The sequence below is a fragment of the Homo sapiens genome, chromosome 10, assembly GCF_000001405.40.
Source record: "Homo sapiens chromosome 10, GRCh38.p14 Primary Assembly".
Classification (NCBI taxonomy): Eukaryota; Metazoa; Chordata; class Mammalia; order Primates; family Hominidae; genus Homo; species Homo sapiens.
Genome location: NC_000010.11, coordinates 6733389 through 7155652, shown reverse-complemented (window position 1 = coordinate 7155652; position 422264 = coordinate 6733389). Strand labels below are relative to the sequence as shown.

At 41.3% G+C, this 422264-nt stretch overlaps 5 long non-coding RNA genes across 9 annotated transcripts, besides 27 other annotated features; 2 read left to right on the top strand and 3 right to left on the bottom strand.

Annotated features, from left to right (window-relative positions):
* Positions 24852 to 25146: an enhancer, noted in NCBI's record as "tiled region #5095; HepG2 Activating non-DNase unmatched - State 23:Low, and K562 Activating DNase matched - State 8:EnhW". NCBI's record gives its function as "activates a minimal TATA promoter and a strong SV40 promoter by Sharpr-MPRA in HepG2 and K562 cells {active_cell/tissue: HepG2 | K562}" and the evidence as "EXISTENCE:reporter gene assay evidence [ECO:0000049][PMID:27701403]".
* LOC105376387 (uncharacterized) lies at positions 37184 to 331383 on the top strand. Of its 5 annotated transcripts, none has more exons than NR_188183.1 (5): positions 37184 to 37373; positions 142997 to 143078; positions 220245 to 220540; positions 328438 to 328715; positions 329716 to 331383. It is a non-coding gene; the product is annotated as an uncharacterized LOC105376387 (long non-coding RNA). The 5 variants fall into 5 exon arrangements; NR_188184.1 differs by lacking the exons at positions 37184 to 37373; positions 142997 to 143078 and adding exons at positions 167975 to 168048; positions 328951 to 329042; NR_188185.1 differs by lacking the exons at positions 37184 to 37373; positions 142997 to 143078 and adding exons at positions 167975 to 168048; positions 304804 to 304862.
* LINC02665 (long intergenic non-protein coding RNA 2665) lies at positions 57977 to 59361 on the bottom strand. Its single transcript, NR_184104.1, has 3 exons — positions 59171 to 59361; positions 58300 to 58527; positions 57977 to 58211 (listed from the first exon to the last, which is right to left on the bottom strand). It is a non-coding gene; the product is annotated as a long intergenic non-protein coding RNA 2665 (long non-coding RNA).
* Positions 72244 to 72745: an enhancer, noted in NCBI's record as "NANOG hESC enhancer chr10:7124870-7125371 (GRCh37/hg19 assembly coordinates)". NCBI's record gives its function as "activates a minimal SCP1, AML or CMV promoter by ChIP-STARR-seq in primed H9 embryonic stem cells {active_cell/tissue: H9 hESC(primed)}" and the evidence as "EXISTENCE:reporter gene assay evidence [ECO:0000049][PMID:30033119]".
* Positions 79505 to 79684: a silencer, noted in NCBI's record as "fragment chr10:7117931-7118110 (GRCh37/hg19 assembly coordinates)". NCBI's record gives its function as "represses an EF-1alpha promoter that drives an FKBP-Casp9 reporter gene in an ReSE screen in phorbol 12-myristate 13-acetate-treated (for megakaryocytic differentiation) K562 erythroleukemia cells {active_cell/tissue: K562(+PMA)}" and the evidence as "EXISTENCE:reporter gene assay evidence [ECO:0000049][PMID:32094911]".
* Positions 89217 to 89276: a silencer, noted in NCBI's record as "silent region_2110". NCBI's record gives its function as "represses an Ori minimal core promoter by ATAC-STARR-seq in GM12878 lymphoblastoid cells {active_cell/tissue: GM12878}" and the evidence as "EXISTENCE:reporter gene assay evidence [ECO:0000049][PMID:35858748]".
* Positions 110997 to 111166: an enhancer, noted in NCBI's record as "experimental_16971 CRE fragment used in MPRA reporter constructs". NCBI's record gives its function as "activates a minimal promoter by MPRAs in K562 erythroleukemia cells, with activity observed for both the introgressed and non-introgressed 10:7086534 variant alleles {active_cell/tissue: K562}" and the evidence as "EXISTENCE:reporter gene assay evidence [ECO:0000049][PMID:34662402]".
* Positions 160545 to 160714: an enhancer, noted in NCBI's record as "experimental_16768 CRE fragment used in MPRA reporter constructs". NCBI's record gives its function as "activates a minimal promoter by MPRAs in K562 erythroleukemia cells, with activity observed for both the introgressed and non-introgressed 10:7036986 variant alleles {active_cell/tissue: K562}" and the evidence as "EXISTENCE:reporter gene assay evidence [ECO:0000049][PMID:34662402]".
* Positions 182278 to 183477: an enhancer, noted in NCBI's record as "BRD4-independent group 4 enhancer chr10:7014138-7015337 (GRCh37/hg19 assembly coordinates)". NCBI's record gives its function as "activates an origin of replication core promoter dependent on BRD2, P300/CBP, MED14 and CDK7 cofactors, and independent of BRD4, by STARR-seq in HCT116 cells {active_cell/tissue: HCT116}" and the evidence as "EXISTENCE:reporter gene assay evidence [ECO:0000049][PMID:35650434]".
* Positions 182308 to 182477: an enhancer, noted in NCBI's record as "experimental_16612 CRE fragment used in MPRA reporter constructs". NCBI's record gives its function as "activates a minimal promoter by MPRAs in K562 erythroleukemia cells, with activity observed for both the introgressed and non-introgressed 10:7015223 variant alleles {active_cell/tissue: K562}" and the evidence as "EXISTENCE:reporter gene assay evidence [ECO:0000049][PMID:34662402]".
* Positions 202019 to 202520: an enhancer, noted in NCBI's record as "NANOG hESC enhancer chr10:6995095-6995596 (GRCh37/hg19 assembly coordinates)". NCBI's record gives its function as "activates a minimal SCP1, AML or CMV promoter by ChIP-STARR-seq in primed H9 embryonic stem cells {active_cell/tissue: H9 hESC(primed)}" and the evidence as "EXISTENCE:reporter gene assay evidence [ECO:0000049][PMID:30033119]".
* Positions 220781 to 221980: an enhancer, noted in NCBI's record as "BRD4-independent group 4 enhancer chr10:6975635-6976834 (GRCh37/hg19 assembly coordinates)". NCBI's record gives its function as "activates an origin of replication core promoter dependent on BRD2, P300/CBP, MED14 and CDK7 cofactors, and independent of BRD4, by STARR-seq in HCT116 cells {active_cell/tissue: HCT116}" and the evidence as "EXISTENCE:reporter gene assay evidence [ECO:0000049][PMID:35650434]".
* Positions 227339 to 227758: an enhancer, noted in NCBI's record as "nonconserved acetylation island sequence 45". NCBI's record gives its function as "activates a minimal heat-shock promoter by reporter assays in Jurkat T cells {active_cell/tissue: Jurkat}" and the evidence as "EXISTENCE:reporter gene assay evidence [ECO:0000049][PMID:17135569]".
* Positions 227518 to 227607: an enhancer, noted in NCBI's record as "active region_2971". NCBI's record gives its function as "activates an Ori minimal core promoter by ATAC-STARR-seq in GM12878 lymphoblastoid cells {active_cell/tissue: GM12878}" and the evidence as "EXISTENCE:reporter gene assay evidence [ECO:0000049][PMID:35858748]".
* Positions 242822 to 242891: an enhancer, noted in NCBI's record as "active region_2970". NCBI's record gives its function as "activates an Ori minimal core promoter by ATAC-STARR-seq in GM12878 lymphoblastoid cells {active_cell/tissue: GM12878}" and the evidence as "EXISTENCE:reporter gene assay evidence [ECO:0000049][PMID:35858748]".
* Positions 245101 to 245602: an enhancer, noted in NCBI's record as "NANOG hESC enhancer chr10:6952013-6952514 (GRCh37/hg19 assembly coordinates)". NCBI's record gives its function as "activates a minimal SCP1, AML or CMV promoter by ChIP-STARR-seq in naive H9 embryonic stem cells {active_cell/tissue: H9 hESC(naive)}" and the evidence as "EXISTENCE:reporter gene assay evidence [ECO:0000049][PMID:30033119]".
* Positions 278151 to 278651: an enhancer, noted in NCBI's record as "H3K4me1 hESC enhancer chr10:6918964-6919464 (GRCh37/hg19 assembly coordinates)". NCBI's record gives its function as "activates a minimal SCP1, AML or CMV promoter by ChIP-STARR-seq in naive H9 embryonic stem cells {active_cell/tissue: H9 hESC(naive)}" and the evidence as "EXISTENCE:reporter gene assay evidence [ECO:0000049][PMID:30033119]".
* LINC00707 (long intergenic non-protein coding RNA 707) lies at positions 312747 to 376055 on the bottom strand. The gene is made up of 5 exons (NR_038291.1): positions 375766 to 376055; positions 374167 to 374349; positions 321965 to 322010; positions 317645 to 317679; positions 312747 to 315262 (listed from the first exon to the last, which is right to left on the bottom strand). It is a non-coding gene; the product is annotated as a long intergenic non-protein coding RNA 707 (long non-coding RNA).
* Positions 321923 to 322422: an enhancer, noted in NCBI's record as "NANOG-H3K27ac hESC enhancer chr10:6875193-6875692 (GRCh37/hg19 assembly coordinates)". NCBI's record gives its function as "activates a minimal SCP1, AML or CMV promoter by ChIP-STARR-seq in naive H9 embryonic stem cells {active_cell/tissue: H9 hESC(naive)}" and the evidence as "EXISTENCE:reporter gene assay evidence [ECO:0000049][PMID:30033119]".
* Positions 322423 to 322924: an enhancer, noted in NCBI's record as "NANOG-H3K27ac hESC enhancer chr10:6874691-6875192 (GRCh37/hg19 assembly coordinates)". NCBI's record gives its function as "activates a minimal SCP1, AML or CMV promoter by ChIP-STARR-seq in naive H9 embryonic stem cells {active_cell/tissue: H9 hESC(naive)}" and the evidence as "EXISTENCE:reporter gene assay evidence [ECO:0000049][PMID:30033119]".
* Positions 352385 to 352968: an enhancer, noted in NCBI's record as "OCT4-NANOG-H3K27ac hESC enhancer chr10:6844647-6845230 (GRCh37/hg19 assembly coordinates)". NCBI's record gives its function as "activates a minimal SCP1, AML or CMV promoter by ChIP-STARR-seq in naive and primed H9 embryonic stem cells {active_cell/tissue: H9 hESC(naive and primed)}" and the evidence as "EXISTENCE:reporter gene assay evidence [ECO:0000049][PMID:30033119]".
* Positions 352969 to 353552: an enhancer, noted in NCBI's record as "OCT4-NANOG-H3K27ac hESC enhancer chr10:6844063-6844646 (GRCh37/hg19 assembly coordinates)". NCBI's record gives its function as "activates a minimal SCP1, AML or CMV promoter by ChIP-STARR-seq in naive and primed H9 embryonic stem cells {active_cell/tissue: H9 hESC(naive and primed)}" and the evidence as "EXISTENCE:reporter gene assay evidence [ECO:0000049][PMID:30033119]".
* Positions 353553 to 354137: an enhancer, noted in NCBI's record as "H3K27ac hESC enhancer chr10:6843478-6844062 (GRCh37/hg19 assembly coordinates)". NCBI's record gives its function as "activates a minimal SCP1, AML or CMV promoter by ChIP-STARR-seq in primed H9 embryonic stem cells {active_cell/tissue: H9 hESC(primed)}" and the evidence as "EXISTENCE:reporter gene assay evidence [ECO:0000049][PMID:30033119]".
* Positions 357894 to 358849: an enhancer, noted in NCBI's record as "OCT4-NANOG-H3K27ac-H3K4me1 hESC enhancer chr10:6838766-6839721 (GRCh37/hg19 assembly coordinates)". NCBI's record gives its function as "activates a minimal SCP1, AML or CMV promoter by ChIP-STARR-seq in primed H9 embryonic stem cells {active_cell/tissue: H9 hESC(primed)}" and the evidence as "EXISTENCE:reporter gene assay evidence [ECO:0000049][PMID:30033119]".
* Positions 359807 to 360763: an enhancer, noted in NCBI's record as "NANOG-H3K27ac-H3K4me1 hESC enhancer chr10:6836852-6837808 (GRCh37/hg19 assembly coordinates)". NCBI's record gives its function as "activates a minimal SCP1, AML or CMV promoter by ChIP-STARR-seq in naive H9 embryonic stem cells {active_cell/tissue: H9 hESC(naive)}" and the evidence as "EXISTENCE:reporter gene assay evidence [ECO:0000049][PMID:30033119]".
* Positions 360764 to 361721: an enhancer, noted in NCBI's record as "NANOG-H3K27ac-H3K4me1 hESC enhancer chr10:6835894-6836851 (GRCh37/hg19 assembly coordinates)". NCBI's record gives its function as "activates a minimal SCP1, AML or CMV promoter by ChIP-STARR-seq in naive H9 embryonic stem cells {active_cell/tissue: H9 hESC(naive)}" and the evidence as "EXISTENCE:reporter gene assay evidence [ECO:0000049][PMID:30033119]".
* A 417-nt stretch (positions 376056 to 376472) lies between the features above and the next one.
* LINC00706 (long intergenic non-protein coding RNA 706) lies at positions 376473 to 381350 on the top strand. The gene is made up of 2 exons (NR_108074.1): positions 376473 to 376542; positions 380718 to 381350. It is a non-coding gene; the product is annotated as a long intergenic non-protein coding RNA 706 (long non-coding RNA).
* Positions 385319 to 385378: an enhancer, noted in NCBI's record as "active region_2969". NCBI's record gives its function as "activates an Ori minimal core promoter by ATAC-STARR-seq in GM12878 lymphoblastoid cells {active_cell/tissue: GM12878}" and the evidence as "EXISTENCE:reporter gene assay evidence [ECO:0000049][PMID:35858748]".
* Positions 416549 to 417092: an enhancer, noted in NCBI's record as "H3K27ac-H3K4me1 hESC enhancer chr10:6780523-6781066 (GRCh37/hg19 assembly coordinates)". NCBI's record gives its function as "activates a minimal SCP1, AML or CMV promoter by ChIP-STARR-seq in primed H9 embryonic stem cells {active_cell/tissue: H9 hESC(primed)}" and the evidence as "EXISTENCE:reporter gene assay evidence [ECO:0000049][PMID:30033119]".
* LINP1 (lncRNA in non-homologous end joining pathway 1) lies at positions 416714 to 418271 on the bottom strand. The gene is made up of 2 exons (NR_138480.1): positions 418025 to 418271; positions 416714 to 417296 (listed from the first exon to the last, which is right to left on the bottom strand). It is a non-coding gene; the product is annotated as a lncRNA in non-homologous end joining pathway 1 (long non-coding RNA).
* Positions 417093 to 417638: an enhancer, noted in NCBI's record as "H3K27ac-H3K4me1 hESC enhancer chr10:6779977-6780522 (GRCh37/hg19 assembly coordinates)". NCBI's record gives its function as "activates a minimal SCP1, AML or CMV promoter by ChIP-STARR-seq in primed H9 embryonic stem cells {active_cell/tissue: H9 hESC(primed)}" and the evidence as "EXISTENCE:reporter gene assay evidence [ECO:0000049][PMID:30033119]".
* Positions 417685 to 418884: an enhancer, noted in NCBI's record as "MED14-independent group 3 enhancer chr10:6778731-6779930 (GRCh37/hg19 assembly coordinates)". NCBI's record gives its function as "activates an origin of replication core promoter dependent on BRD2, BRD4, P300/CBP and CDK7 cofactors, and independent of MED14, by STARR-seq in HCT116 cells {active_cell/tissue: HCT116}" and the evidence as "EXISTENCE:reporter gene assay evidence [ECO:0000049][PMID:35650434]".

The window sequence follows — 422264 nt, the reverse complement described above, 5'->3', positions numbered from 1 at the left end:
TTTGTGGCGGTACTACCAGTATTATCCAAAGTGGTTCAAGTGCAGTGGGTCACCCGTGTAATCTCAGCACTTTGGGAGGCCAAGGCAGGAGCATCACTTGAGCCCAGGCATTTGAGACTACAGTGAGACCACATCTCTACAAAAAAAAAAAAAAAAAAAAAAAAAAAAATGGAAATAATTAGCTGGGAATGTTGATGCTTGCCTGTGGTCCCAGCTACTTGGGAAGTTGAGGTGAGAAGATCACTTGAGCCCAGGAGTTAGAGGCTGCAGTGAGCCAAGATCGCACCACTGCACTCCAGCCTGGGCGACATAGTGAGACTCTACATCTAAACACACACACACACACAAAGTGTTAGCGCTAGCTTCCACTCCTGGCATAGGAAATTCATCCCTGCTCTGCACCTTGACAACATGCAGTGGTGTTTTTCATGATTGCTAATCTGACAAGTGTGCAATGATGTGGAATGCACATGTAGGCCAGTGAAATTGCCCTATTCTATTCTAATTGCCCAGGGTCTATCCTTTCCCCATTGACTGGCCATCCCACGTGTCATATTTCAAGTTTACATTCAAGTGCAGGTCTACGTCAGGTCAATATTTGGTTTCATTGGTGTGTGCGTCTATCCTGATCAATGCTGTCATCACACTATCTAATAACCCCTGTTACTTGGTAAAGGAAATTTTCCTGCCTTATTGTTTCTATTCAAAGTTGTCTTGCTTATTCTTGATATTTTATTCTTCACTATGAATTTAGACTTGTTCAAGTCTAGAGAAAACTTTGTTAGGGTATTGATTGGATTTGTATTAATTAAATTTATAAAAATTTGGGGACAATTGACTTCTTTTATACTATTGACTATGCAGAAGAGGATATAATTTTTAATTTATTCGTGTATTTTACATGTCCTTCAATGAGGTTATGTTTTTCTCTGTAAAAGTCTTGCATGTATTTTGTTAAATGTTTTCTAAATGCTTTATAATTTTTTACTATCTTTTTTTCTGTTATGTTTTGTTCATTATTACTGAAACTCTACTTTTTTTAATATTCTAATATTCTATACAGCAACTTTAGTGAACTCAACTGAAAGGGAATTTCAGTTCTGAATTTTTTGGGTTTTTCTTAGCCTGAGATGGTTTGTGTGTCCTTGGAATTTTGGTTTGTGAGTGGGAGATTTTTGTTTTGTTTTCGATTTATTTCTCCTTCTCTCTCTTGTTTATTGAATTGCTGGTTTTACATTTGCTTCTGTTCATCTCATAGGCTGAATAAATAGAATCAGATCTTTTTTTTTTTTTTTTTTTGGACATGATTGAAATTTGCTTTAAACATTTCTTTGCGGGAGATGACACCACACTTCTACTCAATGAAGAAAAACATTTTTACAGTCCAGAGGTCTTTTATTTTTTTAACACCCATTATGCCATGAATTCACAGAGAAGAGGTTCAGGCAGCTCAAGCTCCTTCCTGTTAATTCTCACAAAGTGGGCTTCTCTGGGTGGAACAAGCTGGCGCTTCAGCTGAACCCAGATATCTTTCCCTTGGTTTTAAAAATCTTCATTCATGCTTTCACATGAAGCTGTAGATCATTCATTTCCATTGTTCCCTGGTATCCTATTGTAGGGATATGCCACAGTTGATTTATCTGTCCAACACACACACATACACACACACACACACACACACACACTGCTGTACTTACTGTCATATACTAGTGCTATGCCAGGAAGAGACTGTTGAGCCATTAGTAGTGAGTCATCTATCTTGGAATCCTTGCTTTCATTATACCTTAGCATTGCATATGTGGTCTTTTTCCCTTCATCCAGGTGCCAACATTATCTGTCCAGCTATACAAGAAGCCCCTTAAGAGATGATTTTTGGTGTCATTGAATCTTTGCTGAGCTCACAATCCTCACTCACAGAATCTCATGTTTTATCTGGTTAGGTGTTCTCATTCCCATGTCAAAAAAGAAGCAACTGAAGCCTGAACAATTTGCACAACTTGCCCAAGATCGCACAGCTCAGTCTCACCCTCAACTGGGTGTTTAGCAAACAGCTATTGACTAGAGCTGGAAGGAACGTGGTCAAACAGTCTCTTCCTCAACTGGGTGTTTAACAGCTGGGTGTTTAGCAAACTTATTGATTAGAGCTGGAAAGGACGTGGTCAAAAGCTTGAGATGCATGAATAAAAGGAGAAAAAGATGCAGATGGAAAGTTCAGATCAAATGGTTTCATCTTAGGAATTCAAGGATTTTTGTCTGGCTAGAAAAGAGAAAATAGATGCAAGAAAATCCTTCTCACTTCCTTGATCACCAGGGACAACTGTTTCTACTGCGCTCCCAGCCCCTTGGATTGTGGTGTCATCATGTTAACTCAGCTGGGTATTTCTATCTGGAACCTGTTGCTATTTAGAATGTCAGCTTCTATGACAGGCTAAAGGTCTCCCCCTCCATGCAAGCCACGCAGATCCCATTAGCAGCACTAACCACATTTGAGCGAGAGGCCCCCATGCTCCACTTGGAACAAGGCATCCTTTTATGTAATTTAGCATCTGATGAGAAACAATTGTGGGAGACAAGTGCTTCTTTTATGGGGACAGGTCCTTATGAAAGATGGAAGAGCAAATGCTGTAGTAGCTCCTCTGGTAGCAATATCACCCCAGAGGGGGATGATGTGTATTTGTTTCAAGAAAAGAACCTTCATGAGCGCAAAGGGGAAAAAATGAGAACAGCCAGTAATGCAGATGAGAAATCTGAATGGTGGTTAAGTCTAATCACTAGCAAAGTGTGACAACTCCAAGTCATTACCTTAAATCAGCATTCTCCAAGACATGTTAGCCACAATGTGCTCCAAATCCAGAGCAGTGGAGCAAAAATATATCCTAGTAAAATAGCTAAAATTTACTGCGTATTCACCTGTGCCAGGCACTACCTGTTTAGGTCTTTATTCAGATAATTCGCCCTCCAGGAATTTCAGTGCCTGCCTTCTACTTCATATCCTTCTTTGCTTTGTTTTCTTTTCCCTTCCTAGCTCTTATCACTTTCAAATATACTATGAGTCATCCTTATCTCTCTCTTATATATTTTTTGTCTCCCCCACCAGAGTGTAAGCTCGATGAGGGCAGGTATAATTTGGTCTGTGTGTTTTTTTTTTTTTTTTTTTCCTCTTCTGCTCTATCTTTAGCATCCAATACAGAGCAGGTGCTCAACTAACATTTGTTGAATGATTGAGTGTGCTAAGATCTATCCATGAGTTATCTTCTTGAATCATCACAACCATTCTTTGAGGTGGGTACTATTTCCCCCACTGATAGCAGAGGAAAATGAGGTTTAGGAAAGTAACTTGTCCATGATCAGAAAGATTGTCAGGGAATCAGGATCAGAACTCAAGTCTCTCCAAGTCCAGAATGTTCTTACTCGCTCCTCTAAGAGTTATGAGATGGGAGGAAAAGAGCTCACATTAGGATGATAAGCAGATCCTTTTGTGCAGAGGTGTTTTTGCCTAATTTTCAGAATGATCAAACTGTATTGGGAGGCATGTAGCCTCCCAATATACTGTATATTGTATTGGGAGGCATGTAGCCTCCCAATATATTGTATTGGGAATACAATATAGCCTATTTCTAGCCTAAAAATATCACATCAGTTATATCTATCAGTGCTCTTAAAAACAGTATCTCTTAAGCCACTTAGTTTATCTTCTAGCAAGGGTCCTTTGCAGCAAGGTTTGGCAAAAAGGAAGGAGAATGCTATGTGAACTAATATTTATGGAGCAGACACCATGTCCAAAATTCTTAATATTTATTACGTCCAGATTGTTTATATCATCCAGTCCTGACCACAACCCTGTGAAATGTGCAATCTGAGTTATGATTCCCTCATCCATGTTTACCCAGCACCCCGAGCTTATCTTTATCCACAGTGTTTATTTCACGTTTCTGGCTACTGACTTATCTTCCTCACGGCACTGTGCATTTCTTGAAGGTAGGCACTGTTGCTTGTTCCTTGTTGAATCTTCAGAATCCAGCCTGTTGCCTGGCTCCCAGCACTTAATAAATGCTTTAAATAGCAAAATGAATGACTTGTTGCATAGTGTCTAATTTGGAAAATGGAGTTCAGCTAATCTTGGAGGTTTTACAATTTAAAGAAATGAGGCCATCACATACATAAAGAACTGGAAAATAATGCAAGCTATGACATAGTCTGATGCTTGATGGTGTGGTGTACCCATTATAAAAAGCAAGGGCTGCAAAGAAGGGAAGGGTGATCATGGGCTGAGGTGAGCCACGGGAAGATTCATTTCTCGACTCACTTACTGAGTACATTCTCAACCTTACAGTGTGTCATTAAATCTCTTGGGTATGGACATTAAAAGGCATGATCCGGCCGCGCCTGGTGGCTCACACCTGTAATCCCAGCACTTTGCGAGGCTGAGATGGACGGATCACAAGGTCAGGAGTTAAAGACCAGCCAGGCCAATATGGTGAAACCCCGTCTCTACTAAAAATACAAAAATTAGCTGGGCGCGCATGTAGTCCCAGCTACTCGGGAGGCTGAGGCAGGAGAATCGCTTTAACCTGGGAGGCAGAGGTTGCAGTGAACCCAGATTGTGACACTACACTCTAGCCTGGGCGACAGAGAGAGACTCCATCTCAAAAAAAAAAAAAAAAAAAAAAAGCCATGATCCTTGACCTCAAGCCATGCACACTCTGATGGAAAAGTCCAAGTCTATGCCTTGAGTGCATACCCCGCCCGCCACACCTTCCCTGAAGACTGTTTTTCCTGATAGACGCTTGTCTGTGCCGCACAATCAGGGCAGACAGAACTCAGTGGTTGTTACTTACCCAATCTGATTATAAAAAAATTGGAACCAGGAGACCCAGAGATTATAGCAAGTTGATTTTTTAAAAAATTTATCTCAAACTGGTGCCATTGCAAACCCAAGCCATTTGAGTGCCAAAACCTGGGTAAACAGAGAAAGCTGGTTAACGGACAGAGAAAAAGAAAGTGGGCATGTCTTAGGTCAATTTCCCTGGAAGCAGAACCTGAGATGGGGATTCCCTCAGGGGAAACCTGCAGCGTGCTGAGGGAGGTGGAGAGTGCACACAGGTAGCTGGGCAAAGAGGTGGTTTCTGCTGAGCCTTCAGCCTGGTCTCATGGGGAGCTCCGGGTATGAATGGCACCACAGAGCATCTCTGTGTAAGATTAATTGCACTAAGTCTATTTAAAAATAATCTCACAGGGCCAAGCATGGTGGCTTATGTCCATAATCCCAGCACCCCGGGAGGCTGAGACAGGAGGATCACTTGAGGCTAGGAGTTCAAGATCAGCTTGGGCAACATTGCAAGACCCTGTCTCTACAAAAAGATTTAAAAATTAACCGGGTTGGGTGGTGCCCGCCTGTAGTCCCAGGCACTTGAGAGGCTGGGGTGGGAGGATCACTTGAGTCCAGGAGTTGGAAGGTGTGGTGAGCTAGGATCTCACTACTGCACTACAGCCTGGGTAACAGCATGAGGCTCTGTGTCAAAATTACAATAAGAATCACCATCGCGGTCATCATCATCATGATCATCAGCACCATCAATCATCATCATCTCACAAGGAAAAAGCAGAGTAGAATGAATAAGTCAGGAATAAATGAATACCTCTGTCTTTCCCACGCAGACGCAGCATGATTTTGTAAGGGGATCATATAGCAGATTCAGACTAAAGCACTCTTTGTCCACTAACCATCCAGAGGATATGAGGCTGAAAGAGATCTTGGAATTTCAAGGAAAACTTACTTATCAGCACAACTTTTGTTTTAATCTGAAGAAAACAAAGTGTTTTTTTCACTGACAGATTCTGAATACCTCCACTGGGACTCAGTTAATATTGGGGAGTGAAAGAATCTATCCTTCTTAAAAAACAGTAGATCATTCCCCCAATTTTCCTTTAAGTCTTTTCTTCTCAGTTCTTTTTTTTTTTTGAGAAAGGGTCTTGCTGTATCACCCAGGCTGTAGTGCAGTGGTGCCATCTTAGCTCACTGCAACCTCTGCCTCCTGGGTTCAAGTGATTCTCATGCCTCAGCCTCCCCAGCAACTGGGACTACAGGTGTGCGCCACCATGCCTGGCTAATTTTTGTATTAGAGAGGGTTTCACCATGTTGGCCAGGCTGGTCTCAAACTCCTGGCCTCAGGTAATCTGCCTGCCTCGGCCTCCCAAAGTGCTGGGATGATAGGTGTGAGCCACTGCGCCCAGCCTCTTTTCTCAATTTTAAAAAGCATAAATAATTGAAGTTGGAGTAACTTTTTTTTTTTTTTTTTTTTGAGATGGAGTCTCGCTCTGTCACCCAGGCTGGGGTGCAGTGGTGCGATCTCGGCTCACTGCAAGCTCCGCCTCCTGGGTTCACGCCATTCTCCTGCCTCAGCCTCCCGAGTAGCTGGGACTACAGGCACCCGCCACCATGCCCGGCTAATTTTTTGTATTTTTAGTAGAGACAGGGTTTCACCATGTTAGCCAGGATGGTCTCGATCTCCTGACCTCGTGATCCGCCCACCTCGGCCTCCCAAAGTGCTGGGATTACAGGCATGAGCCACCGCACCCGGCCACATTTTTTAAAAAAATGTTGTAGTTGGGAGTTAGAAGATAATTGCCAGCCTCAGCATGTTCTATGCCATTTCCAGCTCATGATCAAGCATGAAAAAGGGTCTTTATAATAGAAACTAATTCACAGTGGATCCTTTTTCTTATCCTTTCCACAGGATGTTGTCCAGCTGTCATATCTAAAGTCATTCTACCTAATAATTTACTTATTTAAATCTATTGCAGATTAATTATTTGCAACAGAGCCTTTAGCAGGTAAACATGGTGCTAGAGGAATCTTTAAGATGGAGATTAGCAAAGTATGTGCTGGGATCACTGTCTTAGGAGGACAGCAAGAAAATAGGATTCTGTCTTCAGATACGTTTAGAAAACACTCTATACCACATTCCAGATATGAGCAATCATGGTAAAGAAATCTGCTTAATCAAGTTAACCCAGCAGTTGCAAAACGTATTTAATCATGGAACCCCTTTTCATGTAAAGTACATTAGCTTTGCAAAGAATGAATATTACACAGTGAACCACTGGGAAATTCTGAACGAGACCAACCCCCACATTTGATCAGTAAGGAAACTCATCAGATTAGTATTTCAACAATATTTACAGAGTCCCTGATGCTAGCAAAAGTCCTAGGATCTGGGGATGAGAGTGAATACTCATACACCCAACGTTTAAGTAATTCCCTGGGGTCTAGAAGGAAGCATTTAGCTCAGAGACAATAAGGTGGCGGCTGTTAAATGTGACCGTGGGGAATATGCCAGTGAGAGCACCAGAGGGAAGAAGGAGGGTGCACCCTGTTCTGGGAGAGGGGCTGCACCTGGAAGGAGGGCTCAACCCATTCTCTGAGAGGGGCTGCACCTGGAAGGAGGACTCACCCTGTTCTGGGAGAGGGGCTGCACCTGGAAGGAGGACTCACCCTGTTCTGGCAGAGGGGCTGCACCTGGAAGGAGGACTCACCCTGTTCTGGGAGAGGGGCTGCACCTGGAAGGAGGACTCACCCTGTTCTGGCAGAGGGGCTGCACCTGGAAGGAGGACTCACCCTGTTCTGGGAGAGGGGCTGCACCTGGAAGGAGGACTTACCCTGTTCTGGGAGAGGGGCTGCACCTGGAAGGAGGGCTTACCCTGTTCTCTGAGAGGGGCTGCGTCTGGAAGGAGGGCACACCCTGTTCTCTGAGAGGGGCTGTGCCTGGAAGGAGGGCGCACCCTGTTCTGGGAGAGGGGCTGCACCTGGAAGGAGGACTTACCCTGTTCTGGGAGAGGGGCTGCACCTGGAAGGAGGACTCACCCTGTTCTGGGAGAGGGGCTGCACCTGGAAGGAGGACTTACCCTGTTCTGGGAGAGGGGCTGCACCTGGAAGGAGGGCTTACCCTGTTCTCTGAGAGGGGCTGTGCCTGGAAGGAGGGCGCACCCTGTTCTGGGAGAGGGGCTGTGCCTGGAAGGAGGACTCACCCTGTTCTGGGAGAGGGGCTGTGCCTGGGCTCAGTGGTCACCAGGGAGGTCACAAGGAAGTGAAAGCTTGAGCTGGACTTTGTAGGATGAAGAGGAGTTGACCCACTGTGGCCCTCTGCTCTGCCAAAGGGCCACAGTAGGTCAACTCCTGTATATCCTACAAAGATCCTTCCCATCCTTTGAAAACCAACTGGGACATTCCCTCTGGGAAGCCTTCCTCACCTTTGCACTTGCATTCCTTGGCTCTGGTGCAAATATACAAAGTTCATGGGGGAGGGGTAACTTACAAGCAAAGAGGAGTTAGAGGTCATAGCATCTGCGACTTCTCTTTACCCTGCAGTTTAGACAGGGCATATGTGGACAGTATACTCTGGCCAATGTTCAAAAACAGAGGGAAGTTCCATTGTGAATCAGTTCTACGCATTTGCAGTTCTGGGGGTCCAGCACATCTACATGACTGTGACAATGGAAGCTTCCTGGTTGGGGAAATGGCCTTTTTAGAAAGGGGAGCTTCCGGAACTGAGCTAACTTGGACCCCTGGAGCCAGCTTTCTCGTAAGTACCCAAATAAGCCTCTGGACATCCTGATTTCTCATCTAACTACAATGCCTTATAGGAATTATGTCATTTAATCCTTCAACAGCCTTATGAGGCATTCTCTATTACTCTTCCCATTTTACATATGAGCAACTGAGATATAGAGAAGTTAAACCACTAGCTTATGGTCAGCAACTAGTAACTGACAGACCAGGGACTTGACCTCTATGATATAGTGCCTTTTAATACACAATCTTGGGCCGGGCGCGGTGGCTCACACCTATAATCCCAGCACTTTGGGAGGCTGAGGCAGGCGGATCACCTGAGGTCAGGAGTTCAAGAGCAGCCTGGCCAACATGGCAAAATCCCGTCTCTACTAAAAATACAAAAATTAGCCACGCATGGTGACGGGCACCTGTAATCCCAGCTACTCAGGAGGCTGAGGCAGGAGAATCACTTGAACCTGGGAAGCAGAGGCTGCAGTGAGCCATGATTGCACCCTTGTACTTCAGCCTGGGTGACAGAGTAAGACTCCATCTCCAAAAAAAATAAAATAAAATAAAACACGATCTTAAACCACACTACTAGCATATATATATCTTGTAGATTGCTTCTAAAGTTTTACATATTTATCATTATTATTTTCTGCTACATATGTTTGTTGCCTATGCATAGTGTTGAATGCATGAAAATTTCGCAATAACCACTCTAATGGGTAAGAAAAATGAAGCTGAAAAAAGTTCCCTTAGCTACTCTGTTAATTTTTGCTCTCTGGTTTAAAGAACTAGGACTTTGAAGAAGGAGCCTGAAAAAAAAAAATCCTTCAAGGATCCAGCGAGCCAGCAGCCCAGAATATTGCAGAAAAGAGTATTTTCAGCACTCAGCTCCAAGTAGGCATTCAATAAATACTCGCTGACTTGATAGAATTAAACAAACAGATTTTCCTGATTGACATGACATCCACTCTAATTGCAAACCTATTTGAGGAACAACTTGATGAAGCAAAGCAAAATTAAATGTGCCGCTGTGAAAGCGGTATAACGGTATTAGAACCTTTTAGTTGCTGGGCTGGAAGGGAGCTGAGGAGAACGTTGTTAAGTGTGGAGAATGTACAGGCAAGGACCAAATAGAATTTCTTTGACTTAATAATTTTTGAAAACTATTTATACAATTCATATATTAAATGCTGTGGAAATTGTTTTGAGTCTTGCGAGAGAGTTACTGCATTTAATCCCCACATAAATCTAGGTACATTTGTAAGGCAATTGCAGCATACAGCAAACTTATAATAACTGCATCTCCCACATTTCTTATTTCAGCATTAAAATAAATAATATTTACGATTACATTTTTGAAAATGTTGTCGTACCAAGATGAAATCAAATAGTTAAGCTTCAGGGGAGAAAAGAGAAATAGACTGGGAAGGTGCTGTAACAAATGATGATGCTGAGTTGGTATTCTTGAGCAATAACTGTGATCTTTTCTATTTTCAATTGAAATGCAGCCCTCCGAGATTCTTCCAGTGTTTGGGAAGTCAAATTGTCTTATGAAATTGTGCAGAAATTGACAGATTCCAAACAAATAGAGACAGTAATCATTGGAGAATGCACAACAATCTGGCAATATGGAAATTACAAATTATAATATTTTCCCCCTGAGTAAATGAAATATGCAAAAGAACAACTGCATAATACAACACAGTTTGTGTAGTCCCTGGGTAGCTACTGTTAGCAAGCTATTTTATCACAGTTGTATACTTCCTTGGTTAATAATGAATGCACAAAATTAACTTTAAAATGAATTATAAAATTCTTTCAAAGTTCAATTTTTACATAAAATGCCATCGGGAAGTATCAAAATACGGTGGCAACCCATGACATAAATCTTTTAAAATGTCTGTGCACCTCACTGAACATTCTGCATTTTACTAACTCTTATTTATGTCAGGGAATTTTCCTAATCTGTTTTCATCCTATTACTGTACATAGTAATCTTGGCCCTAAAGAAATAGAAAAATTTAGCTCTGCCAGAAATATTTTTACAACCTTGATATTATCTTAATAAGATTGCATCTTACTGTGTTTATCTCTGGGATATAATATGGAAATCCAGTACTGGTAGCTATGATAATATTAATTCATTCTTTATTCAACAATACTTTGGTGAATGTTCTCTACTTATAAGCCCCTGAGCTCAGGGTTATGAGAGTATGTCATAAGCAGAGCACACAGATCTGCCTTTTAGGAGTTTACAGCCATCTAAAGAGCAGGTGGAATGAGACTTTTAAACATTGGTCGTGTTCTCTTTCTCAAAACTACCTTCACTGTGAGGTCAACATCCTTGGCCAACTGTTGATTACTCAGGAAGCTCACTCATCTTCTGGTCTTTGAAGTCGCTGCCTTGTTGATTTCACTGCTCATCACTTTCCCCCACACTAAAAGGACACAAACCAGGGACAATTCACATCAATCAGGATGTGAGAAATTTGATAAAAGCTCTGTAGGGAAATGTCCGAACCTTGTGAGTGTTGAAGATTGCCTTCTTTCCTTCATGTGAGTAAGTTAGAATTGCCATATTTGGTGAACTGCTCATGTCCCAGATCTACCAGGTAACATCTGGTGTGGGCAAACAGTCTTTATTTATTATCATCTTGCAATAGCCAACTCTAGCTTTATTACTATTTCCTATAAAGCTTTGTGTAAATCTCAGTTTCTCCTCATATGAAATTGGAAACTTATGCTCTTCAACTACACATCTCCTAATGAAAATGAGTCAAATGATGTTTACAGAGATGGGATGTCAACCCAAAGGAAACTTCTGGAATGTAGAGACCAACAAGAGGCTGAGACTGAAAGACTATACCAGAGGGAACACTCACGGAACCAGGGCAAACCAAGTGGCCATGTCCTTGTAGTCAAGCAAGCCTGGAATGCTCAGGCAAGTACCAAGTGCCAGAGGAGGGTAAATGTGCTAAGGATAGCAATAATTCCCAAACATTCCCTCTAAAAGGAGTTCTAGACAGAGACAAGAGTATGAGTGATAAAGGTACGAGCATCAGGCGGGGTGCGGTGGCTCACGCCCGTAATCACAGCACTTCAGGAGGCCGAGGCAGGTGGATCACCTGAGGTCAGGACTTCAAGACGAGACTGGCCAACATAGTGAAACCCCACCTCTACTAAAAATACCAAAAATAGTTGGGCATGGTGGCATATGCCTGTAGTTTCAGCTACGAGGGAGGCTGAGGCAAGAGGATTGCTTGAACCCAGGAGGTGGAGGGTGCAGTGAGCCAAGATTGTGCCAATGCACTCCAGCCTGGGCGACAGAGCAAGACCCTGTCTCAAAAATAAAAAAAAAAAAGAGGCACACGCATCAAACAGACCCCAGAAACTTAATCAGGGAGACTCCATGTGCCTTCTGATAGATGCAGAGCCAGTTACCAAAGACTAATGGAGAGTCAGAATGATGGAGTTTTCTAGAACTTGGCAGAACTAGAGCAGACCCTGTTATGATATCCCATAGATGTCTACTGTCAGGATATCCCATAGATGTCCACTTTCTACTCGATCTTTATAATGCTTAAAAGGCATGAAAGCAGGAAACTACCTTTAATGTATACAAGGTATATGAAAATGAATGCTCAATTTGTTGGAAGGGGAGTCTTGCATAAATGTTTAGTGGACTGTTGAGAATTAAACTAAGACATGTGGATAGAAGGAGCAAATTAAAATAAAGTGTGCACCTCTGAAAAATGCTAAAGATTGTAATTCAGAAATCATTTATCCTGGACTATTTTTAAAATGTAATTCAGTAAACAGCTACTATTGTTTGATGCTCTCGGATTGTACAGTTCATGAAAAATGGAAGGTACTGATTCTCAAAGACTGCATACTGAGGTGGCAAAGTCAATGAATAAGCAGAACAATAGATCCGGATGAAGAGAGCTGATGATGGCCCCTCTGGGGTGTGTGGGAGGCTGCTAGGTCAAGAAGGTGATTTGAGAAGGTGGATACCAGGTTGAAGGTTGGAATGCAAGAGATAGGGCATGCTGAGCAGGCAAGGAGGAAGGGTGAGCACAGGTGAATGTGAACAAGAGGGAAGCTCATGGTTGGGATTCAGTGATCATTTTTTTTTCTTTTTTTTTCTTTATTATACTTTAAGTTTTAGGGTACATGTGCACATTGTGCAGGTTACTTACATATGTATACATGTGCCATGCTGGTGTGCTGCACCCACTAACTCGTCATCTAGCATTAGGTATATCTCCCGATGCTATCCCTCCCCCCTCCCCCCACCCCACCACAGTCCCCAGAGTGTGATATTCCCCTTCCTGTGTCCATGTGATCTCATTGTTCAATTCCCACCTATGAGTGAGAATATGTGGTGTTTGGTTTTTTGTTCTTGCAATAGTTTACTGAGAATGATGATGTCCAATTTCATCCATGTCCCTACAAAGGACATGAACTCATCATTTTTTATGGCTGCATAGTATTCCATGGTGTATATGTGCCACATTTTCTTAATCCAGTCTATCATTGTTGGACATTGGGGTTGGTTCCAAGTCTTTGCTATTGTGAATAATGCCGCAATAAACATACGTGTGCATGTTTCTTTATAGCAGCATGATTTATAGTCCTTTGGGTATATACCCAGTAATGGGATGGCTGGGTCAAATGGTATTTCTAGTTCTAGATCCCTGAGGAATCGCCACACTGACTTCCACAATGGTTGAACTAGTTTACAGTCCCACCAACAGTGTAAAAGTGTTCCTATTTTTCCACATCCTCTCCAGCACCTGTTGTTTCCTGACTTTTTAATGATTGCCATTCTAACTGGTGTGAGATGATATCTCATTGTGGTTTTGATTTGCATTTCTCTGATGGCCAGTGATGATGAGCATTTTTTCATGTGTTTTTTGGCTGCATAAATGTCATCTTTTGAGAAGTGTCTGTTCATGTCCTTTGCCCACTTTTTGATGGGGTTGTTTGTTTTTTTCTTGTAAATTTGTTTGAGTTCGTTGTAGATTCTGGATATTAGCCCTTTGTCAGATGAATAGGTTGCCAAAATTTTCTCCCATTTTGTAGGTTGCCTGTTCACTCTGATGGTAGTTTCTTTTGCTGTGCAGAAGCTCTTTAGTTTAATTAGATCCCATTTGTCAATTTTGTCTTTGGTTGCCATTGCTTTTGGTGTTTTAGACATGAAGTCCTTGCCCATGCCTATGTCCTGAATGGTAATGCCTAGGTTTTCTTCTAGGGTTTTAATGGTTTTAGGTCTAACGTTTAAGTCTTTAATCCATCTTGAATTGATTTTTGTATAAGGTGTAAGGAAGGGATCCAGTTTCAGCTTTCTACATATGGCTAGCCAGTTTTCCCAGCACCATTTATTAAATAGGGAATCCTTTCCCCATTGCTTGTTTTTCTCAGGTTTGTCAAAGATCAGATAGTTGTAGATATGCGGCGTTATTTCTGAGGGCTCTGTTCTGTTCCATTGATCTATATCTCTGTTTTGGTACCAGTACCATGCTGTTTTGGTTACTGTAGCCTTGTAGTATAGTTTGAAGTCAGGTAGTGTGATGCCTCCAGCTTTGTTCTTTTGGCTTAGGATTGACTTGGTGATGCGGGCTCTTTTTTGGTTCCATATGAACTTTAAAGTAGTTTTTTCCAATTCTGTGAAGAAAGTCATTGGTAGCTTGATGGGGATGGCATTGAATCTGTAAATTACCTTGGGCAGTATGGCCATTTTCATGATATTGATTCTTCCTACCCATGAGCATGAAATGTTCTTCCATTTGTTTGTATCCTCTTTTATTTCCTTGAGCAGTGGTTTGTAGTTCTCCTTGAACAGGTCCTTCACATCCCTTGTAAGTTGGATTCCTAGGTATTTTATTCTCTTTGAAGCAATAGTGAATGGGAGTTCACTCATGATTTGGCTCTCTGTTTGTCTGTCATTGGTGTCTAAGAATGCTTGTGATTTTTGTACATTGATTTTGTATCCTGAGACTTTGCTGAAGTTACTTATCAGCTTAAGGAGATTTTGGGCTGAGACAATGGGGTTTTCTAGATATACAATCATGTCATCTGCAAACAGGGACAATTTGACTTCCTCTTTTCCTAACTGAATACCCTTTATTTCCTTCTCCTGCCTAATTGCCCTGGCCAGAACTTCCAACACTATGTTGAATAGGAGTGGTGAGAGAGGGCATCCCTGTCTTGTGCCAGTTTTCAAAGGGAATGCTTCCAGTTTTTGCCCATTCCGTATGATATTGGCTGTGGGTTTGTCATAGATAGCTCTTATTATTTTGAAATACGTCCCATCAATACCTAATTTATTGAGAGTTTTTAGCATGAAGGGTTGTTGAATTTTGTCAAAGGCTTTTTCTGCATCTATTGAGATAATCATGTGGTTTTTGTCTTTGGCTCTGTTTATATGCTGGATTACATTTATTGATTTGCGTATATTGAACCAGCCTTGCATCCCAGGGATGACGCCCACTTGATCATGGTGGATAAGCTTTTTGATGTGCTGCTGGATTCGTTTTGCCAGTATTTTATTGAGGATTTTTGCATCAATGTTCATCAAGGATATTGGTCTAAAATTCTCTTTTTTGGTTGTGTGTCTGCCAGGCTTTGGTATCAGAATGATGCTGGCCTCATAAAATGAGTTAGGGAGGATTCCCTCTTTTTCTATTGATTGGAATAGTTTCAGAAGGAACGGTACCAGTTCCTCCTTGTACCTCTGGTAGAATTCGGCTGTGAATCCATCTGGTCCTGGACTCTTTTTGGTTGGTAAGCTATTGATTATTGCCACAATTTCAGCTCCTGTTATTGGTCTATTCAGAGATTCAACTTCTTCCTGGTTTAGTCTTGGGAGAGCGTATGTGTCCAGGAATTTATCCATTTCTTCTAGATTTTCTAGTTTATTTGCGTAGAGGTGTTTGTAGTATTCTCTGATGGTAGTTTGTATTTCTGTGGGATCGGTGGTGATATCCCCTTTATCATTTTTTATTGCATCTATTTGATTCATCTCTCTTTTTTTCTTTGTTAGTCTTGCTAGCGGTCTATCAATTTTGTTGATCCTTTCAAAAAACCAGCTCCTGGATTCATTAATTTTTTGAAGGGTTTTTTGTGTCTCTATTTCCTTCAGTTCTGCTCTGATTTTAGTTATTTCTTGCCTTCTGCTAGCTTTTGAATGTGTTTGCTCTTGCTTTTCTAGTTCTTTTAATTGTGATGTTAGGGTGTCAATTTTGGATGTTTCCTGCTTTCTCTTGTGGGCATTTCGTGCTATAAATTTCCCTCTACACACTGCTTTGAATGTGTCCCAGAGATTCTGGTATGTTGTGTCTTTGTTCTCGTTGGTTTCAAAGAACATCTTTATTGCTGTCTTCATTTCGTTATGTACCCAGTAGTCATTCAGGAGCAGGTTGTTCAGTTTCCATGTAGTTGAGCGGTTTTGAGTGAGATTCTTAATCCTGAGTTCTAGTTTGATTGCACTGTGGTCTGAGAGATAGTTTGTTATAATTTCTGTTCTTTTACATTTGCTGAGGAGAGCTTTACTTCCCAGTATGTGGTCAATTTTGGAATAGGTGTGGTGTGGTGCTGAAAAAAATGTATATTCTGTTGATTTGGGGTGGAGAGTTCTGTAGATGTCTATTAGGTCTGCTTGGTGCAGAGCTGAGTTCAATTCCTGGGTATCCTTGTTGACTTTCTGTCTCGTTGATCTGTTTAATGTTGACAGTGGGGTGTTAAAGTCTCCCATTATTAATGTGTGGGAGTCTAAGTCTCTTTGTAGGTCATTCATGACTTGCTTTATGAATCTGGGTGCTCTTGTATTGGGTGCATATATATTTAGGATAGTTAGCTCTTCTTGTTGAATTGATCCCTTTACCATTATGTAATGGCCTTCTTTGTCTCTTTTGATCTTTGTTGGTTTAAAGTCTTTTATCAGAGACTAGGATTGCAACCCCTGCCTTTTTTTGTTTCCCATTGGCTTGGTAGATCTTCCTCCATCCTTTTATTTTGAGCCTATGTGTGTCTCTGCACGTGAGATGGGTTTCCTGAATACAGCACACTGATGGGTCTTGACTCTTTATCCAATTTGCCAGTCTGTGTCTTTTAATTGGAGTATTAAGTCCATTTACATTTAAAGTTAATATTGTTATGTGTGAATTTGATCCAGTCATTATGATGTTAGCTGGTGATTTTGCTCGTTAGTTGATGCAGTTTCTTCCTAGTCTTGATGGTCTTTACATTTTGGCATGATTTTGCAGCGGCTGGTACCGGTTGTTCCTTTCCATGTTTAGTGCTTCCTTCAGGAGCTCTTGTAAGGCAGGCCTGGTGGTGACAAAATCTCTCAGCATTTGCTTGTCTGTAAAGTATTTTATTTCTCCTTCACTTATGAAGCTTAGTTTGGCTGGATATGAAATTCTGGGTTGAAAATTCTTTTCTTTAAGAATGTTGAATATTGGCCCCCACTCTCTTCTGGCTTGTAGGGTTTCTGCCGAGAGATCCGCTGTTAGTCTGATGGGCTTCCCTTTGAGAGTAACCCGACCTTTCTCTCTGGCTGCCCTTAACATTTTTTCCTTCATTTCAACTTTGGTGAATCTGACAATTATGTGTCTTGGAGTTGCTCTTCTCGAGGAGTATCTTTGTGGCGTTCTCTGTATTTCCTGAATCTGAACGTTGGCCTGCCTTGCTAGATTGGGGAAGTTCTCCTGGATAATATCCTGCAGAGTGTTTTCCAACTTGGTTCCATCCTCCCCATCACTTTCAGGTACACCAATCAGACGTAGATTTGGTCTTTTCACACAGTCCCATATTTCTTGGAGGCTTTGCTCATTTCTTTTTATTCCTTTTTCTCTAAACTTCCCTTCTCACTTCATTTCATTCATTTCATCTTCCATTGCTGATACCCTTTCTTCCAGTTGATCGCATCGGCTCCTGAGGCTTCTGCATTCTTCACGTAGTTCTCGAGCCTTGGTTTTCAGCTCCATCAGCTCCTTTAAGCACTTCTCTGTATTAGTTATTCTAGTTATACATTCTTCTAAATTTTTTTCAAAGTTTTCAACTTCTTTGCCTTTGGTTTGAATGTCCTCCCGTAGCTCAGAGTAATTTGATCGTCTGACGCCTTCTTCTCTCAGCTCATCAAAGTCATTCTTCATCCAGCTTTGTCCCGTTGCTGGTGAGGAACTGCGTTCCTTTGGAGGAGGAGAGGCACTCTGCTTTTTAGAGTTTCCAGTTTTTCTTTTCTGTTTTTTCCTCATCTTTGTGGTTTTATCTACTTTTGGTCTTTGATGATGGTGATGTACAGATGGGTTTTTGGTGTGGATGTCCTTTCTGTTTGTTAGTTTTCCTTCTAACAGACAGGACCCTCAGCTGCAGGTCTGTTGGAATACCCTGCTGTGTGAGGTGTCAGTGTGCCCCTGCTGGGGGGTGCCTCCCAGTTAGGCTGCTCGGGGGTCAGGGGTCAGGGACCCACTTGAGGAGGCAGTCTGCCCGTTCTCAGATCTCCAGCTGCGTGCTGGGAGAACCACTGCTCTCTTCAAAGCTCAGCTGGAAATGCAGAAATCACCCGTCTTCTGCGTCGCTCACGCTGGGAGCTGTAGACCGGAGCTGTAGACCGGAGCTGTTCCTATTCGGCCATCAAGACGCCATAAAGAATTTTTGTGATTCAGTGATCATTTTAATGGAGGGTGATGTATGCATGCACAAATGCAATGCGCCTGGGAAAGTGCATTGATGAAATCTCACATAGGGATCTGTACAGATGAATAGGGATGGCAGCAGGGCTGGAGATGGAAACTGATAGATTAAAAAATAGTTTCAGTGTAATATGAAGCTGTATTAACATCTCCCAGCAACCTTAGCACTGGTATGTATTTGGAAACTCCTAGTAGAAACCACCATGACAAGCGTGAGACCTGTGGACTAGACCATTTCTATAATCTCTCTTAGCTATCAAAATTTCACAGTTTCAAAGTTTCTCTATTAATACCAGTTATAGCCAAGCATCCGGCGTCATTCCCTATCGCATCCCTTTTGTTTACTGTGCCCTTGGCTGTTGAAGTAGTTTCCCCACTAATCTGTAAATTCCCAGAAACCAAAAACCACATTTACTCTCTTCTCTCTGCATCTCTGCTCAGGTATCAGAGCTGTGTCTTATTCCACATCTGCCTTCTTCTCTCCATATCTCTGATCAGGTATCAGAGCTGTGTCTTATTCCACATCTGCCTTCTTCTCTCCATATCTCTGATCAGGTATCAGAGCTGTGTCTTATTCCACATCTGCTCTCTCCTCTCCACGTCTCTGATCAGGTATCAGGGCTGTGTGTCGTTCCACATCTGCTCTCTCCTCTCTGCATCTCTGATCAGGTATCAGGGCTGTGTATTATACCACATCTGCTCTCTCCTCTCCGCGTTTCTGATCAGGTGTCAGGGCTGTGTGTCGTTCCACATCTGCTCTCTCCTCTCCGCGTCTCTGATCAGGTATCAGGGCTCTGTGTTATTCTGCATCTGCTCTCTTCTCTCTGTATCTCTGATCAGGTTTCAGAGCTGTGTATTTTTCCACTGGTGCTCGATGGATTCTTGTACACTTTTTGGCCTGATATGAGAGCCCTGAAAAACCTGTGTATTTTTTGAGTCCACTCCGAAGAGATGGCAAAGTCTCCAGTCTTCCATGACCTAATTAGCCACACAGTACCTACAGTACAGCAGAGCCGCTCAGGAAGAAAATGGCTCCAACATCCTTCTCCCCCAAGTCCAAAGTCTTTGATGCAATTTAAATGGAGGGACAGAATAGAGCTCACTTCATTACTCTGCCATTTTAACTGAATGCTCTTTGACTTAATTTTATCTCAATGAGTATAAAGTGTCGAGAGACTCTCCCATAAACATGGAGTTGCCTGTGACAGCTTCTGGGAAGGAGCCCCAAGGGGAGAGGATGGTGATTTACAGTACACTAACAATGCTGCAGAACAGCTTTGGCACCAGAAGTTTCTAGGGCTTAATTACTGCCTTTAAAATTTGAGCCAGAGTTAGGCACGAAGCAGTACCCACCGGAAAGAGGTGGAGAGACGGAGACAGACAGGGAGAGAGACGGAGAGAGAGAGAGAGAGAGAGAGAGAAAGAGAGAGAGAGAGAGATAAGCATGATTGCATAGCAAAGAAGAGACTTGCAGGTGGATGTTGGTGTTATTCTGTGTCTCATGTCCTATAAAGACACCAACCTGCAGAATTCATCATTCTTACTATGGACAATTCCATCAATTCTTTCTATGCCCAACATTTACCATATAAGAAGACCTGAACCCTTTGAGCCCAACTGAAATATTCCATCCAGAAGGTGTTACAAGACTTACCTGGTTCTGAAAAGATATCAGGATTTTAAAACTATTCCTTTTAGGCAGTCCCTTGTCAAGGATTTTAAAATTCCAGTATTCTCAGAAAAATATTCACATACTTTTAATTCTGTGACCTATCCCCCCAACACCCATTTACCTTTAAATACGCTATATTTTTAGGGAAATGCAAAGATGCTAAAACAAAACACATAAACAAGCCCCCAAATAATGCTGGCTGGCTAGCTGTTTTAAGAAATAAAGATATTTTTTAAAATAAATCTTTTCAAAATGTGGTACATATTTTGAATACTATGGAATACTATGCAGCCATAAAATGCAAAAATACCATGGAATACTATGCAGCCATAAAAAAGAATGAGATCATGTCATTTGCAGTGACATGGATGGAGCTGGAGGTCATTATCCTAAGTGACCTAATGCAAGAACAGAAAACCAAATACTGCATGTTCTCACTTATAAGTGGGAGCTAAATGATGAGAATACATGGACACACAGAGGAGAACAACACACACTGAGGCCTATCAGAGGGTGGAGGGAGGGAGGAGGGAGATGATCAGGAAAAATAACTAATGGGTACTAAGCTTAATACCTGGGTGATAAAATAATCTGTACAACCAACCCCTGTGACACAAGTTTACCTGTATAACAAACCTGCATATGTGCCCCTGAACTTAAAATAAAAATTAAACAAAAATAATAAATAAAGCTTCTCTCCTTTTCCTCTTCCTTCCTGTTCCTTCATTTTCCAAGTGACAATTGAGAAGTCACTTGTTATTAAGAGGAGCTGGATAATGCCCAGAGTTTTTCATTTAATGGGACAATTATGCCTCTTGTGTCCCCTTCTGTGCTCAGTTGATTGTACTTCAAGAATTTAGAGGCTTTCAGCCTGAGGGCAATATTCAGAAAACCAGACACGAATTTCCCACAGTCCTAAGGAGAGGTGTAAAATGTAAGTGCCTGGGAGCTGAATTTCAAAGATGACTAGAAATTCTGAAATCTACTTTTAGCAACCAAACTAAACATTCTGGGTGATCCCTGGCCTATGGGGGCAAAGAGCTCTGTGGGTAGAGAGACTACAGAGGAAGTGGGGAGTTCACCTCTTTTTACCTGGCTTGCCTCATTTCCTGGGACTCCTTGTTCCTCATTCAGCCTCCAAGATATCAGAACACATGTGGTTCCTGCAGGTTCAAAGCCCTCCCCCATGACTTTGTACAAGTTGTCTTCCCTCTCTACTTGATTATTGGAAACTAGCTCAAATATCAGTTTCCCCAGTAAAAAGGATGTGTTCTCTGACCTTCTCTTCTCTGCTAGACACACTCCTTCTCTGCTTCCTTTATTCCTCATTGTCATCCTTATTATGCAGAAACTCGATTCAGCTTTCCTCCCGTGGAGAGTGAATTCTAGAGACCATGGAAAATGTCTTCTGATTTCTGTAGCAGCACAATCTAGCATGTAGCAGGAGTTCAACAAATATTTACCAGCTGTCTTAGTCCATTGGAGCTACTAGAACAAAATACCATAAATGCGTGGCTTATAATTAACAGACATTGATTTCTCACGGTTCTGGAGGGTGGGAAGTCCAAGGTCAAGGCACCAGCAGATTCTGTGTCTGTGAGGGTCGGCTTCCTGGTTCATAGAGATGTTCCTTCGCTGGGTCCTCACGTGACAGGAGAGGCAAGAGAGCTTTCTGGACCTCATTTATAAAGGCTCTGATCCATTCAAGAGGCCTCTGTCCCCAAGACCTAGTCACCCCCCAAAGGTCCCTACTACCATACATCCTAATCCTAGCCCTTTGAAGTTAGGGTTCAACACATGAATTTGAGGTGTTGGAGCACAAACATTTAGACCATAGCACTGACAAACAGACTTCCCATTCTGCATGTGTGCTATCCATTTTCAGTATTATAGAAAAACACCTGTCAAAAAACTCGCAGGTCATTTAAAAGCATATGAGTCATGGCTGGATAGATGCTGACCTGAAATTTTCTACCTTCCTAGAAGACAAAATAAGGAGGAATTGGGTGTGACTCAGAAGGACCCCCCCCCCCCACCCACCCGTTATGTTGCTATGACATGAAATGGATCAGTGTGAAATCATAACGTGGTTGGAAAACTGCTGCCTAGGAAGCACCGTCACTGAGTGGGGCTTTGAAGGAGGAGAAGAAAATCATTTAACAGGACGGAACTGTGCTACGCGGCAAGCCTCCTTGGTAGATTAAATGTATGAGTCACATTGCCCTTAGTGGGCGCGTTGTCCATTATCCCACTGAGTTCTCTGATCCTTGTAGCGCACTGTGTCAATTACACGCTCCAGGATTTACGTCAAACTTGCCGGGAGCCAGAAATTGTTCTGTGAGATTGGGAACTAGAAGAATGAACTCCCAATTATAAACAGGAGAGGATGAAATTTGCTTTCTATGATGTGTGTGGGAGGGGGTAGTGTGTGTAGGAGTTGGACACAATAGGTTTTCTATTGCCTTGTATCATCTTTTTTTTTTAATGAATTCACTTGGGTATAGAAAAACTCCAGGGAAATGATTTTAGATCACTTAAGAATACATTTATAGCCTATCAGAAAGGGCTGTGGTGAAAGGAACAGGTCACAGGCTCAGTGAAACGGGGTCCCCATCTTGGTACTGTCACTACTGGCTGACCCTGAGATCGTCTTAATCACCTCTCCACTCTTTAGTTCTCTCACTGTGGAAAGAGGAGTTTAAACTAGATGATCTCTTTCCAGTTCCAAAATTCTGCAATATGAGACACTATGTCTCTTCTTAATAGTGTCCTTAACACTACAACAGAGCATTTCAGCTTTACCCTCTAAGAATTATTTTATTAAAGTGTAGGTAGTTAATAAAGAATGAGTTAGAGACGTTTAAATCTAAGCTTCAGGAAGTGAGTTTTTACCCTAAATTTACTTACATATAACTTATTAGATAATGATGTAAAGGAAGGAGAATGGTTATTGAATGAGCTCGCTGAATAAATATTGACCCTGAGCAAAATCTTTGGTAGCGAGCTTTCAGGAGATGCAGTCTCTAAGGCACTAGAATCACTTCTTATTTTGATTTTTTCTGAAATATTTTCAAGACCACTGTAAGCAAAATACTGTTGATTATACAAATGGTTTCCCTTTCTCAGGGTTCTGTGTTCTTGGCAATTGGTTAAAGAGTGGATAAAGTACACTGCATTTTTGCTATGTCTTTTATGAGTTTGAACACATTGTGATCACAGATTGGAAATCGTTGAATGAGTGGGCACGGGCAGTAAGACGCATAGAGGTTTATTGGTCAATATCAAAAGAAATGAGCGGTGAAAAGTGAGGCTGACGCATGCCTACATTTTATGGATGAGCAAATGGATAAAAAGGGAACTGTATTTTATTATACAGTGAATTAATGGGGTGGAGGAAGGATTGGGATTTCTGACTATCTAATCTGGTCTTCAGCCCTAAAACATAAAACCCCCCTGACAAACCTGGGCTCGTTGCTTGAGGAGTTTGCATCTGGGCTGAAGGCTCCCCACACCACAGGTCCTGTGCTGTGCTGGAAGGAATTTTAGTTCAGAGGGAAGAGTGAATGATTGGAAATAGGTTTTTACTAACTTTTATTGTTCTATGAGTAAACAGAGATCATTGGTCTTCAAAGCTCTTTTTGTAACCCCTGAGTTCAATTATAGTGTGGCTATAATTCCAGGACTCTCTGAACTGCACCTACACATTATTCTCTGCACAGATCTTTAACTTTAACAGCTATTCATTAGTTCAAGAGACCTTTGCTTTTATATGAATCACAGTTTAGTGGGCATAGAAAAAGGTATTCATTCTACACAGCTGCTACTTTATTGGAACAATTCATTTAAAAAAAATTACACTCTGACCTTTTGAAAATGGGACAGAAGTTTTCAAAGTCTTTCCAATTATTAGATAATTCGCTGAAAAGCTGTGATTCTGTTTTTGCTTCTTGACTTATAAAGTGGTTCTTATAATACGTAGATCCTCACACTTTGAAAGGGAGGTTAGCTATAAATAAACTCTGCACAAATGATATTTTCACAGGAAAACATAATAAAACTCTCTGTGATGCCATCCTGCTGGGCCATGGAATCCCAGGAAAGGGGCCTAAGGGGGTCTTTATTTCATAGGCGAGTGGAGGTGGTGATCAGAGTGAATGTCATAGAATGTCCTTACATAGAACGTCCTTTAGCTACAACTGTAAGCACAGGATAAATGGTCCTTCAATTCTAGAGAGGTCTTAGGGTGTAATGGAAAGAATATCACCATTAAATGCCAACATGTGGGGAACAGACTTAGAGAAAGAGCTGGGATCAGTTTTGACATTGAAGGCTGGTTAAGAAGAAACAGAAGAGGATGAGAGTTACTCAGGGACACTACAGTTCTTTGCATGGACATGCTGGGTTAACTAGGGACAAACAGCACACAGAGAAACCCTTGTCTAAAAGAAATCTTCAAACCAGTCAGAATGGCTAATATTAAAAAGTCAAGAAATAACAGATGCTGGCGAGGTTGTGGAGAAAAGGGAATGCTTATACACTGTTGGTGGCAGTGTAAATTAGTTCAATCCTTGTGGAAAGCAGTATGGTGATTCCTCAAAGAGCTAAAAGCAGAACTACCATTTGACCTGGCAATCCCATTACTAGGTATATACCCAGATGAATATAAATCATTCTACCTTAAAGACACATGCATGCAGACACTAGGATTAAGATGATGAGGTGGAGGCAAGATTAGCTTGCAACCCCCACTCGGATGGACAGGGCAGTGTGTGGAGACTCACACTGTGAACTTTTGCAAGAACTACCTCAGGAGCATACCAAGAAAGCAGAGAGAATCCACAGACCCCCTGAAGGAACTGGAACGCTGCTGCAGGCTCCCTGAGATGCCGAACTACTGTGAGTCTGCTTGCTTTCTCAATAGGCTTGTGGTCTGGGGCGAGTTCTCAGTCCTGGCCACCAGATGCCTGGAAATAGACTTGGTGCCGTTGGGGGGATGCGGTGGCAGTGAGACCGGCCTTTAGGACTGTGGGCTGCGTGGGAGTGGGGTGAGACCTGTGACTGCTGGCTTTCCCCCACTTCCCTCATGACCTGTATGACTCAGCAGAGGCAGCCATAATTCTTCAGGGAATATTACTCCATTGGACTAGGAACCACACCCCCAATCACTAACAGCAGCCCCAGAAAGCCCTGCCCGAGGAGAGGGTGAGCTCAAACACACCTATCCCTGCCCCCACCTGGTGGTCTTTCTCTACCTGCTCTGGTAGCCAAAGACAAAGGTCATAATTTCTTGGGAGCTCTATGGCCCTGCCCACTGCCAGAGAAACCTGAATACTTAACCAGGTGTCTTGAGGGCAAGTTTGCATTTTCCCTAAAGGACCGCAACTGATGCTCTCTTGAAAGCGCTCCCTCCTGGCTGGAGGCCAACCAACACAAAACCAGCGCACTAAACAAAAACCAACCAAGGACCCTCACAGAGCCCACTTCACTCCCCTGCTACCTCTGCCAGAGTAGGTGCTAGTATTGACAGCAGCAAGACCTGAAGACAAATCACATCACAGGACTCTTTGCCGACACTCCCCAGTTCCAGCCTGGAGCCTGGTAGCTCTGCTGGGTGGCTAGACCCGGAAGGGCAAAAACAATCACTACAGTTCAGGTTTCAGGAATCCCCATCCCTAGGGGAAGGGGAGAGAGCACCACATCAAGGGAGCACCTCGTGGGACGAAAGAATCTGAACAGCAGCCCTTGAATCCCAGATCTTCCCTCTGACATAATCTACCCAAATTAGAAGGAACCAGAAAAACAGTTATGGTAATATGACAAAACAAGTTTCTTTAATTCCTCCAAAAGATCATACCAGCTCACCAGCAATAGATCCAAACCAAGGTGTAGTCTCTAAATTGCCAGAAAAATAATTCAGAAGGTTATTAAGCTAATCAAGGAGGCACCAGAGAAAAGTGAAGTCCAATTTAAATAAATCAAAAACATGATACAGGATATGAAAGGGATATTCTTCAGTGAAATAGATAGCATAAATAAAAAACAATCGCAACTTCTGGAAATCAAGGACACACTTAGAGAAATGCAAAATGCACTGGGAAGTCTCAGCAATAGAATCAAACAAGCAAAAGAAAGAACTTCAGAGCTCGAAGACAAGGCTTTCAAATTAAACCCAATCCATCAAAGACAAAGCAAAAAGAATTAAAAAAAAAATGAGCAAAGCCTCCAGGAAGTTTGGTACTATGTTAAACGTCCAAACCTAAGAAAAATTGGTGTTGCTGAGGAAGAAAAATCTAAAAATTTGGAAAACATATTTGAGGGAACAATTGAGGAAAACTTCCCCAGCCTTGCTAGAAATCTAGACATCCAAATAGAAGAAGTTCAAAGAACACCTGGGAAATTCATCACAAAAAGATCATCAACTAGGCACATAGTCATCAGGTTATCTAAAGTCAAGACAAAGGAAAGAATCTTAAGAGCTGTGAGGCAAAAGCAGATAACTTACAAAGGAAAACCTACCAGATTAACAGCAGATTTCTCAGCAGAAACTCTGCAAGCTAGGAGGGATTGGGGTCCTATTTTTAGCCTTCTTAAACAAAAAAATTGATTAGCCAAGAATTCTGTATACAGTGAAACTAAACTTCATAAATGAAGGACAGATACTTATTTTCCAGACAAACAAATGCTGAGAGAATCCACCACCACCAAGCCAGCACTACAAGAATTGCTAAAAGAAACATGAAATCTTGAAACAAATCCTTGAAATATACCAAAATAGAACCTACTTAAAGCATAAATCTCACAGGACCTATATAACAATAACACAATGAAAAAATACAAGGTATTTAGGCAACAAATAGCATGACGAATAGAATAGCACCTCACATCTCCATACTAATATCAAATGTAAATGGCCTAAATCCTCCACTTAAAAGATACAGAATGGCAGAATGGATAAGAATTCACCAACCAAGTTTCTGCTGTCTTCAGGAGACTCACGTCACACATAAAGACTCACATAAACTTATGGTAAAGGGGTGGAAAAAGATATTCCATGCAAATGGACACAAAGGTGACCAGGAGTAGTTATTCTTATATCAGACAAAACAAACTTTAATGCAACAGCAGGAATAAAAGACAAAGAGGGACACTATAATGATAAAAGGACTAGTCCAACAGGAAAATATCACAATTCTAAATATATATGCATCTAACACTGGAGCTCCCAAATTTATAAAACAATTAACCTGCTAGACCTGAGAAATGAGACAGATGGCAACACAATCATAGTGGGGGACTTTAATACTCCACTGACAGTACTAAACAGATCATCAAGACAGAAAGTCAACAAAGAAACAATGGACTTAAACTATACCCTACAACAAATGGACCTAACATATATTTATAGAACATTCTACCCAACAGCAGAATATACATTTTCCAAAACATTTGGAAACATTTTCCAAAGTAGCATATGATAGGCCACAAAACAAGTCTTAATAAATTTAAGAAAATCAAAATTATATTAAGTAGTCTCTGAGAACACAGTGGAATGAAATTGGAAATAAACTCCAAAAAGAACCCTCAAAACCATGAAAACACATGGAAATTAAGTAACCTGCTCCTGAATGATCACTGGGTCAATAGCGAAATCAAGATTGTAATTAGGCTGGGTGTGATGGCTCACACCTGTAACTCCAGCACTTTGGGAGACCAAGTTGAGTGGATCACCTGAAGTCAGGAGTTTGAGACCAGCCTAGCCAACATGGTGAAACTTGTCTTTACTAAAAAATACAAAAAAATTATCCAGGCGTGGTGGTGCATGCCTTCAGTCCCAGCTACTGGGGAAGCTGAGGCAGGAGGATCATTTGACCCAGGAGGCAGATGTTGCAGTGAATTGAGACTGTGCCACTGCACTTCAGCCTGGGCGACAGAGAGACTCTGTCTCAAAAAAAAAAAAAAAAAAAGAAATTAAAAAATTATTTGAGCTGAACAATAATAGCAACAAAACCTATCAAAACCTATTTTTATTTTTTATTTTTTGTACAGACGGGGTCTCACCATGTTGCCCAGGCTGGTCTTGATTCCTGGTCTCAAACGATCCTCCTGACTCAGTGACCCAAAGTGCTGAGATGACAGCCACAAGCTACTGCACCCACCCCCAATCTCTGGATAATACTTAATGTACAAATGTCCATTTGATCTGCATGGCCAACGGCCACGTGGCATGATGGTCTCTGAGCTATCTATTGTTCCTAAGGGAAGAGCTGGAGTTCTACCTGGCCCCATCCCTTCTCTACTTGCTTTCTGAAAATTGGGGTATGAATCAGTTTATTCGTGCCTAGGTAAGTAGTTTTTAGCACATTTTGTCCTCTTAAATAGTAGATCTTTAACAGGCTTTGTGAAAAGATAAAGGGTGACCGTGAACATCTTTTCTCCGACACCGAAGTTTGCTGCTCATTTTGTGGCAGTGTTAGGAGATTTGTGAATGGGGAGTTGAGTTGCACATTTTTTTTTTCTTTTGCAAAAGTCAAGAGCTCCAAATTGTTGACCTTTCCTGTGATGAAAAGTGGCTGTCAGAGTGTGCTGCCTAGCAGTAATAAATGCATTTAATCTACCCTTTTAGGTAAATATAACTTAACAGTGTGGGGAAAAATAATGACTTTTTGTAAGAATCTCATGCTATAAACAGAACATTTTGAAAATGAATCTTGGGAAAGGTTTCTATCCTGTGGCTTTTTTGAAGAAAATGGTTTAAGTGAATTGCTTATAGAAACTTTCATGTTTTCACACTTAACTTGGAAACCAATTTCCAGCCAGTTTGAAAAATTTAAGCAAAAGACTGTCAGAAGTTCCAAACCCATTTGTCAAAAATATTAAAATGCAGCACCTTCTGATTAGTAAATAAAAACAATTCATTGGCATCTGGGAAGAGGGAACCGCATTAGCTGAATTTCAACAAACATTTGTATGCTGAATGGAGGGGACTAAAAACTAAGATTTGGCACAATCAAAGCTTATCTGTCTTTGCCTAGATTACAACAGCCACTAAATCCACGTAGGGCAATAGTCTAAATTATATTAGACACAGATCCATAAACTGCTAAATCACAAGGGATTTAACCAATTTTTTAAAATGATGTATAATCAATTCCATTATGCTCCCTAAAATATTAGTCATAATCCCTTTTAGTAAGAGTACAATTTCGTACCTGCAACAAATAATTCAGTATTAAAATTTTAGCTCATCACTTTCAAATTTCCATCTGTATATATTTTGTAACACACATGGGATATTTGCATATAAATACAGGTAGTTGCATGGGATAATATGCATATGATATACATGGCACTATTACTGCAAGTATATACATGTACTTTACAAGTAATTTGTATATGCGTGTATGTATAATTTACAAATGAAATATATACATACTTTGGGAGTACATGCTAAAAACCACTTTTTTTCTAAGTTTCAAGACTAGTGGTATAGAGGAAAGAATATTTACGCTAGAGTCAGGAGACCCAAGTCCTACTCAAAGTCCTGCTGTGAAGACACAGTGCCTTATACAAGTTAGATAAGAGAATTTCAGAACTGAAGAGCCGAGAAGCATTGTTGCCTTACAGATTTTCTATGAGGATTGGGGGAGATATGATTCTGCCTGTTGATTGCCCGGCATTTAGCAAAGTAGACTCTCAGTAACTGGTGGTGTCTATGAGACATTAGAGATCACCTGGCCCATTGTTTAATGTTCTAGCTGAGGAAACAGAGGCAAGAAAAGAGAATGAAGTTTCTCCCTGTATTAGAATGTGTCACAGAAGAGCCACCGCTAAACTCCACTTGGGAGCTCTTTTGAGATCTCATATTAGTTTTGACTATAACTTCTGATGATTAATTCCTTATAACAGCATTTCCTCAGGATTTCTCCAAGTGTCACCCTCAAGTATAAGGCGGAGGAAAGCTTTGCAATCTGTACACAAACTGATTATCTGTGTAAGTCACTCTAGGCTCAACGCTTTTCATGCTAAATTGTCTACAGGTTGCCATTTTCTTGATTTTAATGTCTTCTTTCCAATGTCTTTGATTCCCTATGTCAGGAGCATTCTAGAAAGAACAGAAGAGTAAAGGGTGGGACCCTACAAGTTCTATCAGGCTGCAGACCATACCAGAAGCTAGGAAGAGAGTGACGTGTATGCTGACTGATTGGGAAGATCCTAAAGGGTAAGGTTGGTGTAAATCAGTGATGCTGGACTTTTTCAGAGGTCTTTCGTAACTCTGAGAATTTGATGAAATATATGGATCTTGTCTCTAGAAAATGTGTATATGAATGTGTATATGATATTTTACATAGGATTCCAGGGGATCACACAGTCCCTGGAGCACACCCACTGACCTCATGCTCTTCAAGGTCTACCTCTGACTGTACATTTATGAATACTCAGGGGAGGACATTCTGTACATAATGTCTGAGTATTCACACCATCATTCCAGCATGGTGTGTCTCTACCTGTTCCCTCCTTTAATTGGGTTTGGTGGCATTTGTAATGCACATGGGATATTTGCATATAAATACAGGTGGTTGCATGGGATAACATACGTATAACATACATGGGACTGATACTGCAGGTATACACATATACTTTACAAGTAACTTGTATATGTGTGTATGTATAACTTACAAATAAAATATATCCATACTTTGAGAGCACGTGCTGAAAACCACTTATTTTCTACTTTGATCAGTAAATCCCACCACCTGGGCAAAGTGTTTGAAAGTATATAGTGCTCACATAGACATTTTTACTGTTTCATTTCTCTTTTCTCCAATTTGGATCATTATTCCTTTAAAATGCTTCCCTTTCAAAGCTGGCTGTTTGACTTCTTTTCCAAATTTGGTATAATTGAAGCAAGCAATATCACTTCAGACTGCACCTGTTCTGGAAGATGTGTGATATGAATCCTTTTTTGTAATGAATGGAAGGGATTTAATGTGGATTGCTTGCTCATGGTGCACCACATGCTGCACTGAGGCTTTTGTTGAATCCTATCATTACTTCTTATCAAGTTATCACTAGGTTCAATTTTACTGCTTTTATTTTAGAGATGAAGAAATTAAAGCTCAGAGAATGTAGGTAATTAAGGAATGAATTAGGTACACAGACTCCTAGGTGACAGTCCTAGCATTAAACCCTGTCAATGTGGGACATCAAACACATTACTGAACCTTCTCCTTGAGTTTCCCATCTGTAAATTCTGCAAAGGTGTCTGCTGCTACTGACTCTTGTATATTTACTCAGATGAGTGATTATAGAGGGGAGGTTTTGACTGTGGTGATGCCATCTGTTTCCCTGACATGGATCTAAGTTTTGCTCATCAGTCAACAAAGTCTTTCTCCAGTCCCTTTCCCTCGACTGAGGTTTTGGGTGTGATGAACTTCATGATAGTGGACATTTGTAGCCCCGAGGAAGTATAGCTCAAACTAGCCCTCAAAGCAAGTCATGGGAAAGCCATTCTCATTCTGAATCCAAAGAAAGAAAGAAATGTGAAAAACCCATTCAAGAACGGTCTGCTAGTTTATTTGGAAACTTCAGATGGCTGTGTAGTCTGTCTGGGGAGCTGTCAGCTAACGGAATAAAACCCTCAAAATTGCTCTATCACTGGCCGACAAAGCTGAGTGAACATATGATGGTTTGAACAGGAAGCGTGTCTTGATTCCAAACGGTTGCTTGTGAGCATTAGTCATTTTTCATTATTAATGCAAATAAACATTATGTGTATGTGTATGCATTTATTTCTCAGCTGATGGCAAGACTGAAGCTTGGGATTAGAAACTGCGAGTTGATGTAAATTCTCAAGACTTCTGTACACAATGGGGGTAGTGTATTGATTGTGATGGGGCTGGTTAATGATGATGACTAGCAGAGATTCTCTTAAAGGGAACTTTTTAATAGCACTTGTGTATTACAAACCCATGAAAGTCATCTAGAAAACCTGCTGCAAAGTGGTAACCAGTGGAACACAATCTGACACAGCAAACAAATTCAAGTGTGTGCCATTGTCAAATGGCACCATTTTGAGACATATAAATGACAGGGCAATTAATGTCTTGGAACAGCCGCTTTGTAAGATTAAGGGAAGTGATTGCCTTACCCTACAAATAGATAAATTCATGGAAGGGTCCAGGTGTTGGTATTTGGAAGAAAGAATGAAAATATGTTTCTGTTTAACTCTCTAATCTTTATCAGGTGGAATCATGGGTCGTAGCAGGGGTGTGTTTGGAGTAGGGGAGAATTTGAAGCCTATTTTAGATTAGACTTCACAAAATTTCCAATATCAAACTGGTAGCACGTATCTTTTTTACTCTATTCTCATGGAGTCGATTGGCTCCTAGAAAGAACAGCAGGTGTGTGACTCAATTACAAAAATTCCCTCTTCACAGGGCACTGTTTTATATACATTGTGATCCAACTCTGAAAAAAAGGGATTGAAGTTCCATCAAGTAATTGATGAAACCATCTACATTTCTGCCTCTTTCAAATGATCTTTTACATTCTCCCTTCTTTCTAAAGTTATGTGAGGAGTACAGCCTTATCCCAGAAGCACATATATTTCTTCTCAATGGCTCAGTAATTATGTTGAGGAAGTATCAATACTGCCCGACAAAATGTCTCCATCAGATGCCATTACTAGAGTCCACTTTTAGTAATTAATTCATCACTACTTACGAGGTTGGCTGACCTAGAAGGTAATATTTTCCCCATCTAGGAAAGTAAATATTGTTGAATGACTTAAAATCTTTCAACAGCTTCCCAGGTATGTAGGAAATGGCCAAGAGCCTTGGCCCATAAAGCTTCCCCAACACCATTTCCCACCACTTGTTCACTTTACTCCCATGATCCTGCCTTTTCTTTTCCAGTGCCCTGAATGAATCAACCTCTCCCTGCCACAGGACCTTTGCACACGCAATTCTCTGCCTTCTTGGCTTCCTTTGCATAGTTAATTCTTATACATCCTTTAGATCTTAGTTCAAAGGACACTTTTCTGGAGAAGTCTTCTTTGATGCTATTTCCCTGCCCACCGAGACCAGATGAAATTCTTCCGTGATGCATCCTCATGATCCAGTGTTACTTTCTTTTAATGTACTTACCTTATAGGTTTAACAAGTTGATTGTTTGCATAAGACTGTAAGCTACATAAGAGGAGGGACTGTGGTAGTACATACAGTGGCTTAATAAATGTATTTTTAAAGGACTGAATGAATAAAAGACTTGACCAAGAGTCAGCAGGGGCCTCCGTCATTGGTATTTTCTCTCTGCCATCAGAATAGTTAAGTCTCAGATGTAGCTGCTCTTCCAGCTGGCTCCTGGAATCGAGAACGCACAGAGCAGAGCTGGATCGTCAGATCCATGGCACACAGCATGAGTGAGGATAACCCTCTGTGACTGCAGGCCACCAGGGTTTGGGGTTGCTTGTCACTGTGGTGCAACTTAACATAAGACGACTGGTAAACTCTACCGCCAATGCAGTGGAACAGAAAGAACCTGAGTTTTTAAATCAGACAGACCTACATTCCAGTCTTTTGTTTTGTTTTGTTTTTTTCTTGAGACGGAGTCTCGCTCTCTTGTCCAGGCTGGAGTGCAATGGCGTGATCTCAGCTCACTGCAACCTCTGCCTCCCAGATTCAAGCAATTCTTCTGCTTCAGCCTTTTGAGTAGCTGGGATTACAGGGGCCCACCACAACGACTGGCTAATTTTTGTATTTTTTTAGTAGAGATGGGGTTTCATCTGGCTAATTTTTGTATTTTTTTAGTAGAGACAGGGTTTCATCATGTTGGACCAGGCTGGTCTCAAACTCCTGATCTCAGGTGATCTGCCCGCCTGGGCCTCCCAAAGTGCTGGGATTACAGGCGTGAGCCACTGTGCCTGGTCACATTCTTTTTTTGGCATCAAGAATATCCTTATAAAAAGAAAATTCCTTCACATCTAGGAATCTCGGTGTCTACACATGTAAAATGAGGGTTAGCATGTCAACCTTGCAGGGTCGTTGTGGGGACTAGTGATGAAGTAGTATCATACTTGTTGCAGAGCAGGCCCTCAATTATGGTACTCTAATTATATTATTGTTAATGTTACATTTTTGTCGTTGTTGAAATGCCACCTATATCCCCAAGGCTATGACATTAATTGTGTCATACAGGTTTGTTTGTCTTGGTATCTCAAACAGAACAAATCAAAACTCCTAGTAAACTTCCCTGAAGAGCTCAGTAGACTTCATTTCCCATTAGGGAGCATCGAAGGTCACTGCGCATTGCTGCCCTCTAGAGGTGTCGGGTGAGAAGACCCCCATCCCCCCATAAAGATCAGAGAAGCAATAGATTTCTGATCTGAGCAGCTGTTGCCACAGGAACGACGGAAGCTGTTATAAATATAACAGTGATAAAAGCTGCTGTTTATTGAGTGCTCGTCATGTACCAGGTGCTATGCATAACTTATTGCATCTTCACAACATTACGAATCAGGGTCTACTGTATACTAATTTCACAGTTCAGAAAAGGGAGGTGCAGAAGCATTAAATCACTTGCCCAAGAAGATGCAACTATTATGGGGAGAACCTGAACTCAAACCTAGGGCTGGCTGACTCTAAGAAGCCCACTCTTGGACGGACGTGGTGGCTCACACTTGTAATCCCAGCAGGCCAAGGTGGGCGGATCATGAGGTCAGGAGTTCGAGACCAGCCTGGCCAACACAGTGAAACCCTGTCTCTACTAAAAATACAAAAATTAGCTGGGCGTGGTGGCGGGCACCTGTAGTCCCAGCTACTCGGGAGGCTGAGGCAGGAGAATCACTTGAACCCGGGAGGCGGAGGTTGCAGTGAGCGGAGATCGCATTACTGCACTCCAGCCTGGGCGACAGAGCGAGACTCCGTCTCAAACAACAACAACAAAACAAAACAAAACAAAACAAAACCCACTCTTAACCATCACACGATATTGGCTCTCACAGGCATGTCTGTAAGTCTGCAAAATCTGCTAGAAAGATATTGCCAACCAAAAATAAAAAAAAAACAACGTTGTTTGCTCCTACCCTGTTCCTTCCCTTTATGAGCAAATAATTCTTCTAAAAGCCAATGGGGATTCTATGTTGCAGAAACAAACATACAAAAAACCATATTCCTTGATCCTAACAGAAAAGAATAATAAAGCAGACTCTTTCTTGGCCCAGGTTGAAGAGTGAGTGTGTAAGGTCCCATCTTTCCTCATGGCCAGCATGGCTGCTCCTGTAATTATTTTGAAAGAGAAATCATCAGGCTTAGGTAGCGGTTGCAAGAATGAGCCTGAGGTGAGGTTGCCCGTTGGCCATTCTGTTACTATAATGATTTCAGCACTTATGAAAGAGACTAATGACTGAAATTGCTATCAACATTTGCAGCCAAAAGACTACATGTTGGAAATTGGATTTTCCTCTCTTCTTGCTAATGAGCTTTTCTCTCAAGGTGCTGATGCCTGGAGTGTACAGGAAGATTGGCAATTCTCTTTCTGTGTTTTACACGCCCGAATACCTGTACTGAAATTCAAGCAACACCTTTGTGATAGGGGATGGTTATATGAAACCATAAAAATATTGTTAGAGTAAGTGGCTCAGCTGGGCACACCTAAAAAACGTAAGAAGTGGAATCTTTAACTGGACAAATTACAAAATGTTTTCAAGTGGGTGTATGTATGTCAGGTTGTTCCAGTGCTGCAGTCGCTATGACCAGAAATAAAAGAGTTCTTTTTGTTTGTTCCTTTCGTGGCCTTGACGACGTTCTCGGGAGAAGCAGCTCAATAGTCAATATCAGATGGTTCTAGAAGAGTTGCTTCATAAGTACCACTGCTGTGATCTTTTCTGTAGGTTCCCATGACAATGCTATAGGGGCTTTGTTTGTTCATGGGAACTTGAGGAACACAGGGAATTCTTGTTCAATAATGAACGCAATGCGGCTTGGAAAAGACTCTTGGTAGACACGAACAAAAAAGTATAGCCAGAGCAGCCTTCAGAAATCATTCCTGCAGTTTTTGGAAGCGTTTCTCAAGGTCTGAATGGAGGCTGTGAAGGTGAGTCATGAATCGTAACAGCATTTCAACATGCTGATTCCTTGCTACTAACAAAGCGTGTGATAAGAATTTGGTGAGTCTTGTTGGCCAGTCTCCTCCAACTTTAGAGCTGCTCAGCTGGAGGGCTCCTGGGTAATCCACCCCACCCTATCGGCCTGGCAATTTGCTTGAAGGTGATAAGGTATACTGGTGACAACATTGATAAAGTTCTTCACCAGAAATTTTCCAAACTCAACCGAAATAAATATAGGCTGCTTTTCAGAAAAGATAGCGTCTGATAATCCAGGTGTTACAAATGATGGTGAAAAGTGGCAGTTTTCACAGTAGACATCTGGGGGTGGGAACGGGGATGTAAAACACGAAGAGCCATTTTCAGATCCACAGCAGCAGAGACTGCCATGATCAGCGTCCTGCTAAATCAGTGTGGATTCCTAATTAAATCTTCTTGACTTCCATGATGATAGCTAGGTTTCTTCATCAACTTGGGTTTGGCAGATCCTTCCTGCTGAAGCTCTCGCAGGGCCTTCCAGTACCCCCTGACATTTATGACCAAGTCTACCTCTCATTCCTCAGTGGGGTTTTCAGTTTACCTATATGTGCTAATGTAGTCTACACAAAGTTGGCCTTGAAGAAATAAAAGAACCCTAGCTATTTTGAAAAGTGAATTTATGGGCCAGGCACGGTGGCTCACGCCTGTAATCCCAGCACTTTGGGAGGCTGAGGCAGGCAGATCACCTGAAGTCAGGAGTTTGAGACCAGCCTGACCAACATGGAGAAACCCTGTCTCTACTAAAAAAATACAAAATTAGCCGGGCGTGGTGGCGTGCACCTGTAATCCCAGCTACTCAGGAGGCTGAGGCAGGAGAATCACTTGAACCTGGGAGGCAGAGGTTGCGGTGAGCCGAGATTATGCCATTGCACTCCAGCCTGGGCAACAAGAGCAAAACTCCATCTCAAAACAAAAAAAAAAAAAAAGAAAGAAAAGTCTAGGAACCTCTGGCTGTGGCTGTCACCAAGCCCTCTGCAGACAGGAGGCCGGGAGAGGTGAAGAACAGCAATCAGGGTGGCAATGAAAGCCATGAGTGCAAACAGAGCGCTCACCCTGGAGAGCCTCCTGCTCTGTGCCGGGCACTATTCCCAGTGCTTTGTACAGACTCGCTCATTCAATCCCTGCAAAAATCCTCTGAGGGGAGCACTTAAGAGCCTCTCATTTTCCAAAAGAAGAAACTGAAGGATAGATCTCTAGAACCCTGAAGTTCCTGTGTTCTCATTAACAATTCTATGACCTACTTTAGTTTTGAATGTAATTCCACAGCAGATGGCTGGAACGTGGTCTGGGGGATTAAGCGAGGTAAGAATGTTCTCTACTTCTTACTCACCGCTGGGTTCTCCTCTGAGAAGCTTTCGATGGCCGGCCCTGGCTATTATTGACTGCGCTTGCTTTTCACTCAGATCTTATTCCACTCAATTTAGGCTGCAGAGGCTGTACATATTCTTTGAAAATCACTCTCTGTCATCTCCATGCTAACACCCAAGCGACACAGTCTGCACAAAGATTCATCTGGTGAGCCTGAGGATTTGTACGTATTGTGTTGACGCTGAAAAACGGGGCCCTTTCATTTCCTTCTCCATCCTACTTACTTATTGTGAGTAGATTTCCCAGTGTGAAAATTCGTTTCAATATTTATTCCGTGCTCGAAGCTTTACTATTGTGTTCTGAAAGTTGAAGAGTGTACTTCTCCTTCTCTTCCCTTGTAGGTGAGCATGGAGCTCAGCCTCCCCACACATCAGTGAAAAGAAATCCCCCCAAACATACATTTTAAAAGAAACCCTTGAAATATGTTTAGAATAATATTAAACCTTAGCAAAAACTTTATCTATAAATGTTTATGTCATGGTGTGTTTTTCTCTTGACAAACTGTTACTAGTGTTTTTGTCATGTCTGAGAATTGGCATTGAGGACACTTCTTGTTCTTTCCAAAATGCAGTAAAGTTCACCACCTCTCCAAGAACAATGGGTGACCTAGAAAGCTGGGAATTCTGTTGCAGTGGGCCACCCCTTCTGAAATGATTATGATAGCAAGTTTTCGTTATTGTTTTATTCAAAATAAATCTCTGGCTTGAGTTATACCCTGTTGCCTTGTACTAGGCAGGTAAGACAAAAAAGATGCAAATCTGTCTGTTCACAAGAGGTTGGCCCCAGTAGTTAAATTTAAGGCACTGATGGTGTTCGATGCAAGACTGTTTCTTGGTCTATATATTTTCATGTGATTGTGAGTAATTCATTTACTGTTAAATGCTTAGTGCTCCATGCTCTTTTCAGGGATAGTTCAACACGGACACACATTATGACGACCATATGTTCTGAATTGTCTGAGTCACGTTTATTTAAAATGCTTTGTTCCATTGTTTCAGAAGTAATGTGAACTTCAGAAAGCACTTGATCTGATTTTGGGGTCTGAAAATATAGAAATCATAATCAATAACCCAGAAAAGTATATACTGTTTCCCATTTAAAAAGAGGAATTTCAGGTTAAAGATGATTCTGTTCTTACTTGTGTATGCCCCTTGACTGATGATCATTCCTTGCCCTGATTGAGGATTTATGGTGGTTAATAGTTATAAGCACTTCGACCATCCTTAGCTTTTTTGATTCTTGCAACATCCCTAGGAGATTGTTCCTATTGTTTCTCATGCTTTGCAGGTGAGAACATGCAGCTTGGAGAGATGTTGAGTCTCTTGTGCAAGGTTATAGAGGTCAGCAGTGGTTAAACCTTGATATGAATTTCAGAACCCTTGATCCTTTTTTTTGTTTTGTTTAGAATTGGGGGTCTCGCTCTGTCACCCAGGCTGGAGTGCAGTGACATGGTAATAGTTCACTGCAGGCTTGAACTCCTAGACTTAAGCAAATCTACCTCGGCCTCCCGAGTTGCTGGGATTATAGGTGTGAGCCACCATAGTTGGCACAGCTCTTGATCTTAACTGTTTCACTGAACTGTATTTCTACAAGAATGCAGATAATTTAACATCTCTTTTATTGTCTTCAATTCCCAAATTTAAGAGGTCATTTTCTCCTTCTTGTCTTCAAATCAGATCTTTCTCCTCCTGGAAACTACCATCTGGTCAATGTGGCAAAGGCCTTGCCTTGCAGCCCTGCAGTCTCTTGCCCATCTGTGTGGCTCCTTGTTTGGTTCCATTTCCCCCTATCTAGGGGTGTCTTTCCATGCTGGGTCTGACATATGGAGAATAAGAGACTTAAGTAGGCTGGTTTGTGTTGACAGAGTTGTGTGGCTGTGATGGAGCACCTCACTGTGCAGGTTCCTTTCTTTAAAAAAAAAAAAAAAAAAAAAAACTTTTATTAGGGTCTTGCTCTGTTACCCAGACTAAAGTGAATGCAATCACAGCCTCAAACTCAGGCATAAGTGACCCTCCCACCTTAAGTCCCCTAAGTAGCTGGGACGACAGGCATGAACCACATGCCCAGCTATTTTTTTTTTTTCATTTTTTGTAGAGACAGGCTGGTCTCCTGGGCTCAAGTAATCCTCCTGCCTCAGCGTTCCAAGTAACTGGGACCACAGGCGTGTGCCACCATCCCCAGCTAATTTTTAAAAACATTTTCATAGAGACAGAGTCTTGCTATGTTGCCCAGGCTGATCTCGAACTCCTGGGCTCAAGAGATCCTGCATCCTCAGCCCCACAAATTGCTGGGAGTACAGACATGACCCATTGTGTCCCACTGCTGTGCAGGTTTCAATTCAGCCTTCTTATAAGAGAAAAAAGGATGATGGACCTTGCAAACACATGCTCCCCTGCTAGGACTTAGGAGCAGAAGTTTCTGTGGGATGGTCTGAAAAAGACACTGCAAACCCGCGGCAGACTTTTCTTCCACCATCCGTTGCTGCTGTGACGTTCTTCGGAGTGAGTGGTGCTGGCTAAGTGCTGGTGTCATTCTCTGAGGACACATCTCAGGTCCCTTCAGGAAAAGCAGATGTGTACACAAATCTATTCAGAGTGGTTATTTAAAATTACTGTTACTAGTTGCAGATTCTCTTCTTTGTAAGCCCAAGGTGGCAATTGATGTTGCTGAGTGCTGGGTTTTAGATCAGCTCTGCCCTCAGAGCCAAGTTTCCCAAAGTATCTAATTGCAAAAATGGATATCACATTCTGCATCTAGGGATGCCCCAATTCTGCTGGAAAATGCTTGTATCCTAGAAGATTCCCAAGTTCCCTTTGAGAAGAGCTATGTCCATTGCACTTAAGTTAAATAAGAACCCAAATCACTCCGCAAGCAGGGGAGAAAGAGAGAGGATGATGGGGCTCAAAGGAACCTCAGGCAATAACTCACCCAACCCTTGCATTTTCCAAATAAAGAAACTGAGCTCAGATATTATCAACGACTTGCCCATAGCTCAAAAACACACCTATGGCAGAGAGAGGTCTGGAGTCCAGATAATCTACCTCCTAGGCCAATAGCAACTCTCACCTCCCCACTGGCCACCAGAGAATGGAGCATTATGGGGAGGATTCATCTCTTCATTTATTCATTCATTCACTCACTCACTCATTTGTTTTCTATACCATGGGCTGACCCAAATCATGAAATCTAGAAAACTTTGAGTCTTTATTCTCCATCACCCCACATGTCCTGTCGCTAAACGTTGACAATTCTATTTCCTAAACATCTCTCCCTATGGATCGATTGCTGCCTATCATCCCTGCCATTATCTTATTTGAGGATCTGATTACCTTCGAACCAGGCTTTTAATAGCCTACTCTAACAATGACATTTGCCCCATTCAATTATGTAATAAAGTGCTTCCAGAGGTGACTCTGTGCTACATGAGCACTGATCACTGGGGGCCCACAGTGAGCCAGGCATGGGTCCTATACCAAGATGCATGGGGTCCAGAGGGCAGACAGGCACTTTCCATACTGTAGACAAGTGCTTTTTTGGGCAGCCAGCACAGGGTGCCACAGGGGCTCAAGGAAGGGAGACCTTAGCTCATCTTGGATGGTCAGAGGAGCTTCCTCGAGGAGACACCTGAGATGCAGAGGACAAGCAGCACTTAGCAAGATGGGTGGCAGGGAGGAGGGGAAAGGGGGTTCCAGGAGAGAGAAGCCACCTGCAAAAAGGTCAGGAAGTAGGAGAGATGTGGCAGGCACTGCGGGGGAAAACGTGGAATGTGACCCGGAAGAGGTGAGCAAAGCGCCGGAGAAGGAGGCAGGGTTACCACCTCAAAGGTTTTTTAAGGCCATCCACTAAGGAGCAGGTGAGTCTTTCCAAATTCCTCTGCAAGGAAGAATTCAGTACTCTTCTAAGACAGGTGCTGATGTCAAAACCAGAGCTCCCGGAGAATCTGGTGGGATCAGTGCTCGCCTAGCGGCCATTCAGAGCATGTGTCATTACTGCCCAGCAATGTCCAGGCCAAGCGGGCTGGTGAGGGCAGCAGGGGTTTGACCTCATGGGAACATGCCCGCCTTGTTTGTTGTTTGTGGGTGTGCTCCACTGTGCAATCCTGGTGGACCCCGGTAGACAGGTTCACTTAGCCTACTTGGGGAATTGTTTTTATATTAAAGAAAAACTCAAACTTCACTTTTTTGTTAGCATCACTTTCTACACGGCCCAGCTCGAGAGATAACACTGTAATAAACAGTCACCAATGTCTTTCCTGCCTTTGGCCCTGTAGTAATTTGCTCAGGTTGCTGTAATGGAGTACCACGGACTGGGGGCTTCAACAACAGAACTTCATCGTCTCACAGTTCTGGAGGCCAGAAGTCTAAGATCAAAGTGGTTCCTTTTCCAGGCTCTGAGGGAGGATCCATTCCAGGTCTCTCTTCCATGGCTACCATTGTCAGCGGCCACCAGGATCTATTCCAGGAACAGATCACGGTGGCTGCCAGCATCCTGGAAGGTCCTTGGCTTGCAGACGCATCACTTCACTCTCTGCCTTCTTGTTCACATGACATTCTCCCTGTGTGTGCATCAGTGACCAGATTTCCACACACACCCCTGTTTTTTTTTTTTTTTTTTTTTTTTTTTTTTTTTTTTTTGAGACAGAGTCTAGCTCTGTCAGCAGGCTGGAGTGCAGTGGCACGATCTCGGCTCACTACAACCTCTGCCTCCCGGGTTCAAGCAATTCTCTTGCCTCAGCCTCCTGAGTAGCTGTGATTACAGGCATGTGCCACCATGCCCAGCTAATTTTTGTATTTTTAGTAGAGATGGGGTTTCATCATGTTGGCCAGGCTGGTCTGGAACTCCTGACCTCGTGATCCACCCACCTCAGCCCTCCCTAAGTGCTGGGATTACAGGCGTGAGCCACTGCGCCTAGCCAAGTTTCTCCTTTTCATAAGGGCACCAGTCACACTGGATTAGGGCCACGAGTGACCTCATGTAAACCTGATTTCCTCTGTAAAGACTCCATCTCCAAATAAGTTCAACTTTTGAATGGGTCATGACCCCAACATAACTTTTTTGGGGAAGAGGACACAGTTCAACCAAAACATCTCCCATTGCTGCTGTCCTTTCTTTCCCCATGTTCATCCCTTACAGTGGCATCAGGAGAAGCTGGGAGGTGAACAGTCCATGAAAATGAATAAGCATAGAACTGTAAAGGAAATATCTAGGGACACTATAGGCTGGTGGCTTTCAAACTTTCAGCAGTTCTGATTCAAACAAAAAATGTACTGCAATTCCAGCATGTCTAACCATGGGGAGCTTCTGGTTGATGCTGGATGTGGGCTCCAAGGAAAGAGACCATGGCCAGAGCTTTACCTGCTCAGCCTCTCCCACCCCACCAAGGCAGCCTCAAAGTGCCTCTGTGGAAAATAGTATTTAGTGCTTGAATGAAATTTCCTTGCACCCTGAAAAATCCATCCAAGGTCTTGTTCATTTTCTACATCCTTTCGAAATATAGGTGGCCAAGTCAGCCCAGAAAACTCTTGAAAATGGGCAACTTAATTAAATTCAATTTCAATACACACAGAATGAGGGTCAACCATATATGCTAGTATCATAGGAGAGGTGACCTTGTTTCCAAAGCATTTCTTGCTCTTTAGATAGTGGTGCCTGTATTAGTCCGTTCTCACACTGCTATGAAGAAATGCCTGTGACTGGGTAATTTATAAGGAATAGAGGTTTAATTGACCCACAGTTCTGCATGGCTGGGGAGGCCTCAGGAAACTTAAAATCATAGCAGAAGGTGAAGGGGAGGCAGGCACCTTCTTCACAAGGCATCAGGAGAGAGAGAGTTCAGGGGAAACGGCTACTTTTAAACCATTAGATCTCCTGAGAACTCCCTCATTCTCATGAGAACAGCATGGGGGAACCATACCTATGATCCAATCACCTCCCACCAGGCCTCTCCCTCCACACGTGGGGGTTACAATTTAAGATGAGATTTGGGTGGGGACACAGAGCCAAACAATATCAGTGCCAACTACCATTTCCCCGGAATCTCCCTGAGGCTTGAAGAGTCCTGGTTGCTTCTTAGGGTCCTGACAGATTATGATGGCTTTGCGTTTCTCAGCTTCCCATGTTGAAATGGGAAAGCCTCTTAGTGCCACATTTCCTCCAGTCCACCTGGTGCTGCCACCTTGCTGGCAAGGGGGCACATAGAAGCCATGGTGCCTGCCCTTCCCAAGTTCCAACCCTCAGCTAATACGTAATACTCCTTAAAGTGTTATTCAGTATACGGTGTAATCTCTCTCTGCACATCAGGCTTCACATGCAAAAGAACATTTTTTTTAAATGGGAAACTCAGGGGAGAATCAGAGCTTCTGCTGATGTTTTAGAGCGTAAAATGGGATTTTTCTTCACGTTCATGACTCACCTTCTCTGGTTATTCCTTTTTGCTTATGCAATGCTATTATAACAACTAGCTATAAAATAAAAACATAGCCTACAGGAATCAGCTGACTTGGATTCCCATGGAAATATGATTCAGACTCCATGACTAATATCAGGGAAACTGATTACAAAAACCATTAGTCACAACTTTTATATTGAAATCCATGTTTTTCCTCTCTTACCTCTTGAATGTAAACTGAGGTCCTTCTTCAGAGATGAGAGAAGGGTGGTGTGAGGCTCCCATCCTTCCAGAAGAACAGGGGGTGAGGTCTTCAGAAGTGAGGAAGGGCTCCTCATCACCATCCATGATGAAGCACAGCAGGCAGATGCTCTGATGGAGGTGACACTTTGCATTTATTCCTATCATGCTATAAATGACTGATTAATCTGTTTTTGCTCTGAGCACAGGTATTGACAATGAAAGATAGAGACAAAGTAGGAAAATGCTACATTGGGAGGGGCTGCCATGAAGTTTAGAATGGGAGAAAGGGGAGGTTGCTGACTTTGCGTTTTCTCCCTGATGACTTTATGTTCTACCTCCGCACCACAAAGCGCAATACCTGGTAAAAGAAAGTCTGGGATTTAACCTGTAAGAGGAATCTGTTTGTTCCCTGGATGTTTTAAAATTTCTTTTTTTCTTCTTTCTTTTTTCTTTTTCTTTTTCTTTTTTTTTTTTTTTTTTTTTTTTTTTGGGACGGAGTCTTGCTCTGTTGCCCGATCCTGGCTCACTGCAACCTCACCTCCTGGGTTCAAGCAATTCTCCTGCCTCAGCCTCCTGAGTAGCTGTGATTACAGGCATCTGCTACCACGCCTGACTAATTTTTGTATTTTTAGTAGAGATGGGGTTTTGCCATGTTGGCTAGGCTGGTCTTGAACTCCTGACCTCAAGTGATCTGCCTCCCAAAGTGCTGGGATTACAGGTGTGAGCCACTGCACGTGGTCAAGGATGCTTTAGAATTCTCTGGAAGAGCCACAGGCAGGAGTTAACTCTTTAAAGGCTGCATTTCCCTGGGCAACCAAACACTGAGGGTCTTAGGAATTTGCACCGTAAGAAGATATATACACCTTGATATTCCACATGGTATCACTTGCCAAGAATGGGTCTTCTCATTGTTAGGAAAGAAAAGTTGGGAAAAACTTAATTTGGATTTTGAGAGGTGGAAATATTGAAACTTTCACCTGTAAAGAAAGTTTATTGTGATTTAATTATAACCTCTGGTATCATGAAAAGATGAAAGATCAACGATTCTGAAAGAAATGAATGCCTTAAAACCTGATGTTCCCATTGAGACATCAAGGTGAGATTTCTTTGGATGTTCAAGTAGCTGCGTAGTGGCCCTTTCCAATGTGGTTCTGTGTGTGCTCTCAGAAATTCCTGGACTCTGGTCTGAATGTGTCTCCCTCCAAATTGCTGTGTTGAACTCCTCATTCCTAAGGTGATCATATTAGGAGGTGAGGTCTTTGGGTGGTAATTGGGTCATGAGGATGGAGCCCCCATGAATGGAATTAGTGCCCTTATAAAAGAGACCCCAGAGAACTCTGTTACCCCTTCTGCCATGTGAGGACACAGGTAGAAGATGGCTGTTTATGAACCAGAAACCAGGTCTTCACCAATTACTGAATCTGCTGACACCTGGATCTTGAACTTCCAGCTTCCATTACCATAAGAAATAGATGTCTGTTGTTTATAAGCTGCTCAGTTATGGTGTTTCGTTACAGCAGCCCGAGGGACTGCACCACATAGAGTGAATGAATGAGTGATGGAGCCTAGAGCCACCTAACACATTAAGGAACAGAAGGTTATCCCAGTGGGGCCTGCAGAGTGGGGTGCTCTTTCCCCAGTTGCTCTGCCCTAGGGATTCTTTTTTTTCAGCGGGGTGTGGGGGATGAAGATCTCACTCACTTTATTTTAACTTTGATAGCACAGGAAGTGTATATTGACACTATATCTGATTCAAACAATTAGTTGTCTTTGAAATGACTTTACTGCAGAATAAGTTTAACAAGTATGCCTTGTTTTACTTTGTAATTTTTTTTTGATTTCACATAGCTTTATTTTTATATCTGTTTTGTTTTTATATTATTTTATTTCCATTTACGTTACTTTTTTCTTTTTTATTTCAATAGTTTTTGGGGTATGAGTGGTTTTTGGTTACATGGATGAATTCTATTATTATGATTATGATTATGATTATGAGATTATTTAGAGACAGGGTCTTACTCTGTCACCTCGAGTGGAGTGCAGTGGTGCAATCATAGCTCATTGCAGCCTGTAATTCCTGGGCTCAAGTGATCCTACCACTTCAGCCTCCTGAGCATCTGGGACTACAGGTGTGCGCCACTATGCTGGGCTACTTTTAAAAAAAAATTTTTTAGTAGAGACAGGGTCTTGCTATGTTGCTCAGGCTGGTCTTGAACTCCTGGCCTCAAGCAATCCCCCCACCTTAGCCTCCCAAAGCACTGGGATTTCAGGTATGAGACACCACACCAGGCCCTGGATAAGTTTTTTTAGTGGTGATTTCTGAGATTTTGGTGCACCTGTCACCTGAGCAGTATACATTGCACCCAATAAGTAGTCTTTTATCCCTCATCCCCCTCCCGCCTTTCCCTCTGAGTCTCCAAAGTCCATTATATCATTCTTATGCCTTTGCATCCTCATAGCTTAGCTCCCACTTATGAGTGAGAACGTCCAATATTTGGTTTTCCATACCTGAGTTATTTTACTTAGAATAATGGCCTCCAGCTCTGTCCAAGTTGCTTCAAACACCATTCAGTGTGAATGAAGGTACTTTTCCCTGAATCACTGGAAACCTTGAGACAGGGGAGCTCATGGCACCTGAAGAGGGAATAAGTATAGGAAGAGAGAGAAAGAAGATATGAAAATAGGGTGAGGATCCTCAACCTGCCCCAACCTGCCTCAGCTGCCGACCTCACGTCCCAGGTAAAGGCTTGGCAGGTGGAGTTCCCAGCCTAGCCGGATCCTTGTTTCCATTAAACCCATGCTGATTTTGTCTGTTTTTATTTAACACTTAATATAAAGGAAGTTTATTGACTTATTTTATTATGAGTGTGATGCGTATTTATTAACAAAAAGTTAGAAAGCATAGATAAACAAAAAGAGAAACGTTTTAAAAATCACAAACCTCACCTACTTGAAGACAAAAAATGACATATAAATACATTTCATGCATATAGAGGCATCTGACTCCTAATTTTTTCACTTAGCGATATATGACGACTGCTTTTCCATGTATAGAGATGGCCATATCAGTTCGTTTTCATGCTGCTGATAAAGACATACCCAAAACTGGGTAATTGATAAAGAAAAAGAGGTTTGTTTAATGGACTCAGTTTCACATGATTGGGGAAGCCTCATAATCATGGCAGAAGGAAAAGGAGGAGCAAAGGCATGTCTTACATGGCAGCAGGCAAGAGAGCTTGTGAAGGGAACTGTTGTTTATAAAACCATTAGATCGCAAGAGACTTATTCACCACTACATACTAACAGTATGGGAGAAACTGTCCAAATGATTCAATTTTCTCCACCTGGCCCTGCCCTTGACACATGGGGATTATTACAATTCAAGGTGAGATTTCATCGGGGACACAGCCAAACCATATCAATGGCCATTGTCCTTTCTAATGGCTGCAATTAATCCATTCTATTGATGAACCAAATGTATTAACAAATCGCCTATTGAATCACGTTTGTATTGTTTATGGTTTTGCTCTTACAGTGTTGTAGCAGGTATCATTGTATAACTTTTCCTTGTGCCTGTGCATCCATTCTAGTTACATATAAATATATGTAAAGAGAGAAAGAGAAAGGGAAATACTTATTTTAAGGAATTGGCCCATGTGACTATAGGGACTGGCAAATTTAAAATCTGCCAGGTGGGCTGGCGGACTAGAAACCCAGAGAAAAGCCTGTGTTGCTGTCCCAGTCCTAAGCTGACTGCTACAGGATCCCCGCTGCTCATGGGAGGTCCGTCTTTGTGTTCTATTCAGGCCTTCAACTGACTGGGTGAGGCCCATCTACATTATGAGGGCGATCTGCTTTACTCAAAGTCCACTGATGTAACTGTTAATCTCCTCCCAAAACACCCTCATAGAAACATCCACATATCTGGTCACCATGGCCCAGGCAGCCTGACACATAAAATTAACAGTCACAGAAGACCTGATGGCTGGGGGATTTTTATTCACTCGTGTTATTTATATGGTCAGCCTACTTCTTTGTAACGTATGCATGTTGTTTTATGCCGTGTGTGGGATGTGACTCGGTGGCTTAGTATTTGGCTGGGTGGAGATTTCCTGGAACATTGAAGCTGCCCTGAGTAAGTGGAAAATGTGGTGGGTGAGATCTTAGGGGAGTGAAGGAGACCAGGCCTCCCAAGCCTGAGCCATTTATCTCCCTCCTTAACACTAGTCTTTCACATTGCTGGGAACGTGAACCAGCATCATGCAGCTTTGGAAAAACCCAAGCCACTCTTTCTACTGCAAACACAAACAGAGAGGATTCATGGACGTGGAAGCTACATGAACTCTGATCTGTGCTGCTTTCAGGAAATGCCCTTCATAATTTATTCTGGGGATTCCATTAAGAATCTGCACTTAGTGTCTTCTTCTAACTTCAGAAGACTTATGTATTACAAATCAATACACAGATAAATGTATTCTCCACGTTTGTTCCTCGCTTTGGGGCATGGGGAAGACCTTCCCACTATCCCACATCCTTGACTGGAATCACTAGAGAGGAGGCACTAGGGGCCAGCCTCTGTCCTCTCAGCGGGGAATCCAAAGGGAGCTCAGATAGAATGAGTTACGGTTTTGTAAAGTAGCATTGGCCCCTACTAGAAGATATTTGACATTGATCATGCAACATTTTTGCAAACAAATGGCTAAATTAGGCTTCAAACTCCTCTTGTGACTCATTTATGTTCCTTAAAAATACAAACACACACAGAGAGATATATAAATATTTTACATATAGAATACATATGTAAATTAAATTTATCAAACAGATAATATACATAGATATATATGTATAGATTATATTTATAGTTTTATACATTTACATTCTTTATATATTGTATGTTTGTATAGCAATAAACATGCAGGTATATTTTTGCATTCATTTGTTATATATAAAATACATAATTGAAATTTAATTTATTTTTCCAATAGGCTCTGCTCTTTCTGCTCACTTCTTCTACCTGTGTGGTTTTATGCGTAGGGAGAAAAATAAGTGAGCCCTTTTTCCTGGAGCTTAGTACTATTACTAAAAACTGGCATTAACTGAGGGCTTCACACACATTTTGTGAGTGATTATCTCAGTCTCCTAATTTTGACCATAGGTCTACCAACCTTCGTTTTCCTCTTTGTTATTATGAAATAAAAATCTATTTCTCTTTTCTCACACTTTTCTCCTTCACTCGTTAGCCTATTGCATACTTCAGATAGTCATGGATTGTAACAGGAAGTAAGACCCATGTCCCATATTTTTTTTCATAAACATCTGAGCAACCACATTTGCTGAAACATTTAAGTTCTAGAAATATTCAGGTCCAATTTCATTCAAAATTATCCACCCAGCCTCATCAAATTCAAATTGGTTCGCAAATAATGTGTTCCAACTCTGGCCGATTGATTGCTTGTTAATTCTCTGCCTGGCACTGCAAATTCCTGGTTAGCCTGAAAATGAACATTTCATTCTAACTTCCTGTGGTTTCTTCTTGGGTGGGTGTTTGCGAGGCTTTGAAATTTTTCCCTCATCCTTAATTGTTAAGATCAGCTAATGATTTAAAGCCCCTGAGCGATTATGGGAAGACCAGAAATCGCGGAGCAAGCTCAGTGATCCCCCAACTCTATAGGGCGAATCCATCTATAAAGGACAGTGTGGAACCTTGAACTGACACCAGATGAACTAAATAAGAAAAATCTCTATGAGGCTTCCTTTCAGATTTAACCTGTACCAGTGAACTCAGATAGGTTTGAAATATTTGTTTGTCATCTTCTGTGGGCATGGGGCTGGGCTGGGTCTAGCACGGAGTAGAGTATGCCTTACAGACATTGTCTCATTCTGTCGTAGGTGATGCTGGCTGTGATTTCCATTTATCAAGGGAATGAACAAGGTATATCAAGGCCAAGTGACCTATTCTGTGACTCTGGCATCTGGCCTCTAGTAACACAACCAGGCCAAGAATCAGGCTGACTCTCCCAGTAATTCAGGGGAAGCAATGGCTCCATTTATAGTACTTGGAGGGAAATTCACTTTTCTTCTTTTTTTGTTAACACATCTAAATTGAGTTAGTATGGGTATATAAATGTGTTTTTCCTGAATATCAAGAGAATTTAAAAGAGCTTAATGGCCCCCAGGTATGATTACATTATGTACATGTGAAATCAACAAGCAAATCCTTAATTTTAAATACTTCTACACCTAAAGCTACTAGTGGCTACCATTTATTGAGTGTTCTCTATGCTAATATTGATTAAGGCATTTATTCATTTATACTAAGAAAATATATTAAGATAGGCTTAAAAAAAACAAAGAGCACAGCAAAAGAAGCTATCAACGGAGTAAACAGACAACCTACAGAATGGGAGAAAATATTTGCAAACTATGTCTCTGACAAAGGTCTAATATCCAGCATCTAAAAGGAATTTAAAAAAATTTACGAGAAACAACCCCATTAAAAAGTAGGCAAAAGACATGAACAGACACATGTGGCCAACAAGCATATGAAAAAATTCTCAATATCACACTTTGATATTCATTTGATATTCGTTAGAGAAATGTAAATCATTAAAGAAATGTAAATCAAAACCACAATGAGATACCATCTCACAGTAGTCAGAATGGCTATTTTAAAAAGTCAAAAAATAACAGATATTGATGAGGTTGTGGAGAAAAACGAACACTTATACACTGTTGGTGGGAATGTAAATTAGTTCAACCATTGTGGAAAGAAGTGTGGCAATTCCTCAAATAATTGAAAACAGAAATACCATTCAACCAGAAATCCCACTACTGCCTAGATACACAGAGGAATATAAATCATTCTACCATATAGACACATGCACACGTATGTTCACTGAAGCACTATTCACAATAGCAAAGACTTGGAAACAACCTAAATGCTCATCAATGACAGATTGGATAAAGAAAATGTGGTACATATACACCATGGAATACTATGCAGCCATAAAAAAGAACAAGATCATGTCTTTTGGGTGAATGTGGATGGAGCTGGAGGCTAGTATCCTTAGCAAACTAATGCAGGAACAGAAAACCAAATACTGCATGTTCTCACTTATAAGTGGGAGCTAAATGATGAGAACTCATGAACAAAAAGAAGGGAACAACAGACACTGAGGTCTACTTGATGGGGGAAGGTGGGAGGAGGGAGAGGAGCAGAAAAGATAACTATTGGGTACTGGGCTTAGTAGCTGGGTGACAAAATAATCTGTACAACAACCCCCCATGACACGAGTTTACCTATGTAACAAACCTGCACATGTACCCCCAAACTTGAAATAAAAATTAAAGAAAACTACAGTGGTCCCTTGGTATCTGGGGGATGAGTTCCAGGTCCCCTGTGGATATCAAAATCTGTAGATGCTCAAGTGCCTGCTATAAAATGGCATAGTATGGACATATAACCTATGTACACCCTCCCATATACTTTAAATCTTCTCTAGATTACTTATAATACCTAATACAATGCAAGTGCTATGTAAATAGTCGTTATACGGTATTGTTTAGGGAATAACAATAAAAAAGTCTACGTGTTCAGTACAGATGCAATTTTTTTCCAAGTATTTTTGATCCATGGTTTGTTGAATCCACGGATGTGGGACCCATAGATATGAAGGGTCAGTACTAACAGCAATTCCTGGAGCAATTCCTTGGATTATTGGGAATCCAATCATCTTTTATCTATGCCAGTTATTTGCCTTCTAGACCTTCCCTCATCTCCACACATTGAAATCCTACCCCTTCCTTCAAAGCCCATCCTGCTGAGGACATTAACTCCATTAAATTCTTTTCAGGTGACTTCGTTCTCTGCTAAATTCCCGTAGCATTTTATAACTCATATATTTTGTTGTGTAATGTCATTGAGTTTGTCCTGCTTTCCCGTCTAAGATGTAAGCTTTCAGGTGACAGTTTCTGTGCATTTTTCATTTTTTTGTATTCCTTGACACAATGAGTCATGCATGAAGTAGGTGCTCATTCTGTGTCGGTTGAATTAGTTAGCTCTCAAAGTTGGAAGGGACCATAGATTTCATGTAGCCCAGCTGAGACTACACCTCATACATGCCCCGATCCTGTAGATCCAGATGTTGCCACATGATTAGCTCTTGCTAGTGGATATGCACAGAACTCACGGCCAGGATCTCTACAAAGCATTTGCACATACAGTAAATCCTCATAATTTAAAATGCAAGAGACCGGGAACAAATGGGCTTTGAAGTAACTGAGTTCATATTAACCAGAGGTTTTATTAAAAACCAGAGAGCACTCACTTGACCAGAGAAAGACAGCTGTTTTGAACAATGACTATGATGCTGCTCAATGATGCTTGCATTTCCAAGGTATTTTTAGTCACCTCTGTTGATGATGATGATGATGACTAAAAAAGCACTCTGCAGCTCATAAGGAAATGCACACAGGCTGAGTGATTACTGTGAATGGGCCTGAAAATCTCCACTTAGTTCTTTTCCACCAGCTAGAAGCAGAGGACTCCAGAGAGGGTGGCCAGTGCTGCAAGATGCAAAAGCCTGGGATCCTGAGTCACCACCTGGAAGAAGGAATGAGCTGACCAGGAATGCCAGCATCAGGCCATTATGTGAGCAAGAGAGAAACTTCCGTTGTGTGAAGCCGTTGAAATTTATGGGTGATATGGTTGGGCTCTGTGTCCCCACCCTAAATCTCATCTTGAATTGTAACAATCCCCACGTGTCAAGGGTGGAACCAGGTGGAAGTAATTGAATCATGAGAGCAGTTACCTCCAGCTGTTCTGGTGATAGTGAGTCAGTTCTCACGAGATCTGATGGTTTTATAAGAGGCTTTCCACCCTGTGCTTAGCACTTCTCCTGGCTGCTGCGATGTGAAGGATGTGTTTGCTTCCTCTCGCACCTTGATTATAAGTTTCCTGAGGCCTTCCCCAGCCATGCTGAATTGTAAGTCAGTTAAACCTCTTTCCTTGATAAATTATCCAGTCTCGGGTATGTCTTTACTAGCAGTGTGAGAACGGAATAATATAAGGGGTTATTTATTAAAGCAGTAGCCTTAACTTTATTGAATCTTTTCTTTGATGGAGTGTTTATTGTCCCAGCTCTAATTGCTATGAAAACCTTACTCACACTGAGCTAAAAGCTGCCTTCCCAGGAGTGACTCCAACCCATGGGCTACTGTTTTGCCTTTTCAGCGTGCACAGATGTATTTCCTCTTCATCAAGAAGCCTTTCCCAATATTTGGCAGCAGAAGTCATATTGGCTCTAGGATGATATTTCTCATTTCTTCATTTATGGCTGCAGTGCACAGTAGCAAATGATTAGAGTTTTAACCTCAGAGCTAAACAGACTCTCTCCTAGAGAGTTCCTTTTCTCCCTGACTCTTCCCAAAACTCAGCAGTCATCCCAAGGCTCTTACACCAAGAATTGTCCTAACTTTGGATTGAAGCCATAAGCTGCATGAATCAGATCTTTTTTCCAAAGATTAATAAAAATATTTACTCACTTGGTTGTATCTTGGGGGAAAAACCCACGAGACGTTTACAAAGAAGAGCTGAGACAGTCGAAGGCACTGCCCATCACATACTGTCATACAAACACAACAAGCCATTACTTGCTCATTCAAGAACCCTCTAGGAGTCCCCAGGTTCTCTTTACGGAGATAAAGGTAGGCTTGGGCATACTGTGTTCTAGAGTATCTGACATGATAGTGAAAATGTTACTTTTAAGCTGAAATACAATTTAATGAAGATAGCTACTTTCACACTGAAACAGTCACTGTCTCCAAATTCAGAGACTAAACTATCCATAATAAACTATCCATAAATTGCTGGCCTAATTCAGTTTGTCCCACGGATGCTTGCAAAGTCCAGATGTTATTAGTTGTTAGTAAAGCCCAAATGCACAGGGTTTTTCTTTTCCTCTTGCACAGCAGTTCTTCAGCCTTGCAGAGGATCTGCCTAAGATCAAGTAGTGTGGACAGAATCAGTCACGATATTTGTTATTTTATTCAGCTCCAGTTGAACTGCAGAATGGTGCGTTTATGTCACCTGCATGTCGCTTCATAATAATTATTCCGTGTGCATTTCCTTATGAGATGTGGAGTGTCTTTTAAATCACCATCCTCAACATCGGTGACTAAAAATACATTGGAAATAAAAACATCATTGGCTAGGCACGGTGGCTCACGCCCAAAATCCCAGCACTTGGGAGGTCGAGGCAGGCAGATCACCTGAGGTCGGGAGATCGAGACCATCCTGGCTAACATGGTGAAACCCCGTCTCTACTAAAAATACAAAAGATTAGCCAGGTGTGGTGGCACGCGCCTGTAGTCCCAGCTACTCGGGAGGCTGAGGCAGGAGAATCACTTGAACCCAGGAGGTGGAGTTTGCAGTGAGCTGAGATGGCATCACTGCACTCCAGCCTGGGGAACAGAGAGAGACTCTGTCTCAAAAAACAACAGTGAAAACAAACAAACAAACAAAAAAACATCATTGAGTATCATCATAGTCATTGCTTGAAACAACTGGCTTTCCCTGGTCAGCTGAGTACTGTCTGGTTTATAATAAAACCTCTGGTTCATGTGAACTCAGTTACTTCAAAGCCCATCTTGTTCTCAGTCTCTTGCATTTTAAATTATGAAACATTTGTTTGTTTGTTTTTGAGGTGGAATCTTACTCTGTTGTCCAGGCTGGAGTGCAGTGGTGTGATCTCGGCTCACTGCAACCTCTGCCTCCCAGGTTCAAGCAATTCTCCCTGCCTCAGCCTCCCGAGTAGCTGGGACTACTGATACCCACCACCACGCCTGGCTAATCTTTATATTTTTTAGTAGAGATGGGGTTTCAGCATGTTGGCCAGGCTGGTCTTGAACTCCCGACCTCAAATGAACCGCCTGCCTCGGCCCCAAAGTGCTGGGATTACAGGTGTGAGCCACTGTGCCCCACTGTTCAGTTTAGAGAGCTGTGGAAATAAATAATCATTCTAGTGTTCTGTTCCTCTTAATGCTTTCCATGCTGGCTATGGGTAGCGAATGAGGACCATGGATCACCCAGCATCACCATGATAGAAGAGATGAGTAACCCGACAAGATGATGCCACTAATTATTTATGAGAATGCATTAGAGAGCCCTCTGAGAAAAAAAAAAAAAAAACTATTTTGTTTGACTCTTTTTGTATCCTCTCCCAGGAGCAAAGAGAGATTTCTATCCAAGAAGAATTTTAATTATTGTAATAGTTAGTAATTGCCAAAAGTTTTGATGGAAAAACTCTGTGGAATCTTTTATTTTTTTGGTCAGAGAGAGCCAAAAAGAGTGAGTTGACAAAAGAAAGAACAGCTGTGTTTCCCGAAGAGTTTTTAGGCAAGGAGGAGAGAGGCTTCCATGGACGCTGGGTGGGAGTGTAAATTAGCACAAACAATTTGGAGGTGTATGAACAATATGCTTAAAAATTTCATACGTGTATACCCTTGACTCAGGAATTTTGGAGGATAGAAATTTAACTCCAAAACCAGCAGGCAAAGATGTAGATCCAAAAAAGTTCACAAGTTTTGGAGAACTTTTAAATAATTTTAAATAAAGATGTACTTTGAGTGATGATTATATGTGAAATATTTGGGTGTTAAAGATTGGATGATGGCTGAGACCAGCATGATTCCTGCCCTTCATGTGCCAGCAATGGCATTGCCTGGAAAGGACCATCTCCTGGGCTGGGTGGGATACATGGATGGTGTTTAGTTCCCGAGCCAGTGTCCAAACCACCTAGCAAGAAGTTAAAAAAAGGAAGTAAAGAATAGAGAGGGTGAGCTCCTGACCTGGTGGAGGGTGCAGGCCAGCTGGAAAGTGCACTGGATAACCCAGAAATATTGAGAAGAACCAGGGTGAAGTCAGAGAGGGGGAGGCCTCAGAGAAAATGTGGTCATATCACAGTTTTGTCCATGCTCATTCTCTAACCTAGATGCTACTTTATCCTCATTTATTTGTTTACTTATTTATTTGAGATGGAGTTTTGCTCTGTCGCCTAGGCTGTAGTGCAATGGTGCGATCTTGGCTCACTGCAACCTCCGCCTCCTAGTTCAAGCGATTTTCCTGCCTCAGCCCCCCGAGTAGCTGGGATTACAGGCATGAGCCATCACGCCTGGCTAATTTTTGTATTTTTAGTAGAGACTGGGTTTTACCATGTTGGCCTGGCTGGTCTTGAGCTCTTGATCTCAGGCAGTCCACCCGCCTTGGCCTCCCAAAGTGCCGGGATTACAGGTGTGAGCCACCGTGCCCATGCGTGAGCCACTGTGCCTGGCCTCTCATTTCTTTTTGCCATGTTTTTACCTTAAAACGTTTGCTTTTTGCATTTAGCTTGGAACTTACGCTCATATAACTTCATCCTTAGTTCTTCAGAAAACATTTCATATGTCCTTGTGAAGAATATTGTATGACTGTCCACCATTCCCTATGAACTAATAGGTTTTCAGAAAATATTTCATATGTCCTTGTGAAGAATATTGTGTGATTGTCCACCATTCCCTAAGAACTAACAGGTTTTGCAAAGCCTGGCACGGGGTACGATGTCTCGATTTGCAGCTCACTAACCAAGGACCTCCCTTCATTTCCTCTGTGTTTGGCAAGGCTGAGATGAAGAAGACAGTCCCTTGTGGAGGGTGCCTAAAGCACCTACCCTCATTCCATTTGAGACACAATCCTGCTGGTGCCTGTTAAATAAGCCGATGAGAGCACTGGGTCTTTAATGCAAAACAATGAAAAAGTCTACAACTTATTTCCCTTCAAAAACCAACGGCATGTTTGAGAAGTCTACAAACATCAGAGTGTGAGAGTGTCTGAGTGTGAGTGTGTGTGAGTGTGGATGAGTGTTGTGAATATGTGTGATTGTGTGAGTGGTGTGACTATGAATGTTAGCATGTGAGTGTGATTGTGACTGTGTATGACTGTGTGTGAGTGGTGTGCATGTGATTGTGTATGTGAGTGTGAGTGGTGTGTGTGTGTGTAAGTGGCGTGTGTATGTGGATATATTTGAGTGTATGAGTGTGAGTGTTGGACCTGTATGCAAGTGTGATAGTGTATGAGTGTGTTTGTGAGTATGACTATGTGAGTGTGAGTGGTGTGTGTGTATGCTAGTGTGATTGTGAGTGTATGAGTGTGTTTGTATGTCTGTGAGTGTGAGTCGTGTGTATATGTGAGTGTGAGACTGTGAGTCTGGTGTGTATGTGAGTGTGATTGTGAGTGTGAGTGAGTGTGTCTATGTGAATTGGGTGTGAGTGGTGTGTGTGTGAATGTATATGAGTGTGGGTGTGTGTGTGTCTAAATGAATGTGTGAATGTGTGAGTGGTGTGTATGTCAGTGTGTGTGTGTGAATGTATGTGAGTGTTAGTGTGAATATGTTCGTTAATTTAGGAAGGCCACACGCAGAGCGTAGACCACTGCCAGCCACCTCTTCAGCGGGTGGAAAATTTCTGACAGCCAGGCAAGGTCTGCAGGCCCCATCATCTCTCTGTTTGGGGTCTGCAAGGATCTGGAGAGAACCCCGCTGGAGGAGCTGGGCTCCCGGAGGCACTGGCAGCAGACCTCCATGTCTGCTCACCTCTTATTTGGAAATGTGGGAAATCACCCCCATTTCATCTTTTCTCTGTCAGTAGAGAACTTTAGTCTTCTTATTTGCTCAGTTACTATTTTTCCCACCATGGGAATATCTAAATCATCCTTCCTTTCCTAAATCTCTGCTCTATTGTCTTGCCGGTCATCCACAGTCCAGCCCTGATGCTGGATGCAATTGCTTCAAATGAATTAAGGAGCCGTGAGTGACTTTGAAAACCTAGCCTGTGGCTTCCCATGGGGGAACTGAAGGAAGACTTCAGAGACCACGTAGTTTAAGTCCTTTATTTACGAATGAGGACCCTGAGACAGTTTACATAAGCCCACCTGGTATGAGAGCCAGAAGCTTTGGATAATCTGGTTCCCCCTTCAGAGGTGACTCTGCAGGAACGCGCAGACTGAAGGCATAAGAAGCCCGTAGAAAGCGGTTAAAACAAGCCGTGTTTCTTCCCCTGTGATTAGTCGGCTTGAAATGTGTAGGGGGCATCTTCCACCCGTGCTGGGGCTGGGAATGGAGCAGTGACCGTGAGTTCCGTGGCACCTGCTGGATTTTGTAGTCCGTTGGGGAGCATAGGCTGTAAGTGAATACTTACCAGCGTATTGACGGCTCAGAAGAGAAAGCAGAATGTTAGCGGAGCACCTAATAGGACACAACTGAAATATTCCAGGCCCCTTGTCTCATGTTTGGCGGAAGTCTCCTGTTTCCAGTGGAGCTGTGTGTGTGGTTCACTTTCCAGGAGGATGCACCGTCCCCCAGGTGGTGTGCTGGGAGATTGGAAGTTCTCCACTACATGGCCTCTGGGCCAGTGCTATTAGCCCCACTGGGGAGAAGAAGAAACCGAGGGTAAGACACTGAGGACTTGTTTGAGGTCACACAGGAACGGAGGTGAAGAAAGAGTCACGGGTGGGGCGTGAGGGGCTGCTCACCGTGGCCGGAGTGGAGAGTTTAAAGTAGAGAGTGCCGGGACCGTGCTATTTATTTCTGGAGCCCGAGGCCACCTCCCCTTAGGAGATGATGCGCAGGGCCAGGCTGAGGCAGAATTGTGGGGTAGGTGACGGCTGCCCTCAGAAGTCTTAAACTCCCTGTGCAACACCTCCAGTGCCTTTAATGCCACTGCTTTCTCTTGGAATACGGTGTCATCAAGCTCCCTCCCCTGACAAATTCACTCCTCACTTCCTTCCCTCTCGACAAGCGGTTCCTTCCTCCCAGGAGAACAGTCCTCCCTAGAGGGGGCCATCTCAGGTCCTTGGGCGATGTGGGATGTGAGGAGGCTCTCCCCTTTCCGAGAAGCCCCGGAGTTGGCCGGGGCAACCAGGCGCCAACTCCACCCATGCGGCCTTGGGCTCAGGTAAACTTTGAGGGCTGTTTCTAACATGGAGCAGGGCTTTTAGCGAGCATATGATGGGGAGGATTTGCATCTTGGAAAGGAACTAACACAAGATACAAAGAAGCAAACGTCTCACCTTATCTCTTTTCCAGAGCCTCCTCAAGGCACCCACTTTCCTGTCTTTCCTTCATGATTATTCTTGACTGGTGACATTTATTCCTGACTGGTGACATTTATTGAACACCCAATGCATGCTACCAACAATGCTTTTTTTTTTTTTGTATCAGAATTATCCCTGGAAAAAATATAGAGGAGAGGTTAGTGGCATTTTTATTGTCCATCCGTACGTGGTACAGCACTGGAGAAAGGTAGTCAATACGTGGGAAGAGCCTCCTGTGAACTCATACTTACTTCACAAAGGAAAGAGGCTAAAATTCTGCCTTTTCTGAACAGCTGTCTCCATAGAGCTCGGTTCTGTTCTGGTTAAGTTAGTTAAGATGGTTAGTTTAGAGGGTACTTGGTGATAATGGGGCTAAGCCTTCTTTGTTTGTATTTTGTAATTACCTTTTTTTCTTTTTGTTGAGATGGAGTCTTGCTCTGTCACCCAGGCTGGAGTGCAATGGTGCGATCTTCTGCCTCTCGAGTTCAAGCGATTCTCCTGCCTCAGCCACCCCAGTAGCTGGGACTACAGGTGTGCACCACCACGCCCAGCTAATTTTTGTATTTTTAGTAGAGACACGGTTTCACCATGTTGGGCAGGCTGGTCTCGAACTCCTGACCCCAAGTGATCCACCTGTCTTGGTCTCCCAAAGTGCTGGGATTACAGGCATGAGCCACGGTGCCCTGCCACGTTACTTTTATTGATATAAAATTTATATAACATAAAATCCGCAGTGTATGGTTTTATACTTTTCACATTTGTAAGTGTGCATCAAGGTGGTTTTAGTGTACTCACAATGCTGCGCAACCCTCACACTCTCATTCTTGAAGATTTCTAGCCTTCCCCAAAGAAACTCCACACCATTGGCAGTCACTCCCAAACTTCCTCCTCCTAGTCTCTGGCCACCACTAATGTACTTCTATGGATTTGCCTATTCTTGCCACTTTATATAAATGTAATCATATAATACATGGTCTTTTATGTCTGGCTGCTTTCACTTAGAATAATTTTTTCAAGATTCATCTGTGTTTCAGCATGGAGGAGTACTTTGTTTCTTTTTATTCCATTGTATGTATACACTACATTTTATTTATTCATTCAGCAGTCAGTGGACATCTGGTTGTTTCTACTTTTTGCCTATGATGAATAATGCTGCTGTGGACATCCCTGTACAAGTTCTTGTGTGAAGATGTGTTTTCAGTTCTCTTGGGTGTATACCTAGGAGTAGAATTGCTGGGTCATATGGTAAATCTATGTTTAGCATTTTGAGAAACTGCCAAGATTTTTCTCACAATGATTGCACTATTTTATATTCATACCAGCGATGTAGGGGGATTCTGATAACTTTCTTGCCATCACTTGTTAATTTTGCTTTTTTCTTTTGAAATTATAGCCATCCTAGTGATGTGAAATGGAAACTTACTGTGATTTTGATTTCCATTTCCCTAGTGACTAATGATGCTGAGAATCTTTTCACGTGCTCATTGGAATCTGTACATCTTCTTTGGGGAAATGTTTATTTAAATCCTTTGCCCAGTTTACAATTGGATTGCTTGTCTTTATCGCTGAGTTGTTCTTTATACATTCTGGAGACTGGACGCTTATCAGATATATGATTTGCAAATATTTTCTCCCATTCCGTGGGTTGTCTTTTAACGTCTTGTCTGTCCTTAGATCATTGTTTTGAGCTTCTCGAAGGTCACTAAATGCCACACACCTATGGCCACAGACTCGAGATGGCCTCTGGCACAAACATTAGTTATAAAGGGGCTGAATGAGGAAGTGCAGGTGGATCTTGGAGATGCACTCAGAATTCCTCATTTGAATGCTTTGTAGAATGCCAAATAGCATTTCAAGTAAGAAAAAAAATAGATACCTAAAAAAAGACAGGAAGAATAATTTTGGGAAAACAGTCCAGATCTTGGAAATTGCAGCCAGGGAGTTGTTTGCTGAAGCACATCTTGCTTGAAGCACAAGACAGGGACCCCATCCACTAGAACCTGCATTCTCTCAGGGAGGTTGCAAGAGGATGGAAATAACTAATGTATCATTTAACACAGTTACTAATTAGTAATGACTGTCACTACTTGTTCAGTGGTCCTTTTGCATACATTATTTCTACTACTCCCAAAACATAAATAAGCCTTGTTATTATGCATGAGATGTGGAAACTGAGGCCTAAAGGGCTTGTCTTAGTCCATTTGTGTTGTTATAAAGGAATACCTGAGGCCGGATAATTTATAAAGCAAAGAAGATTGGTTCGTGTTTCTGCAGACAAGAAGCATGGTGTCAACATTTGCTTCTGATGAGGGTCTCAGGAATCTCCCACTCATCGTGGAAGGCGAAGGGGAGCCTGTGTGTGCAAAAATCATGTGGTGAGAGAGGAAGCAAGAGTGGTGGGGAATGGCCAGGCTCTTTTAACAACCAGTTCATGCAGGAATGAATAGAGCAAGAACTCAATCACCCCTAAGGGAGGGCATTCATCTATTCATGAGGGATCCACCTCTATGACCCAATCACCTCCCATTAGGCCCCGCCTCCAACCTTGAGGATGAAATTTCAACATGAGGTTTGGTGACAAACATCCAAAAGAAAGCAGGGGCCCACAGCCTGCCAGTGGTCACACAGTTTAACAGTGACTGAGACAGAATCCAAACTCAGATCCTAGGACTCCAAGGCTGGTGTGCTCCAAGGGCACCACACTGCACTTCTACCAGCTCAGCGATGCCCATAGGGTCTTAGGGAAGGAGGCTCTCAGTGAGGCTGGGGCAGTTACGGAGATGGGAGAAAAGGAGAGCAAGAGAATGTGGCCATTCTCGGGGAAATAACAGATAGCAAAAGCAAAGGAACAGAGGGCTGAGTTCACATTCTCAAGGGAGGAGAAATAAGCTTATTTTGCATTTTTACATTGCATCTTTGAAATCATTACATGGAGATTGGTGCAGTACTGAGGGGCAAGCAGCCACAAAGCTCAGAGGTAGATACCACGAGTAGATGGCATAGATTACAGGGCAGACACTGAGACGTGAAAAATCAAGATGAGAAAATTAAAGGCCAGTGTGAATAAGGCATCTGACTGGCATGTGATACTGTATAGATACTTCAGAAAGATCCCATGTTCCAGCTCCATCTTAGCAAGGTAGGGCAGCTTGGTGCAATTAATAGACGCTATTAGATTCTGTTAGGTAGCATCTAACAGTTTGAGTCATACACCTGGGACATAAACAAAAAAAAAGCTGGTATGTTTTCGCAGTGTGCCCCTGCTCAGTTTCCCCAAGAGTAAACTTGAGGACCCTGACCCATTTCAGCTACCCTGCAAATGCAAGGCTCACCAAGCCTATGCTACACAGACCATTTTATTTTATTTTATATTTGTTTCTTTAAATTTTATTTTAAGTTCCTGGGTACATGTACAGGATGTGCAGGTTTGTTATATAGGTAAATGTGTGCCATGGTGGTTAGCTGCACAGATCAACCCATCACCCAGTTATTAAGCGCCGCATCCATCAGCTCTTCTTCCTGATGCTCTCCCTCCCCCCACTCCCCACAGGCCCCAGTGTGTGTTGTTTCCCCTGATGCGTTCATGCTACACAGATCTTGAGGGTTGAACAGGACGTGTTCAGGCCTGCGCTCTCAGCTCTATACTCTGTGTCATCCGTGATGAGAACACTTCTCCCAGCTGAGTTCGGGACCACTTGAATCAAAGCCCTGCATACCATTTGGGCCTGTTCTGTGATCATTCAAGAAATGACCAGCTGAAACCTTGCTTCTTTGGTTAGGTAGTTTGGGTACAGGAAAAGTGCCTGTGTGTATAAGGTCTAAAGTAGGGAAAATACTAAAAAGACAAGGTAGGGAGAGACAGAGAGAGAGAAGGTCTGGATTTGAGTCTTAAATCCACCCTTTACCAGCTTTAGGATTTTTTTTTTTTTTTTTTTTTTTACCAATTGCCCTGTGCCACAGTTTCTTGCCCTGTAAAATGACCCTTACTCTACATACCTTCTATATTCATTATAAGGGACCTTTGAAAACAAGATGTTGAAAGAATTTTCACAAACTGTAACATGCAATAAGCTGTTGGTTCTGCCATTCATTCATCCACACACTCCTAAATGGTGAGGCCCTCGTCAACTCTGGGAACTCACTGGGATGCAAAACACTGGGATTCTTGCCCACAGGGAGCTGACCATGTAGATGAAATGCATACATTAAGTAGTCACACAAATAAAAATAGAATGATTTAACATGATACATGCTATTAAGCAGGGTCAGACGAATGTCCATGAAGCATTTCAGGGAAATATGTGGCTTCAAAGAGAGAATCGTAAGAGCTGTGCGTCTCATTCCTCTGAAAGTGTTAGAATAGCCAAGATTATTTAAAACTCAAAGGTCATAGGGGGCTGATATGGTTTAGATGTTTGTCCCTTCCAAATATCATGTTAAAATGTAATTCCCAGTGTTGGAGGTGGGGCCTGGGGGGAGGCGTTTAGGTCCTGGAGGCGGATCCCTCATGAATGGCTTGGTGATGTTCTTGCAGTAATGAGTGAGTTCTTGCTCAGTTAGCTTCTGCAAGATCTGGTTGTTTAAAAGTGTGTGGCAGCTGGGCGCGGTGGCTCACACCTACAATCCCAGCACTTTGGGAGGCCAAGGTGGGTGGATCACTTGAGGTCAGGAGTAGGAGACCAGCCTGGCGAACATGGTGAAACCCTGTCTCTACAAAATTACCAAAAAAAAAAAAAAAAAAAAAAAATTTGGCTCAGCATGGTGTCGCACGCCTGTAATTCCAGCTACTCGAGAGGCTGAGGCAGCAGAATCACTTGAACCTGGAAGTGGAGGTTCCAGTGAGCTGGGGTCATGTCATTGCACTCCAGTATGGACAACAAAAGCAAAAATCTGTCTCAAAAAAAAAAAACAAAACGTAAGATTTGAAGAGACGGGGTCTCACCATGTTTCCCAAGCTGGCCTTAAACTCCTGGGCTCAAGTGATCCTCTTGCTTTGACCACCTAAAGTGCTGGGATTACATTACACAGAAGCAGTTTTTAAGGCATGTTAAAATAAAACCCTGTTACAGAAAGCAACAGATTAATATGTCAATTTAATTTATTTTCGAAGTGGGGCTGTTCAATTGGTAATGTCATGATGTTAAAGCAAGTTTTCCAATTGTATTAGTTGATAGTCTTATGCCTTTTGAGACATGTGAGCTGAAGAGTATATGTTCTAGGAGGACAGGCTCCTAAATTCTTTTAGTTTCTTTTACCATTTGCAAAAGGCAGATAATCATAGGCGCCAGGACAGATTGTTGGGAATTTAGAAATAATGATAATAAAGATTCTTGGACACAGAAGGCACTCAATAAATGCCAACAGTGCCTAGGAAAGTACCTTGATTGTAGTAGGCATTCGATAAAATTGTTCCTGGCCTATTTGAGCCCTAAGTGCTTGGGCAATGAAGAAATCAAGAAGAACCAGGTTTCATACCAGAATTGTTGCCTAAGGGGCAGAAACATGCCAGCTATCATCATTGTTATTGTTACTGGCAATAATCATTTCTCCTGTGCTTTAAGTGTACTGCCCAATAAACCAAATTAAACTCAAACTAATAACGCCTTCTTGGGAACATAATCTCTCATGTCTTGACATTGCTGATGGTCACGCATGAAACATTTCCATAATAACAAGCACTTTACGGGCATCTATCTTATGAAGTAGAACATTAATTTGTATTGTTTATAAGAGCACTTAGGTTAGAGGAAGACAGATTATATTGAATCATGGCCAGCCCATTGCTCACCCTTGTCCGTGGTTGAGAGCTGAGCTTAACTAAACAGCATCTCCTTCCAGGCACAAAAAAGGAACATTGAGTTTCCCTTGATTTGTTTTTAGGGAGGAGGCTGAAATCGTTGCTAGCATTTTTTCTTTTTTTTTTTAGTTCCAGTCAAGGAATGTTATTAGGCTCTTCTAAAATAAAATAGCTATACTTTTGTTAGAAAGTAAACAGGAAGCCACTAATCAAAGTGAAAAACTGGGCTTACCAGATCACGTTGGTCTTTAACAATTTGAGCCTCAGTTATTTTTTTTCTCTCTCTACGTTAGCAAAAGTAATATTTCTTGCCTGTATTACAAGGTAATGCTGAGTAGAAGATTAAAAAATGTATATGTGTGTGTGTGTTTGTGTGTGTGTGTTTGTAGTTTCTAATTTGTAAAATTCACATCAATATTGTGATGACTATCACTATTCCTGGATTTCCTAGCCCATGATTCCTTTCAGCTCACGCAGCAGAGAATTAGACTGAATAACGTTTCATATGTTCACTCTTGGACAGTATGAAAAAGGACAGTGGCTACTTTTTTTTTCTATTTCCGCAATTCCCCAGGAGCTTGAGGAATGTCCTGAATTATAGATTAAGATTTTTCTAGAAAATGTGTGTTCAGGAGAGAACATCATTGAATGACCACCTATGGAATTCCATTCAATGATATTTAGCAAGTCCAGGCGATTTTCCTGGTCTCTTTTGGTTCAGAAGTTGTGGTCTGCCTTGGGAAGCACTGGGCAGCTTGAAGTGTGAACTTTAGCCAATAAACTTCCCAGGACCTGGGTGGGAGAGAAAAGATGCAAGAACTAGAATGAATCAATCATTTAACCTTATGTCGTTAGTTTCCTCATGTATAAAATGAGCTCTAAGGTTCATTCAGCTCTAAACTTTCATGCTCTGGTGACTCTGTCATGTTTGACTCTAGTTAGAGAAACTACTACACAACTTACTAGGATTGCAACAGTCCCGATTCCTGTAAAAGCCACATGTATATTAGAATGTTTTCAAATGGAAGTAAAGAAAACCTTCCAAAAGTGGCTTAAACAATGAGGACATTTATTTTCCTACATGACTTGAAGTCCAGGCAGACAGTTCTCAGGTTCGTTCAGTGGCTTGTGGATGTGTTCAAGGACTGAAGCTCGTCCCATCTTTCTGGGATATGATCTCTGGTGTTATGGCTCAGACTTTCTTGGTTTCATGGCTCAGACTTTCTTGGTGTCGTGACTCAGACTTTCTTGGTGTCATGGCTTGGACCTTAGGCTCATGCCCTCATACTTGCAATTGACTACTCCTGACCTCACATATAGATGTGACTTTTATCGACCCAAGAAGAAATGGAGCATTTCATCTATTACTCTTTTTATTAAGGAATTCAACCTTTCTTAGAAGTCCTGCTGATATGGTTCGAATCTGTGTCCCCACCCAAATCTTATGTTAATTGTAATCCCCAATGCAGGAGGGGCCGGGTGGGAGACAATTGGATCATGGGAGTGGATTTCCCCCTTTGGTGCTGTTCTCCTGATAGAGTTCTCATGATATGTGGTTGTTTAAAAGTGTGGAGGACCTCCCCCATCTTTCTTACTCCTGTTGCAGCCACGTAAGACGTGCATGCTTCCCCTTCACCTTCTGCCATGATTGTAAATTTCCTGAGGCCTTCTCAGCAATGCTTCCTGTACAGCCTGTGGAACTGTGAGCCAATTAAACCTCTTTCCTCTATAAATTACCCAGTTTCAAGTATTTTTTATTGCAGTGCAAGAATGGGCTAATACACCCCCAAACTCTCAGCAGACTTCCTCTCTTGTTCATTGGCTAGGATTGGGTTGCATCACATGCCCATGCTCTAGCTGCAACAGAAGAATGGAAGGAGCCTTGGAAAGTATCTAGTGTTTTCAGCTCTTCTGGGAGGAGGTAAATTCTACAAGAAAGGGAGCTGGAAGTGGGGTGTGTATAGCTACAGAGTAGGAAATAAAAAATATTGTGTCACAAGCTAGGAAATATCCAGCTTTACCTGTGGGTAGTAGAAGATAAATGTATTTATACTTGTCAGCATTAGAATACTCAATTTCATCTGTAGAATGACCAAATTGAAATAGATAATCCTCGGTCTTACAGACCTAATGGAAGAAGCAGATCCATGTACCTAAAGAATGCAAAATGAGCTATTCATAGACCATGGGCCTATTTTTGCCTTTCTTGACAACTTTAATTATTTTTTTAAACTAAGGGCTCCTTCATTCTTTCGGAGTCCCCAGTACTTCAGTGAATGATAGTGTTCTTGAGTTTCTATGAGCACATTAGAATTTTACACCTTCGAGGTTAACAGAGCCTGTTTTTATGTGCTGATGGCTATAATCAAAGCACAGGATTACTTAAACTAACAAGCGAGGATCCATCCCAATAGAAATGTAAACAGAACTTTAATCCATCATTTTGCTAATGGTCCTTTCCTGGTACATTCATCAGCCTCCGTTCCAGCTTTTGGCCTAATACATACACTGTGTTGTTTTATGACCTCTCCTCTGACTGTTAATATAGGAAAGGAGGTGTTATGTCTCCCATTACACAGAGACATAATGGAATGAGGGACTTGCTGGAGATTGCATTTTCTATCATTGCGTAGGTCTTCTAACTGGACGAATGCCAGTTTTCCCTCCTGGTCTCGGCCCAAGTCCTTCCTTTGGCATTCCCAATTTCCTTTTGTATTCAGAATGAATCTCATGTTCACATGGATATGCTTAGAGGTGGCAAACCAGCATCTTCCAAGTGGGTGTCCTTGATGTCAACAGAAGAGAAACAGACCAAATGGCCTGGCATGGCCCTTTGCCCGCACTGCTTTGTAGCCAAGATAGAAACTAAAGCCCATTGGCTTCATCTGGACACTAATCCAGATAAACATTTAAGCACATGTATTTGTCCACGGGTGCTATTTGTCCTGAAGCACAGTGAAATTTAGTCTAACACTTGATTTCATGTTTTGATGTTTCTTTCTCTGCAATCTGATACTGTTGTAAGCATGAATATACTAGTGTGCTAGGGCTACCATAACAAAGTAGCATAGACTGGGAGGTTTAAACAACAAGAATGTATTTTCTCATCATTCTGGAGGCTTGGCAGACCAAGATCAAGACGTTGGCAGGGTTGGTTCCTTCTGAGGCCTCTCTCCTTGGCTTGCAAATGGTGCCTTCTCTTTGTGTCTTCACGTTGTCTTTCCTTGGTGTGTGTCTGTGTCCCAATCTCCTCTTCTTATATAGACACAAGTCAGATCGGATGAAGGCCCAGCCTAATGACCTCATTGGAATTTAATTACATTTGTAAATTCAGAGTGAATGGGGGTCAGGAGTATAACATGTGAATTTTAGGGGATGTAATTCAGCCCATAACAATAAAGTTGGTGGTTTACCCAGATGACTACAGGTTGGGGACACTTCTGAAAGGACAGATGGACTACATGAGCTATGTGGCACAGTCAGATGTCGAGAAACTTTGCTATGCCTCCGAAGTCAATGCCCGCGGCTGCCACATTCTTGGAAATAAAGGTAGCTTTAACAAACATACGTTTGACATGGAGTTGTAAACAGCGGAAATGTGATAGATGTACATAGCCAGAGTTTCAGGATTTCAGAGATTTGGTACCTGTTATGTATATACTTTCTTAAATGGCAGCTCCAACTGGTAGCAGCTCTGAAGAGCAGTGGCTATATACTAGAGAAAATGAGAAGGAAGACACATGTAGGAGCTGCTACTGTGTGATAGGAACTTTAAGCACCGGGGACTTGGTAATGATTTCCCTGAGAGGCAGTGTCCAGGTCCCTAATTCTGTGGACCCTGTGAAATAGACTAGAGGCAAGCACACAAAGTAAAGGCAAAAAGAGAAAGGAAAGCAAAGAATGGAAACTGCTGAACTCTGCATTACAGAACAGAATGAAACGTCGCCCAACATTTCACGAGGTTAGCCATCATCTTTCTTTACAAGTTATCCAGTTCCATTTGTTTGGGGCGTTTTCTTCCTTAACTCCCATGGAAAAATAAATACATCATTTTTTTTTTTGAACTGTGGGTGGAATGAACTCTTTAGAAATTGATATGGGCATCCTCTTGGCTAGATTCCTGCCACTCAACCAAGTAAAGGAACTCACGCGGCTGCAGGACTAAGCTCCTCCCACGTCTGCCGCTGTGGTTGGATGTGCAGGCTGAGAGCGTCGTCTTGGATCCTAGCACCCACCGTGCCTAGCACACAGTAGGTGTTCAGCACATGCCTGCTAGACTGACGTGTCAGATAGTGTTTCAGTTTACCCAATAGTCATGAGTGTCAGAATAGCTGGCTGTCGGCTGGAGCTGGGAGTACATTCCAGGGTAAGTATTAATGTTTCAGCGCTGCTGCGTGCAAATCATACTGTTCTGTATTCCCTCTTCCCACCACAAAATGTGTTTATGTGGATTAAATAGGGTTATTAGGGGTAGCAGGGATAATCAAACCCAAGTTCTACCATACAGTCACTTTTGCCCGGTGAGCTTAATTTAGACACATAGAGGTCAAATTACAAATGGCTGAGCTCACAGAAGCTTCAGTTTCTGGTTCTAGCCACAGGGGGAGAAAGCAGAGCTGGAGACATTCCCAGTTTCTAGGTTCTCATACAAAAACCAACTGGCTGCCACAGCACAGTCACCGAAGAGGGAAGAAGACAAGGAGAGGTCAGAGTTCAAACTCAATTCCGGGAATTTTGTCTTGAGATTGTTTGCCTTTCTTTAATTTTCAGAATTGAGATTCTTCCTGCCTGGGTCTATTACAATTGACTTTAAACTGGAGGAGGTTAAAAAAAGTTTCATAGAGTGAGCAAAAAAACAATGCATCTATTTACGGGCCAAGCTACTCTCCCCTCCCCCATGCAGGCACAGGCAGGCAGGGAACGATTTTTCTGGGGAAAGATTTTTCTTTCTTTTTTAACGCAATGACAAACACTATTTACTAATGTTAAAAAAAAACAAAAACAAAAACAGAAGGAGCTATGTTCTTACCACAAAATAACAACACTGTAGATCACACTAAGTGAAGGGTCCACATCTTATAAACACAACACACTGCATTACTCCACAGTGAGTTATGATGTTTCATTGCAGGGAGCAGCGGAGTCTGAATCTATTAATGATTCATGCTTGCCTCAGAAGACCATAATGTATACTAATCAGACCCAACCGGGGGACAAGAGCACTTTAAATGCATTTGTCCAGTTAATAGTTTGACTTGATCTGATATTTCATTGGGTCACCGACCTTTTCATTGTAGGTAATGTGCAGAGGAAAATGTATGGCTGACACCCTGAAGAATCGACAGAGGACTTGCTGGTTACCAAGCAACGTGCTACCTAAGCTTTGCCTCTGCGTAATTCTGCCAATACTTCTTGCAGTTGATGAGCTTAAGTGTAGCCCTGTGAGCTTGTGAGTGCGTGTATGTGTGTGTGTGTTTTGGGGAGCAGAGACACTACAGGCAGAGAGTAGCTCATTCAGACTGCTTTTTATAGGCATTAAGCAATAAGTTCCCATAATAAACTGCCATGCCACAGTTAATACTCAATAAACAGTATGGTTTATAAGCAATTAGGGACCCAAATCTCAAAATAAGACAGTTCCGCAGAATGAGAGCATCCACTCTAACAAGGCTCAGTAAGATATGTGGCTTGTTAAAAGTGTCATAATTCTCCTTTAAAAAGCAATTAACAGTTTGGTATATTTTGGTCTGCCAAACACAGAGTTTCTTAATCAAATGTGAACACAATCAAAGAGCCACTTCTCAGCTTTACATAATGGACAGTCAAGTACACAGAAAGCACAGCTGAAAATAAAAGGATGAATTGATGTTCTCTCCTGTTTGTTTATCAACCTGTGAGTCCATTGAAGACATCAAGATGAGTCAGATAAATGCATTTTGTCAGGTTTTCAAAGAAAGCCAGCCAGCTTCTCTATTTTGCCAAGGTCTTTGTATTTCCTAGTAACTTCGTAGGTTAAAAAAATATGTTTTCCAGCTCCTTCTTTAAACTGTAGGTGATTGGAGAAATAACACACGTTTGCTTGTTTGTCTTTTATAACCACAGACACAAGCATCTGGTCCTTACTCCGTGCAGCTGCAGGAACATCACTGCCTCTTACCGGATTCGTTGCGAGGTATTTTGCAACAGGATTCCAATGCCCAGTTGCGGGTTTCCTTTAACTACCATATCTGAGGCCCAGCAACTCTATTTTTAAATACACTTGCAAGTGATATAAGCTTCCAACACTATGTACAAGGTGATGGGATGCTGGACAGAGACCGATGTATTTCCTTCTTCAGGGACTTAGCATCCAAGACAGATTTACAAACGACTACACATTTCCTGTTAAAGCACATTGAAATGAATGCACAGTAGATCAATACTATGGGCCTTCTAAAATCACTTATTTGACTCTCTTATCTATAAATTGAGTAATTTTAAAAATTAAGAATGGAGAGAAATGTGCAGAGAGGACGAAAACTTTAATGTGTACTTAGATAGTTGGAAATGTCAAATTAAACCAAATTTAAAAATTGATCCCTCCTCCTTCTGTTCCCACCAGCTCCAGGCATTTATGATGTTCTAGGAAAGTATCTGTTGAAATTCCTGCACTTTATGACATTCCCCCTTTCTATCCAGCTTAATGCGTGGGTAGTAGAATGTAAATGTATTCATATTTACCAGCATTAGAAGCCTCAATTTCATCTGTAAAATAACCAAAGTGAAACAGATAATTTCTAGTATTTTTTCTCTGGCAACCTATGATTCAGCAAATCACTGAACTCTTAAAAATTTTCATAACGTATATGGAGGTCTAGGAAAGTGAAATCAGTCAGAAAAAAATAATAAGTAATGTGGTCCACAGACTTCTTTGAAAGACAAGTATAAATATTCAGACTAAAAACCAAACTTCAAATGAACTGAAGTTTAGAAAATCTTCTAAGCCAAACTTCTGGGACAATGAATTAATTTTCATAGTCAGGATTGGGGGACTATTCAGAATAGGCTGAGAAAATTCTATTCTTCCTACTGGGAATATTTAGAAGGTCACTACACCAACATCACACCAACCTCCATCTAGATAAGTATGAATAGTCCTCAAACCAATGGATGTTGATATATTTTATCCACTCCACGAGCATTTAAAAGGTGTGCTGCATGTTCCGTGTCTCAGACATTACACTCTCTGGGGTGATTCTAATCACCCCTCCCTTTATCCCCACTCTGCTGTACTCACTTTCCAATTCTGAACACGAGAGTTGGAGACCAACTCATGGATGTCTTAGCTTCCTAAGAGAGGATGAATGTAGGGTCCTAAGGACTCATTCAGGAATGCCAAAGTTCCTCTCTCCTTAGCAGAGTGTAGAGGATTAGCCAGAGTTTGAAGAAATATCTTAGTTCTTTGGAATTCAGCCCATAGAATGGAATGTGGCAGACGTGTCCTTCTTAAAACAGCTTCCTTAGGGATGTGCCTCTGTTTGCAGAATCCCACAGTTAGAAATGCATTCCTTTGACAGCGAGGTATGGCAGGGAGACTTCCACAAAGCCAAGCCATTAGCTGGTACTAAGCAAATCAAGTCCTTTTCAGTACACCAAAGTGAAGAGAGCTATCGGGATGGTTCTCTTTGACTGAATTACACGGGACCAAGGGAACTGGGTTAAATAGTATATAGGAGAAGTTAGAATGTGAAAAGGGAGGGGGCAATGCCTAATGCAAATCACACCCATTTAACAATTGCTCTGAGATGTGTCTGCTAGCCAGGGACCCCTTTTCAGAAAATGCAGAGTGGAGTTATGCAGCTTCTGGGCACTCGCCTTCCTCTGCCTTCTTTCCTTCCAGCTAGTTTAGCCATAGCAGCACTGAATTCTCATTTGGGTGAATAGCAAGATTTATCGAAATGAAAAGCACAGTAAATATTGACTGTGGCAGTACGGAGGTCAATATTTACCTCAAGGGACGATAAATCCTCATATTCACTGAAACATAAAGTCAATATTTTGAGGGTGGTGTCAGATGCATCCTAAATGTGTTCACCAGAAGTAGCTGGAAATATTTCTCTAGTGAGCATAGGTGTCTCAAGCTTTGCAGTTTTCCATTTCTGTTCGTATTTTAAAGCATAGAGGGATTGAGAGGGTGGAGAACTTGCATTGCTACTTTTTTTGTTTGTTTGTTTTTGAAAAAAGACAAAGATACAGCTTCCCATCCAAAACGCATCTGTCTTTTAATCATTGTTTTTGAAAACCTTAAAAAGCATTCGTGGGCTGGGACTTTCCCCGTCTATGTGACAAATGGGGAAGATGCTCCCACCCTTTGGCCCCTCAATTACTGCACACAGGGGAAGCAGGAAGGAAGAGCAAGGGATGGATTCATGTTTGCAACAGAGCTTTTCATTGCTCCAGCTGCCGAAGCCTATTTTATTCTCACAAGAAGTGATGTGCATTTACTTATCGATTTTCCATCCACTTCCTTTAAATGTAGCTTTCATTCCACTGATTAATTATTAAACCATTGAATAAAAAGCACTATCGTTTGTTAAAAGAAACCTTCCCCACTAGGCCACTGTTTTGTGTAAATGGAATGTTGTCGCTCCTTTTGAGAAAGCGATGCCTCAACTCCTCCATGGACTTCAGTTCCAAGGTACCCACAGTTGCTGTTTTGTGACACAGCTCTACTCAGGGCTGTTTAAGGGGTAGGGACACGGATCCAGCACAGACAAGAGCTGCAAGAGGCAATAGCCACATCTCTGCTCCTTGGTCCTGGGCAGAGGGGTGGCTGGCTGCCCATGTTGCCCACAGAGTGGGTTTTCAGACTTTCTGGGAAGCAAATGCTTCTTCTCTAAAATGATTCCCTTGGTGCTCACTGATGTCCTGTAACATCATATTTCACTATCACTGATGAAGCTTTAAAAAGGAAACCCCACTGGCCACAAATTCATATTCAGTAGAAATGATTGACACTTTGTCTCTCTCCTGAGCACAGGTTTTGGTGGAGAAGAGATAAGGTGGGCACCTGCATCGCCCACCTGCAGGGAAACTGGGGAGAGAAAGGTACAGGAATGACAGTGCTAGAACTCCCACGTGGGCCCCACTTAGTTCGAGGAATTATTCTGCATCCACCACTGTTTAAGAACATAGCATGGGTTATTGTGTCCATTTCACAGATTGGGGAATGCAGGCAGAGGAGGGAAGTAACCTGCCCAACCTAGGAAGGATGAGTGGGGAGGCAGGATCCAACCGAGGCCATCTGCCGGTGTCATTCCAGGCTGTGAACAGGGTTGGAGCCCAGTTGGCATCATTTTCTTTCTTCTTTTCCTTCTTGTCTTCCCCCCAAGGCCCACCCTCATGCTTTAAATCGGGTGTGTTGGTGAAGGGATTTAGACTGCTTCTCTCTTGGTTTTTGTTCATTTCAGAATGGAGTGCAGCCTCATACTCTCTTTCAAGCTTGGAGTACTTTGGATGTATCCTGGGTAGGCAAAAGCTGCAGGGAGACGCCTAGAGCTGAGTCAGGGTCCTGGTATCCTACCCACTAGGAAACTCTACTGTGCCGGAGATTCCCCTGCCTGTTGGGTTTGGGAAGCTCCGTGGTGGGGCGTGTCAGCCTGGGATTGCTCTGTGACAAGCGTGGGAAGAAGAATGTGGATGTAGCAATTAAACAGGACCAATTCAACATGCAAGAAAACTCTATGCGCAGCTCAATTCTAAATTTCTACTTCCAGAAGAGGTCCTATAAGATTTCCTCTCCATGCCCATTCCTCTCAAGTGGTATTTAGCTTCCCCTCCTGAGTAAGAGTCACCTCCATGTACCTTTGCAGGGGAGAAGCTGGCCCCATCCTTCCGTAATGACTTATAAGAGCAAAGCAAGGATAAACCCAGTGCCTTCTGTCAATTTACTGGGTACCAAAGGGAAAACCGTAAGCTTAGACTTTCAGATGAAGAATGGAAATATCCTTAGTGCCATGAGACTGCCACTGAGTGTTTTTCTCCCCTATTTACAAGGCTACTTAAGATGGAGATTGTCTCAGAGGAAAATTCTATGTTAAGAAACCAGTAGTGTGCAACTCCTGGACATGGTTATAATGTCCTGAGCTCTGTTTGAGGACTGGGGAGAATTTAAAGGCATTTGCTAGGACTTTCAGGGCAGGGTCTTTTCCTTTTATTTTGTGCTCCTGGGACCCTTGTGATGCTGGTTTGCTGACATGCTAGGCACACGTCACACTTGGTGAATAAAATGAAAATAGACATAGAAGCTTAAAAAGCAAGTGGCAACCCAAATATCCATTAACAGATGAATAAATAAACAAAATGTGGTATATACAGTGTAGTGGTTCCTCAAAAAATTAGAAATCGAATTACCATATAGTCCTACAATTCCACTTCTGAATATTTATGCAAGAGAACTGGAAGCAGGGACTTGAAAAGATATTTGTTGACCCATGTTCATAGCAGCATTCACAATAGCCAATAAGTGGAAGCAACCCCAGTGTCTATTGACAGATAAATGGATAAAGGAAATTTCGTAGCCTTCCTTGTAGAGGTCTTTCACCTCCCTCGTTAGGCATATTCCTAAGTATTGTTATTTTTATTTTGTTGCAGCTATCATAAAAGGGTTTGAGTTCTTGATTTGATTTTCTGCTTGGTCGCTGTTGGTGTATAGCAAAGCTACTGATTTGTGTATATTAATTTTGTATCCTGAAACTTTGCTGAATTCATTTATCAGTTCTAGGAGTTTTTTGGAGGAGTCTTTAGGATTTTCTAGGTATACGACCATATCATCAGTGAACAGTGACAGTTTGACTTCTTCTTTACCGATCTGGGTGCCCTTTATTTCTTTCTCCTGTCTGGTTGCTCTGGCTAGGATAGAAATGGTGAGGATAGGCATCCTTTTCATGTTCTAGTTTTCATAAGGAATGCTTTCAAATTATCCCTGTCCCATATAATGTTGGCTGTGGGTTTGTCATCGATGGCTTTATTACATTGAGGCATGTCCCTTGTATGTTGATTTTGCTAAGGGTTTTAATCATAAAGGGATGCTGGATTTTGTCAAATGCCTTTTCTGCATCTATTGAGATCATCATATGATTTTTTTTATTCTGTTTATGTGATGTATCACATTTATTGACTTCTGTGTGTTAAACCATCCCTGCATCCCTGGTATGAAACCCACTAGATCATGGTGATCATGGTGAATTATCTTTCTGATAGGCTGTTGGATTCGGTTCGCTAGTATTTTATTGATAATTTTTACATCTATGTCCATCAGGAATATTGGTCTGTAGTTTTCTTTTTTTGTTATGTTCTTTCCTGGTTTTGGTATTAGTGATGCTGACTTCTTTTTTATTATACACCCTGGAATATTATTCAACCTTAATAACAAAGAAGGAAATTTTGTCACGTACACAAAATGGATGCACCTTGAGGACATTATGCTAAGTGAAATAAGCCTGGTACAAAGATACAAATGCAAACTGATTCCATTCATGTGCAGTCCCTCGAGCAGTCAAAATTCTAGGGGCAGGAGGTGGGCTGCTGTGTCAGGTGCTGCGGGGAAAGAGAATGAAGAGTTGTTGTTTAACAGGTAGACAGTTTCAGTTTGGGAAGATGAAAAGGGTCTGGTGATCTGTTTCACAACAATGTGCATATACTCATGACTTCTGAACTATATATTTAAAAGTGGTTACAATGGTAAATTGTGTTATGCATTTTTTACAACAATAAAAAACGTTAGGCCGGGCGCGGTGGCTCACGCCTGTAATCCCAGCACTTTGGGAGGCCGAGACGGGCGGATCACGAGGTCAGGAGATTGAGACCATCGTGGCTAACACGGCGAAACCCCGTCTCTACTAAAAATACAAAAAAATTAGCTGGGCATGGTGGCGGGCGCCTGTAGTCCCAGCTACTCGGAGAGGCTGAGGCAGGAGAATGGCATGAACCTGGGAGGCAGAGCTTGCAGTGAGCGAAGATCGCGCCACTGCACTCCAGCCTGGGCAACAGAGTGAGACTCTATCTCAAAAAAAAGATAAAATTAAAATAAAATAAAAATTAAGTTGTGAATTCGCTTCTCATTAAGAAAAGAAAATGCTATCAAAATACTCAGCACTGGAGGGAGAAGCACATAGGAGGCAGGAAAAGTACATTTATGGAGTGGCTTCTATATTGCAGAGGTCAGGTTGGGGTAGAACTTAGCAAGCCGATAAGCTTTCTCAGCTGCAGATGCTTCCCAGATACAGAAATGAAATTGTGAGATGAATGAGCCAATTGTTTTTAAACCCATGGGATAGAAGCCTTGTGAGGTGACCTTTGGTGGGCACTTACTATTGAGTGTACTTGGCCCGTGTAAACCCTCATATAGGCACCGCCTCATTCAGCCCCCAACTTCAGGATTTCAGCATGATCATCACGACCATTTAGAGACAGATGAGGAAATTAAGGCTCAGCGAGTGAGGTTAAGTAACTTGCCATCCAGCTGGCGACTACAGGCCCATATCCCAAACCCAAGTTGTTCATCATGATTATTTACTGCACCATTAACTGCCCCGTGAAAGGTTAACTTTGATTAATCAAACTCCTTCAGCTTGCCTGCTTGTTCAACAGCTCCAAGGCCATCTATCCTGCTGTCAGCCAATGTTCATTTCTTAAATGTTCATTTGAGAAATGTTCAAAGATAGAATAAGAGGCTTCATTGAGTGCCTCAGGAAATAAAATACACCAGGCTTCTGACATATCCCTGGCATGACTGATACCTAACAATCTTGTAATAATTAGTAATATTCCAAGTCACCTGTTGGAAGCTCTGTTCTAGAATTCCTTTACAGCACTTCACACTGAGCAGTTTACCTTCCCTAAAGCTCACCTTTGCTTCTTTCCTCAAGGCTGGGGTCATGTTTGTCTGCCATGTCTTCTGTTCCCCTCCAATTCTCTCCCTCATTATGGCACTACCTTTGAGACCAAATCTGTGAGCTTGTTTCCAAACTTCAGCTCTTCATGAAAGGTGCTTTTGGATTTGAATTCTGTGAAAGAGAATAGCATGTATATTTCCTCCTACATTGAAGCTTCTCTCCTTTGGAACAATGCTTGCCCATTTTCCTGAGTGAAAACCAAGAAGTTAGAAGTTGAGGAGTTCTACCATCTTTTAATCACTTGTTGACATTGCCTTAATTCTTTGGCAATGGGCCTATTTATTGCTGGTCAGTTTTATTCCCCAACATTTTATTTTCTTAAAATATGCCTTTTTTTCTTTGTTCTTGGCATTTTTCATGAAACAATTTCTTTCTGGCCCATAGCTTCTTGGGCACTGCTCTTGGAAGTTGATGCTATGCTGTGTATTCTTAGTGGAGTGGTTATGAGTGAGCTAGTATCACTTCGTTGACATTCTGAGCAAGGACGCTGTTAGCAAAGTAGATCAAGAGTTATAAACTTGGAATAGTAAAGTCAATGTAGAATGATATTCTGATGAGTGAGGTCATCCTGTCACTACTGACAAGTTTCTCTGTGCTAGTTTTTGAGTCTGGATTTGGAGAGCATCTGTGTTCTCCAGCTGCCTAAGTGAACAGTCCTAGCAACAAACTTAACCAGATCTGGCGAGCTGTGACTTTGGCTTGGTCACTGCACTGGTCAATGAAGTCCTTGGCTGGGAATCGAGAAATCTGATGGTAAGATGATAACGCAATGCAGTCATTAGTGTTCATATGTGAATGGGTGAAGCATTACAAAATCAGACTATACACCTTAGAGTATTTTAGAAAGTAATGACAGTGCTATTATGTAGAAAGACAGGATTCATAGAGGATAATAAATCCTAATCAATAAATGGTCACTTGACTCTCAGTGAAACTCCCAGAGCAGTAACACTCTTATAAGCAGAGAAGTCAATATTGCTGCCAAACTTAGTTGACACTTAACAAAAATCTATGGAGTAAAAGAAAGCAAGCAAACAAATATTAGGTCTAGCAGAGGAACAAATGTGAAAACAGAGAAACCATAGAAAAGCTTACTCTTTGACACAATGACTGCCCAGAAACGCTAGCTCGATGTGCTGGGAAGAAGAGGCACCTCTTCCAGATTATTATTCAGAAGGCAGCACCACCAGGTGATATGTATTAGGAGATCATTTTTAATTCCAATAGTAAATGATCATACTTGACTTATTAATTGAGCCTATAGTCTTATAATGAATCTATTGCAAATTCACTTGAGTAATAAATAAACTAATGTTTAACACGATAATAGCTATAACATGGCATCATTTCAGAAGATAATCACTCTTACACTATTTTATTTTATTTTCCTGGAGGTTGTATGCACATAGTGAAGGAAGGCATTATTCTTGTCGTTCTGAAAGTTTCCTGTTGAGTAACAGCTGGTCTTAGGTTGGGCTTCCCAGGAAGCAGACCCTGAAACAAGAATCAGAGTGCAAATGGATTCTTTCTTTGGGAGGTGATTCCAGGAAGCACGCATACGGAGGTGGGGAAGGGAGAAAGGAAGGAAGGGAGCCAATGTGGGGAACGTTAATGAGCAGATAATAGCAGGCAGCACTGGGAGATGGTGTACGGCGGACCTCAGAGTTGACCTACCCAAGGGATTGGTGAGTTGGACGGTCTATTTCCAGTTCCTGTCCATGGCTTGTCTGAGGGTTGCTGAGAATGGGGATCATTCATTCTGCCCCATGTGCAGGCTGAGCCCAGCTAGAGATGGCACTCAGGGCAAGAGCCCCAGGGACTTGCAGAAGCAAGTGACCAGCATGTACAGGACAGGTGAGGCCAAGGGGACGTGGGTGGACACTGGCAGCATCTGAGACATGGCTGCACCTGCCTTCTTCCTTCTCATCCCCATTTTCCCAGAGAAAGTCAATTCCAAGGTTGTAATTTTTCTGCTATTTGCTTTTGTATTTCCAAATCATATACTTGTACTGCTATGCATTAATTGATCAATCTTAGATAATATCTATCAACTTTACATGTTTTAAAATTTGGGCATTTACCTCTTTTATATCTCCACTAGCCCCTCTTTCTTTCTTCTTCCCCTGTCTTCTCAGTAGTGTCATACATCAAATTTTGGCCACATCTACCAATTAGATAATGCTATGTAATGATTTTTACTAATGGGTCAAGTCATATAATTTGATTCCATTTTCTGTTTCACACTATGTTTTTGTTATTCTTAGAATTAATTATTGCCTCATTTTTTTCCCATTTGCTTGGTTTTGTATGTACTTGTCACTAACTCTTACCAGATGTTTTAACACATTTGGCATACGTCTACTAATAATCTTGCCAAGAGCTCGAATGCAATGCCAAGCAGTCCATCAGGTCGGTTCTGCCGTCCAGTTCTCCACCTGCTCCACACCTCCTCAGAGAAATGTGCTCCAAGCTTCCCCTTCCTCTGTCCCAGTTTGTTCTCTAAGCCTGTCATGAAGCTGAGTGCCTGCGGCTTCCCTGTGCTGCCTTTCTGGGGTCCTGTTCCCTCCATCCCACACTTTTCTCTTCTGGGTTTAGTCCCCAGTTGAGGCAGTTGAAGAGGAATTGCAGCTTTCTTGAGAGAGCCTGCAACACAGATGTGCACCCGGGAGCCAGGCAGTGTCTCCACAGAGATGTCCTTCTGCCTGGCTGCAGGTATCTGAGAGTGATGGGAAGGACCCAGGCTGCAGTCCTAAAGTTCAAGGTGGAGTTTTCATTTAATCCTTCTGTTTTCAGCCATGTGTTTCATGCTGCCTTCTCTGCTTAATGCCCCTGAGTCCAGAGGATCTTAGTTTCAATGTATTCAGAGAGTAACTCTTGTCTCCCTCTGGGGAGAGGGGCTGTATGGCTGCCTGGCTGCAAGGGTTGGGGTGAGCAACACTGAGGAGTGTCCAGTGGTCCTACATGCAGATAAGAAACAAGCCTTACTGTTTTCAGCCATGTGCTTAACTTAATCTTCCCTCTTAGAACTACCCCTCTCAGCAGTTCTGTAAGGAAAAATGTGTCACCTCTCATCAGGAAGTCCCCATTGCAGGAATCTCTCTGTGTTGCCTCACCCCCACTGTTCCTCCATCCACTCTGTCTTCCAAAAACATATGGACTTTTCTCATTCCCAGTTATACCTGTTAACACTCTCTTTTTACCCATGAATTAATAGCATTATTGTTTCTTTCCTTCCATTTCGGTGGAGCAGGTTTGGCCAAGAGAAGAGCACATGTAACCATTCCTGTATGTCCACATGGACTCTTCTCATACTTCTGAAATGTCTGGATACGAGATCACTGTTCTGTGCTTGGTTAGTTGTGACCATAATAGTAGATGGTGCATCAAGAGTTATTTAGAATGAATTAATTAAAAGTAATGGCAAAAACCACAATTACTTTTGCACCAACCTAAGAAGATAAAGCTAATGTCGTTTGATTGTGGGTTCAGCTGGGCACAATATGCCCCATAACTTGCCTGGGATTGTTGGGAGGTCAGCAGGACAGCATGTTTGGAGCGTAGCCCAGGGAACAAACAGGGCTGCTTCTCCCTGCAGGGGATGAGGGGAAACCCTTTAGGCCACTACACAACAGTTCGGCTCAGTGTTCTAGGAGAAGGGCAGAGGGCTTGTCTGATCTATCTTACATCTGCTATTGTTGGGGGACATATAATTTCTCCTGCATCATGTTGGTGGTTGGATGTGTTTTGGCTTGGGCTTAGTTTTACCTTATATCTTGCAAGCTTTATTTCATGGAGGTTCACACCTGATCCAATTTTACCTTGCTTTTTTTTTTTGGCAGTTTTTTCTGGTTTGATCTGGTGCATCATACTCACAATTGCTGTTCTGCACTTTTTCTGAGCTACACTTTTTTCTTCATCTTTTCCTAAGCTGGATTCCCACTGGTTCTTTGCAATGACTTAGGACCAGACTGGACTGGACTGAACGGGGAATAGCAGGATTGCAATCTGGTACCTGTTTGCTGGCATTCTCGCTACCAGAAATCACAGCATCATCTTCCTTTCTCTCATGCCACCTTCCCTCTGGTGTATTCCTTTGCCTAAAGTGAGATACAACTTAAGTACAGTGGAATGTACAGATCTCAAGTGTACAATTCAGTGTTTCGGCAGTGTTCACACCCACGTAACTGATGCTTCACCCAAGGATATTTCTTATGATCCTTACCAGGCACTACACTCTATTCTCACCTAGGAAACCACTCTTCTGATTTTTTTCTCCACAGTTTAGTTTTGTGTGTTCTAGAACTTCATGTGAATTAGAAGCATGCATAATATCTTCTTTCATGTTTGTCTTCTTTTACTCATCCTAATGTCTGTGAGAATCAACTATGGTGTTATGTATGCATAAGAATAATTCATTTTCTTTTTTTTAACCAAGGAGTATTCCACTGCCACAATTTTAAATAATCCATTCACTTTTTGATGGCATTTCCATTGTTGCCATTTTGGGGTCTTGTCAATAAACACCAATAAATACCATATACATGTGGGGTTTGTGGACATTGGTTTTCATTTCTATTGCATAAAAACCTGGGAATGGAAATCATGGGTTATAGGGCAGGTTCTTGCTAAACTCTAAAGAAAAAGACCTTTTCTTCGGAAATAATTGTACAGTTCTACATTTCTACCAGCAACACATGAAAATCCTGGTGCTTCACATCCTTGCCAACGTTGGGTTGTATTGTCCGTCTTTTTAATTTTAGATGTTGAAGTGACAGTGTGATATCATCTCATTGTCATTTAACTTGGATTTTCTTAATGATTTTGGCCATTTTTATATCTTTCTTTTTAAATTGTACGTCCAAGATTTTGCCATGTTTTGATTAGGTTCTTTTTTCTTTTTATCATTGACTTCTAGATGTTCTTATATACTCAGGATATAAGGCTTTGCCAGATTTATGTATGGCAAATAGTTTCTCCCAGTTTGTGGCTTTCCTGTTTATTTTCTTAATGGCGCATTTTGTTTAGCAAAAGTTTTAAATGTTTAAATAAAATAGCTATTTTAATTTTTTTTGCTTACTAATTCCAACATTAATATAATCTCTGGGTCTGTTTCTATTGACTATTTTTTTCTCTGGGAGTAGGTCACATGTTCCTGCTTCTCTGCATGTCTTAGTCCTTTAAAAAACTATTATTAGATGCTGTACATTGTAGATTATACATTGTAGAGTGTGGATTTTACTTTGTTTCTTTGAAAGATGTTGAGTTTTCTTCTGACAGTTGATTTTGTCAAACATTTATTTTAGGCTTTGTTAGGTTGGGTCTAGAACTGATGGTAGTCTAGGGCTAAAACATATCTATTCCTAAGACGTGATTTTCTTCCTTGGATGTTCAGTGTGGTGTCTCCATTATGAACGGTTGGAGTTGTAACATCTCCCAGCACTGTGTCATTTTTGGAAATTCCATTCAGTTCACAACCCCTTACCTAGTAGCTGTTTCCTAATAAGTCTTGCAGAGTTTTCTCCAGCACATACGCAGCTTTGCATCTGGCCAAAGACACAAGGAAGAATGTTATGCAAATTTCCGGAACTCCTTTTCTACACAGCTCCCTTCTGACACTCTGCCCCATATATTCCACCTGCCTTAAAAGACTCAAACTCCAATCTTTGTTTCCTCTACCCGGTGAGAATGTTCCTCCTTTGTGTGCGTGTGTGTGTGTGTGTGTGTGTGTGTGTGCGCATGTGCACGCACGCTATGGTTTGGAAAGCGCCTAGAGGCATGAAGCTGGGGTGAATTTGGAACTCGCTGGTGGGTCCTCCTCTTCTCAGAATGACAGCCGATGAAGTCCGTGGTCCAATTTCTGTAAATAATTTTATTTCTCCATTTTATAGTTATTTACAGCAGGAGGGTAAGCCCTACATCTGTTCTTCAAACATAGATTGATATGGATGTCTCCTCCCTTTGCTTTTATCAAGGACAGTGATCTTTACCATTTTGTGGGCTTCTCTCACCTTCTGCTGAGAGGCAATCCTATGACATTTTGAGAATAGGGTGGTTGGAGAAGCATTGGTGGTTCTGACCCTTGCTGTCTGGGGACTGGGTGGGAGTTAAGTTTGACACTACCTAAGTTACTTGGTGAAAAAAAACCACAGTGCTTCCATCAGTTATTCAAACGACGACAATGATAACATCCTGTGAAACTGTCATAATGGAAAAAATAGACTCTTGATGCTTGAAAGCAATTTAAATGTATATTTTGTTGTATTGAGTTAAACATGAGAAAAGTAAAAAAAAAAATGAGACAGAGATAAATTCTTCTCTTTTTCCTCTGAATATGTACCAAATGTATATCCGTGTTTGTAATGTTTATTATTCTGATATTTGATGGATTACTCTGCTTCCACTTTTTTCCATAATTTTGTCTGTCATTGCATAGGTATTATTTTTTATAGTATTTTAGTTTTATTCTCTACAATTTCATGTGCAGAGATTGAACACCAGCAGAGGGCCATGGAATGTCCTGCCTGCAGTTTTGTGATCTGCAGGTGTTGATGGGTGACCTGAAGCCTGAAGTGAGACAGCTGGCTCAATGTGTCGTGTACCTCACACCCACAACCTTATCCTATTTGGTTATCACTGGTTTGTAAGACACACTTCTCATTCTCCCGGGGTTTTTTTTTCTGTTTTTTGTTTTGTTTTGTTTTAATTTCAGAAGCAGATGGAAGAGGTGGATATTATTATACATACACTTTATCTGTTTAATACACTTAAAGTCCTGTCAGCCTTGAGACTTGAATCTAGACAGTTAAATTTTTTGTGCAGTTGGGCAAGCCCAAAGAAAAGTGCAAAAGTGAAAACTCATGAAAAAGTGATTGAGAAGCTGCATCTATGAATCTGTAATCAGTATCTATTGAGGACTCCTAGAAAATGCAAGCTTAAAAAAGAACTCGTCTTCCCCTCTAACAATATACAGCAAAATCTTGTCACTGAGTCTTCCTAATGCATGGAAACCTTATCAGAGAAGTTACATAGGTTTGTGTTATAGAAATAGATATCCTAGATTCATATTATTGAAACTATAAAAGGTATGGCTATCCCCCACTCTATTGCATGTTAACAAGACACGCATTGTACCATTCTGTACTTCTTCCCACATTTAATCTGGAGTCTCTGATATTTCATGGATTGACTATTTTTGATCTCTCTACATGCATTGTTATTTTACCTTAACGAAACCTCCTAGAGCCCCTTATTCATCCCCCATTACCTTACCCTTCACCTCAATGGTCTGTCATTGCTTCTTAAATGAATCAGTGCAATAATCTCAATGTCCAGGAACCAGTCTACACTGCACACTTTTACAAATCTATTTTTTTCAAAATACCTGATACTTCACAAAATGCCTAGCTTCTCTCCTATTTTCCATTCTTCAGTAAATAGCAATGTCAAACTTTTGGTTGCTAAGGCTGAAAACCTGGGAGTCATGTAAGATGATTCCTCTTTCTCTCCATATCCAATACATCAGCAAATCCTGTTAACTCTCTTCATAAATATAGCCAGAATCTAACCCCTTCTCACCTCCTCCACCAATATCACTTTAGTCCAAGCCAACCTTCTCATACCTGGTCTATTACAGGATCCTGACTGGGTGATCTCATTGTCCTCTTGCTACTTTCTGACTATACTTCTTATAGCTGCCAGAAAGTTCCTTCTAAAATGTCTCTGTGGTGCTCAAAAGCCTCCAGTGATTTTCCGTCTCACTCAGAGTAAATGCCAAAGTCCTTATAATGGTCACACAATCTTCAGTCCTTCACATTCCGCGCCCCCATCTCCCGCTGGCCTTGGCTATGGCCACAACTGTCCAACCCTCAGCTCCTCCGGCATGCCTGCATGTCCCCACCTCAGGGCCTCTGCAGTCACCATTCCCACGGCCTGGGATATTTTCATTTTAGATGGCCATTGGTCTTGCTCCTTCTCTTCATGCTAGGATCTGCTCAGAGAATCTCTCCATGCCCTTCCCCTGTCTAAAACAGTCTTCCTCCCTCTTCCCTTACTCTGCTTTACTTTTTCCCATAGCACTTATTATTCTGACTTATTTTACACACACACACACACACGCGTGCACACACATAATTTATTTGCATATCCTTTGTCTCCTCTCACCAAAATTTAAGCTCGCATGGAGAAGCAGTTTATCTGTAATGTTTACTACCATGTCCCCAGCATCTAGACTAGCTCTGCACACATGATAGGCATATATGTTTGATAAATGAATTAATGGACTGATCTTTTCAGTATGTTGCTTTTTCCATGCCACATCCCAGATAAGAGCTGCTGCAGCTCATCAAAGTCTTACTCCGTAGTTTCATGGGTTTGCCCGCTCTCTGGGGCTTTGTGAGCAAGCCTCTTCTTACCTGCCCACTTTATTTCCCACTCTCAGAATCCTCTGGTCCAGTCACTCAGGCCAGGCTCCTCACTGGCCAACACACTGCAGTGACTAACATGAACATTTCTGAATACAGAAGTCACCTTGTCAAATATGTTCCTCCATTTTAAGTTTCCAAAAAAAATTAAACATAAAACTCCCCAATCATTCAGCATTCCCATTTCTGGGTATATATCTAAAAGAATTAAAATATTTGTAAACCTATGTTTATTGCAGCAGTATTTGCAGTAGCCAAGATGTGGAAGCAGGCTAAGTGTTAATTGAAGGATGAATGAATAAATAAATGTGGGTCGGGCGCGGTGGCTCATGCCTGTAATCCCAGCACTTTGGGAGGCCGAGCCAGGTGGATCACAAGGTCAGGAGATCGAGACCATCCTGGCTAACATGGTGAAACTCCAGCTCTACTAAAAATACAAAAAAATTAGCCGGGTGTGGTGGCAGGCGCCTGTAGTCCCAGCTACTCGGGAGGCTGAGGCAGGAGAATGGTGTGAACCCGGGAGGTAGAGCTTGCAGTGAGCGGAGATGGTGCCACTGCACTCCAGCCTGGGCGACAGAGCAAGACTCCATCTCAAAAAAAAAAAGAGAGAAAAAAAAGAAATGTGTTCTATACATACAATGCAATATTATTTTGCCTTAAAAAAGAAGGAAATCCCATCATATGCTACAATATGAATGAAGCTCGAGGACATTATGCTAACGGGATTAAGCTAGACACAAAAGAACAAATACTACGTGATCCCACTTACATGAGATTCCTAGAGTAGTCAAAATCGTAGAGACAGAAAGTAAAATGATGGGCAGGGGCTGGGAGTAGGGAAAATGAGAGTGGTTGCTTAATGGGTGCAGAGTTTCCGTTTTGCAAGATGAAAAGGTTCCGGAGATCTGTTGTACAACAAGGTGTGTATACTTGACACTACTGTATGATGCATTTAAAAGTGATTAAGAAGATACATTGTATGTTGTGTACTTTTTACCACAATTAAGAAAAAATGTTGGCCAGGCGCAGTGGCTCATGCCTGTAATCCCAGCACTTTGGGAGGTTGAGGCAGGAGAATGGCGTGAACCTGGGAGGCGGAGCTTGCAGTGAGCCAAGATCGTGCCACTGCACTCCAGCCTGGGCGACAGAGCAACACTCTGTCTCGAAAAAAAAAAAAAAAGAGAGAAAGAAAAAATATTTTGCTCCTTCCCAAATAGTACCCATCCTTTCAATTTCAGCTTCAGGGCTGGCAATGTTCCTTGATCATTCCTGCCTATGATTTTTTTTTTTCTTCTCTCAACTCATGTAACACTTATATTCCAGACATTCTGCGCAACACTTACTTGATTTTTTTGTAACTGTCTTATGTATGTAGATAGATGGCTTTTCCCAGGTAGACTTCAAGCTTCTCTAGGGCAGGCATCACGCTTAGGCTTTTTGTAACCTACACAAAAAATACACAAGTTGGACTATGTTACCGTTATATAATCTTTGATGAATTGAATCAGGTTGAAGATCATTCTTCTTTAAGATCTTCAGGAGACTGTGACTGGGTGTGGTGGCTCATGCCTATAATCTTAGCACTTTGGAAGGCCAAGGCAGGAGGACCACTTGAGCCTGGGAGTTTGGGACCAGTCTGGGAAACATGGCAAAACCCCATCTCTACAAAAAGTAAAAAAATTAGCCTGGCATGGTGGAGCACACCTGTAGTTCCAGCTCCTAAAGAAGCTGAGGTGGGAGGATCGCTGGAGCCCGGGAGGCAGAGGTTGCAGTGAACTGAGCTGAGATTGCACCATTGTATTCCAGCCTCGGTGGCAGAGAAACATCCTGTCTCAAAAAAAAAAAAAAAAAAAAAAAAAAAGATCTTCAGGAGACTAAATTTGCAACTATCCTTGACATCCTTGATGCTATGTTAGTGTTAACCGTGCTAAATTTTTCACTGGGCCTTCTCTTTAATAGCAAGTTGCTTTAGAAACAAATATTTCCTCCCAAACCGTCTATACATCTCTCAATTCCCTTTGCAATTGCTATGATTATTTTATTCTTGCAAATATTTGGACATTTCTGCATAAACACCCATTTAGAAATTAACCACTTGAACTTTAAGAAACTTTTGACATTAATAAAATTAAATGATGTTTTTCCTAACTCTCACTGTTCTTCCAGCAATTTTTTTAAACAATCCTATTTGGAACAGAAATAATGTCACTTCGGGAAAGAGGCATTGACATTTTCTGACCAAGACACCTTTAATAATTCATTATCACCAAATATTCCAATGTTGTTGAACTTAAAAATCAGAAAATTTAATGCCATGCTTACAGCTAACTTCTCAGTATATGAATTATTTATTTTGTGCCATTTCTGGAAGAAAAAATATGGCCCACAGTCATAGCATGAGTGTATGTATATTTAATATTTTTACTGCGCATTCATTAAAAATCAGTATTTATTCCCTAGAAAAACAGGATAGGATAAGAGTTGATTGGCTGCTACGAAGGAAAACACCGTCCCTTTTGGGATTGCGAAGCAGCCAGACACAGCAAACTGTGATGTAAGCTGGAAAGGTGGTGAATGAGGGTTTCTTGGACTTGTTTATCTTCCTCACTGAGGTCATGCAGCCTGCTGCTTCTTTGTAATTTTTTTTTTTTTTTTTTTTTTTTTTTTTTTTTGAGACGGAGTCTCGTCCTGTCGCCCAGGCTGGAGTGCAGTGGCGCGATCTCGGCTCACTGCAAGCTCCGCCTCCCGGGTTCACGCCATTCTCCGGCCTCAGCCTCCCAGGTAGCTGGGACTACAGGCGCCGGCCACCGCGCCCAGCTAATTTTTTTTTTTTTTTTGTATTTTTAGTAGACATGGGGTCCTTGTAAGTTTTATTGCAGGGGTCCCCAGCCCCAGGGCTATGGATGGGTACTGGTCTGTGGCCTGTTAAGAATCGGGCTGCACAGCAGGTGAGCGGTGGGGAAGCGAAACTTCATCTGTATTTACAGCCACTCCCCATTGCTGGCATTACTGCCTGAGCTCAGCCTCTTGTCAGATCAGCCGTGGCATTAGATTCTCATAGGAGTGCGAGCCCTGTTGTGAGCTGTGCATTTAAGGGATCTAGGTTGCGTATTCCTCATGAGAATCGAATGCCTGATGATGTCACTGTCTCCCATCACCCCCAGATGGGACTGCCTAGTTGCAGGAAAACAAGCTCAGGTTCCCTTATTCTACATGAGTTACATCAGTTGTTACAACTGATATTGTTGTAATATATTGTTATTACATTGTAATATATAATGAAATAATTATACCACTCACGTAGATAGTTGTTGTATAATTATAATAATAATAATAGAAATAAAGTGTCCAGGTACAGTGGCTCATGCCTGTAATCCCAACACTTTGGGAGGCCGAGGCGGGGGGATCACCTGAGGTGAGGAGTTTGAGTCCACCCTGGCTAACATGGTGAAACCCCACTCCTACTAAAAGTACAAAAAATTAGGCGGGTGTAAGTGGCACGTGCCTGTAATCCTGACTACTTGGGAGGCTGAGGCAGGAGAATCGCTTGAACCCAGGAGGTGGAGATTGCAGTGAGCTGAGATTGTGCCACTGCACTCCAGCTTGGGCAACAAGAGTGAAACTCTGTCTCAAAAAAAAAAAAAAGTGCACAATAAATGTAATGCACTTGAATCATCTCAAAACCATCCGCCTTCCCTGGTCCATGGAAAAATTATCTTCCATGAATTCAGTCCCTGGTGCCAAAAAGGTTGAGGATGGCTGACATAAAGGATGGGAACCTTGGTTTCACAACATAACCACCGTCAGATAATGGTGGAAAACACTCCACCTGCAAGCCAGACATCTGGTGAACACAAGCAGATACAATGTTTCAATATTTATCTCATTATCAATGAACCGACTGAGTTTCTGATTTGTATTTTTATGTACCATGAGTTAGGTTAGTATGTATCAGCCCTGGAGGACATTATGTTTTTTTCGTTGTTGTTGTTTTGTGTGGCCTTAAGGTTTTATTTTATTTTATTTTATTTTATTTTATTTTATTTTATTTTATTTTATATTATCATTATTATTGAGACAGAGTCTTGCTCTGTCACCCAGGCTGGAGTGCAGTGGTGCGATCTTGGCTCACTGCAAGCTCTGCTTCCCGGGTTCACGCCATTCTCCTGCCTCAGCCTCCCGAGTAGCTGGGACTACTAGCGCCAGCCACCATGCCAGGCTAATTTTTTTGTATTTTTAGTAGAGACGGGGTTTCCCCGTGTTAGCCAGGATGGTCTCGATCTCCTAACCTCGTTATCCACCTGCCTCGGCTACTATTATTTTTCTTGAGACAGAGTCTCACTCTGTCACCTAGGCTGGAGTGTAGTGGTGTGATCTCAACTCACTGCAACCACCACCTCCACCTCCCAGATTCAAGAGATTCTCGTGCCTCGACCTCCCTAGTAGCTGGAACTACATGTGCGCACCACCACACTCAACTAAATTTTTGTATTTTTAGTAGAGATGGGGTTTCGCCCTCTTGACCAGGCTGGTCTTGAACTCCTGTCCTCAAGCCATCTGCCTGCCTTGTCCTTCCAAAGTGCTGAGATTACAGGCATGAGCCACCAGACCCAGCCCTGACCTTAAGGTTTTAAACGTCCAATTCTAACCATGGTCCTTGGGTACTGTTGCTTTAATGGACTACACCATGACACGTCATGAAGAAGCCAAAATGACAAGACCACCAATAAGGGACATATAAACAAAGATGAACAGTTAAAATAATAAATGAGGCAGAACTTCCTGATGATTGTTCTTGAATGGAGATAAGGTGATATGCACATTAATGTAGGAAGTTCTGCTAATTTCACTTGGGATATAAGATAATGGAAGCAGCAACTAGAAAGTTGTCGGTCAGTGGCAGGATATGTAGATCCAGGACCAGGAGATGTGGATCAGGACCAGGATCCTCCAAGCCAGAGCGTCCTATGTGTGATACCCTTGCGAGAACTCACTGATACTCTCTGCACATCTGCATTCTTTTTGTCAGCTCCATATTTCTTCTCTCTGAGGCTACAGCTTGCCAGAAACGTCATGAGACCTACAAGATAAATGCTCCAAAAGGTTCCCAGAAGAAAAGACCAAGTGCATCGATCTGAAGAGTCTCAGTCTTCTAAAGTGAACGTGATTGTTATGCACCTAGAATAAGCAGCCAGATCTCCTCCTCGTATTGCAATAGCCCCACATTCCCCACACACCGTCCAAGGCTAAGTCTGACTTATGAGCGGAAGTCCTTCCTTTCAAAATGATACTGAATTGATGGTTCTCCAGTAAACCAAGACAAGAAAATAAAATCTAAGTTTTTTCTTAGACTCCCATAAAGAGAAAGACTGTCTACAAAATATGCATCTTAGGACTGTTGGTATTATAGATAGAAATGCTGACAACCAGGGTAGGAAGCTCAAGAAAGCAAGGTGGGTGTGAAGGTCAGGAATGAAGAGGACATGGTGTTTGCTGATGATAATAGGCTTGTGGAATTTCCAGAGGCACCATGATGAGGTAGTGAGAGCTGCTTCCATCTGGGCTGTAAACCTGGTCCTAACAGTGACCCACTAGCATTCTCTGGTCAAGCTACTTAAGCTATAGTACTAATATTCCTGCCCATAAGTGTCAATAATAACACCCACCTCATGGGGTGTGTGTGTGTAGTATTTGAAATGCCTTTGTCATACCGATGGGGGTTGGCAGAGACTGACATGAGAGATTCTTGTAGAAAGAAGGCAGAGATCGAGGGGGAGGAGCCAAGATGGCCAAATAGGAACAGCTCCGGTCTACAGCTCCTAGCGTGAGCGACGCAGAAGACAGGTGATTTCTGCATTTCCATCTGAGCTTTGAAGAGAGCAGTGGTTCTCCCAGCATGCAGCTGGAGATCTGAGAACGGGCAGACTGCCTCCTCAAGTGGGTCCCTGACCCCTGACTCCCGAGCAGCCTAACTGGGAGGCACCCCCCAGCAGGGGCACACTGACACCTCACACGGCAGGGTATTCCAACAGACCTGCAGCTGAGGGTCCTGTCTGTTAGAAGGAAAACTAACAAACAGAAAGGACATCCACACCAAAAACCCATCTGTACATCACCATCATCAAAGACCAAAAGTAGATAAAACCACAAAGATGGGGAAAAACAGAACAGAAAAACTGGAAACTCTAAAATGCAGAGCGCCTCTCCTCCTCCAAAGGAATGCAGTTCCTCACCAGCAACGGAACAAAGCTGGACGGAGAATGATTTTGACGAGCTGAGAGAGGAAGGCTTCAGACGATCAAATTACTCTGAGCTACGGGAGGACATTCAAACCAAAGGCAAAGAAGTTGAAAACTTTGAAAAAAATTTAGAAGAATGTATAACTAGAATAACTAATACAGAGAAGTGCTTAAAGGAGCTGATGGAGCTGAAAACCAAGGCTTGAGAACTACGTGAAGAATGCAGAAGCCTCAGGAGCTGATGCGATCAACTGGAAGAAAGGGTATCAGCAAGGGAAGATGAAATGAATGAAATGAAGTGAGAAGGGAAGTTTAGAGAAAAAGGAATAAAAAGAAATGAGCAAAGCCTCCAAGAAATATGGGACTATGTGAAAAGACCAAATCTACGTCTGATTGGTGTACCTGAAAGTGATGGGGAGAATGGAACCAAGTTGGAAAACACTCTGCAGGATATTATCCAGGAGAACTTCCCCAATCTAGCAAGGCAGGCCAACGTTCAGATTCAGGAAATACAGAGAACACCACAAAGATACTCCTCGAGAAGAGCAACTCCAAGACACATAATTGTCAGATTCACCAAAGTTGAAATGAAGGAAAAAATGTTAAGGGCAGCCAGAGAGAAAGGTCGGGTTACCCTCAAAGGGAAGCCCATCAGACTAACAGCGGATCTCTCGGCAGAAACCCTACAAGCCAGAAGAGAGTGGGGGCCAATATTCAACATTCTTAAAGAAAAGAATTTTCAACCCAGAATTTCATATCCAGCCAAACTAAGCTTCATAAGTGAAGGAGAAATAAAATACTTTACAGACAAGCAAATGCTGAGAGATTTTGTCACCACCAGGCCTGCCCTAAAAGAGCTCCTGAAGGAAGTGCTAAACATGGAAAGGAACAACTGGTACCAGCTGCTGCAAAATCATGCCAAAATGTAAAGACCATCAAGACTAGGAAGAAACTGCATCAACTAACGAGCAAAATAACCAGCTAACATCATCATGACAGGATCAAATTCACACATAACAATATTAACTTTAAATGTAAATGGACTAAATGCTCCAATTAAAAGACACAGACTGGCAAGTTGGATAAAGAGTCAAGACCCATCAGTGTGCTGTATTCAGGAAACCCATCTCACCTGCAGAGACACACATAGGCTCAAAATAAAAGGATGGAGGAAGATCTACCAAGCAAATGGAAAACAAAAAAAGGCAGGGGTTGCAATCCTAGTCTCTGATAAAACAGACTTTAAACCAACAAAGATCAAAAGAGACAAAGAAGGCCATTACATAATGGTAAAGGGATCAATTCAACAAGAGGAGCTAACTATCCTAAATATATATGCACCCAATACAGGAGCACCCAGATTCATAAAGCAAGTCCTGAGTGACCTACAAAGAGACTTAGACTCCCACACATTAATACTGGGAGACTTTAACACCCCTCTGTCAACATTAGACAGATCAACGAGACAGAAAGTCAACAAGGATACCCAGGAATTGAACTCAGCTCTGCACCAAGCAGACCTAATAGACATCTACAGAACTCTCCACCCCAAATCAACAGAATATACATTTTTGTCAGCACCACACCACACCTATTCCAAAATTGACCACATAGTTGGAAGTAAAGCTCTCCTCAGCAAATGTAAAAGAACAGAAATTATAACAAACTATCTCTCAGACCACAGTGCAATCAAACTAGAACTCAGGATTAAGAATCTCACTCAAAACCGCTCAACTACATGGAAACTGAACAACCTGCTCCTGAATGACTACTGGGTACATAACGAAATGAAGACAGCAATAAAGATGTTCTTTGAAACCAACGAGAACAAAGACACAACATACCAGAATCTCTGGGATGCATTCAAAGCAGTGTGTAGAGGGAAATTTATAGCACGAAATGCCCACAAGAGAAAGCAGGAAAGATCCAAAATTGACACCCTAACATCACAATTAAAAGAACTAGAAAAGCAAGAGCAAACACATTCAAAAGCTAGCAGAAGGCAAGAAATAACTAAAATCAGAGCAGAACTGAAGGAAATAGAGACACAAAAAACCCTTCAAAAAATCAATGAATCCAGGAGCTGGTTTTTTGAAAGGATCAACAAAATTGATAGACCGCTAGCAAGACTAATAAAGAAAAAAAGAGAGAAGATTCAAATAGACGCAATAAAAAATGATAAAGGGGATATCACCACCGATCCCACAGAAATACAAACTACCATCAGAGAATACTACAAACACCTCTACGCAAATAAACTAGAAAATCTAGAAGAAATGGATACATTCCTCCACACATACACTCTCCCAAGACTAAACCAGGAAGAAGTAGAATCTGTGAATAGACCAATAACAGGAGCTGAAATTGTGGCAATAATCAATAGCTTACCAACCAAAAAGAGTCCAGGACCAGATGGATTCACAGCCGAATTCTACCAGAGGTACAAGGAGGAACTGGTACCATTCCTTCTGAAACTATTCCAATCAATAGAAAAAGAGGGAATCCTCCCTAACTCATTTTATGAGGCCAGCATCATTCTGATACCAAAGCCTGGCAGAGACACAACCAAAAAAGAGAATTTTAGACCAATATCCTTGATGAACATTGATGCAAAAATCCTCATTAAAATACTGGCAAACCGAATCCAGCAGCACATCAAAAATCTTATCCACCATGATCAAGTGGGCTTCATCCCTGGGATGCAAGGCTGGCTCAATATACGCAAATCAATGAATGTAATCCAGCATATAAACAGAGCCAAAGACAAAAACCACATGATTATCTCAATAGATGCAGAAAAAGCCTTTGACAAAATTCAACAACCCTTCATGCTAAAAACTCTCAATAAATTAGGTATTGATGGGACGTATTTCAAAATAATAAGAGCTATCTATGACAAACCCACAGCCAATATCATACTGAATGGGCAAAAACTGGAAGCATTCCCTTTGAAAACTGGCACAAGACAGGGATGCCCTCTCTCACCACTCCTATTCAACATAGTGTTGGAAGTTCTGGCCAGGGCAATCAGGCAGGAGAAGGAAATAAAGGGTATTCAATTAGGAAAAGAGGAAGTCAAATTGTCCCTGTTTGCAGACGACATGATTGTTTATCTAGAAAACCCCATTGTCTCAGCCCAAAATCTCCTTAAGCTGATAAGCAACTTCAGCAAAGTCTCAGGATACAAAATCAATGTACAAAAATCACAAGCATTCCTATACACCAACAACAGACAAACAGAGAGCCAAATCATGAGTGAACTCCCATTCACTATTGCTTCAAAGAGAATAAAATACCTAGGAATCCAACTTACAAGGGATGTGAAGGACCTCTTCAAGGAGAACTACAAACCACTGCTCAATGAAATAAAAGAGGATACAAACAAATGGAAGAACATTCCATGCTCATGGGTAGGAAGAATCAATATCGTGAAAATGGCCATACTGCCCAAGGTAATTTACAGATTCAATGCCATCCCCATCAAGCTACCAATGACTTTCTTCACAGAATTGGAAAAAACTACTTTAAAGTTCATATGGAACCAAAAAAGAGCCCGCATCGCCAAGTCAATCCTAAGCCAAAAGAACAAAGCTGGAGGCATCACACTACCTGACTTCAAACTATACTACAAGGCTACAGTAACCAAAACAGCATGGTACTGGTACCAAAACAGAGATATAGATCAATGGAACAGAACAGAGCCCTCAGAAATAATGCCCCATACCTACAACTATCTGATCTTTGACAAACCTGAGAAAAACAAGTAATGGGGAAAGGATTCCCTATTTAATAAATGGTGCTGGGAAAACTGGCTAGCCATATGTAGAAAGCTGAAACTGGATCCCTTCCTTACACCTTATACAAAAATCAATTCAAGATGGATTAAAGATTTAAACGTTAGACCTAAAACCATAAGAACCCTAGAAGAAAACCTAGGCATTACCATTCAGGACATAGGCGTGGGCAAGGACTTCATGTCCAAAACACCAAAAGCAATGGCAACAAAAGCCAAAATTGACAAATGGGATCTAATTAAACTAAAGAGCTTCTGCACAGCAAAAGAAACTACCATCAGAGTGAACAGGCAACCTACAACATGGGAGAAAATTTTCGCAACCTACTCATCTGACAAAGGGCTAATATCCAGAATCTACAATGAACTCAAACAAATTTACAAGAAAAAAACAAACAACCCCATCAAAAAGTGGGCGAGGGACATGAACAGACACTTCTCAAAAGAAGACATTTATGCAGCCAAAAAACACATGAAAAAATGCTCATCATCACTGGCCATCAGAGAAATGCAAATCAAAACCACTATGAGATATCATCTCACACCAGTTAGAATGGCAATCATTTAAAAAGTCAGGAAACAACAGGTGCTGGAGAGGATGTGGAGAAATAGGAACACTTTTACACTGTTGGTGGGACTGTAAACTAGTTCAACCATTGTGGAAGTCAGTGTGGCGATTCCTCAGGGATCTACAACTAGAAATACCATTTGACCCAGCCATCCCATTATTGGGTATATACCCAAATGACTATAAATCATGCTGCTATAAAGACACATGCACATGTATGTTTATTGCAGCATTATTCACAATAGCAAAGACTTGGAACCAACCCAAATGTCCAACAATGATAGACTGGATTAAGAAAATGTGGCACATATACACCATGGAATACTATGCAGCCATAAAAAATGATGAGTTCATGTCCTTTGTAGGGACATGGATGAAATTGGAAACCATCATTCTCAGTAAACTATCGCAAGAACAAAAAACCAAACACCGCATATTCTCACTCATAGGTGGGAATTGAACAATGAGATCACATGGACACAGGAAGGGGAATATCACACTCTGGGGACTGTGGTGGGGAGGGGGGAGGGGGGAGGGATAGCATTGGGAGATATACCTAATGCTAGATGACGAGTTAGTGGGTGCAGCGCACCAGCATGGCACATGTATACATATGTAACCTCCACAATGTGCACAGGTACCCTAAAACTTAAAGTATAATTAAAATAATAATAATAATAATAGTAATAATAATAATAAAAAAGAAGGCAGAGATCTTGAACTCCTGACCTCAAGTGATCCACTTGCCTCGGTCTCCCAAAGTCCTTGCATTACAGGTGTGAGGCTCAGCACTTTGGGAGGTTGAGGTGGGTGGATCACCTGAGGTCAGGAGTTCAAGAACAACCTGGCCAACATGGCAAAACCCCGTCTCTACTAAAAATACAAAAATAACTGGCCAGGCAGGGTGGTGCATTCCTGTAATTCCAGCTACTCAGGAGGCTGAGGCAGGAGAATCACTTGAGGCTGGGAGGTAGAGGTTGCAGTGAGCCAAGATCTTGCCACTGCACTCCAGCCTGGGCAACAGAGAGAGACTCCATCTCAAAAAATAAACAAAAAAGAAAGAAGGTAGAGAGATGAATGATGTCAGCAGCGTCTACTCCAGCACGAGAAGGATTCTGCATCCCCCCCACCCAAAAAAAATCCAACCTACTCTTCACTGAACTGCTGATTGTTTAGTGATAAAACTGCTTGATCAGTGTTTTCTCTCTATGAGACATCTTTGACCCCTCTCTTATTTTTCTTTGACCTTTTCCAATTGTGCAGAAACTGTTTTTGGAATCTAATATGTACCATGGATCATGCTGGGTGCTGGGGACATGATACCTAAGGATGGAGTTTTTGGCTCTCAAGCTGGCAGAAAAGTAACTAGACATATTGTGCCATGTGTTTCTTCTGCCCAGCAAAAAAACTAATAAAAAATATTTTCCCAAAGTCTGTTTGATTTTTAATTCAGGGTCCTTAGATTTGTTTATTTATCTCTTTATCAATGTATTCATTCATTTTCAATTTTTATTGTGATAGAATACACCACATAACATTTTTTTTTTTTGAGGTGGAATTTCGCCCGGGCTGGAGTGCAGTGGTGCGATCTCTGCTCACTGCAACCTCTGCCTCCCGGGTTCAAGCAATTCTTCTGCCTCAGCCTCCCGAGTAGCTGGGATTACAGGTGCCTGCCACCACACCTGTCTAATTTTTTGTTGTTGTTGTTGTAATTTGAGGAGACATGGGGTTTCACCCTGTTGGCCAGGCCTGTCTCAAACTCCTGACCTCAGGTGATCCACCCACCTCGGCCTCCCAGAGTGCTGGGATTATAGGCGTAAGCCACCACGCCCGGCCAACATTTACCATCTTAACCATTCCTAAGTGTGTAGTTTAGTGACATCAAGTACGTTCACATTGTTCTGCAATCATTGCCATCATCCATCTCCAGAGCTCTTTTCATCTTGCAAAACTGAAACTATGTACCTATTAAATAATAACTCCCCATTCCCTCCCATTCCCAGGCCCTGGCAACCGCCATTCTACTTTCTATCTATATAATTTTGATTACCTTAGGTATATCATATAAGTGGAATCGTATTGTATTTGTCATTTTGTGATTGGCTTATTTCACTCAGGATAATGTCCTCAAGGTTCATCTATGTTGTAACATGTATCAGCATTTCCTCTCTTTTTTAAGACTGAATGATATTCCATTGTCTGTATATACTACATTGTCATTGTGCTATCCATTCCTCCATTGATGGACTTCTGGATTGCAGCCATATTTTAGCTACTGTGAACAATGCTGTTATGAACACGAGTGTACAGATTTCTCTTTGAAATTCCGCTTTCAATTCTTTTGTGCATATACTGAGAAGAGGAATTGTTGTATCATAGGGTGTCTTGGTCCGTTCAGGCTATTATGACAAGACACCATAGATCGAGTGTCTTACAAACAACAGAAATTGATTTCTCACAGTTGAGGAGGCCAGACATCTGAGATCAGGGTGCCAGCACAGTAGAGTTTGGGTGAAGGCTGTCTTCTGGTTTGCAGACTACTGACTTCTTGTTATATTTTCACCGCAGGAAAAGAGGGGGAGAGAGCTCTCTGGGGTCCCTTTATAAGGGTATTAATCCCCCTCATGAGGGCTCTGTCCTCATGACCTAAGAACCCCACTTCCTAATACTGTCATATTGGAGGTTAGGTTTTGAAGATATAAATTTTGAAGAGACACAAACATTCTGTGCATTGCAGATGGTAATTTTAAGTTTTTGAGGAACTAGCGTAATGTTTTCTACAGTGACTATACTCATTCAATTGGTAAGAGCAAATATATATAAACCTCTTTGCTCACTTATTTGATCACATAATTTGATTATCTGAAGTGGGAATTTCTTTTCTTTCCTTACGGGATTATTTTTCTTAATTTGTTCTGATACATGTTTATTCTATTGTGTGACTTAGATGTAAAATAGATGGAAGTGACACTCAAATTCCCAATTCATTGAGGATTTCCTTCCTGCCACCATCTTGTCTACACTCCTGTTTCTTACAAAATCACTGTCTCTCCTCTCCTCCCGTGCACTTGATTGTCCCCCTTGCCTGTTTTTTCTTTGCTCGGCACTCATCTTCAGTTTACCAAACTCTATACTTTTCACAGAGACTCTGTCCTTCTCCCTGTCCCTCTAGTAATGTTTCAGAAGTTTGCCTCCTACATTTATTCACTGATGACAGTCACCTGGTCATGCTAAGGTGCCTGTTAGCATTCTTGATTTGCCCCACTTTATGTTGGAGTAAATTCAGCCACCAAGCCATCAGCCAACACCAGGCTGTACCCTGTTTCCCATATTTAGACAGATATTTGATTTCTTGATATATCTTGATGTTACATTGATATATCTTGATATAATGTTGAATTAGTATAATAGTAATTAATCAGGTCTCTTCCTTACGGGAAGATTAAACAATGTTTGTAAAGCAGCTAGCATAGTGCATGGTAGGTTCAATGCGCAATAGATGTGGGTCCTTTATGTCATTTTTAATAGCATATGACGGTGCATAATGTAGCTTTCAGGATCACGTGGGCCAAGCAGATTCCGAGTCCTCTTAGATACTGTGCTCAAGAGCACTACCTCATGGGCCTCATCTGAACTGCAGGAGAGAGGGCCTTTGAAAGAAAGGATTCTGGCATCAGTCATTCTTCCGAGGTTTAAAATCTGTCTCTGTTGCTAAGTAGCTTTGTGACACTAAGAAAGTCACAAGTCTTAATCTCTGTGCCTCAGTTTCCCTATCTGAAGGTTCTGACAGTAACTGTTCTAGGATTACTATGAAGATTAAGTGGGATAATTTACATAAAGCATTTTGCAGAGGGATGGACACAGAGTAAATGCTTAATATATATTTTAAACTATTATCTAATAAGCTTAGTGATGGCTCTCCAGTTGAAAACTCTGGCTAACAGTAGGTTTTTATTTTTACTATATACAAGTAATTTTTTTTTTTTGAGATGGAATTTCGCTCTTGTTGCCCAGGCTGGAGTGCAATGGCACGATCTCAGCTCACTGTAACCTCCGCCTCCTGAGTTCAAGCAATTCTCCTGCCTCAGCCTCCTGAGTAGCTAGGATGACAGGCATGTGCCACCATGCCCAGCTAATTTTTTGTATTTTTAGTAGAGACAGGGTTTCTCCATATTGGTTGTGCTGGTCTCGAACTCCCGACCTCAGATGATCCGTCTACCTCGGCCTCCCAAAATGCATTTTTTAAAGGAAGTAGAAGAATGCAAGCAAGTGTGCCCAAACTTAAAGCTATAACTACAAGTACGTCTATGTAGCTCAATCAACTAAAAATATTGATAAAATGCCTGCAATATGCAAGTTGTCTTTTTCTAGAAAAGGCAAAGGGACATTAGTCAATATCCCTGCCCTTACCCAGTTTCCCATTTAGTTGGAGAGATTAGCCATATAGACAAAGATAAAAAACAATGTCACAGTGACTAGGAAGAGGGCTAAATTCTGCCCTTATTGTCTCTGTCTTACCATGTAAATGCAGAAGTAATTGTAGAAGTTTTCTGGATAGAAATGTTTTACCAGATGGATTTTTCCTTTCTTCTTTCTGTTTTTCCATGAAATGATAATTTGAGGATCAATACACAGCTTTCTCCAAAAATCTCAAAGTTATCCTATAAGGTTCAAGTTCCAGGGCAAGAGACATTCTGGGGCAGTATTGTGTGTGCATGTCTTTTTAAAATTCTTTCTTATGAAAATGTACAAACATATGCAAAATAGAATAGTAACATGAACCTCCACATTCCCACTACACAGATCCAGCCATTATCAAGGTTGCATCACGTTTGCCCCATCTATCCTTTTTCTCCCCCTTAATGAAGTATTTAAAACAGATCCCCCCAGGCACCTGTCATTGCATTCTTACGTATTCAGGATGTATCTTGTCACACAAGCCGTCCCTACTGCCAAATGATGCAAATGTATCATGGGCCTTAATGGGGGAAACTTACAAGTGGAGAAGCAGCAGAGTGCCTGACAAATTCCCTCCTCTCAAAGTTTCATGCTGTAAGCCAGGCATGGATGGCCAAAGTTTCAGGAGACAGGGCAGTCAGGAGAGAGAGCCCTGCTTCCTCTTTGTGTTACCTGGGGTTATATGAGTGAGCATAAGGGGAGGTGGGTGCACATACCTAGTTTCTTCAAATAACAAGAAATATATCAAAGAATTTCCAGGCCTAGGAATAACTTGAGGCATGCTGAGGGCCAACATCTGCCTGCAAGGGCCTGGAACCAGTCTTGCTTGTCAGGAATGTGAACATTAGACTAAGGCCTCTGTGCCTCCTGCGGATGGGCCCGGGCTAGCTGAGCCAGGGTGATTAAGCCACTAAGACCAGGAAGGAAACGTGCCTCTAAGAGCATCCAGATTTTCTTCTCATTGAATCTCTAAGAGATAAGGACATTTTCTTAGAGAACCACAATGCCATTATTACACCTAACACAAAGATAGCATCTTTGATATCATGTTATGCCTAATCCATAATCAAATTTCCCCAATTAGGGGTTAAGATCACAGTTGAGACTCATTTTTAGGGCATGAAATGAATTTTGTACATCAATATCAAGATCAAAAAAGAGTTTAAAAGATCAGAGTGCATCAGAAATAGTAAGAATACTTTTTGCAAAATATTGTTTCCCTTATATATAAATGTACTGGGTTTGAGAAACACTGTTTTAGGGAATTTCACGCTAATCCCTCTGTCCTGCTTTTCTGCATCCTGTCTCTACAACTAATATTTAATTTAATCTCTTAGTATGACAAAATGAGACCAAACTTTACCCTAAGTATTTGTTACTGGGATTTCTAAAAGCAAATTAGTTATTATTTCATTAGATTAATAATTGACAAAGTGGTAAAGAGTATGAATCAAGTAGTCACAATCATAGCATATTTCATATCAATTACCAAGCCTTTCTCTTCTTTTTCATCCACCTGGAAAATCTAAAGTAGTGTTGGAAGAAGCCTGGAGCATAGCCATTTGAGCTTACAGTTTCAGATGTGGTATTAAGGATAATATGGAGGTGAAAGGTTTGGATCAGGGCTTCAGTGCCCACTCTAATTTTGTGTTCTCACGGTGGTAAGTAAGATCTCAGAACAGTTCTGTACCCAGATGGAGTCCAGCCCATATTTACAATGAGACTTAAATGTCCATGATATTAAGAAATTGCCTTGCCTGGTAGTTCATTCTGTAATCCAAAGATGAGGGGAAGGTCGCTGTATCAGCTTACTAGGGCTGCCATAATAAAATATCTTAGCTGGGTGGCTTAACACAGTGGACATTAAGTTTTCAACAGTTCTATGAGTCAGACATCGAGGTGTCCGCTGGGTCAATGTCTCACCAAAGTCTCTAGGGAAGACACCTTCCTTGCCTCTTCCAGCTCCTGGTGGCCCGGAGCCCTCCAAGGCTTGTGTGATGGTTAATAGTAGTTGTCAACTTGATTGTATTGAGGGATGCCTAGATGGCTGGTGAAGTGTTATTTCTGGGTGTGTCTGGGAGGGTGTTGCCAGAGGAGATTGATGTTTGAGTGGGTGGACTAGGAGAGGAAGACCCACTCTCTATGTAGATAGGCACCACCCAATCTGCTACCAGCATGGCTGGAACAAGGCAGGCAGAAGGGGGATCCGTTTGCTTGCTGAGTCTTCTGGCTCTTTTCCTTCTTCCCTTGCTGGATGCTTGCTTTTGCTCCTCCTGGCCTTGGACCTCAGACTCCAGGTTCTTTGGCCTCTGCACTCTGGGACTTGCACTTGTGGGTTTCAGGGGTGCTCTTAGGCCTTTGGCTGCAGACTGAAGGCTGCAATGTTGGCTTCTCTGGTTTTAAGGCTTTTGGACTTGTACTGAGCCACTACCAGCTTCTCTGTCTTTCCCCAGCTTGCAGACAGCCTATCATGGCACTTCATCTTGTTATTGTGTGAGCCAATTCCCCTAATAAACTCCCTTTCATATATACACATATTTTATTGGTTCTGCCCCTCTAGAGAACCCTGACTAATCCAACTTGTGACAGTATAACCCCTATCTTTGTGACCCTTTTCACATAGCCTTCTTTCCTGTGGGTGTCTGTGTCTCTCTGTGTCCCCCCCTTTTCTTACAAGGATGCTTGTCATTGAATTTAGGACCCACCCTAATCCAGTATGAGCTTGTCTTCATCCTCAATTAATTATATTTCCAAATAAGGTCATATTCTGGGGTTCTGGGTAGATATACGTTTTGGGGGAATGCTATTTAATCTACTACAATTACAAATGGGAGATCATGGGTGATGAGAAAGACTTGAAGCATTGATTCCATGATTGTCCCAAATGGCTACTCCAGGCTGTCTTGTCAATGAGAAGACTGGATTTAATTAGTCTGGGTATTAATGCTGGACATCAGCATTTTTAAAGCTCTCCAGATTATTCTAACATGCAGCCAAGGATGATAATCGATGGGTTCTATGTTTCGTGAGATGTCTTCAGTAGAGTTTGGGGATCCAAGATCTTTTCCTGTATACGAGTACTGAGACTTCACAGTCTCTTGCCTGTGGTTCTAAACTCTTAGCCTTTCACAATGTAGAATATTTTCAGCCTCTTTCATCCATCTCTTCATCTATGTATGACGTGAACAATAAATTCAGAAGCCAATTATAACACCCCAAAATTATAAGTGAAGACAAATAAAAATAATGGTTGAAGAATAGCTCATTTTTCTTTAGACTCATTTTCACTATGAAAGGTTGTCAAACTCAACTGCATTCATAAAAAAATTCCTCAAATTTTTATTAATATCTTTTTGACAAGTTGTTCATACTGTGATATTTATGAAACAGCAGGAACTTATTTCGGAGTGACAATTTTGTCTGTTCTTCTGTTCTGAATGTATAAAAAAAAAAACCCTGAAATATGTGCAGAAAACATCCTTAAGACATTTGAAGAGAATGAAATAAATTCAATGGCAAAATGTACTTTCAAATATGGAATTTATAGTTAATCTCATTGTTTAGGCAAATGTCAATATTATTGAAGATTATTATTGCCTAGGGAATTCTGGATTTGTTTTGGTGGGGTGGGTCCTTAGTAAACTGGGTTTAATCCACTTTGATGCCAGAAAGCCTAGATTAAAAGTTAAATATACAGGTAATAATCTTTGTATCTTATTCAGTGAAATGTGGTAGGTCAGTGTTCTTTGAAATGGCTGAACTTGTCCTAATTTAGACAAATGAGAGTTCAGGTGGTATAACTCTTTTAAAGCATAAAAAACAAAGCTGAGATTCCAGGTGTATTAGTCCGCTTTCACACTATGGGTAAAGACATACCTGAGACTGGGCAGTTTACAAAAGACAGAGGTTTAACTAGACTTACAGTTCCACATGGCTGGAGAGGCCTCACAATCATGGTAGAAGGCAAGGAGGAGCAAGTCATGTCTTACATGGATAGCAGCAAGCAGAGACAGAGAGAGCTTGTGCAGGAAAACTCCCTCTTATGATAACCGTCAGATCTCGTGAGACTTACTCCCTATCATGAGAACAGCAAGGGAAATACCTGCCCCTTTGATTCAATTACCTCCCACTGGGTCCCTTTCACAACATGTGGGAATTCAAGATGAGATTTGGGTGGGGACACAGCCAAACCATATTACCAGCTGAGTTCTAAAATAAACTGCAGAGTAAGTTTGTCCTTGGAGTGTCAGTCCATCAGCTCACCTGATCCTTCTGGCTGTGGAATGTCACCCTACATGTGTATTAAGAGGATTTTCAAAGATATTTTTGTAAGTTTTCCCAACATTGCAAGAACTGATATTGTTTAGGAACAAAGTCTATCTGCTCAAGGTAATAGACAGAGGCTGAAAAAGCCCAGGTTTGGATTCAATCACTAAAAGTTAATACAGTCATGTGGCAAATCAGGATGTTTCAGTCAATGATGGATGGTGTATACGATGGGGGTCCCATAAGACTATAATGGAGCTGAAAAATTCCTATTGCCTAATGTCATAGCACAATGTGTTTGTGGGGATACTGGTATAAACAAACCTACTGCACTGCCAATCGTATAAAAGTGTACAGTAATGTCCTAGGCCTTCACATTTACTTACCACTCATTGGCTCATCAAAAGCAACTTCCGCAATTTCCATTCCCGCCAGCCCCATTCATGGGAAGTCCCCTATACAACTGTATCACTTTTTATCTTTTTTTTTTTTTTTTTTGAGACAGTCTCACTCTGTCATCCAAGCTGGAGTGCAGTGGCATGATTACATCTCTCTGCAGCCTTGACCTCCAGGGCTCAGGTGATCCTCTCACCTCAAGCCTTCTGAGTAGCTGGGACTACAGGCATGCACCACCACACCTGGCTAATGTTTGTAAGTTTTTTTTTTTTTTGAGACAGAGTCTCGCACTATTGCCCAGGCTGGAGTGCAGTGGCGTGATCTCAGCTCACTGCAAGCTCCACCTCCCAGGTTCAAGTGATTCTCCTGCCTCAGCCTCCCAAGTAACTAGGACTACAGATGCCTGCCACCATGCCCGGCTCATTTTTTGTATTTTTAGTAGAGATGGGGTTTCACTGTGTTAGCCAAGATGGTCTCAATCTCCTGACCTAATGATCCGCCCACCTTGGCCTCCCAAAGTTGCCAGGATTACAGGCGTGAGCCAACGTGCCCGGCTAATTTTTGTTTTTTTTTTTTTAGTAGAGACGGGGTTTCACCATGTTGCCCACCTAGGCTGGTCTCGAACCCCTGGGCTCAAGCGATCTGCCCACCTCAGCCTCCAAATTGTTGGGATTACAGGCGTGAGCCACCATGCCTGGGCTTTTTATCTTCTATACCATGTTCTTACTGTACATTTTCTATGTTTACACAGGTTTTGATACACAGATACTTGCCATTGTGTTACAATTGCCTACAGCTTTCAGAGCAGTTGCATGGTGTAGTTTTTTGTAGCCTAGGAGCAATGGGCTATGCCATACAGCCCCAGTGTGCAGTAGGCTCTACCATCTAGGTTTGTGTAAATTCACCCTATGGTTCGCATAACAAAATCACCTAATAACGCATTTCTCAGAATGTATTCCTGCCATTAAATGACACATGACTGGACATCAATGGCCCTGTAAGTAGGCTATAGGGCTTCGTAAAACCTGGGAAACACATGTTTCTTTCTTTATTTTCCAAACAATCTGTTGTGCTTACAAAACTTACTCTATTTTCTTTATAGCCCAGAAGCTGATTCGTTTGTGCCATTTTATGTTTAGACTACAATGACTTCAGCTTCCAGGGATGCAATCGTTGCTGGGAAAACTCATCCTTGGTCATAGGAAATAATACATTAAATGTTTTGTCTTACAATACACTCTATCTGAGATTACTACAGACCCAAACAGACACCTAAGTACCATCCTTCACCCACGGCCTCCTGCTGGCTTCATCCTGCTGTTATCATCAGGAAGCAGCTCGGTGCCGTATACTTAATGGCCTGGTTCGTGGAAGTAACTGAAGCTTCTCTAAACAGAGGATTCTAATTTTAATGTTGTACTTAATTTTGCTCTTTTCATCTTCGAGTGGTAAAATAAAGAGCAGATTAATCCTTCTCAGGATGGCATTACTGATTTGGTAGTCTTGAAGGAGAGGAAATACACTTCATTTAATGGTACTACTATATCTTCATTTACTCACCATCTGATATGGTTTGGCTCTGTGTCCCCACCCAAATCTCATCTTGAATTGTAGTTCCCATAATTCCCACATGTTGTGGGAGGGACCCAGTGGGAGATAATGGAATCATGGGGGAAGTTTCCCCCATACTGTTCTTGTGGTAGTGAATAAATCTCACAAGATCTGATGGTTTTAAGGGGTTTCTGCTTTTATTTCGCTCTCATTCTTCTCCCTTGCCACTGCCATATAAGAAGTGCCTTTCACCTTCTGCCATGATTGTGCAGCCACATGGAACTGGGAGTTCATTAAACCTCTTTTTCTTCCCAGTCTCTGGTATATCTTTATCAGCAGTATGAAAACAGACTAATACACCATCCTTCTGGTGGCCCCTGAAGCCCCTGAAAATAAGAAATATTTCATTTGACCCAGCGTTCAGAGGGACAAATTGAGGAAGACCGTAGGAACCAATGATTTGTTCAAGGTTATGTAATAGGTACAAGGAGCCCAAAGAACAGCAGTTGCTTTTCTCCAAAGTGCAAGTGTAGAAATACACTAGTCTTAGGAAGCAATTGAGCTCCAAAAACCAACCCCAAGACTATTCTCCTCAACCTCTGCAGCTGAGTTTGAAGAAAAAGACTTCACCTAGAAAGAGTAGATCAAGAACCAGAGGAAATACTGGGTTTAGAGTTCGAGCTGTAAATAAGAAAAATGGCTTTCTTGTCATTTTCTCCCTTTTAATTGCTATTGCTGGTTGCCACATAAATTCAGTTGGTGGCTGGGGATATTGGAGATAATATTTCTTTCTTGCTTCTTTTTCTTTTTTGCTTGCTTCTATTCTAGCACTGAGGAAAGTGACAAGTCTGGGTTTATATGGGGTTTTGGACATGGCCACAATTTTAGTTTAGCAACTAGAGAAAGATTTTACAACTTTTGACTCCAATGAAAACAGCAAGGAGAGCAGACACCAGCACAGATCAGTCCCTGGTGGCCTCATTTGGGAACGCTGTGTGAGGGTCCCACAAACATGAGCACCTCCTTGTGTGACCCCTCCCCCAGCCAGGGGCTTCACAATGAACAACACTAATGTGTAGCAGAATCAGTAGATTCCCCAAGATATTTTTCTTGGTTCAGTAGCTAAAGTCAGCCAACCTACAAACCAACCTACCAGTAGACCAAAACTCTTCTATTTTCTGCCACTGGCAGAGTCATCTCAGATGATAAGCACCATGAGAGGCATCGTTCTGAAACCAAAGCACAAAAACATGACACTTAAGTGAAGGACAGACAGCCAGAAAGACTGCCTATTGACTGAATCAACCACATACTCTATGCAGTCAAACATGTGCATTAGATACGTGAAGATTGGCATGGATCTCAAGAATTAGAGAATTATTAGAGAATGGAGATGGAGCAATGCACTAGTTGATTGCTTTTCTTTTGTTAACAAGTTCATGTTATATATTTAATATAATATGTATATGTATTTAAGTATGGAGGTATAAGGGGAAGTGGAATTAAGAATGACTGCTTAGCTGAAGTGTGGTGAAGGTTTCAGGAAACCATAGAGCATGTGGGGAGGTAGGAAGGACTCACCACAAGTTGCAAAGTAGGCCAGGAAAGAGGAAGGGAAGGTCAGGAGGCCTAGCAAGTTGCAAAAGCTCTTCACACCTAAGAACCAAAATACAAGTAGAACGAGTTGCAGACCAAACCCTCAGTTGATGACCAAACCCTCGGTTGATGAGTTTTGCAAAGCAATAGTGAAGTGGCTTAAGTCTATTGAGCAAACAAAAGGCTATAAGAGCTTCCCTAGAGAGCTACACTTGAGAGGGTGGGTAGAGCTTTAGGGAAGTGTGGAAATGTCTGGATTAATTTTACAGGGATTAGGAAAAGAGTAGAATTACAGGCTTCCACAAAACCTGTTCCTGAATTAGAGGACTGTCCAGTGCATACTGTAACCAAGGTCGGCTTGGGTAGGTGGCTTAGCCTCAGGATGCAGGGGCTGGATCTCTGGAAGGCACAGACTGTGTGGCATTTCAGAGGGGCTCTGACTCTGTCAAATGCTCCTTTGAGCCATTTTCCAATAGACAGTTGGAATCGGCATTCAACAGAAAGTTCCCTTAGACCAGGATTGGGATTTCTGAGGCCCCAGCAAGTAATACATCTCTTCCTTAAGGAGCAACTAGATTGTACTAGATTATTTTAACGGTCAAACTCAAGAATGTCAGTACGTGGGTGTTGAGGTCTTTAGGCCAAGTTATAGAAGAGATTTGTGTGACGTTGGCAGAATAACCCAAGGTACTTCTTGGAGGTTTCATTTATGTTTGTTGCTGATATTTTATTTATACAAGGCCACTTATAGAATTGTTTTTTTGTTGGGAGGGGGGTCCATAACCACAGAAGAATATGTGAATGAAGTTTAGGGGATCTATGAATTTCATGAAAGTATCTGAGAAATTTTGCATGTATTTTTTGGAGGGAAGAAATGCTTGTTGCTTTCATCTGAGGAAGTGACCTCAAGTGTATATGCAGATAGGAACACCAGTGGGAAGAGAGGTTCCAGTGAGAATGAGGGTACGGGGGGGCCTGCCATGATGTTCCAGACAAAGGCAAAGGATGAACTCCAGAGTATTCTGGAAAATGTATTTTAAATCTAGAGGACTATTTCTCAAAGGTTTCTGATGAGTTTTAGATATACACTCATCCTGTGCTGGACAGGTTGTGTGCATGTATCTCTTCAATGTGAGATTCTGGTGCCTGATTTTTCCACTTGCTCTAGGAATCTCTAAAGTTAATGTTTTATAACTATTTTGTTTATAATTATTATAGTTATTCTGAAGCCAAAGTTGTCACCTTTCTGGGATATATACTGGGGCCCCTGCTCTTAACACTAAATGTGGCTGGAGGACAGGAGTCTGAAGCTCCCTGGAAAGACATTGCAATGTCACAATCCCCTGCTTCAGTGATTGCATGCGGCAGTTCCCCAAGGATTCTCCCATGCGTCAGGATGCCATCATCACTCCTTATCCAGTGGTTGCCAGTGGAGAGCCAAGGCAACGCTTCCCTGCTGATGCTGAACACGGTTCTTTCTTCCCTTTCTCTTTCTCATTATCCCCTTTTTCTCTCTTTCTCTGGCTGTCTCTCTCCCCTCTGTCACCCAGAAGGAGCAGTTTTGAGTCTTCTTGTCTGGATTCCTCTCCACTCCACTCTCCTCCTCTTCTCGGGCAAAGTGAGGGGCTTGGAGTTTCAGGGGTGATGCCAACAGCAGTGAATCACACAGGAGGCAAGTAAGAGGGAATCTCACTTTGGGCAAGTCCCTTCCCCTCCTTAGGCCTGTTTCCTAGTCTGGAAAACAGGATAATCTCAGTACCTCCCTGATAGGCTGTGGGGAGCACTACTCAATGTGATCATATTAACATAGTGATAAGGGTAGGGTGTGTCACATAGTAAGCGGTACCTACCCAGTAAGCATTGTCATCATTATCACGATTACTATTCAGACCCCTATTCCATGCCAGGCACTGTCCTAGGCACCAAGGACATACTGAAGAACAAGACAGAAAAACTCCACGCCCTCCTGCAGTTTACAAGCTGTTGTGCAGGTGTGTGTTGGAGGAGTTTGATTTACACTTGGATAAAGGGCTGCACAGCAAATGAGGAAAGGCCATTTCATTTCCTCCTCCTTTTTCTTCTGGAAAAACACCAAAGCCCTGGGAGCAGCAGGCTTCCCGTGAGCTCTGCCTGCTGGGGCTGTGATGTCCTATGCCTGGGGACACTGGTGGGGATGACTCAAGGGCAGCATTCAATGGGTTGCCCTCCGGGACCCGGGCAGATGCCTGGTCACTTGCTGAGCCATGAAGTTGGCTGTTGGTGCACAAGGCTGCTGACTTCCTTACGGACGGATTCTGCCAGAGAGCACAGGCGACATCAAAGCAGAAACTCCAAAAATAATAACGCCACCTTTTAGGGAGAGTCATCTCCGTGGAGTTACTCAGCTGGGTACTTTGTACAAACACTGTTAATTTTCACAATAACCCCATTAGGTAGGTAATGTGATTGCCATTTTATAGACAGGGAAACTGGGAGAGTGAGAGGTTAACTGGCTGGTCCACGTTCATGCTGCTAATGAATGGTGAAGAAGGTTTCCAAACCCAGGTCGGACTGACTTTGAACCTGTGTGCTTCCCGATATACTGCATTTAAATTTTTAAAAAAATATTTCGGATGACCAGCTCTTTAGGAAATTTCACTTCTGAGCAGGCACCCCTTGACCTCTGCACTCACCTGGGCCAAAGCTGCTTGGATGACAATTTCATTAGGATGAAAATGGGCAGGACCCAGCTGGGAGCCTTCCAAATGACCAGTGTCATTATTGCTTGAGAATCTTTGCTGTGACATAGAAGACAGCATAGCCCTAAACTGTCTGACTGCATGCACACTCACAAACACACTCACACACACACACATGAACACACAAGCTCTCACACATGCTTATGCATACACACTTGCCCACACAAAGTCACCCACACATGCACACTCAAACACACATGCGCGCACACACACACTCACACATGCTCATGCATGCACACTTGCACACACAAAGGCACATTCACATGCACACTCAAACACACATGCACACACATACACACTCACAAACTCATGTACACTTGCACACACACAGGCACACTCACAGGCCTTGTGGAGACATTTGGGGATGTGTTAATCACAATTTTTGAAGTGGAAGACAGGAAGGAGGGCAGGCAGGCCCCTGGACACAGGCTTCTGACACAAGGTTGGCCCCTGCCCAGTGGGTGTGGACTCTAGAGAGCAGGGCTGGTCGATTGAAGGGCCTTCATCTCCCTAGGGTTACCTCCTGCCACCTCCCTCTAGCCCAGCTCTGTGCTTGCTTGGCACCCACTGCAGTATTTCTAGTATCTGCTGGTCATAGCTGATTCCTGGATTCTCTGATGGCTTAAAATCCTCCCAGAGCAGCCTCTGTGAAAGGTCCCTGAAGTTCACCTAGAAGACCACTAAGATTAGATCATCTGTACTTCTTATGCTTCTTTTGTCGCACTTTAAAATTCTCCTGAATGCAATTTTCTCTGGAAGAACCTCAGTATCTGAGTTCAAAAGATAAGGCCACTGTAGGGCAGCGAAGCATCTAACTGTGCATTTGTCCAAGAGGGGGAAATGCTCTACATCTGAAGCTCCTGCCCTTCTCTGTCCGCGGCCTTTTGTTGCACAGGGCATGAGCTTGACACTCCTCAGCAGGCAGGACCCCAACAGTGGTGATTATTCAGGGGTCTACTGTCTCTGTCTCTAGCTTCTGCCAGGATTGGGGATTTCATCCACTTACAGAGAAAAAGACAGAAAATGTGCACATCACCAATGTATTTATAGTCCTAGATGCATATTCAGAATGCAAAGCAAATTGGAAAGATGGGCCAGGCAGTCCAGCTTCAGCTGAGGTTCCTTTGAAGCAGTTTCTTAAAGCACATGGATTTCTCACCTCCTTCCAGACCTGTGATTGTCTGGTCAACACATCTAAAAAGAATATTCTTTCCGGCAACTGTACTGGGTTGAATAGTGGGCCCCTAAATTCATGTTCACCCGGAACACCAGAGTGTGAGCTTATTTGGAAACAGGGTCTTTGCAGATCTAATTAGTTAAGATGAGGTCACAGTGGAGGAGGGTGGACCCTAATCCAATTGATGCAGGGCAGGCGAGCCCCAAAGTGGGGCTTAACCCATCAGGGCCCTTGGCTTCAGCCAGGAAAGAATTCAAGGGCAAGCTGGCGATAGGTGGAAGAAAACAGCTTTACTGAGGCAGCAGTGTTACAGCTCCATGACTGCTCCTGCAGGGCAGGGCTACCCCACAGGCAGTGTGCTGACAGCAGCAGCTCAGGGCAGTTTTGCAGTCATATTTATACCTACTTGTAATTATATTTAGATTAAGGGGCAGTTTATGCAGAAATTGCTAGAAAAAAAGGTGGTAACTTTTGGGTTATCAGGTCATCGCCATGGAAAGGGGTGGTGAATCCCGGGTGTTGCCATGGCAATGGTAAACTGGCATGCACACCAGTGGGCATGTTTTAGGGAAAGCTGCTTCTACTCGGTCCCTGTTTTAGCTAGTCCTCAATTTGGTCCAGTGTCTGACCCGTGCCTCCCACCTCACAATGGCTGCTGTCCTTATAAGAACAGAAGAGACACAGAAATGAATGTCAAGTGAAGACAGAGATGGAGATGAGAGTCACGCACTAAATGCTAGAAAATGCCTGGGCTGGCTAGTGACACCTGAAGCTGGACAGAGGACAGGGCAGGTTCTCCCTCACAGCTCTCAGGAGGAACCAACCCTGCCAACGCATTGATTTTGGACTTCTGGCCTCCAGAACTGTGAGAAAACAAAATTTTTATTGTTTTAAGCCACTTAATTCACAGAACTTTGTCAGGACGGCCCTAGAAAATGAACACAGCAACTGATGAGAAAGGTGGGTGTGCTATGGTTGTAACAGTCACCTGCAGACTTTAACATAGAAAGGATGCTTTAGCGCTCACACATGCAATGGGATTCGGCTCGGGAAGAAAAGGTGGGCATGGGATGGAGAGGAGTCAGGGGATGAAAATGGGGAAACAGGAGAGAGGAAGAACAAAAGCATGGACCTGTAGAATGGGATTCGGAAGGGTAGGTGTCTCAAGGAAGAGGGGGAAAAGCCCTCCCCAGGTCTCACATCAGGTGCATTGATGATGATGATGATGGTCACCGCCATTCACGTGGTGCTTACTGTGAGGGGGCGCTTCATGCACATTAACTCGTTGAATCCTTTACTCCCCTGTGAGGTAGGTATGCTGTCTCCTCCAGTTTTCAGATGAAACACAAACAGTTTAACAACTTTTCCACAGTCCCAGGGCCCGTGATTGGCAGGACCAGGACTCCAGCCAGGCATTCTGACTCTGGAGCTCCTCTGTGAACGCGGCATGGGCAAGCTCAGCATCTTTGTAACAGACACGTTCTCCCGTGATGACTTTTCACAGCCTGTTTGTATTATTCAACTCTTCTGCTTGCTCTTACAGAGATAGGATGCCCGGGCGCCACCGCAGCAGCACCCTGTCACCCCAGTTCCATCCATCAGGGCTGGATGAGTTGGAGTGACAAGCATGACCTCCCTCAGGGGACCACCCGCCATACAGAGCACCTCACTGTCTCGCCACCTCCCACCTGTGGCTGTGTGCCAGCGCAGCCGCTGTGCCACTTAGCCCGTCTTGAGGAGCAGAACCTCTTTTGAGTTAAAATGTTAGGGATTATGATGACACTACCAATGACCAAAAGAGCCGTGAACCATCAGTGAAATAAGCAGTTTTCCTGCAACCAATTCCTCAGACTCTTTTATTCTGGCCTATTGAGATGGTTTTCTTACTGCTGCAATAAGTGTTTACTTTTGTAAGGAGAAAAAATCCCCAAATGTAAGCCACCCTCATCGAAGTCATCCTTTCTGAGGTTTGCACCCAGCAAGGCTGGCAAGGAGACAAAGCAAACACAAGCCAGTCCAAGGAGAAGGTGGGCAGAGGGGTAATGGCCACTACTCTCAGGTTCCCACTCTTCTGAATAATTCTTTCAAAGGTCAGAAACATTCACATAGAACTGCAGTTAGTTTATAGAGGGTAAGGCAGATTTTTGGCTTTTGAACTACTAAAAATGCACTCAGGTGCCCAGTTATGCGGTCCTTCTTTCTTTCTCAGGACACTTACACCTCCAACCCGCACCCTCATGCACTTTTAACATCTCCTCTTCTTTCTTGTCTCAGCTCCATTCACACTTCCTCAGGGAAGCTTTCCTTTGATTCTCATAGTTAGGTAAATATCCTCATTATTTTGCAACAAGCCAAGAGGTTCAGAATATAACCCCCAGGACTAGATTGCATGGGCTCCAAATCTGCCTTTGCCATACACCAACTGTGTGTTTATAAACAACTTAATGTACTGTGCCTCAGTTTTGTCATCTGTAAAATGGCATCAATGCAATGCTTCCCTCCTAGGGTTGTTAGGAGTATTAAATTAGTTAATATTTGAAAAGTGCTTGAAACAGTGCCTGGTATATTGTATGTACCCTGTGAGCATTAGCTGAATAAGATAAAAATATGCTTTAGTGGCATCATCTATCTGCTACTTCATATCACTTGAAATCACTGGAGTTGCACATGTCTTTATGAAGATGTGAGAGGGGCTGTCTCTCCCTCTACATTATGAGCAGGGATAGTGTTTGTAGCACCCACAATTGTATTCCCAGCATCTAGCTTAGGACCTGCACAAAACCGATACGTCATAGATCTTTGTAAAACGAATGAATCAATCATTGAACCAGTAAAAGGAAACTTGTCTGCACCCAAAATCCTGAGATGATAAACACCTTAGAGGGAGATGTCTTAGTCTGCTTGGGCTGCTATCACAGAATACCACAGACTAGGGGTCAAACTGTGGGAATTTGGTTCTCACAGTTCTGGAGGCTGGAAGTCCAAGATCAAGATGCTGGAAGATCTGACCTGGTGAGGGCTCTCTTCCTGGTTTGCAGACAGCTGCCTTCTTGCTGTGTCCTCACCTGGGGAGTGGGAGAGAGTGAGGGCAAGCTCTCACATCTCTTCTTGTAAGGGCACTAATCCTATTCTTAGAGGCTTCACCTCCACGACCTAATCATCTCCCAAAGGCTCTACCACATAATATCATCCCATTGAGGGGTGTTAGGATTTCATCATGTGAATTTTGAGGGGGAACACAACATTCAGTTCATAACAGAGGAATTATCAGGGACCTGAGCTCTCAAGGACATGCAGTGGGACAGATGGTAGGAAGGGTAAAAGGATGGAGAACTGGGGAGCTAAGGAATGCTGGAGAAGCCCACTTGTTCCAGCATTTTGTTTAGAATTTCTCTAATACACCTATCATGTAAGTGTTACTTATTTTATAGGCTTGTCAAACAGACCACGAGGCATTCCTCGTTGACCTGGATAGAGTGAAGAATACAGAATTTCTATACAAAGGATGCCTTAAAGGAATTGATGACAGCATGGGCACCTGAAAATTATTATATGATAATTTGGAAATTATTCTACTATAATTTGGAGATTATTCCATTGCAGTGCAATACAGTGGAGTAATTTCCAGATGCTCACATCAAAATATGAGGTATATGATAGAGATAGGAGAAGCCCTCCTTAGTCTCCTCTTGGCACTGGCACCAAACCCAGAATTCCTTTTCTGCAGCCACCTACTTGAGTCTCAGAGAGGGGGAGTTTCTTTGAATCAATGCAGCCACATGGGCTGGGATGAAGGAAGTGGATTTTCTGGAAATGTATTGTGTGCTGTGGCTTGGTGGGGAAGGACACAATGAGAACAAATGATTCATCAACAGATTTCAGACACTTTGGTCCTTCTCAGAAAACCCGAAAAGAAAATGTAACAAACAAAAGGGAAAATGAGAGGCAGAGAGTGCACAAGGAAATCAGGCCTTCTGTTCCAGAAAGCTTAAGGTCTTTAATAAGAAATGGGAAAAAAAATGGGGATGAATCATCTTAAATGGCATCCCAAGGAAATTGATTTGAAGTTTCACAGAGGAAATGGGCCCCATGAAATGACTACAATAAAGACTTGGGCATAATAAATGTTTTTTTCTTCGTGTGGGTGTGCACATGTATTTTGAGCTCTGAATGCTGATGAAAAGTTGCTTGTGGTGATATAATATCTAATACAGAGTATAGTGCTGGAAACACAGGTGACGAGCCCTTTGGGACTCATTATATTCAGAAAGTTTTTTCAGGATCTAAAAAGGCACGGGTTGGTGTCTTGAATGGTTCTCTCCTAAGGTCTGTCCGTGTGAACTGAAGATGAAGGTGATTTTTCCAGCATGGAATCAATTAATGATTCTCCCATGGCATTGACTGCACCGATGCCTCTCTATCTCTGCCTTTGCTGTCGTGTTACCGAGGCATCCTCCCTTTTCCTCTGTAGGGTTGCAGATCATTTTCAGAGTAAGTTTCCCAGGTCATGGAACATTTCAGCATCTTTGAATCTAATTTCTGACAATTTCTAATGATTTCTTTTTTTTATTTTTTTTTTATTATACTTTAAGTTTTAGGGTACATGTGCACAACGTGCAGGTTAGTTACATATGTATACATGTGCCATGTTTGTGTGCTGCACCTATTAACTCGTCATTTACATTAGGTATATCTCCTAATGCTATCCCTCCCCCCTCCCCCATCCCACAACAGGCCCCGGTGTGTGATGTTCCCCTTCCTGTGTCCATGTGTTCTCATTGTTCAATTCCCACCTATGAGTGAGAACATGCAGTGTTTGGTTTTTTGTCCTTGCCATAGTTTGCTGAGAATGATGGTTTCCAGCTTCATCCATGTCCCTACCAAGGACATGAACTCATCCTTTTTTATGGCTGCATAGTATTCCATGGTGTATATGTGCCACATTTTCTTAATCCAGTCTATCATTGTTGGACATTTGGGTTGGTGCCAAGTCTTTGTTATTGTGAATAGTGCCGCAATAAACATACATGTGCATGTGTCTTTATAGCAGCATGATTTATAATCCTTTGGGTATATACCCAGTAATGGGATGGCTTCTTCCAGTCACTCTTTAGGAAGACAGGGATTAGTTTCTACATATCACAGAGCAATCACTCTGGGGTACTTATCAAAGTGCTCTATCAAATTAGCTTTCCATCGAAGTTCAAAACAAGTAAACTCTTCATTGCAATATGACATACATACAGAAAAAAGCATACATTGCCCACAAACAGCTCCATGAATTTTCACAAAATAAAAACACCAAGATAACTTCTGCTCAGATAAGAAAACAGAGAACTAACAACATCTAGAGTTCCCCTTGATCCTCTCCCAAGTCATGGCCACTTCCTGCTTCCTATTTTTAAAAATCTCCAGCAAAACATTACCAGCACTTCGGAGAGTCCTTGTACTCCTTCTTTGTTTCTAACCCCTACCAGGGTAACCAGGATCCCTACTCCTCACTGCACAGCTTAGCTGGGCCTATTTTTGTACACTATATAAATGGGATCCCATTTTTAAAAGTCTCCTGACTTTTATCACCATCAGGTAGTTTTACCTAATTTTACACTTCATATACATGGAATCATAAAGAATATGTGCTTCTTTGTCTGATTTTTTCATCCAGCTTTATATTTGTGAAATTCTTCCAAGTGGTTGCATGGATCTGAGTTGGTTGCATTTTTGAAAATCTTATTAGTCCCTTTTATGAGTATCCTACAATTTATTCACTCATTCTCCTGTGATGAACATTAGATGTTTCCAGATTTGGCCTACTGTGAATAGTATTTCTATCAACATGTTTATGTATGCCTCTTGAGGCACGAATGCACATTTCTATCCCCAGTAGTGGAGTTGCTGGATCATAAGGCACATCATAAGGTATATTCAGCTTTATTAGAAATGCCAAACAGATTTGCAAACTGATTGCACCAGTTTACACCCCCATCAGCACTGTGTGAGAGCTCTAGCTGCTTCATGTTTGCACCAGAATGTTTTACTGTTTGCCATTTCAAGTGTAGCTATTCCGACTGTGTGTCTCATTGCGGTTTTCGTTTGCATTTCTCTGATGGCGAGTTATGTCAAGGGCCCTTTAAATACACATATTGGTCACTTGGATATCTTCTTGGTTAAACGCCTTTTGGTGGCTTGAGCCTTTTGCCCACTTTTAAAGATTGGGATGGCTTTCTCATGGATTTATTTGTAGGATTGACTTCATATATTCTGGAGACAAGCCTTTAGTCAGATGCATACATTGCAACTATCTTTCCCCACTTTGTGGCTTTCATTGTAACAGTCTTAATGACTTTTCATTTACAGACTTTCATAGTTCCGATGCAGTCGGATGTATCCATCTTTGATTTATCTTCAGTGCTATAATAAAGAACAACTAATCTCCTTCTCATTATTGCCCCTCCAATCCACTATTGTGGACACATGGGAAAGGTCTTGCTCCAAAATCTTGATTACATGTGTAACCAGTTTTTACCGAGATGAGGGGTAAGTATATGGCCAAGCAGATGCCACGAGGTGGAAATGAAAATGAGCATCACTTGGCTGCAATGAAGGCTGCAACAGCACAGATCCGAGGAAAGCAGCTCCAGAGAGAAATCAAATGGGGCCTGTGCCTTTTTGAAAACCATTAACGTTTTGCAAGGTGCAAAGAAATTAAAATGGACATCAAGGTTGCCTAGAAGGCAAATAGTTTGAAAACAGTTCAAACTTGGAGTAGGGAAGGAGGGGTATGGGACGAGGGTGAGAAAGTGGCCTCTTCTGCCTCGATGTCTGCTTGTGTGAACCCCTGTCTACCAACCTGCACACCCAGGTCTCTGTGCACAGACTGACCCAAGAGAGAGCCACAGTGTGGTTGAGGGACCGTTTCGCCATCTCAAGCAGCCAGAGCTGACTCTGGTTGGCATTCAGTTTGTCTGAGCCTTGTTAGCTGTGTCTTTCATTCTCTTTCCTCTTTGTGCAGTCTAATTTCCTCTTCTTTCTGGATACATCTGATACGGTTTGTCCCCACCACATCTGTGGGGAGAAAGAATTGGCTGTTTTCACACCTAAATCTCATCTTGAATTGTAGTTCCCATAATCCCCACGCGCCGCAGGAGGGACTAGGTGGAGATAATTGAATCATGGGTGTGGTTTCCCCCATCCTGTTCTCATGATAATGAGTTCTCATGAGATCTGATGGTTTTATAAGGGGTTTCCCCTTAGCTAGGCACTCATTCTCTCTCCTGCTGCCTTCTAAAGAGGTGCCTTCCATCATGATTGTAAGTTTCCTGAGGCCGCCCCAGCACGGTGGAACTGTGAGTCAGTTAAACCTCTTCCCTTTATAAATTATGTAGTCTCAGGTATGTCTTTATTAGAAATGTGAGAACAAAGTAATACATCCTTCCTACACACACAACCCTGCCACAGAAGGGACTTCTGTGAGCCAGCTACTCCTCCATGCTTCAATCACAACCGGCACACAATACTTGCATGTTAGTGTCATCCACGCCCTATCAGTCTTGATAACTGTTGGTATTCAGTTAAATAAAGTCAGCCCAACAAAACATTATCAAGTAATCACCGTGTGAAGGTACTTCAGGAGACTGAATAATCGGGCACCATCCCTAAGTTAAGGTAGCCAAGTCTGACATTTGAACTGTTTTTTCTTTGCATTGGATTTTTAAAGTATTTTGGTAGATATTATATTTTTCAGACAAAAAGTAAAACCAAGTGAGGTAAAACACCGCATAGCTAGTCAATGGCAGAGTCATGGTCAGAAATGAAGGTCTCTTCCTCTATCTTCTGATTTCTGGTGAATTATCTGATGGTCCTGAGTTATATTATATTATGCAAATGCCATCTTGGCCATTCTTGGCACTAGCATCATCTTCCCTTCCAGAATGAGATATATGGATCACAGGTTTCTTTTTGCTACACTCTGTGTAGTTATTCTTGGCTTATGTTACCATTTATGAATGAAAAGTCTTACCTTGTAAAATGCAACTGGGTATAGTTAACTTTATGCTTTCATTAAATTTCAGAAAAATGCTTAACTTCCTACTCTTCTGAATTAGGTCCTTTTCTTTAGAGAGGCACAGTAGGTGGGGAAGCCTACATTACCAGACTAAACTGTATCTGAGGTATGTGGAAGGGATACAGGTTCAATTTAACGTTTGCCTACATTGCCAGACTAAACTGTATCTGAGGTATGTGGAAGGGACACAGGTTCAATTTAATGTTTTTGTTTCAGTTTTCAAAAGTCCAACTTCTGCATCATGTGAGAATCAATCTGTCACTTGGATTTTTCAACATGTTCAATGATCATGTCTATTTATTCAGATAAACCACACTCCAAGGTGGAGTGTGTACCATTTTATGGAGCTCACATAATCATGCCTAGGGTTTCAGGAAGAAGTTAGTAAAATTCTATTCTTTGTTATTCATAGTTTAAAAATTTCTATTTTTGGATAAGTTCTGTAACAGATATAGTACATTATTTCATGTATGCACATATGCCCTATACATAAATTTTAAAACACACATTTTGGGTAGTATGTACTCAAATTATTTTAAATAATGAGTGAGTAGTCAATAAAGTTTAGAGACCACTGCCAAAGACTATGGTTGAATGACTAACAAAATTAATCACTGTTAAGTAAAAATAGATGACTGATCTTGGCCATGACTCAATGGACAGATCCCAGAATTTTAAGTCCAACAAACCTAAGCTTAAAGCCAGGCTCTTCCACTTCCCTATGTAATCTGTACCTTCCAAAGTACTATGTTTAAAATGGAGGTAATAATAACCATCTGGAGGGATTCGAGGGACAACTAGAGGAGATTGTGAGTGTAGAGTGCCTGCCATAGTTGGTTCTCAATAGATGGTAGCTTCTAATCTGATTATTGTTATCGCTGATGCATCCCCAATTTGTAATATCTTCTTTATTAAGTTAGATTTCTCCCCTCTTTGTCACAAAGTGTTTCATGCTTTATTTCCAGTTATCACCTGTCTAGGCCTTCAGGAACAATGATAACATGTAGGGCAAGGTTCCCCCACATTAACCCAGTTGCAGCCTCATCAAAGTATGCCAGGTTATTACAGCAATCAGGTGAAGGGAGGTTCCCAGGCTTTGCTTTTTGGAGTCTCCTTAGTTCTTACATCACATGGATTCTGAGTTAGGAGCCAACAGGCTTGCTGTGGGGCTCACTGTAGCATGACAAGACCAGGCCAACAGGCTGCAGACAAAATATGGCAGGTCGGAGATCTGTACCAGTAAGTACAATGTGGCCACAGTACTAAGTGTAGCAGGCTTAGATCAGGTCATACTGACTGGCCACATCCTGTAAGAGGGAGAGCAATATCTTTGTCAAAATAAGACTCCATCTCAGAGACCAGAGGAAGGATATGATGTTATTCTGAAAGAGATTGACTCTTTCCCATAGGTGACTCTCTCTTCCCACCACATTTCCAGACTAGATTTTAGGAGAAGAAGCAAGAATAGTGGGTGGCTATCTGAAGTATCAGAACATTATGGATACTACCTAAAGAAACTATGAAATTATTGGATTGGACTGAGTCTTCTTTTAAAACAACTGCAATAAAATACGCATAACATAAAATTTACTGTCTTAACCATTTGTAAGTGTACCATTCGGTGGTATTAAGTACATTCACATTGTGTGCAGCCATCACCACCATCCATCTCCAGAACTTTCTCATCTTAAAAAACTGAAACTCTGTACCCATTAAACAACAACCACCCTTTTCTCCCTCCCTTAGCCCCTAACATCCACCGTTGTACTTTCTGTCTCCATGAACTTGCTATTCTTGGTATCTCATATACATGAAATTATACAGTATTTGTCTTTTTGTGATTGGCTCATTTCACTTAGCATAATGTCCTCAGGGGTCATCTGTATTGTAGCACGTGTCAGAATGTTATTCATTTCTCAGACTAAATTCTATGCTACTCTATATACATATCATTTTTGCTAATCCATTAATCTGTTGATGGACACTTGGGTTGCTTCTACAGTTTAGCTATTGTGAATGCTGCTACTATGAACATGGGTATACAACTATCTCTTTGAAATGCTGCTTTCAATTCTTCAGGGCATATTCCCAGAAGAATAATTGTTGGATCACATGTTAATTCTATGTTGAATTGTTTGAGGAGCTGCCATGCGTTTTCTACAGAGGCTGCACCATTTTACTTTCCTATCAATGGTGCACAGGGTTCCAATTTCTTCACATCCTTGTCAATACTTGTTGCTTTTTTTTTTAATAGTAGCCATCCTAGCGGCTGTGTGGTGGTACTGCACTGTAGTTTTGATTTGCATTTCTCTAATGACTAATGAAATCAAACACACTTTCGGGTGCTATTTAGGGTGAGTTTTATCCTGATTATATATTTAGTACTTTTTTCTTCCTGAAAATCACTACGTTGGAGCTTTGAAGTCCAGGTTTTTTTTTTTTTTTTTTTTTTTTTTTTTGAGACAGTGTCTTGTTCTGTCACCCAGGCTGGAGTGCAGTGGTGCAATCTTGGCTCATTGCATCCTCCACAGCCTCCTGGGTTCAAGCGATTCTTGTGCCTTAGCCTCCCGAGTAGCTAGGATAACAGGCATGTGCCACAATGCCCAGCTAATTTTTTGTATTTTTAGTACAGACAGGGTTTCGCCAGGCTGGTCTCAAACCTTTGTCCCTAAGCGATATGCCTACCTCGGTCTCCCAAAGTGCTGGGGTTACAAGCAGAGCCACTGTGCCAGGCCAAAGTCCAGTTTTCTTATCAACCAACTAGAAGACATGTTCTCTTCATAGTCACATAACAGTTAACATGTGAGACACAACTATGTTGATCTACAATTGTCTTCTTAAGTGATAGAAAGCAATTTCCTTCCTTTTCCCAAGCAAAACATTTTCGACTCTTACTTTCTAGGAATGCACTGAAGAAAATCTCACATTATCAGCTTGAATTTCCCTTTCTGGCTTCAAGATTGTCAGCCATATACTTGCAGAATGTAAAAGCTAGAGGTACTCTTACCTCAAACTGTTCACAGATGAGTAAACTGAGGCACACAGAGGCAAAGCACATTGCCTGTGGTCACTGTTTGTAAATGACAGAATTGAGACTGAGGCTCATGGCATTTGCTCTTTTTCCTCCTGTGTCCATAATTTCTCAATGTGCTCTCTCATGCATCAAGAGGAAGAAAATATTCTGCACCGATGTGCATAGCGGTGCTCCCCAAAGATTTTTGAAGTTGAATTTATTCCTTTAACCGGGCTTCCACTGTCTAGCAGGCAGCATACTATCTAAACCCCCCCTGCATCCATCAGATTCTCTGGGTCAGTGATTTGTAATGGGCACCTTCCATAGCTGGGATAGAAGACAATCGATGCAAGGGGTTTACTTTCCTAGTTCCAGGAAAGCCTGGTAGGCCTCTTGGTCTCTCCTCACCCCATGGTGGGCTGCAGTTCTAAAGCCATGGAGTTTGGTGCTTCTTCCCAGAATAGAGAGTGGCAAATCTTTTCCCTATGGAGGCTGGTCTGCTAAACATTTATCTAGGTTGGCTCCATCTCCAATCTGCAGGGTAAAATTTTAGCCTCTGATATGGTTTGGCTGTGTCCCTATCCAAATCTCATTTTGAATTGTAATCCAAATTGTAATCCCCACGTATCGATGGAGGGACCTGGTGGGAGGTAATTGAATCATGGGGGCGGTTTCCTCCATGCTGTTCTCATGATAGTGAGTGGGTTCTCAGAAGATCTGGTTGTTTGATAAATGTCTGGCACATCCCCCTTCTCTCTCTCTTGCCTGCTTCCATGTAAGATGTGCTTTGCTTCCCCTTCCCCTTCTGCCATGATTGTAGGCTTCCTGAGGCCACCCCAGTCATGCAGAACTGTGAGTCAATTAAACCTCTTTTCTTTATAGATTACCCAGTCTCAGGTAGTATCTTTATAGCAGTGTAAAAATGGACTAATACAGCCTCTGTCTGAAAAATACTTTTACCTTCAAGAAGAGGAGCAACTGTTAAGAAACTAACCCATTTCCGTTTAACTTCATTGCTTCTCTAGCTTGTAATGAGAGGTGTAAACCAAAGACATGTACTTGCTAAAATGATCTTTTGTGGCTGAAAATGACTGTTACATGTACTAGTAAATAATTGTTTCTATTTCAGTTACTAACAAAATGAACAGGCTCTGCTTTTCATAATTGGCTTCATGACTGTGGGTTTTGGCAACAACTCTAGAGGAACACAGGGCCCGGAAGAGGGGCACAATGAAGCCACTCACTGTAATAACTTAAGCAACAACAATGCAGTAAGTAAAAACCCTCTTAGATCTAAAATATTGGTTTTCTATATGTCAATTTCTTAGTAATTTTCTTCCATTTCCTATCCACTACTCTTAGTTATTTTGATTTTTCTATATTTGGAAATAGGAACCCAATGATGCTGTCCCTGTGCCTCTGTATTAGTCTTTTGTCATACTGCTGAAAGAGACATGCCTGAGGCTGGGAAGAAAAAGAGGTTTAATGGACTTACAGTTCTACATGTCTGGGGAGGCCTCACAATCACAGCAGAAGGCAAGGAGGAGTAAGGCATGTCTTATATGGATAGTGGCAGACAAAGAGAGAGAGCCTGTGCAGGGAACCTCCCATTTTATTAAAACCACCGGATCTTGTGAGACTTATTCACTATCACAAGAACAACATAGGGAAAGACCTGCCACCATGATTCAGTTACCTCTTACCAGGTCCCTCCCACAACACATGGGAATTGTGGGAGTTACAATTTAAGATGAGATTTGGGTGGGGACACAGCCAAACCATATCACTGTCCCACCCTCCTGCAGCTTCAATATCCTCCATGTTCTCCAGAACAGAGTCCAGAGGCCTGAGCAAATCTCCCCAAGTCAACCCACTTCTCCAAGCACAACTCTGAACCTCCTTTCATGTGCTGCCACTCCAAACTTTTCTTTTGTTCCCTAACCTGCCGGACTCCTTCACACTTTCACACCTTTGCAATATCATCTCCTTTTCTCCCCCAATGGTTAACTTCCTCTCTGTCCTTCCTTTCAGACTCATTCAGGCCTCTCCTCCCATTTCCCCATCACAAAGAGTGTTCTTGATTCAAGCTCCAATGCATTACTGGGATGCATTCCTCCTGCTGCTCTCTAGCTTGGCTCCTAAGGACTTGGGATTAAGTAACTGCCATAAACGCGAAGTGTGTCCCTCTCTTGTCCATTCCACACACTGCTGTGCTGGGCAAAGCTCATTGTATGTGTTCACAAATCCTCGGTGAATTAACGAATACAAGAAATGAACCAATTGAGTGATTTTCTAAAGCACAAAAAGTATCACTTTGTGACTCATACCCTTAGAGGATCCTTTTAAACTCATTACTGATGGAACAGAGACTTTCCACAACTGGTCCCGTTCTCTCTCCCTAGCTTCATCTCTGTTGCTCTCAACTCCCTTTTTGTTCACACTCCACATGCTCTGGGGACACCAGAGTGTCTCCATCCTTTCCTCATGCTACTCCCCTGGTCTGAAAAGTTCCTTCTGATATGGTTTGGTTCTGTGTCTCCACCCAAATCTCATGTTGAACTGTAATTCCCAATGTTGGAGGGAGGGACCTGGTGAGAGGTGATTGGATTGTGGAGGCAGATTTCCACCTTGCTGTCCCTGTGATAGCGAGTTCTCATGAGATCTGGTTGTTTAGAAGTGTGTAGCACTTTTCCTTTCACTCTCTCTCTCTCACCGCCATGTGGATATGTGCTTGCTTCCCCTTTGCCCTTCCACCATGATTGTAACTTTCACGAGCCCTCCCTAGCCATGCCTCTGGTACAACCTGTGGAACTTCGAGTCAATTAAACCTCTTTTTTTTAATATATAATCTACTTAGTCTCAGGCAGTTCTTTATAGCAATGTGAGAATGGACTAATACACTTCCCTTCTTGACTTTCTTGTGAACATCCCCCACTTTGCAAAACACAGCTCATGTCCTCAATGATCCTTTATCTGACTTTGCACAGCATAAACTGCTGTCTCTCCCACCTCTCCCACTCTCTCTCTTGCTCCCAGTGGTTTCTAAATTATGGGTTATGACTCATTAGTGAGTCATTGCATCAGTTTAGCAGGTCCCACCCAGAACTTTAAGCAATGAAATAAAAAATTATCAAAAAGCCCCCTTCACAGTAAAAGTACAAAACGTGTTTCAGTGTCCGTAAGTGTGTGTAATGGGTGTGTGGGGGTGCATGCTGATTCACAAATAAATGGATGAGTTTTGTAGTCAATTCCATTAGTTACTAGTATATCTGAGGAAATAGCTTTCCTCTGGGTGAAGCTATCATTCTCTATTTCATGTCAACTATGTTGCTAGGCCCAGTGAGGGATACTGAGTTAGATTTGGGGTTAAGCTTTAGCTCAAACATAATTCTAGCACCAAATCTCCATTCCATTATTTTCTCTCGTTTCCATCTTAAGCATTCACAAGGGCATTTAGCATTGCTGCAATTCTTGGATCTAATGTCCTTAGGGAGTTGGATGCTTGTTCTAATGTGCCTAACAAGAAAGAGTACACTTTTCAAAGAACCTAGCTATTTGTGACAGTGACAGGCATTTGGCAAATAAATATTCCCATTCTCCAAGGACCCTCAGAGAGCCATAAGTAACACAAATTATAAATCTCCCATTGGTACAGTCAGAAAGACTGACTTTCCTTTGCCATGACTAGTCTGTCCATTTTTAGCTACCAAGCGTCAATTCCAGATTCTCAGATTCCTCTTCCTTTCTGCCTGTAGCTCTGTTTCTTTGAGCTGTGATGCTGACGTGTATGTTAGATGAAATCAAGATAAGTTATTATATAGAGTGCAGAGCCTAGATGGAGTTCAATCTCTGGAATGAAGTTGGTTATTTAAGTAATGAATTGTCAGTAATGCACTCAGGACATAGAGCAATTTTGTGTGATTTTCCAAACTCAAAACTGCAAAATACTTATGGAAAACTTAACATGAATTTGGCCACATACTAGAGTCTTGTGTTATGTAATCCTGGTCACATGGTTTGTATATCACATGGTTTTCTGGCGTTTTAATTTTGCCTGGTGGTGAGTGATCAAAGGCCTGTTGATTGAGGAAAAAACCCACTTTGATAGTCCAAAGGGATTTGTGTGTGGACTTAAGATTTCCGACAGCCTTCTCTATACTTTTCTCACTCAGAACATGTTTTTTCCCCCCAAGAGAATTCTTTCAAGCTAAGGTTGCTTTAAAAACTAGAAAGGATAAAAAAGGCCCAAGATACACAACAGTAAGTCACTGGGAAAGCTAAAAAGAAAAACACCAGCATCATGCACGTTAACACTATCGGGTGCTGCACCCAAGTGCAGAGGCAGTAGCCCGGCTGCCTGGGTTCAGACTCCAGCTCTGCCACTTGCTAGTCTTGTGGTCCCAAAGAAGACCCAAAACTCCTCTGTGCCTCAGTTTCTTCATCTGTAAAGTGGAAACAAAAATTACCTACTCTGTGGAGGTGTTTTAAAGAGTCAATTAGTAAATATATGCCAAATGCTTAGCTCATTCCCTGACATAAATATTCTATCCTGTTACGATCATTAGCTATTGAACAGAGTTGAAAATGACTGTGTTCCATAGGAAGGCAGGGAAAGAATTTGCCATACCCATACCTGGTTGTGACAATGAAATGTATTCTTTCCTTCTACCCATTACCTACAAAGTAATGATCATTAAAGCATGTGAATTCAGGGAGGATTCTAAGGTCCAATACATGTTCATGGTGAGGAAGAACAATGACAACATTCACAATATGTGTTTCTCTTTTGATTTTTATTCCTAAGGTGAATTAGTCTTCTTCTCCCAGCTTTTTAAAAGGCGTAATTGACAAGTAAAATTGTATATATGTAAGGTGTACAACATGACATTTTAATATACATATACATTATAAAATGATTATCCTAATAAAGCTAATTAACGTATCTATTACCTCACATAGTTACTGTATTTTTTTCTGGTGAGAACATTTGGGATCTGCTTTCTTAGCAAATTTCAGGGATACAGCACAGTATGTTTTTGTATTTTTTAAAATTTTTGTTTCAGTAGCTTTTGGGGTACAAGTGTTTTTTTTGTTACATGGATGAATTATATAGTGGTGAATTCTGGGATTTTAGGGCACCCATCACTGGAGTAGTGTACATTGTACCTGAAGTTTAGTGTTTTTCTTTTTTCTTTTCTTTTTTTTTTTTTTTGAACTGGAGTCTTCCTCTGTCACCCAGGCTAGAGTACAATGGCGCGATATCAGCTCACTGCAACCTCCACCTCCTGGGTTCAAGCTATTCTCCTGCCTCAGCCTCCTGAGTAGCTGGGACAACAGGCGCCCCCCCACCATATCCCGCTAATTTTTGTATTTTTAGTAGAGACGGGGTTTCACTGTTGGCCAGGCTAGTTTGAACTCCTGACCTCAGGTGATCTGACCACCTCGGCCTCCCAAAGTGCTGAGATTACGGGCATGAGCCACTGTGTCCGGCCAAGTATAGTTTTTTATTCATAGCTCCCCACCCATTCTCCCCATTTTGAGTCTCTAGAGTCCGTGATATCACTCTGTATGCCTTTGCATACCCACAGCTTAGCTCTCACTTATAAGTGAGAACATAGAGTTTTTGGTTTTCCACTCCTGTGTTACTTCACTTAGAATAATGTCCTCCAGCTCCATCCAAGTTGCCGCAAAAGACGTTATTTAGTTCTTTTTTGTGGCTACTATTCCATGATATATATGTATTACATTTTGTTTATTCACTCACTGGTTGTTGGGGACTTAGGTTGGTTTCACATCTTTGCAATTGTGAATTGCGGCACAGAATTATTAACTATGGTCGCCATGCTGTACATTAGATCTACAAAACCTATTTATCCTGCATAACTTTGTACCCTGTACCCTGAAACACTGTACCCTTTGACCAGCATTTCCCTACTTCCCCATCCCCATTCCTGGAAATCCCCATTCTACACTCTGCTTCTATGAGTTTCACTATTTTAGAGTCCACATCTAAGTGAGATCATGCAGTATTTGTCTTTCATTTAACTTAATGTCCACTTTGTTTAATCTATGTTGTAGCAAATGACAGGATTTCCTTCTTTCTAAAGGTAGAATAATATTGCATTGTATATATACCATATTTTTTTTTCCATTCACCCATTGCAATAGAAAGAACTTTGTTTTAGGCCAAAGGAAAATCACAGGACACTCAGATATATGCCATGTCTTGGCTATTGTGAGTAATGCTGTAGTAAATATGGGAGTGCAGATATTTCTTTGACATACTTATTTTCTTTGGATATATACCTCAAAGTGGGATTGCTGGATCATAGATAGTTCTATTTATCTTTTTTTTTTTGACAGAACTTTACACTGTTTTCCATACTTACTGTACAAATTTACATTCCAAATAACAGTGTACAAAGATACTCTATATCTTTACTAATACTTGTAATTTTTTGTCCTGTTGATAATAGCCGTTCTAACACGTGAGGTAATATCTTATGGTTTTGATTTGTATTTCTCTAGTGATTAGTGATGTTGAACATCTTTTCCTTTACATGCATTTGTATGTCTTCCTTGGAGAAATGTCTATTAGGTATTATTATTATTATTATTATTATTATTATTATTTTGAGATGAAGTCTCGCTCCGCAATCTTGGCTCACTGCACCCTCCACCTCATGGGTTCATGCAATTCTCCTGCCTTAGCCTCCTGAGTAGCTGGGATTACAGGCACATGCCACGATGTCTGGCTAATTTTTTTATTTTTTATTTTTTATTATTTTTTTAGTAGAGACGGGGTTTCACCATGTTGGTCAGGCTGGTCTCGAACCCCTGACCTCATGATCTGCCCACCTCAGCCTCCCAAAGTGCTGGGATTACAGGTGTGAGCCACCATGCCTGGCCCAGGTCTTTTGTCTATTTTTAGGTTGCGTTATTTGTTTTTTCACTATTGAGTTGTTTGAGTATTTTATATATTTGAATATTAACCCTTATTAGATAAATGGTATACAAATATCTTCTCCCATACCATAGTTTGACTTTTCATTCTATTGATTGTTTCCTTGGCTGTGCAGAAAGATTTTAGTTTGATACAAATCTGTATTAGGTGGTTTTTGCCTTGCTATAAAGAAATACCTGAGGCTCCATAATTTATAAGGAAAAGTGGTTTAATTGGCCCATGGTTGTGTAGGCTGTACAAGCATGGCATTAACATCTGCTCGGTTTCTAGGGAGACCTCAAAAAGCTTCCAATCATGGCAGAGAGCAAGGGGGAACAGGTATGTCACATGGTGAGGGTGGTAACAAGGGAGGGGTGCCACACACTTTAAAACACCAGAACTTGTGTGAACTCAGAGCCTGAACTCACTTGTTATCATGAGTACAGCACCAAGCTATTCATGAGGGATCGGCTTCCATGGCCCAAACACCTCTCAGTAGGCCTCACCTCCAACATTGAGGATTATATGTCAACATGAAATTTGGAGTGAAAAAATATCTGAACCATATCAAATTCAATTTGCCAATTTTTGCCTGTTTGGTTTTTGAGGTTATAGCCAAAAGCTTATTTACAAACCAATGTCAAGAAGTCTTTCCCCTATGTTTTCTGCTATCTGTTTAGTTTCAGGTCTTACAGTGAAGTCTTTAATTCATATTGAGTTGGATTTTGAATATAAAGTGAGATAAAGATTAAGTTTTATTCTTCTGCATGTGGATATCCAGTTTTATCAACACTATTTATTCTTTGCCTATTGTGTGTTCTTGTGTTCTTGGCAACTTTGTAGAAGATCAGTCAACCATAAATGTGTGGATTCATTTGGAGGCTTTCTATTCATCTCCATTGGTCTATATGTCTGTTTTTATAAAAGTACTCTACCCTTTTTATTATTATAGCTTTGTAATATAATTTGAAATCAGATTATGTGATGCCTCCAGCTTTATTCTTCTTGCTCAAGATTGCTTTGTCTATTCAGGGTCTTTTATGGTTCCATATAAACTTTAGAATTGTTTTTTTTCTTTTTATATGAAAAAGCCATTGGAATTTTGATAGGGATTGCATTAAATCTGTAGATAGCTTTGGGTAGTATGGATATTTTAATGATAATTCTTCCAGTCCATGAACATGGGATATTTTTCCATTCATTTGTTGTCTTCTTCAATTTCTTTCATCAATGTTTTATAGTTTTCAGTGTATAGATTTTTCACCTCTTTGTTAAATTCGTGTTTTTAGCATTCTTTTACACAGAGTTGTATCCTTAATTTCTTTTTCAGATAGTTTATTGTCAATGTATAGAAACACAATTGATGGTCAGGGCTACGCTGGGCCTGACGTTGGGTGAATTTGCTGCTTGGGATGGGCAAAATCAGAGTTCATGCTCCTTAGAAATGCAAGATTTACCATTTTTGATTTAATATTTGTTTTATCTCATATAGGTATAGGTACTCCTGCTCACTTTTGGTTTCCGTTTCCATGAAATTTAACCCTTTACCTTCAGTCTGTGTGTCTTTACCAGTAGGGTGAGTTTCTTGTGAGCACATATAGTTAGTTCATGTTTTAAAAAACCCATCCAGCATTTATATCTTTCAAGTAGAGCATTTAATTCATTTACATTTAAGGTAAATATTGATACGTGATGTTTTATTCCTGTCATAATGTCAGTTGTTTTCTAGTTGTTTTGTGGATTCTTTTTTTCTTTTTTCTCTTTGTGGCTTCTTGGAGTTATGTTGTATTGACATTTGAGTTCTTTTTCTTCCCCTTTTGTGTAATTGTTTACAAGACTTATAAGTTTTATACCTTTGTGTGTTCTATGTTGTCTCTTTTTTCTTAATACAGGCTTTCTCACTATAAATTTTCTACTTAGAATTTTTTTTTGCTGTATCTCGTAAGTTTTGGAATGTTGTGTTTCCATTTTTATTTGTCTCAAGACTTCTGAAATTTATTTTTTGATTTATTCTTTGGCCTACTGATTGTTCAGAAGTGTGTTTTTTAATTTATACATGTTTTTGAATTTTCCAATTTTCCTCTGTTATTGATTTCTGGTTTCATATACCTGTGGTTGGAAAAAGGATACTTATTGTAATTTCATTCTTTTTAAATTTGTTAGGACTAGTTTTGTGGCTTAACATATGATCTACATGATCTATCCTAGAGTATGTTCCCTGGGTACTTGAAAAGAACGTGTAGTCTGCTGCTGCTGGTTGGAATGGTCCGTATGTCTGTTAGGTCCATTTGGTCTATATTGTTGTTCAAGTCTGCTGTTTCTTTTTCTTTCTTTTTCTTTTTCTTTTTTTTTTTTTTGGAGTTTCACTCTTGTTGCCTAGGCTGGAGTGCAATGGCACGATCTCAGCTCACCACAACCTCCGCCTCCCGGGTTCAAGCCCTTCTCCTGCCTCAGCCTCCCGAGTATGTAGGGTTACAGGCATGCACAACCAAGCCTGGCTAATTTTTGTGTTTTTAGTAGAGACGGGGTTTCTCCATGTTGGTTAGACTGGTCTTGAACTCCCGACCTCAGGTGATCCACCTGCCTCAGTCTCCTAAAGTGCTGGGATTATAGGCATGAGCCACTACACCCAGCCAAGTCTGCTGTTTCTTTATTCATTTTCTGTCTGGATGATCCATACATCGTTGAAAGTGGGGTATTGAAGTCCCCTACTATTATTGTATTGTTGTCTATTTGTCCTTTCAGTTCTGTTAATATTTGATGTATGTATTTAGGTGCTTCAGTGCTCTCTGCATATGTATTCACAGTTATTATATCCTCTTGATGGATTGTCATTTTATCATTATATAATTATCTTCCTTGTCTCTTGTTTTTTTTTTATCTTGTTTTATTTTGTCTGATATACATACAGCTACTTTTGCTTTCTTTTTGTTAACATTTGCATGGGGTATCTTTTCTTTTGTCCCTTATCTTTCAGCTTATGTAGCCCTTTAAATCTAAAGTGAGTCTCTTGTAGGTAGCATGTAGTTGAATTATGTTTTTTTTAAATTCATTTAGCCATTTTATGTCTTTTGATTGAATAATTAACTTATGTTTAAAGTAATTATTGCTAGCTTAGAACTTACTGTTCTTCTGACTATTTTTTAGTTCCTTTGTTTCTTTCTTTCTCTCTTGCCAGCTTCCTTTGTGATTTGATTATTTTTGTAGTGATATGTTTTGATTCCTTTCTCTCTCTCTTTTGAGTATCTACTAGAGACTTTTTCTTAGTGGTTATAATGAGGCTTATTTAACAGAAAACAGTCTATAGTTATAACATTCTACTTTGGCTGACTGCAGTGGCTCACGCCTGTAGTCCCAGCAGTTTGGGAGGCCAAGGCAGGTGGATCACGAGGTCAGGAGATCAAGACCACCCTGGCCAACATGGTGAAACCCCGTCTCTACTAAAAACACAAAAATTAGCTGGGCATGGTGGCATGCGCCTGTAGTCCCAGCTACTCAGGAGGCTGAGACAGGAGAATTGCTTGAACCTGGGAGGTGGAGGCTGCAGTGAACCGAGATCACGCCATTGCGCTCCAGCCTGGGTGACAGAGTGAGACTCTGTCTCAAAAACAACAACAACAACAACTATATATATGCATATATATATATATATATACTACTTTAAGAGGATAAATTTACATAAAAATTCTACCTTTAATTTCTTCTTCCTCCACATTTTATATTATTAATGTCTCAATTTACATCTTTTTGTAATTTGTATTTATTAACAAATTACTGCAGCTCTAGTTATTTTTCAGACTTTTTTTTGCTAGAGTTAAAAGTGATTTGTGCACCACAATTATAGTATTAGAATATTCTGAATTTGACTATATTCTTATTTTTACAGTGGGTTTTATTTTCACATTGTTTGTTAGTGTCCTGTTGTTTCAACTTGAAGAATTCCCTTTAGCATTTTCATAAGGCAGGTGTAGTGGTAATAAACTCTCTTAGCTTTTGTTTTTCTGGGATAGTCTTTATCTTTTTTATTTCCGAAGGGCAGCATTTCTTGATATAGTGTCTTTGGCTGGCAGTTTTATCTTTCAGCACTTTATCATGCCACTTTTTCCTGGCCTGCAAGATTTGTGCTAAGAAATATGCTGATAGTCTTATAATGGTTCACTTGTATATGAAAAGCCACTTTTCTCTTGCTGTTTTAAAAATTATTTGTCTTTTACTTTTGAGATCTTGATTATAATTCATCTTGGTGAAGATCTTTTCACATTTGATGTTTGGTACGGTTTGGTTGTATCCCCACCCAAATCTCATCTTCAATTGTAGCTTCCATAAACCTCGTGTATTGTGGGAGGGACCTGGTGGGAGGTAATTGAATCATGGGGACTGGTTTTTCCCATGCTGTTCTAACAATAGTGTATAAGTCTCACAAGTTCTGCTGGTTTTATAAATGGCAGTTCCCCTGCACGTGCTCTCTTGCCTGCCACCATGTAAGATGTGACTTTGCTTTTCCTTTGCCTTCTGTCATGATTGTGAGGCCTTCCCCGCCATATGGAACTGTGAGTCCCTTAAACCCTTTTTCCTTATAAATTACCTAGTCTTAGATATTTCTTCATAGCAGTATGAAAATGGACTAATGCAATGTAAAAAGGTTTTCTTTGTGTTTCATCGATCTGATTTTTGTTTCCGTCTCCACGTTTGAGTAGTTTTCTGTCATTATTTCTATAAGCTTTATTTCCCTTTCTCTTCCTCTGCTCCTTGTAGGATTCCCATTATGTATATACTGGCTCACTTGATGATGTTCCACAAGACTTATAGGCTTTGTTTTTTTCATCTTTTTTACTTTTTGTTTCCCTGACCAGGCAACTGCAAATGAATTGTCTTTGAACTCACCAATTGTTTTTTCTGCTTGATTGAGTCTGCTGTTGAAATTCTGTATGGAATTTTTCAGCTCAGTCTTTGTATTCTCTGTTTCCAGAATTTCTTTTTGGTTCTTTTTTATGGTATCTGCTTGTTAACGTACTAATTTTGTTCATGTATTGTTTTCCTGATTTTGCTTAGTTGTTTTCTTATAGCTCACTGAGTTTCTTTAAGTTGGTTATTTTGAATTCTTTGTCAGACCATTAATAGATCTTAATTTATTTAGGATCAGCTACTGATGCTTTATTTTGTTTTTGTTTTTGTTTTTTTTGCTGGTACCATGGATCCCTGATTATTCATGATCCTTGTAATTTTGAAGAAGTATCTGAACTTTTGAAAAAGTAGGTACCTCTTCCAGTTGTTAGAGCCCAGCTTCAGCAGAGAAAGCCTTATACCAGCTAGCCTGTCCAGGGATTTTGGACAGGCTGGCTGCCAGTGTCTGCAGGTAGACTTGCCATTGGAGTCCTCACATGGGCTGATCTGGTATCTGGGTCAGTGGGTGAAAGAGTCTGGAGCCTGAATCTGCAGGTGCTGGCTTGGTGCCCGAGGCCATGAGGCCAAGCCTGGAGCCTAGGGCCATGGGGCCTAGCCTGGTGCCAGGATTCAATGGAGAAGGCCTGATACTTTGGTGCATGGTGAATTTGGGTACTCAGTTGATCCTCGTCCTTCCATGTGAATGGTACCTCTCTCTGCATTTTAGTTTGGGAAAAAGATGACATGGGTAATGTGAAACTGTCCCTCCTACCATGTTCAATCTACTTTTTCTTATTTCTGTTTTACACTCAAGTGCCGTAATTTCTCTTCTGAATTATTAAGCCCTTGTGAAAGTATTTTCACGTGTGGATGCTCGTTCATGTTGATGTGTCTATAAGGGATGGCTGACATCATCAATTTCCATTTTTTTCTTATATATTTAAAATCGGGTAAATATCCCAAGCAAGTAAGAAAATTGATACTCATAGTGACCTCTTCAACAGAAAACCTCACACATTTGGTTTTGAGTTCTCAGCTTTGATTATTGTGAAAAAGACTGTAATGTGATTTTGTGTAAAAAGCCATATTACAGAAATCAATGATAACAGGGATATGTTGATATTTCCTACATTTACATACCTTTATTAGCAACGTCACTCTGCATCGTCACCTGCAGATTTCCCCCTAATGTATAGGGTCATGGGTACTCTCGTCCCTAGGGACATTTCCCAAAAAATGTTCTCAGAAGAATGCAAATACCAAGAATAAAGAGTGTGTATTACACAGAACCTGATAGACCACCATTCATATTGTACATTCTAAGTGTCATATCTAGCTAACCTGTGTTTGGGGTCAGTTCACATAACTTCTGAGCAATTCCCTTCTTGTCACAAGCCATTAACTCCCATGATGTGTGATCGCTCCTAGTTCTAAAATAACGATGATACTAATACTGTCATTTAAAAGATAGAGATATTATTTGAGTGTTCAGCATTTTGATTTGCAGCTCTATTTCCCTTAATCTGTTTCTTTCTTAATTTGTTCATTCATCCAAAATTTCTTGTTCCTATTTGTCATCCATATAACTTATGTCTGCCACAAGCAGTTGAACAACACTTCTGGAGGGTCACGTGAAGATGCTGATGTAGAAACACAACAATGTGATGTGTGCATTAGGGTCTTTGAATGTATACTGTTTATGTACATTAAATAGTATGCTCTGTGGAATTAAAAAGAGAAATTATGGTTTGCAGAATACATTAGTTTAGGAAACAAATCAAAGTGATGACTTCTGTGACTGATTCCCGTTGTTTGACTGTGTCCTGTGGAGAACATTAAGCAGAAGTACAAGTGGTCTATTATCCCTTCATGGGGTTTTTGCAGAAATTTCCTGCCTCCTCCCTTTGTGTCTCCTGCAGTTTGGGATGGAGCAAGGATGGGAACTGGGCATTCCAAACCTGCAAAGAGTGTGATGTCTCTCCAGGAGTTACCTTATCTCTGATGATGATGGGGTTTTGTGAAAAATCTTAGCAAAATAAATATCATAGGTCATGTAATTTTTATGCTTTGATAATCTGTCTTTTAAGGGGATTGGGCTGTCCCAGTGAGAAACTAAATCCCAGAGTAGAGACAAATTTAAAGTCAGAATATATTTCAGAGGCCAGTTACTTTGTGGATATGAGGCTGAGACCTGTGAAGTAGATGACCTTTCCCAGATCATACAGTAAATCGGTGAGAAAACCAAGAGACAGAATTGAAATTTCTGACTTGCAGTCCATTCTGCGAGGTTGCCTCTTTCTACAGCATATTTATTTGTTTTTACAAAATTGTAAAAGAATGCCCAAACTTTTATACATGTAAGTAACTCTGTTGGATGATGTGGTACAGTGTACCATGGCTAAAAATGGGGTTCTGTGGCTTAGAGCAACTTAAAATCTTTACCCTTCCTTCATTTGTCTATAAAATGAGTGTTGTGAGTTTTCAATGGTTTTATACATACCTAACATGGCGAATGGAAGAGCTATTTTTTTTAAGCTGGAATTTGTAGACGGTATCGCATAACTAAGAAAATATCTTTCCAAAATATCTGCCCTGCATAGACCCAGCATCTGGTGATGTTTTTATTTCCTAAGTAGGAAAGCTTAAATGCAGAGAGACACTAAGTAAAGTTCCCTGACTTCAAATGTTCACACTATTCATTTTCAAAATCAGATGTGTCAATTCTAGCTCTTTGTGTATACAAGTACCAATGTTCTTACATCCTATCAATTTCTAGAAACACTCCATTGCAATGGAATTTGAGACACAGATGGGACTTCTTTGGGTAACTATATGGGAAGGCAGGAGAGAACAATGATTGAAGAAATGTGCTTTGAGTCAAGACGGTCTGGTTTCAAGTCCCGTCTCTGTTGAATACTACTATGTGGCCTAAAGAATGTTACTTATACTCTAAGCCTCAGTTTTCCTGTGTAAAAAATGAGACTAATAAATAGTATCTACATTTTTGGGTTATGGTGATAATTACCTGAGTTAGTGGAATAAAGTATATCACCCATTACTTGGCACATATTAAGGACTCAAAAATAATAACCATCAGTATTACTGTCTATCCTCACTCTTTACTCTTTAGTATAATTGAAACCTAGAGCAGTTCAGCAACTTGCCCAAGACCACACAGTCAGTTAGTGGTAAAATCAGAAACATTACCCAGATTTCCTAAATATCAATAGAAGATTGATTATTGCCTCTAGTCAGGAAAAAAAATTCAGCCTAAGGGTATAATGTAATCAACTAATCTCAAAGAGCAGTAATCTCTCTTGATTCCAATGAGTACTGCAAACTATAGGGGGAGCCATGAATGGGAAATGTTTTTTCTCAAACTTGTATCATGCCTAGATAACTTTTCTTAAAGGCTTTTACCTCATGAGTTAGAGAACTATGCAGAAAAGTCCCAAAGATATTAAATAACACAGTTTAGTGGTTTCCTCAGGGGAATCTTGGATATAGAAAGAGATAAAGGCATCTCTTGCTGATAAAAAGAGACAGCCTCAAGGGAGAAGTTTAAGTTGAATTCCATAAAGCCAAGGCTTATGACTTCATTGTTGCAAAGTCTCTGAAGGATGCAGGAGGAAAAAAACATATTTCAATTTATTTTATATCAAAGTAGTGGGTTGTCCCCGAAACTACAGTTTCTGGGGAACTATAGTTTTGGGGACAGCTGCAATCAGTTGAGCTTTATAAAAAGAATAGTGTTTGCCTTGTTAATGGAACTAGGGATACTAAGATACCATTTGGCTACCTATCGTCATAGGACAGGGTCTGGCCCAATGGCGTGATACAGCCAGCTTACACTGGCTTGTGAGAGGTGACTGCGCCTGTCTCTTCTCCAACTGGTGTTCAGTGACATCATGTTAACTCAAAATCAGCCGTGATGGGAGAACTTACACCACAGAAACTGACAAATGCTACAGAGTGGGGCTTTTCTCCCTCGTGCCACTAGGGATACTCCCTACATAAATCATCTTAGGCAGGTAGGAATGAGTGAGTATGAGTGTGTGTGTGTGTGTGTGTGTGTGTGTGTGACAGAGAGAGAGAGAGCACATGAGAGAACTACTTTCTTTTTATAAGTAGCCTGGCACTTTTCATGTGTTATGATTTAGAAATGACTTTTTAAAAGGCATATACTCCCTGAAATGAATTCTGAAAAAAATCTTATTTTCAGTTGAATTCTTCATGGTTTATTAATCTAATCTAAAACAAAACAACAAAACCACAAGGGCAAATCTTATTTGGGAAAAAATAATGCTAGCCATTAAAATATAAAAGATGCAGATATGAAAGTTAGAAACTTAGAAAAAGTGTATCTGGGAAGGTTTTTGGATTTTTGCCCTTTGTGGGCACTGAAATCCGGTGAGAGTCACAGAAATGGAGGAGACCTACAGCTTCATTGTGTAAATTACAAACTCCCAGCGGTTTCAATTTAAAAGAGGCTTGATCAATAAGCCATTGTGCTTCAGTCTCACGTGGAAGGTACTAGACAAGGTCCCAGTGCAGATGGAGGTTCAAATGTCTCTTTCATGATTGATAGAAAGGGAGGTGGGAGAACATTGGCCAATTCTGCTAACTGATTTGAGCTCACCTGCTCAGGTACCTGCAGTGCTGAAATAACTTGCGCCTCCTGCCAAGCATGGAAGCAGAAAAGAGTTGTTTCTGCAGATCACTGGGTCCCCAAGTGGAATGAACTGAGCCAGCAGGCCCAGAGCCTTCTCCTTAACTCGAATTAGATGCACCATTAATCTTTTCTCAGAAATAAAGGACAGGGAGAGGGTTACTTTAGCAGACGGTCCCTTTCTATAAAATAAAACATGAGGTGTGGGGAGTAAGTGTCCCCTCAACCTCATTATCACCCAAAGGAAAATATGAGTGTTATGAGAGCAGGAGACAGAGAGACCCAAGTTCAAATCCTGATCAATGACTTCCTGGTTAGGTGGTCTAGATAGGGTTTTACAGACTCTCTTGGCCTCAGGTTCCCCATCTGTAAACTGGGATGGTAATAGGCTGTGGTGAGATTTCATGGGGTGCTGCATGGAAAACCTTAGCCCAGCACCTAGTTTATGGCGAGTTCCCAATACAAGTCAGCTAGTGGGAAAATTATTGTGTATTGTACGTTGCGTGTAGCTTTGGAGAAGACAAACGGTAGCACAACTCATCACTATGGCTGCTTGCTCAATGAAGGCCTAATCATTTCTAAAGGTTGCAAACTACACTTGAAGTCTTAATTAAGGTTAATAAATTCCATGCTGATTAGAACAGTAACAACCACTGTCTTTTTCTGTGGGGCTACAGCTATTGAGTTGGAGAATATGACATTATTGCCAAGGTCAACATCTCCTTAATGCCAAATTTCAGTGGGAAATTAGGAGGTAAGTTGGACAGTTCTAGAGTCTCAGGCCCTTGCTAAAAAGTGCATCTTTCAACTTTCCTCCTAATTCAGCCATGGGGCAGTAGGTAATCAACACTTCAACCTCCTCAAGAAAAGAGAGAAATGTACCTTTCTACCTGATTGACCTTGAGACATACAGGAAGACGCTTAGGGAGGATTCTATGTTTTGGTCAAATGGTTATGTCTATGTAAAGATTCCTTGTGTGTATGTACTTTCCTTTTAAAATCTCAAAGACTTGTTCCTTATAGTTTAATGGTATCAAACTTAATTTGTTAAAAAAAATTTACCTTATTTACCTAACTTATCCCACATCATTTGAAATCAAAGAAATGTGGGCTCAGTCCTCCACTTACAAAAGGTGTAACTGTGGGCGAGTTAGTCTTTCTGAAACCCAGCTGTTCCCTTCTGTAAAACGGGATAATAGCATCTACCTCAACTGGTTGAGGATTAAATGAGATGCACATATGAAAGCCCTGGGTGCTTTAACCAATAAGAGCACCTCTTTTGTCTTTCCTTTTTACCTTAAAATGAGAAATAACCTTGTAAATTTCATGTGTTGATTTTGTAACAACAAACAAAATTTATTACATACATTATATTTTATAATTTAGTGGAACGGCTCTGACAAAATAAAAATAGCTGTACATTGTGCTCCCTAGGAAAAAAATGTTTAGCTGAGATGAATATAGAGCACTGATGAGTATTAATAAACTAGATAGTGGAGATTTCAAGATAATCATGTCTACAGCATTGGTAAAGGTGGGACTCAAAAATTGTTTAATGGAGAAAAGAAACAGAAAAACTGCAGTCCAAAATGTTTTAAATTTTACCATTGCTTTCATTTCATTTGCAAGTCTCTGATCCCATTTTTAACGTATTATAGAGTGAAGTTTGTATAAGATGATATAATTTTATTATAAAATATTAATAAAGCACCCACAGGCATTATGAAAATGATTGTTACCATATCCATCCTGAATTGAAGCAGATGAGTTAGTGAGCACTGAGGAATATTATGCCGGATATATTCGGGGCTGCCTTTTAATTCTGTTTGCCAAGGAAAATGCCGTAAAGGAAGAATAAAAGTGTTTTCTAGCCACTCATCTGCAATTAAAAGCAGTCCATCTTTTGATTATAAAGGTGAATTTCAGGGTATTATTTTCAGCTCTTTGTTGAAACAAGCACCTCCTCTCTCCATTAACCTCCTGAGAGAAGGTGGTCTGCCCTTACAACTTAAGGCACATCTTAGAGCCTTCCATGTAATTTACACATTTCAAGTTTGCTAATGGGTTCTTTATATCAAAACTACCATACACAGAAAATCTTTCTTTGAATCTTCATCTTGAAAGAGACATAGAAACCTGTGAAATCCTCTATAGCTACTATTAAAGAGAAGGTTATATTAAACTGTGACTAAGTTAAACGGAGTTAAACTTTTGAGGAGTCAGACTTTACCTAGAAACTTAATGACAAATGCAAGAGGATATCAAATTCAAATCCAATTTCTTTTTCCTCCCAGCCTTTTCAGATTAATGCCAAGAAAATATATGCAGAAGAGACACCCATGTCATTGAACAAGAGGTTCTAATATTACATAACAGGTAATGTAATTTCCCATTTTACTATTTGATAGTCCTGTCTATAGCATACTCAGAGGAACCCTTGGGGAGTTGAGGGATTTATGAGTTCCACAAATCTTTCTCAATGCTGCTACCTTATGTATCACATTTAAATATGGCTATTCTTCATTAAGAAAAATCAAACAACCACAATAGCCATGACAGCAACAGAATATTTATTGTGCTTCTCCTCCATTGTGCGATGCTTATTATATCAAAGGGTTTTTATGGTGTTGGAATTGTTCCTCCAGGGCAAATAGGTGACTAATGATTAGAAAGACTGGTCTATGGTCTATGCAAGGGGTCAGCAAACTATAGGACCAGACCCAACTCTTGTCTGTGGCTTGCTTTTGTAAATAAAGTTTTATTGGAACACTGCCATGCTCACTTGTTTGTGTATGCTGTTTTTACACTTTAAGAGCAGAGTTGGGCAGTTGAAGCAGAGGCTGTATGGCCTATAAAACTTAAAATATTTACCTTTACAGAAAATGTTGGCTGAGATCTGGTCTATGCTATCAAAATTACTGACGTAAGAAGGTATTTCCTTATCACCCATAAAGGAAGGAGCAAAACAGCAGCTTGCTCTTAACAGCCTATTTCCAGAGTTGTGTTACCCTTTATTGGTGCCAAAGAAAGGAGAGAAGTTTGCAAGGTGGTGTTACATTTAGAACAGAGTGTTTCACTGTAGTTACTTTATCACCAAAAAGACTCAGGCAGCAGTGAAAATGGGGATTTAAAGACACATTTGTCTGAGAAAGAAAAATGACATTTAGGTCCTTTAAGAAACAAGTAGATTCCAGTAAGAAAATAAAGTTTATTCAAATGAGTTACTTTTACTTGCTTCTCCAGGCAAGTAGCTGGAGCTTTTTTGATTTTATTTTCTTTCTTTTTTAGAGGACAGGTGATATTTCTCTTTATGAGTTATTAAATGTGTACAATTCCCTTTAGGTCACTGTGTTTCAGATAAAACCATTACTGTTTCTTTTTTGCAATGAACTTCTCTTTTTCATGATTAAATGTGATGCTCTCTATTAAATATATGAGTGAATTCTAATTTATTGCTGTTTGCTTATTTACTCACTCATTATGTATTTGATTTGTGTATATTCACTCAATATTATACAGTGTAGTAATTATCATATGTGTTTCTTCTGTTTATCTCACGGGTTGCTTTTTCTTCATCGTCTTTGATGGCTGCTGCTCTTCTCTCAGTCGTCTCAGTGGTGAAAGGCCCCACTCAATCCTCGGAGTGCTCCTCTATCACTCACTCCTTTGATGGTGTGTTCCAGGCCTGGCTTTAAAGTTATTGATGATTTACAAATTTATATCTGTAGCCTGATTCACTCTGTTGCCTTCTACACTCTTATATCCAACTTTCTATCTAACGTCTCCACTTATAGTCAATATTCATCTCACACTTAACATTTCCAAAACTGAATCCCCAATTGCAATGGTTTATTTTGTGTCAACTTGGCTGGCCAGTGCCCAGATACGTGGTCAAACATTTTCTGGATATTTCTGCAAATGTTTTTGAATGTGATTAACATGTAAATAGGCAGACTGAGAAAAGTGGATTACCCTCCCCTACTGTGGGAGAGCCTCATCCAATCAGTTGAAGGCCTGACGAGAACAAAACCCGACCTTCCCTGAGCAAGAAGGAATTCTGCAGCAGATGGCCTTCAGACTTGACCTGCAGCATGCCTCTTGCAGGGTCTCTGCCTGCAGGCTCACCCTGCAGATTTTGGACTTGCCAGTCTCCATAATCAAGCCACTTCCTTCAAAATAAAGAGCTTTCTCTGTAGACACACACACACACACACACACACACACACACACACACACACACAATTGTTTCTGTCTCTCTGGAGAACCTTAAATAATATGTCAATCTTCTATCTTAAATTTGTGCATGCTCCACTCTTCTTTGACCCAGTTAAGAACAATTCTTAATTCTGTTCTTTCACTTGCCCAGGTCAGAAATCTTGGAGTTATCCTTGACTCTGTCCCTTTCCTCCCACTCCACAATCAATCCACCAACAAATCCCACTGGCTTTGCCTTCAGAATGTAACCAGAGTCTGACCCCTTCTCCTCTCTACTACCTCCTCCTTGGTCTGAGCTGTGGTCACCTTTCCATTGGATTACTAGTTCTTCTAACTAGTCCCCCTGCCTCTGCACTTGTCTCCACATTGTCTCATCTCACAGCAGCTGGGGTGATCAAAATTATTTACTAATCCAGTGAAAACTCCAGTAATTCATAATCTCATTTGGAATAAAAGCCAATGTTCCTAAAGTAGCTTCTTTGCACTTTCTAGAATATTCTAGACTTGGTCCTGTCTCAGGGTCTTTGCACATGTTGTTCCCACTATACAGCATGTTCCTTACCCAAAGAGCCACATGCCTCATTCCCTCACCTCCTTCCAGAAATGGCTCAGATGCTATTGGTGCAAATGAAACTGTGGTTTCAGACCATGAATTTTAAATCATTATAACTAGGTTCAAACACATCTTTATTAATCAAAATAGGAACCATTTTAATCAACACATTTTTGCCAATGAGATATAAGTTTGTTTATCACTGTAGCATAAAAATCTGCTTTGGGATTCAATGAACTCTTGGAAATACTTTTCTGCATCCTGCTGGCTGTAGAAGCGTTTTCCCTGCAAAAAGTTGTTGAGATGCTTGAGGAAGTGGTAGTCAGTTGGCGAGAGGTCAGGAGGGTATGACAGATGAGGCAAAACTTTGTAGCCCAATTCATTCAACATTTGAAGCGTTGGTTGCGCGACGTGCGATTGGGCGTCATTGTTGAGAATTGGGCCCTTTCTGTTGACCAATGCCAGCTCAACAATGCCAGCTATAGGTGTTGCAGTTTTCGGTGCATCTCATAGGTTTGCTGAGCATACTTCTCAGATGTAATAGTTCCTCCAGGATTCAGAAAGCTGTAGTGAATTAGACCAGCAGCAGACCACCAAACAGTGACCGTGACCTTTTTTTAATGCAAGTTTGTATTTGGGAAGTGCTTTGGAGCTTCTTCTTGGTCCAACCACTGAGCTGGTTGTCACTGGTAGTCGTATGAAATCCACTTTTCGTTGCATGCCACAATCCAATCAAGACATGGTTCACTGTTGTTGCATAGAATAAGAGAAGACAACACTTCAAAACAAAGATTTTTCTTTTTTTATTTTCAGTCAGCTCATGAGGCATCCACTTATTGAGCTTTTTCACCTTTCCAGTTTGCTTTAAATGCTGAATAACCATAGAATAATTGATGTTGAGTTCTTTGGGAACTTGTTGTGTAGTTGTAAGAGCATCAGCTGCGATGGTTGCTCTCAACTGGTCTTTGTCAACTTCCGATGGCCTGGCACTCTGCTCCTCATCTTCAAGGCTCTCATCTCCTTTGCAAGACTTCTTGAACCATCACTGCACTGTACATTTGTTAGCAGTTCCTGGGCCAGGCCAAATGTGTTGTTGATGTTGGGAGTTGTCTCCACTGCTTTACAACACATTTTGAACTCAAGAAAATTGGTCGAATTTGATTTTTGCTACCATCATTTCCATAGTCTAAAATAAACATAAAATAAACAGCAAGTAATAAGTCATTAGCAAAAAAAAAAACATAAAGCAAGAAATGCCCACTAAAGTTATGTATAACATAACCACATTTAAGAATATAGTCCAATATCAAACAGCAAATTCCAACAAAGCAAAAACCGCAATGACTTTTGCACCAAACTAATACTTTTGCAGAGACCTTCCCTAACTACCTAATTTATAATTGCTCCTCACTCTGCAACTTGTATTCTCTGTCTCCCTGCCATGCTTCATGTTTCTCTACTGCTTTATCAATTTCTAATATATCATAGAATTAACTACTTTTGTGTTCATTCTTTTCTTATTTGGTGTTACTTTACAATAACTTGTAATAATTACAAATATGCATTAAAACATACAAAATAATGTGTTATTTTGCAACATATTATTATCTATTTCAGCTATTTCTCTTTCATTCCATTTCTCCTGCCCCACTGGAAAATCAAGCCTATGGAGGCAGGAATTTAGTTTAATTTGTTCATTGTATTCTATTACCTAGAATAGAGCCTAGAACAAAGTAGTTGTTCAATAAATCAAATAAATGTCTCCAATCGCCTTCTGTATGCATGGTTCTTTACTGGGATGTTGGGACTACAAGAGCATTGTGAGACATGATTCTTACCCTTCAATTATTTATTATTTGGCTGTCCCAACTAACATTTTTTCTAGAAGAATACAGAGAAAATTATTCCTCTATGACTGGAGGGAAAGTGCTCAAAAACATACTCAACAGAAAGAATTAAATGTCCAGGTATGTGGAGCAATATTTGATTATCTGAAGGAAATAAATGCTGAAGGATTTCAGAGAAAGCACTAAAGTGTTGGAGAAAGACTCCATGAGGGAGAAGGACAAAGGAGGAGGGTTCTGAAGTACGGGAGAGTTGAAATAGGAAAGGGCTATTGTGGGACAGGGAGGTGAGATCTGCTCTACGCGGGCTGGTTCGTGGTCCCAGTGATTGTCTTGTGCTTTTTATCTTCCAAGCTGTAGGCCTTAGGACTCAGACCACATCCTTCTCTTCCTTGAAGATGCTGTTCACCACTACCACCAGCAGCACCAGCATATCTGTTTAATCCAGAGGTTCTTTCTTCATTAGGCCTTCTGTGTAAAAGAAGAGGGTTTTAAGATTTATCTGATAGAAAGATGGTTGGAGGCTGGGAATGATTTCAAATGGCAGTTGCAATAGCACGGAGGGATGTGAGATGATAATGGTGTGGCCTAAGGAGATAGCATGGGAAGGAAGAGGATGGATTCTCGTGGGTGGTGGGGGAGGCAGGATAAACTAAAAATGTGCAGGGTTTGGTGATTCGTCTGGCTACTTGTGATTCGAAGAGGACAGGTGATGTCATTAGTAGGGATAAAGAAGGAGGAAGGAATGATTTATTTGCATTTGGAGGTGTTCACAAGTTGTCTATAAGACATGTTACATGCAGGGTAACCATGGAACAGGCAAACAGAAATAAATGCCTTTACAGTGAGTTGTGTGTCTGGTGATGACATCCTAGGCCTGGAGTTAAGCATTTGATGGCTTTCTAGTCACAGGTGACAGTTACAGCAATGGTAAGATACAGGGCAAGAGTTTAAATAAAGGGAATGAGAAGTCAAAGACAAAGCTTTTGGGGATCCCCAGGGTTTGGGGTCCAGATGAAGAAAAGGAACCAGCATGGAAAATGGAACTGAGCAGTGAAACAAGCAGGAGAAAAGTCAGGGCTGAGTAGTTTAATTGATGGAAGTCAAGCCAGCACGAGTGTCTACGCGCGTTAAGCAATGATGAGCCTTTAGGGAGAACAAGAACCGAGAAACTATATGGGCCATGAGTTTTGTCAAGATAAAGTGAAGGTATTTGGTTAAAGTGAAGATAAGAAAGGGTTAACTTTAAAGCAGAGGACTGAATGGTTTCCCTCTGAGATAGGAGGGTAAAAGATGATCTTGGTGTTAAAGGTGGGGAAAGCGTGGCAGGAGGAAAGGAAGTGATTTTGTCGGGGCCTTTTTGTCACTGAGGGGTAGCTGTGGGAGCTGATCTGAGTTCTCTAAGGCCTTGTCCAGAAGGAGTTTCGTGCACAGGTGTGTGCTCCAAGGCTTAATGCCTGGAGGTGCAATTTTTATCCTCAGCTCTTAGAAAATGAAAGCTGGTTCACCAGGCAACCAAGGGAGGTCATTGATTTTTCTCTTAGAAGTGGGCTCCTTCTTTGCAGCTGGAAGGAAGTAGAAATGTGAGTCCTATCATCACTTTGAATCACTGAAAATCTCTGGCGGATTTTCTCAGCAGATGGTCCATTAATGTACATATTCTCACCAAAATGCAAGCTAAGATAATAAATTTAGTGGACAGATTTTCTATCTCTTCTTCCCCTTTCTCCCTCCAATGTGTTTTTTCTCCCTCCTTTCCTGTTACTTTATTTTTTTCCTTCTTCTAAAGTCATTTGCTTGCTGGACTGCGGATCAACGGGCTTCTGAAAGAGTCTCTACCAGACAGGGGTGCTGCTAGCTGAGCATGTGTTCAAAACTATCTCAAAGGTGATCTCTTGGGAGAAAAAAAGAGATAGAACATATCTATAGACCCACTGTGTGGCTCCAATTTCCTCTTTCTGTGTTCTGGATGGGCTGGAGTCTGTCTTATTTCATTCTTTTGACTGTTTGCCATTAACCCCTGAAGACGAGAAGAGAAACTATTGTCTTGGAGACTCAAATGTGGTCAGGGGGGCTTCCTTCGCGCTACGCTATCTTGAGACCAGACTCGGTTCTTACCCAGGCACCACCCAAGCTCTGGCAAGCAATGTTGGTGTTACTGATGCTTTCAAGAGAAATTAGAGTAAAACTATATATTTGCATTCCACAGGAAAAAAAAAACTCATAAAAATCATCTGAATACTTCTCTGCTTTTTCTTCTTTTGGATTATTTTCTCCCATGACTCCTGTTCTGAGCAACCTTTTCAGTGGCGGCTTTAGCTTTCCCTCCCTTCCAGCTCATACTCTAGCCCTCTCCCATGGTCCTCTTCTTAGTAGAATAATTTAGCTCTCTGCTTCTCCATTTGCAACCTCATGCTTTCCGCCTCTCTTAGTCAACAATGAACGTTACTTGGGCTGAATCCACCCTAGACAGCAAAGGGTCTGAAAATGATCAGTTTGTATTTGTGCATAGGATATTGACACACAAGATCATTTTGGAAGTCTCTTATTTAGTGATAAGCCTTTATCATTGAAGTTATATCAGAGTCCTGCTCCACCGTTCACACACAGGGGAGCAATAAGGAAGTTAGAGAAATATGGCCATTGGGTTTCGATGAAAACCATACGTTTTTGAGAAAATCAGCCATGGAAACATAGAGTATCAAAGTTTCTTGCAATGAGAAAACAGAGGCAAAACATTACATTTTTTTTTTTTTTCATTTTACTTCAATTTCTGGGATACATGTGCAGAACATGCAGGTTTGTTACATAGATATACATGTGCCATGGTGGTTTACTGCACCTATCAACCTGTCATCTAGGCTTTAAGCCTCACATACATTAGGTGTTTGTCCTAATGCTCTCCCTTCACGCCCACCCACCAAGGTGAGTGTTGTTCTCCTCCCTGTGTCCATGTGTTCTCATTGTTCAAAACATGTGGTGTTTGGTTTTCTGTTCCTGTGTTTGTATGTCTGGTTCTAGATCCTTGAGGAATCGCCATACTGTCTTCCACAGTGGTTGAACTAATTTACACTCTCACCAACAGTGTAAGAGAGTTCCTATTTCTCCACAGCCTCACTAGCATCTGTTGTTTCCTGATTTTTTAATAATCACCATTCTGACTGACGTGGGATGGTATCTCATTGTGGTTTTGTTTGCATTTCTCTAATGATCAGTGATGCTGAGCTTTTTTTTCATATGTTTGTTGACCACATAAATGTCTTCTTTTGAGAGGTGTCTGTTCATATCCTTTGCCCACTTTTTGACTGTCTTTTTTTCTTGTAAATTTGTTTAAGTTCCTTGTAGATTCTGGATTTTAAACCTCTGTCAGATGGGTAGATTGCAAAAATTTTCTCCCATTCCGTAGGTTGCCTGTTCACTCTGATGCTAGTTTCTTTTGCTGTGCAGAAGCTCTTTAGTTTAATTAGATCCCATTTGTCAATTTTAGCTTTTGCTGTGATTGCTTTTGGTGTTGTCGTCATGAAGTCTTTGCCCATGCCTATATCCTGAATGGTATTGCCTAAGTTTTCTTTTAGGGTTTTTATGGTTTCAGGTTTTATATTTAAGTCTTTAATCCATCTTGAGTTAAGGTGTATATATTTTTGCATAAGGTGTAAGGAAGGGGGTCCAGTTTCAGTTTTTTGCATATGGCTAGCCAGTTTTCCCAACACTATTTATTAAGTAGAGAATCCTTTTCCCATTGCTTGTTTTTGTCAGGTTTGTCAAAGATGAGATGGTTGTAGATGTGTGGTGTTATTTTTGAGGTCACTGTTCTGTTTCATTGGTCTATATGTCTGTTTTGGTACCAGTACCCTGCTAAAACATTACATTTTTAAAACTGCTGGGCAAGACAACTAGTGGTAACATACGGGTGTTGGAATGGAAGGAATTGATAGGAAATTATCATGTCTTGCGGCACTGCAGAAGTATGAAGTAACTAACTCAGGGAAATGTATTTTTAAAAACACAGCTTAAACAGTTTCTGTGAAACATTCTTAGGGAACTGAGGGGTCTGTAGGAGGTAGAGATTAGAGATTGCAAATACAGTGCCCACATGCAATGCACACACATCAATGCCAGCCTCCAGCTGTATGTGTGCATGTGTGTGCACATGACAGGCAGAGATTAGAGACTGCCAATACAGTGCCCACATGCAATGCACACACTAACCTCAGTGCCAGCCTCCAGCTCTGTGTGTGTGTGTGCGTGCACATTCCAGACAGAGATTAGAGACTGCAAATACAGTGCCCACATGCAACACACACACTCACCTCAGTGCCAGCCTCCAGCTCTGTGTGTGCACATGTCACTGTGGTTGATCATGTCAGGGTTTCTATCATGTGCTTCCATCGTTTTCCTGTCACCACCACGAGAGCCCTGGTTTGCTGTTCCTGGTCAGGATGCCACATTTTGATCAGTGTGTAAAAGAAGTTTTAATTACAACTGAGAGTACATGTGATTTGAATAGGTCTCGAGTAGAACATTGAGCTGATGGACTCTTCCATTTACATTAGAATAATGCTTTCTAAACCATGGATTATGAAATCAACTTACTGAGTTCTAACCATTTCCAAAATAAAATGAATGAAAATGCAAACAGGAGACTGCTTTCTATATACAAGGGAGACATTGTGTCATGAAACTTTTCTCTGTGTACAGTGGGTCTTGGTGTAAAATATATTCTTTGTTATAAGCCATCAAAGAAAAAAACGAGAAACACTAGGTAGAGGACCAATCATGTGTTTACATATATGCAACACATTTTGCCTTAAAAGTATAAAATAGAGCTTTTATTTTTCCATACACACATTAAAAAAAAACATGACCCTAGTGGGTCATAAAATCAATTTAGTAGGTCACAACAGGCATTATTAAAGACAAAGGAACAAAATAGAATAGAAAATATCAGAGCACTTTTTTATACCTGCTATATCATAAGACTTGCTTCTGTCATGCACACACATGAAACCTACATGTATGAGTAAGCTGGGATATGATATAACATATGTTCCCTAACTAGTCATGTAACTTTTAGAGACACTGTCATAGCCTATTCAGGGCAATGGACAATTTTACTCAGAGAACGCTCCATTGCTGAAGGGCAGTCGAGTGAATGGCACGCTGACTACAAACACAATTTAGTTCCTGCAAGCATCCTGCCCCAAACCCCAGTATTCTAAGGGTATCCAGAAAAATATCTCAACAAAAATGTCAAGCCCCACTGTTGCAGAGAGAAAGAGAACGTTTTTCTGTCTTCACCTTGTCCAGTTGGAGATGATGAGGAAATCTCTTCTGCTTTTTCTTCAGTGCTGGTAAATATTGAAATAACTAATGTTGCTTTTTGGAAGCTGATGTTAAGACCAAGTTTGGGATGCAAGATGCTGGCTAGGGATCAATAGCTGTGATGGGAGGGAGGAAGCAGAATGGGACAGAGGAAGTCAGGTGCCATGGAACCCAACAAAGGCTCAGGGAGCTCTGGAGTGAGTGGTGCCATTCAGGGTGCTCAGCAGAATTGGGCAGCGTTTCACACCCGGTCACCAGATGCAGGCTGTTCCTGGAAGGGAATGCGCCTGGGTTGGGGCACCATCTGCAGCTGAGGTGAGCCTTAAAGGAGCTGATGTCTGAGGCTGTCTGCCGACCACACTCCACAGCAAGTCCCTCCTTGAAGAGGGATCTGGGCAGCAAGTTTCCGCCATGACTGAAGAAGCCACATATTGTCCATGGATTGAGTATGGCTATAGATGCAAGGGTGGGTGGAGAGCCTGTCGTGGAGGAATGCCGAGAATTCAGTTATTCTTGAGCAGTGCCTGTTCATTCACCTAGATGTATTTGGTTGCTTTGTATCCCGGCTGTTGTCGGGAGAATGGACCCATACAAGGCAATACACTCATTCGTTTATTTACTGGACACAAACTCGTTAAGCAGGAGAACACTGTGTTGGTGGGGTTCCATTATGAGATGCCCTCTCTCAAGAATGCTCAATTTCTGAGCATTCATCTTTAATTTCTTACAGCAAGATTAACAATTGTTGCACATTTTAGGAATTTACAATTTTATAAGCTTCCAAAGCATATGTTATCTTATTTAATCATCGGAATGCCGTGAGGCAAGAATCATCAGTAATATCATTTTAAAAATGAGAAACTCAAGGTCAAATAAGTCAAACCACTCAATCAGTTTGTCAGTGGCTAAGGTGGGGCTCTGTGTTTTGTTCCTATGATTTTATTTTTATTTTCATTTTTATTTTTTTGACACTAGGTCTTACTCTGTCACCCAGGCTGGAGTGCAGTGGTGCAATCATAGCTCACTGGAGTCTTGACCTCCCGGGCTCAAGTGAGCCCCCTGCCTCCACCTCCAGAGTAACACCTACAAGGGTGCACCACCATACCTGGCTAAGTTTAAATAAATTTTATAGATATGGGGTCTTGCTATGTTTCCCAGACTGGCCTCCAAATCCTGGGCTCAGGCGATCCTCCCACCTCGGCTTCCCAAAGTGCTGGGATTATAGATGCGAGCCACTGCACCTGGCCCCTCTGATTTTATATAATTTGTTTTCTTTCTGCTGTATTATTTTGTTTTTACAGAAAGCTGAAATCTGCATCCCTACAGCTTCTATATCTTATCCAGGTTCAGTTCCCTGGATTTGTTAGAACAACAGTTCTAATTGATGCTTCTTAGGAAACTGCTCTGTGGGAATGGTTTGTTTCTGTCCCACCCGGCCTCAGCTGCTTGAATCGGGGAATTAGAATCATCTGAAGTTCTGCACACCCTGTGCCTGGGATCTGGCTACGAAGATCAAGGCACTGAGGTCTTGAATCCCTCGGGCCCCTCAGGCACAGCTACCTCTATGGGCTCTCTGTAACAGGGCAGCTTCTGGGTGGTCAGCATCCTCCACGGTGGCTCAGGGCTCCAGAGATACCTGTCCCAAGAGAGAACCAGGCAGAAAGCTAGCCACAGAAGTCACAGGGGGCCACTTCTGATGCATCTTATCCCTCACAAGCAAGTCGCTAGATTGATCCCTATTCAGGGAGAGGGAAATTAGACTCTACCTTCTGTGGGAAGAGTGCCAAAGGACTTGCAGACAATTTAACAACCATCCCACCTCTTTTGTATCTTTTGCTTCTTATCACCTCCCATGTCTGGGCATTAGTGTGCCCATGGATGTGGTCCTGTCGCTTCCAACCCACTGGCTGGCCCCCGGTTTCTGGCTTTTCTTCATTTCTGGTTTGACCTTGTGCAGCTATCACTGTCTTGTTTGCCTGTACCATGTCTCTTTCCGGGTGAGAAGGATAATTTTTGACTGCAGCATCAATCAGCAGAAGGAATACCATCTTGTGACATTTCCTCTCCTCCCAGCTCTCAACAGGTGAACGATTGAGTGGGGGTGAATATGAGGGGTAATCCCACAAAAGGCTCTGAAATTACCCAGAAACTCGTGACCCCACAGATTTGTGCCCTGGGCAGATGACCCAGGGGTACAGCTTGACCGAAACAGGTGTACAGGTAATCTCCTAGCGCCCCCCAGCAGCACAGGGACAGATACTACCTCCAGACAGACCCCCTTCCTGTGTTTAGAGGAGATGGCATCTATTTATAGAACTGACTCATCAGTCTCTGCTTGAGGTAGTGGGGGTATCAGAGATCCAATTTATTTCTTTTATTATTATTATTATACTTTAAGTTCTAGGGTACATGTGCACAACCTGCAGGTTTGTTACATATGCATACATGTGACATGTTGGTGTGCTGCACCCATTAACTCATCGTTTACATTAGGTATATCTCCTAATGTTATCCCTCCCCCATCCCCCCACTCCACGACAGGCCCAGTGTGCGATGTTCCCCACCCTGTGTCCAAGTGTTCTCATTGTTCAATTCCCACCTATGAATGAGAACCAACACAAGCACTTATCACTTGCACTGTTGCTGTAAGTGGGCTGAGAGCTAGTCACATAGAGCATATTTAGTGCAAAGAAAGTAATTCACCGAGTCCAGCTCTCCTGTGGTTAGTGGACTTCATACCTAGGCTTGCCTCCTGTAAGCAGAACATAAACAGCCCATTCAAATTAAGAGCTTGTTGAGAACCCACATGGCTGTAACCAAGGCAGCAGCAGCGGCTGCGGCCGCAGCCTCAGAAAGCAAGTGAAGATTCTATTATTTCCCTGGTATTCATAAAAGGGCCACTTTACAACTGTGATCTCAACATGTGTAGAGATTTCACTGAATTTTAAATTTCAGGGCCGACTTTTACAAACAGACATTAAAACTAATAGCTGTGTGCCTGGTGCTTTGAAAGCAAAAGGTGTATTGAGGCAGGATTTGTGCAAAGCTCGTGGGGAGTCACAACAGAGAAAGAAAATGAATATGCAAATGCATAAACAAAAATCCTCTTCATGTGGAATGTTATTACAGATCCACATGGAGAAAGGAACCTTTAAAACGACCATTTCTCTTTGTTGCATGGCTCAAGATGGCTTGGAACTGGGAATCCAGGAGGCATTTTCAATGCATTTTCCATGGTCCCTTGTGAAGAGAAGGGGTGGGTGGAGATTGTGCCAAAGCTGTGCTGTACCAGTCTACCCTGGGTCTAGGGCTGTTTTGGTTTCCTAAATGGACTGTGGGATGAAGAGTGGTTTATTCATTTTCAAACAAAGCCAAGTTTGTGAGCAGCAGACTGATTCCATTCAAAAGGCCAGAGGAGAGGTCAGAACCTACCAGAACTAAACTCACTAGAGACACATGCAAAGGGATGTATTCAACCCCCAGCCCCACCTTCCCATACACACACTCAGGTGTGTGCAACATTGGTATAGCTTGAGCACTGGCTGATTGAGTGTGAGTATAGAAAAGAAAAGACCTAAAGGTTGCAGTGACCCACGGTGTGAAAATCAGCCACAAAACCTCATTGTAGAGCAAGAGACATTAAAAACAAGTGCATTAAACCTGTTTTATTTTCAATAAAAAATTAGGGAATCTCCCCTGCACCACAAAAGCTAATTTCTCAATACTACAAATTGAGGGTTCTTTCCTTTCTTCACTCCTGCCATGTGAGATTGCAAAAGAATTTTAAGGGCATTTTCTCTAACCCATTCTGTTCAAAGCAGGGCAGTTTCTCAGATTTGGGCCCACAGTCTAGTGGGGTCTAATATAGGACTGTGGGCCTTAGACCAGGGGGAATACTGAGAAGCCATGTGCAGATGGACCTGTGGCTTTGCTGCCTGATAGATTGGCATTGTGCAAGCTACATTTGTCCAGTTCCAGGACTGAGCTTCTGCCTCATCCAGGTCCTCATGGTGGGATTTGAGTATCTCAGCCCATTTGGATGCAGCTCTGAAAACATTCCTGGTCCTTGTCAGTGCCCTCTCCTGAAGAAGGTGATTTTTTTCAGCAAGTGGCTGAGGACTGATTCACACCAGTTTCCAAAACTTGCCTTGGTCTGCAGTCTCTTGATGTTATGCGTCACACGACAAGTTGGATTCCCAAGAGCATTGGGTTTAAGACTCCTGATCCCCCATCTCCTTTCCAGCCAAATCTAGTGCTGGGTTCCTCCAGCATCAACCACCTGTTCCTGCTGGTTTATTTTCTTCTCCAGGGAAAAAACAAAGATAATCAATGAAAGTTGCAAAGGGGAGCTTTGGCTTATTTTTGTCCCTCTACCTATCAGAGAATACCTTCTTCTCTGAGAGATATAATTCAAAGGGAAAGTTTGATTCCCATTGCCAGTGTTTGCAGTAAGAGGAGAGAAGGGGCAGCCTCAGCCCTGGCTGGGTTGTTTTGAAGCTCTATATTAAAATTCTTATTGCCACCCTAGTAAGATTGATAGTAATCACCATAAAGACCATCTATCATTAGTTGTCCTGAGGCTGCGATGTAACAGGAGTGAAATTAACTTCAGCTCTCATCTTCCTCCACACTTCCTCTGGGTCCCTGGTGAGGTCTGAGCCTCAGGAGTACTTGTAGCAGGGTGGAGTATTCTCATTCCCCACTTGCCAGGAAAACTGTAGGGAGGGCTTGTCTTCCTGTGCCTTCAGCCAAGGAGAAGTTAATCAGGCTAGAAATTGCATCTCTCAGATTTCTGGAAAAACTCATTCAAAGAACATCTTTACTATGTAGTTAAAGGCTGGGTGTTTAGGGTGGGGGAAGAATGATTAGGAGGAGCATGGGGGAATTTTAGGGCATTGAAAACACTCTTTGTGATACTACAACAGTGGATTTTTCATGCCATTATACATTCGTTCAAACCCATACAACGTTCACACTAAGAGTGAACCATGATATAAACTCTAGATTTGGGGTGATAATGATGGTTCATCAGTTGCAACATAAGTACCCTCTGGTGGGGGATGTTAATACTGGGTGAGGCTGTGCACATGTGGAGGTAGGGGATACAGGGAACTCTCTGTACCTCCTGCTTAATTTTGCTGTGAACCTAAATCTGCTGTAAAAAAAAAAAAAAAAAAAAAAAAAAGCCTAAAAAGAAGCAGCAGCTGGGTTACCAGTTATTCTACATGAGTTGGAAGTGGAGGATTCAACTGTTCCCTAGACTGTCTTCTAATCACCTATTTTTCTTGTCACATTACTCATTACCCACTCCTGCTAACACCAGTTTTGAAGCCTTTCTGTAGCTCTGCCAGAAATTGTGGCTTTTATAACTGCTGCAGCCTTTCCCTTAAGTAATAGATTATGGACTCCGGCCCCCTTGCAATTTTTCTGTTCTCTTCATGGGTGTGGGTAAATCACTTAGTCCTTCTTTACTACTATTTCAGTAAAGTTTCAGGGAGGCACATACGTGTTCTCAGTCTGCCATCTTGAACTGAAACCCGGAAAGCATTTAGACAAATATTTCTGGGTCCCAACCCCATACCTACTGAATCTAAGTTACCTTGTCTGCTGGCCAGATAAAAAGAAAAAGGTAGGTGTGTGTGTGTGTGTGTGTTTTAAATCTCCTGATGACTCTGAAGCAAACCTTCCCTTGAGCAGTGATTGGCCCCTGGGCTGCTGGATCCAGCCCCAGGTCCCAGGCAGATGGGCAATCTGCTCTTTCTCTGCTACCCCAGCCATCCAAACAATTTATATTTTCATTTTGTCCACCATGATATTTCATACTTTTGTGACTGCCTGGATTTCATACGTTGTCTTTTTCACTTGATCAATTACATTCATCCTTCATTCTGTCTTTGATGGAAAACCTTTTTAGTTGCTCTCCTGCCTACAGGGCCTTGCATAGGATGGGCACTTGATATAATAGCATGATTTATACTAGAATTCAGCTGGGTTATGTGGATTAACATGGCGGAAGAAGGACAATGCTAGCAAATAACTAAAAAGTATAGTAGCTCAAAGAACAACTGTATTTTCTGGGCTAATAAATGATAAGAAATTAAATGTTTCTTAAATTGAAATAGAAAAAAAGCATGCAATTAATTTCTGTATTTCCCTTTTGACCTCAGAAGCCTCCATGTCATTTTTTATTTTCATCTATGTCTTTAAATTTTGTGCAACTCCTTAGGTCATGAAAGAGGTACCGTCCTATATCCTATGATAGCAGCCCAGCTGTGTGTTAAGACACAACCTAAAGAAAAGTTTATGTAGGGTGGGAGGCGGGAATGTAAATGTTGTTCACTGGCTGTGTTGAGCTGAATGTACCAGGCTTAGAAGTACAGTCCTCTGGATTCCAAGTGTGATGACAAAGAGAAATAGATTCAGATGTCAGTGAAGACAAAGGCATGTTTATTTAGACATACGTTTCAATGTCGTCTCCTGGGGAAAGCTTACTTCATGCTGCAGCCATAGGAAAGGGCTTGGAGGGTCTCAGGTGAATAAGCCTATATGCTAATTTACTAATTAGCTTCAGGGACTTAAATTTTACTCATCATGAATGCAAAATCTGATGCTTCCCATTGTGCCAGATGCTTTCGCAGATCAAACCCTGCAGAGAGGAATAATTTTTCTCTTGGGGAGGAATTTTATAAGCTGTTATATTACCTTCTACATTGCAACGAACCTCTTCTGGATCCATAAGTTTTGTAACTTAGAATTTTTTTTTTTTTTTTTTGGCATTGCGGTAAAAGACAGATAATCAATTCAATTCAGACATCTACTGAACACTTGCTCGGTTTCCACCTGGAATCTGAGCTCCTGACACAGGAATTGTCTTACCCATTTTTGCAACTGCAGCACTAGCTACAGTGCCAGATAGATAGTAGGGCACCAAGAAATATCTGTTACGTGATTGATGAATCATTGAAGAGCAGAAGGGGAAGCTGGTGGAATCATATCCTGCCTTTGTCTCCGTCCATGAGGAACTCACAGTCTACAGCAGGGATCACACAGTGACGTGTCTATAGGGCCAGGAATGTAGAAATGAATGAGTGAAATGAATTGAGTAGAAGAAAAACAAGCTGCCAGAAATATAGTCAATCTTTCTCTATTTTTAAAGATGTATTATTATAAGGTCATAACAAAATATGTGTAATAGTAGAGAATATGTTATCAATTTGAAAGTAAAAGTTAAAATAAATGTACTTAATATGTCTTATAATATATTTTAATACATTTTAATATGCAATTCATTAAAATTTTTATTTATGCTTTATGATTTTTAATTTTGTCATTCATCATGCTTTTGACTAGGATATAGAAACATGACAGTTCCTTTTTACTTTTTTGTCCGAACGTGACAATGTCAGATTGTGTGTTCTGTGTAAACCAGAATTCATCCTTAAACCTTTAACAGTCAGTGACATGTAGTTTTCTGCGGTTTCATAATGAAAACCAGCTGTTCACAAATATAGGTATTTTAATGTGGATAGATTCTTGCACAGTGATTTTCATTGTTAAAGTAACTACTCTTGAGCTATTTGTAAAATTCTGCTTTTCTAACATCATTGTAAAATTTACTTTTCAGTGAAGTGTAGTACAGTAAATTCCATTTGTAGTTTTTATTCAAATTACATTAAATCAGAGTGTGAATTGAACCCTGTAAGTGCACTGCATAAAGTTTGAAATCTGAGATTTTTTTTTCTTTTGCCATTCAGTCTTCAGATCTACAGTTTTGGAAGTGTTTCATTTGCATTTCAGAAAATTGGTTTGAGAGGGAAACTGAGTGGTATGACTTCTTTTAAAATGACATGTGAACAACTTCGTAGGAAGTTAAAATTTCATGGGACGTGTTAATGTCAACCCAAAAGGCTAAACCTGTATTCATGCTTTGCTGGTGAAAGGTGGTGAGATGTTTTTCTTTGTATTGAAGTAACATGCCTATTTTAGCCAAAAATTGATACAAATCTCTTTGTCACCTGGCACAACCAGATCATCTGACCTCCATGTTGTAACACCATGCCACACTTTGAGTCCAATAGGTATAATCTGTCTCTGGTTGTACATCTAGGGGCAGAGAGTGTTCAAGATGTTGCACTTCTTAAAGTTTTATAATAAACTATTATTCCTGAGTGAATGATTTAACAGCTAAATACAATGCCTTTGCACACTATTAACATATTGCAGTTAAGTACGCTAGCAAGTCTAACTCTGACCTTGACCGTAGCTTATCTGTAGTTCAATTTACTAATTGGGACCAGTTCACATTAAATTTTCCAAAACTTTTCTCAACACAACACAACATGTCATGTCCTGATATGTGTAGCTGTCACTGGTACCATGTCCAGAGGTTTGGTCATATCAAAACTCAATGGAAAAGATGAACAAATACAACTAACTGGCAGCTATCATCTGTGCTTGCCTCAACTGTAATAGAAAATATCATATAACTTATCTATTTTTAAGCAACTTGCCCTGAAAATTCTCAGCTTTATTGTTAGAATTCAGAACAAAAGCAACTGTGGTTAGATTTATAAATGCTTCTTTCTTTCCCATACCTAGCCACCTCTGTAGATGCTCGCTATAAACTCACCAACTGAAAAGGTTTTAATGCCTGGGCCAAGTTTTCACTTAATGTATAACTGTGTTCCCCAGCAGCATTGCTTATTTTACTCACACTATAAATAAACCTCTTGAAATTTTATTTTGTTTTTCATTTCATTAGATTTTTTTGTCATACTTGATTCAGGTGAAACTTACTGTGAATTGCTTTATATTGACTTTCTAAATTATATTCTTTTAACAAACTTTTTTCATACCAAACACTTTTTTTTATACTAAACATACAGGACTATTCTTTCATCTAGCAAAAAAGCGAGTTCTTTCCCATTCTGATTAACAGCTTTGGCCTCTTGGTGGATCTTGTTTTATCAACTCTCGGAAACGTGAATGCGAGATAGCTATCGTTTTCTTCCTTAAAAAGCAATAGGGAAGGCATGGTGGCAAAAGGCAAAAACGTGAGACCACAACCTTGGGAATGGCAGGGAGTGGCAGAGGCTGGAATACTGGGATGATGGTGCTTATCTGGGGGCTGCAGCCACTGTTCAGCCCCAGCCAGCAGCGGCCATAGACATGTAGGCTTAGGTTCTGCACATGAACTGCTGTTTGCAATAGTTACAGAGGTCACCTAGGAACAATTTGCAATATAAACAGTTCATCTTACTCTTAAATTTGTTTATATGTGTTAATTATTCATGCTTTTCCCTCCATATATTATTCATGCTTTTGTTTTCTATATTTTGATGCTTTGACATCTTGGGGTCTTGTTAACTTTGGAGGAACTCTTCCCTCGCCTATCCAGGGTTAGTCAATTCCTAGAGAAGGCAAACAACTCACCTATCAGCATACCTTTTGTATGCAAACTAGCCAATTATTTCTTCTTTTTTTTTTTTTTTTTTTCTTTTTGAGATGGAGTCTTGCTCTGTTACCCAGGATGGAGTGCAGTGGCATGATCTCGGCTCACTGCAACCTCCAACTCCCAGGTTCAAGCGATTCTTCTGCCTCAGCCTCCTGAGTAGTTGGGACCACAGAAGCCCACCACCACACCCAGCTAACTTTTTTGTTGTTGTTGTATTTTTAGTAGAGACAGGTTTCACCATGTTGGCCAGGCTGTTCTCGTGCTCCTGACCTCATGATCCACCCACGTTGGCCTCCCAAATTGCTAGGATTACAAGCGTGAGCCACCATGCCTGGCCCCAGCCAATTATTTCTAAGACCTCCTGTGCCCGATTCTCACACTCTGAGCCACTATCCCCTGCTCTAATCACCCTGATGCCAGGTGCCAGGCAGCTGTGGACAGGGGACTCCTATGAGATGTCCCCAGAGCCTGCTGACGTGTCAACTAGCTGATCCTAACCTGCTCACCTTGTCTCCACCATTCCTTCCCACGAAGACCACGATACAGGTTCTTGTCCACATTTTCACCCACTCTCTGCCTCCTAAGTGACCCAGGTGTCTCCACGTTACCCCCATAGCATGCCATACCTCTTCCTTTGGGATCTGTGAGTAACAAACTATCTTTTCGATGGCAGCTGTCTCCTGAACTGTCGCCCCCACCATACCTAAATAATACTAAAACTTCAGTTTTGAAATCATAAGAGACTAGCTGTAACACGAAAAGTGGTAAAAATTCTTAAATTAGCAACCAGATATAGATCCAACACTTGAATTGTAAATTATTTTATATTCATAAAAATGTTTAATGAGATTTATTTAAACTTTCTAAAGTTTTAACTTTAACATTTCTTAAGTGATTTTGAATAAATATTTTGATATTGATTAATCATGATTTGTATTTTAGAAGAAAATATGTTTTCTTATGGAAAACATGAAACAAATGATAGTTAAACTTTTTAACCTTAATTCATGTTTTTTTTTGTTTTGTTTTTTTTTTTTTATTGATCATTCTTGGGTGTTTCTCGCAGAGGGGGATTTGGCCGGGTCATAGGACAATAGTGGAGGGAAGGTCAGCAGATAAACAAGTGAACAAAGGTCTCTGGTTTTCCTAGGCAGAGTGTTTGTGTCCCTGGGTACTTGAGATTAGGGAGTGGTGATGACTCTCAACGAGCATGCTGCCTTCAAGCATCTGTTCAACAAAGCACATCTTGCACCGCCCTTAATCCATCCAACCCTGAGTGGACACAGCACATGTTTCAGAGAGCACAGGGTTGGGGGTAAGGTCATAGATCAACAGGATCCCAAGGCATAAGAATTTTTCTTAGTACAGAACAAAATGAAAAGTCTCCCATGTCTACTTCTTTCTACACAGACACAGCAACCATCCGATTTCTCAATCTTTCCCCTCCCCTTTCCCCCCTTTCTATTCCACAAAACCGCCATTGTCATCATGGCCCGTTCTCAATGAGCTGTTGGGTACACCTCCCAGACGGGGTGGTGGCCGGGCAGAGGGGCTCCTCACTTCCCAGTAGGGGCGGCCAGGCAGAGGCGCCCCTCACCTCCCGGACGGGGCGGCTGGCCGGGCGGGGGGCTGACCCCCCACCTCTAATTCATGTTTTTAATGAAAATATATTTAAATTTTGTGTATCTTAAGTAAAACTATTTTTAATCTTTTAGATCATTACTATTAATAAAACAAATTGTGTGAATATTGATTATGACAACATAATAGTGATTTTATTGAAATCAATCCAGCAAAACAAATTTAGAGAAATAAATAGAAAATAATTTATGAATTATTTACCCATATTTCATTACTTCTTCGAGCATCATTGGTCTACCCAATGCATGCCCACAGCATGCCCAGACATGCGCAATAATAATAAATTCAGTTGTCATTGGTATTTTGATGATTTGCTGTCAGATAGAGAACCATAGCTTTATCCATATTTAAAAATTTTGTCATTATGCTGGCATGTTTGTTAAAATAGGAAAATAGAACACATGCTTTTTAATAGTTTGATTGACTTATGACTTTTTTTTTAAGAGGCGGGATCTCACTCTGTCACCCAGGCTGGAGTGGAGATGTGAACAGAGCTCCCTGCAGTCTCCAACTCCTGGACTCAAGCAATGCTCCTGCCTCAGCCTCCCAAATAGCTGGGACCCCAACCATATAACACCATGCTCGGCTAATATTTTTATTTCTGTAGAAATGGGGTCTCACTTTGTTGTCCAGGCTAGTCTCAAACTCCTGGCTTCAAGCAATCCTCCCACCTTGGCCTCCTGAAGCTCTGGAATTACAGGTGTGAGCCACCATGGCTGGCCTAATTTATGATTTTTAAATGTTTAGGTATATGGTTTATTGGCCTGCCTTGATCTTCTAGCCCAAGCCCCACAAATTTAGAGGCAGGTGGCAGACACACTTCCTTCCTTCCTGTTTCTCAAACTGATAAACCTCCTCCTACCATCTGTTCTAGCATGAAGCTTTTTCTCTGAGATCTTCTGATGGCCCCTACCTTGGTCATTGAGTCTCAGCTTCAACACCACCTCTGTGGGAGGCTCATCCCTGATGATCCAGGCCCTGTAGCACTACCTTGCTTTATTTTTCTTGTATCTTGTATCATTTCCAGCTATTTCCAAATCTATAACTCTGTATATATTCTGTCTTCTATCTCTAGGCTGTAGACCCTTAATCAATTAAATCAGAATCCGATGTAGGGCCCGGCAGCAGTATTTTTCTTAAATCACTTAAAATACTCTGTAATGTGCAGCCGGGCTTGAGAACTCTCGCCCTGGGGTTGCACTTAGTGATATGCTCAATAAAAGAAACAGAAACGTTTAGGGAAGCCTTGTTTGCAACAGAAAAAAAAAAGTTTAAAATAACTGAAATATATAGCATCAGGAAAATGGAGATGTAAATTATGGTATATTCATAAAGTATAATACATACTATACATCGTTTAAAATAAATTACTTAGAACTACATAAATCAGCATGGATAAATCCTCCAAGTACATCGAGTAAGAAAAGCAAGTTATAGAAAGATATGTATGGCACAGCCCTATTTATAAAAAAGTGAAAAAGACGTAAAACTGCATGATGTATGAGTATGTACATCTGTAAGAAAATTTAATTTTTGAAAAAGTTTTGGAATGACAAACACCAATTTCAGGAAAGTGGTTATTTCTGGAAAGGGAGATGTACAAGGATTAGGGAAAAAAAAAAAACCAAACACAGCAACTTTACCTCTTTGCTTTATTTCTTAAAAAAGACAAGAAAGATCTAAAGTGAACGTGGGAACGTGTTGGGTTTAACACAGCTTACTCTTTCCACTTTTCTGCATCCTTGAAATATTTTGTAACAAAAAAAGATGATAAATTTACACCATGTTTTTTGAGGTACTATCAATAGGGGTTAATGATCATTTTTGTCAATCATCTGGCCTTTTCCCGTATTTTTGCAGCAATTATTTTCTTAACTCACTTCTAAGTCTTCTTTAATATCTGAGAATGTAGAGAAAACCTGAGAGCCATCCGGGTTCTTCTCACACTTTAATAAGGAAATTTTGCTCCTGCCCTTTGGATGCTTATTGAATCCTACTTAAATTTCCCATTCTCAGAAAAGTCTAAACCATGGTTCTTATCCCTATGCTCATGACTCATCCATTAATTCATTTGCTTACTAATTCAATTAGTATTTCTGAACACATTTTTTTTTTTCAGAGTCTTGCTCTGTCACCCAGGCTGGAGTGCAGCAGTGTGATCACAGCTCACTGTATCACTGTAGCCTCGACCTCCTAGGTCCAGGTCATTCTCCCACCTCAGCCTCCCAAGTAGCTGACACTACAGGCATGCACCACCACACCCACCTAATTTTTGTATTTTTGGCAGAGTGGAGGGCTTACTATGTTGCCCAGGCTGATCCTGAACTCCTGAGCTCAAGTGATCTGTCCACCTTGGCCTCCCAAAGCACTGGGATTACAGGCACACGCCACCATGCCCAGCCCAAACACACTTCTAAAGTGGAGGTGTTGGTAGAATTTTATTCTGAATATACCTTCTCTTACCCTGTTCCTCAGTCTGCCTTCAGATCTCAACTTAAAGTATCATTTTTGTTGTGTTTATGGCATATGTATTTCAGATAACACGAAGAATTTCACAGCTAGTTATATTATTCATTTTTAGATTCTCACCCACTTCATAAGGTGTGATTTAGATTCCTGAAAGTTCCCCACGTGTCACTAACAGAACAATCTGAATGGAAAACGCAAGGCTTGTGTGAAGTTCCGTAAGAATGGATGGTCTTGGAGCCAGCTGGTGGGGCCTTATAATTCCTCCTCTAAGGCCAAAGCTCTGGGGCTCTACTGAATATCCAGAGGGCCTTAGAGATGTGTCATTTATTTATTTATCTTTTTTGAGACAGGGTCTCACTCTGTCGCCCAGGCTGGGGTGCAATGGTGTAATCATAGCTCACTACGGCATGAATCTCCTGGGCTCAAGTGAGCCTCCTGCCTCAGCCTTCTGAGTAGCTGGGACTACAGGTGTGAGCCACCAGGCCCGGTTTATATTTTAATTTTTTGTGGAGATGGGGTCTTGCTATGTTGCCCAGGCTGGCCTCCAACTCCTGGCCTCAAGCAATCCTCCTGTCTTGCCCTCCCAAAGTAATGGGCCCACGGATGTGTCATGATGTATTACAGTTCCTGTTTCTTGAGGCCCCAGATCACGTCTACCCCTCCTGTAGCCCTGGCATTTGTCCTTTCCATTAGTCATGTCTTCACTTAACAGCAACTTTCTGTTTCATGTTGTTGGGGACTTGGTGCCATCCCATTGACTTAAGATACTGGAATTACTGGGTGTTCCTCTTCTCCTATCTTTTTTATCAAAGTCTGCTAGGCTTTCAATTACCTGCTAATACCTACCTTTGATATATCCTTTTTCTTTCTTTCTTTTCTTTTCCTTTCTTTCTTTCTTTCTTTCTTTCTTTCTTTCTTTCTTTCTTTCTTTCTTTCCTTTCTTTCTTTCTCTTTATTTCTTTCTTTTTCTTTCTTTCTCTTCTCTCTCTCTCTGTCTCTCTCTCTCTCTCTTTCTCTGTTTCTTTTGAGACAGGGTCTCACTCTGTTGCCCAGGCTGGAGTGCAGTGGTATGATCTTGGCTCACTGCAGCCTCGACCTCCTGGCCTAAGCAATCCTCCTGTCTCAGCCTCCCAAGTAGCTGGGATTACAGACACGTACCACCATTCCTGGCTAAGTTTTTCTATTTTTTGTAGAGATGGGGTTTCACCATGTTGCCTGGGCTGGATATTCTTTGCTTTTAAAAATGTAGAGAAAAGCAAAAAAAAAAAAAAAAAAAAAAAAAAGGAAAAGAGGAACAGAGGAACATACATTTTTTTAAAAAAATCAGTCAGATCCCAGTTTATTCCCCAAATTCTTAATTAAATTCCCCAAGTGAATTTACAAAGGAAACTCCACACAGCACACCACAGAAGCCCTGATAAAGTGTGTTGTCCCCAAAGCTTAGAAAGACATGAGTACAAATCCGATAGAACCTGGGAAACTGCACTTTTCTGTGGGGGGGGAGGTGAGGGATGATTCAAGTCAGAGCCTTACTTTTCATTCAAGTGTGAAAGAAACACAACTTTTCAGGATGAAATTGGCTGGAGGGAAATGTCACGCCGGCATGTGCAGTCTGACGGGGGACAGCTGGCTGGAAAGGCGTAAATCAGAAACCAGCCTCACCTCCTTGCTGTGGAAATTGCCACCAGAATGCTTATAAATAGCGCTCTCTGTTCCCAGTTCTGTCAGGGGGAGCAGTGGGTATTTTGATGAAAGCCACCCCTGTCTACAGCTCAGAAGCAGACTCAATGGTTTCCTTGTGAGAGGTCCGGCTCCCTGGCCTAGAAATGGAGGCCTCACGGGCAGGAGGTACCTGGGACTCCGTGGGGGCTGTGATACTAGGTTTGCCTGGGGAGTGGGGGCCCTTTGGGACCAGAGGGCAGAGGCCTTGGGCTGTCATGGCTCAGCGGGCAAATCCTACAGATTTTAGTTGCCCAGCAGAGGTCAGGAAAGTTGACCCAGAGCTCAAGGAAGCCACACTCTCAGCCCAGCCTGTGCATTAGCCCGAGGCTTCTTTAGATCCCTGAACTATTGGTTTCCTGAGTTTGGAGAGTTGGGATGGACAGTCCCAACTAGGTGCTCCTAGCGTCTTCCAAACTACTTTTCGCCTGTGACTATCGAGTTCAACCAAATCCCATAAACATTCTGCTAAGCCCTAGGGGATCTTTATTTTTATGGGGGCAATACAGAGTTCCCAAATATTTCTGACCCATCGGACCTGGCCGTCTCTGATCACAGAGGCTGTGGTTCTGTCTGTCATTTCCCTGTAATGCTAGCGAAATGCACTCCACATAGGTGCCGGTTTCCCGCCTGTTAAACGGAGGAGTAACCACTTCACTGGTCTGCTTGGGGCCCAGTGCGATGCCTCTGAACCTCTGTTCCAGAAGAGTGCAGTGGAAATTCCAGGGCAGGCTGTGAAAGGAGCTTCCTTCTGTCTTCAAGGGCATTAAGAGACTCCACTTATAGCCACGCTGACTTCAGGCAGAGAGAAGCATTAGCTTCAGGAAGAGGCATTCTTCGTGGAAACCAGAGAATGTCCTCTGTGCATTGCTCTGGGCAACTCATTGATTAAAATGCAACTCAGGCAAATCAAACACAAATAATATTGAATCTAGGACTGATCAAAGTCAGAGATAATCCCAGACAACGCTTGAAGTTGTACAGAAGCATATGTGTGTGTGTTTTCTTTTTTTTTTTTTTTTTCATATGACTGCCAAAAGAGGTGGAGAAAGAGAATGTCTGGATCCTTCTAGGGGCTGGTTAGAGGGACTGGAAACACGGGTTCCAGGCCTGGCTCCTTGTGTGAGGCTGCAGCACAGCAGCCCCTTGTCCAAAGGTGCTCTGTTCCAAGACCACCAGTGGATGTCTGGAACTGCAGGTAGTACCGGACCCTTCATATACTGTGTTTTCTCCATCTGATAACCAAGGTGGCTACTGAGTGACCAGTGGGTGCATAGTGTAGACAGCTGGATGAAGGAAGAGTTCACATCCCAGGCAGATCAGAGTGGGGCAGTGCAGGAATTCATTACTCTACTCAGCACAGGGTGCCATTAAAAACTTGTGAATTGGCTGGCCGGGCACGGTGGCTCACGCCTGTAATCCCAGCATTTTGGGAGGCTAAGGTGGGCGGATCACGAGGTCAGGAGATCGAGACCATCTGGCTAACACGGTGAAACCCCGTCTCTACTAAAAATAGAAAAAATTAGCCGGGCGTGGTGGCGGGCGCCTGTAGTCCCAGCTACTCGGGAGGCTGAGGCAGGAGAATAGCATGAACCCAGGAGGTGGAGCTTGCAGTGAACCAAGATCGTGCCATTGCACTCCAGCCTGGGTGATAGAGAGAGACTCCATCTCAAAAACAAAAACAAAACACAAAACATATGAATTGACTATTTCTGGAAATTTCCATTTAATACTTTCAGACATGGGGGACTACTGTCATTCCATGTCGAGGAGTCAGTCTCTCATCTGCTATGCCACAGGAGGGAGGGCTTGAATGAGGCAAGGGCACAGGCTTCCCCCAGCATCCGTGGTCTCTGGTTCAAATCCGTCCTTCCCAGGTTTCTTGCTAAAGGCTGCGGAAAGGTGACCCAGGGCCTGGCGCGTCCCCCCCGGAGCACCTCCTCCTGCTTGCACTTTTTTCCCTCGCACATCCATTTAATCTTAGTTTCTGTAACTGGTGAGCAAAAGCAGCTGTTTCCTTTGCTGACTCTACCTTCTTTGGGCTGTCAACATATGTACTGCTTGCGATGGCTTTGGGGCCAAATGCTTATGTTTGATTAACTCAGATTTAAAACACACCAACCATGGAGGCACTAATTCTGCTGGATTTATCTGTCACGTCAGTAGCTTTCAAAAAATAGCATGGCTCCTAGTTAGAAAGCACGAAAGCTGCATCTGCGGCCGGGCAACCAAGGAAAAGGCAATTTTAGATGGGATTTTCATTTGATAAAACCCAAACTCCAGGTTGTCTCTTTAAGGACCAAGGATCACCCACAAAAGTGCTTTTAAGTTATGTTATTCAAGGAGAAGAACCCATCTATATTCTGGTTCTGACCAATTATGCTTTCACTCAGTTTATCTTCTTAGGTTTTAAATACTTTTCTATAAAAAAAAATCCTTCAAAATGTAGTTTTATGATGAGTCAAGTACTGCTGCTGTGCCTTAAGCTAGAATAAAACCCACAGAATACATTTAAATGAATTACAAAGTGTATTATACTCTGAAAATCAGCATTCAAATGCACATTAATTTTCGCAGCTCTTAAATACTTCGGTTGCTGAGGAACTGCCTCCATTCTATAATTGAAATAGCTCTTCAGATGCAATTTAGTTGCTGATTGGTTTTTAAGTATTTTTAAAAGCTAACAGCTCAGACAGAAAAAGGTGGTATACCCTTGAGTTTTAAATAGGAACAACAGATGTCACCAGGCCACTGGAAGCCACATTTATTTCATCCAGAGAAAGGGTGCTCTGCCCAAAGCTTGGCACACTGTGAACTGTTCAGGAGACCATAAAGCTGGCTGGACATCAAATACGAGATCTTAGTTATGAGGAAGCTGTTATCATTTGAGTGAATGGGCCATGTCTCTTTTTAACTCCTCCGCTCACACCTTTTATTCTCTTGCCTTTTGCTACCCCTGGCTTTTTGTCAGTTTCAAGAAATGCCAAGTAGGAAAGGATGGCAAAACAGAAAAGCAAGTCCACGTTGATAGTCATAAGCAGGTGGATACCTGCAGGCGTGACTGGGAGAAGTTTAATCCATTCCCCATTTGCCCCAAGAGATGAGTGCTGGCAGCCAGCTATGCGTTTTGTTTTCTAAATGGGAAATGAGTAAACAAAAGAACTAAATCAGATATTGAAATGCTCTGTGGATTTAATTTTTTAAAATATCCTAAGCAGCAAAGGATGTAGCAAGGCAGCTGTCTACCTGCAAAAACAGGGAGTAACTTCAAGATAAGAAAAATCACCTAGTGAAGAACCAGAAATACCATTTGACCCAGCAATCCCATTACTGGGTATATACCCAAAGGAATGTAAATCATTCTAGTATAAAGATACACGCATGTGTACATGTGTTGCAGCACTATTCACAATAGCAAAGACATGGAATGAGCCCAAATGCCCATCAACAATAGACTGGATAAAGAAAATGTGATACATATATACCATGGAATACTATGCAGCCATCAAAAGGAACGAGATCATGTCCTTTGCAGGGATCCGGGTGGAGCTGGAAGCCATTATCCTCAGCAAACTAACACAGGAACAGAAAACCAAACACTGCATGTTTTCACTCGTAAGTGGGAGCTGAACAATGAGAAGACATGGACACAGGGAAGGGAACAGCACACACTGGGGCCTGTTGGGGGGCTGGGGAACGGAGAGTATCAGGATAAATAGCTAATGCATACAGGGCTTAATACCAAGGTGATGGGTTGATAGGTGCAGCAAACCACCATAACACATGTTTACCTATGTAACAAACCTGCAAGTCCTGCACCTGTATCCCAGAACTTCAAATGAAATAAAATTAAATATTAAGAAAGAAGGAAAGAAGGAAGGAAGGAAGGCAAGAAAGAAAGAAAAAATCTAGTGATTCTTTCTCAGCTGTGTGCCTCCTTCTTAATATTTTTAAAATCTGTTTTTGGTTTTGCTCATGTGTTTTGAGGCAGGGTCTCACTCTGTCACCCAGGCTGGAGTGCAGTGGTGCGATCACTGCAGCCTTCACCTCCTGGGCTCAAGTGATGCTCCTGCCTCAGTCTCTCAAGTAGCTGGGACTACAGGCACTCGCCAACACACCCAGCTAATTTTTTCTACTTTTTGTAGAGACGTTGGCCGGGCTGATCTTAAACTCTGGGCTCAAGGGATCCTCCCACCTCGGCCTTCCAAAATGTTGAGATTACAGGCCTAAGCCACCACCCCGGGTCCTTCTTAATATTAACAGAGCTATTTTGAACTCAGTAATGACGGGATTAATAGCCCATGTCGACAAAAACATGGCAGATAAAGTTAGCACCTTCCCTAAATTTCTCACTAACTGAGGGTCAATCGTCAAGTTACCTAAACTCTGTTTCTTAACTTTCTTTCATGACAGTAATATTTCTGATACATTGTTGGCTGAACTGTTGCAGACTTCACATATACTGTAATAAAGCTTGAAAATCACAAATTGCTATGAGAATGTAAAGCAGAATCACTACTAAGGAATTATGAAGAATAAGATTTGGGAGAGGAATCTATTGATCTTGCTAGGGGGAAAACCTCCAAAACCTTTGGAATTCTTTGGTGTGTTGTAGCAAATCAGATAATTTGTACACAAGCAAAGATTCATATTCAAAGACAGGTTAATTGTGCCTTATAAATTCTGTCTCTCTGTTTAGGAGACCATGTAAATGTTGAGAAGGTAAATTTTAAGCGATGGAAAAAATCTACTCTTTGAACTTTCATATTAGCTATATATAACATGTCCAGAAAAAAATGAATGAAGACAGAGAAACTGTTGGCTAACGAAAAGAAACATAATAATAATATCTACCTACCATTTATTGTGCATTTAACCATGTGCCCAGCAATTAGCCACATCCTTTTCATTTATTTTAATGTTCACAAAAACCCTATGGGGTAAATATTATAAATATCTCCTTTTTTTAAGTGAGAAAACTGAGCCCTAAAGAAGGCAAGCAATGTACTCAATCTCATACAATGAGTTGGCAGCAACATATATCCTAAAAGGCTTTTTTAACCTAAAGAACATTATGCAGAGCTCTACAGATTGCTAACAATTCATTACGAAATACCTCTCACAAAGTTTCACTCACATGAACTATGGTCTCCAGGGGAAGCCATGAGTTGTTAGGAAAATTCCTACAATTGTGGAGAAGGGTAAGGAGAAGAGATTTCAATTAATTGATGGTTCTTTTTTTGTTTGTTTGTGGTAGGTACTACGATGTCTGGCTTATTGGTCGTATGAAACATAAGTTACACAAAAAAATGTGTTATAAAAGAAAACTCATTGTGATCTCATGGAAAGATTCAGAAATGGGTCACCTTCGATGGATGTAATTATTTAACCTTCTTGGCTATATCACTTGGCTATTACACTGTCCAAATCTGAGTTAAATACCCAAAGAAGTCAGGAGCATCTCTTCCATAACAATCCCAATAGTTTAACTCATTTCCCATTTGCCCTGAGAATACTTTTGGAACATCATGATGTTCCATTAGGATTAGAGACAAGTTCTGTTTAGAAACAACTCCAAGAACAGTTTTTATATTTTATTTTCACATTGAAAATCATTTAGATTTGCTTCGGCCTCAACGAGCTTGTTTATGTAAAATTAAATAAACGGTGGCAGCGAGCTGCATTTATTTTTTTCCTAAATGGGAAAAGGGTTGAAGAACAGGGCACACTGTAGTCTTAATACCTGGATAGCACTTGGAAAATGAATTTGAAATATTTCTCCCAATATCGAGGCTTGAGCTCCCATTGAAAAATGCCTCCCAATAGGATTGCTCCCTCTTGACTATTTAAGCAGGGTTTTTAAGCTTAAAAAACAAATAAACAAAAGCAGAGACAAAATGGCAGTGTAAGAGGTATGATGAGGAGGCTATGGAATCTTTAATAAGCAGTTCTTTTTCCTACTCCCTGCTTCTCTTCCCAGCCTATGGAAACTACCATCCTCTCTACCTCTATGAAATCCACTTTTTTTTTTTTTTTTTGACAGAGTCTTGCTCTGTCGCCCAAGCTGGAGTACAGTGGCACAATCTCGACTCACTGCAAACTCTGCCTCCTGGGTTCAAGTGATTCTCATGCCTCAGCCTCCCAAGTAGCTGGGATTACAGGCGCCCGCCACCACACCCAGCCAATTTTTGTATTTTTAGTAGAGATAGGGTTTCACCATGTTGGCCAGGCTGGTCTCAAACTCCTGGCCTCAAGTGATCTGCCCATCTCAGCCTCCCAAAGTGCTGGGATTACAGGCGTGAGCCACTGCGCCCAGCGAAATCCACTTTGTAAGCTCCCACATATGAATAGAACATGAAATATTTTAGTTGGTTAAGGGGCACAAAAATATAGTTAGATAGAAAGAAGAAGATCGAGTAGTCAATAGCATAGTGGAGAAATTACAGCTAACAATAATTCATTGGATATTGAAAAATAACTAAAAGAGAAACTGTAACTTTGCCAACACAAAGAAAAGATAAATGTTTGAAGTGATAGATATCCAAGTTACCCTGATTGGATCATGACGCGTTGTATACGGGTATCAAAATACCACGTGTACCTCCAAAGTATGTATTACATATCTATTTCTATTTGATAGAAACTATTACATATCAATTTCTAAAAAGGAGTTTTTTCATTTTGTGATTGGAACCCCCAATGACATGTGGTACAGACTTGTCAGTATTTAAGCAACATGAGCTAAGGTACCCAAGGAAGTCACTGAAAAAAACTGCAGAAGGGTTTTCTCGGACACCAGACCCAGGCCCCCTCTGTTTTGATCTGTGCGTGTTGTCTGCAGCTAACAAGAGAGAAGACTAAAGCAGATGCTGGAATCCAGCGCAACCTCTGGAGATTCTGCTCATTCATTTCCTGAGCACCACGGATTCAGACAAGGTGGGACCACCTCACAGAGGACACAGGGGAGGCAGAGGCAGGACAGGCCAGCCCCACGGACACAAAGGACAGTGAGGATGCTGAAAACACTGCAGCCAGCACCTGAGTTCAGAGAATCCTGGAAAGTCTATTCTCCATGCATGATAGGGCACACACGCTTTTGAATAACACAGTTTAAAAGACTTAAAAGCCCAGTGAAGAACTGTGCTAAAAATAGATCTGTGCAGCAAGGTCGCCAAGCCAGCATGAAACAGAGAGAGGTCAAAAAAAGAGGAAAGAAGAAGGAGGGGCGAAGAGGTGCTGGCACCATGTACTGCCCACATGAAAGAAGCCTGGAGCCACCTGCTGCTTCATTCAGATGTTCCCAAGGAAGGTGAACTCTCTTCATTGCACATAGAAAGCACTAGGAGTTTGCTTTCTAGAAATCCAGAAGATTCCTTATATATTCCCCATATCGGTCAGGGGTTCTCAGACTAGGCTGTGCACTAGAACCTTCTAGAGTTTTCCAAAATTACCTGGTTCCTGGGCCCCACTCCTAGAGATTCAATTTGGGGCCAATATTGGTTGTTGGTTTGTTAGTTTAGTTTCTCAGTTGCGTCTAATGCACAGCCAGTGTTGAGAAATGCTGCTTGCATTGACTTGCAGATACCTTTTAAAATTTTGCATTGCCCAGGTGCAGTGGCTCAGTCCTGTAATCTCAGGGATTTGGGAGGCTGAAGTGAGAGGATCACTTGAGCCCAGGAATTTGAGGCTACAGTGAGGTATGGTGACACCACTGCACTCTAGCCTGGGTTACAGAGTGAAACCCTGTCTCTGAAAAAAAATAAAAAATGCCTTGATTACCTTTTCTTTGTGAGGTATTTTAGGCACTTTTGAAATGTTAACGAAAACATCAAAATCTACCATAATAAGCTAGAACAAAAGGATTCCCCAGAGAAACTCTGACACAGGCTTAAACTGCTTCTGTTTCCTCATTTTTATGGTGTGCATTTTTTTTCCCCATTTTAACATATTAGAAGTCAGGATGCATCTTACAGTAATGTCATTGTTTCATCACTGTGGGCCAGTTAGCCATCCTAGTAAGGCTGCCCTGACCTGCACACACGCCAACTTGTTTCTCGCCCTCTGTATCTGGTCCTATGCAAATGCGTTCTGTGCATTGCCGCAGCCATATGTGTGGAGTTTAACAGACGCTTAAAATGTCTTTGGGAAGATTGCAAGATGATTTGGCTTTAACACGGAAAGTTATTGTGTACAAAGAAAGACATGGAAGCAGAGAAGTGGGGCGCACATTTGGTGTTAGGGAAACAATGACTTGTCATTAAAGGAATGACAGCAATTCCTTATGTTCTTGCAAAGCAGCAACCAAGTGTTTCATGGAATCTAAAAGAACACTTCTACAGGGAGAGCTGGATGCCTGTCTCTGCCTTCTGAGACAATGCAGAAAGATTGCCTATCACACCTTTCACACCAGCCAAGCAGGTGAGCGCCAACTGCAAAACTCACAGAGAGGCGAACAGTGGCTCGGAAGGGAAGCTGAGACAATAGGGAGAGACTTTTTTGTTGAAAGGAAAGCTGTCTCATCAGTGCTTTTGAAGGTACAAATGACAGAACGGTGAAAAAGGCTGTCCATCAATAATGGAGCCAAAAAGTAATATAAAAGCATCATTCCCTGAATGCGAAGCAGTTGTAGAAATGCAACTACCAATTTATTTTGCTGATATTTTCTTTTTAAGGTATGAACAAGACAGATAAATTAAAAATGCATAAATAAATCTAAAAGAGCTCTTTTGATAGGTGTGACACAGAACTTCTAAGTAGTAAGAACATGTTGTGCTTGGAGTATTTTTTTTCTTAGCAGTGTTATGTGCCTTACAATTAATTGGGATGTAAGATTTCACGAAACCCTAGTATATAAATGCTCTACCAGCCATTTCTTTTCACATTTTAACATATTGGAAGTGGAAGGAGGGTTGTTTTCTGTAAGCTCTAATGTTCTGGTTATTGGAGACAACCAGGAGGATACAGGAGGACTTTGTGCTTTCACAGAAGACTAATCTATAAAAAATTCACAATGTTGTAAAATACCATAAAAATGAACTAGCATGTTTCCCTGAATAAGTAACTTTACCTCATCAGGCATCATATTCCTTGCATCTAAAATTATAGGGTGAAAAAAATGGTTTCTAAGGACCTATCTGAGTCATAGTTTGAGGCAAGGAAAAGATGAAATGGAACCAATGAAGCCAAAATTAAGGATAGACAGACACAACTTTAAAAATGTTTTATTTGGAAGAAACAATCACATCCCACTTCTCCTTTTGCTGTCTGCCTGTAATGCCTACTTTCACACCCAGAAACTCATTCATTCATTCATTCATTCGTTCATTCATTCGTTTGTGTATTCATTTGTTCATTCATTCATTTGACATGTGCCCAGCATGTGCCCGTCAATGAGGATGAGAGAAGTCAGGTGCATGGGATGGTGCCATCCCTGCCCTCTCAGAAACGAGAGGGGGCAGCAGTAGATTTTATTAAGATTATTTTTCTGGGGACCTGCCGCAGAGCACAGAGCTCTTTGAGATCTGAATCTTGCTTTTAACAGAAATTAGTCCCCTCTTCAAGCAAAGAAATCCCATGGTTCACACTGATGTCTCCTCCTGCTCTCCTGCTCCCAGAATCACAAAGAACTTAGGACAGAGACGAGGAATCTGGGGAATGCTGCCGTGCTGTTTGGTCTTCTTAACCCACATGAGCAGGGTCCAAGAAGGTTTTCCTAGAAAAAGATGATCTGAGATCAGAGCCATTGAGTAGATGTGAAGTTAGAATCGCTAAGAAGAGCTGGAATTCCGGAGTTTCATACCGGCAATTTAATCGCTCTGACAAATGCACTTTGCTCCCGCTAGCAAGAATGTGTAGTCACCATATTAAATGGGATTATGCTAACAAATTTGTCCTGTCTAGCTCTGTGTTTGAGCAAACAGTCAAACAATGATTCGGTCTTGATTCAGGGAGAGGCTGCAGCTAGGCTGGTGGCACATTTCGGTGTTAATTGAAACCGTTAGCAACAAGGAGGGCAACTTTTATTTAATGGCCTTTAAAAGGGATTCTTTCCCTTCAGCATGGTATTATTTCATTTTTGATGACACCAAAACCTTTCCCTCTTGTCTGAAGAGACAGAAAGAAGCAATTGTTTTTGTTAGATGGTCTTCCAGTCCATGGGGACACTTCAGACCGGGTGTAGCTCTGCTTAGAAAGAAGCCACTGGAGTGAGAGTTTCTGGGCAAGGCTGGCACCCTGTGGGGTTTGACAGTCTCAGTTCAGGCATCTTTTGATTTTTTTTGTTGGGGGACACCGGGGTCCAGAAAAAGGTCCCCAGCTGAATGTGTAGCTATCATTAATATGACTCAATAAGTGAGTTGAAACCAAACCATCTAGACTTCTTTCTGGATAATGACAGATTTACTGAGTTACAGTTTAAGCGCTTCTGCTTTGTCCTCTTATCTATCCTTGCTCTGAAATATTTGCCCTTGATTCAGCAATTATCATTTTTATCTGCCTGGATATTTTATTATATAACATTATCATTACTATTGGAAATGTAATCAATTGTAGAGAGATAGCACACTAATATTTGCTCCTAAAAACATCTTCTAGAACTCCTGGGAAGAAGAGACCAGTAATAGCAGCACAACCTGTATTTGGATATATGCAAGTCTCCCTTTAATTTTTTTGTGTTCTCTCATCTCTTGGAAAAAGCAACTAAAGGAGCCAATACAATAGCTGTACAACTTTTGTTAAAAATGATGTCTGTGTGTGTGTGTACTTTCTCCAGCGAGTAAATTCGTGTGCATACATTCTAAACAGTTTGAAAAGACAAGTCTCAAAGAGGGACCTCTACGTGTTTGAATTTTCTACATTAACCACCTATTTATGAATAATTAAAAATGAATATAAACAAGAGAGGGTAGAGTGCCCAAGCAAATTTTTAGAAAAAGCATGCCCTTGTTAGTTAGAAAATAAATAATCACCAGGACAAAGCTTTCTGGGAGACCCGATCCCATGCAGGGAGGGTCTGAGTCATGAGGACAAGAAACTGCTGACACCCTGTATTAGTGTGTTCTTGAATTGCTATAAAGGAATGCCAGAGACTGGGTCATTTATAAAGAAGAGAGGTTTAATTGGCTCATTGTTCCACAGGCTGTAACAGGAAGCATGATGCTGGCATCTGCTCAGGTTCTGGGGAGGCCTCAGGAAGCTTGCAGCCATGGTGGGAGGAGAGTCTCACATGGCAGGAGCAGGAGCCAGAGAGTCAGGGCGGAGGTGCTGCACTCTTAAACAACCAGATCTCATCATGAGAACTCTCACTATTGTGATGAGAGCATCAAGAGGATGGTGCTAAATCATCCATGAGAAACAGCCCTCATGATCCAACCACCTCCCACCAGGCCCCACCTCCAACACTGGGGATTACACTTGAACATGAGATTTGGGTGGGGGCACAGATTCAAACCATATCACACCCTGAGCCATCGCTCTGGGGTGCTGCATGTTATCATCTTGTCTTACTTAATCTCACCACCAGCCCTCTGAGCTAGTACACTCTTGTGTCCATTGTCTAGATGAGGAAGTCAAGGTTCAGAAATCCCAACCCAGTTACCCTACGAGTGGGTGCTAGAGTTGGGATGCCTGCATCCTGCCTGGCCACAGAGCCTGAGGCCTGATCATTGGGCAGGGCTGCTTCCCCCGTTGGGCAGTAGTTATGCCAGGGAGAGGAGTGGAATGAACATTCTTCCTTAGGCTATTCCAGACGGATTCCTTTGCACTTTGGAACTCACAGGTTTGTGTGTGTGTGTGTGTGTTTGAGGGAGTTGTGAGAAAAAGCCTCATTTGATTGTCTATCCTGAATTGCAAAGTCTGAGAAGTCAGAGAGACCCTGTCTACTTTATGCCCTTTGTCTTAGCTTATGACTTAATTTTGCTCTTTAAGCTAGAGCATGGCGCTGACACAGCCCTGGGGGCAGGTTTGAACCTGTTTGAGATCGTTACATTGGCCCAGTCCTTTTTCTGCTGGTCTGTGTCACATATACATGTGTTGATCGAAGGAAGTAAGAGTGTGAGGGCATCCATGTCCCCAGGACAATGCGTTATTACAGGTGAAAAGTCAAAGACTCTCGTAATTATAGGACAGGCCAGGAATACTAATGAACGATTGGAGAATCATAGTAGAACTCTGAACTTTTGCACTCCAATTTCAGAAAAGAACTCAAGTCTAAACAACTCTTTGAAGAAAAAGGCCATTTGCAGCTGACACCTGAGCTTGCTTCTCTGCTACCTGTCTTCTAAAGGAGGTTTAAAAGACTCTGTTCACAGCTCGGTGTTTCAGAGTCTTCCACTGGACAAGAAGGCAGATGTTGTCACTGTGCTGTTTGGCATCTTTGAAGACAGCTTCTGAAATACAAATTATTTTATTTATTACCAACCTTAGTTGTGGAAGACAGTGGCCCCCGAAATGCTTGCAATCATAGAATCCTAGGACAGCAGAGCTGAAACAAGCCTTAGAGATTGTCTAGGCAGACCTGCTCCCTTCCTGGATAGCATGCTCCTTGAGGACATGGCTGTGCCTTCTTTGCTGTCTCTCGGGGTTTAACATAGTGACCGAAGGGGAAACTGAAGCTTAGAGAGGCACAGAACTTGTCCATTAATCAGAGGATGATTCACTGGCAAACAGACCATGGGTAGGTGAATCCAGGGGCCAAAATAAGGAATTACTTTGGAAAACATAAGCTGCAATCAGCTATATGACTGTGTTTCTGAAAAATAGTTTAGAAGAGAAGAGCTGGAAGAAGCCTCAGGGAATTCTCTTTCTCATTATACAGGTGGGGAAACTGAGGCTAAGTGAGGTAAAAAGGCCCCTGTGCAAGATCACACAACTGACCTGTAATAAAGAGATCTAGTGCTGAAATCCAAATCTTTTAACTAATTTTTGTGGTATATTCTATGAAAAAGGCTACCTCTTACACAAGAGTAATTTTTTCTTCTCCTGCAGGTTTTATCAGTGAATAAGTTGCCATGAAGGAGTTAGATCAATGGGTTCCTCTATAGTGGAAAAGGGTAGAGAGAGAGAAAGGGAATCCCATACACGACTGCACTGCCATAGGTGTCACTGACTGCCACTTTCTGCTAGAATTCAGTTATTTCTAAGGCTGGTTTTCTCCTGGTCTCTGTCTGTATGTCTCTCTCTCTCACTCTCTCAAGAATTCTACCTCAGTCACTAGTAAAAACAAAAACTCCCACTGTCCATTGGAAAGTTAGCCAGGCTAATGAAGGAGAAATTGACAAAGACCGTGTTTCCACTCAAAAGCACGTTGCTTTTCCCCTTTTTGCCCAAGTAGATGTGGCCTGCCAGGGCTTCCTTCCTTCAGCTGGGTGGCTCCTTGGAATCTTGAAAACAGCCCAAGAGGTTCTTTAGTGGATGGGCAGAATGGATGTTGTTGACATTTCTGCAGAACAGAAAGATGGTAGCTGCTGTCAAGATCTGACTTGCTGCTGAGGTTGAGTCCTCAGGGAGAGACAGGAATTTGTTCTGAACAAACTGTGGAGCCTATACAACCGAGAAAAGCCTGCATCCTCACTGTGCTGTCTGCAGGCCTGTAGGAAGTGGTGAGCAGAAGTACGTTGTTAGCGTTCCTGTCTTGAGGCTTTCCACCCCGGGTGCAGTCAGGTTCTTCACGTCTTCAACTGTAGATGTGGCTGAGGTTCAAGGGCTTATGTTGTGGCGGCGAAAGATTGAAATCTTGTGAGCAAGATTTAGATCATGCCTCAGCAAAATGACAAGCAAATATGTATCATGAACTTTGGGGTTTATTGTAAATAATCAAAATTCCAAATGCAAACTGTAGTATTTCCAGGGCAGAGAATATGTTCTATAGTTTTGTAATGAACACGTTTGGGTATATGAAGTAAATGTGTATTGTGTGTAAATACTTTATACCATAATAACTGAGAACAAATTCACTGGGGCTGGACATCCTGGGTTTGAATTCTGTTCAAACCACTTGCTAGCTGTTTTACCTTGGTTAGTTACTCAATTTTCCTAAACCTGTTCCTTTATCTGTTAAACATATATAAATAACAATACTTATTGCCATGTTTGTAAGGATTCAATGAGACGATGCTTTTAAAGAGTACTTCCTAAGCACTCAATATATTTAAATGTGATAATAATAATAATCTGTAAGAAATTAGGGTCAGTTTTTATACTCTGCAAGTGCTATGTTAAGAGTTTAGTTTCTGCTGTTACTAAACTTCTTCTCACTACGTAAGTTAATGCAGTTGACAGAATAAGGCCCAATTCATCGGTTTCAGTGCTTGAGGCTTAAGAATAAGAGATGAGAATGATGTGGTTTGGTGAGGGGCAGGCAGGTTTTGTTGAGATCCAATAAAACCAGTTTCCTCCTTTTGAATAGTAGCAGCCAAGAAGAGCCGCCAAGACCACCTATGCTGCCAGACACATCACTCAGAAAGGATGTCCAGATGGCAGGAGAATCTAGCCCCAGGATCGGGATGGAGATTGCGGGGAGGGAGTGGTAGTGATGGATGACATTATTTCCTCCTATGTCCACTTCATCCAAATAGGCTGCTGTCTTTTGATTCAGAGCCTCCTGTTCAGCCTGCTAACTGTATTGACCCAAAAGGATGGGTCTGGGCTATTTGCAGATACGGTACCAAAAAAATGGGCAAGGACTCCTGGAATCTTCTATTGACATTTTGTGCCTCAGGGCAGAGGCCTTCAGGTGTCTGAATGTAAGCATAGCAGACGTTTCTGTTAAGAAAAAGCAAGCGAGCATGTGTCAAAAATTCTGAATTTTTCAAATGCAGTTCATCTCTTTGGTCTTACCTGGTTTGCCACGAAGTCACTTTAAACCTCTTCTCAAATATCTTTCTCTAAATTACATTGTAAAGTGATTTGCTGTGTAAAAGGATAGAGAAAGGCCTTTGTAGGAAACAGATTGACTATACATTTATATCAGAGACAAATCTGAGCTGAGATTTCTGCCAGGGGATCATTAGGGCAACTTGCGATAAGAACTGGAAAATTATTTACAAATAAGATATTGATCAGAAGAGTGAATGGACACTTGAATATTTTTGACCCAGGAAAAATGAAAGAAAACAAACAAACAAAAATAACCAGAAAAGCACAGTAATGCCTGGGGAATGTGTCTTACCGATGGGAGTCCAGACACGAGGCTTTGAATCCTCAGTGGGGACTGATTTGTGACAGCTTCTGTTCTCTTCCTGCTTCTATGCAGTGAAAAGAAGGACCAGGATCCGGGAAGAGAATGGGAGGCTGGGTTGACTCCTCCCTGTCTAACCTAAGTGTCATCGCTAAAAGCATCCATAGGGAATTGACCCCTATGACATTTGCTGACAGGGAACACGCAGCAGCTAGTGATCTCTGAAAAACAAAGGAAAATGAGGACATTTAAGAATATCTGTTTAGGGCACTGTCAAGGGTTAAAAGAAATAAAGAACAGGGAACAGAAACAGCTACGTCATGTGGAGGACCCAGCACAAAATGAAAATGGGGGTCACCTTGTTCAAAAAGCAGAAAAAAAGGTCATTCGTGGGACTAAAATGTAAAGCTTTTTCTTTTCTTTCAAAGCCTCTCCCTCTCTCAACTATTCATGGCATTTTAAAATTTGCCATGTTGACTGAAGTAAAGAAAAATTAAAAATTAAAATGATTAGCATGGATTTCAGTGTTTGTCTTTATACTGTGCAATGCCAATTTTAAATGCAAATATCATTTAACTCGAATGCAGAATCACCAAAATCACACAGTTTCATAACTTACACACCTTGATTTTTTTTTTTCCTTAACAGAACAGTGTGTAAAAGAAACTAAATGCAACTTTGATGCCTGGAAACTGGATTTGATGTTCAGAGCTTGGTCTATACGTTATTGCAAACTGATCTGGCACAGCTAATCCTCATTTTCTCCTGCTTGACATAAACAATCTCTCAGGACATGGATGCAGACCAGGTCACTGTGCAACCAACAAAACCCCAGACATCCCCTTCTCTTGTTCACTGAGTAACTACTATATGATTATCAATTCCAGCCTTTTCCTCACTCTAGTCTGGCCTTCCTCTAGATCAGATTGATTGAGATACCCACTCAGAGTATTGCCGTATTTTCTGATGATACCTACGCTAGGGCAAACCTCTGCCTCCTTAGACTCTCCCCCAAATCACCCAATCAAAGCCCTCATCCTATAATAGGTTCTAACATCCCCTTATGGAGATGTCCCATGGTTCTCATGGTGTGAGTGCTCCCTCACTGCAATGAGTGGTCAACCCAACTTGTTAAACCACAGGTGTGCTCCTGGAGGGTAGCCAGTGGCTACTGTAATGGGCAGTGTTGTTCTGTGTTCAGTGTCTTGTCTAAAGGATCCAAGGAAAATCAGAGCCGTCGCTGTGGCTCCTAGGCAGGGAGAAATGGGGACTGGGATTCTAGAGCAATATTCTGGGAGCTCAACGTTGCTACAGGTAGACCTGGAGCTTTATAGGAGAGAAAGTTAAGATTCTAAGGTAAAATTTGATTGAGGAGGACAATGTGATTTAAGAGCAGAGTGTTGCCAGCGGTGAATGCTTCAGTTACAACTTAGGGGTGAAGTGAAGAAACCCAGGATGGGTGGGAACACAAGAGGAGAAACAGTAAATCCAGAGAGGGAGACCATTTCTGCCTCATTGACTTCAGAGCTGAATGAATCATATTCTCTTTTGGGGGAGATTGTGCCCTGACCTTGCTAGGGTATTAGTCTGGGTCATCTGTGAGCTGGGGACCAAGGTCATTTGATGCCTCCATACAACTGCACCCCTCTTCCGGCTCCAACTCACAATATTCCTGCAAGAGGAAATTCATCATGAGAAGCAAACCTGGCCCCCTGACAGGTGTTCGTGTTGCACAGGAGCTGAGGATTTGCAGCCTGCTAAGTCCTGTGCTTCAAGCAGAGGAATTAAGCGCCATCATGCAAGTGTATCCAATTTCCATTGGAGAATTGCTTTGCAGAAAAATGGCATGGAGCCTGCTCTCCTTTTGGCCAGTTGATTCCCTCAGCTTTCAGGCCCTGACTTAGGATGACTGCAGAGAGCACTCGGAAGGTAGGATGAGAGAGGCTTCGAGTAAAACCTCATTCTGTTTTACAATTCAGAGCTGAAATTGAAGCTGAGAGAGAAGAGCAGGGGACAGACTGGGGAAATGGATTTGATTATTGCATTAACCCACAGAACACTTCAGATGAAAACTTACATAGGGTAATCAATAATTCAGTCTTATCAGTTTGTTATTCTGGGCAGATGACATTTATTTTAATAGGCACTCCTTGGGTAGAGGGCATGACATTTTACTTCTGCTATGCTTCTTTTTTTGAAGCACACAAATGCCTTTGGCTGTTTATCCATTGCTGTCTGGTGCTTCCCAAGTTCCTTTATCCCTTCTATGTCATGTAAGTTTCAGTTGCCTAAGTGGAGAGGGATATATTCTCTTCTCTGTTCCCATTCAGTCTCTATCCTGCCTCTAAAACCCTGCTTTAAATCTCCTTTGTCTAAGACATTTTAGCTAGTTTAACTATACCTGACCAATCACTCCTTTTTGTCCCTAGAAATTGCTTTTGTAATTTGTATTGTATTTGTTTTATGTTTTTCAATGTGTTTTCTTTCTCTGAAGCTACTCTTTTTTAAAAAATCGGTTTTTTTTTCTGGCATTTCTTGCTAGATTTTAAAGTATCTGAGGTTAAAGATGGTGTCTTTCATTTGTCATTGCAACGTTCTTCCAACTGCTGCAACCGTGTCTCCCACTCCTCATTCTTGCAGACTGACATAGACTAACCACAGTCTGAGGGCCAAATATGGCCCTCCACCTGTTTTTATAAATAAAGTTTTATTGGAACACAGTCATGTTCATTAGTTTCTGTGTTGTTTCAGGCTGCTTTTTCGCTACAATGGCTGAGTAACAGCTATGATCATCTGACCCACAAAGCCTGAAATTTACTCTCTGGCTGTTTATAGGAAAAAAAAGTTGTGAGCTCTAGTACAGATTTATGCCCCCAGGCTTCTATACTTACCACAGAATTACAATGAAGAGAGAACATTAGGGTGTCAGAGGGGAAGGAGTACCCATGTTGAGCAGGCATGGTTTTGTGGGGGTTTTTTATTGAGCTATTTATTTATTTATCTCAATAGTTTTGGGGGAACAGGTGGTATTTGGTTACACGAATAAGTTCTTTAGTGGTTATTTCTGAGATTTTGGTGTGCCCATCACCCGAGCAGTGTACATTGTACCCAATATGTAGTCTTTTATCCCTCACCCTCTCCCACCCTATCCCCTGAGGCCCCAAAGTCCATTGTATCATTCTTATGCCTTTGCATCCTCATAGCTTAGCCCCTACTTATGAATGAGAACATACCTTCCATTCCTGAGTTATTTCACTTAGAATAATGGTCTCCAATTCCATCCAGGTTGCTACGAGTGCCATTATTTTGTTCTGTTTTATGGGTGAGTAGTATTCCATGGGGGTGTGTGTGTGTGTGTGTATATATATATATATATATATATATATATATATATATATATATATAATGTTCTCTTTATCCACTCATTGATTGATGGGCATTTGGGCTGGTTTCAAATTTTTGCAGTTGTGAATTGTGCTGCTATAAACGTGTGTGCAAGTATCTTTTGTATAATGAGTTCTTTTTCTCTGGGTAGATACCCAGTAGTGGGATTGCTGGATTGAATGGTAGTTCTACTGTTAGTTTTTTAAGAAATCTCCACACTGTTTTCCACAGTGGTTGTACTAGTTTACATTTGCACCAGCAGCGTAAAAGTGTTCCCTTTTCACTACATCCACACCAACATCTATTATTTGTTTTATTATGGACATTCTTGCAGGAGTAAGGTGGCAACGCATTGTGGTTTTGATTTGCATTTCCCTAATAATCAGTGATATTGAGCATTTTTTTCATATATTTATTGGCCATTTGTATATCTTCTTTTGAGAATTGTCTATTCATGTCCATAGCCCACTTTTTGATGGGTTTGTTTGTTTTTTTCTTGCTGATTTATTTGAGTTCTTTGTAGCTTCTGGATATTAATCTTTTGTTGGATGCATAGTTTGCAAAGATTTTCTCCACCTCTGTGGGTTGTCTGTTTACTCTGCTGACTTCTTTTGCTGTGCAGAAGCTTTTTAGTTAATTAAGTCCAATGTATTTATCTTAGTATTTGTTTCATTTGCTTTTGGGTTCTTGGTCATGAAGTCTTTGCCTGAGCCAGTGTCTAGAAGGTTATTTCCGATGTTATCTTCTAGAATCTTTATGGTTTTAGGTCTCAGATTTAGGTCTTTGAACAATCTTGAGTTGAATCTTACATGAGGTAAGAGATGAGGATCCAGTTTTATTCTTCCATGTGTGGCTTGCCAATTATCCCAGCACCATTTGTTGAGTAGGGTGTCCTTTCCCCACTGTATGTTTTTGTTTGCTTTGTTATGGACCAGTTGGCTGTAAGTATTTGGCTTTATTTCTGGGTTCTCTATTCTGTTCCATTGGCTTCTGTGCCTGTTTTTATACCAGTACCATGCTGTTTTGGTGACTATGGCCTTATACTGTAGTTTGAAATCAGGTAATGTGATGCCTCCAGATTTGTTCTTTTTGCTTAGTCTTGCTTTGGCTATTCGGGCCCTTTTTTTGGTTCTATATGAATTTTTGGATTGTTTTTTCTACTTCTGTGAAGAATGATGGGGCATTTTGTTGGGAATTGCATTGAATTTTGCTTTTAGCAGTATGTTCATTTTCACAATATTGATTCTATCCATACATGTTCATGGGGTGTGTTTCCATTTGTTTGTGTCATCTATTACTTCTTTCACCAGTGTTTTGTAGTTTTCTTTATAGAGGTCTTTTACCTCCTTGGTTAGGTGTATTCCTAAGGTTTTTTTTTTGTCCCCTCCCCCCCACCCCCCCGCAGTTATTGTGAAAGGGGTTGCAATAGCTGTGCTACTGATTTGTGTACATTAATTTTGTATCCTGAAACTTTGCTGAATTCATTTACCAGTTTTAGTAGCTTTTGGATGAGTTTTTAGGGTTTTCTTGGTATACGATCATATATCAGTGAACAGCAACAGTTTGACTTCCTTTTTGCCGATTTGGATGCTTTTTATTTCTTTCTCTTGGAGCAGATGTGGGTTTGAATCCTGCCTGACTTTGTCACTCCCTGGAGAATTTTCTGAAACCGTTAGCGTCTTAAATTTCCTCATTTTTAAAATGGGAACAATAATATCAACTTAGCAGGGCTGTTAAGATCATTACCTGAAATAAGCTGTTAAAAGTTCACAGCATAGTGTTGGATGGATTAAGTAATCACAGTAAAATAAATGCCATAATAATCATGACAAGGACAATCATCATTACCAAATTGTAGCCACTGTGTCAAAGAAAACGACACATAGAATGTGTTTCATTATTACTCTGCAGCCCCAAAGAAAGGGGGAAATGTTGGTATTGGGGAATTCTCTATGAAAATCATTCCTGGAGCCTCCTGACCCTCCTTCCTTCACTTCTCTTCAGAATCCTCATCTTCACCAATGCCAGCGGGCATTGTCTGCCATTCTTAGGCACCAAGATCCAGTATTTATATGCAGTAAAGGTGATTTGCAGCTGTCTAATCTCACATTATTCAGTTTGGTTCTGTAGCCTTAATGAATGCCATTTGGGGTTTCTTTGTTGCACTCATCTTTTCCTGCAGAATGGTAGTTGGAGAAGTGCCTGCTTTCACTTCCATTTCTGACCCAGGAAAGTAAAAGTAGGCATGTGTCTTTTCCACATCCACTGGATTTTGTTTGTTTCTTTTGTATTTTTTTAAGTCCTTTTCTGAATATCCGCTGTCAAATGAAGGCAGATATTGGAATTAGGCTCAACAAGTCGGGTAAAATGTGTTAGTTTTTTTGAGTTTAGCAATTTGTCTGCCATCTTGTTCTTGAATTCTATGGGGAATCCAACGGTAATAAAGCATGGGATCAAAGTGGCACAGCATGGGATTTTAGGTTGTTAAACCATTCAAGGGGGCAGCATAGAACAGTGCAAGGGACAGATGTTGACTCCTGTGCCCACCTGGTTCTGCTGGTGGTGAGTGGCTTCTTGCAGAGCTCTGGGAAATATCCTGAGGGTACTTCTGAGGATCTTAGCTGCAATGAGTCAGGGGTCAAATAGTGATGCCCTCCATGGTTGCCAAAGCAGAGAGGGGGTGAATCTTTTTCCAAATTGAGGAGCTCTTGTTTCCTTCTAACTCTAAGACTTCAATGTTTTCCAACATAGGTGCTATGTCCTAGTCCTTATTACATACCCATAGGGTCTAAAGCAACCTTATGCAAAATAGGTATTCAGCAAAATATTTAATAATCAAATTCATGATAGTGAGATCCCTGTATTTATCTATAGCTATCTGAAATTAAAATTTAAAAAGCCTAGCAAACATATTTATTTTCTACCTTAGTGTGATTATGAGAGGATAATAAATATTTGAGAAGAGTTTTGAGGATTTCAGAGGAAAAAAAATGCATCATATACTTTGAGCTGTTATTCCTTTCACTCCAGAGAGAGTGTACTTTGCAGTAGCCTCAGATCCCTATGGTTTGGTTTCTTGTTTGTATACTTGATTTCTTGTTTGTACACTTTTTTCAGTATCTTCCTGTATTTCTTCCTCTTTCTCTGCCACATTCTATAACTTCACCTTCACATCCACGTCACAAGTCACTTTTGACTACAGATTGAGGATGACAGTGATATGTTTAATTTTATGATGCGCCTCTGTGTCCTGAAAGGTGCAGGAAAACAAGTCTCCAGCCACTTTTACAGTTTAGACATTACACTGTGTTTTGTTTTTTCTCCCTCAGGGGAAGCACTTGAATCTGCCAAACTATAATTATTGTAAATATTATTTCATGCCTATAAGATTAGATTGTAAACTTGTGGATGTCAGGGGCCATGCGTTTGTATTCTCTCGATTAGCAAGCACAGTATAGAGTATTTAATCCACTATCAATAAATATCAGTTGAATGATGTTAAGGACTGAATTGTGTCTCTGTTGTGTCCCCCCGTCAAACACAAGTTGAAGCACTCCTCCCCAGTGTGCCTATATTCAGAGAAATGGACTTTAGGGAGGTAACTAAGGTTAAATGAAGTCATAACGATGTGTAATCTGGTAGGATTAGTGTCCCAATAAAAACAGACACAGTATCTCTCTCTCTCTCCACACACACACAGAGCAGGACTTATAAAGATACAATGAGAAGATGGCCTTCTGCAAACCAAGGAAAGAGACCTCATCAGAAACCAACCCTTCTGACAACTTGGTCTTGGACTTTCCAGCCTCCAGAACTGTGAGAAAATAAATGCCTGTTGCTTAAGCCACCCAGCGTGTGGTATTTGTTACAGCAGCTTAAGGAGACTAATGCAATTGGTTTACTAACTAACCGATAAGTAAATATTTTAGGTTTATTTTATTGTGGATAAAGTTATTCTAAATGCAGTGGTAGGTTAAAAGTTTGGTATTTTCTAAGAAAGCCTTGAAGCCCCAAGGGTTATAAAATTTGACAGATTTGGCCAAATTTCATATACAGCAAAAGATAAATAATATTATTTGAAAACGTGGAACTTTTTTGGCAGTTTGGAAATTCTAGGAAAAAAAAGATAATCTAATAGAAAGCTGGACATAGAACATAAAGAAGGAATTAACAAAATTAAAATACAAATGACTTATAAGCATGTGAAAAGATGTTAAATTTCATGAATAGACACAACTAATGTAAGATAATATATGTATTTTTGACATATTTTTAGTAACAGTTTTAATTTATAGGACAATTGAGAAGATCGCGCAGTTCTCACACTTCCCATGCCCAGTCTGTTCTGTGATTAACATATTACATCAGATTAGTAGACTGATACTGATGCTCCATTGCCTTAGTCTGCTCAGGCTGCTATAATAAAATACTATGCCCTGAGTGGCTTATAAACAGCAACTATTTATTTTTCACAGCTCTGGCGGCTGGGGTCCAGGGGAACGGCCCTGACAATTCAATCAATGTCTGCTGAGGGTTCACTTCTTTGGTCACATGAGGTTCACTTCCTTGGTCACAGAGGGAGCCTTCTTGCTGCATCCTCACATGATGAAAGGAGCTCACTGGAGTCACTTTTGTAAGGGCACTAATTGCATTTATGAGTCTACTAGTCTGTTTTCATGCTGCTGATAAAGACATGCCCAAGACTGGGTAATTTATAAGGAAAAAGAAGTTTAATGGACTCACAGTTCCACGTGGCTGGGGAGGCCTCACAATCATGGTGGAAGGTGAAAGGCACCTCTTACATGGCGGCAGACAAGAGAGAACTTGTGTGAGGAAACTCCTCCTTACAAAACCATCAGATCTCGTGAAACTTATTCACTGTCATGAGAACAGCATGAGAAAGACCCACCCTCCTGATTCAATTACTTCCCTCAGGTTCCATGCCACGACATGTGGGAACTGTGGGAGCTACATACAATTCAAGATGAGATTTGAGTGGGACACAGCCAAATCATATCAATGAGGGCTTTGCTCCCATGACCTAACCACATCCCAGAGGCCCCACCTCCTAACAACATCCCCTTGGGGGTGAGAATATCAGCATTTTAATTTGGAGGGGGAACACAGACATTCAGACTCTAGCAATAATTTATTAATTTAAGTCTATTGTTTATTTAGAATATGTATTTCTATGATTCATAAACTTCAAAAAAATGACAATCTCCAATGACAGCAGAATAGGAAATGTTATATTTAGTTGGTTATATGGTTATTCACTGATATAACTTCCTTGGAGAGCAATTGGACAGAACTATGAAAACATAAGCATGTGTGTCTTTAACACAGCAATTCCACTTGTAGGAATTTTTCTTACAACCATACCCACCCAAGTGCAGAAAGACATTCTTATAGGAGTGGTCTGTTTGGCAAAATTTATAACAACAGCAACAAAAACTATAAGCCACCTAAATGTCCTTCATACCACATGCACACAGAGGAAGGTGTATTTCTTAAAATCTATATAGATCTTATTTATATGGAGACTTATATATGATACATAAATGTATTTTTAGATTTCTATATAGTAACATAATGTGACATTCACAACCTGTTAAGTGAGGAAAGCAAGTGAAGCAAGTTGCTAAACAAGTGCATTTCTTTCATTTCTTTTCTTTTCTTTTTCTTTTTTTTTTTTTTTTTTTTTTTTTTGGTGACAGAGTCTTGCTCTGTGGCCCAGGCTGGAGTGCAGTGGTGCGATCTCGGCTCACTGCAATCTCCACCTCCCAGGTTCAAGTGATTCTCGTGTTTTAGCCTCTCAAGTAGCTGGGATTAAAGGTGTGCACCACCATGCCCAGCTAATTTTTGTATATTTTTCAGTAGAGCCAGGATTTCGTCATGTTGACCAGGCTGGTCTTGAACTCTTGGCCTCAAGTGATCCACCTGCCTCGACCTCCTAAAATGCTGGGTTTACAGGCATGAGCCACCACACCTTGCCTGACAAAGGTACTTCATGTGGGTGGGACAAAGTTTCCTACGTGGGTGTAGATGTAGTGTTGCTGTAAGGTGACCTATTTCTTCCTTACTATGCGACAGCACCCAAACCATGGGGCTCATGAGGATAATGAGGTTGGGGCAAACAGTCTAACCTTGCATCAGGGACACATTAAAACCAAAGACAGGAACATAATACAAAGGGCAGCACAGTTTTACATATAGAACATGGGTAAGAGACACATAAATACTGCAATACATAGGCACTCTGTCTTGGAAAATCCCTGAAGTTTGCCTGTGGCAGGATTGCAGCTCCTGCCTTACTATGAGACCATGAAGGGGGTTATGTGAGGTGGAGGGAAGGATGGACACGTGGTGTGGACAGGTGTGGCCCAGACATGGTGCACTGAGGTAGCCAGCTGTCCTTTGAGGTCATTGTGGGTGCGTTTCGCGGATTCCTAGGCTGTTGTGTGCAGCTGCGTTTGGCTAGTGTTTTCCAGATGAAATCACACATAAGAAAACAGAAAACTCCCGTTGCATTTAGATTGTTCCCCTAATATCTCAATCCCATTAGAACAAATTTGCATTTTCAAAAACAAGTATAGCAGAACAGACTATGTTTCAATATGGTTCTATATACCTGGGGCATATTTGGGGCAAGTCTGACTCCAAAATCTGAGAATGTTGACTCCATCCATCCACTTCTCTCCATCTTCTGATACTTGGGGTGTGCTGTGACTGGAATCTGAAGCTGGAAGGTTTGTATGTCTCCCTCTAGCAGCCAGGTCCTTTCAGCAAGGATTCACCACAATACAGGGCCAGGTGCCCAAGGAATGCACCTCTAGCAATCACTGTGGTTGGGCAAGGTAGGAGGGATAGGGCAAGGGCAGGGCAGGAGTGCTTCTGCTGGGGGTGCTTTGCACCAGGGAGTGTCTAAAAACCCTGGGTCAGTTCCCACCTGGCTGGAGGGGAAGTTGTCGGGATCCTTTCTTGGACCTGCTCTTGTAGATCTACTTGGAGCACTGCCCTGATAAGCATCATAGGGGCTTCTGAGTGTTAACCGAAGCCTTATTACTTAGTGACAAATGCACGCCCCAGGGCTGCAGAAAGCAAGTGATTGGTTATAACAGCGGTTGCAGATTTTTATAGCCAAGGCAAGATAAATGCTTCAACCCAAAGGTTATCACCTCATCCAAGAAGAAACACACACTGAGAATGTTGCAGAAGATTCTCCAGCTCCCAAATCAAAGGATCTCTTTTAACAGTTGTTTAAAACCCCAAGACAGTAATCCGCCCCTCAATACCAGCGTTAGAGTCTCCCATCAGGGGCCGCCTGCCCTTTCCCTCGGGGTTTCATCCTTTTCTTCCTGGACTAGGGCAACTTATTAAGTGGGCAACTTAAGTCCACTTTGTCTCCCTAAAGTTCATTCTCAGCGGAGCAGCCAATGTGAGCTCCTAAAAGCAGGAGTCTAACTGTGGTCTTCCCTTTAGCAGTTTCCTGTTGTTCTGGAATTACAACCCAAGTGACTCCTGAATGGGGTCTCCCAGGCACCAAACGGTCTGGACACTGCCTCCTTCCATTGTCATCTCTTGTCACCTTGTTCCCTTCTCCACTAAGCTTCCAGGCACACAGATGGCTCTTCTGATGCTTGAGCACCACACACTTCCCCCGCCTTTGCCTGAGCCCTCTCCTGGGTGCACTTCCTGAGTCCTTTGCTGGCTGAGCTGCCATCCATCATAACTTAAATCACACCACCTCCAAGAGGCCCTCTGGGACCACCACCCTCTATTAAGAATGGCATTCTTCCTTATCATCTGTCTCCACCCTCCTTCCAAATGGAAGTTCCACCATGATTGTGAAGCCTCCCCAGTCATGTGGAACTGTGATTCCATTAAACTTCTTTTTCCTTATAATTACCCAGTCTTGGGCATGTCTTTATCAGCAGCATGAAAGCAGAGACCTCACTGCTTTGCGTACTGCTGCATTCCCAGCATGAAACCCAGAGCCCAGCACATGGCAGGTGCTTAGCAAATGGCCATGAAGTCAAAACAACGGGGAGGAAGCACTCTAAATGTTCACAATGGTTAACTTGGAAAGGGAGCATCTTTGGCATTTTACTTGACATACCCCTATATTGCTTAATTTGCAACAAGAATATGCAGCTTCTGTAATTCAGAGAAAAAGCATGCGTTAATTGTTAAATGTGATGAAATTGTATGCAAGAGGGCAGTATATGATGCATCCGTGCAAGTCCTGACCAGTTGGTGCCCCTCACCTTGGGTTTCCCATCTCTGACTCCCCAAGAGTATTGGGGTATCCACTGGGAAATAGAAAATTATGATGGCAAGTCTTGCTGAAACGTGAATGGCACTTGCCATGCAATTTGTGGCGGGCGGGGGGGTTGTTTCTTTGGAAATACACTCTTGATATTTTTGGGTACAAGATGTTAACCCTAAGTTGGTGTAAGATGCCCATCCTGGGAAGGAGATAGCAGGAGCAGGACACTGTACCACAACCAAAGAGGCAATCCCCCGAAGGAGTGACTCCAGGCAACCAGTGGAGACAAAAGGGGCAAAGCAGGAAAGAAATTGTTGGCCCCATATTCCCTACCCTACTCGTTCATGAGCCCTTGAGGGGGGCTGGTCCTGAGTCGTGCCAGATGGGGTCAGTGCTGCCGCCCTCTCTGGGGACTGGCTTGGTCCCAGGTACAGAGGCAGATACAAGAGCATCCAGCATGCTGGCAGATGAAACAAGAGACAGAAGAGACAGAGGGTCGCAGGCACAAGGCCTTCTCACTCAAAGCAGATGCTGATGTTTTCTTTGAGTAGCCAAAATATTACGCAGATATCTTTTCCTCTTTGAATGTGAAATCATGCTGAATTTGGGAGATGCTGGCCCACAGAACCTAAATATAGCTTCTTGACATGCTGAAATTGATCTGCGATGGTAACTTGCTGTGATAAATAATTGAAAACAATGTACCTCTACCTGCTTTGATGGAAGTCATCATCTTAGGGAAGCCTGAATATTTGTACAACTGTTAATATTCATTTTTTCTTGGATTGGGGAAATTTTATTTGTATATTATGTTTATCTTAGTGCAGTAAACATGAGTTGATAAATTATTGTTTTCAGATGTGCTGCTTTTTCTATAAAATAATAGTGATAGTAAACATAATTAACATTTATAGAGGACTTTCTTCAGACTCTGTGCTGAGTGCTGCATGAATTATCTCTTTAACCCTCACAATTACTCAATGAGGTAAAAAGTACTCTTTTTTTCCTCATGTTTCAGTGGGGAAACTGAGACCAAGAAAGAGAAAGTAACTTACTCAGCTTGTTTCGAAGCTTGTTAATAGCATGGGAGGTTTCAGTCCTAGAAAATCAGATTCTGACTCCTGAATGCTTAATCCCTGGGCTCCCTGGGCTCCACTTCCCTGTAAACCTGAACTTTTCAAACTTAATTGAAGGGAGGAGTGCTACGTATGCTTATTTCAATCCCAATTCAAGGTGACTCTGACTTTTTATCTGGATTTCTGGATTTTTTTCCATGAAATACAAACTGCTTTGAAATGTGCTAATTATATACAAAAGGCCCTTATTGACTCATAACTCAGCTGATTTGTGGCTTTTCTCTTGGTCTAACTCATGCGTTGTTTTATTAATAATTATTATAAAAGTAATGGGAATCTTGATAAAAATGTCTAACAGATATAAAAGTGAAATATTACCTTCACTCTCATCCCTGTTTCCTAGAGGTAATCACCTCTAGGAAATTTAGCAATTTCTTACATGACCTTCCAGAAATACATGATTTCTTTATACACTTATACATTAACGAACATATAAACACCCATTGAAAATACAATACAGACTTCTATGACAGATCGTATTCTACAACTTGCCTTTCTCACTAAAAACATACACATAACCTTTGACTCATCAATTAAACATATGCAGATATATATGCAAAAAATCAATTGTTCAATTCATTGACCCAAAGAGCAAAAGACTTGAAACCACCCAAATGTTCAACTGCAGATCAGTCTAATTAATTATGATATACATAAAATGGGTTATCAAGCAGCAAAGTGTATGTACTAAAATGGAAAGATCGCTTTTGTTGTTTCTTATCCTTTATTTAAATTTTCTAAGTCAGGTAATGGAAAATATACATGTCTCCTACTATTATCTCTTGCCAAAAAAGACTTGCCTAACACCTATAGCTTTGAGGGTTACTGCTAGAAATTTTGTCTCTCAAGCAACAACTCAGAACATTTCCTTTGCAAACCACAAAGCAAAAGCCTCTCCAGGTGTCCATAATGTGCAAAGCACTTATTTTTCTATGCTTTTCTATGGAGAGGAAAGAAAGGAGGCAACCATAGAAAGGTATTTTCTTGTTCTGTCTCTAGTTCCTTTTCCAGGGCCTTTCCTGCTATCCCAGAACATAAATTAAAAATACAATAAAACAGAATACAACAATAAAGACGCCCAAACAAAATCAGCTCTAAAAAGCTTCCTAAATTATTCAGCAAGTGAGTATCTACTCAAAGTTTTGAAGGGGCTGTCTGATTTCATTTCTATAAACTTGGTATTTTAGGGAGATTTTAAGAGTGTGATACTATTCTTGCAGTCTCCTTAGCAGAACAGGCTAGCTCTTAGCCTTGATGGTCCCTTTAGCACTTCCCCATCCCAGGACTGTGGCTGCTTCCTCTGCCTGTTCTCTGATGTAGTATCTTATGCCTTTGTCCTGAAGTGCCACCTCTGGCCACAGCTCGGCAACTGTTGATTCAGATATTACAGATGAAAGGGAGAAGCATTTGGTAACACTTGTGGTTTATTATTTAAATTGATCTCCCTTAAAGTGTTATTCTTGTTCATGTATTAATAACACTGGAGTCAGGATTATATTTAAAATACTTCAAAGCTGTTTCAAGGCAGGGCACCAGGCATTGGCCAATCAGCAGGGTCCTGGAAGCTCCCAGCTGCAGTGGGTGTTAACCCTTTAGTTGCTGGATGGTGGAAAGTTCTAGAAGGTCCAGAGGATGATAGGTGGAATCATCCTATCAGGTGACCAGGATATCTGGGAGAGGGACCATGGGGTTGGGAAGTGTTTTAATATTGTAACTGCCATCACAGCTGTACTGATAGGTAGTCTTGATGATGCAATGGGTAAAAAGAACATGTCCAGAAACGAACAATGCCAATAATTGGAGAATTCAAAATATTAAATTCAGTAAACCTTTGTTGCATGGCAGACCCTGTGCCGAACCTAGGATTATCGCAATGACTAAGACCCACACCATCCCAACCGTCTTGAAACTTGTGAGCTAGATAGGAAGACAATGCTATCTTGAAAAGGATTTTATTTCACTAGGACTACTTAACCTGAAAACATGAAAGTTCAAAGAAGAGTTTTTATTTATTATTTAGAGATGGGGTCTGGGCTCAAGTGATCCCCTCCAGCCTCCTGAGTTGCTGGGACTAGAGGTGCACTGCTACACCTTGATAAGTTTTAAAACAATTTTTTTTTTTTGTTGAGATGGGGTCTCACTGTATGACCCAGGCTGGTCTTAAACTCCTGGCCTCATGAGATCCCCCAACCCTGGCTTCCCAAAGTGCCGGGATTACAGGTATGAGCCACCACACTTGGCCCCGAAGAGGAAGTTTTTAATTGCAAGGTGTGGTATGAAAAGACCAGCTGTTACCTGTGGCAATTAAAGAAATAAACCTCCTTAAGAGAAATGGCTGTTAATCACAAAGAAACATTGTTTTTTATGCTGTGAATATGATTAGGGCCTGGCATAGACCTTAGGGGAAGCCTCTAAAAATGAGGCAGTTACCCCCATATCTAGGGCAGATGGTCATGTTCAACTCCAGGCAGCAGGGAGTCCCCATCACCAGCCTGTCTGCAAGAGGCCCACAGGTTCCTGCGATTCTGTGCACTCTGTCCTGTAGGAGGAACTCAACTGGTCGTTTTTGTGTAATGCAAGCATGGTATTGGAGGAATTTTTATAAAAACCATAAGCAAAACTGAATACTTCTTTCTAAAAACAGATTCTGTGACTGAAGATGAGTTCAATCACAGGATTCTCTCAGCCGGGCTCTGAAGGGCCTTGCTCTGAATTCTGGGCTCTTAAGCACCAGTGAGTGATGACTCTGGCAGCTTTTCTAGGCCCGAGTGTGGAACTTTCTTGATCTTGTGTGGAATGGTTATTGACTATAGATAGCATCTATCTATTGAAGAAACAGGCCATGTTGCAGAGAAAATATCAGGCCATCTTCCTCCTTGTATCTGTTCCCCGTGTGCCATTTTGTGAAAACTGCTTGTATTGTGGAAACAAACCCATTTTGGCTCCTTTTGGCTCTCTGCAGACAGTCCGTGGAAAAGCCAAGTTGAATCCCACTCTACCTTATGAATCATTCTCCCATCTGCCAGCTGAATCCTGGCTGAGGCCACTTTGTTTTAGGAGAAGGAGGTGCAGAGTGAAAAGGAAACATGTTGATTCTCCCAGCTCAGGACATTTGTAGTATAATTAGAAACATAATGTTTTGACTTGAAAGCTGATCACATCTGATATGGGTGTCAGCGAAACAGAATAAATTTTTTTAATCTTTTTGGTGTAATTTAATAGAATAAGAGCTTTGATGGGGATGACACCACTCCAAGTGCTGTTAATATGAAATTGCTTCCCTGCTCCCTGGCTCCTTTAAGAAATGTAGATGTGAAATCAGTGTAGACATGTCTACAGCTGAATAGTAAAGATGAATTTAAAAACATGCTTCATATCTGGGTCACTTTAAAGTAAATATCAGACACTGTTGGTTATTCCTGTGTCTCATAGATAAGAAGAGGCTACAGAATGTACCTTGAGTTAGGATCCTGGGAATGATATACATTTGGGGAATTTATTATTTCAGAAACATATACTCTTGTTCCCACAAAAAAACACTGATTTTAATCAAAACATGATGTGTGTAATCATTTAAAACTTTATGGTGGCTTCTTTTAGCCTCGCAGTACTTGGATTTTATGAGAACAACAGTAAATATGAGAATTTAGGGCTCTGATAGACGGGCAAAAGATAGAGACCTTAAACTCACCGCAGCCTGTGTGATAGAACTGATGGTGCCACGTGACCTTGACCTTGCTATGCCCATCCTTGCAGTCCTCACATAACAGGGATCTGCACATAGCCTGTTTTCAAAAAATATTTGTTGAGTGAATGAATGTGTGAGCAAACAAGGGGAAAATGAATAATCCTTGGCACCTGGGAGAAAGAAGATCTGGGCTTTGTAGGTTTGTTTGGTGTCATTTTCTTACAATCTCAAGATTCAAAGATCCAAGTGTTTCAGATGAGAAACCCTGAAGGGAGGGGTTAGTTTTCTGTTCTGCACCATAGACGATCATCACTGTAGCCGCGTCCAGCAACATGGTGTATGAGCATGCAGTTCTCCAGGGTGGCCTTCAGCGGGGCTCAGCGGGGCTCCTGCTTCAGGGCTCCAGTTGGATCAAGATGGCAACCAGGCAGGGTTCTCCTCTGGAGGCGTGGGCTCTTCTTCCAAGCTTATGTGGTTGCAGCAGGATTCAGTTACCTGTGGCTGTGGGACTGAGGTCCCTGTCTCCAGGCTGGCTGTCAGCCTGGGGCTGCTGTGTGTTCCCATCCACTGCCCACATCCCTTCCCACGGAGCTCCTCCATCTTTTAACTAACAGTGATGCTTGGAGTCCTTTTCACCATAAAAGGTTCATGTGATCATATCGGGTCCATCTGATCATCTTCAAGTCAATTGACTTGGGACTTTAATTTCATCTGCAAAACCCTTTCACAGCGGTAGTAGAGTAGCCGTTGATTAAATAACCAGGGCAAGAGGAGGTTCACTTTTAGAATTCTGCCTGTCAGTAGAGACCATCAATCAGCCATGCAGGATGCGGATGCAGTAGTTGTAGGGGCCGCAGTGACCTGTCAGAAGCCTGCCGAAGGGCCTTCAAATTAAAAAGCATATTGACCACCATGCCAGCTGCAGAGCTTGGGTCTATGGGCTGGTTCTGCTGCAGGCTTTAGGCTTGGCACTCCTGGTCTCGGTTAGCCCTTCCATTGTTGGTGGAGTTAGTGTGCTGCTTTGAGATGATTTATCAGTGCCACACTGCTGAGGAGGTCTCATCTTGCCAGAATCCAGGCCTTCTGGCTTGTGGGTCTGGGGTATTTTCACAGTGCTTGAGTTGATTAGAAATTGTTTCATTATGTGACTTTCTTCATTGCTTTGTGTTCTCATCCCATATTTATGTTAATACTGGGCATGGTGACTGCAATGCCCCAGGCTAGCTCCTCCTTTGAGTACAAATGAGATTCCACCTATGTTAAGATTAAAATCCTGCTGCTCTGAGTTTCCATGGCTGCACTGGTAGGAAATTCAGCAGAGCTTCATGTTCCCCTCCCCAGATCTGAGAATTCTCAGGGGTGTTCTCTTGTGTCCATGCCTGACTCAGTCCTGGACATTTTCATCACTTGCTAGAGGAGAAGGAGCTCAGGTGTGAACTCCAAGGCCAGATTCACCCCCAGTGGCCTGTCTGCTTCCTGTCCCTGCATGGATACTCATGATGCCATGGAAGGGGTGGCTCAGCAGCTGCTTTGAGGACAGGGAGCAGGAAACAGCACTGAGAAGGCACGGTCTTTGTCCCAAGTCTGTTCATAGATCAGATACCAAGAAGGGCAGTGTGTGGCCCTTTCATTTTCTTGCTCTACTCTTCCTTGGAGATTTTACCTACTGCCTTGGTTTCAACTACAAACAAAGACTATACATCTTTGCTATCTGAGTTTCCAGGAAAAAAAAATCTTTTTTAGAACTGAAGCTTTATATCTCCAGGTTTTTACTGGAAATTCCATGGATTTATTTTCACTGCTGAACTCAACATATCAAGACTGACTTCATCATCTCTCTCCAAACTGGCTCAGTCTTTTGGCGTTCCCATTTTTTCAAGAAGCTTCACATTTCCCCCAGTAATTCTAGTGTATAACCTGGGATATAATTCTGACTCCTTTAAAAAAAAAAAAAAACAATCAGTTGCTGTGTTAGTTTGCTTGGACTACTGGAGCAAAATACCACAGATGAGGTGGCTTATGAATGAAAACCTCTCAACTCACAGTTCTGAAGACCAGAAGTCCTAGATCTAGTGTTGGCAGGGTTGGCTCTTTTGGAGGCTGTGGGGGAGAATATGTCCTGTCAATCTTTGGTATACTTTGGCTTGTGGAAGCATCATTCCAACCTCTGCCTTCACCATGGCTGTTGTTGGGAGGTTCCCGATGTATACTTACAGTAAATTATTCCTCTGGACTGAGGTCTAGCTTGGCTGCTCTTTGGCTGGTGTTGGCGGTTATGATTGTTAGAACTGCTTTGGCACAGATCCCAAAGGCTCCAGGGATAGGATTGTTTAGAAGACACAGTGATGACATCTCTGTTTGGGTAAAATGATCCCAGAGCCACACATCCACTATCCCAGCATTCCTAAAACCAAAAGCACTTGGACAGCATCATAATAGTCACGTCCACGCCCCCAGGCCTCAGCTGCCTCCAAACACTGGTGCTTACAGAGGTCGAAGTGACTGTTGGTCCTGATTATGTCTGGCACAATCCCACTGGACTTTATTCTGGTCAGGGTTCAGCAAACCACGCCAGAAAAATCCCAGAATGCTTGGCCTTAACTGTGAAGTTGATGGGATGCAGATCTATTTTCCTTTCCCCGCTGTTCTTAGCAATTGTTGAATCTCAGCAGGTGGTCTGATTCCAGTCAAGGGTCACAAGAGAAAAAAGATGTTTGTGATCTCATAGGCATACTTCAGTGGCACAAAGTTATTTCCAATTAAAAGAAAAACGCATTAAGTAACAGTCTAGTTAACTAGAAGTCAAATTTCCCCAAATTTTAACGCTCTAAAACATGGTCCCAGACCTAAATTCAAGAAATAAAGCTCCTACAGTGAAGTCATTACACTTTGTCCATTGGTTTCTCACACAGGGCTGTCAACTGTAATTTACAACAAATTCTTAACAAACTAGGTCTTCTACCCATAAGAGATTACCAGTGGAACCTAGAAAGGAATAGAGCATTCTCTCTCCTCTAGAAACAGGAAACACAAACTGTGCAGACACAAACTGGGAAATACAAATAAACTTTTGTAATAATGACATATTATGTAATGTATATATATATATAATTAAGAAAGTTGTTTTTTAAGATGCTTTCTTCTTTCTTTTCCTTTTTTTTTTTTTTTTTTTTTTTTTTGAGACAGGGTCTCACTCTGTTGCCATGGCTGTAGTGCAGTGGTACGATCTCGGCTCACCACAGCCTTGACCTCCTGGGCTCAGGTGCTCCTCACACCTCAGCCTCCTGAGTAGCTGGAACCACAGTGTTCTGCCACCACGCCCGGCTAATTTTGGTAGTTTTGTTTTTGTAGAGATGGGGTTTTGCCATGTTTCCTGGACTGGAAGATGCTTTCTTTTCAAGAGTTCATTGTGTTTCATATTAAGTTCATTGTGTTTATCCTTCTATAAAAACATATATATATTTTCTTATGCTTATTATTTGCCTTCCTATGGTAATAATTTTTATTCATGGGAATTAAAAAATACTACTTCTACTTGTGTAGAAATAGAAATACCATGTCCATGGGTATGAATGAAATGCAATAATATGGTAATTAAGTAGTATCCAATAAAATTTTCAATCTATTGGTACATTACATGAATTATTTAATTAAGTTTGTTAACGGTTTACTAAGTAGGTATTGCCTGTTTTAATATTAAACACCCTTATCATTATAGGGTGTAAGACATACTGAATATGATTTCAAATGTACTTCTAATTTTTTGGAGGTTATCTCCCTTAGCATAGATGACTTTGTAGTTTTCCTCAAGCACACAACTTCTATACAATTTTTAAGGTTGTAAGTTTGAATCAATGACCTTCTCTTATATGGAAAATTTCATTATGTATAACATTTTATTTTCCAAGAAACCAAATGAAGTGTCACCAGGTATATTCTGATTATTTATTTTTCCTTTAAACTACTTCATATATACGCACCTGTTCTAAGACTTTGCACTATCCATGATTTTTCTCCATTCCATTTTTTTTCTTGGTTAGGAACAAAACCGTCAATAACTGTAGATGAAAACTGTTTGCAGTAGCATGCTGAGATAATCTGGTTGGAAGGCTTTGATTGATGTGTGTCTAAAGATAAATGCATACGGCATCAATTGCATCTCTGCTTTCTGCAGAGCCAGTTCCAAGTGCTCATTAGAGTGTCTGGCTTTCCTTCTGGCACCTGTTGTTTCACAGGACTTTATAAGCTCTCTGCTTCTAATAAATGAAATTATACTTCTGCAGGACGGTTCCCATAAGCAATCAAGGAAACACCATCTCAAAGTCTCTAAGCCTGGGCATCATGAGAGCCATTGTCCTGGCCCCAACATGAAATGATGGAGGTTGATTAGTTTTTTACTGGTCTAAAGGTCCAGAGAATCTCCCTAAAAGGCAAATGCAGAACATTAGAACTCTGGAAATAGCTGCTTGTAATTGAAAACTGTTACTGCTGATAGTGTGACTTTACTAAAATTTAGCTTTCTGATGAGGCCTTGACTTCCAGAATCTTAGGGTGAGGATAAAAGGAGGATTTGCTTGGATTCCATAAGTCAAGTTTTTCCCATGCTCTGGTCACTTTCTGTTACCAGATTTGCCTGTCCTCATGGAAACACATTCACCCTACAAAGCTTAAAATTCCCACTTAATCTTTGTTTCATTATGTTCGTGAATAATGTGCTGTGATGCTGTGAAAATCCAGAGAGCTCAGCAAGCAACCCTCTAACAACAGACTTGGCTGTGGATCTGTGTGTGAGCCAGTGCATGTGTATGCACTGGCGTGTGCAAGCATGTGTATGCGTGTGTGTGTGTTTAAAGGCACCAAACAGTAACCGAATGTCATGGAAAAGGAGTTGAAATTCTGAATGCATCTAGATTACTCTTCAGGACTCATTTTAAGCTTCAAGATGGAAAGAAACTCTTCAATGCTTAGTGAAACAAACTTCAAGGGTCTTGATTCAGAGATCATTTTATTGTTGGAAGGTACATCTACAGTGAGTTACTTTTGGGCCAACCCTGGCATAAAGTGTGAATTTAGCCATGAATGTGTGGCCTTCCAGCACACTTCTCTTTCCCAGCTCCCTCCCTGCCCATAGGGCTGCTCTCCTCCCTCCTTGCCTCTCAGGCACCAGTGTTCTCTTCACTTTTTCCTCCTGTTGAACCCTGTCAACACCTCCCAGAAGAAGCAAGGAGAGAGGGCCTGATTTTTTTTTTCTCATTAGAAAAAAAAGCTTTATTTCAATAGTTTTTGGGGGGGTACAGGTGGGTTTTGATTACATGGATAAGTTCTTTCATAGTGGCTTCTTAGATTTTGGTACACCTATCACCTGAGCAGTGTACACTTTTATCCCTCACCTCCATCCATCTCTTCCCCAACTGAGTCACAGAGTCCCTTATGTTATTCTTGTGCCTTGGTGTCCTGATATGGTTTGGCTGTGACCCCACCCAAATCTCATCTTGAATTGTAGCTCCCATAATTCCCACATGTCATGGGAGGGACCCAGTGGAAGGTCATTGAATCATGGGGGCAGGTCTTTCCCATGCTGTTCTCCTGATAATGAATAAGTCTCATGAGATGTGGTTTTATAAAGGGCAGTTCCTCTGCACAAGCTCTCTCTTGCCTGCCACCATGTAAGATATGACTTTGCTCCTCCTTTGCCTTCCACCATGATTGTGAGACCTCCCCAGCCATGTGAAAGTGTGAGTCAATGAAGCCTCTTTCCTGTATGAATTACCCAGTCTCAGGTATGTCTTTACTGGCAGCATGAGAACAGACTAATACATGTCCTCATAACTTAGCTCCTACTTGTAACTGAGACGATATGACATTTGGTTTTCCATTCCTGAGTTACTTTACTTAGAATAATCGCCTCCAGCTCCAACCAAGTTGCTACAAGAGACATGATTTCATTGCTTTATATGAATGAGTAGTATTCCATGGTGTATATGTTCCACATTTTCTTTGCCCACTTGTTGGTTGATGGGGCCTGGTTATGAAGAAATGTCAATTACTAATGAGCATTTAAAGCATCACTCCCCTCATTTCTATAGCTCTAATTTCTTGGGGCCCAAAACTTCAACCTAAGAAATAAAGGATTCTTTGTGGAAATTTGGATAATAACCAAGGATTATCTGATTGATTTCTTTTAATAATCCAGGTAGATTTTTGTTGAGACCACTAGTCATGTTTACTAATGTAATGTGGGTCCCTGGAACTATGGTGAGGTTGACTTTGGAAGTAAAGAACAATCTTGGCTTTAGATATTGGGGTGCTTCAACATATTTTCTTTTCAAGATTTGCAGACTTTTACTGCCCCTGTAACCTACATCGCAAATTTAGCCAATATTATGGACTGAATGTTTGAGTTCCCCCAAAATTCTTATGTGGACTCCCTAACGTGCAATGTGATGTATTTAGAGATAGGGCCTTTGGGAGGTGATTAAGTTTAAATGAGGTCATGAGGATGGGGCTCCCAAGATGGGATAAATGTCCTTAGAAAATAAAGAACAAGGAAGAGGAAAAGAAGAAGCAGGAAGAGGAGAAGGAAGAGGAGAAGAAGGCAGGGAGGGGACACCAGAGCTCTCTCTCTCAACTGAGTGAGGACACAGCAAGAAGGTGGCCATCTGCAAACCAGGAAGAGAGCCCTCATCAGGAACTGAGCCAGCTAACAGCTTGACCTTGGACTTCCAGCTTCCCAACTGTGAGAAATAAATGTCTGTTGTTTAAGCCACCCAGTCTATGGTACTCTGTTACAGCAGCCGGAGCTGACTAACACGGCCAACATATCTGTTACCTTGGTTCTAAACAGACTACCCAAAGGGTACAAGAGATGATACTCTCAGTGAATTGAGGAACATTGGCAAAATGTTTGGTCATGCTTGATAATTAAGATGTAATTATGTATAACAGAAATGGTAATGTATCTTACAAATACGAATATCTGAAAAGAGCATTTTCAAAAATTGTAGTAACATATTTGGAACATACAGTTTACCATTGCAATCATTTTTAGCTGTACAATTCAGTGGTATTAAATACATTCACAATGTTATGCAACCATCCATCTTCATTACTATTTTCGTCTTGTTAAACAGAAACTCTATGCCTATTAAACAATTAATTCCCATTTCCTCTCCCATCAGCCCCTGGCAGCCACCATTCTACTTTCTGTCTCTGTGAATTTGGGGACCTCATGTGATTGGAACCACACAGTACATCTTTTTGTAATGGGCTTATCTCACTCAGCATCCTGTCTTCAGAGTTTATCCATGTTGTATTAATAGCGTGTATCAGAATTTCCTTCCTTTCTCAGGCTGAATAATATTCCATTGTATAGATAGGCCACATTTTGTTTATCCACTCATCTATCAATGGGCACTGGGTTGCTTCTACCTTTTGGCTATTGTGAATAATGGTGCTATGGACATGGGTTCATAAATATCTTTTTGAGACTCTATTTTCAATTCTTTTGAGTATAAACCCAGAAATTGTTGGATCGTATGGCAATTCTAGTTTTAATTTTTGAGGAGCAATCAGTGTTGTATTTATTTTTATTTTTCCATAAGTTGTTGGGGTACAGGTGATATTTGGTTACACGAGTAAGTTCTTTAGTGGTGATTTGTGAGATTTTGGTGCACCCATCACTCGAGCGGTATACACTGCACCATATTGGTAGTCTTTTATCCCTCACCCCCTCACTCTTCCCCCCAAGTCCCCAAAGTCTATTGTCTCATTCTTATGCCTTTTCATCTGCATAGCTTAACTCCCACATATCAGTGAGAACATACGATGTTTGGTTTTCCATTCCTGAGTTGCATCACTTACAACATTAGTCTCCAGTCTTATCCAGGTCACTGCAAATGCTGTGAATTCATTCCTTTTTATGGCTATGTAGTATGCCTGTAAAATATATATATATATATATATATATATATATATATATATATATATATATATATCTCACAGTTTCTTTATCCACTGATTGATGGATGGGCATTTGGGTTGGTTCCACGATCTTGCAGTTGTGAATTGCAGATGGGCATTTGGGATGTTGACACGATGTTGCAATTGTGAATTGTGCTGCTATAAACATGCATGTGCAAGTATCTTTTTCGAATAATGACTTCTTTTCCTCTGGGTAGATACCCAGTAGTGGGGTTCCTGGATCAAATGGTAGTTCTACTTTTAGTTCTTTAAGGAATCTCCACAATGTTTTCCATAGTGGCTGTACTAGTTTACATTCCCACCAGCAATGTAGAAGTCTTCTCTGTTCACTGCAACCACATCAACATCTACTGTTTTTTGATTTTTTGATTATGGCCATCCTTGCAGGAGTAAGGTGGTATCTCATTGTGGTTTTCATTTGCATTTCCCTGATCATTAGTGATGTTGAGCATTTTTTCATGTTTTTGGCCATTCGTATATCTTCCTTTGAGAATTGTCTATTCATGTCCTTAGTCCACTTTTTGATGGAATTGTTTGTTTTGTTCTTAAGCTGTTTGAGTTTGTTGTAGATTCTGGATATAAGTCCTTTGTCAGATGTATAGATTGTGAAGATTTTCTCCCACTCCGTGGGTTGTCTGTTTACTCTGCTGACTGTTCGTTTTGCTGTGCAAAAGCTCTTTAGTTTAATTAGGTCCCAGCTATTTATCTTTGTTTTTATTGCATTTGCTTTTGGGTTCTTGGTCATGAAATCCTTGCCTAAGCCAATGTCTAGAAGGGTTTTTCCAGGGTTATCTTCTAGAATTTTTATAGTTTCAGGTCTTAGGTTTAAGTCCTTAGTCCATCTTGAGTTGATTTTTGTATGACAGATGAGGATCCAGTTGCATTCTCCTACATGTGGCTAGCAAATTACCCCAGCACCATTTGTTGAAAAGGGTGTCATTTCCCCACTTTGTGTTTTTGTTTGCTTTGTTGAAGATCAGTTGGCTGTATTTGGGTTTATTGCTGGGTTCTCTATTCTGTTCCAATGGTCTATGTTCCTATTTTTAAAGCAGTACCATGCTGTTTTGGTGACTATGGCCTTACAGTATAGTTTGAAATCAGGCAGTGTGATGATGCCTCCAGGTTTGTTCTTTTTGCTTAGTGTTGCTTTGGCTATACAGGCTCTTTTTTGGTTCCATATGAATTTTAGAATTGGTTTTCCTAATTCTGTGAAGAATGATCATGGTATTCTAATGGGCTTTGTATTGAATTTGTAGATTGCTTTTGGCAGTATGGTCATTTTCACAATATTGATTCTACTTATCCATGAGCATGGGATGTGTTTCCATTTGTTTGTGTCATTTATGATTTCTTTCAGCAGTGTTTTGTAGCTTTCCTTGTAGAGGTATTTTGACTCCTTTGTTAGGTATATTCCTAAGTGATTTATTTATTTATTTTTGCAGCAATTGTAAAAAGGGTTGAGTTCTTGATTTGATTCTCTGCTTGGTCACAGTTGGTGTATAGAAGAGTTACTAATTTGTGTACATTAATCTTGTATCCAGAAACTTTGCTGAATTCTTTCATCAGTTCTAGGAACTTTCTAGAAGAGTCCTTAGGGTTTTCAATGTAAACAATCATATCGTTAGCAAACAGTGACAGTTTGACTTTCTCTTTACCGATAAACCAGTATTTTAAATACTCTGTTAAACCAAAGACTGCAGCATTGCAGATACATTTGTCTGTGGGGCACCTGTGTGGGACATCCTCGTTGCTGGGAACAATCTTTATACTTGTCTGCATGCCAATGGCAGGAGCCTAAAGAGAGACCAGAAACATTGTCTGTAATAAAAAGCACCAAGTACCATAGAATCATCAAGGAATAAAGTTGGGATGGAATGTCAAGAATTTTTTCAGCCTCCATCCTTATGTGGTTTACATAACGTTGTTATCCATTTTATAGGTTGACAACTGTCCTGAAGTCACACAACTAGAAAATAATGGGTGAGGATTTAAACCTGGATGTCTTGGTTTTTGGCCATAGCCTTTTTTTAATGACACATTGATCTCAGAGTTTTAGAGGTGGAGGATACTGATTTCATGATCAGTTAAGCTAGTAGTTTTCAAACTTCTTTGTGATGGAGAAACCTTTTGTTCAAATAAAAATGTTAACAGAAATACCAGAAATAAATCACTCAGAATGAAACACGGCATTTGTACTCTCCCTTGTCCACTTCTCCATCACGGCCTCTGAAGGGAGATCCGCAAATCCCTAGGGAGCAGTTGGAAACCCATGGCTCAATATCATCAATGGGCAATGAGGGAGCTGAGGTTCTTGGTAGGCAAGGGGGATGGGCTTGGGAATGGGTGTCATTTTTCCAAGGCTGCTAAAATATCTTGGGCAAACTTGATCTAGAACACGCATTGCCAAAGATTCTCCCTAACCCAATAACTTAAGCAGCCTTCTCCCACATATAATGTTTCTAAGACAAAGTCATCTTTGCTTTTATTGAAACCCTAAAGAAAGGAAAATGCTACCCACTAGGCTACTAATTGATATTTATAAAGTAAAAACTCTACCCATATAATCTGTTTTCACAAAACTGCAAATTTTTGTAATAAACAGAGAAGGCATTACATTTTCTTAGAGGTTTTTTTTTTAAGTTTAGAAGAAAATATTTTGGACTTAATAATTTTTATTGTGCACATTTAAGAGAGAGGAGAAGGAGGGTGGGAGAGTGGGAGGAAGGAAGAAGCAGAAAAAGAAAGAGAAGCCATGGAAAATACATTTCCATAACTCCTAGTGTCGTGGCTGCAATTGGGCAGATTCAAGCTCTCTGATGCTGCAGTGTGAAACCCGAGAGAGGACATGGGGTCTGAATTTCTCAACATGCAACTTATCAGCCTCTCAGATCTTATTGTTACAGGAAAGGGGTCCTGATCCAGACGCCAAGAGAGCGTTCTTGGATATCATTCAAGGAAGAATTCAGGGTGAGCCCATAGTACAAAGCAAAAGCAAGTTTATTAAGAAAGCAAAGAGGTGAAGGGACAGCTACTCCATAGACAGAGTAGGACGTTCCTGAAAGTAAGAGGAGGAGCGCATCCACCCTAGGTACAATGCTGGTATATATGGGGAGATGTGTTCTGCTCAAGGGTTTGTGATAAAGGATTGATTTTCTTAATTAATATATTTTGTAAGGATCGATATTATTATATTTAAAGCAAAATTAGGAATGCCTTTATTCTCCAGATATTGGGATATCTGGACACTCCCAAGTCTGGGTCTGTTTAGTAAACATTATTAATTTGTTCCCTTGGCCATAAACATCTGTAGAGGCTAGGAAGGCCATACTTTCTGATAATGCAGCCCAGGAAGCAAGTCCCAGCCTCATTTTCCAGCCCCACTCAAAAGGGAGTCGCTCTGGTTCAAATGCCTCTGACATTAAGTCTTTGGCTGGAGATCCAAGATTTGATGCCTTCATTTGATGGCTCCCCTTCAAGGTTCTTCCTTCCATGGGAATCAGGGGTTTGTTAATCCTTTTGGAAAGAGTTCGTTTTCCCATTAGTTTTGCCCGTGTTGATTTGCTCAGTCATGGTCATTCTTCAAGACAAAATGATTACTGGCAACTCTCAGAATTCTACTGGGATCATGAATTTCTTCTGAAACTCCAGTACATTTACGTACATCAAAACTCATAAGTCTTTGTAACTTTCCCTTTAGGAGAAACTCAAGCATTCTCTTCAATTAAAAATAAAAATTTAAACACTGCCCCTGAAAATGTAAGATTAGGGTGAGGGCAGTTTTCTTTCTGTGTGATGCTTAGTTACCAGGGGAGGTAATAAGCCCTTTCTACTGTCACCTTTTGCTCCTTGCTCCTTCTCCAGGGTGAACAACATGAACAATAAAGAGGTTCTCATTGCTAATAGTCTCATCCATCAGCTTGTACCTGTATATGCAGGTTAGAGCTTAAGGTGGGATGTTAGGTTGAAGAAGCGATCTTTCTCTTTCTCTGAGGGCTTTTATTGCCTTTCATTTTTTAAGTGGGCGAAAGGTTTTCAGTCCTGTAGGAATCTTTTTGAGCTTGCTTCTTTCTTTGTTCCTCTTCATTCTCCTGAGGTGGGCCAGGGAAGAGGTGATTGAGAGGAGGATCTTAATGAAGAAGAGAATCATTCTAATTCTTCAAACTCTTTAGTCTCGGCCTAAGAAACAAGATATTGCTGCTTTCTTTGAAGATGTTTAAAGCCTTTCCTATAGTGATTGCAGGTCTTTGTGGGCAGAAGCAATGGTGTTTACAAGTAACATCTTCTAGGCTGCAAAATACTGCAAGTGGCAGAACAGGGAGGTTCTTAGTCTTTCTTTATTGGCTCTTACACTGGGACTCTTTTTTTTTTTTTTTTTTTTTTTGAGACAGGGTCTTGCTCTGTTGCTCAGGGTGGAGTGCAGTGGTGCAATCTTGGCTCACTGCAACCTCTGCCTCCCGGGTTCAAGCAATTCTCCTGCGTCAGTCTCCCGAGTAGCTGGAATTACAGGCATCTGCCACCACACCCGGCTAATTTTTGTATTTTTAGTAGAGATGGGGTTTCACCATGTTGGCCACACTGGTCTCGAACTCCTGACCTCAAGTGATCCACTCATGTCAGCATCCCAAAGTGTTGGGATTACAGGCGTGAGCCACTTGCCTGACCACTGTGACCTTTTTTCTTTTTTCTTTTTTTTTTGACAGAGTCTCACCCTGTCGCCCAGGCTGGGGTGCAGTGGTGCAGTCATGGCTCACAGCAACCTCCGCCACCCAGGTTCAAGCAATTCTCCTACCTCAGCCTCCCAAGTAGATGGAATTACAGGCATATGCCACCACACCCAGCTGATTTTCGTATTTTTAGTAGAGATGGGGTTTCATCATGTTGGTCAGGCTGGTCTTGAACTCCTGACCTCAAGTGATCTGCCCGTATCAGCTCCCAAAAGTGCTGGGATTACAGGCGTGAGCCACGGTGCCCAGCCCCTGTGATTTTTAACTCAGCTTTTACTCAATGGCGTAGGAAAAAACAAACCATTTAACAAATGCAAGTGCCTCATCTGAGCCAGGTGGGCTTGTGTTGGCTGCTGGGGGAACAGTGGCAAACAACACAAACTTAGAATTTGACTTTGCATACGTTATGTCTATTAGGGAAATAGATGTTAAAAGTAATTTCATGGGATGTTAGGGACAATTTAGGATAAGAGGAAGATTTTGGAAGTGAGTGATCCTCGACCTCTGTAAACCATACATGGTATTCAGAAATACTTTTAAAAATCTAAAGTACAAAAACATCAAAAGGTTGATGCAACAATGCAGATGAGAAGGAATCCAGGTGGGAGCTGGGGCTGATCACCGGTTCTAATCTTCCTAAATTAAACACGATGTGAGAACACATGTTGGGATCAGGGAAAAATCACCATGGCGATGTGTGATGCCAAAGGTTGCGCTTGGAAGAAACCACGCTGCTCTCCTGAGAGAGAAGTGGTTAATACTACAGGTGCTTCGAGAGTTCTCCTCGAAAACATGCCTACTTAGAAATTAAGTGTGTTTAGGAGTTCCCGTACTTCAAATAGGTAAGGTAGTTCAGTGCCGTTATTCTATCATAACCCAGCCAATGGTGAGGTGAAATGATTTTGTTCTTTTTTTAAAAAAGAAATCGACCAGGCACGGTGGCTCATGCCTGTAATCCCAGCACTTTGGGAGGCCGAGGCGGGTAGATTACAAGGTCAGGAGATCGAGAGCATCCTGGCTAACACAGTGAAACCCTGTCTCTACTAAAAATACAAAAAAATTAGCCAGGCATGGTGGCGGGCACCTGTAGTCCCAGCTACTTGGGACGGTGAGGCAGGAGAATAGCGTGAACCTGGGAGGTGGAGCTTGCAGTGAGCCGAGATCATGCCACTGCACTCCAGCCTGGGCGACAGAGCAAGACTCTGTCTCAAAAAAAAAAAAAAAGAAAAAGAAAAAGAAAGAAAACATGCCTTATAGAACTTTACAATGAGGAAAGATCTCAGAGACGATCTGTTTCCATTTCTCTCTGAGTGCATCCAACTCTGCTATGCTGTTTCCCTCCACAACCTGTGCTTGACAATAAGATTTCTAATACAAATAATAACTGTAGCTAACATGTAAATAGTGCTCTATGTGCCAGGCACTGGGCTGAGCACCTTACATGCCTTATCTTAGCAAAAATGCACAAGAAGTCTCTTTTTTATCTTTGTGTTATAGATTAAGTATCAGTTGCAAAGAGTTTCACACCTGCAGGGAAGTGATAGGTGGGCATTTGCCTGATTCCAGAGTCTGATCCACATGACTACCTGATGTGTTCTCTCATCTAACTAATTTAATTTTAGTTTTTCTGTTAAACAATTTCAACAAACGTGATGGGAATTTAACAGAGAGGGGACAACATAGGAATCAAGCTCAGTAGGGTTATAATACAACTAAGCCCAAAAGGTTGGTCCCAAATTCACCAATAAAGAAGATGGGGCTGGGCATGGTGGCTTATACCTGTAGTCGCAGCACTGTGGGAGGCTGAGGAGGGCATATCACCTGAGGTCAGGAGTTTGAGACCAGCCTGGCCAACATGGCAAAACCTCGTCTCTATTAAAAATACAAAAATTAGCCAGGTGTGGTGGTGTGTGCCTGTAACCCCAGCTACTTGGGAGCCTGAGACATGAGAATTGCGTGAACCCAGGAGGCGGAGGTTGCAGTGAGCCGAGATAGCACCACTACACTCCAGCCTGGGCAATAGAGTGAGACTCCATCTCAAAAAAAAAAAAAAAAAATGGATGAAACATGACAGTCTCACCAGGCACCTCCTGCACTGGCTCCCAGAATGGAGTCTTTACATTTAACCATAGCTGTAAATGTGTCATTTTACCCCTGGCTGATGAAAGGTTGAGAAAGGGAAAGGAGACTCCCAGAACAGGTGCCTAGAAGAGGAAATAAAAGAGGTCAGAATCACCAATGTCTGCAAGAGGCTTGAGAGTTGTGTGAGAGAGACCTTTAGATGGATCTTGTGTTACATTTAGAGAGGAGGAATCAGGAAGGAACATAATATAACAGTAACAACATGACTAGCTTGGCTTCATCAAGGAGTTTTGAAGATAAGAAATTGTGCTTGTCTTTCAATTTCATTTTAATCTCTGAAAGAGATAATCATGCTGCTACGGCTCATCTCAGTCTGTAATGGGAAAGAAGTCCTGCTGGAGGTCAGTGAAAGAGCTGTTATGGAATGAAATGTGTCAACTGACTCCTCTACGGTCATATGTTGAAGCCCTAACCTCCAGTACCCTAAGATGTGACTATTTGGAAACAGTGTATTTACAGAGGTAATTAGGTTAAAATGAGATTATTAGGGTGGACTCTAATCCAAAATGACTGGTGCCTTTATGAGAACAGGACATATGGGCACAGACACCTCCAGAGGGAAGACAGCATGAAGATACAGGGAGAAGACAGCCATCCACAAGCCAATGAGAGATGCTTCAGAAGGAACCAACCTTGTTAACACCTTCATCTTGGACGTCCATCCTCCACAATTGTGGGACTATAAACGTCAGCTGTTCAAGCCACCCTGTCTGTAGTACTTTGTTAGGGCAGCCCTGGCCAACTAATACTAATACAACTAATTCTCAGCTTTTTTCCCTTGAATCCTTATTCATGTTTGTTCATCTGCAGCTGAGCTGTCCCATACAGTAGCCATCAATTACACTATGTAAATTTAAGTTAATTAGTATTAAGTAAAATTAGAAATTCAGTTGCGCTGGTTATATTGGATAGACTCAGTAGCCCCATGTGGCTAGTGGCTACTCCACCAGACAGCACAGATTTAGAACATTCCCATCTTCAGAGAAAGTACTATTGGATAATGTCACTTAAGGCTAGATTTGATTTACTCTTACAGTGTAACTCAAAGAGGAAGAAGATGCAGAGGCTAGAACCAAATTGAATATGGAGTAAAATTTTAAGAAATGGACTGGGAGGATTATGTGCGAGGTATAGTTTAGCTTACTCCAACACAAGGAATTGCAAGAAGAGGAGAGAGAGAGAGAATATGTGTGTGTGTGTGTGCGCGTGTGTGTAAGGGGGCTATTCCTTTATGAAGTCACATGTTACCTTGAAATAAACTTTTTAAAATGGTTTTTTTAGAAACAGGGTCTTGCTCTGTCGCTCAAGCCAAAGTTCAGTGGCGCAGTCAGAGCTCCCTGCAGCTTTGAACTCTTGGGCTCAAGTGATCCTCCCGCCTCAGCTGCCCAAGTCACAGGGACCACAGGCATGTGCCACCGTGCCCAATTTGAACTGACTTTCTAAGCCTCCATGTCTCTCAGCTCCTGTTCCTGATTATCCATCCTCAAGGTCCTAATTAAATTCTTAGTGTGATTCATTATTTCAGGCGAGTCAATTCCTGCAAATATATTGCAAGGATTTCAACTACATCCCTTAAGTGTGCAACTAAATCCTAAATTCTAATAGCAGGGGAACAGCTGAACCTCCATTTTAAATGAAGAGTGAAAAAATGGATTTGAAAGGGTCAGTGAATTCCCACACAGTGGTTTCCTGGGATAATGCATGTGTGTTCATGCTCTTACGTGAATTATGGGTCAGGAAGGCAGAAATATTAACCAAATTGGAACAAAATTTGAAGAGTGAATAGAGGGGAAGGAGAGAGTTTCAGGTGGGAATTGTACTGGTGGATTAATTATCTCAGAAAACTCATAACATTTAAGTGAATTTCCTGAAGACTGAAAAAAGGGAACTTCTCTGTGAGTTCCCAGAAAGGGATTTGAATGAACCTGAGGCTGATATGTGAAGAGGACCCATCTATTACTAAAAATATGCAATAAATTTAACAATTCAAAAGGAACAAGAGAGGCACATGAAAAATGAACACAGGGAATTCACATAAAGAAGTAAGCATGGCTTCCCCCTGATTTGTTAAGCGACCCGGTTGTCTTCTTCCTTAAGAAGAATTTTACCTAGTGTCAGGTTAGTGCAATACATAGGTTGGACATGGCTTATGTGGAAGTGGGAATGTATGGAAGGATTTCAGAAAGGAAGGAGTTCCCCTCACTCACACAATGGGCTCAGCCTGCTCTGCATAGGTTTGCAATAGAAGGAGTTCTCAGTGTGTTCAGACTCTGTCCCTCCTGAGATCTTTCTAGCCTTTCCTAACCAGCACCTAATGGCATAGGCCACTGGTTCTAAAATGCCAGTGTGTTGATAAATGTTTAATAACCAGTTCTTGGGGGCAGAAGGACAAGAAGCCTTGATTTGTAGCATTTGCCAATTTCCATGGTGTACATATTCTCACCCTGGCTGACTTCAACTGCCAACATGAGATCACTGAACACAGAGCTGGGAAGCATATTCCAAAGCCGATTCTCTAGTACTGACTGAGTGTCTTGAAATTTGATTCAGTTCTGACACTGACTTCCTGGAGTTCATGCAAACCCCGCAAGTTAAGGGCAAAGTTCTTCACAAGGCTGTCCCCACTTCAGAAGGCAGACGTACATTTCAGACATCCCCAAACCACCTGCACTTCTGCTCAGCTGACTACAAATGTGGAGCTTTTCATTCCTTCCCAGGTTTGATAATTTATGAGAATGACTTGCAGAACTGAGGAAAACGCTATACTGATGACTGCTATTTTACTATAGAGAGCACAAATGAACAGCCAGGCGAACAGGTACAGAGCCCAAAGTCAAGGAGGATCCCAAGCACAGAAGCTTCTGCTCCCATGCAGTTGAAGTGTGCTGCTCTCCCTATATATATATAATGTTCACCAGTCAGAAAGCTCCCCTGGTCTTTTGTATCCAGAGTTTTTATATGGGATGTCATTATATAGGTGTGATTGATTACTTCATTAGCCATTTGATTAAATGCAATTTCCGGTTCCTCTCCCCTCACCAGAAGTCAGAGGTCCGGCTGAAAGTTCCAACCCTCCAATCACATTTGAGGTCTTTCTGGTTTGCCCCCCACAACTCTCCTACCCCCATATGCTCCCTTGCCTCCCAACCGTGTAAGAGCCCACCAGGAGTCACCTTATTAGCATAAACTCAGGTATGATCTAAAGGTGCTTATTATGGAATAACAAAAGACATGCCTGTCACTCAGGAAATTCCAAGGGTTTTTGAAGCTGTGTGTCAGGAACCAGGTTAAAGGCCAGATGTATCCTTATTCTATCCCTGTAAGAGCGTAGGCTCTTTGCCCTTGGGAGCTGGTGTGAGTCGGCTCCAGCATGTCCACTTGACTTTGGATTCTTCTGGAAAGGTTTCAAAAACACTGATTTCTGGGTCTCACCCTCGAGGGTCTGCCTTAATTAGTATGGGGTGCAACCTGGGCCTCACAGTTTTAAAGGCTCGCAGAATATTCCAATGTGCAGCAAATGTACAGATCTGCACTGCCCTTCCCTTCCCTAGAGCCAAGAAGATGGGCCTCTCTCCACACTCCCTAGGGTATAAACCCAAAAGATGAAGAAGCGGAATTAACCTTTTTGGTCTTCTGGGAGATAAGGCAGAGTTTAGCGGGATACCCCCAGCACTATTTAGGAACAGCCATCCTGTTCCCCCTATTGGTGTTTCAAGGAGACCAGGCTTGGCCTGTTTACATAATTCTTTTAGTTGGGTATCTCCATGATTCCTTCTTCCAGGTTCTTCAAGTCTCTACCTATGTGTCACTTATCAATACAACTTCCCTGGTCACTCTTATTTATCTCCATCACATTTGTTGCCATGTGACATATTTCACACACACAAGCACACACACACATACAGTCTCTCTCTCTCTCTCTCTGTCTCTCTCTCTCTCTGTTTAAATAGAAAGTGCCTGGAATATGAATAGCAGTGTTTACCAGTGCCTGAGAGGGCAGTGTTATTGCTGTCATTATCATTTGTATTCTGAAGAATAAGAACCTAGGCTTCCTGGGAGTCAGTTAAGATCTGATTGACATGAGATTTCTGAGTTTGTCATTCTAAGTCAATGGAGCCAATTAAGTCAATAAAGTCAATTCTCAGGAGGCTTAAAGCATTTGCAAAAGTATGTTACATTCTACAAGACTTTAGCTGGCTTAGTGGGAAGGATATGGTTTTGGGAATGTGATACTAGAAGAGAATTCCTCAGGCACCATTTGTGTGTTCCCCTGTAATCCTTCTCTGGGAGGAGACAGAAGGGTATGTGGAACTGTTAAATTAATTGAGCTAGAAGTTCAAAATTCTTCATCCTAATTAAGAACTCTGAAAACTAGAAGAGTTTAAAGATTGATAATGCTTGCATCTCTCTGAGAAGATAATCAGTTATTGTATTAGTCCATTACTGTTGCTATAACAGAATATCACAGACTGGGTAATTTATAAAGAAAATAAATTTATTTCCTTCAGTTCTGAAGGCTGGGAAGTCCAAGGTCAGGCAGCTCATTCTGGTGAGGGCTTCAGGCTGCATCATAACATGGCAGAAGGCATCACAGGGCAATAGGGCATGCAGGAGAGGGAGTCAAACTGTCTTTTATAACAGACTCATTCTGGTGACAGCTAAGCCAGTCCTGTGATAATCCATTAATCCATGAATAGATTAATCTATTAACCACCTCTTAAAGGCCCTACCTCTTAATACTGTTACATTGGGCATTAAGTTTCAACATGAGTTTCAGAGGGGACAAACATTCAAACCGTAGCTGTTACACTTCCCAAATAACGATCCAGGGATGATTCTGAAAATTCTGCTGCAGATCTGTTGTTACCATTCATTCATCCATCCATTCATTCATGAATGCCTGTGTCTATTCAACCAAGGCCTAAAGATGACCTACAAAGACTCTGCCCTCTACTAAGCACTGGTGAGTGAGACCGTGCATTCATGGAGCTTACCATCTAGAAGAGAGCTAGGCATTAGACAAGTAAATACTTGAAGTATTTAATTAAAAATGTAATTATGCACAAGGAAGAAAGATGGGATTTTGTAGGATTGCAATTAAGCGACATAACCTAACCTTGGATTAGGGAAGTTTTGCTGAAAAAGTGACATGGTAAGCTGAAATTTAAAAGATGAGTGGAAGCTGGCATTGATTATGGTCTTCTAAAAATTATTAAGCTTGATTCTCTAGCTGATGGATAAAAATGTATGTTGTGCATAATAGCACAAAATTTAAGCATGCCCACTACAGAAGGGACAAAGAACACATTTTATTATATTTGTCATTCTGTAAAGCCAGAAGAAAAGAATTGAGTTGAGTAATATTTACCCACTGAACAGATACAGTCATCCCTCAGTATCAGTGGAGAATTGGTTCCAGGACTCCTGTGGACACTAAAATCTGTGGTTGCTCAAATCCCTGAAATAAAATGGTGTATAGAAAATGCATATAACTTATGCACATCCTCCTGCACATTTTAAATTATCTCTAGATTACTTACAGTACCTGATACAATGTAAATGCTATAGATATGTTGTTATACTGTATTTTATTTGGGTTATTGTTTTATTGTTGTTTTTATTGTTTTTGTGTTTTTGAATATTTTCCACCTACAGTTGGTTGAATCCATGAATGTGGAACCCATGGACACTGAGGGTCAACTGAACACACAGATGATCCCTGACTAATAATGGTTCAACTTAGATTGTTTGACTTTATGATAGTGTGAAAAAGATATGTATTTAGTAGAAAGCATACTTAAAATTTTGAATTTTGATCTTTTTTCAGGGTAGTGGTATGTAGCTGTAGTGGTATGTGCTCTCTCTCAATGCTGAGCTGCAGCTCCCAGTCAGCCACTGGATCATGAGGGTAAAATACGGATACTTGACATCTTCTTAAAGAACATCATGCCTGCTAAGCCATCCAGTTTGGATGCCCCAGTGCCTTCCACCAGCCATTCTCAAGCCTCATTAGAAGAGAGAGATTGATGACCCTGTAGCTGCAGCATCCCATCATCCTGCATTTTAGTTCAATGCTTCAAACGTTCTTCAGGCCCAGTGTGCTTTCAGCTGTGTATGTTAATGGTGAGTACCCAGGTGATCATATTTTTTCAGTTTCACTACAGTGTTTAATAAATAACATGAAATATTCAATACTTTATTATAAAAATAGGCATTATGGTGGATGATTTTGCTGAACTGTAGGCTAATGTAAATGTTCCAAGTACATTTAAGGTAAGTTAGGTTAAGCTATGATATTTGATAGGTTAGGCGTATTAAGTGCATTTTCAAGTGATGATATTTTCAACTTCAAATGGGTTTATTGGGACATAGCCTGTCTTTGTCCATTTGTATTGCTATAAAGTAATATCTGACGCTGGGCAATTTATAAAGAATAGAGGTTTATTTTGGCTCATGGCTCTGCAGTATGTACCGGAAGCATGGCATCAGCATCTGCTCCTGGTGAAGCCTCAGGAAGCTTCCAATTATAGCAGAAGGTAAACAGGGAGCCAGCATATCACATGGTTAGAGAGAGAGCCAGAGAGGGAAGAGGAGGTGCCAGGCTCTTTTTAACAGTCAGCTCTCACATTAACTAACACAGTGAGAACTTACTCATTAGCATGAGGATGCCACTGAGAGGTGAAGCTGGCTAGGATTCTGGTTCGGATGGGGACTTGGAGAACTTTTGTGTCTAGCTAGAGGATTGTAAATGCACCAATCAGTGCTCCGTGTCTAGCTAAAGGATTGTAAATGCACCCATCAGCACTCTATAAAGTGGACCAATCAGCACTCTGTAAAATGGACCAATCAGCAGGATGTGGGTGGGGCCAAATAAGGGAATAAAGGCTGGCCACCTGAGCCAGCAGGGGCAACACACTCAGGTCCCCTTCCACGCTGTGGAAGCTTTGTTCTTTTGTCACAATAAATCTTGCTGCTGCTCACTCTTTGGGTCCGCACCACCTTTAAGAGCTGTAACACTAACTGTGAAGGTCTGCGGCTTCACTCCTGAAGCCAGCGAGAGCGAGACCACGAACCCACCGGAAGGAAGAAACTCCGGACACATCTGAACATCTGAAGGAACAAACTCCGGACACACCATCTTTAAGAACTGTAACACTCACCACGAGGGTCCACAGCTTCATTCCTGAAGTTAGCAAGACCAAGAACCCACTGGAAGGAACCAATCCCAGACACAGCACCATAAGGGATCCACCTATGACAGAAACATCTCTTACCAGGTCCCACCTCCAACGTTGGGAATCACATTTCAACATGAGATTTGGAGAGGACAAGCTATCCAAACCATCTCGGAGTCCCATGGTGAGTGGAGGAACATCTGAACTGAGACTTGCTATGGAATTCAAATAGGTTTCCACATTTTTACCTGAAAGAGGTATTAAAATAGAAATGTTATTGGCAATTTTGATTTTTTTAAAATTACATGGTTGTCTTTATTATCTTTAATTGATAGTTCAGCAGTAGTTTCTTTGTTGATATAAATTTAGGATGTAGTGTGTCTCAAATTTTGGAAAAATACGCAAGAAAAAGCAGCATAGACATGAGAAAGGAAAAGACAATTTTCTCTCGGTAACCTCAGACACAGGCGAGATATGGCAAAGGATACTATATGGGCTTGAAAGTTTCACGATTCAATAGAGTTTCACCTAATAAAGCGTGATTTGATCTGAACACTACAGGGGCTGGGGTAGAGAAGAGCACTAGGCAGACCCAGCATAAGAGGGAAGAGAAAGACTCTTCAGCGTGAAGAGCCTGAGGGTGCAAAGTACACTTTTGTAGCAATGGTCTGTGCATGGCTCTGGCTATTACAAATCTATTTTAATGTCCATAGATTCTGCATCTTTTAAAAAAGAAAAATAATAAGAAAAAGAAAAATACGCTGGTTGCTCAGACACAAGTGAACAAAGATGCAGATCAGCTATTTAAGTAGGTTGACACACGGCACGTGAGATTTAATTTTGACAATTTCTACTTTGCAAACTATTGTTGCAAGGGAGTGGAGAAGAGGAAAAATGGAGAAAGCACTTCATGGATGAAAGGGGACGCAGTCAGAGTCTATAAAAGGGGTCCCAGAGCCATGGAGCTACCTTCTGTAAAAATGCTTCACGACCCGGCGCGGTGGCTCACTCCTGCAATCCCAGCACTTTGGGAGGCTGAGGCGGGTGGATCACGAGGTCAAGAGATCGAGACCATCCTGGCCAACATGGTGAAACCCGATCTCTACTAAAAATACAAAAATTAGCCAGGTGTGGTGGCGGGCGCCTGTAGTCCCAGCTACTCAGGAAGCTGAGGCAGGAGAATCACTTGAACCTGGGAGGCAGAGGTTGCAGTGAGCCAAGATTGCACCACTGCACTCTAGCCTGGCGACACAGCGAGACTCCGTCTCAAAAAAAAAAAAAAAAGCTCCCAATGGAGGAAGCACTGGGATAGCTGAGGAATGCAGGAGAGACAACTATTGTTTCTGAACAGTAGCAAAGAGAAAAATATTGAGTTTAGAGTGTAAGCATCTGTAGAAGATCAAGCAAGGGAATAAATGCAATGGCATCATTCAACTTTAGGAACTCTGAGGATATTTGACCAATTTCTGACTTTTTTTTTTTTTTTGAGACAGAGTCTCACTCTGTCGCCCAGGCTGGGGTGCAATGGTGCAATCTTGCCTCACTGCAACCTCTGCTTCCCGGGTTCAAGCAATTCACCTGCCTCAGCCTCCAGAGTAGCTGGGATTACAGGCATGCACCACCACACGTGGCTAATTTTTGTTGTTGTTGTTGTATTTTCAGTAGAGATCAGGTTTCACCATGTTGGCCAGGCTGGTGTTGAACTCCTCACCTCAGGTGATCCACCCACCTCAGCCTCCCAAAGTGCTAACATTACAGGTGTGAGCCACCATGCCCAGCCCCATTTGATTTTATAAGCAAAATTATATCTAGTTCTAAATTATTCCAGACTAATGGGTATTTACTATATCCTTGCATGCCAGCATATAAAATGTGCTTAGCGAGACAGAAAGTGGTTAATAATTCTTCCAACCTTGATGCAAAGATGGTGAGGACAGAGTTAAGAATAACTAACATTTATATGGGACTTACCATGTGCCAGGCATGGTTTTGAGTGTTTTATGTTAATTTACTTACACCATATTCTTTTTTTTTTTTTTTTTTTTTGACAGGGTCTCACTCTGTTGCCCAGGCTGGAGTGCAATGGCTTGATCATGGCTCACTGCAGCCTTCACCTTTGGGGCTCAAACAATCCTCCTGGCTCAGCCTCCCATGTAGCTGGGACCACAGGCATGCACCACCACACTTGGTTAATTTTTAATTTTTTTTTGTAGAGACAAGGTCTCACTTTGTTGCCCAGGCTGGTCTTGAACATCTGAGCTCAAGCCATCCTCCCATCTCAGCCTCCTAAAGTGCTCGGATTACAGGTGTGAGCCACTGCACAGCCACCACTTTCTAATATTAAAAGGGATGGATTGCGATTTTCCCTATTTTATGTTTGCCCAAATTGATATATTAAAAGGCTACCTTTTTCTCAAGGTCAGAGAGCCTAGTGGCAGAGCTAGGATAAACCTGAGAAATCTGACTCCAGAGTTTAATTCTTTTTTTTTTTTTTTTTTTTTTTTGAGATAGAGTCTTGCTCTTGTTTCCAGGCTGGGGTACGGTGGCATGATCTTGGCTCACTGCAACCTCCACCTCCCAGGTTCAAGCGATTCTCGTGGCTCAGCTTCCCAAGTAGCTGGGACTATAGGTGCCCGTCACCATGCCTGGCTAATTTTTTGTATTTTTAGTAGAGATGGGTTTTCACCATGTTGGCCAGGCTGGTCTCGAACTCCTGGCCTCAGATAATCTGCCTGCCATGGCCTCCTAAGGTACTGGGATTACAGGCATGAGCCACCACGGCTGGCCCAGAGTCCAATTCTTAACCATCACGCCATGTTGTCTCCTTCTGATACAGCAGAGCCCATTCTCCCATATTGGTAACATTTTCCTTAGAATATCAATGGACAGGTCTATCTGCACAGTGACTCAAGTGCAAAAACTGGAGCTTCTTCCACACTTTAACACATTACAATGCCAGTGAAAATAGGCATCTATTCCTGTACCCTTATGTATCTCACATGTCTTTATAGAATTGGGTTGACAACTTGGAACCATTCTAAATTCTGAACATTCTAGAACATTCCAATTCTGCGTTATGTGTCATCCAGCAGATGAGGAAAGAAAATCAAAAGCTTTAGGATGATAAATTCCTTTATTATCTTGTCCCTTAACTTCTATCTTCTGACCTAACTTCTAGGAACAACTCTCCTCTTGTACTGTACGCAATAGTTCTACTTAAAGACTGTTCCATGAAAGGAACAAGCTCTCATGACTCTCCATGCCTTCACCAATGGGCTAATTGCTGAACACATTCACTAGTTTTTTTTTGGAGAATATAAATTACTGTGGTCAGTAATCAAAAGCCAATGGACAGTGTTTCTCTTGAGTGGCTGTATTACCAATCATGCTTTATTTTTATTCTCCTTCCTTCCTTCCATAGGGGAGGAAAGACTTTTTCTCTCTCCTGTTAGGTTCTGTGGTTGGTCCTGAGAATTAAATAGACAAAAGACAGGTTAATAGGAGGGAAAGCATACAAATGTTATTTGATACTAATGTGTTTATGTGTATATGGGGCCTTTCATATGTAAGAAATGAGAATTCAAAGAGGTGAAAAGGCACAAGAACCTATATATCATTTTAACAGATAATAATAAATTATGGAGACATGGACAGTCAAGGGAGAAAGGGGTTTGGGTTTGGGGAGGCAAACCATGGGACAGTTACTAAGAAATACATAGGGAAAATTAATGGAAGGCAAATATAATTTTAGTAGGCTTGTTTGTATGGATTCATCTCAGCTTCGACTCCCCATCTCTGACAAAAATTCTCTCCTCTTCCTGGCACCTGGGGGGTACTTTTCTTACAGAAAATTTATGCCCCACTTTTATATACATAGAAAGTGGGGAGACAGCTCTTCCTGGATCTGCTATTTCTCAATCATCTTCAGCTCTAAATAATCTTCCTGGATCTGCTGTTTCTTGATCATCTACAGCTCAAAATAATCAATGTCCCAAAATAATATATTTTGGGGTGGCATACTATGACCCCTTTCACGTGTTTTCTTCTCATCTTTTTCTTCCTTTCTTTCATTCTTGTCCTTCTTTCATCTTTTTTCTCTTTTCTTTTTTCTATTTTTTGTAGCCTCTGGTTGTTTTTACATCACATTTTAACTAAATAAAGCAATAAAACTGTTTCTTCTGATTGTTTTTGCAGCAAGTATTCATCACATTTATAACTAAATAAGACACTAAAATGATTTCCATCTTGAAGAAAAAAGTGCTTCAAAATAAACACAATGATACCTTAAAATTGAACCACAATTTCTACCTGTTTCTCTTCCAATTGTTTGTTGAGGTTTCTGATGAGAATCGCTGGGTTGGCTTGGCAGAGAGACAGATCCTGAAGCATCTATTTCTGTTTTCTGCTTCTGTTTTGGCTCGAATTCTGGGTCTACCAGTAGTCTAAATGACCTCCACTTCCTCACTTTGACTCTACATACGTCTGACTGGCTGTGTTTGAGCCTGCCATACAAACAGAGGTGTGCAGTTCTCTTTAAACACCACTGTTCCATATATTTTCTTTCATACGATATTGAGTTAGACTCAGCAACCACCCCAATTATTCTGCCAGTTTTTCTTTATTATGCTTGACAACTACTTGGTGAGAGAATGGATTTTTCTTTGTGAAGTCAGCACACAGCCGCCGGTTGATTCTCTGAGAGAACAAGATATTTCACGAGTAACTGGATAAATGGGCCAACCTGACAGGACAGCAGGCCCTTGCCTCCAACAGTGCAAGAGAGCCTCTGTCAAGAGACCATGGCATTCCTCCCGTTTGGGAACTGATGACAGGATGGCTACAGTAAGCTGCAGCCAGATATTCTGCTAAGGAAACGAATAAGCAGAGAGATGAATATTTTGTATGCTTCCCATGTGTTCAGCTCTATCAGGCAGTCTCTCACACTTTATCTAATACATCTTCTCTGCTCTTCTTGACATAAAATTATCTTAAATTTTTACATGCAGAAAACTTATATATAAGGAACTAAAAAAATTAATCTGTTTAAAAGTTATACAGTGCGCAAGTGAGAAGCCAGATTTCAAAGAGAAACCAAACCTCTTGGAAACTTTGAAGGCCGACAGCATGGAGGTGGTTTGAGTGGACCCCAAACGGATGTGAACTGCCTCCTGACACTGGCCCAGTAAATGACTGGTTGTGGTGTACTGAGATAAACACTTTTAATTATTTTAAATATGAAGTAAAATCTAGAAAAAAATGTCCAGCAGAAAAAAAAAAAAAAAAAAACAACAACCAGCTCTTCTGGTTGTCATGGAGATAAGCCATTTAGCACTGCAAAGCCTTCCATGGGGAAGCAACGGCAATGGAGATTTCCAACTCCCAAGAACCGCATTCAAGGAGAGTTTCAACTTCCACTTGTCTTCCGAGGTCTGTTGTCTCTGAAAAAAAAATTTGTTGGGGAGGTAGGTATTTAAACTCATTTCCTGGGATAGAAAATCTAAGTAGCACATGCATATCCACAGAGCTTTGTTTCAGGACCCATAATGGGAACAAGTTTCCATTTCCTGTGAGGTGTGTACATAGTGTGTGTGTGTGTGTGTGTGTGTGTGTGTGTGTGTGTGTTAGAGAGAGAGAGAGCACCAATGAGCTCTCTAGAAACCATCGGAAGTGCCAGCTTGTAGAAGTAAACATAAAGCCCAGGCAAAGGACGAAAGAGAAAAAATTAGTTTGTCTCTAAAAGGAAACAGCCTTTAGATAGGAATGCATGTGAATCAGAAGAAACATGAAACTCTCATTCCTGGCTATACCATCTGCCCCACTTGTGAGGCACCGGCTAATTGTTGAGACACTGCTAGTGAAAATTGTGCAGGTTCACAGACTCTTAGGCAGCTGCTGTTTAGGGAAGTGTGGCGGCCGAGGGCCGACCTGGACTTCCGTTCTGGGAACTGGGGCTTCTCAGGAGAGTGGGTTTAGGGTAGCTGTGGCATGGAGGGTCCACAAGTTTCAGAAAATAGTGCCAGAGTGAAGTTACACTGGAGAAGAAGAGGTGGTCATACTACGGCATTCATTGCAAGGATGGAGACAAGGAGGTGAAGGCAGGCGGAGGCCCAGGTGCCAACTGATAGAGACAGGAGTACAGAGAAGACATGAGGGAGGATGGATAGAAGACAGAGTGGCTGAGGTTCCCTGCTGTGCTGAAGTTTTCAACGCAGTGCCTAAGCCTTAGCCCTTGGGTGGTGGGGAACAAGTCAAGCACACAAGGGGAATTAGAGAAGACCCACGCCTCCTTCTCTAGACGTGGAGGCAGGGAGTCAGGGAGGGCACATGGTTCATGTGGGTGCACACAGGAAATGAGAGAACGGAAACCACAAGTCAAGGGGCTTGCTGTCTTCTTGTCTGTTTGGATAAAAATAGAGCTACTGACTCAGCAGACAGTTTTCAACCTACCTTCAAGGCTCCCTGCTATAATTTTTTATTTCATTTCTTAATTTAAATTAGTTGATCACAGAAAAAGGCAGGTGATTTAAGCAGACCATATACTTCATTTAAGTCAAGGAACCATCATTGACACACCTAGCATTGTTGCATGCATATTCGTTGAAAATTCATCCATGAACTAACCATCATGATTAGGTACTGGTGATGGACAACTAAAATGATGGTAACTAAGTTAATGTACATTCCATATGTTATTCATTTCCAACATTTTTGATAAAGTAAGGAAATGGATAAGAGGGATACATTTTCAAGTCTGATAATGAAATAGATGTGCAAAACTGACAGTGGGACATATGTGGTTTTCAGAAGGAAAATGTTCATGAAAAAAGAGCTTCTCCATGATGGTCAAATGACAGGAAAGAAGCTGCATGCAGATGAGAAGAACTAGCACAAAGGGGAGTGTGAGAAGATGGGATAGCGGAAGCAGAGGTTGCATCAAACACTCGGAAGAGATCTTCTTATGAACATGACTATATCCATCAGTGTTTTCTCCTTCTTCTCCTAAAGAAGCAAGCAGACAAACAAACAAAAAACTAGAAGAATTTCCTAAGTCCTGCAAATTCAACTGTCCATGAAATTTAGAAATCAGATGATATGCTGACTTCAAAATACCTGTAGGGACTTTCAAAAGCCCCAAATAAGGCAGAAGCAGATGGAAGGAAGAGCAGTAGGAAAGAGTAGGAAAAATCAGAAGCTCAGAGAGTAATGAGTGGACTCATAAGAAGGAAAATTCAGGAAGATCCATAAAAATGCAAAAACTGATAGTCTGGTAGTACAAGAGCTATATTTCTCATTTGCAACAGTGGATATCTTGTGCCAGGACAAGGAAAGCTGGTGGTAGAAGTCACGATGGCCCCAGAAATGGAAATCCAGTCTCACACAGAAGAGCAATATTCACAGTGAGCATTCTGTTTCTGTGGCAGTGAAGGAATAAGCCCTTTGCTGTGAAGCCAGGACTGCCCTGCTTTGTCTCTGCCTATAGGACTAGTCTGCCAATAGCTGGGTCATAAAAAACCAAGTTTTTAATGATAAACAGTAAGAAAATTTATTGTGAATAAATATGTGGAAAAGATCTGCAAAGCTTTCCAACTGATACGGATTATTCTCCTAAAAACAGTGCCACTGAGCAAAGATGAACTGCAACCAAACATTTTGCCAGATTTTAAGGAGCATAATGAAGCAATTACTACTAAGAAGGAATGCCACAAAGTGGAAATGTAATAATTCCAGGAGAATGCCGAGAGACAACTGCAGGTTATAAGACAGGAATGAGGAGAACTCAGAAAATAAATAGAAGAAAAAGCGAAACCGTCATAGAAACGAAAAGGAAATCCAGTGGTCACAAGAGAGAATCGACGGCGTGATAAAAAGACAAAGAGTCCTGAAGGATAGAAATGAGAAAAATAAAGTAATATAGTAACATATAGTGAAAAAGCCCTAGAAAGAAAATGATAGATGTAAAATAAATGTCACTGGATTTTTTCTTTCTTTCTCTCTCTTTTCTTTCTTTTCTTTCTTTCTTTCTTTCTTTCTTTCTTTCTTTCTTTCTTTCTTTCTTTCTTTCTCTTTCTTTCTTTCTTTCTTTCTTCTTTCCTTCCTTCCTTCCTTCTTTCCTTCCTTCCTTTCTTTTTTTTTGACACAGAGTCTCGCTCTGTCACCCAGGCTGGAGTGCAGTGGCGCCATCTCAGCTCACTGCAACCTCTGCCCCCTGGGTTCAAGTGATTCTCCTGACTCTGCCTCCTAAGTAGCTGGGATTACAGGTGCGTGCCACCACACCTGGCTAATATTTGTATTTTTAGTAGAGGTGGTTTCGCCATGTTGACTAGGCTGGTCTCAAACTCCTGACTTCAAGTGATCCACCCTCCTTGGCCTCCCAAAGTGCTGGATTACAGGTGTGAGCCACTGCTCCCGGCCAGAATTTTCAAAGATGAGTGAAATAGAACAAATAGGCAAGGCATAAGTTAAATAAAATGAAACAAATCTGCATGCTGAACAGGCATACTATGAGCCAGAAAATACTCACTGCAAATTGTCAGCATCAAAATATAATTTTGTGAAATTGTTGAACTAGAAAAAGGAAAGGAGACATCTTTGGGAAGCCAGGTAAAAATACTGTCACTAAAACAAGGGAACAAATAGGGCTGGCTTTAGATGTTTCCAGAGCAACATGAAGACCGAGAAACAATGCTTATAAGACATAGATGAAAATAAATTGTGGGCCAAGGATTTTCATGAGGCCAAGCTCTCTTTATAGTATAACCAATGCCAAAAAAGAGTTTCGATCTGCAAACCTCAGATTATATTTTTCCTATAAGCCTATGTTGGGATAACTGCTGAAGAATGAGGTTTCTTCAACTAAGAGATGACTAAGAAACTGAGGAAAGTATAGCAAAAGGACTAATAGTAGTGCATGAATATGTTTAACTGTACAAATAAGACTGAAATGGTGGGGGATCAGTGAGGCAGGATAAAATACCAATGGTATATGCCCAAACAAGGTATAAATGCTATGAGTGATAAACGTAGGAGAGGAAGAGGGAAAGAGTATGAGTAGATAGGTTTGCTAATTGCTTCATCTATAAAGCTAGATATCAAAGGTATCATTTAAAACTCACAAACCAGGAAATAGAAGCAGTAGCATATTTCATACTACATAGTTAAGTACCAAGAAAGGTAATACTATTAAATGAAATTGGGTCATGGAGAGTAGGGAGGAGGAGATAAGGAGATAATAGCTATGAACTAAAGAGAGTGCTGGTGATAATGCATAAATTTGCAATTGTAAGGGTAATCAACCATTAAACAAAAATATTTTTTAACTCTGTGATGAAAGTACTATTCATGGAGTGCATAGTAAAAGACCTTTAAGTATCACGAACACATAAACATAAAAGGTAGAACTAAAGCTTGACATATCTATCACATTAACAAGTTAAATGAGTTTAACTTATCTATTAATACAAACGGATTTCAGGTTGGATCAAAACCAAACACAACTCGATGCTGAATGAAAACAGCATTCCTAAAACAGAGCTTCAAAATCATGGAAATAAAAGTATATAAATATAAAATAACAGATAGAGATACGCTAGTCAAATGCAATTGAGAAGAAAATGATCACAAACTTTCATATCAGACAGCATGGAGTTCAGGCCAGAACAAGACGGACAAGGGCACTTTGTAATGCCAACTTGTGTGAGTCATAATGAAAACACATTAGCCCTGCTCTAAATATGAAATAACAGCCACAGTCATGAAGCAGGATTAAAGGAGACACAAGAAATCGAAGCAAACTGGTAGAAGGAAATCTTAATTTATCTCTGTCAGTCATGACAGTTCAAGTACAAAAGAAAATATGGATACAGTAGTTCTAAATAACATTACATGATTGATCAATATGTATCTAACATTCTATCCTGAAGACACTGAATAAACCCCTTTCAAAGTGGCCCCAGTGCTCTCAGTACACATTGTATACCCACATACAGTATACATTGGGCCACAAAGATATCCTAAATAATGCCCCCAAACTACAAAGAATACAGGCAGTTTTCTCTGATCACAATGCAGTAAGACTAGTAGTTAATGAAATTGGATAACTAAAAGTTCTTTCAACCTTTAAAATATATATAATATTTATATTTAAAATATTTATATTTATATTTAAAATATTTATATATATATTTAAAATATATGTATATTTTAAAACTCTATCTCCTAATTAGTGACATGCTAAAAAAAAAAAAGCCCCATATCTTGAGTAATTATTGGATAAAAGGAGAAATACAAATGAAAATTGGAAAATGTCTAGCTACACACCACCCAATGAGGTTGCCATGAGCCATGTGTGGCTTTTTTTTTTTTTTTTTTTTTTTTTGACGGAGTCTCACTCTGTCACCAGGCTGGAGTGCAGTGGCGTGATTTCAGCTCACTGCAACCTCCACCTCCCAGGTTCAAGCGATTCTCTTGCCTCAGCCTCCCAAGTAGCTGGGACTATAGGCGCGCACCACCACGCCCAGCTAATTTTCATATTTTTAGTAGAGACGGGGTTTCACCATGTTGGCCAAGATGGTCTCGATCTCTTGACTTTGTGACCTGCCTGCCTTGGCCTCCCAAAGTGCTGGGATTCCAGGCATGAGCCACCATGCTTGGCCCGTGTGTAGCTATTTAAAATTAAATTTAAAAGTCAAATTAAAAATTAAGTTCCTCACCTCACAAATACCAGCCGCATTTCAAGTTCTCAATACCCACAGATGGCCAGTGACATTCCCCTTATCCCAGAAAGTTCTACTGCATAGCACTGATCTAGAACATAACTAGAATAAAAACATGACAGGGGAGGATGTATCCAGCACAGCTAAAGCCATGCACAATAACCTCCTCATAACAGCAACAAGAACATATGCCAAAAAATGAGGGAAAACAAACACATTTCTATCTTATCCAAAATGTTAGAAAAAGAACTACAACACAAGCCTTGAATGAAGATAAAAGCAGAATTTAATGAGTTAGAAAATAGAGGAACAGTAGCCCTAATAAATAAATCTATAAACCGTTTATGAGAAAAACATATAAGCTGAAAAACCTACTTTTTGCAAAGGGTAAACATACAATATAAAATTTAAAAAAGAAATGGAAAAGGGAATATAACCAAAATAACAGAGATGATTAAATGAATGAGACTACTTCCCTCAAATCTCCGGAAATGATTTGAAAACCTGAAGGAGATAAATACTATTGCTGGAAAAATTTTAAAGTAATTATATTAATACCCAAATGTTATGAAATTTAAGAAAACCAACCTATCAACAAATCTCACTTATGAATAGTGATTCCAAAACTCTAAATAAACGTGAACAAACAGAATTCAGCAACACATTAAAAGAATTCTAATCAAGTAGGGCTAAGGCTAGAATTTCAAAGCTGATTCAGTATTAGGAAATCGATATAATTTGTCATCTTAATAGAAAAATCACATCACTATCTACATAGTCTCTCAAAGGCATTTAAAAAATTTCAATAAATTCTTGATGAAAATAATAAAGTAGAAATACATGAACACTTTAATATAATACTTTATATAATAAATATAAAACTTCTTTAATATAATAAAATATTGGTATCTCAATTCAGAAGCCAGTACTAGAGACATTTCCATTAAATATCAGGATGAAATCAGGAATGCCCACTAATGTTATTATTATTTAATATTTCACTGTAGAATTATATATAAAATTTGTTGAAAAAATTGAGATTTAAAAGTGGAACAGAAAATGTAAAACCATTACTATCTGCAGATGACAATAAAACTAAATATTTGGAAAACTGAAGTCAACTCATTGATCAATTTTAAAAACTATAAGAGAATATACTAAAGGAATAAGGTATAAAATTATTACACAGAAATCAATAGCTTTCATATATATTAACAGTAGCCCGTTAGAAGATATAATGGAAGCAAAGAACCCATTTACAACAGCAACCCAGAGATAAAATACATAGGAATAAACTCAACACAACATGTGCAAGATTCAGATGAAAAGCATTAAAATGACCATCATCTGCTCCTAGACCCAACAGTTACACTTCTGGCCATTTATCACATAGATGTCCGGGCACATATTGAAAAGATATATTTTGAGATTATTAGTTACAGCACTGTCTGTAATTGCAGACAGGAAATAATCTAAGTATCTAGTAATAAAGAACTAGTTCATAAAATACGGTATATGATTTACCCAAGTAATGGGCTATCACACAGCTGTAAACCAGAATAAGAGAGCTTTCTATAGGTTGATACGGAAAGCTCTCCAACCTATAGTGTTATTTTAAAAAGCAAGAGGTGGAATAGTGTGAACAGAGTTTCTCTTTTTTGTGTTAAAAAGGAAAAAAAAATACGGTTGTTTATTTACTTTTATTTGTATGCCTTCCTACTCTGAAAGGATACATAAAAAATTCATGACAATGGTAACGTGTAGATGAGTAGCAGGCATTTGTAAGAGCCTTTTCACTGTATTCCTTTAAATACATTTTTAATTTTTTAAACTATGTGTGTGAATTAGCTATTCAAAAATAAATAAAAAATATTTAGGAGAAATACACAAAGAGTTTAGAGAATGGTGCATGGCAGCCTAACTTAGGTTGTTTTTTTAAAAAACAAACAAACAAACAAACAAAATTATTTTTTAACTCAGAATTGGGAGGCCGACCATGCATATTACAGGGCGGAGGCATTTAGAAGACTGCTGATCTTTGACCCAAGATCCCCTGCAAAGGTTTTTTCGTTTTGTTTTGTTTTCTGAGACAGAGTCTCCCTCTGTTGCTCAGGCGGGAGTGCAGTGGCGCGATCTCGGCTCACTGCAACTTCCGCCTCCCGGGTTCAAGCGATTCTCCTGCCTCAGCCTCCCCAGTAGGTAGGACTACAGTCGCGTGCCACCACACCCGGCTAATTTTTTGTATTTTTAGTAGAGACTGGGTTTCACCATGTTAGCCAGAATGGTCTCAATCTACTGACCTCGTGATCCGCCCGCCTCAGCCTCCCAAAGTGCTGGGGTTACAGGCCTGAGCCACTGTGCCCGGCCTCTTTGTTTTTTTGTTTTTTTTTCTGGAACCTAGCTTTAGGTGAAAAACACTTGCTCTAATTTTCTGGCTTGCTGCAGTCAGCAGAATGCTTCAACAAACGGCCTGGACAGTTGCCGGGTATCCCCATAGAACAGGCTGAGTTTTCCAAGACGTCCCATTAGTTCTTGCTGCCTGCAGAGGCATTCAGAGACAGCAACATTGAATGTGGAAAGACAAGCCCAATAGCACTGGTATCAGCTATTTTTCTTGTAAAATACCGTATTTTGATGTGACGCTATTGAACCTTAATGTTTAATGACTTCTGCAACACACCTCTATCCGGCGAAGCCATCTGTATTTGGGCTAATGTGCCCACTTTTCTGTTTACTCTGCATACATTATCTTTACTTAAGGTTTAGGGGGAGATATATCTATTTGGACATCTGTTCTTAACTGATTATAGGGAGAGTGAGCAAGTTTCGTCCTTGTGCCTGCATCTGCTGGGAAACGATAAGAGCCCAACATATGTTAGAAGCAACAATCGCAGACAAAGAGTACAACTTGTTTTTGAAGGTATGTAAACCCGAAGTTTAAGAGGCTGGGAGTTGCTGCCTTTGTTCCCTCCCATCTTGAGTATTAGCTCTATTTAAAATAACAAATATTCTAACGTGTGGCAGGACAGAGTCGCTTTTTTGCTTTGGAAAGGAAAGTGCACAGCTTGTGTGAACATTCACCCACTACCCTAGCTCTGCACCCTGCCCCGGCTCCTAAGGCGAACGCCCACGTTACCTCCGCTGTTGCTTCAGAGGGCTGCTGCCATCTATGGGCGTCTGTCAGCATCTGCGCAGGTGCGATGTCTCCGAGTCGAGACACATAGGGAGAATACGGGGCACAGAAGGGGAGCGTATGGAAGTCAGGGGACAAACAGCTCAAGAGCCATCCTCTAAGCCTGCGACCCAGCTCTTTCCAACGATCCTTCGGGTGAAATAAGATGATCCACTTCAACAGATCCATGGTGGGAAAAGGAGAAACCCCCCCAAAAAATCACACCCCTGCATATCAGTTAGACTCCTGGGGCTCTAACCATCCTGACTTTTCAAATGAGAACATTTAAACACCACCTTGTACTTCCCAGCATAGGACCTGTCTGTCTGTAAGTATATTCCATGATAATATTGCAACAAAGAATATATGATTTTTAAATTAGTTCTTTTTTTTTCTTTTTTTTTTTTAATTCAGACAGAGACTTACTCTGTCACCCAGGCTGGAGTGCAGTAGCATGATCTCGGCTCACTGCAACGTCTGCCTCCTGGGTTCAAGCGATTCTCGTGCCTCAGTCTCCCGAGTAGCTGGGATTACAGGCGCACGTCCGTGTCCAGATAATTTTTGTATTTTTAGTAGTGACAGGGTTCCACCATGTTGGCCAGGCTGCTCTCAAACTCCTGGCCTCAAGTGATCTGCCTGCCTTGGCCTCCCAAAGTGCTGGGATTACAGGCATGAGCCACTGTGCCCAGCCTGAATTAGTTCTTAAAAAGTATTTATTTCACTTGCTTATATCCTGTAAATCCTAGAATCACAAACTCTATTAAGTGTTGGGGACTCTATAAAGCAAACAAGCCCACACTTTAACCCCAAGAACGTATTTTAAGATATCCTGGACAAGGAGCCCTCCAGCCTGTGTGTAATGGCTAACTGATGTGTCAACTTAACTGGGCCATGGGTTGCCCAGATAGCTGGTCAAACATTATTCTAGGTGTGTCTGTTTTGGGATTTAAATCAACAGACAGAGTAAAGCCAATTGCCTTCCTAATATGGGTGGGCCTCATCTAGTCCACTGAAGGCCTGAATAGAACAAAAAGGTTTACCTTTCTCCTATTAAAGGAGTTCCTCCTGCTTGATAGCCTTCCGACTGGGATATGGGTTTTTTTCTTCCCTTCAGACTCAAACTGAAACACTGGCCCTTCCTGAGTCTCAAGCCTGCTGGCCTTTGGGCTGGAACTAAACCCTCAGCTCTCCTGTGTCTCCAACCTGCCCGCTCTGCCTAGTGATCTTGGGACTTCCCAGACTTTATAATCATGTGAGCCGATTCCTTATAATTAAATCTCTTCGTATATTAACACACATCCTGTAGGCTCTGTTCTCTGGAGAACCGAGCTAATATGCTGTGTTAAAGCATTTTCAGAGATAAGAAACTCATGTGCTAAGTGAGTCCAAGGCCAAGCAGTTAGCCCATCAGAGAACCAAGAGCTGGACTGGGAAATTTTGTCTTCTCATGGCCTTGCCTGTATTCATCCCTCCATCCTTCTACTCCTCCCTTTATTCAGCAAGCATTTGTTACATAGAGCTAACAATTGAGCTACTTTACAATTTGCTTAAAATAAATATTTTGCAATGACCTCCTTGCCTACAACCCCAATCACACTCAGCATTTCAGTAGCACACAATACAGTTGTGCCCGCCTTCCCCAACAGCACCCCCTGCTGGTTTTCCTCCTACTTCATCAAGGGTCCTCTCGGTTCTCTTTGCTGCGTCTTCCTCAGGTACGTGACATAAATGTCACGGGGTAACAGGCTCCAGTCTGGCCACCTTCTCTTCTCTACCTGCACCTTCCCGTTAGGTGCACTCATCCCTTCTCATGGCTTTAAATGCCTTCCACATGTTGAGTCCCAGACTTACATTTCTGACCCTAAACTTACCTCAATGCTCCAGATTTGCATATTCAACTGTCTACTGTGTAGATATTGACTGAGTGACTTAAATTTAACACATTCCAAACAGAGCTTTTGATTTTCTCCGTTTATACCCAAGCTGTGCTCAACCACCTTGGGGACGTGTCGTCAGGCCCTCCTGAGGCTGTGTCATGGCCGTGCCCTTAATCTTGGCAAAATACACTTTCTAAATTGTTTGAGACCTGTCCCAGACGTTTCAGGTTTACATCCCCTACACTTCATCCACATTGGCTTAGCTCCTTCCTGCCCGTCTATTCCCTCTACTTAGAACGGTCTTGTACTACCTCCTTTCATGTCTGACGTCTAGTCGTTCAGGCCTCAGTTTTGCTATTATTCCACAGAGAATCCCTCCCTGACCTTGTCCCTGTCATTGTCATTGATGTTTATTTCCTTCCTAGCCCTTTGCACATTCTGAAATGGTTTCTGCTTTTATCTGTTTGTATCTCTGCCCCCAACACACACACTAGAATGTAAGTTCATCCTGTTCCCAATTATTTTATAAAACCAATAGATGCTCAGTAATGTTCACCGAATGGGTAACAAATGAATCCATCTCAAAAGGTATTGGGAAACACTAAAACACTACTTTTCAGGGTCCCCAGAGGCAGATAGCAAAAGAAGCAGGGTCTAGTGCCGTGTCCCCAGCGAACTCTGCCTCTCACTGAGCCCTCCTTCAGTCTTCCATATTTTTTAGGAACCTCCTGCTTTGGCCTTGGCATTGCCACTGTATTGGCCTTAAGGTTTGTCCCCTGATTAAAGAAAGAAATTTGCCTTTAAACAGCACAAATTCTCCTTTGCAGTGAAATTAGGGTTAAACACTGTCAACATAGCAGCATTTCACTCCGAGGGACGATATGTACCAAATTGGATCACATGGCTGGTGTGGTTTGTTGGTGATCCAAGCCATGTTCATTTTTTAAATGAACTTGTGAAAGCATCCGAGCCTCTGAGTGAAATCAGCACGCACTTGCAGCTTCCATTGCCTTCAGCTTTGTTCCTCTAAAACCATGACGTCACACTTGTTTTTTTTTTTTTTTTCGGATCCAGAAATCTTGCTTCATCTCCTTGTTTTGATGTGTGTTGTTAATGTGCACTGTGAAGTGACTATTGTCTTCTGCTCCATTTGTGGAAATTGTAGCTCTTTTAGATATCATATGAGCACTGGAAAGAGAGACTTAAAATGCACCTTGTCGTTCCCTGAAACATGTTATCTTATGTACCCAAACTTTGGTTTTCTCTCCGGTGATGAAGTGTGGGTCATAACTTCTTCCCCCTACATTTTAAAGGATCAAGTGAAATCACACATGGAAATGCATTTTGGAATCTGTGAAGTCATATGTCAATTGCTTATTGTTGTAATTTTACTTATAGTAAGACATTTAAAAAATGACATCGTGGTATGGTTGCGAGGTCACTGGGCCAGGAAACAGAAACCTTATGCCTGGCATTGGTCTTGAAACCACACTGAGACACAGGGTCTTGACCTTGAAAATGAGGAACTAGATGAAATCATCCTGCATGTCTAGGAAACTCTAATATGTAAAGCTTTGCCATTATACATAGGGCTTCAGGTACTAAAATGAGGAAACAGTGTCTTCTTTCTTCTTCAAATCTCCATACACTTCATCTATAGGAAAAATGACATTCCATTAAATTGCATAGAAATAAATTGCTCAGTAATTTCGTACTTACTATTGCATACTTTTTAGCACCCACCGTCTGCCAGGCACTCTCATAATAATTCAAGCTTTTATTCTATATGACTTTGAAAGCAGATTTACTTTACATTATCTCATGTGATTTTCTGAAATGCCTTCAATGGAGGGTAGGACCGAGATTACTAGGCCCACTTTACAGAAAGAGAAGTGGAAGGTAAGAGAAATTAAAGGAGCTGCCCAGTTTCACAGATCTAGTAAGCAGGCATCCAGGTTTGGTCCCAGTGATCTTGGACTTAGCAAAACTGGTGTTTTTTCAACTTTGATGGATAGATTTGTGACATGGTCTCTGTCCTTAAGATGGGAATCTTCGAAGACAGCTCTTAAAATTTGGTAGATACACCTCCTGTAAAGGAACAAGGTTACAAAGTCGCAACCTTTGGATGTACCAAGAAAATGTAGTTTCTTCCTCTTTTGAAGCTGCTCTATGAGTTTCTGCCTACTAGAAAGAAGAGAAAATGAATATACAACATAATTTTTCTCATTTGGCTTGATTCAAGGAGTTAAACAAGGTCTACAGGTGTAACTCAGCCATTTGGGGCTACTTTCTCATTCTTTCCATTCTGTCCCTCCTATTTGGCCCTGAGATATTGTCTAGGACTTGGAAGAAGGTGGAGTGGGGAAGAAAGCACTTGCCCTCGTGTGGTCTTTGGGTGTGTGCTGGGTTTTGTCTTCCGAGCTGGCCCAAGTTCCATTCTGGGATATCCTGATGGGTCTACTGTTGATGTCTGCAGTTGGTAAAGTGGTGAGCTATCATTTTTCCATTCATGCAGAGCTGGGGGCCCTTCCCTGCTAAGTGTACCTCTTTCAACTCTCACTGGCCCTCCAGACTCCTCTCAACTTGCCTCTGTTCTCTTCGTCTTGCATTCAGGGCCTGCCCTACATATCCAATCTCATCTAAATCCATCACCTGCCTCAACTTCTTGAAGCTCTGCATGCCACGAGAGTCATCGTTCCTGGCTACAGCCCATTAGGGGACACTTAACCCACCCATGTAGCCTGTGACCAGATTCTCTCTCTCTCTCTCTCTCTCTGTCTCTCTCTCTCTCTGTCTCTCTCTCTCTCTCTCTGTCTCTCTCTCTCTCTCTCATCTCTCTCCTCTCTCTTCTCTCTGTCTCTTTCCCCTCAAGAAATTGAGCAAAGGACACAGAAACAGGTCAGGAGATTGAGCTGAAAGATCCTTTATCAGGACTGGTACCTTGGCAAGTTGAAGCCATATGCACACTTAAGTTGCATGGAAGCAGAGAAATCCTGAGTAGTAATAACAGTGATGGCCACTGTTTATTGAGCATTCATCACGGCAGGTGCTATGTGAAGTGTTTGACATGTGTTATTTAATTTTTATAACCGCCATCCAGATATATGTCTGTCTATCCATCTATCTATCTATCATCTAAAGAAAGAAAATTACTGTGACCACCCAACAGATGAGGAACTAAGAGTTTAAAAAGTTTTAAAACTTGTCCAAGGTCATGCAGCTAAGATACTAGAATAAAAGCCCAGGCAGTATAATCTCACAGCTATTTACTCTGTGGCTGGAGTGTAGAGAGGATGATGGAGCAAAATATACAGAGGGATGGAGACTATATGGTCTTAGACAGAGAGATGGTGGACAAACTGACTGATAGACACATCTAGATTGACTAAGAGGTTAGCTGCTTAGCCCCAAGAGATTTTCAGTATTCCATATCTTCGCATGTCCTTTTTCCCTCAGTGTCTGAATACACTCAGTACTCCTTCTATGCTCTGCCTCCCTTTCCCATCTCCACACTTGCTTACATAGCTCAAGAGAGTTTCTCTTTCTTGCAACCAGTAGCACTTTGGAGAAAAGATCCTTCAACTAGACACCCTGTCCCTAGTATTCTGGTTCTTCTCCTACTTTTCCTGTATACCAACCTTCACTTTCAGCCAAAATGGTCTATTTATTGTGCCCTAATTACCTCTAGAAATTTCCCCATCTGAGGCTTGGAAGTCTCTTTTCTATCATTCCCAACTCTATAGATCTACCTGCTATTCACACTCCACCTTCTCCATGAAGCAGATGTTCTCTTCACACCCTCAACTCCACAGCACCGTATTTTCAGCCACCTGGAGCACCGGTTCTACATCTATCACATTACACGTTCTCCTTTCGTATTTGTCTTATTCCCCGTGGGCTACATAGTCTTGCCTGCACCCATGTGGTACTGTGTCCACTGGAGGAGCTCGGTCAGTATTTGTGGAATCTCTGGGAAGGAGTGGCGCTTTAAACTTTAAAGCTGGAGAAACGTACATGCTCAATTCAGCAAACCCCCATCAAGTGCCCGCTATGAGCCAGCAGGGACCATGTTACTATAGCCATGAAAAGAATGCAGTCTTTAATTACAGAGGAGACAAATAGAGACTCTGTGAGCTATGATGAAGAGGGCTGGGAGGGCCATAGGTAGAGGATCAGGTGACTGCAGGTGACAGGGATTAAATCCGCCCATGAGGTGGCATCCAGGAAGGTTTTCCAGAGGAGATCACATTTGGGCTTGCCTTAAAACTGGGACAGAGGTTCTCTAGGCTGAGACGTGGAGGAGTAGGGATGGACAAGACAGACACAGAACAAAAATGAAGGTGCAAAAGCACATGATGTGTTTGTAAAACTGTCAGAAAACCAGTGTGTCTGTACATGTGGGTATGTGTGCATGATGTGTGTGTCTGTGTGTGTGTGTCTGTATGTGTGTAGTGTGTGCATGTGTCTGTGTATTGGAAGGTTTGGGTGAAGAACAACATAGTGGGGAAAATGGGGAATTGGATCTGAAATGAGAAGGGGTCGAGTTGTGGACAACATCACATTTAATATTAAATACTTTAAACAATTTGGTAGGCAGAGGGAGCTAAGTAAAGGCTTTGAAGCAGCCAAGCAATGCGATCAGGCTTGTGTCTTAGAAGATAACTATGGATGCATGGTAGAGCATTCAAGAAGGTGAGCACTGTACCCACTGATAACCATCTGCCAAGCATTTACACCTGTGTCTGTCCCTACACCTTCATCCATATTCATATCTATATCCATATCTATCTATGAATCTATCAACCTAATATCCTCCAGTGGTTTTCAACTGGGGGCAATTTTATCCCCCAGAGACATTTTATAATTATCTATCTGGAGACATTTTTAGTTGTCACAACTTGGGATGCTACTAAATGTCCACCAACACACAGGACAGCCCCTGACAACAAGGAATTATTTGGCCCCAAATGCCAATGGTGCCAAGACTGAGAAACCCTGACCTACCTGCCTGTAGAAACCTGCTCAGGTGTCAACTCTAACTTGATCTAAATCGACTAAGCAAACCCTTCAAAGAGAAACCAGTTCCCTTTCTATTCCTCTCTCTCTCTTTCAAGATCCTCAAAGCTTAACTAGGTCAAAAGCAGTATGAATGTAGTTCAGTTTTGTTTTTATGCTGCTGAGTTTAAGCCAAGAGTGGCCTGGTATTTGTCTTCTTGTTTGACATGAACATTCTTTCTAAGAGCATTGAGTCTGTAGAGCTGGTTTCATAAATGGATGGGTTTCTAGATGTGATAATAAATGCTAACGTTTAGAGAATACTCACTATTTCCATGCACTTTCTTATTATTATCTCCATTTTCCAGTGGAGGAAGCTGATGCAGAGAGTGATTTACTTAGAGACTCACGGTCAACTGGCACATTTAGTAATTGATGGAGCTAGACCTGAAATGTAGGTCAGTTGGACCACTGAGTCTGGCTCCTAACCATCATGCTGTGTTGGTCTTTAATGCACTGTACTAGATTCATTATAATTTCCTTCTATGGTATTGGTCTGATGAGCCTAATCCTTTTTGACTTGAAAATGCAAGGGTGGCTGAAAGCGGGAGAGGGGTGCACAGCTGTGCTGCGTCAGGCAGAACCTTTTGCAAGTAAAATGAAAACAGTTTCGCAACAACCGCAGGAAAAAGAGATTATAAACTGATAAAAGTGTCTGGATCACTCGAGTACACTGATTTATGACTAGTACCATGTCCCTTTGAGAAAGAATACTATATGATGATTCATATTTGGCATAAAAGATGTTGCCTCTAGCTGAGGAAGCTGGCAGGTTCTCTCCTGCCTTCTTATATAAATATTTAAGAGCTATGCATCATCATTTATTAGATTTTCTGAAAATTACAGGTGTGAGCCTCTTTCCAGAATACTGGCTTTCTAAGTAGGCCTTATCAGATCATCTATAACTTACATCCTTAAAAAAGAATTGGGTTTTTTAGGCCACTTGAAGATTTCAGAGCCACTTCTGGGAAGCACTGCTCTCTGTGGGACTGCAACACACTTGCTGCTGGGCATGGTTTGCTCCATGTAGCTGCTGGTACTGAAGGTCTCTCCCGGTGCCTGATGTGGGATGTGCCTCACCTCTTACTGCAGGGACATAATCAAGCTGAACTCTACTAGTTCAACTAGTTCCACACTCTGGAGCATAACCCCAGAACTGGGCATGCCATAAAGAGATGAGCCAGGTGCAGTGGCTCACGCCTGTAATCCCAGCACTTCAGGAGGCCGAGGCGGATGGATCACCTGAGGTCAGGAGTTCGAGACCAGCCTAGCTAACATGGTGAAACCCCGTCTGTACTAAAAATACAAGAATTAGCCAGGCATGGTGGCATGCACCTGCAATCCCAGGTACTCGGGAGGCTGGAGCAGGAGAATCGTTTGAACCCGGTAGGCAGAGGTTGCAGTGAGCCAAGATTGCACCACCGCACTCCAGCCTGGCGACAAGAGCAAAACTCTGTCTCAAAAGAGAGAGAGAGAGAGAGAGAGAGAAAGGAAGGAAGGAAGGAAGGAAGGAAGGAAGGAAGGAAATGTAGCCATGGAGACTATCAGGGTAGGGGAAAGAAGAATGATTTCCTCACCCATTGCAAGGATCATGGCTGAGACTCCTATAACAAAAGACAGATTAACAAGGGAAAGCAGACACATTTATTTAATTCAAGTTTTTTTTTTTTTTTTTTTTTTTTTTTTTTTTTGAGACAGAGTCTCGCTCTGTCGCCCAGGCTGGAGTGAAGTGGCGCAATCTCGACTCACTGCAAGCTCCGCCTCCTGGGTTCACGCCATTCTCCTGCCTCAGCCTCCCAAGTAGCTGGGATTACAGACACCGCCACCACGCCCGGCTATTTTTTTGTATTTTTAGTAGAGACGGGATTTCACCGTGTTAACCAGGATGGTCTCGATCTTCTGACCTCATGATCCACCCGCCTCGGCCTTCCAAAGTGCTGGGATTACAGGCGTGAGCCACTGTTAATTCAAGTTTTATGTGACACTTTATATGGAGCTTTCAGGAATGAAAACACAGAGAAAAACAACTTGTGTAAATGTTATGCTAAGTCTGATGAAGAAGTGGATCCTTGTGGAGAAACATGATTGGACCAAGGGGATGGGATCTAATGGGAATAAACTGGAGGGACCTTAGCAAGGCCCATTTGTTCAGATTCTATCCTATGTCCCTGTGTCCCATAGGGCACCTCTGGAATAAAGACTCATTCCAGGACTATTTCAGGGAAGGTCAGCTACGTTATTAGGCCTGCTTCAGGAGACATGGCATGAGGGAAATTCTCTCCAATTTTTATGGTCAGATTTTGCAATTTTCCCAAGGTGCATAATTTGGGGTAGCATGTCCTGAACCCCACTGTCAGCCAGAAGAGAGGGACTCCTGGGTGGAAAGTATGAAAATCAGCCTGGATTTGTCTTCTTGGGGATCATCGGAAATAGTCACATTTTGACTTTGAAGGAGAGAAAATGACCCCAGAAACTGATCCCCCAGGAACTCAGGCCGTCTTTGCAAATGATTTTGACTGGACTGCTAGGCAGAAATGGAACTGTGATAAGGATTGAAACAAAGCTGTCAGTTTGCATATGGGGGAGTCTGGAGGAGCTGGAGAGGTTGATAGAATCTGGAGAAAAGATCAAAGTAAGGAACTGAAAATAAATATTTAAGATTCCATATCATTACGTATTCAACTTTTTGAAGCCTACAGAAGTGAGATTCATCAATTTCTCTTTCCCTTAAAAAAAAAAAAAAGAGGCAAAACCTAACCTCCCAATCCTGGCAAGAGGAAAGAGACACCCCTGTAGTCCAGGGAAAACCGGTTCACCTTATTGCTATTTCATGGAAGCAGCCTGATCCACCAGGGAGGGACCAAAGAGAGGCTTTTATTTAAAATTAATGGTTGAGGTCACCTCTTAAAAGCCTGTCATTTACATGATCAAAGGAGCAATTGCTTCCTGACAGCAATGATGGGAAAATGGAAACATTGGCATTGATGTTTTACCCACAAACCTCCACTCATCTACTTACTCCATTTTATCCCTTGACCTGTGTTTTTAATCATTTCACCTCCTTTCTGCCAAGAATTACTGCTTTCTCTAACACAGGCAATGACCTTACTGCCTGGCGATTTCAAGGACCCCTTTGACAAGAGGAGGTCGCTTACGATTGTCCATTCATCCTTTCAGGAATAAATCACGTGGATTCTTTCCCATTGCATGTGAACCCATAGGAGAATGGAGACGTAGGGCAAAAGGTTGGGTTGCTCACTGTCCAGAGGAGGGAAACCTGCAGTTCCCACTGCACCACTTGCAGGACATTGTCCAGGAACCCAGTGGTCAGCTCTCACCATAATTAGGTGCAAGTGTAATCGTCATGTCATGCTAAAGACTGTGTTACCCTGAATACGCTAAGGACCATCCTGGCTATAGACACACCATCACTACAGAATATTCCTTTGCTTTGGTTTATTTGAGCGGGGAGGGGATGTTCTTGTTGCCCCATTTGTTCCAAAGTGAGTCTGTAGCTTCTCTCTGACTCTCTTGGAAGTTCCTTAACCCACAGAAGATGTCTGTGTCTCTCCCTAGTATTAGAAAACTACAACACAAATTGAGGCCTTCCTGGTCTGAAATCTCCAAAAAGAAATCCTCTCTTTCTCTGGCCCTTCCCCATGGATTTCGTTTACTCTAATTTTCTTCCAAGATGTATATGGTGATGCTTCAGAAGCAATATAGTGCAACAGCTAAGAGTGTGAAGACTGTGGCCAGAATGAAGGGTCTGTGTCATATCCCTCACTTGCCAGTGTTGGGGAGAAAAGACTTTTCACCCATCACAAGGTTCGTGGCTGACACCCTGATATCATTTGGAGGTTTGTCCCATCCAAATATCATATTGAAATGTGATCCCCAATGTTGGAGGTGGGACCTGGTGGGAGGTGTTTGGGTCATGGGGCCGGATCATTCATGAATGGCTTGGTGCCCTCCCCATGGTAATAAGTGAGTTCTTATGCTATTAGTTTACATAGAGCTAGTTGTTTAAAACGGTCTGGCACCTCGTCCTCTCTCTCTTGCACCCAATCTTGCCATGTGACATGCTGACTCACCCTTGGCCTTCTGCCACGATTGGAAGCTAACTGAGGCCTCACCAGAAGCAGATGCTGGCACCACGCTTCCTGTATATCTTGCAGAACTGTGAGCCAAATAAACCTCTTTTCTATAGAAATGATTCAGTCACAGGTATTCTTTTATAGGAACACAAAATGGACTAATACAGACCCCTATAAAAAAAGACAGATTAATGAAGGAAAAGCATACAAATGTATGTAATAGAAGTTTCATGTAACATAAGAGCCTTCAGAAATGAAGATGCAAAGAAGCAGGAGAGCCATGTATATTTTATGCTAAGTCTGATGAAGAAGTGAATTGTTACGGGGAAACATGATTGAACAAGGGGGGTGTGATCTAATGGTAACAAACTGTGGGGACTTAGTGAGGCCAGTTTGTTCAGATTCTCCTATGTGTCTCTGTGTGACATTCCTTCCTTCTGGGTATAGAGGAAAACATCTGTCACATAAGGAACGTTAGGAGAGAAGGGAGGAAGAAGGTGAGAGACTGATCTTCCTCAGATACATGACCTGCTGTAGGAAAGGAGGGCAAGGGAAAGGTCAGAGAGACCTTCCTGCTTCTGCTTTCTCAAATGACAAGGTGTCATATTTTGGGGTAACATGTCCTCAACCCCCTCAATAGTGAGTCTTTGAGAAAACGTAAGCCTTGATTTTCTTGTCTGTAAACTGGGAATAATAATTTTAACATACTAGTGTTTAAGGACTATATTAGCCAATGGACTCAGCACAGGACCTGGGATATAGTAAATACTCGATAAATACTAGCTTTATCAGTAGTATTGTTGCTTCTTACTGTTGCTATTAATAGCATGTGCTCTATGGAATTCAAGTCAGACCAGTTGCCAGTGCCATTCTACCAGGCAAAATGCCTAACCACCAGTGCCTTTCACAAGGAAAATATTCAATGAAGAACCTTAACATGGAAGAAAGGGTGAGAACAAAAGAAGGAGAGGACAGGAAGAACTTGGTAAACACTCCTGGCAAGGCAGGAACTTGCAAATCAAAGAATCTGTCAACCATTGTGACTCCTCGCTACCCTATGAGGGCATATCTGGGAGCATTCCTGGAGGCCTAGTTAAGGCCTAATAATAGGAGAGAGTCTGGGATGCTTAAAGGATGGAGGAACGAGTAGGTTGAAGTGGGTAGAGTCAGAGGTGTGCTGTAAACCTGGAGAGACAGGCAGGGCAGAACCAGGCTGAAGTCTTAGTCATGTTACTTACTTTGGTTTTTATTCTAAGAGCAAGAAAGCCAACAGAGAGTTTTTTTTTTTAATCTTATATTTATTTGAATACTAACAAAACTTAATTTGTATATATTTGTTTGCTTTTGCATGTTTCTTTTTTGAATTTCCATTATTTGTTTTTCTGATAGGTTTTTTATCTGAATTGTCACTTGCTATTCAATTTGCTTATTGTGTTTTTGCCTACAAAACTTTAACATTTTTATTCTGTGGCAATATCAACATTTTTTTTCTTTTTTAAATTTTATTATTATTATACTTTAAGTTCTAGGGTACATGTGCACAATGTGCAGGTTAGTTACATATGTATACATGTGCCATGCTGGTGTGCTGCACCCGTTAACTCGTCCTTTAGCATTAGGTATATCTCCTAATGCTATCCCTCCCCCCTCCCCCCACCCCACAACAATCCCCAGCGTGTGATGTTCCCTTTCCTGTGTCCATGTGTTCTCATTGTTCAATTCCCACCTATGAGTGAGAACATGCGGTGTTTGGTTTTTTGTCCTTGCGATAGTTTACTGAGAATGATGATTTCCAATTTCATCCATGTCCCTACAAAGGACATGAACTCATCATTTTTTATGGCTGCATAGTATTCCATGGTGTATATGTGCCACATTTTCTTAATCCAGTCTATCATTGTTGGACATTTGGGTTGGTTCCAAGTCTTTGCTATTGTGAATAGTGCCGCAATAAACATACGTGTGCATGAGTCTTTATAGCAGCATGATTTATAGTCCTTTGGGTATATACTCAGTAATGGGATGCCTGGGTCAAATGGTATTTCTAGTTCTAGATCCCTGAGGAATCGCCACACTGACTTCCACAATGGTTGAACTAGTTGACAGTCCCACCAACAGTGTAAAAGTGTTCCTATTTCTCCACATCCTCTCCAGCACCGGTTGTTTCCTGACTTTTTAATGATTGCCATTCTAACTGGTGTGAGATGGTATCTCATTGTGGTTTTGATTTGCATTTCTCTGATGGCCAGTGATGATGAGCATTTTTTCATGTGTTTTTTTGGCTGCATAAATGTCTTCTTTTGAGAAGTGTCTGTTCATGTCCTTCACCCACTTTTTGATGGGGTTGTTTTTTTCTTGTAAATTTGTTTGAGTTCATTGTAGATTCTGGATATTAGCCCTTTGTCAGATGAGTAGGTTGTGAAAATTTTCTCCCATTTTGTAGGTTGCCTGTTCACTCTGATGGTAGTTTCTTTTGCTGTGCAGAAGCTCTTTAGTTTAATGAGATCCCATTTGTCAATTTTGGCTTTTGTTGCCATTGCTTTTGGTGTTTTAGACATGAAATCCTTGCCCATGCCTATGTCCTGAATGGTAATGCCTAGGTTTTCTTCTAGGGTTTTTATGGTTTTAGGTCTAACGTTTAAGTCTTTAATCCATCTTGAATTAATTTTTGTATAAGGTGTAAGGAAGGGATCCAGTTTCAGCTTTCTACATATGGCTAGCCAGTTTTCCCAGCACCATTTATTAAATAGGGAATCCTTTCCCCGTTGCTTGTTTTTCTCAGGTTTGTCAAAGATCAGATAGTTGTAGATATGCGGCGTTATTTCTGAGGGCTCTGTTAGCCAACAGAGAGTTTTAAGCAAGCAAATTTTAAGACCTAATTTGTATTTTGAAAAGACTATTTTTTTCTTTTTCTTTTTCTTTTTTTCTTTTTTTTTTTTGAGACAGACTTTTGATCTGTCATCCAGGCTGGGGTGCAGTGGTGCAATCCCAGCTCGCTACAACCTCCACCTCCCAGGCTCAAGCCATCTTCCCACCTCAGCCTCCCAAGTAGCTGGGACCACAGGTGTTTGCCACCATGCCTGGCAAATTTTTATATTTTTTGTAGAGACAGGGTTTTGCTGTGTTGCCCAGGCTGGTCTCCTAATGCCTGTCTTCAAGTGACCCACCCACCTTGGCCTCCCAAAGTGCTGGGATTACAGGTGTGAGCCACCACATCTGGCCTGAAAAGACTCCTCTTAATCTTAAGCATAGATTGGACAGAACCAGAGTAAAGGAAGGTGATAGATGAATTGGAAGATTATTGTAGCAGTCTAGGCAAGAAATGTACTAGCTGAGAGTATGGTTGGAATGGAGAAAATGGAAAGAGCTGGACGTACTTGAGAAGTAATTTGGGAAAAAAATCAAAAGGATATATTTACGAATTAGTAGAGGAAGGGGTTGAAGAAGAGAGTGGTATCAACTGTGACTCCTAGTTGTGACCAGAGAGATTGGGTGGTTGGTGGGGACATTTGAGCTACTTTTGAGATATAAAAAGTAGTTAACTAGACCGCTGGATATGCAAATCTGGAGCTCAAGGGAAAGATTGGGCTGAATTTGGAAGTGATGAGATGGTAATAAAAATGTTTTCAAAGTTAGAGAAAAGTACAGAGGTAGCTGAAAAGGATGAGACATTAAAAATGTTTATTTTAAGATCAAAAATTCTTGAGCACATACAAAAGTTAATGAAAATTAAAAAGAACAATGGAATATGCAGGAGGAAGAAGGAATAAATAATTATGAAAATATTCTATCGATTTGTTTTTAATCAATTTTGTATTTTTCATATTTCCAAAAATTATTCAAAATAACATAATATTTCAATATGAAACACAAAAGCAGTAGTATTTAATTTTTGAAATATTTAATATTAGTAACAGAAGATTATAATACATTAAGGTATCTGAAACTAGTGGATCTGTCAGGATGATTGAAATTAACAAACCCCTTGAACAGGGCCAAATCTAGCCTAGCACCTGCTTTTGTAAATAAGACTACCGGAAAACAGATATGCCCATTTATTTACATATTGTCTATGACTGCTTTCCACTACAATGGCAGAGTTGAACAGAGATTGTATGGTCTGAAAAACCGAAAATATTTACTATATTCCTCCACTTTGGCATAAAGATTATTTTAAGTTGTAGACAATAAGAACAAGCAGACACCAAAAAAAGCCCTCTGCCTTGTCCCTATTTACCTGAAAGCAGGACATAAATTTCCCTTTGAGATGGTATCCCCACTCCTCTTTCCCATACCAGGAAGAGGAGAAGGAATCTTACTACTGGAGAGAGCACTGAGATAAGTATACACAAACAAAACCTTAATAAACAACTTTTATCTTCCGTTAGTTTCCCCCATATATTTACCTTCCCACAAATTATCCTGGAAGCTCAAAACTCCCGTTCCTTTGTAATTGTCATGTCTGCACAAATTACAGCCCTTTGTTAGAGTGGTATATAAGCCTCCAGTTCTCACTGCCTCTTTGGGGTTTCACTTGATTTCTGTGAGGCCTTCCATATGCACATAAAATAACTCTTTCCCTCCTGTTAATCTGTCTTTTGCAGGTTTACTTTTTAGGGCTCCAGTTACTAAACCCAAGAGGGTAGAGAAAAAGTTTTCCGCCCCCTGCAATAATAAGCATGTAACATACAAGTAAACTGCAAAAAATAGTTGTGAGATCAGGAGGGAAAAATTCAGAGTTGGAATCAGAGGCAGGGAGGGGAACTGACATCAGCCTGTCTTTCTTTGTCCAAATCATATCCTTACCGTGTCCTTATTCATTTCTTCATTGAGAAGATCCATCTTTTCCAAATTTTTCTGGTATCGCTTGGAAAACACAAAAATCACCTCTGGGAAGCTTGGGTTTTTATGTTTATAAATATTCACTTAATTTCCACAAATATGACGTTTTTCACCAGGGTAGGGGGGCGTGCCTGTTGGGAAAGATTGTAACGCAGGGCCTTGCAGATTTTGTCCTGTCCAGTTTTCTTATTAGCTTGAAATAACTTAATTTTTTTTCTTTGGAATATCCTTTCCTTTCTGCTTTCCTCATTGTAATACATAAAACAAACGCAAGTTCTTACCCAACAGAGTCCTGTAGAAGCATTTGTGAGAAAAGGAGAGATTTTGAGTAATGTGCGGCCTGTGCAAGATTCTCACTGAATTGGACTGTCCTAAATAGGAAGCTTGAATGAGAGATTTCCTTGTTAGGTTTTCTCCTTACTATCACTACCCACAGCATATTTTTTTAGATATATTTGCAATATTAATTGAGTACCTACTGTAAACCTTGCATTTTACATAATTTGTGTAAATTATTCCTCACTATAACCTTGCAAATATACCTTATTGACCCATTTTACAGATGAGCAACGAGGTTTACGGAGTGAATTTCCCACATTCATAGAACTGGAATTTGAACTTTGGTCCAGTTGAATTACAAAGTTTGCCCTCTTTCCAATATATCCTCCTGTCATTTTCTTGGGTAAGATGTGTTTTCCTGCTAGTTAATTCTGTATCAACATTTGAACATATAGCCAAGGGCACAAAGAGAGTTTTTAGGATTTCTAGTGGAGTTCTTTGTAAAAACACTGTTCTTTTTTTTTTTTTTTTTTTGACAGAGTCTTGCTCTGTCGCCCAGGCTGGAGTGTGAAGGCGTGATCTTGGCTCACTGCAACGTCCACCTCCTGGGTTTAAGCATTTCTCCTGCCTCAGCCTCCTGAGTAGCTTGGATTATAGGCACTCACCATCACGCCTGGGTAATTTTTTGTTTTGTTTTGTTTTGTTTTTGAGACGGAGTCTTGCTCTGTCGCCCAGGCTAGAGTGCAGTGGCGCAAACTCGGCTCACTGCAAGCTCTGCCTCCCAGGTTCACGCCATTCTCCCGCCTCAGCCTCCTGAGCAGCTGGGATTACAGGGACCTGCCAGCATGCCCGGCTAAGTTTTTTGTATCTTTAGTAGAGACGGGGTTTCACCATGTTAGCCAGGATGGTCTCCAACTCCTGACTTTGTGATTCGCCTGCCTCAGCCTCCCAAAGTGCTGGGATTACAGGCGTGAGCCACCATGACCAGCCAATTTTTGTATTTTTAGTAGAGACAAGGTTTCACCATGTTGGCCAGGCTGGTCTTAAACTCCTGACCTCAAGTGATCCACCCTCTTGGCCTCCCAAAGTGCTGTGATTACAGGCATGAGCCATTGCATCTGGCCAAAAACACTGTTCTTTTACATTTATTTTGTACATCTATTGAGATTTTTACAAGTTGATTTTACAAATGTGCAACCAATCTCTTTGCTGCTTTCTCTGTTCTGATTTTCTTGTAGCTGAGCCCTATATCCTAGAGTCTTCTCTTTTCAACACTAAAACAAAAATATTAAGAGTTTGCCCAATATAATCCATAATTAGCTGAGATAGCTACTGTTGAAACTGCTTACTGCCCATCTTTACCCAGAACCAAATTGGGAAAAGCATTTCCTTTTCAAGGAGATCCATAAACTATGAAGAAATATATTGCTAAGCTTCTTATTTAGCAGTTTTGTAAATTATAATTAATAATATTGTTTAACAATAATATTTTGGTAACAATGGTTTACACAACGCTAGATATCTTTGCAAAATATAGGGAGATGTTCTTTAAGACTTTATTATAAGAATCGGTAAGTGTGATGAATTCATTACTGCCTCATCTTTTTGCCCATCCTATATTTAAAACACTGCAGTTTATGATGTAGAATATTAAAATCTATTATGAATACATGATTAATACATATAGAAAAACCCTTCTAACAGCTGTGTGCTGTTTTATTGTTATGATTGTCTTTCCAATGTGGCATTAATAAAATTGATGCCATAGTACAGCCCCTCAAATTGCTTGTTACTGGTAATGAGGGAATAATTTGAAAGTAAATAGTCTCTGGCAAAACTAAAGATGGCTATTTATTTGAGACTTGATTAATTAATAATTATTCATTAACTGATGCTAAATGCCTAATGTGTTGTCTTTGCCTCTTGGCCAAAAGATACTGGTGTTTTATTTTGGTGCCAATGCTAATTGTTAATTATTGCTCTGGGAGCTGGAATTTGACTGAGAAACAAAAGTTTGCTAGTGACTTGCTTTCCTCAAGTCCACGGAGGAGGGAAAAAAAAAAAAAAGCCTCTAGACCCTTGAGTCTCACTTCTAAGCCTGAGCTTTATGCCTAAAATTTGCAGCCCTGAGGGAAAGGTTTGGAAAGCTGCAGGAAAACCCCACAAGACAAGCATTCATAGCTGAAGCTTTGGGGACCATTGTTGCAAACTGAGTCCTAAATCAACTGAGGTCATTTAAACCGAATGCACTACCAGCCTGTTTCAATGTGGAATTTCAGCAAGGTGTTGTTAATATCCCCTTAAGTGGCTTTGTTGTGATTTAACATTTCGACTACTGGGACCTAATTGGACCTTAGGTCTTAGCAGTTCTGAACAAAGAGTGACATTTTCAAATAATTTGGGAAAATACATTAATTTCCTTAACTTTTTTTATTGTTTGTGGGTAGGGCCAAGGAAGACTACATCTCTATAAAAAAGCACACAGATCCTTCCAATTTATTGCTTGACAGTTCGCATAAGTTTAGACATTTGCATGGTTGATGGTAGATGATAGAATGCCTTGAAAGTTTTTTCCAGGGTGCAAAGTTTATATAATTTGTTTTACATTTCATTGCAATAGGCAGTGTTTCCATTGGCTGCAATTTTTTAAGGCTAGACATGCACAACTTCTGATAGCAACAGGAGGCAGCCAAATGCCCAGGCAGACAGGGGTGGGTCCCCAGTGAAACCCCACCTTCAAGCCAAAAAACAGCCTGAAGGCTGGAAGACCAGACTGCTGGTCCTGGATGAAACCCACAACCCAGTGTGAGAACTTCTGTTCCTGTTTGCCCCCACTTTCCTGGTTGATTCTTTCTGAATAATGCCTTCTAACCAATCAAATGTTGCCTTTTCCAATACTATCTGCGGCCTGCCCCCTCCCCTATTCTGAGGCCATAAACCCCCGGACTCAGCCACACTGGGGGGACTTTCCTGCCTTCAGTTAGGGGGATCATCCCCATGTCTCCTCTCCATGGAAGGCTGTTTCATCACTCAGTAAAACTCCCTGCCTTGCTCACTCTTCAATTGTCATGTATCCTCATTCTTCTTGGATGCTGGACAAGAGCTCGGGACCCACCAAGTGCAGGTACCCAGAAAGGCTGTCACACTGGCCTTTTGCCCTCACTGGCAGAGGGCAGCCACCCCACACAGTAGGGCCAGGGACCAGCTGAGCTGCTAACATGCTGCCGTCCATCAGGCTGTGGATAGAGGCACTAAAAGAGCTAATTAGCACACACACACCCCCTCTGGGGCTTCAGGGTCACAAGCACCCTCTCAAGGTGACATGCCTGGTCTGGTCACAGGCCCTGTATGGAGCTTGCTCCTGTGTTGGTGCTTGGAGTGGCCGGCCAGATCCCAAACTTGCTTGCTCACATGCTCCCTCCTGCAAGGGGCTGAGTGCAGCAGGCCAAGTAGATGGGATGCCCCTGCTGCGAGTCCAGCAAAGGGGCTGAGAAAAATCCTGTGTCACTTCCACAATGTATAAAGCTTTTTAAATTTAATGAATATCATTCTTACACGTCATTAAAAAATTAACATGAAGCCCTTTGTGGCCACTTCAGTGAATTCTCTGGCATTCTTTTGATGGAGTGACTTTCTAGTTAAGATAGAATTACACCTCCCTAATATGGGAAGGAAACACAAGGAGCATTTGTTTAATTCTTTGATTCAGGGCTAGATCCAGGTTAATTGAACAGTGAGTTGTCTATGCTATTCTGAAAGGTTTCCAGGAATGAATACTTCATCTCTTGGTAGCCTGTTCCAGTGCTGAATCAGAAAGTTCTTTACCAATGTCTTATTTGACTTCTTGCTGCTCCAAAAGCTTTGCTCTCTGTGGAAATTGAGAATGGTTCGGAAACAATCTATTTATAATAATATTTCAGATTCTTAATGATAGCTATTAAATTTCTCTTCAACTTTCTTCCCACCAAGGTAATTAACCGAATTCTTTTAACCTTTCCTTCTAAGACCTCACGTGGCTGTTAGCAGCCATGCGTCATTTACACATCAATTCTCAGTTCTAGTGCTCAAATTATTTCAAGGATACTTGCTGGGTATTTGGCCATGAGGCATTTGAAAAGGTCTCAAGGAATTCCAACAAGAGTATTTTATTGCGGTGAATGTTTAAGTGCTGTTATCCACCGCGTGCTGAGCTCTGCCAAGGACCACCTTATACCAGCTGAAGGTGTCAGGCTCTTATATTTTATGGTAGATAGTTGTTCCCTTCATGGAGTTTAAAGTATCGTGGAGGAGTGTACGTTCCCAGGAAATGAAATCATTTCGCCAAATTCACTTGACTGTCATCATTAATGTTGGTTGCTGTCCCTGCAGCAGCTTTCTTTCAAAGTTGATTTATCAAGAAGAGTCCATAGGTTGAGAAAAGGCATAAAATAATTCATATCATGAGGGCCTGAAGTAGTAGGAAGTCAGATGGCAATGAAGGAAGCCAAAAAGGGCTCCCCACCTGGGTCTAGTATCTGTCCATGACAGAGACTAAAGTCCAAGCCTCTGTCACACCCCAGTGCTTACCTTAATAATGTTCCACACAGCACCTCGCCTCTCAGGCTACCCTTTACTTTACCTTTTAAGAACAATAATTGCTATAACAACATACACTTCTAATTTTGTCTTTACAAAAACATTACGTGTGCATTTGAAATAAAGGGAAACATGCAAATAAACTGGAGAAAGAGAAAGAAAACCTCATCACAGTCCTATCATCTAGGTAAAACTACCAATAATAGCTCCTGGCATTTCCTGGCCTTTTTATTGCATTTGAACAAAAGTAAGAGTGTATGATACAGTTTTATAAATGTGTCTTTTAAACATTTAATCAGATATCATGAATGTATTTTGATATCAACAGATATAATTTCCCATCCTTTTTAGTGACTGCATGACACTTTATTGCATGAATATAATTTACTTAACCAAGCTCCTATTTTGGGATAGTTTATTTTCAATACTTTCAATGATAACATTTAGACAAGCACTCTCATAGCTAAGCCTTTGTACATTTTAATTGTTTACTTAGAATTTAGTCCTAGGAAGGAATGAAAAAAAAATTATTAAACAGAATACATCCATTGTTAAGGATTTGGCTAAGTGTTGCACCCTTCTCTAATAGAAGGTTTTCACTCATTCATTTTCCTACCTGATGTGTATGAAAGCATCCTGTCCTCACGTCCTCACATCTTAAATTTTTTGTCAGGTTGATAGTTGCAAAATGATATACTATTTTTGTTTTTTAAAATCAATTTGATGAAATTATTATGTACATACAGTATAAAAAATACACTCACTTTACAGGTATGTTCCGCAAGAGTTAACAAACGTACACGCAATGTAACCACGAGCCAATAAAGATATAGAATATTTTTGTCCTTCTAAAAAGTTACCCCATGTCGTTTTGTCCTAGTCCCAGACAATCACTAATTTGTTTGCTGTCACTATAGAGGCCTTTTGATAATTCTTTACTTTTATATATACAGAGTCATACAACATGTACTCTTTTGAGTCTGTATTCATTTACTCTGCATAACATTTTTGACACACATCCATGTTGAGAGCATCAGTAGTTATTTCTTTTTATTACTGGATAATATTGCATTACACAGATATACGCAATTTGCCTACCACTCATTTGCAAATGGACATTTAGGTTGTTCTGAGTTTTAGCCTTAAAAGTAAGTTGCAACGAACATCTGTATACAAGTGATTTTTTGTGGACATGTGTTTTTATTTCCCTTAGATAAATACCTAGGAAAGGAATTATTGAATTGTGCAGTAAATGCATGTTTAATTTCACAAGAAGATGCCAAAGTCGTAACAGTTTATACATCCAAAGCAATCTATGAGCGGTCCAGTTGTTCCATATCTTTGTCAACACTTGCTATCATCAGCCTTTTAAGTTCTAGCCCACCCAGTGGGTGTGTAGTCGTATCTCAATGTGATTCAAATTTGCATTTGCTGATGGCTAGTGATATTGGGCATCTTTTCACGCACTTACTGGCCATTCATATGTCTTCTTTCATGAAGTGCCAGTTCAAATCCTGCCCACTTTTTAACTGGATTATCATTGAGTTAGTGGAATCCTTTATAAATAGTGGATGTAAATCCCTTGTCAGATGTATATTGCTAATATTTTCTTCTAGTCTGTGGCTTGCCTTGTCATTTTGTTGATGGTATCTATGATATCTTCCAAAGACCAGAAGGTTTTAATTTTGATGGAGTCCAAAGTATTATTTTTTTTCTATTATAGTTCTTGCTCTTTTTGTGTTTTGAGAAATCTTTGTCTATTACAAGGTTGTAAATGTGATCACTTACATTTTCTCTTTGAAGTTTTCTAGTATTAGCCAATACATTATCAACTGTGATTCATTTTGAAATAACTTTGTGAATGGTGTGAAGTATGAGTTGAAATTCATTTTCATTTTTTTTTGTTTTAGCACCACTTATTAAAGGTTATCCTTCCCCTATTACATTAGCTTGGTTTCTTAGACAGAAAAGCCAACTAACTATATATGTATGGTTTTATTTCTGGAGTCTGTTTTTAGTTCCAAAATAACATGCCCATTATTAAGTTAATATCACATTTTCTTAATTACCGTATTTTTTGGTACTTCTTGAAGTCAGGTAATATGAGTCCTCCAACATTACTCTCCTTTTTCAAAATTATTTTGGGTATTCTACATTCTTTGCATTTGCATTTTAGAATTAGTTTGTCGTTTTTAAGGGAAGCCTGTAAGAAATTCATTAAGATGGCTTTGAATATATAGATCAATTTAGAGATAACTGATATTTTAATAATACTGAGTCTTTCAATCCATGAGGATTGATGTGGTTTGGCGCTGTGTCCCCACCCAAATCTTATCTCAAATTGTAATCCCCACACGTGGAGGGAGAGACCTGGTGGGAGGTGATTGGATCATGGGGGCGGTTTCTCCTATGCTATTCTCATGATAGTGAGTGAGTTCTCACAGGATCTGATGGTTTTATAAATGGGATTTTCTCCTGTGCTATCTGTCTTTCTCTCCTGCCACCATGTAAGAGGTGCCTGCTTCCCCTAAGCCTTCTGCCTTGATTTTAAGTTTCCTGAAGCCTCCCAGCCGTGTGGAACTGTGAGTTAATTAAGCCTTTTCCCTTATAAATCACCCAGTCTCAGGTGTTTCTTTATAGCAGTGTGAAAATGGACTAATACGGAGATGGTTTATTTCTTTAATTTATTTCAGCAACGTTTTTTGGTTTTCAGTATTTAGGTTTTATACATATTTTATTAAATAATTTTAATATTTTTATGCTATTGTAAATGGTATTAGTTTTTAAAATTTCTTTTTTGAATTGTCCATTGCTAGTGTTTTGAAATATAGTTAAATTTTGTGTATTGACCTTGCATTTTGTAAGCTTTCTCAATGTACTTATTATTTTTGTAGCTAATTTTTAATTTATTTTTATTCTGTGTTTTTTTTTTGAGATGGAGTCTCCCTCTTTCACCCAGGCTGGAGTGCAATGGCATGATCTCAGCTCACTGCAACTTCTGCCTCCCAGGTTCAAGTGATTCTCCTGCCCCAGCCTCTCGATTAGCTGGGATTACAGGTGCGTGCCTCCATGCCCAGCTAATTTTTGTATTTTTAGTAGAGACGGGGTTTCACCATGTTGCCCAGGCTGGTCTTGAACTCCTGACCTCAAGTGATCCACCCGCCTCAGCCTTGTAGCTATTTTTATAGATTTCTTAGGATTATCTACATATGCAGTCATATAATCTGCAAATGAAGACAGCTTTCTTTCAAATCTGTGTACATTTTAATTCTTTTTTAACCTTATTGGGCAAAACCTCTAGCACAGTGTTGAATAGGAGTGGTAAGAGAAGATGTCTTTTCCTTGCTTCTGATCCCAGGGAGGAAGCATTCAGTCTTTAACAAGTTGTTAGTTGTAGGTTTTTCATAGATGTACTTTGTTAAATTGAAGAGCTGCCCTTTATTCCTAGCTTGCTACAAGGTTTTACCATAAATGAGTCTTAATATTTTGTCATGTATTTTTCTGTGCATTTTTGGTGGTCATATGCTACATGCTCCACCCTGATTCTGTTAATATGGGTGGGAGTAAACAGTGGGGAAATGGAAATATAATGTCGTAAGGCTCTTACACTTTACATGCAGTGATATAATATTATTGGGGGAAAGACAATTATAAGGTAAGAATGCATAGCGTGATCTCTAGAACCACCACCTAAAACAAAGCAAAACAAGTGACATAGAGAAAACATCCATTGTGGAGATACAAGGAAATCATTTTAAAATTATTCTGTCAATCTGGAGAAAAGCAAAAAAAAAGTGGGGGGAAAAAACTCAAAGAACAGGTGAATCAACTACAAAACAAATAGCAAGATGGTGGACTGAAACACAATATTTATAATTATGTTAAGTGTAAATGGCCTAAACACCACAATTAAAATTGGTTTTCAGACCAGGTAAAAGAGATCCAACATATGCTATCTATAATAAATGTACTTTAAAATATAAAGACATCTATAGGTTAAAAGTATGGAAAAGATATATCAAGCAAATAGTAATCTTAAGAAAGAGGGAACTGTTATATTAATATCAAACATCATAGACTTAAAGACAAGGAATATTACCAGGACCATATAAATTACATTTTACAATGATAAAATAATAAATCAAGAAGCTATAATAATCTCAATTTTGCATGCACTGAATAGCAAAGCTTTCAAATATATAAACACTGATGTGGATGAAAGTAAAAATAGATGAGTATATTTTACCTTTTCTCTCTTTAGATATCCACCAAACCTGATTTATAAGAGCTTTTAACTTATGATTTTGTAAGAAAGTTATAAACTGTCTGTTATAAATATTTCTAATTTGTTAGTTGTCATTTCATTTTATATAGGTGTTATATAGTCATTACGAACTTTTTCCTTTATGGTTCTTGGCTTTAGTATTATGCTTAGAACATATTATTTTTATCTGGATATTAGATGCAAAATTTCCATTGCATTTTTGTTTCCTTACAACAGTTTTTAAATTTCATTTAATTTTTCCTCTTAAATATTAATATTTTGGGAATGTAAGTACTACTAAATCCCATATAATTTTTAATTTTCAATTTTTAAGCATTTTGAAATATTTTCTTTCAGAATATAGTGTAGAATGGTAATCTGCTTTTTCCTAATCATTAATTTCTGCAACATTGTTGGAAATCGGTCTTTTTCCAGCTTTCTTTGCAAGTTTAGACTCAATAACTCTTTCCTCTCTCCCTCCTGCCTTCCCTATGGAACACTTACTGAACAGCTATTCCAAATCATGTAGTATGCTTGAAACTGCTATTCCATACCATGCAGTATGCTTGAAACTGCTACTCCATACCATGCAGTATGCTGGAAACTGCTACTCCATACCATGCAGTATGCTGGAAACTGGGGATTAAAACAACAACAACAACAAAAACAAGGTGTGGGAAAACCAAATACATTGGTTTTGAGCCCATGGTCTTTTGAAAAGTAGAGGAACAAATAGTAGATGTCTGAACATCTAAAGCACTGTGTTATCAAAGATGACGGAGTGACAGCCTCTGCCTGGGAGCCGTTGTAAGTGACATTTCATCTGCTCATAAAGAACAGGGAATGGGGAAGCTCACAGCAGTCCCACGAACAGTTCAGCACCGAGGGAGCCACTGTGCAGATGAGGGGCCGAGTGGGGCTGAAATCCAGCGCCAGTGCTTCCTACCAAGCAAGGTGGCCTGGCACTGGCTGTATCCTGCTGGGGAAAGGGGCCTTTGATTTACACAGAAGCTGTACCTACACCACTGACAGCCCTAGAAGAATCTAAGTCCAAGGATTTGGCATTCAGCGTGACATAGCGGAGGCAGATGGAGAGTTCCAGTGAAGCTTAAGCATGGACCCTGTAGACAGCCGTGGCTGGAGAGGTGCTTTCACAGTCTGTTAGAACATCTTAGAGATTTCACACTCTATCCTGTGGAATCAATTTTTCATGTTAGAACAGTAGGCCTACCCTGCATGATCAGTACTGCATTTTAGAAAACATGCCCTTGGCAGCAGCATGGAGGGTAGTCAGCAAGAGAATGGGAGAAGAGACTGAGATTAGAGGTGCTGAGGTTAGGGAGAGGTTGTGAGTAGTCAAGGCTACAGATGCTGAAGATTCAAATTTGTATGGATGGTGGGGAAGGCCACGCTTTGAGAGAGATTTCTGAGGCTGAATAAGTAGAACTTAAATCCCCACAAAGGTAAGGCCTAGAGAGAAATCAAATATTTTCCCTCGTGCACCCAATCTCTAAGCCTTCAGAAAGGACCTCATTTTAATTTGAGGTTTCGTTTAGAGAAGGTTGGGTGTGGTGGCCCGTGCCTGTAGTCTCAGCACTTTGGGAAGCTGAGGTGGGAGGATTGCTGAAGGCCAGGAGATCAAAACCAGCCTGGGCAACATAGAGAGACCCCATCTATACAAAAAAAAAAAAAAGATAAGCTTAGACTCTCTGGGCAACATAGCGAGACCCCATCTATACAAAAAAAAAAAAAAAAAAAAAAAAAGATAAGCTCAGACTCTCCATCTATACAAAAAAAAAAAGATAAGCTCAGACACCCAAGTGTCCCAAGGTGCTATATTTCCTGCTTACCTGTGAAATATATAATGAGTTCCAAAGTCTGTCGAGCTTAGAAACATAACCAGATCCACACCTGACCTTTTAGGACTTTACAATCTCATGAAAGATTTAAAAAAAAAAAAAAAAAAAAAACTTACATTTTTCTAGTAATATTTTGTAGCCCAGAAAATCTTTCCCTTCTGCAGTAATGATCTCTCCTAGGTGCTTAGTCCTCATGGACTGGAGAGCTAATTTCAGTGTGGTCTGAAAACATTCCTCTTACAGCCTCAGCCTTCCTTCCCTGTACCAAGCACACTGACCTCATAATCTAAGGCTTTAATGTATTCACCACACAATGTCTTTGCCCTCTTGCCGTCTGTAATTTATGCCTAACACATTCTGCTGCCTGGCATTATTTAATTCTGCTTTAAAAAAATGACAAGAGTTTTGTCAACCAGTTGGTAGGAATCACCCCATTAAAAATATTGTTATGCATAACGGCCTTTAAAAAAAATTCCCAGCAGTGAATTTCAGTTTTGTAAGATAATGCTTGTTTTAGCACTACCCTGCTGGTGGTAACAGTTATCATTAATATTATGAAGTAAAGATAATAGGAGCCCTAGGGAAAGAATGACCTCCCAAGAGAATTTTAGAGATTCTAATCCAGATTTGAATTACCCATCTGGGCAAATAAAAGGAAGCAGCAACTTAAATGTGTCAGGGTAGAACCTGAGCAGAATCTCTGAAATGCCCAGGCTACCCTGGGCTACAATTGACCTCTCTTTCCTTTAATATCATTTTCTTTGGCAGATGACAAATTGGTAATTAAAATATTGAGAGTATCCTAAAAAGTGCACAGAAATGGTATCTTTTTTTTTTTCCTCTTGAAGATCTTGCAACCAATACTCTGATTTTCATTTCCTGACTACAGTGTGTTTCTTGGGTATTTCTTCTTGTTTTGGATCCATTACTGATGAACTAGCGTGATGCTTTGAGGGAGTGTTAAAAACCTTGTTTTGTCATATTCCCAGGATTGTTTTTCTGGTTCCTTCTCTTTTGGGTAGGCTATGGCATAGGGAAAGTCTAGGGCTCAAGGCTGCTGTTCAGATCCTTTTGTCCCATGGAGTGTTCCCTTGATGTAGTCCTCTCCCCCTTTTCCAAGGGATGTGGCTTCCTGAGAGCTGAGCTGTAGTGATTGTTATCTGCCTTCTGGACCTAGCCATCCAGCAGGTCTACCAGGCTCCAGGCTAACACTGGTGGTTGTCTGCACAGAGTCCTGTGATGTGAACCGTCTGCAGGTCTCTCAACTGTAGATACCAGCACAGTATTTGGGGTGTGTCTCGGGTCCTACAGGAGCAATCTGCTTCCTTCAGAGGGCCTGTGGATTCTCTCTACTTTCCTGCCTTTTTCCTACAGTAGTTCCGGAGCAACAGTTCACGATGTGAGTCTCCACACACTGCTCTGTCTGTCTGCATGGCAGCTAGAATCTAATCCTGCCTCCTGTCTGCCATGAGCCTAAAAAATGTAAGTCTCAAGCTTTAAGACCAAAAGGGGTAATTTCTGTGTTTATCCAAAAAAACTATCTATTGGGCTATTGGGTCAGTTTCAAGGTGAAGTTAGGCACAGAGACACAGTTGTAGGGAGAAGGCCAGGTGAGGACGTGGGGAGAAGACAGCCATCTGCAGAACAAGGGCAGAGGTCTGGGGCAGACCCTACCCCACAGCCTTGGAAGGAACCAGCCCTGCCAACACCTCCGTCTTTAACTTTCAGCTTCCAGAACCAGGAGACCATAACTCTCTCTTGTTTAAGTCACCCAGTGTGTGATGCTTTGTGACAGGCAGCCCTGGCAAATGAATAAGCTGCCAGGGAACAGGAACTCCCATTGTGGAATTCACAGAAGTGAGAAATAAATATTTGTGTGATCCATTATATGTTTTCGGTTTGTTTGTCACAGAAACCAGTTTTATCTCACCTAAGAGGTGGGAAGAGAACGCTAAATATCACCATCTACATCATACACTTGTTTACGTCCCAGTCTTCCCCAAGAAGCCAAAGTCCTTTGGCCTGTCCTGTCGGGATTTCCCTGAAGGTTGGTGTGAAAGGAGGGCGTGGTGTGGAGTCCGGCGTGAGGGCAGGCAGGAGGGGCCAGGGAGGGACGGGGACGTGAGGGAGCCCTGAGGTCAACAGCACAGAGCACGGCTGGCGCCCCTTTCAGAATACCAGCCTGGGCTCCACAAGCTTCATTGCTGGGAAGAAATGCTTTGGCCAGGACCTTAAACTCTTCATCATTTACAAAGTGTTCATTTACACCCATTGTTTCATCAAAAGTTTAGAGCTACCCTGAGAGACAGGCAAAGTCAGGAAGTTGTCAAATTCAGTCCAGAGGCCTTTGATGGGGGCTGAGCAAGGAGCCTGTGCAGGGGCGGGAAAGGTGCATGGCCAGAGCAGAGCACTGGAGCCTGTGTGGGGCCTGAAGGGGTCCAGATGGTGGGGTCCATGTGGGGTATCGGCACTGCACAGAGGAAGAAGGGGCCTGCAAGTGTCAGAGCCGGAGTGAAGAGGGGATTTGTGTAGGAGGAGGCCCAGGGCAGAGTGCGGGTGCTCCAGAGGGTGAAGGGCACCCAGGCCAGAGAGGTGCCCACAGCTCTTGCAGCTCAGGAAACCTGCTACAGATGGGGGCAGTGACCAAATGGGTAAACATGTTAAGGATGATGGAAACCAGGTTTTTTTCTTACCGAAGAAGGGAATGACAAATATGGGGAAGGAAGGAAGGAAGGAAAGAAGGGAGGGAGGGAGGGAGGAAGGGAGGGAGGAAGGAAAGGAAAGAAAAAGAAAGAAAAGAAAGAGAAAAAGAGAGAAAGAGAGAGAGAGAGAGAGAGGGAGGGAGGGAGAAGACTAGAAAGACGAACCCTGTGGTGCAGGTTGGATTTGGAGGCTTTGGCGTGAACATACGGTTTTCAATGTACTGTATGGAGACAGCTGTACAAATAAATATGGATGCCAATGTGAGTATGTGTGTGCAACGGGCCTACCCAGTGCCCCAATACTGTTTCTAAATTTTGTTATCTACTAACAGGGCCCAAGTTTCTTTGACAAATGGCTGATTCCTGCTCTGGGACTAAAAAAGCACAAAATGAGTCTGGAATATCTTCCTTCTTGTGCAAAAAGTAATAAGAATTCACAGAATGATGGGGACATGTCAAAAGGACATGGTGGCTATCTCCACAGGGCTTCCACATGACCAAATCTCGGACAATGAGAATATTAAAATAAATATTTTATTGAGTAAAATGAGAAACTATGAGTTTATAGTGATATAGGTAAATGAATAACTTAGAAGGCTGATAAGGTGCAGGCTATTTACATAGTCTCAAAATATCTTCCCACTAAATACCTATTAATTATAAAGGAAAAATGTCATTAGATTGAAGGGTCAGGGAGAAATCACCTTGACCATGTGACTGAAATTAACATCTGTGATAAGTCCATCCAAACTGCACACCACCTGTGTGTAATGTTGCTGCCTAGCTACTCACGAGGCAATACCAGCAAAAACAGCCTGAGAGCTATTCTATAAAATAACAGCCCTTTGATCCGCAAAGATTTTGAGATCAGGAAAGTCGAGAGAAGACCTAGCAACTGTCCCAGATTGCAGGGAATGCATGGTATGACAGTTAAAATGACATGACAACTAAGGGCAGTCTGTGATCCGGAATAAGCTCCTTTTGCTGAAAAGGACGCTAATGAACGAGCTGGTGAAACACGAAAGCACAAACACTAACTTCCTGACTGTGGTGGCTGTGTTGTTGATTTTGTCCTTGTTTGTAGGAAATACACACTGAAGTTTTCAGGGGATGAAGCACTAGATTTGCATCATGTTGGAAACTCTCTCAACGGTTCAAGAAAAGCTCTTTGTACCGGAGTTGCAGCTTTTCTATAAGTTTGAGATTGTTTCAGAATGAAACAAATTTTGAGTTATCAGACCCATTTTACAGGGTCCCAGGGTGCTTAATTCACCAGCCAGTATGTGAGACAGCCAGGCCAAGTTTCTTGTTTAATTGACTTTTTAAAATTAATTAATTAATTAGAGACAGCGTGTCACTCTGCTGCACAGGCTGGAGTGCTGCGGTGCGATCACAGCTCACTGCAGCCTCGAACTCCTGGGCTCATGTGATCCACCCTCCTCAGCCTCCCAAAATGCTGGGATTCCAACCATGAGCCACTGTGCCTGATCTCAATAACTTTTATAATGCAACATTGTCTCAATATTAGAGTGGTGCAAAGAAAGTAAGTAATTCTACCAGGAGACAGACAAACCTATGTCTAAAACTCCACTCTGTTTAGTAGCTTTATGCCCTGACCACATGCTTCATCTTTCTCATCTGTAGTTATCTAAGGACACATTCAGTGCTAACGTTCTATGATTCTATACTGGGAAAAATCAGTGATAACCAACCAATAATTTTGGCATGGAAGTTGGGGGAAACATTTTTGCTTTCATTACATTTCCTCCCAGGTCCATAAATCAGAGAAGCTGTTACATTACAGAGCAGTGTATCTCCTATTATTGAAATCTAAGAGTGGTCTGAGGGTGGAGTTGGGAATGACGGCTTAAATTATTCATCATGACAGAAATAATTATATTCATACATGAGACAGAAACCCAAATGCCTTTTAGGAGGCCAACTTGAGAAATGTTCCCCAGTGATACAGAAAGTAATAAGATGGGGCCCAGGCCCTATTCACAAGCTTTGATTTTTCGACACTTGCAAAGTGCCCTGTGCTGACAAATGTCTGATTAACAAAATTAAGAAGAGATTTGGCTGCATTCTTAATCCCTCTCCTGGGCCTTTCTGTTTCTGGATTTCTAGGTTGATTATCTTTTCAGGTCAGACTGTTCTCCCTCTGTCTCATTCTTTATCATTTGTAGTTGAGTCAATATGAAGGTTTTCTGCCACAAGAGGCCTAGGGTAGAATAACTATCTCCTTCGCAAGAGGTTCCGCTTCACCAACAATTACACCCCATTATGTCTCAGAAAGGCTGTGGATATCTTGTCACCTTTCCCTTCAAAAGTTCATATGTTTCTTCAAAACAGAAATATAAGCTATTGTATGAAAAAAGTGGCAAGAATGTTTTCATTCAAACCTGGATATGACTTGTGTAGACCCTAGGGCTCTTTTTGTTGCTGTTTGAGTTCACTGGTGTATATTTTGGAGGTTGGGGTGATGAGGGTGGATAGGGAGTATCTTGGGGAACAATCAGTCTGTATGTACACAAAGCCATGGTTATGATATTGAAACTCTAGAGATAGGTATGATTATTAGTGTTATTATTGTTGTTATTTCATATTTGAGGACGATGAAACTGAGATTCTGATGTCTTCCCCTAAAAGTCAGACAGGCAGTAGAATTGAAACTTAAACATAGGTTTTTCAACTCAAAAATGCCAACCACTAATATGAGCATTTACTAAGAATTGAATTGGTTTATTAAGTATAAACATTGGACTATAAATGACTTGGCTAGTAACTCTGACAAGCAATGAATCATACAAACCATTATTATCAAGGTTAGTTAAAGACTTAATAATATTTTAAGGTTAAATAATTTATTACTAAAATAATATATATTATTATATAAGATTACTATATATCATCAAATACTATATATTATATATGTGTTTTAATTATCTTCTTTCCAGTTAATCCAGTTGAACAAAAATACGTTTACCTTTCTGACCTGGTGGGAAAACATCTGGCATAGCCCCAAATGATATTTTGGCTTTGACAGGTTCTAAAGAAAGGAGAAAAGAGTAAAACAGTGAACAATTACATACATTACAAAAATTTCCTTTAAAAAAAGCTTTATAACAAATAAAGATGAAAACATAAAAAAAAAAAAAATTAGAGATTTGAAGACATTAAATAGAACCAAGGACAAAGCAAAGCAAAAATGGGTGATGTCCTCATTTTTAGCTTAACATTTAAAAAGATATGTATATTAATACTCAGGCCAAAAAGAAGGGAAAAATCAGCAGGACCTGAATGTGTGGGTTGATGGGGGATGGGGGCTCTCTTGAGGGAACCTGTTCACAATGTTGCATTCATTTTTTTGGCTCTGCATTGCAGCCCCAGGGAACTTCTCACCTTTGATTTTTCCACTGCAAAGTGAGGAGTTGAACTAAAGTCTCGCAAAGGTCCCTAGAGCTTAATGTTCTACAGCAAGGGTGTCCCTACTTTTGGCTTCCCTGGGCCACATTGGAAGAAGAAGAATTGTCTTGGGTCACACACAAAATATACTGACACTAACGATAGTTGATGAGCTAAAAAGCAAAACCACCAAAAAATCTCAGAATGTTTTAAGAAAGTTTAGGAATTTGAATTGGGCTGCATTCAAAGCTGTCCCGCACAGCATGTGTCCTGCAGGCTGCGGGTTGGACAAGCTTGTTCTAGAGCTCTATGGTTTTATAATTGAATAAAGTCAATTTCATGAAAAACTAGAAAGTGAAAATTCATGACAGAAAAGATCAATTGTTTCCAAATCTCCAATAGCCAAAAATAATGAAAACAACAGCCACAAATCACTGCACACCAGGCCTAGCTCTGAGTGGTTTATATCTTTTAAGACAGCAATCCCCAACCTTTCTGGCACCAGGGACCAGTCTCATGAAAGGTAATATTTCCACGGATCGGGATGGGGGGATGGTTTTAGGATGAAACTGTTTCACCTCAGGTCATCAGGCAATAGATTCTCATAAGGAGCGTGCAACTGAGATCCCTGGCATGCACAGTTCACAATAGGGTTTGCGCTCCTATGACAATCTAATACCACCGCTGATCTGACAGGAGGTGGAGCTCAGGCGGTAATGCTTGCTCACCAACCGCTCATCTCCTACTGTGTGGCCCTGTTCCTAACAGGCCACAGACCAGTACCAGTCCATGGCATGGGGTTTGGGGACCCCTGTTTTACAGCATTCCTTCTGTATAAGCATCTTTAGGAGGACGGCACTAAGAAGTCATTTCCAGCTTTCAGAGGAGAAGGTTTGACACAGAGGTCACAGAGCATGCCTAAGATCCTGTCACTGGTGAGGGCCTGGGTGGACTCAATTCAAAGGCCAAGCAAATTTCCTTCAAAGGTAAAAGGCAAACTGGAAGGTGTTAGAGGAGACCTGAAGAATTGGATGCTGAAAACAGTTTAAGGGAAAGTGGTAGGTTTAAGCGTCGGGAGACCTATTATAATTATGGCAAATTAATTAATTTGCCTTGTACTGAATCCACATCGCTCATAAGATCTCTCACCTCAGTGCCTTGGTTTAGTAGTAATAATGAGAACAACAACAAATGCCAACAGTAATAGCAGCTGACGTACATTGAGCACTAACTGTATGCAATAATATGCAAGGAACTGTTAAACATTCACCTCGGCTGGGCGCAGTGGCTCGTTCCTATAATCCCAGCACTTTGGCAGGCAGAAGTGAGCAGATCATCTGAGGTCAGGAGTTCAAGACCAGCCTGGCCAACATGGTGAAACCCTGTCGCTATGAAAAATACAAAAATTAGCCAGGCGTGGTGCCATGCACCTGTAATCTTAGCTACTTGGGAGGCTGAGGCAGGAGAATCACTTGAACCTAGGATATGGAGGTTGCAGTGAGCCGAGATGATGCCACTGCACTCCAGCCTGGGCGACAGAGCGAGACCCTGTCTCAACAACAACAACAAAAAAAAACAAACTAACTAAGAAAACATTTATCTCATAGAGACCTTGCAAAACACCAGCAGATACACTTTGCTTCCTGTTTTGTGGATAGATAAGTTGCAGTTTGAAGAGTTTAAATCATTTCCTCCAGGTGACATACAGTAACTGGTAGAGCCGCAAATTGATGAGGGTTCTGTTGGATTCTGAAGCCATGTGTTCCTCTCTCTCCCCACTGCCTCAGATGCCATTTTAATGCCTTCACACTGCACTGGCACCATCAGTGGCAGCCAGCTACTGTCTAGAGTGTTCAATGAACAGAAACATCCTATTTCCTAACCATGTTAGAAAAAATGAGAGCTAGAAAAAAGATGCAAATGAAAACATCAACTATCATAAATTGACCTTGTAGCATGGATCTCAACCAAAGCTGGAATATAAGAGTCCCCATGGAAGTTGACTAAAACAGAAGCAAAAGTGAAAGTGCACATGGCTGACACTCTCCCCAGAATGCAGACATTATCTCTTTATCTTCAAGGAGAATATCCAGTTGTCCCAGCACTATTTGTTAAAAAATCGATTCTTGTACCTTCATCAAAGATCAACTGACCATAAATATAAGAGATTACTTCTGGACTTTCAATATTATTTCATCGTCTACATGTCTGTCCTTATGCCAGAACAATACTGATTACTGTAGTTTGTTGTTAAGTTTTGATATTGTGAAGTGTGTGTGTCTTCTTGGGCATGTATAATTTGGAAAAGCTTCGCTAGAATTCTTATACATAGCCAAGGGGTGAGAACCACTGGTCCCAGAAGGCTTTGTTCGGGTGACATCACTAAGGAGATAGGAGATAAGTTTCAGAATAAGCATTGTTTATTTCTGGAAGTGACTCTGGACTCATGAAGAACCTGAGCTTTCCAATATGTCTCCAAAGCTGCTGCTTCAGTGACCAGGACAATAACAGCATTTAACTTCAAAGAAGTGGCTTTCTTTGGGCAAAAGTCCTCTGTTTATTGCTGTTAATGTCAAAGCTTCCATTAAAACATAAAGCTTTTCAAAGTCTAGGTCATAAGGTCTTAACTTGGAGTAAGAGGCTTATTGCAAACAATAATATTTGCATGTATGTGCAAATTCTGGGAGAGGATCTAAAATTTTTTATAAAACTCTCGAAGGGGTTCATGATGCAAAGCAAGAAGCCAAATCCTGTGGATAAATCTGCTCTTTGCAAACCCTATCAGAAGAATCCGAATCCTAACCCAGATGATGGTGGACACTTCCGAGTGACTTGCTGACGACTGTTTCTTAGGCTTCTTCAGAATGGGGGAGTTAGTTGTTTCTCTTGGGGAGAAGTGAGCACTGACTGCCAATGATGCTGAACACTAGGGGTTCCGTCTAGGGCTTGTTGCTTGCTGCACAGAAAGGCAATCACTGAGATGAATATTTCCAGGAAAGAAAGGCTTTGTTCAGGTGACATCACTAAGGAGATAGGAGATGAGTTTCAAATCCATCTTCCCAACCAATCAAAACTTGGGTTTATCTAGCGAGGAAGGAATGTAGCTATGTGTGGGAATACAGAGATTAGGGAGGATAAGGAGGAGGAGTTGGCCAGCAGGAAGCAGGTGGTCAATTAGGCAGTCATGGTGGATGAGGGATCTGGCAACTCATTGTCTGGATGTGGTTATTTGGTAAGTTTCAGTTCCTTGATACTATCTGGGAGGCCTGAAAGAACTCAGATAAGGGCCAGGCTTGGTGGCTCACACCTGTAATCCCAGCACTTTGGGAGGCTGAGGCAGGTGGATATCCTGAGGTCAGGAGTTTGAGACCAGCCTGGCCAACATGATGAAACCCCATCTCTACTAAAAATGCAAAAACTAGCAGGGTGTGGTGGCACATGCCTGTAATCCTAGCTACTTGGGAGGCTGAGGCATGAGAATCACTTGAACCCTGGAGGCGGAGGTTGTAGTGAACAGAGATCATACCACTGCACTTCAGCCTGAGTGACAGAGTGAGACTTCATTTAAAAAAAAAAAAAAAAAAAAAAAAAAACCCAGAGAAGACAAATGTAAGTTTCAACCTTTAATTTTAAGGGGGTGAATTTCTGTGTTTATTCAAAAAACCCACAAACATCAGTTCTATAGGGAAATTGGGCTGGTATCACCAACAACCCTGAGAAACTGTACACTGTGTGTACCTATATTCTGATCATCTGCGAGAGGACAGAGCTCTGGAAGTTTCTTCCCATTCCCAAGTTCTGTGTCCAGCAGCGACCCTGGAGATTTTCAGAAAAGGAAATAGTATATGTAATAGGCTTACTTTCCAGTGAAAACCTTATACCTGCCATTCTTGCCACCCAAGGTGAACCATCCACTCTCCCAGATGCTTCCAGATTTCCTAATTTATGAAATCCTTCTAACACTGCATTTATGTGATGCTGGGCAGTCAATTTTAACTGCATACAATCCAGTCAAAAGCTCCTATCATACGAGGATAATCACCTAGATGTTTGAAACCTTTGTAAACTGTGGGCCCAATCTTTCTTCCCAGCTTTTTTCATGTCCATTCTTCAGGAAGCAAAGATTCTTCTCTTGACAACTCCTTTGTTCTCATGAATATTACAGAAACATTCTTGGTCCTGTCATTTGACAAAGAAACATAAATATTTAGATATTGCGCAGAAGTGGTTGACTGGAAGTATAGACAAATGATCAGGTTTGGGATGTCATAGTTTATTCATTCAGGAATAAAATAGAGACAAAACGACTCCACGGTAGATAGTGTGAAGTGGAAAAGGGTATTTAGGCAGGATTCTTCAGCAGATTGCATGCTGCCAACCTTGCCTTTTTGGATTGTTGAGAAAACAGTCATATAGAGAAACCATAGATTTCAATGGTGAAGGGGAAGAGAATCAAAAATTGTTATACTTTTATGTCCAGCACATTGTATAAGATCTGGATTTCTTCTTTGTTTCCTGAGGCCAGGACCCAACTGTCTCTTCTAAACTCGTGAACTTTTTTTTTTTTTTTGAGATGGAGTCTCACTCTGTTGCCCAGGCTGGAGTGCACTGGCGCAATCTCGGCTCACTGCTAGCTCCACCTCCCGGGTTCACGCCATTCTCCTGCCTCAGCCTCCTGAGTAGCTGGGACTACAGGAGCCTGCCACCATGCCTGGCTAATTTTTTTTTTTTTTGGTGGGGGGGTATTTTTTAGCCAGGATGGTCTCGATCTCCTGACCTTGTGATCTGCCTGCCTCAGCCTCCCAAAATGCTGGGATTACAGGCATGAGCCACCGCACCTGGCCAAAACTCATGAACTCTTAAAGCAACCATGTGTTAATGAGGCCAGTATGAGATGGGAGTAGGCACTTCATCTTCATCTCATCAAATAAGCAACACATCATTGACTCCATAAGATCTGCAGCTTGATTGAAGCTTCTATGGCAGTGACCCAGATATTCTGGTTCATAAAAATACTAAATCCTTTAATGAAACACACAGAATTAAGTTAATATGATTTATGTCACCCGTCACCCAGGGGGCTGATGCTTCATAGTGATCTTGATTAAAGGGAGATTATGAAATACATGCAACCTCCCTCATTTGCATTTAGTTCAAAGAAAATGGCCCAAATGGAACTAAATAGGCATTTGAGCACAAGGAAAAGATTTTTTTTTTTAAATTAGGCATGAAAATGAAACAACGTGCCAATAATTTGCACAGCATTATTTTTGGACTAGAAAGTGAATTAGGCATGAAAAAAGTTCCAAACTGATTATGTTAATTATGTTTCATCTGAACAAGGAAATTTAATAATCTCCATCCCCCAATATACATCAATCTCAAATTTGGTACTTTAAGCTATTTCCATCTTAGAATGTTGAGTGGTGCATATTTTAAACACATGTGGTTTCTTTTTTGATTCGAAGGAAGAAAAAAGTTAGAAACTAGTATGTAATACTCTGTGACATTTGTTTCATTATCTTCATATTACAGGTAAAAATATTGAAGCTCAGTGGGTCCAATCTTAATAGTAGGAAGAAGTAAAGCAGAAATTTAAATTCACGCCTATCTGTTTCCATAGCTCATTATTTTCTACCGCATCATGTTGCCTTCTATTCTTTCCTTTATATCTGGAGCAAAGACTATTTCGCATGACTAATATACCCGTCAAATCCAGAAATGGTACCTGTAACAGAAAACACTCATCTAGCTAATACTGTGTACATCACTTCCTTGGACATGATTATAGGTTTACTATTATCTCTTTCTATAAAACAGTGGTATCTGCTTCCCTTGGACTGAACTAGGCATTGTTTTCACGTGATTTCATAATTTCATATGATCAATGAGAGCCAGCATTGGTGAGTATGTGAAAATTACAGTGGGCTGGATGCAGTGGCTCATTCCTGTAATCCCAGCACTTTGGAATGTTGAAGCGGGAGGATCACTTGAGCCCAGGAGTTTGGGACCAACCTAGGAAACATAATGAGATCTTGTATCTACAAAACATAAAAATTTAGCCCGTGTGTGGCAGGCAGGCATCTGTGGTCCCAGCTACTCAGGAGGCTGAGGCAGGAGGATGGCTTAAGCCCAGGAGGTCAAGGCTGCAGTGAGCCATGATCACGCCACTGCATTCCAGCAACAAAGCAAGAACCTGTCTCAAAAAACAAAAAATACAGTACATTAGTTGACAATTGCTGACATGAACAGGTGCCTGGCTGTTGGCAAAAAACTGACAGGTCTCTGTGCATTTATTTACCTAACCACATTTAAGATGTATGCAAAACAGCTGATGTAAGAACAAAGAAATGTTAAGAGAAAATGCTAAGAAAATAGTAGAGCAAAGCTCAAACAGATAACTAGATCAAAATGAGATGCTATCATGAGGAAGAGGAATCAACACTGTAGAAGAAAGAGAAGAATGATTGGTTGTAAGAACAAATCATAAAAAGGTTGAAGGGGCCACTAGTCAACAAACTGTAATCACAATGGAACAGCAAATCATAAGAAATAAAACGGACTTGCTATGAAATTAGGTATTATTCTCATACTATGCCTACCTCTTATTCCAGCTGCTACAAATATGTTTTTTTCTGTTGAGAAAAAAACCAGTTTCCTCAAAATAAATGTAATGCTTTTCAATGATTATCATCTTTCAGGGACAGACATTTGTCACAATCATCTTGTATCTTCCAAACCTCTATTTATTTACAAACATTTATGTATGTCCTTTCAGCAGCTTAGTAATTGGACTTGTTAAAGTATTTTATCTAGGAAAGATAATATTGCCAATTGTGTGTGTAATGAATAAATACACAAATGTTAATATCACATTAATGATAATTAAGCTCTGCTGTAGTGATGCGTGTGGTGATGAACTCTGCTAGTAATGTAATGAATTCATTCTCAAAGCACAATGTTCCTGACAGCAATTCACAGCTGAGATCTGGATGGTTCAGTGCAGTATCCCTGGAGTCGAGATTGGTGTTTGGCACAAAGAAGGTGCTCAGTGATTGTTTGTTGAATGAATGAAGAAATAAGAAAAAAAGAGAAGGGACAAAGTCTAACATTGTAACCTACAATTTTAGAAGAAAAGAGAGCAGGAACACAAACCAGCTTCAGTATCAATATGCATTTTTACTACTTGGACAATCAAACAACTGCTAACTTCAAGAGCAGGATAAGTGCTGAGAACCTTAGAGAAGCCCACCTGGGGAGACCACTGTGTACACACTAATTTCAATGCTAGAAGAAGAACCTTGGTAACCGGTGGAGCGCCTATCCTAGATGCAAAGGATTGCATCTCAACAGTTTGCTCGTAATTCTTCCAAGGTTTGTCAAAACTGCAAATAGCTTTACACAGAATGATATTTTGGTAATAATCACTGGAAAAATGAGTATGAGATATAAATCAATAATATGTACAGCTTACAAATGTACCCAAATTAAAGATCTTTTATAGCAATGAAATCTAGGTCCAATAATGTAATAGCAGACACTTCAAATGAAAGGGTTTTACCAAGAAAAGAGGAGCTGCTTTAAATGATTTAATAGCAATCTCAAAAGGCTTCTGAAATTTCAATATGAAATTAATGTTAACCGATATTTTACTACACACCTACAAACAGATGCTAATGGATAAATATTGTGTTTCATTTATTTTATTTTATTTATTTAGTTTTCCAAGACAGAGTCACTCTGTTGCCCAGGCTGGAGTGCAATGGCTTGATCTTGGCTCACTGCAACCTCCGCCTCCCAGGTTCAAGCAATTCTCCTGCCTCAGCCTCCCAAGTAGCTGGGATTACAGGCGTACACCACCAGGTCCAGCTAATTTTTGTGTTTTTAGTAGAGACAGGGTTTTGCCATGTTGGCCAGGCTGGTCTCAAACTCCTGGCCTCGTGATCCACCTGCCTCAGCCTCCCAAAGTGCTGGGATTACAGGCTTGAGCCCCCACGCCCAGCCTATTCAGTAAATTCTTTCAAGCTTTATAGACCTATCTGGGCTGGGTTTGTCAACATCTTGTTCTTCTAATCAGCAGTATATTCATGAGAACGAGAACTCAGCATCTTTTTTACTCCACTGGGGTGGCTATTTTAAAGTGAGAGTCTTTCAATCTACTCTAAGGGAAGAAGGATTCCACAAAGGTGTCTTTAAAACATACTATTTCCCTTATCAAAAGAGACAGGAAAAGTCCTCCCTCTCCTCTCTAAAGTTGTTCTGGGCTGCCTCAACATGTCAACTTGGTCTCTACAACAGCACCCTGTGCGTGATGGAAACTTTGATTGGCAGAAAGGAGCTGTAAGTGCTGAAGATTAATCAAAATAAGACTTTTCTGCAGGGAATGCTGGTTTGTAATAAAACATTCGGCGTGTTGCCTAGCATTTCGACGATGAGCTGCACAACATGAAAGGGTTTTTTGTTTTTTTTTTTAATTAAAATGAGTAAACCCTACAAAGCACACAATGTCTAAAAATCTCCATGTGGTAAAAGACACATGCTCAAACCAGTGAGGGACTCAGAAACTGTGGGTCCTCTTTTGGACAGAGCCCTGACTTCAGGTGAATTGATTTTTCTCTGCAGTGGTATAATGGTGGGCAAGAGGTTAATACTTCACCTCTCAAAGCCTCATTTTTTTAAAGCAATCAAATGAAAATATTTGAGTCGCTGCTCTCTAAGTATCTCTCCCACCTCTAAGTTGCTCCTGCCATCTGTGTGGACTGAAGCACAAAGCCAAGCCAAACCATTGAGTTCGGTGCCTCTGGAAGCATTGGTAATCTGCACATTTCAGATTATTCCATTGATGAGGGAAGAGCAGGGTGAGGCCAACTTTCCATGTGAATTCCTTATTCCTTCTGTTGGTAAGGACCTCAGATGAGTCCTACACAAGCCAGCTCTGGCAAAGCAGTTATTTAAGTGACATCAGCTAATGGGCAAGCAGCCCATGAGAATGAGTACTCAGAAACCTACGACAGGGCATGCAGGGGCCCCAGGAGCTCGGGGGCCTGTTGTAGGTCATGCCTCCTGTGTTGCCACGGTGCCCTCCTGCCACCCGGAGGAAGAAAGAGGAGGGAAGAGACCCAGAGAGCAAACACAAGCTGGGGCTTGTGTCTCCACAGAGCGTTCTTTTTGGCAAGCGGTCCTGCTGGGATTGATTCAGACTCTCGAAGGAAATTGATGAATGGTTCTGTGGACAGAATGGAATCTAAAGAAACAGTTTTTCTTGCCTTCCCTTGTACCTTGGGAGTGAGGGTTGAATTACCTTTCTGACTTGATTCACTGCCGCTGAGAAACTCATTAAAGGGCCCTCTGTCTAAATGGTTTATTTGATGTCCTTATAGCTGGAGAAGGATCGTGAGGAGGCAGGCAGAGCTACGGATGCATTTTTGTCTCACTAAAGTGCACGTATTTCATTAAGGATGATGTGGCATGGTGTCCATTTGCTGGTAAAGACACCCTGTCTTGTCTGTCAAAGCCTACAGCGTTCTCTGTGGCTGGCCCATCGGTATTTTATACATGACACATAGAACCCCCCTTTCTAATTACGTTCTTCAAGAAAAAACTCACACACCCAACCCATAGCATTGCAGGAATGTTCCCCGCCTGCTCTGAAAGGCAGAGGGCTCATAGCCCTATTTTGTTAGCGGATCATAGCTTAGGCCGGCACCACCTGTCACGTTGTGGGAGACAAACTGCCTGCATTCTGGACGCGGTCTCTGGCTGCCGTGCACAGCAGGTGTCAGAGGCAGCACCCAAGGCTCACATCCACCAGAATCGTCACAGGCAGAAAGCTGGATCTGGAGTTTCCACCCTGAACTCTGCTATCAGGAAACCACGTCCTCTTCTCTCTTTCAGCCTTCGTTTCCGTATCCAGGGATGATGATATTATTATGGAGATTTTCTAGGAAGACTAAAAGAGAAATTATATCTGAAAACCATGTATAAACTGAAAACATGCAGTTAAAAGCTTTTTTAATTATTTTATTTCTGTGATCCTCATTTAGCACTCTGATGGTTAATGAGGTACTGTACTAATCATGTTATTTATTAACATCTTTTGTATTTTATGATGCTTTGACATCTCGGGGCCTTGTGAATCTGGGAAGGAATGGCCCCCTGAGGTTAGCTAATTTCTAGGGATACTAGGCTTGCAGATGAGTGCGCCCATGACATGCAAACCAACCAATCCTGTCCATGCCCCACCCTCATCCTTTTATCCGGTTCCTGCAGTCTGTGATACTATTCTCCTGCCCTCCATCACCCTAGGACCAGGTATCTGACAAGGGGGGACCACCCCAGCACCCCGGAGCCTGCAGAAATGGCTTGAACTACCCAGCCCCAGGTGTGTGCGCAGCTCCCTCACCTTGCCTCCTGTGACACCCAGTAAAGGCTTCCACCCGGCTCTTCCCTCCTTCCCCCCGGCTGCTGGCTGGCCCTGCTGCTTCCCCACATGGCCCTGCGTGGTGTGCCCTCCCCCTGTTTCCAGGGGTGATGTGAGAGTTTAAATGCTTCCTGTCTTAACAGTCATTTCTGTGTCTGTGCAGGTCTTATCATACCTGATTAAAACAAATCCCAGGGGTGTGTGTGTGTGAGAGAGAGAGAGAGAGAGAGAGAGACAGACAGAGAGATATTTTAGAGACAGAATCTTGCTCTGTTGCTGGAGTGCAGTGATGTCATCATGGCAAATTGCAGCCTCCATCTCCTGGGCTCAAGTAATCCTCCCGCCTCAGCCTCCCAAGTAGCTGGGACCATAGGCACTCATGCCCACACGTGGCTAATTTTTTATTTCTTGTAGAGACGGAGTCTCCCTATGTTGCCCAGGCTGGTCTTGGACTCCTGGACTCAAGCGATCCTCCCACCTCAGCCTCCCAAAATGCTGGGATTACAGGCATGAGCAACCATGCCTTGCCCCAGGTAAAATTTTAAGATGGGTACCCATACGAATACAGCATTTCTGGAATGAACAAATCCATGGAACAGAAAAGGCAATGACCTGTGTGTTTGGTGAGGCTGCTTCATCTCTGGGTGGCAGGGTTGGAGTGGGTGCAGCTGGGGCTTACTGGATAAGCTGCCCCTTGGAATTGCGAGCAGGTGCCAGGTGCCTGAGCTCCTCCTCAGGGCAGGCAGGGCAGCTCTTGTTGGTGTGGGATTTCTTTAATCGCCACCACCCGCTCCTGCTGTGCCACAAAGGTTTAATGCTTGGCCAGACTGAAAACTATTGGTATGAATCACCTATAAAGTTTGCTCCAGCTTTAAAATATTATTATACTAAATAAACCCTGGGGGACCATTTTGTGGGCCAAAGATATTTGAGGTAGTTGAATTAGATATAGAAAGATCCAAAATATTAGATCGCATAGGCTACTCCCTTTGATCTAAAAAAAAAATACATTTACCATCTTTTAAAATGAAGTAGAAGGAGGGGGCAAGGTTTTCCCCCACATTTGAGCGGATTAGAAAACTGTTGTGTCCATTAAGTAAGGATGATGACACGTGATCATGTGGCCTTCTGGGTTTTCCTTTTGGCCCTGAGCTGTTTGATAGAAGGAACAGCTTTGTGATATATAATTCAGTGTCTTGTATCTGGCCCCGGAGGCTGCTGAGCTAGTTTATATAATGATCATATTCATGAGGGAAAAATTAATTGCATCTTCCTCACCAGTTGCTGAGTGCTACAGTATCATTGGAAAAACCAGAATTCCCCTTAGGAAACACAATTTCAAGTTAATATACAGCAATGCTGTGCATGACTTTATTAATCTAGAGCCAGGGCAGATGAGGAAGTGGGAACTGGCCGACTGCAGGCTGGAGACGTTGCTCTTGCCTGGCCAGTCCACGGGCCAGCTGTGTGATTGGGGTCACTCCCTTAACCTCTCTGTTCTTTAGGTTCCTTCCCTAAATGTGGAGCTGAAATAATCACATATATCTCTTGGGCACACATAATAAAAACAAATGAGATAATGTCTTTGGAGGGATTTGAGTTCCTTGAAGATAATTACCATAACATACACAAACACTCTGCGTGTGTGTGTGTGTGTGTGTGTGTGTGTGTGTGTGTCTATGCATGATATCAGTATAACAAAGGCAGAAACTGTAACCCCCCAAAAATGTAATTCTACTCCACCCATTCTCCTTAACATAAAAGCCATTTCTCCTCCACAGAGCGGCTGTGAAAATTACTGCTAAGTTACTACTAATGCTCCCAACAGATTGCATTTGGAAAAGGATGTTTCGTGTCCTGCAGCTAGAATTCCATGTGTCCTATGGGAATGACCCAGGTTGGGCTCAGGAAAGACCTCAGACATGTTTTCCAATGGCCACCATCAAATCCCTGTTGTGTATTCTTTTCCCTGCTAATCGCTGTAGTGTTTAATTGTTAAAGCCATATGTGTTTCAAGGGAAATTGAATCCATATGTTTCTGATTCATTTGCACTGAGCTCATCAAATTGTTGTTTTATAAGAGCCGTTTGCTGTCCAGGAAGAATTCCCCAGTGCCCCTCCCCACACCGTTCTATGCTGTCTAATATCTTTAAAACAGGACTCTGTGCTCTGCCCAGCAAAACCCTCTATCACTACCGTACTACTGCAATCACCTTCTCCACTGTAACGTTTTACATGATAAAAGTTAGCCTCTTTTCATGGAGTAAGACAAGACGGTATCTTACAGAAAAGCCGCCTAAGTGTCTCCCATGAAAACTGCAGAGTGAAGATTGAGTTAAACAAAGTTAAGCAAGTCTCTTCGTTGATATCTCAAGACTTTACATTTCAAAAAAGTGAAGGAGCCAGACATAGTGGCTCACGCCTGTAATCCCAGCACTTTGGGAGGCCGAGGCGGGTGGATCACTTGAGGTCAGGAGTTCTAGACCAGCCTGGCCAACATGGTGAAACCCCGTCTCTGCTAAACATACTAAAAAATTAGCCAGGCATGGTGGCATGCACCTGTAATCCCAGCTACTCAGGAGGCCAAGGCAGGAGAATCGCTAGAACCTGAGGAAGCAGAGTGCAGTGAGCCGAGATCATGCTACTCAGTCCAGCCTAGGGGACAGAGCAAGACTGTGTCAAAAAAAAAAAAAAAAACAACTAAGGTTAAGTTGCCTAGATTCATTCATTCAACAAACATTTAGAGAGTACCTACTGTGTACTAAGATACACTTTTATATACTAGATATATCACCATGAAAAGATAGCCTGTCCTCATGAAGCATATATTCCATTTCCCAAACATATTTTGATCAAGGAAACCAGTATTCTAAAAAATTGCTCTTTAAGGAACACTAGTTTATAGCGGAAGAAAATGTTAGCTCAACTAACCTGAGTTCCCTTGCGCATGTGCTTAGATTGGAAACTACGATGCCAATATGCAATTCTTTGTCTTAGGATATATTCTGGGAGGAGAGCGAAAAAATAAACAGTTAAGCAAGAGGTAGTTGTGGTCAGGTTATGATACGATATGTGCTGTAAATCAACTAAGGCAAGGTTGCAGTGTGTGGAATGAGGACTGATTTTTCCTTCAGCCAAGGAAGTGACATTGGAGTAGAGACAATTGAATGAGAGAGATGAGCTCATAGGAAGATCTGGGGAAATAAATGACACGAATAGCATTCCATTGGCAAATTTGTTTTTGCAATGAAATCACAGTTAAAATTAATGCTGTACTTCAAAAGACTGAATGACAGGTAGCAGAGAAACTGGAAAGTATCTAAGGCTGAGATCAGCTCTGAGGCAAGGAAATGACCCTTTTAACTTGCACTCGCACAGACCACGGGTCAGGTGGGAGGGAGATGCCTGCAGAGGGGCTGCCTGGTGGCAGAAACAGGCTCACAATCCAATCACAGGCCATTCTCTCCGTCACTCTTCATTAAAGGTTTTTCTGATTCCTAATGGAGAAATTAAGACAGTGTTAGTGCTACTAGGATTTTTGTGGGTGAGTTTATACACATAGTATTGTAGATATCTTTTTTTTTTCCCAGAATCTTCCCCAGTCTGGAACTGCCTCTTCCCTAGGTGGCCTTGTTTTGTCTCTATCAGATGCAGACTGTCCAGTCAGAGTGCATTATTCCTTTGGTTCCAGAGACTGGCTCAGGGAAGGAAAGGCAAGGTCCGAGCTGGACCAACCAGAGCTACTCAGGAAGCTATTTCTCTCCTTTGGCTAAAGGCAAGGACCAAGTAACCCAAAGTAGTTGATGTCAATCTTTGCAAGAACCAGAGGATAATTTAAGCTCTGGAATCCAGCCTTGCTTAATGCTAAGACTGCTACTGGACTTTGTAGTTATCAACACCAATACATTCCCTTTTTTGACTTGAGCGAATTGATGACCTTTTCTTGTGATTCCAGCCATAAGAGCTGTAACAGGGTGTCATTTAATTTGGTTATTTGTTGTGTGCCAGTAATTCATGTCATAGCTTGGACACATCTATTTTTTGTTTCCTTTATGCAGTTCCAGGTAGGAGGCTCCTTTCCGTATTGTTAAGGTTAGGTACCTACAGCAAGATGGAGTCAGGAGTGCAGACTGAGAGGAGCAGTAAGTAGCAACACTTACAGAAAGTTGCCCAAATGCCACCAGTTCCCATGTGAAAACACCATGTTGTGTATTCTAAGGATATCATTTGGCTTTGTGTCCTCAACAAATCTCATGTCAAATTGTAATCCCCAGTGTTGGAAGTAGGGCCTGGTGGGAGGTGACTGGATTGTGGGGGTGAAGTTCTCGTGAATGGTTTAGAACCATCCCCCCTTGGTTCTGTCCAGTGAGTGTGTTCTCACTAGATCTGGTTGTTTAAAAGTGTGTGGCACCTGCTTCCTCTCTCTCTCGCTCCATCCTGCTCCCGCCATGTGACATGCCTCTTCCCACTTTGCCTTGTGCCATGAGTAAAAGCTCCCTGAGGCCACCCCAGAAATAGAAGACACTATGCAGCCACTTGCCAGCAGAACCATGAGCCAATTAAACCTCTTTTCTTTGTAAATTACTCAGTCTCAGGCATTTCTTTATAGCAATGCAAGAATAGACCAAAACATCTAATATTAACGAAATAGTGACTAGATAAGTGATTTAACTGTTTGTGTACAAAATCCTCACCGTGCCAAAATATAGTACTCCTTTCTACTGATGATGAAAACTAGGATACCTTTAAAACAGCAAGGACTCCAAGCTAGAGTCTCTGGTGTTATTGAGCTGCAATCAAGCGCATCCTGGAGAGGGAGATCCTGTCCATCATGAGGCCAAGCCTGGGAAACAGAAGCGCTGAAGAAGCTGCCTGCTCACTATGATTTCTGACCTCAGCTCTATCAGGGGTGCTCTAGAGGGCCTAGGATCACTGAAAAACATTCTCTTGTTTCTCTCCCACCTCGTCCCAGTTTTGCACAAACACTTGTTTCTGCATCGCCTTAAAATGATGATAATTTGGGAGGCCAAGGCGGGTGGATCACCTGAGGTCAGGAGTTTGAGACCAGCCTGGCCAACATGGCGAAACCCCGCCTCTACTAAAAATACAAAAAAATTAGCCGGGCGTTGTGGTGAGTGCCTATAGTCCCACCTACTCGGGAGGCTGAGGCAGGAGAATCACCGGAACGCGAAAGGTGGAGGTTGCAGTGAGCTGAGATCACGTCCCTGCACTCCAGCCTGGGTGACAGAGCAAGAATCCATCTCAAAAACCAAAAGGAAAAACAAACAAACAAAAAAATCCATGATAATATTGCCAAAGACCAGTCAGGGTGTTATACAAAATGGCCAATAAAAATGATTGAAATGCATTTTTAAACTATAAAGTCATCTTAAGATTGTTTGGCAGGCACTCCGTGGGGCTGCTTCTTGTTAATGAGCTGCTGAAGATGGGCCAGTGTCACCCAGAAGAGCGGCGCTCACGGCTGCCCTGATGACGTCAAGTTCACGGATCATGTGATCGTAAACAGACATCAAGATCATGGATGACGTGATCTTAAACAAGATGATCTTTCTGAGCCTCAGTGTTAGAGAAATTCTAAATCTCATTTTTTAACTTTGTTAAAAGTAATTAGAATAAAAATAAATGTATCCTTGGCATCTTGGAGAGAGACACGGCGTCGTTCTTAATGTTTAACCATGGGGGAAAAGACTCCATCGGACTGGATTCACCATTTCATGCCCAACGGTGGTGCACTGTAGGCGTTCAGTAAATATTTGTTGATTAATAATTGACTGTTGGAATAAATTAGTGGAGAATCAATTACTTCCTATTTTAAGTATCCATTGACTAAGTTTCCCAAATAGTTGCAGTGAAAACTAAAGATCCTTGTTAAATGCTGGCTATGTCCAAACAAGCTGTTTTTCTCCTGCTACCAGCTGAAACTAACTGTAACTTTCCCATATCTCCCTACCTACAAAAGACAGCTATCTCATCAGTATTGAGCACACTCAGTGGACTCACTAGAATACTGTAATAATTTCTGAGTTATGAAAATACTCACAGTTGTGGCCGATGTACTTTGAGAACCTTACAATCCAAAATAATCAGATGCGCTTAAAACATAAAACAGTAAGTCCTTGTGTAGTATATAGAACATAAAAAAGTCACAAAATCAAGTTTCACTTTTTTCAGTCAATTAGTCAACAAATAGAGACAGTTATCGTGTTAAACACCTGGGACTCAAAGCAAAACATAGAAATACTCCCTCAAGAAGCTCACAGTCTACAGAAAAAAAGACAAGTCCACCATTACAAGTGAGGTGTGTGAGAACTTCTGTTCCACAGGCATGCCCCCCAATCGAGAAGAGGCTGCAGAAGTCACCTTACCCAGTGAGGGTAAGGGTGACCAGGAGAGGTTTAACAAGGGTAGGAGCTGACCTTTTGTGTTAAATATGCATAAGATTTACCATCTTAACCATTTTTTTTTTTGAGATGGAGTTTTGGAGTTTCACCCTTGTCACCCAGGCTGGAGTGCAATGGCACGAACTTGGCTCACTGCAACCTCTGCATCCTGGGTTCAAGCAATTCTCCTGCCTCAGCCTCCTGAGTAGCTGGGATTACAGGCGTGTGCCACCACACCCGGATAATTTTTGTATTTTTAGTAGAGATGGGGTTTCACCATGTTGGCCAGCCTGGTCTCAAACTCCTGACCTCAGGTGATCCACCTGCCTCGGCCTCCCAAAGTGCTGGGATTACAGGGATGAGCCACCGCGCCTGGCCCAACCATTTTTAAGTATATGCTTCAGCAGCATTAAGTACATCCACACTGTTGTGCAACCATCACCACCACCCATCTCCATAACTCTTTTCATTTTCCTCATCTGATACGCTATACCCCATAAATGATGAGTCCCCATCCCACCATTCTCCACCCCCTGGTAAACACCGTTCTACTTTCTGACTACTATAGGTACCTCATAAAGTGGAATCATATAGTATGTGTCATTTTGTGACTGGCCTATTTCACTTAGCATAAAGTCTTCAGCGTTCAGCCATGTTGCAGCCTGTGTCAGAACTTCCTTTGTAAGCTGAATAATATTCTATTATATGGATACACCACATTTTGTTGATCCATTTATCCGCTATGAGACATGAGGGTACACATAGTGAGTCAATAAATAGTGACAGGCATTGTGCCAGACACCTGGGACTCAAAGCAAAACATACACTTGCTCCCTTAAGAAGCTCATAATCTAAAGAGATAGATTCTGTTCACATGGGGCTGATTTTTGAATTGATCCTTAAAGGATAAGGAGATTTCCACAAGTATTATAAGGTGAAGAAGGGCATTCCAGGAAAGTGTGATCAGTTGTACCACTTTTCAGGAACTTCAGGTGGTCCACTCTGCTGGGAGCATTTTGATCCAGTGGGGAAATGATAAGAGATGAAGTCAGAGAGATAGGCAGGTGCTGGATCATAAACAGAGCTTTGGAATTTAAACAACAGGCCATGGTGGAAAACATGGACATATTTAAGAGGACAGAATTAACATGTCATTGTATAACAAGTCTTAGGACCCAGCCACTGAAAGAAGGTGATAAGAAAGCAAATTGACCATTTGTTAACATGATGTGGTAGAAAGTCCCCAAGATGGTCCCCAGCAATCCTCATTATGTCAAGGCAAGAAAATCACGACAAGATTCTTTAGACGGTGTCCATCGTCACAGAATTTTGTTCCTCTTTTCTGATTGAGTCTACTCTATCTTCTATTATTTATGTGTATCGTATTTTGCTACTATTCTGGGTTTCTTAAACATTGAGAAGTTACAATCCTATGGGACCTTTATTCTGCCTTCACCCCTGTTTCTGGCTTGTAATAATATTGGTTAACATTTTCTGAACCTTTTTTCTGACACTATGTGTGGATCTTCCCAGTGAGTCAGTTACCCAAGGTTCGCATATTTATTCTATTTACTTTAAAACAAATCACAAAACATTTCCTCTATGCCAGACATCAGTCTTTTGCCTATTTTGTTCTATTTGTCTTTATCTCGTTGATGAATACTCTTATTCACGCTTACAGGAGCTAAAGGGTTTAACCAGGAAAGAGTTAAAGAAACCCCAGACAACAGTTTCCAATGATAAAAGAGCTGTTCCACCCAGAGACACCTACTCTGCACTGAACCTTAGTAATTGATTTAATAACGGGTGATAGAGATGTGGGTATGAAGAGTGTGAATATGCTTTGGTTGGTTTTTCTGCTTCTCTGATACTGTGCTTGATAGCTAGTACGACAAATTACATAGATGCAGTAGTCATGGTCAAAGGAAAAAGAAATGCCTTTTTGACAGCACTGACAATTACTGAATCCCATCATGCGGGGCCTGTTGCAAATAATATAATCACACGAAAATACAAATTTTATCCGTGCACTGTTTGAACTCCAGGATCTCACCCCATCATTAAACACACTTAGCCGAGCCAACAGAGCCATTTGCAATTCTGATAGGACTCAGTGCAGAGCAGCTGTCTGGACCAAAGTGGAATCCCAGCCTCCTTCAACTCTGAGTGTGTTTGCCTGGGAGTGACCTCTGTTCTTTTATCTTGCCAGGAGCTGAGTTAGAACAATCCAGTTCATACTAGTTCATAGTTTGCCTGACCTGAGCATACATCTAAAAGGAAATCAATAGAGCAGAAAGCCCTTGTCCAGAAAATAAGAGGAAGGCCAGTGATAAGGTTATGCATCTACTTGTGTGGCAAATGGAAAGAGACAAGTATCTGCTTGCAGGGAGCTGCCATGCTCTCTTCTAACCAGATTTGTAGCTTCCAGTTTAAGTAGGTTTAAAGTTTCCAACTGTGTGTGGAGTCCTTTAAGAAAATGTGATTTTAAAACACTCCAAGTTCTTAAGGAACATCATTTTCCAAATGGACATCCATGCTTTAAAAGCTTTCTTTACAAAAATACTCAGGGTTCAACTGCTTTTCCATAGCTGGTGCTTTCAGTGTAGGATTTGATTTACAAACCCTAATTCACAATCTAAATTTTAAAAATCCACAAAATGCATGTAGTCCCCCAGAATGAACTTGACCATCTGTCAGAGTCCAGTGATGATTCGCAAAGCAGGGCACTTAGTTACCTGGAAGTTAAAAGAGCCCATTTTTAATCTCAACATATTATGAACAACACTAAAATCTGCTTGATAGTAGATTTATCTGAATGATAAAAGCGTGAGTGATTATGACTAATAGTGAATAATCGTTGCCATTAATAATTATAGTTATTGCTAAGTTGGTTTTATCACTGCCCGCTTCACATTTATATCTAATGTAAAATATGATAAGGTTTGATTTCAAGAGGCAAGTAATAATGATAATAACATAGTAAAAGCTTGTCTTGAAGGATCTCATTATACCGTAAAGTAGATATCCTGCTGTTCAAATAATAGCCAGCAATATGCATACTAACTTATAGTACCTTAACTTATAGTACACCGTTTTCACTAATCTAGAGATAATCTAATATGAAGGTGCAAGCCCTGTCCTCTGCTACCGAAATTGTGAAGGCATTCTCCTGTTTTCAAAATAGTAATTAAAATCACTATTTTGAGAGCCTAGCACATATAGTTATGTATACAAGGGAATTTACTGCAACAAATTGTTGTGATAGTCCTCCCCTCCAAAAAAAAGAAGAAAGAAAGAAGGAAGGAAAGAAAAAAAGAAAGAGAAAGAGAAGGAGGGAGGGAGGAAGGAAGGAAGGAAAGGAAGGAAGGAACGGAGGAAGGGAGGGAGGGAGGGAGGAAGTGAGGAAGGAAGGGAGGAAGGAAAGGAAGGAACGAAAGAAGGAAGGAAGGAGGGGAGGAAGGGAGGGAGGAAGGAAGGAAGTGAGGAAAGGAGGAAGGAAGGAGGGAAGGAAGGAAGGAAAAAAACCCAAATGTTTACCAATACAGTATAGGTTGAATAAATGGTAACATGTTTGTACTCTAGGCTGGAGCATACCTAGCAAAAAGAATGATTTAAAGAGAATAAGTTAGAGCTGTATGTTTCTATAGAAAAAGATGCATATTATATTAAGTTAAAAATATTACATAGCAAGTAGTATATGGTATATCCCATTTTTGTTGAAAATGTATAAAAAATTTTAAAAAGAGCAGAGAGGGGAAAGGAAGGGAGAAGAAAGGAAGAGAAGGAGGAAGGAAGAGATGGAAGGGTGATCTATATGTCTACACGAGCATAGAAAAATACACGGAAGTACGTTGAGTGAAAGGTTAACATTCTTCTGGATATAGAATATGAAGAGGGAGAAGAGTTAATGATTTATTTCTAAACCCCTGTTTGTTTTACTCGTGGTGCAAGTTTTTATTATTTCTATGATATTTCAAAATTCCAAAGAAGTACAAAAACCTAAAAACATAAGTAATAACAACTTTTATCTGAGATTCCTTGACTCAAGAGTTTCATTTCCCAAAGTTGAAAAAGAATTACAATGTCATTATTTTATTTTTATGTATATCATTAACAGATACACTTTAAAAAAAAACAAATAGGCCATTGATTTGGACTATTAGAAAAGAAAAACATTTCCTTTATAGGCAATTTATGTCTATTCATTGAACACCTAACTTTAACGTGGGTATTTATAATGCTTAATATTGATATCTTTCTTTGCTATTTACAAAGCACCTTCATGAGCACAGTTAAATTTAATCTTCAGAACAAAAAATTCAGGATTATTTTACTTCAAAGGAATAAGTGCCTACAATCCTACTCCATCCACTTTCACCACAAAAGTTAAACTAAGGTTTACAACAATACTACTGCTTTTACTAAGGAGAACATAGGCTTCTTGTAGAGATACTGTGTCAAGAATGCATTCATGAAACAGACAAAACCAAAATAAATGATATAGTCTCTAAATGAAAAGAGAAATTGTAGCAAACAGTTCATACTTGGTTTAAGTAACTTACTAAAATAATTTTTTTTATTGGAGCTGTTGTCTTTATAAAGGATGGTAATTAAAGTCATGGACTCAAACATTGTCAGTTGATTAGGTATATGAAACTATTCACTATTCTTAATACGGTTTAATACAAATGACATTTCTGGGTTCTGGGCTACAGTGTTAATAGATTGTTTTAGGTTGTTGTTGCTTGCTTTTCTAATTAGGGTGGATTCTTTCAGAAGAAACAAGAACATTTTAGGTAGAAAAATGGCAGTGGAAGAGCTGGTTCTGTTAGAATAGGAAATAATTCATTCTGCTTCTTATGTTTTGGGGAAAGAGAAAAGTGTATTATAATTCTTTCTACATATCTAACGTGTTTTTGGTGATCTTGTCGCATCCTTGCAATGACTGAAATGGGTAGATGGGGCCATTAGAAAATTGTTGTCATGTGGCTGGGCGTGTTGGCTCATGCCTGCAATCCTAGCAATTTGGGAGACCAAGGCAAGCAGATCATCTGAGGTCAGGAGTTCGAGACCAGCCTGGTCAACATGGTGATACCTGTCTCCACTAAAAATACAAAAATTAGCTGGGCATGGTGGCAGGCGCCTGTAATCCCAGCTACTTGGGAGGCTAAGGCAGGAGAGTCACTTGAACCTGGGAGGCGGAGGTTGCAGTGAGCCAAGATCGCACCACTGCACTCCAGCCTGGGCGACAAGAGCAAGACTCTGTCTCAAAAAAAAAAAAAAGAAAAAGAAAAAGAAAGTTGTCGTAACGTACATTTTGTTTCAGGTGAAAGAGAGGCAGGAGGAATATTGGAGACCAGTTATTGGAAGGTGAGGCTAGGGCTGTAATCTCATTTTCCTGACGAGAGTCACACTTCTCTGTGCTTCCCTCATTAAAACACTCAGCCAGATGTATTGTAATTATTTGTTTTATTCTTTTTTGTCACTAGACTGAAAAGCTTGATGTGGATCTTATTCTTGGCTTTATTTCCAGTGCCCAGTATAGACACTGGCCCAAAACAGGTCCTCCAGAAACGTCTACTGAATAAATGAACAAATTGAATCACTATATACTGGCTAGAAATACCTCTCCAGCCACCGAGGCTGACCTTCTGATGTCACCCGGAGAGTACTGTGGTCTAGAGAGGTGACTTGCTGGTAGGACACAGGCATATATCTATTCAACCAGGTCTTGTCAAGGTTCACTGACATTTTTGTCCACAATATCTTCATTTTCTCAATTATATGTCTCTGTCCAATAACTGTAAGTGAAAATGACCCACTTGTAGAAATGGGAGGTTGGAAAACTCCCTTCAGTGTCCCCCTCACCCCTTCCCCACCAAGTAGAATTGATTCCAAATCACATCCACCTCAATTTGGTGCTAGCTAATACTCACAAACTTTTAGTTTGATTGTCAGAAAGCAAGTTGATGATGGAGCTCTGGGGCTGAGTTTTCACATAAGGGTTGTTCTGGTGACCCACATTGGGACAGTAGGGTTAGCACCTTTATGGTGCCTCTGACTCATTCAACGATTGACAGCGGTGCTTCTCAAAGTGTGGTCCCCAGACCCAGAGCATCAGCATTGCCTGGGGACATGTTAGAAATAAATATTGTGAGGTCTTACTCCAGAACTACTTAATTAGAAATGTATAACAAACTATAAGACAGAGCGCGAGAGTTTGAAAAGCATGCCAGCGGTCATCTCTTTACATCGTTTCATCCATTCAGGTGCATCTCCTGCTGTTCCCAATCTACTCATCCTAGGAACCAACTCAGGTATGTTTATGAGTTTATGGGGGTAGTTTATCATACAGTACTTGTAATATATACATTTGACCCTACTGCTCCTCCCATTCAATTTCCAGTGTGGCTTACATCTCAACTATCCTCCTTCCTTCCCCTTCACCTCCCTACCAAGGCGTTGACTGGGCAATCTTCATTGGATTGAACTATTTTTGGTTTCTATCTCATTGAAATCTGTGACCAATAGCACACTGCAGTTCTACTGAACAAACACAGGGAGAAAGTCTAGGGTGAAGCAGAACAGCTCCAGGCTGGCCTATTAAAAAGGCAAAAAACCCTAGGGCAGGGTCTCAGCAACCTCTCTCTCTCAATCGCCAATGAGGTAGGAGACCAGCAGGATTTGTTCCTGATCACAACCCTGCTGACCAAAACCAGATCTGATCCAGACAGAAAGAAGTGAACAAACAGGTCAAACACAGCAGATGGCACTGAAAGTGGTTCCTAGCTGTCCTCATTGTTCATTAGCATAAAGACACTCCCACCAGTGCCATGACAGTTTCCAAATGCTATGGCAACCCCCTAGAATTTACCACCCTTTCCATGACAATGACCCAGAAATTACTACCCTTTTCCTAGAAAGTTCTGATTAACCCACCTCTCAATTTGCATTAACTAACCCCTTAATTTGCATGTATGTAATAGTGGATACAAGTGGATATAAAATACAGTTGCCAACAGCCCACAAGTGCAGCTCTGGATGCAGCTCCTGTTCTGTAAAAGATGGCTGTCTAATGCCACTGGCTCACCGTTAAATTATTTCCTGGGCGAAGCCTCTGTTGTGGGGCTCACCTGCCCACCTGCATCACTGGGACTAAATGGTCTTTGATGTATAATATGTTCACATTTGCATAAGGACCTAAAGATGAAAAAAGAAATCTCTTCTTCAAATTGTTTATATTCCAGTGGGATCTAGATGAGACTAGGAGCAGGCACGAAAATGGTCATTATTTTGGGCGCATCCTATAAAACAGCAACATTTATAGGCTCACTAAGTAATTGTGGGCAAATGACTTAAAAAAAATCTTGTAGGGCCTGAAAGTTAAAAGTGCTCAAGAACAAAATGATTAGGGCGTTTCAAAGGGACATGAGAGCCAACACTCAAAAGCTCGCAATGGCCAAAGCAGAAACAATTTGAGCAACAAAATAAATAAAGTAACGTTGGATTAAAACTCAAAGTATAACACATGAAGGTTCATACTGAGACAAACATATAATTGAATAAATAAATAAAGAGGATCAAAGACAAACCCTCTTTCCAGAAGAATTCTAAAAAGGAGGAGACATTGAATCTCTTCTTTTCTACTTGAGAGTGGGATTTACTTTGGAGAACTTGTTTTCAAAGAGTAAAGAATGGAAAGGGGGAAAAGGTAACTTTATAGTGGAGAAACCTGGGCACTTTTTAGTGGAGAAACCAGACACCACCTTGGCCAGGTGACCAAGGTCAACATGATTGGCGGTAAGTCATTTTAATAGCATGTACCCTTGATAGGAGGCCATGGAGATGCCACAGTACCTCGGTGGGACTCCTCCCCCAAACCCAAACCCCAACCCCGTTCTAACTGTGAAAAATGTAGATGAATCCAAAGTGAGGGACACTCTACGAAACAACTGACTAGTACTATGCAACATTGTTAAGGTCAGGAGAAGCAAGGAAAGCCTTACAACCTGTTACTGACCGGAGGGGATGAAGGAGACAGGGAAACTACAACACATGGAATGTGGTATCCTGAATGGGACCCTGGAACCAAAGAATGACACTGGGGAAGAACTGCTGAAATTCAAGTAAAATGTGGAGTCTCGTTAGTGGCAATGTACCAAGGTTGGATTCTGAGTTATAATAACGTACCATAATAATGTAAGATGTTATCAGTAGAGGAAAGGGGATGAGGAGTATATGTCAATTCTCTGTACTAACTTTGCAAATTTGCTAGAAATCTAAAACTATTCTAAAATGTTACAAAGTTTATTTACAGAAGAAGGCTGTTAAGGATTTCAATAATTAGTCATATAGCATTAGGTATATCTCCCAGAGTGTGATGTTCCCCTTCCTGTGTCCATGTGATCTCATTGTTCAATTCCCACCTATGAGTGAGAACATGCAGTGTTTGGTTTATTGTCCTTGCAATAGTTTACTGAGAATGATGATTTCCAGTTTCATCCATGTCCCAACAAAGGACATGAACTCATCATTTTTTATGGCTGCATAGTATTCCATGGTGTATATGTGCCACATTTTCTTAATCCAGTCTATCATTGTTGGACATTTGGGTTGGTGCCAAGTCTTTGCTATTGTGAATAGTGCCACAATAAACATACGTGTGCATGTGTCTTTATAGCAGCATGATTTATAGTCCTTTGGGTATATACCCAGTAATGGGATGGCTGGGTCAAACGGTATTTCTAGTTCTAGATCCCTGAGGAATCGCCACACTGACTTCCACAATGGTTGAACTAGTTGACAGTCCCACCAACAGTGTAAAAGTGTTCCTATTTCTCCACATCCTCTCCAACACCTGTTGTTTCATGACTTTTGAATGATTGCCATTCTAACTGGTGTGAGATGGTATCTCATTGTGGTTTTGATTTGCATTTCTCTGATGGCCAGTGGTGATGAGCATTTTTTCATGTGTTTTTTGGCTGCATAAATGTCTTCTTTTGAGAAGTGTCTGTTCATATCCTTCGCCCACTTTTTGATGGGGTTGTTTGTTTTTTTCTTGTAAATTTGTTTGAGTTCATTGTAGATTCTGGATATTAGCCCTTTGTCAGATGAGTAGGTTGCAAAAATTTTCTCCCATTCTGTAGGTTGCCTGTTCACTCTGATGGTAGTTTCTTTTGCTGTGCAGAAGCTCTTTAGTTTAATTAGATCCCATTTGTCAATTTTGGCTTTTGTTGCCATTGCTTTTGGTGTTTTAGACATGAAGTCCTTGCCCATGCCTGTGTCCTGAATGGTATTGCCTAGGTTTTCTTCTAGGGTTTTTATGGTTTTAGGTCTAACATGTAAGTCTTTAATCCATCTTGAATTGATTTTTGTATAAGGCGTAAGGAAGGGATCCAGTTTCAGCTTTCAACATATGGCTAGCCAGTTTTCCCAGCACCATTTATTAAATAGGGAATCCTTTCCCCATTACTTGTTTTTCTCAGGTTTATCAAAGATCAGATAGTTGTAGATATGTGGCCTTATTTCTGAGGGCTCTGTTCTGTTCCATTGATCTATATCTCTGTTTTGGTACCAGTACCATGCTGTTTTGGTTACTGTAGCCTCGTAGTATAGTTTGAAGTCAGGTAGTGTGATGCCTCCAGCTTTGTTCTTTTGGCTTAGGATTGACTTGGCGATGTGGGCTCTTTTTTGGTTCCATATGAACTTTAAAGTAGTTTTTTCCAATTCTGTGAAGAAAGGCATTGGTAGCTTGATGGGGATGGCATTGAATCTATAAATTACCTTGGGCAGTATGGCCATTTTCACCATATTGATTCTTCCTACCCATGAGCATGGAATGTTCTTCCATTTGTTTGTATCCTCTTTTATTTCATTGAGCAGTGGTTTGTAGTTCTCCTTGAAGAGGTCCTTCAGGTCCCTTGTAAGTTGGATTCCTAGGTATTTTATTCTCTTTGAAGCAATTGTGAATGGGAATTCACTCATGATTTGGCTCTCTGTTTGTCTGTTATTGGTGTCTAAGAATGCTTGTGATTTTTGTACATTGATTTTGTATCCTGAGACTTTGCTGAAGTTGCTTATCAGCTTAAGGAGATTTTGGGCTGAGACAATGGGGTTTTCTAGATATACAGTCATGTCATCTGCAAACAGGGACAATTTGACTTCCTCTTTTCCTAATTGAATACCCTTTATTTCCTTCTCCTGCCTAATTGCCCTGGCCAGAACTTCCAACACTATGTTGAATAGGAGTGGTGAGAGAGGGCATCCCTGTCTTGTGCCAGTTTTCAAAGGGAATGCTTCCAGTTTTTGCCCATTCAATGTGATATTGGCTGTGGGTTTGTCATAGATAGCTCTTATGATTTTGAGATACGTCCCATCAATACCTAATTTATTGAGAGTTTTTAGCATGAAGCGTTGTTGAATTTTGTCAAAGGCCTTTTCTGCATCTATTGAGATAATCATGTGGTTTTTGTCTTTGGTTCTGTTTATATGCTGGATTACATTTATTGATTTGTGTATATTGAACCAGCCTTGTATCCCAGGGATGAAGCCCACTTGATCATGGTGGATAAGCTTTTTGATGTGCTGCTGGATTCAGTTTGCCAGTATTTTATTGAGGATTTTTGCATCAATGTTCATCAAGGATATTGGTCTGAAATTCTCTTTTTTGGTTGTGTCTCTGCCCGGCTTTGGTATCAGGATGATGCTGGCCTCATCAAATGAGTTAGGGAGGATTCCCTCTTTTTCTATTGATTGGAATAGTTTCAGAAGGAATGGTACCAGTTCCTCCTTGTACCTCTGGTAGAATTCGGCTGTGAATCCATCTGGTCCTGGACTCTTTTTGGTTGGTAAGCTATTGATTATTGCCACAATTTCAGCTCCTGATATTGGTCTATTCAGAGATTCAACTTCTTCCTGGTTTAGTCTTGGGAGAGTATATGTGTCGAGGAATTTATCCATTTCTTCTAGATTTTCTAGTTTATTTGCATAGAGGTGTTTGTAGTATTCTCTGATGGTAGTTTGTATTTCTGTGGGATCGGTGGTGATATGCCCTTTATCATTTTTTATTGCATCTATTTGATTCTTCTCTCTTTTTTTCTTTATTAGTCTTGCTAGCATTCTATTAACTTTGTTGATCCTTTCAAAAAACCATCTCCTGGATTCATTAATTTTTTGAAGGGTTTTTTGTGTCTCTATTTCCTTCAGTTCTGCTCTGATTTTAGTTATTTCTTGCCTTCTGCTAGCTTTTGAATGTGTTTGCTCTTGCTTTTCTAGTTCTTTTAATTGTGATGTGAGGGTGTCAATTTTGGATCTTTCCTGCTTTCTCTTGCGGGCATTTAGTGCTATAAACTTCCCTCTACACACTGCTTTGAATGTGTCCCAGAGATTCTGGCATGTTGTGTCTTTGTTCTCGTTGGTTTCAAAGAACATCTTTATTTCTGCCTTCATTTTGTAACGTACCCAGTAGTCATTCAGGAGCAGGTTGTTCAGTTTCCATGTAGTTGAGCGGTTTTGAGTGAGTTTCTTAATCCTGAGTTCTAGTTTGATTGCACTGTGGTCTGAGAGATAGTTTGTTATAATTTCTGTTCTTTTACATTTGCTGAGGAGAGCTTTACTTCCAACTATGTGGTCAATTTTGGAATAGGTGTGGTGTGGTGCTGAAAAAAATGTATATTCTGTTGATTTGGGGTGGAGAGTTCTGTAGATGTCTATGCTAGATGACGAGTTAGTGGGTGCAGTATACCAGCATGGCACATGTATACATATGTAACTAACCTGCACATTGTGCACATGTACCCTAAAACTTAAAGTATAATAATAATTTAAAAAAGAAAAGAAATTTAAGAGAAAAATTAAAATGTAAATAATAATAATAATAATAATTAGTCATATAATAAATGCTCTAGTTTTTAAAAGAGAGAGAGAGAAGGATGTTAGCATTAAACACTTAATCTAACCCAACTTCCTTGTTTGTGAAGATAAGAAAAGTGGGACCCGTAAAGATTGAGACCTTGGCTAGGTTCACACTTTCATGATTTCATAGTTGTGCATATGCTTCAATGGTACCGTAGGTAGCTGTTCTCCCAAACTCTGTCACACAGAACAAATAAGATAAATCATGTTAAATAACTTTTAGATTTTTATAACATAGCTTATTTATTATTGCTAGTATTTTACACCTCAAGAAAAACTGATGTGCAAAATTATAATATAGATAAGTAGGGAAATGCTAATTCTCTTGTTAAATGTTTTTTTGGTTTTTCTTCTTTAAATAAAAGGATTCATTCATGTTCCTTTAATAGCAAGTTTCTGTATTGGAATAGTAAATTATTTACCCACTTTTCCAGACACAGCTACTTTTTACAAGTAATTTATGCCTGGAAGATTTCTCTAGGAAGTTGTTTCTAAGAGTTGGGCTTTCAACCCTATTTTCTTTTTCAAATATTTGTTATTCGAAGTAAAGTTAGTTATTTGTAATGTTTTAAGACCGTATTAAAACTTCAAACGGATAGACATTTTTATTGGGGGAAGGCCTTTATTTTTAATAACTGATCTTTTGTTTTAGGCATCATGAAAATCCCTACACTTGTCTATGATTTCTACTTTTTAGTGAAATGTCACGTCTCTGCTAAATCTGCAGTCTAAGTTATACAACTTAGAAAAAAAGGAATTACTGTGGAAATAGTATTAATTGGAGCCTTTAATTATGTATGTTGGTAAAAATCCATGATCTCAACTCATTTGGGAAATAACAATCTAAATGAATTCCCTGGTAAAACACACACACACACACACACACACGCACACGCACACACACAAAACCACACACACAAAATCCTGGATGGTCAGAGGGTCATTTCATATAAGATAACTGACATATTTCATTGACATCAATTTTTAAATCACTTCTTCTCTCTGGAAAGGATCTTTTATCATTGTAGCCATTAAACAATTCCTTTTGACTTGAGTGTTTGAAGCAAAATGTGACAAAGGACAGGTCTACCAGAGGTTTCCTGGTCTGTTGTTTGCTTATTTTTTTAACATTCTACTTCCTCGTGGGGGTTGTCCTGTAAACAGCACAATCCATCCACTGCTCACAGCAGCACCACATGTTCATACAGCTTTTTAAAATGCACGTAATGTTTTCTGAAGTTCTTAGAATCAGGACACACAGTCTAGAGGAGACGAGAAAAGAACCATCCCAACTCTGCCTCATCGTACCCTGGCTGTGACCATCTCATGGGCAGCCCATTCTGTTTTTATCAGGTGACTTTTTAAAGAACATTCTTCCTTGCATTGAAACATAATGTTATTTATGGGAGCTTTTATCCTGCTGGTCTAGCTTTTTCTTCTCAAACAAGCACAGCAAGGAAGACATCATTAAGACATCAACTTTACAGGACAGAAGATGTCACAAAGAGGTCACTAAGCTAGTAACAGGTAGGTCTGAAGCTAATCCAAGCCCATCAGACAGCCAAGCTCTTAACCACAAATGCTATACCGTTCTAGTTTGGCATGATGGAATCTCAGCTCTAAACAAGGGCATCTGCCCAAGGCAGTCAGTGGGAGCTTAAATCCAGCTGTGTTGGAGGATTATTTCTGCCCAAAGACACCTTCCAGGTGCCTCTTTCTGATGGACATTGATGGACGTTTCTGATGGACGTTGTCCACTCTGGCATGGACTGCAGGGCTGTGTTAGCTCAAGAGGGGAAGCTGCATCTGGTGCACACAGGGGCATGTGCCAGGGAGGCGGTAGCCCCATTAGCCTGATCCATTTCTCATGATCTTGGCAATCACTTATTTTGCTAAAGAATGCTCCAGAATCCTCCTTTTAATTCTCTGCCTGAGTATTTTCCCTGGAGAAATGACAAGGTTACCAGTCTATGGTCATGATGGTTTCCATCCTTCACCCCCACCACCTTTTTTAAAAATATCTACTCAGAATATATCCAGATCAAGATGTCCAGTGCTTCTTCTCCGTAAGCTATTCTCAATATAATAATAATACCTATGTTATTTCTCAAAAGACGGCCAACAGCATGTATTCATACCCATCTGCATAACCTTTCCTACCACCCTGGGAAAGACTGTCTGAAACTAAAGAGTAAAACTCCTCTGAAATGACATCTTCTTCCAATATTCTTACACTTTTTCATTTGTAGGTCATTTGTCATAACAGGAAAAAAAAAAGGGGGACATAGGAAGAATTTTGCTTTTTTCTCTGTTGCGTGCGAGTATTTTATGATCGTTGCCAACAAGTGGCTTGTCCTGGCCTTGAGCTCCCTCCCGCATGGATTAGACCTGGGAATTTTTTGTGATTATTGTTGCCTTATCTATTTTTTTGACATGCTTTTTTGTTTTATACTATTCTATAATAAAAGTCTCTGATTAGACATGTGGCCTTTCACGTTCTCTGTCATTTACCAGTGGGCTTTTGTGAAACCCAATAAGCTTCCTTTGCATCTCCCTCAGTTCTTCCCCATTGAAATTATCTGGATTCTAAGTGTGGTGTACATATGATAAGGCACAGAATGTGGAGTCTATTCTACCTCCCCATTGCCATTTATTCTACATATTTTCATACTCTAACATTGGCCAAGGGGTACATTGTATCCATAAATATCCAAAGACTTCGAATGTTTAATGCTTTTGGCTTACCGCTTGTATTTATAGGAATTTAATCTTAGGGAAGTATGCATGGATAGGTGCAAAGAAATTTAGATGCAAAGTTGTTTATTGTAGCAAAGTTTAAATTAGCCAAAACTTAGAAACAACTTATATGTTTAGTACCTGAATGTTAGTTAAATAAATTCTGGTAGATCCAACCAATGAGTTATTAGGCAGTCTTTAAAAATCATGCTATAACTATAAAACTCCTAGAAAAAAAATGTAGGGGAGGTGCCTTACACGACTGGTCTTGGCAATGATTTCTTGACTATGACACCAAAATCAGAGGTTAAAAAAGCAAAAACAGACAAGTGGGACTATATGAAACCAAAAAGCTTCTGTGCAGCAAAGAAAACAATCAGCAGAGCAAAAGGCATCCTATGGAATTGGAGAGAATATTTGCAAGTCATATATATAAGAGACTAATATCCAAAATATGTGAGGAACCGCTACAACTTAATAGCAAAAAACCAAATAACCCAGTTAAAGACTAGGCAAAGGATTTGGACAAACATTTCTCCAAAAAAGACATACAAATGGCCACCAGTCTATGAAAAGGTGCTCAGCATCACTAATCAGCAGGGGAAGGCAAATCAAAAGCACAGTGGGATATTATCTCACACCTGTCAGGATAACCATTATTTAAACAAAAAACAAAAAGAGACAATAACAAATATTAGCAAGGAAGTGGAGAAATTGAAAGGCTGGTACACTCTTGGTGGGAATGTAAATTGGTAGGTACAGCCATTATGAAAAAAAGATATGGAGGCTCCTCAAAAAATTTAAAATAGAACTCCCATATGATCCAGCAACCCCACTTCTGGGTATTTATTCAAAATAATGGAAATACACTGTGTGTGTGTGTGTGTGTGTGTGTGTGTGTGTGTGTGTGTGTGTGTGATGTTATTCAGCCTTAAGAAAAAAGGAAATTCTGTCATGTAGCTACAACATAGATGAAACTTGAGGACATTATATTAAGTGAAATAAGCCAGTCAGAGGACAAATACTACATGATTCTACTTATATGAAGTAGTTAAAGTAACCAAACTCTTAGAAGCAGAAAATAGCATGGTGGTTGCCAGGGACTGGGGGATAGGCCGAATGGGGAGTTGCTGTTTAATGGGTATAGAATTTTGATCATGAATGATGAAAAAGTTCTAGAGATTTGCTGTAGAACAGTGCACACATGGTTAACAATACTATGTTGTATACTTGAATATTTGTTGAGGGTAGAACTCATGTTGCATGTTTTTTACCATAATAGAGACAAAATCATGCTGTAGCATTTATTGATGGTAAAATGTTTACAATATATTTGTAAATTCTGAAAAACAAATTTATGCATGATATATGTAACTTCAAAAAATACATGCAGAAAAACACATAGAAAATCAACTGTAGGGATAACACCAAACTGTTACTTGTGCTTATCTCTGGGGTATCAGTAATATTAGTTTTCTTTTTTTGAATTTTTATACTTTCCAAAATTAAACATTTGATTTTGTTTCTGAGTTAGTGTTTTAGTTGGTTTTCTTTAGAAATAAAGATGCATTTGCTCAGAATAAGAAATATATTTTCTGAAGCTATTTTTTTTTTTTTCCGAGACGGAGTTTCGCTCTTTTTGCCCAAGCTGGAGCAGTGGTGCGATGTCAGCTCACTGCAACCTCCACCTCCCAGGTTCAAGCAATTCTCCTGCCTCAGCCTCCTGAGTAGCTGGGATTACAGGCGTACATCATCTCACCCAGCTAAGTTTTGTATTTTTAGTAGAGACGGGGTTTCCCCGTGTTGGCCAGGCTGGTCTCAAATGCCTGACCTCAGGTCATGTGCCTACCTCGGCCTTCCAAAGTGCTGGGATTGCAGGCATGAGCCACTGTGCCCGGCCTTTGGAGCTATTTCAAAGTTCTCTTGGATAATGGAAATAGAAAAAACAACAACAACAAAGTAGGATTTTATTCATTCATTTCATCCTACATATATTTACTAAACAGTGTGCCATGCTTTTTCCCTCCCTGTTGGGACATTTTCTGAGAGGTATACTGTCACTTACTGTGTGACTTCAGGTAAGCCATTTGGCCAACGATGAGCTTCACTTCCTGATATTGAAAATGGGGATAATAATAATATGCTCCACCTACTCAATCAGGATTTTGAAGGTTTAATAATGTTAGCAAATACAAAGGCAGCACATTAATTGCAAAACACTGTCATTTTTATGACTATTATCTTTACTATTATATTATCAATTTATTGTATTTTCTCAGATCTTTCAATGTGTGAGGCTGAAACTGCATTTATCAAAACACACTCGGCCTTCCCAGGATCTCCCTAATCTTCCAACAGTATCCCAAGCTTCTTCCTCTCTTCTCTGCAGAGCCAGTCCCAGCTCAACAACCATGAGCTAACGTCCTAAATCTTCTCGCAGAGGATAGTCCAGTAGATTCCATGACTTGCATTAAACTCATTTCCCTTTTTATTTTCCAAACTTGTGAATTTTCTCTTTTTAATAGTTTTACCCTTAGAGTCTTTAAAATTTATATTATTTTCCACGTCATCCCCGTTCTCTGCCCATTCCCACCTTACCATATAACTGACCTGTCGAAGTGGCCTGAGTTCCCTTCAGCATCTCCATACTGCATGGACTTTTCAGGGCAACAGTAGCATGAGATACTCACGAGCAACAAAACGGCTACAGTTTGATATTTTGAGTGCATTCAGAATAACCAAGAATGCATTCAAACCCTACTGCCATATAAAAGGAGAATCCCTTTTCACCTACAAGGAAAGGGATTCCCCTTTTAGATGACAGTAGGGTTTGAGGTGAGTGATAACAGGATATAGCATGGTTAGTAAGCGAAATTATCCCAATAAACATTAGTCTGCTTATCTTCCGTGCATCACATTTATTATTTTATTTTTGTGTGTGTACATTTTTGTACCCAGCAAGATCTTAGTGTTATGGTTGAATTTTGTAGTTTGTAGACACTCCATGTCTCAAAAAAAAAAAAAAAAATATATATATATATATATATATATATATTTGAGATGGAGTCTCGCTCTGTGGCCCAGGCTGAGTGCAGTGAGGCTGTCTCAGCTCACTGCAACCTCCACCTCCCGGGATCAAGGAATTCTCCTGCCTCAGCCTCCTGAGTAGCTGGGAATACAGGAACACACCACCACACCTGACAAATTTTGTATTTTTAGTAGAGACGGGATTTCACCATGTTGGCCAGGTTGATCTCAAACTCCTGACATTAAGTGATCTGCCCACCTTGGCCCCCAAAGTGCTCTGATTACAGCGTGAGCCACCGTCCCCAGCCCCTGTATGTTTTTCTGTCTCACCCTGTGTGTCCCTTCTCCTCTGGTGAATATTAGGTTTTATTCTTTGCATTTTCACCAGAATAAAAGTAAAAGAGTTACTGTGCTTCTCCCAGACTGCCAATCTATTTATTTGCGTCTTACTTTCCTCAAAAGGGAGTTGGTAAGTGATTTTTACAAAAAGGGGCTCATTTATATTTTATATGCATGGTAGATAAAATAAAGATAAAAGAGAAAACAGAACTCACATGGAAAGAGAGGGGGAAGAGGAAGATTAGGGGAGAACATTACTAAAAATGAGCACGAAATTGTCTGAATTTCTTGTTACCCAGTATAATAGAGAAATAAGATAATGCTCTATGCAGTTTGTGTGATAAAAGAAACCATATTGACTTGCTATAAGAGACAATTTTATATTCTATCAAGAAATCCTGTAGACTCTTATTAGGGACATAACATAAACCATGTCCTCAGAACTATTTTCCCAGAAAACATATGCTTTGTAAATTATGTTTATTATCTTACCGGAAGATTTTAAAAATAATTTCATAGAACAAAGAGAGAGTGGAAATGAACCATATTGTTTTGGGGAATGGGACTATCTTAAAATTTTTCTTCCTTTTGCTTTTCTGTATTTTTCCAATTTGTCTATAATGAGTATGAATTACTCATATACGGAAAAAATAAACTTTACTTAAAAATAATAAATAACTGCACTTCACGAAGGTTTTTCTTATACCAGCCTTTGGTAAGAGCTGAGAGCATGGTCCTGAATCTTTGTTCAGGGAAAGGGCTTCTATGAGGACCAAATCATTTTAAACCAAGGAGTTTACATTCTCATGCTCTGCTTGACACAAGTATCTAATGACAAAGTTCAACTTGTTCCTTGGACTGTCTCAACTACCATTTATCTCAACATTTTTGGACATGAGTTAAGTAGCTGTCAATCGGAAGTTTAACTCTCAACTTACTACCAAAAAGCTGAGATTCTTTCTTAGAAGAAAAGGTGATCAAAAAATGCTAAACCTTAGAGAGTCAAGAAGCAATATCAACATGATGCCATGAAATCTAAGAGCTGCTGATTTATGGGATTTTTGGAAAGAGGCTGCTCCATCTTCACATAACAGTAGCAGCATGGAAGGAAGCTTGCTTCAGGGAGGGAGAAATTTTTTTTTTTTAATTAAAGGAAGGTTTGAATTGACCCCAAGCCTGGGTGAGTACTCAGTTGAGTCAGCATAGTTCTGCACCAAGAAGCTTGGAAAAGACTTCTTTGGTCTGTGCAGCTTAAAGGACAACATGCATTTTAAATCAAGTATGTAACTACTTGTTAATAATCTTGGTAAATTTTTATACTTTCCAAAATTAAACATTTGATTTTTCTCTGAGTTAGTATTTTAGTTTTTTTACTTTCGAAATGAAGATGAATGTGTTTGGAATAAGAAATATGTTTTCTGGAGCTATTTCAAAGTTCTCTTGGATAATAGAAAACAACAACAACAACAAAGTGGGATTTTATTCGCTTATTTTACCCTGCAAATTTTTACTGAACAGTGTGCCATACTTTTTTCCTAGGCTACAAACCTGTACAGCATGTGATTCTACTGAATATACGGGCAATTGTTAACACAATGGTAGGTATTTGTGTATCTAAACATACCTAAACATCGAAAAGTAGAGTAGAGGCCCAGTGTGGTGGCTTATGCCTGGAATGCCAGCACTGCGGGAGGCCAAAGTGAGAGAATGGCTTGAAACCAGGTGTTTGAGACCAGGCTGGGCAAGATAGCAAGACCCTATCTCTATAAATTTTTTAAAAAAATATTAGCCAGGTGCAGTGGCTTGGGCCTTTATTTCTAGCTACTCAGGAGGCTGAGGCAGGAGGATCACTTAAGCCCAGGGGCCCATGATTGCACACTGCATTCCAGCCTGAATGACAGCCTGCAGCTTACTTTTTTTTTTAATAACAGTCTGTTTCAAAGAGCAGAAGTTTTTAATTTTGATGAAGTCCAGTTAATCAATTGCTTCTTTTATGATTTTTTCTTTTTTCGGTGGCAAATTTCTGTTTTATTTTGTCTGGAAATAGGTATAGCTCTCATTCCTAAAAATATTCTCACTGAGGATATAAATCTGGTTGACAGTTATCATGTTCTTTCAGCATATTATGCCATTGCCTTCCAACTCTCAGTGCTGCTGTTGAGAAATCAGATGACACGCTAAATGTCTAAAAATGATCAGCAGAATTTTTCTTTTGTGTCTTAAGATTTATTTGCCAAGGTCTCAATAATTTTCTTCTGTATTTTCTTCTAGAGGTTTTATAGTTGTAGGTCTTATATTTAGGTGATCTGTTTCAAGTTAATTTTATATAGTGTAAATTTCACTTTTTTCATATAAATTTTATTTTTGGCATATGGATGAACAATTGTTCTGGTATAATTTGTTGAAATGGCTATCTTTTGCCCATTAAATGGCACCATTGTCAAAAAATAACTGACCATGTATGTGTAGGTCTATTTCTGGAATCTCTATTCAGATCCATTGAGCTAGAAAGTCTCTTCTTTTACCAATACCTTCCTTGATTTCTGTGCTTTTCTGTAAGTCTTGAAATTAGGTACAACAAGTTCTCTGATTTTTTTTTTCTTCAAAACTGTTTTCGGTGTTTTAAGTTCTTTGCTTTGTTGTATAAACTTTAGGATCAACTCATAAATTTTAACCCCAAAAAAAAGCCCTTCTAAGAATTTTATTTGTATTATGTGAGTCTATGGATCTTTTGCGGGAGCACTGATGTATTAACAACCTTGGGGCTTTCCACTCAGGGACACCATACATCCTCTACATTTATTGGATTTCTTTCATTTTTATCACCAATGTTTCACAGCTTTCATCATACAAATCTTCCACATCTTTTGTTAGACTCATCCCTAAGTTTTTGCTGCTCTTTCAAACAGTAATATTTTAAAATTTCAATGACCAATTGTTCATTGCTCACATAAATACAATCAATTTTGTATATACAGTTATTATTTTTAATCTGACAATTTATCCCATACTTTGCTAGATTCTCTGTAGTTTATTACCACCTTTCTAAATATTCTGTCTAGGTAACCCAGAGAGTCAAAGTAAGAATTATTCATTTGGTCAACTGATTAGATTATTTCTGTGCTCTTGGATTCTGTTAATTTCACACTCTATAGGCTGGATGTTCTGCCATCATCAATTTGCATTCCAAGATTTTGTGTGTGTATGTCTCAAAAATATGTTAAGGCAGTTTTAACAATTCTTTAGAAACTCAGGGCCTGGCGCAGTGGCTCACACCTGTAATCCCAGCACTTTGGGAGGCTACGGTGGGAGGATCTCTTGGGCCAAGGAGTATGAAACCAGCCTAGGCAACATGACAAACCCTGTCTCTACAAAAAATATAAAAATTAGCCAGGCATGGTGGTGTGCACTTTTAGTCCCAGCTATTCAGGAGGCTGAGGTGGGAGGACCATTGGAGCCCAGAAGGTTGAAGCTGCAGTGAGCTGTGATCATGCCACTGCACTCCAGCCTGGGCAACAGAGTAAAACCCTGTCTCAAATAAAGAAAAGAAAAGAGAAAAAAAAAGAAACTCAATTGCATCTTAGTTAACAAGCTGGACATTTCACCTGACTGGAGAGGTTGTTAGTGACAGCAGGTTCAGCCAGGTTAATTTATCTCACAGGGCTTGTGTTCAAGTTTCCCCTTTGCACCATCAATGAAGGGTCTAGTGAAGTAGTTACTTCATGTAAAATAAAGAAAATTACTAATAACTTTATTGAAGAATTAAGATTCAGTATTATGCCATCAATGTCATCCTTTCCTTTAAACAGTAAAAATGAATGAATGTTTATAGAGAAATATTTTAAATTTGCAAGCAATTGAAATACAGTGTTATTGTTCTGAATTTTCTGAATTAATTGTCATAAAAAGTGGCACATAAAAATACAGAAATAGCCAGGTTCAGTGGCTCACGCCTGTAATCCCAGCACTTTGGGAGGCTGAGGAAGGCGGATCACCTGAGGTCGGGAGTTCAAAACCAGCCTGACCAACATGGAGAAAGCCCGTCTCCACTAAAAATACAAAATTAGCCAGGCATGGTGGTGCATGTCTGTAATCCCAGCTACTCAGGAGGCTAAGGCAGGAGAATTGCTTGAACCCAGGAGGTGGAGGTTGTGGTGAGCCGAGATCACGCTATTGCACTCCAGCCTGGGAAACGAGCGAAACTCCGTCCCACCCCCCCGACAAAAAATAAATAAATGCAGAAATATACTAGAATACAAAAATAGGAATCTATATTTTTACCATAATCTTATTGGTAAAACAAACAACAAACCCTCAAAACTTTAAAAGACATATAAGAACCCCTTCATCCTTCCAAGCCAAACTAATGAAGAAATCCCTGTCTTAAGGTTTCTTCCTGCAGCTAGCCAATAAGCATTCTTAAATACTCTAGAGAAAGGCACGCTCGCAGCCAGGCAAGGGAATCTGTCCCACTCCCAAATACCTGAAATTATTATGTATTTATTTATGATAATGTTAAAACTGCTTCCCTTATACCAATTTATCTAGCGTTGACTCCCAGGGCCACAGGGACTGAGGCCTTAATGTATCTGAAAACAACCCTCATGCCCCACTGTCTTCACTCTCTTAGACAAAGCATTCCTTGTTTGCCCTCATCTCTCCCTTCTATGACAATTTCATTTATGACTCCTTCTTTGGAAATGTGGCTTTGCCAGTACAAATTATGTGCAAAAGCACTAATTTTTTTTTTTTTTGGTCAACACTATCCTTAATGGGCACAGCACAAGATTGTATCATAATCTGTTTCACTCATAGTGAGCTTGTACTTTTTAAATAATACTCCCAGACATTTTTCTGAATTTGTCTTAAGCTATAAGCTTGTGATTTTGAGATTAGTGTTATCGTTAGGTGAAGAAGCTTCGACTTTCCCTCGTTAAAGCAACATAGTCTGAGTAGACAATTAGTGGTCGCAGTTCGAGACCAAGGCGTCTGGCAGTGCCTGAAGTGCTGCTCTGTAATTTTACTAAAAGGAAATGGAAATACTTTAGGATGTTTGGATACAAGACTGACATAGTGCTCTGAGTTTTAAAGAGACTTTTCCAGGTGAAAAATCATCTACAGTATGCACTGAGCTCTCCTTGCAGAGGGGTATAAACAGGCAAGGTCAAGCATGTCTCGGGTAGCAACTGTGGGTCTGCTCAAGTTCAGACAGACACTGATGGAAAATCCTAGAGACTTGCACCATAAAAATGGGAGGGCTGGTGGCGGGAAGCCTTTGAAGGACAGATATTATTAATCATTCACTTAAGTCATTCACTCAACAAATATTCATTGAGTGCCTACTATATGCCAGGATATCTTCTGCACCAAGAATAGAAGAGTGCACAAAACTATGACAAGGTTCCTTCACCATGGAGTAAAGATTCCAGTTGTGGGAGATAAACATCAAACAGAGAATCAAAGCAAAATATGCTAGGAGGGGCTGAGTGCTACGGAAAAAATTAAGCAAGTTAAGGGAAATAGGTTTGCTGGGAATGGTGGAGGTTGGGGCTATCATGAAACAGAGGTTATGAAACATTTTCATCTCAGGATCCCTTTATGCCTTTAAAAATGATGGAGGACCCCAAAGAGCTTTCACTAATGTGAGTTATTATTGACATTTACCATAAAAATGTTTAGAGAATTAATTTAAAAATAGCAATGAACTCATTGAAATTTATATTGAATTTTATATGATGTTGTTATATGACACGCCAATTTTATATGACATTTTAAAAATAATTAGTGGAAAGAATAGTATTGTTTTAATTTCTATGAATTTCTTTGGTGTCTGGCTTCTCGTATCTGATTCTGCATTTAGTCTGCTGTGCTATTGCTTTGGCTGAAGTAAATGAAGAAAATATAAACTCAAATAGGTAGTTTATAGTCAAAATTGTTGGTGCCATTTATGCCTACTGTTCCATTATTGGAACGCTAAGCATGTGGGAGTTATTTATATCCTACTGCTCAAGGCCATCACCAAGGTCTGATTTTTCAAATTCAAAAAATTGCAACCTCAGGCATAAATGGGTTAAAATGAGAGGGTTATTTTACAGCCTTTTCAGTTAACTGCGGATATTCTTTATTGACGTTAACAACAACAATTTTGAGTAGTAATGTTTTCTTAAAGTTGCTTGTGATATGAAATTGGAAACCTATTGATAAATTTTGCATACTCTTTTGCATTAAAATCCATTAGTCTGTCTTGCACTTTGAATGCTACTTTTTACTCATGCATGATTTTGCAACATCATGCATTTGGTTTTTCAAATGTTTACACATGTAATTGTATGATATCAAAAAACCCACCATTGACATCACTAGAAAAGTGTTCAAATATTTGCCACCGTCAGGGTCATCTTGGTGAGTAAAAGTTTTCAGAAATTCTAATTTCACCAGAAAACTGAAGTTTTATTAGACCACAAATACTATCAATTCTTTTCCTTGACATTACACACTCTCTCCTTTTATTTCAAGAAAAGCCTGCTAAATGACCAAACCTGAATACATATACTTTGTTAGCTAATTTTTCAAATAAAAAGGTAGTTCCATGAAAAAAAAAAGTGGCTAGTTCAGCTTGCAACTCAAATGATTGCACAGATGCTTCTTCTTGAGACAATCATTGTAGTTTGACATACCTTAGCTGTGGTGTACTTTCCATGTTGCCATACAAACTATTAAGAAGATCTGTACTCAAGGGTCAAGATTTAATAAAATTAATACTTCCACTGCTTCATTAGGACATTCTTGAACAAACAACAGTGGCTTCTGCTTACTTATTTATATATTGATTTATTTGAGTGTGTGGTAGCGAAGAATCAAATGACCACCAGACAATTAGATGCCACTAGTTGATTTATGCTAAGGACGGATGTTTTACTCACCATTGCTTTCGCACCTTTCATGCAAATATTAAAGGAGTGAAAATAAAAAATGTGATAGTATTTTTCAAAAAAACATGTTAACCTTGTGAACACCCAGTAGTGGTTCATGGATCTTTTTTTTTTTTTTTTTTTTTTTTGGGACGGAGTTTTGCTCTTGTCACCCAGGCTGGGGTGTAATCTCGGCTCACTGCAACCTCTGCCTCCTGGGTTCAAGCAATTCTCCTGCCTCAGCCTCCTGAGTAGCTGAGATTACAAGCACGTGCCACCATGCCCAGCTAATTTTTGTATTTTTAGTAGAGACTGGGTTTTGCAATGTTGGCCAATGATTCCTTAAGAAACACTACCATAAAAGAAAAATTTTGGATAACTCCTTTATTTGATTCGAGAATTGAATTTTACCTCACTGTTCTGGGAGATTAAATTGTCAATAAGACAAGCCAGGGATTTATCAGATATTCTGAGAATGAGACTTCCAGCAAATGTCCATAGTTGGAATTCCTTGCTGCTACTAGATCTTATTTCTCTGTCAGGTTTGTGATACTAGGTCTGTGTACCAGGATAACATCATCCATAACCTCAATTCTAAAACTGTATCAGCTAAGCTTCCTCTCCATTTATCCTTAACCAAATGTTCCCCACACTATTGATGGCTTCAGGCTGGTAGATTTCTCCTAAGTTGTGTATCTTCTTGATTTATAGTTGTTTTCTTCTGCATCTTAGATGAGATTAGATTTTTTTGTTGGGGGTGGGGGTAAGGTACATTTTATGCCCCTTTATCTTAGTCATGTGTTTGTGTTACCAACTTTTTGATTAAACTAATAGGATCTTATCTGTCTTCTGGGGTTAAATTTCAAATTTTTCTTGTTTATATTTTATCTCTCTGAAAACGTAAGAGTCAGTTTCAATCCTTTTCTCTTTTATGTTTTCTGGAGAATTGTGTAAACCTTCTTCACTGGCCTTCTGCTTTCTGTGCAGCCTCCCCTACGTGTCTGATGTTGCTTTAAGCATGTAGTAAAGAACTCAACAGGGAAACAGAAGGCCGATGTTGCAATACAGGCAAGATAGTGAACTAATGGCATTTAACACCTTCTCAGTATCTTATTTTCACATTCATAAAGTGCACAGTTGAGCTAGGTGATCTCTGGGCTCCTTTCTACCCCTATGAGTTCTTGTTTCCTTGAAGCGAATTTCCTGCTCTTAAAACAGAGGGTGTTGGAGAGTGGGAGATGAGGATGGTTTCTCTCAATTTACCAGCATATTCCTGAGTAACCTCTGCTCACCAGGCAGCATGTGTTCTCCTAGAAATACCACTGAAAGGTTTGCTTTTACTTAGAAGGAGTGATTTATCTTCTAACACATTATGAGCCAGGATGAGTTCACCACCCCCATCCCTGGATAATAACTCCAGTGGAAAATGATAGCTGTGTTCTTGCTAGGGCCTTTGCATTCATCCCTTTTGGGATGGAAAAAAAATCTATTAACATTAAAGTGGGTATCTAGAAAGTTACCAGCTTAAAACACTTCTCACTTATGGAAAAAAAGATGAATAACATGCCATTCAAACTCAGTTGCACAGTGACCATGCAGATGAATAACATGCAACTCAAACTCAGCTGCACAGTGACCATGCAGCTGATTTCCCTTTGGGTCAGCTGACCTGGCTGAGACTTCCTGGTTCACTGGCTCACACACAGACTCCTGACTCCTGCTGTTCATCTTGACCTCTTCCTCCTCATTTCTGGCTGAATGTCCCTTCACTGACCTTGCTCCATGTCTCCAATATGATTTTAGGTGAGGACTAAAGCTGTGTATCAACTTCACGTTCTTGTATTCCTATACCTATACTGTTGACAAGCTGCCCTCACTTAGCTGGGACTGCGCGATTCTGTATACAAATCCTCTGATCTCTGCTGCCTCCATCTGGCGAAGGTGGTCTTGGCCTTGTCATCCTATTTTAGGAGATCCATGTTTTCTACAATGGTCTGGGACTTAGGTAACTATTTGAGTTGATCCTCAACCTACAAATACAGAATCTTTGGATTGTCATTTCTGTTGTTTTGAGTGACAGGTTGAGTTTATGGTGGTCATGGTGTAACTCAAGAGAAGTAGAAACTCTAAGTATATATTATCACAATATGGTATAAAGCATATAATTTGGAATCAAACTGACCTGGTGTCAATATAGTCTCATTGACTATATAGATGACTTAAAACAGTTGATTCAATCTCACTGATCATTAGTTTCCTTATCTATAAAACGTAAATAATAATAGTTTGCAGGTTTTGAGGATTATGACATAAGACATGTAGTATTTTGCACATGGAAGGTTCCAGTTAATGATAATTATTAGCTTTACCATTGATAAATATATCAATTTCAAAAGTTTGGATAATTTATTTGTATAACACCATATGCTAATGATGAAGTCACATTACCTGTGTAACTTTGCATTAGTTCATGTGCATTCTCCTTATTCTCTGGAAAGCATGAAGTACTCAATGTTATGTAAATTTAACATTAGTGTAAGGGTTAAACAAAGAGGAAAGAAACACAAAAAGTGGCTCAACAGTCAAAGACAGGTTTATTTTGGAGAATAAACCTGAGAGGGGCTTCTGGCTGATTTCAGTCAGGAGCATTCTCTCTTGCAGACTAAGGATATTTAAGGGTTTAGGAAGAGGGAAGCTTTTTGTAGGTTTGGAATGTTTCCATGTGAAGGAAAGTTTACTGCGGGTTTGGAATGTCTCTGGTCGGAGGGGAGGCTGTCTCGGGGTCGGCATATTTCTGGCCAGAGGGGTGTTTATCTTAGGGTTGGAATGTTTCTGATTATGCTGACAATAGCCATTAGGCTGATGTTTTGGGGCTGGATTTAGGCAGTTTTTAAATAAAAGAGAACTTAAAATGGTGGTGTTTGTCCAAGATGGTGATGTTCCTGCTGTCAATTAGCATAAACAAAAGAGAATTCTGATACCCTGTTGGAATGTCCTCATTCCTCTGAGCTTCTCCACTCACAGGATAAATGCAGGAGTGGCTTCCCCTCATGGACACCTGCAAATGCAGAGTGTGGGGGCTCTCCTGGCCCTGCATCACTAGCAAGAGCAAAAGCTGCTCCGAGTCTTGTTTTTAGAACCTGGTCGACAGCTGGAGCAGAATTGATGCCTATGGCTCCAAGTCAAATACTGCTAATCTCATTTATTTTCCTGCCACCTAGTACTCTCCTCTGGAATCACACCATTATTGCCTGTTAACACTGGACTGTGAGTACCAGGCAATTAATTTGCACCAAGAAAGTTGAGGGTATTATCAGATATTGCAATCTGTACAGAGGGAAGAAGATTTCAATTTGATTTCAACTTAACCTTCATCTTTGTCTGTTAACACTAATAGAGGGTGTCTAATAAAATGGTCAAATTTGTGATCTCATTTGTTATAACTAGCACTCTTTTCACAGATGTGATGACTGATTTCCAGCAGCTGAAGGGAAGTCTTTTGGATTAACTTTTGTGATTGATTTGCTCTGGGTTCAGTCAGCCTGCAAGGCAGATGTGATGGTTGGAAATATAGAGTGTGTATCTTGGCGGATGAAAAACTCACTCATTCTCTTCCAGAGAGCAAGGTATTGTCATGACTTGGGGCAATAGTTCATCATATTAGAAACTAAGTTCCCTCCATGATATGAATATAGTTCTGCTTTCGTTTAAACTTTTAAGGAATTCACTCTCACTCCATTCCACCAATAATCAACTACCCCCTGTGAATTTTTCTCCTTTGAGGGTCATAATCTTCCCTGGTCAAACATAACTTCTGGCTTCACCACTTTGTCAGCAGTGAATGTGTATTCAAAAAATGATAACTAATTTACAATGACCCCAATAAACAATAATTGGAAGGTAAATCAGAGTCTGAAAAATGGTAACATATTCATACATCCTCAAATAAAACAGAATTGACTTTTTTCTATTCCCTACTATATAAAGATTTTGATGAAAATTTATCTAAGCTACTTAATTCTAAAGGACTCAACAAATTTTGGTTTGCTGGCCCTGTTCTATTTACTATTGTGGAGGTCCAGGTAAGCTCTGTGTCATCGGGTCATGTCTGGGCAAAAAGACCCAAGGAAAGTTGAGGTGATGGGTCCAACATCTTAGTCAAGGATGGAGTAGAGGCGGGATTTGAACCTAGACCTTCTAACTTCTAGCTCTTTCCCAAAGCAAACTTTTTCAATATCATTTTAATACACTTCTTAGTAAACAACATAGATTAATAATTTGGGGGGATTTATGTATTTAGATTTACTTAAAATCATTGGTTCAGTGTTAGTCTTATCCACCTGTTTAAATCATTAGTTAATTCATTATTAAACTCTTAATTGGAATTGATCCAGTGCTACAAATGAGAAAAATATGAAGAAAAGGATTTGCAAATAAGCAGCAGTCCAGATGTCTGCAGCATATGACATGTGGCTTGACTGTGAGTCATCATTGCCTATCTCTAGTAAGTTCTCACGTCATGATGAAAGTGATGCCAGCTCTAAGAAAATTGCACTAAAAGTAGAATTAAGATTATTAACATATTCAAGCCAGCATAGAGCACACTTGAGAAATGTGGTTTATGGGTCATGGAAAGCCAGAATTATGTAGAAGAGTGACGTAAGATTTGGGGGATGAGAGGGGCTACTTTAGATGCAAAGGGGACAATTAGAAGGCTACTGAGGTAATCCGGACAAAAAGTTGTAAATAAATCACGGTGGCAGTATGGTGAATAGTGGAGGGGGTGTATTTGAAGAAACTGGGGAGGCCGTGGGAGAGGCTGGCTAGTGAGAAATGGGCCGAAGGTGAAAGCAGCTTAGGGGCTGGTTTCCAGTTTTCTGGCACTGCAGACTGGGTGGTGGGAGGTGGCTTTCTCAAGAGGAGAGGTGAGTGGGAAGGAGCAGGGCTGCAGGGGAGGTCATGGTCTTGGGAGTGGTGCTCAGTCTGACTTGCACATAGGGGAGATTATTTTAGATTTCTGCAAGAAAATGGGGATTTCTTTTGGATTTCCGCAAGAAAATGTCCAGCATGTAGTCATATCAATGTGTCTGGAAAAAACAAACAAACAAACATGAGATTTAGCCCAAAAAAGAAAATGTGAGTCATCAGTATCTGGTGGAAATTGAAATGATGCAATTCTGAGGGAGAGATACCAAGGACAGAGCCAAGGAGGAACCTCTCCCCAGGATGCATCGCTTGAGGTCGGGATAGAAGCAGAACAGCCTTCAGGGAGGCTGAAAAGACACCGCGGCGAGGTGGAGGAAACCAGCAGGTGCGGCTTTGGGACACCCAAGGCAGGAGGGAAATGATGGATGACGAATGCCAACAGGGGTTATAGCCAAGTGAAACAAGGCTGCAAGCACACATGTGAATTGATAACCCAGTTTTCTCAGCTTGCTAAGGGTAATGAGGCAGTGGGGTGAGCAGTCAATGGAATAAGAACCAAACAGCAAATAAGAAAGTTAAAAAAAAAAAAAAAGGAATTTCTCAAACTGAGGGCTATAGGCCTTAGGAAGTCAAGGTTATTTCATTCAATCAATAAAACGATAATTCCCGAGCACCTACTATGTTCTACACATTGATCTAGAATCTGGAAATTTTGTGTTCACTCTAGGTGGAGACACAGACAATAAACAAGTGAACAAATTCATAACACAATGTAAAGGACTGACTAGAGCTAGGAAGGACATAAGGCCGTAAAAGGAATTAATATGGCTGGGGGTGATGTAGTCATATTAAAATATCTAAATCATTTACAGAAAGAAAAACCCAATATTACAAAGGTATTAACCCTGCCTACAACCAATCTATAAATTCAGTGCAATCCTATTCAAAATCCCAACATACTTCTGGGGGAAAACTTGACTAACTAAAATAAATGTGCTAACTAAAACACAAAGAGGGGAAAATAGCCTTAACAGATGTGAAAATGTATGATAAAGTTACTATGCTTTGCCGTAGCCACAGGGCCGTAATCTATGAAACGGAACTGGAAGACCCGTATGTATAAAAGAAATAAGAAAATGAAAAAGACGGCATTTTAGATCATTGAAGAAAGGATAGCTCATTCCAGAAATGATCCTGAGTTAATTGCCAATCTGTGCAGAAGAAAAAAAGTTATAGGCACTCTACCACCCTGATTCCTATCATTCGCCAAAATAAATACCAGTTGAAATAGAGGCAAAATTGTAAAAGAGGTGAAAATGTGAGAAAATATGTAAAAAGTAGAGAAGTTCTTAAACAGGCCATAACCATAAATTTTAAAAAGCAAGAGGCCATAAAAAATAAAAAGTAAAAATATAGAGGAAAATATTTCTAAATTAGACCCAATTAAAATTATGTAGAGTAGAGACAGTAGAGATAAAGCCCAAAGACAGGTACCCATTGGGAAGTATTAACGTCTGGAGATACTCAAGTTGCTGTTATCTCAACACAAGCTGAAAAAGACAGGAAACTCTGAAAATTGGGAGAGTGAGCTAAACTTAAGTCACAAGAGATATGGAGGCCCCGGACCAGGGCCACATGGATTACCAAGAGAAAACCACATGGGCAAGAATTTGGAAAGAGGCAATGGCAGAAAAACAGATAAAATTAGATCAAGAGCATCTTTCTGATCAATTGCTTCCTCCACAAGCCCATGTCAGGCTCTTCTTTATGGAGCAGCAGATTTGTGATGTGTGGATGGATCTGGGGGATTTCAGGGACAGGGCAGGATAGATGTGTGCAAGGTGCTGGCTTTCCCCAAGTAACCCTACGTTATGGCCCCACCATCCCAAAGGCCATTACCATGAAGAAGGCTTACTGGAGAGTTGACTGGTGGTTAGAAATTGGGGTTGCATGGTTTTAGATGCTAAGCTGGCTCCTTGACTAAACTACAAGCAACTTGAAAGCATGAATAGTGTCTTACATATGTTCCCAGGTCCTTCCATAATTTGGGATGCATTAAGCACTTAGTAAGCACTAGTTGAATAAAGGGGCAAATGAACACGGGAACCCCAGCATCCAATCCCTGCTTAACTCTTAAGGTATCTGGAACCTTGGGCAGTCGTGCAGGTCCCTTCCCTTTGACATGGCACCACCTGAAGGACAGTTTTAAAATGACAGCTGAAGCCTCTGAATATTTCCATGGAGTTGGTACTGCCAATTATAGCATCATCCAGGCTGCCCCTTTCTCATTTGCAGACATAGCACAGCACTGACTTGGAAAGATGTCAGTGGTGGAGAAGCTGACTCCACCTGTCAATGCCTGTCTCTGTGCACAGACAGGACTCCACAGCTCTGCATGTGCTAAGACCCAGTGTGGCGGAAGGAACTGCTGTTTGTTGTTTTTCTTCAGTAAAATGGTATGGGGGATATTCTTTGCTATGTTAGACTTAAGAGGTTGATCCCATATCTGGCAGATGGCATTCTCCAAAGGCGAAGCAACACACCTGAAGGTAATGTTCCAGTCCAGTCTCATAGTGATCTGAAGAAGAAGATAACTGGAATCAGGAGGTGTGGTGATTTACCAAATGAGCAGGTGTAGACTTTGAAAATCACTGATTTTAGAGTACATGACATTGCTATATGACAAGTTGACTATAATGATGTATTTGATTAGAAATAATCTTGCCAAAAGCAATTTGATCAATATTAATTACTTAGAAAACAAACTAAGAAATTGTAGAACTAGATAAAAAAATTCCATCTCCATATTTATATAAATATATTTATATACATATATTTATATAAAAATATATATATTTATATGTATATTTATATAAATATACATATATTTATACATATATTGATATATTTATATATACATTTATATATATAAATATATGTACACATTTATATATGTATACATTTTTATATAAATATATGTACATTTATATATTTCTACATTTATGTTTATATAAATGTACGTATACTTATACATTTATATATTTATATCAATGTACGTATATTTATATATTTATATATATTTATACCAATGTACGTATATTTATATATCTATATAAATATACCTGTATGTTATATAGGTATATTTACATATACGTATATGTTATGTAGGTATATTTATATAACATATTTAATATAACATATTTAATATATATACACATATTTACATATTTATATAAATATACATATATGTTATATGGGTATACTTACAAAACATGTTATATGGGTATATTAACATGTTATCTGGGTGGATTTACATAACATATGCTATATAGGTATATTTACATATACATACATGTTAAATATGCATATATGGATATTTACATATACATATATGTATATGTAAATATCCATATACCCATAACATATGTTATATATACCCATGTCTGTAAATATGCCCATAACATGTGTTATACATATATGTATATATGCTATATGTACATATGCATACATATGTATATTATATACATGTATATAATATACATGTGTATATATGCATACATATATATGCATACATATATACGCATACATATATACATATATTTACATGCATAGACATATCTATACATATATACATCCATAAATGCATATATATGTATATACATATATATGCATATATGTGTATACATGTACATGCATAAATGTATGCATATACATATATGTCTATACATATGTATATACATATGCATATATATGTATACATATGTATATACATATGCATATATACATGTATGTATATGTACATATATAATATAGGTATATGCATGTATGTATACATATGTGTACATGTGTATGCATGTATACATATGCATATACATACATGCATATGTATACATATATGTATGTATACATACATATATGTAGACATATATACATGCATATACCTATATTATATATGTACATATACATACATGTATATATATGCATATACATACATCTATATGTACATATATGTATATACATATGTATATCCACATATATACATGTATATGCCTGTATAGATGTATATATGTATAGCGTAAATATATGTATATTTACATATGCATATATACATATGTATGTATACATACATATGTACATGTATATAAATATATATGTATAGTATATATACGTATAACATGTTATGGGTATATGGGTATTATTTACATATATGTAAATATACCTATATAGTATATATGTTTTGTAAATCTACCCAGATAATGTATACATATATGTATACATCTATACGTATACATATATACATTGACATATATACACGTTATATATACATATATAACGTGTATATATAATACATATCTATATATAACATGTACATATTTGTACATGTAAATATACCCATATATTTACATATACCATATAACCTATGTTATATATACATATATGTAAATATACCCATATAACCTATGTATAAATATATCCATATAAAATTATATGTATATATAAATATAACTATATAACATGTTATGTAAATCTACCTATATAACATGTTATATACCTATATAACATATATGTATAAATATACCTACATTACATATATGTTATATAGGTATATTTATATATTAAATGTAGCTGTATAATATATATGTATATGTAAATATACCTATATAACATATATGTGTATGTAAATATACATATATAACATGTATATTTATATAAATATATGTATTATATTATGTTGTATAAATATACCTATATAACATGTATATGTAAATATACGTATATAACATATATTATATAAATATAACATGCGTTATATAAATATAATATATACCTATATAACATATACCTATATGACACATCTGTTAGGTAAATATACCTATATACCTATAGGTATATATACCTATATACCTATAGGTATATATACCTATATACCTATATACCTAAATATACCTATAGGTATATTTATTTACCTATATACCTATAGGTATATTTACCTATATACCTATAGGTATATTTACCTATATACCTATAGGTATATTTACCTATATACCTATAGGTATATTTACCTATATACCTATAGGTATATTTACCTATATACCTATAGGTATATTTACCTATATACCTATAGGTATATTTACCTATATACCTATAGGTATATTTACCTATATACCTATAGGTATATTTACCTATATACCTATAGGTATATTTACCTATATACCTATAGGTATATTTACCTATATACCTATAGGTATATTTACCTATATACCTATAGGTATATTTACCTATATACCTATAGGTATATTTACCTATATACCTATAGGTATATTTACCTATATACCTATAGGTATATTTACCTATATACCTATAGGTATATTTACCTATATACCTATAGGTATATTTACCTATATACCTATAGGTATATTTACCTATATACCTATAGGTATATTTACCTATATACCTATAGGTATATTTACCTATATACCTATAGGTATATTTACCTATATACCTATAGGTATATTTACCTATATACCTATAGGTATATTTACCTATATACCTATAGGTATATTTACCTATATACCTATAGGTATATTTACCTATATACCTATAGGTATATTTACCTAACAGATATGTTATATAGGTATATGTTATATTTATATAACATATATTTACTATATTTAAAATCCAATATATCAAATATAAATATATGTATATTTGGTATGTATCCAATATCCCAAATACACATATATTTATGGTATATTGGATATATTTATGGTATATTGGATTTTCCTCAACCTGTTGTGCATTTTTAAATATTTTCAAGTGAGAAAATGCTTTGGAAATTATGGCATTCTGGCAAATACCAAAAAATGTTTATTGCCAGATGATGCTCAAAGATAAAGAAACACATTAAAGCGTAGAAGAAAAGGAGAAATTAAGAATCAAAAAAATAAAAAATTTTGTCTACGGGAAAGAATATAGAAGAGTAATATTAAGACCACACACACACACACACACAGCAGGTTTGCAGATTTTTTCATTGGACATTTTTTTGCTTTATCTGTATTTGGTAGTTCTTCCAATAATCTAGTAAGGAAATGGACAGTTTCATTTACCTTATTTTAGAAATGAGAATAATGAAGGGTATGGAGTAAGCAACTTGCACTTTATACAGTTTTTAAGCACCAGACTTGAACTTATGTCCTTCACTATTCCTTCTATTGTATCATTCCAGATCTCCAAAATGGAAAAAGAACTAAACCAGAAGTCTGGACATTTGAATTTATGTCCTGGGTGTCTCTAAATAGAATACTTAACAGTACTTTTCTGGGCTCCTTACTTTCATTTGTCAGATATGGGAATAGAACTATTAGTATTTTGCAAAAATGTTTGGTAGCAAGAAACATTTCACACTGTGATACACACATGTAGCTGAAATGAAAGATTGCAAAACTCTGATATTTTTCTGGTCTAATCTATATTTTCTAAATGTTGGCCACGACCCATTAAATAGATTTCATGACCCACGAATTCATTACAGTTTTGGACTAGATAGATGAGCTCTTTTCCAACTCTCTTATCATATAGTTCTACATGTCTAGAGTGAATTTCTGGGACCAGGCCAAACTCACGGGTAGAAAAAGTACACATTTTGTTTGGAGAGATTGTCAACCCATCTGAGTCACTGCAGTTGATAAGAAAAATCAAAAGCACTCCACAGAGGTAACAAAATCACAGCAGGAGAAAACCAGCTTGCCTACTATCAACCTTCTCCAGCCCAACTCCCACACAAGCCACTGGGTCATCCAATCCAGTTCAAAGCAGTGACTTTCAAATAAGAGGGCTTAATAAAAATGCTGATGCATTACCTGCAGATACTCGTGATTTTATTTTTGAGATGCTTTCAGTATCATTCTGTGGGGAAAAGAAAGAGAGATCAGATTGTTACTGTGTCTGTATAGAAAGAAGCAGACATAGGAGACTCCATTTTGTTCTGTATTAAGAAAAATTCTTCTGCCTTGAGATGCTGTTAATCTATAACCTTACCCCCAACCCCAGGCTCTCTGAAACACATGCTGTGTCAACTCAGGGTTAAATGGATTAAGGGCTGTGCAGGATGTGCTTTGTTAAACAGATGCTTGAAGGCAGCATGCTCCTTAAGAGTCATCACCACGCCCTAATCTCAACTACCCAGGGATACAAACACTGCAGAAGGCCACAGGGACCTCTGCCTAGGAAAGCCAGGTATTGTCCAAGGTTTCTCCCCATGTGATAGTCTGAAATATGGCCTCGTGGGAAGGGAAAGACCTGACCGTCCCGCAGCTCGACACCCGTAAAGGGTCTGTGCTGAGGAGGATTAGTATAAGAGGAAGGCATGCCTCTTTGCAGTTGAGACAAGAGGAAGGCATCTGTCTCCTGCCTGTCCCTGGGCAATGGAATGTCTCGGTATAAAACCCAATTGTATGTTCCATCTACTGAGATAGGGGAAAACCGCCTTAGGGCTGGAGGTGGGACATGTGGGCAACAATACTGCTCTGTAAGGCATTGAGATGTTTATGTGTATGCATATCTAAAGCACAGCACTTAATTCTTTACCTTGTCTATGATGCAGAGACCTTTGTTCACCTGTTTATCTGCTGACCTTCTCTCCACTATTATCCTATGACCCTGCCACATCCCCCTCTCTGAGAAACACCCAAAAATGATCAATAAATACTAAGGGAACTCAGAGGCTGGCGGGATCCTCCGTATGCTGAATGCTGGTCCTCTGGGCCCCCTTATTCCTTTCTCTATACTTTGTCTCTGTGTCTTTTTCTTTTCCAAGTCTCTTGTTCTACCTAACAAGAAACACCCACAGGTGTGGAGGGGCAACCCACCCCTTCATCTGGTGCCCAATGTGGGGGCTTTTCTCTAGGGTGAAGGTACGCTCGAGCATGGTCATTGAGGACAAGTCGACGAGAGATCCCGAGTACGTCTACAGTCAGCCTTACAGTGCGCTCGGACGAAGCTAGGGTGACAATGGGGCAAATTAAAGGAAAACTAAAAATAAATATGCCTTTTATCTCAGCTTTATTAAAATTCTTTTAAAAAGAGTGGGAGTTAGAGTATCTACAAAAAATCTAATCAAGCTATTTCAAACAATAGAACAATTTTGCCCATGGTTTCCAGAACAAGGAACTTTAGATCTAAAAGAAGACTGGAAAAGAATTGGCAAGGAACTAAAGCAGGTAGGAAGGGTAATATCATTCCACTTACAGTATGGAATGATTGGGCCATTATTAAAGCAGCTTTAGAACGATTTCAAAGAGAAGAAGATAGTGTTTCAGTTTCTGATGCCCCTGGAAGCTGTGTAATAGATTGTAAAGACAAGACAGGGAAAAAATCCCAGAAAGAAACGGAAAGTTTACATTGCGAATATGTAGCAGAGCCAGTAATGGCTCAGTCAACGCAAAATGTTGACTATAATCAATCAATTACAGGGGGTGATATATCCTGAAACATTAAAATTAGAAGGAAAAGGTCCAGAATTAGTGGGGCCATCAAAGTCTAAACCACGAGGACCAAGTCCTCTTCCAGTAGGTCAGATGCCCGTAACATTACAACCTCAAACGCAGGTTAGAGAAAATAAGACCCAACTACCAGTAGCTTATCAATACTGGCCACCGGCCAAACTTCAGTATCGGCCACCCCCAGAAAGTCAGTATGGATATCCAGGAACGCTCCCAGCACCACAGGGCAGGGCGCCATACCCTCAGCCACCCACTAGCAGACTTAATCATACGGCACCACCTAGTAGACAGGGTAGTGAATTACATGAAATTATTGATAAGTCAAGAAAGGAAGGAGACACTGAGGCGTGGCAATTCCCAGTAACGTTAGAACCGATACCACCTGGAGAAGGAGCCCAAGAGGGAGAGCCTCTCACAGTTGAGGCCAGATACAAGTCTTTTTCGATAAAAATGCTAAAAGATATGAAAGAGGGAGTAAAACACTATGGACCCAACTCCCCTTATATGAGGACATTATTAGATTCCATTGCTCATGGACATCATAGACTCATTCCTTATGATTGGGAGATTCTGGCAAAATCGTCTCTCTCACCCTCTCAATTTTTACAATTTAAGACTTGGTGGATTGATGGGGCACAAGAACAGGTCTGAAGAAATAGGGCTGCCAATCCTCCAGTTAACAAAGATGCAGATCAACTGTTAGGAACAGGTCAAAATTGGAGCACTATTAGTCAACAAGCATTAATGCAAAATGAGGCCATTGAGCAAGTTAGAGCTATCTGCCTTAGAGCCTGGGAAAAAATCCAAGACCCAGGAACCGCCTGCCCCTCATTTCATACAGTAAGACAAGGTTTGAAAGAGCCCTACCCTGATTTTGTGGCAAGGTTCCAAGATGTTGCTCAAAAGTCAATTGCTGATGAAAAAGCCCGTAAGGTCATAGTGGAGTTGATGGCATACGAAAACGCCAATCCTGAGTGTCAATCAGCCATTAAGCCATTAAAAGGAAAGGTTTCCACAGGATCAGATGTAATCTCAGAGTATGTAAAAGCCTGTGATGGAATTGGAGGAGCTATGCATAAAGCTAAGCTTATGGCTCAAGCAATAGTGGGAGTTGTTTTAGAAGGACAAGTTAGAACATTTGGAGGGAAATGTTATAATTGTGGTCAAATTGGTCATTTAAAAAAGAATTGCCCAGTCTCAAATAAACAGAATATAACTATTCAAGCGACTACAACAACAGGTAGAGAGCCACCAGACTTATGTCCAAGATGTAAAAAAGGAAAACATTGGGCTAGTTAATGTCATTCTAAATTTGATAGAAATGGGCAACCATTGTCAGGAAACGAGCAAAGGGGCCAGCCTCAGGCCCCACAACAAACTGGGGCATTCCCAATTCAGCCCTTTGTTCCTCAGGGTTTTCAGGGACAACAACCCCCACTGTCCCAAGTACCTCAGGGAATAAGCCAGTTACCACAATACAACAATTGTCCCCCGCCACAAGTGGCAGTGCAGCAGTAGATTTATGTACTATACAAGCAGTCTCTCTGCTTCCAGGGGAGCCCCCACAAAAAATCCCCACAGGGTTATATGGCCTGCTGCCTGAGGGTACTGTAGGACTAATCTTGGGAAGATCAAGTATAAATCTAAAGGGAGTTCAAATTCATACTTGTGTGGTTGATTCAGACTATAAAGGCAAAATTCAATTGGTTATTAGCTCTTCAATTCCTTGGAGTGCCACTCCAGGAGACAGGATTTTTCCATTTTTACTCCTGCCTTATATTAAGGTTGGAAATAGTGAGATAAAAAGAACAGGAGGGTTTGGAAGCACTGTTCCAACAGGAAAGGCTGCATACTGGGCAAGTCAGATCTCAGAGAACAGACCTGTGTGTAAGGCCATTATTCAAGGAAAACAGTTTGAAGGGTTGGTAGACACTGGGGCAGATGTCTCTATCATTGCTTTAAATCAGTGGCCAAAAAATTGGCCTAAACAAAAGGCTGTTACGGGACTTGTCGGCGTAGGCACAGCCTCAGAAGTGTATCAAAGTACTGAGATTTTACATTGTTTAGGGCCAGATAATCAAGAAAGTACTGTTCAGCCAATGATTACTTCAACTCCTCTTAATCTGTGGGGTCAAGATTTATTACAACAATGGGGTGTGGAAATCACCATGCCCGCTCCATTATATAGCCCCACGAGTCAAAAAATCATGACCAAGATGGGATATATACCAGGAAAGGGACTAGGAAAAAATGAAGATGGCATTAAAGTTCCAGTTGAGGCTAAAATAAATCAAGAAAGAGAAGGAATTAGGGTATCCTTGTTAGGGGCGGCCACTGTAGAGCCTCCTAAACCCATACCATTAACTTGGAAAACAGAAAAACCAGTATGGGTAAATCAGTGGCCGCTACCAAAACAAAAACTGGAGGCTTTACATTCATTAGCAAATGAACAGTTCAAAAAGGGACATATTGAGCCTTCATTCTCGCCTTGGAATTCTCCTGTGTTTGTAATTCAGAAGAAATCCAGCAAATGGTGTATGTTAACTGACTTAAGGGCCGTAAATGCCGTAAATCAACCCATGGGGCCTCTCCAACCCGGATTGCCCTCTCTGGCCATGATCCCAAAGACTGGCCTTTAATTATAATTGATCTAAAGGACTGCTTTTTTACCATCCCTCTGGCGGAGCAGGATTGCGAAAAATTTGCCTTTACTATACCAGCCATAAATAATAAAGAACCAGCCACCAGGTTTCAGTGGAAAGTGTTACCTCAGGGAATGCTTAATAGTCCAACTATTTGTCAGACTTTTGTAGGTCGTGCTCTTTAACCAGTTAGAGACAAGTTTTCAGACTGTTATTCATTATATTGATGATATTTTGTGTGCTGCAGAAACAAGAGATAAATTAATTGACTTATACATTTCTGCAAGCAGAGGTTGCCAACGCAGGACTGGCAATAGCATCTGATAAGACTCAAACCTCTACTCCTTTTCATTATTTAGGGATGCAGATAGAGAATAGAAAAATTAAGCCACAAAAAATAGAAATAAGAAAAGACACATTAAAAACACTAAATGATTTTCAAAAATTGCTGGGAGATATTAATTGGATTCGGCCAACTCTAGGCATTCCTACTTATGCCATGTCAAATTTGTTCTCTATCTTAAGAGGAGACTCAGACTTAAATAGTAAGAGAATGTTAACCCCAGAGGCAACAAAAGAAATTAAATTAGTGGAAGAAAAAATTCAGTCAGCGCAAATAAATAGAACAGATCCCTTAGCCCCACTCCAACTTTTGATTTTTGCTACTGCACATTCTCCAACAGGCATCATTATTCAAAATACTGATCTTGTGGAGTGGTCATTCCTTCCTCACAGTACAGTTAAGACTTTTACATTGTACTTGGATCAAATAGCCACATTAATTGGTCAGACAAGATTATGAATAATAAAATTATGTGGAAATGACCCAGACAAAATAGTTGTCCCTTTAACCAAGGAACAAATTAGACAAGCCTTTATCAATTCTGGTGCATGGCAGATTGGTCTTGCTAATTTTGTGGGAATTATTGATAATCATTACCCGAAAACAAAAATCTTCCAGTTTTTAAAACTGACTACTTGGATTCTACCTAAAATTACCAGATGGGAACTTTTAGAAAATGTTCTAACAGTATTTACTGATGGTTCCAGCAATGGAAAAGTGGCTTACACAGGGCCGAAAGAATGAGTAATCAAAACTCCATATCAATCGGCTCAAAGAGCAGAGTTGGTTGCAGTCATTACAGTGTTACAAGATTTTGATCAACCTATCAATATTGTATCAGATTCTGCATATGTAGTACAGGCTACAAGGGATGTTGAGACAGCTCTAATCAAATATAGCATGGATGATCAGTTAAACCAGCTATTCAATTTATTACAACAAACTGTAAGAAAAAGAAATTTCCCATTTTATATTACTCATATTCGAGCACACACTAATTTACCAGGGCCTTTGACTAAAGCAAATGAACAAGCTGACTTACTGGTATCATCTGCATTCATAAAAGCATGAGAACTTCATGCTTTGACTCATGTAAATGCAGCAGGATTAAAAAACAAATTTGATGTCACATGGAAACAGGCAAAAGATATTGTACAACATTGCACCCAGTGTCAAGTCTTACACCTGCCCACTCAAGAGGCAGGAGTTAATCCCAGAGGTCTGCGTCCTAATGCATTATGGCAAATGGATGTCACGCATGTACCTTCATTTGGAAGATTGTCATATGTTCATGTAACAGTTGATACTTATTCACATTTCATATGGGCAGCTTGCGAAACAGGAGAAAGTACTTCCCATGTTAAAAAACATTTATTATCTTGTTTTGCTGTAATGGGAGTTCCAGAAAAAATCAAAACTGACAATGGGCCAGGATATTGTAGTAAAGCTTTCCAAAGATTCTTAAATCGGTGGAAAATTTCACATACAACAGGAATTCCCTATAATTCCCAAGGACAGGCCATAGTTGAAAGAACTAATAGAACACTCAAAACTCAATTAGTTAAACAAAAAGAAGGGGGAGACAGTAAAGAGTGTACCACTCCTCAGATGCAACTTAATCTAGCACTCTATACTTTAAATTTTTTAAACATTTATAGAAATCAGACTACTACTTCTGCAGAACAACATCTTACTGGTAAAAAGAACAGCCCACATGAAGGAAAATTGATTTGGTGGAAAGATAATAAAAATAAGACATGGGAAATAGGGAAGGTGATAACGTGGGGAAGAGGTTTTGCTTGTGTTTCACCAGGAGAAAATCAGCTTCCTGTTTGGATACCCACTAGACATTTGAAGTTCTACAATGAACCCATCGGAGATGCAAAGAAAAGCACCTCCGCGGAGACGGAGACACCGCAATCGAGCACCGTCGAGTCACAAGATGAACAAAATGATGATGTCAGAAGAACAGATGAAGTTGCCATCCACCAATAAGGCAGAGCCGCTGACTTGGGCACAACTAAACAAGCTGACGCAGTTAGCTACAAAATGTCTAGAGAACACAAAGATGACACAAACTCCAGAGAGTATGCTGCTTGCAGCATTGATGATTGTATCAACGGTGGTAAGTCTCCCTATGCCTGCAGGAGCAGCTGCAGCTAATTATACCTACTGGGCATATGTGCCTTTCCCGCCCTTAATTTGGGCAGTCACATGGATGGATAATCCTATAGAAGTATATGTTAATGAGAGTGTATGCGTACCTGGCCCCACAGATGATCGCTGCCCTGCCAAACCTGAGGAAGAAGTGATGATGATAAATATTTCCACTGGGTATCGTTATCCTCCTATTTGCCTAGGGAGAGCACCAGGATGCTTAATGCCTGCAGTCCAAAATTGGTTGGTAGAAGGACCTACTGTCAGTCCCATCAGTAGAATCATTTCTTACATGGTAAGTGGGATGTCACTCAGGCCACGGGTAAATTATTTACAAGACTTTTCTTATCAAAGATCATTAAAGTTTAGACCTAAAGGGAAACCTTGCCCCAAGGAAATTCCCAAAGGATCAAAAAATACAGAAGTTTTAGTTTGGGAAGAATGTGTGGCCAATAGTGCGGTGATATTACAAAACAATGAATTTGGAACTATTATAGATTGGGCACCTTGGGTCAATTCTACCATGATTGCACAGGGCAAACTCAGTCGTGTCCCAGTGCACAAGTGAGTCCAGCTGTTGATAGCGACTTAACAGAAAGTTTAGACAAACATAAGCATAAAAAATTATAGTCTTTCTATCCTTGGGAATGGGGAGAAAAAGGAATCTCTACCCCAAGACCAAAAATAAGAAGTCCTGTTTCTGGTCCTGAACATTGAGAATTATGGAGGCTTACTTAGCCTCATACCACATTAGAATTTGGTCTGGAAATCAAACTTTAGAAACAAGGGATTGTAAGCCATTTTATACTATCGACCTAAATTCCAGTCTAACGGTTCCTTTACAAAGTTGCGTAAAGACCCCTTATATGCTAGTTGTAGGAAATATAGTTATTAAACCAGACTCCCAAACTATAACCTGTGAAAATTGCAGATTGTTTACTTGCATTGATTCAACTTTTATTTGGCAGCACCGTATTCTGCTGGTGAGAGCAAGAGAAGGCATGCGGATCCCTGTGTCCATGGACCAACCGTGGGAGGCCTCGCCATCCGTCCATGTTTTGACTGAAGTATTAAAAGGCATTTTAAATAGATCCAAAAGATTCATTTTTACTTTAATTACAGTGATTATGGGATTAATTGCAGTCACAGCTATGGCTGCTATAGCAGGAGTTGCGTTGCACTCTTCTGTTCAGTCAGTAAACTTTGTTAATGATTGGCAAAAGAATTCTACGAGATTGTGGAATTCGCAATCTGGTATTGATCAAAAAATGGCAAATCAAATTAATGTTCTTAGACAAGCTGTCATTTGGATGGGAGACAGGCTCATGAGCTTAGAACATCGTTTCCAGTTACAGTGTGACTGGAATACGTCAGATTTTTGTATTACACCCCAAGTTTATAATGAGTCTGAGCATCACTGGGACATGGTTAGACGCCATCTACAGGGAAGAGAAGATAATCTCACTTTAGACATTTCCAAATTAAAAGAACAAATTTTTGAAACATCAAAAGCCCATTTAAATTTGGTGCCAGGAACTGAGGCAATCGCAGGAGTTGCTGATGGCCTCGCAAATCTTAACCCTGTCACTTGGGTTAAGACCATCGGAAGTACTATGATTATAAATTTCATATTAATCCTTGTGTGCCTGTTTTGTCTGTTGTTAGTCTGCAGGTGTACCCAACAGCTCTGAAGAGACAGTGACCATTGAGAACGGGCCATGATGACGATGGCTGTTTTGTCGAAAAGAAAAGGGGGAAATGTGGGGAAAAGAAAGACAGATCAGATTGTTACTGTGTCTGCATAGAAAGAAGTAGACACAGGAGACTCCATTTTGTTCTGTATTAAGAAAAATTCTTCTGCTTTGAGATGCTGTTAATCTGTAACCTTACCCCAACCCCGTGCTCTCTGAAACACATGCTGTGTCAACTCAGGGTTAAATGGATTAAGGGCTGTGCAGGATGTGCTTTGTTAAACAGATGCTTGAAGGCAGCATGCTCCTTTAGAGTCATCACCACGCCCTAATCTCAACTACCCAGGGACACAAACACTGCGGAAGGCCACAGGGACCTCTGCCTAGGAAAGCCAGGTATTGTCCAAGGTTTCTCCCCATGTGATAGTCTGAAATATGGCCTCGTGGGAAGGGAAAGACCTGACCGTCCCCCAGCCCAACACCCATAAAGGGTCTGTGCTGAGGAGGATTAGTATAAGAGGAAGGCATGCCTCTTTGCAGTTGAGACAAGAGGAAGGCATCTGTCTCCTGCCCATCCCTGGGCAATGGAATGTCTCGGTATAAAACCCGATTGTATGTTCCATCTACTGAGATAGGGGAAAACCGCCTTAGGGCTGGAGGTGGGACATGTGGGCAACAATACTGCTCTGTAAGGCATTGAGATGTTTATGTGTATGCATATCTAAAGCACAGCACTTAATTCTTTACCTTGTCTATGATGCAGAGACCTTTGTTCACGTGTTTATCTGCTGACCTTCTCTCCATTATTATCCTATGACCCTGCCACATCCCCCTCTCTGAGAAACACCCAAGAATGATCAATAAATACTAAGGGAACTCAGAGGCTGGTGGGATCCTCCGTATGCTGAATGCTGGTCCCCTGGGCCCCCTTATTTCTTTCTCTATACTTTGTCTCTGTGTCTTTTTTCTTTTCCAAGTCTGTCATTCCACCTAATGAGAAACACCCACAGGTGTGGAGGGGCAACCCACCCCTTCATCATTCCAAAATGGTTTTTTGGGATGAGTTAGAAAGGTATTATTATTCCCTTTGCAAAGATTAGAAAACTGAGATGCTAGAAGATTAAATGAATCATCGAACACATGCTTTGGGCAATGTTTTGAATAAATATTTGAAAATATGATTGAATTATGCTGCACATATATAAGGTCAGAGAACAAGTCAACAATAGTAAGAACTGATTTCCTCACTCCAACTCAAGCTCTTGCATCTATACTACACTGTCTGAGTCACACCAAAAGTAAACTCTCAAAAATACCTTTAAGTTGGCCCTCTTTCTAGGTCTGATTTTTAAAAAGCCTTCCAAACACATAAAAAATTTTAAATTGTTGACATGTACATGTGGATATTTATCTTTACACACATACTTTGGCTTTACAAATTTAATTTTTATTTTATATTTGTGTTTGGTACCTTTTAATTGTTTAAAACAGGTGAACCAAACATTGATTTCATTTCTTATAAGTGTGATTTTGCTTCAAGAGGGGAATTTGAAATTATCCTACCAATTTTTCTGATTGCTTTTGCAGTCACACAAATATGGTGTGTGTTTTCTTAAAGACAGTTCTTGGTAGTGCTTATTCTTTTGTTAACTTATTCCAACAATATTTGAGCGCTCTTATGGGCAGGCACTGTGCAGTCTTCTGAGAACACAGAGGTGAATAAAATCTCATTCTTGATGTCTCCAAGGAGTTCATTATCTAATGGTATAGAGAGACACATGAACAAACAATAGAATAAGCTAATAGCAGAGGCAGGAGACAAGTTCTACAGATATAAAGATATTACTTCCCATGGCTATTTTTCCCTGTGAAAAAAATTCACATCTTCTGACGTTGAGTAGAATAACACAGTTGTACAGAAAGTACAACAGGTACATTAAGAAATATAGTCTGTCCTGAAAAACAATTAATATACTAGTAAAATGAGAATACACTAGTTAAATAAAAATGAAGGCTGGTCTTGAACTCCTGGCCATCCTCTCACCTCAGCCTCCTAAAGTGTTGGGATTACAGATGTGAACCACCACACCAGGCCTCAATGGCAATTTTTTTTTTTTCCTGAGACAGAGTTTTGCTCTTGTTGCCCAGGCTGGAGTGCAATGGTGCAATCTTGGCTCACTGCAACCTCTGCCTCTTGGGTTCAAGCGATTCTCCTGCCTCAGCCTCCTGAATAACTGGGATTACAGACACCCGCCCCAACTAATACTTGTATTTTTAGTAGAGATGGGGTTTCACTATGTTGGCCAGGCTGGTCTTGAACTCCTGACCTCGTGATCTGCCCACCTTGGCCTCCCAAAGTGCTGGGATTACAGGAGTGAGCCACCGCACCCCGTCTCATTGGCATTTTTAATGCCTAAACTTGTCATTCTCACCCTAACAATGTTCTCGCGGGTCACCTATAATACCGTTGTATTGGCTTTCCTGATTCAGGTTTTTCTTTCCTCCAAACCATGACCAAATTTACCCTTCCATCACCATGTCGCTGTTACCACCTACAAGGGTTCCTACAAAAGAAGGGGTTAAGCGCCTGGAACTCAAGACCTGCTGTGATGTGGCTCCCAGCACAGTCTTCTCAGGCAGCCAGGACCTCTCCTGCCCCACCTCAACTCCATCTCTACCTCTGTCTATTCAGCAGCAACAGCCCTTACAACTAGATCCACAGCCCCATGCTCCTTGGGAGCTAAAACTGACTTTCCAGGTTGATTATAATCACACCTTCCTTTCATTTTTACAATCTAATTTTGTTTTCTCTCAAAAATTATTTATTTATTTTAATGACATATAATAGTTATACATATTTTTGGGGTACAGGTGATCTTTTGATACCTATATACAATGTGTCATGTTCCACTCAGGGTAATTGAGTTATCAATCACCTCAAACATGTATATTTTGTGTGTGTGTTGGGATCATTACAAATCTTCTCTCCTAGCTACTCTGGAATACGCAATAAGTTATTGTTAGCTATAATTTCTCTACTGGCAACCTAGTGTTTATACATTCTTTCAGACTCACTTCAAACCCTCTCTCTTTTGTAATAGCTTCATGACTCTCCCCACTGCCCCCCCCAGCACATAATTTTTTATCTTCTAGAAATTTTCTTAATCTTATATTCCATACTACAAAAACTAACAATGGATTGCATTCCTCCTTGTGTTTGCTTTACTGGGTGTCTACTTCACCTAAAGATTCTTATGAGATCCAGGTCAGCACGGATTGTGTCTTCTACTTTGTTTTGTGATTAGGATATCTCCTGACATTGTGCTGGGAATACCAGATTTTCCAAACAGACTCTATTTGATGAATAATAATATTTCTGTGTCCTGTTTCTTCCATAACGTCCTTTGCTTTCCTCCCAGAGACATAACCTAAAATGAGAGGAAACAAGCTCAGGTGGTGGCCGGTTCCAAGATGTGAAACTGTAAGGAATCAAAGGCACGAGGCAACACGGCTTTGTGGCCTGGCATTAGCATTCAGTGCAAATAGGGGTAGAATGCCTTCCTTTGTACTTCAGTGCAGTGACCATCCACGTCAAGGGAGGAGACCGAGGACATCCCGCCCATGGTCCAGAGAGCAATGTAGCCCAAACTCAAGAATGAGAATGAACTGGGACAGGGAGAGGGCCAGCTTCACGGTGTACGATGAATGCAGTGTGTGCAGGAGGGACTCACACTTGGTTTAACACTCTGCTGTTGCCATCTTGAAATTCTTAATAGGTTTTTCCCCCCCGCAGACAGGGTCTTACTCTCTTGCCCAGGCTGGAGTGCAATGCTGTCATACCTCACTGCAGCCTTGAATTCCTCCCACCTAAGCCCCTTGAGTATCTGGTGTCTGCCACCATGCCCAGCTAATTTTTTAAGTTTTATCTAGAAACAGGTTCTCACTAAGTTACCCAGGCTGGTCTCCAGCTGAGACTCAAACTCTCTTTTCACCTTGGCCTCCCAAATCACTGAGATTACAGGGGTGAGCCAAGACTTCTGGCCTTAGTAGTTTTCTTTTTTTTTTTTTTCTTTGAAATAGAATCTTGCTCTGTCTCCCAGACTGGAGTGCAGAGGGGTGATCTCGGACCACTGCAGCCTCTGCCTCCTGGGTTCAAATGATTCTCCTGCCTCAGCCTCCTGAGTAGCTGGGATTACAGGCACCCACCATCACACCCGGCTAATATTTGTATTTTTAGTAGAGATAGTGTTTCACCATGTTGGGCAGGCTGGTCTCGAACTCCTGCCTCAAGTGATCCACCCACCTCGGCCTCCAAATGTTCTGGGATTACAGGTGTGAGCCACTGCAACTGGCCATGGCCTTAAGAGTTTTCCTAAACAAGATGTCTACATTTTCATTTTGTACCAGGACCTGAAAATTATGTAGGTGGTCCTGACTCCAGACGCATTCACAACACAAAACGGCCCACGTGAGAGCTCCAGGAACATCTTGGCAGTGGCATTGGGCCTAAAGAGCCACCACTGGACATGACAGAAGAGAAGGGTCCCACACAGTGGCCTGGAAATCTGCATTTGTGAGTGCACATCAGGCACCACCTCAAACCCCAGGAACAAAGGGGGCAGAGTTGAGAGTTGGCTTCCTGCAATTCTGCAGATGGGTGGTGAACAGAAGAAAAACTTTCTGTTATGGTTACTGTAAACCCATAATGTAATCCCTTGGCAATGGCCGCCTGAGGGAAAAATAGACTTCAGTCAAAAAGAAAAAGGAAACTGACGTGAGAGAGAAAAACCATAGCATTCAGAAATAAAATAACTTTGAAAACATTTACTCTCTCAGATATCCAAGGGGGGCTGTTAGAGACAAGACTTATGCCAGACTTACGATCTCCTATATATATGCTAAAAATGTATTGGTATTCTTTTGAAAAAGAAAAGCAAAAGAATTCAAGTATTCACCCAGGAAATAATACAACTAGGTTATTGTGTTTGGGCTCATATAAACACAGAAACACAGAGAAATCAGCACAAACTCCTTTTGCAAACCAGTTAACGTGATTTCGCCAAGGAACCAGCATATCTGAGAGTGTGGCACATACTTGGGTCTCCTTGACTGTTTGCTACATGAGTGAATGAAATCTGGTGATCAGATCAGCAAACTTCCAGAGCCCAGGAAGCTTCCTGAAACCTGTAAGTAGGCAGGAGTAGGAACACACATGGCAGAGGGAAAAACAAAAAGATAAACAAGCCAAGAACCTGTCATTATTCATCAAAACGAGAAAGAGATAAAGGAAATATGGAGGCAAGAAATGCACGTCATTATTATAGCATTGCTAAGATGACTACTGCTGATGGCCAAAGCCCATGGAAGATTTCCCGCGAACGCTTGTAAAAATCACTGCACGTGTGTTAACTGCTTTGATATTTTCACATGAAGTGGAAAATATGATCCATAATTCACAGAAGGAGAAAGCGGACCCACAGAGGGACTTATCCCCTGCCCTCCTTCTCCTCTCCTCAGCCCCAGGGGCCATTAAACTGCCAGAGCCTTTTGTTCTGGGGCTCCCTCAAAAGTGAGATGACCCAAGGTCTGTGCAGATCCACCAGCACACCATTCCACGGTGGAGAGGAACAGAACGGTGGGAGGTGACGCCTTCCTGGATCAGCCTCCTGCTCGTGCCATGCAGTGAGTGACCCAATCTCACAGCGGGGAGGAACAGAAAGTTAGGAGGCTATGCCTTCCCGGATCAGCCTCCTGCTCGTGCCATGCAGTGAGTGACCCAATCTCACAGCGAGGAGGAACAGAAAGTTGGGAGGTGATGCCTTCCCAGGTCAGCCTCCTGTTCATGCCATGACAGCGAGTGACCCAATCCCATGGAGGGAGAAACAGAACGGTGGGAGGTGACACCTTCCCAGGTCACCCTCCTGCTAGTGCCATCACAGTGGGTGGCCCAATCCCACAGGAGGGAGAACAGAACGGTGGGAGGTGAAGCCTTCCCAGGTCACCCTCCTGCAAGTGCCATCACAGTGGGTGACCCAATCCCACAGGATGGACAACAGAATGTTGGGAGGTGACACCTTCCCGGGTCAGCCTCCTGCTCATGACATGACAGTGAGTGACCCAATCCCACGGAGGGAGGAACAGAATGATGGGAGGTGACGCCTTCCTGGGTCAGCACCCTGCTCTGCTCATGCCATCACAGTGGGTGATCCAAGGCTCACCTCCTCTTTCATTCTGGTTTACATTCAATGAACTCCAGCACAGGCAGCTCAGCTCTCTCTCCCACTCAGCTGAGCTCCTGACAGAAGTCAGCTTCATTTTGTTTTTTTGTTGTCCACCTCTAATGAATGCCACATGAGATGAAACAAATGTGCTGTAAATGCCTGAAGGAGGAATCTGTTGAGCTGGCTCAGTCTTTCCTGAAGAAGCTCCATTGCTGGGCTGGGATGCTGCTGCTTGTCTTAAGGTGTCCTGCAAGTTGTGGGAAGAATAAGTGCAGGAACTCCCGGACCAGACTCATTGTCACTGCACAGGTGCTAATTTGTCAGAAGGATACCTGTCATTGGCAGGTGATGCTGGCTTCCTTCAGCCTCTGTGCATAACTGAGATATAATTTAGCAAGAATATCATTTCATCATTTTTGTAACTTAAGTTCCTTTCCCCTGCATGTCAACATCACCAGGGAAGCCTACGGGGCACCAACCTTTGAACAGGGGCTTGGCATAGGTAAACACAGCAAAAAGATACTAGTGGAGCTGAAATTTCTTTTCAAATGAATCAATTGTCTGCCCTTTGACTAAAGATAAACAATTGGCAGAATAACCTAACAAATGAAAAGAGTTTCTCTTTACAATTCTAACTATAAGGGATTATTTTTATTAATTTAAGTCCTTTTCCTTGTTTAATTAAACATGTAAGGCGTACTCATTTTAGAAAAATGTAAAACATAAGTAATAACAATAATAAATTACTTAACATACCACTGCCCAAATTCACCATTGACATTTAACTCTATGAATGTACTTGATTTTTCATTGAATGGGTCATGAACTTCTCTATCAGCTATACATATTTATATATGAAAATATTCTGCTCAATGAATCGTAAATAAGAGACATACATTTGAAATTTAAGCATGCGGCTAAATCTAGAGCACACAGCTGTAAGTTAGAGAAAACTTAATTCACAGCAGTGATTCCCATTGTTTAGAGGAAGGATCCATGCCTGAGAATGCAGATTGTTCATGCCTGGGGCCACTAGTCCACAGAAGAGGTCCTGTCCCTGCTGCCTGTTCCACATTGACCATTCTGGTATGGCTGAAAGAGGCTTATCCCATTAACTGAGGGCAGAATTCAAGGCCCAGTTATCTACATTCTTGCTAACAAAAGTGTTTTGTATTAATTGAAAAAAATGAAACCAAACGTAATTTCTCTAAATGAAGCTCGACATGTATTTAAAGACATGATCTTCGGCTGGGCACAGTGGTTCATGCCTGTAATCCCAGCACTTTGGGAGGCCAAGGCGTGTGGATCACCTGAGGTCAGGAGTTCAAGACAAGCCTGGCCAATATGGTGAAACCCAGTCTCTACTGAAAATACAAAAGTTAGCCAGGCATGGTGGAGAGTGCCTGTAGTCCCAGCTACTCGGAAAGCTGAGGAAGGAGAACTGCTTGAACCTGGGTGGTGGAGGTTACAGTGGGCTGAGATTGCACTACTGCACTCCAGCCTGGGCAACAGAACAAGACTCCATCATGAAAAATAAACTAAAATAAAGACACACTCTTCAGAGATAATCCTGGTTGCCATCTAAAGCAATCTGCCACTTCTCCCCATGTAAGAATGGCAGATACAGGATCTACTCACCCAGCATTGAAAGAAGAAACAAACAACACCTACCATGTATGGAAACATTTTAGGGACAGACCTTATGCCTCATGTTAGAGGCTTTAATATCTCTTACATCATGTAATCATCAATTCTGGGGAAGAGGCATTATTAACACACTATTATAAATAAGATGATTATGGCAGAACTAAGGTAAGTAATAGCTCAGGCAATGTCACACAGCCTCAGGGACAGAGACAGAACTTACTCTGGTGCAGTCTGGCTCCAAGGTCAATGTCTTTCCATAAACTTAACCTGGGCATCCCATTGCTGTAACAGACTCACCCTGAGAGGAAATGAGTGATTATTTACAAAGTAAAGTTGGTGGTAGCTCTTCACTTAACAGTAGCGTGTACGTATCCTCTGTTCTGCTAGTATAAAAGTGCTAGAAAATAAACTGATTCTTGACCGGGCATGGTGGCTCATGCCTGTAACCCCTGCACTTTGGGAAGCCAAGACGGGTGGATCACCTGAGGTCAGGAGTTTGAGACCAGCCTGGCCAACATCGTGAAACCCCGTCTCTACTAAAAACACAAAAATTAGCCAGGCATAGTGGTGGGCACCTGTAACAGCAGCTACTCAGGAGGTTGAGGCAGGAGAATTGCTTGAATGCGGGTGACAGAGGTTGCAGTGAGCCAAGATTACACCACTGCACTCCAGCCTGGGCAACAAAGCAAGACTCTGTCTCAAAAAAAAAAAAAAAAAAAAAAAAAAAAAAAAAAAAAAAAAAAAAAAAAAAAAAAAAAGGAAAGAAAGAAAGAAAGAAAGAAAGAAAAGAAAAAGAAAAAGAAAACAGACTGATTCAGAGTTCAAGCCACTGACCATCCTTGGAGAAAGAGACTTTCTCAGGAACCCCAATAATTAAACACATTAACATCCACCCAAAAGACCCTGAGAAATAAAGAGTCCAAATGCTTTTTTAAAACTTTACCTTATTTCAAAGAATATTATAATTAGAAGAGATCATCTCTATCAAGAGATTTAACTATTTTCATATCCTAGAAATTTAACCTTATGAATTAATAGAAAAAAGTTAAAATATAAATGCCTTCATCAGAGGATTATTTATAATTATAAAAGCAACAATAAGGTACTGTAAACTTTTAACAAGGAACAAATACATATGGTAGAATGCAGACAAATGTCAACAAAACTTGGTTGGAATATAGAAAATATTTATAACATGATATGAAAAACCCAAAGCTGTATTTATAGCCTGAGCTTAAAATGTAAAACAATATGTGTAACAACAGCCTGGAAGAGAAGACACCCAACAGTGGAGCAGGTGTCCTCTCAGGGTGGTGCAATTACAGGTATACTTTTCCCCCTTACACTCCTATGCATATGTTCTTTTTTGCTTTATTAAGCATATATTACATTTAAGAACAGAAAAAACATAAAATTTCAATTTGGAACCACAAGCTGGTCATTTACACCAGTTCTACTCAAACTGTAATATGCGCATGCTCACCTGGGAACTTATTTAAAATTCAGACTCTGATTAAGTTTGAGGCAAATTCTGAGATTCTAGATTTATGTTGATGCTGTGGGTTGGGGACCACAGCTGGAGTGTGGTTTCATGTACAACACACAAGTAAGAATCATTGCAGATCCTCTTAAGTCAGAGGTTTGGAGACCAGAAGCTTCCCTTGTTAAGTTCTTTCCTTATAAACCAAATCTGGAAGTGTTGTTGAATGGCTCCCTACATCTCTCGTGTTGTGATGCCAGCCTGTTCCTTTCCTAGCTGAGCTCTGTTCTGCATGAATTTCAAAATCTGCCGTCCAGCTCATGAGGTTTTCTTCCCCTGGGTAACCTTCCTTTGCCCCTGTTTTGAAATTAAATTCCATTTGTTCTGCTCATGTTGGCGCAAAAATCTTCTCAAGTTAGTTTAAGAAAACCATCACTAAAACAATTTTCTTGAGTAGTATAATTATGAAGCTAGTAATTAGACTCCTCACTACATGAATAGTGTAGTAGTTAGATTACATTCAGACAAGCACCACATACCCCAATCTGTTTTAATCCCCCCCTTAATTGCAATCCTGTTTGTTTGCATAAAAGGGCTTTTAGATGGTAATGATAAGACTATCATATATACTCCTGTACGACTACACCACTTATAAATTGAGGGAGATTTGGTATACAACGTGTTACCCATGATCTTATCCATGGTGGCAGATGTGGGGGAGGCTGGAGGAACTTCTCCAGCATTGTGTCAATGTGGTAAAGGAATGCTAGAATTCAACCTGCGGAAGTGATGTGAGAAGTCACTGAAGTCTGATGCCTCATTGGATGTTCAACATCGTGACATGTTTAGATGCCTTATACCATTCCATTTGTCCAATAAGCCCTGTTTCATACGTGAAAACAGGCTCAGAGAAGGTATGTAATTCATTCAAGTTCAACCAGCGAAGGAAGCAGAGCAGATATTGCAACTCATGCTTTTCTAACTCCAGGGTCCAAATTATTAGCCACTATGCTCAAACAAGGAAGCACATTCTCAGGTCGCCAGCCCATTTTCATTTTATGGAGCCTAAGCCCACGGCTCTCCTTCCACGTGCCTCCCTCCAACTTAGTAAAGTCTTCAGCTTCTCTGATAGGTTAAAGCGTTGAATGCCTCCTGCAAAATTTAGATGGCCCAAGTTTTTGTTGAGAAAGACCATGCCTCGCAAGAGCTGTGGGGCCTGACTGAGCCCACAAAGCCAGAGAGTCTGCAGAAGTTGTTTTCCTGTCTAACAGTGCTGAGCTTTATGGCTTCCCGCAGGGTGGTGGGGAAACATTATGCTAAGAGCATCTCTGAGTTCTCCAGGAGACTCTTCCTGCCTCTTTAATTTGATATTTGCATTTCCTTATCTAGGAAATGAAAATAATTATATCTATGCCTCTAACATTTTAGGGGCGTGTGTGTGTGCATGCACCAAATGAGGTAAGGTGTGTAAAGCATTTTGTAAAATGGAAAATGTTATTGCATGTAAATTATTATTATTATGACTTAACTTGATTTAGAATATGCATTTCTTAATAAAGTGAGTTTATCTCTGGAGTAGTTTAGATGTCGTATGTCATATCAAGGAGAAATAGGATTATATTACATAGAAGTGTTATTTATGTTTATATATTTACCTTATTAAAATATAAAAATACAAGTAGGGTGTTTCCTTAGATGTTGTAAGCCTTCTTTTATATTTTATTCTTTATCCTGGTTTCAATTTGCATGCTTTGAGTTCCCTTTTCAGTAACAGAATTACCCTGTTCTCGGCTGATTGATTCTAGGAATTTGCTGAATGCAGCCAAACTATGACATATTTGCATCTTTAAGGCTTGAAACGTTTTTTCAGTTTTTAAAATGAGTTTATTTTGGGGAAATGTATGATTTCTTGAACTAATGGCAAATTAAGTTAATAAAATTCATACCTGCTGTGGGCAATGATGATTATATATCAAAGGAAAAATAAATCAAAGGCTAAATTCTACACTCTGTAATTGATCACATTTCCCATTCATTTCCATAGAAATACTTTCTGTTTGGGATTATAATGTTGAGGCATAGAGCAATGATTCTCCCTTTTAAGTTGCTTCTCTCTCTGGCCTTCTACTGCTGACACTGTCTCTTTCCTCCTACTTGGTCACCGAAGTGTCAGAGTTTGCTCATCACAAATGTTGACTACTTGGCCTACACTTACAATACTGCAATATTCCTTGCCCTTAGGAAGAATGTTTGTTTGTAATTGTGTTTGCTGATGATTTGTTAACACCAATCACATTTTAAAAACAAACTTGAAAAAAAGCTGGTGCAGAATGGGACACAAAGCTGGAATTCAGGCATCTTTCCCACAAGGCCTTTCTGGCTCTATTTAGCCAAATTCTGGCTCCAATACCCAGATTCTGGCTCTATTTAGTCAATGACATAACCTCCCAGTCCAGTGACCCCTCACTCACATTATGAATTATCGTTCTTAAAGTAAGGCCAATTCAAGAGAATTTAAAAATGACGTGATCTCTGACAATATTTTTGAAACTAGGTAGATTTCACTTAGTATGCATTTTATGGAGATCATAAATCCAAGTCCACCTGAGGCTGGGTCAACCAATTAGAAATCGGGAGATGAGTTAACAAATACTTATTCTACTAGATGTATATCTAAAATGTGTATTTCATTTGAACCCAAATTAGTCTCTTGTGTAGTTTCTATTAAAAATTTGTGCTGAGACAGCTTGATTCTACAGACAATCTTAGCTCTAATCCAGAGCCCTGGAAGTTTCTTAGAATCTGAAATGAGTGATAGTAGCTTTTGTGCTATTATTTACACCATATATCATATTAGGATTTACTTAGTCGATGCTTTCATAGAATATGATATTGATGGACAGCAAAGTGCACAAAGTAATTAAGCAAACAAAAAGCAGCCCACTTAGAGGAAAAATTGCGAAGAGTAAGTTTAGTCAGAGATGCTAGGCAAACTACCAACTATAGAAAGATATTCAGCTAATTCACATCAGGGTTAAGAATATTTAGAAGAAACATTTCGGGCAAGTATGCAGTGAACAGAAGATCAGAAGAGATCAAGACTAGTTTAGAAGACATATAATCAAAAGTCACCAAAATTCAAATCAAATCTATATGATTCAATTTAACAAGCATTCACTTTTCAAATACTCTGTGCCAACACACTGTAGCAGGTGCTCTGATATTTAATATATTACCCTTGACCTCAAAGAATTTAGACCTAGAAAGGAAAGTTAGAAAAAGGCATAAGGGAATTTAAAAAACAACTCACAGTAAGATAATTGAAGAAAGTAATTGATTATTGGCCGGGTGCAGTAGCTTATGCCTGTAATCCCAGCACTTTGGGAGGCCCAGGTGGGAGGATTGCTTGAGTCCAGAAGTTTGAGAACAGCCTTGGCAATATGGTGAAACCCCATCTTTACCAAAAATACAAAAAATGCCAGGCATGGTCGTATGCACCTGTAGTTCCAGCTACTCGGGAGGCGGAAGAGGGAGGATCGCTTGATTCCAGAATGTTGAGGCTGCAGTGAGCCAACATCACACCACTGTGCTACATAACCTGGGAGACAGAGCAAGACCTTGTCTCAACAACAACAACAAAAAACAAAAACAAAAAAAAAAGAAGAAGAAGGAAGAAAGAAAGAAAAGAAAAGAAAAGAAAAAAAGTTGATTATTAAATTAGATGCCTGGGTTTGAATTCCACCAAATCACTTATTTCTTTGTCTGTTTCCTCAATGACATATGAGGACAATAAGACCATGTAGACCAGTAGACCATTTAGAAATGTTGGGTGTAAAAGTACTTTTTAATGTTTCTTCTCTCCCTGGGAATAAACTCATGGGCAGGAACTGAGGCCCTCAGGGATTTAACAACTGGACAAATAAACATGAAAAGGGCCATAGAGTTTAACTCCCAGTGCTGTTGTGAGGAAAAAGAACCCCTTAAGAAGACAGAGTTCCATGTTTCTGTGACAGGTGGTGAGTGGGAGAATCCTGGTGGCATGCGACAGGACGAGAGGAGGACATGCGGGAACTTTGGGTGAAGTGCAGAGTACATCGAAGGAATGAGGGAAAGATTGGAAAGGAAATCTGTCCTTAATTAGGTCATATGGAACCTTTGTTTTCAAGTAGGACAGTCATATTCAGAGCTGTTTGAAAAAGAAAAAAATCTGGAAATAATGTGTAAGTGCGCTGAGAGGCTGGTGATACAGAAAACAGAAAGAGTATCAGAAAGCCTTTGTCTATAGGGAAACAACATGTCCCTGAGTATCTAAGGTGGAAATGGTAGCGGGAATTACCAGGAAGGAAAGATGTGGAGAACAGGGCTAAATTTTCCTTGGATTTCATGGAAGCCCACCCTTGTGATAATGACCATGGTGGCTCATATTTGTACCACGGTAGAGACTGTCTTCTGAATAGCCTTGCTGGCTAGGGTGAGTCTATCCTGAGTAGAGGTTTGAGTCATCAGAGCTCTTCACAAAGATGAATCTGGCAGCAGTGTGGACATGGATTATGAAGAAACTGAACTCAGAAGAAGTGGGAGGTGCTGGGAATAGCTCAGGTGGTAGACATGATTTAGCAAAACTGAACTAAAATGTGTGGGTGGTGGGGCAAAGACATAAAACATGGTCGTGGCACATTTCTCCACACCATTTTTATTTTTACCCTGAGGCAGGAGAACCCTAACTGAGCCTTAAGTCCATGTCACTCACACCGCCTGCTGCACTCTTTGTCCAGGTAAGAGGTAACAGCCCAAACTGATGTGTTGGCAGTGGTTGTTGAAAAGATGAATGTGTTCCTGGCTTATAGAACATAGTCATTCATTGAATGTGGAAATCAGAATGGTGAATAGTCAAAGATGACACCAGGTTTTACAGCTTGAATGATTGAAAGAACGTTAGTTCCATTACATAAAATCAAGCAGAGAGTGGGATTTCGGTTTTGGACAGATTGAGTTGGAGGTAATGGCAGATGGACACCTAGGTAGAGAAATTCAACAGAAAGCTGGAAGTGTTGGAGTTTTAGGGAAGGAGCAGAGCTGAGTATAAAGACTTAGAAGACATACCATTAAATCTGTAGTCGAAGCCAGAGGAGCGATTAATTTCCTGAATTAATAAAGCAGTTCCTACGATGGCAGATGAAGCAACAGTATTCATCACTTCATCCTGGTTCCCACAGTCACATCGAGAGCAGATACAGCTCTCAGAGTGGAAAGAACTTTGCCTGGTTTCTTCGTATTCAGATGTAAAGGGAGAAGAGACTATGATTTAGTTGATTTAATCAGCTTAGTCCACCAGACCACATAATTAAGCCCTCTCTACCACACTTCTAGTCTCATCTGCTTTGTCCCTAAATTACTCAATTGGTATAGTGACAATGATTAAGTATCCAACTACACCACTGTGTATGGGATACAATCATTATAAATCTTAAAGGAATTGTCCAAAGAACTTAACCTGATATGATGTTCTAATAGCATGTAAAGTGAAGCTGAGTTATCAGAGGTTTATTTTATGAAGAGTTTTCTGGGGGAGGAGCCAAGATGGCCAAATAGGTACAGCTCCGGTCTACAGCTCCCAGCATGAGCGACGCAGAAGATGGGTGATTTCTGCATTTCCATCTGAGGTACCAGGTTCATCTCACTAGGAAGTGCCAGACAGTGGGCGCAGGACAGTAGGGGCAGTGCACCGTGTGCCAGCCAGAGCAGGGCAAGGCATTGCCTCACTCGGGAAGTGCAAGGGATCAGGGAGTTCCCTTTCCTGGTCAAGGAAAGGGGTGACAGATGGCACCTGGAAAATCGGGCCACTCCCACCCGAATACTGCGCTTTTCTGACGGGCTTAGGAAACAGCGCACCAGGAGATTATAGCCTGCACCTGGCTCAGAGGGTCCTACGCCCACAGAGCCTCACTGATTGCTAGCACAGCAGTCTGAGATCAAACTGCAATGTGGCAGCGAGGCTGGGGGAGGGGCGCCCGCCATTGCCCAGGCTTGCTTAGGTAAACAAAGCAGCTGGGAAGCTCGAACTGGGTGGAGCCCACCATAGCTCAAGGAGGCCTGCCTGCCTCTGTAGGCTCCACCTCTGGGGGCAGGGCACAGACAAACAAAAAGACAGCAGTAACCTCTGCAAACTTAAATGTCCCTGTCTGACAGTTTTGAGGAGAGCAGTGGTTCTCCCAGCATGCAGCTGGAGATCTGAGAATGGGCAGACTGCCTCCTCAAGTGGGTCCCTGATCCCTGATCCCCGAGCAGCCTAACTGGGAGGAACCCCCCAGTAGAGGCAGACTGACACCTCACACAGCCGGGTACTCCTCTGAGACAAAACTTCCAGAGGAACGATCAGACAGCAGCATTCGCAGATCACGAAAATCTGTGGTTCTGCAGACACCACTGCTGATACCCAGGCAAACAGGGTCTGGAGTGGACTTCTAGCAAACTCCAACAGACCTGCAGCTAAGGGTCCTCTCTGTTAGGAGGAAAACTAACAAACAGAAAGGACATCCACACCAAAAACCCATCTGTACATCACCATCATCAAAGACCAAAAGTAGATAAAACCACAAAGATGGGGAAAAAACAGAACAGAAAAACTGGAAACTCTAAAAAGCAGAGCGCCTCTCCTCCTCCAAAAGAACGCAGTTCCTCACCAGCAACAGAACAAAGCTGGATGGAGAATGACTTTGACGAGTTGAGAGAAGAAGGCTTCAGATGATCAAACTACTCCGAGCTACAGGAGGAAATTCAAACCAAAAGGTGAAGAAGTTGAAAACTTTGAAAAAAATTTAGACGAATGTATAACTAGAATAACCAATACAGAGAAGTGCTTAAAGGAGCTGATGGAGCTGAAAGCCAAGGCTCAAGAACTATGTGAAGAATGCAGAAGCCTCAGGAGCTGCTGTGATCAACTGGAAGAAAGAGTATCAATGATGGAAGATGAAATGAATGAAATGAAGTGAGAAGGGAAGTTTAGAGAAAAAAGAATAAAAAGAAATGAACAAAGCCTCTGAGAAATATGGGACTATGTGAAAAGACCAAATCTGCGTCTGATTGGTGTACCTGAACGTGACTGGGAGAATGGAACCAAGTTGGAAAACACTCTGCAGGATATTATCCAGGAGAACTTCCCCAATCTAGCAAGGCAGGCCAACATTCAGATTCAGGAAATACAGAGAACGCCACAGAGATACTCCTCGAGAAGAGCAACTCCAAGACACATAATTGTCAGATTCACCAAAGTTGAAATGAAGGAAAAAATGTTAAGGGCAGCCAGAGAGAAAGGTCGGGTTACCCACAAAGGGAAGCCCATCAGACTAACAGCGATCTCTCGGCAGAAACTCTACAAGCCAGAAGAGAGTGGGGCCCAATATTCAACATTCTTAAAGAAAAGAATTTTCAACCCAGAATTTCATATCCTGCCAAACTAAGCTTCATAAGTGAAGGAGAAATAAAATACTTTACAGACAAGCAAATGCTGAGAGATTTTGTCACGACCAGGCCTGCCCTAAAAGAGCTCCTGAAGGAAGCACTAAACATGGAAAGGAACAACCGGTACCAGCCGCTGCAAAATCCTGCCAAAATGTAAAGACCATCAAGACTAGGAAGAAACTGCATCAACTAACGAGCAAAATAACCAGCTAACATCATAATGACTGGATCAAATTCACACATAACAATATTAACTTTAAATGTAAATGGACTAAATGCTCCAATTAAAAGACACAGACTGGCAAATTGGATAAAGAGTCAAGACCCATCAGTGTGCTGTATTCAGGAAACCCATCTCACCTGCAGAGACACACATAGGCTCAAAATAAAAGGATGGAGGAAGATCTACCAAGCAAATGGAAAACAAAAAAAGGCAGGGGTTGCAATCCTAGTCTCTGATAAAACAGACTTTAAACCAACAAAGATCAAAAGAGACAAAGAAGGCCATTACATAATGGTAAATGGATCAATTCAACAAGAAGAGCTAACTGTCCTTAATATATATGTGCATCCAATACTGGAGCACCCAGATTCATAAAGCAAGTCCTGAGTGACCTACAAAGAGACTTAGACTCCCACACAATAATAATGGGAGACTTTAACACCCCACTGTCAACATTAGACAGATCAACGAGACAGAAAGTCAACAAGGATACCCAGGAATTGAACTCAGCTCTGCACCAAGTGGACCTAATAGACGTCTACAGAACTCTCCACCCCAAATCAACAGAATATACATTTTTTTCAGCACCACACCACACCTATTCCAAAATTGACCACATAGTTGGAAGTAAAGTTCTCCTCAGCAAAAGTAAAAGAACAGAAATTATAACAAACTATCTCTCAGACCACAGTGCAATCAAACTAGAACTCAGGATTAAGAAACTCACTCAAAACCACTCAACTACATGGAAACTGAACAACCTGCTCCTGAATGACTACTGGGTACATAACAAAATGAAGGCAGAAATAAAGAAGGTTCTTTGAAACCACTGAGAACAAAGACACAACATACCAGAATCTCTGGGACACATTCAAAGCAGTGTGTAGAGGGAAATTTATAGCACTAAATGCCCACAAGAGAAAGCAGGAAAGATCCAAAATTGACACCCTCACATCACAATTAAAAGAACTAGAAAAGCAAGAGCAAACACATTCAAAAGCTAGCAGAAGGCAAGAAATAACTAAAATCAGAGCAGAATTGCAGGAAATAGAGACAAAAAAAACCTTTCAAAAATTAATGAATCCAGGAGCTGGTGTTTTGAAAGGATCAACAAAGTTGATAGACCGCTAGCAAGACTAATAAAGAAAAAAAGAGAGAAGAATCAAATAGATGCAATAAAAAATGATAAAGGGCATATCACCACTGATCCCACAGAAATACAAACTACCATCAGAGAATACTACAAACACCTCTACGCAAATAAACTAGAAAATCTAGAAGAAATGGATAAATTCCTCGACACATACACTCTCCCAAGATTAAATCAGAAAGAAGTTGAATCTCTGAATAGACCAATAAAAGGATCTGAAATTGTGGCAATAATCAATAGCTTACCAACCAAAAAGAGTCCAGGACCAGATGGATTCACAGCTGAATTCTACCAGAGGTACAAGGAGGAACTGGTACCATTCCTTCTGAAACTATTCCAATCAATAGAAAAGGAAGGAATCCTCCCTAACTCATTTGATGAGGCCAGCATCATCCTGATACCAAAGCCAGGCAGAGACACAACCAAAAAAGAGAATTTTAGACCAATATCCTTGATGAACATTGATGCAAAAATCCTCAATAAAATACTGGCAAACCGAATCCAGCAGCACATCAAAAAGCTTATCCACCATGATCAAGTGGGCTTCATCCCTGGGATGCAAGGCTGGTTCAATATATGCAAATCAATAAATGTAATCCAGCATATAAACAGAACCAAAGACAAAAACCACATGATTATCTCAATAGATGCAGAAAAGGCCTTTGACAAAATTCAACAACCCTTCATGCTAAAAACTCTTAATAAATTAGGTGTTGATGGGACGTATCTCAAAATCATAAGAGCTATCTATGACAAACCCACCGCCAATATCATACTGAATGGGCAAACACTGGAAGCATTCCCTTTGAAAACTGGCACAAGACAGGGATGCCCTCTCTCACCACTCCTATTCAACATAGTGTTGGAAGTTCTGGCCAGGGCAATTAGGCAGGAGAAGGAAATAAAGGGTATTCAATTAGGAAAAGAGGAAGTCAAATTGTCCCTGTTTGCAGATGACATGATTGTATATCTAGAAAACCCCATTGCCTCAGCCCAAAATCTCATTAAGCTGATAAGCAACTTCAGCAAAGTCTCAGGATATGAAATCAATGTACAAAAATCACAAGCATTCTTAGACACCAATAACAGACAAACAGAGAGCCAAATCTTGAGTGAACTCCCATTCACAATTGCTTCAAAGAGAATAAAATACTTAGGAATCCAACTTACAAGCGACATGAAGGACCTCTTCAAGGAGAACTACAAACCACTGCTCAACAAAATAAAAGAGGATACAAACAAATGGAAGAACATTCCATGCTCATGGGTAGGAAGAATCAATATCGTGAAAATGGCCATAGTGCCCAAGGTAATTTATAGATTCAGTGCCATCCCCATCAAGCTACCAATGTCTTTCTTCACAGAATTGGAAAAAACTACTTTAAAGTTCATATGGAACCAAAAAAGAGCCCGCATCGCCAAGTCAATCCTAAGCCAAAAGAACAAAGCTGGAGGCATCACACTACCTGACTTCAAACTATACTACAAGGCTACAGTAACCAAAACAGCATGGTACTGGTACCAAAACAGAGATACAGATCAATGGAACAGAACAGAGCCCTCAGAAATAACGCCACGTATCTACAACTATCTGATCTTTGACAAACCTGAGAAAAGCAATGGGGAAAGGATTCTCTATTTAATAAATGGTGCTGGGAAAACTGGCTAGCCATATGTAGAAAGCTGAAACTGGATCCCTTCCTTACACCTTATACAAAAATTAATTCAAGATGGATTAAAGACTTCAACATTAGACCCAAAACCATAAAAATCCTAGAAGAAAACCTAGGCATTACCATTCAGGACATAGGCATAGGGAAGGACTTCATGTCTAAAACACCAAAAGCAATGTCAACAAAAGCCAAAATTGACAAATGGGATCTAATTCAACTAAAGAGCTTCTGCACAGCAAAAGAAACTACCATCAGAGTGAATAGGCAACCTACAAAATGGGAGAAAATTTTCGCAACCTACTCATTTGACAAACGGCTAATATCCAGAATCTACAATGAACTCCAATAAATTTACAAGAAAAAAAAAACCCCATCAAAAAGTGGGCAAAGGACATGAACAGACACTTCTCAAAAGAAGACATTTATGCAGCCAAAAGACACATGAAAAAATGCTCATCATCACTGGCCATCAGAGAAATGCAATTCAAAACCATAATGAGATACCATCTCATACCAGTTAGAATGGCGATCATTAAAAAGTCAGGAAACAACCGGTGCTGGAGAGGATGTGGAGAAATAGGAACACTTTTACACTGTTGGTGGGACTGTAAACTAGTTCAACCATTGTGGAAGTCAGTGTGGCGATTCCTCAGGGATCTAGAACTAGAAATACCATTTGACCCAGCCATCCCATTACTGGGTATATACCCAAAGGACTGTAAATCATGCTGCTACAAAGACACATGCACACGTGTGTTTATTGCGGCACTATTCACAATAGCAAAGACTTGGAACCAACCCAAATGTCCAACAATGATAGACTGGATTAAGAAAAGGTGACACATATACACCATGGAATACTATGCAGCCATAAAAAATGATGAGTTCATGTCCTTTGTAGGGACATGGATGAAATTGGAAATCATCATTCTCAGTAAACTATCACAAGGACTAAAAACCAAACACCGCATGTTCTCACTCATAGGTAGGAATTGAACAATAAGAACACATGGACACAGGAAGGGGAACATCACACTTTGGGGACTGTTGTGGGGTAGGGGAGGGAGGAGGGATAGCATTAGGAGATATACCTAATGCTAAATGACGAGTTAATGGGTGCAGCACACCAGCATGGCACATGTATACGTATGTAACTAACCTGCACATTGTGCATATGTACCCTAAAACTTAAAGTATAATTAAAAAAATTAAAAAAGAACAACACCACCAAAAAAAAAGTTTTCTGCACATCTCTAATTCTATTCTGCACATTACTGATCAATCATTTAAATGCTGAATATATTTTTAAAAACTAGGGAGTTTAAAACCATCAAGAACTTTTTTTCAATCATTTACCAATATCAGAAGGAAGTTCCATGAGGCTAAATTGGAAAGAATTAATTCTCACACGGAAAGATAGAAATATTTATCATATAAATGATTAAAAGCTAAGAATGATTAGAATCATAAAACTCTAATAAAAAAACTGCAGTGCAAAATTTCAGTATTTTGAAATAAGTAAGTGGCTTGCTATGAGGACTATTGCTTCTATCTGCAAAATTCATATAAATTTTAAATGCAAGGGATGGCATTTCTTGGTGGAAGGAGAAAAAAGTAGACAAGAAGCCTGGGGTTATGTTTTCTGAGACCTTGGACAAGTCATCTGCCCTGTTTGGGTGTCAATTTTCTTATAGATAGATGAGTTTAGAATAAATCCAGCTTTTCACATGCCCTCCCAGGAGCACCTTTACGGTTTGCCCTGGGAGTGGTGGTATGTGGGGGGACTGAGCTTCACCCAGGGTGGTCCCATTTGCCTTGTTTACATTTCCCTTTAGAGTTTCTTTTTCATTTAAACAAATGATTCTAAGCTTTAAAAAGTATGTTTGCAAACCCTTAGACTAGATGTTCTTCACCCATCTCTGAAATTTGTAGAGTCTAAACTATTGTATACTGGAAGTCTTATGGAATAGTCTTTTTAAAATAACATTTGCTTTGTGGACAAAGAGTAAATAATGATTAAATAAGCAGGAGGGAGTAGGGTAGAGAGAGAAGGCATGGCACATGACTGGCAACCCAAAGGCTTCATGTTGGTGGTTTCATTCTCCAGGCTTGCCAACTTCTACTCCTTCAATGCAGACCTCAACTTCTCTAAGGGCCCACCCTGACTCCTTCTGCAAATATTGCAGTCTCTGCCCTCCAGCCCCAGTCACCTTCCAACACACACAAACGCACACCCACACTTCTGATCCACCTTACTGGGCTGCACTATTTATTTTTTCCATAGTATTTGACACCTTAAGGGAAAGAGCTCTGTGTCTTTCGTTCATTGCTGTATCCCAATTTCCTTGGGTTGTGCAGGACACAAACACTTGTTGAAAGAATGGATTCTGGGTGACTGAGCCCAACTGTCATGCCTCTGAGCCCAAGCCAAGCCATCGCATACCCTGTGACTTGCACGTATATGCCCAGATGGCCTGAAGTAACTGAAGAATCACAAAAGAAGTGAATATGCCCTGCCCCACCTTAACTGACGACATTCTACCACAAAAGAAGTGTAAATGGCCGGTCCTTGCCTTAAGTGATGACATTACCTTGTGAAAGTCCTTTTCCTGGCTCATCCTGACTCAAAAAGCTCCCCCACTGAGCACCTTGCAACCCCCACTCCTGCCCGCCAGAGAACAAACCCCCTTTGACTGTAATTTTCCTTTACCTACCCAAATCCTATAAAATGGCCCCACCCCTATCTCCCTTCACTGACTCTCTTTTCGGACTCAGCCTGCCTGCACCCAGGTGAAATAAACAGCCATGTTGCTCACACAAAGCCTGTTTGGTGGTCTCTTCACACGGATGCGCATGAAATTTGGTGCCGTGACTCGGATCGGGGGACCTCCCTTGGGAGATCAATCCCCTGTCCTCCTGCTCTTTGATCCATGAGAAAGATCCACCTACGACCTCAGGTCCTCAGACCGACCAGCCCAAGAAACATCTCACCAATTTTAAATCCAGTAAGCGGCCTCTTTTTACTCTCTTCTCCAACCTCCCTCACTATCCCTCAACCTCTTTCTCCTTTCAATCTTGGTGCCACACTTCAATCTCTCCCTTCTCTTAATTTCAATTCCTTTCATTTTCTGGTAGAGACAAAGGAGACATGTTTTATCTGTGGACCCAAAACTCTGGTGCTGGTCATGGACTGGGAAGGCAGCCTTCCCTTGGTGTTTAATCATTGCAGGGACGCCTCTCTGATTATACACCCACGTTTCAAGGGTGTCAGACCACGCAGGGACGCCTGCCTTGGTCCTTCACCCTTAGCGGCAATTTCCGCTTTTCTGGGGAAGGGGCAAGTACCCCAACCCCTTCTCTCCTTGTCTCTACCCCTTCTCTGCTTTTCTGGGGACAGGGCACGTACCCCAACCCCTTCTCTCCTTGTCTCTACCCCTTCTCTGCTTTTCTGGGGACAGGGCAAGTACCCCAACCCCTTCTCTCCTTGTCTCTATCCCTTCTCTGCTTTTCTGGGAGAGGGGCAAGTACTCCTCAACCCCTTCTCCTTCACTCTTAGTGGCAAGTCCTGCTTTTCTAGAGGATGGGCAAGTACCCCAACCTCATATCTCTGCACCCCAATCCCTTATTTCCATGCCCTGACCTCTTATTTCTGTGCCCCATCCCTTATTTCCATGCCCTGACTTCTTATCTCTGCACCCAAACCCCTTTTCCCACTTTTCTGGAAGGTAAGAACCCCTGAATCCCTTCCCTCCATTTCTCTACTCTCTCTTCTCTCTAGGCTTGCTTCCTTCACTATGGGAACATTCCACCCTCCATTCCTCCTTCTACTCCCTTGGCCTGTGTTCTCAAAAACATAAAACCTCAACTCACACCTGACCTAAAACCTAAATGCCTTATTTTCTTCTGCAATGCCGCTTGACCCCAATGCAAACTCGACAGTAGTTCCAAATAGCCAGAAAATGGCACTTTGAATTTTTCCATCCTGCAAGATCTAAATAATTCTTGTTGTAAAATAGGCAAACGGTCTGAGGTGCCTGACGTCCAGGCATTCTTTTATACATCAGTCCCTTCCTAGTCTGTGCCCAGTGCAACTCATCCCAAATCTTCCTTCTTTCCCTCCCGCCTGTCCCCTCAGTACCAACCCCAAGCGTCACTGAGTCTTTCTAATCTTCCTTTTCTACAGACCCATCTGACCTCTCCCTTCCTCCCCAGGCTGCTCCTTGCCAGGCCGAGCTAGGTCCCAAATCTTCCTCAGCCTCTGTTCCTCCACCCTATAATCTTTTTATCACCTCCCCTCCTCACACCTGGTCCGGATTACAGTTTTGTTCAGTGACTAGCCCTCCCCCTCCTGCCCAGCAATTTACTCTTAAAAAGGTGGCTGGAGCTAAAGGCATAGTCAAGGTTAATGCTCCTTTTTCTTTATCCCAAATCAGAAGCGTTTAGGCTCTTTTTCATCAAATATAAAAATCCAGCCCAGTTCATGACTTGTTTGGCAGCAACCGTGAGACACTTTACAGCCCTAGACCCTAAAAGGTCAAAAGGCCGTCTTATTCTTAAAATACATTTTATTACCCAATCTGCTCCCGACACTAAATAAAACTCCAAAAATTAAATTCCGGCCCTCAAACCCCACAACAGGATTTAATGAACCTCGCCTTCAAGGTGTACAATAATAGAAAAAAGTTGCAATTCCTTGCCTCCACTGTGAGACAAACCCCAGCCACATCTCCAGCACCCAAGAACTTCCAAACGCCTGAACCACAGTAGCCAGGCGTTCCTCCAGAACCTCCTCCCACAGGAGCTTGCTACACGTGCTGGAAATCTGTCCACTGGGCCAAGGAATGCCCACAGCCCGGGATTCCTCCTAACCTGTGTCCCATCTGTGTGGGACCCCACTGAAAATCGGACTGTTCAACTCACCTGGCAGCCACTCCCAGAGCCCCTGGAACTCTGGCCCAAGGCTCTCTGACTCCTTCCCAGATCTTCTCAGCTTAGCGGCTGAAGACTGACGCTGCCGGATCGCCTCGGAAGCCCCCTAGACCATCACGGACGCCGAGCTTCCGGTAACTCTCACAGGGAAGGTAAGCCCGTCCCCTTCTTAATCAATACGGAGGCCACCCACGCCACATTACCTTCTTTTCAAGGGCCTGTTTCCCTTGCCTCCATAACTGTTGTGGATATTGACGGCCAGGCTTCTAAACCTCTTAAAACTCCCCAACTCTGGTGCCAACTTAGACAATACTCTTTTAAGCACTCCTTTTAGTTATCTCCACCTGCCCAGTTCCCTTATTAGGCTGAGACACTTTAACTAAAGTATCTGCTTCCCTGACTATTCCTGGACTACAGCTGTATCTCATTGCCACCCTTCTTCCCAATCCAAAGCCTCCTTTGCGTCTCCTCTTGTATCCCCCCACCTTAACCCACAAGTATAAGATACCTCTACTCCCTCCTTGGTGACCGATCATGCACCCCTTACCATCTCATTAAAACCTAGTCACCCTTACCCCACTCAATGCCAATATCCCATCCCACAGCACGCTTTAAAAAGATTAAAGCCTGTTATCACTCGCCTGCTAAAGCATGGCCTTTTAAAACCTAAAAACTCTCCTTACAATTCCCCCATTTTACCTGTCCTAAAACCAGACAAGCCTTACAATTTAGTTTAGGATCTGCGCCTTATCAACCAAATTGTTTTGCCTATCCACCCCATGGCGCCAAACCCATATACTCTCCTATCCTCAATACCTGCCTCTACAACCCATTATTCTGTTCTAGATCTCAAACATGCTTTCTCTACTATTCCGTTGCACCCTTCATCCCAGCCTCTCTTCGCTTTCACTTGGACTGACCCTGACACCCATCAAGCTCAGCAAATTACCTAGGCTGTACTGCTGCAAAGCTTCACAGACAGCCCCCATTACTTCAATCAAGCCCAAATTTCTTCCTCATCTGTTACCTATCTCTGCATAATTCTCATAAAAACACACGTGCTCTCCCTGCCAATCGTGTCCGACTGATCTCTCAAACCCAAGCACCTTCTACAAAACGACAACTCCTTTCCTTCCTAGGCATGATTAGCGCAGTCAGAATTCTTATACAAGAGCCAGGACCACACCCTACAGCCTTTCTGTCCAAACAATTTGACCTTACTGTTTTAGCCTAGCCCTCATGTCTGCGTGCAGCGGCTGCCACTGCTTTAATACTTTTAGAGGCCGTCAAAATCACAAACTGTGCTCAATTCACTCTCTACAGTTCTCATAACTTCCAAAATCTATTTTCTTCCTCATACCTGATGGATATACTTTTTGCTTCCTGGCTCCTTCAGCTATACTCACACTTTGTTGAGCCTCCCACAATTACTGTTGTTCCTGGCCCAGACTTCAATCCGGCCTCCCACATTATTCCAGATACCACACCTGACCCCCATGATTGTATCTCTCTGATCCACCTGACATTCACCCCATTTCCCCAAATTTCTTTCTTTCCTGTTCCTCACCCTGATCACGCTTGATTTATTGATGGCAGTTCCACCAGGCCTAATCGCCACACACCAGCAAAGGCAGGTTATGCTATAGTACAAGCCACTAGCCCGTCTCTTCGAACCTCTCATTTCCTTTCCATCGTGGAAATCTATCCTCAAGAAAATAACTTCTCAGTGTTCCATCTGCTATTCTACTACTCCTCAGGGATTATTCAGGCCCCCTCCCTTCCCCACACATCAAGCTCGAGGAATTGCCCCACCCAGGACTGGCAAATTAGCTTTACTCCACATGCCCTGAGTCAGAAAACTAAAATACCTCTTAGTCTAGGTAGACACTTTCACTGGATAGGTACAGGCCTTTCCTACAGGGTCTGAGAAGGCCACCACAGTCATTTCTTCCATTCTGTCAGACATAATTCCTCAGTTTAGCCTTCCCACCTCAATACAGTCTGATAACAGATGAGCCTTTATTAGTCAAATCAGCCAAGCAGTTTTTCAGGCTCTTAGTATTCAGTGAAACCTTTATATCCCTTATGGTCCTCCGTCTTCAAGAAAAGTAGAATGGACTAAAGGTCTTTTAAAAACACACCTCACCAAGCTCAGCCACCAAAAAGGACTGGACAATACTTTTACCACTTTCCCTTCTCAGAATTCAGGCCTGTCCTCAGAATGCTACAGGGTACAGCCCATTTAAGCTCCTGTATAGATGCTCCTTTTTATTAGGCCCCAGTCTCATTCTAGACACCAGACCAACTTAGACTGTGCCCCAAAAAACTTGACATCCCTACTATCTTCTGTCTTGTCATACTCCTATTCACCGTTCTCAACTACTCATACATGCCCTGCTCTTGTTTACACTGCCTGTTTACACTGTTTCTCCAAGCCATCACAGCTGATATCTCCTGGTGCTATCCCCAAACTGCCACTCTTAACTCTTGAAGTAAATAAATAATCTTTGCTGGCAGGACTATGTGAATCTCCTTAGGCACTCTCTAATCAGATATCCTAAGTTATCCTAATTCTTAGACCTTTTATACCTGTTTTTCTCCTTCTGTTATTCCATTTAGTTTCTCAATTCATCCAAAACTGTATCCAGGCCATCACCAATCATTCTATATGACAAATGTTTCTTCTAACATCCCCACAATATCACCCCTTACCACAAGACCTCCCTTCAGCTTAATCTCTCCCACTCTAGGTTCCCAAGCCACCCCTAATCCAACTTGAAGCAGCCCTCAGAAACATCGCCCATTCTCTCTCCATACCACCCCCCAAAAATTTTCGCTGCCCCAACACTTCAACACTATTTTGTTTTATTTTTCTTATTAATATAAGAAGGCAGGAATGTCAGGCCTCTGAGCCCAAGCCAAGCCATCACATCCCCTGTGACTTGCACGTATATGCCCAGATGGCCTGAAGTAACTGAAGAATCACAAAAGAAGTGAATATGCCCTGCCCCACCTTAACTGATGACATTCCACCGCAAAAGAAGTGCAAATGGCCGGTCCTTGCCTTAAGTGATGACATTACCTTGTGAAAGTCCTTTTCCTAGCTCATCCTGGCTCAAAAAGCACCCCCACTGAGCACCTTGCAACCCCCACTCCTGCCCGCCAGAGAACAAACCCCCTTTGACTGTAATTTTCCTTTACCTACCCAAATCCTATAAAACGGCCCCACCCCCATCTCCCTTCACTGACTCTCTTTTCGGACTCAGCCCACCTGCACCCAGGTGAAATAAACAGCCATGTTGCTCACACAAAGCCTGTTTGGTGGTCTCTTCACACGGACGCGCATGAAACCAACTTTTAAACCAAGGATACCTGGCCAGTTCCAAGCCACCATTGCAAAATCCTCTCCTCTCCTGGCCTCTCATTCTCCCCAAGTGCTCTTCTCTCTGAGTCCCTTTTTCTGAATCACGTGAGTGATAGTTTGATGCCATCCAAATCTTATTAGGTCTTAATTTATGATGAAGACAACTCAGGGCTATCTGGCCAGTCCCAGGGTTTTAAACCTTCGAGGAGGACTTTTGGAGGATGAAAACAGCTTTTGGTACCTTTGCAGTTGGGAAAATTAGTGTTTTGAGAAGGAGGCTGCATCCTTCCTACTTCGTATGGTGAACTTGGGCACAGAAGGCAGAGTCACAGAGCTTGGAGAATGCAATTTTAAAAAATTCATGCAAGGGGTGGGGCTTGGGGAGAGAAGGGAAATGTCACCAGTACTCCTACATACACTGTTGGAGGAAAGATATAAGTACCATTTACTTGGCACCTGTTACTGACTGGGAACTATACCAGCCACTCTAATAGGCTAGTTTTAACATGTAGGTTTTACCATTATCCAGGTATGGTGAGGCACAGGTCAGAAGATGACTGCCATTGGAAAGATGGTTTGTCACTCACAGTTCCCAGGAGGAGGGGCATGTCACACCATGGGAGCCCACATGGGGAGTCAGGAGGCAAATGGAGTGAAGAGTAAGCACGGCCACAGCCTCTATTGTGGCTTCCGTGGAAGGAATGGGGGAACCAGGGTGAGCAGGCTTAGGATCTGCTAGTGTGAATAATTTCAGCAGGCTCTGGGGCATGGACGTGGCACCTAGTTGTTATCTGGACCTGGGGTGATTAGGGCAGGGGAGGTGGCCCTGAATGGGAGAGATTATGGAGATGGTTGGGGAAAGGGCTCTGGATCGGTTGGTTCCATATAAAAAGTACACACACAGGGGAGTTATTTGCTCTTCCTAGGAATTGGCTAACCCCAAGAAGGGCAGGCCCTTCAGGGTCAGAAAGGCCTCAGATGTCAAGGCATCAGAAATACAGAAAATAGAGGCATGATCAATACACTTATTTTATTTAAAAACATGAAGATTTGAACAAAACAGTCATCCACCTGTCTGCGACAAAGAATTATTTGCATCCATAAAGGAGAAGACAAATGTCATCCTTGTTGTGGAACGGGCAGAGTACAAGGGAAAAGAGAAAATATAGATCCACCTCCCACCTCTCACTCAGGCCATGGAACCACTAAACAGGAAAAGACGAACTTAACGCAGACTGGAAAAATGACACAAGATGAGCTGCCACCCTCTCCGTACCACACAGTGTACTTGCATAAAGCCTCACGGCTCCACAAGAAACCCTTTGTGAAGGGTTGTCCATTTGCCAAAAACACCTCCTCTGCCTGTATTTCAGCAAAGGGCAGAAAGCTCTGTACTGTGTCTCCTAAAAGGTTTGGGGAAACTAAATCTAGAAACTTTCTCTCTTAACTTTCGTGAAACTCCTGAACAAAGCTTAGGAGAATGTGGGTGATGGGGATGATGGTGTTTTTTTTGTTTGTTTGTTTGGTTGTTAGGTTGGTTGGTTGGTTGGTTGGTTGGTTGGGTTTTTACCTTTTAGTTTAGGTTCAGGGGTACATGTGTAGGTTTGTTACATAGGTAAACTCATGTCACAGGAGTTTGTTGTACAGATTATTTCATCACCCAGGTATTAAGCCCAGTACCCAATAGTTATCTTTTCTGCTCCTCCCCCTCCTCCCACCCTTCTGCGCCTCCCCCTCCTCCCACCCTTCTGCGCCTCCCCCTCCTCCCACCCTTCTGCGCCTCCCCCTCCTCCCACCCTTCTGCGCCTCCCCCTCCTCCCACCCTTCTGCGCCTCCCCCTCCTCCCACCCTTCTGCGCCTCCCCCTCCTCCCACCCTTCTGCGCCTCCCCCTCCTCCCACCCTTCTGCGCCTCCCCCTCCTCCCACCCTTCTGCGCCTCCCCCTCCTCCCACCCTCCCCCATCAAGCAGACCTTAGTGCCGGTTGTTTCCCTCTTTGTGTTCAGGAGTTCTCATCGTTTCACTCCCACTTACAAGTGAGAACATGCAGCACTTGACTTTCTGTTCTTGCATTCATTTGCTAACGATAATGGCCTCCAGCTTCATCCATGTTCCTGCACAAGACGTGATCTTGTTCTGATGGTTTTAACCGTAAACACTGTTCATTTTCTTTTGGGTGACATTGGCTTCTTAAGATGAAATCAACTCATTTTAACCTCAAAGATCTTCGAAAATGCACACAAGTTTTTTCATTCCAATTGAAGGAAAGATGTGGGTGCCCTAGCCTGCTTCACCAAATTCCAGCTACGAAAAACCCTCTTCTATTTGTGATCGATTCCAGTGGGAATGTTTTAGACGAGTGGATAAACCTCCACCCACGTGGGTGACTCTTACTCCCGTGCTAGGTGCAGAACTGCCGGGATGGACACACCCAAATCTGGTATTGAAAGTAGTTTCTGCTAAAATTTGATTCTGATCTGAGTTTCCGGTAGGAAATAGCTGCATAATAATGTTTAGTGTGTACATATTTTGAGGTGGAGGAAAACAGCGAAGTGTAGTTTCTGTAGTTTGCAACACTCAGAAGCGGTAATTGGGCTGGCATCAGATGGCACCTGTGCTGGGGCCTCCTGTACCACGGCCAGACGCACTCCCCAGAACCCCACACGGCACGTGTGGGCAAGGTTTGACTTGGAGCATGGAAATAAATCAGAGGTCATCATTTTAGTCTTTTTTTTTTTTCAAGATAGCAATTTGTGGCAACTTTTGTTGGGTATTTAACATAATAGCTGCCTGTTAGAAACTACCTTTGGAAGTTTTAAAGTTTTAAAATGTCAACTTTCCGGCAAATTTTCTTTATTTAAAATTTTTTTTCAAAGTATAGGAGGAATATGATAATGAGAAAAAAAATTAATTTGGAAGAAAATTACACTACATTTAAAAATTTAGAAAAGCTTAAAGCAATATTTCTCATTCAGAGAAAATCCCTGTAATGTGGTATTATTTTTTTTTAGCATTTTTCCTATTGCTTTCTTTTCTCTTCTTCGCTCTCTTTGGGTCATATTACATCTATCATTTTGAACCCTACTTTTTGACATTTAACTTTGGATCAAAAATATTTTCCTATGCGATAGAAAAAATCATGACAGCATCATTTTAAATGGCCTTAAATAATATTCTGTCATATGGCGTGCTCTCATTTATTTAACCATCCTCTTATGTTATATTTTTTCTAATTTCTTATTAATTTAAAATAATGATGCAATTAATATTTTTGTACATAAATATTCCTGTGCACTTATAACATGGGGTAAAATATTTTTAAAGATTTTCTTGTCCTTCAAATTATCCAATGTCCCTCCCCCTTTTTTTTGCCAACATCAAAAAAGGAAGATTTCATCACAGAGAAAGATCAAAACGAGAGAGAGAGAGAGCAAGAAAGAGAGAGGAGAGAGAGCGCCAAAGTTTTACTTTTTGAGTTTTAAAACTCATAACAGAGACGTAATCCTGAAAATCTATGTTTTTGGTTGACAGGAGCAGACTTTTTTAAAAAACAGAAAAATTTTTCTTTTTGCTTTGCATTCAAAGAATTAAACCTATAAGGAATTGAGGCATAGATTTCATGTTATAAAGAAAAGATTGGAAGCAAGGGTTCTTAAGCTGGTGTTTGTAAAGAGACCAAAATTTCAAGATAATTTGTTTCCCATTATATTCCTAAGTATTTTATTTTATGTATCTGAAACATTGTTTCTGAAAAGGAACTCACAGGGCTCATCAGGCCACCAAAGGGGCCCGTGACACCAAAACAGTTAAGTGTCCCAGTTTGGTGACGGGCAGATGACATCCCCTTCAAAAGACCCATCACTGGTACCTCTTGCTAGTTTTGGGTCTTTGAGGGAGAAACTTCCTCCGTGTGTGTGTGTGTGTGTGTGTGTGTGTGTGTGTGTGTGTGTATGTGTGTGTGTTTGAAACATAGTACAGATACTACCCCATCCCAACCTTAGTTCTATTTTGGGAGCCCAAAAAATAGAGAAATGTGTATTTTACATGGCAGCATGGAGTCCTAGCACTTCAGAGGGTTATGACTGCGCCTGAGTCTCCCCCTGCCTCAAGGAGACACAGGGTGGCTGAGAGAGACTGAGCCGGCAGGTGCAAAGGACCACTCCACATGGGGCAGCAGGAGGCCAGAGCACAAGGCATGATGGACCCTTCACCTGGGGCCCAGGAGAGATGCTGTTTCAGCTCAGGTGAGGCCACCAGGAATGGTGAGGACCCAACTGGACATGGCATATCCGCCCAAGTCAGCAGGGAGAATGCTGACTGTCAGAGAATACTGGGAAGATGAACATGGGCCATGTCCAAACCCCCATCCTCTCCCTCTCTTTCTCCAGCTCTGAAATGTGTTACCAGGGGGGCAAGAGAGACTCTCAGATCTGTGAGTGTAAAGCCCAAATCACTGAAAAGCAGAAGTAACAGGTTTTCACTGAAATTGACTGGATCTTATTTTTTAACTCCAGGAGGTATGAGAACTTGAAATCGACATTTAGTCACAGAAAAATAGAAGTTCTTTTTTTGTACCCTTCAATTTCATGATCTGTGAAAACATCACATATTCGGTAAGTTTCTTTAGATGGTAAATTTCTGATCTAATAACAAACATTTTACTAAGACTCTTTATATATACATTTAATGATTTTTCATAAAAGCTCTACTAATTATTCTCCCAAGCCACAAGCTCACTAGTACTGAGTATTATCATAATTTAAATATTTCCCAGTTTGATTTTTAAAAGCACAGTTATCTGGTATCCAATTTTACCATAATTTGAAGCCATTTGTATTCTTCTGTGAAATATGTATTCAAGACCATTGCTCATTTTACTTTATGGGTATTAGTTCTTTTATTGATTTGGTTGATCTTGCCTACATTCCTTCCCACCTCCACCTGCCTTTTTTTTTTCTTCTTCTTCTGGTGAATAGTTATTTTGTTCTGTTCAGGTTTGCAAACTATATCTTCAACCAGCTTAAGAAACAAAGAACCTCCAGTTTCCTTGGACAACTTCTTAGGAGAGGAGGAGAGATTGTAAAGCAACAATAACAACAAATTTCTCAGCTAAGAAAGTCTCAAAGTTCCCGCTTTCTACAAGATTGTTCTTGTTTTAGAAAGGAAGACTGGATCATGTAGCAATGACTGCTGGTGACCTATTCAATGTCCACCAATATTCTTCTGTATTACCGAAACTCTGCTTCTTTTGGAGTATCAATACACTTCATTTTCCAGCTTTTGTTGCAACCAGCACAGCCATGTAACCAGTTCTAGCCATCAGGATGTGAGCAGCCCTTCTGGCAGGGCTGTCTCATAGGAGATGACAGCATGAAACTGCCATAATCATCACAGACTGCTTTGCTCTGGACTTCGTTGTGAGTGTAAGCTTGTGTGTATTAAAGCACTGGTACTAACTGTACTAAAGTACAGTTAGCTGAAACCCATCCTAACAGAGAGACCCAAAGAGTTCATGCACTCTGTTCCTAACCAAGAAAATTCATGAAGGTAGAATGTAAGGGTCTCCAGAGGAGCATGGTGCTGGCTGTTCTAATGGTTTTTGAAAAGGAAATGCAAAAAGGAAATCCCATCAAATTCTTGATAGCACAAAAAGCTTTGCTTTTGGCATAGTCAGGGCTCAGACAGAGAGTACTTAGGCTTTTAAATTAAGTGTCTGTCAGCTTTTAACATTTGGGGAGATTTCTATATTAAATATATGAACAATGACCTTAGCAAAGAATTCCAATTTTATTGCTGGTGCTGGATATAGAAAGCAAAGAGGGTGTCCTTCAGGGAAGTGACTGGGTGGGTGTCATGTGGCTCCCCTGTCACTGGCCCAATTCATCTCCCAACCTATCACTCATTTTACATTGTTCCAAAATGTTAGATGCCTAAAGAGTAAGGTCCAAATGCTACAAGCCTACTTCAGACCTCTGCACAACACTGCCCTGTCTGAATATTCTAGCCTCCCTTTCTTCTGCAGCTCACATACGCACTTAGGACACATTTGATGCCTCACTGTAAGATAGTTTCGTGTTTCTTTACTGTTGCTTCTACTGTCCTTTTAACCTGACATACTCTTATCTCAAGCATCTGTCCATTCATTCATATGTACATTTAACCAATATTTATTGAATATTTGTTAGGCATCAGGCAGGCATTAGGATAGGTGTTAGGGTTACCCCAACAAACTTGTTATGGTTCTAGTCCCTAACAAAATTCCACTTACCACCCATGCACCCAACGGCTTAGCTCAAGGCTCCCCGCCCCCCTACCCGGCCCATGAAGCCTTCCTCTGCTCTCCGCTCTTATTCCTTAAGATTTCCTGGCTATTTTTGGCTCACTGCATTTTCATATAAATCTTGTAATCACTTGAGTCAATTTACAAATACACACACATGTAATCTCCTGGGATTGCATGAGGCTGGGGATACATGTAGGAAGAGTCGACATGTTTACAAGTGAGTCTTCTGATTGACAAATGTCCTAGATCTACTTATTTACTATATCTACTTATTTAGATCTCCCTTTGAGTTCCCTCTCAGAGATGCTTTGTGGCTTTAGAACACAAATCTCATATACCTCTTTAAAATTTCTATTTAAGTATTTAATATTCCTCGATGCTGTTGCAAATCCTGCAATTGCAAGATTTTATTTTCTCTGTGTTGCAGGTCTATAGATATAGAGGTGATTTTTTTATACTGACCTTACATGCGGAGACTGCGTAAAGAGACATTAAATTTAAGTTGTTTGCAGATTCTTTTGGATTTTTCTTCATATAGAGACAGTTCATCTGTGTCTAGTAAGTTTTTTCTTCCTTTCCAATGATTCTGCCCTTTATACGTTGGCTTGCATTATTGCCCTGGCCTGGACTTCCAGGACCATGTAGGTTAGAAGTGGTAAACAGTAGGCACCCTTATTTCTTTCCACCACTTGAGGGAAAGCTTTCACTATTTTGCCTTTAATTTGCAGTTTGGGTAAGCCTCCTCTGGGCTGATCCTCTTCCGGCAACATGAACTTCCAGGGCTTTGACTGAGGCTGGTGCATCCCAGGAACACTGCCTCTCCTGGGAACTGAACTCTAACCTGGGTCTCCAAGGCATCGTCACACTGCAGAAAACTCGACCCAGCTCTTCTGATGTACTCAGCTTAGCTTTCCTATGTCCTTCCCTTGCAGCTTCAGAATTCAGCAAATGTCTTGAGGGGGAAGCTGGTCCTGTGTTGAAGGCCCTATTGTGTTGCACATCCTGGCTACCTTCCCTGAGCTCTGCTGAAACCTCTGCATCCTGCCCGCTGAGAAGGGGTTTGGGTAGAGTTTAGATGCCAAGCTTCTCGTTCTCACCCAGAACTCACAGTGAACCCACAGTGCCCCAGGATAAAAGGCTGGTGCAGATTCTCCCCTTTGCTGTCTTTCAGCCTCTCTACCTACATTGCTTCAACAGCTCCTTGGTACCTTTAAAACAGATAATTTTTGGATTTTATCTGTTTCATCTAGTTGTTCTGATTTTCAGGATTAGTCTGTCACCAATATCTCCATCTTACTCAAAAGCAGAAGTCCCATAAAAGCTTTTTCATATGTGCTTCCAAATTTATCTTTGATTTATTATACACTTCCAAATTTATTCCTCCTTGGGAGGTGGAGTATGAGGATCAAAGCAAACTCTGGAGGTTTTCTAGGGTCTCCACCTGAAGAACAATCATAAGGTTATTCCCAGAACTGAGAGAACTGCAGAAATTAAGGGCCAGTCGATGGAGTCAAGTTAACTTTGGATAGATCTGAAAGAGAGGGCAACAGGGCATTGCATCCAGGCTCTGATTGGAGCAGTTCATCTAATCTCCAAGTCTTTATTTCATCTGTCTACTGCATTAACAACTTCCCACGTCAATTGCCAAGACAAACTAAAACAATCATAAAAAACAAACTTGTCGTATATGTCTAGATGTACAAAGTTTTGCTTTGGGAAGTAATGAAGAAATATAAGACATCATGAACTCAAGACTCCTTGAGACAAGGCACGGCAATTAGATCCTCACTTATGTGGCCCTTGGACGTCCCGACTTCAACAAGCATCCTTCCATCTCTGCAAACACAGCTTCGGGACCGAAACCAGTTGGAGACCCAGGAGTGATCACTTAACTGGGACTTGAATGGAAAAACGCTCAAAGAATATCAGGCTGTGAACTGGGCATTTTCAGTGAGGACAGAATGCAAAGGAAAGAAAAGGAGAAGCTGTAAAATGCCTATTGACATTTTTCTGGGCAAGGAAGAAAAATGTGTTCACCTGCCTTCCAGGGCCCTTTTATATTGCCCTAAATTCTGCTACTTGTTCTCCTATTCAATCTTGTATCAGATTTCCTTCTCAGAAAAAAAAAAAAAAAGGCTGACATGAAGAATAATTCATATTCATAGAGTCAATTCTGCTGAAAATAATCCCTAGGGCTTTAAAGCACTGCATCCCGAATTAAAATGCTCTGGACGCTCAGGGTTTGGGCTTGTGTCTCTCCGGGGATGCCATTCATGGTTTATGCATATTAGGTTATTTTCCAAATTCTGCTGTTTTGCTCTGGAAAACAGATTTAAAAATCCAGTTGAGATACATCTGGAAGACTTTAAAAACTGGGAAAGATTCTCATCTGGATGGGATGGTTTAAGTGTGATGCTGCTTGAATTTGGAGCCAACGGCCATAAGATCTTTCCAGGCCGTTTCCAAGACTTGAATTTTATAATACTATGAATATCTAACCAACAATCCCCTCAGGGATAGATTTCAAAATTGGACATTATGTGAAAAAAAAATCAATTAATTTTTTTTTTTTTTTTTTTTTGATGTAGTAGAAAGGCCCTGAGCTGGGATTTTTAAAATATGGCTTCTTGTCCCAGCTCTCTCCTAATTAGATGAATGACTTGGGAAGTCACGTAACCTTCATGGGCCTCAGTTTCATTGTCTGCAAATGAGTATTTGCTTGATAATACCCAATGTCTCTTTGAATTGCCTGTCCAATAGAGGTTTTAATTATTTATTTTCCATTTGTCCGCTTCCCTCTATATTCCATTGTCATTTCCTGGTCCTCATTCCAAGTAATGCATTGATTCTGGCTTCTCCTCTCACTAGCTGTGCAACTTTAGGCAAGTTACTTAACCTTTCTGTGCTCGGAAAAACAGTCTTCATATTGTCTGCCTCATAGAGTATTGTGAGGATTAAATGATTAATGCATGTGAATTGCTTGGCTCAGTAATAAGTAAATAAATGCTAGCCTCTATTCATTATTTTCAATAGACTGGTTTCATTTACTCAAGAGTATAGCTGATGCACTTTATTCCTGGATAACAAGGATAGAGTTGAGGTCATTATTATCAAGAGTGGCCTCCATTTATTGAAGAAAAGTAAACCTATTAGATTATTGACTCTTTTTCTCTTGCCTAGTCTCAAGTCATTGATTCAGGAGCTCTGCAGAGTAACATGAACTTGAATATCTCTTTCCATCCAGAGCTCTTTCCCTACCCTTGTGTGAACACACAGAATGAATCGTGAAGGTCTGATCTCAATTCAGAGACCTTGAAAGCAAGATCAAGCAGAGGCTTGTCTTTGGCTCCCCCAAGTCTGCAGTACAGGTTGGAATAATCAACATTCAATTGTAGGAAAAAAATGCATAGATTCCAAGTGAAACACTAGTATCACTGAGTAATAGGTTTTAGGAAAATAGATTCAATTATTTGGGGTGATATAATTACACACTACATACTGTAAAATGCTCAGCTCGTAAGTGCACACAGTATGAGTGTTGACAACAGTATACACTACCTGCCCAATGCCCCAGTTGGAATGCAGCGTCAATTCTAGGAAGTTCCCTGCGCCCCTGTCTATCAGGGGGTCTCCTACATCAGCAGCACCTATGATTTTGCTTCCTATCCCCATAGATTAGTTTTGCCTGTTCTTGAACTTCCTATAAATGCACTTTTTGGGTCTGGCTTTTTTTACTCAGCCTAATGTATTTGAGATTAATCCCTGCTGCTGTATGTATCCACTCATTCCTTTTTAGCGCTATGGAGTTAGTATTCCATCGTGTGACTGTACTGTTAATCTGTTTATTCCTTTTGCTGCGCATGGACCTTTGGGCTGTTTTCCTTTCATGCTATTATGAATAAACCTGCCAAGAATGTAGAGAATGACTGCTGCAATGAAGTGATTTTTTCCCTGAACTTTGAAAGTTTTCTGCCATGCGATTATATTTTCTTAAAAAATGAAAGATTTAAAATGCATCTCAAGGTCAGCTCAAGTCTTCCCTCTTTCATAAAGAATTCAGTTCCTCCCCCTAGGGCCCCCAGGCTTCTTTTCTGAACAGCTTTTGCGCGTGCCCACGCACAAATGCAAGCGTTTCGCACACTGCCATCGTGTGGCTTGCTTTTGGACTCTCTTTTAATATTCCTATTGTCTCTTGTGAAAGAGGCTTATCTCCTTCTCAAAGGAAAACTTTGTACATCTAGATATATTTGACAAGTTTGTTTCTGATGATTGTTTTTAGTGGGTCTTGGCCATTGAGAGGGGAAGCTGTTAAAGTAGTAGAAAGATGAAACAAAGGCGTGGAGATAACATGAACTGCTCTAATCAGAGCCCGGACGCAATGTCCCATCCAGTGATTCCAGGGCCCCTTACTCAGGTGAAGGGAAATGCATTGATTTGGAATTTCTGTTACTTGCCCTTTCCTTCCCAGTTCAGAGCACAGGCCTGCTGAAACTGGCTTCACTGTAACTATCCCCAAATATTTCCCTGTGCGCCCCCAGAGCACGCTATTGGAGGAATGTCTGTAAAATCCCTATTCAGACGATGTTCTCTCAGTGGGATGTAAATAGAAACCTAGCTCTGATTGTGTTCATTGTCACAGCACAGATGGGGGTTTCTAGCCTTTAGATGTTGTGTGGTGTGTGCGTGTACTTGTTTGTGTGCGATGTATATGTGTGTTTGCACATGCTTGTGTGTGTGTGCTGTATATTCGTGTGATGTGCAGTGGTGGGCATATATGTGTGTGTAGTGTGTGGTGTGTGTGGTATTTATATGTGTAATGTGTGTGTGCATGTGGTGTGTGTATTTTGCGGGCATATGTGTGTGTGGGAAATGAATGTGTATCTGCGTGTGTGTGTAGTATATTTGTAGTATAGTTTTGTGTGTGTGTGATGTTTCTATGTATATGTGCACGTGTGGTACATGTATTTTTGTGTGCATATGTATGTGTGTGATGTGTGTATGTGTGGTGTGTGTATTTTTGTGTGCATATGTGTGTAATGTGTGTGTGTGGTGTGTGTATTTTTGTGTGCATATGTGTATGTAGATATGTGTGTGCCTGCAGATTTGTGTGTGCATATGTGTATATGAGTGTGTGTGTGCATGTGTGATGTGTTATTGTGTCTCTGTGTCTAGTGTGTACTTGTACACACAAACATGCATGTACACACCTGCACACATCTCTCTTCAGTTCTAAGAGGAGTGATGAAAAAACAGAATTGCTAGGATTAAAAGTGGGAATTGAACAATGAGAACACATGGACACAGGAAGGGGAATATCACACTCTGGGGACTGTTGTGGGGTGGGGGGAGGGGGGAGGGATAGCATTAGGAGATATACCTAATGCTAAATGAGGAGTTAATGGGTGCAGCACACCAGCATGGCACATGTATACATATGTAACTAACCTGCACATTGTGCACATGTACCCTAAAACTTAAAGTATAATAAAAAAAAAGTATCATAGAAATAAATGAGTGAGTTGTTTAGTTATTTGATGATAGAATATCAGCTCTGGCTGCTGAGTAGTGAGAACCGGAGGGGCGAATCCCTAGAGAATGTTATGTGTTCTTCTCTAAAGCCCACAGAATGGCCATGCTCCCACTCTTCCATCCTACTTTTTCTATCAGTCTTCCCTTTCGTAATTGCTGCCTTAGATGGCCTGAGCTTATATATTAAGATCATAGTTTCTTTTACATTTGTTCTTCATTCACGTATTTTATTTTAATGAAAGCGTGCAGAAGAAAACCTAAAAGTACTTTAAAAGCAAATATTTAATGAGTCTTTAGTTAATGGTAATGAATAGCCCTATAGAAAAGAAACATTATTTTCACAATGTTAGAAACACAGTAATAGTTTATCAAAGCTTTATTAGAGTGCTTAATTTAAGTGTTTCAAATCAGAAAGGGTTTTTATAAATGTATTCAAATGTTAAGTAAGGCTGGGCACGCGGCTCATGCCTGTAATCCCAGCATTGTAGGATGCCAAGGCGGGCGGATCACTTGAGGCCAGGAGTTCGAGACTAACCTGGCCAACCTGGTAAAACCCCATCTCTACAAAAAGACAAAAATTAGCTGGGCATGGTGGTGCATGCCTGTAATCCCAGCTACTCGGTAGGCTGAGGCATAAACCCGGGAGGCAGAGGTTGCAGTGAGCCGAGATGGGGCCACTGCACTCCAGCCTGGGCAACAGAGCAAGACACCATCTCAAAAAAATAAAAAATTTAAGTAAGCATAAAACTAAAATTAGAATTTTATTCTTGATTTTTATTATATATGGTAATGTAGTTTTACTGAATATCAACTAACAGTAAATTCAAAATAATGTTTATATATTTTATTATCATGAAATATTACCTATTTATTGTAGAAAATTACAAAATAAAGATTAGCAGAGAGAAAAATACTTACCAACTCAAGAGGATTTCTGTAGGAATTATGGCACATAATAGATATGTGTATACTTTTATGTATATATTATTTATAGAAACAGATATAGAAAGATAAATACTAATATATATGGGTATATGTTTGTATATGTGTAGGTATTTATAATATGATATTTATGTATATGTATATGTATATATTTATGGATATATACACAAAATAAACTGATCATACACTTATTTTTTTCACTTATGATAGGTTATAAACATATTTACATATCAATAAACATTCACCTACAGGATTGTCAATAATGTGAATGGAATTTTCATTCTAACAATGCTGTATATACACACAATTCTCTTGGTAGAATTATTAGGTTGCTTTCAGTTTTTAATTATAAAAAACCTATTGTGAAATTTTGCTTCTAGATGAGATGAAATAACAGAAGCCAGGTTTACCACCCCCCCAACTAAAAAATGAGACAAAATATGAATCAATGGTTTTTGAGACATTGGATATTGGACATCGGACATCAGTCATCAAAGGAAAGAGATGAGAACAAACAAAGCTAAGCCCCAGCTTGTAGTCTTAAAGGGATTCAAGACCACAGTGAAGAAGGGAAAACTCTGACAGAAACTGGCAGACTCCCTGACTTGTTAAGGATGATGTCTGGGGAGATCAGAGTGGTGAGAGTTCACAGCAGAGAGCACTGGGAAGGAGAGAGCTGCATAAAAGAAGATTATGGATGTCTGCAGGCCATCCTCCTCAAGTGTTTGGCAGAGCACTGATCAGAGCATGCATGTGAGGAAACTACCTGAGTCTTTCTTTCTCTGGAAGAAAGAACCACATGAAAAGATTAGTGGAACTGTAGCTGGAGCTCACATGAGCCTGGGAATAGTATCCATTTCCTCCAGCCAGGTTGGAAAATTTCCTAATTCACAGGACACTGGGTAGAGTGTTTAGGAGGATCTTGCCCTGGTAGTAGGGAACAATTAGCCCTAGACTAGGCTTATCAGGTGGAACTAGAGGGGTGTTAATCTAGCCTAAAAGATCAAACTGTTTCCAAGTAACTTAGCTGCGTCCCAGAAGAAAGCTCAAGAATATTCAGAGGAATATAAAAATATCCAGTGTTCTAAACCAGGCAAAGTTGCAATGTCTCTCATCTAATCGAAAATTGCCAGGCAGGTGAAGAAGCAGGAAAAACATATTGCAATGAACGACATTATCAGTGACATTTTGAGGGAATCTTTCAATTTGTCCACTCACAGCTGACCTAGCAGGAGGTGGACACCTGCCCCAGAGCAGGTTAGAGATCATCCTTGGGCAGCCAGTTACCTAAGGCCTCTCACCTGACTTTTCACAATGAGTAGAACCAATCAGCTACCTCTTTTCTTAATTTAAACTAAGAAGCAGAAAGAAGTTAGCAGTCGGTGGCGGATAATTGAGCTGAAAGGTCATATAAAGTTATGTGTGCGGTGTCATTATTACCCTAAGTACACATTGCAATTATGAAGAGCAGAGACTCAGAGTTAGAATGGAGCAGATCTATGTCCTATAAATCAAACAAGGTCAGCAGAAGGGGAAATGGGAGTAAGAGAGATGATTGCACTCAAGATGCTGCAGCTCTTCAGATTTTGAATCCTGGTTTTTCAGCTTTTTTTGAATTGCCAGAGCTCTATACCCTTATACCAGTGATCCTTACTTGGGAGTGGTTTGGGTTTCCCACTCCTCCCAGGAGACATTTGGCAATATCTGAAGGTATAGGGTTGTCACAGCTAGTGAGGGGCTGCTACTGGCATCTAGTGGATAAAATCCAGGGACGTTGCTAAGTATCCTACAATGTGCAGGACAGCCCCTACAACAAAGAATTATCTGTTCCCAAATGTCAACAGGCCAAATTTGAGAAATACTGCCTTATGTTAACCTCTTTTTGAACCTGAGTTACTTTGCACGGGTTTCTCTTTTTTATAAATAAGAAATGCTTCTGTCAAACACCACCGTAGCTAAGGCTTTGTTCACATCCTCATTATTTCCTTAGGTTAAATTGCTAGAACTAGACTTGTGGGGCGGAGGTAGGGTCAAAGAGCATGCATTGTTTCAAGAGTTCAGATATACACGGCCAATTAATGTAGCATCCTTTAACAGTTTACTCATGTGTACTGAAATCGAAGGCCAGATCAGGCTTTATGTTAGGAGAACAGCTCATCAACCTTAGCATGCATCTTTGTCTCTCATCCCTAACCTTCTCCTCTTTAGAATATCTTTCTTGGTGTCAACTCCAGGCAACTCTGCAACACATGTTGTACCACTCCTTTCCCTGTGTCCAAGACAGGCATTCATTCAACATACAGCAAGTGCTAACTGAGTGCTCACCATGTGCCTGAGAGTTCTTCCTCACACAATGCTCCAAGCAGCCACTGCTAATCAGTCAGAATTGGCACATGAAATTTAAATGAACAATAGCCCAAACGGCAAAATAACGATCAATCATTTCTGCCCTTTTGTACGGTTAAATCAAGGACATTGCTGTGAGATTTCTCCTCCTTTCTTCTTTTTCTATGTAAAGAGCAGGGGAATCATTGTGCAGACCAGAGCTGATACAAGCTCCCCTACTTTTGAGTCACTTCAGTGTTACACCTGACCCTTCCTTTCTCCAGAGAGAGGAAAGCTTGTTTTTTTCCACCTATTTGCCCTAGCAATAGGTCAGTAAGTGTGTTGCCTTAGGGAAAGCTGTAAGGCACACCAGAACGAACCAAAACCAAAACAAAACCCTCTTTACAGTTATTTTTAGAACGCCTGAAACCCTAATTACTTCCCTTTTAGATAGTTATTAGTGAGAAACTTTTTTCCAACAACAACAAAAAAACAACACTTACCTATGAAAATTATGTATCTTTTTTGTGTGATCCTAAAATAATGTTCCAGACTCTTGAGTCTGCCTCTGTTTTCCCACATTCCAGGACTATCTGGTTCAATGTGCAGCTGCTCAGATGTGCAGGAGGTGTTAGGACCTTAACCTTCCATCATCCCTGGGAGGGGTGTGTATTTCCCTCATGTACCTGCCAGAGATATGAACTTTCAGTGAGCCGTGTCAACCTCAACAGACCAGAAACAGAACTTAAAAGTCCACTTATATTTCATTATTTGAAATCATAATGATGCACATCAAAATTAAAGAAAAGAAAAGAAAAAGGGCAATGTCCTTACTTCTAAACAATATGCCATATTTTTTATCATCGTATCTGGGAGGCAGCAGATGGTGGCGGTTTCTTTTGCCCCCACTCACTTCCCTTTCTGAAAGGTGCCTTCGAATCTTCTTCATTGGCTTCAAATCTTCTTCATGGGCTCAAAAGTAAAATATATCCAGGGAAGAGGATCCCTTTTTTTTTTTTTTTTTTTTTTTTTTTCCCCACAAACTGGCTTCTGGATTTGTCATGGCATGTGGCACTAACTGTTACTTAACAGACGACTCAAATCTGCTGCAGCACTGCCAATTTTCCAGTAAATCTTCTTTTAATTTAAAGTTATTGAATCATCAATCGCTTCCCACTGTTCACTTAAAGCATAATCAATTTATTACTTTCTCCAAATAAGATAAGCCTAAACCAACCGGCAATTCCAACTCAGGTTCTTTATTTATTTCTTGTACCAGTTTATAAACTTAAAGATTAGCAGAGATGCCCTGACTTGACCGGATGGTCCCGGTTTCCTGTGATGATCAACAGTCCTTGAAAGAGAAAGGACTTACCACTGTGGATTTAAGGGAAAAAATAGTTCAAAACAATGGATATTGTTTAACTTCTCATACTAAGATGTAATTTACATTGTCAGGAAACCTAGATTCTCTCTCTCTGTTCTTCTTTCAGTTTCCTATGGTCTTCTCTGTGTGCAAATGACTGGCAAGCCTAGGAAAGGTACCAGCCTTGCGTTAACTTAACCCTTGGCTCTGCCTCAGCCTTCTTAATTAGGAATGAGTATACTACAAAGGTGGGTAAGAAATGAAGTGGTGATGGCTGGTGGGGCTACTCAGTGAAGGCACAATCATGTCTTCCCCAGTGCTTTCTTCAAGGTCATAGAAGGACCCAAACACTAAACCAATCTTCTTCTTCAGGTGTTTCTCAGGGCTGGTGGTTCTTGGCAACTATGAGTTGCAGTTGGCCTCAAAGCCCTAAGATGCACCTGTTGCGTGTATGTATTTCAGGTTGAATCTCATACATGACAGATTCTGGAAGGCTTAACAAAGTCAGTGCTGGATAAAGGCAGCATGATGATACTGACTTTTCTGAAATTTTTTGTTGGTTATGGCCAATAATTAATATAAACCGTTCTCTTGCATTTAAGCCTGACTTAACTACTTCTGAGTTTTATTGTGGGATATAAAAATTAAAAATATTGTATTAGCATTCTCTAGAAGGACAGGACTAATAGGATAGATGCATATATGAAAGGGAGTTTATTAAGGAGTATTGACTCACATGATCACAAGGTGAGGTCCCACAACAGGCCATCTGCAAGTTGAGGAGCAAGAAAGCCAGTAAAGTCCCAAAACCTCAAAAGTAGGAAAGCTGATAATGCAGCCCTCAGTCTGTAGCCGAAGGCCTGAGAGCCCCTGGCAAACCACTCGGGGGGTAGGTCCAAGAGTCCAAAAGCTGAAGAACCTGGAGTCTGATGTTTGAGGGCAGGAGGCATCCAACACAGGGGAAAGATGAAGGTCAGAAGACTCAGGCAGTCTAGTCCTTCCACGTTCCTCTGCCTGCTTTATTTTAGCCACACTGGCAGCTGAGCTGGCAGCTGGGTGCCCACCCAGATTGAGGGTGGGTCTGCCTCTCCCAGTCCAGTGACTCAAGTGTTAATCTCCTTTGGCAACACCCTCACAGACACCCCGGGGCAATACATTGCATCCTTCAATCCAATCAAGTTGACACTCAATATTAACCATCACAAATAGTAAGCAAAAATGATAATTTTTACCATTATTATCTCAAAATTATGAAAGCTTTTATCTATAGCACTTCCAGTTTTTTAAAAGTGAGATTCATAAGACTGTGTTTACCCACCACACTGAATGCTACTGTCATGACTTGGCATGAAAAATAGCCACCCACTCAGAGTCCAGGAACACTGTGCCCTCCCCTGTGACGTCAACCTGCCTGGTTTATTCAGTGTGTGGCTGTTGCTCAGCATTCACCCAACAACATTTTTGATGCATGATGCATATGGTGCTAAATGCTGGGAATGCAAACCTGAGTAAGGTATTGTCCTAATTCCTGCCTAACGGTTTTCTGGGTTTCACTGGCTATGATTTCTGATCCCTCCCTCCCTCCCTCCCTCCCTCCTTCCCTCCCTCTCTTCCTTCCTTCCTTCCTCCCTCCCTCTCTCCTTCCTTTCTTCCATTTTTTTCTTCCTTCCTCCCTCTCTTCTTCCTTCCATTTCCTTCTTTCCCTCCCTCCTTCCCTGCCTTCCTTCCTTCCTTCTTCATTCTCTCCCTCCCTCCCACCCTCTTTCTTTCTTCCTTCCTTCCTTCATCACTCCCTCCCTCCTTCCTTCCTTCCTTTCTTCCTTCCTTCCTCCCTCTCTCCTTCCTTCCTTCCATTTCCTTCTTTCCTTCCTTCCCTCCCTCCCTTCCCTCCTTCCTTTCTTCCTTCTCTCTCTCCCTCCCCCCCCCCACCTACCTTCCTTCCTTCCTTCCTTCCTTTCTTCCTTTCTTCCTTCCCTCCCTTGTTTCTTAACCATTGCTTGTTAAGGGATGGCTCTGCACTGAATTCTGGTAATCACCGTGCTTTTCTTTTACTAAAGGTGGAACACAGGGGTGAATCGTTTAGGGCAACTAAGGGTATGTGGGAGAGGTTGATGCTTTCCCTCTCACAGGTGAGTCTCAAGCCTCCAAGGAAATGACAGAAATGCTTACAGATGGTTTTAGGCAGTGGTGCCTTATGGGGGGGTAAGTTTTTGCTTTCTTTTCCTAAGAAAAGAACAATCCAATCTGATTGCTTCCCAGTGTTTTGGAATTGGATTTGTGTTTTGCAGTGATGAACCTGGCCTTAAGGTAGGTGCGGGGTGAGCCCATTAGAGATAAAAGGTAAAACCAGAAATCCAGTGGACAGCCATCTGAAACCCGTTCAGCCTGAAGCACTTTTTTCTAGACTCAAGAGCATCGTTGTATCAATAGAAAAGGGCAAAGATGGTGAAACAAAGTCATGTATATCCATCCATGTGCTTTCTCAAGCTTTTTATGGGTATTTTCTACAACTTAGATGTGCCTTGTCCTCACCAAAACCCATGTGGAAGTTTCATTGCAAGAGACAGTGTTGGGAAGTGGGGCCCAGTGGGAGGTGTTTGGGTCATAGGGGTGGATTCCTCACGATAAATTGGTGCCGTTCTCAGGATAGTGAGTGAGTTCTTACTCTTGCAAGACTGGATTAGTTCTTGCAGAGATGGATTAGTTCCCTCAAGAGTAGGTTGGTATAAAACATGTCACCCTCCTTGGTCCCTTCCTTTTCACACATGCCTACCCCAGTTTTGACCTTCTGTTATGTTATGACACAGCAGGAAAGCCCTGGCCAGAAGCCAGCGCCATGCCCTTGAAATTTCCCACCTGCAGAACCATGAGCTCAATAGACCTCATTTCTTTCTAAACGACCCAGTCTCAGATACTCTGTTATAGCAACACTAAATTGACTAAGACAGTGTTATTTTGTAGAAGTAATGTAATCCCTCTGAAAAGAACATGGGATTCAGAGAAAAATGCCACAGCTCTTAGTCCAGTTTTGCCATGACCTAGTAGAATGAGATTGCTGATGCTAAAAATGTTGAAATAAAATCATAGTATAAAGGTCCTAAAACCACACCTGGCACGAAGTAGGCCCTGCACGAATGTTTGCTTTAGCTATGTGTTTTCTCACAAAGTAAATCTAAACTTTACTGAATTGCTGGGCGTGGTGGCTCACACCTGGAATGCCAGCACTTTGAGAGGCTGAGGTGGGTGGACCAACTGAGGTCAGGAGTTTGAGACCAGACTGACTAACACGGTGAAACCCCATCTCTACTAAAAATACAAAATTAGCCAGGTGTGGTGGTGTGCACCTGTAATCCCAGCTACTCGGGAGGCTGAGGCAGGAGAATCTCTTCAACCCAGGAGGCAGAGGTTGCAGTGAGCCAAGATCATGCCACTGCACTCCAGCCTGGCGACAGAGCAAAACTCCATCTCAAAAAATAAACAAACAAATAAATAAGAAAAAAATAAACTTTACTGAATCAATTTGTGTTCCTGTAAAGTGGAGAGAGAAATAAGTCCCCACTTGCCTGAGCAAAACACTTTGAAGATTAATTAAAGTAATGCATGGTAGTATATATGAAACCAGGATTCTTTGCTCACACAACATCCAAGAAGTACCAGTCTACAAAACAGATAGCCACGGGCTCTGCACACCGCTACCCCATTGCTGCTTGCTGCTTCCCACTGCCCATTCCTATTGTCACACCACAAGGGTAGAGGGGGACTTACAAACAACTGGTCTGGGCATAAGTATTCTTCAAGCCATAAAAAGTATGTGCATACATAAAACCATTCTGTAGATGCTCTCAAGAGCTAGCCAACAGGGTGACTCTGAGTCTTTAGAAAGAGTTAAGTGAACTTCAGCCTAACTTTCAAGAAAATATAACATAATTCACCAAAATGAGTAAAATTCCAAATAGTCATCTGGAAAATTTCAAACCAAGGAACACTTTGTTCTTAGACAACGCCAGAAAAACAAGGCATTTATATAGATTTTGAATTGTGTTTCCAGGAAATGGAAGAAATTCTCAGGTAAGAATTTGCCCAGCAGCAATGTGTGTGGTCATCAGGCCACTGACAGTTCTGACAATCAGGCAGCCCCTGACCCCCTCCAGTGCCCAGCCGGCCACCTCTGTGTGGCACTGTCGTGAACAGGGCTGTGTCTCTGCATCATACTTAGCTCCTCTGTGATCATTTCCACGTGTTTCACCTCCTGTTTCTACCTACAACATGTGGACATTTTCACAAAAGGTACTTCTCTAAGCAAATCAACAGCTCCGAATTCAAACCCATTCATCTACGCAAGAAATGTTCATTGAGTGACAATTTTGTGCCAGAATCTGTACTAAATGCTAGGGATACAGGAATGATCAAGAGAAACAGTCCCTGGAAATGATAGCCCAGTACAAGAGAGGGAAATGCAAAAATGGTAATTGTTAAATAATAATTATTGTGATAATGATGGCAGAGATGGAACTTGCATTTATGGGACCACAATGTTCAGTGTCTGCAAGAAGAATCTGGGGCTTATCTACTTGCTTATGAATTTGGTTTACGTATTAAAACAGCAAAGTGTATGTCATCATTTGGGAGCAGCAGAAAAAATGTAGGTGTCGGTAAGAGGCTGTCCTATTAATAGGTAGACTATAAGTATAACCCAGGCTGTTCTTTAATATGATTACATCACTGTTTTAGAAAACTATGGAAATGAAAGGTTTTTACAATAATTAGTTTGCATATTTTCTCTTCAGCCTCTTGAGTGAGCCTATTCACTAGAACCTAGGAATTTTCCTACACTCCCTCAATGCTCAATTTCAAAAGTTGCTGAGAGGAAATGACAGACGCTCTCCAGAACAGCTTCCTTCTGAGGAAAACTCTCGAGGGCTCAGAGCTCACACTAACCTGAAGACAACTGTGTAGATCTGTGCCATCCTTCAACAAAGAAAAAGGGGAGAGAAGAAGGGTTGATTACATGACATATTGTGTTAATACATAGGCTTGTTTCTCCCAACCCAGGCTGAGGGCACTTGAATGATGTCATGTCTGTTGTTCAACCCAATAACTTCCACTAAAGACGAGGAAGAGTGATGGGACATCAAGTGATGGCCACAGGCTAGGGGAGGCACTTGTCTTTGTCGTGTCCCTTAGCGTAGCATAGGAGTCAACTCCCCTTATCTGCTTAATAGACAAAAGATAAGGAGAAGAGAGATGGCACTTTTACCAGGGCATGTGGTGGGTGTGAGGTGGACAACCTCTGTGGGGCTGTTCATGTCCTTTGTGGAGACTCCTGGCATTAAAACCACCCTCGGCTGCCTGGCCAGGAGAATGTGGTTTCATGGAAAGGGGTTACACAGGCAAATCACCAACCACGTTGGAGGATTCTAACTCTTCTGCAGCTAAATGGTGGCATGGGTAATAAACCTGTATGTATGAAAAGGAGAAAATGATGGGTAGAGCAGAATTCTTCTCTAGGGCTCTGTTCAGAAACTTTACCCCACAGAATAGGGCTATCACCAATGAAGAGAGGCAAACACTGATCGTGAGTCTTAAGAAATTCAGATGGGACAGTATTGTCTGGAGTTTGATGAATTCACTGCTTCTGTTGAACTCAATGAGTTCTGAGCCTATTTCCTTCATGATTTTCTCCTCTAGTGTCTATTTCAAATCAATAGGAGTACTTGAAGATTCTCCCTGCTTACAATGTAAACATCATGAAGAAAGAGATGTGTTGGACTTGTTCATCGCTATATTTCCTGGCTCAGATCCTGGCACTGAGTAGACATCAAGAAATATTTAAATGAATGAAAGAATGAATGAATGAATGAACGAACTGTGTCCTCTTGTAGAGCTGAGGGTGTTTTACCACTACCCTAAGAGCTGACACCAGGAGGTCTTGCTGCAAAGCCAGGCACTGTATTCCACACTGTATTTCCATCATCGCTTTTAATGAGACTTCTTTGCAAATATGTATGGTATCTTTTAAAATACCTGATAACCAGCCAGCAGGGGTGGTCAGCTGCTACACTGGTAGCCACAAACAGAATCCAAGACACAGAACTTCATACGGTGTCACAGCTTCATTTTCCAGGCTACAGCTCCCACTGCCCACATCAGAACCATCTGCAGGTCCATAAGCTGTGAGTTTCTTTGGGAGTTGGGGGAGTGTCTTTTGGATGTTTATAACTTATGCATCTTAATATTGAATGTGCACTTAATACATGGAACTTCATAGTACTTGATTTTTTATGCAAAAATGACTTAATTAAAATTTCTTGAAGAAACATCATAGAATGAATATGGAGATCACTTAAGTACCTTCCTGCTCTGTACATAATGATAAAATTCTGGTAGCTGATCTAAAGCTAAGAAGAATGTGGGAGGAAACAAAATGCAAGTGGTTAGGTAACTGCTCTATTTATCGATTTATCTCTCGTCCTTGCAGATAATCTAACTTACAGGCCATCTTGCTTTCTGTCAATCTATCTTTTTCTGTTTCTTTACACCTACACATCTATCTAGCTACCTGCTTATCTCTGTCTGTCACAGCACTTCTAAGCAATACGATTAAGAGGACTAGGTTTTTGTTTCTTTTTTAAAATGTGCCACTTTGTCTGTTAACACCTGGAATGGAAAACCTACTGCCTCATGGTCTGTTTAATGGTACCTCAGTTTATCCATTCAGTATCTAAGTGAGGGGAGAGCAGTGATCCAGGATTAATACAATATTAAACTCTTCCCCTGCTCTTTACTTGTAGAGGACGTCCTATAGTTGGGGAACATCTGCCTCACACTGTGTCTCCATTGTAGGTCATTTGAATTGAGGAGTCCTGCCTCTCCCAGACATCACACCACAGCTTTCAACACATAACTCTTAGTCTTTTCTGCACCCCAGGACCAAGGCAGCCTCCTTGAGTGGAGTGGGAATTCAATGCAGGGACTCTGGAGGGCTTTTGAGGTCATCTTGAAAGAAGGGTACAAGGGCCAGGCGCAGTGACTCACACCTGTAATCCCAGCACTCTGGGAGGCCGAGGCGGGGGGATCACCTGAGGTTCAAGAGTTCCAGACCAGCGTAACCAATATGGTGAAACCCTGTCTCTACTAAAAATACAAAAATTAGCTGGGCGTGATGGCAGGCGACTGTAATCCCAGCTGCTAGGGAGGCTAAGACAGGAGAGTTGCTTGAACCCAGGAGGCGGAGGTTGCAGTGAGCCAAGATCACCACACTGCACTTCGGCCTGGGTGACAGAGCAAGACTCAAAGAAAGAAAGAAAGAGAGAGAGAAAGAAAGAAAGAAAGAAAGAAAAGAAAGAAAGGAAGGAAGGAAGGAGGGAAGGAAGGAGGGAGAGAGAGAGAGAAAGAAAGAAAGAAAAGAAAGAAAGAAAGAAAGAAAGAAAGAAAGAAAGAAAGAAAGAAAGAAAGAAAAGAAAGAAAGAGAAAGAAAGAAGGAGGAAGGAAGGAAGGAAGGAAGGAAGGAAGGAAGGAAGGAAGGAAGGAAGGAAGGAAAGAGTACAAGAAAATGGGAGCCACCCACAAACAATTTCATGTGCTTTGACATTTTTCAAGGTCCCCGGCGGTGGTGCCTGGCTCGATTTCTTCTTTAGTGAGTGCAGGAGCCATGGGGACCAGGTCCCAAAGATCCCAGGCTTCACTTTAAGCATCTCCTAATCTGGCCAGGCTTGTGATCTCTTTAGGGATGATGTCTGAAACGAAGGAGTGGTCAAACAACAGGGCATTGTCACAGCAACCAAAGCTCTGAAAGGATGGCAAGCTTTCCCAACCTGTGGCCTGCGGGCTGCACGTGGCCCAGGATGGCTTTCAATGCAGCCCACACAAATTCATCAACTTTCTTAAAACATTATAAGATTTTTTTGCAATTTTTTTAGCTCATCATCTATCATTAATGTTAGTGTATTTTAGGTGTGGCCCAAGACAATTCTTCTTCCAATGTGGCCCAGGGAAGCCAAAAGATTGGACCCTCCTGAAATGAGGCACAAGAACGTGCAGCCCGGGCTCCTGATGCCGAGGACCGGGAAAGGCCCAACGGAGTTTGGCTTTAGTGAGGAGCTTCAACAGTCAGGATTCCTATTAACACTGTGATTGTGTTCCTTTGGTGGACCTTGGAAGTGTTCAAACAATCTCAAGTACATATGCAAGTTAGCTGAGGGAAGAGCTGTTTTTCATTCCTGTGAGACAGCTCTCTGAATGAATTCAGTTTGTCTAGACAGACTGTAAATCCACTGGGTAATTATCTCACCTCCCATCACTATGGAGTAAAAAATAAATAAAGAGCGTTAGAAACTTCCATGTTAAATCAAAATCTGCCGATTACGGGTGTATTCATTTCCTAGGGCTGCCATAAGAAAGTACTGTGGACTGGGTGGCATGAACAACAGAAGTGTGCTGTCTTACAGTCCTGGGGGCTGGGCGTCCAGAATCCAGGTGTTGGCAAGGTTGATTGCTTCTGAGGCTGAGAGGAAGAATCCGTTCCAGGGCTCTCCCCTGGCTACCAGGGGTTTGCTGGCCATCTTTGGAATCCGTTGGGTTCACTCCTTTCCCCACCCTCATCTTCACGTGCTGTTGAGTGTGTGTGTGTGTGTGTGTGTGTGTGTGTGTGCAAATTTCCCCTTTCTATGAGGGTGTCAGCCATATTAGGGCCTACCTTGTCCATGAAGTATGATCTCATCTTAACTAATTAGACGTTCAAAGACTTATCTCCACATGAGGTCACATTATGAAGTGCTGGGGCTTAGGACTTCAACTTGTGAATTTTGGGGCAGACACAATTCAGTCCATAACTGTGGCGAAGATGTTTTAAAAATCGCTGTTTTACAGTGAATCCTGACCCCTCTCATCCCCCGTTTGAGCTTGTGTTGGTAGAACTTCTGCTGTGAATCCCAGACTCTGTTCTCATGTTTACAGGGCAGCCCAGTTACCAGAATTTGCCACTAGCGGAGTCTTGTATGTATATTTGAAATATTTCATAATCTGTAGTTGGCATTACTACATGGCAATGATTATAAGGCAATGAAAGTACAGGACTAATACAGATGTTCTAAGCATTCTGGAAAACTATAAACATTTTCTCCAGTCAAAGTTCACATTTCTATTTATAAATGCTGGATCGTAACGATTCAAAAAACTTTCCTCAAAAGCTGATAACTTAGTGGTTTAGGCTCTATGTTTATAAAGACAAAGGAATCTTTTTGAATTTTGAAATAACAACTGAATACAAGAGCCAAAGAAAGTACTTTGAATGTCCTTATAAACAGAGTGACTTTCTCTTTTCAGAGATAATTAGGTAAAAAATAGATAGGTCAGCCTATTTATTTGAAGCGTTATTGCAATAAAAGAGAATTATCCAGATTAAAGCTGCTTCAGCTTAAACTTATTTTTTCACATTCATTTTCTACTTAGTGCTGTAAAAATTAAATTTATTTGTAACTAAATTGGGAACAAAAGCTTGCTATGAAACAAGACCCACAAGCATTGACTAACCAAGCTCCGCCTGTAGCCCCGAGGAGAGCCTTGGCATAGCTGAGCAGTCGGTGAAACTGCCTGAGTGAAGTGTTTGGTCTGTGATGTGATTAGCGTCTGTCACTACAGCAGCAAGGCCAGGTCACAGGGATGAGCACTTATCGGTGAACTGAACACAGAAATGACCAAGGACTGGGGCTAGAGTCCAGCAAAAAGCAGCACATCATATTCCTTAGACGAGTCATAGAAGCCACTCTTTTGTTCAGTTTGAAATATTCCAAATAAAGACTTAACAAAAGATGCCCCATGATTCTGTTATACTGAAAACTAAAAGCAACTAATAACTTTATATTTTATTAAAACACAAAGAATATATAATCTAAATGTTTCTGACTCAGAAATAAAATGCAGTTTCAGTGTAACATATTTACAACATATCATCTCCTCAAGTATTTATCCTATAAGTTCAAATTACACAATGTACCAGTCATCTATTTCTGCATGAAAACAAAGCAAAATGAAACAAAACCGAAACCCATGCTTAGCAATGAAAAAAATCAGTATCAGCCTCATGGATGCTGTTGGACATGAATTCAACAATGGTAAAGCTGGGATGGATTCTTTCTGTTTTTTGACACCTGGAGCCCAGGTGGGAAGACTGGAACACTGACACAAACATCTGGGGCCACAGTCATCTCAGGGGTGAGGGCATCTTCATTGACAGATCTTCATCTGTCACCTGAGCTGGGATGATTCAAGGCTAGGCTAAGCTAGGACTGTAGGCAAGACTGTCTACATGTGGTCTCTCTCCATGTGGCTTGGGCTTCCTCACAGCATGGTGGCCTTCAGGTGGTTAGACTTCTCGCATCACAGCTTGGGGCTCAAAAAGTGAATGCTCCAGTGGACAAGGGGACAAGGCGGATGTTGCATCATCCTTTCTGACCTAGCCTTGGAAGCCACACAGTTTCACTTCTGCCACATTCTATGGGTTACAAATGGGTCACTTAGCCTATTCGAATTCAATGGGCAGAGAGGAGACAACTTTCAATGGATGGTGTCAAAGAAATTATGGCCATCTTTAAACCATGTGACTAGATTTTCTGAATAATTCCCTTTTCGCTCATGAACAATTTCTGGTTTTAGTGGATAGAATGGACAAATATTGAGACCACTGTGCTTTTCCGAAATTGTGCCAGCACAATAATTGTTTGCTCAGCATTTCTTATAGTACCTGAATGAAGTTTTAAAACATATGGCATCTGGAAGTGGTAGAGTTTGCAGGTAGAAGAATAAATTCATAAAATCATGTTTCCTGCAAGGACATTTTTCCCCTCTTCAAATTCACAAACAAAATATTTTCCTAAAGCTTCCCTTTAAATCTCGAAACACATACCAAATAGGATTTTTTTTTGTTTTTTATTTTTCTTTTTTTGAGATGGGATCTCACTTGTCTCCCAGGCTGGAGTGCAGTAGCACGATCTCAGCTCACTCCAACCTCTGCCTCCCAGGTTCAAGCGATTCTCATGCCTCAGCCTCCCCAGTAGCTGGGATTACAGGAGCATGCCATCACGCCCAGCTAATTTTTGTATTTTTAGTGAAGACGGGGTTTCACCATGTTGGCCAGGCTGGCCTTGAACTCCTGACCTCAGGTAATCCACCCGCCTTGGTCTCCCAAAGTGCTGGGATTACAGGTGTGAGCCACTGCACCCCGCCAGGAACAATTTCTGACCAAGCCAATTTTTGCACACAGGTTGTATGCTTCAAATTAAGCAAAATGAGTTTCTGTCTGAAGTGGTCACATAACCACTATCGAATTGCTTAATCTTCTTTCTCTAACACTTTTTAACAGTTTTACAAAATGTTCTACACATTTGACATTTTCTTTGCAAAACAGCTTCCAAACATTCTACAAGAAATTTTAATAAAAAGTTCTTAGCACACCAAAAACAGATACAAAAACACATTTGTACATCATCCCAAAAGTAAAGTCAGTTATGACAGAGAATAAACTACCTTTTGAGATGGTCATTTCTTTAAAAACTCACTTGTGTGGAAGTAGTACTTTCTAAATTAGCTTTTGAAATAAAAAATTTGATTTTGTTTTGAAATGTTTGAGTTTATTTTGAAATAAAGGTTTTGTTTTCCAAGATTTCATAGTTTCAACTACAGAAATTACGTACATTTTATAAACTTAGTTTGGGTTGTTATTAATATTGGTTAAGTTATTAACTAACATTTTGCAACACTGAAAGAGAAATTTAGGTGGGGAAAATAACAAAAACAATAATCAAACTAATTTGACTTGTAAATTAGGTATTCCTTTTTTTTTCTTGGAATACCAGAAGGTTGTGATTAAAACCAGCCAATATATAATTATTTTTATGTATTTTTTCAATTGGAAAAAGTAACATAACTTTTGTTGTATGATGGAAATCCTAGTCTATGGGAAAGATGCAAAGGATGAAAAAGTATTTTTAGGAAGTAAGTAGAGGTGTCTCTTTTCCATGGCTCTGTGATATCTTTACAAGCTTAATTTTTTTTTTTTTTTTTTTTTTTTTTGGGACGGAGTCTCGCTCTGTCACTCTGTCGCCCAGGCTGGAGTGCAGTGGTGCAATCTCTGCTCACTTCAAGCTCCGCCTCCCGGGTTCATGCCATTCTCCTGCCTCAGCCTCCTGAGTAGCTGGGACTACAGGTGCCCACCACCACGCCCGGCTAATTTTTTTGTATTTTTAGTAGAGATGGGGTTTCACCGTGTTTGCTAGGATGGTCTCAATCTCCTGACCTCATGATCCGCCCACCTCGGCCTCCCAAAGTGCTGGGATTACAGGCTTAAGCCACCACGCCCGGCCTACAAGCTTAATTTTTAAGGGAAATACATGCTAAGAAGGAAGTACCCACAGACTGTTATGTTCTGAGCTAGCCTATTACTTCTCCAGGGTTCGTGAATGTCAAAGAAAAGTGGACCCGAGAAGCCCAAGAAGAATGCCAAGTTCGCTTTCGGTGTTTCTGATTCATTGTTCCCTCCTCGGTTACCACCCATCCATCTCCAAAGAGGGGCAGAAACTTCCTCTAAATTGACCCCACCTCCCTCTTCCACCACACACATACACCAGACAAACCTGACCTCAGGAATTTAAATGGAGTTTTAAAAAATGATGACTCTTTTATTTTATAAAAAATAAATGTTATAATTTATTTATAAACAGTGTATTAAATGTATTATTGTTCTCATAATAACCATAATCATAAATGCTAGCATTTATTGGCTACTCACCATGGGCAGACATGATATATTATGATTTATATCATTTCACTTGCAGAAAATTTATGCTGTCTCTCTATATATGGATCATATATAAGGATCATTAAAATTATTTATGCCCAAGTGTGGTGGCCCATGCCTGTAATCTCAGCACTTTGGGAGGATGAGGGGAGGATTGCTTGAGCCCAGGAGTTCAGATAATCATGGGCAGCTTAGTGACACCCAGTCTCTACATAAAAATTTTGAAATTAAAAAATGAGGCATGGTGGCACAGACCTATTATAATCCCAAGCTACTCTGGGGGCTGAGGCTGGAGGATCGCTTGAGCCCAGGAGGTTGAAGCTGCAGTGAGCTATGATCACGCCACGGCACCCCAGCCTGGGCCACAGAGCGAGATCCTGTCTCTTAAAAAAAAGTTATTTATAGCTCCAACGCCTAAGATAACAACTATCAACCTGTTGGTACACTTCCTTTTTGCCTGTTCGCAGTGGTTATATTGTTTTATAACTTGCCTTTTCACTTTGCACGTTGTGAATATGTTCTTGTTACGTAAAAATCCCTCTTTAATGTTATTTTTTCCCATGGCTATACAGCATGCCATTATATTGAAGTAGGCTGATTTATTTAACCAGTGCCCTGTTGCTAGACATTTAGGGCACTAAATGTCCTTAGTATTTTGCTCTGACCTCCAGCACTGCAATAACATTCCTGGTACTATATTCTTTCATACAACAATGATTTGATCACTAAGCTTCCTCAGTTATATTAAGTTTGAAAAGTTGGAGAAAACATTAAAAAGTCACTGTTTTAGGGATATTTTAATATAACAAGCACCAAAGACCTTAAAAATGATGAGATGATTTTAATCACTCACTTTAGAATAAAGAGAGTTTGTTTTATTGGCACTAAGGCTATCCCCGCATCCCAGAAAAACACATCGAGTGCTGAAACCAACCTATTCCAACTCCTCATAAGACCTGCCTTGGCAGGAAAAAATTATCTTTGGGGGAAAGTTAATTTGAAAAATACAATGATCAAGCGGAGGCAACACAGAAGTTAAGCTCTCTCCTCTCTTCCTTGGCAATAAAGTCAAATTCTAGCGGCTGCTATCACTTACATTGCACCTGATATTTCTTCTGTATACAATTCTCTGTGAACATCTGTCAGATTGTTGCTTTTTATACACTTGAGGATGTTATGTCATATCTAAATATATACCCATATGTTTCCCATTTAAAATGTAAATTCTATAATTAGGCCAAAAATTCTTACATCTTTCTGAACCAAACAAACCACATTTATCCGATTATCATAATGACAAAATAATGTTCTCGTCACAGAAATGTCCATGACTATAGTCAAAAGCGTTTGCATTTTTTCCTCCGTTGATGATATCTTCCTGACAAAGAACATTCGAGAGAGCAGAAGGCAGGTTTGGCAACTATGCAGCAATTCTTCCACCAGAAACTGAATACATTCTAGGGATGCTCCAAGATTTATGGGTTTTCAGAAACTGGCACCCGTGGTACATCATGCTTTGGATCATGGTCTGATTCCCGTTTCTACTGATGCAATAGTGCTGGGTTCGTATTATGGCTGGCTGTATTGCACAACTGGCGAAACCCTGCAGCTTAGAGGTGCCTCCAAAAAAGGTCAGTAACTGGAAAACCTACAAACCGAAACTTCACTAATCCTCTGAATCCCCCAGGAATTTGATTGCAGTAAAACTCAGAGACACTTTGACAATAGAGCCGTTTTGAGTTCAGAATTCTTTAAAATGGACAGTATTGCCTTGTTTCTGGCTTCTCTTTTTCTTTTTAAGGGTAGTAAAAATACTGAATAACATGACATCTACAAAAGATGCCTACATAGATAGTGTTCTTAGAGAAGCTGTAATAGTTCTTTTTCTGAAAATTCTTCAAAAATGCAAAGATGGTGCGTTTTTTCTGATTAAAAGAAACTGTTCTTAATGGACTGTTAGACAGTTTTACTATTTGAGTGCTTTGAAAATGTACTATTGCCTCTACTTAAAAGGAAACATGTATTTCTAAATAAAGTATTCATCTGTATTTAAAATATATCAATGTATGTGTCTCTACCAATATCAATGACAAGATTAATAGTAGTCTAATTCAATTTTGGTGTACAACATGTTATTAAAAAGTAGTTTTTCAATTTGGGGATTTCTTTCTTTCCTTCAATCCATTTATGACTGCCTTCCTGTCTTCCTTACCCCAATACACACAAACAGGCCCATGTGTGTACACACAGATATACACACAGACACACACGGAGACACACACACACATACAGAGACACACACACAAAGATATGCACACAGACACACACACAGAGACACACACAGAGGCATACACATAAACACACACAGAGACACAGAAATACACTCAGACACACGCATACAGACACACACAGAGACACACAAACATACACACAGAGGCCTACACACAAAGGCACACACACATAGACACACAGACACACAAACACACACAGACACACACACAGAGACATATACACAAACACACATATACACAGATACACACACACAGACACCCACACAGACACACAGATGCACAAGACACACACACAGAGATACACACACACACACACACATCCAGTGTTAAAAGAAACACGGGGCTGCTTGCTGTGTGTTGTAATCACGGGCACTGAGGCACCAGGACCAGCTGTTCTGGGTTCTCTCTTTCTTTAAACCAGATCAGCTTCGTTGAAAAGAGTGTGTGCTATCAAACCTTCATCCCAGGGCCATGGACATTTCTTGTTTTGTCTCCCTTTCATGTGAGCAAAAGTCTAGAACCATACATAACACATCCTGCATACTTGGGTTTTGTGTTTAATTTGGTATGTTTTTTTAACATGTAAAGTTTTTCTTTTGCATTCATAGGTTAGTCATTTTTTGAATACTAAAACCTTAACTGTTAACTCATTGAATAAATATTCTGGACCTCTTTTATCTGTCAACTTTTGCTGTGTAAAAAACAACAATAAAGCCCTAGTGGCACACAACAAAGAGCGTCTATTTCCTGCTCATGTGTTTTTGAGTCAACTGGAACCCAGTTGGTTTAGGACGGACTTGGCTGGGCCGGGTCCAGGGGGGCTCACCCGTCTCTCATCTCCTAGTGCCTGCAGCTTCTGGAGTCATGTTCTTCTCATGGCAAAGACAGACTCACAAAGGGGCAAGCAGAACTGGATGTCTATGTGTCCACATCCACTAAAATTCCATAGGCCAGAGCAAGACGTGGTTAGAGCCAAAGTCAAGGGGCGGGGAAATACACCCTATACACAATGAGGTCAAAGCACGTTGCACAGCCAAGTGAAGAGCAAGATGGCAGGGACATGCCATACTGTGGGGATGTGGAAGGGAATGAACGATAGAGTCCGATTTACCATGCCTGTGCCTTTTGCTTCGTACTGGGACTACAGGGTGAGCAGAACTAGCGCTGCCTCTGTGGGGCTTACATTTTGGAGGGTGAAGCAGACAGCAGATAAATAAATACAGTCAGTGGAAGTCACTCCAAAGGAAATGAGGAAGGGGCTCTAACTTAATAGGTGATCAGGAAAGTTTTCTTATGATGAGATCTAAATGAATTGAGGGGACTGGCCATTTGTTGAAAGTGTTTTCTAGCCAGAGGCAATAGCCAGGAAGATAGTGCCCCAGTGGGAACCAGCTTAAGTCTGTCAAGTGTGCCTAGGAAAGAGGAAGCTCAGATGGAGTCTTAGAGGACCGGACGCCAGGACACACTGACACACACAAACACGCAATCTTATTCCGGGTAACATAGGGAAGCGATGGAGGGTTGAGGACAGGTGAATTGTGAATGGTGAGAAGTGCGGCTCTTGGGAAATCCAGAGGAGCATCTCCATTTCAATTGAGCTGGCCCTTTGGGGGACAAGGAGGCACTTCTGCTAATACAAATTGTTTGTTTTATGACTTCATTAATCTCTAAAAACCCAAGTCAAGACATCATTTTGCTGCAAGATAGTCCTTGTTTTCTGTTTGATTTCCATTTTTGCAACGCAATCTGATTCTGTTTACTGATTTTTTTTTAACTCCACAATCTGATAAATGGATCCAAATGCTAAACTGCCTTCATTTTCAGGAATTATGCAAAAGATTCTGCAACCAACTGACCTTGCGGGATGCCCTATGCAAATGGCTTCACAGCAGAAGTGGCTTCCTGGGGTCTGATTTTCCTCCTAAACAGCTGCTTCGTCTGCAGCAGTACCGCTTCTCAGTGAAGGAACACAGTGGTGGAACAGGTTTTAGGACCGAAAAGAGCTTCAAAAATCCCTCCTACCTTTTATTAAAATGCAGGCAGAGGCATTCTTGAATCGCTGTCCCCACAATTCTGGTTCCAAGCCTGTCACACCATGTCTCTACTTTACCTCTTTGCCATTAAAAGGGAAGTTAATCATCTCTCACCGAATTTGTTTTCCAAAGCCAGAGGATTTCATAGATAGGAAACGATCAATCTTGAGCAGCATAGACTCCTAACAGATGGTAGTAAACGGGTTTGAAAATATTTCAAAACCTGCCCTAATTTCCATTCCCCAAATGTTTCTCCCGCTCAGCATTTTTTTTTTTATAATAGCAGTTTCCTTCATTGTCTCCAGTGGTCTCATTTTGGTTATAATTTATGCTTCCTTATGCTCTACGACTGGATCCAAATTACCCACTAACCATGGGCAACTCCAGAAAGAAAACTTGCCACATTTCAAAATGTTTCCATTCATCCTATTGGTTGAATATTCCATTGAAGACAAAGAGAAGTGGCATTCTGTTTTCATGCACATTTCTTAGTAGAAAAGAAAATGCTTGTATCAGAGAGAAGGTTTATGCTTTAAAGGGTAAAAGTCCACCTCATACAAAGAAAGAGTGTTATGTTTTTGCCTCAGACTCAAAACAGACTAACAGTTTATCATGGAAAAGAGACATTATATAGCAATAAACATTCCAAACCTTCATGGACATCCTCTCAGGATAATACTATAATGTAGTGGAAATGATTTGGGCCCATTAATCTCAATGCTACCTACCATTGCAGTACTTCAGTGCTCCTCTGTCTTATAATAGAGGCATAGTTTTAAATGTATGAAGTGTATAATCATGTCCATATGGTTAATGTTTATAAAACCCCCTTGTCTTTACTTTCTCCTTTGAACCTAACAACAGCCCCATAATAACGAATGGATCCATGATTTTGTTCCCATTTTACAGATGAGGCAACAGAGAGAGGACAGAGGCATCAGGCAGCTTGCTCAAGATCACACATCTGGGGCCAAGACAGCCAGGACAGGAACTCTTACATTTAACAAACTTCATCTTTCTTTTGGGTTGTGAATTCATATGTATCTGTAATAAAAATTGTCAGGCAATTCGGAAAGGCGTGGGGAAAACCTTTAAAACTTTACGTAGTTTTACCACCCAAAGAAGTCATTAAAATTTTGCTTTGCTTGAGCCTGTATCTACTATTTCTTATTACAAAACTCAGGTCATATTGTTTTGTAAGCTGTCTTTTTCACTTAATGGCTACATGGTAATCCATCAAAATGGTTTAACTGTAATTAATTTAATCAATTCCTTTCAGTGGGTTTTTCCCCATTTTCTCCTGTTTCAAGCATCCTTGTCATTTAATTAAAGCAGGGATACTTAGGGAGAATAGATTCTTGATAATTTCCAGAAGATACATTCCTGGAAGACAATTTGCTAGGGTAGAGGGTATCAACCACTCTAAGACCTTAAGTCCACACTGACAAAATGACCCATCGGCAAAGTTATTGCTAGAGACCCTGCCATCGGCAGGATCTCAGATCCATTTCCTGGGAACTGCCTTGACTTACGTGCTCTTTCTCTGGGCTTAGCACCACTATAAGTAGCATTTTTCACCTGTAAGTGGAAGACATAATAAGCTTCCTTGTGTGAACCTCTTTGAGAATAACACTACTCAGTAGTGCCCAAGGTCAAATTGTTCTTCTGGCCTCTAGAGTGGCTCATTTGGGCTAGAGGAGAGAAGGGAACTCTCCTAGAACTAATATGTTAGTGAGGAAGACACAGTAAACAAATCAGTAAACAAAATACGATGTAATCAATGTCACAGGGTAGCAAGCACAATACAGAAAAACTGAGCAGGGTAAGGGGAGAGAGTGCCATCCTATTAGCCCAAGGAGATTAGGAGGGAGCATGACAGCTCAGAACACTTGTGCTGAAAGAGGTGACAGGTCACCTGGCCCCATCTGCCGATGTCAAAGTCACGAACCAAGGTCCAGATGAAACAGGAGAGTACCCTGGCCCCCTTCTCAGGGCATGCAATGGGAGTGCAGCTCTCTGTTTGACCACCAAGAGCTCAAACCCCTTGCAGGAGGGGGAGCATGCATACAGGCAGGTGCAGGAGCTGGGGTGAGCTCTTTGGGCTTTGACCTTGTGGTAGTATCTAGGGGTGGGTGCCTGCGACTCCAGTGTTATAAAGCTCTTTTAGCTCTGCCATCCACAGATAGCTTAAGTGTTAACCAGCTCAGTGCCCTCTCTGCCTTTCTGCAAGGGCAGAGGGCCAGTGTGACAGCTTTCTGTATCCTGAGCTCTTGTCCAGTCTTCTGGGAGAATCAGGTCACATATGGACTCAGAGGATGAATGTGGGGTTTTATTGAGTGGTAGAGGTGGCTGTCAGTGAGATGGATGGGGAGTTGGAAGGGGGATGGAGTGGGAAGGTGATCTTCCCTTGGAGTTTGGCCAGCCGAACTCCTCTCAGCATTCAGGCATTCCTTCTCTTCTCTCTTTCTCTGCTCTGCCATTTGTCTGCTTGTCTCCTAGTCTCCTCATCTGTTCATCTGCTTCTGGAGCCTGGGGCTCAGGGTTTATATGGGTACAGGATAGAGGACATGGCTGGCCAAAAGGCAGCTTTTTGGACATGAAAACAGGAATGCCTGTCCCCATTTAGGGCCACAAGTCTCCAGGCCTGAGGGTGGGACCTTTGCTGGGGAACCCCCCTCTTCTACCCATTGCTTCCCTGTCTCCTGTTCGTATCACAGAGAGTCTAGTTGCTCTTGCTGCCATGGCTTGGCTGAGAGCATTCAACACCTTATTCATCTTTTCATGGTGCCTCCACTGCACTGTGCCACACCATCTGTCCCCCCGTGCCTCCTGCCTTGTCTCTCAGGAGTGTTTGGCATTCAGAATAGGCCTGGGATTTTGGAATCTCCTTGTTTCTTCAATATTTCCAATCCCCCAAATAGCCTAGAACCAATCCTGATATCTTAATCATGTGTAATGTGCCTTCTGTCATGGGCTACACTCTCAGCATTAGTACATTAACTCCTTTCAATTAACAAATGTCCTCTTTTTTAAGTAAATATGTCTAGGAAGGGTAGCATATTAAGCTGTTATAAGCCATTAACAATAGTATGAGTTATTTTAACCTGTTGTTTTCTTATTGATTAGTAAACAGAGATCCTGGTACTTGGAAAATGAGAGTTTCAAAGAAAGAAGAAAAAACAGCAATGAGATTCGGAGCATGAGGATATAACTGCTCAATGCCTGTAGACCCAGTGCAATGGTGCATGCTGTGGAACATCATGGGTCAGAATTTGGGCTTAAGTAGCTGAGTGGTAAGGGTTTAAAGGGAATGGATGCAAGGTCCACTTTGTGGTTGGACCACAGAATAGGGTTCATTGTTGTCTTCATTTACTTTGTTTTTATTGCAAAGTGATTAGCACAGACCCTTGAACATTCTACATACCCAGTAAATGTTAGTCACTGTTTTTGTTATCTTAATTTTTTTCACTATACCCACTGGCCATGTTTCCTCTGGAAATAGAAAACAGGGATTAAGAGAAATTGGCCAGAAAGTTGGAACTAAGGGAGGCTTATGGATATGGTGTATGTTCATAGGAAGACAGGAGCATGGGTTTGGAGACTACCACACAGTCCCTGCCAAAACTCTCTGATGACACTTCGGGTTGGGAAGCTCAAGAGGTCATCTCTCCCAGCCCCAATCTTCAAGGAAAGCGAGTAACCTTTCTCCATTTTACAACTCAACAGTGAGATCCAAATAGGTCAATCACTTCTCTAAGGTCTCATCAAAAAATTCAAGATGACCAGAGTTCAAGATAAAGGGTGAGGGTTCAGTATCCAGAACAGAGACTTTCTGCCATCAATGTATGAGGCTGGATACACATAAGTTAACCTCGCAGCAAGCCTAGGATATGGGTAACAGGGGGGTCATGTAATGAGTCCATGGGGGAGGCAGTATGATACTGCATGGTGGTTGAGAACTTGTGCTTTGGAGTTAAAGAGATGGGAATGTAAAATCCAGCTTTGCCACATTGTAGCTCTGTGACCTTGTGCAAGTTACTTAAATTCTCTGAGCCTCCATTTCCTGTCTATTGAATGGAAAACATCACATCTACTTTGAGGATTGTTATGAGGATTACAGGAATGTAAAGTAAACATAAAGTAATGCAAAATGCTCCACAAATGGGAGCTCTTATTACACTTTAATGATAATTATATTACCATTAATCAAACTGTAATTTAATTCTATTGGGCAGATAATGTTTCTCTGATATTCTCAAGGTCCGATAATCAGAAAATGGCAAGAGCCAGACTGAAAGTCTAACTCCCCTGGTCCTGAAACAAGGCTCGCATGAGCAGGGAGGTATTAATTCCTTTCCAGTACAGATTCTAGCCAAGTTTAAATATCCTTATTAAATGTAATTCATTCTTCCTTATGAAAACTTGATCAATCTTCTGAGCCTAGAACAAATCATTGTTCTGAACCCAGATGTTCTTGGTGGCGTATTGACTGCCCATTTTCATTTTTGATAGAAGGGTTTGGGGAATTCCCCTAAATCATGTGTCACACTGGGAAGAAGTATCACCATGGTCCAGCTGGCCTTAGGTGCACCTTGGCACGTTGGTAACTCCTGATGTCTGTCACCTACCAGATAGAAAGAAGAGCAATGTGCTTTGAGGGAAAGAAGGGGACTGGTCCTGGCCTGTGGCTCTGTCCTTCTCTACGTCTGAACAAAGTGTTGCTTCATCTCCCTGGGTCCCAGTGCTGCTCTGCAGTAGGTGAGGTTGGACAGGGCATTGCTACTCTGTGGGACTTCCCGGGCCCTGACACCATGGGTCTCTGAAAACAGGAAACTTTTGCCCATAGACGTACAACCTCTGTTTTGTGCTCTTTTTGTCCCACTCTCAACACAATGCAGCCTGGGGTGCCAGAGTTTCCCTACCCAACATTTCCAAGTCTTCTATGAAAACTCCTAACTCCCCTCTGCCATCCAAAGCAGACCTGGCCACATGGGCAGGTAGCCTCAGGGACCAAGTCTAAGTGTCACCTGCATATGTATCATCTGAGCTCTTTATTTAGTGCCAAAAGGGACCAAAGACTCCAAACCTCTGACTTCATAATTGAGGGGACCAGAGTCCCAAGAGGAAGTGAAGTGACTTATCTATCTTCACTCACATTAGTGACAAAAGAGGACAAGCATGAGTGTGCCCTCTTCTCATCAGATATTTCTTTTAAAATCCACACAGAGGTGCTGGAGCCATCCAAATACTTTCAACCACTTTTGTCCGCAGGACTTTTTTCACTAATTCAAAATGAGAGGCTGTGATGTCGAGCCCACCTTAGGTGACTTGCAGCAAGTCCTACTGATACAAACAGGAGACAGGGAAATACTGGGCAGAAGAGGGCAGTTCCCTGGCAAAGGCCCCACCCTCAAGCCTGGAAACCAGCATCCCAAATGGGAACAGGCATTCCTGTTTTCATGCCCAAATGCTGGCTTTTTGCCTGTCACAACCTTGTATCCTATGCCCATATAAACCCCAAACCCCAGGCTCCACAAGCAGATGAGCAGTTGAACAGAAGAGCAGAAGAGCAAAAGAGCAGCGCAGCAGAGAAGGAGAGAAAAGAAGGAGTGTCTGAGTGTCGAGAGGAATTTGGCTGGGGGTGCTCAGAGAGGAGGTGAGCTGTGGCACAGCCGATCATCAGAACTTCCTTGATGAGGGGAAGATCATCTTCCCACTCCATCCCTTTTCCAGCTCCCAATCCATCCCACTGAGAGCCCACCTCCATCACCCAGTGAAATTCCTGCATTCACCATCCTTCGAGTGTGTGTGTGACCTGATTCTTCCTGGATGCCAGAGAAGAATCCAGGTAACAAGAGGGCACTGAGCTGGTTAACACTTAAGCATCTGTGGAGGGCAAAGCTTAAAAAAGCACTGTAGCACACCCACTGGGGCTTTGAGAATTGAAGACACCCACTACTAGACACTACCATGGGGTTGGAACCCAAAAGCCCTTGCCCAGTTCCTGCACCTGCCCATCTGCATGCTCCCCTTCCCATAGGGGGTTTGAGCACACACAGTGGCCGAACAGACGAGCCACACCCCTGTCGCACATCCTGCAGTGGGGGTCAGGGAACTCTCCCATTTCACTACCTCATTTTAGAAAATGTTTGTGACTCACAAAGTCAGACGTGTCTCTGGTGCTTCCCTGGTCGCCCACTTGTTGTCCTTCTACCCGAGTAGACTGCAGGCTCTCTGGGGGCAGCTTCCAGAAACCTCCCAGGAGCTATACACCCTCTGGAGTCTGCATGCAGCAGCTGATCACTCACTTCACTTGCAGGTGAAGGATTTCATTTGACATTAGACGCTGAAGGGACAGAAATCCCAGAGGCTTTGTGAGCTAGGGGCAAACCCAAACACTTCCTCCTGGGAACTTGTGCATTTCGTGAGTTCCACAAAACATGTTCTTCCCTTGTCCCTCCACACCCCCACACTCCCAAAACTGTTCTTTCCCACTGAATTTCTATTAATAATTCCACATGTGAACTTTAATGAAAATGCATTCCATATGTTTCTGATGGATTTATACGTAATGCAGAAAATTATATGTAAGTTCCATTGAAGTCCAGGCAGTCTTCTGAACCTTTCCCCATGCCTCCTTCTCCTCCTTTAAAACAAGAAGTTCTATGGTTGCCAAGATTTCATTTAAGAATGAGCCCATAAAAAAGAACAAATTAATGGAATTCACAGCAACCTGGATGGAACTGGAGACTATTATTTTAAGTGAAGTAACTCAGGAATGGAAAACCAAACATCATGTGTTCTCACTCATAAGTGGGAGCTAAGCTATGAGGATGCAAAGGCATAAGAATGATATAAGGAACTTCGGGGACCTGAGAGAAGGCGTGGGAGGGGAGTGAGGGATAAAAAACTACACACTGAGTTCAGTGTATACTGCTTGGGTGATGGGTGCACAAAATCTCACAAATTACAACTGAAGAACTTACTCATGTAACCAAATACCACCTGTTCCCCAAAAACCTATGGAAATAAATTTATTTTTTTAAAAAAAGGAACCCAGTTTCCAAGTGGGCTTCCAAATGGGTCAGTTTACTCGGACCATCTCTGCTCCCACCCTGCAAGGAAATTGTGAACATGGCGCAAAGCAGCTCGTTTATTGTGGGTTCCTTTTTACTCTGCGAGTTCTCTGTCAGTGCCGTGCAGCTGTGTTTCTGTGAAAACAAGGGCACCAGAAAAGGAGAAAAACACTGTTTATGAGGCTGCTTAGATTGGTGAGTCATAGCATTTCAATAGCCCTGAGATATACACAGCTGACTACTTATGCAAATTTCAAACATCATGTTTGAACAAAAGGTTACATGGTAACATAACCTAGAGCCTTTATTACTAATGAAGCACTTATTTCCATTTGAATACAGAAATGTGTATTTTTTTTTCACTTTCTCTGGCTTCTCATAATTGTGTCTAATAATATAAAAAAAAATGGGTCTTTATCTCCACGAGGCATAGGCATCAGGCAGATTTCATGTTATTGCAGGCATTAGGGGAACATGCATCGCTCTGATTTCTCCCCACTTTTCAGTGCAGTTCCAAGATGCTAAGCCCCAGGTGCATCTTTGAAATGAGAAATTTCATTAACTTTTTTCACTTCCGAGGGCTGGCTGTTCTTTAGGCGTGGTTTTAAAATTAATAGTAATAATAATAATAAAGGAAGATGATTTTTAAAACTTAGCCATGTTCGGTTTTATTATCAATTATGTAAGACAAACTTGGCAAGATTAATAGCAGCTTTCTACCTATCAGAGTGGTTTGTATTTTGGTACAATACAGAAAGTTAGAATTGACAAGAGGGAGAATTTCTTAATGAGATCTATATTTCCAGAGGTGGGCCTTAATGCCACAGTGAATTTTGTTTTAATAAATAAGATAAATGAGACAGACAGTTGAATATGTAAATAGGAAGACAAGTGACTTGAGTAAACCGTAAGAATCAGTGAAAACTTGAGTTCGCACCAGTGTGTTTACACACACACACACACACACACCTTCTCTTATTTGAATTAACCACTGTCAAAGACTGTAGTGACACAGATCAAATGTCAAACAATGTAGCCCAAGCCCAGCCCCCTTCTTTCAAATCTAAATTTAGCAAATATCTTTCAATATTACACTTTTCTCCTTTGAAACTTGAAGGCTTTGGGCATTTAAGAATCAGTGTTTCAGCTGCAATGCTTCTGAGAGGAAGGGAGATTTTCAAAGAGCCTTTGTCAGCCCAGGAGTGAGTGAGTTAATCCATCCACCTGCCCCAACTGAGAGCAGAAGACACTGTTTATAGGACTGAAGACAGAGGTGCTGGGTGCAAGGACTGAGACTAAGAATGGAAATGCGAGAACCAGGATTCAGGGGTAAGTTGGTGGGTTTGGACCCAGTAAAAAAAAAATTTAGGGACCTCTCCAAAAATGCAGATGGGCTGAAAGACTTCAGAGTGCATTGCCTGGGACCTCCTCCCCCACTGTCAGCACTGGCAGTCCTAGTTACCTGGCTGTCTTCTCAGCTACCCCTTAGGCTCTAGGAAGCCTCTGGTTTAGAGTGTATGAGCACTTCAGCATCCCCCATCCTGACCCCGGCTTCAACAATTCTTGTCCTAGAAGGAGATGGGAAAAAGAGCTCAGCCTCTGTGTGGCTCATTGACTTGAGCATGGGCGCTGTGATAGTCTGTCGTACAAATCAACTTGTCTGGGCCATGGGTGCCCACATATTTGGTCAAACATTATATGAGTGTGTCCATAAGGGCATTTTCAATGAAATTAACATTGAATCAGTAGACTGAGTAAGGTGATTGCCCTCCCAGTCTGGGTGTTCCTCATCCAATCAGATGAAGGCCTGACTAGAGCAACAGGCTGAATAGGAAAGAATTCTCTGTCTCTGCCCTTGAACCGGGGCAACAGATTTTTCCTGCTTTGGGACTCAAACAGAAACAGCAGGTCTTCTTGGGTCTCAAGCCTGACAGCCTTCAGATTGAAACCACACATCGGCTCTCCTGGGTCTCCACCGTGCCGACTGCTGATCTTGAACTTGGCCTCCATAATCATGTGAGCCAATTCCTTATAAATACATTTACTTACATGCACGCACACACACACGTGCACACACACACACATGCACACACACGAACATGCACGCACATATACACATCATGCACACATACAAGCACACACAAAAACATGTGTGCACATGTATACACATACATGCACACACACATACATGCACATATATACATCCTATCAGTTCTATTTTCCTGGAGAACTCTAACCAATACAGGTGTCCAAAAGACAAAAAAAATAAAAAAGCATGTGATCTTTACTACTAGAAAAATGGAACTCATTTATATAACTTACAGAAACCAAGTCCTTGTTCTCAGCCTTTAGGATCAGGCAGTCAGCTGCAACATGAATAAGAAGAAGCAGAGCTATGGAAACCCGACACAGTGGGAAAAGATTTAGAGAGTAACACCACATTTTCCCTCTCAGGAGACCCTCTGCAGAGAGGCCTCCCCTCTAAGCCTTTCACACGGTGTCACTTTAATGTTCCTGAGCAGGCGGAATAATGAGGATGATGTGGGCGGCCACTTCCTAAAGCAGAGACACCTGCGAGCGGCCCTGGCCACTAGGGCTGAAACCCGACCCTCCACGCAGGCAGAAGCGCCTGGCTCATGGAGAGCCTAGTCCTCTGGCCAGGGCATGTGTCACGGTGAGGACTCACCCTCTTTCACTGATTTGATTAAAAGGAGACATGCACACATCTCTGACCAGGTGATTTCCAAAGTAGATGCTGGCAGAGATATCATTTGGCTATCATGCAATGATTTGATTTGCAGTAGAAAGAAAGAATGATGGAAGGTAGGTAGGGAAAGAAGGAAGGAAGGAAGAAAGAAAGGGACAGAGGGAGGGAGAGAAGAAAAGGAGGGAAGGAGACCATTTCCAAATGTAAATGCACAAACACATACCAATCTCTCCTATATACTTGTTTTGTTTGTTTTGTTTTGTTTTTTGGAGAGAGGATCTCTCTGTCGCTGGAGGTAGAGTGCAGTGTTGTGATCACGGCTCACTGTAGCCTCAACTTCCTGGGCTCAAGCCATTCTCCCACCTCAGCCTCCCAAGTAGCTGGGACTACAGGCACACACCACCATGCCTGGCTGATTTTTAAAATTTTTTGTACACACAGGGTCTCATTATGTTGCCCAGGCTGGTCTTGAACTCCTGGGCTCAAGTGATCCTCTTGCTTCAGCCTCCCAAAGTGCTGGGATTACAGGCATGAGCCACCATGCCTGGCTATCTCAGATATTCTTAAATTGCATTTCTCAAAGATTAGTTAAGACAAGAAACACTGGCCTGTTATCCTTATGTTATCCTTAGTCAAATGTCACATACATGTATTGACTCCAGTGTGGGAACACAAATTACCAGGGAGCACCTATTAATTAATTTCTTAATTACACACTCACTATAATTTAAAATCCAGGCAGCAACACCAATGTGAGAGCCAAGCAGGGCAGACGATGCTGCATTGCCAGAGATAAGGTGTCCTTCACAATCCCTACCTAGCCGAGGAATTCTGCTCCTAGGTAGAATGACCATTTCACCAGTTTTCCCATTTTTTAATCTCTGTTCACCTTCTCCTAGACCTTAATCCCAAAGGGATACATCCTGGCTTTGGCAACTTGAGTACCCCTTCACTCAGGGCCTTGCTTCACTATTCTCAATAGGACACTTGGTGGCTACTAGCCCTGCAACTTCAGCCGGGGCAAAGCCTTCTGTCTCCATGGTTCTTAAGCCATTTGTGTTTCTCACGACTTTCCCAACACCTGGGTGAGCTCCAGAATGACAGAAAAATAGAGCATCAGGGCCCAAAATGACCTCCTATGACATTCTCTCTAAATCCTTTCTATTACAGATGGAGGAAAAGAGACTCAAAGAGACCTTAGGCTGTTCTCAGATGTCCATGGCTGGCGAGTGGCAACGTTAGGACTAGAAACCCAGTCTACTGGCTCTCCTCCAACCTCTGCTTTTTCTGCAATACCAAATATCCACAGGTTTCTGTGCCCAGAGTTCTCCTAAGGAATGGGCCATGGCTGAGGACTAAAGACACAGTGGATTAGTGCTGAGGCAGGAGGCTTTTTAAAAACTCTGTGTAAAAGACTTATTCTGAGCCCTCTGTTGCAAGCATATTAAAATCGTCTCAGTGTTCAGAATGAGGATGAAGTGCTGGGAATGGAGGAATAAAATATCACAAGACACTCAGTCTTGCCTCCTTGCAATGGGCTCCAAGCAGGCTGAGTCCAGCCTAGAAAAATATGCAGACCTTGAGCCCAACACAGCAGGTGGGGTGACGGGTAGACTCCCTGCTTTCAGCTCCTCGAAACGTTTTCAAGAAACGAAATGAGCTTAAAAGAAATGAGTTTGTGAGCTTAAGGGAAATTTAATAACCACCTCTCCTTTCTGTTCCTCTTTTACTGGGCTTTTTAGGGATTTGTGCTGGCAAGGAGACAAAGATATTGTCTTCTTCTGCGGAGAGCAGGCAAGGAAGGTAACATGGAGTCAAGGCAAACGGTGCCAATTAGTGAAATGCTGTTGAGTCCAGAGATTGTTGTTAATCTGCTTGCCCCTGCTCCTTTGAGCCCTGGCAATCACTTCGCTCTTTGTTAAATTCTTTTAAATTGGTGGAGACAATTGCACTCATCAGACACTTTATACACACAAGTAATCCACTTCCCGCTCCCCCAGAGCATGCGTGCATGCACATACACACACCATGCACATCCTGTGTTTGGAATTGTGAGAGGAATGAGGAGCAAACTGTTCCCCTCTGGCCCAGTGGACTGGTAACCCTGAGGCACCCTCAGCCACCGCCAGGGCATCAGTCACACTGTCTCCTTTTCCTGGGCCCTTCTTTGATGGTATCTCTCGTCACTGATTTGACTTTGTAAGGTGACTCATCCCCTGAGTTTTTCTTTTTGTTTGTTTGTGTTGTTTTAGTGTGTTGTCTATTTGTTCTGTCTTTAAACCAATGAGCTATAAAGTGAATATTGGGACATGGGGTAAAGTCATCCCCCATGGGTGGTGTTTAGCATGAGTCTAGACCCAGCAATGCCCCAGATACTCCATTGCTCAGACATATCTGAGCTCAGAAGTTTGAAGCAGCCTTCACCTTTACAGGGTTGATGATATGGTTTGGCTGTGTCCTCACCCAAATCTCATCTTGAATTGTAGTTCCCATAATTCCCACATGTTGTGGGAGGGGCCTGTGGAGATAATTGAATCATGGGGGTGGGGTCTCCCCCATACTGTTCTCATGGTAGTGAATAAGTCTCACGAAATCTGATGGTTTTATGAGGGGTTTCCCCTTTCGCTTGGCTCTCAGTCTCTCTTGCCTGCTGCCATGTAAGATGTGACTTTGCTCCTCCTTGTCTGCCAACATAATTGTTAGGCTTCCCCAGCCATGTGGAACTGTGAGCCAGTTAAACCTCTTTCCTTTATAATTACCCAGTCTTAGGTACATCTATCAGCAGCATGAAAACAGACTAATATAGGTGACCTCCTCTCTTTGTCTCTGCCTCTCTCTCTCTTTTTACTGTGTGTGTGTGCCTGTGTGTTTGTCTGTCTCTGCCTCTCTGTTTTTCTCCTATTAGAACTGTAGAGTCAGTTGAGGCTCCTGCCTTGCCTTCTAAACAATGGAGGGATCCCATGGACTCCTGGGCTAAGCCCATCCATCTCAAAAGTAATCAGCCAGACTCTGAGCTGGTGAATCATGGGCCCCCATGGTACCACTAACCCACCTGACTTCAGGTTCTCTAGGGTGGAGGGTCCCATGCTGGCCCTTACCTCAGGCAAAGAGCTTAGCTTTAGTCCAGAACTCTTTATATTCCTGTAATGCATACAACCAGATTCCTGGCTACAACTCCATGTATCCTGGCCAGAGCCTTCAGCCTGGCTAACTCTGGTTTTGTTCTCTTTCCAGTCTAACAAGATGTGTTCTTACGGATGAACAAAGCAGTCTCTCCTTTTTGCTGTCTTCCTCCTTTAAATGTTATCTGTCCTTGCTAGCAGAAAGCATGCATTCACGTCTATACCTCTTTCCTATAATTCTTTAGTTGGTTTTTCTATCTGCTTCTGAACTATAAGTCATTTGAAGACAAGGATTACATATTTCTACTCCTTACTCCCCCATGCTGAGTGCCCACCTCATAGGAGAGGCTCACTCTTGAGTGTCCGGAAGAAGAAAGGCTAGAAACAGGGAAGTGTGGACAGATGCTGGCTGAGGAGAAAGAGGAGTTGAATGTGGTCCCAGCCATTTGGATGATGGAGACTTATCGGGGTGACCAAGTGGAATTGCCTTGGGCTGCTGTAGACAGGAGCCCAAGGCTGCAGGGAGGAGCTAGAAGCAGAAGTGAGCATCATTAGCAGAGGTGATAGCCGAGGAGCTGAGGAAAAGATGGTTCTCAGAGGAAAGAGAGAAGGGAAGGAAGAGGCCAAGGACAGATCCTGCAGGATTGTCTGATTCTTTCTTCCACAGAAGGACAAGTCAAGGAGGATGGATATTATTTCAGCTAATCCTTCCAACAACTCTTTGTGGTATTAGTTTACAGACAGAGATGAAGCTCAGAGAGTTTCAATATGCCCAGAACCATATGGCTACTAAATGGACCACCCCTGGGGCACTCCACACCCTCTCCCCTGGCATCTTCTGACCTGTTTTAGTCACTGAATTAATTTCTATAACCAATTGATCACTCTATTTCACTGGATTCACAAAAATATCTTAAGAAATCCCTTTTGATGTTCTAGCTGTTACTTTCTTCAAGCAAATCTGAAAGCAAAACATGAATGCAATGACTGTTTGTATCTAGAAGAAAAATAATCTATTAACATTGCATTCGTTACTCCCTGATCACTAGACAGAGAAGATGTTCAGGCAATAGAAGAACTACACCCAATTAAGGGACATGCTTCCTTGAAAGTCCAAGGCCGTGAGTAATTGAAACCATCCAGCCAGCACAGAGGCAGCTCAGAGCAGGGTTGCTTAGTACATAAATAAGGCCATGGCACCTGCTTGGATAACATACTCCCTGTGGCTTCAACTGCCACTGCTTTCTTTAGAATCTTGATTTGCAAGAAGAACATGGGTTTTCTTTAGTCCAGGGCTGTGATATAATTAAAAAAAAAAAAAAAACATATTTTATCTTTGTCCCTGATTCCTGGCACAGGGCTTCGAAAACGCTTGGCATTTCCTGAGTGATAGAAGGTCTTTTGTCACTCGTAACAAGCCCTTGTCACCAGATTATATATGAGTTTATGCTAATGAGGTGACTCAGTGGTTCTTAGATACTTTCAAGGGAAGGCTTGGTCATGTCAGAAAAATCCAACATGAGATTAAAGGTTTGGAACTCTCAGTACCACTCCCTGACCTCAGGGGAGGGGAGAAGAGCTGGAGACTGAGTTTAGTCACCAATGGACAATAATTTAATTAATCATGCCTGCATAATGAAACCTCCATAAAAACCCTGAATAATGGGGCTTGGGGGGCTCCCTGTGGGAAACGTATCCATGTTGGAGGGTGGTGCACCCTGGCTCCAGCCAGAGTTGGGGCAGAGGGTCCTGCACGCCTCCCTTGCCCTGGACTCTGCCCAATGCTTGTCTTTCACTTGGTTGTCCCTGAGCTCTAGCATTTGCAATCAAACCGTAGTTGTCAGCACAGCACTTTCAGTGAGCTCTGTGGGTTGCTCTAGCAAATCATCAAGTCTGAAGTGGGGGTCATGGGAACCTCCAAATCTGTAGCCAAGGCGGCCGAAGTGGGGGTACTTTGGGGACTGACAGTTGCTTCTGGTATCTAAAGTGGGGACGGTCTTGTAGGACTGTGCCCATCACTCGGGGGGTCTACACTAACTCCAAGTAGTTAGTGTCAGAATGAAATGAATTGCAGGACACCCAGTTAGTGCCCAGAGATTTGGTGTTAGAACATAGAGGCCGTCAACTGAAGGATGACAAAGTTCATAAATTTGGAAAGGAGAGCTTTATTTCTCACGAAGGGCTGCAGCCTGTGGGGTGGCCATTCTGACAGGCTGGGAAGCAGAGCCTCTGGTTAGAAGACCAGAGCAGGCATGTCCAGAGTGGAAAGAATAAGAAAGGGATTTATGCTGCATGGGGTGGGCCAATCTCCATCTTCAATAAGCCATAGGAGGAGCATGAGTACGCATGAAAGGAGAAACATGCACACACAATTGAGCTTCATGCCTCTTCATGAGTCATATGTTCAAAACATGGCAGCATTACCACAATCTGAGGGTGGAATTTTCAGCCCTCTGCCTTTAAAAGGTGAAGCAGAGGGCACAAAAACCCTCACTGGGTGTATTAGTCTGTTTTCACGCTGCTAATAAAGACATACCTGAGAATGGGAAGAAAAAGTGGTTGAATTGGACTTACAGTCCCACATGGCTGGGGAGGCCTCAGAATCACGGTAGGAGGTGAAAGACACTTCTTACATGGCAGCAGCAAGAGAAAATGAAGAAGCAAAAGTGGAAACACCCAATAAACCCATCAGATCTCATGAGACTCATTCACCATCACGGGAGCAGCATGGGAAAGACTGGCCCCCATGACTCAATTGCCTCCCCCTGGTCCCTCCTACAACATGTGGGAATTCTGGGCGATACAATTCAAGTTGAGATTTTGGTGAGGACACAGCCAATCCACATCACTGGGCATCCTCTGTAGACTGGCCAGAACCACTCTGTGGTCAATGGTCTCTTATCAGGAAGCAGTGCTGGTCAGTTGTGTCAAAATTGCAAAAAGAGAGGCACAGCATCTGCCACTTGGTTGAAGTCAGGAGTGGAGTCTTTGCAAATGGCTGCTTTCTGGTCAGCCTTTAAGAAAGAACGCCTGGTGGTGGAGGGTATAATGAGGTGTGTCCAACCACCCATCCCATCATGGCTGGGAACTCAGTTTTCAAGATCTCTCTGGGATCCCTTTGGCCAAGAGGGGGACCATTGAGTTGGTCGGGGGTGTAGAATTTTATTTCTCAAGGCTAAGATGGAATGGACAGTGAATATGTATTAAAACGCAGCTCAGCAGATGGTGGAAGGACACACATGAATGGCAGTAAACTTATTTACAGTGTGTTCTCCATTTGCTTGCTGGGAACCAAATAAGATTTGCTGAGGCTCCTTCCAGAAGCCTTTCCTGACCCACCAAGCTCGCTAAAGGCAAACTCTCTGGGCTCCCAACCCACATATCTCTCCTTGCGCACGTCTTGTGAGATATCCGAGCTGACTTGTTTATTAGTACTCTCCACTCACGGATTCTCAAATGGGGGGAGTTTGCCCCCCGGAGGACATTTGGCAATATTTAGAGACACTTTTGATTCTCACAACTATGCCAAGGCCTAGGATCCTGCTCAGCATTTTACAATGCACAGACAGCTCCTCAGGACAAGGAATGATCCAGCTCAAACGTCAGTAGTGCTGAGATTGAGAAACTCTGGGTGTCCACTGGACTGTGAGCCACTTAGGGATGGAGGTCATGTCTTATTCATTCCTGTAGCCTTAGTATATATACAACGTTTGCTGAATGGATGAATAAATGAATCAGATAGAAAACTAGGACACTTCTCTCTGACAACTGTAAGTGAAAGGTTGGTTTTGCTTGTGCACAAGCAAAGTTAACGCTGGAAATATTAACATCTTAACACCTTTCCATGAAGTGGATTAGGGTTAGTGCTTCAGGGCATAGTCCAGGGTTCCCAGAGAGTAGGCATTAGGAAAGGTCTGGAGTGGACTGAATAAGGAAGTGCAGTGTAGTGGGGAGAAAGGGGGCTTTGGCATCAAATGGTGACTGACATAGTTTTTGGTATTAACAGTATAATGTTGAACAAGCAGGTCATCTGAGTCTGTTTGTCATCTATAAAATGATAATAAGCATATATATTGTTTTAAGAAATAAATAATAGCCAAAAGATAGAATCAACCCAAATGTCCATCAATAGGTGGTTAAACAAAATATGGCATACTGTGGTATATACATACAATGGAATATTATAGAGTCTTAAAAAGGAAGAAAATTCTGACACCTTCTTCAAGACAGATGAACCTTGGGGACGTTATGTTCATTGAAATAAGGACAAATACTGCATGATTCCACCTGTATTAGGGTCCTAGTGTAGTCAAATTCATAGAAACAGAATATCAAACGGTGGTAGCCAGGGGCTGGGGTAGAGGGAAGGGGAGGAGTCAGTGCTTCATGGGGACAGAGTTTCAGTTTGGAATGATGCAAAAGTTGTGCAAATGGATGGTGGTGATGTTGCATAACAATGTGAATGTTCTTAATATCACTGAATTGTACACTTAAAAAGGCTAAAATGGTCAATTGTATGGATGTACATTTCACTACAGTAAAAGAAAAAAAGAAACTGCCTGGCATACAGTAAGGATTTATTACTCCTCCTCCCTTCCCAAGAAGAATGTGTTGCCCCCGAGACTTCTGGTTGATCTTAAGGTGAGGAACCAACAGAGAGTATCTGCAAGTAAGGGATGGGTGCATATGGACACAGATTTGATCACAAAGAAATATTTCAGACTCATCTTTCCTTTTGAACTTTTTTTTTTTTTTTTTTTGATGGAGTCTCTCTCTTTCACCCAGGCTGGAGTGCAGTGGCACGATCTCAGCTCACCGCAACCTCCACCTCCCAGGTTCAAGTGATTCTCCTGCCTCAGCCTCCCGAGTAGCTGGGATTACAGGCACCCGCTAACATGCCCTTCTAACCCAGTGTTCAACTCCCCGCAAAACTTTCCCAGAGCCATCTGAAGCCCACGGCATTCTGTTCCAAGATGAGTTAAATGAGAAGCAAAGGCTGTAAACGACTAATGCAGTCTATGTAACTAGAAATAAATTACTGTCTATGTGTAAACTATTCTTTCCTGATCAGCTCTACCAATGTGTTACCCAGAAAAATAGTTTAATCAGTCAATCTCTCTTCCTCTTGGGTACTAGTGATAGACTATATTGGGCAAAATTCAAATGACTAAGAGCAAAAGGAGAGAAGCAAATATGTATTGATCAGGGTATTACCATTTACAGACAATCCCTTACTCACAGGAGTGAACATTCACTGAGGCTATGCTAAGCCAGATGTTGCTATCTGTGTAGGATTTCATTCTGTGACCAGACAGCTCTACCTGGAGGGACTAGTGTCAAACCCATTTTAAAGATGGGAAAACTGAAGCTCAGGATGTTGAGGAACTTGCTTCAGGACATATTGCTAGTGAGGGGTGGAGCTACAATCTGAACCCAGGAACCTCCATATTACACTGCCTCCCCCTGTTTTTGAAGACAATTATTTCTGTCTAAAACAATGTCTGTCTATCCTGTAGACCATAAGCTCTGTATAGCATAACTCATAACTTGTTGAGTTCTCCAAAGAATTTGTTGAATCATTGAACACTATTGTTATACCACTTGTGCTTTGGGCCTAGTCTTTAGTTCACACAGGTATGCAAAATATTGAGCTAAGTGACATATCCTGGAATGGGGGGTTAACCATTACATAGGCGTCTGTCAGTGCCCCAAAGCCTGACCCAGATCTCTAAAGGACAGCCTCTACTGTACATGCAGCCTCTCCCTACCTGGACCTTGCCTTGAGTCTGCTGGGATTTATAGGAGGGATTACCAACCACCCCTTGCAGTCCACTGGTCAGAACATTTTCTACCAGCATCACCACCCCGACACCCACCCCCACCTTGGAATTGCATGGGATTTCTTCCCTGCCTTACACATGTTCTCAGATAATACACAAAGTGCTTTCTCTCCAAAGGTTAGGAACCATTAGGAATGGTAATTCAGTTGAGATAATACAACGCCTGAAATTTTATTTTATCTGCCAATACTGATGATTTGTACAAACTCAGAGAGGATTCTTATCCCATCGGTACCTCATTTTCCACTTAGAAAATTGAAATTTTAGCATAAACTGCTATTAATCTGTAATCTAACCAACCGGAAAATTCATTACCAAAATGTTTTTAAAATCGCAGTCAGGAAGAGCAATCAGCCATAAGAAGACCCAAGATCAAGCCGAGTGCTCGGATGTTAAGGAAGATTATAATTCCCTGTTTTCATAAGTGTTTTTATTTTTTTATCAGAGAATGCCCATCATTCCACAGGGTGTGGGGTGGAGGCAGGAGGTTGATATGAAAAAACCTAGAAAACATGGAGCAAGTCTAGGGAGAAGAAAAGTATTCACAGGAAGGAACAGATGAAGAAAAGAGAGAAGTCTGGCTATACTCCACTTGACGTTAGCCAAAAGACTGAGAAGTGATGAGAAATCCAAGTATTAGAAGCAAACTGAAGGAAATGGAGGAGGAATGAAGAAACCGAAGACAAAAGAATGTAGTCAATAATCTAAATGAGACAAATCTAAATGAGGCAAATGAGAGCTGGAGAGTATATTATTATATCAGCCAAAGCATCTTCAATTGTATGTAATGGAAAGCAAACAGGAACAGCTTAAATGAGAGGCATGGCCTCTAAGCGAGTGTCAATATCAACGTAGTCTGGAGAAAAGGTGGAACTGGGAGAGCCTGCTGAAAACCTGTGCTGAGGTCTCATTCGTGTTTCTTGGCACCAAGATTCACATAAGCGCCAGGTGTAAAGACTCACAGCTATAATCCCAGCACCCTTGTTATGGGTAGATAGGCATGAGTGGGGCAGGCTCTCCCCCTACCCACTAGGAATGTCGGTTGGTGGTTTAGCAATTATCACATTGTCTCTCTGAAGGAAATCATGTATACAGAGGTCCATTTCCAAGATAAAGTGCCTTGAATTGGCTTAGGTCAGCAAACTACATAAGAGACAGGATGTACTAGGCCCCTGCTTGCCCTGCTTGAATAGCCAATGCTTGCTTGTCAGCCTCCCCTGCTTCCCTGCCTTCCCCCGCTCCTAGTTGCCCTCACCCAAAACAAGGAAGTTTAGTCTAAGATGAAAGTTGACTACCTTACAAAATAGCTTGTTTTGTTTGTTCTTATCAGCCTGCCCAGCTACTTAGGTCATCAGTCAAATACTTGAAGAACCCCTGAGCTGACTAGGATTGCAATGCATTGTGGGCTGCAACAAAACACAACAAGACAACCCTAAAAAAAAAAAAATCACCTGAAGCTCCTACTCAGCAATCAATGGCAATGTCCGGGAAGACTGTGACCCCACAGTACTCAGCCTATGAGGAACCTGAGGAGGGACCTGTGTACTAGGGAATAAATTGCTTGTTGAAACTGTGCTGGGTGTGCCTGCCTATCAGACACCCAATCTTGCAAGACCATCATTAAAAGTCTCCCTTTCGCTGTTCTCCAGGTCTCTGAGTCCATTCTTTGGGTTTGGATGAGTGAGCTTCTTTCTCACACTCTCTAAAAAGGACAATTCAGCAGCACCAGGGAGAAGCCATTTCCTGATGGTCCACACCTGTTAACATCAAAATATTAATTGAATGCAGACCCCAGGGAGAAGCAACTCCTTGGCATGCACATTAAGAGACAAAAATTGGTGAGGTATGATTTCTGGGAGCACACTCCACCAGAAAAAAAGAAGAAAGCATCACATGGGCATGGGTACAGTTTCCTAAACACACTGCACATGCTTAGTTCCTAGGGGTAAGGAAAGCGCTATGCATACGGGAAGCCCAGCCTAAGGGAAGAATCATGGGAAATCATCTTTTCTCTCTTGGACCTTCAGGCGCCCATTTGGGTCTCTTCCAAGCCAATTTTCTGTTCTTTCCTGTTCTAAAGCCTTTTAAAATAAACTTCCACTCCTGCTCTGAAACTTGCCTTGGCCCCTTTTTCCGCTTTATGCCCCTCAGACAAATTCTTTCTTCTGAAGAGGCGAGGACTGAAGTTGCTACGGACCTGTAGGGATAGGCCGCCAGTAACTCAGGGTAACTTGGATCTCTGTCACCAGTAAGACTTTGAGATACTGAGGTGGGAGGATCACTTGCGGCTAAGAGTTCCAGACGAGCCTGGACAACATGGAAAGACCCCATCTCTACAAAAAATAAAAATATTAGTCAGGCATAGTGGCATGTACCTGTAGTTCCAGCTATTTGGGAGGCTGAGGCAGGAGGATTGCTTGAGCCCAGAAGCTGGAGGCTACAGTGAGCTATGATCACACCACTGCACTCCAGCCTGGGTGATAGAGTGAGACTCTGTCTCAAAACAAAACAAAACAAAACAAAAAGATTCATATAGGAATATTCCCTGCGTAAGCCTTCATTTTCAGGTGGTGACTGTGGTCCAATGGACTTGAGGCTGAAGACCAAGGCTTGGTCCCAACTGTGTCTCTTATTACCTGTGTGATCATGAACAAGTTACTAACTTCAGATCCAATTGCTTCGTCCTTAAAGTGGAAGTATACCTTTTTTACTGGAGTTGTTGCGAAAGCCAAATTAAACAAATATGTGAAAATATATAACGTATAGGTGACACACAGAGGCACTCAGGAAATGTCAGCCTTATCAGGCTGACGGTTTGCCTGTGCCTAAGTTAGCTGTTGCCAAACACCGTTCAGTGCATGTGGCTTTCAGTGAACAATCAGAGAATCTCTGGTCTCTGGCACAAGCAAAAGATTTACATTAGAGAGTGCAATTGACTGGCTGGCCATGTGTGCTTTCTGAAGGATGGTATTTTAAAACGGGAACAAGTGTATTGCATGCAAGATACATTTGGTGAAAAAAAATATTTAGACTACGAAACTGCAGAAAAAGCTTGTGAATTTTTTAGAAATGTAATTGCACAACATGGCCTAACTCCAAAACATTTGAAAGGCAGATAAAAACAGTATGTTTTGGAGATACTTCCTGAAATTTATATGAATCCTGTGCCTTGTCTTAGGGCTACAGGCTCAATAAAATAAAACTGTCAGGATGTGAAAACCAGGACTGTCCTGGAACTGGTGCAGTACACATGAACTTGTTGCTCACAGAAGCCGAGTAAACTATACATAGTCAGAGACATTAGTTTTCCTGATTTGTTTCATATGTACACTTCCAGTGAAACCACAATTTTAAAGCACAGGTTAGCCTGAAGTAGAATGCTATGTAGATTTCACACTGGAAAGCAGGATTATTATCTGAAATACTTTCTCCATCCTCCTACTTGCCATTAATATACATCACTGATTCAATCTCTGTACCCAGATATTATCCAAAACATAAGATTTATGATTACAGAAACTACAGCACAAAAAAAGTTGATCAATCAGAACACTTTTTTTTTTATCTTGCCTGAACACAGGGTGTTTTAAAAGGTTTTTGAGCTTGGAATTCTACCAGAAAAACAAAAACAATTCGGTGTTATTTTGCAAAAGTGTATTCTAATAAATAATCTGAAGACTTCTACCTTTCAACCAATCCCTAAAGTGAATTCAGTTAATGCAGGAGTCAATTTCCAGAGACAGAATTTTTAATCAAGCAAGTTTCAGAGAATTTTTTTTTCTGAGCAATCAGTAGAACCACAAGCCAATTTCCTATGGTGATATGTTAGTTTGAAACTAGACTTTATTTGCACCACATCAAGCAAAGCTAGGGCAGGTAGGACTGTGCATTTTATCCGATTGTGTTAAATAATTGGAAGCCAGCTTACCAGTGACTCCCAGCTGGGAGTTACTACTAATATAATTTCCAGCCAGCTCTTTGGGAGTTCAAAGCTGAATATATACATATATGCTTGAATATTTTCCACATGTAAGACTTATTTCTTTGAAATGTGATAGGACATGAACTTCACTAAATAGAACCTCCTGACTTCAGAGAAGATTAAGAAATAAATTCTTTTTAATTGATGTTGAGTTTCGTGACTCAAAGATACCCTTATCCTCCTGACTTGACAATGCACTATCATTAGAAGTGGAAATTCATAATAGAAAAAAGTAAAATTAAAAAAATTCCTTTTACCATTTATTAATTATATTATTCTCTGTTTAGCAACAGAGAGATATGTACAGAAGCCACAAAAGCTCTAGATAATTACATTTTCCAATTACAAGAGTTTCAGTTTTTGAGACTATGACATCAGAATATTTCAGAATAAGTCTTCAGTTTAGAACCAGGGTTACGATTCTTTTTAAAGAGGATTACTTTATATGTATTTCTGTGTTGCTTTGAAGGATCCCTGAGTAATTTCTATGCATGTGTCACAGGTTTTTTTTTTCTTGTCCTTCCTTCCTGGTGTCTGACTGGCCCCCGCCACTGCCCCAAGTAACCACTCCCGCCCCGAGATTACTGGGTCTAAATGGCACAGGTGTTCTCCTTTTATCCCGATTACCCTTGAAAGGATAGGGAGAAAACATTAGAAATCATGTCCCACGTAGGGTCAAGGCTGCCATGAGCTTAAGGCAGGAAGTTAAGTAAACATTGGAGACCAAAGGCCCAGAGGCCATGGCAAGGCCCAGTCGGAACAAATAAGTCACAGAGCATTCGTCTGAATTAATTCCAGAGACAACATGTCTCCACCTGCAGAAACTTCTTACATGTTCCACACTGCATTCCTAAGGCTCAGTGCCATTGAAGGGAGCTGGATTGAGGTGCAGCCACCGTCCCCTCCTGGGCACCCTCCATGCAGCTGTGTGAACCAACTCTATCGGCAACAAGAATGCATCTTGGACCCCTGCATGCTGACCTGTTACTTTATGTAGTTATAACTGTGACTTTCTTTATGCAAGCTGGCTGGCTTTATTTATTTATTTATTTATTTATTTATTTATTTATGCATTTATTTATTTGAGATGGAGTTTCGCTCTTGTCACCCAGGCTGGAGTGCAATGGCGTAATCGCCGGTCACTGCAACCTCCGCCTCTGGGTTCAAGTGATTCTCCAGCCTCCCAAGTAGCTGAGATTACAAGTACCCACCACCATGACCGGCTAATTTTTGTATTTTTTAGTAGAGATGGGGTTTCATCAAGTTGGCCAGGCTGGTCTCAAACTCCTGACTTCAGGTGATCTGCCCGCCTTGGCCTCCCAAGTTGCTGGGATTACAGGCGTTGAGCCACCGAGCCCGGCTATGCAAGCTTTAGATTGCTAAACTTGGGGCCGTCGCACAGAATAAATAGAAAATGATAGATCTGAGCAACAGAACCTGAACTGGAGCGGGGTCTGAGGTGTGTGCCTCTGGTACCATTCACTGATCCAGCTCTATCTTCTTCATAAGCGAGAGCAATGGCTCCTCCTGGCCCAGACCCCACAGCTCATGTGTGGGATGGAACTTTTCCCAGCCAGGGCACGGTGTAGAGGCAGGGACGAGATGCTGGTTGGCATTGGGGCTACTACTCTCACTACTGCCAAAATAAGAGGAGGTGAGGTATTTTTTTGCAAGTCATTTTTTAAAGGTATGTTTTGAAAGGTATTTTTTGAAAGTGAGATGTCTGATCTGCTTAGGGTAACTAAAAAAAACAGAAGAAACTATAGTTAGAAATAAAATGTTGAGAAAGAAAGAGGCAGAGAGAGTGTGCCAGTCAATCAGATTTCCAAAAGTCAATCAGATTTCTAAATCCTTTAGTCATTTGGCTGACAATATCTAAGGATCAGTTACATGCATGAGAGAGTCAATACAGAATTTAGAAATTGCTTAAGAAATTAACAACAACCCGATCCCGGCTGCAGTGGAGTCTGAAGTCCCGCAGTTGGTCTGTCTTATTCCCTGGGGTTCCTATCCCAGCCCTTACAGAGTGCCCTGGTCCCCATACCCTCTCCTACCCCAGGCCTTGCAGGACTGCAGGAGATTATTTATGCAGCTGAATCAAGATGCTGACTTCAGCACCGTAAAACCCGGCTAGCAGGGAGTCCAAGCCTAAGGGCTGTTTTGCTGACAGTTTTATAAGGTTCAGTAAATGCCAACGGCCCCCTCCTCCTTTCTTTGTGTGGCTTGAATTTCGGGGTCTTGCAGGCTGGAGAGTGGGGGCTCTGCAGTCGGCGCTGGGAGGCTCACAGAGGAGCTACCCAAATGAATGAAAGCACAGCACCATCCTGGAAAGCACAGCGCCGTCCTGGAAAGCACCGTCTGTTGTTCATTCAATTGCATCCGGGCTACTTCCACACCGGCACGTAGAGGACATTATTTAAAAGCTGGAGGAAGACAGACCAGCATTTCCTGCTATTAGTCTTTTCTTTTAAACGTTGACTCCAAGAAATGGAGTGCCCAACTTTATGCAATAACAGAAACACAGATGAAGGTTTTATGCAGAATTTTCAAGAAGCAGAAATATTCCCCATCTTTGCTCACATTCCAGTAAGAATAAACACTCACATTGCTGTGCACACGTGACCATGCACACACACACAGCCCAGATCATTCTCTCAGGCTGGGCATGTTCAGCATGTGGAAGCTAATTCAGCTGAACAAGTATGCCCGTGCTGCTTTCAGCACGTTTAACCTGTAAAATCTGAAAACTACGGAACCAGCTGGTGGGCACAGGGCTGTGGTCAGCACCCGATGCAGAGGCCTCTGCCTGCAGAATCCCTTCCCAGGCACAGGGCCACCACACAAGGGCTAATGTAATACAACTGGCGCCAGGTGCTGCAGAACGCCCTTACCAGCATTATCTCATTTAATTAGCACACAGAAATGCATGCACCTTCTAAAATATTACTTTAGGTATTTTTATTTTGCTGTCTTTGTGACAGATATTGTGATTTAGAAAGTTGAAATAATGGCCAGAGCTAATAAGTGACAAAAGTCCATTGGAGCCCACAGCTCAAACACTGTTTATATTTATTTGTTATTGCTGCAACAATGCAACATCACAAATCACCCCAAAACCTAATGGGTAAAAGCAACAACAATTTATTCTCACGTGTACTGGACCGGCTGGGCCAGCTTCTGGAGCTGAGTGCAGCTGGAGGTGGCTCTGTTCTGGGTGACACTTGTCCTTTTCCTGGGGCCCAGGAGCTGGCTGAGCAAGTTCTTCTAATGGCAGTGGCAGCTGCAAGTGGAGATATGCGAGCCCCCGGTCTAGCCTTGTAGCCGGTGCGCCACCTCCTTCTCATTCTATTGAGCAAGGAAAAGTCACACAGCCCACCCAGAGTCAAGGAGACGGAGGGAGGAAATTCACTTCCCCCACAGGGGAGGAACTGCAAAGTCACTGGGCAAAGGGTGTGGGCAGGTAGGGTGAAGAATCAGAGCCAATGGGTAACATGACTCCTCTGTTCTTAGCCTCTGCATCATCGCCCTGGAATTCTGCCTGTGAGCTGACATTTCTGGGAGCTTCATAAATTCATTCTCAAGTATATTAATTAATACTGAGAGACAAAAATAACTGAGTGGTTGGCGGTGACACTTAAAGACAGTCTTCATGAATCCCAGCTGTCACTCACTGCCTGCAACCTTGACCAATTTCCTTAACTCTCAGCCTCATTTTCCTAGTATATGAGAGATATTGTGAGCCAAGCATGGTGGAGTCAATGCTTTCTGCTATTTTAGAGTTTACAGCTCAACAGGTGGTCAGTTCAGTGTTGTGGATGTTCCTTTTTTTTTTTTTTTTTTTTTTTGAGGCACGGTCTCTCTCTGTCGCCCAGGCTGGAGTGCAGTGGTACAATTATAACTCACTGCAGCCTCAAACTCCTGGGGTCAAGCGATGCCCCCTGCCTCAGCCTCCTGTGTAGCTGGGAATACAGGTGTAAATGTTCTTTACTAACTATGTAGGATATGGAAATTTAATGGGGTGACTTTTGTCTGGAAGGACAAGCTGACAATGACAAGATTTCCCTCTTCCCCTCTAGGGTGCAGCGACAAGAACTGCAAGGTGCTGCTCCCTCCCGTGACTCCTAAGCTGCTAGACGAGAGCTGTGCTTCTCCTATCTAGGTCTCAAGACATGGCCCTGTGTTTCCAGTCCTTCAGGGGAGGTTCCAGGATAGTGTGGCAATGGTGGTACCCAGGGTGGACTTGGTCTGTCACTCTACAGAGGTAAGCCTGCAGCCTGCAACTGGCTAAGACAGCTGCAAAAAGGATTAGAAATGAACCAGTGAGTTCACCATGTTGCCCCCTTCATTAAGCCCCTCACCTGCAACATAGGGCAGGTGGCAGCATTGCCCGGTGGTTAGGGACACTAGCTCTGCTACTTCTTCACTGTATGACCCAGGGAAAGCTGCTTAGCCTTCATGCCTCTCACTGCTCATCAATAAAATGCAGAAAGCCCTAGGGAAGTTGCCAGCCACCCACTCCCCCTGGAGCCAGCATCTGCCTCGCTGGAGCATTGAGACAAGATCCATGCTTGTGTGACTCGGTGCCTCTCCTGGCTCGCTTTCTTTTCCAGTTAGTGTGCGTATGTACAGCCATTGTCCAACACTTCTGTTGGACACCTTTGGAGATGGGTTCTCTTACTCTGGTGTGAGTTTTCTATAGTTGGGAGACTGCCGCCTGCCAAAGGGAGAAGATGGTGGTGCCGTGCACCTCCCTTCCCCACTTCTCAGGTCACATTAGCTGAACATGTGATAATTATTAATGGACCTAATGATTGAGCAAACAGATCAATCATCCATCAGATGGAAATGACTTTACATGTTAATAAACGATGGCAAGAACAGGCAAATGGTTAACTCCTTGGGATAAGTCACAGCGATACAATTTCAGATAAGCCAGAAGCAAGGTGGGGGGTGGTCTTTTGTGGAATTCTTCAAACCCTTCCCCTTCCATCCAGTGGGTCCTCATCCTGAAGGATCATAGAGTCACCCAGGAGCTTCTAAAAATGCCACTCGCCCGGACTCGTGCCTTCCTCACCAACTCGGGATTTCCGGGGCTCTGGATTATCGGGTAAGCCCAACAATCACTGGGAGCAGGAAGCGAGGGGAGATCAGGAGTGTGGAAGGACAGGGGTTCTCAAACTGTAGACAGCATCCAGATTCCTTGAGTGTTTAATGAGGCACCATCTGAGATCGGTCGGAATGGCTATTACTAAAAGTCAAAACTGTCAAATGCTGGCTAGGCAGCAGGGAAGAGAAAATACTTATACCTTATTGGTGGGAATGTCGATTAGCTCAGCCACTGTGGAAAGCAGTTTGGAGATCTCTCAAAGCTCTGAAAACAGGGCTATCATTCAACTGAGCAATGCAATTACTAGGTATATATCCACAGGAAAATAAACCATGCTACCAGAAAACACATGTATGCAGATGTTCATCACAGCACTGCTCCCAACAGCAAAAATAGGGAATCAACCTAAATGCCCATCATTGGTGGACTGGATAAAGAAAACGTGGTACATAGACACCATAGAATACTATGGAGCCACAAAAAAGAATGAGATCATGTCCTTTGCAGCAACATGGATGCAGCCGGAAGCCATTATTCTAAGTGAATTAATGCAGGAACAGAAAACAAATACCGCATGGTCTCACTTATAGGTGGGAGCTAAACACGGAGCACACGTGGACATAAACATGGAAACAATAGACACTGCAGGTTATTAGAGTGGGGAGTGAGGGGGCAAAGGTGGAAATGCTGACCCATCCTGGGTGACGGGCTAACCTGGACCCCAAACCTCAGCATCATGCAATACAACCAAGTAACAAACCTGCACACACGCCCTCTGAATCTGAAATAAAAGTTGAAATTATTTTAACAAAACTTTTTAAAAAATTAAAACCCAGATTCCAGGTTCCTTGCCCCACCCCCAGAGGGTCTGATTTAATAGGTCTAAGGTGGTCCCTGGAATTTCCTGCTGCTTCTGCTGCTGCCTCAGGAGCCACACACATGGCAAGCAGGTGACCCCTGCCCTCCCCTGGCCAGGGCAGAGCCTCTGCGGCATGCTGACCACTGTGCCCTCCTCTAGACAGCTGGCTCAGGGGACAGCCTGCTCCCTCCCTGTGCCCTGGCTGCCCTGCAGCTATTCTCTCTCCTTCCTCTCTCAGGCCCCCTCTGGCTTATTTTTCCCTGTCTTTGGAAGTTCCCAGTACTCACAACTGGATGCTGCGGAAATAAGACATGAGGACCTCGGCGTCGTCTCTGGGCACACAGCTCACCGGTCATGAGTGAAGCTCCCAAGGCCAGCGAACCTCTCTCCAGCACCAACGGGGCTGTGACCAATACTGCCTCATGCCCAGTCCCTGATCTTATTTGTGGTAAAGCAGCCCACACTTTTTAGTGCAAGGATTTCTGCCCCTCCCTGTTTGATAGCGATCAGAGACGCCTCACCGTGGGCCATCCATGCGGGTGTTTCGTTCACATTTTTTCCATTGGCAATCTCTCTGAAGTAAAACCTCTCTCGTATATGAATTAACTGGGACAAAGAATGGGTGGCCTGCAGGGAGCCACGTTTAAATATACCTTGAGACGGTTTCATGAAGATTTCTTCCCCTCACCTCATTTTCTATGTGACTATGAGGATGTGCTCTTGTTTTCTGCATGTTTCTCATAATCACTTTCTCGCTAGTGTGGCCTCTTCCGCCTCGCCTTCACAGACGGAGCTTGATAATACCTGCCTGAAGGGTGTTTGCTGTGAACTGGTCCCTTGAAGAATCTTGATGGACAGTGGCAATCATAAAGGCTAAATTAGAGTGGGAACTGAAGGGAGATGAGTGGAAGGGCAGGGAGGAATCAGAGAACGTTATTCTTCTTTTTTGTTTTGTTTTGTTTTGAGACAGAGTTTTGCTCTTGTTGCCCAGGCTGGAGTGCAATGGTGTGATCTCGGCTCACTGTAACCTCTGCCTCCCGGGTTCAAGTGATTCTCCTGCCCCAGCCTTCCACGTAGCTGGGACCACAGGCACTCGCCACCATGCCTGGCTAATTTTGTATTTTTAGTAGAGATGAGGTTTCACCATGTTGGCCAGCCTGGTCTCAAACTCCTGACCTCAGGTGATCTGCCTGTCTTGGCTTCTCAGAGTGCTGGGATTACAGGCATGAGCCATCCACTGAGCCAGAGAACATTATTCTTCTAAATTCTGGGTTGTGAGTGTGTGAACATGCGTAAGCATGTGACCATGTACATACTATTTCCCCCTTCCCTCTCTCTCGAGCAGCCCTACATACCCTTTTCCTAGACAAAATAACACCTTCCGAATCACAGACCCCTTAGTTATAATATCAGCATGCCTACAAT